The sequence below is a fragment of the Bubalus bubalis genome, chromosome 4 (assembly GCF_019923935.1).
Source record: "Bubalus bubalis isolate 160015118507 breed Murrah chromosome 4, NDDB_SH_1, whole genome shotgun sequence".
Taxonomy (NCBI): domain Eukaryota; kingdom Metazoa; phylum Chordata; class Mammalia; order Artiodactyla; family Bovidae; genus Bubalus; species Bubalus bubalis.
The window spans coordinates 91,632,482-92,043,553 of record NC_059160.1 but is presented as its reverse complement, the minus strand read 5'-3'; the positions used below and the strand labels follow the sequence as shown (position 1 = coordinate 92,043,553).

At 44.0% G+C, this 411,072-nt stretch overlaps 9 protein-coding genes, 2 long non-coding RNA genes, 1 other non-coding gene and 2 pseudogenes across 40 annotated transcripts; 7 read left to right on the top strand and 7 right to left on the bottom strand.

The window, feature by feature from the left end:
- Positions 1 to 15,299: 15,299 nt before the first annotated feature.
- Positions 15,300 to 15,919, bottom strand: LOC102410826 (annotated as a pseudogene).
- A 30,675-nt stretch (positions 15,920 to 46,594) lies between these two features.
- SLC4A8 (solute carrier family 4 member 8) lies at positions 46,595 to 130,795 on the bottom strand. Of its 7 annotated transcripts, XM_025284192.3 has the most exons (26): positions 130,569 to 130,794; positions 115,807 to 115,888; positions 114,523 to 114,534; positions 104,578 to 104,724; positions 103,609 to 103,744; positions 102,043 to 102,203; positions 99,293 to 99,481; positions 97,700 to 97,791; positions 96,555 to 96,712; positions 95,286 to 95,373; positions 94,209 to 94,355; positions 92,997 to 93,097; positions 87,018 to 87,192; positions 86,287 to 86,420; positions 84,927 to 85,172; positions 78,377 to 78,482; positions 77,610 to 77,771; positions 71,746 to 71,859; positions 69,022 to 69,183; positions 67,871 to 68,122; positions 61,631 to 61,699; positions 60,235 to 60,408; positions 56,530 to 56,667; positions 54,952 to 55,043; positions 52,972 to 53,067; positions 46,595 to 51,843 (listed from the first exon to the last, which is right to left on the bottom strand). In XM_025284192.3, the coding sequence occupies exons 1-26, from the start codon at positions 130,611 to 130,613 to the stop codon at positions 51,831 to 51,833; spliced, it is 3,291 nt and encodes a 1,096-aa protein (XP_025139977.2). In that variant the 5' UTR covers positions 130,614 to 130,794; the 3' UTR covers positions 46,595 to 51,830. The 7 variants fall into 7 exon arrangements, 6 of the variants coding, with proteins under 6 accessions (XP_025139977.2, XP_044797690.2, XP_025139978.2 ...); XM_044941755.2 differs by lacking the exon at positions 67,871 to 68,122; XM_025284193.3 differs by lacking the exon at positions 114,523 to 114,534.
- Positions 130,796 to 150,997: 20,202 nt separating this feature from the next.
- LOC123333307 lies at positions 150,998 to 161,778 on the bottom strand. The gene is made up of 5 exons (XM_045165519.1): positions 161,748 to 161,778; positions 161,506 to 161,643; positions 160,880 to 161,417; positions 154,568 to 154,671; positions 150,998 to 151,792 (listed from the first exon to the last, which is right to left on the bottom strand). The coding sequence occupies exons 1-5, from the start codon at positions 161,776 to 161,778 to the stop codon at positions 151,746 to 151,748; spliced, it is 858 nt and encodes a 285-aa protein (XP_045021454.1). The 3' UTR covers positions 150,998 to 151,745.
- GALNT6 (polypeptide N-acetylgalactosaminyltransferase 6) lies at positions 161,246 to 199,939 on the top strand. 2 transcript variants are annotated; one of them, XM_006058497.4, is made up of 12 exons: positions 161,246 to 161,381; positions 168,835 to 169,060; positions 172,939 to 173,532; positions 175,806 to 175,978; positions 185,819 to 185,968; positions 187,016 to 187,250; positions 190,705 to 190,822; positions 192,912 to 193,112; positions 193,642 to 193,773; positions 194,383 to 194,484; positions 196,446 to 196,598; positions 198,301 to 199,939. In XM_006058497.4, exons 3-12 carry the CDS (start codon positions 173,042 to 173,044, stop codon positions 198,412 to 198,414), a joined length of 1,869 nt encoding a protein of 622 aa, XP_006058559.1. In that variant the 5' UTR covers positions 161,246 to 161,381; positions 168,835 to 169,060; positions 172,939 to 173,041; the 3' UTR covers positions 198,415 to 199,939. The 2 variants fall into 2 exon arrangements, with proteins under 2 accessions (XP_006058559.1, XP_006058560.1); XM_006058498.3 differs by lacking the exon at positions 161,246 to 161,381 and adding an exon at positions 167,442 to 167,506.
- On the bottom strand, positions 184,441 to 184,513 carry TRNAG-CCC. Its single transcript has one exon. It is a non-coding gene; the product is annotated as a tRNA-Gly (tRNA).
- Positions 199,940 to 200,079: 140 nt separating the features above from the next.
- CELA1 (chymotrypsin like elastase 1) lies at positions 200,080 to 221,202 on the top strand. The gene is made up of 9 exons (XM_006058499.3): positions 200,080 to 200,223; positions 206,467 to 206,608; positions 207,215 to 207,297; positions 208,267 to 208,367; positions 209,268 to 209,393; positions 210,566 to 210,702; positions 211,903 to 212,048; positions 220,143 to 220,292; positions 221,049 to 221,202. The coding sequence occupies exons 2-9, from the start codon at positions 206,569 to 206,571 to the stop codon at positions 221,064 to 221,066; spliced, it is 801 nt and encodes a 266-aa protein (XP_006058561.1). The 5' UTR covers positions 200,080 to 200,223; positions 206,467 to 206,568; the 3' UTR covers positions 221,067 to 221,202.
- Positions 221,203 to 224,817: 3,615 nt separating this feature from the next.
- Positions 224,818 to 262,552, top strand: BIN2 (bridging integrator 2). Of its 3 annotated transcripts, none has more exons than XM_044941754.1 (12): positions 224,818 to 224,994; positions 231,851 to 231,931; positions 246,673 to 246,727; positions 247,024 to 247,118; positions 247,676 to 247,771; positions 250,439 to 250,546; positions 250,859 to 250,944; positions 252,249 to 252,324; positions 253,302 to 253,384; positions 256,898 to 257,588; positions 261,018 to 261,092; positions 262,065 to 262,552. In XM_044941754.1, exons 1-12 carry the CDS (start codon positions 224,914 to 224,916, stop codon positions 262,092 to 262,094), a joined length of 1,557 nt encoding a protein of 518 aa, XP_044797689.1. In that variant the 5' UTR covers positions 224,818 to 224,913; the 3' UTR covers positions 262,095 to 262,552. The 3 variants fall into 3 exon arrangements, with proteins under 3 accessions (XP_044797689.1, XP_006058562.2, XP_025139975.1); XM_006058500.3 differs by having other exon boundaries at positions 224,820 to 224,994; positions 256,895 to 257,588; XM_025284190.2 differs by lacking the exon at positions 224,818 to 224,994 and having other exon boundaries at positions 246,620 to 246,727; positions 256,895 to 257,588.
- A 6,027-nt stretch (positions 262,553 to 268,579) lies between these two features.
- LOC102400977 (small cell adhesion glycoprotein) lies at positions 268,580 to 293,986 on the top strand. The gene is made up of 5 exons (XM_044941753.1): positions 268,580 to 268,762; positions 269,448 to 269,519; positions 286,646 to 286,648; positions 291,931 to 292,008; positions 292,677 to 293,986. The coding sequence occupies exons 2-5, from the start codon at positions 269,486 to 269,488 to the stop codon at positions 292,853 to 292,855; spliced, it is 294 nt and encodes a 97-aa protein (XP_044797688.1). The 5' UTR covers positions 268,580 to 268,762; positions 269,448 to 269,485; the 3' UTR covers positions 292,856 to 293,986.
- A 512-nt stretch (positions 293,987 to 294,498) lies between these two features.
- DAZAP2 (DAZ associated protein 2) lies at positions 294,499 to 298,812 on the bottom strand. Of its 3 annotated transcripts, none has more exons than XM_006058502.2 (4): positions 298,679 to 298,812; positions 297,545 to 297,663; positions 296,957 to 297,125; positions 294,499 to 295,947 (listed from the first exon to the last, which is right to left on the bottom strand). In XM_006058502.2, the coding sequence occupies exons 1-4, from the start codon at positions 298,689 to 298,691 to the stop codon at positions 295,625 to 295,627; spliced, it is 624 nt and encodes a 207-aa protein (XP_006058564.1). In that variant the 5' UTR covers positions 298,692 to 298,812; the 3' UTR covers positions 294,499 to 295,624. The 3 variants fall into 3 exon arrangements, with proteins under 3 accessions (XP_006058564.1, XP_006058565.1, XP_006058568.1); XM_006058503.3 differs by having other exon boundaries at positions 295,657 to 295,947; positions 296,880 to 297,125; XM_006058506.3 differs by lacking the exon at positions 296,957 to 297,125 and having other exon boundaries at positions 295,657 to 295,947.
- Positions 298,813 to 298,820: 8 nt separating this feature from the next.
- LOC102399560 lies at positions 298,821 to 310,733 on the top strand. 2 transcript variants are annotated; one of them, XR_327563.3, is made up of 3 exons: positions 298,821 to 298,966; positions 302,260 to 302,383; positions 310,520 to 310,733. It is a non-coding gene; the product is annotated as an uncharacterized LOC102399560 (long non-coding RNA). The 2 variants fall into 2 exon arrangements; XR_006550601.1 differs by lacking the exon at positions 310,520 to 310,733 and adding an exon at positions 303,133 to 303,207.
- Positions 310,734 to 317,140: 6,407 nt separating this feature from the next.
- On the top strand, positions 317,141 to 346,176 carry POU6F1 (POU class 6 homeobox 1). 13 transcript variants are annotated; one of them, XM_025284178.3, is made up of 13 exons: positions 317,143 to 317,439; positions 319,445 to 319,503; positions 322,253 to 324,004; positions 327,343 to 327,436; positions 328,989 to 329,184; positions 333,756 to 333,877; positions 334,756 to 334,981; positions 335,507 to 335,760; positions 336,490 to 336,618; positions 337,210 to 337,413; positions 340,884 to 341,025; positions 341,595 to 341,763; positions 342,744 to 346,176. In XM_025284178.3, the coding sequence occupies exons 4-13, from the start codon at positions 327,389 to 327,391 to the stop codon at positions 343,087 to 343,089; spliced, it is 1,836 nt and encodes a 611-aa protein (XP_025139963.1). In that variant the 5' UTR covers positions 317,143 to 317,439; positions 319,445 to 319,503; positions 322,253 to 324,004; positions 327,343 to 327,388; the 3' UTR covers positions 343,090 to 346,176. The 13 variants fall into 13 exon arrangements, with proteins under 13 accessions (XP_025139972.1, XP_025139963.1, XP_025139962.1 ...); XM_025284177.3 differs by having other exon boundaries at positions 322,066 to 324,004; XM_025284182.3 differs by lacking the exon at positions 322,253 to 324,004.
- LOC102403129 lies at positions 324,613 to 325,750 on the bottom strand (annotated as a pseudogene).
- A 5,318-nt stretch (positions 346,177 to 351,494) lies between the features above and the next one.
- On the bottom strand, positions 351,495 to 356,092 carry LOC112584602. The gene is made up of 2 exons (XR_003108907.2): positions 355,956 to 356,092; positions 351,495 to 352,360 (listed from the first exon to the last, which is right to left on the bottom strand). It is a non-coding gene; the product is annotated as an uncharacterized LOC112584602 (long non-coding RNA).
- Positions 356,031 to 410,647, top strand: TFCP2 (transcription factor CP2). Of its 5 annotated transcripts, none has more exons than XM_006058518.3 (15): positions 356,032 to 356,843; positions 392,986 to 393,137; positions 393,700 to 393,776; positions 394,667 to 394,772; positions 396,587 to 396,693; positions 397,753 to 397,905; positions 398,616 to 398,726; positions 400,424 to 400,512; positions 402,651 to 402,699; positions 403,063 to 403,156; positions 404,031 to 404,121; positions 405,986 to 406,095; positions 406,545 to 406,687; positions 408,322 to 408,373; positions 409,207 to 410,647. In XM_006058518.3, exons 1-15 carry the CDS (start codon positions 356,722 to 356,724, stop codon positions 409,242 to 409,244), a joined length of 1,494 nt encoding a protein of 497 aa, XP_006058580.1. In that variant the 5' UTR covers positions 356,032 to 356,721; the 3' UTR covers positions 409,245 to 410,647. The 5 variants fall into 5 exon arrangements, with proteins under 5 accessions (XP_006058582.1, XP_006058580.1, XP_006058579.1 ...); XM_006058517.3 differs by having other exon boundaries at positions 405,986 to 406,107; positions 409,210 to 410,647; XM_006058516.3 differs by having other exon boundaries at positions 356,160 to 356,843; positions 405,986 to 406,107.
- The last annotated feature ends 425 nt before the right edge of the window (positions 410,648 to 411,072 follow it).

Below are 411,072 nucleotides of genomic sequence, written 5' to 3'. Positions count from 1 at the left end.
TTTGACTGTGTGGATCACAATAAACTGCGGAAAATTCTGAAAGAGATGGGAATACCAGAACACCTGATCTGCCTCTTGAGAAATTTGTATGCAGGTCAGGAAGCAACAGTTAGAACTAGACACGGAACAACAGACTGGTTCCAAATAGGAAAAGGAGTACGTCAAGGCTGTATATTGTCACCCTGTTTATTTAACTTCTATGCAGAGTACATCATGAGAAACGCTGGACTGGAGGAAACACAAGCTGGAATCAAGATTGCGGGGAGAAATATCAATCACCTCAGATATGCAGATGACACTACCCTTATGGCAGAAAGTGAAGAGAAACTCAAAAGCCTCTTGATGAAAGTGAAAGTGGAGAGTGAAAAAGTTGGCTTAAAGCTCAACATTCAGAAAACAAAGATCATGGCATCCGGTCCCACCACTTCATGGGAAATAGATGGGGAAACAGTGGAAACAGTGTCAGACTTTATTTTTGGGGGCTCCAAAATCACTGCAGATGGTGACTGCAGCCATGAAATTAAAAGATGCTTACTCCTTGGAAGGAAAATTATGACCAACCTAGACAGCATATTCAAAAGCAGAGACATTACTTTGCCAACAAGGTTCGTCTAGTCAAGGCTATGGTTTTTCCTGTGGTCAAGTATGGATGTGAGAGTTGGACTGTGAAGAAAGCTGAGCACCGAAGAATTGATGCTTTTGAACTGTGGTGTTGGAGAAGACTCTTGAGAGTCCCTTGGACTGCAAGGAGATCCAACCAGTCCATTCTGAAGGAGATCAGCCCTGGGATTTCTTTGGAAGGAATGATGCTAAAGCTGAAACTCCAGTACTTTGGCCACCTCATGTGAAGAGTTGACTCATTGGAAAAGACTCTGATGCTGGGAGGGATTGGGGGCAGGAGGAGAAGGGGACGACAGAGGATGAGATGGCTGGATGGCATCACTGAGTCGATGGATGTGAGTCTGAGTGAACTCCGGGAGTTGATGAGGGACAGGGAGGCCTGGCATGCTGCAATTCATGGGGTCGCAAAGAGTCCGACAGGACTGAGCGACTGATCTGATCTGATCTGATTGATGAATTGACTTCTTTATTGTTACAAAATGACCTTCTTCATCCCTGCTAATATTTTTTGCTCTGAAATTTACTTTGTCTAATAAAGGACTACGTCAAGGTGGTATATTGTCACCCTGCTTATTTAACTTATATGCAGAGTACATCATGAAAAACGCTGAACTGGAAGAAGCACAAGCTGGAATCAAGATTGCCAGGAGAAATATCAGTAACCTCAGATATGCAGATGACGCCACCCTTATGGCAGAAAGTGAAGAGGAACTAAAAAGCCTCTTGATGAAAGTGAAAGAGAAAAGTGACAAAGTTGGCTTAAAGCTCAACATTCAGAAAACAAAGATCATGGCATCTGGTCTCATCACTTCATGGGAAATAGATGGGGAAACAGTGGAAACAGTGATAGACTTTATTTTTCTGGGCTCCAAAATCACTGCAGATGGTGAATACAGCCATGAAATTAAAAGACGCTTACTCCTTGGAAGGAAAGTTATGACCAACCTAGATAGTATACTGAAAAGCAGAGATATTACTTTGCCAACAAAGGTCCGTCTAGTCAAGGCTAAGGTTTTTCCTGTGGTCATGTATGGATGTGAGAGTTGGACTGTGAAGAAGGCTGAGCGCCGAAGAATTGATGCGTTTGAACTGTGGTGTTGGAGAAGACTCTTGAGAGTCCCTTGGACTGCAAGGAGATCCAACCAGTCCATTCTGAAGGAGATCAGCCCTGGGATTTCTTTGGAAGGACTGATGCTAAAGCTGAAACTGCAATCCTTTGGCCACCTCATGTGAAGAGTTGACTCATTGGAAAAGACTCTGATGCTGGGAGGGATTGGGGACAGGAGGAGAAGGGGATGACAGAGGATGAGATGGCTGGATGGCATCACCGACTCGATGGACCTGAGTTTGAGTGAACTCCAGGAGTTGGTGATGGACAGGGAGGCCTGGCGTGCTGCAATTCATGGGGTCACAAAGAGTCCGACACGACTGAGCGACTGAACTGAACTGAACTGAATATATCAAATACTGGCATGGTATTTCTTTTCATATTTTAAAAATTTTAACCTATTTATATCTTTATATTTAAAATGGGTTTCTTTGGGGCAACATCTGGTTGAGCCTCGTTCCCCAGTCCCCCACTCATGCCATCTAACAAGTTATGTTTTTCAATTGGGTGCTTAGACAATTTACAGTTCATGTGGTTATTAATATGGTTGGGGTTAAATCTAACATTGTGCCGTTTGTTTCCTATTTATCTTTCTATTCTTTGTTTGTCCTCTTTTTATGCCTTATATTGATTAATGGATATTTATTTTATGAAGTAATTATAAAGAGAAGGAATGGAAATGAAATCCACAAAAATGGTTAAGCAGAATTACTAAAAGCTTCATGTAGTATAATTTATAAGAAAACCAGTGTGTAAATAAGTTAGAATTTTGAGGTTATAGATTTTTAAAAAATTCAATCTCATGACATGGAGAAACTCTTTCTTCTTCCTTGCCTTTGTAAATAGTTTTTATTTTGCATTTTTGAAACTCTATGATTGTTATAGTAAGGATGTATGTCCTTGATACTAAAACTGGCTTTTCCTGAAAATCAGACCCTTTGGAGTTATCATTAGACATTATTTGCCAAAGAGTGAGAGAGAACAGAGTTCTGTATCCTTTCTCCAATATTTTAACAAACTTGGAAAGTCAGCCTCATGGGATTACATGGGGTTCGTATAATAGAATTTGTTACTTTTAAGCTCCATACAAGCTTTTCAAAATTTAAGAATTTTTGCTGACTTCATGAGAATCTTTGAAGACATCAGAAATGTCAAGGATTTCCTTTAACAGCTAAGCCCATGTCAGAAAAAATTTCAGTACACCTAGAAATGAGTTTACATTTAAAAAGATGAACGAGGGATTAGACTTACCCAGGGTTGCTCCAGGGGGCAAAACTAAGACCAGGGTTGGGAGTTCCTAGAAGATAAGTGCCAGCTCAGTATGAGGAAGGATGTTCTAATAGAGCTGATCAGCAACAAATCAGACCACTCCGAGGAAAAGAGCCAAAAGCATTTGTTCAAGGAGAAACTGTTGGATCAGTCACTGGACCCATTCGAAAATCTGATGAAAAGCTATGACCTTCTTTTTCTTCCCAGATAAATTCACAGGTCCATGCACACACATGCACATATACTAACACACAGCTTTACATTCTCTTATGAGACTCATCCTTGATCCCGGGTTAATGATGACTGATGTACACAGAGGTTTAAAGTGTGAAGTGGGACATGTCCCTTCCCACCCTGAGAGCCTGTGACCCTCTTATTCTGTCTCCACCCTCACCACTGCTTTTAGAGGTCACCTAGGGTTTAATGGAAATCCAGCAGAAGCACTTTCCCTCTTTGGATGTTCTGCCTGGCTTTTCCTCTCTACCTTTTGACCCAATAATAATTTACTTAATCTTCTATCCCTCATTCCAGACATTTCTGCTTCCTCTAAATTTACTGTTCCCTTCAATGGTAACAGGATTTAATACCTTAGCTTTCTGTGATGCCACCAGACTCCAGTCTGGAGATTTTATCTCTGAGATTACTCCTAATCTCCCACACAGAAATATTGGTGATGTGGAGGACATTGTTCACTCTAGTCTTCCTTTTCTCTGCAACCAGTGTGAAATCCCCCACGATAATATACACTATGTGCTAGCAGGCTTGTGGACTTTTGGACTATCCTACTTTTGGTTTAACTTACTTTTGGCTTGTTGTTGTTGCCTGTTGTTTAGTCACTAAGTCATGTATGATTCTTGGAGACCCCGTGGACTATAGCCCACCAGGCTCCTCTGTCCATGGGATTTCCCAGGAAAGAATACTGGAGTGGGTTGCCATTTCTTTCTCCAGGGATCTTCATGACCCGGGGATCGAACCCACATCTCCTGCATTGGCAGGCAGATTCTTTACCACTGAGCCACCAGGGAAGCCCCCTGCCAGGATTGGCTCTTGTTAGGCCAGCTGTCTCTGACTTCATCTCCTATCTGCACCCATCTACACTCACTGGCCTCCCTCATTACTCAGAGACACCAGGGCTTTTGCACTTGCTGATCCTTCTGCCTGGATCATCCTTCTTCTCTCTTCCTCCAGACAGCCACAGGGTGTCCCCTTATTCCCTTTAGGTATAAAGAGATATCTCTTTCTCAGTGATGCCTTCCCTGGTCATCCTATCCAAAATTTCAATTCTACCCCCAACGTTTCCAATTCCCCTTCCCTGCTTTATTTTTATCATTAGCAAATATCATTATTTAGCATCAGATCAGATCAGATCAGTCGCTCAGTTGTGTCCGACTCTTTGCAACCCCATGAATTGCAGCACGCCAGGCCCCCCTGTCCATCACCAACTCCTGGAGTTCACTCAGACTCACGTCCATTGAGTCAGTGATGCCATCCAGCCATCTCATCCTCTGTCGTCCCCTTCTCCTCCTGCCCCCAATCCCTCCCAGCATCAGAGTCTTTTCCAATGAGTCAACTCTTCGCATGAGGTGGCCAAAGTACTGGAGTTTCAGCTTTAGCATCATTCCTTCCAAAGAAATCCCAGGGCTGATCTCCTTCAGAATGGACTGGTTGGATCTCCTTGCAGTCCAAGGGACTCTTGTCAAGAGTCTTCTCCAACACCACAGTTCAAAAGCATCAATTCCTCAGTGCTCAGCCTTCTTCACAGTCCAACTCTCACATCCATACATGACCACAGGAAAAACCATAGCCTTGACTAGACGAACCTTTGTTGGCAAAATAATGTCTCTGCTTTTGAATATGCTATCTATTTTATTTATTTGTCTTGTCTATTGTCTGACTCTCCCACTAGAACATAAACTCTGGTAGGGCAGGGATTTTAAGTCTGCTTTACTCACTGCTTTATCCTCAGTACCTTGAAGAAGATCTATCAAGCACTCAAAATAAATCTATTGAATAAATGACAGAAGGAAACTAAAAAGGAAAAAAAAAATAAGGTGTTAGCACAGGGTTAGATGAACAGATCCATGGAACTGAATGGAAATCCCAGAAACAGACCCTCCAGGTATATAAATCCTTGATGTTTGGCCATAGTTGATATTGCAGACCAATGGGGAAGTGACAGACTTTTCAATAAATGGTGCTGAAATTGGATAACCACATGGAAAATAATGAAATTAGACTAGTTCCATGTGAAATAAAAATCTAAATGTGAAAGACAGAACTATAAAAACTTTGACTCTAATACTGAAGAATAACTACATGGCCTCAGGGAAAAGAAGGATTTCTTAAACAAGACACAAAAAGCACTATCTGTAAAGGAGAAGATAAATCCAGTCCTGATCAAATTGAATCTTTATTTTCCAAAAGATACCATAAAGAAAGTGGAAAGACAAGGTGTAGGATAGGGAAGATATCTGAAACACATATAACTGGCACAAGGCTAAGATTAAGAACTCTTGCAGTCAAACCACCGTTAGAAACGAGGCAAAAGACATAAGCGCTTCACATGAAGAGAGATCTAAATGATCCGTAAGCACATAAAGAGGTGTTTGACTTTATTAACAATGAAAAATCAAGTTAAACCCTCAATGAAATGACTACCAGATTAACAGAAAAAATCCAAATCTGACAGTGCCAGTATGTTGGCATAGATGTGGGACGGGGAGCTCTTTCATCTTCCATACCACTAATGGGCACCCTTGTGAGACAGAATGGAATTATCCAGTCAAATGGAAGAGAATCATATTCCGTATCCCGGCAAGTTCACTCTCATGCGTGTGCTTTAGAGAAATTCAGGCTCATGTGCCCCGGGATACATGGGGAAAAAATGTTCATAAAAGCAATGCTTACCATAGTCAAACGTCCTTCAACCCTAGAGTGAATAAGTTAAATGCAGTACAGTCACAGACAAGACTACCACAATGAAAATGAACTGACTAGCCCCACACGAAACGATGTGGCTGACTCTCAGAAACATCGTGTTGGACACAGAAGCAAGACACAAAGTAGACAGAGCTGATCACTCCCTTTATATAAAGTTCAAAAACAGATCGACTACATTACATAAATTAGGGATCCGATATGAGTGGAAAAATATAAAGAAAAGCAAGAAAATGGTTATCACCAAGGTCAGGACAGTGATTGCCTTGTGGGGGAAGGAAGGAAATTATAATCGAGAAGGGACAACTGAAGGGCTTCTTGGGGGCCAACAGTGTTCTGTTTCTCAACTTGGGTGGCATTTTACAGGGCTTTGTTTTCTGATTTGTCTTGAAAATATACTCTCTGTTTCATGCCCTCTGCTGTAGGTATGATGCATCTCACAATAAAATTTTTAAATGTGGAAAAAGAAGAAGAAAGCTTGCAGCTGTAAACACTAGAGACAAAAGTTAAAACATCTAGGAAAATATAGTCCTGTTAAGTAAATGGAAATATTGGATCGATTAAAGAGTGAGATGTCACACATGCCTGTGGCATGGCTTTGCGATATGGATGATCCCACCATAGGTACTAGGTAAAAATAAGAAAAATCAATTTGTAAAACCGTTTCAGCAGGTATTCTAGCCAGTGTACAGAAATATGCTCATCATCTGAGATAAAGTAACAAGAGTCTGAAAGAGTCATTTAAAATTTTCAGTTATACTTGAGAATAAAATTGTATACTAGTGTGGTGTATTACTAAAGTCAATACAAACTACAATAACAGATGTACACTAATCCCACTGGCTAAGCACAGTACAATTTCATTTTTCATATGCAGCCCGATGGGCAGCAGGGAGGAGAAGTAAAGTCGCTTTGCTCTACAGTCATTCAGGAACGTCCTGGATGTTAACAATCAGCTTGCAGACCCCACAGAAAGTTTTAGGGTTACGTCATTTCTGCCCACATTCCATTGGCCAGAATCGAATCACGTGGTCTGACATGCAAGGAATGATGGAAAACAAAGTCCTTAGCTAGAAGTCACTTGTTAGCAGCAGCTCTATAATGTGCAAGGGGAACATAAGACTTCATGAAAAAGCTGGACTTCTCTGCCACGGTGGTATTCATTATTTTATATATTTTCGAAGATTTCAGAATATATATTTTTTGACCCTGGAGTTTCCACTGTACATCAACTACAGCATTGTTATAGTATATTGTCTCAACTGTGAACTTCATATTGATAAGAGATGAGTCTTTCAGTCAAACCTCAACATGAATCAGCCATGACAGAAAACAGTAAAATTCTGTAAAGCAATTATCTTTTGATAAAAAGTAAATAAATTAAAAAAAGATATAATCATCAAAAAAAAAAAATAGAAAGAAATGACTTTCATTTTAACAGGTAAGAGCACACAGAAAAAGTCTAACCCCCTCCTCCTATTTTACACAAAAGTTGACATAGTGTACAATGTGTTCTGCATCTTGATTTTATCACTTAACAGTATATCTTGGGACATTTCCAATGCCTTTACATAAAGAGCCTCCTCATTCTTTGTTATGACTGCATAGTATCCCACTATATGTATGCTTTGTCATTTCTTTAAGCAGGGACAGGTCCTATATCCCCAATGCCATATAGCACCTGATACGTAGGGAGGGCACTTTATAAATGTTTGAAAAATGAATAACTCTGCCCTCAAGAAGATGGTACTATAATAAAGCATACAAACCTAGACATGAAGAAGGCCAAGAACATGGTATATTACAGTACACACGACACATTAAACAAGCAGAGATAAGTTATTTTAAAGGTAATTATTCAAGTGGGACATGATGTCTAAGAGCCCATGTTCTGAGCTCACGTTCAGACCACCTGAGCTGCAGTGTGAGCTCTACCATTCACTAAGTATACAACCTTGGGCAAATGGCTTACTCTCACTGTGCCTCCATTTCTTCACCTTTCAGTTGGGCTAACTAAACGGGATAATACACATTAAAACTTTGCACCGTTCCTGGCATATCCCCAGCATTCAGTACAGGTTAGATATCATCTCAGATGAGAAGGGGCTAACAGAGGCAGCCTCGTGGAGGTGTGTTTTGATGGGAAAGGAGGAGGGTGGTACAAATAATACAAAGGTCTCAGCAGGAAGGAATGCCGGGAGATCCCTAAGGACCCTCTGGGGGATGTCAACAGATTCGTTTTGGGGCACAGACCGCTTCCTGTGGAGTAATGAAAAAACGAGATTGGTGAGATGTAGACTCTGACAGCAAATTGAAATTTGTGATTAATACCAGTGTAAGTCAGAGAGATGACATTGCATAGCTCTGTCTCAAGAAGATAATTTTAATACGCAGTGTTCAGGATAGATCAGAAAGATGAGTGAAAGAAAAAAACCAATACTGTGTGATGATCATTTTAGTGTTTCGAAACATCAAATCACTGTTCTGGGCCTCTGGAACTGACAGTGTCATGGGTCAATTTTTACTTTAATTTTCCTGACCAGCCAAACCCATTAATGAAACAACTGATATTATGTTCCTACTTTGTGTTGATTGGGCCCTTCATAAACTTGATCTCATTTTTCTCTCACTCAGCTCTGTGATGAAGGTATTATTAGCCCCGTTGTAGAAACAGCCTGACTTGAGGAGGCCGGGTATTATGCACTGCCCACAGCTCTGAGAATAAAGAGTCACAAAGTGAAATAGAACCTGAACTTGTCTGACTCCAAAGCAGAGGTGTGCTAGGACTGACACATACAGCCTTGCAAGAGCCAATAGGCAAAATTTCAGGAATTTTGTGAGCGTTTGTCAAGCAGTTAAGTGATATAAACTTCAGTAATGCAAAACTTAAGTGATGCAAACTTACACTTAAATAATATTTAAAACAAGAGAATGCTGAAAATTCATCACTTCCTAAATATTATCATTACCTGTGATAGTGTCTATGCTCTTAAGGTTATTTACATCTTTTGGATCTGTAGAGTGGAGATACTAAGTAATGTTATGCTACCCTGAATCTCTTCCCAGCTACAGTGAGTAAGATCATGTTGATAGCGTGAAATTGACCATGATGGGAGTATTTACAACATAACAAATGGGACACATTACAATTCAGGACTTGATTTATCATTTTGCCAATTGTCTAGACTTAAGAAGGTGGTGGGAAAATGTTAGAAATGTAGACTAAACTTAAAAGTGTGTTGTGTCTATAGCTACTACATTTTTCAAAACACAAAAACATTGAGGAATGATTCTTTCAGTATTAGAAGACTGTTATCTGATTCAGCAAGGAGGTCACATGCTATTGACAAACCAGTGAAGTTTCAACATATGTCTTTGCTGTTCATTTTGCTCTTATTCATAAATGTAAACAAAAACACCAACCAACATTCATGACAAAACTGTACTCTTTTGTCAACTGCAACCATAGGTTGGCTATGGATACAGAGTTAGGGAAAAACCCCAAGAGCTTTCTGTGAGAATGCATTGGCTAATTGGCTATATGGTTGTTGCGGATCAGTCACTAAGTTGTGTCCAACTCTTTGCGACCCCATGTACTGCAGCACACCAGGCTTCCCTGCCCTTCACCATCTTCCAGAGCTTGCTCAAACGCATGTCCATTGAGTCAGTGATGCCATCCAACCATCTCATCCTCTGTCGCTCCCTTCTCCTCCTGCCCTCAATCTTTCCCAGCATCACGGTCTTTTCTAATGAGTCAGTTCTTCCCATCAGGTGGCCAAAGTGTTGGAGCTTCAACTTCAGCATCCAGTCCTTCCAATGAATATTTAGGGTTGATTTCCTTTAGGATTGACTGGTCTGATCTCCTTGCTGTCCAAGTGACTCTCAAGAGTCTTCTCCAACACTACAGTTCAAAAGCATCAATTCTTCAGCTCTCAGCCTTCTTTATGGTCCAACTCTCACATACGTACATGACTACTGGAAAAACCATAACTTTGACTATATGGACCTTTGTTGGCAAAGTGATGTCTCTGCTTTTTAATACTCTCTCTAGGTTTGTCATAGCTTTTCTTCCAAGGAGCAAGCGTCTTTTAATTTCGTGGCTGCAGTCACAGTCCACAGTGATTTTGGAGCCCAAGAAAATAAAGTCTATCACTATTTTCATTTTTCCCCATTTATTTGCCATGAAGTGATGGGACTGATGCCATGATCTTATTTTTTGAATGTTGAGCTTTTAACCAGCTTTTTAACTCTCCTCTTTCACTCTCATCAAGAATCACTTTAGTTCTTCTTCGCTTCCTGCTATATGGTCATTTACAACAAAGAGTGGTATATTTAATAATATTTGTAAGCTGTGTGCTACCTATCCTTTCTATCAGTAAAATTTCTAATAAACATATATATGCACATTGTTCTAGAAAGCCACTTGCTGAACATTTATCAACCCTTCAGCACTCTAAGTTGTCATATCACCTTGCCTCCCAATGGGAGAGGGAGACCAACCGTGCTTGTCTAGATCAAGTTAATGAATACCAGCCTCCATCAAACATAGTATACTTATTTTAGGCAAACTGTGCTATTTTCTTTTAACCTTTTCCCTGATTTTATTCTAGGTCCTTGAAATACATCACTTCTAATTTTCAGCCCAAATTATGCAAGTATGTAAGACTTCCTCTAATTCTGTAAATAGTAATTTTCTGACTCTGCCTTTTCCTTCAACATACTGATTCATCAGTTCTAAGATGCACTTTTTTTTTTTTCACATTCTAACATCTCTGAAATCGAGAATCCTCTTATAGTCACTGTTGGCCCGGCAGCAGCTGTGTCACTGCTTCCCATGTGTGAACTTGGCCATAGCTCTTCTATTGGCATCACTGCAGATGAGCTTAACTGATGTCTAAAACGTCCTTTAAAAGGCTGCTTGCTGAAATAAAAGGTTACCGTAGTCACAGAACTGCAGAGAAACAGAGCAACAGGGACAAACTGGTAGAAATAAACCAAATGTTTCACTATGGAGGAATGGCCAAAATGCAATTCAGCCCTATTCTCACATTGAATCAAACTTCAGGAGTGAGAAGGGAGTGTCAATGCTTTTCAAAAATATTGATAACCCTACTCTTAAGAGACTTTGGGCTTCCCAGGTGGTGCTAGTGGTAAAGAACCCACCTGCCAATGCAGGAGACATAAGAGATGTGGGTTTGACCCCTGAGTCGAGAAGATCCCCTGGAGGAGGGCATGGCAACCCACTCCAGTATTCTTGCCTGGAAAATCCAATGACTGGCAGGCTACAGTCCATAGGGTCACACAGAGTTGGACACAACTAACCACACACCCACACAAGAGACTTTGGGATCTTCTAATTGCTCTCTTCTCTTCCTCAATGTGAAAACATTGACCTTGCCCTACACTTTTTCCTTTCCCTATATTTTTTTGAGCTGAATTCCCTTTCTCACCACTTCCCAGCACCAGCAGATACTAGATGCTTCCAGTGGGACCCCCAGACAGCACTCCCATCTCCTCGGCCTCCCCATCAGGAGAAGAGGCTTATTCCTTGCTCTTGTCATAGTTGGCCAGCACCCAGGGCTGGTATGGTGCCTCATAGGAGGGCATCCAGAAATCCAGGAGTTTCCTTCTACCTTGTTGCTCTGCTGTCTTCATGATGGCAGTCCTCATGTTCCAAGATCAGATCAGATCAGATCAGTCGCTCAGTCGCATCCTACTCTTTGCGACCCCATGAATCGCAGCACACCAGGCCTCCCTGTCCATCACCAACTCCCGGAGTTCACTCAGACTCATGTCCATCGAGTCAGTGATGCCATCCAGCCATCTCATCCTCTGTCGTCCCCTTCTCCTCCTGCCCTCAATCCCTCCCAGCATCAGAGTCTTTTCCAATGAGTCAACTCTTCGCATGAGGTGGCCAAAGTACTGGAATTTCAGCTTTAGCATCATTCCCTCCAAAGAAATCCCAGGGCTGATCTCCTTCAGAATGGACTGGTTGGATCTCCTTGCAGTCCAAGGGACTCTCAAGTGTCTTCTCCAACACCACACTTCAAAAGCATCAATTCTTCAGTGCTCAGCCTTCTTCACAGTCCAACTCTCACATCCATACATGACCACAGGAAAAACCATAGCCTTGACTAGACGAACCTTTGTTGGCAAAGTAATGTCTCTGCTTTTGAATATGCTGTCTAGGTTGGTCATAACTTTCCTTCCAAGGAGTAAGTGTCCAAGATAAGGCACCACAGAATCAACCTTGTGAGGGGTAGGATAGGGAGTGGGGAGAGAAAGGCCTGTTCCTGTCTTTAAGGGTGCAATCTGAAAATTGCACAGGTTACCTTTTCTCATAACAGCCCATAAGCCAGAACTTTGTGATATGGCCACACTGAACTGCAAGGAAGAATAAATAGCTATCTTACTTCTGGAAGACCATGAGCCCAGGCTTAGAAGAAGGGGAGAGCTTATGTTGGAGAGCAACTGCCACTCCCTGCCACCCCATCCTTGGAGTGAATGCCAGCTGAAATGCCAACACTTTTACTAGGCCTCCCTGCTGAATCCCCCAGTATCCAGAAGCACTGAATCCCAGCAGCTCTGCCTCTTAGCAATGATGCTCCTCAAAACATGCTCAGAACCCTTTGTACCTCTTGGATTCTCTCATCCCTTCTGTGCACATGTCTTATCCCCCTACCAAATGTAAATCTCCTTGAGGGCAGGATCCAAGTTGGATTCAGTTTGCATTTTCCATGCTAGGAAGCAATTCTTGCATTGAAATTGGTTCAAGTATTTATCCTGCCTTCCTGTGGGAACTATAAATAGGGATAACCAAATAGGTAAGGAGAAATTTCCTTTTATAGAAATATTCCAGCTAATATATAAAGAAGAAATGATAGGATTAAAATATCACCACTTCATAATTCCTAAAGAAATAACAATGGATTGAACATGACTGTTGACACCTCAAAAGGAGAGACAAACCTACACATTTTTAAACCTCTGCAATTTGGGGGCTTCCCAGGAAAAGCTGGTGAAGAATCCATCTACCAATGCAGGACACATGAGAGGTGGGGCTTCAGTCCCTGGGTCAGGAAGATCCCTAGGTGGAGGAAATGGCAACCCACTCCAGTATTCTTGCCTGGAAAATTCCATGAACAAAGGAGACTGGTAGGCTACAGTCTATGGGGTCACAAAGAACTGGACATGAGCAAACACGTGCACACACACATAGTTATTAGTTTATTAGCATCATCCAGGACTCAGATGTTCAGTATTCCTCCTGAAATTACAGAAAAATGCAAATGGAAAGAATCCAAGTCAAAATTATGTAACAAAACAGCACTCTGTCACAAAAGCATGTTAAATTATAAGAATGTTATTTTAAAACACTGGCACTTTAAGAAAATGATAGTCTTGAAAAACCACGGAATTGCCAAATTGTTCTCTAAACTGCTAAGCAGATAAACATATGACCCTAATGAATGAGCTTGAATTTTTTAAAAAATCAAATTCAAATAAATCAGATAATTCACACTGAGATACAAAGTTTATGTATCTTCTTCCCTCATGTCTATTGATTATAAAGGGGCAAACCATAATATAGGAAAATATACCTAATTTAAAGTGTGGTACACAATTTTAAAAGTTGACCCAATTAGTTAAGTATCTTTAATGGAACATCTCAAGTTTCCTAAATAATCCACATTTAGATAAAAAGGAAAATATATTTACAACCAGCACTTTTTTCCCAGAGCCTCTGTCAATGTCAACAAAAAACTTAATATGTCAGTCTTGTATTTTAAGCTCACACTTCTGGGGCTACATTCTCAGGTTTTTAACAAGGGAACTGCAAATATAACTGCCTAGCACATGGACTGTTTTACTAGTCCCTCAGGGACAGACTTTCAAAATGCTTAATTCCAATAATCCCATGCTGTGAGTAGATGGGTTAGTCTTCACTTTGTAAATGTAACTGTGCTCTGTGAACTCGATATCAACTGATCAAGATTTGAGCCTCAGTTATAAAGGAAAACTGTCTCAATTCAACTTTTATTATCCTAATCATGAGTATGCAAGGTATGTAGACAAAAGCTTTTTATCAGCTAACTATATGAAAGATAAAACACTGTAATAATTCATGCGATCCAAAATGGGCAAAAGGAAAAGACTAGCTTCTGCTCAAGGAGAAAATTTTCAGACCTATGGGAAGGACCAGAGAAGGCAATGGCAACCCACTCCAGTACTCTTGCCTGGAAAATCCCATGGACGGAGGAGCCTTTTAGGCTCCAGTCCATGGGGTCACTAAGAGTCAGGCATGACTGAGAGACTTCACTTTTACTTTTCACTTTCATGCATTGGAGAAGGAAATGGTAACCCACTCCAGTAATCTTGCCTGGAGAATCCCAAGGACAGAGGAGCCTAGTGGGCTGCCGTCTATGGGGTTTCACAGAGTCAGACACGACTGAAGTGACTTAGCAGCAGCAGCAGCATGGAAAGGACAATACTAATAAAAAGTTGTATTTGTTTAGAAGCATTCAGAATGTCAACAAAACAGCTGCAATTGTTTTTCTTTTTTTGCAATCACAGGGTGGTGTTCAGTTAACAGAATAAGAATTATTTCATATAAGCTTCATCAGAGAGCACTGAAGATGAAAAAAACTTCCATTCCCATATATAACTACCTTGCGCTATGCACCAACAAGAACATGCTTTAAATTTCCAGGCAAATTTGCAACCCCCATATAGTACCAGGCAGGGTTAGTAGCTGTTGAAAGTATCACTGGGACAGGGCCATCTAAAGACACATTTGGTAGTATGTTAACTATATAAAAAAAATACACTGTGCAGTTTAAAAACAAATCTTACACAGCCTTACATTCCAGTTTTTTTCTTTGAAAGGAGTGAGCTGTCCACATTGGGGTTAAATTCTTTATAGACAAGAGAAAAAAAAACTGGGTTAGAAGGAACTTATTCATCATCTTCCTCTTCATTTTCTTTTTTAAAAAACTCTTGCCTTATTTATTTCTGGCTGCACTGGGTCTTCATTGATGCAGGCTTTTCTCTATTTGTGGTGAGTGGGGGCTACTCCCTAGTTGCAGTGCGCAGGCTTCTCATTACGGTAGCTTCTCTTGCTGCAGGGCTCCAGGCTCAGGGGACTTAGTAGCTGTGGCTCTCGGGCTCTCCTCATATTCCTTCTTATTCTCGCTTTTTTCACCCTTGACGACTCCTTTGGTTGCTACATCACGATAGTCAGTCATGTCTGACTCTTTGCAACCCCGACTCTGAGCCACCAGGGAAGCCTACTATTAAGAGATATTTCTAAGTATAAAGACAGGTCAACTTAAAAAGTATCAGCAGATAAATGTTTGACTTTATCTTATAATCTATGAAAATACGGAAGCTTCAGGAACTGCATGTCACCCGTGTGCACGGCCATGCTGATCTTCCGCATCGTTGCAACGTTAGTATATGCGCTCACTGTTGCCACGCCGGGTTTCCCTTAAGCCTGGCATGCAGCAATACTCTTCTCGTACTTTCCCTCCAGCTGAGCAGTCTTCTCACAAGGCTGCTTGGCATCTGCTGCAGTGTTAGTCCACATCTCTCCCAGTTTCTTTGCAGCTTTGCCCGTGAAGAGGCCAGGGTGTTCTCCTTTGATTTTTGGACAATACTCAGAATAAAACCAGGAAAAGGCTGAAGGAGGCCTCTTGGGTACATTGGGATCTTTGAACTTCTTTTTTGTTTCCTCTTTAGGAGGGATATGAATTTTAATTTCTTCTTCATGACGGGCCTTGTCTGTCTGCCTTTGCCATGTCTACGAATGTCCCTTTCGCTTGAGCAGATGTGGTCCTCCACCTCTCTGCACACTTCTTAGAAAACTCTGAGACGTTGACTGAGCATCTGGGTGCTTCTTCTTGTGCTCCTCCCAGCAGGTTCGCACAGAAAATGCATATGATGTTTTTCTCTTGGTTTCTTAGGATCTCCTTGGCCCACGTTTAGTTATTTTTCCGCAGCCGAGCACAGGGTCAGCCAGTGCTACCCGGCTCTCACTCGCCCTGGTGCCATCTCTGAAAAACAACATACTGCGAGGGCTGTGAGACCGGGAGCCAGACACAGCCTCCTCACTCTCTCCAGTCTGTCAACAACCGTACATTTTGTGTCTGTCTGACAGGGTCTTTCAAAAATAGATAATCTGGGGACTTCCCTGGCAGTCCAGTTAAGATTTCAAACTTCCATTGCAGGAGGCATGGGTTCTACCCCTAGCCAGGGAACTAAGATCCCACATGCCTTGAGGTACAGATGGAAAAATAAAATCTGAACTTAAAAGAAATATAGAGGAGGGGGGAATATTTTAAATAATACCATAGGTGGGAATCTCTAAAGGACAAATGACCTGGTTTCTTCAATATGTAAGTTGAAAGGAAAAAAGAGAAAGACAAAAGGGAAAAACCTATAGATTACAAGAAGCTTGAAAGGTGCATCAGTCACTTGCAATATGTAGACCTTATTTCAGTTCAGTTCAGTCGCTCAGTCATGTCTGACTCTTTGCGACCCCATGAATCACAGCACGCCAGGCCTCCCTGTCCATCACCAGCTCCTGGAGTTCACTCAAACTCATGTCCATCGAGTCGGTGATGCCATCCAGCCATCTGATCCTCTGTCGTCCCCTTCTCCTCCTGCCCCCAATCCCTGCCAGCATCAGAGTCTTTTCCAATGAGTCAACTCTTCTCATGAGGTGGCCAAAGTACTGGAGTTTCAGTTTTAGCATCAGTCCTTCCAAAGAAATCCCAGGGCTGATCTCCTTCAGAATGGACTGGTTGGATCTCCTTGCAGTCCAAGGGACTCTCAAGAGTCTTCTCCAACACCACAGTTCAAAAGCATCAATTCTTCGGCACTCAGCTTTCTTCATAGTCCAACTCTCACATCCATACATGACCACTGGAAAAACCACAGCCTTAACTAGACGGACCTTTGTTGGCAAAGTAATGTCTCTGCTTTTGAATATGCTATCTAGGTTGGTCATAACTTTCCTTCCAAGGAGTAAGTGTCTTTTAATTTCATGGCTGCAGTCATCATCTGTAGTGATTTTGGAGCCCCAAAAAATAAAGTCTGACACTGTTTCCACTGTTTCCCCATCTATTTCCCATGAAGTGATGGGACCGGATGCCATGATCTTAGTTTTCTGAATGTTGAGCTTTAGGCCAATTTTTTCACTCTCCTCTTTCACTTTCATCAAGAGGCTTTTGAGTTCCTCTTCACTTTCTGCCATAAGAGTGGTGTCATCTGCATATCTGAGGTTATTGATATTTCTCCCAGCAATCTTGATTCCAGCTTGTGCTCCTTCCAGCCCAGCGTTTCTCATGATGTACTCTAAACAAACAATGAAAATAACCAAACATGCAAACCTGAACTGAGTGAATATTTGAAATGAAGCAATTATTGTTGATTTTTAAGGTCCAATAATGATATTATGGTTATGTCCTTGGTTAGGAGTTCTTATCTTTTGGAGATTCAAGTTGAAATATTTACAGATTAAATAACATAAAGCCATGGGGGAGGGATGTATAGGTGAAAAATAGAAATGAGTTGATAGTTATAGTTGGGTGATGGGTACATGGAGTTTTATAATATATTTTCTCTACATTTATTTTTGCTTGAAATTCTCCATAATATATTTTTAATACAAAAAATGGCCTCCTTCATGGTGTCTAGATCAGTATTTACACATAGTAGGTACTCTGTGAAAAATATGTACTGAATTGTCAGACTGTATCAGCTTTAGGGTCATCTGGGCTCCAATACCCATTTTCAGTGCTGATATTCACCCAATATCTTACATACAATGACCGCTCGCTGCCTTCTTAGAATTCCTATCAGGCCCCTCATGTAGGACATGAATAGACAGCTGATCAGAGCTGAATACACCTGGGGTAGCAACCAAATCACAGATAGGTGAGCCAATCAGATTCTCTCTCAGTGACTTGAAATAAGATGCTAGGACTTGTTCAGACAAGAAGGGGCCCTACAAATGAAAGATTTTATAGGGTGGAGGGCAAAAGTCTGCACCACATACTTTTACATGAAAAGAAGTTCAACTTCACTCACTGTAAGAGACATACAAATTGAAACTACAGTGAAAAACCATTCCGTACCCATCAAATTAGCAAAAATTCAGAAGTGTAGCAACATATATGTTGGCAAGGTGGTGATGATACAGGGACTCTTCATATATTGCAGGTAATAATACAAACGAGTACAGCCCTGTGAAGAGGAAGTTGGTAATACCTATCACGTACCTTGTGAGCCAGAAATCCCATTCCTAAGAATTTAAGCTCAAAAGACACCTCGGACAATACAAAACTACATAGGCACAGGGTTATTTATTACAGCATTATGGGTAAGTTACAACTGCAAAATACCGGAATATTCCTTTCTGTCTGTGTATATTCCTTGTGTCTGGCTTCTTTGATTCAAGGTTTTTTGAGATTAGTGTTTGTTGTCGTGTGTATCATAGTTCCTTTCTATTATTACAGAATAGCGGTCCACTATATGGGTATACCACAATTTGATCCAGTCATCTGGTGATGGACATCTGCATGCTTCCAGGTTTTTTACTATTATGAATAAAGTGACTATGAAAATTCATATACAAGTCTTTGTGTGGATGTAGATTCTCATTTCTCTTAGGTAATACATGTGAGTAAAGTTTCTAGGTCACATGGTAAATATAAAACTTTACAATACAGATTTATTTTAAAAACTTCCAATTTCCCCCAAAGTGGTTCCAATAGCAATATCTTCATCAATGATGTTATTGTCCTTCTCTTAATTTTAGCCATTCTAGTGAGTGTAATGGTATATCATTGTGGTTTTAATATGAATTTCCTGATGATTAATGTTCTGGAGCATCTCTTTTATGTGATTATTGGCCACCAGTATATCTTATTAGTGAACCAGGGCTTCATGGAAAAACTGTTCACTCCAGAGCTAAAACATCACAGCCACAGCAGATTCCTTGACATATATACACACCTTCCTACTTGCAACCGAGGCTTCCGGATTTGAACCACTCTGAACTGACCTCCTGCAGGGCAGAAATTGTATTCTTTTTTGTTGCCTCCTTTTCCCCAGGGTGTGGCACTTAATGGATGCTCATAATGGTTTGTTGGAATGAATTTATTTCTGTAGTTCTGTTAATGTCTTACTACCTGGAAATCCACAGGTTCCATCCCTGGGTCGGAAAGATCCCCTGGAGAAGGGAATGGCTAACCATTCCAATATTCTTGCCTGGAGAATCCCATGGACAGAGAAGCCTGGTGGGCTACCATCCACCGCATCACAAAGAGTCGGACATGACCAAAACGACTTAGCACACATGCATGCACCTAGAAATCCAAAGACCCAAGAAAAGATATAGAAAACAGAAAGAACTTCTTAGCAATGGATGTTAGTATTTTGTTCCTCTCTTGCCTCCATAGACAGTCCACCACCTGGCCTCTTTCATCGGCCATTGTGTTTCTCTTTGGCTTGTAACTTCCTCTCAGTAACAGGCAGTAAGATACCAGCCACCGAAGAACACACTATTCCTGGGGTCAGTTTCAGACATCCTGTTTTTCTATGACAGTTATCACTTAAATAGGGGTCTAGTTTCCTGGCTTGAGCAGCTTATTCCCATGCTGGGCATGCATTCTTAGCAGTGATATAGCTGATTGGCACTACAAGATAGCTGGACTTTCCCCACCCAGGGCAGGGGGAGAAGGTTGGAAGGTAAATATTTCACTATTGCAAAGGGGACAACCCTTTGGGTAAGTGGAAAGCAAAAGCACTCAATGATTTCTTGTGTAAACATATCAGTTATCTATTGCTGCATAATAAACTTCTCAAAATTTAGTAGCTTAAAACATTGGAAATCCCCATAGACAGAGGAGACTGGAGGGGTTGTAAAGGGTTGGACACTATGGAGCAACACTTTTAAAACATCAACAATTAATTATTTATCCATTCTGTGAGTTTAAAGGGCAGTTCTTATGTTGGTCTTGCCTGACCCTACTCATGCAGCTGCATTCTGGACTCGATGGAATGGAATGACCTCACTTGTGTGTCTGGGGCCTTGGGTGCAATGGCTGGAATGTTTGAAAGAAATGGGCCTCTCTCTCCACTGGCTCTCATATCCTGGACTTCTCAGCATAGTGGTTTCAGGCCCAAATCCCAAGAGGACCAGAGTAGGAGCTGCTAGGTCTCTTGAGACTTGCTTAGAAGTCATACATAACCTCTGCTATGTTCTATTGGCCAAAGCCAATCAAAAGGCCAGCCCAGATTCAAGGGGTAGAGAATTAGACTCCATCTCTTGGTAGGAAGAGCAGCAAAGCACTTGTGGCCATTTTAATCCACCACATGATCTGATAGCAGTAGCATACCCCAAGCTCTATGAGACCAAATGTATAAAAAAGCGTCAGAACAGAGCTGAAGTGTGGATAGGGAACACAAGTGAATAAAACTTGTTTTTGTTTTTCTGGCTGTGCGGTACCTGGGTTATTTTGTTTTATTTCTAGAAAGAAAATGTCAAAAGAAGAATTGTGAGGGTGGTGGAGAGAGTTCAGATCACCAAGACACAATAGAAGGAGCTAGAGCTGTTTGTCCTGGTGATGAAAAGGCTCAGAGGACATGGGGAACTGATTCCAAATGTTTAGAAGACTAGTACCTATTAGGAGCTTGTTTGTGTGCTACCAGAAAGCAGAACTAGAACCAGGAGGTAGACATTTCAGGGAAGCAGATTTTCCTTAATTTAAGAGAGAACTAACAATCAGAGATGTACATGAATGAGATGAACTACCACAAAAGATGGGCTTCCCCAGTGGCTCAGAAGGTAAACAATTTGCCTGCAACACAGGAGACCCAGGTTCAATCCCTGGGTCGGGAAGATCTCCTGGAGAAGGGAACGGCTACCCACTCCAGTATTCTTAGCTAGAAAATTCCAAGGACATAGGAGCCTGGTGGGCTAGTTCATGGGGTCACAAAGAGTTGGACACGACTGAGTGACTAGCACTGACTTTTTCACCACAAGAAATAGTGAACCACTCTCCATTGTGGTATGGAAGCAAATGTTGGTGACCACTGTTCTAGAAAGTAGGAGTTATTCATGCATCTGGTGGGGCCTCTGGGATTCCTCCCAACTTCGAGATTTGATGATGCCACTCCCTTCTATTGTTACTGTGGGGCCTCTGTGATATTCACGTTACCCAACTGCTAGTTCCCTGGGCAGTTTCCAGAACCTCTATGCTGCCAGTGGCCTGAGCTCTGCAAAGCCCCAAGTGACAGCTGGGTGGCACAGGCCTGCACCCATCCTTCCTGGAGTTCTCTGGCAGTTTTGCTCCTTCAGTTTGCTATTGTCCTAAGATTTGCTTCTGATGTTTTCCAGGAGGTGAAAACCATCCATCTTACCCTGTCTGGGGTGGATGTGTTTCTTGCGGCCCAGAGACAACCACCAACATTGACTCCTTTATTTTTAATTACTTATTTGGCTGGGCTGGATCTTAGTTGTGGCATGCGGGATCTTTTTGTTGTAGCCTTTGGGTTTCTCTAGCTGTGGCGCGAGGGCCTCTCTCTAGTTGTCCGCAGGCTAAGTAGTTGTGGTGCGTGGGTTTAGGTGCCCCGTGGCATGTGGGATCTTAGTTCCGCAACCAGGGATGGAAACCAAGTCCCTTGCATTGGAAGGCAGATTCTTTTTTTTAACGTATTTCTTTTTGGCTGTGCTGGGTCTTCGTTGCTGCATGCCGGCTTTTCTTTAGTTGCAGTGAGTCGGGGCTACACTGTAGTCGTGGTGCACAGGCTTCTCATTGCAGCGGCTTCTTTTGTTGCAGAGCACAGGCTGTAGCGTGCTCCGGCTTCAGTAGCTGTGGCGCATGGGCTCAGTAGTTGTGGTTCCTGGGCTTGAGAGCACAGGTTCAATAGTTGCAACGCACGGGCTCAGTTGCTTCGCAGCATGTAGAATCTTCCCAGAGCAGGGATCGAACCCATGTTTCCTGCATTGGCAGGTGGATTGTTTACCACTGAGCCACTAGGGAAACCTAAGCTGAGTGAGATCTCTTTCTTCCTGTGTTTGAAGATTTTTCCACCTCAGCGTGCCGTCTTCTCTCACTACTCTGCATCCACTGAAGGCAAGGCTGTCTCTCCTTCCTGCTTAGTTTAGGGGGAGGTGGGCTGTGGCAAGGCAGCTCCTGCATCTCCTCTGGAGCATGTTTGCCAGGGACCTGCTTTTAGCAAGCTGCTCAACCCTGTGCTGTTTCAGTGTGTGTTCTGCTTGCTGGTGGTTGTCTGTAAGTCTTGCCGGTTTGGAGTTATGAAGACTTCTGGGGGTTGAGAAGAGGCTTGGGGACTCCCTCTGTTCAGCTGCCAGAAAACCATTTCCCAACATGGGGTCTGGGCTCTTGCTGCTGCAGCTAATGGGAAAGGACGGCTGTGGATCTCACCATCTGTCAGCCAGCGGGAGGGAGGAGCAGGGACCCAGCTCATTCATGCTCCCTCTTTGTAAGAGCAAGAGCTGAGGGTGGTCTGCATCACCTTCGCGTTTCACTACCGAACCATTGGCCAGAGCTCAGGCAAGGGATCTACCTGGCTTTAAGAAGGCTAGCACCTCTCTAATTTGGGAAGAAGAAGAGTCTAGGTGCTGGGGGACAGCAGGATTCTCCACCCACTCTCGCCCTCCAGTTGGTGTCTAATACAGTAGTATAAATATGCACATTTTTGCAAGGAAAAAAACAATAACAAAGTGATACACTTAGAGCAGCAGAACTTTAAAAATATAAAGATCAGCAACTTGTGGTGCCAGAGAGCAAGGAAGTGCTCAAAAAATAAAAAAGATGTCAGATCGAGGAACTAGCTTGAAAGAACACCCAGTGGCTAAAGCTGGGACAATCTGGGTGATGAAATTGGTAGTGTGGTATGGATTATAACCTAAAGCATAGAATATGCATGACATCTTTGCATAAATTAATGATTCAGCATATGGATTCTTATTGTTTAGTTGCTAAGTCATGTCTGACTCTTTTGCAACTCCAAGGACTATAGCCCACCAGGCTTCTCTGTCCATGGGATTCCCCAGGCAAGAATACTGGAGTGGATTGCCATTTCCTTCTCCAGGGGACCTTCCCGACCCAGTGATCAAAACTTCATCTCCTGCATTGCAGGCAGATTCTTTACAGCTGAGCTACAAGGGAAGCCTTTATATGGATAGGGGACAAAAGGCAAATGTCCCTTACAGAAGAATTCCAAATAATACAAGTAGACACTCCACCCTTAGTAGGTGGAGCTTAATTCTCGCCTCTTGTGGGCTGAACCTGGTGAAAACAGAATGGAAAGGAGGGAAACAGCCATTTCACAGTGAAGAAACCTGGCCAACACTACCTTAATCAAGGGATCAAGGTTAACATCACCAGTGATGAGTGGTGTTATCTTCTACAGGGCAATATCTTCTACTTCAACAGGCTGTGACAGGAGGCCCTTCATCTCTTCAGGGCTCTTCCTAAAAGCTCGTAACCCCACTCTGACCATGAGAAAAACACCAGAAAAATCCTACTTCTGGCTGGTTTGTGGATTGGGGGACATTCTGTAAAGTATCTTATACCAATACTCCTCAAAATAGCCAAGGTCATGATAAACAAGGAAAGAGAAACTATCACAGACCAGAGATAGTTAAGGAGACATGGTAATAAGTGCAAGACAGTGTCCTGGTTTGGATCCTGGAACTAAACACTGTAAAAACAGCTGGAATCCACATAGAGCCTGCTGCTGCTGCTGCTGCGTTGCTTCAGTCGTGTCTGACTCTGTGCGACCCCATAGATGGCAGCCCACCAGGCTCCCCCGTCCCTGGGATTCCCCAGGCAAGAACACTGGAGTGGGTTGCCATTTCCTTCTCCAATGCATGAAAGTGAAAAGTGAAAGTGAAGTTGCTCAGTCGTGTCTGATTCTTTAGCGATCCCATGGACTGCAGCCCACCAGGCTCCTCTGTCCTAGAACTTAGTTAAAAACAGGGATTTCCCTGGAGGTCCAGTGGTTAAGACTTTGCCTTCCAATGCAGAGGTTGCAGGTTTGATTCCTGGTGGGGGAAGCTAAGATCCCACATGCCTCATGGCCGAAAAACCAAGACAGAAAGTTGAAGCAACATTCTAACCGATTCAATAAAGATTAAAAAAAAAAAAAAAGATACCAATGTCCATTTCTTTTCACAAAGTACCATTTTACCAAGTTTTAACAAAGTACTATTGTATTGTATTGGAGAAGGAAATGGCAACACACTCCAGTGTTCTTGCCTGGAGTATCCCAGGGACCGGGGAGCCTGGTAGGAGGCCGTCTATGGGGTCGTACAGGACTAGTACACGACTGAAGTGACTTAGCAGCATTGTATTGTAAGACGCTAAAGTTAGGGGAAACAGGGTGGGGGTATATGGGGACTCTCTATATTTTATCTTTACAATGTTTCTAAAAAATCTAAAATTATTTCAAACTAAAAAAACCTATATTACTATATATGTATAGGTACGTTTTGTGGTTGTTGTTATTGTTGAGTCACTAAGTTGTGTCTGACTCTTGAAATACATCCCCAAAGGATTTTGTACCTGTCTAAAAATTCCTCCTAAAACTAAATTCTACATTTACATCATTGTAGGGAATCCTTTTAATTCAGATGGATCTTCAAAAAAACTCAATTAAGGGACTTCCTTGGCAGTCCAGTCTCTCAAGAAAGAGGAAATTCTTTTCTCCTGGGATCTCACAATTTAGTCGGAGAGAAAACTAACATATCTACTGCATAACCATGACATAGGTAGATAGCACCATTTAGGGAAGTGTAAATGAAGGTCTATGAGAACTCAGTGAAGAGATTTGCTTCTAGCTGCAGGAATCTGGGAAGGCTTCATGGAGGAAGTGACATTTGAATTGGACTCTGAAAGACGAGTAGGATTTGAATAGGATTCTGGAGTCCTTCCGCCTTTGGCTCTAGTCCCCAGGACTAGCTGCTGTTCATACGTCTCTCCAGCAGAGGGCAGGCTGAGCAACGATGGACTAGAAAGTCCTTTTAGTCAAGTCTCGCAGGGTGGTCTCAGCACTCCCTGAACTGACTGGACAGTTTTTCAGGCTTGCTAAAAACAGTGAGTCCTCGCTACACTTGTTTTGGAGTTATTAGACTCAAGTGTGTGCTCCATTTTTACACCTTTGGCTTCGCCTGAAATTTATATACTGAGTTTGCATTTCCTATCAGTTTCCTGCAGGTCAGGGCAGTCAGAAGTCTGGTACCACCTCTCCTTGGGTACTAATGATGTCCTTTCTAGAGAAGTCAGGCCAGGCAGATTTCAGTGGTCCAGGCTGGGCAAGGTGAAAGGAATGCTACTCTAGGTTGCCATGGAAAGAGGTCTCCCGCATTGTAGACAGACGCTTTACTGTCTAAGCCATCAGGGAAGTCCCAGCTTTCCCCACCACCCCTTATTTTTTCTGTTCTCCATAAAGAATTGAAGATTGCTTTGGTGCTTGAACTTTCTGCTGTCTTAGGTCAAGTGGTTTACTAAGGAAACATTCCCACTTCTGTAAGGAGCTGTGGAAAGTAGAATAGGGAAGGAGAAGCTAGTGTCTGACTTCAGCTGAAGTCCCAACCTCTGTCTGATCCTGCTGTGAGCTCAGGAATATAACTGGTAGCCATCTTGGAGCAAAGGGACTGTTCCTTCCTATACCTGCACCCATCAGTCACTGGTTTCCACTGCCCTAGGGGACATAGTAAACTCACAGGCACTGCCAGCTTCTTGGTGCCTCTGGGTGAGGTAGCTTCTGGAATGCTTGTGTTATACTCTGCAGACTCTTGTTGGCAGGAACCCTTAGGAGTGAACACAGCAGCCAGGGGTGGATAGGGAGCCGGTGAGAGGGATCTGAGGGGGCCAGTGGCAGCACTCCCAGCATCTGCTACTCTCTGCAAGGCCCCTTCTGTTTATCAGGCTCCCCATGACCGAGGACTTTGTACCCCACAGGGAGAGCCTCTGGGAAACCAATGAAGGTTTCAAACCCTCCCTTAAGAGGCATTTCCCAGGATCTCAGCACTGCCTTTGTTGCTCTCAGGAACGTAGATTTTCATTGCAGGGTTCTCTTCACCATCTCTGAGTCCCTCCTTGCCCAGCTCCTTGAAACTTATCCTGCCAGAGTTCTCTACTCCCAGCAACTGTCACTTCAGAAACCCCCTGTTGGACTTTCCTGGTGATAGGAATCTGCCTGCCAATGCAGGGGACATGGGTTCGATCCCCAGTCCGGGAAGATCCCACAACCACTGAGCCAGCGCTGTAGAACCTGCAAACGGCAACTACTGAGCCCACTCGCTGAAACTACTGAAGCCCGCCTGCTTAGAGCCCATGCTTTGCAACATAAGAAGCCATCTCCAAAGAAGCCTGAGCACCGCAACTAGAGAGTAGCAGCTGCTTGCTACAACTAGATAATGCCCACACACAGCAGCAGAGGCCCAGAGTAAACAAAAATAATTTTAAAAAAGAAAAAAGCCCCGTGTGTGTATGAATGGCAGAGAATGCTCCAAGAGGTGTACATTTTATCCCATTGACCCTCTGTTTCACTGAAGAGTAAGTTCTTTGAAGGGCAGGGCTGGGTCCAATCACTATTCAGGCAGCTTACTATGGAGTCTCCCCCTGTGGTTCATAGACGTCCAGCCTCAGACTAACAGGAAGTGCTTGTAAAAATATTAACCCTCCTTCCCCTCCACATAAAATGAAGAAGTCTGGGAATCTGTTTTTTCCACAAGTTCCCTATGTGACTGGTGTTCATTAAGCATGAGAACCATTGCTGAGCATCCAGGGGCAGGTTGGGGCTCTCCATAGAATTTTCATAACTAGCTGACTCCCTCAGTGGCTCAGATGGTAAAGAATCTGCCTGCCATGCAGGAGACCCAGGTTCAGTCCCTGGGTTGGGAAAATTCCCTGAAAAAGGGCATGGCAACCCACTCCAGTATTCTTGCTTGGAGAATCCCATGGACAGAGGAGCCTGGCGGGCTATAGTCCATGGTGTCACACAGAGTCAGACACAACTAAGCGACCAACACTTTTTCACTTTCACCACCCCACCCAGCATTCTGTCCTTTATATCTGCTTGACTCTGTCAAGCAGGTATAAAACAATAGCATTGATTACCTTATTTGTTTTGCCTGTTGCTTCTAGCCTCTCCCCGTTCCCATTAGAACTAATAAGCTTCATGAGGGCAAGATCTGTGTCTCCCTGACCAGGATACTCCAGTGCCTGGATGGCAGCATCTACAGCTGCAGGTGTTCAGGGCATGTTTGTTGCATGAATGAAGGAAGCATTTCTGTGGAGAGGCATCAGTGCAGCTGAAGACAAAGATTATTCCACTTCTAATCTTCTTTCATCACAGACATTATGTTGGGAGTCCCCAAGGCCACCCTCATGCTCAGTGATTCACTGGAAGGAACCAGAGGACTCAGAAAAGCTCTCATACTCACAGTTATGGTTTATTACTCCAAAAGGATACAGATTAAAGTCAGCAAAGGGGAAAAGAATCTGGGTTTAAGTCCAGGAGAAACCGGGCTCAATCTTCAGGTGTCCCCTCCCGCTGGAGTTACACAAGGATGAGAAACTGTGTGACGACACATGCGAAGTATTGCCGAGACAGGAGCATATCCAAGCCTTGCTTCCAGGGGTTTTACTGTGGGCCAGTCAGGTAGGCATGCAGTGCCCAGTGGCTGACCTTAGCTGCCCAGTCTTTAGCTCTCTGCCTCCTAGAGATCAAACTGATACACATGGTTTCAAGGCCTTCAACAAGCAAAGACAGATCAGATCAGATCAAATCAGTCGCTCAGTCGTGTCCGACTCTTTGCCACCCCATGAATCGCAGCACGCCAGGCCTCCCTGTCCATCACCAACTCCTGGAGTTCACTCAGACTCATGTCCATCGACTCAGTGATGCCATCCAACCATCTCATCCTCTGTCGTCCCCTTTTCCTCCTGCCCCCAATCCCTCCCAGCATCAGAGTCTTTTCCAATGAGTCAACTCTTCACATGAGGTGGCCAAAGTACTGGAGTTTCAGCTTTAGCATCATTCCTTCCAAAGAAATCCCAGGGCTGATCTCCTTCAGAATGGACTGGTTGGATCTCCTTGCAGTCCAAGGGACTCTCAAGAGTCTTCTCCAACACCACAGTTCAAAAGCATCAATTCTTCGGCTCTCAGACTTCTTCACAGTCCAACTCTCACATCCATACATGACCACAGGAAAAACCATAGCCTTGACTAGACGAACCTTGTTGGCAAAGTAATGTCTCTGCTTTTGAATATGCTATCTAGGTTGGTCATAACTTTCCTTCCAAGGAGTAAGCGTCTTTTAATTTCATGGCTGCAGTCACCATCTGCAGTGATTTTGGAGCCCCCAAAATAAAGTCTGGCACTGTTTCCACTGTTTCCCCATCTATTTCCCATGAAGTGGTGGGACCGGATGCCATGATCTTCGTTTTCTGAATGTTGAGCTTTAAGCCAACTTTTTCACTCTCCACTTTCACTTTCATCAAGAGGCTTTTTAGTTCCTCCTCACTTTCTGCCATAAGGGTGGTGTCATCTGCATATCTGAGGTGATTGATATTTCTCCCGGCAATCTTGATTCCAGCTTGTGTTTCTTCCAGTCCAGCATTTCTCATGATGTACTCTGCATAGAAGTTAAATAAACAGGGTGACAATATACAGCCTTGACGAACTCCTTTTCCTATTTGGAACCAGTCTGTTGTTCCATGTCCAGTTCTAACTGTTGCTTCCTGACCTGCATACAAATTTCTCAAGAGGCAGATCAGGTGGTCTGGTATTCCCATCTCTTTCAGAATTTTCCACAGTTTATTGTGATCCCCACAGTCCAAGGCTTTGGCATAGTCAATAAAGCAGAAATAGATGTTTTTCTGGAACTCTCTTGCTTTTTCCATGATCCAGCGGATGTTGGCAATTTGATCTCTGGTTCCTCTGCCTTTTCTAAAACCAGCTTGAGCCTCTGGAAGTTCACAGTTCACATATTGCTGAAGCCTGGCTTGGAGAATTTTGAGCATTACTTTACTAGCGTGTGAGATGAGTGCAATTTTGCGGTAGTTTGAGCATTCTTTGGCATTGCCTTTCTTTGGGATTGGAATGAAAACTGCCCTTTTCCAGTCTTGTGGCCACTGCTGAGTTTCCCAAATTTGCTGGCATATTGAGTGCAGCACTTTCACAGCATCATCTTTCAGGATTTGGAATAGTTCAACTGGAATTCCATCACCTCCACTAGCTTTGTTCCTAGTGATGCTTTCTAAGGCCCACTTGACTTCACATTCCAGGATGTCTGGCTCTAGGTCAGTGATCACACCATCGTGATTATCTGGGTCGTGAAGATCTTTTTTGTACAGTTCTTCTGTGTATTCTTGCCATCTCTTCTTAATATCTTCTGCTTCTGTTAGGTCCATACCATTTCTGTCCTTTATCGAGCCCATCTTTGCATGAAATGTTCCTTTGGTATCTCTGATTTTCTTGAAGAGATCCCTAGTCTTTCCTATTCTGTTGTTTTCCTCTATTTCTTTGCATTGATCGCTGAAGAAGGCTTTCTTATCTCTTCTTGCTATTCTTTGGAACTCTGCATTCAGATGTTTATATCTTTCCTTTTCTCCTTTGCTTTTCGCTTCTCTTCTTTTCACAGCTATTTGTAAGGCCTCCCCAGACAGCCATTTTGCTTTTTTGCATTTCTTTTCTATGGGAATGGTCTTGATATCTGTCTCCTGTACAATGTCATGAACCTCATTCCATAGTTCATCAGGCACTCTATCTATCAGATCTAGTCCCTTAAATCTATTTCTCACTTCCAAGTATTAGCCAAAAATTACATTGTTGCCATTAAGTATCTGGACATACTGGTACAGTTTGGCCCAAGGTCTCAGGTATTGAAAAAGAAATTTTTTTTTGTCAAGCAGGATATTCCAAAGGCTCGAAGGTTATTTCCTAGGAGCCAAGTCAAGGGCCAGTTCAGAAGAGAGGCCTTTCTTTGAAAAGTGCAGGGTTTGAGCAACCCAGGCCTGCTGAGTTAACCTTTCTACACAGACATCAAAATCATGCCCTCAGCATGGACACACCTGAGGTTGTTCTGTAATTAAAATATTTGGTATTGATCTGACTTCACAATTGTACCTAATTAGCATATACTTGCAGACTAATTCTGCCTCAGAGTTGGACTGAATGTTCATTTAACCAAGAGTTACCAAGGATTTACCATGTGCTAGGTACAGTTCCTCACTGGGAATGCAAAAATGAACAGAATAGACCTTGTGTCTGTCTTCAAGAAGTTTAGAGTTTTAGGCCTATAAAGACAGTTTTTGGACTTTGGCATGTAAAGGATTATTCTGAAATGATCAATTTCAAAGGTAGGCAGGGAAAAGGGACCATGGAATAAATATAATAAAGATGTAAAAATAAAAAGATAAAGATGTGAGTAAGAAAGTTCCTACCATATGGTCAGCTCTGCCCTTTGGAATTGCTACTGCAGATCTTGGAGATTCTCCTGTGGTTTGTCTGAGCCTGGAGATTTGCTAGAAGCAAGGCTGCCTTCTGAGATTAAGGGCAGTCAGAGAATATCAATTTTGTGTCCATGTTTATTTATCACTTTATGGCAGCTACTATGATAGACACTTCATTGATGTTAACCCACTGCCACCCTGTGCCCTTATCTGCAGCCTCGCCCGCCCCATGCTCCTGATGCAGGCTGTGTGTGCTAGGAGGGCAGCAGAAATCAATAGCTCTGCCCCTGGAGCCCCTTCTGAACCCAGCACTTTCCTACTCTTGAATGTTCATCAGCTTAGCCCTCCTGATCCCAGACTCATGTCTTCCTTAGCCTCTCCCTAGCCAGCCCCTTTCCTTATATTCTTAGGAAGCCCTTTCCTATAGGAACATACTCCCTATATTGCACTTTCTGCTAATGCTTCTGGCACTTTGCTTTCACTGAAGCCTGGCTTTCTCCAGATATATTGATTCTCAGCTCAAGTAATCAATGAAGTAGTGACAGAATCAGTTTGCAGTCTGAGAAGCCAGCTAGGGCAGTAATGAGGATGGAAACAGGAGTTCAAGAAGAAACACCCAAGGGCAGAGCTGAAGGTCCCAGAGTCACATTTCACTGGATTAAGAAGAGGTGAGGATGGACCAAGGTAGTGACAGATGAAATGGCAGGAGCTTAAGGAAACCCAGAGCTGCCATTAGCCCATAGGGTGCTTTTGTGCAAATTTGACAAAAGTGCTCCTTCCCCCACCCAAATGTAACCATGTTGGGGGACAGAGTGTGGGGAGTGAGCGTTAGGTTCCAGCTCCTACTCCCTCTTTGACCTGGGCACCTTTTAGTGCAGCCTGTGCATGAATATACAGAGTAACCTTGGGAAACCCAGGTCAGAAGAGGCAGCCCTGACTCTCTTCTCCTCCCCAGATCAGCGGGCCAGCCCAAAGGCAGTTTGGCAAATTTCTCCACTCCAAGCTGTGCGATTTGGGTGCCGTGGTTTTCAGAGTCTGGCGGCCATCTGGAGGGGCTCTACCAGGAAAGAAAGACCTTGGATAGTCATCCCAGGACTAGTAGGAGCAAAGAAGGGATATAATAAGGAAGGGGAATAATGCTGGAGCCCTGTGACTGCTGGGCCCCAAAAACAAGGGAGCCAGGCAAGCAGAGCTCCATGTCATTACTTCTTGTCCTGGCCCTCACACCACCCTCCCTAAGACAGCCAAGTCCCACCTCAATACCAGCGTCTCAGATTCTGTTACTCTATATATTATTTCCATATCTCTCAGCTCAGCATCAGCTCGGTTTAGCCCCAGCAAATGCTTGTGGATTAAACATAGAGATCCATTCTTTCTGTGACCATCATTTGTATGGTATTTATGCACCATAAAACAAGCACTAAATACGTGATATGTACGTTGGGTTGTAGCAGAGAAATTACAAAAGCATCATAAAGTGATAGGGATGGAAGCGATCTTAAACTTCTTGAAATTCAACTTCCTCTCTTTACAGAGAAGGAAACTGATATCCAACATAGAGAAGTGTCTTACTCAGAGCCCCCCAGTTGGTGAGTGGCAGAGCTGGGATGAGGAGTTGAAAGAACAGTCAGACGGGGAGTAGAGTTTGGGCCCAGTATGCAGGGAAAAGGCTTGCTAGTTGTTGAAGTCTTGGACCTTGCTTTTGCTCTTGACCCATGTGGCCAAAGCAGAAAGGGAAAACCTGAGAGTGAAATCATTGAAGAAGTGTAGGTTTGTCTCTGTTCCCAGTTCCTGGCACAGAGCTCTTAAGACCCTTATAATTTCCTGAGTTACAGGAGGGGACACGGAACTCCTAAACCCTTGAAATTCCCCAGGTGATGGGACCATCTTTCGTTCTAATGAGGCAGCTCTGCTTGGGCTCCTGGATGGGGTCTGATCACTAGAAAGACCAAGTCATGAATAGAAGCATGGAACTTCCAGGCCTACCCCACCCCCATTCTCTGGAAAGGGGAATGGGGCTGGAAGGTGAGTCAATCACTGATACTCCTAAATGATGTAACCTCCAGAAAACCCCCAAAGTACAGGGTTAGTAGAGCTTCAGGGTTCCTGAGCACATTCCTATGATGATACCTCAACTGGGAATAGAAGTTCCCATCTTGGATACCCCCACCCTTCATCCTGTGTATCTCTTCATACGGCTGTTCACTCATATCCCAGAAAGCATCCTTTGAAATAAATCATCAATAGTAGGTAGACTGCTTTCCTGGGTTCTATAAGCCACTCTAGCAAATCATCAGACCCAAGGAAGGGATCATGGGAAGTTTGTAGCCAAGTCGGACGGAGGTTGTGGGCAATCTGAGAACCCCACCACTTGCAATTGATATCTGAAATGGGGGAGCAGAGGCAGCTTTGTGGGACTGAACCTGTAACCGGTGGCGTCTATGCTAAGACAAGGCGGTTAGCATCAGGACTGCCTGGTGTGGAAAACCCACACACCTGGCATCAGCAGTGTTGTGCGTTTGGGTTGAGAAAGAACAGAGCTTCTCCCTATTCACTGAGCATGCTCAGTACTGAACAGAAAACCTCTTGCTTTCACGAAGTGAATCTCAACAGGAAAGGGGGGAAGTTGCTCTCTAATAAACTGGTGGTATATGTGGCAGGGTTTTCTCTAAAAAATGAAAAAGTCTCCCAGAATCTGAGCACAGACTTTCCACATTTTAAAATATTTCTTGCAGTGCCTATTTCCTTTGGAGTGCACCTGTATCGTGCTCAAACTGCAGGTAAAGCCCTGACAGTAGGAAACCCATTCTTCCTTTTCTCTGAGTTGAGAGGTCTGTAGTAGACTTGCCCAGCCCAGCATGTCAGTTTCTGTGGACCACAGAAAAGCTGTGCTTTTTGGCAAGGGTTCTGTTCAAGCCCTAGGGGCTGAAGATTCTGAACTAGCCCTACCTGTTGACGGGATGTGCTCAGTCTGGTGGGGAGACCAAGCTGGAAATCCTGTGATCCTGTTCAGGGAGGCTCAACCATCTCAACTCAGTCCAAACAGAGTGTCCCACGCCATGACCCCACTGCACTGAAATGGGCCGCTCACCCCTGCCGGGGAATGTCAGCTGGACTATCAGGCCCGCTCACTTCCCTCCAGTTTAGGACAAACTGAACAGAAAAAGAGCTGCTTTCTGGGGAACTTGAGCATGTTCCAAACTAGACGACCCAGGCAAAGGAGAGAGAAAGGACAGGTTCCTGTTCCCACCCTAGGACCCAAAAGGCCTGTTCTTTTGTACTTTGATTCTGGCTCAGAGTCATTCGTGAGGCCCATTCTAAGTCACTGCAGATGCCTTTCTTTTGGACACACTCCTCTAGCTCAGTATAGGGGCATTCTGGCTGCCCCACAAATAGAATCACAGGACTCTAAAGCTGCTCATGGCCCCTAGGAGCTGGAGTGCACAGCAGGCTCTCTGGGGAGCAGGGAGGGAGCAGAATATAGAGTAGGAAAAGGCATGCTTAGTATTATGAAATAATTTTATATTTGGATAGTGTCAACTACAAATTGGTACTTGCCATGGGCACTTGCCATCTATCTCTACAAGGATCATTAATAAATCATGTGCTGCAGCGGCTGACCTTCAGCACTCCTGAAGGGAGTTTAAGGTGGAAAGTGGAAATGAAGTACTCTGTGCTCTGGAAAACTGGCAGAACAGGTCTTCAGGTAGTTAGATATTTTAAGGAGCCAATTTATGAGCCCAATTCTTGTATTTCCTTATATCTAGAAAAGCACTAAAACCCTTCATGGTGATGAATGTTCCTCGTGATTAGCAGAAACCTTCTGGAAACGTGTGCTTGATTGCCTGTATTCCCCCTTGACCAAAATGACATATATACTGTCCTTCCCCTCCTCCTCTTTGGAGCAGTTTCTCAGAGCTATCTGAGGTACTGTCTCCCAGACTACAGTCCTCATTTTGCCCCAAATAAAATTTAACTTGCAACTCTCACATTGTGTATTTTTTTAAGTTGACATGAACATCAGGTTAAAAGGCTTAAGAAAACTTCCGCTGAGGATTTCCCTATTGGTTAGGACTGTGCGCTTCCACTGCAGGGGGATGGGTTTGATCCCTGGTGGGGGAACTAAGATCCCACAAGTTGTGCAGTGCAAACAAACAAAACAAACAAACAAACAAAAAACAACAACTTCTGCAGACACTGGGAGGTAAATTAATCTAGTGCAAAGAGGAAGGACTTTGGAGGCTTATCTGCTACCTAACAGCAGTGTGATTTCAGGAAAATTACTTTGCATCTCTGATCTATAGTTCAGTTCAGTTCAGTCACTCAGTCATGTCCGACTCTGAAATCCCATGGACTGCAGCACACCAGGCTTCCCTGTCCATCACCAGCACCCGTGGCTTGCTCAAACTCATGTCCATTGAGTCAGTAATGCCATCCAACCATCTCATCTTCTGTCATCTCCTTCTCCTCCTGCCTTCAATTCTCCCAGCATCAGGGTCTTTTCCAATGAATCAATTCTTTGCATCAGGTGGCCAAAGTATTGGAGTTTCAGCTTCAGCATCAGTCCTTCCAATGAATATTCAGGACTGATTTCCTTTAGGATGGACTGGGTGGATCTCCTTGCTGTTCAAATGACTCTCAAGAGTGTTCTCCAACCACAGTTCAAAAGCATCAATTCTTTGGCGCTCAGCTTTCTTTATAGTCCAACTCTGACATCCATACATGACTACTGGAAAAACCATAGCTTTAACTAAACAGACCTTGGTTGGCAAACTAATGTCTCTGCTTTTTAATATGTTGTCTAGGTTGGTCATGGCTTTTTCTTCCAAGGAGCAAGCATCTTTTAATTTCATGGTTGCAGTCACCATCTGCAGTGATTCTGGAGCCCCAAAAATAAAGTCTCTCACTGTTTCCATTGTTTCCCCATCTATTTGCCATGAAGAGATGGGGCTGGATGCCATGATCTTAGTTTTTTGAATGTTGAATTTTAAATCAACGTTTTCACTCTTCTCTTTCACCCTTATCAAGAGGCTCTTTAGTTCCTCTTTACTTTCTGCCATTGGAGTGGTATCATCTGCATATCGGAGGTCATTGATATTTCTGATAGTAATCTTGATTTCAGCTTGTGCTTCATCCAGCCCGGCATTTCTCATGATGTACTCTGCATAGAAGTGAAATAAGCAGGGTGACTATATACAGCTTTGACTATTCCTTTCCCGATTTGGAACCAGTCTGATCTATAACACAGGAACAATTATACCTTCTATACAGTGCTCTACAAAAGGTTTGTCTTATTTGAAACTATGTATAGCCCGACAGCATCCATATACTTCAGTCAATTCCAGTTCTCTGGTGAGGCTGAGAGTAGTAGGTAGATGGGAAAGTATCTGGAGGCAGAAGAGGGCTTTACTGGACACGTGTTGTAGAGAGGTGATGTGAGCAGGAAGGATCCGGAGCTGGAGGCTGAAGAGGAGAACAAGGCCCCATAGTGTCCTCTGAGATATGTCATTTTTGGTATGTTTGTCCTGTGCAAAGGGAGATATGGATGAGAAGGAAACAGTAGGGAGAATAAGGATGGAGAAGTGGGGAGGAGCTGTGTTAGAGGAGAAGGAGGCAGGAAGGACAAGACCCAGATGTCAGTGGATGATCAGCTTCCATCACATCCCCAGGGAAGCTGGCGACACAGTCAGTAATAAGATATTCATCAGGAGGACGGTGGAAGGCTGACATAGAGGGCTAAACAGGACCCTTCTTCCTCTGTGGGTGTTCATTTTCACCCTTCCTGGTTGGGATATTGCCAGTGAGATGAAGACCCCAGTTCCAGGGACTTTATCTGCAAGGTCACAATGTCTGGGAGTGTAGTTATCACAACAGTACATAACTCAGGTTCCCTCTGGTTAGAGTTTTTCCAATAACTCTTTAAAGGCCAATCAAAGCTGAGTCTGTTACCCTGTGATCATATGAGTGGATTTGTGCTCCTTTCAGCAGGCAGTCAGATCAGAGGCCATAAAACCCCTTCTTTGGACACTCAACACAGTCAGTACGCCCGGTTCAGGAGGCCACACATGGACACCGGCACCCAGCTGCCCCAGCAGGGTCCCTGAGGCTCTAGGTCCAGCTGGGACACCCTCCCGCTGGAGCTGCTTCCTCAGACTTCTACCCACTGGCTTCCAGACTCCAATGTGCCTGGACCCTCCTTGATGTCTCTGGTCCTTGAAACAGGATTCTCTGCCCTTGCACCTGATCAGTCTTCTGGGATTTCCCCACCTCTGCAGCTCCTGGTTCACCACAGAGTTGATCCTGCCAAGCAATTCCTGTCTTCATTATAGACTCAGGGCACATAGAACTTGGAAGTTAAGAAACCATTTAACCATATGATCCAGAGATCACACTCTTGGGCATATATCTGGAGAAAACTCTAATTTGAAAAGAAACATGCACCCCAGTGTTCATAAGCAGCACTATTTACGATAGCCAAGACATGGAAGCAACCTAAGTGTCCATTGACAGATAAAGGAATAAAGAAATGTGGTTTGCAAACACAGTGGAATACTAATCAGCCATAAAAAAGAATGAAATAGTCCCATTTTCAGCAACATAGATGGACCCAGAGATAATTAAAACATCATACTAAGTGAAGTAAGCCAAAGACAAAATCATATTATTTACATGTGGAATCTTAAAAAAAAGGATACAAATGAACTTTCTTACAAAACAGAAATAAGCTCACAGACATAGAAAACAAACATGGTTACCCAAGGTGGAAGGGGGAGGGATAAATTAGGAGTTTGAGATTAAAATATACACACAACCATATATAAAATTGATAACAAGGACCAACTGTACAGACAGGGAACTATACTCAATATCTTATAATAACCTATAATGAAAAAGGATCTACAAAGAATATTATATATGTAAAATATATATACAAATTATGAAAGTGAAAGTCACTCAGTTGTGTCTGATTCTTTGTGACCCCATGGACTCTTCCAATTCTCCAGGTCAGAATACTGGAGTGGGTAGCCTTTCCCTTCTCCAGAGGATCTTCCCAACCCAGGGACTGAACCCAGTCTTCTGCATTGCAGGCAGATTCTTTATATATATATATATGAATCACTGAATCACTTTGCTGTACACTTGAAACTAGTACATTGCAAATCAACTATATTTTAATAGAACATTTTTAAAAAAAGAAACCATCTAAACATGACCTCTCATTTATACTAAGAAACTAAGGCCCAAAGAAGGAAGCAAAAACTGGCAAACAGCAGTCAGGACCAGAGAACTCTATGTCCTGATGTCTACTTTCCCAGAGCCATGTAGTGACCATGAGACTGGGGGTCTCAGAAAAGTTTTCCAAACTGCCCACCCTGTTGGTGAGATCAGCCTCCCCCTGGATGTACGTAATGTGCTCATTTATGCCACCGCCTCCTAGACTGGAAGCCCCGTGTTCGTTCACCATCATGTCCCAAGCCCTAGGGGTAGCGCCTGGCTCAGAGTAAGCACAACATCATTATTTCTTGACTCAGTAAGCAGGTCAGTGTAGATATGGCCAAACCAATTTGCTCAGCTCTCAAAGTGGTCATTTGGGCTTAGGAACTGGATGAGCTGAACCCGTGTCGTCAGAACAATGAATAGTGGTATGGTTTTGAGCATGAATGTGCTTTGGACTCAGGAAGATCTGGGTTTGAATCGTAGCTCTGCCATCTACTGGCTGCACACCTCTTAACCTCAGTTCCCACACCCATAAAAAAGGAGTAACAATGCATACCTCAAAGGATTGTTGTGAGAGTTAAAAGAATTACGTATTTCAAAGTACTTGGCTCAGTGTTTGACACATTCTGAGCCCTTAGAGCATGGAAACTTTTTATGTTAAAGATGCTGCATGAGCAATGCCTACCCATACTGCCTTCTAGGAGCAACCGCTACTCATGATTTCTGCTGCCCACGTGACCTTAACCTTGGACATGGCTGAAATGGCAACCCACTCCAGTGTTCTTGCCTGGAGAATCCCAGGGATGGGCGAGCCTGGTGGGCTGCCATCTATGGGGCCGCACAGAGTTGGACACGACTGAAGCGACTTAGCAGCAGCAGCAGGGCATTAATAGGGGTTAACTTGTTCAGTCCCCCTCTTCGTGGGACCTTCCAGGCAGTTGCCATCCCATCTTGTAATGGATGCTCTTCCTTTGGCCACTGGAGGAACCAAGGCAATTTAGCTTTGGGTGGGATGGGGAAGCCTGGTGGGCTGCCGTCTCTGGGGTCACACAGAGTCGGACATGACTGAAGCGACTTAGCAGCAGCAGCAGCAGCAGCCACTGGGAGAGGGGAGGGTGCCTCCATGCTGGGAGAAAAGGCTCTTCATCCCTGGATCAGGGGAGCAGCTTGGTGAGGCTGCCTCCAGGGCCCCAGTGAGCAATGCCATCAATGCATGAGGGTGTTGGCCAGTGCAGAGTGGATGGGCACTAAGTGTGTCTGCAGGGGTGACAACGGAGGTGGCAATGGCAGTAGAGCTCATTCAGCATTGGACGTGGAACACAGATGTGAGGTTGTCACTGAGGTCACCACATTTGTGAACAGACATGAGTTAGCTCTGAGGGGTACTGAGAGGACCTGGAGGTCCTATAATAGCAGCTGAGGGGCAGGAGGCAAGCAGGAAAACACTCTTATGTTTTCTTATGGAACCCTAATGTTTTAACCTAGACCCACGTGATCTGGGACCTGCATAACCAAAGGCCCCGCCCCAGGATGGTGGGGATTCGAAGTGTAGAGGCCCTCACCCTCCTGCTTGGCCTCAGAAGCAGACAACTGCATCCCACACACTGTCTTCCCTGCACCATTTGCTCCCTCCACTCGACTCAGACATCTGGTCCCCACCCACTCCTTCATCACCACCCTCCCATCTCTCATCTCCTCCCGGGCCATGCAGTCTGTCTGCAGCACCCTATCTCTGCCATGGAGTCAGGGGCCCGCCCATCCATCCTCACACACCTGCAGGTCCCCAGCCAGCGTCCACCCTGCACCTCTGTGAGCTGGGCACGCCCTGGTTCCTGAGGCAGTTGATTCTGTTCTTGGTCAACTTTGGCTCTAAATTCTAACCTTGAACCTAAACCTGTCTCCTTAGAAGAGAAGCTGGTCTGGGCTATGTCCTCTGGAGCTCTGTCAAGCGAGTTTGCTCTTTATTCTATGCAATGGACTTTTGCTCAGATGTGTGACATCAGAGTGATGTCCACTCTGCTTGGATCCCCCACACCCAGTTGCTTTTTGCCTTCATCTCTCTCATCTGCCTTTCTCTCCATCGGTGCTTCCCCTTCCTTCCCCAGAGCCTCACCATCTCGTGCTGGTGCACCCACCTCCTTTCTCCTCTTCCAAGTCTTCTTCCTCAAGGCCACAAGATGAATTTTTCCAAAACATCAACAAGCATACATTTCCCTTGTGACAGTGGCCTGGAACCTATAGGAAAGTCCTCCTTAATCTGGCATTCAAGGTCTCCTTTCCTCTGTCTCCAAGTTCATGGACAATTGCTTTCTGACACGAAACCCTTTGTTGTTGTTTAGATGCTAGTTGTGTGATCTTTTGTGATCCCATGGACTGTAGGCCTCTAGGTTCCTCTGTCCATGGGATTTCCCATGCAAGAATAGTGGAGTGGGCTGCCATTTCCTCCCCAGGGGATCTTCCCATCACAGGGACTGAACCCCCATCTCCTGCGTTGGCAGGAGGATTCTTTACCACTGAGCCACCATGGAAGCCAACTGCGAGCAAACCAGTCAAATCCACTGTCATCGGAACATTCCATTAGCACTCTTGCCTCTGGGACCTGATCTAAATACTATCTTTTCTCGTCTCCTTCCTTCTCTCCTGTATCATCTTTGGAGGCCTCCCTGACCGAGGCTCTGACAGGATCCCCTCCACATCCCAGAGAAACCCACAGTCCTTACCACTATGCGTCTCACATGTGACTTATTTTTGATACAAGTCCCACTGAAGGTCCTCTGAGAAGCTTTATTCCCCCACCCCCTTCCTAGGTAGGCACTAAACACCTGAGTTTTGAGGACAAAGATGAGATCAACCCTGCTGCCAAGACTCCCTGAGTCTTCTTCCACCTTCTTCATATGTTCCTCCTTCTCTGTTTTTCCAGCAGGCTCTGAAGAGGACACAGGAGTCTCTGTGGGGTCTGACCACTGTCAGGCGGGATGAAACCACAGCTCCCCTGAGCCAAGGTAGGGAAGAGCATGCAGTGGATTATGATGCAACAATTTGGTCACCAACCATGATTTACCAAGTTCCCCAAATCTTGGATCTGTACTTGAGTTATTCACATCTTAACAATGCATCCTAAAATTCCTCTTCTTAAGAAAACATTTCCAGGATTGCTCAGAAGTGATCACTTTCCTTGGCTTTCAGGTTTCTTTTTGTTTTCTAATTGTTTAAGAAACCTGCCATATTGTAGGCACTCTTTCTGGACCACTGAATTTGTGTTTGTTTTCTCAACTTTGCCTGCTGTTTACAAGTCACATAACTCGTACATTATCTAGTTATACATTTCTATAATGACTCTTCAGTCTGCCCTTTTCCTTTTCTGTATACATCCAAATATGACCGCATAGTTAGGAACCTTATGAAGCCCCTAGAGAGTAGGGAAGCTGAGGGCACAGATTACAAACACACAAACACAGGCTCACTCAAGTCTCTGCTGTATCAGCTGTGTACTTAAACAATAACCTTTGTGAGCTTCAGTTTCCATCTGGAGGTGCATCAAGTACCCATTCCGTGTCTCGTGAGGGTCAGATGATGTACACCTGATGTGCTTAGCCAGGCATTTTACACACACATACCAGATGTTGGCTACTGTTGCCAGGGATTCCCCAGTGAGGGCTTCAGCCCTGCAAGGTAGGTTATGAGGTGCCCACGGAAGGCCTTTGATGGTGATGATAGTGAAGACAGAACTGTTAAAAGCGGCCATGGAGGCCCTTCTGACTCAAAATTAGAGCTAGAATCACACAGCCCCAAATTAGTAGAAAACTTACCACTCTTTAGAGCAGTCAAGGCATGAGCATCTTTTCTTTACCCACTGTATTTCTTAGGGAAATCGGGTGATAACTCATTTAGTAATTTCTGAGAGTGGGGAAGGGCTTTGGGGACTACGGTAAGAATAGAGAAATGACCATTATCGTTTTGGGGATTGGGAATCCCCCATTCACCCTTCCTCTCCCCTTGGGACCTAGGGACTACACCCCCAAAGATCAATGGCTGAACGAGGAACTGACGGTCTTATGCTGAGCTAGCACCCCACACCCCCAAATGGAGCTGAGCTGGAGAGCATGGCCAAGGCCCAGAAGCTCCAGCAAGGGGCTGATTCAATACCTATGAACCACACAGACAGAGGTTACAATGACCATGACCCCTCTCCCCTTGACTCTAGGGGGTCCACTCTACCACACAGCTGCAAGTCCGAGGACCAGGAGGGCAGGAGAGGGGCAGGCCTGCTCCTGGAGGAGGCACCAAGGGAAGGCAGAGAAGGGTTGGCCTTACCTGCTTAATTAATTTAGTCTCTCCCATACACCTATAAACAAGGCAGTATTATCACTCCCATTTTGCAGGGAAGAAACTGAGGCATGGATGAAGCAAGCTGCCCCAGGTCACACAGCTATGAGGCAGAGCTGGAACTTGAAGCCTGGCAGGTTTGTTCCTGGTTTCCTTCTCATTTACTTGCCACTTGCTGACAGCCTCAATCACATGCACTTAATCTCCTGACAGGGAAGCTTGGTGATTCCCTCCACTTGTGTGAGCACTGACATCAACCAGACAGGTGGGATCATGGGGGATGTGCTCTGCTAGGGACCTTTAGGGCAATGGTTGAAGGAGAGAGCAATGTAATTCTTGCACATTTTTTTTACAAGCTTGTACCTGTGAGTCCCAGCAATTAAACACAGTCAGTCATTTCAGTTGCTCAGTCATGTCCGACTCTTTGCGACCCCATGAACTGCAGCACGCCAGGCCTCCCCATCCATCACCAACTTCCGGAGTCCACCCAAACCCATGTTCATCAAGTCAATGATGCCATCCAACCATCTCATCCTCTGTCGTCCCTTTCTCCTCCTGCCCTCAATCTTTCCCAGCATCAGGGTCTTTTCCAATGAGTCAACTCTTCGCATCAGGTGGCCAAAGTATTGGAATTTCACCTTCAACATCAGTCCTTCCAAAGAACACCCAGGGCTGATCTCCCTTAGGATAGACTGGTTAAATCTCCTTGCAGTCCAAGGGACTCTCAAGTCTTCTCCAATACCACAGTTCAAAAGCATCAATTCTTCGGCGCTCAGCTTTCTTTATAGTCCATCTCTCACATCCATACATGATCACTGGAAAAATCATAGCCTTGACTAGACGGACCTTTTTTGGCAATGTAATGTCTCTGCTTTTTAATATGCTGTCTAGGTTGGTCATAATTTTCCTTCCAAGGAGTAAGCGTCTTTTAATTTCATGGCTGCAATCACCATCTGCAGTGATTTTGGAGCTCAGAAAAATAAAGTCTGACACTGTTTCCACTGTTTCCCCATCTATTTCCCATGAAGTGATGGGACCGGATGCCATGATCTTAGTTTTCTGAATGTTGAGATTTAAGCCAACTTTTTCACTCTCCTCTTTCACTTTCATCAAGAGGCTCTTTAGTTCTTCACTTTCTGCCATAAGGGTGGTGTCATCTGCATATCTGAGGTGATTGATATTTCTCCTGGCAATCTTGATTCCAGCTTGTGCTTCCTCCAGCCCGGCATTTCTCATGATATACTCTGCACAGAAGTTAAATAAGCAGGGTGACAATATACAGCCTTGACGTACTCCTTTTCCTATTTGGAACCAGTTTGTTGTTCCATGTCCAGTTCTAACTGTTGCTTCCTGACCTGCATACAGGTTTCTCAAGAGGCAGGTCAGGTGGTCTGGTATGCCCATCTCTTTCAGAATTCTCCACAGTTTATTGTGATCCACACAGTCAAATGCTTTGGCATAGTCAATAAAGCAGAAATAGATGTTTTTCTGGAACTCTCTTGCTTTTTCTATGATCCAGCGGATGTTGGCAATTTGATCTCTGGTTCCTCTGCCTTTTCGAAAACCAGCTTGAACATCTGGAAGTTCATGGTTCATGTATTGCTGAAGACTGGCTTGGAGAATTTTGAGCATTACTTTACTAGCGTGTGAGATGAGTGCAATGTGCGGTAGTTTGAGCATTCTTTGGCATTGCCTTTCTTTGGGATTGGAATGAAAACTGCCCTTTTCCAGTCCTGTGGCCACTGCTGAGTTTTCCAAATTTGCTGGTATATTGAGTGCAGCACTTTCACAGCATCATCTTTCAGGATTTGAAATAGCTCATCTGGAATTCCATCACCTCCATTAGCTTTGTTTGTAGTGATGCTTCCTAAGGCCCACTTGACTTCACATTCCAGGATGTCTGGCTCTAGGTGAGTGATCACACCATCGTGATTATCTGGGTCATGAAGATCTTTTTGTACAGTTCTTCTGTGTATTCTTGCCATCTCTTCTTAATATCTTCTGCTTCTGTTAGGTCCCTACCATTTCTGTCCTTTATTGAGCCCATCTTTGCATGAAATGTTCCCTTGGTATCTCTAATTTTCTTGAAGAGATCCCTAGTCTTTCTCATTCTGTTATTTTCCTCTATTTCTTTGCACTGATTGCTGAGGAAGGCTTTCTTATCTCTCCTTGCTATTCTCTGGAACTCTGCATTCAAATGGGTATATCTTTCCTTTTCTCCATTGCTTTTCGCTTCCCATCTTTTCAGTTATTTGTAAGGCCTCCTCAGACAGCCATTTTGCTTTTTTGCATTTCTTTTTCTTGGTGATGGTCTTGATTCCTGTCTCCTGTACAATGTCACGAACCTCTGTCCATAGTTCATCAGGTACTCTATCAGATCTAGTCCCTTAAATCTATTTCTCACTTCCACTGTATAGTCATAAGGGATTTTATTTAGTTCATACCTGAATTGTCTAGTGGTTTTCTCCACTTTCTTTCATTTTAGTCTGAATTTGGCAATAAGGAGGTCATGATCTGAGCCACAGTCGCTCCCGGTCTTATTTTTGCTGACTGTATAGAGCTTCTCCATCTTTGGCTGCAAAGAATATAATCAATCTGATTTCAGTGTCGACCATCTGGTGATGTCCATGTGTAGAGTCTCTCACACAACCAAGAGGTAAAAGGGGTGAACTTGTGACCAGGTCTGTAACCCCTGGATCAGCCTTGGACATCACTAAGATAACTAGGTATGTCAATTGCTCTATCTCCTTCTAAAGGAAACTAACAAGTCATAGCCTCTGCTGAAGGAACACCCCTCAACTGCCATATCTGTTACTGTTTGACCCTTATTCTTCCCCAGTTGGCCCTGAGACGTCCCAGACCCAAAGGCCCCTGATTCATAGGCTGGTCAGGGACCTACAACGTGGCTAAGAAATAATGAGTTGGGCCCAATCACATTCTCAACCTTGGGAATCTGATTCTAGAAATACAGAGACAGTGAAAGCTGTGAGCCATGAGGATTGAAGCTGAAAGAATCTGGAGGTGGTTAAAGTTGTGATAGGTTGGGCAGAGAGGCAATGACATTGCAGAAAAGCTGTAAGGTAGGAAAATATACACAGTGGAGGGTGAGAATAAGCTGGTTGGAAGTGAAGCAGGCACAGACGAGCTGAGTCAGGCCAAGATGAAGGTGAAGCGTGATAGCAATTTGATCTTCCTGCACGTAAGTATCATCTGGAGAGAATCTAACAAATACCAGTGTCTGTGCTTATTCCCAGGGAGTCTGTGTAATCAGTGTGGAGTGGGGGCCAGGCATTAGTAGATTAGGTAGAAGCAGGTGGAACACCTCTAACCTGCCTGGAGACTCCCCAGCCTCCTGAGTCTCCTGTTTTCGCAGCCCGGCTCCTGCTCTGCTGGAGGCCCCGTGGTTCAGGTTCCCCTGGGTCCTTTGGCAGATTCTTTTGGATATTCGGTCGCTTACAGTTCCTGCCTTATTCCTTGCTAACAGAAGTTTGTACAAGTAATAGAGCAGCAATATGGTCAAGGAAGACGGGCCCAACCCTGGAGAGTGAAGACAATTTGTCCAAGCCAAACAAGATAATCCCATCCCCTTCTCCCATCTTAGAGATGAGTATATGACCCAATTCTGACCAATGACATGTTGGGAGCAGGGGGCTTCTGGGAGAAGTTTTCTCCTTTAAAAGAGAGAGAGAAGCTGGAGAAAGCCCCCCTCACCCTCTGTTATACTGAAGAGTTATGCTGCCTGATGTGATGACCAGAGCTTCTGGAGCCATCCTGTGATTATGAGGGGGAAAACCAAGAGAACTGCAGAAAATCTGACCAGAGCCCTGATGTGACTGATGCCATTAACCAAGCCAGGAACCACCTTCCCCCAGGCTTCTTGTTACTTACTCTGTGTTAGTTGTGTGCCAGGTACCATCTTGAGCACTTTTCATGTGTAACTTAATGGGTGAAAACCGGCTTCAGTTCCTGCACAGGAACCTTCCCATACACCCCGTGACTTAACCCTGGCTTGTCCTGTGTCCCACACCCATTTGTCTTGGTTCTCCTTACTGGAAGAGCCACAGAGAGCTGGTGTCCAGGAGGCTTCCAGCTGATGCCCTTCTAGTCACATTCCACAGGCTGGCTGACTGGCTCTCCCCTTACCCTTGCCTTCTACCCCCTCACTCACCTCTTTACTCTTACTCCAATCCTTCCTTCTTCCCCTTTCCTCCATCCCTCAAATGACTGGATTTGAAAGGAAGAGAAATGGAGCCCCATGCCCCCTAAAACCAAAAATATCTGGAATAACTGTAGATCTTTAAAATCTGGATTTCTAGACAGTGGCAAGTCCTTAAATATTAGCAATTGGTCTCATCAGCCTAGTTGTAGCTCCAAAGTGGGCTTTCTTTTCATGCTATCCTGTCCCCTGACCCAAAAATAAGTCTAAGTGGTCCCCAAAGAAAGGGCACTCTAGCCTCTTCCACGGCTCCAGCCAGGATCCTCAGGATCTGCACCCAGGAAAGTGTATAGGCCCCTCTTCAGGCCCACCCCCACATCTTCATAACTCTTCTTCCCAAGTCTGGAAGGTGGTCACCTTGGCTCAGATCCCGCGTTTCGAGCTCAAAAACCAGCATAGGTATTAACAGTTACACAGACTTTATTTCTCACCCATTGAGCACAGGAAGGCCTGGGCAGGCAGAGGCGTCACCACCACCCCTCGGTCCACAGACAGGCCGTGAGGCTAGGCGGTGAGGGACAGGGATTCTGTTGCTACCACACATCGCTAGGGGATTATCACAATGACACGTGTTCTCGGCTCTATTTACACCATGGAGTGTGGAGAGGGTACATTTCTTACACTAAAAATATATACTTTGGAATCTCTAAAACAAAAATATCTCTATCTCTACAGGAGACCTACTAGAAAGAAGAACATAGAAAACGAGGGAAATGTACCAGCACCTCAAGCCATCCCCTTCCGTGGGAAGGTCGCTCTGCTCTCCACCTGACACCATGTGCTCGGGAGGGCAGCTGTATCTAACCAGTCGGACAGACAGACACAGATAAACGAGAGGGAGGCTTATCATCTTGGAGGAGTGAATATGGAGGAGAAGTGTGGGGAGGAGGATTTTGGCCTCTTTTGCAAAAGTAGTAATTGCACATTCAGTTTATTGCATGTGTGAAAAACCTGCAAGTTGAAATCGACTGCAAACCTGCTAAGAGAACCCAAGCTCTGCTGATTCCTGCTGGGCTTGGGAAAGGGCCGTGGGTGGGCTCTCTCTCTCCCGCTCAGAAATATTAATGCCATAAGCTAGAAGAAAAATTCTATATTCTCCAATGCTGAAAGTGAGTTGGGTTTCAGAAAATGCTATTCCTTTTCTTTTCAGAAGGATCAGAAACCATTCCATTCCCTTTGAGCACAGAATCTCCTAAAAGAATTATGCCTGTAGTTGAATTGCTCCACTTTCTGATGTTTCCTATTGAAAAGATTCATGTGACACTCCTTTCCCCTTTTGATAGAGTTACTTCACACCTCTTTGGTTGTGAAAGTCAGCCTCCTTCCAGTAAAGAAACTAAAGAAACGTGAATTGAGTCAACTACCCCATTCTCTATAATTAATATAAGACCTCAGGGGCACCAAGAATGATAAAGAATAGGTTTGGTAGAAAAATCCCTTCTATTTGGTTTTGGAATGTCTTTCTCTATTTACACTGAAATATGGATGAGCCTGAGGGCTTGAGAATTCATAGTCCCTCATCCTAAATAAGGCAAATAGCCATAAAGTTCCCTTTTGGAGCAGCCCCAGAACTATCCAACATCCTCCCCTTTCTTCCCAGCCCCCACTGGCAGGGGTTGTTAGGACCTCTGACCAAAAACTCCTTCCCTCCAAGAAGAACTTGAAAGACTGAGGAAAAGGCAGAAAGGAGAGGAAAGAGAGCTTGAAAAAGCTAAGTCAGCAAAAGGGGGCAGAACTGATATGATGTCTCATTTGGCCAGTTAGGACCGGCAGGAACAATTTCTACCTTAGGAGGTCTGGCAGCTACGACCAAGAGAAAGTCAAGAAGGCTGAGAATATCTGATGCATGTTGACTGTCCTGCCAGGGTGTGGCTTGGGAACCTGAGAAGTCTAAGGAAAATGCAATAACGAACTAGCAAAGAGTGCTTAAAAGTCCTCGGAGGAGGTGCTAACTCCTGCAAAAGCAGGCATTTAGAGAAGCTAACAAAGTAGTAGAAAGAACATACTGGAGAGTATGTCTAATGATAGTTAGAATGAAAGCCACGAGCTCTTGGCTCAAGCCTTCTCCTATGCATCAGGAAAACCTGGACATGCTGAACATGGACGTTGAAATCATCAGAGAAGTTGCAGGGAGAATTACTGATTCCTTAATTAGAAGCAAAGTCTAGAATACAGAATAGGTAGAAAATAAAGTCAAACAGGGAACTGTCTTTTTTGGATGACCCAAAACCAGATTCCCCAAAGCAGAGACCTCTTAAAGGTCACAGATGTCAACCTAAGATGTTAACCAAACCTAAGACTTAGCATACCAGATTTTGATCAAATATCTATGACTAATTTAAAAGCCAGTCCTATCCCAGACAAATAGAAAGAGCAACTATTTATAACTTGTTTTGGAAATGAATGGTTCTCTAGCTCTCTACCCCAAAGGCAAATTTAATATATGAACAAGGAGAGGGGACAAGAGCTGAGTACAGTAAAGACCAGCTCTCCTGATAGTCCCATCATCAGAAGTTTGAAATCATCAACAGCTACAAAGAATTAGCCTGCATTTTATGTAAGCAACATTTGGGGCAATTTCACAACACATTTCTGCTGACCTTCACCTTCTCCCTAGACCAACCCTTCCCTAAGTCACAAATTAGGATGTAACCCACCCACTTAGTGATGCCACTAGATGCCACTTTTTCTGCTTAGAACCAAGATTCCACTCACCATCACTTTCTTAATCCCTGGTCTCCATCCCTTCCTACTCTACAATACCAGCCTATCAGGACACTGACTGTCAACACTCAAACTACTGAAATTTCCTCTCATCAGAGAAGAGGTGGACTACTTCTCTGGCCCAAGCAAGCCTGGGCATGGGAATTACCTAACTACCTGCCTTGCTTTCTACCCCTAAATCAGTTTCTCCTTACTATTGAGCTTAAACACCTTTTTCTAAGACTAAGCTACCTGCATTTGCCCTCAGGCAATTCTATCAGGCTAGAGAGGGCAAGTCCTAGATGGGGGAAGGACCATATTCTCTTGATGTCCCCACAACTTAGATGCACGAGGCTGTTTAGTAGCAGCAACGAAATCTCCTGGATATACTCTTATTTGTCAGTAAGCACACATGCACACACAGACACACGCATATACACATGAGGCCTCTGTCTCACTATCACTCTCAGTTTCCTATCCTAAACACTGTCCCAACTTGACTTTGCCACCCATAGTCACCAGCCACGGACCTTAGCTGGGAAGCAGCCAGGACTGAGGTTGAGTGCTGGGTGGGATTTGGGAAAGATGAGAGAGGAAGAGTATGGAGTGGTTCCTGCCACTGAGATGTAGCACAAATGGAGCTAGCTGTTGTTTGAGGAAAATTTAATCGCCCAAAAAGACTGGCACAGCCTCCCAAAGTAGGCTGTGCCAGGAACAAAGACAGGAAGCCCACAGGACAGGGCATCATGAGACGTCAGTGTGTGCAGAAACAGATGCTCGGAGCGACACTGTCACCCAGCTCTGCTGCATGATGGAGACTTCCCTGCTATATTCCTTGTAGCCACGCTGAGGCCAAGGGAACAGGATGCAGTCACCACCTTCCCTATACAGAGGTGGCAGGAAAAGATGGGAGGGGCAAGATGGGGGAAGAGAGGAGGGATGTTTTCAGGGAACAGAGAAGAAAGGAGGCAAGTTCAAGGAAGCAGCCAGAGAGGGACAGGGAAAGTCAGCAAGAAAGCTTTTCCCAGTGATGGGTTGCCTTATGATTTTTCTAAACCAGGTAGGTAAACAGGTACAATGATTACATTTATCCTAAAGTGATAAAATGTGAAGCTTTGGCTCTCAAAGATTTTAATGCCCATAGAGTTCAAAGAAGCATGCCTGATCCTGTCTGCACCATAGGAAAGGAAGCTGAGGCTGTCCCTGAAACAGCCTCGTGAATAGAAATTAGACAAGCAGGAACAATACCCATAACTCAAAGGGATATCACTTTAATATTTGAAAGCAGGGTGATGTTCAGCCAGTAGGCACTGGTATGGCCATACATACTGCTTGTTTACAGCAGGCATCCTTTCTTAGTGGTTGGTATCTATCCTGTACCAGTTGTCAAATATTTTGAAAATCATCTGTGTATTAAAAATAATTGTGGCTCTAAGAGATAGGGAGATAGGAAAATGCAGGATTCCTTCAATATCAAAGTCCCTAGAGTAAGACTAGAATAGCATCAACATATTTTTGGAGTCTAAGGAATGTAAACTTGAATAAGATTACGTAGCAACTCTTCACCAATGAAAGAGAGCACACGGAGGGGCCGTCCCTCTGTACAAATATTCTCCAGGATGGAAACTGATCAGACCCCCTGTGTACCAACATGCTTTTTAGTCACATTCTGTGCACAAAGGAAGGGAAAGTCTATACACAATGGAGCCCAAACCCTCACTGCAACAGAGAAGAAGAGACAAAAAGTAGAAATGTAGTTTTAAACTGAATACCAGAATTAATTTCACCACTTACAGTTCATTTCCCCGTTGTGGCTTTTTACATCTCAAAGTCAAAACATGTGTTAACAAAAAAAATCCAGGATGATGAAAGTGGTTTGGTCCATTGAGTTGATGATGGTTTGCGACTAAGGCAGCTAAGGAGACATTACGTAAGCACTTGGATCTCTCCAGGAATGGAATCAAAATATGTCCTCAAGAGATAGCAGCAAGACACGGATGTTTCCTCAACATGCCCAATAAAAAACCCCTTATCTCCTTTTCTACTCACAAACATCTATAATCAAACTTTCGCCAGATATCTAGACAGCAGACAGTATGACAAATCTTCAAGCTAGGAAGTCCTTCCTGATGTCTAAACTAATTCCTTCTGTAGCCACTAAAGCTCATTCTCTTACTCTATCAATGAAACCAAGTGAAGCTGCTCATCCTCACTCATCATTTTCCCCTGAGCCTTTTCCCATCTGAGCTAAGCAAGTCCAGTGTGTGTGTCCTCTTGGCCCTTTCATCATCCAAGGTTCTCGCTGAGTTATGCAGGCTGCTGCTAGGGAGTGAGGAAGACGCACTGGATCAGAGGCATCTTCTGGCTGTTGTGGTTGGCACTGCCAATGCTCAGGGCGCTGACCCTCCTAGGAGCAGACCTTCTGGCAGCCTCTGGGTCTGACCAGCATCCCCCAGAGGAGGCAACCAAACCAAGGCCCAGGGCTGCCCAGGAGCCTGCAGTCATTATGTAACCGGAGAGGCTTCCCTTTGCTCTCTGCTCTCCTCCCACTCCCCCACCCTGTCCTTGAGCAAGAGGGACCTCACTGAGGAAAATCCTCAGTGGCAGAATGGATTTAGATGGCTCAGCAGGCCAGCCACCTGAAGAGGAAATGTCTGGCAAGTGGGAAGTTGGGTCTTCAATGGTGGCAGTTCTGAAGAGAAAGAGAAGGAAGAAGAGAAGTACCAGCAGGAGGTGGTCTTCTGTTTCCATGCTCACGCCTGGCGATGCCCTCTGACGCACACCACCAATAACTGAATCTCGCACGGCTTGGCCAGGACCAAGGACAGGGCCAGGCTGGGGCTCGCTTCTTCTCTGAGACCCCCGCCATCTTCTCCGTAACCACAGCTTCCCTGTGGCACCTCACGGCCCACAGCCTCCAGCCCAGCAAAGGCTTTCAGTTGAAGAGACTGAACAAAAGTGTTACAATTAGACAAAAAGGGAACACATGATTCATTCCTGCTTTTAACACAATACTTTGAAGATGTCACCACAATTTCGATCTGGCTATATTTTAAGTTCATTTACAAGTAGACTAGTTCTCAACTAAAAATAATCATGTGCGTTATACTTTCGACAGCTGCCTGGATTTTCCTCTGAAGGAAACAAGATTCTATATTTCACTCACATTCAGCACAGATTTATTTTAACCCATTCGATGAAGAAATAACCCACCACTACCACCCACTAGTGGCTGTGACTTTCCAGAGCAGCCTTATGAATGAGACGGTTATTACCCCCATTTCATGGCTGAATAAACCAAGTGCCAGAAACAGTGGTCTGCCAGGTTACACATGACATTAATAGCTAGGCCAAGTCTCCTAACCTAGCCTACTGATTTTTTTTTTTTTAAGCTAGAAAAATTGCCTTCAGTAAGACCTAAGATTTCATTTTCAATTATCTGATGACTTAGTGTTTGGACAAAATTATTTACGTAATTTGAGTACACAGCCTACCTCAATGTGGGCAAAAATGCCTCAAGTCTTTCCCTTTTCTTCATGAACCAGATTAAGATTGATCTATGCTACTGACAAACAATATTCAGAATTTGGTTTTCAAAATAAGAAAACAGTTATATTTAATATTTCAAAATCTTTATGAGACAATAATTCTCATTATGGAACAAGTTAAACAGGTTAGTTTGTATCAATATTATCAACACTATCCAATATTGTAAGGATTTTCCAGTTTGTATGGCTGCAATCACCAGAGAGATGCTCTACCAATTTTGAAATGGGAACTAGAAAGAGGATAAAGGGAATGAAACAGATAAAGCAAATTTACATTTCAAAATAATTCCATCCTAACTTTGGGCTTGTGTAAATGGGCAGCTCAAAACAATGTATCTGCTCAAATAGTTGGAAAACATTTTTGCTTCTCTTAAGCTTATAACAATTCTGTGAGGTTAGTGGCAGTCCTAGCTGTGCTATTTAACAGATAAATTCAATTTTACACCTAAAATACAGTTTACTTTCAACTTGATTTCTATTTTTAAAAGCCAGAAATAAATAAAAATCAGCAATTATAGTTCTCTTTACCTCTTTTCCTTTGAGTTTCCGGAATTCATACTGAGAGCTTTCCAGACCGTGGTTTTAGGCATTTCATCAGATATATTAATCTCAGAGGGATCACATCTGAAATCAATGCTTAGGACAGTCAGTGTCAGACATATAAAAAAGACATATACCTCAGTCTGTGATGCCCGCCACCCACCGGAAGGGAAAAGATGAAGTCTGAGGGGGCTCGTCTCATAGCTCTCGCAGCACTAGGAACCAGATGGCTGGAATTCGAAAGGCAAGGTGGCCCGTGAGTCAGAGCTGGGGGCTGGGCTGGGGTGCTGGCGAGCGGCCAGCCCTGCCTGTGCTGCTGCTTGCCTCTGAGGGCCCCTCCGGCGATGCTGGTGACAACACTGTGATGCCCACAGTGGCAGCGTCAGGCGCTGCACTGACCGAGCGCTCCTGCGTGCCAGGCATGGCGCTAAGCGCTCCTTGTTCCTTTTCTCATTTACATGGCCAGATCTTTTCTGTTTGTAGTTTACAAAGGTCTGTTACAATGTGATATCTTAATGATTATAGCATCAGAGACAACATCCTCACTCTAAATGTGTAGAAAACAAAGCTTGTCAGGTTAAGAGACTGTCCAAGGTCAAACATGCATAAGTGGAAAATCAAGACCTTGAATCCTGTCCTTGGTCTCCTAGAAACCCCCATCCCCCCAATACTCTGAAATTTTCCTCATGCCAGACCATTTCCTTCTAAAAGGCCAAGAGAGGAGGCAGCGCCTGCTAGAAAAGGAGCATGGCTCCCACTTCACCACAGAGAATGCTAAGTCTCTGGCTCCTTGAATGGCAAGTTACAGAAAGTTTATTAAGGACCAACGATTCCATTTCTTTGTGGTCAGTTTTTTTTTTTTTTAAGTTAAATACTCATAGTAACAGAGTAGAATGGTGGTTACCAGAGGCTGAGGGGTGGGGGGACAAGGGGAGATATTGATCAAAGGGTACAAACTTCCCATTAAAAGATGAGTAAGTTCTGAAGACAATATAGAGCATGGTGACTATAGTTAGTAATAAGAATGTATTGTATACTTGAAATTTGCTAAGAAAGTAGATATCAGATGTTCTCTCCACCCACAAAAAAGAAATGGTAAGAATAGGAAGTGATGAATATGCTGTCAATTTGATTAAAGTAATTCTTTTACTATATATATATATTTACATATTACATATAATGTTGCATACCTTAAATATACATTACTTTCAGTTGTCATAAATAAATGAATAAAAGGCCAAAGAAAAGCTTTTCCTCTTTTCTCCCCCAGTATAAACCACAATCAATTCAAAATGTCGGCAGTAAATCATCCAGCATCTAGATGGCCCAGATCCCCTCTCTCCCTTTTCTGTTCCCTCTCCACCTCTCGGCTTCTTTCAGCTTGTGTATTCCTCTCCCAAAGTGGAAACAAAATGCCAGGAATGAACGCACAAACGGACCGATTTAGCATCCTGTGATCTGTGGTGAGCAGACCACAAATAGGTGGAACAGACCAAAAGGCTAAGATCTCTGGCAGAAGTAAGGAATTGGAGGAATCCCAGTTCAGTTTCCCCTTGGCTTCTGGGACTGCAGCTGCCATGAGCCAAGCTGGAAGGGGATGTCCCTGCCCATCCCCCAAAGACTTGCCTAAGCATGGGAACTTCAAGCCCACTAGGATGACAAGCATAGCCTGTATCCTATTCACCCTTGGAAGGTGGCAGAGACAGGCAGAAAGAGCACTGGTTTGAGGAGAGCACGAACTTTGGAAGCAGGGTCCTCCCATGACTCCCATAACTGGCACAGTGACTGACGCATGGCAGGCCCTCAGGAAACCAAAAGGCAGTGTGTTTTCATAGGTTGCAACTGAGAGGTTGAATGTTCAGCTTTTTATACCAGCAGCTGCATTCATGCCCCAATCCCCACCACAAAGCCAGAATGTTTACAGAACCACCAAAAGAAGTCAACTCCTCCGTGTTTTGGGAGCTTTACCTGAAACTGTTGTTCTTTCCAGGACTACTTAGTAACTTCCTGCTCTCTAAGGGGAACTTGTCTCCCCCGATTTCTAACATTTTCTCAGCTTCCTGCAAGAAAAAGAGACATTATTTTATCTTGGATTAAGTGAAAACAGTAGTCTACACCAGCCCATTTTTCAATCCCTATAATCTCTACCTAATTTTCTCTCACATTTATTATAAGAGAGTGTAGCTATGTTCTTTCAGAGTTTTGACTCACCATAAAGTGAGAGACAATCCAATATCTGCACCTATTGAACAGTACTTTAAAAAAAAGAATCTGAATATGAGTAAACCTTTAGATACAACTACCGATTTACTGGAAAGAGGAGCCCAACAGGCTACAGTCAATGGCATTGCAAACGATTTAGCTACTGAACAACAGTATTGTTAACTGTAGTCACGAGGCTGGATACTATAACTCCATAACTTACTCATCTCACTGACCACCTTCACCAATCACAGCCCTACCCCTTAGCGCTCTGTGATGCCACCAGACTCCAGTCTGGAGATTTTATCTCTGAGATCACTCCTAATTCCCACACTGGCAAGCCCTATAGGAATATTGGTGATGTGGAGGACATTACTCACTCTAGTCTTCCTTTCCTCTGCAACCAGTGTGAAACTCCCCACAATAACATACCCTATGTGTTGGTTAGCCTGTGGACTTTTGGACTATCCTACTTTAGGCTTGTTGTTGTTGTTTAGTCACTAAGTTGTGTCTGACTCTTTGCAACCCCATAGTCTGTAGCCCACCAGGCTCCTCTGTCCATGGGGTTTCCCATACAAGAATATTGGAGTGGGTTACCACTTCCTTCTCCAGAGGATCTTCCTGACCCAGGGATTGAATTTTTAGCTTATCCTTATATAGGATCATTGTACTGTATACCTTAAACTTACACCATATTATGTGTCAATTATATCTCGAAAAAATAACGCAAGATTTTAAAAATTCAAGATTTTAGGAAAAAATTCCTCTAAAATGAATTTCAAAGTGCCTATTTCAGGCACTAACTGGATGTGGAAACTCTTTCAGGCTCATTCTTGGACTTGTATTTTCATTTTGCTATACATCCATTCTTTGCACATATTATAAGCCACTGACTGAAGGTCCATTGTGTGGATGGCAGATGCCAAGTGTTCAGGAAAATGAGAAAGGACAGAAAGTCCTGTACAAGTTATCTCTATGAACCACAACACTATCTGCAATTAAGTATGTAACAAACACTCTCAGAAAATAATAGATTTTGAATAATTATCAAATTAGACCTTTGGGAAAACATAAACTATTCAATCTGATAATAAAAGCACATTCACATTCATATTCTAAGTGTAAACCTGGTAAGTAGGCTGTAGACAAACAGAGGAAAAAACAACTGGTTATCAAATTTGAAGATGAAGGACAGACATCAGCTGAGAATGTCTTCAGAGTAATCTTCCCTGATCCTAAATATAACCCTTGGGATTCCAGACATGCTGACTTTTCATGTGGCCCTTCCTATGTTCTGTAATTTGAGGCTGCCCCAAAGTGTGCAGTTGGTGCAAGAACTATGACCTCTTCCTCCTTGGCCTTCTTCTTGGCATCATCCAACTTCTTCTTTTTGCTCTCAGGCATTAGATCATCCAACCAGCTCAGCTCCCGCTTAGAGAAACAGAGATCCATGACTTTCCTGACAAAGACCAAGGCCAAAACCTGAAGAAATAAAAAGAAAATGAATTAAAGGGGCTTGTTCCCTTCTGGAGTAAAAAACCAAGTCTTATATTCACAGCAGACTAAGACATGTCAGGCAGAATCAAACTCAATAATCATCATAGTTGCCTTTTATTGAGGCTCTCTATATCAGATACTGTTTTATATATAATATTTTATTTAACTATCATCATAACAACTCTACAACTTATTAATTTCCTACTTGAACTAATTTAATTTCTTCACTGAAAAGAGAAACCCTCATTGTCAGATTGCCCTAAGAGCTGTCTTCTCCTGGCTCGAGACCAGTAGGAAGGGCTAGAGGGCAGGAGAGGGGTGGCAAGCCTCTCTAGGAGATGGTTTTGGTGGGGCCAGTTATACCCAAGCCAAGCATGGCCACCACAGGGTTAGGGCGCCTTGAAGGGCCATCTGGATTTCCTCTGGTCCTCTGCCTGTACATTTACTCGCATAAGCCCTGCTTTATGTCCGCCACATGGATCTCGAGTGGTTTCTGTCTCTGGCCTCTGATGTGGTTTGACACTCATTTTATAAATGAGGAAACTGAGGCCCAGGGAGAGAAGGTAACTTGCCTAAAATATGACAGCTAATCAACTCAATAGAAATGACCAGAGTTCTCAAATACTTCTCCACTTTCTCCCCATAAGGGCCATTTCAGCCAAAGGAGAACCAATAATAACCCAGAATGCCCTGCCTGGACTGACTGGTGTTCACCAGCTAAATCCAGTGACTGGATCAGAAATGGGGAAAATCTGGCTAACTGCATTCATTTCCCCTTAATTTCAACAACTATTTTCACAATAAATCCAAAATTGAAAGTATCCCTTCCAGGATTTGCTGGGAATTTGCTATTTCTTTAACCAAACACTCAAGCCCTGAACATAGCACCCCAATGCAGAACCCTATATGTACTCTGACAAAACTGAGAATCCCATCAGGAAGATATATATCTAGGAGATTAGGGGAAAAGAACCCCGAAGTTTCTTCATCCTTGAATATTCTCCCAGTAAGACAGACTTCAAAAGTATGTAAATGAATACTCGATATTACCCTCATTGCCTTTTCCCTCCAGAGGCCCATCCTTTGGATAACTTTCAAACAGCCCACTGAATGCTCAGCGTTCTCATGACATAGAGTAAGCCAGAGAGAGGAAGGCATCAAGAGGACAAGATGCAACAGTGAGGTGGTCAGGTGGCACGTATTTCATCATCACCCTGGTTTTAGGAAAGACTGTCACCTGTTGCACCACACAGTTCAGCTTTCCTGGTCTCCTTTCCAAAGCCCTTGCTTCAGTTTGAAAGGAGGTAGGGGTGTCCCAGTCACTTATCAGTGCTAGACACCTCTTCCTCTCTCCCACTGACTTGAAACAGTGCATTTTCATCACTATAGATACTTCTGATTGCAATGAATTCTAAACTAATTCTAAACTAATTTTTCTACGCAAATTATCACAAACATGAAGAGCCCTCTCTCCATATCAGATTCATGAAAGAAAGAGAAATATTAATAAACAGAAAGAAATACAGACAGGCAAGAAGGCAGATGGATAGTCTTGAAAAAAAAACATGGCGAACTACTACACGCCTCTACACCTCAAGGTCCCCCAAATAATGCTTGGTCTGTGAAGACCAGCCAAAAAAACAGGAACTCACCATCAATAAAGGACTAATATCCGGAATACAGAAAGAACTCCTAAAACTCCACAACAGAAAAACAAACCACCTGATCTCAAAATGGGCAGAGGACTTGAACAGACACTTCTCAGAAGATATACCAATGGCCAATAAACACATGAAAAGATGCTCGACATAACTTACCACTGGGGACATTAAAACCAAATCAAAACCACAATGAGATACTAACTCACACCCATTAGGATGGATGTTCTCCAAAAAACCCACCCTGACACGACATGGACGAACCTTGAAGGCAGTATGCTAAGTGAAGCAAGCCAGTCACAAAAGGACAAATACTGTGATTCCCCTCACATGAGGTCCTGAGAGGAGTCACATTCATAGATGCCGGGAGCCGGCGAGAGACATTCCACTCCTGACAAAGGTCATGAGGAAGGAGGCTCGGCATACGCAAAGGCGGGATCGAGCCTCGGGAGTGCCCTCGGATATTCTCGAGCATCTACCCCCAAAAAACCAGAGTCTGCCTACTTTATTGCTTTGTGCTCTCACCTCTGACTTTACTGGGGGCTGTCCCCCACCACCATCTCACTCTCTCTGTCAAAGAGTTAACTTACAGCTCCAATTAATAAAGTTCCTGGGCAATTAGGAGTGTTTAAATCCAAACCCCTCAGATGGCTCTCTAACTTGCCTGACAAGTTTACCCGGACACCTACAGCTATGCATACGATTGTTTACGTCTCCCAGCCTCAAGAGGCACGGGAAGCTTAAGATATTCAAATAGCTTAGAGCCTCTCAGAGAGTTAGAAACTGTCAGAATAAAACTAGTAAAAGATTTCATTGATGAGCCAATGTTTGTTGCCAAGTTTTCACATCCCCTGAATTGTATCCTTGAATGTGTATTAATTAGTATAGTTGGTATGTAGAAAAAATAAGTAGTGGCCTTGGTGTTAGTAACTTTAGACCCTTAAGGTAATAAATTCTTTCCTTTGTAAACCCATTACACATCCGCCCTATAGGAATGTAATCTTATCTTCGGAAGATGGCGCCAAACCTTAAAATAATTACTCTTAGAGAAAATAAGTCTTTGTTGATAAGTCCTTGTCAAGAAATGTTAATAGGCCTTCTGGCCAGAAGATGATGTAAATCACCTAAACCATTTGTATACGATAAATTTGCAGGAAAGAAACCCTGGTTTTTGATAAGCATTAAAGACTGCTGACTTTGCATCCCCTATTATCCTCTATGTAACTTAGGGTATAAAAGCCCTTGTTGAAAATAAAGCTACGGGCCTTGCTCACCAACGCTTGGTCTCCCCATGTCATTCTTCCCTTTAACTTCCAGCTGAGTCTCCATCTGGAGCGCGGAACCCACCATGCTTACTAATTATGCCTGGGCTTCTAAGATCCGACCGGGGAGGCCTCAGTGTCTCCTCTCCTTCGGGAGAACGGAAGGACGCCTGCGGCCTACGTAAGTGGTGCAAACTTCTTGTCTTGAAGTTTTATTGGTCTCCCGTGTAAACCAAGCTACTCAGCTTCTTTTCTCCACTGAATTTTCCTACTGAGCTATCCTCATTCTATTATTCTTTATATCTCTGAATAAATAAATAAATAAATAGGTCGCCTACTCCATCTCCCCTTCGAATACCCTGGATCAGCAGGGGCTGGACCTCGGCACATAGAGATGGAAATTAGAATGGTGGTTGCCAGGGACTGAGGGGAGTTACTGGTTCACAGGTACAGAGTTTCAAGTTTTGCAAGATGAAGAAGGTTCTGGAGAAAGATGGTGCTGGCCGCACAACAAGGTGGATGTACTTAACCACTGAATTGTACAGGTAACCATAGTGAAGCCGCTAAGTCTTCTAGTACGTCTATTTTATCACTATTTTTTAAAATAAAGAACAATACCTTTTACAACTCACCATCATAGGAAAGACAATGGCCGCTGGAGACGCCTTGATGGCCCAGAGCAGGACGAGGCAGGTGAGCTGGATGAGCGTGAACAGGTGCACCTTGCGCAGCGGCACGTGCCGGAGGTAAATGAAGTCCGGCTGGTGCTTCGCAGGCATCCCGAAGAGCTTCAGGCGGTCGAAGAACTGAAAAGAGGGAGTCGGCGCTCATCCTTCAGTGGTTGTCCTGGGGCTTGTTGGGCCCCCTCATGTCTGTTATATCACAGGCTCTGAAAGGTAGCTAATACCATGTCTACCTGACAGAAGTAGAAACTGAGTCTCAAAAAGAACACGTCATTGGGCCAAGGCTGGTAAGGGACAGCATCACATTAAAATCTTCCTTCTCATTTTTAGTTCAACTTTCCTCTATCCATACTGTAGCTCCTGAGAGAGCTCTTTCTTGGGGAGTACTGAAAGCAAAATAGGCCAATGGCATTCTTCTGCTTAAAAGCCCAAATCTATTTGTTCTTGGAGGAGTTTGGAGCTTTTCACAAATTATTTAAAGTAAAAAGATAAAATGAAACCTCTCAACATTCTGGATATAGAAAATATCCTTATATTATAAAAAGGAAAACAGAGACTCAGAGAGATTAAATAACCTGCCCAAAGAACTCAGTGTATAAAAGTGACTACTGGACATTCCAAAAAAACAAAGAGGAACCAGCCACCAATAGAAGCAGCAGCTAAATTATCATTTTATCTATGATAAAATGAGCTAGCTCCTGAGTTTCTCAATTCAAAGGACTCAGAGGAATGAGTTGATAGATGGGGAAAGACAGTGTGTGACAGGAAGTAATACCTGCTTACCTGGGGCAGTTCCCATGACTTCCCAATCTCTTCACCAACGTACCCCCAGTTACACGCCCACACACACACTTTAGCTTGGGACCAAAGCTAGTGGCATCCATGGCAACTCACTCCAGTATTCTTGTCTGGAAAATCCCATGGACAGAGCAGCCTGCCACGGGGTCGCAAAGAGTAGGACACAACTGAAGCAACTTGACATGCACACACGCATGTGCAGAAGCCCATTTGGCTTCTGACCAGCCTTTCAGATCTAAGTTTACTAGCATCTGACAAAATACCTGGTGTTTACTACATGTCTGATAACTGCTGAATAAAACTGACGAAGGACTGGAACCATGGCGCTGAGTCAGGCCACCCTGCAAGTCTCTGTGCCCTCATGCCAACATGACTGCATTTTGCCCAGTGTCCAAGGGAATGCTCTTTTAGGCTAAAAGAGCTAAGTAGCAAGACTAGGAAATAGTTCCTCAAGAACTGGCTTGTGGTTCCCTAGGGAAGCTGCTCTCCCTGGTCAGGAAGGTGAGCTCACAGAGCGAAGACACTGCCTGGCTGAACCCCATAGTACCTGAATTCCTTGCAGGGAAGACACTCCCATGTAGAGGAAGACCCCATACAGGACTGGCATCGGGATAAACTGAAAATGAAAGGGCAGAGACCAGAAATTCAATGTGTATCATAGCACACTCAAGATTATATAAACTGCCAAACCTCCAAGAAGGAAGCAAACTCACAAAATCACTGCAGAAATGCTGCGTTCGTTTCTGCTGTCTTTACATGATTAAGAAGCAGAAGCGAAAACAGAAGCTGACAATGATACAAATCATTTTGTTCTGAAATGAAATGATTACATGTAAGTGTAATCCGGCCCTGGTTAAATCATAGGCCTCACATCTTCTCCCCATCTGGTTCTTCCTCCTCCAGGGAATTGGGCAGGCGCGCACACACACACACATGCGCACACACACACTCACCATCTCTTTTACAGAACTGAAATCTTTGAAATCTTTCGTAATTACATAATCATCTCCTCAGGGATTTGGTGTATTTTAATATAGGCTAAAAGCATTTGCTTTTTATTAATCAGAGACTTGAGGGCAGGGGTAGGGAGGTATCTTGTCAGATAAAGAATAATTTAGGGAGAAATGGCAACATGAGTCTATTGCACTTGAATACACATGCACACTTCCCACATTATACCAATCTAGGTAATTTTCAGAGCAGCTTTACGAGGTAATGAGGCCCACAGAATTAAGGCAAGGAAAATGTCACTGCAAAGACTACACTCAACTTGCTTTTATTCTGGGGCTAAAGAACATGTCTAAACATAATTCTTCTTTGAACTAGAAAATCCCTATTGGATTTTATGTTGTTCTGGCTCTAGAGTGAGTAGACATCTCAATTTGGTGCTAACCTTGTTAGAAGAACTACTGAATGATTGCCTAAAAGAATCCTCCTAAGACTGTTCTAGGAAGGCCAGGCAATGCCCACCACAATGACTCATGCTTACATTTCCAAAGAGCAGACACCTTTGGGCTCCTCCAGATGGCACCCAGATCAGAAGTGGGGGTGTGCCAGGGACAGAGAGTAGAAGGGGGAAGAGGCATGAGGAGAGGTGGCAAGATCAAGTGGAAGGTAAGGGGGCAGGAGGAGGGTTCAGAATCCTGTCCCACCTGTGCCAATTTGCACCCTTAAACAGCATCTGCATTGCAGGCTGAAGTGGTTGATGAGTCACTAAAAAGCGGGAGAAGGAGGCAAGGGAGATAAGTAAGTGCCCCACAATGGCTGGGACTTGAACTTTCTTTTTTATCCTGTTTTTCCCACAGGCAGGCCTTTCACCCACAAAAATTTTTTTCCTCATGTTCAAGGTAGCTTCTATCTTTCCAAAAATCCTATTTTCACCCCATGTCTCATACCAGCCACTGCCCATTTCGCTGTTCTACTTCAATAGAAAAAACTTCTTGATAGAGTTGTCTGCCCACACTCTCTCTACTTCCTCACCACCTATATGCGCTTCAGGTCCCCATCACTAGGCTTATACTGCATTGTTCCAATGAATCTGCTCTTGGCAAGTCGCATTAGGCTTCCATGTTGCCAAACCCAATGATCTTGGTTTGGTCTTCATTTTTTCAGACAGTTTCCAACCAATCATTCCCCTTGCTTGAATTCCCTGACATCATACGTTCCTGGTTCCCCCCCTCCCCCTCTGGCAGCTCCTCTGAGTCTCTGTTGCTGTCTCTTCCTCTACCCACCTTCTAAATATTGGACCTCCATGGACTCTGCTCTTCTATCCACTCCTCCTTTTTTTTTTTAAATTTAATTCTATTTTTAAACTTTACATAATTGTATTAGTTTTGCCAAACATCAAAATGAATCCGCCACAGGTATACATGTGTTCCCCATCCTGAACCCTCCTCCCTCCTCCCTCCCCATACCATCCCTCTGGGTCATCCCAGTGCACCAGCCCCATGCATCCAGTATCGTGCATCGAACCTGGACTGGCAACTCGTTTCATACATGATATTTTACATGTTTCAATGCCATTCTCCCAAATCTTCCCACCCTCTCCCTCTCCCACAGAGTCCATAAGACGGTTCTATATATCAGTGTCTCTTTTGCTGTCTCATACACAGGGTTATTGTTACCATCTTTCTAAATTCCATATATATGCATTAGTATACTGTATTGGTGTTTTTCTTTCTGGCTTACTTCACTCTGTATAATAGGCTCCAGTTTCATCCACCTCATTAGAACTGATTCAAATGTATTCTTTTTAATGGCTGAGTAATACTCCATTGTGTATATGTACCACAGCTTTCTTATCCATTCATCTGCTGATGCACATCTAGGTTGCTTACATGTCCTGGCTATTATAAACAGTGCTGCGATGAACATTGGGGTACACGTGTCTCTTTCCCTTCTGGTTTCCTCAGTGTGTATGCCCAGCAGTGGGATTGCTGGGTCATAAGGCAGTTCTATTTCCATTTCCAGTTTTTTAAGGAATCTCCACACTCTTCTCCATAGTGGCTGTACTAGTTTGCATTCCCACCAACAGTGTAAGAGGGTTCCCTTTTCTCCACACCCTCTCCAGCATTTATTACTTGTAGACTTTTGGATCGCAGCCATTCTGACTGGTGTGAAATGGTACCTCATAGTGGTTTTGATTTGCATTTCTCTGATAATGAGTGATGTTGAGCATCTTTTCATGTGTTTGTTAGCCATCTGTATGTCTTCTTTGGAGAAATGTCTATTTAGTTCTTTGGCCCATTTTTTGATTGGGTCATTTATTTTTCTGGAGTTGAGCTGTAGGACTTGCTTGTATATTCTCGAGATTAGTTGTTTGTCAATTGCTTCATTTGCTATTATCTTCTCCCATTCTGAAGGCTGTCTTTTCACCTTGCTAATAGTTTCCTTTGATGTGCAGAAGCTTTTAAGGTTGATTAGGTCCCATTTGTTTATTTTTGCTTTTATTTCCAATATTCTGGGAGGTGGGTCATAGAGGATCCTGCTGTGATGTATGTCAGAGAGTGTTTTGCCTATGTTCTCCTCTAGGAGTTTTATAGTTTCTGGTCTTACACTTAGATCTTTAATTCATTTTGAGTTTATTTTTGTGTATGGTGTTAGAAAGTGTTCTAGTTTCATTCTTTTACAAGTGGTTGATCAGATTTCCCAGCACCACTTGTTAAAGAGATTGTCTTTAATCCATTGTATATTCTTGCCTCCTTTGTCAAAGATAAGGTGTCCATATGTGCGTGGATTTATCTCTGGGCTTTCTATTTTGTTCCATTGATCTATATTTCTGTCTTTGTGCCAGTACCATACTGTCTTGATAACTGTGGCTTTGTAGTAGAGCCTGAAGTCAGGTAGGTTGATTCCTCCAGTTCCATTCTTCTTTCTCAAGATCGCTTTGGCTATTCGAGGTTTTTTGTATTTCCATACAAATTGTGAAATTATTTGTTCTAGCTCTGTGAAGAATACTGTTGGTAGCTTGATAGGGATTGCATTGAATCTATAAATTGCTTTGGGTAGTATACTCATTTTCACTAAATTGATTCTTCCAATCCATGAACATGGTATATTTCTCCATCTGTTAGTGTCCTCTTTGATTTCTTTCACCAGTGTTTTATAGTTTTCTATATATAGGTCTTTAGTTTCTTTAGGTAGATATATTCCTAAGCATTTTATTCTTTCCGTTGCAATGGTGAATGGAATTGTTTCCTTAATTTCTCCTTCTGTTTTCTCATTATTAGTGTATAGGAATGCAAGGGATTTCTGTGTGTTGATTTTATATCCTGCAACTTTACTATAGTCATTGATTAGTTCTAGTAATTTTCTGGTGGAGTCTTTAGGGTTTTCTATGTAGAGGATCATGTCATCTGCAAATAGTGAGAGCTTTACTTCTTCTTTTCCAATTTGGATTCCTTTTATTTCTTTTTCTGCTCTGATTGCTGTGGCCAAAACTTCCAAAACTATGTTGAATAGTAATGGTGAAAGTGGGCACCCTTGTCTTGTTCCTGACTTTAGAGGAAATGCTTTCAATTTTTCACCACTGAGGATAATGTTTGCTGTGGGTTTGTCATATATAGCTTTTATTATGTTGAGGTATGTTCCTTCTATTCCTGCTTTCTGGAGAGTTTTTATCATAAATGGATGTTGAATTTTGTCAAAGGCTTTCTCTGCATCTATTGAGATAATCATATGGTTTTTATTTTTCAATTTGTTAATGTGGTGTATTACATTGATTGATTTGTGGATATTGAAGAATCCTTGCATCCCTGGGATAAAGCCCACTTGGTCATGGTGTATGATCTTTTGAATGTGTTGTTGGATTCTGATTGCTAGAATTTTGTTAAGGATTTTTGCATCTATGTTCATCAGTGATATTGGCCTGTAGTTTTCTTTTTTTGTGGGATCTTTGTCAGGTTTTGGTATTAGGGTGATGGTGGCCTCATAGAATGAGTTTGGAAGTTTGCCATCCTCTGCAATTTTCTGGAAGAGTTTGAGCAGGATAGGTGTTAGCTCTTCTCTAAATTTTTGGTAGAATTCAGCTGTGAAGCCGTCTGGACCTGGGCTTTTGTTTGCTGGAAGATTTTTGATTACAGTTTCAATTTCCGTGCTTGTGATGGGTCTGTTAAGATTTTCTATTTCTTCCTGGTCGAGTTTTAGAAAGTTGTACTTTTCTAAGAATTTGTCCATTTCTTCCACGTTGTCCATTTTATTGGCATATAATTGTTGATAGTACTCTCTTATGATCCTTTGTATTTCTGTGTTGTCTGTTGTGATCTCTCCATTTTCATTTCTAATTTTATTGATTTGATTTTTCTCCCTTTGTTTCTGGATGAGTCTGGCTAATGGTTTGTCAATTTTATTTATCCTTTCAAAAAACCAGCTTTTGGTTTTGTTGATTTTTGCTATGATCTCTTTTGTTTCTTTTGCATTTATTCCTGCTCTAAGTTTTAAGATTTCTTTCCTTCTACTAACCCTGGGGTTCTTCATTTCTTCCTTTTCTAGTTGCTTTAGGTGTAGAGTTAGGTTATTTATTTGACTTTTTTCTTGTTTCTTGAGGTGTGCCTGTATTGCTATGAACTTTCCCCTTAGGACTGCTTTTACCGTGTCCCACAGGTTTTGGGTTGTTGTGTTTTCATTTTCATTCGTTTCTATGCAAATTTTGATTTCTTTTTTGATTTCTTCTGTGATTTGTTGGTTATTCAGCAGCATGTTGTTCAGCCTCCATCACTCCTCCTTTTTTATAGCTACCCTTCCTCCTGAGTGAGCTCATCTATGCCCCTGGCTTTCACTACCACCTATGTGCTGCTGACTCCCACATTTATATTTTCAGTCTAGTAACCCCCACCCAGCCTCTTCACTCAGATGCCTACCAGACATCTCACTCAAATCTGATCACAGCCCATCCCTTAAAAAATCACTTCCTCCTTCATACAGCCTTCTCTGCCTTAAATGCCATCACTCTGCACCCAGATGGTCAAGCCAAAAACCTAGCAGTCATTTTGATGTTTCCATTTTCCCATTCCATATCCAATCAACCAGCAAGACCTGATCTCCTCCAAGAAATACAGAAGTCATGGCTTTTATGCATTCCTTACTACCAACTTCCCTATCCAACCACCATCCTCTCTCACCTGTAATAGACTCACAGTCTATTAAACAGACTCACAGTCTTCTACCTCTATTTTTCCTCAACCTTAAATACTTATTCTCTAGATATGAGCCAGAGAGATCTTTTTAAAAAATACTAAATGGATAATGTCCCTCTACTGTTAAAACTCTCTGAAGGTTACCTTTACCAGTGTCAACAAGCCCTACATGATCTGCCCTTGCCCTCTTCAATCTCATCTCGCAGTGCTTTTGCTTTAACATCCCTGAGCCACATGGCCCTGGTAGGTCCTAGAACATGTATCATTATTTCCCACTTCAGGACTTGTCTAGACTGCTTTTCTCCCTTCCCCCCATGTCCTCTCCCACCACGCATGGCAGGGCTGGCTCCATCTCATCTTAAACACCATTTCCTTACAGAGGCCTTCTCTGACCACACTAACAAAACGCATCCCTTTAATTCTCTATAGAACCATACAACACTGTATATTTCCTTTGATCACATATTACATTCTGTAACTACCCTGTTTATTTTCTTAACTAACTTCCTTAACTACATCTTATCTGTCTTGCTCCACTTAGAATAAACTCCTCAGGGCAGGTATTTGTATGTGTATCTATTTATTGTACCACTGCATTCCCAGCACAAATCAGGCACTTAATATTTACCTAATGAACGAATGAATGGTTTTACCTTTAATATAGCTGTCATGAAGACTGAGCAGCCCATCAACACAAAGATCATAAGGCCTGTCACTCTCTGTTCTCGGATGCCCAAGAATTTGGGCTGTTCTCCTGGGGCAGAGCACTCAGATTCCAGTTTGAGGCTATTCACGTGTGTGATGGATAGGACAGTTGCAGCCACAAACCAGGGCAGGCCCATGATGGAGCAGACACCCAGCATGATGGCCACCATCAGCAGGTCCAGGTGGTAGCCACATCCTTTCTGTGGGGAAACAGAGTCTCCATCACCATCAGTGGGCTGGCTGTAGTGGGACATAGGACAGTGAGCTAAGAGTCTCAGGCCCAAAGCAGGAAGGATAAGGAAGGGGTCCAGGGATTCCAGAAGTCTTGCAGCCCCTCCTGGTTTGGAGGGAACAGAGAAGAAAGAGAAACCTTAGCGTGTCCTACACATGCCAATATCCAGTTTTTATCCAAGTCTCCCCAGATCTCACCCTGAGTATCACATATTCAAAGATTCATCCTTTCTAGGCAGAGTAGCCAGAGACACATCTTGACCATTCTAGAGGGTCGACCTTATAGGGGTTGGCAATAAATAGGTTCCTATAAACACACCCCATTCCTTGCCAAATATGGAGGTTGCCTACTCTAGAGAATGAAGGAATAGAGACAAGTCATGAAACCTCTCACTAATCAATGTATTGGCACCAACCCTACCTCCTAGGATTCATGGGCTCAAGGTTCAGTCTGGAAACCTCAGTAATGGACGCCAATGGGAGAACAGTTGTCTCCAGCAAACAGTGGTCCAAGCCGTAACCTGAACCTCAGGAAGATAATCCTGGACCAGAGCATGTGACCATATTGGGACCACCAAGAATTCTGCCCACCAACCTCCCCCATAGGTCTGAGAGGAGAGTAATAGATTCCAAGCTTACTTCACATTGCACAATCATGCTCTACTCTAGTTTCATCTCCAAACCAATCTCTGTCATTAATGAAGGAGTCAGAAACCCCTGGAAACTCCTTCCATGAGCTCCTTCCATGACTGCTTTTACCCAGGTAATACAGTTCCTGGTCTAAATGGGCTTTCCCTAAAACTTTTTAAAGATGTAATAGGTTGCCATTATTATTATGCCATTATTCTAGGTCAGAAAGTTTGCTTACCTTGAGTTTGTGTTCCTTCCTGTTAATGATGACGGCTGTGATCTGCTGGTCCATGAATATTAAGATGGTGCAGAGCAGTGCCGGGATGACTGCAGCAATCACAGTCCACCAGGGATTGGGGCCAATGGGACTGATAATCCACCCTCGGTCATCCCGTGTTGGCTAAAGGGAAAAAGCAAGGTTTTATTTTTGTATTTTAAGTTAACTGTAGTCATTAGGGCAAAACAGATCAAACTGAATCACAACAACCACATTTCTTTTTATTCTTGAATGAAAATTCTCAAAAAAAAAAAAGGGAGCATGAAATACAGCAATCCCTTAGAAAATCTATGACCTTGTTCCAAATCCCCTTTGAAAGAGTCAGTCCTCAATTGTCAATTTCTTATGGAATATTCACTAATCCTTCACTTCCTTCCCTGGCTCTCCAAACCCCTGTGTACAGAAAAAGTGACTTTATCTCCGCATTGACCCAGATAAAATATATTGACTAATAATAAAATATGTTGTTTAAAGAAGAATTTATAACTTGCAAAGACAATATAATAACTGTGATTATCCTCCTCACTACTCTCCCCACCAGAAGCCATATCATGTGTGTTTACAGCACAAATAAAGGCAACAGAGTCTGTTACGTGGAATCTCAGGGGCATGGTCCAAGATCCACCTCCTATCAGCAATGAAACAAGGTCCAGGCCCTGGAGACCTGAGAGAGGAGCCCAAAACACTGAATCTGGGGACTCGCATGATCTGGGATTCTCTTCAATGACCCTGTAAGACCACTGTTCATAAATCTTATAAACTAACTAAACTCTCCTAAATCTCAAAAAAAAAAAATGCCAGGGTACTCTGGGTAAGAAAAGTTCACTTTGATTGGCAAGTAGGGATGGAAGGTAAAAGGCCAGGGATACAAACTGGCCCCAAACTCATGAACAAAGCAAAGACTTTAAATCCAAAGTATTTGATTCCACATTGGTTATCATTCTAGGATTCAAAGACTCTTCAATAATATCGCCAAGTCCCAAATTATTAATAGGTTAGGTTCTGAAAGTTTATAGGATCTGTATTTCCTTAGTAATAATGTTCTAAATGGTAGTTAAATTGTTAGGTCAACACAAAAACGTATTAATCTCTGACTGACATTCAGTTCAGTTCAGTCGCTCAGTCGTGTCCTACTCACCCATCAATAATAGTACTAGCCTTCAGACTGGGTCTTGGTCATTGGGGGTCATGTGGTGTAATAGGGAAGAGAAGAAAGAAGAAAAAGTTCTCTCTGCTTCCTGAAAGGGAGGCCTGCCAATGAGCAGCACTGCCTTTGACATTCTCCCATTTTCTCTGACGTCTCTCCCATCTTCCAGAGGTCTTCTTCCCAGATGTTCCAGAAATGCAGTGCCTTCTGACTATCTGAAGCCTACCCATCAGGAAACCTTTCCAAGAACTGCTTAATGCTCTGAGTACTTATTTTTACATAAAATCCATTCCTCCTGCATTGTCGACCTCAGCCAGCTATTAGAGAAAAAGCTGACCACACTCATTCACACAGGGTGAGAATGATATATATTCTAGGAGGTATATACTTTTAAAGAGTATGTTTTTTAATCCATCAATTTCTAACTGGGTGGCATTTCAGTTGAATTTAACAAAACAAAATAAAATTTTTTCAAGCAATTACAGAAAAAGATATTTTTAACCAGGCCTGCTTCAGGGAGACAGAAAGGGAAGATGAAGGCCGACTATGCCGGGTGTTTACAAGTTGCCACGGGCCTGCGTTCCCGGCCTCCTCCTCCTACCCATTCCCTCCTCTCCTGGCTCCTCTCCAGTCCCAAGGACACCCGGGTTTCCTCTTCTCCCCACCCTGTGGGGATCTGCAGAACTGAGCTCAGCTGTTCTATCTTCTCAGTTTCCTCAGTAGGTACCCCCAAACTGAAACAGATCCGAGTCCCCATGTGTAGATCATCTGTTTTACTTTTTGTACAGATTTTTGGATCAACAGTATTGATTATAGACAGATATACAAACAATGAATTAGGGTTGAAAAGAGGTCACGATTACTCTGGTGGGGGCCCTAGAATGAGGGTGAAGCTCCTCCACTGCCTCACCTCCTCATGGGGCAAGATACTTGAGGAGCAGGACTGAGGCCTACAAAGAGCCTTTTCACCCTTCCTGATTTCCTAAGACAGCTGATGCTCAGTGAAGTGCTGGGAACCAGAACTTGTTCCAGAGACCCACATTCCCACAGTCTTTGGTATATGTTTATGTAAATACAGATATTCCATTGTTTTATTTTTTAATTATTTATTTGGCTGCACTGGATCTTATTAATAGCTGTGGCATGGAAACTCTCCGTTGAGCCATGTGGGATCTAGTTCCCTGACCAGGGATCGAACCCAGCTCCCTGCAATGGGAGTATGGAGTTCTAGCCACTGGACCACCAGGCAAGTTCCCACATTTCATTGTTATAAATCTTCACATATTAAAGACAATAAATGGCATTAAGAAAATAAATAAGGCTTTTCATTCATTAAACATTAGGTTTTCTGACTTTTCTAATTTGAACTCAGTCAAGCCTGAAGAGTTTGCTTTTCTGAATGGTATGGCGTGAGCAGCACAACTCAGATTTAGAGGACTACAAAATACATGATTAGGATAAGGAGAGGCCCCTGAAATAACTCGGGATCAGAGTCTATGAACGACATAAGGGCACCGAGTACCCTAAGATCTGTTTACCTTGAACACACTGGGAACCTGAAGCTTGGGTGATGGGACTCCAATCAAAAAATCAATAATCACCATTGTGAAGATAGTGAGGAAAACAGCAAAGTCACTCACCATGGAGCGGACCTGGCACGAAAAAGGATTGGAGATGTGTTACAGTAGATTAAACACAATAGAAAAGACTCGGGTATTGTAAAATGCTTAAACATGCTCAGAAGAATGATTTAATTTTATTGGTCAATTAATACAAGCATATTTAAACAACAGGACTATGTTAACATGCCCAAAATAATACCACCAAAGTGTGGGTATCATAAGGGAGAATGAATCCTCTGACAAATTCTACTGAGACCCACTCCAAACTCTGAGGAGTTCTGTTTAGAGAATCTGGGCCCAGCATTTAGGGAATAGCTCTGAGAACTCGGGATAAGATTTCCTGGGACCAAGAAGATCCAGCTGCACCCAGACCTCGCAGCAGCACCAACTCCTCTTTGCTCTCAGCCCCAACATCAAATCCATTCACAAGTCCTGTTGGCTCTGCTTTTAGCTCATGCCCACAATCAGACCCCTTCTCACCACCCCATAGCTCCCAACCAGATCAGAGGCACCGGCAGCTCTTGTCTCTGTAGCTGCAGCAGACTCCTAACCCTGCCTCTGTCCTTATGTAAAGCTGCTGGAATGAGCATTCAAAACACAAGTCAGATCATGTCACTCTTCTACCAAAACCCTGAAATGCCTCTTCATTTCATGGAGCTAAAAAGCCCAGAGACCTCCTTGGCCAGTGAGGCCCACACACATCTGATATCATTACTGCTCTGACCCAGGTCCTAATGCTCCCCAACTCACTCTGCCTGTCCCAGCCACACAGCCCTCCTTGCTGTTTCTTACTCACACCAGACTCTCCCACCTCAGGGCCTTCGCACTTGCTCATCCCTCTGCCTTAGCGGCTTTTCCTCCAGGTGACTCCATAGGCAGCTCCCTCCTTTACATCCACTCAAGTATCACAATTTCCACTTAATCGTCTCTCATGGTCACCACCCTCCACCCTAGTACCTCCTGTATGCCTTTTCCTACATTATTTTTCTTCAAAGCCCCTCATCACCATTTTGCCCCTAAGAGGACTGACTAACCGATTTTATAGTTTTGTAACTTTAATAAAACATAGTCCCCCTCAGTGTCTAGTGCCCACTGTATGCCCACCTTAATCTGAGCTTCCAACAAGACTGAGCCAGATATAACATCTGGCCAGATATACATGGCCACATGTAACATCACTGATACCTTAACCTGACTTTGCTTTCTTGTGAAACCTGAGGTTTCTAGCTCCCCTTCCCTGGTTTTTTTAGTTCTCCTCTGAATGTTACATAAATTCTCTGAACATGTAGCTGCCCTACCAAGAAGCCCATCCTGGGGCCCAGGGTCCTTCTCTCCTTTGAACTCCTGTGGCACTTATATCCCAGGATGGCATCCATCTAATGACTGCTATCTCCTATGGGCCTGGTTGTTCCATGGGTTTTCTCTTCCTATTGATGACAGGGACACACTCTCTCTCTCTCTCTCTCTATATATATATATATACACACACACATAAATTAGAGGATAATTACTTCACAACATAGGAAGGTTTCTGCCATACATCAACACAAATCTGCCACAGGTACACATATGTCCCCTCTCTCTCAAACTCCTATCCCACCCCCCTCCACATCCCACTCCTTTAGGCTGGCACAGAGCACCGGCTTTGAGTTCCCTGCATCATACAGCAAACTTCCACTGACTATCTATTTTACATATGGCAATGTGTATGTTTCAAGGCTATTCTCTCACATCATTCCACCCTCTCCTTTACCACTTTGTTCAAAAGTCTGTTCTTCATGTCTGTGTTGCCTTTGCTGCCCTGCAAGTAGGAATAAAACTACCATATAAGAAGCTAAAGGCAAAGGAGAAAAGGAAAGATATACCCATTTGAATGCAGAGTTCCAAAGAATAGCAAGGAGAGATAAGAAAGCCTTCCTAAGCGAACAATGCAAAAAAAAAAAAAAAAAGAAAGGAAAACAATAGAATGGAAAGACTAGAGATCTCTTCAAGAAAATTAGAGATACCAAGGGAACACTTCATACAAAGATGGTCACAATAAAGGACAGAAATGGTATGGACCTAACAGAGGCAGAAGATATTAAGAAGAGGTGGCAACAATACACAGAAGAACTGTACAAAAAAGCTCTTCATGACCCAGATAACCATGATGGTGTGATCACTCACCCAGAGCCAGACATCCTGGAATGTGAAGTCAAGTGGGCCTTAGGAAGCATCATTACAAACAAAGCTAGTGGAGGTGATGGAATTCCAGCTGAACTATTTCAAATCCTAAAAGATGATGCTATGAAAGTGTTGCACTCAATATACCAGCAAATTTGGAAAACTCAGCAGTGGCCACAGGGCTGAAAAAGGTCAGTTTTCATTCTAATCCCAAAGAAAGACAATGCCAAAGAATGTTCAGACTACCACACAATTGCACTCATCTCACACACTAGCAAAGTAATGCTCAAAATTCTTCAAGCCAGGCTTCAACAGCACATGAACCATGAACTTCCAGATGTTCAAGCTGGATTTAGAAAAGGCAGAGGAACCAGAGATCAAATTGCCAACATCTGTTGGATCACTGAAAAAGAAAGAGAGTTCCAGAAAAATATCTACTTCTGCTTTATTGATTGTGCCAAAGCTTTTGACTGTGTAGCTCACAACAAACTGTGGAAAATTCTTCAAGAGATGGGAATACCAGACCACCTGACCTGCCTCCTAAGAAATTTGTATGCAGGTCAAGAAGCAACAGTTAGAACCAAACATGGACAACAGACTGGTTCCAAACTGGGAAAGGAGTACGTCAAGGCTGTATATTACCACCCTGCTTATTTAACTTCTACACAAAGTACATCATGCAAAATGCCAGGCTTGAAGAAGCATAGGCTGGAATCAAGATGGCCAGGAGACGTATCAGTAACCTCAGATATGCATATGACACCACCCTTAAGGCAGAAAGTGAAGAAGAACTAAAAAGCCTGATGAAAGTGAAAGAGGAAAGTGAAAAAGCTGGCTTAAAAGTCAACATTCAAAAAACAAAGCTCATGGCATCCAGTTGCAAATAGATGGGGCAACAATGGAAACAATGGGAAACTTTATTTTTGGGCTCCAAAATCACTGCAGATGGTGACTGCAGTCATGAAATTAGAAGACGCTTGTTCCTTGGCAGAAAAAGCTATGACCAACCTAGACAGCATATGTACCCCAGTGTTCACTGCAGGACTATTTACAGCAGCTAGGACATGGCAGCAACCTAGATGTCCAGCAACAGATGAGTATATAAGGAAGTTGTGGTACACATACATAATAGAATATTACCCAGCTATAAAAAGGAATGCATTTGAGTCAGTTCTAAAAAGGTGGATGAACCTAGAGCTTATTACAGAGTGAAGTCAGAAAGAGAAAGATAAATATCATATATTAATGCATACATGAAAGAGATGGGAATACTAGACCACCTGATCTGCCTCTTGAGAAATTTGTATGCAGGTCAGGAAGCAACAGTTAGAACTGGACATGGAACAACAGACTGGTTCCAACTAGGAAAAGGAGTTCGTCAAGGCTGTATATTGTCACCCTGTTTATTTAACTTATATGCAGAGTACATCATGAGAAACACTGGACTGGAAGAAATAGAAGCTGGAATCAAGATTGCAGGGAGAAATATCAATCACCTCAGATATGCAGATGACACTACCCTTATGGCAGAAAGTGAAGAAGAACTCAAAAGCCTCTTGATGAAAGTGAAAGCGGAGAGTGAAAAAGTTGGCTTAAAGCTCAACATTCAGAAAACGAAGATCATGGCATCCGGTCCCACCACTTCATGGGAAATAGATGGGGAAACAGTGGAAACAGTGTCAGACTTTATTTTGGGGGGCTCCAAAATCACTGCAGATGGTCACTGCAGCCATGAAATTAAAAGACGCTTACTCCTTGGAAGGAAAGTTATGACCAACCTAGACAGCATATTCAAAAGCAGAGACATTATTTTGCCAACAAAGGTTCATCTAGTCAAGGCTATGAATTTTCCTGTGGTCATGTATGGATGTGAGAGTTGGACTGTGAAGAAGGCTGAGCGCCGAAGAATTGATGCTTTTGAACTGTGGTGTTGGAGAAGACTCTTGAGAGTCCCCTGGACTGCAAGGAGATCCAACCAGTCCATTCTGAAGGAGATCAGCCCTGGGATTTCTTTGGAAGGAATGATGCTAAAGCTGAAACTCCAGTACTTTGGCCACCTCATGTGAAGAGTTGACTCATTGGAAAGACTCTGATGCTGGGAGGGATTGGGGGCAGGAGGATGAGATGGCTGGATGGCATCACTGACTCAATGGATATGAGTCTCAGTGAACTCAGGGAGTTGGTGATGGACAGGGAGGCCTGGCGTGCTGCGATTCATGGGGTCACAAAGAGTCGGACACGACTGAGCGACTGAACTGAACTGAACTGAACTGAAAGTTACTATATAATTTTAAAATATATATGTCTGTGTCTCCTTTGCTGCTCTGCAAGTAAGATCATCAGTACCATCTTTCTAGAGTCCATCAGTTCAGTTCAGTTCAGTTCAGTCGCTCAGTCGTGTCCGACTCTTTGTGACCCCATGAATCGCAGCATAATTCACGTTTTACAGTTTATTATTTTGTAATTGAAGTATAGTTGATTTACAGTGTTTCAGGTGTACAACAAAGTGATTCAATTTCATATATATATTATTCTTCAGGGTCTTTTCCACTATACGTTAATTACAAGATACTGAGTAGAGTTCCCTATGCTATACAGCGGGTCGTCGTTTATCTATTTTATATATAGTAGTGTGTGTATCTGTTACAGAGACAACATTTTAAGCTTCTTTTGCATCCCCTATTTCACTTAAGCCAGGCTTGACTGAGCAAGTAGCAAGTAGCCAGTACACAACTGCCACCTGCTCATTGTATGTCCAGACCGGAAACAAATAAATAAATTATTTAGAAATTATTTATTTAAACAACTTATTTAGAAACAACAACTTATTTAGAACTGCAGCTTCCACCTACCCTTCATGCAGCTTCCCTTAACCACTGTGTAGACTCACTGACATCTGAGAATGTGTTGTTGTCCTGAATGTATACAAAGAAAATGTCTCATCAACTGAGACCCTCACCCATTCACACATCCTGCTTTGCATATCTAACTGATAAAAGCCTCACACACAGGAAAACCACCATTTCCTCCTGATCCTAGCTCCTCCTCAAAGCAAAGATACCTTTAGTCCCCCTATGCTTGGCCTCTAATTCCACCCCGCCCAAACCGGTCACAAAACAAACAATGCCATCTGTGTCAGGGAGAGGCAGTTGAGGCTTCAAATCATCAGGCAAACCAAGTCAGGAGCATTTTGGTTGCTGCAGTCAATGCGCCCAGTGATTTCACAAGCTATTACTAGTCATCCCCCAGAGGAGACTCTGGGGTCCCCTACACATCCCAGGCAGTCATCCCAATGCACTGTCTTCAAGTGCCAGTTTCAGCTACTACTCGCGACATACCCCAGCATTCTGGAAATGAGATGCAATTGAATAGGACGACCACCTTAAACTCACCGGACACTTTTCAATCAAAAATTCTTAGGTATTAACCGCTCATCCTACACCACACATCTATGAAAGAGGCTGCTGGACACAGGAAGAAGAGAAGGCCACGGCCTCCAGAATCAGGTCTCTGGAGCTCTGCACCTGTCGGTGTACTCCCAAGCAGCATGGAGGCTGAGAACGGTTCTGTGATATTTGAAGTCTAACACAAAAGAAATGCAAGAGTGTGCTACCTACTCTGGTTGGGAAATAGCGACTCGTCTTGAAAGTCTTCAAGGTGCTGGAAAGGATGAAGGTGGTGAAGAAGAGAATGCAGGACCAAAAGAGCACGTCAGGAGTATAGGGTCCATGGTGGCCACAGGCAGAGCCTGTGAACTCTCCGTGCATCTCCTGGCACTCCTGGAGGAATAGACATTCTGGGTGATGAAAGGCAGGCACGAGGGAGGAAACAGCTGCTGTCTCCTGACTGTCACTGTCATCCCAGGGTTGCTGGGACATGCAGGCTGCCTGTAGCCTCCACCTGCCCTCCATGCCGCTGTGGGCTCTCGTCTGCATTTTGGGTGACTGCTTACGGTCCTAACTAACACACTTTTGTAAAAGAAATCAGAACTGTCCTGAGCAAACACGAGGTTCTAGGATGGCCCCAGCTATTGCACTGTTTTTATTACAGAGGACTTCCAAACTTGAATGTTCTTCAAGCCCCCACAAAATCTGGATCTGAACCCTGATCCTCCCTGATTTCATTCCCACATATCCTCAGTGTAGGGTCACTGGGCAGGATGTGTGTGGGAAAGAGGTGCGAGGTCATCTTCCTTTCCCTTTGTGTACAAGAGACTCTGAAGGGAAAGGAAAGTCAGTTAAGAATTGTGTTCTAAAAAAACAAAACCAAAACGCTTGATTTCTATCAACACCAGAGTGTACTGAAGGGCTCCCCACTTCTACCTAGAAGGACCCCTGAAGCCCAGCGGCCACGAGGCTGAGCTGCCTGCAGCGCCCAGACTTACACTAACAGTCAGGTTGGCCCAGTGCACTTCTGTTGTCACGATGCTGTGGTCCTTCCAGTACTGCAAAGTGTGATTGTTCGGATTCTCTGGGAGGCTGCACCTGCAGCTGAGGGGAAAAGAAAACATTCCTGAGAGAAGTAGCCAAGTATTCAAGTGAATGTTCTGAGCCATGACAGGGCCAAAGGCATTGCCAAAGCCCGTGCTATTTCTCCTTTGCCCACTTCAGATCCTTGAGGTTGGTCCTATTCATTGAGATCCAACGATACCCTGATTTTTCAGTCAGTCATTACTAAAATTGGGCTCAAATCAGCATGTGGGTCTTCAGATACTGTGCTGACGAGTTAGGCATCTGATGTGGTAGTTCCCTTGCTTAGTTTCTATCTCTTGGGCTCTTCCTACAAAATACATTCTACATAGCAAGGAGGACCGGATACCCCCATTCAGCTCTCAATAGCCTCCCCAAGCCAAAATATTTGGTACCTTAAACCCCTATCACATTCTTGCTCTAAAGTCAGAGCCTCCTGGAATCATGGTGGAAACTACAACATTCTCCCTGGTAATATCCACTCTCCTGGTCATTCCCTGGCTTCCCCAGGCCTCGTCTTGCATCCAAACCAGAGCAGACCAGACCTGTCCCTGGCCACCATGTTGCTTCCCAGTCCCAGCATGCTTCACGCCTGTACTGGCTCCCAGTATACTCAACTGACATGGCCATTCCCAGCAACTTGGTTTCACCTCTGATTCTGCCAAGCACACCTTCTAAGGATGTAGCGTGACAGGATTAAAATTCAAAAAGATCTCAATAGGTAATAACAATAGAAGGAAATCAACAAAACAAAAACAGAGAAAGCATAAAATACTATTTTTATGTATTAAAAAAAAATCAGTTCCAAACTTGGAAACAACAAAAATGTTCTTCAGGAGGTGAATGTATGTACGGTAGTACATCTAGACAATGGACTATTATTCGGTGCTAAAATGAAATGAGCTACCAAGCCATGAGAAGACAAAGAAGACATTTAAGCGCATATTATGAAGTGAATTAAGCCAATCTGAAAAGCCTATGCACTGTATGATTACAACTATATGACACAGTAGGAAAGGCAAAACTATGGAGTAAGAAGATGAATGGTTGCCAGAGGTCAGGGTGAGGGGGAGGGATGACCAGGTTGGGCACAGAGGATTTTTAGGGCAGAGAAACTATTGAGTAGGATGCTATAACGGCAGATATGTCACTCTACGTGTGTCAAAACCCATAGAACATGCAATTCCAAGAGTGAACCCTAATGTAATCTCTGCATTATGGGTAATCATGATGTGTCACTGACTGCAACAAACATGTCACTCTGGTGATGGATGCTGATAGTGGGGGAGACTGCATGGTGGGGGCCAGGAGGTATATGAGAATTGTCTGTACTTTGTGCTCAATTCTGCTGTTATCCTAAAATTTGCTCTCAAAAAATTAACTCTACTTAAAAAATCAGTTACACACCTATTACCATAAAATCACTTAAAGAATTGGGGAGTTCTAGCTTTATAACGGGCTTCCCTGGTGGTTCGGATGTAAAGAATCTGCCTGCAATATGAATCAACAGTGGAATGCAACTGAAATGTTAAAAAAAAAATACCACTTTGGCGCTTCCCTGGTGACTCAGTGGTAAAGAATTGCCTGCCAATGTAGGAGACACCGGTTCAGTCCCTCATCCGGGAAGATCCCACATGCCGTGGCTCAACTAAGCCTGTGCACCACAACCATCGACCCTGTGCTCTAGAGCCCAGGAACCACAATCCCGAGCCTGTGTGCCGCAGCTACTGAAGCCCGCTCAGACTGGAGCCTGTGCTCCGTAAGAGAAGCCACCACAACGGGAAGCCTGCACACCACATCGAGAGTAACCCCAGGCCTCCGCAACTGGAGAAAGCCCGAGCAGCAACGAAGACCCAGACAGCCAAAAAGAAATAAAATTCGTTTTTAAAGAAAATACTGTCTTGAGCTTTATTAACAAAGAATTTCAGTATCCAAATCCAAAGTCTACAAAATCCAGAGCTGGTCGCTTTTGCCTGTCTTCTCCCACTTGGACATAAACTCATGAGGGTAGAACTTTTGTCTGTCATGTTCACTGCTATGTTTCCAGGGTCTAAACAGTGCTGGGCCCATAGTAGGTGCTCAATGAATATTTGTTAAATGAATAAATGAATGATTAAAAAAGGTCAAAGAATGAACCTTCCTCCAATGCCAATCAGAAATCCACTAGGTTTCAAAGATTATATTCCCTGATGGTGACTATTTTGTAATAAAATAATTTTAAATTCTAATACATATTTAAGGAGTTATTTTTAAAGTGTGAATAAAGGGATAGCTAGAATCTAGAAAAGTGTATCGAGGCTGGCTGGCAGGCATCTCCACACAGTGCGCCTTCTGCTCAGGCAGTCTCAGACTGATACTGTTCACTTCACAACCAGACCTTCCACATCAGAATGGGACAACCAGAACAGAGGGAACTTGATGTACAAAGCTAAAGGACAGGGAGAATTCTCTTTAGTCATAATTCAGAGAACACCATTCCTGAGAAGAAATGTTTACAGGACCAGACTCTCCTAGAAGGATGAAGACACAGTGAAACTGTCTTTTTTTCAACTTAGCCAAACTATTTTGAATAAGTGAAAAAAAAAAGTTGAAATCTAGGTAAGTAAGTAGATTTTTTTTTATGGTGTTAGTTCTAGAAAGTCATGTAGGTCTTAAGAGAACCACTCAACTTTAGCTTCTTCAGCATTATTGTTTGTGGCATAGACTTGGATCACTATGATGCTGAATGGCCTGCCCTGGAAATGAACCAAGATCATTCTGTCATTTTTGAGTTTGCATCCAAGTACTGCATTTCAGACTCTTTCATTGATTATGATGGCTACTCCATTTATTCTAAGGGATTCTTGCCCACAGTAGTAGATATAATGGTCATCTCAGTTAATTCACTCATTCCTGTCCATTTTAGCTCACTGATTCTAAGATAGCGATTTTCACTCTTGCCATCTCCGGCTTAACCACACAACCAATTTGCCTTGATTCATGGACCTAATATTCCAGGTCCCTATGCAATATTGTTCTTTATAGGATCAGACTTTACTTTCACCATCAGACATATCCACAACTGAGTGTTGTTTTTTGCTTTGCCCCAGCTACATCATTCTGTCTGGAGTTATTAGTAAATGCCATCCACTCTTCTCCAGTAGCATATTGGACACCTTCTGACCTGGAGGGGCTCATTTTCCAGTGTCATATCTTTTTGTTTTCATACTGCTCATGGGGTTCTCGTGGCAAGAATACTGGAGTGTCCTTTTCATCATAGGGGATTGGAATACAAAAGAGAAAGTCAAGAGATACCTGGAGTTACAGGCAAGTTTGGCCTTGGAGTACAAAATGAAACAGGGTGAAGGCTAATAGAGTTATGTCAAGAGAACACACTGGACATAGCAAACACAAGAGAAAGTCAAGAGATACCTGGAGTTACAGGCAAGTTTGGCCTTGGAGTACAAAATGAAACAGGGTGAAGGCTAATAGAGTTATGTCAAGAGAACACACTGGACATAGCAAACACTCTCTTTCCAACAACACAAGAGGTGACTCAACACATGGACATCACCAGATGGTCAATACTGAAATCAGAATTATTATACTCTTTGCCGTGAGAGATGGAGAAGCTCTATACAGTCAGTAAAAACAAGACCTGGAGCTGAATGTGGCTCAGATCATTAGCTTCTTATTGTAAAATTCAGTCTTATATTGAATAAAGTAGGGAAAAATACTAGGCCATTCAGGTATGATCTGAATCAAATCCCTTATGATTATACAATGGAGGTGATAAATAGATTCAAGGGATTAGATCCGGTAGACAGAGTGCCTGAAGAACCAAGGACAGAGGTTGGTAACACTGTACAGGAGGCAGTGACCAAAAGCATCCTAAAGAGGAATGCAAGAAGGCAAAGTGGTTGTGTGAGGAGGCTTTACAAACAGCTGAGGAAAGAAGAGAAGGAAAAAGCAAGGGAGAAAGGGAACGATATATCCAACTGAATGCAGAATTCCAGAGAATACCAAGGAGAGATAAAAAGCCTTCTTAAACAGTGCAAAAAAAGAGAGGAAAATAATAGAGTGGAAAGACTAGAGATCTCTTCAAGAAAACTGGAGATATCAAGGGAATATTTCAGGCAAGGATGTGCACTATAATGGACAGAAAAAGTAAGGACCTAACAGAAGCAAAAGAGATTAAGAAGAGGTGGCAAGAAAACACAGAACTGTATAAAAAAAGGTCTTAATGACCAGGATAACAACGATGATGTGGGCACTCACATAGAGCCAGACATCCTGGAGTGTGAAGTCAAGTGGGCCTTAGGGAGCATTACTACAAAGAAAGCTAGTAGAGTGATGAAACTCCAGTTGAGTTATTTCAAATCCTAAAAGATGATGCTGTTAAAGTACTGCACTCAATATGTCAGGAAATTTGGAAAACCCAGCAGTGGCCACAGGACTGGAAAAGGTCAGTTTTAATCCCAGTCCCAAAGAAGGGCAGTGCCAAAGAAAGTGTCCAGTTCAAACTACTGGACAATTGCCCTCATTTTGCAAGTTAGTAAAGTTATACTCAAAAATCCTTCAAGTTAGGCTTCAACAGTACATGAACTGAGAACTTCCAGATGTACAAGCTGGGTTTAGAAAAGGCAGAGGAACCAGAGATCAAACTGCCAACGTTTACTGAACCGTGGAGAAAGCAAAGGAATTCCAGAAAAGCATCTACTTGCTTCACTGACTATGTGAAAGCCCTTGACTATGTGGATCACGACAAACTGGAAAATTTTTGAAGAGATGGGAATAGCAGACCACCTTACCTGTCTCCTGAGTAAACTGTGAGTCAAGAAGCAACAGTTAGAACCTTACATGGAACAACTAACTAGTTCCCAGTTGGGAAAGGAGTACATCAAGGCTATATGTGACCCTGCTTATTTAACTTCTATGCAGAGTACATCATGCAAAATGCTGGGCTGGATGAATCATAAGCTGGAATCAAGACTGCCAGGAGAAATATTAACAACCTCATATATGCATACAATACCACTCTAATGGCAAAAAGTGAAGAGGAACTAAAGAGCTTCTTGATGAAAGTAAAAAAGCTGGCTTAAAACTCAACATTCAGAAAATGAAGATCCAGTCCCACCATTTCATGGCAAATAGGGAAAAAGTGGAAGCAGTGACAGACTTTATTTTCTTGGGTTCCAAGATCACTGCAGATGGTGACTGCAAACCATGAAATTAAAAAGATGCTTGCTCCTTGGAAGGAAAGCTATGACAAACCCAAAGACACCATTTTGCTGACAAAGGTCCGTATAGTCAAAGTTATGGTTTTTCCAGTAGTCATGTACAGACATGAGAGTTGGACCTTAAAGAAGACTGAGCGCTGAAGAATTGATGCTTTCAAATTGTGGTGCTGGAGAAGACTCTTAAGAGTCCCTTGGACAGTAAGGAGATGAAACCAGTCAATCCTAAAGGAAATCAATCCTGAATATTCATTAGAAGGACTGATGCTGATACTGAAGCTCCAATATTTTGGCCATCTGATGCGAAGAGCTGACTCACTGGAAAAGACCCTAATGTTCGGAAAGACTGAAGGCAGGAGGAGAAGGTGCGACAGAGGATGAGATTGTTAGGTAGCATCACTGCCTCAGTGGACATGAATTTGAGCAAATTCTGGGACATAGTGGAGGACATGGGAGCCTGGCATGCTGCAGTCCATGGGGCTGCAAAGAGTTGGATACAACTTGGCAACTGAACAACAAAGTAGATTTCTAGACCTTTTGGATACAGAGTAAGAGACCTATGGATCTATAAGGAATTATTAATATTTTCTACCTAATGATTCCTAAGAGTAGCCTATATATACTCTCAGAGAATGTGATGTGGTCCAAAGCCTCACAAGTTTTTGCAAAAAGAAGTTCTTCCCAACAACTAACTTGAATTCTCCTTGCTACACTTGCAGTCTATTTTTTTTATTTAAATTTATTTATTTTAATTAGAGGCTAATTACTTTACAATTACTTTGTATTGCAGTCTATTTTTGTCTCAGTGCCTGGACCCAAAAGACATACTCTGGAAAGCATTTCTCAAGTCTTCTCTGATTCTTACTCTTAATCTATCTTCCCCATCATTATCTTAAAAAAATTTTATGTGGGCAATTTTTAAAGTCTTTGTTGAATTTATTACAATATTCTTGTCTTTTATGTTTTGGATTTTTGGCTGCGAGGTATGTGGGATCTTAGCTCCCTGGCCAGGGATTGAACCCACACCCTGCGCTTTGGAAGGTGGAGTTTTTACCAATGGTCCACCGGGGAGGTTCCCCCATCATCACTTTTGACTGTTCTCCTCTGGCAGACCAAGCTCTGTTTCCCAGAGGGCCAACACACTTCTTTAACAGAAGCTACAAGCACTGCATGGCATGCTGCCTCAGCCATTATACTCAGGCCCTTCACTTTATTTTTTTAAAAATAAAAGAAGCAGAAGCATACTCACTAATACAGGCTAAGGTGGTCCAGCTGGCTATGCATGTGGATGGGGTAGGTCTCTGCCAGGTGAATCAGCTTTTCTATTGCTTCATAGATGAAAATAATGCAAATCAGGGAGGCAAACGCTTCTTCAGTGAAGCGAGTAATGTAGCAGACAAGGGAACTGGCATCAGTTGCCACAAGGACAATACACAGGAAGGCAGTCCACAGTCCAATACAAGCTCGCAGGGAGAGGTATGAGAGAGCGTAGTCTCTGAAACAAGACCAAAGTTCATCAAAAGTCAGTGAATGGCGTTACATTCTGACCCCCTGCATTACAGGCAAGGCTCAGAAATGTGGTTAATTCATCTGCTACTGTCAGTTCCAGTACTGCAAGCTAATTTGTCCCTAATTCTGACTGCACTGCACTCCTGAAGGCTGTCCTGGGACCGTTGTGACAAAGATCTGCTTCACAGGCAGTATTTCCCACAGCAAGGACGGGGCAGCGGAGGAGGAGCAAACTGCCCACAGCCCACTTCTCCACCCTGCCCCACATGGTTAAGGTCATCTCCCTGCAGCTAAGGCGGAAGGGCTGGCCGCGCACCACGCGCTCCTACTTCTCATACACAATGCAAGAAGGATTTACAGGAAAACGAGCGCATGCTGACTCCCCACCAACAATCAGGATATAAAGGGGGAGTATTAACTCATTAAAAATTGACTGGAACAGACTTAGAGATGTCAAAAGCAAACTTACGGCTACCTAAGGGGAATCATGAAGAGGGAGAGATAAATCAGGAGTTTGGGATGAACATACACACATTACTATATATATATATATATATATATATATATATATATATTTTACATATATATATATATAAAACAGATAACCAACAAGGACCTACTATACAGCACAGGGAACTCTACTCAATATTCCATGATAACCTATATAAGAAAAGAAACTGAAAAAGAATGAATATAGGTATATGTATAACTGAATCACTTGCTTACAACTGTAACACAATATTGTAATTCTACTACACTCCAATTTAAAATTTTAAAAAATCCATACAATTAAAAAATTAAATTTTTTAAAAAGAAAAATTGACTAGAAAAGGAAATTGAGTTTTCATTTGGAAACTTTCATTAGGAGTTTGGATTAGCTAGGGAAAGTGCTTTTAAAGATAGAAAGTCAAAAGTTGAGGGACATTAACAAAGCTCTTCAGGCCAGGAGATCTGCTATTTTAGGTATGGTCCTACCTGGGGGCAGGGTGACAGACCACAGGATGCTTTTGCCTGCTTACACTCTAGTAGGACCCTAACATTCAAACCTAATAGCAAACTAACACATCCAGATAGAGTTTTCAGAAAACCAAATATCTTACTTGCAGAATTTGAACAAAATCTTTTCAAACACAAGCACTGGCCCAGTGCTTCCCAGGATGGTGAGAGCCTGGCCGGCAAACAAGGAATAGGCGATCCCAGTCATGGAGGCTCCAAACAAGGATTCAATCGCACTCTACAGAGGGAAAAAAATCATCACTGAGCCCACAGCCCATCTGAAGTGAGTGACACAGGCTTACATACATTCCTAACTTAGCTCTCCAAGGCACCTGACAAGCCACTTGTTTGTATTTTGTCTCAGCAAGAGTGATGTGTACATAGTCTAATCCTCTTGTAAATGGATACTGCTTCAATAATTTAAGTCCCCAAATCTATCTACATATGACCCCTTAACAAGTCTACTATGCACAACTCAATTCATTATTTATAAATATACATAGAAAACACAATGATACCATTCACATTATGGGTTGTCATACAGAGTCACCTTAAATCTTATTTTCAGATGACATCAATATATAATTTTATATCCTTGGAGCAACAGGCAATACAACAGGGCAATCAGCTATCTAAATTGATATGCAGGCAGAAGAGGGTCTGTTCTAAAGGGAGAGCGGTGTTGCTCGTTGGCATGAAGTCAGAAGACTATGTAATTCAGCAGGAAGAAACCAATCTCTTCAGTCCATGCCCAGGGAATTTTCCTCCCAGAAGACTTGGCTACCTTCATATTTTTACTCTCATTTGGGACCATTAGAAGTGGCAAAGTTCTTACTATGCGCCCCTCGGTGGCTTCTCCAAGCAATCCCCCAAAGGTGATGACGGGTGACATGCAGGCACAGTACAGGAACAGAAAGGAGGCCAAACACTGTAAGCTGAGGGCATCCCGGTAGTCGCTCCAGTACCAGGGGGCCTTCCGCTTGATGTCCAGAACCAAGCCCCCAAAAAGCCTGCAGAAACACGGCAGACAGGTGTCTAATGCAGTCCTTCTCCCACTAAAGCAAGTCAACAGAGCACATTCCAAAGCACTTCAAATGCGCTCTGTATGGAGGTTAATATTTGGCTTCAATGTGACCCCAAGCACAAGAGATCTCTCTGGGGCAGCATGGATTCTGGCCATGTTCCAACATGGATTCTATTTGCAATCAAAGGCATGAATTTGAATGATTATTCCAAGCATAAAAATAATTAATTTGCTATGCATAACACCCATTCAATAAAAAGTTTCCAAAATTTAACATGAAATGAAGTATTAGCTTCAAACTTCAAATTATGAGCCGTTAGGAAGCAATGAACAAAACTATCATGGTATTAAAACTGTTAGTTTTATTATATGTTTTCTAGATAAAAAGCCCCTACCACATGTATATTCTTACTCTGAACTACCCACCTTACTTGAGAAATCAGCATAATCATTCATGCAGTTGCCAAGTAGTAACAGATACTTCATGCCAAGCACTGTGCCAGGTGCTGGAGACACAACAGTAGCAAGGCAAACACAGCCCTTTGTCTCTAGGGTGAACAGTCTGGCACAGGGGACAGACAGTGTTGTGAGGGTGCCATGGCCGCAAAGAACAGGGAGGGCATCTCAGCTGGGACTCAAGAATGGACCAAGAGTACCAGATGAGGCAGAGGGGCTGGCGTGGATGACGCCTAGAGGTGAGAGCGCTTGGCATGTTCAAGGTGCTGAACGAGTTATGACTGGATAAGGCAATGTGAGGGGTAATATCAATAGACAAGGCTAGAGATGTTGGAAAAGCTAAGTCACAAAAGGCCTTATAAAAAGGAATCAGAAATTTATCCCAACAGTGTGTCAAGCAGTGAAGGACTTTAAACAGGGAAGCAGCATAAGTAAGCAGGCATTCTGAAAGGATCACTCCGGTGAGAGTGTCATGAATGGAACATGGAGCAAGGCTGGAGGCCATGTGTTGGAAAGAGAATCAGGTGCCAATTAGGAGGCAGAATCAACAGGACTTGGTGGCAGGACTTCAAGATCCCTCTCCACTTCCCAAGGACGAGAAAGATCAAGAGTGAGATGTCCTACACCAAGAAGGAGGAGTATGTCCAGACAGGGGCAATTTTTAAAGAGTGGAGTCATTGAAGAGAGTCATTCAGCATTCTACAGGGCAAATTACCTACTTTCTTCTACACATGAATAGCATAGAAAAAAAAAAACAAAACAAAAAGAGGAGGAGGCCTGTTATAGAATGGGAACATAATAATGCAATGCAAACCTCCATTGGATCCTGTGTCAAACAAACTTTAAAAGAATGTTGCCATGACAATCACAGAAAGGTGAATATGGACTAAGCATGAGACAATGTAAAGAACTATTGTTAATTTTATTAGATTTCATAATGGAAGATAGCTGTTTTTTAAAATGTCCTTATCGAACAGAGATACCTGCTCAAGTAGTTACAGGTGAAATGACATGTAACTGGTGATTTGGCTTAGAATAATCTAGAAAACATAAAAATAAAACAATTAGGTAGTGAAGAAATAGATAAAACAAGATTGGCAAAATGTTGGTAACTATTGATGGGCACATGGGTGTTCATTACAGTGTCCTCTCTTGTTTATGTTTGAAATGTTCTATACTAAAAACTAAAAGACACCAGTCTACTCTCTCATGAAAGGAGGCTTAGCTAGCTCTTTATTTTTCTGTGCTCAGGAGCCTAGAGGTGTCCTGTGAGGCCTGGGATCTGTATGCCAGAGGAGAAGGCCGGGCCAGCTCTCCTTCTCCATTCAAAAGCTCCCTCTCTTGTGGGATGAACTGAGAGAGTAGCTTTGACATATACCTACTACCGTGTGTAAAACAGACAGCTAGTGGGAAGCTACTGTATAGCACAGGGAGCTTAGTTTGGTGCTCTGTGATGACCTAGAAGGGTAGAATGGTGGGGGGAAGGGAGGCTCAAAAGGGAGGGAACACATGTATACATGTAGCTGATTCATAGGTGCTGTACAACAGAAACTAATGCAACATTGTAAAGCAATTACACTCCAATTTAAAGCAAAATAAAAGCTCCCTCTCTCATTTAGCCAGGTCAAATGGGTACGCAGATGGACACAGGGCACACACTCTTTTATCTGACCCACTTGCTCTTCTGGTTTGCAGGGCACAGTTGAGATTTACTCTTCCTCAACCTACAGTGGTAACATCACAGTCTGCGCCTGCGTTTAGAGGAGAGAGGCAAAGTCAGCCTTGTGACCTGCTTTGGCTTTAGCCTGTCTGGCCGGCCTCGCTGAGGTAAGGAGCTATCTACAGGGTCTAACCGAGAGCATGGGAGTTCCACCTCAGGGTCTGGGACCCAGGTTACAGTTTGTAATGAAATGTCACTTGGTCTTGCTTTCCCCTCTGAGGAGATAGCCCCTCAAGGACCTTATGAGCAGCCGCAATTAATCCGGGGCAACATTCAAGATTTTCCAGGTCCTTAGCCAACATAGCATTACCTCCCAAACACCAAAGACCTTCCTCTGAAGGATATTATTCTGGGAGAATAACCTTCTGCAGCAGTGAGCCTCACCCTACGATGCTGCCATGATTGGTTCTCCTGGATGCACGAGGCTCATTATTCAGGAGGAGTGTCTATGAGTAACAGGCAAAAGATTTATGTAAAATGGATTTATAAGAAGCCATAGAAAGGAAGGATATCTGTCTGCCTAGCAGTGATTGAAAGGGAAGAGAAAAGATCTGAGGCTCCTATTGATGGTATAACATAAATTAAAATGATTTCAAATCCTGTTTTGGAATCTGCCTCATTCCCCACTCATACAGACCCTAATCGAGTTATCTGGCACAGACAATAATCACACATGGATGCTTTCCTTCACATATTTGAGACTTCCTTTCCCTTTCAATACTATCCTTGATGTTCAAGTTTGGGGTGGCAGGAGGCACACAGGGCCACAAATTTAAGCTTGAAGCCAGAAAGGACTTACCTGTGGGGAGGGCCACTAGGCTCTAGAGCACCAATTAGGAAGCCCTCTGGGGAGGGTTTTAGGGACAGGCCAGCAAGGTTTTAGGGACAGGCCAGCCATCCAATTGTCTGCTGTGCCTGGGAAGAAACCTATTTCAAGTGGGGCTGGGACCATTGAGATAGTAATTCCCAATTCTTTTCTTCATCAACCCTTCCCCAATGGCTTCTCCAACGAGGTATACCAATGAACTTGGGAAAACCCCTCAGCAGAGCATCCTCGGTGCTGTAAAGCTTCTGGCCTAGGAACTCAAGTCAGACTTTGCTCTTCGCTCTGCATGGGAATGCCTCGGCATCATGACCTATCGTCAACATCAGGGAGGCCCAAGACACTGTCTTGGCCCTGGCTTGGGAGGTCAGATCACACACAGCTCAGACTGTTCTCAACTTTGCCTCCTCTCCCACCTTCTTAGAGCCTGTACTACCATATCTTAAGTACCTCTCCATCCAACTAGGATGGCATCCCCAGGTTGTGCACCACCCCAAAGAAACACAGCTAAAGGTACAAAGAATACAGAGTCCAGCTTAATATAGTTTTAGTCTGTGAAGTCCAGGAAGGTCCAGAAAACTCTAGGATGTCCATCTGTAGAGGAAGGTTCATATTCACCCCTACATACTTTGAGACTGGGAAAGGAGCCAGAGTTGGCGTGAACTGTGAACTGTGATCCCCGATTCGAGCTGAAAAAGCTACAAGAAGAAAGTTATGTGTCTTGAGGTCTTTTCCTAAGGGCTCTGAGGGAAACTTCTGGAACTCAGAAAGAGGCACACCAAATAGAGTGAGGCTCTGAGTTTCGATGACCCTTCCTTTCAGCTTTGTCAATTCCAGCAGTTCCTCACTCAGCATTATGGAAGAATGTCCTCAAGCCCCATTTGAACTTGTGAGTAAAGGTACTGGGGGCTGGTGATTAAGTGTGTGATGGTCCTGGCTATATGGGTTTTTCTTTGGGGATGTCAGGCACCATTTCCCAGATTCTGTATCAGGTCTAGATATAGATCCAATCTAATGGGCTCCCAAACCCCCATGTGGAATTGATTGTAAGTGACCCTCCTCTAAAAAAGCATGGAACTCTAGTTTATTCTCTTTTTGAAACCAAAAGAAAGCTGAGCTCTCATCTCTGCAAAGATCATGTGTTTCAAGGAAAGTTGTTGGCCTCATTTCTACTACTTTCAAACTCTCAGTCCTGAGTTGTGAATACCCTTTGTATTCAAAAGGATAAATCATAGCTTTGAAATTCTATCAAATCCATACCCAAGACTCTTCCCCTTAAAAAAGCACCACCTCCTTTAAGATAGTCTCAATCCTGGAAACTAGTCTAAAGACAAATGTGTCCTTTGAAATGCTTCTCAATACCAGGACTCTTCTGCCACAACTCAGACCTCCTCCAACTTTAAAGAAAATATGAACTTTACTCCTGGAACTTGATCTCTCTTTTCAGCGATCCTTTCCATCAAAGGGCTCCTCCTTTCCTCCAGTAATCCCTCCCAGAGCCCAGTTATCCTTCCGCCCTCAAATACATTCCTCCAGCCAGGATGAATTCTCCCTATCAACACTGCTAGTTAAATGCTATTCTGTTGGCTTCTCGTCTCCTCTCCTGTCTGTCCCTGAATTTCCAAGAGTGGAAAAATTAACACTCTCTGCAATTCAAAAAAAGAAACAAATGTTGGGTTTCCATTGGATAGAGTACTGAAGATAAATAAATAAGGAAAGCAAATTCAAGGAAGGAAGGAAAAAATAGGTGAAAACCCTAGAGTAGACATTCAACTCCTTTCCATCATCTGAGTCCTGTGTGAGAATCTCTGCCCAGTAGACCCTCTTAGACACAAGCACAACTCACAATGCCAGAACCATAGTCCCAGCCTTCTCCCACAATGTGAGGGACACCTCTGGATGCCACTCCAACCCCAAATCTCATTCTCTTTTACTACCTTCCTACCTGGAATTTAAAATTTCCCAGCCTGGGGACCCTCTTTCCTCATCTACCACAGAGAACCTCCTCATTGGACATCTGTCCTTAAAATCTGGGCCCAGAAGAGTAAGTTGCCTATTCTCAGACACACCTAAAATAGTACTTATTTCCCTCCCCCAAGGGGTTTCTTAACTTAAAATAACCATTTAATATTTATCCATGTCTTAACTTAAAATAACCATTTAATATTTATGCATGCCAGGTCCACTTGTGGTAAAGAACAGTCATCATTCTAATAGTCATTTGTCAGAGAATAATTGGGTATCCACTCTATGCAGGGCACTGAACTGGGTGTTAGGAATATAATGGGGTCCCCACCCTTAGGGAGCAAACCCTTCTGGCAGGAAAGACATCAAATCAAGAAAAAATAATAAAAGATGACCAGGGCTATAACAGGGGACTGGGCTGAGGGTAGTAGCTGGGCAGGGGACAGGGCTCCAAGCTGTGATATCACACAGCAGGAATAACCTAAGCTCTTCTAAACAGTGTCTTGGAAGACTCTCCAAAGGGACACCTAAGCTGAATCAAAGGACAAGAAGCAGTTAGCCTGGAAATGAAGAGGTGGAGGAATGTTCAAATCAGGGGGAACACTGTGTGGGAAGGATAGGAGGTGAGACAGAACCTGGTAGGTGGTTTGAGAAACTTGAATGAATGATACAGTATTTGATAGAATTGTAACACTTATTGTCAGTGGTCCCATTTCCAGCCAATAAAGATACTATAGAGAAGAAGGCTGAAAGGAAAGATGACTCATTTCTTTATACAGCTTCTGTCCAGTAAGCAGTATTAGCTGTGAAATATTCCAGAACTTACCGCCCGGTGCGCTGAAGCTCTGGCCCGCTGTGGCCCCCATGTGGCTCCGGTTCTATGTGGCAAACGTTTCCATTTGGAACTCCAGGCATTTTCCTTTTCTCCTTTTAACAGAGGACCACACATTAGCAAAGTCAACCACCTATTCTGTCTTTCCTACTATGGCGGAGGTAGGTGGGGTGGGAGGGTGGGAGATAGCGGGAGTCAGGGTAGCATGAGAGAATCCAAAAGCAGCCCCCAAAACACCCAAGTGTTTCTTATAGCTTTCGGATGCATTTACTGATTTGGGACAGTTTATTGACTTTCCTAAAAAACACAAAAGACAACAAATAATTTCTCTTCCTCTCCACTGGTACCTGACTCCTCTGTCTTGTCCAGAAACAGAAACATGAAGGCTTTGGCATCAGATATGACCTGAGTTCAAGTTGCAAATCTGTCTTGAAGACAGTATTTTTATTCCTCATTTGTTAAATAAAGAATAACAACACCTACTTGGAGATGTTGCTGAGAGATTTAATTAGCATATGTAAAGCACCTGGCCCAGGGACCAGTGTACTGTAGAAGTTTTCTTCCATCTTTAACCTCTCAAAAAAAAAGCATGGGGAACTCTATTTGCACTCTCTATGCACTGCTGCTGCAGCTGCTAAGTCGCTTCAGTCGTGTCCGACTCTGTGTGACCCCATAGACGGCAGCCCACCAGGCTCCCCCGTCCCTGGGATTCTCCAGGCAAGAACACTGGAGTGGGTTGCCATCTCCTTCTCCAATGCAGGAAAGTGAAAAGTGAAAGTGAAGTCACTCAGTCGTGTCCGACTCTTAACGACCCCATGGACTGCAGCCTACCAGGCTCCTCCGTCCATGGAATTTTCCAGGCAAGGGTACTGGAGTGGGGTGCCATTGCCTTCTCCGCTCTATGCACTGAGCTCTTCTCATTTAGTGGCTTCATTCTTAATAGACTCCCAAGAAATGTCCCCTCCTCTCCTCTCTGCCATTTCACACCAATCCTCCAAAAGTTGGCTTAAAATTCATCCCAGGGTAATCCTGGCCAATCGATGGTACTGCATATTCATATTTTATTACTCTTCTGACATTCTAGGCACCCTGCAACAGAACCACGTCTCAGTTTATTTGGCATACACCAACATGGTCTTTGCTGTGTCCATGGTGGGCCCTCAGTAAGTGACACTAAGCCACCACCGGCTCATGTGCATACATTACCTGGGAAGGGACATTTTTGGGTGGCTCAATTCGAATGGAGGGGTCCCACTCCCCTGGAGGAAGCACCGTCACCTGGTCTAGGAACTCATCAATCCCTGCCAGGAGGTCATCTCGCTCTTTTGCCTTATAAGCCACATCATGAAAAATCTAAGAGAAGAAAAAATCCTCAGGAAAGCTGAAAGTCACTTGACTTAAACAATAACCAATGGATATGGTAAAAGATGGATAAAACCTCTTGGTTTTTATCTTTGTCTAGGGGCTCTGAAATGTAGATAAGTTTAGCACTTAAAGAATTACAGGGATAAAAGAGTTTTAAAAATGAATCTAAAGATGAGTCAAAAAAAACTAAATATATGTCTATTAGTATAGAAAGAGATAAGACATGACTCTAAAGTTTTGTAATTCTGTTATCTCCTCAAAGAATGGAACAAAAGCCAAGATGCATGAGGAATTTTCCTGATCATGATGGGTGGAAAAACTGGATGGAATTACTAATAATGGTCCTCCATGAAATATGTCTTCCAACCATAGACGGCTGATAAAACACAGCCCCATCTCCCTTTGCCTCTAAGACGTATATCTTTTCAAGGCCCTACTTTGCAACTAACTTGAGCAGCACAGTCCTCACCAGGGATGCAGCAGGGGCAGCCGAAATGTCTAGTAACTCTAGTACATTCACATGACAATGCCCAAGAGCATCCCCCTGATGAGCTGGTCTCATTTACAGCTCATTTACGTGAAATGGGAGTGAGGTTTCTTTATGTAAATAGCTTGGGTATACTTCATTAACTATTTTCTCTAGAAAGTTAAGTCAGCCTTAATATCTTTCCCACTTGGTATCCTAGTTGGCAATAGTTTTCCCAGAAAAAGATTTCTCTGCATCCTTGATTATTCCAAAAGGGAGAGATGACAGAGGAAGAAAAATCCAAGAGGCCTTGGTCCTCAAAAACATGACCTGCATTGCTTCTCAGCAATAATTATTTTACCCCCAACAACTAGCACAATGCCTGGCACAGAGTAAACACTCAATAAATATTTATGAGATGAACACTTGAAAAGCAGAAGTGGTGTGCATACCTCATCCGTCATGATGGTGGCCATGGATCTGCCAATCTCATGATACTGCTGACCTTTCCCTACTGGACCCAATAGGATAAACAAAAACCTGGCAACACACAAAAAAGATGAAATTATGTAAGGAAAAGGAAATTATGTAAGGAAATATAAGGAAATTTCTTCTCTAAACAACATAACATTTCTCTTTTCTATCAAACAGAATTTATCATAGTAACTTCAAAAAAAGGAAGCAAACTAATGATGGAGCAATCTGAGTAGCCTTGACCTAACAGCTCTACTATAGTCATTGGAAGCTATCTGTACGACTCCATTCAATAAAGGGGTTATAATTCTCAGGGTTTCCATAGATGCAATTCTTTGTTCTAGAAAGGATGTTTTTTCAAAACATGGCAAATTCAAGATTATCTGAATCTCATTCATTGCTCTAATAAGAAAATGATGGGGAGAGGAGAAGGATAAGGCAATTGAAATGATCAAGCCCTGCAGAGGAGTCTAAATTGTGTCCTGGACATCTGAATATTCCATAATTAATGGGACTCTGAATCACCTATCACCACCTTTGGAGTGCACGAATAGGCTTTGGAACAAATACGGACATATTTGCAAACCATACAAATCCTGCCAGAACTATGGAAAGAGACATCAATACTTTGCTTAGAGATGTCTCCCTGGGATAAAGTTCTGCAGAACGGGGAGATCGAGACAGTAAGTGGCCCTTGCTAGGTCTTCGGAATGCTCTTTGAGTCTCAATTTCCCACGTCATAGAAACTGCACAGTCACAGCCTTAAAAGTCTTACAATTCTTCTGCACAGAGGTTAATCAAATATACCCCAGTTTTCTGAGATCATTGCTGAATTTTAAACAGCAATCCCCAAATTAATTAATCCTATATTTTGGCATTAGCTGGTTTCTTACACTGCTGCTGCTGCTGCTAAATCACTTCAGTTATGTCCGACTCTGTGCGACCCCATAGACAGCCGCCCATCAGGCTCCCCCGTCCCTGGGATTCTCCAGGCAAGAACACTGGAGTGGGTTGCCATTTCCTTCTCTAATGCATGAAAGTGAAAAGTGAAAGTGAAGTCACTCAGTCGTGTCCGACTCTTAGCCACCCCATGGACTGCAGCCTACCAGGCTCCTTCGTCCATGGGATTTTCCAGGCAAGAGTACTGGAGTGGGCTGCTGTTGCCATCTCCGGGTTTCTTCCACTAGAGCTCATATAAACCTGTGCATCAGGCAGAAGGCAGTGTGCTTTGTGGCCCTCATCTTTACCTTGTTGGGATGGGCACTTCTGTCAGGCCTGAGAGAAGGACAGCTGGAGACAGCCTCACAAAGGCGACAATGGGGCGGTCCAGAGAGTCCACCTCTCCAACCAGGACATTCGAGGCCTCTGCCCCAGTGGGAATTTTCTTCATAAAATGAAGGTCCACCTGAAAATTTAAAAGCACCCCGACAGTGTGGGAGCCATCACCTCACACATCCATCACCCTCCTCACAACCTACATTCATGCATCATTTTATGATTTAACATATTTTTCTCAAACTACTTCACTTAATCCTTACAATAACTCTGTATGGTGGATAAGATTGGCCAATCAGACTCATTTTTTATTTAAAAAAATGAAGTCACCAAGACCCAGAGAGATGAAGTTGACTTGCCCATGACAACAGAGTTTTTGAGAGAGAATTTAAATCTAGGGTTCTGATTTGAATTCCATTACACCATGCAACCTCAAAGAAAATGTTTTTGAAACTCCAGGTCAAATTGTTTCCATTTTAAAATACCTGAATGCTTTGTCTAAGGTTTCGGGGAGCCTCATGAGCTGAGAAGTGACATAATACTATCTGTGTTTTGGAAAGACAGTGTCAGGGAGAGACCAGAGCAAGGAAAGGCCTGCAGCCGGGAGATCAAGGATTGAGCCAAGAGCTTCAGGGGGACCCGGATCCTGTGGGAGAGGCCTCAGACACCAAAGTCACAGTCACCAAGAAGAGTTTAACCACAAAGTAGTTGTGAGATAGTAGCAAAAATATTGTTTTCACAAAACCCTTGGAGGTAAATAAATAAGAATAATTGAAAAATAAAACCTTGGAGGTAAGAAGGTGCTCCTAGAGAGCAGGTATCAGAAAATCATTCTGAAACAGCAGGAGGTGTGCATCAGGATGGTTTATCAGTGGCTAGTGGGTTTCAGCAGGTCGAATAGGGTCGGGGTGGGGGTGGGGGACTGATGAGTCAGCCCTCTCTGGGATGGAGAAGGAGGAAGACATGAGCAGATGGGCCTCCTTTTCTGCAGAAAGGGCTCTGGTCCTGGAGAAAGGATATTGAAATGCCAAAGCTTACCCAGCTTCCAGCAACAGGACTCTGGGCTCCACAAGAGATATGCTTAGGCCTGTGAGCCAACTTCCACATCTCTGCTCACCTTGCTTAAATCCACTGGACTGTGTTCACAATTCACTCCATTCTTTACTTCAAGACTTGTGGTTGGAATGGACTGAGGAGACACAGTTTGACCTATTTGGAGAAAAATTAAACAGAATTCTCTGAGTCTTGCCCTTTCCCTCTTTGACACACCCCATTCATTGTCGGCTGGTCATGGCTCTCTCCTGCAAAGCCCACAGAGAGAAGAGGTTCAGGTGACTAGGAAGCGAGGACCCACACATACCTGTCTCCTTACCTACCAGCTAGCAGTAAAGGGGGCACAGAGATCTTACTACCCTGGAGCCCTCTTCCTGAACCATTTGTGATGTTCTTTTCTTCCTTTATTAAAGGCAGTAATCCTCAACCAGGAGTGCACACCATAAATTCCTATGGAGAACTTTTCAAATACATGGATCCCCAGACCTATCTCCTACACATTGTGTTTCGGTAAATGTGGGGACAAGGAGACCCCCAGCCTGGCCACAGAAATGGAAAGCATTCAGCAGCTGAAATTCATCAGATGTTTACAACCCATCACACACGTGGCTCAAGGCTTTACGCAGATTAACTTACTGAAGCCTCACAACAGACTGAGTGGATCTTATCATTATCCTTACTCAACAAAGTGGGCTTAAAGAGGTTTAGGAAGTTGTCCAAAATCTTTGCAAAAGGTGAAGCCAGAATCTCAAGCCTGGAAATCTGACTCAGGAGTCTACACTACTGCACTTTGCCTCCCTAATCTAAGACATTTGTTTACTTCTAAAAAGCTCCAGTTGAACTTCTCTGCAGCCAAATTTTCCCCAGTGTGGATATCTCCCTGTCTCGCTGATCCTGCTGACTCCACCAACTGTCTTGCTGTATCTCACTGTGTACACTCTTCGTTGAGCCCAGGGTAGGCAAGGTGCGAGCAGGGAAACTGGAAGAAAACTCAAGGAGTCATAGGAACTGCAAACACATTTATTCTCTCCTGAATGGCACAGCAGCCATAGCAACATGCTATATTCTCTCCTCTCGTGGTTGACCCAGCAGACACAGCCTTAACGCAGCCTCACCACCATAATGCAGCCATACGTAGCCCCCCAGCAGCACAGCCAGCTCTCTCTCTCTCTCTGGCATGCCAAGTGAAGCTTATATACGCTTACAGAACAAAAGTAGGCTGCAGGCAAGTAAGCATCTCAGAATGTGCAACTACATTGCTATAAGTGATCTCAGCTGATATAGAATCATTATTATAAAACGTGGGGCAAGAGTAAGAGGGCATGGGGTGAGAGAGCCTGACCAGGCCATCTTGGCTAATTTGATCTTTCCCTACACTCCCCAAGTCACATCAGTTCTGAGGCCATTCTGGGGCACAAACCTTTCCCCTGAGGTCCACTGAAATGTATCTGAGGCATGCATCCTTAGTGCCACAAGAGATGATGGTCGCCAGTCCCAGCCACCCATCTTGCCGATCCTCAAAAAGGACTGTGTCTAAGTGAGCATGAAAGCATATTAGAGAAATGCTGTTCCTACCCTCTAGTAACTCAGCATCTCCAACTAGTGCCTAAATGTCTTATTAATCTAAAGAGAAAGCAGTTACTCCTAATAATCTTACCATGTTTATCCATTGAATGTGGATCAGACTGCTTCTTGCCAACCTCAGCAAAGGAGCGAACAATGGGGATGAGGTTATTTCTCTTCTTTTCATTCTGATGATGATGCTTTTTGAGAAGGGCTTCCCGGACTTTAACCCTCATGCTGTCATTCAGGTCACTGAACAGCTCCTGCTGGTCCAGGATCAGGTCTGGAAGGCAGGTGCTAACATGAACACTCAAACTGATGGTCAGTGATTCCAAAGAAGGCAAGGTCAGGTGAGGTGAGGGACACGGAGTAGGGGGAAGCAGTTCTACCAGGGTCACTGAGGTTACAGTCTCTGTATCAGTGCCTGAAAGAGCTGACTGCTGATAGCAGCTGTGACACATTACACGTTATTCGTGTAACAAATCATTACTTTTATAAATGGAAACTATTGAGCACTTAACATGTGCCAGGAACTACATTCTGAACTTATTACATAATGATCTAGTCTGATCCTTATAAAACCTCTGAAAAGTAGGTGGTATTATAACAATTTTTACAGATCAGGAAACTGAGGCCCCAAAATTACAAAATCCCCATGATCTCACATCTAGTGAGTTGCAGAGATGGGATTCAAATCCCAGACTGTCTGACTCAAATGTCCACATGATTGCCATTCTGTTCTATCATTTGCCAAAGTTCCTCTAGGTTCTCTTCCTCTGAGATTTTAATATTGCTGTGATTGTCAAGAGAAACTATAACTGTAGAAGGCCACATGACTGTTTGAAGGTAGAATCCATAAAAATAATTAATTTGTTCTTAATTAAGCCCTCCAGACAATTAATAGCAAGCATCAGTCTTGACCTGCCAAGTCCAGCAGAACTGAGGGGGAGAAAATCCCCACACCTGCTGCTGAAAGACAGCTGGCATAGAAGTCAACAGCATGTATTCTAGAGCTAAACGTCCACATCTCTCCCACCCTCTTCTACCACTTTCTGTGTGATAACCTCTCTGTACCTCAGTTTCCTCATCTGTAACATGAAGCGAATATGATCCTTAGAAGATTGTTGTGAAAAATTAATAAGATATATAAAGTGCTGATTCACTACAAGTGAGACCATTTACCTACCCTTATCACTAACATGAATACCTCAGGTCCCTAATGTGAAGAACCATAGGCGTTTTACTTAAACCCTACATATCCAGCCCCCTTGCCACCGCCTCTCTCAAACTCCAACCTGTTCTCAACTCCAGCTCCATCCATGACTATCCAAGTGTTAGAAGCAATAAATAAAAGAAAATCTATTTCAAATACTCAAGCCAAAGATCCAAGCTTCTCTCTCTTTAACTTTAGATTGATTGGTTCCTTGTCCCACAATATAAACATGCTTCAGGATACTTCATCTTGGGAAAGAAAAAACAGAAGAAGAATGTCCATCCCAGGTCTCCCTTTATCAGTTGCCTTCCCTTTCTCGCACACGCACTCGCTCTCTATTTCTTCTCAAAAGAAAAATTTCTCACCTGCTGCAATGTGGCTGCCTCAATGAAACTGCTTTTGATAAAATCATCAACAACCTTCCAGTTGCTAAATCTGGTGGATGCTTCCAGTTCTTACTTCATCGGGCCTCTCTGCAGCATCCGACACTGATGAACTGAACTCCTCTCTTCTTTTGTTGTAGGTTGAACGGCACCCCTTCAAAAGATGCTGTGTACTATGTACTAACTCCCCAGAACCCATGAGCATGATCTCATTTGTAAAGAGAGTCTTCACAGATGTAACTAAGGTGCTAATGCAAGATCCCATCGGTAAGACCTCTCCCCAGGTCCCCATGTGATCCCAGACAGGCAGAATTACTTGGATACTTGTAATGAAGAAAAGCTGGAAGAAACTTAAAAATCTGTCCAACCAAACAGAGCCAAGCCGAGGAAAAGCCTTACATGCACCCAGGTGTTTCTCAAACTCCATTCCCCAAACATAATAACTTACACTCTCCTGTACTAGGAAACTCCATCAGATATCTCTCCTTCACATCACGCTGAAGAAGTGGGGAGTCCTTTGGCTCAATTTCATACATGTTTTTCCTAGTTGCCATATTGAAAAATCTTTCTTTCACTTGAACCCACTTTTCTCTGCAGAGCTCCCAGTCACACTTATTACCAAACCAGAGCTTGGTTGTTGCACTTATTTTAATTGCCCTATGGCTATTTTCCTCACTGGGGCTTCCCTGATAAAGGAAAGCCCTTTACTTTACTTCCCTGAGTAAAAGCTGCATCTTTACTCAGATGGTAAAGAATCTGCCTGTGATGCAGGAGACGTGGGTGTAGTCCCTGGGTTGGGAAGATCCCCTGGAGAAGGAAATGGCAACCCACTCCAGTATTCTTGCCTGGAGAATTCCATGTACACAGGAGCCTGGCGAGCTACAGTTCATGGGGTTGCAAAGAGTAGGACACGACTGAGAGAATAACACACACACACACACATTTTCCCCACTAGAAGGTGAGCTCCTTGAGGGTAGAAACTGTGTTGTATCCTGTGCCTAGTACATAATCAAGCATAGATAGAAAATAATATTTGCTAAACAAACAGGCAAATGGAAAACCACACTCCATGTCATTTGCATCCCAGAACAAGCCTGTAGAATAGGCAGGGAAGAAATCCATCCCAGAGCTGAAGGTGCTGAGGTCAGGAAGGTAAGTGACTTGCCCAAGCACAAACAGCCACTTTCTTCTTTCTTTCCTCCACACCACACCACAAACGATCCTCTGCTTTCTCTCCCCTAACCTTACCTGAGATTTCTTCTATGCTATTTGCACGCATATCCAGAAGGACCGTCCCATTAATAAGACAGCTTCTTAACTCAAAGAGACTGTGCAGTGAAAGGGTTGCTACATAAGGCTTGCTCCATCGTTCTCCCCCATCCTCGACATCTTCTTCAAACTTCAGCCACCTGAAAGTATGACAAAGAGATGCCAAAAACAGAAAATGAAGAATTTTCAGGAGAGGATTTTTAATGTAGGTCACAAAGAAAGGTACCTAAATAATCACACTGAACCCTGTAATCGAATCTATATGTTCAGCATGCATTGGCAAGTGAAATAAGTAGGTTACAAACCACTACAAAATTGAGTATAGCTTGATTCCATTTTTATGAAAGGAAAATCTTGAAATACAACACATACATATATAAGACACCAAATGTTATATTCATTATCCCTGGGGTATTAATTTTTATTTTCTTTTTGCTTATCCTTATTTTCTCATTTTGTATAGTGAGCATGCATTACTTGTACAACTAAAAAAATAGATCTAATCTATATCATTTGGATACACTGACAAATCACATTAATAAAATGATCATATTTTTCTTTGTTAAAAAGTCTGTGTGACCTTCAGAAGTTTGCAAAGACAGGATGTTAAGGCTAATTGCCTTCTTGTTTGGTATGAGGTTAATTGGTTTGTTTAATGCTCTCTATTCATTGAACACATCAGGTATCCAGGAAGAGCTGTTTCAATGAGACATTGAGCCATGGTTTGCTGGTTATCCCTCATCTTCTTCCCTGAGGCTCAGGCATGCTGGCTTTGTATCACCCAGAAGGCTCACTGGTCAGTTACTAGAGGAACCCTAGACATGGGCTTGGTTCATCTGAGAGTTATTCTTGGGTATGAGCCTTAGACAAGTATATTCACTCTCTAATCAAGGGAAGCCTACCATCAGGCTGGATATTATCCCAGAGGTCTCTATGAAGCTGGATTGTCCCATAGGATGTCTCAAAAATTATGCAATCTCCAGTGAATTAAACCTCAAATGATTGGGATTTCCCTGATGGTCCGGAGGCTAAGACTTCATGCTCCTAATGCAGGCAGCCTGGGTTTGATCCCTGTTTGGGGAACTAGTTCCTATGTGCTGCAACTAAAAGCTCCCATGGTGCAACTAAGACCTGGCACAGCCAAATAAAGTAAAGAATTAAAAAAAAAAATGATGCTATGGCTCACCCATAGGAAAAGGCTATGTCTGTTGGGCTAGGTTTAGGCCAAGGTGGCCCCCTCAGGCATCTTCCAAGTCAGACATACAATATTAAGAGCCCAGGAACAAGTGAGAGAGGACCCCCTGTTCCATGTTTCTGTCACCAATCCCCAGCTCAAGGTCAACTGGAACAGGTGTTACCACAGACATGACAAAGAGGCCAGAGGCCAACATCAAGACTTTCCATGCAAGACCCTAGAACGTCAGTGCCCATGTCAGTCATCACGTCTCCCATGAAGAAATAAAAGGCAGGCAGACCTGTCACTCATGGAAAGGTACACATTTGCCTGCCCCAGCAAACCTTGACCCAGGCTACTCAGGGCCTCACCTGGCTGTCTCCTTCCACTCAGCATCTTCTCCCTCTTTCAGACAGATCTCATCCAGCTCTGTGAAGAGGTCATGAGGCACATGTTCTTCATCCTCCTCAGTGCCAAGAATGAACTGAACACGCTGAGATGGTGTGTCTGGAAAAGCAGCCACAGAGAAAGGTCTGCTCCCAACCTCCACTTGGGACAGAAATAGCATCCTGCCACACTCAGTGCACCTGAGGGGCTTCCAGCTTGTGAAACACATAAAGACAATCCTGCATTCAGATCAAAAAGATTTCTTTATCCCCAGAATTAAAAAAAAAAAAAAAAACCTATTCTTTGGAGTTTCCCTGACAGCTAGTTGGTAAAGAATCCGCCTGCAATACAGGAGACCTTCATTCAATTCCTGGGTCAGGAAGTTTCCCTGGAGAAGGGATAGGCTACCCACTCCAGTATTCTTGGGCTTCCCTGGTGGCTCAGTGGGTAAAGAATCCGCCTGCAATGCAGGAGACCTGGGTTTGATCTCTGGGTTGGGAAGATCCCCTGTAAAAGGGAAAGGCTATCCACTCTAGTATTCTGGCCTGGAGAATTCCATGGACTGTACAGTCCATGGGGTTGCAAAGAGTCGGACACGACTCAGCAACTTCCACTTTCATTCTTTGGAAGCAGTTTCATGAAAAGAAAAAAATTAAGTAAGACCACTTGAAGAAAACCCATAAGAAACTAGAAATCTGATTAATTTGATCAAAAGGAATAGCTAATTCTCCAGCAAATGATTTCACCTTCTATGGTATTGATTTGGGGGCCTGAATGGTGAAGTTTTCAGGCAGATACTTTTGATTCTCAGAGGCATTTCTTCTTCTTTGAAGCAAGTTGGAAAGCCTAGAGAATGAAAACCACTACCTGCTGGATGTCCGTCCCACATGCCCTCAGTCTCAGGGGGACTCCCAGCTGTGGACGCCCACCCGCCCACCCTCCCGAGGTGTTACCGTGGGCCAGGGCCTCTGGGCCTTCCTCCCCCTGGCTGGCTCCCTTGCCCCGCGTTCGTCTCCGGTGCTTCTGACCGTGCGTTCGGTGGTGCCGATGGCTTTGCCGGCCCAGTGGCATCCGGACCCCCACGTACAGGGTCCTATGGCCTGAAAAGAAGCAGGAGGTCTGAAGAGAGAACTCCTTTAAGAAAAGGAGGTTAGTGTATTTAAGAGGGGGGAGGAAGAAGAAAAAGTCACAACTCTGTAATGACAAAACTTCAAAGACCTCCAGGACTGATTCTGTAGAGATGGGCAAGTTGAAGATTTCCATCCTGTTTGTGGCTGCAAACATCACAGGAGGGTTGTGAAGATCCAAGAAAATTATGTGCGTGAACATGATTTGCAAACTATAGGGACAAAAACAAAAGCTAGTAGTTGCCACTACAAGACAATTTGAGCAATTGATAAAACGTTGATATGGTCACACCAGGACACCTACAGCAAGTCTTGGCACAGAGGCCATTTGGGAAAGTGGTTAAGTGCTCAAGTCAACCTGCCCTGAGTCCAAAGCTTGATTTCACCATTCTCTTGCCATGTGACCCTGAACAAATTATCTAATCTCTCTGTGACTGTCTTTAACAAGGAATATTGAAAGCTTATTCTTTAAACTCAGAGAATTTTTGTGAGCAGTAAATAAGATAATGTATGTAATATGCTTAACCCAATGCCTGGAATCAATTTTAGCAGCCAGTACGTTCTAGGATCAGTTTCCATTTTATTTTTTCTGCACTGTAGATTACACCATCTAGAATAGCAGTGAGAGGCTAGTTACAAATTATAAGGGGTATAAGACTGGGAGCATAAAGGAGAGATATTACATATTTTACAAAAAGAGAGGAATACAAGATAATAAGTGATCCCACAGCATTCCTCTCTAGTTCCTCCTTTTTACTCTCTCATCCCATCCATAAACCTTGTTTTGTTCCTGACTTCCAGGCCTGTCTCACCTCCACCTGATTTCCCTGGCCTTCCTGCCCAGCCTGGGGCCCAGAATCAGCAACTGTAAGGATGCTACACCTGACACACAGAGCTGTGACCTTGCCCCGTCTCTGCCCAGTTTTTGCTGCTTGACGCTTGATGTCGGGCTGCCTCTGCACATCTTCCAGCACAGGAGCTTTTGTCACCGTCTTCACATCCACAAGCTTACCCACACTTCCTCCCTCTGAGCAGGTGACCTCACTTCATGTGGTACTGAAAAGACAGGTTCTGTCCTGTGAACTCCCACCTTCTCAGCCTGGCTCACTTTCCTCCCCCAGTTCCCCCTCCTTACAGGCTAATGAGTATCACCTCTCATCCTGCTGGGTCCCACTCCATCAGTTATCCTCACTCTCTTCTTTCCATCCATCCCTTCCCTGGGCTTCTCAAGTCTCTCTTACCTAATAAAGAAATGTTCCTGCCACTATATGATCCAACAATTCTACTCCTGGATATATATATTTAAAAAAAAAAACCACAAAACATTCATTTGAAAAGAAACATATGTCCTAAAGTTCATAGCAGCATTATTTATAATTACCAAGGTATGGAAGCAACCTAAGTGTCCATCATATGATGAATGGATAAAGAAGACATGGTGTATATACATACAATGGAATAATACTCAGCCATAAAAAAGAATGGCATTTTGCCATTTGCAGCAACATGGATGAACCTGGAAAGCATTATGCAAAGTGAAATGAGTCAGACAGAGAAAGACAAATACTGTACAATACTTCTATGTGGAGTCTAAAAAATACAACAAACTAGTGAATAAAACAAAAAAAAAAGAAGCAGACTCACAGATATAAATAACAAACTAGTAGTTACCAGTGGGAGTGTCGGGAGGGAAGCAATATAGGAGTAGGGGGAAAAGGGTTATTATGGGATTATATGAAATCATGTGTGTGAATGTTTTGAAAACTGTAAAGCATTATAGAATTTAAAGATTCTTTCATTCAATAAAAATAAAGTTTTAAAAATAAATTTAAAAAAGAAATGTTCCCAGTGAAGTGCTACTCTTCCAAGTTCCTCCATCAGGTCACATTCAAGAACAGTCTATTGATCTAGCTCCCTTTCCTCACCATCTCCTTGCTCCATAGCCTCTGCATGTGGCTGCTCTCCACTGACTGCCTTCATTAGGGACACTAAAGTCCACTAAACCACTAAGTCTATCATATTATGTCTCTCTCAATTCAAAAGACTTCCTGGAGAGCCCACCAGGCTCCAGACATCCTCCCAATCCCTAATGACTTCCTCCCCTTGGTGGTCTGGGCTCCCCCAACACCTGTGCCACTGCCTTCCCTGGCTCACTTGGACTCCTCTGACTGCTTCTCCAGCCCTTCCACAATCCACCAAAGGATGGTTCTCCAGGTTTCTGCCCCTTTCTTCTCTCTTTTTAGTGATATTTACTCTCATGATTTCAAAGTTTCTATCTACAAATGACCCCCAAATGTTTATCTCTGGAAAGTCAACATGTTCCAAGGCAAACTCACTGTCCTCCATCTCAAATCAGGCTCATACTCATTTCTTATATTTTTATGTCCATGGCATCACCATTTTCTCAACTTTCCAGGCTGGAAACCTCAGTGTTACCTTGTATTTCCACCTTGCCCCTCAGCACTCCCTCCCACAGATTATGACCATCCACAGATTAGATCAAGTCTTTTCTCCTCCCATTTTGAGAACAGTAGGGGCCTCCTTCCTGTCTCCCCTACCGATTCAATCCTACAAACAAGCCTTCCTGAAGCACTGCTCTGATCCTGGTTCACTCCTGCAATCAGGACCCCTCATGCTCTAGCACACAGGGGGCCCAGCCTCCTTTCTAGTCTTTTCTTTCTCTAGAACAAATTATACATTCAGTAGAGAAAGAAAGGGAAAGCTCTCTAAAAGAACTGAGTGATCAGCTCAAGAGAAATCAAAATGGAAATCCCACACATGCCCACACTGAATAAATGTTCTTGGGGAAAAAGTCTAGAGATGTATACCTTCTGCATCTACCCCAACAACAGAACAGCCTGGTTTTGACTCTGTCTCCTTCTCATGGCCTCAGCTGATGCTCCCACCCTCACCTCACACTGGTCTCCACCTAAACCAAACTGCTATTTCAAAAATGTGCCAGTGCCTTCCAGACACTGACTTGGCTCACTCCTTCAAGACTCACTGCAAATGCACCTTCCTTCTTGGTATTTTTGCTGATCCCTTCGATCAGATGTGCTGCCTCCTTCCTGTAAATCCCCAAAGTCCTTGGCTAGCATTCCCTTATGCACTTATTTTCTGCATTGCATTACAGTTAGGTATTTATCAGTTTTCCTCCCACTACTCATCTGCAAGCTCCTCTAAGTCCCAGGGTAGGGCCTCCCTGGTGGCTCAGTGGTAAAAAATCTGCCTACCAATGCAGGGGACATGGCTTCAATCCTAGGTCAGGAAGATCTCGCATGCCTCAGAGTAACTAGATCCATTGCCACAACTATTGAGTCCATGCTCAAGAGCCCAGTAACTGCAACTAGTAAAGCCTGTGCCTATGCTCTGCAACGAGAAGCCACTGCAATGAGAAGCCTGCACACAGCAGCTAGAGAGTAGCCCCTAGTCACCGCTACCAGAGAAAAGCCCACACAGCACAGCCAAAAATCAATCAATCGGCCAATAAAAAAGTCCCACATTATGGGGGTCCCAGGCTTCCCTGGTGGTACTGTAGTAAAGAACATGCCTGCCAATGCAAGAGACATAAGAGACATGGGTTCAGTCCCTGGGTCAGGAAGATCCCCTGGAGGAGGGCATGGCAACCCAGTCTAGTATTCTTGCCTGGAGAACCTCATGGATAGAAGACCCTGGTAGGCTACAGTCTATAAGGTCACAAAGAGTTGGACACAACTGAGCGACTTAGCATGCAGAAAGAGCAGAGAGGGGGAGAAAGGACCAGAGAAAATATCTGAAGAGGTAATAGCTAAAAACTTCCCTGAATGGGAAAGAAAAAGTCAACCAAGTCCAGGAAGTGCAGAGAAGAGTCCCTAAGACACATAGTAATAAAACTGACAAAAATTTAAAACAAAGATAAAATATTAAAAGCAACAAGGGAAAAATGACAAAAAACATACAAGGGAACTCTCATAAGGCTATCAGCTGATATCTCAACAGACACTCTACAAGCCAGAAGGGAATGGCACAACATATTTAAAATGATTAACAACCAAGAATACTCTACCCAGCAAGACTCTCATTCAGATTTGATGGAGAAATCAAAAGCTTTTCAGACAAGCAAAGTGAAGAGAATTCAGCACCACCAAACCAGCTTTACGACATATGCTAAAGGAACTTCTCGAGGCAGGAAACACAAGAGAAAGAAAAGACCTACAGAAAATAAACCCAAAACAATTAAGAAATTGGTAACAGGATCACACATTAATAATTACCTTAAACATAAATGGATTAAATGCACCAACCAAAAGACATAAACTGGCTGGGTGGATGAAAACATGCATGCACTTCCACTTACATCACGCTGCTTAACCCCTCAAATTGTATGTAATTATTTTATATTGCTAGGTTAATCATGTTCCCATTATGACTTGCAATTATAATTATCTTACTATTGTGAAAACTGATAAACATCTTTTACTATTGTGATTATGTAACTATTATTCACTTAATACTGTTTTATCATGACTGGTCAACAGAAAATAATAGAATTCTATATCACTAATACTACCATTTAAAAGAAAAACCTGTAACCACTTTTTAAAATCCAGATGCATATCAGAATTATCTTGGAATTTTTTGAAGAATACAAATACCCAGGTATTGCTTTTTTTCTCCAAAGCTCCAGATGCGTTTCTAATGAGCAGCCATGTTTAAAAACAACCAGGCTCCAAAGTTCATTGCAGGACTGTTTACAATAGCCAGGACATGGAAGCAACCTAGATGTCCATTGGCAGATGAATGGATAAGAAAGCTGTGGTACATATACACAATGGAATATTACTCAGCTATTAAAAAGAATGCACTTGAATCAGTTCTAATGAGGTGGATGAAACGAGCCTATTATACAGAGTGAAGTAAGTCAGAAAGAAAAACACCAATACAGTATATTAACGCATATATATGGAATTTAAAAAGATGGTAACAATGACCCTATGTGTGAGACAGCAAAAGAGACACAGATATGAAAAACAGACTTTTGGACTCTGTGGGAGAAGGCGAGGGTAGGATGATTTGAGAGAACAGCATTGAAACATGTACATTACCATATGTGAAACAGATCACCAGTCCAAGTTCAATGCATGAAATAGGGCACTCAAAGCTGGTGCACTGGGATAACCCTGAGGGATGGGATGGGGAGGGAGGTGGGAGGAGGTTCAGGATGGGGGACTCATGTACACCCATGGCTGATTCATGTCAGTGTATGGCAAAAACCACTACAATATTGTAAAGTAATTAGCCTCCAATTAAAATAAATAAATTTTTAAAAAGAAAAAAAACACAACTGGACTATATGATTATCTTTCATTTTTGTCTAGATTGTTTTACTTTTTCTATTTCATATTCATTCAGTGTCCACACTTCATTTAGTTTGTTTTCCTAGTTCTCCATCTCTTCTTTTTATAATGTTCTCTCTCAAGCCTTTATCAAATGTAATAGAAAATCTTTTGTATATATATGTATATAGTATGTATAATACATATATTTTAGAAAACTCGGGAATTTTTCCCTAGCTAAAAAATTTATGACATTTTGATTCCACTCGTTTGACTTAGTATGAATAGAATGCTAGATTTCTAACTTATATTCACTCAAAACTTTGATATAGTTCCAAGTATTTTGGCATCTAGTATCACTGCTTAAAGTCTAGAAAATTTATTATCTTAGTGATCTTTTTTAAAAAATTTGAATGAAGCTTGAAACTGCTTATCCAATTCTGAGAATATAAAGAAATACTATGTTGTTAAAAAATAGGAAATTAACATGTGATACAGTATTATTAACTAAAATATAGATTTTGTTCAAATTTCAAAAAAATTTATGCTAGTGTCCATTATTTATTTTCATAACTTATTCAGGACTCCACATCATATTTGATTGTATTGAGCAGCTTCAGCAGCATGCAACAAATTCTGGTAAATTCTCTTTTCATTTTTATTCTATTACAAATATTTGCTGTGTCCTTGTTATGGCTCCTTAGATACACTCAACATTTAAAAGTAGACATATAATTTCCAAATACATGGTATTTTAAAACAATCTTTGATGTTAATTTCTCATTTTGATATTAATTTCTCTTTAAAATGCTTTCTTCTCTGCAATCACCCTCGATGTTTTTCCAGTCTTCTAACTGTATTGAACCTTTCAATGACTAAGTCAAAGATCTCTGGTAAAAGTCACATTGAAAATGTGACTTGAAAAGTCACTTGAAAATATGTGGGTTATTTTCTTTTTTTTTTTTTTTTTGCTTTTCCAACATAAACATTTTATTGAAAAAAATATTAAGTAATTTACAAATTCCTCTGTTCCTCTCTGACATGAGAGGAATAGTACATCTCCACTTGCCAAGAATGGTGACACCAGCATAGCAACTGAAACCATCTGTAAACAAGGCTTGTGGTTATTTTCCCTTCTCCAACTGACAATACAGAACTTGCCATAAGGGCACAGGTATTAGTAAAAGCATAAGCAAGCTGGAGAGTGAACAATGGCTCCTACTTATCCCTTTTCCTTGAGATACCATTGGCACGAGTTCCACTGAAGAAAGTTCCCTGTGGCCTGACTTTGGCCAGGGTGCAGGAATCACCACTGGTTGGGGGCAAACACGTATGGTGACCTGGTATCTCATGTTAGGATACTACTTTCAAATATCTTTTGATATTGATCTCTAACATACTTCCACAGTGATAAGAGAACAGACTCTGTATTATTCCATTACCTTTATGCCATCAAATTTTTGCACTTGGTTTTATGTCCCTGGATATGTTCCAGTAGTCTCTCCTAGTTTATAGTCTATGGGAATTTGAATAGAATTTGTATCCTACTGTTGTGTGGAAACTGTATAAATCTTAATTATGTTGAATTGGTTCACAGTGCTTTTCAGGTCTACTCTCTCCTTCTACTTCTCTGTATCTTGATTCTATTAACTTTTGAGAGTTTGATACTGAAACTCCAACTAAAAATCTTAATTTATCTACTAAAAAAATAATTATAATATATAGTGGAACTATAGGTAACCTTGTTCTATATTTTCTAAGTCTACTATAAATGTGTTATCATATTTTCATAATTTAAAAAATTTTTAAAAGAAGCAAAAAAAAAAAAAAAAGTCCCAGATCAGACCTTCTTCCTCTCAGAATTCCTTATATAACAGTATCTGAAAAGGGCCACAAAAGGAACATGCAACCAAAGTGAATGTGCTTAGAGTGGATAAAATACTCACCAGGGCATGAGATGATTGAGCAGGTCCTAACCAACCTAGGAATGGAAACCTCAATCCAGGAAGAGTTCCTATATAAGGGACTTCTGCAAAGAGTTACTAAGGAAGACTTTTCCTTCTCTAAGTAGTATATTTGATCCAATCAGTTCCCATAAATATTAGCCAACCACAGCACGTGCTTTTGAAAACACCAGAGAGACAGGCAAAAATGAAAACAAAACCCAGCAGAGGTCAGAGCTAAGAACAACCAAAACATCAGAAAACCAGACATCAATTTCCAGGCTGGAGACTCAGAAACAGGGACTCATATATTCTGAGTGAAATCAGAAAAGATGACAAACAAATGGACACTGGGAAACGAATGCAGCACCAACAAAGTCCAGTCTATCTAATGGGATTCTGCAGCCCAGGGACTTTACTAAACCTAAACTAATCCTGTGGTCACTTAACTGGCCTCTCAACTGCTCTCCTACCCACACAGTCTTCGTCCCCCTCATCTACGTACTTACTCACCCAAATTCCACTTTTTTCCCAGTCTTTCTTCCAGTTATTGTCAAACCTACTCTCTAGGGACTGTGTGCAAATACAAGTATTCATTTAATAAAACTTACTAGGAGATGTAATTGTAGACTTTACTTTTTAAATAAGTATGCACACACATACAGAGAGCAATCATTAGTGAACTGGAACTGAATCTTGCAGAGCATGATAGGAATCACAGAGCGAGCCCACCCTGCGGATGGAGTCTGGACTTCTGGAAGCTGAACGCATTCTGAGCACGCTAGAGTATGGAGCATGCACACAGAACACAGAACGCCTTCGCACACACTGATGGGTGCCCTACTTCCTGGGCTTCAGGTTGAGTCAAAGTCAATTATGGCAGGGAAAGTAAACATGTGGAGCATTTGCAAGCCACCCCTTTTCCCCTGCAACCTATAACTAAGGCCAAATGGCTCTTACCTCTTTTAAAAACTTATTAGAAGGTACCAAACTCACTCTAGGATTCATTAGTCTAGTAGCTAATCAGGAATAATGATCTGCCAGAAAAGATGGAAAAAGCCATTCCCTCTAAATAAAGCCACTGCTCTATGCTCCTCTGGGACTGGGAGAGTCCACTGAAGAAATCATGCACTATTGCTCTTTTTGAGTTTCTCTTTGGAAATTTGTCCTAATGTTTGCTTTTGACTCTTCAAATATATATATATATATATATATATATATATATATATATAAAGCAAAGGCTTCCCAGGTGGCACAGTGGTTAAAAAAAAAAAAAATCTTCCTGCCAATGCAGGAGACACAAGAGATATGAGTTCCATCCCTGGGTCAGGAAGATCCCCTGGAGGAAGAAATGGCAACCCACTCCAGTATTCTTTTCAGGAATAGTCCATGGACAGAGGAGTCTGGGGGGCTACAGTCCATAGGGTCGCAAAGAGTTGGACACAACTGAGCACACACACAATGAAATGGTTTAGAGCATCTTCTCCTGCTGATGGAGTTAATTTATGCAAAAAAAGAAAAAACAACCCTCACATTTACAAAAGTCTCTAACAATGTCCAGAGATTACATCTCAGTAGTTCTGAACATGGTTTATGTTAGGTGGTGTCAAGGGTGTAGAACAAAGGGGAAGGAGACCCAGAGATTTATCTGCAGCCACAGAACCTTGTAGCATGGCATTCATAGAGAACTGAATACAATTAGAACAGTTTACTTGTCTTCCATCAGAGTGGGACTGATTTTATTCCATGTCTTCTAGAGACAGCACCTGCCTGAGCACAGCCTCACTGAGCTGGGATGCCCTGGGAGACCACAGTATGGTCAATCCTACAGCACATTACAACTTCCTGTTCTCCTCTCCAGAGCTACTCAAGAACCATATCAGGCCTGAGGAGTGGGCGCTATTTGTCCTCCATTTGCCTGTAGTGCTTTTTTCTTAAGTGCCAACATAAATAAGATTCTAGTTTTCAAAACGGTCTCTGTGTAAACGACTGTTTCCTTGTACACTATCCGCTAGCAATGCCATCATCACACATGGCCTTCTTTTACAGGAACATGTGGAGACTGCGTAAGGAATAGATGACGTCATCTTGAGCAGATGCTCCTACTGGCAGCTACTCAGCTCATCTCTGTGATGGAACTCAGTCCTTGGGACCCAAGAGAGTTTGTACAAGCTAATTATTCTACTCCCAAGTAGAGAAGAGTGTTCATAAATGGTTAACTTCTGGCTGAGGGCAAAGGTCTAGTGGGCTCAGACAACTAAACGAAAAGTAACAGTACTCCCAACTACAGTGAGCGGATAGAGAGGTAACAGGATTAACAAGGCAGAAGGGGTGTGGCAATACATAAAAATGTCCACATGATGGAGCAAGATTTTGAGGTTGGGTGGTTAACTCTGGGTAGGTCCTCATTTGCAGGTAGTATGATAGAGTGGAAAGAGCAGAATTCCATCCCAGTCTTACCTGCTTAGATCCTGAGAAGTTTCCCCACCATGTAAAATAGGTATGATACCTACCTGCCTTGATTGCTGTGAAGATTAAAAAGACAAAGAAGTGCCTAATCAAATGCTTATCACACAAGGGGTATTCAACAAATGTTCACCTCCCACCTCCACACCCTTCTTTCTTGCTCTTTCTTCCAACTGCTGAAAGCCACACTGGCTCCTCTTCCATCTGGTCAAAATAACTTGGGAAGCTTGATCTTGATACATCCAAATACCATTGACCTCCACTGAGCCACCCACATAAATTCTCATGGTAACAGACCCAGAGGCTGAGTCAGCCTCTACAGCTTTGACTCTCCCAACCAAAGGACAAGTTTTCTCTGGGGATTGTACAACTTTGATGAAAAAAAAAAAAAAAAAAACCCAGCACAGGAACAAGCAGTACAGAGAGAACATTTCACATGCTGTCTCAATCATTAGAAAGTTGCTGTATCATAGCCTTCAACGTTGCAGGAGATGCTATAGAGATTTCACAAAGGCTTCTGAGCCAAATGTGGGTTCGTGTTAAAGTTATCGAGGACACAAGCCTTTCTTTAATAACACTGAGCATCACCAGCACTATCAGGACACTAGGCTCTGCAGGAAAAAGCAGAAGGACAGCACATGCTGGTCATGTGGGGAGACGGGGGTGGGGAGGGGAGAAGAGCCTCGACAGAGAGACAGATGGACAGAGCAGGTCAATTAAAATGCCTCTTCCTTCCCTTCCACTTCAGTGGATTTTTATACAATTCTGTGCTGTGGACCCTCAGCAAATATGCCACAGGTGTGTGTGTGTTTTCCCTTTTCTTGTTTAGATTGAAAACACCAGACAGAAATGGGTTTTAAGGGGAAAAGCAAACATTACAAATGGGATAAAAATAAGGTTTTATGTTTAAACTGAGTTTTTAAAACTATTTGTATTTTATTTTGTATAGATTTGTGTTTGTATTTTACACAGATCTGTAATTTTTGCTTAATGACTCTAAGCAATCATCAAGAATCGATAAGCTGATCTGAGTGCTTCGCATTCTCAAGGAATAGGTCATTTATTAATACTTACATCGGACTTTACTCAAAGCACTGTCTCACTAGCTGTCTACTAGATTCTAACAGTAAGACAGGTAGTATTACGTCTACTTTTGTTTAAGAGATGAGGAAATTGAGGCTAAGGGAAATGAAGTGATTTTCCCCCAGGGTCTCATAGCTAGTGAGCCAGAGTTAGGACTCTAGCCCAGGTCTCCTGACAGCAAAGCTGCTCCTCCCCCACCAGGCCGCCTCTCACTGATTTCCCTCAGTACATGTAACAGCAGGGCTTACCTTCTAACTCTTCCTTCTCATAGTGGATGTTGAGAATTGTGCTGGTCCCACCCTGATCCACCACAGCTTCTTCATCTGGTCTCTGTTGAAACATAAATTAGTAGCCACAGTAACACTCATACATTCGTTCAAACTTTCATTCAAGTACTGTGTGTGTGCCTTACCCTTTATGCAACACTGAAGGGGAAAACCCAGTGGTTTACAGATATTTTCCATTTGAACCTCACAATAACTCTGAGAGGCAAACATGGCAGCCATTCTTTCTCATTTCATAAATAAATAGCCTGAGTCTTGGAAAACTTTAAGCAATTATTGCCCAAGGTCAGAAACATGGTAAAAGGCAGAAGTAGGATTGAGCCGACCCACTCCAGTGTTCTTGCCTGGAGAATCCCAGGGACGGGGAAGCCTGGTGAGCTACCGTCTATGGGGTCGCACAGAGTCGGATACGACTGAAGCAACTTAGCAGCAGCAGCAGCAGCAGCAGGATTGAGCCGAGGTCTTGTAACTATGGATCCCATGTCTTTTCCACCTCCATACTCTACCCATAAGTCTGGACAATGTATTGGAATTTTGCAAGTGGTGTCAACCACATTGCCTCATTTGGTATAAGCTGGTCTCTTTGAGGGGATTCCCTGGTGGTCCACTGGTTAGGACTCTATACTCTCACTGCCAAGGACCTAGGTTCAATCCCTGGTTGGGGAACTAACATCCCACAAGCTGCATGGCATGGCCAAAAAGAAAGTGTTGGTCTCCTTGACCTCTCTGCAGCATGAAGCCTATTTACCACTCTGTCCTTGAAATACTCCATCCTGCTCCTCTGCCCCATTCTAAGGTTCATCTCCTTCCTGCAACCATAATTCCCAAGGTTTGTTTCCCATGCTTGAGTCTTGCAATTTCAACAGCATACTGAAGCTATGAGGCTCAGTATTTGACAAGCCACTGGGATGCCATGCCTCAAGACCCATGTGTCTAAAACCCAATGACTCTTCCTTCCAAACTAACATCCTGTGCTCATATACTTACTCCTACCCATGGCTCCATGGCTCCATGATTTCTTAGCCCACGTTTGAAATTTCTAACTTATTCATCCATTCCATGTATTGAGTACCCATCGTATACCTTCCAGGAAACAGTTCCCTTTTCTTACCAAGTCCTCCTTTGCAATTCTCTCAGGTCCACTTCCCACTCTCATCCTCTCTATCGCCCACTCTCCCGCCCTTTCAGTCAGAGTGGACATTGTTTTCAGTTCTGGAATCACACTCATATTCTTCCCTGAGCACTGTTCCCTCAGCCTAGAACTATCGCCCTCTCCCTGCTGTGCCCACCTCCACCACCAGCAGCTAACACTTATTCATCATCCCAATCCCAGCCTAAAAGTACTTCCTTAGAAGCCTTTCCTGACTACCCTCCATTTATATGCCCCCAAAGAACACTGTATTTCTCCTTAGAAATGAAATCTCTCTGCTCCTTAGGGAGGGACCATATCTGTCTTCCTCACCATGGTTTCCCCAACACCCGATGGATTTTTCGCATAGGAAGTGCTCAGCAAATCTTTCTTAAAAGAATAAATGTAATGGCATCTACACCTTATCAAGACCCTCACCAGATCCGGAATTATTTCAAAAAATATCATAGCTAATTTCCCTGCCAATCAATTTCTTCTACCAAACATGCAACTCCAGCCAGGCTCTCTGACCCCATGGACAGCACACACATTCCCATCTTCACGCATTTGCTCACACTATCTGGTCATCTAACAGGCTCTTCCCCAACTCTCCAGCACGCCAAATCCTCACCATCCTTCCATCCTGCTCAACATTCCAGCTTTAGGTTCAATTTTACTATTTTATAGTTATCATCGATGCCCCCTATGTTTTAAAAAATAAAAAGAAAGGTGGAGAAAACTATTTAATTTGCTAACTTTTAGCTAAGAAAGGGTGTTGGAAAAAAATATCTGCTTATACTTAAAAACATATAAAGGAAGAACAAGCCATAAGGGATATTTTTAAGTAGTTACCTACAGAGGAGGGAGGCAACGGGGTAGATGCAAGGATAGAAAGACTAAACTTCTTCGAAGATGACTTATATTGAAAATTTTAAAACAAAATTAATTTATTAAAAAAATCAAAATTTTAAAAAACAATTCCCAGAAAATGAAAATAAATGCCAAATCGATCACATAACTATTCTAAGAGAAATTATTCCAAATAAATTTAAAACATAATTAACTCACTGAACATCCTTAGTGACACATGCCCTAAGGACAAAAAGAATTTGAAAAGATCTGAAACTGCTTTTTAGTTGTCATATTGTTGGTTACAGTGTTGTGTTATTTTTCAGAGACTGTTCTGTGCTGTGAAATACAGTAAATGATTACATGAACTTACGCTGGCACTCTCAGTGTGACTGAGACCTGGGGTTCTCAGCAGGGGTGAAAGGAGATACAGTTGTAAGGCAGAAGTTAAGTAAAAACTATATAGTCCTGAATTTGAATTGGAAGTATCAACAAGAATATATATATGACATATTTATAACTTTAAATATTTTAAAATTTATAAATTTATATTTCCTAGCTCTTTCCAGACAAAATGTCTAGAAAAAATTATCAGTCGGTAGCAAGAAGTATCATTAGCACCTAGACTGTGGTCTCTTAAAATATCATTTTCTGCTAAAAGGCACTCAAAGACAACTAGGTATGTCAAAAGGACTCAAGGTCCAACTTAGAGAGGGCCCTTTCTAACACAGGGCAATCTGAGCATCAGGAAAGGTGATAACTGTGACAGACTGAAAACATCAAATACATTTGAATCCATGAGTTCACCATGTCACTTTAAAAATTATTTAACTGGTCAACATTGGAGAATAATACTAGCAAGTGAAAAAGTGAAGTGAAAGTGTTAGTCACTCATTCGTGTCTGACTCTTTGCGACACCATGGACTGTAGCCCGCCAGGCTTCTCTGTCCAAGAGACTCTCCAGGCAAGAATAATGGAGTGGGTTGCCGTTCCCTTCTCCAGGGAATCTTCCCGACCCAGGGATCCAACCCAGGTCTCCTGCACTGCAGGCAGACTCTTTTATCATCTGAGCCACCAGGGAAGCGCAATACTAGTGAGTGAAAGTCGCTCAGTCATGTCCGACTCTTTGAGACCCCATGGACTATGCAGTCCATGGAATTCTCCAGGTCAGAATACTGGAGAGGATAGCCGTTTCCTTCTCCAGGGGATCCTCCCAACCTAGGGATCGAACCCAGGTCTCCTGCATTGCAGGCAGATTCTTTACCAGCTGAGCCATGAGGGAAGTCCCAATACTAGCAAACCAATTCATTATTTTGCAAACTGGTGAAAATTCATCCTGGCTTTCCTATATAAATTGTACCTTACAGTGATACCATCGAGTAGATGAGAGAAGTTTCCTATTGTAGAAAAGAATAAATGAAAAAAGAATGTTAGTATTAGGACATTGCCATTTTACAATCCCTAATGGACTGCATTGATTTTCAAGGCCACTAACACCACAAAAAAAGAGACAACCAGACACTATGCCTCCTAATGGGAGACCTTATCACCACCCATGAGGTAATCTTACCAAATAAATTGTCCCTGAATCTGATCAAGACTCTAAGCCCAGACACCAATTTCCCGAAAATACAAAGAAACACAGTTCCATGGAAAAACAACACCACAGGAATATAATCAGCAAAATCCAGACTGTGGGAAACTCTAAAGCTATAGGATAAATCCTCTCCCCACCATCTTTTTTTAAATAAATAATTGCAAAAAGACAGAGAGACAGAGACAGAGGAACCTAAAACCAATAGGTCAAAAGAGACAACAAACCAATCTCAATGTGTGGACTTAATTTGAATCTTGATTTAAACAAACTAATGAAAATAATTTTTTAGTTATTGATAAAATAATTTTTAAGAATATGACATTTGAGACAACTGGAAGTTTTTCTTTCATGACATTAAAGAAATTGTTATTTTCTCTTTAGGTGGTACTATGCTTATTTTTTAAAGAATCTTTACCTTTTGGGACTTCCCTGGTGGTTCAGACAGTAAAGAATCTTCCTACAATGCAAGAGACCTGGGTTCCATCCCTGGGTCGGGAAGATCCCCTGGAGAAGGAAATGGCAACCCACTCCAGTATTCTTGCCTGGAGAATCCCATGGACAGAGGAGCCTGGCAGACTATAGTCTATACAGTTCACAGGGTTGCAAAGAGTTATTTTAGCAAATTGTTATTTTCTCTTTTAGGTGGCACTATGGTTATTTTTTTACAGAATCTTAATCTTTTAGTACTCATACTGAAATATTTACCAATAAAATTGAGCAATTACATAGATATATAAAATAAGTTAACTTAGAAACACTATTTTTCTCACATTTTATAAACTAATGTTATTCACAACCCTCAATACATCTTTAACATCAATGTCTTCCTCAATATCATAGATGCTTTGAGTCAATTTTCCAGAGCATGTCAGTTTCATTTCCACCTAAGTGGTAAAGGCGCTCATAAAAAGTCAAGTCCTTTCTGAAGAATAACTTCTTGGTGGAAAAAACTCATCTTTATTCTAGACTTACTTATTATTTGTGAATTTCCTGATAGCAGGAGCCATGTATTTTCATCTTTTTATTCTCCCAGAGCCTAACACAGGAGTTACCACTGTAAGTAGCCTGCACTCCTGTAAGTTCCAAGAGGGTGGGTACTGTGTCTTTTGTTGACCACCACGTACCTAGCACCTAGTACCATGTCCAGTATGCGGTAAGTAACCAATACCTTTTTTAAATTTATTTTTAATTGGAGGATACTTGCTGTACAATGTTGTGCTGGTTTCTGCCATACAACATGAATAGCTGTAAGCATACATACATCCCCTCTCTCTTGAACCTCCCTCCCACCCCCTACCCCATTCCACCCCTCTAAGTTGTTATAAAGTACCAGGTTGGGCTCTGTGTGTTATACAGCAACTTCTCATTAGCCATCTATTTTACATATGGTAATGTATATGTTTCACTGCTCCTCTCTCAGTTCATCCCACCCTCTCTCTCCTGCCCCCACTGTGTTCACAAGTCTGTTCTCCATGTCTGCATCTCTATTCCTGCCCTGCAAATAGGCTCATCAGTACCATTTTTCTAGATTGCATAATATGTGTTAATTGTACAATATTCATTTTCCTCTTTCTGACTTACTTCACTGTGTACAACAGGCTTTAGGTTTATCCACTAGAACTGACTCAAGTGGGTTCCTTTTTATGGCTAAGTAATATCCCACCATATATATGTACCACAACTTCTTTATCTACTCATCTGTCAATGGACATCTAAGTTGCTTCCATGTCCTAACTATTGTAAATAGTGCTGCAATGAATATTGGGGTACGTGTGTCTTTTTAATTACAGTATCCAATATATTTTGATGAATGAATATTTGTTAGTTTTCCAAACTTTCTTATATCATCATATGTTTCCTCATAAAACTTCACATATATGTACACCTATATACATATATATGAATAATTTTTCATGTTGGCTTCCCCACAGTTTTGTAATATCCAGAGGACAGGGGCCAACTAATTATAATGCTTAATACTGTCCACAGACATCTGACACAGCACAGAACACAGAATCTGGAGGAAGTGGGGGAGGGAGGGGTGATTGATTTCTTGACTCTAAGACTGTAAAAGCAAACTGTATAGAGCAAGGTCAATCAGCTGAAAAATTCAGGTTGAAAATCAACTTGCTTGCTACTTTAATTTAGCTTAGTTAATCACAGTCTAAAGTCACTGAATAAATGTTCATGCATCTTCTGTGTCTTACCAAAGAAAACAGAACTACTGTCAAACACCATCAGCCAAGCACTGCTGAGATCTATTGCTCAGGAAAAAAGATTCCTTTCAAAATATTACTGCTCACTGACAATGCCCTTGGTCACCCAAGAGCTCCAACAAAAATGTACAATGGCATGTTGCTTTCATGCCTGCTAACAATACAACACCCATTCTGTAGCCAATGGATCAAGGAGTCATTCCAATTTTCAAGTCATATTATTTAAGAATACATTTCATAATGTTTGTAGTGCCTATGGAGAGTGATTTCTCTGATGGGTTAAAGTAAATTGAAAATCTTCTGGAACAGAGTCATCATCCTAGATGCCATTAAGAACATTCATGATTCATGCTAAGTCGCTTCAGTGGTGTCCGACTCTGTGTGACCCCATAGACGGCAGCCCACCAGGCTCCCCCGTCCCTGGGATTCTCCAGGCAAGAACACTGGAGTGGGTTGCCATTTCCTTCTCCAATGCATGAAAGTGAAAAGTGAAAGTGAAGTCGCTCAGTCGTGTCCGACTCTTAGCGACCCATGGACTGCAGCCCACCAGGCTCCTCCGTCCATGGGATTTTCCAGGCAAGAGTACTGGAGTGGGGTGCCATTCATGGGAAGAGGTCAAAATATCAATATGAACAGGAGTTTGGAGGAAGTTAATCCCAACCCTCATGGATGAAGCCTTGAGGAGTTTAAGACCTCAGAGGAGGAAGTAACTGCAGATGTGGTGGAAATAGCAAGAAAACTAGAATCAGAAGTGGAGCCTGAAGATGGGACTGGATTGATAGAACTACACAATGAAATTGAACAGATAAGGAGTTGCTTCTTATGAATTAGCAAAGAAAGTGGCTTCTTGAGATGGAATCTACTCCTGATAAAGATGCTGGGAAGATGCTGTTGAAATGACAACAAAGAATTTAGAATATTACATAAACTTAGTTGATAAAGCAGTAGCAGGGCTTGAGAGGACTGGCTCCAATTCTGAAAGTTCTACTGTGGGTAAAATGCTATCAAACTGCACTGCATGCTACAGAGAAACTGTTCTTGGAAGGAAGAATCAACGGATGCGGCAAACTTCACTGTTGTCTTATTTTAAGTAACTGCAACAGTCATCCTAACCTTCAGCAAGCACTGCCCTGACCCATAAGCAGCCATCCACATCAAGGCAAGACTCTCCGCCAGCAAAAACATTATGACTTGCTAAAGGCTCAGATGACGGATAGCATTTTTCAGCAATAAAGTATTTTTTAATTAAGGTATGTACATTTTTTAGATATAATGCTATTGCACACTTAGAGATTACAGGAGAATATAAACATAGCTTTTATATGCACTGAGAAACCAGAAAATTTGTGCAACTTGCTTTACACTAGTCACTTTATTGTGGTGGTCTGGAATTGAACCAGCAGTATCTCCAAGATATGCCCGTATTCTGATACGGTGGTCATGCCATAAAAGAAGAAAAAGGGTCCTTAATCTTTAGTAATACATACTTAAGTTTTTACTGATGAAATACAGTGTTGAGATACACTGATGAGATACAGTGTCTGGGATTTGGAGACTGGGTAGAGACATAGATGAAATAAGATAGGCTGTCTGTTCATTGTTGAAGCCAGGTCATGGGATACACGATGATTCATTTTTCAAGTCTCTCTACTTTGGAATATCCTTAAAATGTTGGATAAATTTCAAACATATTAAGCTTTGCTTAAAATCATAAAACATGAAAATAAAAGAACATTAAGTCTCAGTTGTCTGTGCTTCTTGCGGATTCCTCACCATTTGATTAGCATGGACAGCTGACACTGTCCTTTATGGCAGCGAGGATTTCTTAATCATGAATTTCCAGGGTTCCTATGAATGGGCTTCAGAGGATTATGTGCAAGTGTGAATTTTTCTTAGGAGAGATTCCATAGCTTTCACCAGATTCTCAGGGGTACTTGTGACTCAGAAAATATCAGCATCATGAGAATCACATGGTATAAGTTTAGGAGAAAAAGGAAAGGAGGAGGGGAGGGAAAGAAAGGTGAACTGGAGAAACGACCCGGTTTCTGTACCTCTTCCTGACTCATGATCATGACTCACAATACAAATGTCAATTGATGTGGGTGCCTACCTGAAGGATTAAGTAAGATAAAAAGAACTAAGAGGGTTAAATACACATTAAAACACTGAAATTGCAAGGCACGTTGTGAGAAAGAAAGCATTGTTATGAGCCTTGAAAAATGAATGAATTACAGCTGAGTAGCAGACCAGCTTCTCACTTACAGTTAATGGACAAATTAAAAGGCAGAGGCGGGGCTGAGTCTTACATGATGGTTCCAGATCCTTGAAGCAACCACAAAGGCTGTAGCAGGCAGTGGAGCCCACCTTGAGCCTCTCCCTGACCCCTCCCTGTGGCTCCACTCTGGTCCAGAGAGGTGGCAGTCCTGCCAAACTCAGCTCTGCTTCCTCTCCTGCAGTCAGCCCCAGACCCTTTCACCTCCAAAGACCCCTTTCATCTTTTATCCAATGTTTTCAGATAACAGCCTCCTACCCCACCCACCCGACAACAATAAGAGTCAAGTGTTGATTGAGTTCTGATACACAACCATTTTTAAATCAAACACAGAAGTGACTTTCAGGGTTTCTAATCAGCAAGCTGAGTTTCTATAATTAATATTGGGAACACATATTTACAGAACACTGACTGCATACCTAGCATTGGGCTTTACATATATCATCTCAACCCTCACAACAGTCCTAAATCAAGGCTAAGTAAGATCTCACAAGGGCTGAGACAGGAGGAACTCCAACTTGAGTCTCCCTGTATTAACATTATATACTATAACGTATCAGCATCATACACTAACATCGCCAAAAGCAAAGAACCTGGTCATTTTAGAGCTCAGGTCACCTAATCATGGATTAATGTCCACAGTGAAAACAGTTCAAGATTGTCACATTGTTACCTTCTTAAGCCCTTGTACTTCACACTGCCTTTACTGACCAGAGTTCCAATATAGTTCTCCATGTCTTCACTCTCGACTTCCTTTTTATCCAGAAAGCTCATGAATTCTGACCCCTTGTAGACACCATCACTGAATCTGACCCAGAGATCCTCAACTCTCTAATGCCCTCAATTTGACTTCCTCACTGGATGCAGACAATGGATAGTAAGAAAAGGGGGTTCCACAAGGTTGTATGCAGCTGTTCTGGCCCTCCATTCAGGGGCCATGAGCTCCTGAGCACCCACAAGTTTCCTAGTCTGACTCTTCAGCAGGCTGCTAGGGACCTAAAATGGCAAAGTGACTCTAGTTTCTCAGTGATTTTTCATTTTTTATTGAACCCCACTTGGAATCACTCCTGTTCAGTACAATTTACTAGTAAGCACATTGCAGTTTGCAGAATAATGCCTCCCAAAGGATTTGCGCATCTTAATCCCTGGAACCCAAGAATACATTGCTTTATACAGCAATAGGGAATTAAGGTTGCAGATGGAAGAAGGGTCGCTAATCAGTGGATCTTAAAATAAGGACATTATCTGGATTATCCATGGGTTCAATGTAATTACAAGGATCCCTAAAAATGGAAGAAGGAGGTAGGAGAGTTGAGCCAGAGAATGAAGTTTGATGATAAAAGCAGGGCCTGAGAGATGCTGTGCCGCTGGTTTTGGCTGCTGAGGGAGGGAACTGTGAGCTAAGGAATGCAGGCAGCCTCACAGAGCTGAAGTTAAAAAGACAGATTCTCCCACAGAGCCTCCAGAAACACAGCCTCGCCAACACTGATTTTAGCCCAGTGAGACTCATGATGGAAATCTGAAGTATAGAACTGTAAGATACTCAGTTTGTGTTGTTCTAAGCCAATAAATGTGTGGTCGTTTGTTAGGGCAGCAATAGACACTAATACATACATCATGGCTTCCTAACTAGCAAGATCAGAGTAAACCTGTTACTACCTTTATGGGAAACAACCAACCTCTCTGTTATCTTGGATTTGTTGCTGTTACCTAGCAGCGATTTAGAATAAACATGTTGCTTTTCTGTGTTCTGATTACCATTGTGATAGGCTTAATTGACAGCCCTGTCCACCCTGCCAAGGCAAACCATGAGCAAAGACAATTATCTACAAGTTCAAAAGGAAGTAAATTTGCAACCTGAATTGTATCCCCAGCCTACCTCAAGTCTGCTTGGCAGGAAAGCCCACACTATTGAAGTTCCCCAGTAGAGCTGATAGCACCAGGTAAAGAGAATGCTCATGTGTCCCTCAATTCCCACACAGGAAAGGAACACCCAGTGTGAGGTGGGAGAGGCTGGAGACGTGCAGACTGTATGTACACTGCAAGGCAGTGAGAGGAGAACCTGCTGTGGTTGATACTTCTGTTCAATAACATTCAGCAGATACATACTGACTGCTTCCCATGAACTGACCATGACACTCAGAAGTCACCAGCTCTCTATAGAGACATGCATGCGTTTCATGCACCAACACGGGCCAGGGCCACCAGGCAGTAGCATCCAGGAGTTTTTCCAGGTCCACTTTAAACGTGAAGTGTGCCTCTCTTCCCATCCACCAAGTTTCCCAATTATCACCCATTCACCAGGATTTGTTATTCTGAAGATTTCTACAAAATTTCCCAGTCTGAGTTGGCCTGATTCACATAAAAGCCTTGGTAATTGCCCTAATTCACTTGCACTTCCCTTTACCATTTCTGCCCTCTCTGAGCCTCCCTGAGGTTCCCAGCACCACTTCAAGTGCTGACAGTTTCAACCTCTGTAGCCTTCTCTTCCTGAAATTCTGCTCGATTCTGAAAGTGCTGATCAGGAGAACTTGAAGCTACAGATGTCCCTTGTTCCAGTCCAAACTAGAGGTTCTCCTTCAAGCTTTCTGATCTTCCACTCTTATCATGCCCTTTAAGAACCCACCACCTTTGGCGATCTCATCAAAATTCAATAATGCAGGCCTTTGTTAACTCATTCTAAATTCCACCAACAGCCACCTAGCTGTCCTCCATCATCCCAGCTCTTCCCACTCTAATATATCCTTTGTACCCCTTGCCACACATATCTTCCCAAACATGTTAAAGTGCTCACTCTGAACCAGGTGCCAGTCTCGGTGCCAGAGGCACAAGTTATGGTCATGTAGACCAAGGGCACATTCTTTGGAGAGGGTCAGCTCTGCCACTTATTAGAAGTTACTTAACCTCTTGGTTTCCTCATTTGGAAAATAAGGATAAGAAGGGCATGTGAATCCCATGGTTATTGAAAGACTTGAGCCAACGCAGGGAAAGCACTAGGCCCAGTACCTGGCACATGGCACTCACTCACGCAAGTTAACTTACAGAGACAGTATCACAAGGAGCTGGCAGGTTAGCAGCAGTGATGAACATGTAGAGTTCACAAGTATGGGGTGGAAGAAGTAATATGACTTCATGAGTGTTTTGAGCAGAAAAGACTAAGTGAAATTCTGATAGTGATACAGTGCCCTTGCGTGCTCAGTTGTGCCAATTCTTTGTGACCCCATGGACTGTAGCCCACCAGGGTTCTCTGGCCATGGGATTCTCCAGGAAAGAATTACTGGAGTGGGTTGCCATGCCCTCCTCCAGAGGATCTTCCTGACCCAGGGATCAAACCCACGTCTCCTGTATCTCCTGCATTACAGGCAGAGTCCTTACCCCCTGAGCCACCTGAGAAGCCCACTGAGCCACCTGGGAAGCCCACTGGTACAGAGCCAGACCTTAAAGATTAGAACGGAATATTCTAGGTAGATAGGAGGGGGAAAGTTTTCCAGCTAGAACACCTGAGCAAAGACACAATAGCAGAAATGGGAGACTTTTAAACAGGGAGTGTAATAAAGCAATGGTCATCTCAGACTCTGGGCTAATACTGACAAGACCATGAGCTCCTTAAGGAGAGGCACACTGGCTGTGGATACAGGAAAGTCATTCACTCACTCAGAACATCAACTTTAAAAAAAAAAAAAAAAAAAGAACATCAACTTTATTCCAGGCACTGTGTAAACAAAAAGATTTTCTGCCCAGTCCATCCCGTCATAATGCTTCTATTTAAAAAGATAATAAACAAGACCATATCATATAAGTCATATATGCTATTAAGAAAGTAAAGCAGAATCAGGGGCTTCCCTGGTGGTCCAGTGGTTAGGACTCCACACTTGCAATGCAGGAGTCATGGGTTCCAATCCCTGGTCAGGAAATTAAGATCCCATATGCTGCATGGTGTGACAAAAATAAATGAATAAAAACTGAAGCAGAATCATATGAAAGAGAGTAACTGTGAGTGGAGACCAAGGACAGCTACTCTGAGGAGATGACACCTGAGTTGAGTCACGAGAAGACTTGGGTAGAATAAAATCCACAGGAACAACAAGAACAAAGCTCTTGTAGAATGAGGAGCTGGTTGCATTGAAGAAACAGATAGAGAGCCAATGCAGGAGTGCATGGTGAGAGAGTTGGAAAGGCTATCAGGGAGGGTGGGCAAGGCCCTGGTCATGATGAAACTTGGGAGGCCATAATAAGATGTTTGGATTTTATTCTAAAATGCACTGGGAAGCCACTGAAGGGTTTCAAGATAGGATATGACATCATCTGATTTGTGTTTTTAAAAGCTCTCTCTAGCTGCCACAGGACAAGTGGACTGTAAAAGGAAAAGCAGGAGAGAAAGCGGAGGGAACTGTCAGGGGTCAGCACAGTCCTCCAAACCAGAGGAAACAGCCTAGGCACACGGTATGTAGATGTGATGCCTGGAATCTCTGTTTACATCAAGTACACAACCAGCTCACTTTGCAAAGTCCATCTCCCCTTCACACAGCCCAGTTGACATACAGGAGATTTTGTTGGTAATTTTCAACTGATTGACTTGTCTCCCTCAAATTACCCCCATTTCCTTTCCTCTTTCTATCCTCATTTCTTTTCCCCCCTGTATCTTATCTCAAGTACCCATTTGCCCATCACCTGACTCAGCCTTTACAAGGTCTTGCTGTTCCCATCCTGTTTTTTTCTCTCCCCTCACCCCGCCACCCCCAAGTTTCATGAACTAGATGTAAAAGATATAATTACTTTCTGTCCTACCCCAGAAGCACTCAGGAATTATCAGTTTCACAGAGCACCAACAGAAGCCTGGGGGTTATTATGATCCTGACAATACAACTGGAACACATTCTGCATATTAAGGACACTGTCTCCCCACATTCGTTCCAGCCTGTTCTCTCCAGTGCAGCCAGAAAATCTTTCAGGAGGAGAATCTGATCATAATCTCATTGGCTCTCATTCTCTCTCTGGCTCCTCTCTCTCCCTCTCTCTGTAAGCTATGACCCTGGAGTACATCTCACATCATTCACCTCTTTGCTCCCTGTGGCTCCAGCCACTCTGGCCTTCTTTCAGATCTTTGAACCCGATGGGCCCCCTCTGCTGTTCTCTTTGTCTCCAAAGCCCTTTGATCTCCCTCTTCCCTCAGTTGACACTTATTCTTTAGATCTTTGCCCAAATTTTCTTCCTTAGCAAAATCTCTGATCTGAGACCAAAGCTGGAACCATTGTGATACACATTCACAGCACCACATATCTTTCTAAGCACTCATCACAGTTTATAATAATACATTTATTTGTGTGACTGATTAAAATGACTATACACACACACACTAAATGCGAAATTCCAGCAGGGCAAGAATATTGCCTATTTTTGCCCATCACTGTATCACAAACATAAGCTGAATATTCTTCGTGGACCTTAGGAAAATTAGATATGGAAGGATTTCCCAAAATCGCAGATGTTGTTTCTTTTTTGATGGAGCAAGCAAAAGGAATTATGGGTCATCTAGTAGCAAACTATTGCCAGAAGAGGAGTGAGTCAGTGATACCCATTTTGCTCCAAACTCAGAAGAGTTCTGTCTCTTTACAAAAACCATCCTGACATCACTGTGGCCCTTGTTTCAAGACCTGTCATCCTTCTGAGTAGGTCCATCATTCTCTTCACAGCCCCCCACTTCATATCTGACCTCCCTTCAGTATCTCTTTGCAGAGCAATGAGCATATCACCTGATGGGCACAGGAAAGGGGGGAGTGAGAATTCAATGAGTTATCTCTCCTATACTGGTTGCCACATCGTTTAACAAAGCCCCTTCCCAAACAGCTGCTCATTTAGTTCTTAAAACCACCCTGTGAAGTAAGCAAAGCAGGTATTCTTATCCCTATTTTACTAGATGGGGAAATGTGATTCAAAGAGGCAAGTGACTTACTCAAGGTCACAAAGCCCATGTGAGGCAGATGTAGATTTGAACCTACAGTCTCTGATGCCCAGTCCAATGCTTTACCTTACACTAGCCACCCCAACAGTTATCAGTTTCTTAAACCTGTTTCTTCATTTCTTTAAGTAAACACCTGTTCCTGACCCCTCAACACTTTTCCAGCCTCTGTCCACTTCGCTATCCAGAACTTGTCAGCCTGTCTGTGCCATGGAATGAAGGGAGTTTTATGCACACAAACAAGGCTGAGCGTTTGGTCCCAGCCTCCAGTCTTTTCCAGCTCTTCCTCTGAGCCAGTAAGGAACCAGAAAGCCCCATTAATAAACACAAAGAGGAACCCTGCCCCACCAGAGCAAGGTCCCTGGCTATCCTTTCTCCCACATTCCAGCAGGACGCGACAAGGCTAGAAGCCAGCCTCTTTCCCAGCAAGGAGGACCTGAGCAGAACAGAGGTCACCGGCCGCGGGCCGTCAGGGCTCCTCAGGGGGCCACGCAAAGGATGCGGCTGCCGGTTTGGCCCAAGGTCACCCTCTCGCAGCCCGGGCCCGATCCCCGACCTCCCGGAGCGCCCCCTGGTGTCGCGGGTTGGCCTCCCCTCGCCCTCAGGGAGTGGCCTGCGAAGACCGGGCTCGGGGGCAGAGAAAGGAGGGTGGGCAGAGGATGAGGAGGCTGAGCCCCTGGGAGGGGCGGGAGGCGGGGCCCTACCTGATAGCTGAGGACGCCATCCGGATCGTTACTCCCGGCCGGCATGGCGGAGCCCAACTAGGTCTCGCGCGCGGGGTCCAGGCCGAACGTCAGCAGGCCACGCACTCCGGTCGGGTTTGAGCAGATCGCCCGAGCGGCGACCCCCTACCCCGGTGCCAACGGTCAACCATCAACCGCCGCCGCCTCCATAGCCACCGGCCCGCGAGGCTTCGCCGCAGCCAATCAGCGCGCGGCCTGTACGGCCAATCAGGGCGCGGAGCACGGGAGGACGCTGTCCGGCGGTACCCTGGGCTACCAGGAGGTGGAGGAGGGAGCCGGGGGAGCCAACCGCTCCGGGGCCCGGTTGCCGTGGAAACCGCCTCCCTCCCTTCAGGGGCCTCTGGGCTTGAAGGTCCTCCCAACTGCTTGCTAGAAATTGAAGATCTCGTGGTTCTATTTGAGGATGCACCTGACCCTTGAAAACTGAGAAAGTGTCAGGTTTGTCTATCATGATTTTATTCCTTGGTAATAATTATTTTTAAATTCTGGGGAACCATCCCTTGAGCTTGCAGAAGGAAGTAACAGAATGAGAGGGAAGGGCCTTCTCAAATTACTTGTTAATCCTCGAGCTAGTGGCCAGATTAATAGTATCAAAGAGAAGCAGGCAGGCAGTGATCCAATCCCCTCCACAGATAGACTACGAACACAGGTCTTCTCCCTGGGCCTCAGGTTGGCAGTGAAAAGCACGGGGTTGAGCTTCGGAAGATGATTGAAACAATTCCACAAAAATGCTTCCAACTTTTCTGAGAAATAATCTAGGGCAAATTATTTAACAAAAGAATAACTACTGATTTAAGGCAAAGTTAGAAACCCATGAGTAACACATTCAATTTGATTTGGGTTTAAAACACGAGAGACTGGCCATAATCTAACCAACCCTCTGTCCCCAAGAGGAGGAAAGGGGTCTTTTCCTTTATGTCCACTATCACATCAGACGGTAGGAGAGTTCACATTATTAAAAGAAAAAGAGCAGGTGCAAATCATTCTCAGCCTCCGAAGAAACTACACTGGGGAGCATAGCCTGGCTGGTGCACATTCAGTGTTCAACCCCTGCATACCATTGCTTGCGCTGGCTCTGAAATCTGAACCAAGTTTGTGCTTCCGTGTCCCTGAGGCAGAACCATATTTCCAGTCTTCAATTTAAGGTCTTGGGCCCATTTCTGAGCCTTAGTGTTCATTTCCCCAGTCTTTGTTGACCTCTTCACTAATTCTGTCCCTTGAATCTGTAATTCAACCCTATTTTTGCCCATCAAAAACTTAATCATAAAGTCAACCTTAAAGGCCACCTCTTCCAAGAAACTTGATTCTACTCTCCTCAATACTCCTAAGAGATGTCATCACTCCCCTTTGAATCTTCATAGCACTTCATACCTTCCTTATACCTTCCATGCTATGGTCAAGTACTTTAATTAAATGTTAACTTTAGCTTACTGTAACACTGTCATTTTTTGAAGGAAATAATTATTTTTCTTATGCCCTTCTGTACAAAGCCTCAAAGAATGCTGGGCACATAGAACATAATTATAAATATGTAAGTTATATAAGTATATATAAATAAATATAACTTATAAATATATAAGTGAATATATGTACTTTTAATTCAGTATAACCAAAAACATATAACAATAACACAAAGTACAAGCCCAAATGGCACTGAAGATGCAGCAAAATCTAAAATAAAATATGTATCTCCAGAGGGCTTATGGTCTAATCAGGGGAACAGGATATATGTTAATATGATGGCAAGATCAGATCAGATCAGATCAGCAGCTCAGTCGTGTCTGACTCTTTGCGACCCCATGAATCGCAGCACACCAGGCCTCCCTGTCCATCACCAACTCCCGGAGTTCACTCAGACTCATGTCCATCGAGTCAGTGATGCCATCCAGCCATCTCATCCTCTGTCGTCCCCTTCTCCTCTTGCCCCCAATCCCTCCCAGCATCAGAGTCTTTTCCAGTGAGTCAACTCTTCACATGAGGTGGCCAAAGTATTGGAGTTTCAGCTTTAGCATCATTCCTTCCAAAGAAATCCCAGGGCTGATCTCCTTCAGAATGGACTGGTTGGATCTCCTTGCAGTCCAAGGGACTCTCAAGAGTCTTCTCCAACACCACAGTTCAAAAGCATCAATTCTTCGGCGCTCCACCTTCTTCATAGTCCAACTCTCACATCCATACATGACCACTGGAAAAACCATAGCCTTGACTAGACAGACCTTTGTTGGCAAAGTAATGTCTTTGCTTTTGAATATGCTATCTAGGTTGGTCATAACTTTCCTTCCAAGGAGTAAGCGTCTTTTAATTTCATGGCTGCAGTCACCATCTGCAGTGATTTTGGAGCCCAGAAAAATAAAGTCTGACACTGTTTCCACTGTTTCCCCATCTATTTCCCATGAAGTGGTGGGACCGGATGCCATGATCTTCGTTTTCTGAATGTTGAGCTTTAAGCCAACTTTTTCACTCTCCTCTTTCACTTTCATCAAGAGGCTTTTTAGTTCCTCTTCACTTTCTGCCATAAGGGTGGTATCATCTGCATATCTGAGGTGATTGATATTTCTCCCAGCAATCTTGATTCCAGCTTGTGTTTCTTCCAGTCCAGCGTTTCTCATGATGTACTCTGCATATAGTTAAATAAACAGGGTGACAATATACAGCCTTGACGAACTCCTTTTCCTATTTGGAACCAGTCTGTTGTTCCATGTCCAGTTCTAACTGTTGCTTCCTGACCTGCATACAAATTTCTGAAGAGGCAGATCAGGTGGTCTGATGGCAAGATAACAGAATATAAAACAAGAGCTATATGAGTGATATAGACAACAAAGGTTATAAAAATTTAGAAGAGAAAATGTTAATATGATGACAAGATAATAGAACATAAAACAAGAGCCATATAAGTTATATAAACCACAAAGATTATAAAAATTTCCAAGAGAAAATAATTTTTTTTTAACTTGGAACATGACACAGAGGACATTGATTTGGGTTAAACCCCAAAACAGTCAAGCCAGAGTAAGAAGAGCAAGCATCTTAGTTCTTAGGGAATGACTTAGCAACCAGGAAAGCATAAGACCCATTCAGGATAGCCACAATTTGGACCAAAGCAGAAAGGTATGGAGAAGAGCAGTAGGAAATAAAAATTGTGGTAAAGAAAAAATGACCAAGTTATAAAGAAACAGCTAATCAGTTCAGACTTTTTTTTTTTCTCATATGATAGAAATATGATACTGTTGAAAATTTTAAAGAATTTGTCCACACACCAGGACCTGGGTTTAGTGGTGTAAATGCACTATGTCATTTAATATTCCTAACACTTCATAGTTTATCCATTTCACTGGTAAGAAAACTGAGGCTGAGAAGTTTAGCAACTTTCTCAAGGTTAAGTAGATATTAGGCTGGGATATGATCACCTCTTGAGCCTTGCAATCTAGTGGAGAAACAGCAAACAAGTAAAAATGAACACAAGTACAGATTATGAGAGCTGCAATGAAGTAAACTGCAAAGTTATGTGATAGAGTATTGGCCAGCGGGGTGGAGAGAGCTACTGTAGATGGGATGGTCAGGGAGGGCTTTTCTGAGGAGGTGAGGAGAGTCTCATTTGATGAGTCAAGGATGGATCTGTCTGAGTTTAGAGTCCCTGGCCACTATATGACACTGTCCTATGTAAGTGGTACCATTGGTGAAATCTGCCATTGGGGGCAAGGTGGGTTAAAGGGGGGAAGCTGAGGCAGGGGGTCATTTAGGCTGACTGGCAACATGGCAATTCTGGAGGGGCCAAGGATGGTGACCAGAAGAAAGATGTGCCCTCCATTTGCCACTCCCTAAAGAGCCAGCTCATGGTGCTCTCATGAGAGTGGGCACGAGTTGTCAGGGCACAGAGAAGAAGCAGGAGGGAGAGGATTACTACTAAGAGCTCTACAAGTCTGATTTGACTCCAGTTCAAATGTAGAAAAAGTCAGAGCCTCTGGCTTTTGACTCCAGGGTCAAGAGCCCCATCTTCTGGTCTATTGTGCAAATTACAAAAAGAATTGGCTGCAGAGGCGGCTGCAAGACTGCCCTGAGGCAGCTGTCTGTCTGCAGAGACAGGCTCTCCCCTCCCAGGGCTGTTTTGTGTTCTCCTTCCCAAAGAAGGCGAGCTCGTTGGCTCCAGGCCCCAGGCACTAGGCCACTGGCACCTTCAGCTCTCTACACAGCTTGGAAAGGAGCAAATATGCCGCTCTCAGCCTGGCCAGCAAAGAGGTGTGGAAGGACCTGGAAGGAGGAAGATATTCAGCCAAGGATACCACCTCACACTGATTATTCTTCTAAATAAAGTGGGAGTTGGGGGGTGGGGGGCGGGCGGAGAACCCAGCAAAACAGAACTCAGAAACTTCTGAGGCCTGCACAGAATTCTTGGAGGAGGAGACATAAAATAGAGAGGAAAATGCAAAACATGGGTAGAGACAGAGACCCCACACGCGCACACACATACACACAAACATACACACACACACATCTCACAGGGAAGCAAGGAGGCTTGCAACAACTCTGTGAGGTAGGTTCTATCTCCTCCATCATTTTACAGATGAGAACACTGAAGACGGAGGCTTAGAAATGTAAGCTACGCCAGTTCACACAGCAAGCACAGTTTATAAATGGAGACCCTCAGTCTGAGCTCAGAAGTACCTCATTACAGAGTATACACACATAACCACTTACTGCCTCCCATGGGGCTGCCTGGACTTCAGTCCTTCCCTGACATTAGAAGCTCCACCCTCCCTTTGTGACTTCCAAATGTGGCTATTTTTCCATCTTTGTCTCTAGATCCTTCCTTTCTCTAATACTAGTGTTCTTAAACTTTGGTGGGGAGAGGTTAGGTCTTGAACCTCTGGGGACATGATAAAATCTGTGGGACTCTCTTTACAGGTAAGTAGACAGAGACCCAAATTTTGCATCTCATTGTAAGGATATGTTCACAGCCTGCCCAGGGAAGCACTAAGCACCTTACCTGTATTATTTTTAAATATTGGCTGGAAAACATTGAGATTCTCTTATTCAGAGACAAAAAGGCACAAAACACAAGTAACTCAAAAGGTCTGAGGAAATGTCCTCACATAATTGCAACCAATGTTTCCATCAAAAGCATCTTAATTTCTCCATCTGCGTACCATGTTTCTTGCCCAGTTTAAACTGTCAAAAGAGCTGCCAGGGCAGAGGTTTTAGTCTTTACTTGCCATTAGGTAGTGGCCCAATCCCAGCTGCATCTTATGCCTGGTTTGGTTTCTCCACATTCCTCTTAATTATACATCAAAAACCAAGGAAAGGTTGGAGGAAAAGACGTCAGGATTCGAGGAAAGACTTAATTAGGGCTTGTTGTGCGGTTGTCTGGGAGCATTTCCTGTGGAGGGAGCAGGGAGCCGGAGAGAGACACTATTCTTTGTCAAGCTGAAAAGGTCATGCAGGTGCATGATACACAGTCGGCCCTTGCCAAGTCACAGCATATCTAGAGAGACTACAGAATGCAGTTTTCTTAGTTCACAGCAGGCTGCCAGCCTGGGACACTACACATCATACAGAAAAACAACAAAATGCTACACAAACTGCCTCTTGCCTGCGAAAATCACTCTCCCACCATTCGTCATCGTCAACATCATCCATAGAAATCGCCTACACTGGGGGATTCCCTGGCGGGTTCAGTGGTTAGGACTTGGCACACTTACCACCATGGACCTGGGGTTCAATCTCTGGTTGGAGAACTAAGATCACGCTAGCTGTGCGGCACGGCCAGAAAAGTTTTTAAAAAGAGGACTGGACTTCCTTGGTGGTACAGCGGCTAAGAATCTGCCTGCCAGCGCAGGGGACACAAGTTTGATCCCTGGTCCAGGAAGATTCCACATGCCGTGGAGCAACTAAGCCCAGGCACCACAACTACTGAGTCAGCGCTCTAGAGCCCGAGTGCCACAGCTACTGAAGGCCGAGCACTTAGAGTCTGTGCTGCACAACAAGAAAAGTCACAGCAGTGGGAAGCCTGAGCGCCACAACAAAGAGTAGTGCCTGCTAGCGATAACTAGAGAAAGCCCACACAAAGCAGGAAGATGCAGAACAACTAAAATTAAAATAAACAAACAATAAAGTATATATTTAAAAAGAGGACTTCCCTGGTAAGAATCTGCCTGCCAAGGCAGGGACACAGGTTCAATCCATGGTTCAGGAAGATCCACATGCCTCAGGGCAAGTAAGCCCAGGTGAACTGCTGGAACCCGAGCACCTAGAGTCCCTGCTCGAAACAAGAGAAGCCACTGAAATGAGAAGCCTGCACACCACAACTACAGAATAGCCCCCACTCGCGGCAAAAGCCCAAGCACCAAAAATAAATAAATATGAAATACAATGAGAGGTGAAAGAAAAGGAATTGCCTATACTGTACTCATTTACACCTTGGGCCTAGATCTTATAGATAGAGTGCCTGATGAACTATGGAATGAGGTTCGTGACACTGTACAGGAGACAGGGATCAAGACCATTCCCATAGAAAAGAAATGCAAAAAAGCAAAATGGCTGTCTGGGGAGGCCTTACAAATAGCTGTGAAAAGAAGAGAAGTGAAAAGCAAAGGAGAAAAGGAAAGATATAAACATCTGAATGCAGAGTTCCAAAGAATAGCAAGAAGAGATAAGAAAGCCTTCTTCAGCAATCAATGCAAAGAAATAGAGGAAAACAACAGAATGAGAAAGACTAGGGATCTCTTCAAGAAAATCAGAGATACCAAAGGAACATTTCATGCAAAGATGAGCTCGATAAAGGACAGAAATGGTATGGACCTAACAGAAGCAGAAGATATTAAGAAGACATGGCAAGAATACACAGAAGAACTGTACAAAAAAGATCTTCACGACCCAGATAATCACGATGGTGTGATCACTCACCTAGAGCCAGACATCCTGGAATGTGAAGTCAAGTGGGCCTTGGAGAGCATCACTACAAACAAAGCAAGTGGAGGTGATGGAATTCCAGTTGAGCTATTCCAAATCCTGAAAGATGATGCTGTGAAAGTGCTGCACTCAATATGCCAGCAAATTTGGAAAACTCAGCAGTGGCCACAGGACTGGAAAAGGGCAGTTTTCATTCCAATCCCAAAGAAAGGCAATGCCAAAGAATGCTCCAACTACCGCACAATTGCACTCATCTCACACGCTAGTAAAGTAATGCTCAAAATTCTCCAAGCCAGGCTTCAGCAATATGTGAACCGTGAGCTTCCAGAGGCTCAAGCTGGTTTTAGAAAAGGCAGAGGAACCAGAGATCAAATTGCCAACATCTGCTGGATCATTGAAAAAGCAAGAGAGTTCCAGAAAAACATCTATTTCTGCTTTATTGACTATGCCAAAGCATTTGACTGTGTGGATCACAATAAACTGTGGAAAATTCTGAAAGAGATGGGAATACCAGACTGCCTGATCTGCCTCTTGAGAAATTTGTATGCAGGTCAGGAAGCAACAGTCAAAACTGGACATGGAAGAACAGACCAGTTCCAAATAGGAAAAGGAGTTTGTCAAGGCTGTATACTGTCACCCTGTTTATTTAGCTTATATGCAGAGTACGTCATGAGAAACACTGGACTGGAAGAAGCACAAGCTGGAATCAAGATTGCCGGGAGAAATATCAATCACCTCAGATATGCAGATGACACCACCCTTATGGCAGAAAGTGAAGAGGAACTAAAAAGCCTCTTGACGAAAGTGAAAGAGGAGAGTGAAAAAGTTGGCTTAAAGCTCAACATTCAGAAAACTAAGATCATGGCATCTGGTCCCATCACTTCATGGGAAATAGATGGGGAAACAGTGGAAACAGTGTCAGACTTTATTTTTCTGGGCTCCAAAATCACTGCAGATGGTGACTGCAGCCATGAAATTAAAAGACGCTTACTCCTTGGAAGGAAAGTTATGACCAACCTAGATAGCATATTCAAAAGCAGAGACATTACTTTGCCAACACAGGTTCGTCTAGTCAAGGCTATGGTTTTTCCTGTGGTCATGTATGGATGTGAGAGTTGGACTGTGAAGAAGGTGGAGCGCCGAAGAATTGATGCTTTTGAACTGTGGTGTTGGAGAAGACTCTTGAGAGTCCCTTGGACTGCAAGGAGATCCAACCAGTCCATTCTGAAGGAGATCAGCCCTGGGATTTCTTTGGAAGGAATGATGCTAAAGCTGAAACTCCAATACTTTGGCCACCTCCTGCGAAGAGTTGACTCACTGGAAAAGACTCTGATGCTGGGAGGGATTGGGGGCAAGAGGAGAAGGGGATGACAGAGGATGAGATGGCTGGATGGCATCACTGACTCGATGGACGTGAGTTTGACTGAACTCCGGGAGTTGGTGATGGACAGGGAGGCCTGGCGTACTGCGATTCATGGGGTCGCAAAGAGTCGGACACGACTGAGTGACTGATCTGATCTGATCCAGACTCTTGCTCCAGAAAGGCTCTGGTAGACAGAACCCATTCAAACTGGCAAAAACCTCCTTCTCCTTTCTCTGGGATCACAACTGAGATATTTGGACAGAGGCAGAAGGAAAGGACTAATAGAGGGATTAGCGCAAAACAGAAACAGATTAGATAAGAAACAGAAAGAGATTAGAATGAAACAGAAAAGTAAGCTTTGAAGAAAGAAGCTTTGGGACTTCCAGATCCACATAGGAAGTCATTCAGGAATTCAGGAGAAGTAGGTGTTAACCAATGACCACTTGCCAAGTACTTGCTATCAGATTTGAACACATTTGTATTCATTAAATACATTTATCTTATCCGTTTCTAACCAAACCTCACCCTGCTTAGAAATCAAGTGTGTTTACAGTGGTTTTACTCCCTGTCTTATCTTCTTGGGGATAAGATCTCTTGAGCCTGTAGAGAAGTTCTTATTTCACGTTTAACCAGTAGGCCTGGGATATCCTTAAGGTTGCTGCAGATTCAGTGCTTCACATCTGTATAATTCTATATACTCAACGTTTTTATCACCTTACCTCATTTCTCTCAAATGGGACTATAAATGTACACAGAATATTTCACAGACTAGAAAGCTGAAATAAGCCTGGAACAGGGACTTGCCCAAGCCAGTTAACAACAGAGCTCAGTGAAAACTACTCATGCTTTTCATGGTTTGTGTGGATTCCTAGAAATACAATTCCATGCAGCCCTTTCCTGCATAAAATTGAATTGGCTTCAATTGAACAGTAAATTGTGAATCTCCTTTAGAAATGACATGAACTCCCCATAGCAGAAACCAAGGGCTTCTCCTCTATTACCTTTTACCATCCGATTACAGTTGCATGTAATTTCTACTTTGGAAAGCTTGTCAGTAATACCGTTCATTACTGAACAAAGTCTCATGAGGTTCTGAAAATAACTATTACTGCTTATCTCTAGAAACACATTATCTGACACAGATACAAATTCAATCCAAGATACTCTTAACCCCACTAAAACACCACTCGGGGCCTTTTATTTTGCAGTTAATTTTTTTTTAAAAAGTGGGAGACCCATTCAGACTCCTGGGCTGGGGCAAAAGGGAATAGACATAGAATCTGAATGTATCTCATGAATTTATCTTTTTCCACCTCTAATCCTTTGCCAAATTGAAACGACCACCCTCCTTTTTTAAAGAAGGTAGAGTTTCTCTGGTCCTTTCTTATAAAATACAAGAAAGACTATTTGCTAGGTTTACCAAGAACAGCTAGGACTGTGAGATGGGCAGTCAATGAATAGCAGAGAAAAAAATTCAGCCCTGAAGCAGATATAGAACCACTCAGCTTTGTTTGGGGTAGGCAAAATGAACAAGGGCCATTACAATTTGATTACAACCTATATATCTGTTGAGATTTCTCTAGAACTTCTTGCCCCTGCCCTCTAAGAATTGTTGGAAGGGACTTAAAAGGCCTATATTCCAACACCATATACAAAAATAAACTCAAAATAGATAAAAGACTTAAGTGTAAGACTGGATACTATTAAACTCCTAGAGGAAAACATAGAACACTCATTGACATAAACCACAGCAATATTTTTTTGATCTCTAGAGTAATGAAAATAAAAGCAAAAATAAATAGGACCTAATTAAACTTTTGCACGACAAAGAAAACCATAAACAAAACGAAAAGACAACCTACAGAATGGGAGAAAATATTTACAAACAATGTGACCAACAAGGGACTGATTTCCAAAACATTACAAAGAGTTCATACAGCTCAACATTAAAAAAATAAATAAATGTGTAGAAGACATAAATCGTTCAGTCGCTCAGTCCTGTCTGACTCTTTGCGACCCCATGGACTGCGGCACACCAGGCTTCCCTGTCCATCACCAATTCCCCAAGCTTCCTCAAACTCATTCCATCCATTGAGTTGCTGATGCCATCCAACCATCTCATCCCCTTCTCCTCCCGCCTTCAATCTTTCCCAGCATCAGGGTCTTTTCCAATGAGTCAGTTCTTCGCATCAGGTGGCCCAAGTATTGGAGTTTCAGCTTCAGCATCAGTCCTTCCAATGAATATTCAGGACTGATTTCCTTTAGGATGGACTGGTTGGATCTCTTTGCAGTCCAAAGGAGTCTCAAGAGTCTTCTCCAACACCACAGTTCAAAAGCATCAATTCTTTGGTGCTCAGCTTTCTTTACAGTCCAACTCTCATATCCATACATGACTACTAGAAAAACCATAGCTTTTACTAGACAGACCTTTGTTGGTGAAGTAATGTCTCTGCTTTTTAATATGCTGTCTAGGTTGGACATAGCTTTTCTTCCAAGGAGCAAACGTCTTTTAATTTCACGGCTGCAGTCACCATCTGCAGTGATTTGGGAGCTCAAGAACATAAAGTCTGTCACTGTTTTCATTGTTCCCCCATCTATTTGCCATGAAGCGATGGGACTAGATGCCATGATCTTAGTTTTCTGAATGTTGAGTTTTAAGCCAACTTTTTCACTCTCCTCTTTCACTTTCATCAAGAGGCTCTTGGGTTCTTCTTCACTTTCTGCCATAAGGGTGGTGTCATCTGCATATAGAGGTTATTGATATTTATCCTGGCAATCTTGATTCCAGCTTGTGCTTCATCCAGCCTGGCATTTCGCCTGATATACTCTGCATATAAGTTAAATAAGCAGGGTGACAATATACAGCTTTGATGTACTCCTTTCCCAATTTGGAACCAGTATGTTGTTCCATGTCCAGTTCTAACTATTGCTTCTTGTCCTGCATACAGATTTCTCAGGAGGCAGGTAATGGGGTCTCTTGAAGAACTTTCCACAGTTTGTTGTGATCCACACAGTCAAAGGCTTTGGCATAGTGAATAAAGCAGAAATAGACTTTTTTATGGAACTCTCTTGCTTTTTTAATGATCCAACGGATGTTGGCAATTTGATTTCTGTTCTCTGCCTTTTCTAAATCCAGTTTGAACATCTGAAAGCTCACGGTTCACGTATTGTTGAAGCCTGGCTTGAAGAATTTTGAGCATTACTTTACTAGTGTGTGAGATGAGTGCAATTGTGCAGTAGTTTGAGCATTCTTTGGCATTGCCTTTCTTTGGGATCGGAATGAAAACTGACTTTTTCCAGTCCTGTGGCCACTGCTGAATATTCCAAATTTGTTGGCATATTGAGTGCAGCACCTTCACAGCATCATCTTTTAGGGTTTGAAATAGTTCAGCTAGAATTCCATCACCTCCACTAGCTTTGTTCATAGTGATGCTTCCTAAGGCCCATTTGACTTCGCATTCCAGGATGTCTGGCTTTAGGTGAGTGATCACACCATCGTGGTTATCTGGGTCATGAAGAGCTTTTTTGTACAGTTCTTCTGTGTATTGTTGCCACCTCTTCTTAATATCTTCTGCTTCTGTTAGGTCCATACCACTTCTGTCCTTTATTGTGCCCATCTTTGCATGAAATGTTCTGTTGGTATCTCTAATTTTCTTGAAAAGATCTCTAATCTTTCCCATTCTGTTGTTTTCTTCTTTTTCTTTGCACGGATCACTGAGGAAGGCTTTCTTATCTCTCCTTGCTATGTTTTGGAACTCTGCATTCAAATGGGTATATCTTTCCTTTTCTCCTTTGCCTTGAGCTTCTCTTCTTTTCTCAGCTATTTGTAAGGCCTCCTCAGACAACCATTTGCCTTTTTGCATTTCTTTTTCTTGGGGATGGTCTTGATCCTTGTCTCTTGTACAATGTCACGAACCTTTGTCCATAGTTCTTCAGGCACTCTATCAGATCTAATCCCTAGAATCTATTTGTCACTTCTACTGTATAATCTTAAGGGATTGATTTAGGTCACACCTGAATGGTCTAGGGGTTTCCCCTACTTTCTTCAAGTTCAGTCTGAATTTGGCAATAAGGAGTTCATGATCTGAGCCACAGTCAGCTCCCAGTCTTGTTTTTGCTGACTGTATAGAGCTTCTCCATCTTTGGCTGCAAAGAATATAATCAATTTGATTTCGGTATTGACCATCTGATGATGTCCATGTGTAGAGTCCTCTCTTGTGTGGTTGAAAGAGGGTGTTTGCTATGACCAGTGCATTCTCTTGGCAAAATTCCGTTAGCCTTTGACCTGCTTCATTTTGTACTCCAAGGCCAAATTTGCCTGTTACTCCAGATATCTCTTGACTTCCTAAATTTGCATTCCAGTCCCCTACAATGAAAAGGACCTCTATTTGGGGTATTAATTCTAGAAGGTCTTATAGTTCTTCATAGAACCGTTCAACTTCAGCTTTTTCAGCATTACTGGTCAGGGCGTGGACTAGGATCACTGTGACACTGTATGGTTTGCCTTGGAAACGAACAGACTTTTCTTCAAAGAAGACAGATGTGAAACGACGCTCAATATTGCTAATTATTGGAGAAATGCAAATCAAGGCTACAATGAGGTATCGGCTCACACCGGTCAGAATGGCCGTCATCTAAAATTCTATGAAGGGCTTCCCTGGTAGTCCAGTGGTTAAGAGTCTGCCTTGCAATTCAAGGGACACCAGTTCAATTCCTGGTCTGGGAAGATCCCACAAGCCATGAAGCAACTAAGCCTGGGCTTCACAACTGAGACCCGGCACAGCCAAATAAATAATTACTTTTTTAAAAGACATCAGAAAAAAAAAATAATAAATAAATAAAAGACACCAGAAATGTGTCTTGGTACAAGATTACCATGCAAAAATCAATACCTTTCCTATAACACTAAGCACAGCTGATTAGGTAACAGAATGAAGAATAGATGCCCATTACAGTAAGAAGTAGAGATGAAAAAACTGAGCGGACAAGTAACATGCAAGAACGACATGGAAACTGCTGCTAAGTGGCATGAAAGGAGTCTGGAGTAAACTGAAAGGCACATCTGCATCTTGCAGAGAAAACTCAATTTTATTAAAACTATTAATCCTCCTTTTTATTCATCTGTAAGTTTCAGGATATCATAATAAAACTACCAACAAGGTTTATTTCTTTAATGGGAAAAATATCCAGGAAAATTCTGGAGGAAAAAAAAACTGGGTCACAATTACATCCGTTCCTCACATCTTAACCTGTTCTGGAAGGGAAAAGGTCTAGACATTACACTGGGAGCCTCTTTCCCTGAAGAATGGCTGTGAACAAGCCCCAAAGTGGCTCCCTTGACAGGGACTCAACTATACAAGCTTCTCCAGACCCAACATCATTGTGGTGTGGCAGAGCCCCAGCTTCCGGGAACCCACACCTGTAGCCACAACCCCAGGCAGCCTTGGGTCTTTAAGCAGAAAGATGTGAACACTGTGTTCCCGGAGTATCACCCCTGAGTGGGAGGCACTTCAGTGCCCTGGGAGCTGGCAGGCCCTCCTCAGGCTTTCCGATGTGTCTGAGAGATGCTGTTACAGATTAAATTATGCCCCCACCCCAAGAGCAATAAAAAGCTATGTTGAAGTCCTAAGCCCTATTACCTCAGAAAGTGACTTCATTTGGAAATAGATGGTCACTACAGGTGTAATTGGAGAAGGCAATGGCACCCCACTCCAGTACTCTTGCCTGGAAAATCCCATGGACGGAGGGGCCTGGTGGGCTGCAGTCCATGGGGTTGCTGGGAGTCGGACACGACTGAGCGACTTCACTTTCACTTTTCACTTTCATGCATTGGAGAAGGAAATGGCAACCCACTCCAGTGTGCTTGCCTGGAGAATCCCAGGGACGGGGGAGCCCAGTGGGCTGCCATCTATGGGGTCGCACAGAGTCAGACACAACTGAAGCGACTTAGCTGCACACGTGTAATGGTGCTACATTGGAGTAGCTGTGTAGTGGCTAAGTCATGTCTGACTCTTTGGCAACCACACAGACTCTAGCCCACCAGGCTCCTCTGTCCATGAGATTTCCCAGGCAAGAATACTGGGATGGGTTGCCATTTCCTTCTCCAGGTGATCTTCCTGACCCAGGGATCAAACCTGTGTCTCCTGCATTGGAGGTGGATTCTTTACCACTGAGCCACCAGGAAAAGCGCTACTGGAGTAGCGCACGTGTCTGGCTAAGTCACTTCAGTCATGTCTGACTCTGTGCAACCCTATGGACTGTAGCCTGCCAGGCTCCTCTGTCCAGGGACTTCTCCAGGCAAGACTACTGGAGTGGGTTGCTATGCCCTCCTCCAGGGGATCTTCCCAACCCAGGGATCGAACCCATGTCTATTACATCTCCTGTATTAGCAGGCAGGTTCTTTACCACTAGAGTCACCTGGGAAGCCCACACTGGAGTAGAGCAGGCACCTAATCCAGTGTGACCAGTGTCCTTATAAAGTGACAGCCAAGACTTCCCTGACAATCCAGTGGTTAAGACTTTGCCTTCCATTGCAGTGGGTGCGGGTTCAATTCCTGCTCAAAGAGCTAAGTTCCCACATGCCTGGTGGCCAAAAAACCAAAACATAAAACAAAAGCAATATTGTAACAAATTTATTAAAGACTTTAAAAAAATAAATAAAGTGACAACCATGTAAAGACAGAGAAGGACACAGGGAGAACTCCATGTGAGGATGGAGGATTGGAGAGGTGTCTCTGGTCCAGGGAATGTCAAAGAAGAATGATAAACCACCAGAAGCTAAGAAGAGGCAAGGAAGGGTCCCCTACAGGTTTTAGAGGGAGCATGGCCCTGCAGATTTCTCCAGAATCATAAGACAATAAATTTCTGTTTTAAGCCACTCAGTGCACGGTAGTTTGTCATAGCAGCTGTAGGAAACAAATACAGACATCTAGGATTAGAATCTGCACTCTACACTACTCGGGCAGGAGGCTGTGCGCCAGCTGGAAGGGGCCAGGTGGAAAAACCAAGAGTTTAAAATGGGAAATTCTGACTGGTCCACCCAGGAGTGCAAGGCTGATGCCTTCTCAGGGCAAGACATCACTCCAGCACCCTTCCTCACGCCTCCGATTTTGCCCTGAGGACCTGGTGGCCTGGGCTAGTTCCTCATTAACTTTGGCCCCCTTTTGCAACAAGCTGGCCGCTGAGCCAGGATCACAATGGCTCTGCTGTTACTCAACATCAGTGACCACAGGGATGCTGGGGAGAGAGAGGAGCCTCAGAGAGCCCCAGGCTAAGCTTCTGAATCTGCTCTGGCAGGATCTGAGCACTAAATTCTGGGGACGAGCTGGGGCGTATTTGCAGTCCAAATTGTGGGGCCACCCAGGTCACATGGATGCCCCTCCCTCTACCTGTGCCTCCCCCCACTTGGCAATCCTCTACTCACTCTTTGCAAACCAGGTCACCTCACCTTCTCCTCCAGCAGGTAAGTTAATCACTCCCTCCTTTGTGCCATCCTGGACCTCCTCCACACATTCCTCTATTACACTACAGCTCATTCTAGAAGATTCGTTCGGTGGACCGTGACCTCCTTACAGACAGGGACTGAGTCTTTCATCTCTAACTCCCTAGGGCCCAGCACTGCAGCCCACACCAGCGACGCTTTATAGCTTCCATGGAGCTTCCGTGTGCATTAACCATGCCAACTGTGGACCAAATGTTAGAACATTACTGCTTATTCCAGGGCAAAATCTCCCTCCTGGGATAATTTGATTTGTAGCTGGTGATCTCTCTCATTAAACAAAGAGCTCCCTGAGAGAGAAATGCTAGTTCTTTGCCCTCCGATGGTCCTAACCCCAATTACACAGAAGTCACCTTCAGTAAATGCAACTTCAGCTTTTGCTGCCCCCACTTCCTCCTCTCAGGGAAGCACACTGATAACCCCATTACATCTGTCTGGTGCTTTCTGACCTGAGTATCTCCAGGGAACCAGGCAGTCCAATTCGTTTAATGCTACGTGATCTGCTGCACTCACACCACATTTTATGATCTAATTCAATTTATTACAGACATTATGATATGGGTCTGTTTCTCTGAAAAACAGGTCACCTCTTATACTAGTTACTTAACCATTAGCTATCTCCTAGCCGACAAGAGTGGGGACTTTTACATCTCTTTTTCTAGTAATGGATAATAGTGCCTCCCGGAATAAGAATCAAAAACCTTAATAATATTCATAGCCTCTGACTCAGCAATTCCACTTCGAGCAGGTAACCCTAGGAAAATGGCCAAAGATTTGCACAAAGGAAGGTTACAGGGGCACTCTTTATATTCAGCAGGGAAGACCTCACTAGGGAATTTGATACAATTTCTCCAAAGCAAACACGGGGGACACAGTTGGCCACAGAGCATCAACAGGCCTGGACCTAAGTTTGTAATGGCGTGGAGAAATGGCGACCTCGCCAACTCACTAAGCACTAACAGGGCCTGAGGCGCGCCGCACCCCGAGGGCCTGGGAGGTGAGCCAGGCTGCAGCAGCCCTTGTCTGTCTAGTCTCGGGGAGGTATCCCAAGCAGGAGCCCTCCAGTTCCCTGGTCTTCCAGCTATCTCCAAGTCCTATCTGGGAAACTGTCTGGTTCAAAGGGTAGCTCACGGGATAAAGCCTAGAGAGTGGTTCATCCCTCACAATCCAATAAATGCCCCCTCACCCTCACCCCATCACCCTACAAGTTACCACTCAGCTTTGTTCCTCTGCTCTTTGGAGACTCAAAAGGGTCATCTCCTAAGCTGTTCTCCGAAGTTCCTCTCTGCCAGGCTTGTGTTTAAACAAACACAGACAGCCCTTTTACTGCTCCCCTGTGGCAGTAAATTAATTCAGTGTGTCATATGGCTTATTGGTCAGCTTCTTTGGGTTGCAAGTAACAAAAACACACTCAAAGAATTTTCAACCAGGGCTTCCCTGGGGCTCAGCAGTAAAGAATCCACCTGCCAATGCAGGAGACATGGATTCAGTCCCTGATTCGGGAGGATCCCACATCCAGCAGAGCAACTAAGCCCATGTGCCACAACTATTGAGCCTGTGCTCTAGAGCCTGGGAGCCGCAACCACTGAGCCCGCGTGCTGCGACTGCTGAAGCCCAAGCACCCCAGAGCCCGAGCTCCACAAGAGGCCACTGCAATGAGAAGCCCGCGCACTGCAACTAGGGAGTAGCCTCAGCTCTCTACAGCTAGAGATAAGCCTGCGCAGCAGCGAAGACAGCACAGCCAAAAATAAATAACATTTTTTTTTAATAAATTTTTCAACCAAAAGAAGGAAGGAAGGAAAGTAGGAAGGAAGGAAGAGAGGGGTGGAGGGAAAGAAAGCAAAAGAAAAACAGAGACGAAAAGGGGAAAAAAAAAAACGTGGAAGGGAGAAATCTAGGAACAAATTGTTTCCTCCGTGCTTTATTTTCACTGCCTGCTTTCTGAGTGTTGGCTCCACGCTCAGTTTGCCTGTCCATCCTCGTGTAACAGCAAAAATGGCCACTAGCTGCTCTGAACTTACATCAACTTCCCAACTAATGATTCCATCAGTGATCATGTGGGGTGGGGGATCAGAAGTGTGGGCCTGGCGCAGCCCATCTCTTTTTTGCTGGTTCCAGGAAATATATCAGGGAAGGCTCTGGGTATCCTGGCTTGGGTAATGTGCTGAACTCTAAACCCATCACAGTGGTCAGAGGACCTCTGCACATGGGTATGACATACAGATACATAAATACGCACATCATTGGTCCACCCTTGGTGCTGGGGAGTGAGGTGGGCCTCATCTGAACTCCATGGGACTAAGAATCAAAGGTGGTTCCCTGAAGACATGCTAGACAAAGAAGAAAGCCGGTCCTTTCCATTTGACCGGCCCTGTCCCGATCACCATCTGTCCCCGTCCACAGTCAGGCTCCCCAGTCTCCCCTGCATTTGGTCAGGAGTCAGCCTCACAGACTGACACGAGCATGTTCAGCAGGTAGCCCCAGTCCAAGGTGGTCATCAGGTTCCTCCACGCTGCCCCCAGCGTCAGATCTGGGTCTACTCTTAGATCCAGCAACGGCTGCTATGGGGGAGATTCTTAGAGTTTGCCCGAGTCTGGCTTCACCCACAGTGAAGTCCCTCTACCTGCCTCTAGGAGCGATCACTGAGGCAGGCTCTGGACAGAGGCAGGAGCTCCATGGCTGCCCAGGTGGCTGTGCAACTCGTGCCCTGATCAACCTTAGCTTGCCAAGTCGTGCCCTGACACAGGTCTGCATCTACCCCGAGGAAGGGGGGCCTGCTCACAACTCATCAGGCTCTTTACAGGCTAACAACTGCCCGCTCAGACGGTAAAGAATCTGCCTGCAATACAGGAGACCCGGGTTCGACCCCTGGTTTGGGAAGATCCCTTGAAGAAGGAAATAGCAACCCACTCCAGTATCCTTGCCTGGAGAACCCCATGGATAGAGGAGCCTGGCGGACTACAGTCCATGGGGTCACAAAGAGTCAGACACGACTGAAGTGACTAACACACACAATATTCCAGTGCTATCTGATAGATTTCAATCCTTTCTAATGACATCTACTGTTTATTCAAATGTCTTAGAAGATAGGAACCTCCTCTGTTTTTTTAGGGATAAATAACAGACGAAGAAACAATGGAAACAGTGAGAAACTTTATTTTCTTGGGCTCCAAAATCACTGCAGATGGTGACTGCAGCCATGAAATTAGAAGACACTTGCTCCTTGGAAAAAAAGCTATGACCAGTCATAGCTTTAACATGTTCTGACAGCATATTAAAAAGCAGAGACATTACTATGCCAACAAAGGTCCATCTAGTCAAAGCTACAGTTTTTCCAGTAGTCATGTATGGATGTGAGAGTTGGACTATAAAGAAAGCCGAGCACAGAAGAATTGATGCTTTTGAACTGTGGTGTTAGAGAAGACTCTTGAGAGTCCCTTGCACTGCAAGGAGATCCAACCAGTCCATCCTAAAGGAAATCAGTCCTGAATATTCATTGGAAGGACTGATGCTGAAGCTGAAACTCCAATACTCTGGCCACCTAATGCAAAGAACTGACTTATTGGAAAAGACCCTGATGCTGGGAAAGATTGAAGGCAGGAGGAGAAGGGGATGACAGAAGATGAGATGGATGGCATCACTGACTCGATGGACATGAATTTGAGCAAGCTCTGAGAGTTGGTGATGGACAGGGAAGCCTGGTGTGCTTCAGTCCATGGGATTGCAAAGAGTTGGACACAACTGGGCGACTGAACTGAACTGGGGGAAAATTTGCTGTGGTGGAGAGTTTATTGCTATATTCTTTTCAGGTTGAGATCTAATTACTTCAGTTTCAGAAGGTTCAATGAGCATATCTCTTTCTTTTTATTCGTTTATATGTTATTTTACTTTTGGCTGTGCCTGGCCTTCGTTCTGCACACAGCCTTTTCTCTAGCTGTGGCGAGCAGGGGCTACTCTAATTGCAGCGTGCAGGTTTCCTGTTGCAGCAGCTTCTCATTTCAGAGCACAGGCTCCAGATGTGTAAGCTTCAGTAGTTGTGGTGCATGGGTTTACTCTGCCACATGTGGGATCTTCCCTGGACTAGGTATTGAATCCATGTCACCTGCATTGCAAGGCAGAGTCTTAATCACTGGACCACCAGGGAAGTCCCTCTTTCTATTTTAAGAAAAAGAATTATTAAATAATAAGATATAATGTGTGGCAGAAAGAGTTCTCATAGCAAAATCTTGCAAGCATTTAGATGTTCTATTCTCCACAATTACTAAATTTCTCTTTTGCAAAAGGTACACAAAGATTTGGGGCATCTCTAGTGCTTTTGAGAAGAAAATCATGTGTGATTTAAGTAGAAGTGTCCTTCGTCATAGTGTGACAACCCCTTGTGTTTCCCAGGGGAAGAAACATTATTCATTGTATAACATAAGGAGGCTTCAGTTATAGAAAAATGGAGGAGTTCCCTGTGGTCCAATGGTTAGGACCCAACAATTTCATTGCTGAGGGCCTGGGTTCAATCCCTGGTCAGAGAACTAAGATCCCAAAAGCCATGCAGCATGGCCAAAAAGAAAAGGAAAAAGAAAAAATGGACCAAGAGTGACTTAGAATAGATAATATTTACAACAGCAACCAAAATAATAATAATAATACCAAGGAATAGTTTTAATAAGAACTGTGCAGATTGGAGGGAAGGAGAGGGAGAAAACCAGAAAACTTTTCTGAGGACTATAAATCAAGGACCTGAACAAATGGAGAGAACCGTAGAAAGTCATGGCAAAGTGCTCAGACCCGGGGGTCACTGTGATCTGGGGATCTGCTATGTTTATAAACTGCTCACATATGAAAATGGGGATAGCACTGACAGCCCCCACTCCAGAAGAGAGCATTAAGGAGATTCCTACTCCTTCCTAGAGAAAGGGGGCTGCTTCCTGTGATACATTATACCTGTCTTCACGAAGGATAAAGAGGCCAGCGTTTTCTGCAGCAAAGGGGGCTAGACAAGCTGCGCCTAAACTTGTGATGAGCTGTGTATCTTCTTATCAAGTCTCCACCTTGAGTACTTGTCCCCTGTCCACAGTCTTATCTCATACATGGCCACTGGACTAGTCAGGGTTCTCTAGAGAAACAGAACCAGACATGCACAGAGAGATTCATTTTAAAGAACTGGCTCACACAACTGTGAAGGCCTGCATGTCTGAAATGTGTAGGGCAGGCCAGGAGGCTGCAAACTCAGGCGGAACTTCGATGCTGCAGTCTTGAGGCAGAACTGATTCTTCCAGGGAAACCTCGGGCTGTGCTGTTAAGGTCTGCGAGTGACTGGATGCAGCCCACTTACATCGTGGAGGGTCATCTCCTTTCATTAAAGTCATTTCACTGAACATCACTATAGAAGATGTTTTCCCAGTGGTGGCTCAGTGGTAAAGAATCCATCTGCCAAAAACAAACAAACAGAAAAGAATCCATCTGCCAATGCAGGAGATGCAAGTTTGATCCCTCCTTCAAGGGGATCCCCTGGAGAAGGAAATGGCAACCCACTCCAGTATTGTTGCCAGGGAAATCCCACGGACAAAGGAGCCTGGTGGGCTATAGTCCATGGGGTTGCACAGAGTCGGACACGACTAAGCGACTAAACAGCAAGAGAATATGTTAGTGACACCTCAAATGCAGACATGAAATTAAAAGATGCTTGCTCCTTGGAAGAAAACCTATGACAAACCTAGACAGTGTACTAAAGAGAAGAGACATTATTTGCCAACAAAGGTCCATATAGTCAAAGCTATGGTTTTTCCAGTAGTCATTTATGGATTTGAGAGTTGGACCATAAAGAAAGTTGAGCACTGAAGAACTGATGCTTTTGAACTGTGGTGTTGGAGAAGACTCTTGAGAGTCCTTTAGACTGCAAGGAGATCAAACCAGTCCATCCTAAAGGAAATCAGTCCTGAATATTCACTGGAAGGACTGATGCTGAAGCTGAAATCCCTTATGACTATACAGTGGTTGTGAGAAATAGATTTAAGGGACTAGATCTGATAGAGTGCCTGATGAACTATGGACTGAGGTTCGTAACATTGTACAGGAGACAGGAATCAAGACCATCCCCATGGAAAAGAAATGCAAAAAAGCAAAATGGCTGTCTGAGGAGGCCTTACAAATAACTGTGAAAAGACGGGAAGTGAAAAGCAAAGGAGAAAAGGAAAGATATACCCATTTGAATTCAGAGTTCCAGAGAATAGCAAGGAGAGATAGGAAAGCCTTCCTCAGCAATCAATGCAAAGAAATAGAGGAAAACAACAGAATGGGAAAGACCAGAGATCTCTTCAAGAAAATTAGAGATACCAAGGGAACATTTCATGAAAAGATGGGCTCAATAAAGGACAGAAATGGTATTGACCTAACAGAAGCAGAAGATATTAAGAAGTGGTGGCAAGAATACACAGAAGAACTGTACAAAAAAGATCTTCACGACCAAGATAATCACGATGGTGTGATCACTCACCTAGAGCCAGACATCCTGGAATGTGAAGTCAAGTGGGCCTTAGAAAGCATCACTACGAACAAAGCTAGTGGAGGTGATGGAATTCCAGTGGAGCTATTTCAAATCCTGAAAGATGATGCTGTGAAAGTGCTGCACTCAATATGCCAGCAAATTTGGAAAACAGCAGTGGCCACAGGATTGGAAAAGGTCAGTTTTCACTCCAATCCCAAAGAAAGGCAATGCCAAAGAATGCTCCAACTACCACATAATTGCACTCATCTCACATGCTAGTAAAGTAATGCTTAAAATTCTCCAAGCCAGGCTTCAGCAATACGTGAACCGTGAACTTCCAGATGTTCAAGCTGGTTTTAGAAAAGGCAGAGGAACCAGAGATCAAATTGCCAACATCCACTGGATCATCAAAAAAGCAAGAGAGTTCCAGAAAAACATCTATTTCTGCTTTATTGACTATGCCAAAGCCTTTGACTGTGTGGATCACAATAAACTGTGGAAATTTTTGAAAGAGATGGGAAATACCAGACCACCTGATCTGCCTCTTGAGAAATCTGTAGGCAGGTCAGGAAGCAACAGTTAGAACTGGACATGGAACAACATACTGGTTCCAAATAGGAAAAGGAGTACATCAAGGCTGTATATTGTCACCCTGCTTATTTAACTTATATGCAGAGTACATCATTAGAAACGCTGAGCTGGAAGAAGCACAAGCTGGAATCAAGATTGCCGGGAGAAATGTCAATAACCTCAGATATGCAGATGACACCACCCTTATGGCAGAAAGTGAAGAGGAACTAAAAAGCTCTTGATGAAAGTGAAAGAGGAGAGTGAAAAAGTTGGCTTAAAGCTCAACATTCAGAAAACTAAGATCATGGCATCTGGTCCCATCACTTCATGGGAAATAGATGGGGAAACAGTGGAAACAGTGGAAACAGTGTCAGACTTTATTTTTTGGGGCTCCAAAATCACTGCAGATGGTGACTGCAGCCATGAAATTAAAAGACGCTTACTCCTTGGAAGGAAAGTTATGACCAACCTAGATAGCATATTCAAAAGCAGAGACATTACTTTGCCAACAAAGGTCCATCTAGTCAAGGCTATGGTTTTTCCTGTGGTCATGTATGGATGTGAGAGTTGGACTGTGAAGAAAGCTGAGCGCCGAAGAATTGATGCTTTTAAACTGTGGTGTTGGAGAAGACTCTTGAGAGTCCCTTGGACTGCAAGGAGATCCAACCAGTACATCCTAAAGGAGATCAGTCCTGGGTGCTCACTGGAAGGACTGATGCTGAAGCTGAAACTCCAATACTTTTGCCACCTGATGCCAAGAGCCGGCTCATTTGAAAAGACCCTGATGCTGGGAAAGATTGAGGGCAGGAGGATAAGGGGATGACAGAGGATGAGATAGTTAGATGGCATCACCGACTCAATGGACATGGGTTTGGGTGGACTCCGGGAGTTGGTGATGGACAGGGAGGCCTGGGCTGCTGAGGTTCGTGGGGTGGCAAAGAGTCGGACACGACTGAGCGACTGATCTGAACTAACTGATGTGTATGATTATATTTACATAGAAAAAAATAGAACATATTATACCAAGTGAATAACAGCAGTTATCTCTAGGTGTCAAATAATGGGTAGTTTATTTTCTTGTGATTTTCTGTGCTTTTTATAAATAGGATATTTGGGAATTAGAAAAACAATAAATAAACATTACTCACCCTCTCGCTCTTCTAACCGCCTCCTTTTTCTTGTTTCCTCTTCTATTCTCTTCAGGTTCTTTGTCCAGAGCCCAGAGCAGCGCCATGCTGAGCCATACTGGAGCCTGAGGAGAAAGGAAATTGGCTTTAATGCAAGCACACCCTTCAGTGATACTTTTCAAATCTAATTCTTCATTTGTTTCATTTTCAGTTGAGACTGCCATGTTTAACAATTTCTCTTGGTCAAGTGATGATCTTAAATACATTTTAATTATCTTAAGCTGAAGTAAAATTAGCATCACCGACTCGATAGACACGTGTTTGAGTAAGCTCCAGAAGTTGATGATGGACAGGCAGGCCTGGCGTGCTGCAGTCCATGGGGTCGCAAAGAGTTGGACACGACTGAGCGACTGAACTGAACTGAAGTAAAATCATAGCAAATTCTGTGTTGGTATAAAGAAAATATTTAATACTAAAATAATATTGTGAGTTTTAATATACTTTTCATTCTTTTAAATATTTTTTCGTTAATTTAATGTGCTAGAAAAAAATAAGCATTTTTAAAATACAGACAAGCGTGGATAGGGAATTACGTAGCAGCCCAGTGGTTAGGACTCAGCACTCTCACTGCCGAGGACCCAGGTTTGATCCCTGGTCAGTGAACTAAGATCTCACAAGCCTAATGGAAAACCAAAAAAATTAATAGAAAAAAAAAAAAACCATGGATATAGAGTGTGCACATTTTTTTCTTTTACCTCAGGCTCCAACATGGCTCAGGCTCAGGCTCCAAGCACTACTCTTTATTTTAAATTGTTCATATTTTGTTCATCATAGATATTTTTTGATTCATTTTGATTCTTTTTTTACTTAAAAAATTTTATTTATTTATTTATTTTGACTGCACTGGGTCTCAGTTGCAGCAGGTGGGATCTTCCATCCTTATTGAGGAATAAGAAGTCTTTAGTTGCAGCATGTGGGATCTAGTTCCCTGACGTGGGATCGAACCCAGGCCCCATGCATTGGGAGGACTGAGTCTTAGCCACTTCACCACCAGGTAAGTCCCTTGATGTTTTAAATACTACATTATATATACCAAGAGAACGCACTGATCGTGGCAAAACCCTCTTCCAACAACACAGGAGATGACTCTACACATGGACATCACCAGATGGTCAACACCAAAATCAGATTGATTCTATTCTTTGCAGCCAAAGATGGAGAAGCTCTATACAGTCAGCAAAAACAAGTCTGGGACCTGACCGTGGTTCAGATCATGAGTTCCTTGTTGCAAAATTCAGACTGAAATTGAATAAAGTAGAGGAAACCTCTAGATCATTCAGATATGACCTAAATCAAATCCCTTGAGATTATACAGTGGAAGTAACAAATAGATTCAAGGAATTAGATCTGATAGAACTATGGATGGAGGTTCATAACATTGTACAGGAGACAGTGACCAAAACCATGCCAAAGAAAAAGAAATGCAAGAAGGCAAAATGGTTGTCTGAAGAGGGCTTACAAATAGCTGAGAAAAAAAGAGAAGCAAAAGCTAAACAAGAAAGGAAAAGATATACCTATTTGAATGCAAAGTTCCAAAGAACAGGAAGGAGAGATAATAAAGCCTTCTTAAGTGAACAATGCAAAGAAACAGAGGAAAACAATGGAATGGGAAAGACTAGAGATCTCGTCAAGAAAATTAGAGACATCAAGGGAATACTTTGTACAAAGATGGGCACAATAAAGGACAGAAATGATAAGGACCTAACAGAAGCAGAAGAGATTAAGAAGAGGTGGATCTTAATGACCCAGATAACCATAATGGTGTAGTCACTTACCTAGAGCCAGACATCCTAGAGTGTGAAGTCAAGTGGGCCTTAGGAAGCATCACTAGGAATAAAGCCAGTGGAAGTGATGGAATTCCAGCTGAGCTACTTCAAGTCCTGAAAGATGATGCTGTTAAAATGTTGCATTCAATATGCCAGCAAATTTGGACAACTCAGCAGTGGCCATAGGACTGGAAAAGGTCAGTTTTCATTACAATCCCAAAGAAGGGCAATGCCAAAGAATGTTCAAAATACCATACAATTGAACTCATTTCACACGCTAGCAAGGTAATGCTCAAAATTCCTCAACCTAGACTTCAACAGTAAGTGACCCCACCTTGCTTCATTTACTACATGAAAGCCTTTGACTATGTGGATCACAACAAACTTGGAAAACTTTTAAAGAGATGGGAATACCAGATCACCTTACCTGCCCCCTGAGAAATCTGTATGCAGTTCAAGAAGCAACAGTTAGAACCAGACATGGAACAATGGACTGGTTTAAAATTGGGAAAGGAGTACATCAAGGCTGTATATTGTCACCCTGCTTTTTATTTGTAGAGTACATCATGCAAAATGCTGGGCTGGATGACTCACAAGCTGGAATTAAAATTGCCAGGGGAAATATCAATAACCTCCTGTATTCAGATGACACCACTTTAATGGCAGAAAGTAAAGAGGAACTAAAGAGCCTCTTAATGAGGGTGAAAGAGGAGAGTGATGGGGCCAGATGCCATGATCTTAGTTTTTGAGTGTTGAGTTTTAAGCCAGCTTTTTCACTCTCCTCTTTCACGTTCATCAAGAGGCTCTTTAGATCCTCTTTGCTTTCTAACATTTATTGAGTGCTTACTGTACACTGGGCACTAGGTTAAACATTTTACTTATTTATTCTAACAATGCAACCATAATTAATACTGTACCTTTTTAGGGATGAGGAAGTTGAAGCCCACAGAGGAGTGAACTATCATGCATGAGTGATTATGGCAGAACTTGGAACAGCTCTGTTTGGGTTCCTAAAACATTTCTTGCTTGTTTTTAAAGTATTTATTTATTCATTGGCTGTGTCAGGTCTTAGTTGCAACAGTTGGGATCTTTCGTTGCCCCTCATGGTCTTCGTCTGCCACAGGTGGTATCTTAGTTCTCCAGCTAGGGACGGAACCCAGGTCTCCTCCATTGGAAAGGGGATTCTTTTTATATATATATATATATAATTTTTTTAATTGAAGGATAATTGCTTTACAGAATTTTGTGGCTTTCTATCATACATCAATAAGAATCAGCCATAGTACACCCATGTCCCCTCCCTCCCAGACCTTTCTCCCATCTCCCTCCCCATCTCACCCTTCATCCTGTCACAGAGCCCCTGTTTAAGTTCCCTGAGTCATACAGAAAATTCCCATTGGCTATCTATTTTACACTGGAGAAGGAATGGTGACCTACTCCAGTACTCTCGCCTGGAAAATCCCATGGACGGAGGAGCCTGGTGGGCTACAGTCCATGGGGTCACTAAGAGTCGGACAAGACTGAGCGACTTTATTTTCACTTTTCCCTTTCATGCATTGGAGAAGGAAATGGCAACCCACTCCAGTGTCTTGCCTGGAGAATCCCAGGGACGGGGGAGCCTGATGGGCTGCCGTCTATGGGGTCGCACAGAGTCGGACACGACTGAAGCGACTTAGCAGCAGCAGCAGCATCTATTTTACACACATATTGTAAATTTCTGTTACATCTCCCCTTCTCCCTCCTCTCTTCCTTCCATGTCCATAGGTCTGTTCTCTATGTCTGTTTCTCCATTGCTGATGATTTCTCTTCAGACCCAGGGGAATGAGATGAAAAAGAGGAAGGCGAAATTGGAAGAGAAAAGAGATAAATGGATGTAAACAGAAGAATCGAAAGACCCTATTTTCATGTCAGTTATCTACTCCACCTGCACAGCCACCTCTAAGGCACCATTAATCCTTACAGATAAGAAACTGAGACAGAAGTTCAGGGGACTGTTAGGTTCCTTCCATGGGGGTACCTGCAGAGGGTGGGGGAAGGGTACAGTCTGCCCTCCCTCCTGCCCTCCCTAGCAGTTTCCCAACAGCTTCTCCACAATCTTTCCCTCCCAAGTGGCGGCAGCACATCCTCCTTGTGAGCAATCTCCCTCATTCTGCCCCACCCAGAAGTGGGCGTCCCCTCGCCAGGGACCACGTGTGCAAGAGACTAGCTAGGGGCCAAGACTGAAGTCAATGGCCTCCCAGAGCTGTTCTTGTCTGCCGGCTTCCTGTCAATGTGCACCACACCATGCTTCCTGCCTTGCTGGGGGGATCCCCCTGAAGCACACTGTTGTGAAAAGTGAAACTTCAGAATACCCCAAAACAGAATCTAAATTGGGGAATCTGAGGGGGAAAAAAAAGAGAGAAGATATTCACAGGGCTTGTTGAGTCTTGCAGAAGAGCTCAATGATGGGACGTTTCTGTCATGAGCAGGCAGAGATGATTTCTGGAGAGAAGTGACGGAAATGAATCTTTCACTGTCTACTTTTCTCTAGTGCTTGAATTTTTTTTTAACCTGGTGGCTTTATAACATTTTCAATTACAGAAAACTATTTTAAAGTGGCCTGCCATGCAGTCACCATCCTGTGTGGCTCACCTTCCTGTGAGAAGAGAACAGCTCAGTCAGAGCATGACACATTGGGGTGGGGTCACACATCCGGTCTACTACATATGCCTCCAAATTATGCAACTCATTGTTCTGAGGACTCAAAGTCACGTTTTAAAATCAGAGTCAGCTAAAGTAAAACTGGAAGAGAAAGTTGCTTCTGGAATGTGGAGCACACAGCACAGATCGATGCTGCTTCCTTGGGCAGCACCCTCTCAGGGGCTCTGGGATGGGGTTAGTGGTCATGACTCTGTCCTGGGGAAGAACTGAGGCAGTGAGTCCAGTCTAGCCCATCACTCTCAGGTCAGGTTGGGTCCTGAATAAGCCTCAACCCCAGAGGGTTACAGAGCAGAGTCAGAGGACGAGCGGAGCAAAGACTACAGGGTCAGACCCGCACAAGAGTGTTGAGCATCCAGAAAGAGAGAAATGAGGGGCAGCATCCCACAGTCTTCAACAGGAAATGTCCTTATTCTGAGAAAGGTAGCTGTGGAATCTGGCAAGTGACAGTGGTTGCAGCTGAAGCAGTGAGGTTAGAATGAACCCTGAGGGTCTGTAAAGGAAACAAAACAGATGATCAAGGCAAACGCTATATAAAGTCTCTTTAGAAATTTAAACCCCAGCGTGTGTGCATACTCAGTCATGTCATTGTGACCCCATGAAGTGTAGCCCGCCAGGCTCCTCTGTCCATGGGGTTATTATCCCAGCAAGAATATTGGAGTGGGTTGTCATTTCTTCTTCCAGGGGATCTTCCTGACCCAGGGATCGAACCCACGTCTCCTGCACTGAGATGATGGATTCTTCACCACTGAGACACCTGTGAAGTCCCTTTAAACCCCAGAGTCTCTAATGTGAAAAGAAGGGAATTGAGGGCAGGGGAATTACTCAGCCACTTGGTTGGTATTAGGGGAGGAGACAGGTGAGCAGGCCAAGACTGAGTGGATACCTCCCTTTTCTACTCCTTTAGGAACATCCATCCTTCACCCACTTCCCGATCTAGTGTAGAGGGGCAAGGTCTTTTCCCTGCTCCACTGGCCTCCTCTCTCCAGAATCCATCACTGGAGAAGCTCTGACCTCCTTCTGAATAGCTCAGTTCTACTGTGGGGTTCCAGATTAGAAAACAAGGTTACTTCTCTCATCCAACTGTTAATCCCCTGCTCTTCCTGGTTCATGTCACAAGTGCCTTCTTGCTCAGATCTACCCACCCACACCCCTGCCCCCGGGGTCTTATGAACTTAGAAATACAAACTCATTTAAACATCAAGACAAAAGAAAAACAGAATTGGTGGTTGAATTTTCTGCCATAGAACATTTCCAAATTATCGGCTATTTGGAGTGGTCCTTCTCTATTACTGAGACAATGACCCAAAAGATTACATCACAGAACCCCGGTGTGCAGCCTGAGGGTGGGGGTGGTAATGAGTCAGAGCGTGGGTTTAGGGACTGAACTTACTTATTTGGATTTTAATTCCAGCTCTGACACTACTCGCTCAGTGATTCTCAAAGTTGAGAATGCACCAGAATTACCTGGAGGGCTTATAAAGATACAAGTTACTGGGCCCCATCCCCCAAGTTTCGTATTATTTAGGTCTGAGGTGGGACCTGAGAATCTACATTTCTAACAGTTTATCAGATGATGCTGAAGCCGCTGGTCTACTTTGAGCCGCACTCTCCAGCAGTGTGGTCAGCCGCCTTCCGTGTATATTCCGGACAATAATCGTAGTTATTTGCTGGGGCTAGTGTTTACCTGAGACCCGGCACATGAAGAGCTTGGCATTGTTCGTAGCCCACAGCAAATTCCCTGCTCTTATTGTTGGATGAAGGGGAGGAATCATTTGGTCAAGACCACTCCTCCCGATGAGAACCAAACCTGGGACGGAGCCCTGGGGTGCCTCTCTGTCCGGCGGCGTTTCTCTGCTCCCGAGCCTCTTCCTCCAGACTCTGAGCGCTGCGGCCACACGGCCACTGAGCCCGCGCGCCGCACGCTGCGGTTCCAAGCACACGCCGGCGGCTCACGCCTGTCGTCTTTGTGGTGGCCAGGACCCTCCAATCTTTATCGACGCCGAGAGCCTGGCCGCGGAGACCGGCCCCCGGAACTTGCTGAGATCTGGAGAAGCCGGAGCAGCCGGGCTCCCAGCCGCGGCGGCGGGGCCGGGGTGCCTGGGCCCGGGGCGGCCCCGCAGCAAGCCGGCGTTCCGCGGCGCCGAGCGACGCTGGGGAGCTCGGCCCCCGGCACCTGACCCGGGAGGGGCGGGGAGGACGCGCCTCAGCGGCCGTGCAGGGCCCGCTCCGGCCCCGCCCTCCAGGACGTCCCGTCGGGAAACCGGTGAGCTGCACGGCCGCGCGGCTGCGGCTCTGCCCGGGCACCACAGGTAAGCGGCAGAAGCAGCCCGCCACCCTTCTCTGGACTTAGAACCCAGAGCCCTCCTGCTTCCTGGGACTTCCTGCCGGTCGAGCTCGCTTCTCCCAAGCCCTTGTGCCCCATCCGCCTCCTGCCTCCGCCGATCTTCTCCTCCTCCTCTTCTTCCTCGCCAACCCCGACAGTGACACGAAGGGGCAGGGCCGGGCTGGGCCATCTGTCGTGGTGGCCTCTAGCTCCTCCCGCGGTAGGACTCCCTAAACCTTCGCGCCGTCCTTAAAGGTTGACAGAAAAGCTGGGGTCTCTGGGTCCTGGAGGGGCGGGGTGGGAGAGGTGCGAGCCCCAGTGCCTCCAGGACTCTGCAACATCTGCCCGTCACCCATGTCCTGGCATCCCTTCTGTGCCCCCATCGCCCCGCTCTGGGCCAGCCCCTGTGCTCAGCTGCAGAAAACTTTTCAGAGAGGTTCCCTCCTGCCCGGGTGGAGCGGCTCCTGAGCAGAAGGGGTGAGCGGGCAAGAGAAATGTCCCTGGTGAGGGCAGGGTCTCAGACATCCTCCCTGTGGAGACTTGGGCCTGTAAGGGGCAGGAACTGTGTGCTCAGTATTGTTGGGAGGGAGTCTGATGGGTGTTCATGACTGTGACTGTCACCAACTTCCTGATTTCCTGTCACTTGTTCCAAACCCCAGGCCAACCGAAAGGAGAAATAGTTTGTTACTTGCCCCCAGAGCCTGTCATCCCAGACACGGACCTCTGCAGAGGCTAGGATAGGGCTCGTCTGTATGTATGGGGATGGTGAGGGGTCAATTTGCCAGCACAGCATAAAACAGACCCCTCTATTAGCCAACCACCCCATTGCAACATTCACAAGGAGGGTTCTAACACTGCACTCTCGGTGCAGTGCCAGACCTGCAAATGCAGTTTGCAGACACTGCAGGAGGTTAACAACTCTGGACACACCAAAGAACCTGGGGCTTGTGCTCATTTTGCCAGAGATATGTGTACACTGCCCACGCCCCATTCTCTCGGTGAATGAGCTGTGTCTCTGCCCATTACAGGAAGAGTGAAAAGGATGAGACAGGCAAATGCATGTGATCAATAGTGCAAGCTAAGGTGAGGGGTTTGAAATTTACTTTAGTTCAAGTTATCCAGCAGAAGCCAGTATCATTGCAGGTACTTCCTGACCTCCTGCTCCTTAACAGCGCCATTCACTTTAGGCACCCAGAGGTAACAAAACAACTTTCAGGGGCACCAGAGCAGTTAGCAGAGCAGGCCTGTCAATGGGAAGGTAGTCTAGAGCTGGTGGAACCACGAAGAATACTGGGCTGCCTGGAAAGCCCTCATCCTTGGTAATCACTGCCTATAGTTAGCAGAACAGCTGACTCCTACCCACATGGAAGAACTCAGGCCTGAAAAGGGAAGCCCTGAGGCATGTCAAAAACTGTCTGAGATCAGAAGCATCTCAGCCCCAAATTCAGCTGGGAGAAACCTGAACAGGAGATACGACCTTGGGCTTAGCCCACATAGCCAATGCCTAGAACAGAAATCAGGAATCAAAGGGACAACTAACCCTAGGGCCAAGGCAGTGGGTATAATAGAGGCGGAGAGCTGGCTCAGCTCTGTCACTAAATTAGCTGTCTGACCTTGGCCAAATCACATAAACACTCCCTGGGTGGGGAACAAATGAGAAGGTGTATATGAAAATGCTTTGTCAAAGCTCCAAGCACCAGCCAAGTGCAAGGCAGCATGGTGCTATGGTTAAGATAGTGGGCTTTGAAGAGATGTGGGCTTGAGAGCAAATTCTGCCTCTGCCATTTCATAGCTGTGTGTCCTTGGTCAGGTTACTAAACCTCTGTAGGCTTCAGTTTCCTTATATGTAAAATGGAAAAAGACAACTGTGTCTTGCTTTGGTATGGTAAGCAGTGATATTAAAAAAAGGCTCTGGTATTGTCCTGAACCTCTTCTGGCTTCATGGACATGTTCTGACATCTCCAGCCCTAGAAATGAAGCTGAGGTCCAAAGTGGGTTTCTCTGTCCTGGGAGCACCCAGTGGCTGTGCCAAAGATTGGGTGAACTCGGCTCATCGTACAGCCCTCTGCCCCTCTCTGGGAAAGCCCAACATACCCTTTCTCATTTGATGGGAATGAGAGTGAGGGTTTGAGTGAATGAGAGGTCAAGTGCAGGGCAGTGCCTGTCTCTGTGTCAAGCTCAAAGCTGTAATTGTGCTGTGTACAAGGCTTGCCCAGCAAACAAGGATGGCCTCAGTCTGGGGAGAAGAAGGACTGTTACAAGACTCTTTTGTGGCACCTGAGAGCCCTGGGAGGTCAGGTTATTCTCCAGTCTCCTGTGCAGGCTGGTCCTCAGCCCTGGGTAGAGATTTGAAGAAAGGAAGAAACTCAATCCTCACCCTCCGCGCTGCGGATAGAAGAAAACAAAGAACAGACAGATCAGGGCGTGGAATTAACAACCAGATACCTCAGGATGGACGGATGCTGCAGGAATAGGAAGGTTAGGTAAACTAGTTGGGGAAAGTATAGTAGAGGCAGAGGATTGGGGACCAGGATTTAAAGATTTGAGGAGATGAAAGAAAAGGGAACCTAGGCAGCCCAATGTCTAGACCTGTTGGTTCTCCCTCCCCCATAAAATCTAGTGGTGAAGTCCTATGTGAAGAAACATGGGCCGTGAAACTTGGAAACAAATATGCCCGATACTAATGGCAGTAAGATGCGCTTTAGTCTGAGAAGGCTTCTTGGAGGAGGGGAGTTTCAGGTAAGAATTCTAGAAAAGAAACATAATTTGCTTTCAGTTCAGTTCAGTCACTTAGTTGTGTCTGACTCTTAGACTGCAGCACTCCAGGCTTCCCTGTCCATCACCAACTTCCCGAGCTTACTCAAACTCAACTCATAAGTTACTCAACTCATGTTGGTGATGCCATCCAACCATCTTATCCTCTGTTGTCCCCTTCTCCTCTAGCCTTCAATCTTTCCCAGCATCAGGGTCTTTTCCAGTGAGTCAATTCTTTGCATCAGGTGGCCAAAGTATTGGAGTTTCAGCTTTAGCATCAGTCCTTCCAATGAATATTTAGGACTGATTTCCTTTAGGATGGACTGGTTGGTTCTCCTTGCAGTCCAAGAGACTCTCAAGAGTCTTCTCCAACACCACAGTTCAAAAGCATCAATTCTTTGGTGCTCAGTTCAGTTCAGTTCAGTTCAGTCGCTCAGTCGTGTCCGACTCTTTGCGACCCCATGAATCGCAGCACGCCAGGCCTCCCTGTCCCTCACCAACTCCCGGAGTTCACTCAGACTCACATCCATCGGGTCATGGATGTGATGCAATCCAGCCATCTCATCTTCTGTCGTCCCCTTCTCCTCCTGCCCCCAATCCCTCCCAGCATCAGAGTCTTTTCCAATGAGTCAACTCTTTGCATGAGGTGGCCAAAGTATTGGAGTTTCAGCTTTAGCATCATTCCTTCCAAAGAAATCCCAGAGCTGATCTCCTTCAGAATGGACTGGTTGGATCTCCTTGCAGTCCAAGGGACTCTCAAGAGTCTTCTCCAAAACCACAGTTCAAAAGCATCAATTCTTCAGCACTCAGCTTTCTTCACAGTCCAACTCTCACATCCATACATGACCACTGGAAAAAAACCATAGCCTTGACTAGATGGACCTTTGTTGGCTTTTTAATATGCAGTCTAGGTTGGTCATAGCTTTTCTTCCAAGAAGCAAGTGTCTTTTGATTTCATGGCTGCAGTCACCATCTGCAGTGATTTTGGAGCCCAAAAAAATAAAGTTTCTCACTGTTTCCATTGTTTCCCCATCTATTTGCCATGAAGTGATGAGACCAGGTGCTATGATCTTAGTTTTCTGAATATTGAGCTTTAAGCCAACTTTTTCACTCTCCTCTTTCACTTTCATCAGAAGGCTCTTTAGTTCTTCAATTTCTGCCATGAGGGTGGTGTCATCTGCATATCAAGGTTATTTCTCCCAGAAATCTTGATTCCAGCTTGTGCTTCATCCACCTGGACATTTTGCATGATGTACTCTGCATATAAGTTAAATAAACAGGGTGACAATATACAACGTTGATGTACTCCTTTCCCGATTTGGAACCAGTCTGTTGTTCCATGTCCCGTTCTAACTGTTGCTTCTTGACCTGCATACAGATTTCTCTGGAGGCAGGTCAGGTGGTCTGGTATTCCCAACTCTTGAAGAATTTTCCACAGTTTGTTGTGATCCACACAGTCAAAGGCTTTGGTGTAGTCAATAAAGCAGAAGTAGGTGTTTTTCTGGAGCTCTCTTGCTTTTTCGATGATCCAGTGGATGTTGGCTATTTGATCTGCTTAGCAAGAACATACGGAAAATGCTTTGAAGAGGAAAAGGTAGCCAGTGAGGGTGAGGAGCAAACAGGAAGCAGACTGCCAAGGCCATGTTTCTGCTACAGTCAAATGGCGCGAAAGGAATATGGCCCTTCTAGATTGTGAAAGGAAGAGAGAGGCCTGAGGCAGAGGAAGCTGGCAGGCAGCTTCTGCTGATCCTCCAGATGCTGGGTCATAAGAGCACAGTCTCAGAGAATGGTTTTGAAAGGGCAGAGGAAGAGGAGGATCCAGGAGGCAGAGAATGAATCAGCAGGACTCAGGAGCGTGCATGGAGTGAACCTGACGTTGAAACCCATTTAGAAACTCCATGCCTGGGAGTAGAGTAGGGGCCAGAGTAGTTTCCAGGGTTTCAACGCTACTGGCCGCAATGGGGAAATTGGGAAGGCTGGCCAGCTTAGGGGGCAGGCCACAGACCCTGAGTTCAGGGTGTGGCACGTCGAGTATCCAGTGGCCCAGGGTAGAAATCCTACAGCCAGGAGCCCACCGTACACTGAAGAGAGAAGGGAAAGCTCCAATTCTGTCCTCTCCCATCACCTGCCCCTCAATCTGAAGATGAGCGCAAGCCTTCAGGAATACCCCTTCTGTTAAACACCCCCATCCATCCCTCTCCCCCTGCCAGGTGATGGATGATAAGACTCAGTTCAAGTTTTTTTTCCCCCCCGCCCCCCACCCCGGCTTTCTCTCAAACCCAACCTAATTGTCACCAGGGTTCCTAAGAGATTAGGGAATCCCAGCCCTTGCCCACCTAGTGTTCTTCTTCATCCCTAGGTTCTGAGGACGCTCAAGGCTCAGTTTGAAACGGTTACATATCCCTGCCCAACCTGGCAGGACCTGGAGATCCTCTAGTAACAAAAACCTATGAGCTGGTGAAATTCCTGCTTGGTCACGTATTATTTTGATTTTTCAGTAACTTGACAAACTTGGACTAGATCAAGAAACCTTCTATGGGCCAAGCCTATTCTAGGTACACAGCGTGAGTCAAGTTCAGTTGGGTTTTTTCCAACAGAAAAAATCTGTGTTTGGGCAACTAGAGCTTAGAATGTTATGCAAACAAAAGATGAACCTACATCAGCCCAGGAGAAAACTTGATAGACTTGCTACTGAAATAACTTTCAGTGACTCTTTCCGGGAAAATAAAGCCAAGTACTGCAGCTCTAGTGTTGAGGGGGAAAGCTGAAGTGTTTTGAAGGTGTAATTATGGGGAAAAGTGAAAACCTACCAGCATTCTGTAATCAAAAAGGTCAGAGGTGGAAGGAGGGGTTTGGAGGAGATAATTTGCTACTTTGTTCACAGCATGAGAACACAGGAAGTGAAATGCAGGTTGGGTTGGTTTTGATAACTGAGAAAGTGCTCCCCGGGAGGAAAAAAGGGAGAATCATTTGTCCAAAACAGCCTCTTGGCCCCCTCCCCACAACCGGTAGCTTGAAATGGACCTGCCCGCTCCCCACCGTGGTGTTAGCTCCGTCACACACCTGCCCCTAGTGAGAGCGGTGACAGCCGTCACTTCTCAAGAAACCTGTAATTGAGCGATAGCCTGACTAACTTGAGCAAACATCCCTGTTGGTGGTGTTGCCACTGCTAACTTCCTGGCTGCCACGTCTCTAGGAGGTGAGCAGCTCCCTAGATAAACAGAAAGAAACTTTGTTATAAATAGGCCACCTGGCCAGCAAGGGTGTGTTCCAGGTAGCTGACCCTGGTTCTCACTAAAGCCAAAACTTTACCTGGGAACTACTTTTGTGGCATCTTTAAAGCATTTGTGGTCCTAGGTGAGAATTGGAGGAGGGCAAGCCTGGGGAAGGTGGTGGGAGGAGAGGGGAGGGGATAGGGGGATCAGTAGAGGTTGGAAGGGGGGCATTTTTCAAGAAAACTTAGTACCTCTTATATGTGACAGGGTATCTCAAAAGTCTCAGAAAAGCTTTGTTGTGTGGGATCTTTGTTCTCCAACCAGGGATTGAACCCTGGCCACAGCAGTGAAAGCACTGAGTCCTAACCACTGGACCACCAGGGAATTCCCTTTAGGAAAATTTTACGCTTTAATCACCTAAGAGGTATGAATTCTACAAACTAACAAAAAACATCATTTGAAAATGTGATTCCTTTCACCTATGTGAATTTTGAATAACAACTTTTCATTTTAATTTTGTATCAGGAAATGTTTATCATCTTCAATGGATGGAGACAGACATTAAAATAATAATTTATTATTCAAAATTCATAGGAACGAGGTGAAAGAAATTTAAACTTTCAAATGATGTTCTTTGTAAGCCTGTGGCATTTATACTTCCAAAGTTATTAAAGCATAAGATTGTACTAGGACTTTTGGTACACTTACTCTATATATGTATGTGTAATAACCAACCAAAATGAAATTTTAACAAAACAATACTTACCCATATTACCTGTGATGTAATTGTTTTTTTTTTCCTCTAGTCTAGTCTGATCTTTTAAATGATTTTTTTCCATGCTGATTTGCAACACTTGAAATGTATTTCACAATCCTGTAATGAGTTGCAATCAACGGTTTGATAGACATTGGACTGGGTGAAGCCTCAGTTCCCTTATGCCAGTGACAAAAGGTAAATTTGTATTCGGACTCATGAGGCCCGGAAAACAGGTCCAGTTTGTTCAGTCTAGGAAATGTTCCCAGAATAAGAGGATTTCTGGTATCATCTCAGCACTAAAATCAAGATGGTCTGATGTTTTGCAATCCCAAGGGTGGCTGGAGGGAAAAGAGTTGGGAATGAAAGTTTAGCAGCAGCAGGAGGGAATGAGTGGTTGAGGGCCTTGGGCACACTTGCCAGTGGACCTCTTGGCCAGTCAGAAGCTGGACCGTGTGAAGCCCTGCTCTTGACAAAGGACTGTGCAATGGGGGCTGTTTCTCCCCCAAGTCTGGTGACCTCCCCGACCTTGCCAGCCACACTTCTGGTAACCGTCTCCTACGCAGAGAGCAGGAATCCTTAAAGCCAAAGTCTTCTGACTTGCACCGGATTTTGTGTCCCTTCGAAGAGACTCTTTCCCATCGCCTGCATGCCAAGCAAACAAACCAGAGTCCCTTACTGCCAAGGCTAATCACAGGTGTCTTGTTTCATTTCAGGATGTGGTTAGTACCTTGAGGAACTGCAAGCACCAGAAAGAAAGCCTTTGACAGCCAGGCTGGATTGAGAGAGCAGATGCCTGGGAAGAGCTCAGTTTAACCCCAAGTCTCTCTTTAGGAGGGAACAAAGGAACAAAGGTGAATCATACCGCAATGCCAAGAAGAGGGAGTTGAAGTGACCTGGGTGATTCTGAGTGAGTCAGTCAGGGAGGCCTTCCTGGAGGAGGTGAGTCTTAAGCACCTGGCAGCATCTGATAACTAAGTTTTGTAGGCATATGTCATTTTATTGTGCTTTACTTCATCTTGCTTCACAGATACAGCGGTTTTTACAAATTGAAGGTTTGCAGTAAGTCTATTGCTGAAATTTTCCCAGAAGTGTTATTTTTCTCATTAATGTACTTTTTTTTTTTTTTTTTTTTTGGACATAATGCTATTGCACACTTAGTAGACTACAGTATGGTATAAACATAACTTATATGTCCTGCTGCTGCTAAGTCACTTCAGTCGTGTCGGACTCTGTGTGACCCCATAGACGGCAGCCCACCAGGCTCCCCCGTCCCTGGGATTCTCCAGGCAAGAACACTGGAGTGGGTTGCCATTTCCTTTTCCAATGAATGAAAGTGAAAAGTGAAAGTGAAGTTGCTCAGTCGTGTCCGACTCTTAGTGACTCCATGCACTGCAGCCTACCAGGCTCCTCTGTCCATGGGATTTTCCAGGCAAGAGTACTGGAGTGGGGTGCCATATATGTCGTGGGAAACCAAAAAATTGTGTGACCCACTTTCTTGCTGTGGCCTGGAACTGACTGCACAGTAACTCCCAGGTTATGCCTGAACCATGCCTTTGTTTCTAACTGTGCTCCCTCTTTCTTGTTGGAGCAGAAGGTAGACAGACAAAGTATCAGGGGAGATGCCATGTTCAGATGGTTCAACACTGTTGTAGCAAACACTTCCCCATTCTGCGGCGCTTGGTCTGTGCTTAGCTGGGGCAGTTGCAGAATTGATGAGATGTCAAGTTTAGGCATCAACCAGCCCAGCAACCCCTAGACAGGACACCGCCTCTACGTTGAATCTCCGTTTCCTCCTTGAAGCCGTCTTCAAGCCAGCGGGGTACTCTCCTTGTCTGTGCTCTTACTCAGTTCGAATTGTATTACTTTTTGAATAGATAATGTTGTCAGTGTTCAAAGTGCAAAAGGGTATTTAGAAATAGATTTTTTTCCTGTTCCTATTTCCTCCTGGGACCGGTGCTCCCTGAACCCAGTGCCACCAGTTCTTGGTAGCACTCCAACTAGATTTTAAAATCTGGTGGGGAAAGAGGTGGTCTCACACCTCTCTGTGTCCCTCTGTGTCCCGGCTAGGATGAACTGTCCCGCCTCATCACTCAAGGAAGTTCCCCTAGCACTACACCCTCCCTCCTCATCCGCACTGCTGCTATCTTGGGTCAGACACCCCTAGTTCCTCTTAACTGGTCATCCAGCTGCCACTCAGGTGCATCTCCTAGACACCCTCCACCAGCTGTCACACTACTCTTCTTGTAATGTTGGGCCACTAATCTTTACTGCTCCCCATACCTCGGGTCAAGGGCAAACTCTTTGCTTTGATGACTTGGTTTCAAGCCACCTCTCCAGACCCATCACCTGCTACTCCCATCAGGCTTCATACTCCCACCAAACCAAATTCCTTGGAGTTCTCTGATGGATCATGCTGTCTCCTGCTTCCAGGGCTTTCTATATATTGTTCCCTCTGCCTGAAATGTGCTCACATCACCAGCCAGCTCCTACTTGTGGGTTAGGGCTCAGCCCAAGTTTCTCTCCAGAGGGACTTCACGAACATCACCCTCCCCTACTCAGTGAGCATCCTCTCTCCCTGTGCCCCCGAGGATGCCTCTCTCAGGCTGGGTGCCTCTCTGCTTAAAATTTGACTCCCCCAATTGACTGAACTCTCCTTGAATGCTGGGCTCTCTGCATAGGAGACGATTACCAGAAGTGTGGCTGGCAAGGTCAGAGAGGTCACCAGATGTGGGGGAGAAACAGCCCCTGTTGCACACAGTCCTCTGTCAAGAGCAGGGCTTCACATGGTCCTCCCCGCAGTGTAGCTTGCTCACCTCCTGGCTGGCCACCGTCTGGCGGAGTACCTGGCATAAAGCAGGAATTCACTCAATACTGTCAGGATCAACAAATCTCTACCTCCCAGGCAATACCTAATATAAAATAGATGCTCAAAAAGATTTAATCTTATTCGATTTTTGATGCTGCTGCAGCATCTTTTTTTTTTGCAAAAAGCACTCAACATGTTTATATACAGCAGGCACTTAAAATGTTTCTCTATACAGTAGATACTCAACATATTTGTGAGAAGTAGGTGCTTAGGTATATTTGCTGTATACAGTAGGCACTCAGCACATGCTTGCTATGTATATGGTAGGCATTCAGTATGTGGCTGTATGCAGGCAGAAATTCAATGTGCTTGCTACACACAAAGGTGCTTGCTTCATGCTTGCTGTTTACCTAGGTGCACAATTTCAGCTTCCTATGCACGGCAGATACTTAGTGTCTGTTTGCTATATGCATGAATCTGAGATTTTAAAAGAGAACATCTCCCCCCCGCCCAAAGTGACCCATGTTCCCACTTGACATCATGACAGCCACATGTGCCCCAAGGATCCAAGTGACTCCAAACACTGGGCTTCTCCATAGGCAGCAGCTTGTGTGTTTAACAACACAGCTCAACTAAAGTTCCTTGTAAGTGAGACAGAGTAATGAGTGTGGCTTTGGCCGAAGACCAGGTGCCTGAGGATAATTGCTGGGAAACTGAGCAGCAATTTATTAACAACAACCATACAAATAATTGAGGGCTCGGTCTGTGCCAGACACTCGGCTGAGTATTTTATATACATTATTTCTGACTTAATCCTCACACCCGCTGTGGGTTAGGTATTAGTTACTCCCACTTTATAGATGAGGAAGTTGAGGCTTAGAGAGATTAAGTCATGTGCCTGAGGGTCACACAGCTACTACTGATAAAAACTAACACTTTGTGAGCATTGACTGGGTGCAGAGACTGCTAAGCTTTTCCGGGAATTATTTTCTTGAACTTAATCCTTACATCAAACAACTCTAGGAGGTAGGTAGGTGCATTACTGTTAGAAGCTGCAGATCTAGAATTTGGGCACAGGTGTGTTGCCACCAGCATCTAGTGCTTACCCCGTGAGCCTTACACTTGCAGAACTGTCTACAGAAAGTTTTGCAAACACTCTTCCTCTGAGCCTGGTACCACATACATGAGGGTAGATGCTCGGGGCCATGGTCCTGCCTGGAACGTGCTGTCATTAGAATCCTAGATTTAAAAATTGTTTTTAATTTTTTTAATTAAATATGAGTAGATACAGAAAACATTGATAAAATATGCATAGGATATAAAGAATAGCAGTGCTCCCAGCCGCCACCATTCACTTTTTTAAAAAAAAGCTTATTTTGAAGTCCCCCCATGTGCCCATGTCTTTCCTCCCTCTTCAGAAACTTCTGTATTTTTTTTTTTTTTCGCTCAACTTTGCATCTGTGTTGTACCATGTAGAAATGGCACATTCTTTGTCACGGTTGTGCAGTCCATGTGCTGTGGATATTTCACACTGTTTATTCATTATAACGCTGAAAATTTCCAGCTATAGACATTTGGATTATTTCTAATTTTTGCCTTTTTTGTGGGTACTACTAGAAATGTTCTTGTGCATGCCTTTGGGCATATGTTTATCTGAGATATAAAACCAGGAGAGGAATTGCAGGGGTCATAGGGTGTGAACATTTCAAATTTTTCTAGAAAATGCCAAATTGTTTCAAAAAGTGTTTACGTTGATTAAATTTCTTCATGTAGCGTTTCAATGTTCCAGTTTTTCTAGGTCCATGAATGTCAGAATCTTAGGGCAGAAAAGAAACAGGGTCCATTTTCCTTATTATCTGGATAGAGACAATGTAGGTGCAGACAAGTAACGTGATTGGACTAAGGTGATGTCACCATTCAGCAGCAGAGCCTGGACAAGAACCCGCAAATCCCCTGACTTTTTTCCTCCACCTGCCTTGGCTCATTTCTCTCTCTCATCCCCCCTTCTCAGGCCGAGGTCCCAGGGTGTGGCCACCACGACACCTCGCGCTGTTTCCAGGGCCAGGCCCAGCAGTCAGAGCTGACTCAGCCGGGGTCCCCGTCGGTTCCAGAGGATGAGGCTGCTCCGCAGACGCCACATGGCCGTGCGCCTGGTCATGGTGGGCAGCGCCTTCGTGCTCTTTCTCTTCATCCTGCAGAGGGACGTAAGTGGCAGGGAGCAGGCCACAGAGAAGCCATGGCTGAGGTCCTTGGTGAGCCAGAAGGACCACGTCCTGGACCTCATGCTGGGGGCTGTGCACAACCTCAGGGACTCGATGCCCAAGTTCCAGATCAGGGCTCCGGAGCCCCAGCAGACACTGGCCTCCACCAACCAGTCCTGCCTCCCAGGTTTCTACACCCCAGCTGAGCTGAAGCCATTCTGGGAACGGCCGCCACAGGACCCCAATGGCCCTGGGGCAGATGGGAAGGCGTTTCAGAAGAAAGACTGGACGCCCCAGGAGACCCAGGAAAAGGAAGAGGGCTATAAGAAGCACTGCTTCAATGCCTTTGCCAGTGACCGCATCTCCCTGCAGAGGGCCCTGGGGCCGGACACCCGACCCCCTGAGTAAGTAGCACCGCATCCCGGGGTGAGGCCAGGATTCTGCCAAAGGCGTGCCTGGTATGTCCACAGCCAATGGAAAGGGCCGACAGGGATTTTATTTTATATCAATATTTATTTATTTATTTGGCTGCGTCGGGTCTTTGTCGCGGCGCTCCAGCTCAGCAGTTGTGGCACACAGGCTTGGTTGCCCCAAGGCATGTGGGATCTTAGTTCCCCAACCAGGGATCAAACCTGCATCCCCTGCACTGCAAGGTAAATTCTTAACCACTGGACCACCAGGGATGTCCCTGACAGGGATTTTAGAATGTGGGCAAGGGTTTCCTCTAGGCCCTCATTTCTTTTCCTGAGCCACTTTCGTTATCCCAGGGGTTGGGATTCAAGGGCATCATGGTCAGGCCAGAGTCTCAGGGAGACCTGTGAGAGTGACAAACGATTGCGAAGGTGACAGGATCCAGAAAAAGGAACTCCTGACGGGGACCACAGCGGGCCGAGGGGTGACTAGGAGTGCCTGACTGCAGCCCACAGATGTGGGGGCCTCACCCTCTGTCGAGAGGCTGGAGACCACAGGACTGTGCCGCTGAGCTCCTAACCAAGGACATTTCCCGAAAGCGGGCCTGGTAGTCAGGATTGCTGCTCACCTCCTGGTTTCTTTCAGTGAAGACTCATAGGGCCATGAACTCATTCCAACCAATTATTTGAACCTGTTTGTACTTTCAGTCCTGAGCAGTGAACCAGCTCTTAGATCTTTGAGCTGTAGCCACTTCAGTCTGTGCTCTTACTGGCCTCCCATCAAAGGTTTTGCGTCTTTCTCGTGTAGGCATTGTCATTCCTGACTCAAGAGGAATACTGTTTTTTGGCCTTTTCTCACATGGCAGTTAGGGACTTCCTCAGTGGCTCAGCCACAAAGGATCTGCCTGCAGTGCAAGAGATGCAGGAGGCCTGGGTTCCATCCTTGGGTCACGGAGATCTGCTGGAGGAGGAAATGGAAACCCACTCCAGTATTCTTCCCTGGAGAATCCCATCAACAGAGGTGGGCTGCAGTCCATGGGGTCGCAATGACTGGGATGCAACTGAGCCTTCATGCCCACACATGGCAGTTTCCATTGTCAGGTTCTTGATTCTTTAGGGCTGGGAACCTGGAGTTCCTCAGATTTGGACCAAGTATTAGAGGCCTAGAACATGGAGCCACCCTGAGTTACCAGGACTCTTCACAGGGAAGGGCAGTGGGCCTGAGGGCAGCCAGTGGAGGAGGTCCGGGAGTCTTCTCTGGAGGGCCCCTGAGAAATCTCTCTGACCAGCAGAGGGAGTTTAAAAAGGGCCTTTAGAGACTTCCCTGACAGTCTAGGGCTGAGACTCCCCACTCCCAGTGTAGGGGGACCAGGTTCAATCCCTGGTCAGGGAACTGGATCCCATATTCTGCAACTAAGATTAAAGATCCTGCATGTTGCACCTTAGACCCAGTGCAGCCAAATAAATAAATAAGTACTTTTTTAAAAGAAAGAAAGGGCGTTAGGCTGCACAATTCCTTGAGATCCAGCATTGACACATTCCCAGCCCCACCTGAGATGGTGTGTCGGGGAGGGGGCAGTGCCGCCTAGTGCCCCAGAGTGGTTGGAGTGGATGAGGATAGAGAAAAGTCACAGGAAAGTGTTTGTGATAATAGTATCAGATTACAGGGAATTCATGAGGAAATGGGTTCGAGTGGAACCGTTCATAGTAAAGAGTAAAGCCTTTCTTTCCCTCTCACTGAATATGGAATTCGTAGTCACTTTTTCCAGATGTCAGAGTTGCCCTTTGTTACTTTCCCTCTGGGACCTCAGCGGGGGGGAATAGGTTTTGGGGTTTTTTGGGGGGGATCGTCTGTTTTTTGCCATGCTGGGTCTTCGTTGCTGTACACAGGATCTTTGATCTTAGTTGTGGCATGAGGCATATTTCAGTTATGGCATGCAAACTCCTAGCTGCAGCACGTGCAATCTAGTTCCCCGACAAGGGACCGAACCCAAGCCCCCTGCATTGGGAGTGCAGAGTCTTAGCCACCAGACCACCAGGGAAGTCCAGAAAGAGAGGTTTTGGAGTGGGTTGGTTAGCACCTGTGCAGAGGCTTAGAGTAGGTGGCAAATAGTGGATAAACTGGAAAAAGCATGCAGCTACTCCCAGCTCCAAAGGGGAACATAGGCTGGGGTTTCCGAGGAGCAGAGGAATCTGTGGACAGAGCCGTCCTGCCCCCGGGACTACCGGGGACCCGGAGAACTGTATCTGCACTTTCGCCCTTGCAGGTGTGTTGACCAGAAGTTCCGGCGCTGCCCCCCACTGCCTGCCACCAGCGTCATCATTGTGTTCCACAACGAGGCCTGGTCCACTCTGCTGCGGACGGTGTACAGCGTCCTGCACACCACCCCTGCCATCCTGCTGAAGGAGATCATTCTGGTAGATGATGCCAGCACGGACGGTGAGGCTAGGGGGCCCCCGAGGAGGGGCCTGGGGTCTCCCCTGGTACTCTGGGAAAGAGGGCCTGCCGGTGTTCCCAAGGGAGCAGACACTGCCTCGTGGCCTGTTGTGTGGCATTCCAGCTCATCATAAAGGTCAGGAGCAGGAAGAAGGCAGGTGGGTGCTAGGGGGCAGGTAAGCCACATTCCTGAACTTGATTTGCATTTGACCCCTGAAGCTCCAAAAGCTTAGCTGTTTTGGCCTCAAGGCTTCCCTTAGAGCTGCCAAGCCCAACCCCAATTCAGAAATGCAGAAAGTAGGGACGGGCCTTCCCCTCTGTTTCCCACCTACTGGACCATTCTTTTGCTCTTGAAGATTCCATCTCAGAAGCCCTTCGTTGTAGTTGGTAATAGGCAAGTGAGTTTGCTCACCAAACTTCCACAGTTCAAAGCATTTCCACAAACATCTGCTGAGTTATTTGCGCCTGGTGCTGCCTTAGGCGTAGGAGATGACATGACAAATGACAAATTAGACAGATCTCGTCTTGAGTAGGCTAACAGCCCTCATAGTCAGATGACTGCTTACAGCACCAGCCGTGGTGGTGTGACCTGGAACACACCCTAGCGGGCATGAGAGGACACGGACTTGAGAGTCCAACACCCAGGAACTCAAATCCTAGCTCTGACTTTTCCTAGCTCTGTGACCTTGGGCAAGATACTTAGCCTCTCTGAACTTCCATCCTCACATTTTTTTTGTTTTTTCAAATATTTATTTATTTGCCTGTGCCAGCTCTTAGTTGAGGCGTGCAGATCTTTAGTTGCAGCATGTGGGATCTAGTTCCCTGATCAGGGATCAAACCTAGGACCCCTGCCTTTGGAGTGTGGAGTCTTAACCACTGGACCACCATGGAAGTCCTTCAGTCCCTTCTAAAAATGAAGATAATTGACTCCCTTGCAAGGTGGACAAGGGATCAGAGATAGATGGTAAATGAGATTGTTCATGTGCTGTGGAGTACTTAGTTTCCAGTAAGAGTTCCATATGCATTCAGTTCAGTTTAGTTCAGTTGCTCAGTCATGTCTGACTCTTTGTGACCCCATGAATCGCAGCACGCCAGGCCTCCCTGTCCATCACCAACTCCCGGAGTTCACTCAAACTCATGTCCATCGAGTCGGTGATGCCATCCAGCCATCTCATCCTCTGTCGTCCCCTTCTCCTCCTGCCCCCAATCCCTCCCAGCATCAGAGTCTTTTCCAGTGAGTCAACTCTTCGCATGAGGTGGCCAAAGTACTGGAGTTTCAGCTTTAGCATCATCCCTTCCAAAGAACACCCAGGACTGATCTCCTTTAGAATGGACTGGTTGGATCTCCTTGCAGTCCAAGGGACTCTCAAGAGTCTTCTCCAACACCACAGTTCAAAAGCATCAATTCCTCGGCGCTCAGCCTTCTTCACAGTCCAACTCTCACATCATACATGACCACTGGAAAAACCATAGCCTTGACTAGACGGACCTTTGTTGGCAAAGTAATGTCTCTGCTTTTGAATATGCTATCTAGGTTGGTCATAACTTTCCTTCCAAGGAGTAAGCATCTTTTAATTTCATGGCTGCAGTCACCATCTGCAGTGATTTTGGAGCCCAAAAAAATAAAGTCTGACACTGTTTCCACTGTTTCCGCATCTATTTCCCATGAAGTGATGGGACCAGATGCCATGATCTTAGTTTTCTGAATGCTGAGCTTTAAGCCAACTTTTTCACTCTCCTCTTTCACTTTCATCAAGAGGCTTTTTAGTTCCTCTTCACTTTCTGCCATAAGGGTGGTGTCATCTGCATATCTGAGGTGATTGATATTTCTCCCGGCAATCTTGATTCCAGCCTATGCTTCTTCCAGCCCAGCGTTTCTCATGATGTACTCTGCATAGAAGTTAAATAAGCAGGGTGACAATATACAGCCTTGACATTCTCCTTTCCCGATTTGGAACCAGTCTGTTGTTCCATGTCCAGTTCTAACTGTTGCTTCCTGACCTGCGTACAGGTTTATCAAGAGGCAGGTCAGGTGGTCTGGTATTCCCATCTGTTTCAGAATTCTCCACAGTTTATTGTGATCCACACAGTCAAAGGCTTTGGCATAGTCAATACAGCAGAAATAGATGTTTTTCTGGAACTCTCTTGCTTTTTCAATGAATCAGCGGATGTTGGCAATTTGATCTCTGGTTCCTCTGCCTTTTCTAAAACCAGCTTGAACATCTGGAAGTTCACGGTTCACATATTGCTGAAGCCTGGCTTGGAGAATTTTGAGCTTATTTTATTCTTTGTATGGGAGCAGTGCACTGTGGGAGATGTTATTTCTGTGTGGCCTGGCTGAGACATCCACATTGGATTAGAGCTTCACCTGGAAGCCCGAGTGTCCAGGGAGAGAAGAGATGTTTCAGGGCAGCCCCAGAAGAGAAAACAGCATCAGCAGAGCTCAAGAGACATTGGTATTTGTTCTGTGGGAAATGACGCTAAAAAGATGTTGAGTGAAATCCTTGCATGCATGCTAAGTCACTTCAGTCATGTCCGACTCTTTTCGACCTCATGGACTGTGGCCCACCAGGCTCCTCTGTCCATGGGATTCTCCAGGCAAGAATACTGGAGTGGGTTGCCATGCCCTCCTCAAGGGGATCTTCCCAACCCAGGGATCGAACCTGTGTCTCTTATGTCTCTGGCATTGGCAGGCAGGTTCTTTACCACTAGCACCTCCTGGAAAGCCTGAATGAAATCCACACCGTGCTGAAAATATTTATTTGGGGGGAAGAAAATGAATCACTGAAGGTGCTTAAGCTGGAGAGTGACCTCGTCTCAGAAAGGTGGCAGCTTTGGGGAGGGTGATTGTCAGGAAGAGAAACAGAGGACCTGAGTCCAGAGAGGAAGTCCTGACAGTCACTCAAGCATGAGATGCCGGGGCCAGAACTAGAAAAGCACTGTAGGACCCCTGCAGCAGTAGGCTGGGGTCCTCTAGGAGCTGCACCTTCCTCCCAGGTGGCAAGTGGGGTCTGGGCCCTCCCAGTTTGGCTCCCTATACCCGTGCTCCCATATTGAGGGCAGGAACCACAGGGGTTCCTCCGGCAGCCCAGCTGCTGATACACCCTTTCCCTTCCCAGCCCCCTCCTGCCCCCTGGGAAAGAGGACTAGAGCCAGGGAGGACAGAGGGAGGAGGCGCTGAGTAGGGGTCTGTGAGCCCGTTTCCTCTGGGAGCTCCCACTTTCCTGGGAAGGGCAGACAAGTATCAGAGATGCGTGAAAGGGTCTGGTGGACAGGGAGCAGAGAGATGAGCTTGTGGAAAGGGAGGGGCAGAGAGTCTGGCAGAGAGGGTTGGGACTTGGGAGCGGCCTCTGGGGAATCTTAGGAGCAGTAGAATGGTTGTAAGGAACAGGAACCAGTGTATCCATTGCCCTCCAGCTCAAACTGGGCTGTCTTGTAACCCTTATTCCCACAACCCTGAGTGGCCCATCCCTCAGAAGTTTCTCGCCTTGAAACACATGTGGTGGAGTTTTCTAAACTGTCTCAGCCTGTCACTCAGAATTGTGTAAGTAAAAGGCACACTGCCCAGCTGGGTGACTCCTCGGACCAGGCCAGCCAATGACATAGTGCCAGGCTGGCATGGGCAGTTTCAAAAAGGCAGAGTGGCCTGTGCCTGTTAGGGGGACTTGGCAGTAGCTACTCCAAAGAGCCTGCCGCTCTCGGGCCACCAGACATGTTCCCATTCCTTCCGGTGGCCTCTCCCTTGTTGCCCTGGACTGTCTCAAAGAGCCGAGTCCAGCATCTCAGAATCTCCTGTCTGAAAAACCAGAACCAGCCGTTCTTACTTTCTTGGGTCCTGGCCTCCTGTGACAATCTGTTAAAAGCTATGCCCTTCTCTCTAGAGGGCTTCCCAGGTGGCTCAGTAGGTAAGGAATCTTCCTGCCATGCAAGAGTCACAGGGGATGTGGGTTTGATCCCTGGGTTGGGAAAATCCTCTGGAGGAGGGCATGGCAGCTGACTCCAGTATTCTTGCTTGGTAAATCCCATGAACAGTGGAGCCCGAAGGGCTGCAGTCCATGGGGTCCCAAAGAGTCAGACACGACTGAAGCGCCTAAGGACACAGGCAGTCCCTAGAATAGCGCACAGCTGCTACAAGGGTGCACACACCCACATTTGTGATTTCAGGGAGTTTGTGGACCCCAGGATAAACCATCCTACCTTGAGGGCTTTGAGACTTTAGAGAGACTTTCAGCAAAGAAAGAAAAATATCCTCAGATCCACGGTAATCTCTGCAGCCATAGCGGGATAAAGTTCCCCCACAACTGACCGTTTGATCAGATTAACTGGCTCTCATTACACACTTGAGGGCTGTGTCTGTGCTGAAATTCAATGTCCAGGCTCTCTGTCCTCCTGTCCAGGTGCCCAGCAGCATGGTTTGAGCACAAGCGTACAGGCATTTGATACTGGGGGGCAGGTATCAGAAAGAGGTCTGGAGCCAGGCTGAAGAGCTTTTTCTTTTCCTACCTCACAGTCCTTTCCCAGGCTCAGGCTTCCCTCCTGCATGGCCAGGTCAGCACCTGAGGCCCACCCTTGATCTGGCATGTTTCACAAGCTCCCCAAAACTGGCCTTTCCAAGCCTGTCAATCTACCATGCTCCCAACAGGGCTTCCCTTGTCCAAAGCCCCCCTCTGCCCCAGGTGGGGAGGCTGAGGCAGGGAACCTATGCTGCCCTCCTGTGGGAATTCACTAAATGAGGGGGAGGAATTCAGACACTTACCAGGGACCCAGAGAGCTGAGCAGAAATAAGAGCAGGGTGACTGCAGAGATGTGAGCAAGGAGGCAGAAACAGCACTGGTGCAAACTGAGTTTACAGAGGTGAACAGCGCTGAATCGCAAGACCTTTGCGAGCAGCAGTCAGTGTTTGGACTTTTAGGGGGTATGTGGTAACATATACATAAAATTTACCATCTTCACCATTTTTAAGTGTGCCATGCAGTGGCATTAAATACATTCTCATTGTTGTAAAACCATCGCCAGAACTCTTTCAGCTTCCCAAACTGAAACTCTGCGCCCATTAAACAATAACTCCCTATTCCCAGCACCCCAGCCCCTGGCAACCCCCATTCCACTTCCGGTCTAGGAACTTGACTACTCTCGATACCTCGTATAAGTGGAATCATGCAGTGTGTGACCTTTTGTGTCTGGCTTATTTCACTAAGCATAACATCTTCCAGATTCATCCATGTTGTGATGTGTCAGAATTTATTTCCTTTTTAAGACTGGAAAAGGGCACGACCAATCCACTCCAGTATTCTTGCCTGGAGAATCCTATGGACAGAGGAGCCTGGTGGGCTACAGTCCCTGGGGTCTCAAAGAGTCAGACACGACTAAAGTGGCTGAGCACACACAGAGCACACATGCATGTCATTGTTAGTATAGTTCACATTTTTTATTCATTCATTCACCCATGGAGATTTGGGATTGTTGCCACATTTTTGGCTATTGTGAATAATAGCCATAATATTGCTAACCACATGGGTATACAAATACTTGTTTGAGTCCTGATCTCTATTATTTTATTAAATACCCAGAAATGGAATTGCTGTATTATATGGTAGTTCTTTGTTTAACTTTTTGAAGAGCTATCATACTGTTTAGATTTTTTTTCTTAATTTTTGGTGGCACCCTGAAGCATGTGGGACCTTAGTTCCCCGACCAGGGGTTGAACCCATGACCCCTGCATTGGGAGATGCAGTCTTAACCACTGGACCAGCAGGGAAGTCTCTGGAGTCTTTTTTTTTTTTTAATGGCTGAGCTGGGTCTTCATTGCTGCACAGGCTTTTCTCTGCTCGTGGAGAGTAGGAGGCTACACTCTGGTTCTGGTGCGCAGGTTTCTCATTGCCGTGGCTTCTCTTGCTGCAGAGCACAGGCTCTAGGGCACTCGGGCTTCAGTAGCTGCAGCACATGGACTCAGTAGTTGCAGTTCCCAGGGTCTAAAGCACAGGCTCAATCGTTGTGGCCCATGGGCTTAGTTGCTTCAGGGCATGTGGGATCTTCTGGGATCAGGGATCGAACCTGTCTCGGCTGCATTGGCTGGTGGTTTCTTTACCACTGAATCACCAGTGAAGTCTTGGATTCACTTTTTTAAGTGAAATTTTAAACCATTATAGTGACATGATCTGATGCGTGGTTTTGAGAATTCACTGTGGGTGCTGTGTCAAGAGGAGACTGGGGGCGCTTCCCTGGTGGTCCAGCGGTTAAGACTATGTGCTTCCACTGCAGGAGGCATGGGTTCAATCCCTGATTGGGGAACTAAGATACCACATGCCTCACAGCATGGCCAAAAAATAAATAAAAATAAAAACTGACGCAAAAAAAAAAAATCTGTGATGAACAAAAAAATCAAAATTGAAAAAAACAAAAAAGAGTAGATTGGGAAGCGGCGGGGTATAGAATAGAGGTCAGGAGATGTTAAGACATTATTGCTGAGGTACAGTGAGGATGGAATACTGGCCTTACTTGCTGATGGACATTGTGGGGAGTGGGAAGAGGAGGAGAGTTTAGCACAATTCCTAGGTTAGAGCAGCTGTTGGGATAATGGTACACAGGGGAGGCTGGGAGGGCAGGTGGGGAAGAAATCTGGGGTTCATTTCAGGCGTGTTAGGTTTCTGGGTTTTTTGTTTTGTTTTGTTTTTATTTGGCCACAAGGCATGCAGGATCTTCCCCAACCAGGGATCAAACCTGTGTCCCTTTCAGTGGAAGCGCGGAGTCTTAACCACTGGACCGCCAGAGAAATCCAGTTTTGTGGTTTGTTAGACATCCAAGTGAAGATTTAAAGCCAGGAAAAAAGGCCCAGGGGCATCTGCATATAGATGGTATTCCACACAAGGGACTGAGTAAGGCGTATATAGGGGAGCTCACAGGAGTCTTGTAGACTTTGATTGTGAGGAATGAACCTAAATGAGGAGGCTGCTCACCTGGGGACTGTAAGAGAGAATGGATGGGCCCATCTGTCCTCCATGCTCAGCTTTGCTGCACTCCGCTCTGGGGTGGCTGTCCAGTGGGTCCAAAGAGGGACATTACTCAGGGGTGTTGTCTCACCCCCTTCAGAGAGCCTGAGGCTCAAGCCCAGAATTCCCAGGTCCCGCCTAGCCGCCGGGATTGAAGAGAAGGGGTGGGAGAAGGGCTCTGTAGAGCTCAGGCGCCCCTGACGTTCACGGCTCAGTGTGTGGCGGGCCATTACCACAAAACCCACTTCCTCTGATGTTCTGTCTCCGGGTTCTCTCCATCACATGAACTTCCTGTGAGCACAGCTGTGTTCTCAGGGGAAACGTCAGCCATGCTGAGAAGGCAAGGCTGCCATGCAGAGTTCCTCCCACCTCCCTGTTAGAGCCCACGCTGGGGCCTGTACCTGGAGGATGAGCCTAGGAGCTCTGAGCAGGCAGGACCCAGACCTGCCCGGGACAGTGGCTGGCACCTGGAAGCGTGTTTGCAGGTATACGCTAAGTGAGTGCTGGGCTGAAGCTGCCAAATGAGGCTAATTTTGACTCATAAACCCCAGGGACAATACTTCCTATTTCGTAACATTTTAATCTTCACGTGGGTGCTCAGTCGTTCAGTCATGTCAGACTCTTGGTGACCCCATGGACTATAGCCCAGCAGGCTTCTCTATCCATGGGGATTCTCCAGGCACGAATACTGGAGTGAGTTGTCATTTCCTTCTCCAGAGGATCTTCCCAATCCAGGGGTCAAACCTGTGTCTCTTGGGGCTCCTGCGTTGGCAGGTGAATTCTTTACCACTGAGCTCCGTGGCAAGCTCTTTAATCTTCACAGAGAAGATTAAATAAGAAAGTCAGCATGGAAGCATCTGGTCCCATGACTGGCATGTAGTAGATGCTCCAGTATTTGGACACAATGTGTGTGTGTGTGTGTGTGTGTGTGTTTCAAAGTGGAGAGAGGGACTTCCCAGGTGGTCCAGTGGTTAAGACTTTATGCTTCCACTGCCAAGGACCCTGGTTCAGTCCCTGGTCAGAGAACCAAGATCCCACATGCCACATGGCATGGCCAAAAATAAGAAGTAGAGAGGGAGAGATCAACCTGCACAAAAACAGCCCCCAGTTTGTGCAATATGACGCTGGGAGCAAGGCCTAAGCACTGGGCTGACCCCATACCCTCGAGAGAGGAAGGATGCAGTCAGCCTTCACTCCTGCCCCACACCACCACTTCTGAAACCACAGGCCATCCATTCTGCACAGTGGGGAACAGAGCAGCTGCACAGATAAACCAAAACAGCACTTAATGAATCATCACTACGATTTGGACTGTTCCAAGATGGATTGCTTCAGAATAGGGTTATTTTTTAAAACTATGTATATATTTTAAATCTTGAGTAAGTGTATTTTATTTTTTATTATTTGTTTATTTGGCTGCACGAGGTCTTAGTTGTGGCACACAAGATCGATCTTCTTGCGGCATGTGGGGTCTAGTTCCCTGACCAGGAATCGAACCTGGGCTCCCTGCATTGGGAGTGCAGAGTCTTAGCCATTGGACCACCAAGGAAGTCCTTAGGGCTATTTTTAATGCCCTGAGGGTTTCTGACTGATTTACAAGGGTCCTGAAGTGAGCCCTCTCTCAGAATGAACTGGAAATCTCATCAGATACCCCGCCCTTCAAAGAGCCTTCCACACCCCCTCTCCAATTCGGCCGTTGGCCCCTCCTGCAGTCTCCCCCAGCCCTGCGCCACCTCTGGCTGTTCCTTCATCACCTACCCTGCAGTCACCCGCTCCCTGGGCAGACAAGCTCACTGCTGTGCCTGGCTATGCAGGCACTGGGTATCTGGTTTTTAAATTTAATTTAAAAGCTGTTCTGCATCATTTCATCTTCCTAAGAATTCCACGTGCAGAGGAGGTAATAAAGAGGATTAGAGTAAGACTTCTTGCTGCTGTCCCAGAAGCCAGAAATGAACACTTGTGTATGCTCTACCTGTCAGGCTTGCTCTGAAGAGCCTGGGAGACAGGGACTTGGACACAGAGAAATGACTGCCAAACCCTCCGTGTGGAAAGGAGGGGAGGCCTGAGACACAGCTCTGCAAATCTGGAGCTGAGAGGGAGCTGAGGCCAAAAGAGGCATCCGAGAGCCGTCAACAGAAGTTTATACTTGATTTGAAACCAAAGAAACATAGCTCTGAGGTCCTGTCTCTGACATCAGAGAAGTCGCCCCGGTACACAGACACAGGGTGGGCACTGCGGAGCCAGTGGAGTGTCCTGGCAAGGTGGCCATGTGCTGTGGGAACCTCCTCCATCCCCCGACGCCCACCTTGGGCTTCGGTGAAGTTGTTCAGCACAGTAGGTGCGAGAGAGGGTTAAAATGCAGGCCTGCTGGAGGCCTGAGAGTGCCCGGACCTGGCACCCGCAGAAGATTATGTGTGCTTCCCTTGTAGCTCAGTCAGTAAAGAGTCTGCCTGCAGTGCAGGAGACCGGTTCAGTTTCTGGGTCGGGATGATCCTCTGGAGAAGGAAATGGCAACCCACTCCAGTATTCTTGCCTGGAGAATCCCATGGACAGAGGAGCCTGGCAGGCTGCAGTCCATGGGGTTGCAAAAGTCGGACACGACTGAGCAACTAAACCACCACCAAGTTGCTTCTGTTGTGTCCGATTCTGTCCGATTCTCCAGGCAAGAGTACTGGAGTGGGTTTCCATGCTCTCCTCCAGGGGATCTTTCCAACCCAGGGATCGAACCCATGTCTTTTACGTCTCCTGCATTGGCAGGCGAGTTCTTTACCACTCGGGCCACCTGGGAAGTGCAATGGGGGGTTAGGTTTGTGACAAAGTGTTGAGGGGGTGGCAATGACCCTGTGCCTTCCAGAGTACTTGAAGGAGCCCCTGGAGCAGTACGTGAAGCAGCTGCAGGTGGTGCAGGTGGTGCGGCAGCAGGAGAGGAAGGGGCTGATCACTGCCCGGCTGCTGGGGGCCAGCGTGGCCCAGGCGGAGGTGCTCACCTTCCTGGATGCCCACTGTGAGTAAAGGGGCCGGCCCGGCTCGGCCCCCCTTCCCTCCCTGGCAGAAGGAAAAGCTGGGACCCCCGCATCACCCAGGCCCCTGCCTGCTCTGCTGTCCCAGGAGCGAAGCAGGCTTGGGACTTCCCCAGATTCTTCTACCCTTCTCTCACCCCATTCCCTAGGATGGTTATCAGGAGGCACGCACAGCCCTAAAACCACTAAAACTAAAACCTAAAACTGTGGTGACCCCTCAGTTGCTGGGAGGATGCTCTAGAACCCAGACACTCCTCTCCCCACTCCCCTGATCTGTACCTCATTCTGAGCTCAGCCCCTCGGACAGGCTCCTATTACCTCTGGGCGCTGTTCGGTGTGGCCCTTTCCACATGGAACGGAAGGCCTGCTTTTTGCCCCCAAACAATACACTTCCCTTGCTGTTGTCAGGGGGGGGAAAGTGTCCCCTGAAAGCAGTGATACGTATTCTGAGAAGCTGTAGACTTGGAGTCAGAAGACCTGGATTTGTGTTCTGACCCTGCCATTAACTGAGCCTCAGTCTTCTCCTTTATCAAGTGGGATAAGGATGCCAGCCATACTCACCAACAAAATCATCACTCCAGGGGCCAAATCATCTCTGCGGTTCATCAGAAATCCCCAAGGGGTGATTATTCTGCAGCTAGAGCTGAAGCATGAGGTGCAGAGACCCCAGGGAGAGGGGCACCCCCTCATGAGACCCTCACTCGGGTGGGGAGAGTCAGCTGAGTGGCTAGCCTGCAGACCCTGAAGACAGCCCTCTACGGCCTCCCTGTGCCTTTGAAGCCTCCATGTTACTCCCCTGATACCTCTGTTCTCCCCTCCAAAGCCACTTCCACCTCTCTGGGAGGAGGGGCAGGGATAGGCGGGTCCTGGGAGATCTCTGTCCACTCTCTGTGGCTGTGGAGCTTGCACGTGTTTTCCTGCCTACCACTGGGGAGCGGGCACTTGTCTTCCTGGGGCTCCCCACTGGCTGGGGGGTGCAGGCTGGCCGGGGGGCAGCACCTTGACTGCTGTCTCCTGGCCCCGGCCTGCAGGTGAGTGCTTCCACGGCTGGCTGGAACCCCTCCTGGCTCGCATCGCCGAGGACGAGACGGTGGTGGTGAGTCCGAACATCGTCACCATTGACCTGAACACTTTTGAGTTCTCCAAGCCCGTCCAGAGGGGCCGAGTCCAGAGTCGGGGCAACTTTGACTGGAGCCTGACCTTCGGCTGGGAGGTTTTACCGGCACGAGAGAAGCAGAGGCGCAAGGATGAGACCTACCCCATCAAGTAAGTACCGTAGCCTTGTGCGCCCCCAGCCTGGCCTCTGCAGTCACAGGGACCCGGGCCATCTCAGGTCAGCGTTTATTAGGTGTTGTGTGAAGAGCTTAGCATATTTAATCATCATCCCCTTGAGGTAGCTACTATGATTAGCCTGTTTTGCAGATGAGAACACTGAGGTTCCTGGTAGTTAACAGTTGGCCCCAGACTATACCACCCTGGAAACTGGGGGAGCAAGAATGCCCATCCCACTAGTTGGCCACAAGCCTGTGTCCCCACCATGGTGCTGTCCTGCCCAGTACATAACAGTTGGCCCTCACTCTCCATCTTCCTTGTGCCAGGCCCTGGGTTCAGGGCTTTCTGTACTTTGTCTCATTATTTCTTCCCTACAGGTAGAAAGGACATGACTGCTGCTTGCAGAGAGATAGTGGGTAGAGACCATTGTAAAACAGCCATTATAATAAGAGTGGGTGATGTGTGCAGCCAAGTGGCCATCTTTGAAAAGACTGAGAACGTCTTAAAGGAAGATAGACAGATGTCCTGCAATTGGCAATGTGTTGCAGTTGTCCTGAACTTTTTCAGGAAAGGGCCAGATAGCAGATATTTTAGGTTTGGCCAGGCTAGGGCGTCCCAGGTGGCGCAGTGGTAAAGAATCTGCCTGCCAGTGCAGGAGATGCAAGAAATGCAGGTTCAATCCCCTGGGGTAGGAAATGGCAACTTACTCCAGAATTCTTGCCTGGAAAATCCCAGGGAGAGAAGAGCCTGGTGGGCTGCAGTCTGTGGGGTTGCAAAGAGTTGGACACAACTGAGCACGTACACACATACATACATGCAGCTACAAAAAAGAATCTTTCCAAAATGTAAAAACTATTCTATGCCAGAACCTTAGAAAGTCAGGCCAGCTTTGACCCACAGGCCACAGTCTGCCAGCCCCTGAGCTAGAAGGCAGGTGCTTGAAAGCTTATCCATCGTTTGATGCCCAGCTGGGTTTGCCTTCTCCCAACACACCCACCCTGCTCCTCCCTCTCAGACTGCCGTGTGGGTGCTGTTGGAGACCACAGACGTCTCAACCAGACTGAGTTGAGGAGTGAGTTTTAGAGTATCCATTGCTTCTGGATTATCTGTACCACTGTTTTTCTATACTGGCCAGGAAACTGAAGGTTCAACCAAACATATACCAGGGGTGGTGGGAAGCAGAGGTTGGGGATATAGTGAGCAGAGTTGGGAGGGAAGCCTTTTTCCCCTTCCATGTCCCTAGATCCTAAGAAATGCTGCCCAGAGCCTCAGTAGAGAGGCTGCAGGAAGGAATCCCATGGATCTGGAACAGCCAGCTGCTCTGTCTCCTTTGGAAGGAAGAGAAGCAGCAGCAGAAGGGGCAGAAAGGAAAGGAGAAGACAGGAGAGAGAAAAGAAATTGGAACTCCCTATTGATTCTCTGCTTGATTCATAGATGTCTTTTGTTTGGGATGCACAGCAACAAAGTCCCCTCCCCCCAGGCTAGGGACCAGGCACACAGTGGCACAGTCAGGGACAGGGCACCTGGCCCCCACCCATCACTGACGTCCCCTGCTCTGATGTCCAAGGACCATGCAGCAGGAAGACAAAGCTCCAGTGTTTGAGGAATGAGTCTGCCCCCTGGTCCGAATGCCCTGGTGCTGTGCTTGCTTGCCTCAGGCACTTTGCTGGGTACCCGCCAGGAGACCTGCAGGCAGCACCCTCCCTTCCTCCACTCCCAAAGTTAACAGGAGACTAAGGAGAGGTGAGGACCCAGGGGACCTCAGGAAGCAGGTCCTGGCAAATACAGAAGGTTTTCTCTGAAAATACAGAGAGTTTCCAGAGGTTGCCTATTGGTTGTGGGTCTGTAGTGACATTCCCCGTGTAATTTATCCTCAGAGATAATTTGTCAGTGACTTCTTAGTCAGAGGGACCTCCCAAAACCAAGAGACAGGGACTTCCCTGGTGGTCCAGTGGTTAATATTCTGAGCTCCAAATGCAGGGATCTGTGTTTGATCCCTGGTGAGGGACCTAGCTCCCATATGCCACACTAAAGATCCTGAGTGCTGCAAATAAGACCTGGTGCAGCCTAAATAAGTAAATAAATACTAAAAAGAAAAAAGCCAAGAGACGGGCTTAGGTCCAGGAGACCCTCAAGAAGCAGCCAGTTAGTTCCAAAATGCTCATCTAGGGTCCAGGACTCTCTGAGCCTTACTTGGGCTGGCTTAGAACCCCCTAGGAGAAGCCAAAGCCAGGAACAAAAAGCCTGCCTGAGCTTGAGGGTTTCCCAACCGAAATTCCTTCCAGAAGGTGCTACATGAGCCAACCTCAGGGCAACGAGAACAGCGGTAGGGTAACACCAACTTCAGGCTCCTGTGTGGTTGCCTTGACTAGTCAGCCAGTGAATACGGATTGAGGCCCTGCTGTGTCTGAAACACCTTGACTGATCCTGGGCTTACACAGAGGGTTTCTGCTTGGCTGTGCCACATGGAGCCGCCCACTGAGGGCAGCAAAGCCCCATCGAAGCCAGCCTGGCCTGCCACAGAGACCAACTGTGACTGATATGTGTGCACTCCTGTCTCCCCAGCTCCCACCCCTGCCTTCAATCCTTAGCTCAGCCCCTGTTGTGAGCAACGTGGTATCTAAGTTCTTGATGTTTTGTCAGTTTATCTAAATGTGGGTCTGTGCCTCCCTGCCTTTGTCCGAAAGCCAGAATCTTTTTGTAATCTTCAAATGCTCCCTTTAGTCCAAATTGAGTTTAATTTCACCTCACTTCCTACCTTGTTTCCGGGAGCACCTACGTCCAAAACCATTTTCACAGAGCTTCTGATGACTGAGTATCTATTGTGCTTTATGAACTTTGCTGCCAGAAAGCAAAAGATGGTGACTTTTCTCTCAGCTACTACCCTCTCTCTCTACTGATCTCTTTACTCTGTATGACTAATACATAGCACAACCGCAGGTAGCCTGTGTGTAATATATCCAGTTGAATGAGTAAATAAGTGCCTTTTATTATTATTTATTTACTTACTTACTGTTGGCTGTGCTGAGTTTTCATTGTTGCGCGTGGGCTTCTCATTGTGGTGGCTTGTCTTGTTGCAAACAACCGGCTCTAGGTACGCCGGCTCTCCGAGGCCTATAGAATCTTCCTAGACCAGGGATCGAACCCATGTCCCCTACATTGCAAGGCAGATTCTTAACCACTGGACCACCAGGGAAGTCCATGAGTACCTTTCAGAAGACAGTCGTGATCTTTACATCTCTCTTGGACCCAGTCCTAGAAGGCAAAGAATAAAAGCTCAATAAACATTTGCTAAGTGAATGAGGTAGTGGCTTCATATCCCAGACGAGAAGAAAGGAGGAGGGAGGGAGTCTTAGAAGATCTGCGGTGAGTCCGCCCCTTTCCAGGCTGGGCTCCGCCCCCCCTTTACCCCCAGAAGATGCACATGCTTTTCCCTCTGTCTCTCCAGATCCCCGACGTTTGCTGGTGGCCTCTTCTCCATCTCCAAGTCCTACTTTGAGCACATCGGTACCTATGATAATCAGATGGAGATCTGGGGAGGGGAGAACGTGGAAATGTCCTTCCGGGTGAGAGCGAAGAGGGCTTCGTGGGGGAACCACAACGTCCCGGGGTACGGATGACCCAAGACCCTGTCTCTTAGGCAGCAGCAGGGTTGGCATATCTGGAGCTGAACTTAGAAGGGTGGCTCTTCCCCGTCATGGCTCCACCTTTCCTCTGCCCCCCACCCCAACCCCCCGTCCATGGCAGTAGGGCCATGGGACTCAGATTGGACATATGGGAAGAGATGACTGGGCAGAACCCCTCAGAGGGAAGGGATAGTTGGGTAACAGGGAACGGACATCTGGGGACCAGTGACATCTTTCATGACGTCTGTGGGAACAGAATTAGGGTGAAGGTGGGACAGGTCAGTAAGCAGTCATTATCCTTTTACTGGAAAAACCAGGCTCCACTTTCCAGGTCAGAGTACACATGCCTTGGTAGCTTTGGAGCTACCCTCCCCTATGCTCAGTATGCTCTTCATAACTGTAAGAGAAGATGATGGCCCAAATTCTGGTGGACCCCAGAACTCTGAGAGATTCCAGGAATAAAGCAAATCAGGATTAGGTTAGCAAGAAAGGCTTCCTTGTGGTGAAATCGACAAAAATCTCTGACCAGGGGAAAGTAATTAACAAGGAAATGAGCTTGCTTATGAAGTCATTTGGATGGCATCTTCGACTCAATGGACACGAGTTTGAGCAAACTATGGGAGCTAGTGAAGGACAGGGAAGCCGGGTGTGCTGCAGTCCATGGGGTTGCAGGGAGTTGGGCACAACTGAGGGATTGAGTAACAACAGTGAAGTCACTTATCACAATGCCTGGCATGTATAAGCACTTCATTGACATCATTGCTGTTACTATGGCTATGATTATGCATTTCTGTTGCTGCTGTATGAATAGCACTGAAACATGTATATTACCATATGTGAAACAGATTACCAGTCCAGGTTCGATGCATGAGACAGGGTGCTCAGGGCTGGTGCACTGGGATGACCCTGAGGGATGGGATGGGGAGGGAGGTGGGAGGGGGGTTCAGGACGGGGAACACATGTACACCCATGGCTGATTCATGTCAATGTATGGCAAAACCACTACAATATTGTAAAGTAATTAGCCTCCAATTAAATAAATAATTAATTAATTAATTAATAAAATTAATAACAACATACCTCCCAGTATAAAACCTAAAAAAAGAGAAGAAGCAAGCAGAAAGGGTGTCCTAAACCAGCCCTCTGACAGAGAACGGTCACCAGCTTAGCACCATAATTCCCAGGGTCCTGATTCTGGGCTAGTTCATGAGCCTCTGACCTCTGTTCAGTCTTTCTGTAAGGAGGCTACTGTACTAAAGGTCAGGTGATTGCCATAAACCACCTGATGGTGGCTTTTGATCAGTGCATTGATGCTTTGATTGGGTCACAAGTCCATCTCCATTTGAAGGAGCTTGAGTTCCTGAGTTTCCAGTAACACTTGAGTGAGCTGATAAAATCACCTTTCTGGGTCAAAAAGCCAGGTGGCACCAGAGCTCAGAGTAGGTAGATGGATGTAAACTTGGCCATCTGTCTCTTCTCCAAAGTGGGCCCTGGTAACCCTCAGGACCCTGCAAATTTCCACTTGCTTAAATCAAAAGTGAACCACATCAGAGAGCCAGGGATTGTGTAGTTATGGCCTGTGATGAAGCCTGCTGCCGCTGCTGTTAAGTCGCTTCAGTCGTGTCTGACTCTGTGCGACCTCATAGACGGCAGCCCACCAGGCTCCTCCATCCCTGGGATTCTCCAGGCAAGAACACTGGAGTGGGTTGCCATTTCCTTCTCCAATGCATGAAAGAGAAAAGTGAAAGTGAAGTCGCTCAGTCGTGTCCGACTCTTAGCGACCCCATGGACTGCAGCCCACCAGGCTCCTCTGTCCATGGGATTTTCCAGACAAGAGTACTGGAGTGGGGTGTCATTGCCTTCTCCAGTGATGAAGCCTAGTCAGTGTCTTTTTTTCCAGGGGGAGAGAGGGGCATTTCCCTGATTTCATGGACCTGGGGTCTGGCACCCTGGGAATGGAACAGAGTTGCTTGGGGTAGGTTGTCCCACCCACCTGCTGAAAACCCCATCCCATCTCATCTTACGGCAGGTGTGGCAGTGCGGCGGCCAGCTAGAGATTATCCCCTGCTCTGTGGTCGGCCACGTGTTCCGTACCAAGAGCCCCCACACCTTCCCCAAGGGCATCAATGTCATTGCTCGCAACCAAGTGCGCCTGGCTGAGGTCTGGATGGATGGCTACAAGGAGATTTTCTACAGGAGAAATCTGCAGGCAGCACAGATGGCCCGAGAGGTGAGAGGGGGGGATGCTCAGGAGATGTTAAGATGAAGAGAAGGGCATAATCACAGACCCTGATCCAGGGCTTCATGAGGCCCACTCAGCTCCGCCACCCGGTGCCTTTACCCCTCAGGCCTTGGGAGCTAGAGCCCAGGCTCTATTTTGGAGGCTAGAGAATGAGGAAGGGCAGGCTTTGTTGTCCCTGCCTGGAGAGCCCTAGCAACTTTAGAAGGGGAGGGAGATGAGATTTGGAAGAAGAACCTCTTACAGGAAGAATGACTTTGCTCTGAGAAACTAGGAATTGAAGACTGGAGTAAAACTGAGAGTTCACAGGAGATGGGGAGTGCTATGGGTGGGGATCCCAAAGCCAAGGCAAGGGGTTTGGGATTAGATGTGGAGCCGAGCCAGGGACCCCAACTGACTGGGAATGAGCATGAGACGCATTCTGGGAGAAAGTGGTCCCAGAAACCCTAGGCTACATCTGCCCAGACAGGAAGGCCAAGACAAGTGAAACTGACCCTTTGGGGGCTGCCTTAATTGACAGAAATCCTTTGGCGACATTTCGGAACGACTGCAGCTGAGGGAACGACTAAACTGTCGCAACTTTTCCTGGTTCCTGGACAACGTTTACCCGGAGATGTTTGTCCCTGACCTGAAGCCCACCTTCTTTGGAGCTGTGAGTGTTGAGAACAAATATGCCTACCCATCATCCCAGAAGCCCCTGGAGAAGTTTCAGGACCACTGAGCCCATAGCTGGATGAGAAACAATCGATTTTTACTCTCTACACTCGTTTATCCAGGAAGGGGACCTGGAGGCCACCCGGGCTTCTAGAGCTAGCTGAAAACTTCATAAGGAGGAAACCACCTGTAAGCAGTGATTCTCACCCACTCACTTGCATCAGTCACCAGAAAGGCTTGTTAAGACACTGCGTGTTGATTCAGGAGGACTGGGATGGGGCCTGACAATTTGCATTTTTAACAGCCCTCAGGCGATGCTGAGGGTCGGGGGATCACACTTTGAGAACCACTGCTCAGAAGGACATTCCTACAGGCTGAGGGCTTCTCCCAGAGACCTGACTGGTTGCCCACCCTGCCCTTGCCCAGCCCCTGGGTTCTGCACCTCATTTGCTATTCACTCCAGGCATCTGGGTTAATAAGCGAGGGAGGAAGGTCACAGAGGGGGAATGCAGCCATTTAGATTTATTCCAAATGGACCCCACACTACAAACCTAAAAACCCCCTCACTGTGTTCCCCTGGGCTCCCTCTCTGCTCACCATCCTGCAGCTCAAGAACCTCGGCGTGGATCACTGTCTGGACGTGGGAGAGAACAACAACGGGGGAAAGCCCCTCATCCTGTACACCTGCCACGGCCTCGGTGGCAACCAGGTACACAGCCCAGCCCCTGACTGGCCTGTCTCCCGGGCACCTCCTCTCTGCACACACCCCCTTTCTCCACACAGAGTAGTCTTTCCTGAGGACTAGGGCACGAGAGATCCAGAAAAAGGAGGAGATACCAGTCCTGCCCTCAGGAAGCCCCCAGTCTGAGGGGAAACGCATGATACAGACAGATAAGGTCCTAAGTGTGGATCAAGGGCATCCAGAGAGGAGTGAGCGGCAGTGCTGGCTGGTAGAGAGGGGCTGGCGGGGAGGATTGTTTATCACAGGAAGCGTGCTGGAGGATGTGAGCTGCTGAGTGATGTTTTAGGGTGACTGTGAAAATTTTTTGAGCCCGTTCCCTCACCTACACTCAACCTTTTTTTTTTTTTTTTTTTTGCTATTTCCAGGAGGCCCATTTATTATATTTTTTAAGTGATGAACTTTTGACTTGACTTTTGAAATTTATTTATTTTTGGCTGATCTGGGTCTTCATTGCTGCACACAGTCTTTCTTTAGTTACAGTGCTTGGGCTTCTCATTTCAGTGGCTTCTCTTACTGCAGAGCACAGGCTCTAGGGTGCTCAGGCTTCAATAGTTGTGACACCTGGGCTCAATAATTGTGACTCAGAGGCTCTAGAATCCAGGCTCAGGAGCTGCGGCACAGGGGCTTAGTGTCCCAAGGCATGTGGGATCTTTCCAGATCAAACATCGAACCGGTGTCCCCTGCATTGCAAAGTGTATTCTTAATCACTGGACCACCAGGGAAGCCCTTACATTCAACTATCTTCAATGCGTCCCCTGCCCAGAAGCTACCACTCTGATCCTACCACCCATCAGTGACCCCAAAACAACTCCCTACTGACACCTCACAGTTACCTGCACCCACTGTAAGGGCCTATTTTCCCCGGGCTACAATGTCCAGCTCTTTCCTGAGGAATAACTAGTAACCTCCCCGGCCCCAGTTCTTCAATCTACCCTGAAGGCCCAGTGTTTGATAAGTAAGAGGCACTTGAAGCAGAGCTGAAGGAAGGAAAAAGTGGCAGGGGACACTGAATAGGATGCCAATGTGTGCAAGTGAAGACAGAGTCATTCTGAAGCCATTTCCTGTACCACTGGCCTGCACAGTGATTTTAGGTGGTATACTGGTGAGCATTTTTTCTATAAAGAAAGCTGAGTGCCAAAGAATTGATGCTTTCGAACTGTGGTGTTGGAGAAGACTCTTGAGAGTCCCTTGGACTGCAAGGAGATCCAACCAGTCCATCCTAAAGGAGACAGTTCTGGGTGTTCATTGGAAGGACTGATGTTGAAGCTGAAACTCCAATACTTTGGCTACCTGATGCCAAGAGATGACTCATTGGAAAAGACCCTGACGCTGGGAAAGATTGAGGGCAGGAGGAGAAGGGGATGACAGAGGATGAGATGGCTGGATGGCATCACTGACTCGATGGACGTGAGTCTGAGTGAACTCCGAGAGTTGGTGATGGACAGGGAGGCCTGGCGTGCTGTGATTCATGGGGTTGCAAAGAGACACGACTGAGCGACTGAACTGAACTGAACCTATTAACAAAAAAAGAACCAGCATATCAAACACATGTTTTCACAGATAACGCTTTAAATGAGGCAAAGTTCATTTTTTTTTACTTTTTTTTTTTTGGTCGAGCCTGGCAGCTTGCAAGATCTTAGTTCTCTGACCAGGGATCGAACCCATACCCACTGCAGTGGAAGTTCCCTGGACTGCCAGGGAATTCCCTAAGTTAAATTTTTACCTAAAGAAAAAATATTTAGTAACTATTATCTACTATTCCAGTATAACCCAGATACGGTGGCACATGAATTACTGAAATCTTGGCACCCACTCACTTCCTCCCCAAGAGGCCATCTGTGATTGGTATCTCTGGGCTGTTGGCTTTGGGAGGTGGCGGGCAAACTCTCCACCTGTCCCTCAGAACCTTCTCTTGCCTTGTGTTCTAGTACTTTGAGTACACAACCCAGAGAGACCTTCGCCACAACATCGCAAAGCAGCTGTGTCTACATGCCAGTGCTGGTACTCTGGGCCTTAGGAGCTGTCACTTCACCGGCAAGAATAGCCAAGTGCCCAAGGACGAGGAATGGGAATTCACCCAGGTGAGTCAGCTGTCCCAAAAGCTCAGAATCAAGAACCTGAGACCACAACTGCCCCCTCCCTTCCTTCTGCATCTTCTTCCTGAGATACTATGAGATGGATCCAGACAATGTAGAAAGTATAGAGAATGTAAGCTTGGTCACAGGCAGGGTTCACAGGACTTAAGTAATGTTTGGTGATGGCTGATTCTGGTTGATATAAAGATGGTGGTGGGGTCATGGTCTAGGGCCAGCTCATAGTTCAAGTATTTTTAGGCTGAACTCCAGTAGATGAAGAGTCACTCATGGTTCCCGCCTGGCCTCTGTGTGCTAAGCACAAGGCTGTACACTCATGTACTTTGGTTTGGTTAATCTTCCAGAGGCTCTTCCCAAGTAGGTGGTGTCCCCATGACTAGAGATGGGCCAGAAGCAGCTCAGCAAGTTTGTGTCTGGCCCAAGATCCTTCACTAGTAAATGATAGACCTGGGGTTCGGACCTAGATAGATCAGATCAGATCAGATCAGTCGCTCAGTTGTGTCTGACTCTTTGCGACCCCATGAATTGCAGCACACCAGGCCCCCCTGTCCATCACCAACTCCCTGAGTTCACTCAGACTCACATCCATCGAGTCAGTGATGCCATCCAGCCATCTCATCCTCTGTCGTCCCCTTCTCCTCCTGCCCCCAATCCCTCCCAGCATCAGAGTCTTTTCCAATGAATCAACTCTTCACATGAGGTGGCCAAAGTACTGGAGTTTCAGCTTTAGCATCATTCCTTCCAAGGAAATCCCAGGGCTGATCTCCTTCAGAATGGACTGGTTGGATCTCCTTGCAGTCCAAGGGACTCTCAAGAGTCTTCTCCAACACCACAGTTTAAAAGCATCAATTCTTCAGTGCTCAGCCTTCTTCACAGTCCAACTCTCACATCATACATGACCACAGGAAAAACCATAGCCTTGACCAGACGAACCTTTGTTGGCAAAGTAATGTCTCTGCTTTTCAATATGCTATCTAGGTTGGTCATAACTTTCCTTCCAAGGAGTAAGCATCTTTTAATTTCATGGCTGCAGTCACCATCTGCAGTGATTTTGGAGCCCAAAAAAATAAAGCCTGACACTGTTTCCACTGTTTCCCCATCTATTTCCCATGAAGTGGTGGGACCTAGATAAGTCTGACTCAAAAGCAGTGGTTCTTTCCATTACACTGCCCTGCCTCGGGATGAATGATGTAACTTCTACAGGATTGGGCTCAAACTAGCAGCCTCCGATGAGCCTCCACACCCACTCCACCCCAATCCCTAGTCCTGGGCTTAGGAAAAGAGGAGCCTAACCTTGGGGCTACAGCGAAGGGAGTAGTCTGAATATGATCAAAGGCAGAAAGTGCGGGTAGACCACAGTGGCCCAGGTCTTTGAGATTGGCCATCTGGAGGCAGTTTTCATTTTCATTTCGTCCTGAAAGCATTTTTCAGTTAGCCCGTGGTCCTGCCTTCCTGTGTTGCAGTTATTCATGCTAAAGCTGGAGGTGGGGAATTGGCACCCAGCACAGGAATGCATCTCATCAGAGTATCTGGCATCCAAGGAAAGGAATGCGGAAGTACCCCCCCCCCCCCCGTGCCTTTCTGGATTTCCCTTCCCTTTGGTTCACGGTCCTCATCTCATTCCCCCTAGCAGTACTATCAGAAGTCTGAGGCCTAAACTGACCCTTTGTTTTGCTGTGTCATCTTTTAGGATCAACTCATCAGGAACTCAGGATCTGGTACCTGCCTGACATCCAAAGACAAAAAGCCAGTCATGGGCACCTGCAACCCCAGTGATCCCCACCAGCACTGGCTCTTCATTTAGGCCCTGGGTCGCCCCCGTGGGAGTTCCCACAAGCTTCTCAGGAAACAGAACCTGGGGGAACCTGACCAGCAGCTTCCCTGCCAGCCTTAAAGATGGATCTCAAACCCAGTGGAAGTCAAGGCAGAACCTTCCTACTCCTTGCAACAACATTGGGCCTGTTTTCTTTCCTCCACATTGGTAGGCAAGACCATTAGAACACATAAGACGGGGCCTAGAGCTTTCCTTCTGTCCTAGAAACAGACCTCCAAAGCAGAGGACGCAGCTGGGGAAGGACCCAGGGCAGCAATGACAAACTCAAGAAAAGCGCCTCTGCAGCCACGTCCTGGACCCCTGGTCATCTAGGACACCTGCAGCTTCCACTGAACTATAGAATCTATCAGAGGAATTGGAGGTCTAAGGCTCCCTTGCTGTTTTTACCTGAAGCACCCTGACAGTGCTTGACAGGTACACAACAGTCCTGTGAGAAAGACAGGAATCACCGTGCCCATTTTATAGACAAGAAAACTGAGGCAGAGAGAAGTAAAGGAGCTGGTCTGTATTCCACAGCTGGTGCGTGGCTGGAGCTGAAACTGAGGCTCAAATTTGAACCTTGAACTCAGGCTCCTCCCACCATGAGAACACTAAGCAACTAGCCATCAACTCTCCACTCTTTTTTCACTCCAGTCTGATCCTTTCTGGCTGACTGGTCTCCATAAAGCCTAGAACAGTGGAGCCAGGTAACCATGAGGGAGACCACATTTGGGAATCCTGTGATGTTCATTTTGAAAGAAACCTTGTGGAGCTAGCTAGTGATTCTCAGGTTTAGGCCCCAGAGCCTTTTTTTCAATGCTCCTCGTATAATGTAGTTCCAAAGCAAATTAGCCATGGATGAAAATGAAGGCGGGATGAGAGCAGTGCCCACCAGGCCCTGATTTTCCAAAGGTCTGCAAGCACAATTTAAAAATCCTTGTTTTAATCCAAGCCTATCATTTTCATATTATGAAACCAAAGCCAGATAAGAGAAGTTACTTGCCCTAGGCCACACAAGGAGGTAATGGCAACCCAGAAGCTAGGACCCAGATAAGGCTAACAGAATCCCTGGGAAGTCTGAGGAAGCAGGGCTCACGGGTAGCCTGGAGCATGACTTTGTGACTGGCCTGGTCTGCTGTTCTCGCATGAACTCCCCACGTGGAGCAGGCCTGCTGTGCATGTCGGCTCTTCTCCAAGCAAGTTGGACCCTACCACACACGGCCGCTTTGCCTGAAGTAGAGAACCCCAGCTGCCTGAAAGAGGACTCATTGCTTCTAGGAGGGATTCCTACTTTGAGTAGCGAGCTGTTATCTTGGGGATCACCACATGAGGGTGCCATGGGACCACAGCTGCCTCTCCTTCCCACTCAGGAAGTCTAGGTCCCATGGTGTAGCCCAGCCGAAGAGAAAGAAGAGTGGCCAGCAGCGGGGAAAGGGGAAAGTTCTTTCCCAGCAAGAGAAGAGAATGGCGCATAGATCCCAATGGAAATAAAGGTTTTATGGCATGGGTGAAGGAAGTTGGCATTGGGTTCCTCTTCTTCTGGCTTGTCCCTTAGCTGATCTGTTTGGAGGATCTGCTGCTTCGAGTTGTGAAGAACCACGCACATCTGAAAAGTTCTCTCACAGCCACTGTCTCTTGTCTCTAGATATCCTCTAGCTTTCAATCTGGCCTACACAACTGTGTCAAGCACGAGCAGACATGAGGAGATATGAGGCTTCCCCCTGTGGAACTCCCACTCGAGCTGGGAAAAAAGCTGTGAACAAGTCATACCAAAACTAGAGATTTTCAGAGCTGGACTAGGTGAGTTAGAGCAGTTCCTTTCCTTTAGGGAAATCAAGGAAGCCTCACAAAGAGGCTTCACATTTGACCTTAGACCTCAAAGGATGAATCCTCAGGTAGGAAGAGCTCAGTAAGGAAAGATCTCACATGTCAGAAAAGTTGCAGAGGGACAGCAGAACAAGTGGACGTGGGAACCAGGAAGACCTCAGGGTGAGGGTGCAGTGGATGGTAGAAGCCAGAAGGTCAGGACCACACTTTGGCTTTCATGAGCCCTAGGCACTTGAGCCATCATTAAAAAATATTAAATTATATTTCTTACAACTGCATTGGTATTAAGATGAACATAGTCCAGAGTGATTGTAAAGACTGAGACACATTTGTGGGCCTAAGAAGTATTACGGGCCTCGGGCACTGTGCCTGCTGCGTTTACTGGGGGAGTCAGCCATGTAGGACAATGGGTGGGGTCCCCATTGAGAAGACTTTGACCGCCATGCTAATAAGTTTGGTGAGCTCTAGGGAGTCTTAGTCCTTAACTCCAATCTTAGCCCTACTCTCGGTTGCATTAAGCATCCAGACATTTATCAGACACTGATTGTCTGCCGTTTATCTTGATATCCTTCATATTCTCTATAGCATCGGCCAACAGCTCTGCAGCCCCATCTTATGATGCATGCCCAACCGAGGTGCCCTGTCATGGCACTCAGTTTCCTCACCCCGACCCCACAGCAGGAGAGCCTCACCCAGGAGCAGTCAGCTAAGGATAACCCACAGGAGTGAGAGATGCAGCAGGTTTGGGGGTGAAGGGAGGACCAAGGAAGAGAGGTGCTCAAGAAGAGAGAAAGGGACTAATGGGGTGGTGGAAGGGCTCAGAAACCAGCGTCGTGGCCTGCCCTTAGCCCAGGCTGGCCTTGACCTCTCCCCACATCTGTGTTATTAAAATCCACCCCCTGACCATTCTCAGTTCAGTTCAGTCTCCCAGTCGTGTCCGACTCTTTGCGACCCCATGGACTGCAGCATGCCAGGCCTCCCTGTCCATCACCAACTCCCAGAGTTCACCCAAACTCATGTCCAGTGAGTCGGTGATGCCATCCAACCATCTCATCCTCTGTCGTCCTCTTCTCCTTCTGCCCCCAATCTTTCCCAGCATCAGGGTCTTTTCAAATGAGTCAGCTCTCTGCATCAGGTGGCCAAAGTATTGGAGTTTCAGCTTCAACATCAGTCCTTCCAATGAACACCCAGGACTGATCTTCTTCAGGATGGACTGGTTGGATCTCCTTGCAGTCCAAGGGACTCTCAAGAGTCTTCTCCAACACTACAGTTCAAAAGCATCAATTCTTTAGCGCTCAGCTTTCTTTACAGTCCAACTCTCACATCCATACATGACCAATGGAAAAACCATAGCCTTGACTAGACGGACCTTTGTTGGCAAAAGTGCCATTCTCAGGGCTAAACTAAAACCGTAAATCCTGCTTAAAATCTTGATGCTGGTTAGCCCTGTGCTACTGTCCCCTGGCTGCAGAAACCTCTCACCTTAGCACTGAGTGGCTGGTCCCCTGTAGGGATCTATTTCCCACTTGAAGAGAATGTGTGCCATTGTCAAAAATGAATAAGTGTCCTAGAATATATTTCTTAGTTTTAATTACAAAAATAAGGGACTTCCCTGGTAGTCCAATGGTTAAGATTCCAAGCTTCCAATGCAGGGGACATGGGTTTGATCCCTGGTTGGGGAACTAAGATCTGGCAGGCTGCCAGGAGCAGCCAAAAATAATAATACTGTAGATAAGTCAAATAACACAGAAAAAATGTGTTTTAAAAGTGAAACTGGGGAGTTCCCTGGTAGTCTACTGGTTAGGATTCCAGGCTTTCACTATCATGGCTGGGGATCAATCCCTGGTCAGGGAACTGAGATCTCGCAAGCCAAGGTGTACAGCCAAAAAAAGTACACACACAAAAAAGGGAAATAGATCATCACAGTGCTCCCATACCTATTGATTGATTGTCTAGAAGTAATATTTTCTATAAAAATTATTTAAATAATTTCTAGGCATAAACCTTCTGTACCCTGTTTCTCTCTCTCTCTCTATATATATATATATATATTTTATAAATATATATGTGGGTAGCCATTCCTTTTCTCCAGGGGCTCCTCCTAACCCAGGGATTGAACCTGGATCTCCTGCATTGCAGGCAGATTCTTCACCATCTGAGACACCAAGGAAGCCCACTATATAAAGCAAATATATATAAATAATATATGTATGTATTTTAAAAAGAAGGGGGCAGCAGAGGATGAGATGGTTAGATAGCATCACGAACTCAATGGACATGAATCTGAGCAAGCCCTGGGAGACAGTGAAGCACAAAGGAGCCTGGTGTGCTGCATTCCATGGGGTTTCAAAGAGTAGGATACAACTTAGCAAAAAACAACAACAACAATGAATATATACGCACACAGAGTACCATTTTGTTTGAAACTTATCTTCATTTAATATACCAAGGGCATTTTTTCATATCATGTCATTTAAGTCTAACTCACTCTTTTTATTTCATTTTTTAAAATATTTATGTATTTGGCTGTGCTGGGTCTTAGTTGTAGCACAACGGATCTGCCATCTTCCTCGCAGCATGCAGGATCTTTAGTTGTGGCATGTGGGATCTAGTTCCCCAACCAGGGATCAAGCCCAGGCCCTCTCCACTGGGAGCATGGAGTCTTAGACACTGGACCACCAGCAAGTCCCTAACTCATTCTTTGTAAAAGTTGGATAGTATTCCTTAATATGATTAAACCCAATTTATCTAACCTTCCTCTATTGATGAATATTTAGGTTTTCCCCAATTTTGTGACAATTTATGACAAACTACACAAAATTTGGTGACAGCTGTACTCGACCCCAGGCTTCCTTGATGGGCTCAGACGGTAAATAATCTGCCTGCAGCGCAGGAGGCCTGCGTTCCATCTCTGGGTTGGGAAGATCCCCTGGAGGAGGGCATGGCAGTCCACACCAGTATTCTTATCTGGAGAATCCCTGTGGACAGAGGAACCTGGTGGGCTACAGTCCATGGGGTCACAAAGAGTTGGACACGACTGAGCAACTAAGTACAGCACTTACTAGAACCCAAATCTTTATACATGTATTTATGTGGCTCTGTTTATTTCAAAAGGAACTAGCATTGCTCAGAAAAAAATGCAGAGCCTCAGAATGAAAGCCAAGCCTTCCTCCACACTTCACCCTCAGAATCAGGATGAAGAGTCTGACCCGCGTGAGAGAGGAGGCTCAGTGTGAGATTAGGCAACAGTATTGAGGGTATTAAGTGCAATGCTCAACAGTCTAATCTTTAAACAAATACATATTAGGCTTTCCCAAAGAATACAAAGATGGATGTGATGTTGACCCTGCCCTCAAAGACTCACTTTGGAGTTTGTAACCTTCAGGAGGCTCGAGCCTCCTCTTGGACTCCTCATCCTGAGGCTAGAGCCATCTCCCTACTCTCCAGAGGAGGCACAGAGGTGGAAGGAGAATGACAAAAGAGGGCAGGGTTCCCCAGCCAGCTCAGCCCTCTTCCCCAGGTCCAGGTCTGCTTTAGGTTAGAATCCTGGAGGATCGGGCTGGAGAGGCAGCCCTTAGTGCAATACCCCCTCCCCTTCCTGGCTTCAGTTCAGTTCAGTTCAGTTCAATCTCTCAGTCATGTCCAACTCTTTGCGACCCCATGGACTGCAGCACACCAGACTTCCCTGTCCATCACCAACTTTCGGAGCTTGCTCAAACTCAGGTCCATTGAGTCAGTGATGCCATCCAGCCATCTCATCCTCTGTCGTCCCCTTCTCCTCCCACCTTCAATCTTTCCCAGCATCAGGGTCTTTTCAAATGAGTCAGCTCTTTGCATCAGGTGGCCAAAGTAATGGAGTTTCAGCTTCAGCATCAGTCCTTCCAATGAATATTCAGGACCGATTTCCTTTAGGATGGGCTGGTCGGATCTCCTTGCAGTCCAAGGGACTCTGAAGAGTCTTATCCCAACACCACAGTTCAAAAGCATCGATTCTTCAGTACTCAGCTTTCTTTATGGTCCAACTCTCACATCCATACCTGACTACTGGAAAAACCATAGCCTTGACTAGACGGACCTTTTTTGGCAAAGTAATGTCTCTGCTTTTTAATATGCTGTCTAGGTTTGTCATAGCTTTTCTTCCAAGGAGCAAGTGTCTTAATTTCATGGCTGCAGTGATTTTGGAGCCCCCAAAAATAAAGTCTCTCACTGTTTCCATTGTTTCCCCATCTATCTGCCACAGAGTTATGGGACCAGATGCCATGATCTTAGTTTTCTGAATGTTGAGTTTTAAACCAACTTTTTCACTCTCCTCTTTCACTTTCATCAAGAGGCTCTTTCGCTCTTCTTCAATTTCTGCCATAACGGTGGTGTCATCTGCGTATCTGAGGTTATTGATGTTTCTCCTGGCAATCTTGATTCCAGCTTGTGCTTCATCCAGCCCAGGATTTCGCATGATGTACTCTGCATATAAGTTAAATAAGCAGGGTAACAATATACAGCCTTGACGTACTCCTTTCCCGATTTGGAATCAGTCTGTTGTTCCATGTCCAGTTCTAACTGTTGCTTCCTGACCTGCATACAGATTTCTCAGGAGGCAGGTCAGGTGGTCTGGTATTCCCATCTCTTGAAGAATTTTCCACAGTTTCTTGTGATCCACACAGTCAAAGGCTTTGGCATAGTCAATAAAGCAGAAATAGATGTTTTTCTGGAACTCTCTTGCTTTTTCGATGATCCAGTGGATGTTGACAATTTGATCTCTGGTTCCTCTGCCTTTTCTAAATCCAGCTTGAACATTTGGAAGTTCAGGGTTCATGTACTGTTGAAGCCTGGCTTGGAGAATTTTGAGGATTACTTTGCTAGTGTGTGAGATGAGTGCAATTGTGCGATAGTTTGAACATTCTTTGGCATTGCTGTTCCTTGGGATTGTAATGAAAACTGACCTTTCTCAGTCTTGTGGCCGCTACTGAGTTTTCCAAATTTGCTGGCATATTGAGTGCAGCACTTTCACAGCATCATCTTTTAGAGTTTGAAATAGCTCAACTGGAATTCCATCATCTCCACTAGCTTTGTTAGTGATGCTTAGTTAGCTTAGTGATGCTTCCTAAGGCCCACCTGACTTCACATTCCAGGATGTCTGGCTCTAGGTGAGTGATCACACCATTGTGGCTTCCTCTGTGCCACATCACTGTGGCAACATTCCTGGCTTCTCTCTGCCTAAATCACAGTTCCACCCACAGTGCTCATTCAGGGACCTCCCAACCCAGAGTTTGCCACCCACCACCAGGCACTCTGCACCTCCCTCCTTCTTCCTCTCCTGACTCTGATGGGCAGAGCCTCTCATCTCCTGCAGGATACACCTGCCCCGAAACTCCCAATCCTCTGCCCTCCACCCTCATAGCTGGAAGACTAGCTTCCTATCCTGAAGGCTTTCTCTTCTCACCCACCCCATACTCTCCTTCTCTGAGAGTTATTTCATCTGCTATCCATATGAGTTTCCCCTAACCTGCTTCCTAATACCATCCTCCATCAGAAGTCTCTCCACTGAACTTCCCTGGTGGTCCCGTGGTTAAGACGCCTTGCTCCGTTGGAGCAGGCACAGATTCCATCACTGGTTGAGAAAGTTCCATATGCCAAGGGGCAGCCAGAGAGAAAAATAAATGCATAAAGTAAAATACACCCCATGGAAACTAAATACCATTAGCAATTTGATACCATCACCACCATAATCACACCTTTAAAAAAAAGAGTAATAAACATTTGGAAGTATACCTTGTTCTTGAAAAAATAATAATTATCTCCACTGCATCTACTCTGCTTTTGTCTCCCTGCATTTACACCTCTGTGTCCTGGGGGAATGACCCATCTCCTTCCCTGGGCAGGGAGATGCTCTGTCTCTTCCTTCTTTCTGCTGACCCTCCAGCCCTGTTTGCCTCCACCTTCTGGCGCACGGGGTAGGTCTCTGCACTTACAGTGCCCCAGCGGGCAATGAGGCAGTGGCAGGTTAGGAGGGGAGCACCCCAAAGGAAAAGCCAGTCCTGTTTTTCCATCTTATTTCTGGTAAAGAGTTTGTTGGATGCTTTTCAACTGAAAGGAGATGATTAACTCAGCCCTGGCCTTGTTCTGTCTTTGATCATAGATAAATTAGTTTACCTGAAAAGAAATCTTTTCATTTGTGTTTCCATGTCACCTGTGATTTTCCCTGCCTTTCACCCACAGCCCTGCCAGTTGGCAGGAAGAAGGTCAGCAAAGCTGCTGATAAAAGGAGTATAAAGAGGGCTTGGTTCATGGCAAGGGGGCAGTGGTCTACTCGCTGGCAACATGCTGCGCTTGTTGGTGTTCGCCTCTCTCGTCCTTTATGGTAAGTGGGTCATCTGGCCGGAGATCTGTAGGGAGGGAGATAGAGCAGGAGGGTCTGAAAGCTTTCACTAAGCCCAGGTCTTATCCTGGGGCAGGCAGGAGACTCTGCCTGTGTGTCTAGCAAAAACTTTACTCTCCTGGAGCTCGTGATAGAAAATGTCAGGAACCCCTGGCTGACAGGTTCCTGAAGCAGAGAGGAGCCTCTTCCAGGCCCCAGGCTTCCCCATCATCCCTGATGACAGGAAGACATCCTCAGCAGGTGCCTCATGGCATGTGTACTGCTGTCCCCGCCCCCTGGGGAATCCAGCTAAAGCTCTGTGTGCGGGCAGGTGGGGGCGAGGCGAGGGGTAGAGACCCTGAGCGAGGCTGAGACCACTGGGTCCTGGCGGCTGTGTGAAATGGGCCAGAGTTCTGGGGACACGTAGGGAAAGCAGAAGGCACTTGGACTTCCCTGCTTTCAAAAGGGACCCAGAGAACTCACAGCTGGGCCCCTCATTTGCTAGGGAGGAACTGTGAGTTTGCAGACAAAGCACAAATGCCACCCGCCCTCCCACCCTGAGCTGACCCCACGCTTAGTCATCACTCACTTTTCTTCTGCTCCACAAAGGACACAGCACCCAGGACTTTCCAGAAACCAACGCCCGGGTAGTTGGAGGGACTGCGGTCTCGAAGAATTCTTGGCCCTCTCAGGTGGGTGTTCCTTCACAGCCCCAGACTGCCAAGGAAATAAGAGTTGCTTGTGCCCTGATATACACTGTTATGTATATGTGTGCATATCCTTATCTACAGGAAGTTCTCCAGCTGCTTGGATTCTAGATGTTGAAGATGAATGGGAACAAGCTTAGGAGTTTTTTTCTAAATGCAAAAGGAGTTTTTCTCTAAATGCAAAAACACTAACCACACTCACTTTCCCAGGCACACACACAAACACAAACCTCATGTACACTCCCAGAGATACCACTTGGACCACACTAGCAAGACTGTATGCCAGACTCACATAGATGCAACACACTTTCACACACACACACACAGCCCTCTCCATGCAGTGTGTGTCACATTTGAACACACCCTGCCCCCAAATAAAGCACCTTGTTCATGTGGCTATTTAAAGAGTTTCCACTTTCAAAATAGGGCTAGGCTTTGATTTAAGCAATTCTAATTGTGTAAAACTGGCAAATTGGTGAATAGCCATACTTTGAGAGGAATCACTGCAATTAATTCTGAATTAAACCCAATTTACAAAAGTTTGAGCCTCCATTTTCAGGAGTAGAGTTAATGTGTGATAAGAGCCACCGAAGGAGGGGGCGTGAACTGATTAAAACGAATGTTCCAGTGGCATTTCTAAGTATCTGCTGAATGAAGGGCCAGGGTGTATCTTGAAAACAATGGAGGGGAGTTCTGGGAACCTTGGCTTGTGAATTAGGTGATAGAGCAATTCCATGGCTACATTTCCTTCCCAAGAGGCAATGGAGGTAGAAGGACCTGGGTTCTTGGCCCTTTGCAACAACCTAGTGTAACGATGCCAAATGCACTGTATGTGTAGCGCAGATAGTTGGCGGATATTTTGAGGGACGGCAGGAATTTAAGGAGATCTTGGTTTGGGACGAAGTTTTTTTAAAAGACGCCAACCTATCCGTCTTTTCTTCTGTCCCCATCTAGATTTCCCTCCAGTACCAGTCTGGAAGTTCGTGGTATCACACCTGTGGAGGCACCCTCATCAAACAGAACTGGGTGATGACAGCGGCTCACTGTGTGGATAGGTGCGAAAGGCGAACCCGCTTTCCTGAGCCCTGGGAGGGCGAGAGTCTGCTCCTTCTAGAGCCACATGCATCCTGGAGCACTCAGGACAGGACTTAAGAAGGTGTTTGGGGGACTGCAGGGAGCTAGTGAGATGAAAACTACAAACTATGCACTTTTCAAAGCCTGGCATCAGACAAGTTCACGTTCAAATCCAGTCCCACCTTCTTCTAGCTAAGTGAACTTGAATGGCTTACTTAGCTCCCTAAGCTCTTACTCTCTTATCTCTAAAATGGGGTAATAATACCTACTTTGTAGAATTATTGTGAGGATTAAGTAGATAAATATTTAAGTACCTAGTCAATGCCTGATCGGTAACCGTTTTTTCATATTTATCTTGAGCAATGGTTCTTAAATTTGAGCATATATCAGAATCACCTACAAGGCACAGATTGCTGGGCCCCACCCAATAGAGTTTCTGATAGAGAACTCCAGGCTGAGTCCTGATAATCGGCATTTCTAGCAAGTTTCCAGGTTCTGGTGCTGCTGGTCCAGGGACCATGTTTTAAGAACTCTTGGTCTAGAAGCTTATATACCTCTCAACATCCCTCTGTGGTCTGAGAGACATTCTTTCATTTATGCCCACCAAACTTCTCCCAAGTTATGAGATATTCAGCCTCTGATGTTTAACTTAGTATATTGGGGAAATGAAGCTGATGGTATTTTTTGTCACTTCCACAAGTTAGCAACTTGGGGATGAGAGGGCTGGTTATTTCTTCATCTCCCAGGGTCTTCCATATTCCTTCTGCCTGGGCCAGAAAAGATGAGTTCCTGTCCTAAAAATGAGATGGAAGATGCCTTACCAACTTTTCTCTGAGAGGAGAAAGAAAAGGCTCACTCAGGGGTTCCCTCTCTCCCTTCAGGCAAATGACCTTCCGTGTGGTGCTGGGAGACCACAACCTGAGCCAGAACGATGGCACCGAGCAGTACATCAGCGTGCAGAAGATCGTGGTGCATCCGTCCTGGAACAGCAACAACGTGGCTGCAGGGTAGGGCAAGGTGGCACTGGCCCAGGGCTGGGAGGTGGAGGGCTGGCTGCCCAGCCACAGGATCTGGGCTTTTTTCACATTCATCCAAGAGGACTTTGAGAATTAAGATGTTGGCGGGCTTTCCCAATGTCTCAAGTGGTAGAGAATCTGCCTGCAATACAGGAGACACAGGAGATGTGGGTTCGATCCCTGGGTCAGCAAAATCCCCTGGAAGAGAAAATGGCAACCCACTCCAGTATTCTTGCCTGGAAAATCCCATGGACAGAGGAGCCTGATGAGCTACAGTCCATGGGGTTGCAAAGAGTTGGACATGACTGAGCACACACTAGGGCTTGAGAACATTTGAAGGTCTTTGGGATTTGTTTGATCTGGGCTGGTCTGCATTATTGGATCCCCTGAAGCTCCTTCTCTGCAGAGTTTAATGTTCCTGTTTCTATTGTTATTTATTATTCATTTTATGGCACAGACTCCATTAGCAAAGGGCTTTCCTTGTAGCTCAGTTGGTAAAAAATCTGCCTGCAATGCAGGAAACCTGGGTTCCATCCCAGGTCACGAAGATCCCCTGGAGGAGGAAATGGCAACCCACTCCAGTATTCTTGCCTGGAGAATCCCATGGACAGAGGAGCCTGGCAAGCTACAGTCCATGGGGTCGTGAGAGTCAGACACGACTTAGCCACTATACCACCACCATTAGCAAAAAACGGACTTCCTAAAAATGAATCTTACAGTAAGAAAACTTCTGCAAGACTAAGCTGTAAACTTTTGGAAAGGAAGTAGTTAAAAGGGTGGCCAGTCTATAGAGTGTGGGAGTGGGGATGGGCTCCAGTAACTGGGGTATATCTGCAAAGCATTTTATGTCTTTCTCATTTGAGAACTCTTCTCCACTACCAAGATCACAGCCCTTCACTCTTTTCTAAGCTTCACTCCCCAGGGCTGCAAATAAGAACTAGCGACCATGCCAAGACCTCACCAGCAGGGGCTGCTGTTACACACAGAATATCCTAGACTCCAAATGCGCAATTCCTCAAGTTTGAAGCTTGGCGAGTCCCCTCCTTCTTTGAAGTCACTGGTTTCCGATCCTGTGGGGTACAAGGCTTAGGGAGGGCTTGTCCCTATGCTGAGCTGAAGGAAGTTCCGGTCCCGCGAGCAAGCAGTCTCCTTTCCACCCGCAGTTACGACATCGCCGTGCTGCGCCTGGCCCAGAAAGCTACCCTCAACAGCTATGTCCAGCTGGGTGTTCTGCCACAGTCGGGAACCATCCTGGCTAACAACACGCCCTGCTACATCACAGGCTGGGGCAGGACTAAGAGTAAGTCGCCTGCACTGGCACCATCCATCCCCGACATGGATACTGATTAGGTAGCTGAGCTTCTGCAGCCCTAGTTTTGTGGTCCTAAGTGTTCAGAGCCGGAGGCCAGGAACCAGAGGAACCACCAGAGATAAAATAACTGGTGCATGAAATCAACCTAAGAACAAGCCATTCAACAGTCAATTCAGAGATTCACAGACTCTTAGCAACAACAAAAATAAGGCCTTATCTCAGAGAGTATTTTTTACTAGCCTCTCATTTTATATATGAGGAAACTGAGGCCCAAAGAAAGTAAAGACTTTGTTCAAGATCACATGACTAGTTAGTGACTAGTTAGTACCTGGTTAGCTGGGGCCAGAACGCAGGTATCTTGGCTCCCACTTTGGTGGTCACTACAGCATCATGCTACCTCCATAGTCAAATCACCGGGCTGTGGGTTGGAGTGAAAGAGCCACGGGTGGTTGCAGGTCCAAAGAAGTCAAGGCAGGGGAGGCCTCAGCCCTCTTCTGGTCAATCATGGGAGGATTACTGGAAGGGAAAGTCACTGGATGACACGGAAAGGTGGGAGGGGCTATGAGCAGAGATGGTTAACAAGGGTAGAGACAGCAGGCCTGGTGCAGAAGGCTGAGAGCCACCGGGCAGGATCTGAGCTCTGCAGGAGAGGTGAGGTCTTGCTGTGAGCAACAGTCTACTGGGAAAACCTGGGGCTGAGACAGACATGCTTCTAAGCCAGCTTTGCTCTCGGTTCACTTAATGTCATTGTGGTTCAATTTTCTGATCTGTATATAACATGAAAGTGTTGTTGTAAGGATCCAAAAAGAAAAAAAAAAATCAGATAAAGGAAAACTGCACTAAGCTCTTAAGAAATGGAAAGAAGGCTGCACAGTTCCAGTTCTACTCCATGGGGTTTATGGTGTAAGGAAGCAGGACAGATAGATGAGTTATTAACAATAAGACCATTCTAGTTACTTAACTAAAGTATTCATGAGTTAGTGGTTTGGAATCTGGGACTACTAGTCAAGGAAGGCACCTGTACCTTTCACCTAAAGAGAAACAAGAGGACAGTCTATGACATGGCAGAGAAAAGGAGCTTACCGTGACTTCAGCTTTCATGAGAGCTTGGGAAAGTTTGGCCAGGTGTGGAAGGTTTTCCCTGCACAGCATCTGGGGCTGACCTCTAAAGTTGTGTGTGCTGTTCAGCCAATGGGCAGCTGGCCCAGACCCTGCAGCAGGCTTACCTGCCCTCCGTGGACTACGCCACCTGCTCCAGCTCCTCCTACTGGGGCTCCACCGTGAAGACCACCATGGTGTGCGCTGGAGGAGACGGAGTTCGTGCTGGATGCCAGGTGAACACAGGCTCAGAGTGTCAGAAGTCTCACCCCAGCTCCCTCTCTTCTCTGCCTCTCACCCCCTACCTTTTCCCCACCTCCTATTCCACACCTACTCCCACCCATATACAGAGACTCAACTTTCCAGTCTAGTGTCTGGATGAGAATTATTCTGTGCTGGTAAGTCTGTATTCCAGGAATCTCAAAGTTGAAAGGAACCTTAAAATTCATCTTGCCTGCCTGATGCCCCCACCTCAAAAGTTTGCATGTGGCCTAACATTTGTGTTGGTATATGTGAGTGTTCTTTAGAAGTTATTTGTGCCTTAGATTTTTAATGGCTGCAGAATGGCTAGGCCTGGATTGGTGGTTGTGACTGTATATAAGGTTGCTTCCCTCCCATCAACCCCAATTTTTCTTTCTTTCTTTTTTTTTTAATATTCTGTTTATTTATTTGACTGAGCCAGGTCTTAGTTGTAACACGTGAGATCTTCTGTCTGGGCTCTTTAGTTGTGGCATGTGAACTCCCAGTTGCAGTATGTGGGATCTAGTTCCCTGAGCAGGGATCAAACCCAGGCCCCCTATATTGGGAGCACAGAGTCTTAGCCATTGGACCACCAGGGAAGTCCCCTAATTTTTCTTATAGCTCCTCTACCACCACCCTTTTGACCCAGTAGTATTGATAGCAATATATATACAGGTGAATACGGTAGGGGAAAGTACACTAAATAGCTTTATAATAGAATATATATAAACTATTATAAAATTATATATATGTATGAATCATCTTCTAGTTACACAAGATCAATCAGCAATACACCATCTTACAGATTTGGTACTGCAGTCCAATAAAAGTTCTTGATTATCTGCTAAATGCTAGGCACTGTGTTTGATTCATCTTTGTATCAAAAATACTAAAGATACAAAGATGAATATAAACACAGTCTAGTGGAGGAATGGAGAGACATAGGACAGAACGTCTACAATGTGGCTAAGTGTTATAATAAAGACATGCCTAAAGGTGATACAGGAATCCAAAAACCAGATACTCCCCTCTCTACCTGTTGGTGTCAGAAAAGACTTGCCCTCCCTGAGAAGCTAGAGTTCGTAGTGAGTCATGAAGGTTAAACAGAAAGCCAGGCAAGAAAAAAAAGAGGAAAAAATATTCAGAGAGAGAGAACATGAAGAGAGACATAGGCTAAGAATCTAGAACACAGAGAGAATTATAAGGCATTCCCTACAGCTAGAGCAGCGGTCAGGGCTCACAGCCTCCAGCACCCAACTTGCTGCCTCTGTTTTTTGTGTGGCCCGTAAGCTAAGAATGTTTTTTATATATTTTTTTAATGGTTGGGAAAAAATTTAAAAAGGAAGAATATGTTATGACACATGAAAAATATAAAATTTCAATGTTTGTTTTAAAAAGAAGGTTTCCTTGGAATGCAGTTATACTTGTTCATGACATTGTTTATGGCTGCATTCATGGGGTTGAACAGTTGGGAGAGAGACTGTAGGACCTGCAAAGCCTGAGATACTTACTTTTTGGCTCTTTACAAAAAAAAATGTGCTGACCTCTGGGCTACAACTTAAACTATTACCATTCTAGGGAATGTCAGGAGATGACACTAGAGACAGGTAGGAGCCACAGGACTTGGAAAGTGAAAGAAAGTGAAAGTGAAGTCGCTCAGTTGTGTCCAACTCTGCGACCCCATGGACTGTAGCCTACCAGGCTCCTCTGTCCATGGGATTTTCCAGGCAATAGTACTGGAGTGGATTGCCATTTCCTTCTCCAGGGGATCTTCCCAACCCCAGGGACTGAACCCGGGTCTCCTGCACTGTAGACAGACGCTTTAACGTCTGAGCCACCAGGGAAGTCCACAGGACTTGGGCCTTCATTCAAATAGCATGCTTGGGACATGCACTTTATCTTAGGCACTGGGAAACCCTTCAAGAGTTTTAAACAGGAGAACAGCGTGAGCAGATTTGCCTTTTAAAAGCACTCTCTGATGACAAGGTAAGCATGTATTTGAAGAGGGCAAAATTAGCAGGGAGACTGCTTAGGAGACTGTTTCAATTATCTAGGCAAGAAATCTGAGGGTCGGAGTTAGCGCAGTGGAAAGGAGGGAGGTGGAGGAGCAGGAGTGACTTCCAGGCATCTCAGTTAAGTGATTTGGGGGAGGGGTTTGCAGCGTCCAATGAGACAAGATTTCTAGGATTTGGGAGGGAAAGTGATGAATATGGTTCTGGACAAATTGAGTCTGAGATCTCAGTAGGACATTCAGCTATGGTTTAACTGGTAAGAAACCAGATATAAAGAAAGTAGAGCCTGGAAGAGAAAACTGGGCTAGAGATAAGCTCAACAGGAAATGAGATTCCTCAAACTCTCCCACCCTCTACTCCCCATTTCCCTCAGGGAAAAGTGGTAGAAGGAGGAAAAAAACAAAATAAAACAGTGAGTTGGGGAAGAACTGTGATAACAGGAATATTTGAGTGCTTCAGGGCTAGGTGGAGGACAAAGGATCCATAAGGATCTAACAAGTAAGAGAAAACCATAGTAATAAAGGGTTTACAAACTCTCAGGAAATACTGACAGGTCATCACATAGCCTACAGTGAAGCCAGGAGCCACAGAGCATAACTGAAAGTAGCTTCTTCGGCAGTTGACAGATCACTGGTAACTATGGCCAGAACAGTTTCAGTGGAGTGATGAGGACGGAAGCTTGATTGAAAGGTAAGGCATGAAGAGGCACTAAGAAATAGCAAGAAACATAGGATACTCTTTCAAGAATCTTGGATGAAAGAGGAATTTAAAAGTCTGGTGGCTTTCAGGAGGATGAAAGTCATGGAGCGGGTGCATCTTTTAAGATCAAAGAAAATTGAGTGTTATTTCTGGGCAGAGAGGAAAGGATCCTGTAGTGTCAGAGAGAGCGAATAAATGGATGATGCAAGACCCCAGGGGCTCCCCTAGGGGTAGCTCAGCTGATAAAGAATCTGCCTACAATGCAGGAGACATGGATTCGATCCCTGGGTTGGGAAGATACCCTGGAGGAGGGCATGGCAACCCACTCTAGTATTCGTGTCTAGAGAATCCCAATGGACAGAGGAGCCTGGCAGGCTACAGTCCATGGAGTTGCAAAGAGTTGGACACGACTGAGCGAATAAGCACAGCACAGCACAGCAAGATCCCAGAGGGGAAGGAAGAAATGAACCAAGAACACAGGTGGAGCTGGCTTTGAATAGAAGAGGGACACAGAAACATGCGTGGATATGAAAGAATGTGCAGGCTGAGTAGCAGAAATTTGGTGGGTGTTCTGTAATTGCTTCTATTTACTCATGAACTAGGAGTCAAATGCAGAAAAATGAAGGGGTAAAAGGGTTGGATGGATTTGGATTAAGATGAATGGAGAAAGACTGGCCTCCATGATGTTGCTGACAGGCTGAGGTTAGAGACCATGCAATAATCATATGGGTAAATTATTTACTCCATTCAAGGATCTAGTTGTAGAGAATGGATTAGTTCAGGGCTGGGTTTTCATGCATTATTGAAACATAAAGACAGTATTGCAGATCAAATGCAAGCTCTAAGCTAGGTGGAGGAGGAAGAGAAGCCAGAAGGAGACTGGTAGGCTGGCTGAAATAGTAGAATCAAAAATTAAAGGTTTTTTTGGTGAGCACTTAGTACTATGAAAGGAAGGTGACCAACTCATCCCAGTTTTCCCAGGACTTCCCCAAGGTCAGCTGAAAAAAAGCCCGAAACCACACAACTTACAAGTTAAGAGTTTTGTTTTGGTCGATGAACTTACTGAGGACTATAGCCTGGAAGACACCCTTTCAGACAGCTCAGAGGAACAGTTTCAAAGAGGTAAGGAAGGAGCCAGGGGATGTTAGAATTTTTGCTGGGGAAAAACAAAAAAAAAAAAACAAAAAAAAAACAACAGTTAGCCATCAAAGATTACTGCTAATAACAAGAAACAGATATCTCAAGTGAATGGTTTCAGTGCTTTTCTCTGTTTGGGAAGATGCAAGAGTCTGGGCTCACAGAAACCAGCCCTTTGATATTCATTGTAACTATCTAGGGTCAGTATCATTTTTCTCCATCTTGAAATCCCTTCAGGATGTGGAGAGCAGCTGCAGGGGCAGGTGGTTTGATAGTGGGCAACATTCATTGTTTCCCAGAATAGCAGGCAACACTTCATTTACTGACACAGCAGGCAACATTTTTTGTGTCCACATCTAAAAGTCCTGTATCCTGGGAACCCTACCTGCAAGTTAGGGCAAAAAAAAGATGTGGGATTTCCCTGGTGGTTTAGTGGCTAAGGCTCAGCGCTCTGAATACAGGGGGCTCTGGGTTCAATCCTTGGTCAGAGAACTAGATTCCACATGTCACAACTAAGACCCAGTGCAGCCAAATGAATAAATAAATAAATGAAGACAAACACATAAGTCAAATTCTTCCAGTTCCTCACCAGCCAGCTTCACCAATAACCTCTTAAGGTTTAACCTTTCTGAGTTTAATTCACTTTCCCCTGTTCGCTCTCAAAGTCTTGAACTCTGAAAAACTAGAGTACTTTCCTTCTGGCCGACACTGCAAATCAGTCTCTGAGGCCATTGTGTCTCCACAGTCTTTTCCCACTGGAACTTCCCAAATATTGTGTCTTGGTTTTGGGGCTTTCAGATTTCTGTGTCCCCAGCCAATCTCCTCAGAGGGGATTCACTAAACACCTCTCACCTCAATCCACCCACTCCCACTGAGCTCTCTCCCAGCTCTTCCTTCTGCCCTAAAATCCTCAGCCATACCCTCCTTCACTACAGAGCTTTTGTTTTTTTTCAGGTCAATTAGCATAAGACAGTAATACGGTACACAATTCAATTACCTTCCATTCCTCTAGTTTAGAAATACTCTCAAATCCCTATTAGAATTTAGGTGGAAGATATTTAAACTGTTTTGTATTGAGTACAATAACCTAAAGGAATATACATCTTTCTTTTCATAAAAAGAATAACCATCTTCTTTTCCCAAACATAGTGAGGGTGGGGTACAGCTACTTCCTTAAAAAAAAAAAATTAGCCCCAATTTGAACTTTTGGTCTCTTTCCCTAGTTCTTCTTTTTTTTTTCATTGAATGATTACCTTGTTTAAGGTGGCAAATAAAACTCTGAGGCTTGATAGTGGGAAAGAACAGTCATGTGTTTCTTCTACAAGTTCTCCCTCCCTAGAGGGGACTACTTTTAACTCTTGAGTTGATTTCTTTTATGTCTACCTCCAGCTCTCTAAAAGCATATACTTATATTGCTACTTAATTTTTCACTTCAGGCATTATGCAAGATATGGAACTTCTCTTCCTTTACACATTTATACTTGCCCTTCAAGCATGAATTTTTCTGATCCCCACCCCAAGCTCCTTAAATAATTTCTGTTAAATTAACATTTAGTATTTATTATAATTATGTAAAATGCTATTCCCTGAATAATTTTGTTTTCCCTAGAGTTAATAATTGTCTTTTAAAATTTGCATAATATATACTCATGGCAAATAGATGGGGAAAAAATGGAAACTGGCAGATTTTATTTTCTTGTGCTTAAAAATCACTGCAGACAGTGACTGCAGCCATGAAATCAAAAGACGCTTGCTCCTTGGAAGAAAAGCTCTGACAAACCTAGATGGCATATTAAAAAGCAGAGGCATTACTTTGCTGACAAAGGTCCATATAGTCAAAGCTGTGGCTTTTGCCATAGTCACACAGATGTGAAAATTGGACAATAAAGAAGGCTGAGCACCGAAGAAATGATGCTTTTGAATTGTGGTGCTGGAGAAGACTTGAGAGTCCCTTGGACAGCAAAGAGATCAAACCAGTCAGTCCTAAAGGAAACCAACCCTGAATATTCATTGGAAGGACTGATGCTGAAGCTGAAACTCCTATACTTTGGCCACCTGATGAGAAGAGCTGACTCAATGGAAAAGACCCTGATGCTGGGAAAGACTGAGGGCAGAAGGAGAAGGAGACGACAGAGGAGGAGATGGTTGGATGGCATCACTAACTCAATTGACATGAGTTTGAGCAAACTTTGGGAGATAGTGAAGGACAGGGAAGTCTGGAGTGCTGCAGTCCATAGGGTCACAAAGAGTTGGATGAGACTTATTGACCAAACAACAACCAACAACATACTCAACTCATCACCAGTTCAGCCTTAAACTCTCCACTAATTTATAACTGACTTATTTTATCTTCTCTTGACCTAGTGTTCTGTATCTTGGTATGGGTCTATTTGCATTCATTTTGAGGGATAGTTAGTGAGTTTTTTCATCCTGGAAACTCCGGACCTTTGGTTCTGAAAATGTTTATTTATTGATGATTTCCTCCCCTCTGTTTTCATTTTTTTGTTTCTAGAATTCCTGTTACTCACAATCCACCTCCTAAACTGGTTCTCCTATTTTCTTATTTTCTCTCTACATAGTTTGTCTACTTTATCTCCTAGCCTAATATTTCATTTCTACTATCATATTCATGTTTCCAAAGGCTTTTTGTTTTCTGAATGCTCTAATAGCTTGCTCTTCTTATATCATGGATATAATACTTATATAGTTTTATTGTTTATAGTCTTCTCCCTGCATAATCTTGGTTGTCTTCATTTTTTATTTCTTTCTCTTTATTTTGATCTTTATTTTTTAAATTAAAAAAAAATTTTATTGGAGTATAAGTAATATACAATGTTGTGTGAGTTTTAGGTATACACAAAGTAGAATCAGTTATACATATATTCACTTTTTTTTTCATTCTTTTCCCACATGGGCCATTACAGAATATTGAGTAGAAGTTCCCTGTGCTGTACAGTAGGTTCTTATTAATTACCTATTTTACATATAGTACTGTATACACATCAATCCCAATCTTCCTATTTTTCCCTCCCCGCCCATTTCTCTCTCCCCTAATAATCATAAGTTTGTTTTCTACATCTGTGATTCTACTTCTGTTTTAGATTCCACATATAAGTGATATCATATGATATTCGTCTTTCTGTGTCTGACTTACTTCACTCAGGATCTTTATTTTTATATTGAGGCTTTCTTCCCTGGTGACTCAGATGGTAAAGAGCCTGCCTGCAATGCAGGAGACCCGGGTTCAATGCCTGGGTCGGGAAGATCCCCTGGAAAAGGAAATGGCAACCCACTCTAGTATTCTTGCCTGAAGAATCTCATGAACAGAGGAGCCTGGAGGGCTACAGTCCATGGGGTCGCAAAGAGTCAGACATGACTGAGCAACTAACACTTCTTCAGATGTTTGGTCATCCCTGACCATCTGCTCTTATTTCAGAGTAGGACAGTGGCAAGCTGATAGGTACCTCTGAGCCATAGGTGGGGTTCATCTATAGGGAACTGCTTTGTCAGGTGATCTGGCTAGGCCGTTTCATTGGAGGACTTCTAATGATGTACCTCAAAGTCTTCCCTCTTGTGCTGGTCAGATTCTTCAATGAAATAGCTTCCAATTTTATGTCTGGAATCACAGAACTGACATCTGGGAACTGAGTAAGGAAAAGAGTATCAAGGTCATAACCTGTAAACTCAGATTCTTCTGATTCTGAGCCCAAGCACGTAACCACTATCCAATACATCACTTTCTCTTCTCTTTACCTCAGTTTAGTTTAACATGTTTTGACTACCTACCCTGTTATCTAAATGCTGTCTAATTAGACCCATTGGCCTGAATGCTGGGGATAGATAAATCATTAGAACACCCTATTTCCCCCACCGTAGGTTCAATTTAATTCAGTAATAGCTATTGAACTTAAGACATTCAAAGTTCTAGGCTAGCATTGTAGAGTGGAAAATATCAGCAAGATGTAGTTCCTGTCTCAAGAAGCTCACAGATAAGCGTGGGAGTTAGAAACAAATTATGAAACCAAAACACAAGGCAGAACATGACATATGGGCTGCAGAAGAAAGGAAGAAGTACTATAATTGTTTAGAAAGTGGGGATGCGAAGGAAGTAGGGATTTCAACTGGAGCTTTTATACAGTATGAGATTTATAAACAGATGTGGGTGGGTAGGGTGTAAGCAGAAACAAAGGCCCAAAGATCCAAAGATCTGGAGTTTTACGACTCTGCTTCTCTTCCCCACAGGGTGATTCTGGGGGCCCCCTTCACTGCTTGGTGAATGGCCAGTATGCTGTCCACGGTGTGACCAGCTTTGTATCCAGCCTGGGCTGTAATGTCTCCAAGAAGCCCACAGTCTTCACCCGGGTCTCTGCTTACATCTCTTGGATAAATAATGTGAGTCCTCTCACATGATGGTATGAAATACAGTCACCTGGAGATTCACATATTGACTGGGGTGGGGAGCAAAAGTTGGGCAGGAGAAGCCATCATCTTCCTCATCACCTTCAAATAGTTATTTACCCCTTTCCCTTCCCCTCTAGTGAACTTACCCCTGATAGTGTTGCCATCCTGAGCTCCTCTTCACATACCTACTAAGTAGGCTTCACCATCTTGTTTACATAGAGTAAGGTGGTGGCAACAGCAGACCTGAACCAGGTGCCTATCAGGGCTGTCCAAGTCAAGGCCAAGGGGAAAATGGCTTCAGAAAGGCCTGCACACTCCAGGCAAGAGAATAGGCACTAACATTCTCCCCCACCAGTTCTTTCTAAGGCATCATGAGAATTTGCTCTACCGTTTGGCAAGAGGTTTTACCACCTTAAACAATGCTTGAGGGCTAGGTGAGAATGTACCTACACTGACCTGGTGGTGGAGCCTCACACCATCCCACCTGTGCCCTCCAGCCTCCAAACACATTCTGGAGTCTTGTGGCATGAACCTTGACTTACAACCAGTTCAAGGTCTGCCACTAAGTTCCGAGTATGTGCTTATAGCATTGAATTGTCCTGGACCAGTTAAAAACTTCTTCCTGCCTCCCACCCCCACAACTCCCCATAAACCCAGTACAGGGCCATACTCAACTAGGAGCCCTGAAGAAAAAAGAAAGGAGGTGAGCAGAAGTTGCTGACTGGATATAACCGGTTTTTCCTTCAGGCCATTGCCAGCAACTGAACATCTTCCTGAGTCCAGTGGTCTTCCCAAGATGGTTCTGGGATTGACAGCAGAACTTGAGGCCATCAAGTAAAAAACCAGTCTAAGAGACTATTGAGCCAGATGTGGAAAAGCAAATAAAATCGAATATATGTAATACCCTGTGTCTTTTTATTTGTAATTAAGCCTTCTAGGGGAAAGGCAGTTATAGGGCCTGAGTTGGATTTCACCAGATTTCTGGGCTGGTTCTTCCATTTGCTGCCATCCCTATCAGTTCACAAACTAAGCCAATTGAAAATGGCCTTACATTATCCTTTTTGGATTATGTTAGGATCTACCCATCTGTTAATCTGCCTGTCTGCCCCTTCTCCCACACATATTTGCTATATTCAGAGGCACAGAGGGCTTTAAAAATGTTCCAGAATGACAAAATGTGCCCTGACTCTCCCAGGTAGATTGGGGGCTCAGCCTTCTTTTGGTTCTCCCATCAGTGCCTAGAACAGGGCTCACCCCAAAGTTCTGAGTCATGGCAACTGTGGGGATACATTAGAGATAGGAGTATAAGATTAGGTGGTAGGTCAGGTGCCAGCAGACAGTGAAAGTGACAAATCAGAAAGGAGATAGAGAGGAAAGAACTGAAAAAATGAGAAAAGAAGATGCGGAACAAAGAAAGGAAAGGACTGAAGGGAAAAGAATATGGGGCCTCAAGCTACGTATGAGTCAGCACTTCAAGTTTGGACTAAAACAGGCAACTGGATCCGGGGTTCTATAAAAAACACAGAACTGGGAAGCTGATAAATCTTCCCTATCCTGGCCAGGGCTCAGTCTGTTAAAGTGGTGTATGATAAAGCCAAGAGGGAACTGAAAGGAGAAAGCTAAGGGGATCAGAAACAGTTTTTCATAGCAACTGCTGAGGATCAGACAAGAGGGATCTGGAGAGTTAACATTACATTAGAGGAAACTGTCTAAGACTGGTCTCACAATTTATAGGCTACTTTGTCAGCAGAGTCTTCTAGAACAGTTTGTACAGCAAAAGAAGCTGGACAAGGGATTTCCCTGGTGGTCCAGTGGCTAAGACGTTATGCTCCCAATGCAGGGGGCCTGGGTTCAGTCTTTGGACAGGGAACTAGATCCCACATACCACTATTAACAAGAGTTCACACGAAAAAGAAAAAAAAGAGTTCACATGCAGCAACTAAAAGATCCTGTATGCCACAACTAAGACCTCTTGCAGCCAGATAAATCAATTACTTAAGTGTTTGTTTTTTTTTTAAACAAGCTGTGCTTGACAGGACACCTGTATTCCCATCTCTTTTCTACTACTGACAAACTGGGTGTGTGTGCTTGTGCCAAGTCGCTTCAGTTGTGTCTGACTCTGTGCGACCCTATGCACTGTAGCCTGCCAGAGGAACTGGATAACCTTGGGCAAGTCATCCTTTCTGTTACTCAGATTCCCAACCTAGGTACTTTCCAAAGATTTGTCCTGCTCTAATACTTCATGATTTGGTGACTATCAATTTCAGTTCCCAAGGGTTTGGCACTGAAGAGGGTTTTTTAGGAAGCAGTGGCTGGGCTGCATTACTGAGGATGCCGTGAATTCCAGAGAATGACCCAGGTATTGGCCTCCTTCTGCTACTGACACATCTGTGGTGATCACCATCTCTCTCAGTGCTCCCACAGCACCATTGTCCTCCCACTTCCCCCCACTTCGTCCTTCCATTTCTTCACTCTGCCCCTTCTAGATCATCCCCACAGCTAGCATTATAACAGAATAAACCCTAATGACCTATTACCCGAAATTTTTGTATCCATCTCTAAAATCATCTGATTAACAACCTGTCTCCACTTCCAGACTTTAAGCATTTTTAAGTCAAGAATCACTTTTAAAAAATTCATTCTTCGCTTCCCAACACCCAGCAATGCCTGTCACATGGTTGATTCTGAGTGCAATATGACTGTTTGGGGGAGTGATCTGGAAAATGATAGTAAAGAAGGCCTTCTGATTTTGTCTCAGGTGTTCAGCTTCCTTCCCCAGTCCTTAGGAAGTTTATCTTGACCTCCTTTCCTCCTTTTGGGGAATTTTACTTGCAAAATCCTTGAGTAAATGGTTCCTCCAAACCTAGTGTCCTAATTTCCAGCTATCTTCTCAATCAGGTCAGGAAGCAACTTCCATTTGGAAACCGACCTAGAAAGCAACTGTTATAATCTCAGCAGTCCCATCCCAATTTACACAATGTATTTTCTGCCTCCATCTAGTACACTATACTAGTTCCTCCAGCTAGAAAAATTTGCTCCCCATGCCCAGCACAGGCTTCCATATCCAACTCTTTGGCCTTTTTTCTATAAGGTCCTCTCCCTTTCTAAGCATCTTCATTTCTACTTCTAGCTCAGCTGCTCCTCTCTTTCAAGTCCAGATTTGGAGTCCTGTCCTCTGCTCAGCCTACCCCTCCTACCAGTTTAGGTTTAGAGTCATGAGTGAAAAAATGTTGCCTGACATATCAGTAAACAAAGGATGTTGCAGCCATCAAGTCATCACATTACAGCCCCATCCTCCCCATGGTGAGCCCTGAGAGCTCAGGAGAGAGATAGGATGCTGGCCCTCAGGCCATCAGCCACTGCAGCCACCACGCATTGTTGTACCCTGAAGAGACTCGGGATGAGAAAGTGCAGGATACTGGCTCCACATAGTTGAGGTACATATCCAAGGAATGATTTCAGTGAGCCCAGACTCTGGCATCTTCCCCCAAATAGAAAAGTGCCAAATTCATTAACTTGCTAAGTTGCTTCAGTCGTGTTCAGACGGCAGCCCACCAGGCTCCGTCATCCCTGGGATTCTCCAGCCAAGAACACTGGAGTGGTCCTTAACTTGAGATACCTGGTTTTCTTTAATTAACTATAATCTTTTGATGATTACCTGTTGGCTCTTCCCTTACCTCTTCTGAGCAGTTTCTCAGAGCTGAGAGGCTGCGTCCCAGGCTTAAGTCCTCAGTTTTGTCTGCTAAATAAAACATAATTCTCAACTTTTAGATTGTGCTTTTTTTTTGGCCCGGTTGACAGAGCCAACCTCTCCAGTAGAGGGCTTCCATCTTTAAAAACTCCACCCTGAAGCAGAAAGTCCATTTTATTTGGTCATCCAGTTGTTGTTTAGTCACTAAGTCCTGTCTCTGTCTCTCCATGAACCATATCCCACCAGGCTCCTCTGTCCATGGGATTTCCCAGGCAAGAATACTGGAGTACACTGCTCCTGCACACTTATCCATAAACACCCCATTCAACACTCTCACTGAGTGGAAATAACAAAATTTTCTATCCTCCTGTTCCGGTTATCTGATCGTTACAGCTGGTTAGCTCTCAGGGAACATTGTCTTGGCCCAGATTTGAAAACTCTTTGCGGCTGGTGTTCCTCTACCTCAGGGGTAGAGGCGGCTGGTGTTCCTCTACCTCAGGGGTAGAGGGTTTAAAGCTGGCCTGGAGGAAGCACCGCCGGAAGGCAGACCTGCGTCTCCGGCCTCCTGGGAACAGACCCAACAAGCCTGAGCCCCACAAGTGTCCGAGGGCCCCTCGCCCACGCCCTGGGCCATGTCCCGGGCCGAACAGCCGTGGGCCTCCAGGGAGAGCGCCGGGGCCTCGCGCGGGCTATGCCGCCGCCCTGGGCCTGTGTTACGCATGTTTCCAGCTGCGTCCTACCGGGGCCCGGGGCCTCAGGCGGTCCAGGGTGATTCCCAGGCGGCAACGGGGCGGGGTGACCTGCGCGAGGCCCGCCTGGCCGGATGCGAGGCATGACGGGAACGCACTTCCTCCTCTGGGGGCCTCGAGAAAACCACAGGGCGCCGGGCCAGGGCAGGCCGCCCCCGGGGGAGTTGGCAGGATGGCCGAGGGCCGGGCGGGCGGCGCTGCCGGCCTCTTCGCCAAGCAGGTGCAGAAGAAGTTCAGCAGAGCCCAAGAAAAGGTAGGAGGCTGGGAGCCGAGGCTGAGGCCCGACGCAGCCGCAGGGTGTGCGGGGTGCTCGGGGCGGGAGACCTGGCTGGACACAAAGGCTGACCTCGGGAAAGGCGAGCAGGGGTTCCCATGAAAACAGCAGATTTGAGAGAAGGCAGAGAGCCTCGCCCAGTCTCGGACAGGGATGGGGGAAGCTGAGAGACAGTTCCCACCGTCTGTCTCTCTTGGAACCTAAACAACGCCCAAGCTGACCGAGAAAAGGGAAAAGAGAGGAACTAAACGTTGGTGACTGCTCTGTAGCAAATTTTGTCCTCGCCACCCAGCGAGAGTGGTATTTTTCACAGATGATGAAACTGGAGGTTCAAAGAGGGTCATTTCCCACATAAGACAGCACTCACCAGCTGGGCTGGCAACGAGTACCACCCGTTAGGTGGGACCTGGAGTCCACGAGGACTAGAGTAATTTTGACGGATTCTCTCCATGCCTGAATCGGCCTGGCCGCAGGCTATTGCTTTAGCTGATACAAGCAGAAACTCATATCTGCTTCCTGTGCCTCCGTTTGGCGTTGGAGAGTACTTGGTTCAGGGTGCGCAAGGAGCACCTCTTTTTGCACTGTGTCCTGAATTAGCTTTGGGTGGCCCTGCTCCGTTGGGCTTCCCTGATGGCTCAGACAGTAAAGAATCCCTCTGCTGAGCGGGAGACCTGGGTTGAATCCCTGGGTTGGGAAGATCCCCTGGAGGGAGGGCATGGCAACCCACTCCAATATTCTTGCCTGGAAAATCCCCATGGACAGAGGAGCCTGGCGGGCTGCAGTCCATGGGGTCGCAAAGAGTCGGACAGGACTGAGACTGAGTGACTAAGCACAGCACGGCTCCCTCGAGGTCGACTATCTGTACCTTGCCCACTTACCTAGATGGTGTGACCATTTCTCCACACATTGCACTGGCATTTTTGTTTCTATGTGTCCAGAATATTTTCTTTGCTTCTGATCTGAATCCCTGCTCTCCACCCATCAACACCCTGGTAGGTAAGATGGTAAGGAGAAATGAATAGGCTAGAAGGAGAATGGGAAGGAGAGAGAGAACCAGGACCTGAGTGAGAATCGTGGTTTTCTAAGACTTCATGGTCTTAGAAGTATTTGAATGAACACCATATGCTTAAGAATTTAAATCAAAGCAGAGCACTAGCTTGGGTGCTGGGAAGATTAAAGGCAACCAGCTCTCCAAAGTGGGATTATTAACAGAGAATTGATGGAATACAGATTTAGTCTTTATCTTTAAGAGGCTCACAATGGAAGGGTAGGGGGAATATGTGTGTGTGGTTCCCCTGTCTTTGTCTGAGGAAGCTGGGTCATGTTAAAGAGCAGAGGAAAAGGGAAAGATTTTTGTGTGGCTAGATTTTGTTACTTCATCTTAACCTAACTTCACCTTGATCATGGTTTCAATCTCTCCAAAGGTTACAAAGCCTATGGAAAGGTCTAGTTAGAAGTCATTGTGGAGGAAAAGGAGGTTCTAGAGAAGAGAAGGCTGGTTACTCTTATGGATTGGAAAAACAAAAAGAAATCACCAAAGGCCAAATATTTGTGGACAATAGTTATGTTTTACCTCCTTCTCTCACTTTCTGTCATCATCCAACCTATCAACACTATGTATGCATGCGTGCTAAGCCACTTTAGTCATGTCTTTGCAACCCTATGAACGTAGCCTGCCGGACTCCTCTGGGATTCTCCAGGCAAGAGTACTGGAGTGGGTTGCCAAGCCCTCCTCTAGCAGGTCTTCCTGATCCAGGGATCGAACTCGCATCTCTTACGTCTCCTGCGTTGGCAGGTGGGTTCTTTACCACTAGTGCCACCTAGGAAGCCCGATCACTATGCCCTTGCTTTAAGATTTCTCTCTCTTTTTTTTTTTTTAAAAGCATGAACTTGAAGCCTCAGGTAAATAACAGCTCTGCTCTAGGCTTCAGATTCGGCATCTGTAAAATGCAGTTGATGTTCAGTGATTTGGAGACTCAATTTGGTAAGGACACTGAAGTGAGAAGGGGAGAGGGCTCCTTGAACCTCAGAGTCAAATATTTCCCAACTGCCCAGATACACCCTGTTCTTAATCTGAGCCCCTAGAAGGCAGAGAGAGAAACAAACTTGAATCTGCCCTGAGAAAGTCCCAGGCTGTTGCAGAAAACAAGGAGATACTCTGAACCCAGATTTAGACACAAAGGCAAGCAGACATTGAATTTCAAGCAGTACAGCTGGTACCCTAGAGGCAGTGGGTGTTGTCTGGATAGGATGGAAATGACCTGGGTTAGGAGAAAGAGTTCAGCTCAGCCTGTCAGAGTTTTTGAGTCTTGGAAAGTTACTGAAGGTAAAATAAAGACGGAGAAATTTGCAGTCAAAAGAAAGGATTCCCTGGGACACTGCAGTTTTACTATATGTGGTTGACTGTAATATGTAACAACTAATGTATCAAATATCAAGTGCCTGCTCTAGACAAAGCACAGGAATATAAGAAGGACATGATCTCTCCCTTTATGGAGCCCACATTCTCGTGATATGATCTCACTTCATCTTTTCAACGCTTTAAGCTTTGTGTTAGTATCCCAAATTTAGAAATGAGGAAATAAGGCTCAAAAGAGATTGGCAAGTGGCAGAATTATCACCAAAACTCAGGTGTCCTGCCTTAGGATCCCAATCTCAGGCTGCTGTCTATAAGGTTCCTGAAAAACCGCTCTAACATCTGTGTCTCCCCACTTCCTGCTGTGCTGGCCCACTTCCTGCTGATCTTCTTGCAGGAGTAAAGCTGCGAGTGAAGGTCTGGTGACTGTTAAACCGGTGGAGATGAAGCATCATCTTGTTTTATTTTCCAGTTCCTTCTCAGATTCAAGATGAGTCTGGCTTTATTGTGTTTTTACAGTACACTACATCTTCACATTTCACACGGATGCTTTCACCATCTGTTGGTGATTTCTCTGTGGCAAGCCTCTCAGATCTCCCCCCGAGAAAGGGCATTCACTGTTTACCACTCCTCTGTTGGTCTTTTTCTCTGTTGACTTTCAGGCAACTTGTGAGGGTTCAGTCAGCAATATTCACAGAAAAATCCCTTTGTCCACGATATGGGCTGGACAGCTCATCTCTGGAACTTAGAGATGAGTTGAGTAAGAAGCATTCTTGCCTGCTAGAAGCTTACAATCTAGGTGTTTTGGTTTTGTTTTTTTTGGTTTTTTTTTTTTTTTTAAGTAAAATAAGTGACCTGAGAGATAAATCCATGGGAATTCAGAAGACTTGAGAACAGAGCGGGGTTTTGTAGTGAAGGCTGAATTGAGATAGGAGTATGTCTGATTAATAGTTCCTCAGGCAAGTGGTGAGAGAGCATTCCAGCTGAGGAATGCCAGCATTAGCAAAGGATAGAATCTGGAAATCCTTTTAGGCAAACTAGGGAGAAATGCCACTGAGCTGGAGCTCAGGGATTGGTGGGAGAAAAAGCTGGAAAATATATGAGGGGATAAAGGAGAGCCTACTTTAGAATATATCTTGACAATAATGATTCCATAATCTAACATCCAAGGCCTCTTCAAATTACTCCAATTGACAGAATTAACTAAAATATAATAAATGATTATAGGGAGGGGTCATAGTGAGGAACTACAGCTACCAAACATGTCTGCAGTGGCTTTTTTTTTTTAAGCTTTATACTTGTAACTCAACTTACATAAAAGGTAAAATAGGTGAATGAACATTGCAATATTCTTCACCTATTTCACCAAGTGTTAACATTTTGCCACGTTTACTTTTTTTCTTGTCCCTGCTCTTTTCTCTTTAAATATCTGTATTCCAACTTCTCAGCTGCTAGGCCAGCAAATTTGGGCAGAATTCTCAGTGCAGGACTTTAGGGATTAGCATTATATGGGCTTTCATTAGTAAGTGACCCAAAGGTAAAATTATTAATTCTTTCAACAAACATTTTTGGAGCACCATACATCACCCTTCCTCAAGGAACTCATGTTGAGGAGGAACATCTACAGCGTAGTTTAAGTGCCCTGAGACACGGCCCTATTGCTTAAGACAATAAATACTTTGGCCCCAAGACACTGGGTTATGTTTTCATGATCATGCTCATCTTTTCAGTTTCAGAATTGAAGGTGGGCGTATTCCTTCAACAAACACACTCCCACACCCTCCAAGCTTTTTTGCCCTGAGCCTTTTGAGGTTTGGGGATGTTGGTCTGCTCCTAGGCGTGTCACATAGACTCTAGACTGAATCGACTCCTCTCTCCTTTCAGCCCCCACCCCCTCCCCCCCAAGAACCAAGCCCCAGGCAGAGGAAGGGAGAGCTGGCAGGAAGGAAGTGAGACCTGTGATTACCACTAAGCAAGGTGGTTTTGCAACTTTCTGGTAGAGGACAGTGTTTGGTTGAGGGGAGAGGGTGGAGCTTGGGAAGATGAGTGACTCTGCACACCCAGGGCCCTGTGTTAAGTGAGGCAGAATAAAGACACAAACACAGATGGCTGCCCTGAAAAGGAAGTAAAGACAGGTTATTTATAGGGAATAGAGTGGAACTCAGCACGATGATAGTGGATTTGTATTAACTGCTCACCATAAGGCACCACTGTGAAAGCAATTTATGTGTATAATATCATTTAATTCTCCCAACAACTTAAGGAGATATTATTATCTTAATGGAGGAAAGGGAGTTCTACAAACTGAGGCTCTAGAGTTTAAGTGATTTGCCCAAAGGCTTGTAGCCAGTAAGTAGAAAAGCCAAGATACGGGCATATATCAGTTCGGCTCCAGAGACCTTGGTCTTAACTGCCATAGAGAAAGCTCCAGAACCCCAGGATTAAGAATGGAGACAGCTGAGTCAGAGCCTGCATAGAGCTGGCCTCACACCCAAGACCTGGGCACTCCTTCATGTGATTCAGAGTTCTTCACAATGAGACTCCAATCTCTAGTTTCCTTACACATCACTCCTTGTAGCACACTCTAAACCAGTCATGCTGAACCATTTCATGAAAACTGCTGTGAATCTGCATACTTCTGTTACTTTGCTGATGTTGTCTTTGCCTGAAATCCTTTTTCTACCCTCACCCTTTTTACTTTATTCCAGTCTAGCAAAATCTTAAATTCAAGGCCCTACCTTTTGGTCCCCTCCTGTATCAGTCTCACTCTCCTTCCTGTTGTAAGTATTAAGTATCTATTTGCTGGATACTGAGAAATATAAATAAGTAAGGCAAGTGTCCAATCCTCAAGGAGCTCACAGTTTAGAAAGAGACAAAGATAAATGCAAATAACAAAACAGTAAGAGAGGAATTCCCTGGTGATCCAGGGAAAACTGACAACCAAAGATGAACGGTTTGAACAGAGTGCCAATAACTTCCATAAACAACAGGTAGTCTGGAGGGTGGGAAAGGGAAGCTTGTAGAAAGAAAGAAGGCATGAGGGCTGAATGGTAGAACAACAGCAGGTTCTGCAAATCAGCAGGCAAGTTAAGCAAGTTAAGTCTCCATGCTTCCACTGAAACGAGCTTGGGTTCGATCCCTGGTTGGGGAACTAAGATCCCACAAGCCACACAGTGTGACAAAAAAAGAACAACAGTAATAGAAATGTATACAGGTGCAGAAGTTGTAAGTGCTTAGGAGGGACTGATTTACCTTGATTAATGAGATGCAATAGATATGATTAAGTGTCACAAAGAATATAGAGTATGAATTTGGTCATTTTAGATAGTTGCCTGATGATAAGGTAAGAAAGAACATTCCAGAAAGAGGGAATAGCATTTACAACAAGAACAGTACAGCTTATTAGAAAACTAAAAACATGAGTGAGAGAGAGACCTGTAGGAAAAAGGAATAGTGAGAGCTGAGGCTTAATGAAGGGTCAGATCCTAGAGACCCATATGTATGCTAGAGTACAACTATAACTTGTAGATATATAATGGACATTTAACTAAAACATTTGTTGAGCAGATGAATGGAGAATCATTAGAAGGTTTTAAGCAGCAACAAGATAGGCCTGTTGTCACAGGCCAAAAAAAACAGTGAGGCCCTGGACTAAAGCCATGGCAGTGAAACTAGAAAACACAGGATGGTTTCCAGAGGTGGACATGGTGAGGGATTCCGTGAAGGAAGTGAGACAGAAGCAGTTGAGGGAAGCTCCTGATTCTGACTTGGGCCTGGGGGATAGTGGTGCCTCTTTCCAAACTGGGGGTTACAGGTAGAAGAGTCAGGGCTTTCTTACTTGTTATAAGTTAGTGTCCTCTAGGAGAAGAGAAACTGTATCTTTCTCATTTCTGTGTCCTTTGCATCATTACTGAGACCACTATGATGCCTGGTTCTCTGGGTCCTAGGGGAGAGGAGGTAGCTATCGATAGCATTCACTTCTAGCTAGGTTTCAAATGCATAATATCAGAGCTTCTCAGTTTTCCTACAAGGGTCTTCAGAGAAAAGAGTCTCCTACCCACCTCTCTGACTTTATCTATCTAAAGGAATCTGCTGCTATGGCTGGCAGAGGGTGTCCCATGTGAAAAAATGTCTTCAAAGCTCATGTTTTTAGCCATGCACATTTGCATTCTTCTAATTAATCCTTATTTTAATATAATAGTCTCCCCCCATCCCCACAGAAAACCACTCTAACAATTTCATAGCTTATTTATTCTGGGCTTTATATATACTCTAGCACATTGCTGAATACCCCAAATTGAGAAGAACCATAAAACATAATTGACTTTTCAGCAACATGCTGTATTGCTAATTCTGTTGGGCTAATATATGTACTTCCCTTTAGTTGAATCTGAGACTCAGAAGCCAGGGTCAAATGAGGCCAGCAGATAAGAGAGACTTGACTATAATAGTGTGGACCTCTCTGATTTATATTCCCAGGTACTGCAGAAGTTGGGGAAAACTGTGGAGACCAAAGATGAACGGTTTGAACAAAGTGCCAGTAATTTCCACCAACAACAGGTAATCTGGATGGGAAAGGGAAGCTTGGAGGAAGAACAAAGACGTGAGGGCTGAGTGGCAGAACAACAGCAGGTTCTGCAGATCAGCAAGCATCTCTTCTAACCCATCTAGCCCTAGGACTCAGGGCCACAGGGTGACCTACCTGCTGCTTATTCTTCCCCTGGGAACCACAGAAAATTACCTTTCCTGTTCCTGCTCACCCTGGTTCATAAGGGACAGAGAATGTTTTTTTCTCATGGTGATGGGTATAGTGACATCACCAGGTCCTTGGACAAAAATCAAAACAAGTGCCTTCCACTTCAGTTTCTGGCATATTCTTTTCCTCAGGCTGCCTCTCTTCTACCCTAGCATCTTCTCATCACAGAAGCCCTGTGTCTTATTGCCTCTTTGTCCATTACATCTACCTCACCAAAGCCTTTTATTCTAAAATAATACCTCTGTGTTTTACCTGTCATTCTCATCAGCAAAACTCCTGCTCTCACTGTTGCATCTGTCTTCACTGGATGCTATGGGTAATTTTATGTAGAAAACTTACATTAAAAAAAAAAAGAAGAAAACTTACATTAAGAAGTGGAAAAGAAAGCACTGCAACCAACTCTGAAAATTCTATAGTGCATATGTGATTAGAACAAGAAAAAATATAATTCGTATATAGTAACGTTAAAAAAAAGAAGAGAAAGTGGGTAACACTTGGTGGCCTATGGATGGGGAGAGGCACCTGGCCAGTCATCAAGCCTTGGGGAGCCGTGCTTCCAGAGCTGCTGGATGTGACACCTTCTCCAGACCCAGCATGTGAGTGCCAGGTGACTGAAGAGCCATAGCAATTCACATTTCCAGGGTGGAGTCCAGGTCAAAAATGAAAAAATAGAACAACCATTTTTGAATTCTCTGAAAACTGATAACAAACCAGAAAAGTGGGGAAAAGGATTTTACACTGACTTACCGTCTGTCACTATATCTGAAGAATTGCAAAAGGACAAGATCTGGGAGAGTGAGTTGAAGAATTTCTCAGTAAAGATTTCAGCTACCTAACTTCAAAGAAAAAGTACAGATTTCTCCTTTCAGTAGTTGAAAAAACTAGTAATGACTGATTTTATTCCTTCAAATAGATTACCAAATATTATGGGGAGTAAAAATTCTTCATACTGATGACATAAGATACTACATGGAACAAAAGGAAAAAAACAAAGTATTTACTCAAGAAATCAAGAACTTCTGTAAGAGATGTAGGGAAAAGAATAGGAGCTAGCCCACAAAAAGCAAGAACAAGGAGACTCAAAAAGCCTTTTATAGAGGTAAATGACATGAGGCACATCTTGTAAGTGAACAACACAGAAACTTGGCACAGAGTAATCACTATCAAGTTGTTGATGATACTGCATCTAAGTTAGTTTTTGACTATAAAAACTGTGCAAATGTCCCCAAAAAGTCTGAATATAAAGAAAAGCTGGAACTGCAACATAGGCGTCAGAAAGACATCAGGGAAAATAATGTACAGGTGCTTGACCAGAGTTTCCTATGTAAAGAAACCCAATAAGGGAACAAAACTTTGGATTTTTTTCAGAATGTGTTTCTCTACCCTTCTTCTATTGAATTGAAAGGACTTGATGAGAAAACAACTAATAAAGGTTCCATTTATGAAAATGACATAAAATTTTACATATCTACTGTTACATAAAAATGAACAAAAATGCATTCTGGCATTTCTGAATGGAAATTAATTATGCATGAAAATGAAGAACTAAGGGTAGATCACTGTCTGTATAGGATACACACATGTATACAAGTTTCTAATTCAATATGGAAAAAACTGCATCTCAACCAAAACAAAAGTTAGATGCTGTTTACTTCCCAGCGTAGAATCTGAAGGAAAAGGACCTTCATTCTGTATTTGGTCGAGATTCTTATTTGTTATCAGTAAATAGTTCAGGGATATGTGCTCAGTTGTGTCTGACTCTTTGCGACCCTATGGACATAGCCCACCAGGCTCCTTTGTCCATGGGATTCTCCAGACAAGAATACTGTAGTGAGTTGCCATTTACTTCTCTAGGAGAGCTTCTTGACCCAGGGATTGAACCTACATCTCTTAGGTCTCCTGCATTATCAAGTAGGTTCGGGTTTGATTCCTGAGTCAGGAAGATCCCCTGGAGAAGGAAATAGCAACCCACTCCAGTACTACTCTTGTCTGGAAAATTTCATGGATGGAGGAGCCTGGTAGGCTACAGTCCATGGGATTGCAAAGAGTCAGACAAAACTGAGTGACTTCACTTTCTCTCTTTCTTTCTTTTCTTTACCACCAGCGACACCTTAGTTCAGAGGAGCACCTAATAATTCAGGCAAAGGCTCCATCCCAAAGTTCTAGGAATCCAGTGAATGTGATGTCAAGAATACAGAGAGCTTACCATCTGGTAAAATCCACTGGAGAGTGAAAATATTCTAAGGAAGAAATTTTTTAAAAAATCTGGAACCAAATGCAGAGTTTTATAAGAATACTAAACTTCTTACTGTGCAAGAAGAAAACAGAATTTGTAGTTCACAAATACAATCTCATGAATTTGAGCAAGCTCTGGGAGATAGTGAAGGACAGAGGAGCCTGGCTTGCTGCAGTCCATGGGGTCGCAACAAATCAAGACACGATTTAGTGACTGAACAACAACAGTACAATCTCTACTGAACTTATTTGAGGCTAGTGAAGAGAAGTCAGAATTTTTAGGTTACACAGGTTACACTGAAAACAATGGTATATGTGATGTTTTAGATATTTGGGAAGAGGGAAATTCAAATAATCTGTTGTTGGTGTTTTTCTCTTCTCTTTCAACCTCTATATTTAGTGGCTTTTAGACTTAAATAAATAGCTTTCAGAAGTGATAAAAACCAAATTCTTGAAATTTTTATAAATTTGTATAAAATTTCTTAAGGTTTTCTTTCTCCCCCCCAAGTTTGTTTATAGACCCAAATGTAAATAGTAACAATATTTTGTTTGCATTTTTTGCAGAACTGAATACCTATTATAGAAAAATTATAGAATACATTTGTGGTTCATCTTATTAAAAGGGAGAGAGAGAGAGAGAAGTGTGTACAGAGATTTATTCTTCTATGAGATACTGACTTTCTAGCTCTGTGTACCAGGCCTCAAATTTATCTCATTTAATTCTGACATCAGTCCTGGAGCGTGTGATTGTCTCTTTATAATAGAAGGGAATTATTAACTTAAATGAATATCCAATTGCAATGCAATTCTGACACTAAATACCCAGAGTTAGTCCAAACATTACAGATTGAGGGCATAGTTCTTCACCAAACTACCTCATTTCAGACACCAGCCACAAAGCTCCAGAGTTCCCAGGCCACTTGAATTTTTGACCAACTGGTTACAAATTTGGTGGTACTTACTGGCCACTCTGTTCGTTTCCAAGGCAAACCATTCAGTATTACAGTAATCCAAGTCTATGCCCCAACAAGTGATACTGAAGAAGCTGAAGTTGAACAGTTCTGTGAAGAACTACAAGACCTCCTAGAACTAACACCGAAAAAAAGATATCCTTTTCATTATAGGGGACTGCAGTGCAAAAGTAGAAAGTCAAGAAATACCTGGAGTAACAGGCAAATTTGGCCTTGGAGTACAAAATGAAGCGGGGCAAAGGCTAACAGAGTTTTGCCAAGAGAACGCACTGGTCATAGCAAACACCCTCTTCCAACATAAGAACAGAAGACTCTACACATGTACATTACCAGATGGTCAATACCAAAATTGGACTGATTATATTCTTTGCAGCCAAAGATGGAGATCTATACAGTCAGCAAAAACAAGACTGGGAGCTGACTGTGCCTCAAATCATGAACTCCTTATTGCCAAATTCAGACTGAAATTGAAGAAAGTAGGGAAAACCACTAGACATTCAGGTATGAGCTAAATCCCTTACTATTATACAGTGGAAGTGACAAATAGATTCTAGGGATTAGATCTGATAAACAGAGTGCCTGAAGAATTATGGATGGAGGTTCGTGACACTGTACAGGAGGCAGTGATCAAGACCATCCCCAAGAAAAAGAAATGCAAAAAAGCAAAATGGTGGTCTGAGGAGGCCTTAAAAATAGCTGAGAAAAGAGAAGCTCAAGGCAAAGGAGAAAAGGAAAGAGACACCCATTTGAATGCAGAATTCCAAAGAATAGCAAGGAGAGATAAGAAGGCCTTCCTCAGTAATCAATGCAAAGAAATAGAGGAAAGCAATAGAATGGGAAAGACTAGAGATCTCTTCAAGAAAATTAGAGATACCAAGGGAACATTTCATGCAAAGATAGGCACAATTAAGGACAGAAATGGTATGGACCTAACAGAGGCAGAAGATATTAAGAAAAGGTGGCAACAATACACAGAAGAACTGTACAAAAAAGATCTTCATGACCCAGATAACCATGAGGGTGTGATCACTCACCTAAAGCCAGACATCCTGGAATGCGAAGTCAAGTGGGCCTTAGGAAGCATCACTATGAACAAAGCTAGTGGAGGTGATGGAATTCCAGTTGAGCTATTTCAAACCCTAAAAGATAATGCTCTGAAAGTGCTGCACTCAATATACCAGCAAATTTGGAAAACTCAGCAGTGTCCACAAGACTGGAAAAGGTCAGTTTTCATTCCAATCCCAAAGAAAGGCAATGCCAAAGAATATTCAAACTACTGCACAGTTGCACTCATCTCACACGCTAGCACGGAGAAGGCAATGGTACCCCACTCCAGTACTCTTGCCTGGAAAATCCCATGGACGGAGGAGCCTGGTGGGCTGCAGTCCATGGGGTCGCTAAGAGTCAGACACAACTGAGCGACTTCACTTTCACTTTTCACTTTCATGCATTGGAGAAGGAAATGGCAATCCACTCCATGTTCTTGCCTGGAGAATCCCAGGGACGGGGGAGCCTGGTGGGCTGCCGTCTATGGGGTCGCACAGAGTCGGACACGACTGAAGTGACTTAGCAGCAGCAGCACACGCTAGCAACGTAATGCTTGAAATTCTCCAAGCCAGGCTTCAACAGTACATAACCATAAACTTACAGATGTTCAAGCTGAATTTAGAAAAGGCAGAGGAATCAGAGATCAAATTGCCGACATCCATTGGATCCTTGAAAAAAGCAAGAGAGTTCCAGAAAAACATCTACTTCTGCTTTATTGACTATGCCAAAGCCTTTGACTGTGTGGATCATAACAAACTATGGAAAATTCTTGAAGAGATGAGAACTCCAGACCACCTGACCTGCCTCCTGAGAAATCGGTATGCAGGTCAAGAAGCAACAGTTAGAACTGGACATTAAACAACAGACTGATTCCAAATCAGGAAAGGAGTACGTCAAGGCTATATATTGTCACCCTGCTTATGTAATTTATATGCAGAGTATATTATGCAGAATGCCATGCTGGATGAAGCACAAGCTGGAATCAAGATTGCTGGGAGAAATATCAAAAACGTCAGATATGCAGATGACACCACCCTTTTGGCAGAAAGTGAAGAAGAACTAAAGAGCCTCTTGATGAAAGTGAAAGAGGAGAGTGAAAAAGTTGGCTTAAAACTCAACGTTCAGTAAACTAAGATCATGGCATCCAGTCCCATCACTTCATGGCAGATAGATGGGGAAATAATGGAAACAGTAGCTGACTTTATTTTTCTGGGCTCCAAAATCACTGCAGATGGTGACTGCAGCCATGAAATTAAAAGATGCTTACTCCTTGGAAGGAAAGTTATGACCAACCTAGATAGCATATTCAAAAGCAGAGACATTACTTTGCCAACAAAGGTCCATCTGGTCAAGGCTATGGTTTTTCCAGTGGTCATGTATGGATGTGAGAGTTGGACTATAAAGAAAGCTGAGTGCTGAAGAATTGAAGCTTTTGAACTGTGGTGTTGGAGAAGACTCTTGAGAGTCCCTTGGACTTCAAGGAGATCCAACCAGTTTATCCTAAAGGAAATCAGTCCTGGGTGTTCATTGGAAGGACTGATGCTGAAACTGAAACTCCAGTACTTTGGCCACCTGGTGGGAAGAGCTGATTCATTTGAAAAGACCCTGATACTGGGAAAGATTGAAGGCAGGAGGAGAAGGGGGCGACAGAGGATGAGATGGTTGGATGGCATCACCGACTCAATGCACATGAGTTTGAGTAAGCTCCAGTAGTTGGCAAAGGACAGGGAAGCCTGGTATGCTACAGTCCATGGGGTCAAAGAGTTGGACATGACTGAGCGACTGAACTGACTGGCCACTCAGCTTCCATAATTCACTAGAATGACTCACAGAACTCAGGAAAGTGCTCTACTTACAGTTTTATTATAAAGGGTACAAACCAGGATCAGCCAAATGAAGAGATACACAAGGGGAGGTCTGGGATGGTCCCAAGCATGAAGTTTCTATGTTCTCAAGACATGTTACTTTCCCAGCATGTTGATACTGGATTACCAACCAGGGAAAGTGAAGTCACTCAGTCGTGTCCGACTCTTTGTGACTCCAATAACTGTAGCCTATCAGGCTCCTCTGTCCATGGGATTTTCCAGGCAAGAGTGCTGGAGTAGAATTGCCATTTCCTTCTCCAGGGGATCTTCCCGACCCAGGAATCGAACCTGGGTCTCCCGCATTGCAGCAGACGCTTTACTGTCTGAGCCACCAGGGAAGCCACTAACCAGGGAAGCTTACCTAAACTTCAGATGTCTAGATTTTTTATTCTGATTTCATTACATAGTGAATCATAGGCCATGTGATTGAACTTGATCTTTAACTTCCCTCCTCTCCTTGCCCCAGGAGGTCATGCTGATATCACCTATCTGAAAGTCACAACCCCCTAATCACATGGTTCACATTTCTGGCCCGACCAGCCACCATCCTGAGTCATTTATTTAGCATAAACTCAGGTATGATCTGAGAGATCCACTGTGAATATCTTGTAAGTAACTTGGAAAATCCCAAGAATTTAGAAGTTACTTCTCAGAAACCAGCACCAAAGACCAAATTCTTTATTGTCCTATATCAGTTAACTGAATTATATGGAAAATAATTCTTTAAAATTAATTTAAAAGCATATTAGCTATAATCTAATTCAGTAGTTGACTGTGTCAGAATCATTTGAGAAATGTTTTTAAATACAACATCTTCAGTAGTAGAGCTTGGGAATTTGTATTTTCAAACTTTTTTTAATGGAAGATTTCAGATATATACTAAGAAAAAACTGTTTCTTGTTTCATCTTGATACAGATAAAATCTTGTTTCATCTGTATCTCCACCCACTTTCCCTATCCTTGATCATAATGAAGCAAATTCTAGATATTTTATCTATAAAAATTTTATTATTAGTCTCTAAAGATAAAGGTTCTTAAAATTTCACCACAAAATCATTATCACACCTAAAAATATTTTTTATAAAACATTTACTTATTACAGCAATGAGTTTTTAAAATTTTTTTTGAGATTTTAAATTATAAATATCAAGAGGAAATCCCCTGATGGTCCAGGGTTCTCAGAGTCAAAGGCCCAAGTTCAAACCCTAGTTGGGGAACTAAAATCCCACAACCCACATGGCCAAAAAAAAAGTATATTAAGAAAAATAAAGAATTAATAATGGTTTCACACCATCCCATGCTACAACTACTGTTTTTTTATACTTACAATTACTTTGCTGTGTATGTGTATGATCTCTAAATATATCCACAACAAATAATAGGTTTACAAAAGTGTTATTATTCAATTCATATGGTTTTATAACTTGCCTTTTTCACTTTACAATACAAATACCTTTCAAGATATTTTGGGTTAAGTATCTGGCTTAAAACATATTTTATCAGTATCTTAAATATATCTAAAAAAATAGCAGTAATTTCTTAATATCATAAAATATACAGTGTTCACACTCCTCGATTTGTGTCACGTTTTAAAACTATACCCGTGGCCGATTCATGTTGATGTATGGCAAAACCAATACAGTATTGTAAAGTAATTAACCTCCAATTAAAATAAATAAATTTATATTAAAATAAATAAATAATTTGTTTAAATCAGCAATTTGTTAACATATTTTATAAATCTCTTAATCTGTAGGTTTCTTATCTCTCCTTTTTGCAGTTTATTTATGGATGATACTAGGTTGTTTTTCCTGCAGTTTCTAAATTTTGCTGATTGAATCTGATACTGTTTAGCATATTACTCTCTCTCTTGTATTTTCTGTAAATTAATAGATTTAGAGACTTGATGAGATTCAGATTTTTGTTTTTGTTTGTTTTGGAAGCAAGAATACTTGTTATTATAGGTGTTACATTCTTCCATGGGAGACACATGGTGTGTGATTGTCTCCTTTTTTGTGTAATATTAACAGCCATAGGTGATCATTAACTAGAGTATCTGTTTTACATTAAGCTTCCTAAGTGATTATGACGTAGCAGTGGCAGAACAGCTGTTGGCCACCACCAATCTAGTCACAGGACTAGATTTTGGCCACAGGACTGGAAACAGTCAGTTTTCATTTCAATCCCAAGGAATGGCAATGCCAAAGAATGTTCAAACTATCACACAATTGCACTCATCTCACACGCTAGTAAAGTAATGCTCAAAATTCTCCAAGCCAGGCTTCAGCAGTACATGAACCGTGAACTTGCAGATGTTCAAGCTGGTTTTAGAAAAGACAGAGGAACCAGAGATCAAATTGCCAACATCCACTGGATCATCGAAAAAGCAAGAGAGTTCCAGAAAAACATCTATTTCTGCTTTATTGACTATGCCAAAGCCTTTGACTGTGTGGATCACAAGAAACTGTGGAAAATTCTGAAAGAGATGGGAATACCAGACCACCTGACCTGCCTCTTGAGAAACGTGTATGCAGGTCAGGAAGCAACAGTTAGAACTGGACATGGAACAACAGACTGGTTCCAAATAGGAAAAGGAGTCCATCAAGGCTGTATATTGTCACCCTGCTTATTTAACTTATATGCAGGGTACATCATGAGAAACGCTGGGCTGGAAGAAGCACAAGCTGGAATCAAGATTGCCAGAAGAAATATCAATAACCTCAGATATGCAGATGACACCACCCTTATGGCAGAAAGTGAAGAGGAACTCAAAAGCCTCTTGATGAAAGTGAAAATGGAGAGTGAAAAAGTTGGCTTAAAGCTCAGCATTCAGAAAACTAAGATCATGGCATCTGGTCCCATCACTTCATGGGAAATAGATGGGGAAACAGTGGAAACAGTGACAGACTTTATTTTGGGGGGCTCCAAAATTACTGCAGATGGTGACTGCAGCCATGAAATTAAAAGACACTTACTCCTTGGAAGAAAAGTTATGACCAACCTAGATAGCATATTGAAAAGCAGAAACATTACTTTGCCAACTAAGGTCCGTCTAGTCAAGGCAATGGTTTTTCCAGTGGTCATGTATGGATGTGAGAGATGGACTATGAAGAAAGCTGAGCACCGAAGAATTGATGCTTTTGAACTGTGGTGTTGGAGAAGACTCTTGAGAGTCCCTTGGACTGCAAGGAGATCCAACCAGTCCATTCTGAAGGAGATCAGCCCTGGGATTTCTTTGGAAGGAATGATGCGGAAGCTGAAACTCCAGTACTTTGGCCACCTCATGCGAAGAGTTGACTCACTGGAAAAGACTCTGATGCTGGGAGGGATTGGGGGCAGGAGGGGAAGGGGACGACAGAGGATGAGATGGTTGGATGGCATCACTGACTCGATGGACGTGAGTCTGAGTGAACTCCGGGAGTTGGTGATGGACAGGTAGGCCTGGCGTGCTGTGATTCATGGGGTCGCAAAGAGTCAGACACGACTGAGCGACTGAACTGAACCAAACTGAACTGAATCTAGTCTAACTCCATCAAGGGGAAATAGAATCTGATTGAGAGGGAAGTAGTTTAATCAAGGTAACATAACTAAGAACTGCAGAGCTAGGATTCAAACTTAAAACCTTTGCTTTTTTCCCCCGTACCTCACATGGAGGCCTCCCTGGGCCTCTTCTCAACTCCAGCTGCTGTTCTGCTTCCAACTCCAAGTTTGGAAGCATACTTTGAAAGGTTTCTGGCTCTTGGCCCATATGGCCCTCAGTTCTTTCTCTGCCTTTTAGGGTGGACCTGGAATGGCAGGTGTGTGGCTAGAAAAGGTAGGAGATGAAGGAAGAGCCATCAAGAAGAATAAGAGGATCAGAAGGGACAACCCCCTCAGTATTCCCTGTGTGAGCCCACCAACTAACTGTCACTTGAGCGAGGAAATACATTTGAGAGATGAAATGGAGTTAGGTTAGAAATAAGGGAAAACGTTTCTCCTGAGAGAATGATGCACCTACAGTAACTGGTGTTTGAATATGCTTGAAAAGTTTAATTAACAACCATTTCATAGGTACTTGCTTCATACAAACAATACAGCACCCCTGTTCTCAAGGCTTTCACAGTTTAGGGAGAAAAACAGTGAATATACAGTTGGGTCTGAAGCTGGACTTGGGTGTCTAAAATGAACAGGAAGAAAAAGGACAAAGTTAAGGCAGTTGGGCTTCCCTGATAGCTCAGCTGGTAAAGAATCTGCCTGCAATGCGGGAGACCTGGGTTCAGTCCCTGGGTTGGGAAGATGCCCTGCAGAAGGGAAAGGCTACCTACTCCAGTATTCTGGCCTGGAGAATTCCATGGAGTGTATAGTCCATGGGGTCTCAAAGAGTCGGACACAACTGAGCGACTTTCACTTTCATGGAAATTGAAAGTGAGTGACGTTTTCCAGAAGTTGGACCAGCTGGTCATGTGCCCTACCTTTCACCTACAACCAGTTTATAGGTGAACTTAATAAATAAATATTACTCCCAAACTACCCAGCCAGATTTCAAGGCTTTGACACTTGCCAAGGTGCTTAATCAAATTTTCATAAGTAATTTTTCTTTGCGGATTCTGCTTATTTCCCCTTTTCCCTTTCCTCAAAACGTATTATATAGGAAGAATTATTTTCCTCAAGCAGCATTTTCATCTCTTATTTCTGGTAGTGACAGCTGCTTCCAATTCATTGCCTTTAAAATCACATCTAGGGAGGGATGGAATGGGGAGGGAGGAGGGAGGAGGGTTCAGGATGGGGAACACATGTATACCTGTGGCGGACTCATTTTGATATTTGGCAAAACTAATACAATTTTGTAAAGTTTAAAAATAAAATTAAAAACAAATAAAATAAAATCACATCTAGGGACTTCCCTGGTGGTCCAATAATTAAGAATCCACCTGCCAATGCAGGGGACACAGGTTTGATTCCTGATCCAGGAAGATCCCACATGCCGCCGGGCAACTAAGCCCGTGCACCACAACTACTGAGCCCACATGCCTAGAGCCCATGTTCCACAAGAAGAGAAGCCACGGCGTTGAGAAGCCTGAGCAACACAAGCAGAGAGTAGTCCCTCCTCATCACAACTAGAGGAAGCCCACACAGCAGCGAAGACCCAGCCAAAAATAAGTAAATTTTAAAATCACATCTCACAATCTAGCTTCATCTTCCCCTCCTGGACCTCTATTAGATCAAGAACTGTCAACACTTGCTCAGGATTGGTCATGCTCTTATTTTGCTGAGTGTTTGTGTTTCTCTGAGTCTGTTTTTCTCTAGCAAGTTGGGAACCCCAGGATGGACTTCTCCATCCTCAGAACCCCAGTCTGTTAGGACACAGCTCTGTCTACCTGAGTGCTTAGCACAAACTTCCAGAGTGAGTGATTCATTAACTAGGGCAGGGACTGTTTGTTTAAGGGATGGAAAGGGTGAACTCAGACTCTTTATGATGCCATCAAGAATTTTGCAAAGATTTAGAGGCTGGGAAAGATTGAAGGCAGGAGGAGAAGGGGACGACAGAGGATGAGATGGTTGGATGGCATCACCAACTCAATGGACATGAATTTGAGTAAACTCCGGGAGTTGGTGATGGACAGGGAGGCCTGGCATGCTGCAGTCCATGGGGTCGCAAAGAGTCGGACATGACTGAGCAATTGAACTGAACTGAGAGAGAAGAAGTGATAAAATTGTAATATTTAGAGCCAGAATTAACATTTGGAGCTAGGCTTAGTTGATATTTATAGATGAGGAAATTAAAGAGAAGTAGAATAACTTGCTAGTTGGTGGCAGAAACAAGTTTTTGACTTCCAGACAAGTGGGAGGCTAAGACTGTCAGAGCCCCATCTGTCCGGAGAGAAAAAGATGCTGGGATTATTCACCCTGCAGATATTATTTCAGGTCAAAGAAATAAAATGACGTTGGTCCTGTCCCACGTCTCTAGCACCCACCACCACCACCACACACACTCACTCTGTCTATCTGTCTCTCTCTTCATCTCCCCAAAGGAAAGAGCAGGAACATACAGGAAGAACTTTGACCAAGACACTTGATCTAAAACACAGAAATGGAGTTGGGCTTTTGTGAGGTGCAGTGGAGGGTAGAAGTCTTCCCGTCTTAAGGACAATGGTATAAATAGTACCCTTAGTTTTGAATAGTGTACATATAACCTGCATTATCATACATGGTAGCCTTGATTACTGATCTGGTTTTTCAGGCCATATAATATCTAATGGGATAAAAAATTAAGAATTTCATTTGTAGAAATTATGCAAGATAGTTTAACAGTTTTTATTACTCAAATTTGTATTCTGGAGACCAAATCTTCATGGTGAAGGAAAAAGTTGAGTCCCTGTTGTTTCCTTTCAAAAAAGAAATTAAAATCCTTGTGAACTTATATAATCCCCCAAACTCTTTCAAAGCATGGTTATCATATTTTCAAAACTCTCAAAAGTTATACCCACCTACCATATCCATGTTTAAAACATATTATGTACATCTTAGACTGTTTAAACTTTTTTTCTATGAATGACAAAGCAAAGAGGAAGTGAGAAATCTTTCCTGGTGAATGCTGTTTCTGAACTTTGTTAACTGAATCTGTCTCTATCGCGCTATTAAAAGCGCTTTCTCAAGGTCACCTGTGACCTCCAGTTACCAGGTTCAATGATTTACTGATTCTTCATGTGTTTTAACCTCCCTGTTGCATCTTACCCTTCTTCTGTCAGGATGTTCCCTTGATCCTTGTTTGCTGTGCCACGCATACGATCCCAGTTCTTCGCCCACCCGTCTGATGGCGCCTCAGATTCTCTTGAGACTATCTGTGTCTTTGTGTCCCTTGAGCCCTGGCATGCAGCCCCTTGAAAAAGACTTTTAGCCTGAGGTATGGTCAGGAGTTTGAACTGGCTTAGAGGTGAGCTCTGGAGGCAGGAAGATGGATGATAATCGTCTAGCTTCCTTTGTTTACTTGACCAAGTGGACCTAGTTTTTCTGTGGCTGAAATTAAGTAATAATGATTTTTCCTACAAACAGTTCCACAGTTTAAACTTTTAAATTATGAGATAGAATTTTGTGAGTTTTCAGCTTTTTTTCTCATAAATTTCTTATACTCTTGGTATACTCAACAGCCTACTTATAATGAACATAAGCGAATAAAACAAGCAAACATGTTCACAAGTATTTTTATGATGTATGGCAAAATGCCTCTTAGCTCAGATCATCTGAACGGAGGATCACTGCACGGGTCTGCAGGCCTGGCCCCATTGGATACCCTTGATGTGGGCTGTCCATCCAGTCCCACACTCCAAACGTTGGGAGTGTCAGTCTCCAAGAGGCTGATGGCCTGGGGTCAAAACTCCTCCTCACTCGACTCCTAGAAACTAGAATTCACACAGAGGAAGGAGTCCAGATGTAATGGGTCTTAGACAACACCATGAGGAACAGTTGAGGAGGCCTATGAAAAAGAAGACCTTGTGAAATATGTCTTCAAAGCTGTGTGCAAGAGAGACTAGTCTGCTCTGAATACAGAAGGCCAGCCAAGGACCAGTGGGCAGAAGTTCTACGAGGGCTATTAAAAAATGAAGTGCAAACACAACCTTGCAAATCAACCTTACTCCAATAAAAATTAATTAAAAAAAAAAAACTATACATTGGTCAGTGGTAAACAGTCTGCCTGCCAGTGCAGAGATGTACGAGATGTGAGTTTGATCTCTGGGTAGGGAAGATCCCCTGGAGAAGGAAATGGCAACCCACTCCAATATTCTTGCCTGGGAAATCCCATGGACAGAGGAGCCTGCTGGGCTACAGTCCATGAGGTCGCAAAGAGTCGGACATGACTGAGCGACTGAGCACACACGCATGTACATTGGTCAAAGTCTTCCTGGAGATGACACAATTTAGTCTCATGACAGTGAACCTAAATTTTCATAAGACTTACATATAATTATACCTGGTAAAGAGTGTTGTTGATTAAAACATAAATACCAAAAGAAAAAAGGAAGTGCAGGGAAGGACAGCAATGGCCTGTGTCAGAGTACAAAGAAAGAAGGGAGCGTGGTGTCTGCAGAAAATGGTAGCAGCTTCTCTACCCAGAGAGGACGGAGTCAGCCAGAGGGTCACATAGATAGCGTCACACAGGACCCTTAAAATCCAGGGGTCTATTGGGCAGGGGGTCTCGTTCACTGGGGAGATCAAATGGAGGAAAAAACACATGCCAGCGCAGTGGGAGCAGTTTTGCAACTTCAGATTTGTCCCAAAGGAGACAACCTACACCTTGGTAAAGAGAATAGAAGCTGATATATAACATTTGCAAACGTTTGAAGAAATTCCAGGACTGATTTCTGCTTTTAACCTACTTTTCAACCTTGACCCCTAGAGCATCTTTCCAGATGTATCTCTTTAGTCATCAGAGGCACTTCTCCCTTTCAGGCAGAAGGTCATAAGCTATACAAGGACCTGAAGAACTTCCTCAGTGCCGTCAAAGGTGAGTATCAGGGAGCACAGAGGGATCCAGATGGTGTTTATGCAGCTACTAAGAGGTCTGGGGGATGGAAAAAAAACCACCCATACTCAGGCTTTTCATCACTTGCCTGTGCCTGACCCCTGGAACTTTGTGGACCAAGGAAGAGTAGCTTTTCCTATCCAACGCCACCCAGCTTCCCTCACTGATAGCCCAAACCTACGGAGTTTGCCCTTTTTGGATTAGCCCCATTGATTCACCTGTCACCTATATCATTATGTCAGACTACTTTATGATAGCACTGAGTTCTCTCCTTTCAGTGATGCATGAAAGTTCAAAGAGAGTGTCAGAAACCCTGCAGGAGATCTACAGCAGCAAGTGGGACGGTCATGAGGAGCTGAAGGCCATCGTGGCGGTAAGAGTATGCTGGGCTTTACAGTCTTCCACACCCTACCCTCATCTCAGCCTCATCCCAGCTTCTCTGTCCAAGCAAACAGGAGAACAAAGGAGCCAATTCACACTGTTCATTTGTATAGCCGTGGTCACAGGTGGTAGGAAGGAGCTGTAACTATGAAGGTAAAAGCAAGTTTTCCCTAATCTGTGGATTCCTCTCTTTTTTATCCTCTTCCTCTCTTGAAAACCTTAGAAAGTTTTACCTACACAAAACCCAGTTGGTTATTTTTGAAAACTAACTTTATGCAGTCATTTGCTCCCAAACTTCCCTATCCTTCAAACTTTAGAGTCCAAGACTGTTCTTGATCCCTAGAATGTATGTCCAGTCTCTTACAAGGCAGTTCCCTGAGAAAGAGCTGTTTCTTCATCTGACTTTTCTCCAGAGTTCAAAATGCTCTTCTAAAAATATTGGTGCTCTCAAAGGAAGTTTGTTGCAGGAAGAATTGGGATATTTCCCTGGAATGAAGTTGCTGTTGAGAAGCAGGGCCCTTACCACTGCCCTCTGCCTCTATCCTACAGAATAATGATCTCCTTTGGGAAGACTATGAAGAAAAACTAGCTGACCAGGTTTTGCGGACCATGGAAAACTATGTGGCCCAGTTCAGTGAGATTAAGGTAATCAGTTTACAGCATCAAGGATGGATTATGGGTGGCCCATGTAAGTTAGAAGACACGATCTCCAGGGAAGACGCCCTGGAGAAGAGAATGGCAATCCACTCCAGTATTCTTGCCTGGAGAATTTTGTGGACAGAGGAGCCTGGTAGGCTCCGGTCCAGGGAGTCACCAAGAGTCGGACATGACTGAGGGACTGTCTCTTTCACTTTCACTTGGGTAAAAGTACAAGTAGAGTTAGAGCCCATGGTTAGGAATGAAGTTGGGTAGGTTAGGAAAAAGATGGAAAGTTGAGGGTTTACACAAGAGGTTAGCGTGAAGGGTTAGAGACAGTGTAAAGGTTACGTTTGGGTTTCAGTGAACTAGATTTGGGCTGGTTTTGAATTAGATCCAGGTCAGAGCATCCCTTTTTGTTGTGAGAAACAGCTAGTGAGACTAAAGATATTTATTGTAGAGAAGAGAAAACTTAGAGGAGTCATAATAATTATCTTCAAATATTTGAAAGCCTGTTAGGTAAAAGAGGACTTCAGCCTGTTCTAAACTGTTCCAGAAAGTAGAATTAGAATTCATTAATTCATTCAACTCATATTTATTAAACATCTACTCTGTTGAACACTGTGCTGGTTTTAGATTCATATAGGAAGAAATTAAAGGAAGCCTCACTTAAATTTCTCATAGCTAAAGCTTTCCAAAAAAAATGAAATCTACTGAGAGATAGTGAGTTGTCTATTCTCTGTTCAAGCAGAAGTCTAACTACTTCTTATCTTGGATATTGTAGATAAGCTTTGTGAATTGAATAGGAAGTTGGGTCAGATCATTAACAAGATCCTTTCAAGTTCTGTGGTTGAGAGAACAAGACAAAGCCATTACCATGGTTTGTCTCTCCCTGGTGTAATTTGTAGTTGGTATGAGATTGAGTAGATGTTCTCTCAGAGCTCATAATAGTTTGCCATTTTTATTATTATACTTTAGGATTTTCAAACTACTTTATATTCAGTATTTGATCTTTAAAATAACACTATGGGGCAGCTGGGCTTCCCTGGTGTCTAAGTTCAGTTCAGTTCAGTCGCTCAGTCATGTCTGACTCTGCAACCCCATGGACAGGCCTCCCTGTCCATCACCAACTCCTGGAGTTTACCCAAACTCATGTCCATTGAATTTGGTGATGCCATCCAACCATCTCATCCTCTGTTGTCCCCTTTTCCACCCACCTTCAGTCTTTCCCAGCATCAGGGTCTTTTCAAATGAGTCAGTTCTTCACATCAGGTGACCAAAGTATTGGAGTTTCAGCTTCAGCATCAGTCCTTCCAATGAATATTCAGTACTGATATCCTTTAGGATTCTTAAAGAAATGGGAATACCAGACCACCTGACCTGCCTCCTGAGAAATCTGTATGCAGGTCAGGAAGTAACAGTGAGAACCAGACATGGAACAGCAGACTGGTTCCAAATCAGGAAAGGAGACTGTATATTGTCACCCTGCTTATTTAACTTATATGCAGAGTACATCATGAGAAACGCTGGGCTGGATAAAGTACAAGCTGGAATCAAGATTGCTGGGAGAAATGTCAATAACCTCACATATGCATATGACATCACTCTTATGGCAGAAAGTGAAGAAGAACTAAAGAGCCTCTTGATGAAAGAGGAGAGTGAAAAAGTTGGTTTAAAACTCAACATTCAGAAAACTAAGATCATGGCATCCAGCCCCATCACTTCATGGCAAATAGATGGGGAAACAGTGGAAACAGTGACAGACTTTATTTTTGGGGGCTCCAAAATCACTGCAGATGGTGATTGCAGCCATGAAATTAAAAGACACTTGCTCCTGGGAAGAAACAGCATATTCAAAAGCAGAGACATTACTTTGCGAACAAAGGGCCATCTAGTCAAAGTATGGTTTTTCCAGTAGTCATGTATGGATGTGAGAGTTGGACTATAAAGAAAGCTGAGCACTAAATAATTGATACTTTTGAATTGTGGTGTTGAAGGAGACTCTTGAGAATCCCTTGGACCCCAAGGAGATCCAACCAGTCCATCCTAAAGGAAATCAGTCTTTGGTGGCTCAGCGGTAAAGAATTCACCTGCCAGTGCAGGAGACATGAGTTGGATCCCTGGGTCAGGAGGATCCCCTGAAAGAGGAAACAGCAACCTACTCCAGAATTCTTGCCTGAGAAGTCCTATGGACAGAGGAGCCTGGCAGGCTACAGTCCATGGGGTCACAAAAGTCAGACACAACTGAGCAACTAAAGAACAACACAGGGCAGATGAGGCTACTGAGGCTCCAAAAGAGGCATGCCTTGCCCTGGGTGACAAGGCTAATAAATAGTAGTGTTGGGAGTAAAACCCCAAAACTCCTGACTTTCAATTGAGTAGGTTTCTCAAGGCCATTTCTTCTGGGTGCTGAACCAGTTTCTAATAGGGTCGTAGGATATGTTGCAGTTGAGTGCAGGCTTCCAGGTGCTCTGGGGGATTGCCCTCTACTCTCTCCCCCTGAGAATTCTCCATTCTTTCCAGATAATGAGGGACATCCCTGAGCACAAAACCCTGTTAGAAAGTACAATAAAATTTGATAATAGGACAGAAATGCTGCTTCTCTGATGCTGTGTTACCAACATCCTGGACACTTAAAAGTGAGTATCAAGGTCATCTCTCTTGACTCTGGGTTAGGAAAGAATCGCCAAGCGGGGCCGGAAGCTCGTGGACTACGACAGTGCCCGACATCACCTGGAGGCGGTACAGAATGCCAAGAAGAAAGATGAGGCCAAGACAGCCAAGGTAAAAAACAAACAAACCCTGGTAAAACCTTCCTGCCCTCCCTTTCCCCACAGTGGTGGCAGGTGGTTGAGCCAAGTTCGATTTAGGAAATGATAAATTCAGCCTCCAGTGTCTTGAAGGAAATCCTGTTTCCTCTGACACCAATGCTCTGAGGATAGTCAGACTCAAGGCTGGGGAGGACACAGGTCTGGGGAAGGAGAGGCATGTTTCCTAGTAAGCCTAGTCCCTGAAAAACTGCAAAAGAGAGAGGAAGCAATCTCTAGCTTTGGGTTCAGGAATAATGGGAATTGGTCTGTCTTTGTTACTACCTAGGCAGAGGAAGAGTTCAACAAAGCCCAGGTTGTGTTTGAAGATCTGAACCAGGAACTACTAGAGGAGCTGCCTGTCCTTTATAACAGGTAATGACTGAGTTTCAGAAGAGGGCTGGATCCCAGGCCCTGGGCAGCCCAAACATGTTGCCTCCTGAAAAGAGCCCTGGTCCAAGAATGGAATGTAGCCTCAGCCCTGCTCCTAACTTGCTGGGGGTTATTAGGCTCACCACCTTATCTCTGGACCTTAATTTCTTCATCTGCAATTCAGAGATTCTTTGCCCTACCAGCTTTTCTGGGTTTAAAGACAAGATGTCTCTTAGGTAGGAGAGATCTTGGCAAGTAAAGTGCTGTCATCAGGCCTGCTAGGAGGATCTGGTTTTATGCTTGAGTGTGTATTGTTTTAAACAAGCTTGGTTCATGAGCATCTAGATTCATATACAAGATAAACCATGGGATGAGTGTTTCCATTCAAGAAGATGTTTTTGCTTCACAGTAGGTAAAAATGTTTTAGATATAAATTTCCCACATTGGAAGAGGAATCTGATCAGAAGTTCTATTTGTATCCTATTTTCTTTTCATTGTACAAGATATACTTCAATGCAGTTGTAGTCAGAGTATTTTATATTGTCACTTTATATTAGTCTATGAATGAGGGATCCTTTATAATGACTACATGTATTCTAAAATATTAATTATATGATTCCTAATTTAAACAGAATTGAAATTTAATAGTTTCTTTAAATGTAAACTTCCACAGTTCATTTATAGTAGAATTTCATTAATGTACATACAGCTGCATAGACATCCAAGTACCACATACTGAGAAAGAATACTTATTATAATTATAGCTGTATGGCCTTATACATCACTTCTAAAATTCTTAAAAGCACTTTCATGTCTACTTCAGTATCTGAAGAGCCTGAATCGGATAACTTCATTCACGCGTGCTAAGTCACTTTAGTCATGTCCAACTCTTTGCAACCCACCAGGCTCCTCTGTCCATGGGATTCTCCAGGCAAGGATACTGGAGTGGATTGCCATGCCCTTCCCAGGGGCTCTTCCCAACCCAGGGATTGAACCCATGTCTCCTGTGGCTCCAGTGTTGCAGACAGATTCTTTACCTCTGAGCCACCGGGAAACTTCATTCATAGAAATCTGTTATACTTTGGTGTCATGTCTCCCCTGCCTTCCCACTCCTGAGAGTCTAGTGTACTCCTGTCCTGGCTCTGATGAATCCAGAACCCAACATCCTGAGTCTAGGCCATGGAGTGCTTTTCTGTGAGGAGCCCGGCAATGGCTGGCTTTGGCTTATGCATCTACCCTATACTTCCAACAGAGACTTCCTTTACCAGCACTTACCTGTATGTGTTTGTTCTTTTGCTTGCTGATAGTCGTATTGGCTGTTATGTGACCATCTTCCAAAACATTTCCAACCTGAGGGACGTCTTCTACAGGGAAATGAGCAAGGTGAGAAACATCTGGCCAATTTAGACACCTCAAAGTGTTAGTTGCTAGGTCCTGTCCAACTCTTTGCAACTCCATGGGCTGTAGCTTGCCAGGCTCTTCTGTCCATGGAATTCTCCAGGCAAGAATACTGGAGTGGGTTGCCATTCTCTTCTCCCAAGGATCTTCCCGACCCAGAGACTAAACTTGGGTCTCCTGCACTGCAGCCAGATTCTTTACCATCTGAGCCACCAGAGAATCCCGTTTAGACACCTAGGAGGGTTTTTCTAACAAATATGAAGGTTGCTTTAATTTACATAACCTCATTAAATATCCATATTGGCATCACAGATGTTTACTTTTTTCTCATGGTGAAATAACAGCACTTGATGGACTGTGCTGCTCCATTAACAACTGAATGGTCTCCAAATGAGTTTCAGGTACACCAAGGAGATTTGGACTATAGAAGGAACAGCTGAAATGGGGAACTAAGTTGTGCAATCTTTGTCTTCTGTTGCTGGGGAGTGGAGGCGGTGGTTAAACAAAGCTCAGTTTCTCAGGTCATTGGTCTTGGAAAGGACCGGTCCTATTTAGTGATGGGCAGCCATGGAACATGACCTCATGGGCTCTTTTCTAGTCCTGAAATTCCAAGAAACCTTGCTGTTAAAGTATTATGTTCACATCCATATCCACACATGTTCCTCTCCACAGTTTATTGGCTAAATTATGGTTTGTTTAGTTGATATTACAATGACTTTTTGTTCCCTGGGTCACCTGAGAGAAGCTAGAACTTCAAATCAACATCAGATATCAAGGACCTAGCCTTGAAAGAACTGCCAGTCTGATGGAAAAGACAAAAATTAAGACACAACTGAGACACTAATGCAAAAGAGATGAGGAATTTTATCATTTAGGGTAGGAAGGTTTTATTTTGGGGAGAGAAGGAATTTGTTGGTCCCAGGTTCCCACGTGGCTAATATCTTTTCTCTTGCTTGTTCCAGCTGAACCACAATCTCTACGAGGTGATGAGCAAACTGGAGAAGCAACATTCCGACAAAGTCTTTGTGGTGAAGGGACTCTCAAGGTGAGCTGCTTCTGAGACTCATTTCTGTTTGTTTTATCCTGTGTGTGAACACATTCAGCACTCTCATCTCTGATCCCAAATCCTGACCTTTCCTTTGTGTCCAAGTACATAATATTGTTTTTTGTTTGTGCTACACCCCTAAATAAATTATTTTTCTTTTATGAAATACTTGGCAATGATAACTAAAAATATAAAAAAAAAATAGTACAACAAATAGCCATATACCCATCACCAAATTTAAGAAATCACTTAATGAATTCCCTGGTGGCTCAGTGAATCCGCCTGCCAATGAAGGGGACACAGGTTCGATCCCTGGTCCAGGAAGATCCCACATGCTGCAGAGCAAGTAAGCCCACGTGCCACAACTACTGAAGCCCACAAACCACAACGGAGGGTAGACCCCACTTCTCCACAACTAGAGAAAGCCTGTGTGCAGCAGCAAAGACTGAGTGCAACCAGAACTAAATAGATCAATAAGTAAAAACTTTTTAAAGGAAAAAAAGAATATATAATTAAATCTCCCAGTGTCCCTTCCCCACTCACTTTCTCTTCCTGTCCCCCACCAAGGATAACCACTGTCTTAAATTTTAGTATTCATTATCCACATGTTTTTTTACTTTAATCATACACATATATGAATACACAAAAATACTATTTTGCATGTTTTAAAATTTTATTTAAATATAATTATACTGTATATATTCTTTTGTTCTCTTAGTATTGTTTTTGAGATTTACTTATCCTTGTTGCTACATGTTGTTAGCTCTGATCTTTCCTTTTCATAACTGTTAAGATATTACTATATGGCTAGTTCACAATATATTTATCTGAACTGCTCGTGGACATTGACATTGCCTTCCAGTTTTATGCTATTACAAATAATGGTGCGATGAATGTGTTTTACATTTCTCCTTGTATGAATATTATTAAGAGTTTCTTTAGGCTGTACTGGGAGTACTCATAGAATCTGACTCATAGAATCTGTACATTTGGGTTCCTTCAGCCTTACGAGACATTACCATTGCCAAATTGCTCTCCAAAGCCATTGTCCCCGTTTACAGCCCGCCAGAGTGAATTGAAGCCCCCATTGCTCCATATTCTTGCTACATGTGACATTGTCAGACTTCTTAATTTTTCCAAGGAAATGGGTATGAAATTGAATTTTTTGCAGTTTTAATTATGTCTCCACAATGGCTGGTTAGCTTGAATATCTGTTCATGTTATTGACCCTTTAAGGTTCCTGTCATGTTTATCCTTTATTCACATTTTTCATGTAGATTGTTTACTTTTAAAAAAAAATTGATTTCTATGAGGTGGGTTTTTTTTTTTATATTCTGGATATTAGTCCTTTAGTGATATGCATTACAAATACCTTTTATTAACCTGTCATGACTTGCTTTCCTGTGTGTGTCAATGTGGTATGTCTGTTACCTTCATAATGTGATCACTTTCTTATTCTAAAGCCTTTTAAGTTTTAGTAAGTTCTTTCTATGCACAAGGTTTTATGCTGAGAGTTAGGGATCCAGAGACATAGGTGACTTGTCTTTTCCCTGAAGTGACTTACAAAAGTTGGAGGGACACAAAATGTGCCTAAGAAAACAAGGAACAATATAAAATTGCACATACTAAGCACCTAAGAGACCAGTTAGGAATTCCAAGAGTTAAGTGATTGCAATATGCAGATAGATGGTCAGGGAAGACTTCGAGGAGGTGCTGAAACTGAGTTTAAGATTTGAAGAAAGAATGGGGCTCAGTATGTTGTTTGTATTTGATATTTGTACTACTCATTTAGCAGTCAGTTACAGACTATTAAAAGGAATCACTAACGGGCCAATATAGACTTCCCTTTTCCAAAAACTCTATTTCTTCTCTTCCCAGCATTGAAAACCAGAGTTCTTTCTAAGTGTCCATTCATCTGAAATTAACCATCACTTACACCAAGATGTCCTAGAACCTTGCAGAGAAATCTGATCTTTTCTTGCTATATCCTGGGCCTTCTAAACCTGCTGACCCATAAGATGCTAGTGCTAGAAAGAACCTTATGTCACTTAGCTTATCTTACATCAGAAACTCCCACAGGGCTGGAACTAAATTATTACCTTTCTCTTCCTATCACTCTTCCTATCACTCTCTCCCATCCTTGAACCCAGGATACAGCACGTAGTTGCTATACGTCAAGCAAATATTTGTGGGTTGATTAATCAGGTAGTGGCTGGTACCCACTTAAGGAGGTGAGTAGGAATTAAGCTGATGTTGCCTGCAGAAGCACTCAGCACAGTATCCAGAATACTCAATGACTGTTGTAGTCAGTTTTCATTGTTCATGGTAGTTTTGTTCTAGAAATCACCACAAGCACTGAATTAGTGAATACTGACCCACTGCTTCTAGGCGAAACATGGGGTTAGGTTCCTAGGAGCCCCTGGTCCCAACATTTTCATCAAGCGATCCATACAGAACCTTTCTTGTATATTTGTTTAAAGACATTTACTATATATTGTTGATTCATTCATATTGGGAGAAGGCAATGGCATCCCACTCCAGTACTCTTGCCTGGAAGATCCCATGGACGGAGGAGCCTGGTAGGCTGCAGTCCATGGGGTCACTAGGAGTCAGACACGACTGAGCGACTTCACTTTCACTTTTCCCTTTCATGCATTGGAGAAGGCAATGGCACCCCACTCCAGTGTTCTTGCCTGGAGAATCCCAGGGACGGGGGAGCCTGGTGGGCTGCCGTCTCTGGGGTCACACAGAGTCGGACACGACTGAAGCGACTTAGCAGCAGCAGCAGCAGCAGCATTCATATTGAACCCACAGCCACCAGCGCTATAATGCATTCCTGAATGAGGCTTATCTAACATATGTATTTTCTCTGGAGGGCACATCACAAACTTTCTGCTCTCAAACAGCACTTTGGCACTGCACTTGGAGGCCATTTTAAGCAGCAAAATCACCAAAGAAAAGCACAACAATGTGTAAAAACTTGGCAAACAGGACATATTTACAGTAAGAGAGCTAAAACAGGAAGGCAGAGGCTTGCCTTGTTAGAGCTCAGCTGGGAGAGTACCGGTCAGGCAATCGTTCTTCATAGCTGGCATGTGTCCAAGAGTGATTCTGAAAGTATCACAAATGTTGATCTTGAGGTTTAAATACATTTCAGAGGGTAGAAGAATTTGCAAATACAGAATCTATGAGGATCAACTGTATTTCATTCATGAACTGTTTTTCCCCAAGGAAAATACTTTGTTAATATATTGCTGAGTTTTTTTCCAATCACTTTTTCTTTATATATTTTTAGATAATCAAGATTGTGATATGGATAAAAATTCTATAGCCTTTTTCCACTTTACTTTTTAATTTAAGCACTATTGCAAATTATACAAACTTTCTGATGCCATTTAAAATTGCTTTTTCTGTTTTATTATTATATGAATGTATCATTATATATTTGGGGTATTGGGGTTACTTCCAGGTTTTCACTCTTCTGAATCTAAATGCCCTTCCTTTTTTTAGCAGCAACAGACGCTCTTTAGTCATCTCTCCCCCAGTTCGAACATCTACAGTCTCCAGCCCTGTAACCTCACCTACCAGTCCTTCTGCACTTTCCTTGAAGAGTGAGAAGGACTCCAGCTCAGCAAGTGAAGAAGAGCTGGCATCTGATTCATCCCAGGGAGAAGACAACTCTGAGATTAAAGAAGAGCCCTTAAAAGACAAGGAAACAGAGGAAGAGGCCGAGACAAGCTCCTCTGAGGAAGAAGAGCCTCTGCCAGCCTGCAATGGCCCCACCCAGTCCCAGCCCTCACCCCTCACTGAGGACAGAGAGTCCCAGGAGGAAGTTTTCCCTTGCCCCCCAGCTCCATCACCAGCCAGAGCTCTGACCCCTTCAGAGCAGGCTTCATCTTCCTCAGTAGTAGTCCTCCGAACTCGTACGTCAAGCGAAGGATCTGAAGAGCTAAAGAAGAGAGTCTCTGTGCAGAGGGCTTCAGCACCACCTAGCAGGCCTCCGCCACCCAGAGCCACTCCCAGTCCCAGGGGCTCCTTAGGGAACATGCCCTCCAGCCCTCCAGCCTCACCCACTGGCCCTCGGGCCTCCTCAGAGGCCTCTCCTGACCTGCAGCCACCGGAGAAGCCAGTAAGAGAAAAGGAAAACACCGACAATCTGAACCCAGAAGAACTTTGTACTTCCCCTACTTTGATGAACTCTCAGGTGAGAATAGATCTGGCTGAGTCTTTATTCCCTTTTATAATCTCCATGTGGATCATTTTTGCTATGCTCAGGTTGCCCCACAGTAGATAGGATTTTACGTCATTATATTACAGTTTCAAGGATAGTCTTGGACACCTTTTTTAGTTCTGAGATTTCTGTCACATCATCATAGCAACTAATTTAGTGATCTGTACTGCTAGTGTAGACTTCCCTTGTGGCTCAGATGGTAATGCGTCTGCCTGCAATGCAGGAGACCCAGGTTCAATCCCTGGGTTGGGAAGATCCTCTGGAGAAGGAAATGGCAGCCCACTCCAGTATTCTTGCCTGGAAAATTCCATGGACTAAGGAGCCTGGTAGGCTACAGTCCATGGGGTCGCAAAGAATCGGACACGACTGAGCGACTTCACTTTCACTGCTCGGGTAATTGACTTTTGCAAAGGGCTTATCTCTAATATTACTATAACCAGATTGCTACTAATTCTTACTTTCTTTCTTTTGCTCCAAGTTCTGGGAGTTCCCAATATAAAATACCTACAACTGACATCCTGATCATTACCTTTTTTAATGTGGGGTAGGGAGGAAGGTCTCATTTCACTTTGTCATACTTGTAACTATGGTAAATAGACCCCAAGCAAAATGGCATCAGCAAATTTCCAAGGCATTGTCTTTGATGAGAGAGGCCTAGAAGGAACTCACAGAGGACAGTAAAGCAAAAGGATGGTCTTTTGAAAAGTGAAAATTTTGATGAGAAAAGGATTGTGTTAAAATAGAGACGCAGACCCTCTGTGAAAGATGTGGAAATCAAGTCATATTCTATTCAAATTACATGGAAAGTCTGTCATATAGAAGAGAGATTTGACTTGTTCTTCAAGACTCCTGAGGACAGAAAAAGGCCCTATGTGTGAAGTAGTTTTTTTTTTTTTTTTTTTAAGGTACAGTTTGAATCAGTGTAGAGGAACTTTCAGCGATTAGCTCTGTTAAAAAATGGCATGGGAAAAATCTTTTTTTAATACAGGGAAAGGGGGCACCAGGGGCATCCAAAAACCAAAGGATGAGCCACCTTGAAAAATAGTTCCCCTCCCTTGATGTTAGAAGCTCAGGCTGTGTGGTCACCTACCTGTCAGGTGCGCTGTGCAGAGTGTTATGGTGCAGCATCTGACTGGATGGCATCCAGAGTCATTCATTCAGTCCACATGCATTAAACCCCTTCTATGTGCCAAACACTTTTCTAGGATGTGGGGTTATTAGAGTGAAGCCAAACACAAAATTCTCTGCCTTCCTGCATCTTACCTTTTAGTGAAGGGGAAAGAGACAAGAAACAGAATAAGTAAGTAAAATTATAGTTTAGTGCTAGTAAGAGTTACAGAGAAAAACTAAGTAGGGGAAGGCACCAGGAGGGGATGCTGAATTGCAGCTTTAAACAGTGGTCAGAAAAGGTGACACTTGGGCAGTGAAGGAAGCCAGGGCATGAACCATGTGGATACCTGGGAGTGTGCGATGTCTGGTACACCTCAGATCGTAGCACCCTACTATGAGTATGCCTACCTGAAGGTTGACCCGGCTATCTTGGGAGCTCCCTGCTGTCTGAGAGGAGCTGGCATGGACAAAGGGCACAAGGCTGTGATGCCTGGCAAGACAAGGAAGATAGAAAACATGAGGACAATAAGCTTATCTCAGCTGACTCCCCTGAGGTACTAAAATCTGAGTCATCAAGGGTGTTATATCCTTGCCTGGGAAGGACATTCACACGACTCACGTGAGATATTGAGATATTGAAAATTCTAATACACAGGACATAAAACTTGCCCTTGGCTGGTTTCCGGTCTGAGGTTGCCATTCTGTGTGAGAGAGATATGCGGGACATGTGGATAGTGAATAAGCACAAGGTCAGTGTGGGGTTTTGTGTAGTGAAGAGTAGAGTCGCTTTTCTGCACTGAAAACAACTCAACCTATGGAAAATCCAAAATTAAATTTGACTTTGTAATGTATGATTTTAGTATAGAGGCAGCAATAGAATGAGCTGTTTGGCTCAGGTGAATAAGTTTGCATTCTTGGAGTAATTTTACTGAAGGGGAAATTCTGGGGGCCATGATGCTGTTTGATTATTTTGAGGAACAGGCTAGGTAGGGAAAGAGGTACAGGACACAACCTCCTTACCTTTGAGATTTATATAGTCTTTCCTTACTCCCAGCCTCTCCTGTGGGATTGCTTTAGTCAGTGGCTAAGGAGACATATTTTTCCTGTGGAAGTAAGCAATAGAGCGTCTTAGATCCTGGCCTGTCAGTATCATCAGTCCTCTGAAGCTTGTGTCCCTATAAAATTTGTTCACCTCCCTCACAGATACATAATAAATCATATGTTCTCTCAAGCAGAACTGTGGACCTATCATATATAAAAGTGTGTAAATAAAAAGATAACTGTGAGAAAATGTGTTCTTGCCCAGCATTTGAATTACCTGAGAGAACACGAAAATTTTGATAACTTCCTTGGAGGTAGCACTTACTTACTTGGAGGTAGTACTGTTGTTGTTTAGTCACTAAGTCATGTCCAATTCTTTGCGACCTCATGAACTGCAGCCTGCCAGGGTCCTCTGTCCATGGGATTCTCCAAGCACGAATACTGGAGTGGGTTGCCATTTCCTTCTCCAGGGGATCTTCCCAGCCCAGGGATTGAACCCGCGTCACCTGCCTTGCAGGCAGATTCTTTACCAATGAGCCACCATGGAAGCCCAGAGTTAATATTACCTTTGAGGTAATTCATGGCCTAGAATCAGCAGAGGGACTAAGAATAAAGAAATTTTCCTGAAAGGAAAAATCACAGAATTTCACACGACTATCATACTGTTAGGTTTTACTTTAAAAGGATGACTTTTATAGTGTGTAAATTAAATTTCAATTTTTAAAAATTCTTTTTAAACCTTAGAGTGCCAAGGTCTTCCCCTGTCTTAGCAGTTCCACGCCTCAGGCTCCCATCTCAGAACCTAGACCTTTTCCCAAAGAAGACATCATGCCACTTGGCTCTCCTAACTGCCAGGGGTTAGGATCATCTTAGTGTGTGCATTCTTGAGGAGAATTAGTCTAAAAGTGGTAGCTAGTGGTTTTAAGACCTATATTTGTATCCTTACAGACCATCACATAAATACATCTATACATATGCATGTCATACAAGTCATGGAAACAATTCTGGAATTCAAAGGCCTGGTTGCCTGTCCCAACAAGTCATTTCAGCCTTTGAATCTTGTTTTCCTAATCCGAGAGGGGATGACATAAAGCCTTCCCTGATGCTTTCAGGCGGCGGTGAAACAACTGTATATGTTTGCCCTTAGTATTACCTGTGACCCTTATAAAGTGTAAGGCACAAAAGACTCTTCTAAGCCGACAGGCTGGGAGGTTGAGCCACACCTCACCAGTAGAACTCTTCTTTTTGTAGAACCAAAGTCTTCAGCTTCATGGCTCTGCAGTTCCAGAAGAGAGCAATGTCATAGCACCTGAGCCCGAAGAAGAGGTAAGGAGGCCAGATGCTCAGAGAACATGGGAGTGGTGAGACTGGGATTGGGGATGGACCAAGGCTTGGCTGCAGGCTGGGATCCTCACTGTGGGCTGCGAGGGGGACCCAGCAGTGAACAGATTCCTTAGGGCAAAGTCAAGCAGGTGGGAGCCAGAAGAATCAAGAGTAAATGAGGCTTCCTTTGTGCCCATTTCCCAGCTGGCCTTGGATCTCCTGATCCCTTCTCATAGCCGTCTCCTAAGAATGTATTTACTTATGCCTAAACTTATTTCAAAAAGGAGTTAAGAGACACAAAAGGCGTACAAAAGATAAGCACACACACACAAAATGTAGCAAAGTAATGCAGAATTCTGTACATTAGTGATAGTGACATAAAATGGAGCCATGAATTAGGCGAGTACGAAAATGCATTCTGTAAAATAGACTTACTAATGATAGACCACAAAATTGGTTCCAGACTTTCTAACATCCAAGAAGAGGGAAAACCTGATCAGTTCACCCACTTTATGATGCCCATTCCTTAAGAGAACAACTCCTGCTACTAAGATGAAAAGAAATCTCTTCTGGGACTTCCCTGGTGGTCCATTGGTTAAAAATTTGCTTTCTATTGCTGGGGACATGGGTTCAATCCCTGGTCAGGGAACTAAGATCCCACATGCTGAGGGTCAGCTAAGCCCGAGCACCACAACCAAGACCCAGCACAGCTAGAAATAAGTAATTTTTTAAAAAAGAAAGAACTCTCCTCTGCAAATCCTCATAAAGAGATGGTGAATGAAATAGTGGAGTCTCTGCAATAAGGCTTTACAATCATCCCAATAGCCAGTTTCACATCCTCCCCCCGCCCCCACCCCCATAAAGGCCAGTATGTTACACTAAATATATTCAGGAGAGGAAGATTGATTTTTTACTTCCCTTGAGTGGTTGGTGGGAGGGCAGGTCCACATCTAATACAATCATGTTTACTTCTAGGTGTCTATCATTGAAAGTGCGCAACTCTGAAGAGGAACTGCCAGGACCTCCCCACACACCTCCCCAGAGAAACTCCTCAGCTAGAGGATGTAGGTCAGAGGGACTAACAATCCAGTATTCATTTCTGGTTTCTCAAACTGAACCCTGGCTGTCCCTTAAGACCTAGCATTAATGGAGGCTGAGGAGCAGACTTAGGGGAGGGAGGGAGGCAGGCTTGGGAGAAGAGACTGTTGGACTTGGAATATTTAATTCAGGTTTTAGCATTTTTAGAGTACTAAGACCTTATATACTAATTAAGTGGGGCTAAAATTATAGTGAGACTATAAAAAGCAAAAACATCTGTAGACATAGACATCTGTCTTCATACAGACATATAACCACATATACTCAGAGACTCATATACAGATCTTTGATTTACCACTCATTTTGCAGGACTTAAAACCAAAAGAACAGATTTTCAGATTGATAAATAAAGTATTATTCTGATGTGTGTGGGGTTTTTTTTTTTTGGACACAGGAAGTTGTTCCAGGCCAGCACACTGTTCTCCACTTAGGAAGGTTATTGACTGTACCCCAGGTTCAGAAAGCTTTAGTCACATCCCTGACCTCCAGCTCCCCCTACCTCCTGGCTGTAACACTTTGCTGATGCCTGGGGCCACAGGCTCCTCTCCTCAGTCTAGATGCATTGTTGCCCACCTCCTCTGCCCTTTGGTTAATAAGCAAATATCCTTGGAAAGGGGTTTTATTTTAGAGCTGTGTCTAGTGTCTACAGATTGGGACTTGATTTAAGTAAGGCTCTGACCAGGATGGAAGAAGAAACAGAACTCCAAGTGAAGGGGAAGAATTCATGGTATAGATACAAAGTGTAATGGAAATGGTATGGAATTTGGAATCAGAAGTCTTGGATTCAAGTCCTATCATTTGCTTCTGTGAAAACATTAAAAACTAACTTTGAGCAGCTTCCCAGATGGCCCACTGGTTGAGAATATGCCTGCCAATGCTTGGGACATGGGTTTGATCCCTGGTCTGGGAAGATGCCACATGCCAAGGGGCAACTAAGCCCTCATGCCGCAACTGCTGAGCCCAAGCACCCTAGCCCATGCTCTGCAACGAGAGAAGCCACCGCAATGAGAAGCCTGCATACCACAACTAGAGAAAACCCAGCGCAGCTAAAAGTAAATAAATAAATAATAAAATTATTTTAAAATTTCACTTTGAAGTCCTGCTACCCTGATAAATATGCATACATATACAAGCACTCATCCATTTTTGCTTTTGTTTCTGGGGGTGATGGATGATGTCACTATTCATTCAGTTACTCAGCAAGAATTTATTGAGTAGTCTGCCAAGCACTGCACTGAGTACTAGAGAAACAATGATGGGGGAGGGGGTAAGAACTTTATAGAGACAGAATACTCAGCAGGGAGCAGAATAGGCAGGATTTAGCAATGAGTGAGAGGAGACATGTGATGAAGACTGAAGTTTTAAGGAATTATTTTAGGTTAGGCTTGGTGGTAACATTTCCTGAAATGGCGACTACAGGAGGAAGTGCATTATATATGAGTTTTCTAGTTTCAGGCAACAAACTGACACAGTTCAGCACTAAAGGATATGATGGAAGGATATTACGCAGCTCACAGAACTGAAAGACAACCAGGCTGCAGAAAGAACCAGTCTACGGATGTCTCTAGCAGGAATGCATGGACTGCCCCTCCTGGCTGCTGTCATTGGAAGACTCGGCCTCAGCTGCCTCCTGCCACTGTGTTCCTTCCCTGGAGAAAGACTGACTGGCCCAGTTTGGGAGGAGGCGTGTTAGTGTCTACAGGAATGACAGGAAGACCGTGGTGGTGGTGGTAGATTACAAAGGTGGTGGATTACAAAGAAGGGCAAAGAAGCTTTGGGGTGATTTGACTGGGATAGTGGTGATAATGTGTATCCATTTGTCAAAACTGATCAAATTGTACCCTTTATGTGCAGTTTATTGGGTGTCCCATACAAACATTAATACAAAGAGCTTGAGAACTTGCAGGACTTTTCAGTAGACATGTCACTTAGGGAGCTGGAAATGCATATTCGTACTTAGGAATCATTTTTCTAAGATCTAATCCTGTTATTCTTCCATTTAAAAAACTTCAACGGATCTCTAATGAAGTGGAGGTTGCATATCCCCCTATCAAAGTCCTCCTGCCTGTATTTTAATTCCTCTCTTAGAAGGCATCCCGCTCCCCTGGCACTCAGTCACTGCTGTGGGTGATACTCCAGGACTAATGGAAGGGGTTGGGGAATGCAAGGAATACAGGCTTTCTGGCTGTCCACGGCCCTCCAGGACCTGCTTAGAATGCTCCTCCAAAGGCAAAACCCCAGTTCAAGCCTTTTCTCTTCTGGGCTTTCCCTGACCCCCATCTCCTAGGAAACTGATCCTCTTTGGAAAGTGTGCCAGAGAGGACTCCTGGGGTCCTTGGTCTATGGTGGGGAGATAAGCACTCAAGGTAACTTCCACAAAAAAGGCACAAATGAAGTGGAAAACTTTACTGTGTGAGACTGACACTCTATTAGCATATGCCACCCCCACCCGAGGCTCTGGGAAGATTAGGGGGAGGGCTAGTAAGCTGGGCATGAGTAATCATTTTGCTTATCTAAGGCAGATGGTCCCAGTTCGGAATCAAATTGTTTACCCTAATTTGAAAAATGGTGAAGTCGTGGCTGGTCCAATGGTAGTGGGTTGACAGAACTTACTAGACTAGGACTTAGAAGACTGCCATCCTGGCAGCACCACAAGAAGGAGCTGAAAGCTGGGCAGAGATGAATATGTCTTACCCTCTACCCTGAGGCCCGTGGAGGTCTGTTGCCATAAGGATGGCTGCTCCAGCTTCTGAAGTCTGACATTTAATACTTGGAGAACACTGGTAGCTCACCACCACCTGAGGCATCATTCATCACCTATCTGTATGCATCTAGAATTAATTGCAAGACCATCACCCAATCCCTGACTTCCAACAATGTGAAGGAGACTATTGACAGACCAGGTAAAATATCCAGAGAATACTAGAAACAAGACACATCCAGGATACACGATACACCAGAGAGCAGAAGACACACTGATTACAGTATTGGTTATTTCATGCTGAAGTGGGTGCCGAGCATTGCATGCATGTTGTTCAGTCACTCAATTGTGTCCAACTTTTTGAGACCCCAAACACTGCAGCACACCAGGCTTTCATGTTCTTCACCATCTCCTGGAGTCTTCTCAAATTCGTGTCCATTGAGTTGGTGATGCCGTCCAACCATCTCATCCTCTGTCGTCCCCTTCTCCTCCTGCTTTCAGTCTTTCTCAGCATCAGGGTCTCTTCCAATGACTCAGCTCTTCCCACCAGCTGGCCAAAGTATTGGAGCTTCAGCTTCAGCATCAGTCCTTCCAATGAATATTCAGGGTTGATTTCCTTTAGGACTGACTGGTTTGATCTCCTTGCTGTCCATGGGACTCTCAAGAGTCTTCTCCAACACCACAGTTTGAAGGCATCAGTTCTTCAGTGTTCAGCCTTTTTTATTGTCCAGCTCTCATATCCATACATGATGACAACTGGAAAAACCATAGCTTTTAGCTAGATGGACATTTGTAGGCAAAGTAATGTCTCTGCTTTTTAATATGCTGTCTAAGCTTGTCATAGCTTTTCTTTCAAGGAGCAAGCTTCTTTTAATTTCATGGTTGCAATCACCTTCCACAGTGATTTTGGAGTCCAAGAAAATAAAGTCTGTCACTGTTTCCATTGTTTCTCCATCTGTTTGCTGTGAAATGATGGAACCAGATGCCCTGATCTTAGTTTTCTGAACGTTGAGTTTTAAGCCAACTTTTTCACTCTCCTCTTTCACCTTCATCAAGAGGCTCTTTAATTCCTTAAATTCTTCTTTGCTTTCTCTGCCATAAGGGTGGTGTTATCTGCATATCTGAGGTTATTGATATTTCTCCCCTCAATCTTGATTCCAGCTTGTGCTTCATCCAGCCCTGCATTTTGCACGATGTACTCTCTATATAAGTTAAATAAGCAGGGTGACAATATACAGCCTTGACATACTCCTTTCCCAATTTGGAACCAGTCCGTGCATGCATATGGACCCTATTTTTCTGCATGTTTACACTTTCAAAATGAATGGCATGTGCCTACATGGATAAAATCATGTACCAGCAAAACTTTTAAGGTCACATTTTAAACAAAAAAAGATGCTTCTGAGAGACTATGAACCTTCACATTAAATTGTAAAAGTAACAGCAAATCAGTAGTCAGTTGGACTGGATGGCTTCTGAGAGTCTGTGGTTCTAACAATCTTGAAACATAGTGGAGGGACTTCCTTGGTGGTCCAGTGGTTAAGAAACCGCCTGCCACCATGGGTTCAATCCCTGGTCTAGGAAGATTCACGTGCTTTGAGGCAACTAAGTCCATGTCCTCAACTACTGAGCCCGTGCCCCACAAGAGAAGCCCCGCAACGAGAAGCCCGCACAGCACAAGAAAGGGTAGTCCCCACTTGCCGCAATTAGAGAAAGACCATGCTAAGCCATGAAGACATAGCACAGCCAAAAATAAATGAATAAAAAAATAAAAATAATTTTTTAAAGTATTAGGAAAAAACAATATGTCATGGGGGAGACTGACCCAGATACAAGAAAAATCTCAACTTTCCCTGGAATGCATGGTCAATTTGTCAATAAATGCAAGCAGTTGTCCACCTCTGCAATTTAACCCTTAGGATTTGAGTTTCCTTTTCTCTTCTATTCTTTTATCTGAGGACTGGCCAGGCTTGCCTTTTTATTAACTTACATACATTTTGCCTACGTGTTAACTTTCTTTGCCTTTCTTGGTTGGATTGGTAGTTTTCTCACACGTGGACTTTCTTCTTCTTCACTGACAACTGCTATATCGTTGAATATATATTTAAGTGAATGAATTCAATCAACTTATTTTGTTTTTTCCTTTTTTTAACCAATCAAATAGTATCTTTAGGAATAAAAGCAACTATCTTTGCTTACTTAATATTTTATTTATTCTTTGCTTTTTTCCCCCCAAACTTATTTAGTTTTAACTGAAGGAAAATTGCTTCACAATATCTTGTTGGCCTCTGCCACACATCAACATGAATCAGCCATAGGTATACATGTGTCCCCGCCCTCTTTAACCAATCCCCCCACCCGTTCCCACCCCTCTAGATGCATTCTTTGCTTTTTTCCCCTTATTCTATGCCCCTATTCTCTGAGACTCTGTCTTTCAGTCCTTGTTTCCCAAATGAGCAAGTACAATTCCTGTCTCTATCTGATTTATATAAATATTGATTCCCAAAGCTAGAGAACTCCTTCCAGGAATAAGAAGCAAGCATAGAAGTCTGTAACACTTAGAGGGAAGACGAGCAACGTAAAGAGTTCTAACTGGTAAGTAAGAAGCCAAGATAACATGTACTGAGCACTCACTATTGTGCCAGGTAAGCCTCTAATGCTTTAAATATATGAACTCGTTCCATCCCTACAGTAATTCTGTGAGACAGGTACTGCTCCAGATAAGAGAAATGAAACAGAACTGTCCAAGATCAAACGGGGGCAGATTCCAGAGCCTGTGTTAACACTGACATTACAGCCTTACTCATCGAGCACATTAATTGGGAGCATTTCCTGCCACAAAGAAGTGAGTCAAGAGGTGACTAAAGTCTAGCATTAATTAGTCTCAAATGGAGGTGTTTCCCAGGTGCTAGAACCACACTGAAACGGCATGATTTTTCAGTCCCCCATTTCAGGGATGAGGGATCAGATTTTAGACATGTTAACTAATCTGCCCAAAGTCACACGGCTAAGAAGCAGCGGAGCTGGAACTGTTTGAGTCCCAAGTCCACGAGTCTCTTAACCTCTGCACTACATCTCTTCAGAAGAATTCGGGCATCGTTCCTCTCCCCACAGCACCCCCATGCTCCCCGGCCCGAGGTGTGCCCACTACGTTAGCCTTAAGGTTCCAAGCTTCTGCACACAGACCTATTTACGTAAATGACATGCAAACGCAAGTGAAATGTAACTTTTCATTTGCTGAAAATTCAAATAATGTCGGTGGCGGGGAAAGCGGATGGATCGCACTAACCCGGGGCTCATCAGATCCCGGGCCCTCTGAAGCCTCGAGGCAGGCGGGGGAGGAAGCGACTCCGGATGGAGAGTAAAGTGACAATCGGAGAAGGAAAAGCAGCCTTTCCTCCCGGGGGAGCAAGAGGCGGCCCGGCGGGCAGAGGGAACCTGCAGAGGGCGGTTTCTCTCCTCTTTTCCTGTCCCACCCAGTCGGCCGCCCCCACCCCACCCCCACCCCTACTCCCGCCGGCCTCGGCAGCTAACTCTGCCCGTCCCTGCGCGCTTCCTCAGCTCCGAGTCCCCGGCGGGTCCCCGCGCTGCCTGCGGTGCCCGCCCCCGTCGAGTTGAGAGGGACGCGCGGCGCCCGGCCGTCCCCGCCGCCTGTCCGACTGGTAAGGTGAGCACGCAGGGGAGGGGACTGCGCAGGGCGGGAGGGCCGGGCTCGCCGGGCGCCCACACTCACACCGCAGCCACCGCGGCCGCGGAGGAACTGAAACCCAGAGCTGCCGAACTTGGGCCTCTGCTGGAGCCTCCCGTCGCGGCGGCTCGGAACCGGTGCCCAGGACGGGCCGCCCTCGGAGCGCAGCAAGCCCTGCCTGGCGCGGTACAGGGGGCCGGGGCGGGGTCGGGTCGGGCCGGGGCGGGGGCCGCGAGCCCCGACGATCGTGGACGCGGCGTGGGCCCCAGGGTGTCCCAGTCTCGGCAGGGCCAGGTGGGGGGCGGGCCCGGGGGCCCGGCCAGCGGGGGTCGGTAGACCGCGTGGACGGCGCAGCGGACGACCGAGGGGCGCTGGGGGGCGGCGAGCCGGGCCCCGACAACCGGCCGTCTCGGACGGGCCGGCGGACGATTGAGGACCCTCCCTCCGGTTCCCCGCTCCTGGCTCCCCCAGCGGGGCCAGGTCCCTGCCCCCGCGCCGCCACAGAGCCTGGGCCGGGGGCCTGCCCTCCCTGCGCTCTCCTGACACCTAGTGGACGGCTCCCCCAACTCGCGGGCTGGGAGAGAGCCGGTGGTAGGGGGGGAACCTATTACCGCGCCTGGGCGATCCCGGGTCCGTTGCTAATTTGCAGACTCTACCTAACTTTCTCAGGCCTTGATAAACTTCCTAGGTAAACGTGGTGACCCAGTGAAGGGATCTCGGGATTGACGCTTAAAGGGGAAAGGGTGGATGGGGGGAGGCGAAGGGATTCAGGAAAACCTGGCACCAGAGGCTTTCTTGGGATTTCCGGTCGATTTCAGCCCCAGGCACGGGCCCACCCACCTCATGCTGGGCTCTGTCCCTTTTCCTACAGACCCGCACCTCCCTGCCGGTGCCCGATCACCTACCGCGATGACTAGCTTCCCAACCACGCCTCCTCCAGCAGGTAGGTGAGCGCCTCTCCCAGTTCAAGTCCCTCACCCCCAGCCCAGTTCCGAAATTCCCTGAGGCCTCAGCCCAAAAGGGAAGACTCTTCCACCACTCTCCACCTGCCTGACACCACAAAACCCGGGAGGAAGCCAAAGGCAACCTGACTGCACACGAGTACAGTTTGAATCTGGAGTTTCATGGACCTGGGCCCATTCCTGGTACCACGTAGAGCTTTGTGACCTTGAGTGAATTATCTACCTTCTTAGCGCCAGTCTCCTCATTTGTAAAATGGGGGAAATAGTACCTTAGGAGATTATCTGTGAGGGTGAAATGAGATAATCCATGTAAAACACTGAACACAGTGTCTGGTATCTAGTAAGCACTCAAAAACATGGGTTATTATTACTGGGTGCTTGTAAGACAAGTCCATCTATTCCTGGGAAGGAATTCTGCTTGTTTTTTTTCCCTCTGGCCCCCCGTTGTGTGGGATTCCCCAAATCTCTGCCATGTGGCGTTTTAGTTCCCTCACCAGGGACTGAACCTGGCCCCCTACAGTGGAGGCGCAGATTCTTAACCACAGGACCGCCAGGGAAGTCCCTCCGCCTGCTTTCTAATTCCACTCCTCTGATGATTCACTCCAGCATCAAAAACCCCTTGTTCCTGAAACTATTGTTAACCCTTGTTCCTCAAGCCAGTATCCCCTCTTCTTCTGCTTCACATTGAGAATGGAGTCCCGCCTTTCATTTCATAAACAAACTTAGCTGGACAAACTAAGCTTGTTTTCATTGCATGTTAATTAGGATGAGGGAAGAATGAAACCTTGGTTAGTCTGTATACTTTTGTTTTCATATATGGTCTCATCTGTCATTAGGATAGACATTCTCTGCTTTCTGTTGTGGAAACAAGTGAGTGAGAACCCCAGGGGAAGTTGAAGGCGCTGTCCTGTATGACTGGTGATGAACACAATGCAGATCTTTAGTTGTCTGCTGAGAGATAAGAAAAGGGAGAAATGGGTAACCAGCTAGATTAGTCAGTACAGGCTTCATGAGTGGGGAAGGGGATGAAGCACTGACGCTTGAAGGATGGGTGAGGTTTATACAGGCCAAGAGGGGTGCAGCAGGGATTCCAGACAAAGGCAGTGGCACCTCTTGTGAGCTGCAGAGCCTGTGCTTACCCTGGAGGGTATCCTGAGGGAGAAGACAGGGCCTCCAGAGTATACCTGCCTGTAGGGAAGAGAAGTGACGCTTGGCTGGCAGCTCAGGAATTAGAACTTGGGCAAAAGGAGAACTATATACATTCCTTTTTTTTTGAAGCTGCTGGTAAGATAAACATAATATAAATGCTAGCATTTTGATTATTTTTTGGCGTGTTGTTCAGTGCTGTCAAATATTGATTGACATTCACGTTGCTCTGCAATTATCACCACCATCCATCTCCAGAACTTTTCTCCTTCCCGAACAGAACCTCTGTATCTATTAAATAATAACTCTTCATTCCACTTGCCCCACAGCCCCTGGCTTCCACCATTATACTTTCGATCTGTTTGTATTTGACTAAGTGCCTAGTGTAAGTGGACTCATACAAAATTTGCCCTTTTGTGTCTGGCTTATTTCAGTTAGCATAACATTTCCGAGGCACAGCCAGATTGTAGCATTTGTCAGAATTTCCTTCCTTTTTAAGGCTGAGTAATATTATATACATATATATGTGTATAAGTACATCATTTTTTTATTCATTCATTCATCAGTAGATACTTGGCTTGCTTGGCTGTTGTGAATACTGCTGCTGTGAGCATGGTTTTACAAATCTCTCTCTGAGTCCCTGCTTTCAATTCTTTTGGATTTATACCCAGAAGTAGAATTGCAAAAATGTGTGGTAATTCTGTTTAACTTTTTGAAGACCTGTCATACTGTTTCCCAGCTGTACACTTCACATTCTTACCAGCAATGCGTAGGGTTCCAATTTCTCTACATCTCTACAACACTTGTTATTTTTTGATTTTTGATAGTGGCTATCTGAATGGGTGTGAATGGTATCTCACTGTGGTTTTGATTTACATTTCCCTAATGACTAGTGGTGTTGAACCTCTTTTCATGTGTTTATTGGCATCTGTATATCTTCTTTGGAGAAATGTCTGTTCAAGTCCTTGCCCATTTTTTAATTGTCGGGTTTTTTTTGTTGTTGAGTTGTATATTTACATTTTTGACCCACCAAATGACTTGAGTAGAGTGGTATTTTAGAACATACCATATAGTCCCCTACCCAGTGGGTCCAAGCAAATGTATTAATAAAGTTCCTAGGACAGAAATGGAAAAAATTCCACAGGGTGAGAGCTTGCACTGGGAAGAATGTGATCATTGAGGGCCTTGCATGTCTCTTCCTCACCTCCCTACCTATGCCCTCTCACATCCCTTTTCCTCAGTCAATCTGTAAAGTCCTCCCCAAGGAGGACTTTAAGAGGGTTGAAAGTGAGGGTCATATTGTAGCGTTCATGGGCCCTTAGCCCTTAGTGTGCCTTTATGGGCCCATTCCTCCATTTGAAAAAGGGAATATATTAAAAATTGTATTTTACAACTGTGTTGCTGTAAGGAAGAATATAATATCAATATAATAAAATCACTAATGATTATAATTAATTGATTGATATAACAATATTACAATGTCCTAGACATAAACATTCATCAATTTTTTCTTCTGATTTAAAAGAAGTTAAGATCATTAAAAAACATTTTCATGGGCCCCTAGAAGTATTGTGGATCCTAGCACGTTGCCTGTTGTACGTAGTGTGTAAGTTTCCCTCTTGGAAGGAGAGTGGAGTGGAACTTGGCATTGTGGGCTCGGCCCACCCCACCGGGTACAGCCCAATCCCTTGCCACCTAGTCACACTAGGTTGTCCTCACTCTAGATTAGACATTCAGGGTTTTTCATCATGCTTATTCTTCATCACAATCCTGTGAGCACTTATTAAAAATTTATTTTATCTATTTATTTTTGGCTACACTGGGTGCTCATTGCTGTGCACAGGCTTTTTCTACTTGCAGCAAGTGGGTGCCACTCTTTGTTGCCATGCACAGGCTTCTCTTTGCAATGACTTCTCTTGTTGCAGAGCATGGGCTCTAGTGTGAATGGGCTTCATTAACTGGCACACGGACTTAGTAGCCCTGAGGCATGTGAGATCTTCCCAGACTAGGGATCAATCCTGTGTCCCCTGCATTGACAGGCAGATTCTCAACCACTGGACCATCAAGAAAGTCCTGTGAGAATGTTTCATTCTCATTTTAAAGAAGCAAAAACTGAGGTTCAGAGAAGTTAAATGTTCAGAGGTTAAGAAACTCTCCCAAGATTAAGCAACTGATAATGGCTGCTGCTGCTAAGTCGCGTCAGTTGTGTCCGATTCTGTGCGACCCCAGAGATGGCAACCCACCAGGCTCCCCTGTCCCTGGGATTCTCCAGGCAAGAACACTGGAGTGGATTGCCATTTCCTTCTCCAATGCATGAAAGTGAAAAGTGAACGTGAAGTCGCTCAGTCGTGTCCAACTCCTAGCGACCCCGTGGACTGCAAATCAGGCTTCCCCGTCTATGGGATTTTCCAGGCAAGAGTACTGGAGTGGGGTGCCATTGCCTTCTCTGACTGATAATGGCAGAGGCAGGATATTGTGCCAAGTCTGATTTATTCTAAAGCCTGTATTCTTTCCATCATAGTGTGCTGTTCTCAGTCACTCCACCCCGTGGCCGGGGCACATGAAAAAGAAGGAAGAAGAAAGGAAGCAGAATTTCAGGGTGGGTTCCCATGGAAAGGCGAACTGGGGGAGCCGCCCTGTGCTGGGCAGGGCTAGAGCAAATAAGTAGGTTGGCAGACTCAGGTGGCAAAGGATCTGATGTCTCAGTGATAAGAGATTTAGCCCAGGAACAAGGACCACAAAGAAACCAACCAGTATCTAGGTTAACATTAACAAAAAAAAAAAAAAGGGTAGGTGAGCCAAATAGATCTTGAAGTTCATTTACTGTAGGTTAGGATTTGGGTTAGCCTCAAATCTCAAATCTTGTGGTCCTCAGCCCCAGGCCTCCCTCCTTAAAGAAAATCAGTGCTACAGTCTTTCCATGTCTAAGAAGGGAAGGAACAAAGAAGCATTCTTATTCCTTTGTTTGGAAGAGGAGACAGGAGAGAAATGGGATAAGAAAAGGACATCATGGAAGTAAACCATTCCTTCCACTTAATGCCAGGTTTCCTGAACTTAGTTTATTTCATTGTTGTTTTTTCATTACAAAGCTATTACATCCCCCTCAGGGAATAACCTTCTAGACTTCTCTCTCTGTGTGTATATATATGTGTGTGTGTTTATAGTTTTATTTTAACTTACTTTTTCTTTACAAACATGTAATCATATTGCACATACTGCCCTAGCAATGTGCTTTTTTTGTCTAACCATATATTCTGTTCCAGTAATTGCAGCTCTACCGCATTCTTTTTAACAACTGTGTACTATTTCCAGAATGAATGGCCTGTCATTTATTCAATCATTCCTCTGCTGATAGACGTTCAGATATGTGTCACTCTTGCAAACGGTGCTTCAGTGAACACCCTTCCATCCTGCAGTCAAGCTCTGAGAACCAAACCCAGTGGACAGTTCAACAAACTGTTCAGGCTGGAGTGAACAGGGATGGTTCCAGACTTTGGACAGAACCTTGAAGTGAGGAGACAAATTTGTAGCCTGGCCCAGCCAACCGCTGAGTGACGGGGGGCTGGTGGATGAAGCTTGCTGAGCTGCCTCAGTTTTTTGGCTTGTACGTAGTGATAACACCAACCCTAGTTACATCACATTCTTGGAGTGGAGATAAAATAGCGTATGTTTTGTGAGCTCTAAGTCACAAATATAGATTACCATTGTGATACTTGGGCTTCCCAAGTAGCGCTAGTGGTAAAGAACCCGACTGCCCATGCAGGAGGCATAAGAGACACGGGTTCAAGTCTTGTGTCGGCCCAAAGGCCCCAGCTCTATCACTCGAACATCCTGTGACCGTAGTCTGAGAAAAATTCTTCTGCATAGAATTGAGCTCATATTCTTCTTCTTGCCTTTTTTTTTTTTTTTTTGGCTACTCCAGGAGTTGGTGATGGACAGGGAGGCCTGGCGTGCTGCGATTCATGGGGTCGCAAAGAGTCGGACATGACTGAGCGACTGATCTGATCTGATCTGATACCACATGATGTGTAGAATCTTAGTTCCCTCACAAGGGATCCAACCTCTGCCCCATGTAGTGGAAGCTCAAAAGTTTTAACCACTGAACCACCAGGCAAGACCCTGATTTTTTTTTTAATTGAAGTATAGTTGATTTACAATGTTGTGTTTTGTTTCTGCTGTAAAGTGAACCAGTTCTATACACAAACGTATACCCAGTCTTTTTTTTTAGATTCTTTAAAATTTGTTATGTTTTTAATAGACATTTTATTTTGGAATAATGTTAAGTTTATAGAAAGGTTGAAAAAATAGTACAGTACCCTTTCAGTTCAGTTCAGTTCAGTCGCTCAGTCGTGTCCAACTCTTTGCGACCCCATGAATCGCAGCATGCCAGGCCTCCCTGTCCATCACCAACTCCCGGAGTTCACTCAGACTCACGTCCATCGAGTCAGTGATGCCATCCAGCCATCTCATCCTGTCATCCCCTTCTCCTCCTGCCCCCAATCCCTCCCAGCATCAGAGTCTTTTCCAATGAGTCAACTCTTCACATGAGGTGGCCAAAGTATTGGAGTTTCAGTTTTAGCATCAGTCCTTCCAAAGAACACCCAGGACTGATCTCCTTTAGAATGGACTGGTTGGATCTCCTTGCCCTAGTCAATCTAATTACATGGACCACAGCCTTGTCTAACTCAATGAAACTAAGCCATGCCATGTGGGGCCACCCAAGATGGGCGGGTCATGGTGGAAGAAGTCTGACAGAATGTGGTCCACTGGAGAAGGGAATGGCAAACCACTTCAGTATTCTTGCCTTGAGAACCCCATGAACACTATGAAAAGGCAAAATGATAGGATACTGAAAGAGGAACTCCCCAGGTCGGTAGGTGCCCAGTATGCTACTGGAGATCAGTGAAGAAATAACTTCAGAAAGAATGAAGGGATGGAGCCAAAGCAAAAACAACACCCAGTTGTGGGTGGGACTGGTGATAGAAACAAGGTCTGATGCTGTAAAGAGCAATATTGCATAGGAACCTGGAATGTCAAGTCCATGAATCAAGGCAAATTGGAAGTGGTCAAACAGGAGATGGCAAGAGTGAATGTCGACATTCTAGGAATCAGCAAACTAAAATGGACTGGAATGGGTGAATTTAACTCAGATGACCATTATATCTACTACTGTGGGCAGGAATCCCTTAGAAGAAATGGAGTAGCCATCATGGTCAACAAAAGAGTCCAAAATGCAGTACTTGGATGCCATCTCAAAAACAACAGAATGATCTCTTCGTTTCCAAGGCAAACCATTGAATATCATAGTAATCCAAGTCTATGCCCCAACCAATGACGCTGAAGAAGCTGAAGTTGAATGCTTCTATGAAGACCTCCAAGACCTTTTAGAACTAACACCCAAAAAAGATGTCCTTTTCATTATAGGGAATATATAATGCAATTTATATTCTGGACTGGAATGCAAAAGTAGGAAGGAAGTCAAGAAACACCTGGGGTAACAGGCAAATTTGGCCTTGGAATACAGAATGAAGCAGGGCAAAGGCTAATAGAGTTTTGCTGAGAGAACGCACTGGTCATAGCAAACACCCTCTTCCAACAACACAAGAGAAGACTCTACACATGGACATCACCAGATGGTGAACACCGAAATCAGATTGATTATATTCTTTGCAGCCAAAGATGGAGAAGCTCTATACAGTCAACAAAAACAAGACCAGGAGCTGACTGTGGCTCAGATCATGAACTCCTTATTGCCAAATTCAGACTGAAATTGAAGAAAGTAGGGAAAAGCACTAGACCATTCAGGTATGACCTAAATCAAATCCCCTATGATTATACAGTGGAAGTGAGAAATAGATTTAAGGGACTAGATCTGATAGACAGAGTGCCTGATGAACTATGGATGGAGGTTCGTGACATTGTGCAGGAGACAGGGATCAAGACCATCCCCATGGAAAAGAAATGCAAAAAAGCAAAGTGGATGTCTGGGAAGGCCTTACAAATAGCTGTGAAAAGAAGAGAAGCGAAAAGCAAAAGAGAAAAGGAAAAACATAAGCATCTGAATGCAGAGTTCCAAAGAATAGCAAGAAGAGATAAGAAAGCCTTCCTCAGCGATCAATGCAAAGAAATAGAGGAAAACAACAGAATGGGAAAGACTAGAGATCTCTTCAAGAAAATTAGAGATACCAAGGGAGCATTTCATGCAAAGATGGGCTGGATAAAGGACAGAAACAGTGCCCTCTAGTTACCTCAAATGTCATTCGGTACATTTGGCATCGATACAGAGAACCACAGTACATCTGTGAAGACCAACAAATTAACACTGGCACGATACTGTTAACAAACTACAGATTTCACTGAGATGTCACCAGTTTGAAAATTTGAATTTGAAGAGAATTCTGATAAAAGACTTCATATTTTCAAAAATTCTAACATTAAGACTGAGAAAAGTCTTGGAGGGTCAGCTAGTTCAGCTACCCTTTCTGAGCTGGAATTCTCTTTCCCGTTCCCCATGAAGCATCTCTCCCACTTTGCCCTTCATTCTCTGGGGGAGACACCCAACTCCCATTAGTTTATGCCAGTAGTCCTCTTGTACAAGTTGAGGTATTTGAAGACAGCACTCAAGTCCTAGTCCTTGCTTCCTGACCAGGTTTTCACTCTGAGCTTTCTCTTGCAAGCTTTCCTTATGTGATATGGTTTCCAAGTCATTCACTGTGTTGCCTGCTCAACTCAAAAACACCCAGACTCAACTCAGCAGCCTAGGAGTAGCACAGAGTGGGACTGCACTGCTGATACCATTATTAGAGGCCATATTTATATTCATGCTGCAAATTGCCAACACCCTCTGGATCATCAAAAAAGGAAGAGAGTTCCAGAAAAGCATCTATTTCTGCTTTATTGACTATGCCAAAGCCTTTGACTGTGTGGATCACAAGAAACTGTGGAGAATTCTGAAACAGATGGGAATACCAGACCACCTGACCTGCCTCTTGAGAAACCTATATTCAGGTCAGGAAGCAACAGTTAGAACTGGACATGGAACAACAGACTGGTTCCAAATAGGAAAAGGAGTGCGTCCAGGCTATATATTGTCACCCTGCTTATTAAACTTATATGCAGAGTACATCATGAGAAATGCTGGGCTGGAAGAAGCACAAGCTGGAATCAAGATTGCCGGGAGAAATATCAATCACCTCAGATATGCAGATGACACCACCCTTATGGCAGAAAGTGAAGAGGAACTCAAAAGCCTCTTGATGAAGGTGAAAGTGGCTTAAAGCTCAACATTCAGAAAACAAAGATCATGGCATCCGGTCCTATCAATTCATGGCAAATAGATGGGGAAACAGTGGCTGACTTTATTTTTCTGGGCTCCAAAATCACTGCAGATGGTGATTGCAGCCATGAAATTAAAAGACGCTTGCTCCTTGGAAGGAAAGTTATGACCAACCTAGACAGCATATTAAAAAGCAGAGACCTTACTTTGCCAACAAAGGTTGGTCTAGTTAAGGCTATGGTTTTTCCAGTAGTCATGTATGGATGCGAGAGATGGACTATAAAGAAAGCTGAGCAGAGAAAAATTGATGCTTTTGAACTGTGGTGTTGGAGAAGACTCTTGAGAGTCCCTTGGACTGCAAGGAGATGCAACCAGTCCATCCTAAAGGAGATCAATCCTGGGTGTTCATTGGCGGGACTGATGTTGAAGCTGAAACGCCAATATTTTGGCCACCTGATGTGAAGAGCTGACTCACTTGAAAAGACCCTGATGCTGGGAAGGACTAAGGGCCGGAGGAGAAGGGGACGACAGAGGATGAGATGGTTGGATGGCATCACGGACACAATGGACATGGGTTTGGGTGGACTCCGGGAGTTGGTGATGGACAGGGAGGCCTGGCATGCTGTAGTTCATGGGGTCACAAAGAGTCGGACACGACTGAGTGACTGAACTGAACTGAAAATAAGAGCAAGTTTTTAATATTTTAGGATTATAAAAGTCATTATCATTGTAAGAGATTTGAAAGATAAAGGAAAAGATATAGAAGAAACTAAAAGGCGTCCGAAATCCTGCCACCTCCCCGTTGCTTTCACTGCTTTGAGGTCTGTGCTTCCAGCGTCAGTGAGTTTCTACTGATCCCACTGTAAGTCTTTTATAGGTGCTGCCACTAAGCTGTGGCTCCCCCCTGCTTTATTTGTGAGTAGTTGATTTCCTGGACCTAAGAGCAAGGAGTCTGTTGAATTCTCATCTTGTTAAATGTGGCCCATTTCTCCAGTCATTTTTAATCTCTGTTTATCAACTTAGCAGTGGCTCCTCTGACTGTGTCTTTCACAAATTTGCCAAAACTTCCCTGGGTCTACTGGGGTCTGTATTTACCCGAAGGACACTAAACCCTTCCACACTAGGCCTGTGTGGAAGCCACCAATAAGGCAGAACACCAAAACAAAAGCTCTTGCAAAGAATTTGATATTTACTTTTTGGGAGGCCGTGCTCCCCGACTTGTGGGCTCTTAATTCCCTGAGCAGGGATTGCACCTGGGCCCTCAGCAGCACAGAGTCCTAGCCACTGAACTACCAGGGAGTTCCCTCATTTATGTATATTTTTAAAATATTTATTTTTATTTATTTAGCTGTGCTGGGTCTTAGTTGCGGCATGTGGGAATCTAGTTCCCTGACCAAGGATCAAACCCAGGCCCCCTGCATTGGGAGCGTGGAGTCCCAGCCACTGGACCACCAGGGAAGTCCCCCTCACTATTTTTAAAACATTAGCCAAAAAGCTAAGAGTTGTTACCATAAGGGGAAAATGTATTATTGGACTTTGTTATATCTGTCTTGTAATTTAACATTTTTATTTTGAATTACATAAAGGCCTTAATTTGGCCCTGGCATGGTCTGTCATAATAATATCAATTTAAAAAGAACTAAGGTCAAGTCCCAGCGGAAGAAGCTCTGTTTAGACTGGCATCACGCCATTCCTTGATGGCCAATTACTACCCCACTTAGCCCTTAATAAAGCCAGGCTGTGTTAGTCCACAGAGATATTATAAACACTCAATCATGTGTTTTCGGATGAGACGCTAGCTATTCAGGCAGCACCTTCAACTCCCCTAACCAACCCCCTCCCCATCCTTACTCTTAAGTTGATGACATGACCTTCTATTTTCTGGAGCAAATTAGAGTTCTCAGAACTACCGAAGGCTCCCCTGCCCCCATCTACATACTACCCGCCTCTGTGCCCATGTGCAGATTAATCACGAGTGATCTCTGCTGTCTGCAGCCAGTCCCTCCATCTGTGCACTGGATCCCATCCCTTCAAGGACCGTGGCTCCAGCCGTCAATTGTTCCCTCTCATCTGGGTCATTTGTATCCATACATAAACATACTGTCATTTCTCCCATCCAAAAAGCAAAAACAAAAAACTTGAACTCTCTTCCCCCCTCCAGCTATAGCTCTATTTCCCTGCTCACCTTTGCAAAAAATAAGAGAGTTTATATACTGCCATCAGTGCCTTTCCTTCCCTTTTTTTCTTTTTTCTAAAGTGCAATTGTAATTATTGACTTACACATTGTGTTAGTTTCAGGTGTACAGCAAAGTGGTTCAGTGATTTATTTATTCAGTAGATACTTATGTATCCTTTTTCAGGTTCTTTTCCCTTATAGGTTATTAAAAAATATTGAATATAGTTCCCTGTGTTATACAGTAGGTCCTTGTTGGTTAATTATTTTATAGATAGTAGCATGTATATGTCAGAGAAGGCAATGGCACCCCACTCCAGTACTCTTGGCTGGAAAATCCCATAGATGGAAGAGCCTGGTAGGCTGCAGTCCATGAGGTCACTAAGAGTCAGACATGACTGAGCAACTTCACTTTCACTTTTCACTTTCATACATTGGAGAAGGAAATGGCAACCCACTCCAGTGTTCTTGCCTGGAGAATCCCAGGGACGGGGGAGCCTGGTGGGCTGCCGTCTCTGGGGTCGCATAGAGTCGGACACGACTGACGTGACTTAGCAGCAGCAGCAGCAGCATGTATATGTTAATCCCAAGCTCCTAATTTCCCCCTTTACCCTTTGGTGACCATAAATTTGTTTTCTGTGTCTGGGTTTATTTCTGTTTTATAAATAAGTTCATTTTTTTTTTTAGATTCTACATATAAGTGATATCATATCATGTTTGTCTTTGTCTGGCTTACTTAGTGTGACAGTCTCTAGGTCCATCCGTGTTGCTGCAAATGGCATTATTTCATTCTTTTTATGGCTGAGTAATATCCTCTGTGTGTGTGTGTGTGTACGTGTGCACGCACCACATCTTCTGATCCATTCATCTGTCAGGTGACATTTAGGTTGCCTTTTCTTTTTTTCCTGGACCCACTGTAAACCAGGGATTTATACTCAGCACTTCACCCAACTTCTCTTGTCAAAGTTACTCATGACCTCTGCATGGCAAATCCTGGTAGTCCTTCTACTTGGTCTGTTTGGCTGCTACTCCTCAGCCTCCTAACCCTCCCTGGGCTCAGTCCGTGGTCCTCTTTGTCTGTACTTACTCTCTTGGTGATCTCATTCAGTCTCATGTTTGTAAATATGCTGGCTTTTTATTTATTTTTTAAAAACTATTTCTTCATGGCTGTGCTGGGTCTTTGCTGCTCTGACAGCTTTTCTCGCGTCGTGCCAAGTGGGCACTACTCTTGGCTGCAGTGCAGGGGCTTCTTGTTGCGGTGGCTTCTCTTGTTGCAGAGCATGGGCTCGAGGGTATGCAGGCTTCAGTAGCTGTGACTCCTGGGCTCTAGAGCACAGATTCTGAGTTGTTTTCTGCAGCATGCGGGATTTTTTCGGGCCAGGGATCGAACCTGTATCTCCTGCATTGGCAGGCAGATTATTTATTACTAAGCCACCAAGGAAGCCCTGTGCTGACTTTTTAAATCTCTAGTCCAGACCTCCTCCCCAGATTCTAGTTTTTCGTTTATTTATGGTTGTCCTAGGTCTTCGTTGCTTTGCTTGGGCTTTCTCTAGTCGCAGTGAGCGGGCGCCGCTCTTTAGTTGGGGTTCTTGGGCTTCTCACTGTGGTGGCCCCTCTTGTTGCAGAGCCCAGGCTGTAGAGCGTGGGGTCAGTAGCTGTGGAGTTGTCCCAAGGCATGTGGAATCCTCCCAGACCAGGGATTGAACCCATGTCCCCTGCACTGGCAGGTGGACTCCCAGGCACTGGACCATGGGGAAATCTCAGTTGTGGTTTTTGGGTTTTTTTTGGTACACCATGCAGCCTGTGGGATCTTGGTTCCCTGACCAGGGATTGAACCTGCACCCTCAGCAGTGAAAACTGTGGACTGCCAGGGAATTCCCCCCTCACCTTCTATAGGTGTTTATTTTACTCAAGTCACCTCCCTGGCCACCCCATTCACAGTCCAACTCCTGATTCCCCTTTCCTGCTTCTATTTGCTACATAGCACTAACCAAAGTCTAATGTGGTACAACCTTTACTTCTTTATCTGTTCATAGTCCATCTTCCCCCAATCAGGATGTAAATTGTATGACAAAATGGCTTTTTTTTTTTAATTGTGGTAAAATTAGACACAACATAAAATTTACCATTTTAAAGGATACAGTTTAATGGCATTATGTACATTCACATTGTTCTGCAGCTATCACCATTATCCATCTCTAGAACTTTCTTGTCATCCCAAACTGAAACTCGGTACCTGTTAAACAGTATCCCCTCATTCTCCTCTCCTCCCAGCTGCTGATAACCACTTTCTGTATCTATGAATTTGACTATTCTGGGTACCTCAAATAAGTAGAATCATGTGATATTTGTCCTTTTGTGACTGGCTTACTTCAGTTAGCATATCTTCAAAGTTCATCCATGTTGTAGCATGTGTCAGAACATCCTTCCTTTTTAATGCTTCATAATATTCCGTTGTGTGTGTGTGTATACACATACACATGTATGTGTGTATGTCGTGTCTGACTCATTGCAACTCCATGGACTGTAGCCCACCAGGCTCCTCTGTCCTTGGAATTCTCCAGGCAAGAATATGGGAATGGATAGCCATTCTCTTCTCCAGGGGATCTTCCCAATGCAGAGATCAAACCCAGGTCTCTTGCATTGTAGGCAGACTCTTTACCATTTGAGGCACCAGTTCAGTTCAGTCACTCAGTCGTGTCCAACTCTTTGCGACCCCATGAATTGCAGCATGCCAGGCCTCCCTGTCCATCACCAACTCCCGGAGTTCACTCAAACTCATGTCCATCGAGTCGGTGATGCCATCCAGCCGTCTCATCCTCTGTCGTTCCCTTCTCCTCCTGCCCCCAATCTCTCCCAGCATCAGGGTCTTTTCCAATGAGTCAACTCTTCACATGAGGTGGCCAAAGTACTGGAGTTTCAGCTTTAGCATCATTCCTTCCAAAGAACACCCAGGGCTGATCTCCTTTAGAATGGACTGGTTGGATCTCCTTGCAGTCCAAGGGACTCTCAAGAGGCTTCTCCAACACCACAGTTCAAAAGCATCAATTCTTCGGTGCTCAGCTTTCTTCACAGTCCAACTCTCACATCCATACATGACTACTGGAAAAACCATAGCCAGGGAAGCCCATATACATAACACACACACACACACATATAATTATGCCATCTTGTGTTTATCTGTTCATCTGTTGATGGACACTTGAGTTGTTTCACTCTTTAGTTATTAATGTGAATAATGCTGCTGTGAACATTGGTGTACAAAAAGCAGTCCCAATTCCTGCCTTCATTTCTTTTGGATAAATACCCAGAAGTGGAATTGCTGGATCATGTGATAATTCTATTTAATTTTTTTAAGGAACTATGAACGCATGAGATTTTGCCTGTTGTGTTCACTAATCTATAACCAAACTAATCTATAATCGAACAGAGGCTGGTCCAAAGTACACACTCCATAAATACTTGTTGAATTAACTTCTTAATTTCTCATTCTCTGGACAGTCTAAAAAGGCTGTGTGACTTGTCTGACCTAGCTTACTCCTAGTGGTCTCACACTAACTCTTAATGCTTGTGGTTTCAAGTTCCAAGACCCCCAAAGCAGTCCCTTATAACTTGTACTAGAATTTTGCTGGGAATGATATCAGTTTCCACCAGTTGTTTATAGAACCCACCCCATTCTGTGGCCCTTCGGGCTTCTGGCCCCTCTGTCTTTCTCAGAAGCTCCTGTGTCACCGATAGCTGTCCCATTTACATACCCTCTCAGTGCCCTTGACTGTCACTTAACTGAATCCCTTTTAGATTAGCCTGGTGCTTTTTGCTTCACTTCTCTTGAGCTCACTTCCCCATGTCACCAAGGCTCCTGCTACTCTTTTAGTGCAGAAATCATTCACTTTGACAGAAGACAGAGGCAAAAGGGGCTAAGAGAGTTCTAGTCTCTCTGTTACCTCCAATCTCTTAGCTTCAGTGCCAGACAGCAGACTTGTCCCATTTCCTTGTTTTTGCTCCAAATATAACACTTTTAAAATTGTCCTTCCAGTGTCCTTTGCCAGCTGGAGCTGTGTAGAGTTTCCTGACATGGTTCTCTAAGTTTCTGCTATTAGCTTTTATGTGCATTTTTTTTAAAGACTCACCTTCTGAAATCACGTTACTGGAAATGGGCTTACAGGAAATACAGAATTGGGACAGAACACTCAAAACTTATGTAACTTTGTAACAAGAACCCTAGAACTACAACAACAATCTGAATTAAAATATTAGCAGTCAAATCTCTGCTAACAGTTGAACCTCGAATCCTTGTCCGTCCTAGACCCCTGTGCCCTGGGGAGTGTGCTTCCAGCTAGATTAGAGGTAGGTTCCAGAGAGATGTCACTTCCAAGAAAGACTGTTTTCATCAAAATTAAAAATCTGATGTAGGATCTGCCTTCTTCTGGTGTTTTTTGCATAGAGATAAATAAAGGCAATGGCACCCCACTCCAGTGCTCTTGCCTGGAGAATCCCATGGATGGAGGAGCCTGGTAGACTGCAGTCCATGGGGTCGCTGGGGGTCGGACACGACTGAGCGACTTCACTTTCACTTTTCACTTTCGTGCATTGGAGAAGGAAATGGCAACCCACTCCAGTATTCTTGCCTGGAGAATCCCAGGGACGGGGGAGCCTGGTGGGCTGCCGTCTATGGGGTCGCATAGTGTCGGACACGACTGAAGCAACTTAGCAAATTTCGTATAGGGGTCTCCCTTCATCTGATGTGTTGTATAGAGGGAAAATTTTTTTACCACCTTCATTTCCATTTATTGCTTCACCAGATGGCTTAATATAAGTGGAAACCAACTGATACCTGCATCCAAGGAAGGTACTTATACTGAATTTTATGTTTCTTAAGGTCTTTCTCTATTGCTAAAACGTACTCTTTAGTTCATGGTACTAGTGGAAAAGAACCTGCCTGCCAATGCAGGAGCTACAGGAGACTCGGGTTTGATCCCTGAGTCAGGAAGATCCCCTGGAAGAGGCCATGACAACCCACTCCAGTATTCTTGCCTGGAGAATCCCATGAACAGAGGAACCTACCAGGCTACAGTCTGTGGGTTACAAAGAGTCGAACACGACTGAGCAACCAACACTTTCGGTTTTCACTCTTTAGTTGTAGAAAGCTTGAAGTTGTACATGAACCAGCATGACAGGTATCATTCTGATATCATTCCCTGTTCACCAGTCGCCTGTGAGCAAGGGCACATTAAAAGAGCAATCTTTGTCGAACAACAGTCTGTATTTGGTTGTGGTCCTCTGTTTCTGTTTTATTTTTCCTGTATTTGTCCATATCTTTTAAAGCTTTGCACTTTTGGAAATCTTGTTGTGCTACCTCATAGTTATCTTTCGCTACTTTTTCCTTTTTTTCCCTGTTGGAAAAAAGATGTTCCCTAGTGGTAGGAAGGTTTAGTATAAATAGCTTGCTTGGGGGACTTACCAGCTGTCCAGTGGGTAAGACTCTGTACTTCCAATACAGGGGGTGTGGGTTCAGCCCCTGGTCAGGGAACTAAGATCCCACATGCTGTGTGCTGTGGCCAAAAAAGTATTAAAAAAAAAAAATACCTTGCTTGGGCTTTGAGAGGGGTAGTCCTGGATTCAGATAGTGACTCCTTCCACTGTTCCTTCATGAGTAATACAGGACATGTCACAACTCTCCTTGGAGCTTTGGAGTCCGCATTAGCAAATAAAAACACCTCCTGTCAAATGACTGGTATTCTAAGGATTAATAATTATATGTAGGAAGTACCCAGCACTGAGTAGGGACTTAGTAAATGGCAGCTGTTAAAAATGGGATCATCTGCAGAATTTCCCACTATCCTGGGTGGAATCCCAAAGGTGTCAGACAAGATAGGAATCAGGCTCACTCCCTGTGCTCCAGTCACAATGGCCTTCACGTCCTCTCGTCTCAGAGCTTTGAGCAGGCTCTTCTCTCTGCCTAGGATGTACTCCATATCGCGCCCCTATCACCCTGGAAACTCTTACCCCAGCTTCAGCTTGCAGCTCAAATCCTGCTTCCTGAGGAGGCTGTTCTTGCCAGAAGACTATCTCAGCCCCTCTGCCACATGCTCACCTGCATGTTGCCTTTGCCACCTGTATCGCAGTTCTTAACTGTGAACTTGGTGTGGTGGAGGCTGAGCTCCGTGAAGGTAGATGGTGTCTCTTTGGCTCACCCCCAGTGTACCTGGCCAGAGAAGGCAATGGCAACCCACTCCAGTACTCTTGCCTTGGAAAATCCCATGAACGGAGGAGCCTGTTGGGCTGCAGTCCATGGGGTCGCTAAGAGTCGGAGACGACTGAACGACTTCACTTTCACTTTTCACTTTCATGCATTGGAGAAGGAAATGGCAACCCACTCCAGTGTTCTTGCCTGGAGAATCCCAGGGATGGGGTAGCCTGGTGGGCTGCCGTCTGTGGGGTCGCACAGAGTCGGACACTACTGAAGCGACTTAGCGGCAGCAGCAGCAGTGTACCTGGCACTTACCTGGCAGAAGGTGAGACTTAATGAGTGCTACTATTCCTATTTGGGCTTCCCTGGTGGCTCAGCAGTAAAGAATCAGCCTGCCAATGCAGGAGACCCAGGTTCAATTCCTGGGTCAGAAAGACCCCCTGGAGGAGGAAATGGCAACCCACTCCAGTATTCTTGGGGAACTCCATGGACAGAGGAGTCTGGTGAGCTGCAGTCCATGGGGTGGGAAAGAGTCAGACACAACGTAGCAACTAAACAACAACTATTATCCAGTGCATGTTGAGATGCCTCTTATGGGTGCTTCCAGGGTCAGTCAGACTATTTTCCCTGGGATATCTCTGTTCCACAGTAACGTTTCGTTTTTGTTTTTTTTTTTCTTTTAAATAGACATTGAAAGAAATGTCTTGTCAGCAGGAATGGAAATTTTTGTTTACTTTTTACTGCATTTATATATTTATTTTGGCTGCGGTGGGTCTTCACTGCAGTGTGCAGGCTTTCCCCAGTTGCAGTAAGTGGGGACTCCTCTCTAGTTGCAGTGCAGTGGCTTCTCCTATGGAGCACGGGCTCTAAGGCCTGCGGGCTTCAGTAATTACAGCACAAAGGCTTAGTGGCCCCAGGGCATGTGGAATCTTCTGGGACCAGGGATCAAGCCCCTGTCTCCTGCATTGGCAGGTGGATTCCTAAGCACTGGACCACCAGGGGAGTCCCCAGTAATACTTCCTTAACTGTTACCTTTCAAACCCCTATGTGCTAAGCCACTTCAGTCATGTCCAACTGCTTGCAACCCCATGGACTATATAGCCCACGAGGCTCCTCTGTCCATGGGATTCTCCAGGCAAGAATACTGGAGTGGGTTGCCATGTCCTCCTCCAGAGGATCTTCCCAACCCACTTCAGTTCAGTCACTCATTCGTGTCCAACTCTTTGCAACCCCATGAATCGCAGCACACCAGGCCTCCCTGTCCATCACCAACTCCCAGAGTTCACCCAAACTCATGTCCATCAAGTCGGTGATGCCATCCAGCCATCTCATCCTCTGTTGTCCCCTTCTCCTCCTGCCCCCAATCCCTCCCAGCATCAGAGTCTTTTCCAGGGAGTCAACTCTTCACATGAGGTGGCCAAAGTACTGGAGTTTCAGCTTTAGCATCATTCCTTCCAAAGTACCCCCAGGACTGATCTCCTTTAGGATGGACTGGTTGGAACTCCTTGCAGTCCAAGGGACTCTCAAGAGTCTTCTCCAACACCACAGTTCAAAAGCATCAATTCTTCGGCACTCAGCTTTCTTCACAGTCCAACTCTCACATCCATACATGACCACAGGAAAAACCATAGCCTTGACTAGACGGACCTTTGTTGGCAAAGTACTGTCTCTGCTTTTGAATATGCTATCTATGTTGGTCATAACTTTCCTTCCAAGGAGTAAGCGTCGTTTAATTTCATGGCTGCAGTCACCATCTGTAGTGATTTTGGAGCCCAAGGAAACAGTCTGACACTGTTTCCGCTGTTTCCGCATCTATTTCCCATGAAGTGATGGGACCAGATGCCGTGATCTTAGTTTTCTGAATGTTGAGCTTTCAGCCAACTGTTTCACTCTCCTCTTTCACTTTCATCAAGAGACTTTTTAGTTCCTCTTCACTTTCTGCCATAAGGGTGGTGTCATCTGCATATCTGAGGTGATTGATATTTCTCCCGGCAATCTTGATTCCAGCTTGTGCTTCTTCCAGCCCAGCGTTTCTCATGATGTACTCTGCATATAAGTTAAATAAGCAGGGTGACAATATACAGCCTTGACGTACTCCTTTTCCTATTTGGAACCAGTCTGTTGTTCCATGTCCAGTTCTAACTGTTGCTTCCTGACCTGCATATAGGTTTCTCAAGAGGCAGGTCAGGTAGTCTGGTATTCCCATCTGTTTCAGAATTCTCCACAGTTTCTTGTGATCCACACAGTCAAAGGCTTTGGCATAGTCAATAAAGCAGAAATAGATGTTTTTCTGGAACTCTCTTGCTTTTTCCATGATCCAGTGGCTGTTGGCAATTTGATCTCTAGTTCCTCTGCCTTTTCTAAAACCAGTTTGAACATCAGGAAGTTCATGGTTCACATATTGCTGAAGCCTGGCTTGGAGAATTTTGAGCATTACTTTACTAGCGTGTGAGATGAGCACAATTGTGCGGTGGTTTGAGCATTCTTTGGCATTGCCTTTCTTTGGGATTGGAATGAAAACTGCCCTTTTCCAGTCCTGTGGCCACTGCTGAGTTTTCCAAATTTGCTGGCATATTGAGTGCAGCACTTTCACAGCATCATATTCAAGGATTTGAAATAGCTTCACTGGAATTCCATCACCTCCACTAGCTTTGTTTGTAGTAATGCTTTCTAAGGCCCACTTGACTTCACATTCCAGGATGTCTGGCTCTATCTAGGTCAGCAATTACACTATCGTGATTATCTTTGTGGTGAAGATCTTTTTTGTAGCGTTCTTCTGTGTATTCTTGCCACCACTTCTTAATATCTTCTGCTTCTATTAGGTCCATACCATTTCTGTCCTTTATCGAGCCCATCTTTGCATGAAATGTTCCCTTGGTATCTCTAATTTTCTTGAAGAGATCTCTAGTTTTTCCCATTCTGTTGTTTTCCTCTGTTTCTTTGTATTGATCGCTGAGGAAGGCTTTCTTATCTCTCCTTGCTTTCTTTGGAACTCTGCATTCAGATGGTTATGTCTTGCCTTTTCTCTTTTGCTTTTCGCTTCTCTTCTTTTCACAGCTGTTTGTAAGGCCTCCTCAGACAGCTATTTTGCTTTATTGCACTTCTTTTCCATGGGGTTGGTCTTGATCCCTGTCTCCTGTACAATGTCACGAACCTTCGTCCATAGTTCATCAAGCACTCTATCTATAAGATCTAGTCCTTTAAATCTATTTCTCACTTCCACTGTATAATCATAAGGGATTTGATCTAGGTCATACCTGAATGGTCTAGTGCTTTTCCCTACTTTCTTCAATTTAAGTCTGAATTTGACAATAAGGAGTTCATGATCTGAGCCACAGTCAGCTCCCGGTCTTGTTTTTGCTGACTGTATAGAGCTTCTCCATCTTTGGCTGCAAAGAATATAATCAATCTGATTTCAGTGTTGACCATCTGGTGATGTCCATGTGTAGAGTCTTTTGTGTTGTTGGAAGAGGGTGTTTGCTATGACCAGTGCGTTCTCTCGGCAAAACTCTATTAGCCTTTGCTTCATTCCATATTCTAAGGCCAAATTTGCCTGTTACCCCAGGTGTTTCTTGACTTCCTTCCTACTTTTGCATTCCAGTCCCCTATAATGAAAAGGACATCTTTTTTGGGTGTTAGTTCTAAAAGATCTTGGAGGTCTTCATAGAACCGTTCAACTTCAGCTTCTTCAGCGTTACCAGTTGGGGCATAGACTTGGATTACTGTGATATTAAATGGTTTGCCTTGGAAATGAACAGAGATCATTCTGTCATTTTTGAGATTGCATCCAAGTACTACATTTTGGACTCTTTTGTTGACCGTGATGGCTACTCCATTTCTTCTAAGGGATTCCTGCCCACAGTAGTAGATATAATGGTCATCTGAGTTAAATTCACCCATTCCAGTCCATTTTAGTTTGTTGATTCCTAGAATGTCAATGTTCACTCTTGCCATCTCCTGTTTGACCACTTCCAATTTGCCTTGATTCATGGACCTGACATTCCAGGTTCCTATGCAATATTGCTCTTTACAGCATCGGACCTTGCTTCTATCACCAGTCACATCCACAACTGCGTGGTGTTTTTGCTTTGGCTCCATCCCTTCATTCTTTCTGGAGTCATTTCTCCACTGATCTCCAGTAGCATATTGGGCACCTACTGACCTGGGGAGTTCCTCTTTCAGTATCCTATCACTTTGCCTTTTCATAGTGTTCATGGGGTTCTCAAGGCAAGAATACTGAAGTGGTTTGCCATTCCCTTCTCCAGTGGACCACATTCTGTCAGACCTCTCCACCATGACCCGCCCATCTTGGATGGCCCCACACGGCATGGCTTAGTTTCATTGAGTTAGACAAGGCTGTGGTCTGTGTGATCAGATTGACTAGTTTTCTGTGATTATGGTTTCAGTGTGTCTGCCCTCTGATGCCTCTCGCAACACCTAACCGTCTTACTTGGGTTTCTCTTACCTTGGATGTGGGGTATCTCTTCATTGCTGCTCCAGCAAAGCGCAGCCACTGCTCCTTACCTTGGAGGAGGGGTATCTCCTCATAGCCACCCCTCCTGACGTTGAACGTGGAGTAGCCCTCCAGCGCCTGCACAGCCACTGCTTCTTGAACCCTGGGATCAAGCCAGTCTCTTAAGTCTCTTGCATTGGCAGGCGAGTTCTTTAGCACTAGCGCCACCTGGGGAGCCCCTATAGTAAAATGCTGACTAGGAGAAAACTGAAAGGCTTCCTGACTTCTTATGGAAACGGAAGCCTGGGTAGTGACTTTTTAGAAGTGGGACTTCCAGGCTCTGAAGGACAGATAGACCAATATAGCAGGAGGAGGTATGGGATATATTTTAGGATAGGAGAGGCCTTATTTCAAAAACTTTGAAATTGCAAGGCCTACTCTGAAAGTGAAGAAAAGGGTTTTAATGAGGGAAGGAGAAATGTTTCATTATTTTAAAAAAATGTTTACAAAGAGTTTGTAAGAACATTAAAGAAATGCATGTGCTGTATAATATAAATACACGTACACATATATGCATTCATTATTTGATCTCATTTATGTAAACATGTATATTCCTAACAATAACATACCCTATTGAATTACTACATGTCACAACAATCCTATAAAGTAGGTACTGTTATCACCAGTTTGCAAATGCACAGATGGGTTAGGTAATTTTCCAAAAATGACACAGCTAGTGAAAGACAGAGGTCAGATTTGAGCCTTGCGGGTATATATGTATATATGTTTGTATGTGTGTATTTTTTTTTTTTTGCCAGGCAGTGCAATTTATAGAATCTTAGTTCCCTGACCAGGGATCAAACCCCAGGCCCTCAGCAGTGCAAATGCAGAGTCCTAACCACTGTACCACTAGGAGATTCTAGAGCCCATACTCTTAACTACTATGTTAGACAGAGAGGAATCTATCAAAATGTTCATTGTGGTGGTTTGTTTTCTCCTTTGTTCTCCAAGTTTTTCTATACAGATATCCTATAAGAGTTAAATGATGAAAGTTTGAATAGGGAAGAAGGGGGGGTGGTGAAATTGAAGGATAAATATGTTTTAGAACAAAAGAATCCACCCTATTTCCTTTTCCACTTTGTTAAATTTTCCAGAACTGATGGCTACCACAATTCTACAGGCCACTGAGGCCCTGTCTCCGGAAGCTGAAGCCAGCACAGCTCTCATTGCAGGTAACAAAGACTCTGAGTCAAATCCAAGGGGCCTTCTGAGCTCAGGGGCCCTCTTGCTCCAAAGACAGCCAAGAAACCAATGTGATGGATTAAGATTCTCCCTATACAGAACAGCACCACAAACTAGAGACTGAATCTATTAGTTGGTTCACTTTGGCATGTAAGTTATGTTACACAGACATAGAGGCTTCACATCAGAGGCACTGCCAGTAATTGAGAGGTTGGGAGGTGGCCACAAATAGATGCGCTGCCTATGGGTGCTGCAGTCGGGTGTGGGGGTAGGGATGAAGACGTGTGTGGTTTGTTGAGTGGTGAGAAAGAGGATGGGAGGGATCAGAAACCCCTACAGGAGGCTATGGATTTAAAGACTCTTCCTGTTGGGATAAGCGATTTCCTGTTTCCCTCCTTCCTGTTTCTATCATAATCATCAGGAACTAGTTGAGCAGGAGTACATTTTGACAGAAATCAAAAGTCCTTAAGCCCAAGAAGACTCCGGATATCATGTGCTGAGGAAGTTGGGCTTGGTGGGAGAATATGGACTTAGACGCTAGTTAACAGCATGAGGCTCCTCATTACGAGTGAGGGAATCGTCTAAAGCAGGGGACCCCGTGAGTTACTGAGACGCCCGAATCCTGAAACATGTCTGCATTTTCCCTCTCCTTTCCAAGTTGTTATCACCGTGGTCTTCCTCACCCTGCTCTCAGTCGTGATCTTGATCTTCTTTTACCTGTACAAGAACAAAGGCAGCTACGTCACCTACGAACCCGCAGATGGCGAGCCCGGCGCCGTTGTCCTGATGGAGAATGACTCAGCCAAGGGCAGAGAAAAGGAAGAATATTTCATCTAATGGTTCCCAGGCCCCCAGGAGCTTATCCAGGTTCCAGTGCTATCACACTATTTATTAGGTTAAAGTTTTACCTGAAACCGGTGAGAAGCATCAATTGATATGGGTAGACCTGAGCTCCTTTCAGGACATGGGCCTAAATGCCAGCATCACCAACACCATGGACCGGGGACACAAAGCTAGCTGCTCACGTCTCTAGCCAGGCCTCTGTCACACAGCTTCTGACTGATGAGTGAGATGGCGCTGGGCTGGCAACACTGGAGTATATGCCCAGGCATCTTCACTTTTTCACAGGTTGAAGGGAAGAAGAGAGTTGGGGGTCACTGGATGCTCCTCTGTCCCTTACCTGGTCACCTAGTAACAAGCCAAGTGGAAGTAGTATCCTCAGTTCTTCCCAGAGGCAGACCACAAGGAAAGGCCGGGCCAGGAACTGTGGAGACCTCCCTCCTGATGAACATGCCACATCCCTTAATCTGAGCCCTTCCTTTCCTTATCCCCCAACGATCCAGACATATGCTATTTTTATTGGAATTAAAATCGTTTATTGATACAGAAATCAGGTTCTCATGTGCAAAAAAATCACCATCTTTATACTTTGACTTATCTTTGCTGGAACTTTTGTGACAGTTTGCTCTGTCGTTTTTGTTCAGTCTCTCAATCTTGTCCGACCCTTTGCGACCCCATGAACTGCAGCATGCCAGGCTTCCCTGTCCTCTATCGCCTAGAGTTTGCTCAAATTCATGTCCATTTTTTGCTTACTCAACTCTTACCTGTGTTCTCTCCCAAGCAAAGGGGGCCCCAGGGAAGTTTCAGAAGTTCCCAGAACAGTCTCAGGTTTGCAACAGAGATGGTCCTGGGAAGTTTGTCCTAGAAGAGGGTCACTAGAAATAGACCCTGGGAGATGAGTTGTTTAGCCTCCATCCTGGCAAGGGCCAGTATGTCCCTGATCCGTTCTGTGTACACACAGAGGGAACCAGGAACAACCCGTGACTTTTCCCACCAGTGCCCTTTCTATCTCATTTCATCCATCTCAAAATGAGGCATATTTAAAAGGTACAGCGTTTTGGTAGAAATCATTAACTCTCCATGCATTGTTTACTTTGGAATTAAACTAAACCTCCTTCAAGGTCTTAACTATACTGCGTTCATTTTTCAAGCTCAAGTCCACCCAAGGTAAGACCCAAGAGTTGAGAAATTCATCTTAGCAACTTATATTCCAGTTTTCAGCATTTCTCCAAACAGAATTTTGGAAAAACCGAAGATCACGCTCAACTTACAACTTAACAAGTTGTCAAACTAAAAAAACATTTTCCTCAAGTCAAACTTAAGGACAGGAGGAGACTCCTCCAAATGAGGAGACTCAATTGTTCCCTTATTTCTAAGTTTATGTTCTGAATTCCTCTGGCCTAATAGGCTTTTAAGAATCTGAAAGTGCTTAGTAAATAAAATGAAAAAAATCTAAACATCTAGAATGGATCTCATGAAAATGGTCAAATCTTAGCCTTGTACTCCTGCATTTATTTCAAAGACTTCATTAAAAGAAAAAAACAAAACAATGACAGCAACACTTATCTGAATTCTAGGTGAGATATAAAAAACGTTATATACAGAAGAGATCTAAAAAGTTAAGTAAAGAATCCTTGAAGTGAGGTGTAATGCAACTTCATCACTTTATTCAAATCTTCAAAATAGTCTTTATTCTACATTTTTAGTATAAAAAATCCACAAGTTAAGTGCACCACAGTGTAGAGAGAGACATACAACGCTGAACTTCCATAACAGTCAATGGTACAGTCAAACATCACATGTACAGAACACAAATTTAGATGAACTGAAATTATAAGATAAAATAAAATAAAATCCAATTTTAGAAAACAAAAATCAAAATATTAAGGATCCCTGAAATATTCTTAACCCTAATGAGATTTCACTGGACTCAAGTCATTTAGTAGTGAGGCATTCACAATATGACCCCATTAACCCAGCTGAGGAATTCTTGGGAGCCATAGTGGCTACATCAGACACTGACAAGAAATGGTAACCAATTTCTGATCGGCAAACTCCCCTTAATTTGGCTCCAGAGTCATCAGGCTTTTAAATGCATCCTCCTCCTTGCCCCTCAAAGTTATAAACAGACTGCTGTTTACGGTAGTTTGCACTGATATCCTTTGTTAAAACAAGGTTCAGTTTTTCTGGCACCAAAATAAATTTGGGCTTGGTTCATGTCTGAAGAGAAAACCTATGAGGAGGGTCCAAAAGGCACCCTCCGCTTTTGCCTGAGGAGATGCAAAAGCAGAAGCAATGGGTCCTGTGCCTGGGGCACAGAGGGGGTTTCAGAGGATCCTTTGTGAAAGACTAGTTAAAAGATGACAAGTGGGGGGAAGTGCAAGGAGAGAAGGAAATTAGTCTGACTGGCTTTCTGTCCTGCACCATTGATTCAATGGAGATCGGTGGGAAGGAGTGGAAGACAAGGGTTGAGGGTAGGACCAGGGGCAAAGGATGGAAAGGAAAAGGCAGACAACTAATGCAGTTCGTTTATAACAAGTAATATAAATCAAAGACTTAAAGGAGATTAAAGACCAATCAGAATAATTTGGCAACTTTAATTCTTAGGAAGATCAAAGTTCCCTCCAAACCTAATTTGATGTTTTATTACTAAAAGCAAAGACCAGTATGGTACAGTATTACTCCAGAGGAATTAAAGGAAGATCCTTAGGGCTGCTTCACCCACATTCATTTTATGAATGGATACCTCCCCTACCTCAAAATGCTTTAGGGAGGTACTGCTACCATTACATGGTTCCTTATTAAGTTTGAAAAGTGCCTGAAAGTTTGGGCACCAGAAAGACACCCCAACAACATGTGTCTAAACTGCAACTTCAGGTTAATATGACTAAAGCAGTTACATTGTGAGAAGTGCTGAAGGTATGTGATGTCTTTCCCGGCATAGAGATGGCCTTGGTTCTTCACCAGATGGTGTAGCCACCATCTGAACCACCCATGAAGAAGTTTCCCTTCCGCTGAGTTACGAGGACATTGGCTCCCTGCATGACTGCCAGCTGAGCAGCATTGGGAGGGCATCCCGGGGGAGGAGGCTGAAAGGAAAAGACAAGGTTGATTGGGCAGAGGGCAGCTATAGGAGGGAAGTGGACAAAGGTGACAAAGGACCAATCAGGAAGACGGCAGTGTGCTAACCCGTGGCATCTCAAAGAGCTATCTGGGCCACCAATCTGAGTCCAGCAGGTCTACATTCTTTGTGAGCCCAAAGATATAAACAGGAAACCCACTCATTTAAAGGGTTCTGGATCCAAAATAAAGCCTATGGATACCTTCTGAGTGTGTGTGCCTACGAAGTCCAGACTCGTAGGCATTCAGTGCAGAAAATCACTCCTATTCACATCCCAAAACATGGAGTGGGTACCAGGTCCAGGGACCTATATCATAGGGTCTGACAGTTTTCAAATGGCCCTGGATAATCTGAAGGCTCTACCTGATGACAGCGTTTTCACTTCATCCCTAGCCTATGGTTACTGAGTAGATGGTCCTAGTAAGGACCATCTGGGCTCTAATTCTCATACAAAGGGGAACTGATTAATCAAGAGACATAGCTAAAATCTCTAGTATCTCTCTAAATGCAATTTAATAGGGATTATGCATTGTTTTTTTAATCATCATGGTTCCTAATACAATGCCATGCTGATGGCACATATTAAATAAATGCTTATGGAATGAATGAGGAGTGTTACTAGACTAGTATCAAAGTGAACTGGAGAAGCAGCAGGCAGGACTCCTAAGACAGGAAAACAAAGGAATCTGATAAATTCTGACATCGGTGAGTACGCCAGATGTTACTGACTGGCCATGGTTCTCCTGCCCCCTTGAGTGCTTTCTGCCTTACCACTGGACGTCAGTGATTATTACACCAATATCAGCAACTATTACCCAGGGATGATGAGAGGATGACCAGTCATTTCAGAAAGTTGAAATACACAAGGGTTGAGCTTTTTTGTGACCAAGTCATACTCACAGGAATGTTTCCAGCAGTAGCGCCAGCTCCAAATCTGGCCCCTGCATCATACCCTCCTTCCACCAGCACTGTTGAACCAGGTGGATAGATGGGACCAACTGGATAATAAGCCATGGGGATTGTGGAACCTAAAGGTCCAACAGCCACAGACTGGGCCATGGGAAGATACAGTGAGGCGCCAGGAAATGCAGCTGACATGGTGGGGACGGTGGCAGCCCCTGGGTGCACAAAGCTCGGACGATAGAGCTAGAAGAGGCAGAAGAGAAGGCAACAAGTTACTTTATGACATTCCTATTTCAGATCTCAATTTAATGAGTCAAGTCTTAATTCTCCTTGTGCAGATTACACTCTTGAGTTACACAAGTTGCCTTTCCACTGCCACTCAATATTCTCCTGGATCACTTCCTGCTATAGCTAATGTTAGGCTCAGGGAATGCAAACTCATCTTCTTAACTTCAGCCAGTGCCAAATAACATAAAACAATCAGATAATGCCTTCTCCAACCCAACAGAAATGGCTGAACTATGTCACGTTTTAAGATGATTCATGTGAGCACTCTCTCCTGTTTGTGGAAAGTAAATAAATGTGTGGAGCCAGACTTGGCCAAGGACTGAAAACATGATCCAAGAGTATTCCATTATTTAAGTCTAGTTAACTGGAAGCACCTCTGAGTAGGCAGGTGGAGCATCAGTATAGGGTGGAGCCTGAGGAAGATGCAAGGTCTGAGGGTACACAGGGTTCCCAGGAGGCTGCACGGGGTAAGTTGGCTGCGTTGGATATTGACCTGGAAGACAAGGGGGGGGTAAAAAAGCATGTTGTCTACCATACAGAGTCACCAAAACAAAGCAGGGCATATTGGGTAGCTAACCTAGCCGGGATAAGCAAAAAGAATTTCCAAACAGACTGCCATAGAGGGCCTGATTCCTGGAGCCAAAAAAATAAGCATTCTCTTTGCACCCTTAAAGCTGAAGAAGCTGGATCCCAACTGGACATCCAGTAGCGGACTGCTGTAAGGGTAAAGTCTAGCTGGGCCCAAGATCTTTTCAGAATGCAGGGCAATTCTGGGCACCCCCTCTAGCCGGTATTTCAACGGTGTGTCCCGTTTCCCTTTTGCGTGGTCTCCAAAGGTCTGGTTGTAACTGACCAAGACCTCGTGAGTAACGGTGGTTGTGGTCATCGACCTCACAGGTTCCTACTCAAGGTCGACTTCCAAATGAAAAGAGTGAGTGGTGGAAGTGAACACTGAGATCGGGGAGGGGGCTGAGGGGAATGTTCTGACACAGAAACCGGGAGACTTTCTGGCCGTCAGCGAAGGTAAGGGGAAAGAGACCCCCTTCGGGCCCGACTGGCCCGCCCACCAGAGCGGCACTTGACTAGTTAAGCCCGGAGGCCTGCCTGTGGTTCCGGAGCGCGGCGCCCCGCCTCTGCCAGTTCTCCATTGGCCTACCCAAATCTCGCCTCCAGCTCCCCATTTGCTCCTACAGACGCCTATCACGACAAACCTTCCCCCCCCCCCCCCCACCAACAACCCACCCACCCAACAGCACCCCCCACCCCCAACCCGACTCTGCAGCTCCAAACTGCGCCACAGAGTTTAAGGGAGAAAGGGCCGTGAGGGAGCGAACGGCCGTAGTTCGGGGATGACGAAGGTGTCTGGCGCAGCCCCGGGCACTGCAGCTGGCTCAGGAGCGCGGCGCACCTCGCCCCAGGCCTGGCGTTCGGTGACCCTGGGCTCCGGGCCCGCTTGTTCCGGGCCAGCACTACTCCCCCCGGCGGCCTCAGCCACCCCCTGTCCTTGCCTTTGCTGTTCATGGTGGATGCGGGTCCGGCTCGGCTCGGCGTCGCGGACGGTTATTTTTTTCGTCCTCTTCCTGTTCGTAGTCACTTCCGTGTCACGTGACGATCTGTCCGCTAGCGTCACCCGACGCCCGAGTGCCGCTGCCACCGGAAACCCCGCCCCTTCGCCCGGCCTCCGGTTGCTGGAGGGATGGCCCGCGTGATCCCGTCCTCTCCCGTAGGCCCCGCCCACCGGGGCTTGTCCTCCAACCCCTACCCTTGTCCCTCGGCTGAAGGAAAACCAAATACAGGTATTGTCTCAAAACGGGATCTTTTCTCTCTTGAACGCTCGGAGGCAGTAACATTGAACTATTCTCTGGAACCTTTTCCCACCTACGTTCAGCACCTCAAGGTCACCTCATCTTGACAGCCTTTCTACAAGGGGCATGCATGCTTGCTAAGTCTCTTCGGTCGAGTCTGACTCTGTGCGACTCTGTGGACTCTGTCCATGAGATTCTCGCCAGGCTTCCTCTGTCCGTGAGATTCTCCAGGCGAGAATACTGGAGTAGGTTGCCATTTCCCATGGATTGAACCGGAGACTAACACACATACCCAAGGGACATAGATTCCCTACAATCTTATCTAACTGCCTGAGATGCTTCGCAGCCCTTGATCTATCACTGGTTCCCCTCACTCAAGTCTTCGCTGCCTTTCTATTCTACCGATAGGCTGTCGGTATTTTATTTCTGTGTCGCTTTCTCACCGACAGGAACGGCATGCTGTGCTGTGCCCCGCCCCACCCCCCCGCAACAGCTAGCACTAAAACGCATGTTCTTGGTACCCAAGGAGTACCCATGCCCTGGCCCTTACTTTGATACCTGTCACAAACACCTGTATGGTACCTGATATGTATTTTCTCTGTGTATCACTTCTCTTCTAACTTAATCGTTCTTAAGAGCAAAGATGCCATCCTTTAAGGCAACAATTGCTTCCATTCTTTAAGATACCTGCTGAACGCTTGCTGTGTTCAGGTACAGAGATGGAGCTGAACAAGACAGCCCAAGGCTATTTTCTCATGGTTTACATTTTGTAGTGTAGGAAGAACATTAGAAAAGCATCTGAAAAGAAAGCTTTGAAAAGAAAAACCCTCGGTAAACATTAGAAACCTGATAAATATTTGCTGTTGAATGACTTAAACCACTGAAAAGACCAGTACTCACTTCATCAGCAATCCGTTGTTTTTCTCTCCAGTATCATATTACAGTTTGCAGAACACCATTAATATGCATGATTTTATGGAGTCATCACAGATCTTCACAACAGCCCTGTGTGGCAGGCAGGGCTTGTTTAAGCATTTCTGTTTTTCAAATGAGAGAATTGATTAAAGAGAACTGCCCTAAGTCACACAGTGAGCAGGTTACAAAGTCAGGTGTGTTACCTTGGTCCCCACCCCCACCCCAGTTCCCAAATCAGTGTTTTTGTTTTGTTTTCTTCTTATCCCTTCACTCTGCCTATCACAACTAAAATGCCCTAAAAGCGCAGTATCCAAGACCGTATTTGGAGTTCTTTCAGGTTTTTTCCCTTTCTTTAAATTCATATTATTTATTTGGTTCAGGCTGGTATTAGTATGATAAAGCCTCTGATATTTACCTTTTCCTGTATTTCTGACTAATCTACTTGAAGGCAGGCACAGTGTTAGATATTTACTCATTCAACAGTTCTTTGGAGAACACTTATAAATGCCAAGCACTGTTCTAAAAGAAAACAAAGCTCTTGCTCTCCTGAATTCACCTTCTGGTAAAGGGGCTTGCAAAGTTTTTTGAGCAAAATGCACAGAAATTTAAAGTAATATACTTTAAATCATGACCCAGTACACACACATATATAAATATGTGTTTAACTATATGTAACTGGAAATTTTATGACCTGATACCTATCCTTCTGTGTACAATGCACTGTCATATTTTCTAATCTCTCTCGTTTCCTTTTTTCAATTCTGGTTGTGATTTCACATCCTACTAACAAGTGAGGACTCACACTTTTAAAAACACTGTTTTGGGGTTTGTTTGTTTAAGTGGACTTTTACTCTCAGGGTCTTGCATGTTTCTTAGCATGAAATTTGCAGTCACTAATTGGTAAATTTGAAAGAGTAAGTCCTTGGAGGTCAGATCAGTCAATCTTCTCCCTTGTAACCTAACTTTTACAAGTTAGACCCTAAACCATCCAAAAGCCTGAAACTGGAGAGGTCACTAATCTATACCCATCCTACCCTGTGCCCAGGGCTTCAGACAGTACAGGAATGAACTTGAGAAAGGAACTGCCCTTATTTCTCTTTCTGGACCCTCAGTTAGGAACCCTGAAATTGTGTTGACTATAGCAACCCATGTCGGGCTTCCCTGGTGGCTCAGAAGGTAAAGCGTCTGCCTGCAATGCAGGAAACTGGGGTTCGATCCCTGGGTCAGGAAGAGCCCCTGGAGAAGGAAATGGCAACCCACTCCGGTACTCTTGCCTGGAAAATCCCATGGACGGAGAAGACTGGTAGGCTTCATGGGGTCTCAAAGAGTCGGACGCGACTGAGCAACTTCACTTTCATAGCAACCCATGTCAATGAGAATGTAGGAGAGGGATGCTAGTTCTGGTCATCACTGCGTCACCAGCTGACTTTGGTCCTCGTCTTCTCTGCTGCCACTTGTTCCTTGTTGTATAGGAATCAGAATCTACACCAGTGTCCTTGCAGACGCTATGCACTTTGTGTCCATAACAGACAGAGGAAACGTTCAGGCAAGGGGACTGTATTTCAGAGGGGTTAAATAGCTGAACTAAGTTACACTGCTACAGAGCCAGTGTTCAGTCTCAGCTTTGCTTGATTTACAAGCCTTGTTTCTAATGTTTATTAATACATTGTTTAATCTGTTTACCTTCTTTTTAATCTGTTGCCTCCCAAGGGTCTCAGTTTCATCATCTGCTCAAAAATTCACATGATTCTTGTGTCACCTCCTGCTCTAAATCTAAACCCTATTTTGGGGAAGGAAAAAAGCAAAGAGGAGCCTGAGAAGGCAGAGGGGAAGTGGGCCAAGCTGATAATCAGATTGTAAATTCTGGTCAGGCTCTGTGTGTGTTAATCGCTCAGTCGTGTCCAACGCTTTGCAACTCTATGGATTGTAGCCTGGCAGGCTCCTCCGTCCATGGAATTCTCTAGGCAAGAATACTGGGGTGGATAGCCATTCCCTTTTCCAGGAGATCTTTGTAACCCAGGGATCGAACCCAGGTCTCCTGCAGTGCAGGCAGATTCTTTATCATCTGAGCCACCAGGGAAGCCCAGTCAGGCCCTATCAGGTGTTACAAGGATAAATACAAATACTTCTACTGGATGATAATCAGCCACTGCCCCAAGCCTTCTGCCCAAATACCCTCCTCTACTCCAGCCCTTCACTGAAACCCCTCCTCCGCAGACCTTTCCATAGTCTAGTGATTAAAGGGTTAACTCTTGACATCCAGGAAGCCTGCAGGATCTAGCTCCAGCTAAGGCTAACTGCCTTCAGACTGGTCAGTCTTCATCCTCCTCTACAGGATGTTAGGTATTTTTTTTGCTTTACGCTTTCAGGGACCTGGGTCTCCTGAAAGCCAGGGCAGAGCCAAATGAGGTTACCACCGAAAAGGAGGAGCTGCAAACCCTTGTTTTCTCTGGCACGTGGGATTAAGGGGCATATGGCTACTTTCTTGGACAGGTATCAAAAGCTTTTTTATTTCTTCATTCTCCTGGGTCCCCCAATGAGACAAAGATACCATTCAGTCATCAAACATCCTTTCCTGAATTAATTTAACAACTGTTTATTGATGGACTTCCCTAATGGTTCAGTAGATAGGAGTCTGCCTGCCAATGCAGGGGACACAGGTTCGATCACTGGTCTGGGAGGATTCCACATGCTGTGGGACAGCTGGGCCCATGCACCACAGCTACTGAAGCCCACACGCCTAGAGCCTGTGCTCTGCAACAGGAGAGGCCACCACAGTGAGGGCCCACGCACATAGGCAGGAGAGTGGCTCCCACTCACTGCAGCTGGAGGAGGGTGTGAGCAGCAACAAAGACCCAGCCCAGCCAAAAATAAATAAATTTTAAAAATTAAAAAAAATAATAAAAAAGCCTATTTATCAAGCATCTGTTATGTGCCGGGCCCTGTAATAGACTCCAGGGAAACAGTAATGAAGAAGCACACTTAGTCCCTGTCTCATGGAACTTGTCTACCTAATGAGAGAGAGAAAAGTAAACAGAAAGTCAAAGTATAGAGTGATTAGTGCTGTCATAAGGATGGTATGGGGCCTCCCCTTGTGGCTCTGCCTGCAATACCGGAGACACAGGTTCAATCGGTGATCCAGAAGATCCATGTGCTGCAGAGCAACTAAGCCCATGTGCCACAACTAGTGACCTGTGCTCTAGAGCCCAGGAGCCACAACTACTGAAGCCCTTGTGCCCTAGAGCCCGTGCTCAGCAAGAAGAGAGCCACTGCACTGAGAAGCCTGAGCACTCCAGCTAGAGAGCAGCCCTCGCTTGCAGCAACGAGAGAAGCCCATGCAGCAACAAAGACCCAGCACAGCCATAAATAAATAAATAAAATTATATATAAAAAACCAACTGGACTAATACTGAGATTAATGTCCTGGATTAATTAACAGGATTAATGTCAGGGATAAAAACTCCATAAAGTCAAAAGAAAAATGACAAATTAGGAAAAAAAAATCACAATTTCCATCACAAAGGGCTAATCCCCCTAAATATTAATAACTCCTAGAGATCAAAAAGTATATGACCAACCATTAGAAAAAGTATCTGGGAGCAGAAGGAGTTAGATGAAGGTAGTCAAAATGTACAAGGATGTAAACATACAACACGATACAGATAATTAACACTGCTGTAATTGTAAATGAAAGTTCTTAAGATAGTAAATCCTTAGTTCTCATCACAATTAAAATTTTTTTTCTATTTTATATCTACGTGAGCTGGATTTCACTAACTAAACCTATTGTGATCATTTCATGATGTCTGTAAGTCGAATCATTTTGTTGTACACCTTAAATTTACATAGTTGTTGTTGTTTAGTCACTAAGTCATGTCTGACTCATTGTGACCCTATGGATGTAGCCCACCAGGTTCCTCTGTCCATGGGATTTCCCAGGAAAGAATACTGAAGAGGGTTGCCATTTCCTTCTCCAGAGGATCTTCCCGGTCCAGAGACTGAACTCAAATCTCCTTCATTGGCAGGCGGATTCTTTACCACTGAGCCACCAGAAAAGCCCAAACTTACATAGTGCTGTATGTCAGTTATGTCTCCATAAAACTGGAAAAAAATTTTAAACAAATTTAAAAATTTTTTAAATAGCAAGTGATATTTACAGACAGTCCACAGAAAAGGAAATATGAATGGCTTCTCAGTTCAGTTCAGTCACTCAGTCGTGTGCAACTCTTTGTGACCCCATGGACTGCAGCATGCCAGGCCTCCCTGTTCATCACCAACTCCCGGAGTTTACTGAAACTCAGGTCCATTGAGTTGGTGATGCCATCCAACCATCTCATCCTCTGTTGTCCCTTTCTCCTCCTACCTTCAATCTTTCCCAGCATCAGGGTCTTTTCAAATGAGTCAGCTCTTCAAATCAGATAGCCAAAGTATGGGAGCTTCAGCATCAGTCCTTCCAATGAATATTCAGGACTGATTTCCTTTAGGTTAGACCGTTTGGATCCCCTTGAAGTCCAAGAGACTCTCAAGAGTCTTCTCCAACACCACAGTCCAAAAGCATCAATTCTCAGTTTTCTTTATAGTCCAACTCTTACATCCATACATGACTACAGGAAAAACCGTAGCCTTGAGTAGATTGACCTTTGTTGGCAAAGTAACATCTCTGCTTTTTAATATGCTGTCTAGGTTGGTCATAACTTTCCTTCCAAAGAGTAAGCATCTTTTAATTTCATAGCTGCAGTCACCATCTGCAGTGATTTTGGAGCCCCAAAAAATGAAGTCAGCCAGTTTCCACTGTTTCCCCATCTATTTGCATGAAGTGATGGGACCGGATGCCATGATCTTCATTTTCTGAATGTTGAGCTTTAAGCCAACTTTTTCACTCTCTACTTTCACTTTCATCAAGAGGCTTTTTAGTTCTTCTTCACTTTCTGCCATAAGGGTGGCATCATCTGCATATCTGAGGTTATTGATATTTCTCCTGGCAATCTTGATTCCAGTTTGTGCTTCCTCCATCACAGCATTTCTCATGATGTACTCTGCATATAAGTTAAATAAGCAGGGTGACAATATACAGCCTTGATGTACTCCTTTTCCTATTTGGAACTAGTCTGTTGTTGCATGTCCAGTTCTAACTGTTGCTTCCTGACCTGCCTACAGATTTCTCAAGAGGCAGGTCATGTGGTCTGGTATACCCATCTCTTTCAGAATTTTCCACAGTTTATTGTGATCCACAAAGTCAAAGGCTTTGGCATAGTCAATAAAGCAGAAATAGATGTTTTTCTGGAAATCTCTTGCTTTTTCGATGAATGGCTTCTAAATATATGAAAAGATGTTCAGCCTCATTCTTAAAAAGGCAGATTAAAACCACACAGATACTACCATCAGACTGGCAAAAATCCAGACATTTACAAACTTTAATTGTGAGGCTGTGGATAGGCAGACACTCTTTAATTTATTGATGGTGGGAGTACAATTCCTATAGGGTCAATTTGGCAAATGTCAAATTTTATAATCCCCACTTCTAAGAATGGTTCCTACAGATACATTTGCATTCATGAGAAACACTGTGTATATAAGGCTGTTTACTGCAGCATTGTTTGTAAAGCAAAAGATTAGAAATGACCTATATATGTCCATCAGTAGGGAAATGGTAAATTAAATCTTAGTACATCCATATAATTAAACACTGCATGGCTGTAACAAAGAATGAGAAAGCTCTCCAAAATATTTTTAAAATGAAAATAAGGCTAGGTTCAGAATCATGTGCTTAGAATGGAGTCTTCTGTGTAAAAGAGCGGGAAAACAATATTCGTTAGTATTTGAGTAAAGAAATTCTGGAAGATTACACATGATACCTATAAAGGTAGTTACTGAGTCAGGTTGGGGACACAGACAGGAGTGACTTTTCACTGTATACCTTAAAAAGCATTTTTAAAAATTTTGAAAGATGTTTACCAGTTCAAAAACTTAAAACAATGTTGGCAAGCCTATTAAAATGGTTAACATTAAAAAGACTGACTGGACTTCCCTGATGGTACAGTGGATAAGAAGCTGCCTGCCAATGCAAGGGACACAGGTTCAATCCCTGGTTCCCACATGCCACAGAGCAGCTAAGCCCGTGTGCCACAGATACTGAAGCCTGCATGCTCTAGGTTCCTGGAGCCACAACTACTGAGCTCTCGTGCTGCAACTACTGAAACCCGTGCCCCTACAGCCTTTGCTCCGCAGCAAGGGCAGCCACTGCAATGAGAAGCCCAGGCACCACGACTAGAAAGTAGCCGCCACTGTCCATAACTAGAGAAAGCCTTTGCACAGCAATGAAGATCCATCATAACCAAAAATAAAGTAACTTAATAATAATCAAAAAAGACTGACTATTTCAAGTCTTGGAGAGTATGTGGAGCTACTAGAATTCTCATACACTGCTGATAAGAGTGTAAAATGGTACAACCACTTTGAAAACAGTATGGCAGGATTTTAAAAGTTACACTTACTGGGTGATCAGTCCTTTCACTCCTGTTAACCCAAGAGAAATGAAAGAATATGGGCACACAAAGGCTTGCCCATGACTATTACAGTTTTATTTGTAACAGCCATAAACTGGAAACAACACAAATATCCATCAACAGGTCAATGGATAAATACATTGTGGTATTAAGGAATGAACTGGGTATCCATGAAACATCAGTTCAGCTCAGTTCAGTTGCTCAGTTGTGTCCGACTCTTTGTGACCCCATGAATCGCAGCACACCAGGCCTCCCTGTCCATCACCAACTCCTGGAGTTCACCCAAACCCACGTCCATTGAGTCAGTGATGCCATCCAACCATCTCATCCTCTGTCGTCCCCTTCTCCTCCTGCCCTCAATCTTTCCCAGCATCAGGGTCTTTTCGAATGAGTCAGCTCTTCACATCAGGTGGCCAAAGTATTGGAGTTTCAGCTTCAACATCAGTCCTTCCAATGAATACCCAGGACTGATCTCCTCTAGGATGGACTGGTTGGACCTCCTTGCGGTCCAAGGGACTCTCAAGAGTCTTCTCCAACACTACAGTTCAAAAGTATCAACTCTTCAATGCTCAGCTTTCTTTATAGTCCAACTCTCACATCCATACATGACCACTGGAAAAACCATATAACCTCAATTATGTTGAAGGAAAGAAACCAGACAAGAGTGCACACTAAAGGATGCCATTTATATAAAATTTTGGAGAATGCAAACCATAGTGATAAAAAACAGATCAATGATTGCCAGTATAAAGGGAAAGGGGGGGACAGGAGAGAAGAGGTGGACTTTGGGAAGCTGAGGGGTGATGGATATGTTCACTATTTAGATTGTGGTGATAGTCTTCTTGGGTGTGTCACAATTTATCAGCTTGTACATTTTAGGCATATGCAGTTTATTGTAAGTCGTGTGTGCATGCTCAGTCACTCACCTGTCCAACTCTTTGTGACCCCATGGACTACAGCCTGCCAGGCTCCTCTGCTCGTGGGATTCTCCAGGTAAGAATACTGGAGTTGGTTGCCATTTCCTACTCCAAGGGATCTTCCCAACCCAGGGATCGAACCCAAGTCTCTTGCATTGGCAGGCAGATTTTTTTTTTTTTTAACCACTGAGCCACCTGGGAAGCCCTTATTGTATGTCAATTATGCCTTAATAAAGGTGTTTTTAATTTTTTTTGGTGCTTACCCCCCTTTTAATTTTTTTTTTTTTTTTTTTGGCCACAGTGTGTGGCCTGTGGTCTTAATTCCCTGACCAGGGATTGAACCCATGCCCCTGCAGTGGAAGATAGAGTCTTAACCACTGGACCACAGGGGAATTCCCAATAAAGGTGTTTAAGAAAAAAATGTTAATGTTGGGAGGATTTCCTTGGTGGTCCGGTAGTTAAGGATCTGCCTTCCAATGCAGAGGATGTGGGTTTGATCCTTTGTCAGGGAACTAAGATCCCACATGCTGTGGCACAGCTAAGCCTGTGCACCACAACTACAGAGAAGCCTGAGCACCACAAGGAAAGGTCCCGTGAGCCACAACTAAGACTCAACACTGCCAAATAAATCATTTTTCAACTATTTATTTTTGGCTGCACTGGGTCTTCCTTGCTGTCTGTGGGCTTTGTCTTGTTGCAGAGAGTAGGGGCTTCTCTCAAGTCGTGCTTAGTCTTCTCATTGTGCTGTCTTCTCTTGTTGAGTCACACAGGCTCTAGAGTGTGGGCTCAGTAGTTGTGGTGCAGGGGCTCAGTTGCCTTAGAGCATGTGGAATCTTCCTGGACCAGGATGGAACCCATGTCCTCTGCTTTGGCAGGCGGATTCTTAGCCACTGGACCTGGACGTCATTGCTTTTGCTCAGGCTTTCTCTAGTTGCAGCAAGCAGGTGCTGCTCTTCCTGTGATGTGTGGGTTTCTCATCGCAGAAGCTTCTCTTGTGGAGCACAGGCTCCAGGCATGCAGGTTTCAGTAGTTGCAGCACATGGGCTCTAGAATGTGGGCTCAGTAGTTGTGGTGCAAAGGCTTAGCTGCTCCAAGACATGTGGAATCTTCCTGGACCAGAGATCGAACCAGTTTCCCCTGCACCTTCAGGCGGATTCTTATCCTCTGTGTCACCAGGGAAGTCCCTGATTAGAGCTTTTTAATGTACCTTTATTGAACACCTACTTTGTGTTGGACTCTTCACTTCTATTAACAGAAAACAAAAACACCTCCTATTTCCCAGCACAAAGAGAGAGGGTGGAGGTTTGTGGAAGAATCCAGTCAGGCTCTGAAGCAACCTTTTCAAAGCTTTGGCTGGTCTTTGTGTAACTAAGGGAACAAAGATTACAAGATATATGACTCAGAAATGGATCCTCTTTTCTTATTGCTGGCAAGCCTTTGTAGGAGAGGCAATAACACTGCTCTGCATAATAATGTCAAGGCCTAACTCCACTGTAGCTGGGGAGCCTAGTAAATCCTGGGACAGCTTCTCTTCTTTTGGGGTTCTGACCAATTTTTATCCCTGTGAAATCCCAAACCACTTGTATCAGAATCACTTAGTGTTTATTAAAAATGCAGTGTAGTAGGGTGATTCTACCACATGACATTTGCTGGTTTGAGGGTTAAGCTTTCATTTTATTCTTCAAGGTGTGAGTGTGTTGTGTATGTGTGCTCCAAAAGTTATTTTCCAAAGGGCACTCAGAAGAATAGAGCCTCATCTCCATCTCCATCTGGCCAAGGGACTGGAAGGGGTCTGAACTTGGGGTGCCAACCTTTCTTGGACAAATTTTCTGGGTGGATTTTGTACTAGAGCTCATAGCACCCACTCCATCCCTCACCCTGTGCCACATACTCACCTCTTCCAGACTGAATATGTCAGATTTAGGGAAATGTACTTCTGAATACGGGGCTCCCAGGTGGTGCTAGTGGTAAAGAATCCACCTGTAACGCAGGAGACCCAGGTTCAATCCCTGGGTTGGGAAGATCCCCTGGAGGAGGAAATGGCAACCCACTCCAGTATTCTTATTTAGGAAATCCCATGAATAGAGGAGCCCGACGGGCTACTGTCCATGGGGTCGAACAGAGTTGGACACCACTAAGCGACTGCACACGCACACAATTCTGAGTCAAAGTGAGGAAGCAGAGGGAGGAAGGGCCTGGGCCCTCCCAGAAGTGGAGGTGTGAAGGAGGAGTTACTAGGGAGGAAAACTGACCTGATGACAGGGAGTCAGATTAGGGTTTGGGGTCCAGGCATGCAAAATCTGACCTGCTCATAAAAACTGAACTGCTTACCTGGTTTTCATTTGAATTACATAGAAAGTTAAAATAAAAAATTTAATGCTTTCTCTTATTCATTGGAATTCTCTTTAGTTTTTTCCCCAACTCTTCAATAAAAACAACCTTGAGGGACTTCCCTGGTGATCCAGTGGCTAATACTCTGCACTCCCAATGCAGGGGGGCCAGGTTCGATTCCTGGTCAGGGAACTAGATACCACATTCCCCCAACTAAAGATCCCTCGTGCTGCAACTAAGATCTGACACAGCCAAATAAATAATTTTCTTTAAAAAAAGAGCAACCGTATTTAGTCATGCTGGGGAGAACTCACAGCTGTGCCCACTGTGACTACAGCTGCATTTCATCCAGAGGAACCACACCAGACAATAGCAGCCAGGCGAGTGACGCAGGATAGATGGAAACAGAGGGTCAAGCGAGAGACGGGGGCACAGGCAAGCGAGAAGCCTTGCCTTCCATTCCATTTCCCCAAATAAATATACAGTTCCCACAGGGCATTTTGTTCTAGGATCCACCCCACCTTCACAGATACCAAAGTCCAAGGCTGCTCAGATCCCTTATATAAAATGGTATTTGCCTAAAACCTCCGCACATTCTCCTGTATAACTTGAAATCATCTCTAGATTACTTATAACACCTCAGTTCAGTTGCTTAGTTGTGTCCAGCTCTTTGCGACCCTGTGGACTGTAGCCCACCAGGCTCCTCCAGCCATGGGATTTTCCAGGCAAGAATACTGGAGTTGGTTGCCATTTCTTTCTCCATACAATGTAAATGCTATGTAAATTGCATAGTTTTAAATACTATGTAGTTGTAGATACTATGTACAAAGTTTGACTTGCAGCATATTCACCTTTTGCTTTTGGGGACTTTCTAGGATTTATTTTCCAGATATTTTCAATCCTTGGTGGATTGAATCCTCTGATGCAATACCCGTGGATAGTGGATGGCCAGCTGTGCTAGAGAGACTGCTACTGCTGCTGCTAAGTCGCATCAGTCGTGTCCGACTCTGTGCGATCCCATAGATGGAAGCCCACCAGGCTCCTCTGTCCCTGGAATTCTCCAGGCAAGAACACTGGAATGGGTTACCATTTCCTTCTCCAATGCATGAAAGTGAAAAATGAAAGTGAAGTCGCTCAGCCGTGTCCAACTCTTAGCGACCCCATGGACTGCAGCCCACCAGACTCCTCTGTCCATGGGATTTCCCAGGCAAGAGTACTGGAGTGGGGTGCCATTGCCTTCTCCGTGCTAGAGAGAGGGGGCCTTTAAAATAGAGGAAAGTGATGACACTTGGGTTTCATATACATCATCTCATTTAATACTTAAAAAACTCTAGAAGTGTAATTCCCATTTTACAAATGAGAAACTACAGCCTAAAGAGGCTATCTTGCCCCCAAATGAAACAGCTAGTCAGTGACCATGATCAGATCTGAACCCAGATCTGTAGATCTGGCTGAATTATAATATCTCCTCCTGGATCCTGTGGCAGAGGAGTTTGGCAATCGTGGCAGTTAACTGCCTGTCCATTTGTTATTCTTTATTCTATAGAACTTTGGGTTATTTGATGCTTTCAAGCCTGTATTGCTTCTGATGTTCACAGAAATAATAAAGATACTAAAAAGAGAAAATAATACAATCAGTGGTTCTTGGAAAACAATGTGAAATGCCTCTGGGAGTGGTAGGTTTCATTATTCCAGAGGATTTAGGAAGACAGAGTATAAAGAACATGGAATATGGAAGAAAATGTAGATCCCAGTCCTGCTCTGCTCACCAGCTGTTTGGCTTTAGACAAATCACTTAACCTCTCTGAGCCTGAGTTGTCTCATCTTGAAATTATTCCTATCTCACAGACATGGCATGAAGGTCAAATAATAACATAAATGGTAACACTTCTTGGGCTGCAGAATGCAATCTGTATCTTAATGTAAGTATGAAGTCTTAAAAAAAAATCTATCATTTGCTAAAGCTGCTCCTTTGTTGCAAGAAAGGGGACTCCTTTTGGACACTTTTGGACACAGTTTCTGTGGAAGCAGGAGTCAGAGGCCTTAGCCAAGTTAAATGAATGATGGTTGATTCTGCCAACTTATTTCCTACTCCAAGTTTTCTTTTCCTCTTATCTACACATCTGCATGTCAGGAATAAAATTTTTCCCCTGTGATATGATTTTTTTGATGGAAACTTCCAGACTTAGATGGGAGAGAGAAGGCGGGAACAAAAAGCCCACGTTTCTTCAGCATTTCAATCAACAACCTCATTTTCTTCTAACAGTTGAAGTGAACTTCTTATGAATAATGGATGATAACCTGATGAATATGCACACAGCCTATTATGCCTGTGAGGTTTGGTGAATAATTTATGAGCTAAAATGTTCCTCACCTTGTTACTGTACAAAAATTATGGGGAAAAAAATCCATATTTACCCTTTGAGCTGGTAAGGTGATCTGTCAGAGTGACAGCAGCCCAGCAATAATTTTACATCATTGCTAAAATTAAAGTAAATAGATAAAATATATGCATTTCAGGGTGGGAAGTCTATAAAAAAGGGAGCATGCCCAACCACACTCCTTGCCAAGCAAGTATTCCAGAACTCTGACTTCTCACCTTTAAATAGCCCTGCATTGTTACCAGCACTCAGGGATCTTCTCTTTGATGGTCCTTTTCCCCTCACAAGGACTTCAATATAACCAGTCAAGGTGAACAATAGCTTCCTTGTTTTATGAAAGCTGGTCAACTACAAGCCATGATGTAAAATTTAAGACATCAGAGATTTTTTAAAAAGAAAGTCCTAAAAGCTTTCAGAGAACAAGCAGGTAAACACAGTGGGGGGTGGGGGCAGGGCAGAAACCTGGCCCAGAAGCACTTGAAAAATGTATTTGCATTGCTGTCTTCCCTCACAGCTGAAAGATTTTTTCCCCTGCTGACCAGCCTGACTCCCTGCTGTATCATCCTTCAACTCACTCCCACCTGCCTAAGCCTTCTTCTCTTAGCAACAGCAAAGATGCCTTTAACCTGGTGATTGGCAGGAGGAGGGGCAAGATTAACTTGGCAGTTAAGGAAGGTGTCTGGGAAAATATATGTGGATCCTGGGGAAATTTGGTTGCTCCAGGGCAACTTTTGAAGATCTGAAACTGAGTCAGTCCTCAAACCAGGCAAAACAGGATTCTAGGGATTATCTACTTAGATCCCCAGAGCTTTCTAGGAATAGAGTGCAGGGCCAAGGAAGGCTCTTACTGTCAACAGAGCATCCCTGATGCTTGGAGGAGACTCGGGTGAAAGAGGAAACGCAAGGCCCGGTCCTACATCTGTTGGGTAAACCAATATATTCTCAGGAAACAGAAAGAAAGGGCTATTTACTACAAATTATGAGGTTTTTGAAACAATGATATAATTAAAATAATAATATTAATTTGAACAGTTCAGTATTATTCAAGAAGACTACTTAGAGGGGGTAAATCCTGAGGAGAGCTTGCAAGGAAAGAACAGCCCCAGCTGAATGGGAAGATTAGAGGTACATATGGCCAGGCCTTCCTGATTTGGGCCCTGCCTATCTTTCCAAGTTTATTTTGTGAAGTTCTTCCCATCACTTGCTGTGCTCCAGTTTCTTGAACACCAGGTTCTTTCCTGTCTTATCACCTCTGCTGTTCCTTTGGTCTCCTGCCTATTTCACTTTTAAAAAAATATTTATTTTTATTTATTTATTTGACTGCACCAGGTCTAAGTTGCAGCATGCAGAATCTTTAGTTGTGGCATGTAGGATCTAGTTCCCTGACCAGGAATTGAACTCAGGCCCCCTGCAATGGGAGTGCCGTCTTAGCCACTGGAAAATCAGGAAAGTCCCTATTCCATCTTTTAAACTTTGCCTTATATGTGACTTCCTTAGGGAGGCCTTCCCTGCCCCTCAGTGTGATTCTTTCTCATATCACCTTCTGGTTTCCTTCACCGTCACATGTAATGATATATTTGTGTGCTTATTTTTTTGTTTAACATGTGTTTCCCCAGAAGACTGTAAATTTCAAGAAAGCTGTTTTGTTTTCCACTGGACATTAACATCCAATCTAGTAGACAATAATATTTTTTGAATAAATGTAGGCTCAGAGGCACAGGAAGTGGGAGCAAAGGAGGAAAAAAAAATGTACTGGGCTGAGGATACTATTGATGAGTTTTCTTTGGCACAGCATGTCACTGGTGACAGCTTCTCCCTACTTACTCATGGAAATATTTGTATTGTTGGCTTTTTCTCTGACTATAAAATGTATACTTCTTCCAACAATCATATATTGCAATATTTTTTTTTAAAAAAAGACTATTTCAAGCATCAGTGAGGATGAAACAACTAGAACTCTCATACATTACTAGTAAGGATATAAATTGGTTCAAACATTTTGGGAAAGTATTTAGCTGTATCCGTGTTGAAAGTGTTAGTGGCTCAGTTGTGTCTATTCTTTGTCACCCCAGGGACTGTAGCCTGCCAGACTCCTCTGTCCATGGAATTTCTCAAGGCAAGCATACTGGAGTGGATAGTCATTTCTTTCTCCAGGGGATCTTCCCAGCCCAGGGATCAAACCCAGGTCTCCTGCATTGCAGGCAGACTCTTTAATGTCTGAGCCACTAGGGGAGCAGATACATGGGGTTAGCCAAAAAGTTCATTCGAGTTTCTGTAAGATGTTACGGAAAACCCAAACCCAAAGTTTTTTCTTGGCCAACCCAATAAAAAGTTGAACATATACCCCAAACTTAGCAATTCCACTTCTCAATATTCACCTAGGAAAAATAAGTGCACATATTCATTAAGAGACTTATACAAGCATGTTTAGAGCAGCTTTTATGCATAAAAGACAAAAAGAGAAATTACTCAAATGCCCATCAATAGTAGAATGGATAAAATGTGGTATACAATGGAATGTATACAGCAGTATAAAAGAATAAGTAATACTGTTAAACACAACAACATGGGTGAATCTCAAAAACGTGTTGAGTAACAGAAACCAGACACAAAAGAATACACATCCTGTCTGACTCCATTTAGATGAAGTTCAAGAACCAGTAAAATTAATCTATAGTGATAATTGGAAGTTTACCTATCAAGAACACAGAGGAGTCTTCTCAGGTGTTGGAAATGCTCTATATCATATTGTGGGTGGTGATTTTATATATATTTATAAAAAATATATATGTGATATATATTAAAATGTAATTATTATAATTATGCCCAGGGTTCCCTCATTGCAAGCAGATTCATTACCATTTGAGCTACCAGGGAAGCCCAAATTGTTATAAAAAATATTATATGTAAATAATGTATAATCTATTTTATATGTAAATAATATGTATAAATAATGTGTAGATAAAATAAATATTTTATGTATGTATAAATAATCCATCAATATGTACATTTAAGGTTTGTGTACTTTACTGTGTGCATGTTATAACCAATAAATAAAAAATTTAGACCAACAAAAAAGTAATATATGTTCAGCATCAAAAATTTAGGCAGAAGAGTATACAATATAAATTTAAGGCTTCCTTTTTCCAAAGGAAACCACAATTACCATTCTCATGTATGTTTCCCTGAACCCCTTTGATCACATCTGTTTCTTTCTTCATACTGTCCCTGATATCATGAATTTGATTTATCTGTGTGTAGCACCAAACCATGTCACATAGACTAAGAGTTTTTGTCCTCATGTGGCAACATTCAATAGCAATACTGAGCCTCTTCTTCACATAAACAGCAGTAGGAAATACAAAAATGAGTTGTCACCATCTGTGCTCTCAAGAAATTTACAGCCTAAGAGGAGGGACCATAGGGACAAAAGACCAAACAAAACCTCCAAGAACTGTAATACTGTCATGTATCAGTTTCACAAGCCCAGTTAAAACTACTGCACAGGTAATGATACCTTACAATTATGTATCAGTTAGAATTTTTCAAGGTTCTTTCACATACAAGCTCACACAGTTAAACTTCTTGATCCCGTGAAGTAATGATAATAGAAAAGTAAGTAATGAAGTTAAATTACCTGCCTGAACTGTTAGTGGAAGGGTAGGGGCTACACCCTAAATATCCTAACTTGGAATCCATGGGTTACTCATAGATCTGCCAAGTGCAGGTAAGGTTCTGGAAAAGTGTGTAGAGATGATCTACCACCTGGTGCTGCTCCCCTCTCCTCTTCTCCCCTGCCTTTCAGTGTCCATCCATGGAGCGGGGGCGGGGGGCGGTGAACAGTCTCCGGTGGGCTGAGGGCTCCACTTCCATTCTCCTCACATTACCTCTAACTCGTTTATGCTTACCTCATCAAAAGATAAGCCACCAAATCGGGAGCGGGGGGCGGGGGGCGGGCAGCGGGCAGTAGATGGCGGGACAGAGGGCAAGCAGCCCAGGCTGAGGGCAAGCAGCCCAGGCTGACGGCAGGCTGTCTCTAGGTCTCAAAGCTGGGACCCACAGTCGCTGGATTTACAAAGCCTCCCTCCTCCCCAATTCTTCCCTCATTCTTTCTCTTCCCCTTTGTTCTTCCAACTCCTTCCTCTTTTATTTGCCAACAACGTCTCGGTCCGTTTTCCCTCAGCCTCAAACAGTGCCTCTTTCTATCCCTTCCCCTTTCCCCACCTTCAGGAGCCTCTTAAACCAAACCCTTCCCGACATCACCACCACCAAAGCACAACGCTGGTTTTTGTTTTTTGTTTTTTGTTTTTTTTGCTCCATGCCACAGAACTTTGTCTATTTTTTTACATTTCCCCATCTACTTGGTCAAGAAAGCAGGCAAGCTAGTCTCTAGACAGCTGCTATTGAGGTGTGTATATGGGGGCTTTCGGGTCCAGGCCCCCACGCCTCCCACCTCCCCACCCCGCTACCCCCGGGTGAGATGGAGCTCGGCCACAGCTGCTCCGGAGGTTGGTTGGGCGGTGGTTTTGGTCTGGCTGAGTTCCCTCCCTTTTCTCACAGTGGGGGCCCGGCCTGGGACTTGGGAATGGACACGAACTTGACTTTCAACGTTGAGCAGGGCAACTGACCAAGCTAGAGAGGACAGGGCGGCCGCTGGGAGTTACCGCCCCAACCCTAGGCTGACGGGAATGTGGCATAGGGTCCCCAGTTTGGACTTCTGTGCTCTCCACTCTCGCACCTTCCAAAATGAAACGACCTCAGGATGCTCCTCGGAGCGGGGCTGCGTGACCCGCCCCATCGACTTTCCACTCCAGTCCGGGGAGCTAGTCTGTGGGGCCTCTGAGAGCGGGGGTGGCAAGGGTCTGGGGTGCCCCCACCATCGCTCGTTCTCGGTTCCCCAGATCCCCTCCCTTCCCTGCCGGCCCGCCCAGCCCGCCGCCCCCGGCGGCTGGCGCGCGCGGTGCAGCATGCGGCAAAGCTCTTTGCATAAATTATGCTCATGACGCAGCAGCTAAAAAAATCCAAGTAGCAGAAGGAGGGAAAAAAACGAGGGGGGGGGGGGGGGAAAAGGGGGGGCCGTGGAAGGGGGGAAGGAAGAAAAAATATATATTTATACCTGACCGCCCCCCCCACCCACCCTGCTTCCCCTTCTCGCTTCCCAGCCGTCCCCCCTCCGCCCAGCGCAGCCCGCCGAGTCCTTTTCGGCTCTGGCCAGCCCGGGCTGGGGGCCCGGGGGCGGCGGCGGGTCCCGACCGGCTCCCGGGCCGAGCCGAGCCCAGCCAAGCCGCACTGGCTTCTTTGTCTGCGGGTGGCGGCTGCCCCGGCCCCCGGCCCCCTGGCCCGAGCTGTGAGATGAATCTCTAATCGGTGGCCGCCGGGCACCCGGGGCGAAGGCAGCTCGGGCTCGGGCTCCGGTAAGTAGCGGGGTCCGGGGCGGGGAGGGGTTTGCACAGAGGGGGAGGGGGCCGGGCAGGGGAGGTTTCGGGTTTGGTTAATATGCAATGCCCGTAATTAGCATAATTTATATATTTATGATAAAGAGAAAAAAAATGCCGCGGGGCCGGGGCGCCGGGATGTTGGGCCGGGGCGGCGAGGAGCTCCGGGAGCTGAATGGCGTGTGGCCGCTCGCGGGAGGCCGGAGACCCCGGGGGCCGCGCCCTAGCCTTCCTGCCGGCCCGCGGGGACCGAGGGGAGGAGGGGGCGGCCGCCAGGTGGACCCCGTGGGGAGCTTGGACCTGGCCCCTCCCCATTTCTGCTCCGGGAGTCCAGGTTGGGTACGGACCACGGGGACGTTCTCTACCCAGCCCCCGTGGCGACCGCGAAAGGATTGTCGCCCCACTGGAGAACCCGGACGCCTGGGTTCCCAGCAGTCAAGGTCAAATGAGGCGGCCAGAGCCACCTGTCACAATTCTCTCCAACCACCATACACAGGGAGGACTGGTGGGACTCGGGGTTAGGGACCTGGTGCTGCTGGAAGGATGGGAGAGTGATGGGAGGGTCACCGTCTAGCCGAGCACAAGCACTTCATAAATATTTAATAACAATATTATTATTAATAAATAGTCATCATAATGCACCCGCTATGTGCTCCCTGGACATCCTCACCTGTCAAGGCCAAGGGAGCCGCAGGGCGCCTTGCAACCTCCACTTTCGCGTTGAGGTCCCCTACTCATTTGTCATTGGAACCCCCAAATCTTCGCAAGCCTCCGCAGCCGGCTGTGGGGAAAAATAAAACGCGGTTGTGAAGCCTGCCTGGACTAGTGGAAAGAAGCTCTTTGCGGAGAGCTGGGATCTGGTCTTTCAAATTCCTTGATCCCAAAGTAGAAGGCTGGTCTTCAATTGTTCATAAACATACTTCCCACCTCCGTTTTCTTGGTAAGCCAAGGCAGCCACCGTTGACCAGCAGGGCCTTCTGAGGAATAATTCCATGTATTTTGTTTTGATTGAAGTCCAGCTTCTCAGAGTGTTATTTCTGTGATCTTGTATTTCTTTGCATATCTGCTGTAGACCTTCATTTATTTGTTCATTAGGGCGACAAAAAAATCCACCCTGTGCCAACTCTGAACAATACAGACAGAATTTGCCCTGTCTTGGAGTTTTAATTTCAGTCTGATGGGTGGGATGGAGATGGGGATAGGCAGATCATAAATATGAAAAAAAAACAAGATAATATAGAGTGATTTGTGTGTGTGTGTGTGTGAGAGAGAGAGAGAGCGCGCACGAGAGAGAGGAGATGGGTTATTCTCTTCTTGGAAGTACTACCTAGCAATTAAGAGATGACTCAGAAGAAATTTGCTTTTCTAAGGAGTCTTTGCATTATGAAGGAACATGGGACAAGATCATATCTCCCCTCCCCAAGATTTGCTCACTGTAAAGTTGTAGTAGTAATCTTACAGGTTTTTCATAACACTTTACAATTAAGAACAGTGCTTTACTTCAACTTAAAGCAATTACGTGTGCCAGGCCCTGTTCCAAAAGCTTTACATAAATGTTAATGATTTAACAATAGCCCATGAAGTGGGCACTGGGATTTAGCCCCATTTCACAGATAAGGAAACAGGCTGTGAGGTGTTACCTTAAACAGAAGCGATATTCAATCTGAGTCTTCTGCCTTTAAACCCCAAGCTCTTTCTGTGTCAAAATGAGGGTCAGTGAGGCCACAGAGAGAATGGGACTCGGGAGAAACTGGCCAAATGAAGGAAGACTTGGGAATGAGGAGCTGAACTGGCACATTAGGAAGGGGTGAGTGTGACCAGGTTTCTTAAGAACTTAATACTACTTCTTTGAAATTATTTTTAAGTAGCCCTAGTATTGAAAATGAGGGCATGAAATTTGAAATAGGCTATGTATTTTGAGGAAAAGGTAGGAAATATGAGGAGACTAAAGGGTATGATCTGATATCATAATTTATGTTTTCAGCTCATATTCATTAACCTCTGTTGTGTACCAGGAATTTTATGAGGCTCTGGGATATAATGGTAAGTGAATATGCTTTCTTGGTCCTTAAAGTCTAGCAGGGGAACATACTTTTTGTTATTTTTCACATTTATCCCTTCTATTCACCCTGCCAGGGATGAATCAAGTTTGGGTACAAGGGGATGGGGGGGGTGGGTGCAGGAGGAGAAAATAAATCTAAATGTGTCTTTATAAAACAAGTCTTTACTGTTTGAGTATATATGTCTAAAATTTACAAGTGGTTGGTTGGGAAAGAAGTAAGTTTGTTCACTACTGTCCTGTCTTTTGCCCTTTTCTCTCCTTCTGGCCCATGTGTGTGGCTAGCTAGTCTACCAATAGCTTGGCAAGTCATTTATCTCTGTCCATGAATTGGGGTTGAGGGAAGTAAATTGATTAGTGTTAGTCGCTCAGTCATGTCCAACTCTTTGTGACCCCATGGATTGTAGCCCACGAGGCTCCTCTGTCCATAAAGGATTTCCCAAGCAAGGATACTGGAGTGGGTTGCCATTCCCTTCTCCAGGGGATCTTCCCAACCCAGGAATCAAATCTGGGTCTCCTACATTGCAAGCAGATTCTTTACCGTCTGAGCCACCAGGGAAGCCCCAAAGTGAAAGTGTTAGTTGCTCAGTCATGTCCGACTCTTTGTAACCCCATGGACTGCAGCCCACCAGGCTTCTCTGTCCATGGAGTTCTGCAGGCAAGAATACTGGAGTGGGTAGCCATTCCCTTCTCCAGGGGACCTTCCTGACCCAGGGATCAAACCCAGGTCTCCTACATTGCAGTCAGATTCTTTACCATCTGAGCCACCAAGGAAGCCTGTTTTTATTTCTTGGCCACACCGCAAGGCATGTGGGATCTTAGTTCCCTGAACAGGGATTGAACCCACACTCCCTGTGATGGAAGCTCGGAATTCTTAACCACTGAAACAATTTGGAGCAGAATTGAGAGCTTCCGCTTTCCAGTGTGTCCTGATCCTTGGGGGCCAGAGCAACCCCCATCAGCCTTCTTCCCATTTCCTGAATGAAGGCTTAGTGTGGTGTCAGGAGAATAGAAATCTGGGGCAGGTGATGTGACCTTGAAGTTTAAAGGTCATGGACTGTGCCCTTGGGCAAATCACCTGACCTCTCTCCACCGCCATTTTCCTATAGATAAAGATGGGGATCATCGTAAGAATACAATGTTAAGCATTTTACTTGCACGATCTCATGAAAAAGTGAAAGTGTTAGTCGCTCAGTCGTGTCCTACTCTTTGCTACCCCATGGACTGCAGTCCACTAGGCTCCTCTGTCCATAGAATTCTCCAGGCAAGAATACTGGAGTGGGTTGCCATGCCCTTCTCCAGGGGATCTTCCTGATCCAGAGATTGAACCTGGGTCTCCCGCATTGCTGGCTGATTCTTCACTGTCTGAGCCACCAGGGAAGCCCTAATCTCCTATCACCATTATAACAACCCCATAAAGCTTGCCCATTTAATCAGCATTTTAAAGATAAGGAACTTAAACTTCAAAGAGATTCAGTCATTTGCCCAGGATGGCACAGCTATTTCATGACCAAGCTGGGATTTAATTTAGGTTTTTCTCCTAAGCCTATTCCATTATCTCTCTTTGATCATCAACTTACTCTTCAATAAAAATGGGGATTGTAATAGCTAATTGTTATTTGTGCTTTATACAGTAATTCAAAGATAAGCTCTCTTATTATTTATCCCTGAAAAAAACGGAAGCAATCTGCCCACTTGTCACACAGGTGGTCAAGCTTTACTATGTGTTTACTCTGTGGCCTCATGGGGCTGGTGTCAAAATTGAATAATAGTTAACAGTTCATATTTATTGAACCCTGACACAATTTGCTACAATGCCTAGTTATTCCCGTTTCAAATATGGTAACTGAGGCACCACCTAGGTTCCTAACTGCTGTACTAAATTTAAATGAGATAATATATGTAAGGGCTTCCTTGGTGGCTGAGATGGTAAAGAATCTGCCTGCAGTGTAGGAGACCCAGATTCAATATCCGAGTCAGGAAGATACCCTGGAGAAGGGAATGGCTACCCACTCCAGTGTTCTTGCCTGGAGAATATGTAAATTTTTATAATAGCTACCATCCTCTGAGCACTTACTATGTGCCAGTCGTTGATCTACACTTTTTAATGTGCATTAACGTATTCAGTCTTCACAATAGCCCTATGAAGTAGGTGCTATTACTCTCATTTTACAGATGAGGAAACTGAGGCGGAGAGGTTAAATAATTTGCCTGAAGTCCCACAGCTAGGGAATATCAAAGCTGAGATTGTGAACCCTAAAGTCTGTCTCCAAAGAATGCTCAGTGTAGTACTATGCATAAAGGGGCTGGGTCCCAATAAACTATTTTTTAAATTTATTTTTAATTTGAAGTATAGTTGATTTATAATGTTGTATTAATTTCCACTGTACAGCAAAGTGACTCAATTATACACACACATACTTTTTTTAAATCTTCTGTTCCATTATCATTTATCCCAGGACCAACAAACTATTAATAATGATTAACAGTTTTTTATTAATCATTAATAGTATTTTTATTAATCATTAATAATGATTACTTTTCAGCAGATGGGAAGGGAAATCTATGTCCTGGGGCCAGAAATGGAGAAGGGTGGGAGAACATACAGAAAATCCATCAAGCAAATGAAAACTTGAAAGCTGTAGCAACCCACCTGAAGATTGATGGTTTAAGAACAGAGCAGATGATGCTTGCATGCGAGAGGGGATGTCATCTTGTGTTCCTTTGCATCAGGTACAACTGCATGGACCATGATGGAAGTCATAAGAAGTGGAGGGATTCTGGGTGCACTGGAAGGGAGAGCCAACAGGATTTGAAGAAATCAATATAGATGGAAATATAAAAGCAAAGGCAAGGATGACAGCAAGGTTTTCAACCTGAGCATCTATGGAAGGATGAAGCTGCCATTTGCTGAGATGGGGAAGGCTGCAGGCAGGTGGAGCTGGTTTGGGGTGCAAATCAGGAGTTTGATTTTGAATATGTTAAGTATAAGATCTTGTAAGCAATCAGTAGGTAGTTGGATTATATGAGTCTGAAGTTCCCAGGTGAGGTCTCAGCTGGTGGCTGACAGGCTGGGTGAGACCACCTCAGGAAACCATCCTTGTCTGGATGATCTGGCTCAACTCCAACTACCAGTCTGTACTAATCTCCTGCTTCCTGCTTCCTGTCCTTGTGACCTTTTTAGATGGCAGCCCTGCAGGAGGTAAGTTGGTGCACAATTTAAATATAGAAGTGATGTAGAGCTGGAGATGCTGATGTCAACAAACAATCTCATGTGAGAGGATTATGTCAAAAATTTGAAAGGTAATTTCCCATAACAAATGTGACTTTCAGTTAAATACCAGTGAAACTCATTCCATTCATTCCTTTAATCCATGCAGAATACTCTCCACCCCCCCAAATGACTATAGTGAGAGGTACTTTACCTCTTGGAAACCTCAACCACATTAAGTATATATAAAGTGATTAAAATCACAGAGATAAGTCTGCATTAAAAGTCTGAATCTCATACAACAAATTCCATTTTCCTCTACATGTCACAAGATGCTTCATGTACTATCAAATTTTATGTCTGAAACACATGCCGCCCTGGAACAAGGGGCAAAGGACCATATAAAAGTGCATTAGATATCCCTTCAGTGTATCTTCTGCCACCCTCTATTCATCCACCATAACACTTAAACACACTATATTGTCGTTATCTTTTTATTTCCTCGATGCCCATATTAGACTGTTGACTCCTTAATAAAGCTGGAGAACGTGCTTTTCCCCCCACTGTATCCCAGTGCCCAGCACATAGTGGCCACTGAAGTATTTGTTGAATAAACAAAGGACAAAGCATTTCAGGATTTTTCTTATAGGATCTCAGGCTATTCTAGGGGGTTCTGATTTGTTTTAGACTTCATTGGTCCTCCTGGGTGTCTTGGAAGATTACCTTAAGCCCAATGCAGTTCCCAAAGGAGAATGATAAATAGAACCAGGTCCTCTAACTCAGTATTTCTGCCACTGAGAGTCCTGGATGATCCTGGACCTCTGGATTTTTGGGTTGGAGACAAATGCCTCAGGACCTGCTGTTTATCCTCCTGAGGCTGCCTGTGTTTTTAGATGCAGGCACAGGAAAGCCAGGGACAAGTGAGCCATCTGTTAGCCTTGCCAGGTTTGATTCAGGTATTTTTCAAACTCAACTCACTGAAGAAATAAGGCAAAGGGGCATGCTGTGGCTGGGCACTGGCTCCTGTCCCAGCTTTAACCAAAGCAGCTCTGCTGTGATCTATGTATGCACCGGGGTTCTACTCCTGGGGTAGTCATAGGAGCCCCTTCTCTCAAAACTGACAGGTGATCGTCTCTCTTCATTGCTGTCAGACTGTGGACACTGCATGACATCATGAGCTCAAAGGAGGCAGGCCATCCAGATGTGCTATTTACTACAGTCACTGGAGTGAAACCCCTAAAACCCCTGGGGTCAGCCAGCAGTTGCACTCCTAGGTATATACCCCCAAATTGAAAACAGGTGTTCCAACAAAAACTCGTATACAAAGATTCATAGATGCAATATTCGCAGTAGCAGAAAGGTAGAAACAACCAAAATATCCAACAGCGGATGATTGAATAAACAAAATATGGCATATCCATACCGTGGGATTTTTTTTTTTTTACATATGAGTTTAATTATGTGCTAGACTATCCAGATGGAAATATGTGATAAGTGGATGGAAACAAGAGTCATAAAATAAGAGAGGCCGGCATTTTTAGACCCATTTAAGTTTAGACATTTATAAGGTTGGACCGCTTTTTAACATTTACAGTAAAAAAAATTTTTTTTACCACAATTAACAGAACAATGTATTAAAACTGACTTCCAAAATTGTCCAAATTATTTTTTAATCGCTATTTAAATTTTTCACATATTTATTTAAATGTTTCCTTTGGCAGATTTCTCCAAAATACTGAAACCTTGTTTTAGAACTTGTTTTATATTTGGATAATAACAAGCTTCATTAATTGGTGTTCATCAGGATACCTTTCTCTAAGCTCTAGTGGCTTATACCTTCTCTTTAAAATGCACAAGTATCTTTTTTATTATGTTGTCATTCTCAGAGATTCTCTGGAGAAAGAATTATGAATGAAACTCTTATGAATTCATCTTCATTTCTGTTACACTGGAGCAATTTATCATCTTACCCACAGTGATCTATCAACTGGGTGAGGTTCAGTTTCTTGTCCTTTGGGGACTTGTTTGATTGCCCCTCACAAAGCAACATCTAGCTACAGTGTCTTTGCTTCCTTATTAACATTTGTAACTGGGACAGGTCGTTCTTTGAGTGATACATTTTGACTAGTTTTACCCTCTGAAGTTCTCTGGAATCTCCTTCACGGATTTGGCGGATTTGGCTTTTTCTTCATTTAATCCTTGTTTGGAAATATTCTCATTCACAAAATCATTTTGGAGGACCTTGCATAACCCAATATCCAGTGATTTAGATTCACATGCAACCCACTCCAGTACTCTTGCCTGGAAAATCCCATGGACAGAAGAGCCTGGTAGGCTGCAGTCCACGGGGTCGCTAAGAGTCGGAGACGACTGAGCGACTTCTCTTTCACTTTTCGCTTTCATGCATTGGAGAAGAAAATGGCAACCCACTCCAGTGTTCTTGCCTGGAGAATCCCAGGGACGGGGGAGCCTGGTGGGCTGCCGTCTCTAGGGTTGCACAGAGTCGGACACGACTGACGCGAGTTAGCAGCACCATTTTTTGTTTTTGGTCGCACCGTGTGGCATGTGGGATCTTAGTTCCTTGACCAGGGATCCAACCTGCACCTGTCTCTCCCTGCAACCCCAGACTGGAAGTGCAGAGTCTTAATCAATGGATCACCAGGGAAGTCCTGCATCAATATTCTTTAAAGTATTTTTCAAATATAAACTTTCTTCTAACTCACTGTGTGTTTAAAATTTTCTTGAAATTCCAAACAGTTTTTCTTTTGCTAAGGATCCTGTCTTCTCTGAAAAGATCTGATTGTTTTTTTCATTCTCGACTTTGAGATGCTTTACCACTCCATTTATCTATGAGAATTAAATGAAGATCTTGTTTTCCTTAATCGCCCTTTAAGTGTTGCACTCATAGGTTGTGTTCTTGAACTATTCGTATGGGGAAGTGGTGGATTGGCACAGACATGCAGAGTGCTGGGTAAAGTCACAGCTGAGTCTGATGGACTTTCCATCTTGGAAATGAAGTCTTGGTTTACCTGTGCCTCTGTCTTCCCTGGAGAGTGAAAGAGTCTATACGATGAAATTTTATCCAGCTGTGTAAAGAAATGCAGTGCCGATACATGCTACAGATAAACCTTGAAAATATTCTGCAAAGTAAAAGAAACCAGACACAAAAAAGACTCCATATCAAATGATTCCATTTATTAATATATGAAATATTAGTGTTAGTCTCTCAGTTGTGTCTGAGTCATTATGACCATGGACTGTAGCCCGCTAGGCTCCTCTGTCCATAGAATTCTCCAGGGAAGAATACTGGAGTGGGTGGGTAGCCATTCCCTTCTCCAGGGAATCTTCCCAACCCAGGAACTGAACCCAGGTCTCTGCACTGTAGGCAGATTCTTTACCATCTGAGTCATCAGGAAAGCCCATATGAAATACTGAGAACAGGCAAATCCAAAGAGAGAAAGCAGATTCATGGTTGCCACGGGCAAGAAAAGGGAGTAACCGCTAATGGGCATGGAATTTCCTTTTGGAGGATGAAAATGCTCCGGAGCCAACACTGTAAGGGTACTATAAATGTACTGAAGTCCATCGAGTGGTACATTTAATTTGATGTCATGTGAATTTTACCTCAATTAATCAAATGACAACAACAAAAGGAAGCCCAATGAAACAAACCCAGAGGTAGAAAAGGAGGAGGAAGAGAAAGGTGAGGAATCTAGAACACTTCTCCTAGCTGAGTGTCCTCATGTATAACATGGTGATGCTAATGTTCGCATACCCCAGCTGGCATGAGTAGTACGTGAATTAGTATTCCATAAAATGCTTAGCACAGTGGGCACTCGGAATAAAAATGTTAGTTGCTTCTTCTCTGTTTCAGTGCCTAAAACTGGTCGTCCTAGTCATTACCTTTATTTCTTGTGACTGGTTCGTGGCTCCAGCCAGACCGTTTGTTCTTGTGAGGTCTTCTCTCCTCACTGCATGCGGCAGCTGCTCCATCTGGTATGTTGTCCTGCCTCCCACGTTAAAGGCCGGCGTGCTTCTTGGGCCACTGCCACAGAAACCCCTGAGGGACCCACCTACTGAATCAGACTCCCTGGAGATGTTTGGTCTGGAAAATCGGGGTGGGGGAGTCTGCAGTTTTAATGTGTTCCAGGCGCATTAAAGTCTGAGACAACTGTTTCAATTTATTCCTATCTTTGCCATCTCTTCCGGGGGACGTCTGCTCAGACCCCTCCCCTGAGAATTGCTCTGATACCCAGAGTGCTCCTTACTTGTGTCTGGTTCTGAGTGTCTGGGTCAAAGTCACTTTGGGCTCTGCTGGCTCTGCTCTTTCCCACTGGACTGGGGAACTCCCAGGGATAGACGTCTGGCCCCCCCATTCCTCCTGTTACCCTGGCTCCTCCTGAGTGTAGGTTGTCCTAGGGTGCCGCAGGAAGTCAGACGTTTTAATTTTAAAATCCTTAGAATCCTATTTCCTTCACTTCTACACATACCTGAGAGAACTTAGCTTCTCTCTCTTCCTACCATTCTACTTCTGACTTTCTGAGATGATATGGAAATTGTCTTAACATTGTCACATCAGCCTTTGCTTTTCCCATCTCATCTCACCCTGCAGAATGTGTAGGTGTGGGCCAGCCCCCACCCCATCCTGACAAGTGACCATGGATCCTGGAGCCGGGCCAGACTCATCTCTGACTGTCAATGAGCAGGTATCTTTTGGAGCAGGAAGAGGTGGGGGTGGGGAGGGGGAGGGTGATGGACGGAGGGGTGTGGGCAAGGAGGAAAACTCCATAAAGCGCCTTGTTGTCTGTTCCTTACCAATGTTCATGGTCACTTGACCCATCCAGATGTGGTTGCCAGCTAGGATTTTTCAGGGGCTGGGTTTGGGGACTTTAGTGGTGACTTTAAAAAGTGAGATATGTATAAGTTAATATGGGGAAAGATTTGGATATCAGGGAACTTATTTATTTTTCTTGGTTATATATCATTTTCTAATTTTTCCTTCAATGACCTTTTATTACTTACGTAAATTTTTTTAAAAATTGGCCATACCTGTAGCTTGCAGAATCTTAATCTCCCAACCAGGAATCCAACCCAGGCCCCTGGCCATGAGAGTACCAAGTCCTAACAACTGGACCACCAGGGAATTCCCTTATGTATTTTTTATGCATTTTTAAAAGGAGAAAAAAAGATTAACATCTCTTAAAATGTAATTGGAGTAAAGTTTCTCATAGTCAGGTTTGAGTCAGAAAGGAAACTACTCGGGAAGGTTATTTCACCCATACTCCCCTGATGGGTCACATAGCTGCTTTTTTCCAACAGAGTCTCTGGCTGGATCCAGTTTTCAGTCCCAAGGAGTGTGTTGTGGGAGTGGCTTTGGCCCCAGGAGAATCGCAGGGAAGGCCTGATACAGAGCTTTTTAATGTACAGGGTGTCTCTGATTCTTGAAAGACCCAAGTGGAAGCATGTCAGTGCTGGAGGTAAAGCACTAAGCTGGCTGAGCAGGAAGGAAGACCCAGTGTTCCAAGGAGGCCCAGGGGCCACCCGCATCGCTGGGCACAGGGGCTCCTCTCGAGGAGGTGCAAGGTTAGAGCATGCACACACCAGATGGCACGCTGGAGCCGCAGGTCTACAGGGTACAAAGCTCCAGTCCAGGAGGGCCAGCGACAGGCTGTGCCTTCAGAATTCCTGACCCTCTTGCTTCAAGAAGTTAGCTTGCAAGGAAATCATGACCTCTAACCTCAGGGTTTTGGACATTAAGCAACCATGAACTTCAGAAGTTCCTCAGCATCCTGGAGCATTCATTTTCCATTCCTGTAATGTTTAGAGGGACATGCAGAGGGATTCCTGTCTTGTCCCAGCTGAAGCTGTGGGTCCTGTGTTAGGGGTCATCGAAACTACACTCCAGTATCCTAGCAGCCAAGAAGACATCCTGGCAAGGTTGTGAGTGAGGCCATTTACCAGTCCCTGAACTGAGAGCAAGAGAGAGAGCAAATAGAAATGTCTTCAAGTGGTTTCACTCAGTGGGACTTTTTCTAGCTTGTGTTAGACCCTTCCCCCTGTCACCAGGGCCTGCTCTCTCCTAGCACTTCCTTCCCTGGAATCAGGGAGCTCCAGGCTCTGGGGGTTCTCACAGAGCACACAGTCCTCAGGACAGGAGGTCTGCAATCTGAGATACTCCGTCCTCTTTGCCTCAGTCACACCTAGAGCTCTGGCTCCCCGGAGGCTCTATCAGCCTCTTCCCCTCTCCTCTGTTCACAGGTCATCGTGATGTCAGGCCATGAGACCATCCGAGTTCTGGAGGTTGGAGTGGATGCCCAGATCCCTGCTGAGGAGGAGGGCAAAGCGCTGGAGGCTGTGGGCACGGAGGGCTCCCAGAGTGGAGGCCCTGCTGAAGCTGGTGAAGCTGCTGGTGAAGCTGGCCCAGACAACCCAGACTCCTCCGTGGAGGCAACTGGTACGAGGCCACTGCTCCCAGGGGCCATTGCTCCACCTGAATCCCTTCCCGTGTTCCCCCTGGGGAGCCAGCATGAATCCCAGGGGGCTAGGTGGCTTTAGGTGGGTGTTGTCTTCCTATCCACTGGGCAGGCCTCTGGTCACAGCCTGTGCTGCTGTTCAGCTCCTAGGCCACTCCTCAATTTTTGGAATGAGGGACCATTTTCAGTTATTTACAGACCTAAACTGGGATGGGTCAGGGTGAGGTGGGAGGAGAGTGGTGGGGCTCAGCTGAGGGGATTGCATTTTCTTTACTTTCAGACAAGGCTTTCCTGGGGCCCCTGCTACAAGCAGAGGGAAGCGAGAACAAGTAACAGGTTCCCTTGCTTGCTCGCTCCCTGAGGGAGGACCAGCTTGTTCCTTACATGGGGTGAAGGTAGGGATGTGTCCAGGGGTCAGGCTGAAGGGGTGGCTTAGGTATTTTGCCCATCCCTTAGGTGGTGTGTGCAGGGGGCATGCACAGTCCTCTGCTTTTGCTCTAAGCTCTTCAAAAGTGGCAGTTGGGTTTTTTGATCTCTTTGTATTTTTTGTTCAGAATTTGCCGTAACTTCACATCCACACCAAGGGGATTGAGTAAACCTCGGAGAAGACTCCCAGGTCTAAACCAGACCCTCAGGCTCAAGGCAGAGAGGACTTAACCTTTAGGGTACTACCAGCCCTTGCAAATCAGTACCTTTTATGGTAGAGCTGGGAGGTGCCAGGAGCTGGGGATGGAATGGCATCTTACCCACATTGGGCTAAGAATGTGGGTTAGGGAGGGCCTTGTAGAATCACAGCTTCTCACTCCTGGCTAGACTGACACATGTCTAGCCTGGTGGGCTTATCTGGGCTGTTTTTCTCCAAAGGTGACTTTAGGGCATGAGTTTGATTCTCCTGCATGGGGAATGGATGTGGCTGATTGACTCACACTGTGTCCCCTAATGACCCTGCAGTACAGCTGTGAGACGGCCAGGCTGTTCTAAAAGCTGGCACTGGATGTAGGCACTGCTTTCTGGGCACAGGGTACCCTTTCATTGACTTTCCTCATTAACACCTTGCAGAATAGACATCTCTTTTTGCAGAAAGCCTGGGGCCTCCTTTGCCAGTTCCCCCAGAAAGCCATGGTTCATCTCTCCTTGCCTTCTGCTGAACTTCACCGCTTCCCTAGATTGGTGATCTGGTTAGGGGAGGTGGGGTGGGCAAAGAGGAAGAGCCATGAAGAGAGCAAAAATAACAGAAAACAGGCAAAAACACTTCAAGATCTCACCTCCCTTGCTGTACTTGCAAATCAGTATATAGATCCATTTGGGACCCTGGTATTTTATTTTTTCTCCTTTTGAGTAAGGGAATGATAAGACACATGACCATTTTCCCTAGCCTGGCAATGTTCTGCTTCCTTGTTGAGGAAGTGTCCTGGGCCAGTGTCCTGGTGAGCAGGCAGGAAAAACAAGGATTCTCCATCTCGGCTACCCTTTCCATTCCTTTCCATTGTGGGGTTGGAGCCCCTTTTCAGGAAATCTGGGAGGTTTTCCAGGTTTGTCCACAGTTCTTGTGTGTGTGTGTGTGTGTGTGTGTGTGTGTGTGTGTGAAGTTGCTTTAGTCATGTCCAACTCTTTGTGACCCTATGGACTGTAGCCTACCAGGCTCCTCTGTCCATGGGATTCTCCAGGCAAGAATACTGGAGTGGGTTGCCATGCCCTCCTCCAGGGGATCTTCCCGACCCAGGGATTAAACACGGGGTCTCCTGTGGCTCCTGCACTGCAGGTAGATTCTTTACCACTGAACCGCCAGGGAAGCCCCCCACAGCACTTCCCTTTCTTTTTAACCTTTTTACCCATCTTCTGTATCTCATTTCCTCTAGTGCCTTAATTCTATTCCTTACCCAAAACGTACTCTCAGAAATGGAACCAAAACCAGTAATTTACATCTTGGCATGAGTGTTCATGGTAGTGTGCATCTTCTTCCAGAAGTTTATCTAATTAAGCCTTTCATTAAAGTCCTCTTTGTAAAGGAATTTTAGTCATGGTCAAGCAGGTAGGGGAGGTATGTTGGTAGTAATTCCTAAGAAGTTGCCAGCTTAAATTGTAGCTTTGATAGAATGTTTCTGCATATTAAATATTGAGAAGGGTTTCCTCTTAAAACTAAGTAATAGGAAACTTTTTCCAGATGAAAAAAGAATCTAGTGATTCGTGCTACTCCATTCCCCAGACCTTGTCACACATACATATTTTTATACGTGTGGTCCCTGAGGACAGGCTAGGTAGTATGACACCTACCACCATATTATTTCATATTCTGTGTCCTTTATTAACAGATTCACTCACTGATTTTGGCTTTGGCTATTATCAAACTCCCTGGTTTTTTCATTGTCATAAACAGCTGCTTTGAATGGCCCTTTAATTCTATTTTTCTTTGAGGTGTAGTCCACTCAAATTCCTTTTGAAGAGAAATGAATTGTTTACACAGTAGGACATCATTACATGGAAAAACACACAAAACCTCGCTATCAATGAGAGGAAAAGTAGTCGGCCAAGAGGTACCATCTGTGCCTCTGAAGCCAGAAAAAGAAATCATGATAAAATCCAAACAGGCTGGTGCTGTGGAGAAACAGGTACCTTGTTGATGGTTCCGCAGACTGGTTCCGTCTTCCTGAAAAGCAGTCTAGCAGGAAGCAAAAACCAAAAACCTAAATGTAGGTGAATCCTAGGCCCCATAGTCCCACTCTGGAAACGTATCCTAATGAAATGACTGACTTCTTCAGGTGGTAAGCTTTCTTCACTCATGCTTGTTACATGTCCATTTCCTCAGTTTCCTTTATAGGTTTCATCACACTTAAAAATAAACGATAGCTGGTATTGTTGCTTGTTTTTATTTATTTATTTGGTTGTGTTGGGTCTCAGTTGCAGGACGTTGGAGCTTTGTTTTCCTTCACTGTGGTGCATGGAGTCTCTAGTTATGGCACACGGGTTCAGTAACTGCAGTGCCTGGGCTTAGTGTCTCCACAACACTTGGAATCTTAGTTTCCCAACCAGGGGTTGAGCCCGCATCCTCTGCATTGCAATGACACTTTGTCAAGTGAAATATTTTTTGAATTCTCAGAGGTCCAGATTATCCTTATCTTCTCTGATTTTTTTTTCAACAGTTAGAAATATATTTCCCCTTCACAGTGGACATAAATCTGCCCTTTGGTTTTCTTTGGTATTTTATATGGTTTTTGTGGTTGCTTGTCTCTTTCATCCTTGAAGCAATCTGGATTTTTAAATTGTATACTGTGAATAGTCCTGGCTTAGGTTGGTGCCTTTCCAGATTAAAACAAGAGCTGGGAATGCAGGCTTGGAAGGTTCTGTAGTTCAGTGGTTCCCATTTTGTCCGTGTGTATCACAAGGGAGCTTAAAAGAAAGAGAGAGAGAGGTGAGGTTCCCGGGCTCCACTCCTGGACATTCTGACTCAGTTGGCCTAGAATAGGGTGTGGAAACCTATGCCCAGCCAGCATTAAGAAGCCACTCATCTGGTCTAACACCCAACACCTAGACTCCCTGTAATGTCTCACTATATATTAAATAACCCTTCTCCATATTGTTATGTGACTTTGAAGAATTTTTCTGCTAGGGGTCCCTACCTAACTAACTCCAGGTAGTGAGAGGAAGCTCTCACTTGGTTGAAAAGCTACAATTCATGGGAAGCTCCTTTGCTACTGCTGCTGCTGCTAAGTCACTTCAGTCGTGTCCAACTCTGTGCGACCCCATAGATGGCAGCCCACCAGGCTCCCTTGTCCCTGGGATTCTCCAGGCAAGAACACTGGAGTGGGTTGCCATTGCCTTCTCCAATGCATGAAAGTGAAAAGTGAAAGTGAAGTCACTCAGTTGTGTCCGACTCTTAGCGACCCCCATGGACTGCAGCCCACCAGACTCCTCCGTCCATGAGGTTTTCCAGGCAAGAGTAGTGGAATGGAGTGCCATTGCCTTCTCCAGGGAAGCTCCTTTAGAACCTCCTAAAAGCTGCTCATCAGACTTCAGACCTCAAGGAATGGCAGAGAAAAGTTATCTGGCCTGGAGAGCCCCAGGATCCTGAGTGTGGCCCTGACATGTCACTTCCTAGGCTTCACCCTGCAGAAATCCTGCCCCTTCCCTGAGCCAACACTGCATCCCCAAAGTAGCCTGGGGGTAGAGTGACCATTGATCCAGTTGCTGGATGAGCCAATCAATCCCATTGATTTTGGCACCTTCTCTCCCTGACACATGTTCATTTCTACTGCTGGTTATGTGATAGGTCCTACCATCCTACCAAGCCAGATGACAGGCTGATACCCAGCTGTGCCTGGGTCTGCATTTTCTTCATCTGCATGTGTGATGAGGGTGGTGTACCTTCCAGGTCTGGCATAGGGCTTTGCAGCCTCCCATGCTCACTACCAGTAACTTTGGGGAAACTCCCTCTTTGGGCCAGGCAAGACCAGAGATCGGCCTCGGGTTGTGCAGAAATGCAGTGCGGCCCTGAGAGTCGTCCCACTCTGCCAGGTTCACTCCTTGTCCCTCTCTCTCCCAATGCTGCATGAAGTGAAGTCACTTCCGGGGATGCCTTCGAGCCCTGCCCCTGCCGTTGCCACCTTCAGCCAAGCTCCATGCCAGCCTCAGGCATCACAGACCCTGACGCCACTGGCTGTACAAGCTGCCCCCCAGGTAAGGGCCACCCCAGGGAGCTAGACAGAGGGCAGTGGGCAAGAGCAAGGCATGGGATAGCCAACATGGGCTGGCCATGGTATCTGGGAACTTCATGAGGCAGGACAGGGAAGGGGCTGTGGCTTGAGGGAGGGAATCTCCTACTAGGGACCCCTGGCCTTTCCCCTATCCCAGATCAGGCCCCCTGGGAAAAGTAAATCTACATTTGTCAGGTAATCCCCTCAGGTCCAGCAAGGATTATAAGATTACAGTAACTCTTCAAGTCATCTAATGATTGAATGAGTGAATACCCTTGTCAGTCCCTCTAGGGGGTGCCTGGAAGAGTTAATGGCTCCTCATTTAGAGCAGAGGGCAGCCCCAGCACAGCGAGAAGCTGCTCCAGGGGCCTCCAGGCAGACTGAGCACCCTGTGACATCTTTCACTGCACACACACATATCCAAGGTGTCCATCAGGAGTGTCCTCTGTCATAGCTTCCCAGAGGCCTCTGTGGGCCTTGATGACTCAGTTCCACCAGCCCCTGCCCCTGCTTCCTGGTCACAAAGCATCGGTCCCGTGGGCAAAGACCCAGGGAAGGCTTGGGAGACAGCCGAACATGGTGGGAGAGACCTGTGACCCTTTCTGATCCTTGGGCAGGGCTGGGCCCTGACCCTGATGTGGGCTGCTTCTCCAAGGATGGGATAGTCCAGTTCAGGTCCCTCCTCAGGGATGGGCCTCCAGCTAGGGCTCATCCCTTCCCCGCCCTCATGCAGCCTTTTCTCCCCTCCCCTCAGAATGCTTTGTGTGTGGTCAGCTGGGTCTAAAAGACCCAGCATTTGCGCTGTTGATGTTGATTTTTTATTTTTTCTTTTCTTTTTTGAAATCTTGTTTGCTTTTGCAGGTCTTGACTCAGGAAAACTTAGCCACAGTTCTGACAGGAGTTATGGTTCCAGCAGGGGCAGTTACTCAACCTCTTCTTATCCCCATCAGTATTGCAGGTCAAGTGGCTGGTCAACAGGGGCTGGCCGTGTGGACAATTCCTACTGCAACCGTGGCTGCCCTCCCAGGACTGACCGCTGCTTCTCCCACGGGGGGACTTTTCAAGCCACCTTTAGCCGGTCTCCAAGGTAACGGCAACTCTCCCCAGGACTGCACCAGGCCCCCGCCACCTTCCACTACCTTCCCTGCTTGTGTGTTTGCCATGTTGGACTCCGAACCCGCGGCCCTCCCAGGTCAAGAGCCCTGGAGTCTGGATCTGGTGCCCCAGGCCCCCAGCCACAGAGCTGCTGCACCACATCAGGACTCTAGGCCAAGACACCACGCTGGCCCAGCAGGCCTGTCTTCATTCAGCCAACTGTCTGGGACTGCCCTCCCCCCTACGCCAGACCTCACCCTGTGACCAGCCTCCTGAGAAGGACTGCAAGAAGATTCCACTTCTGGTTCTGAACCTACACATCTCCAGGCCCTAGGGAGGGGGGATGAGAGATGTTGGCATGTGCCACCCCTGCAAGGATCAAGGGAATCACAGCAGCCTGTGCCCCCACCCCAATGCCCGACCCCCGTCTCGTTCTTGTACCAGATCCCTTGGGATTGGAGCTGCTCTGGCCCACAGCTAGGCATTTGAGCGCCTCTGTCTCTGCCTTGCTCCATAGCAGCTGCCGTGCTGAACACCGCTCTCCCGGCGCCTGTACAAGCCGCCCCACCGGCCCAGCCCTCCTCGCCTGCCCAGCCCCGACCACCGGCCCAGCCCCAGACGCTGTTCCAGCCCCAGCCACTGCTGCAGACCACACCAGCCATTCTACCGCAGCCCACTGCTGCCACCGCCACTGCCCCCACCCCCAAGTCTGTGGACACCCCCACACAGATCACCGTTCAGCCTGCAGGCTTCGCATTCAGCCCGGGAATCGTAAGCTGCTGCCCTCACCCAAGGCTCACCGGGGATGGACTGGATCTCTGGCCAAGGGTGAACCTGACCCTTCCCACGGGGCAGTATGGAGGTGGAGGACCAGCCCCCTGAATGCGGCTCTTTTCCAACACTTCGGCAGAGATGGGCTCCTTCCGAGGCAGCTGCCAGCCCATGCATCCCAGCCAAGAGCAGACAACCTCTGCCAAGAGGGCTGGCCCAACCTTCCAGAACCTGGACCATGGACCAGCCTTGGAGGGTGGGATGATGTCTGGGGATGCAAACTTGTGAGCTGTCACTAACGTGGCGCTAGAGGCTCACGGCCCCCAGTGTCCATCCAGCGTGGCTCCTGGCTTGGTAGTGGAGCTGTTAGGCATGAGTAGATGGCCTCTAGTTAGATGTGGCTGGAGTCACATCAGCCTCTCCAGCCTGGCCCTTCTACTGTCCCAGGGCTGGCCTGAAAGATTAGCCAGAGGTACTCCTCCATGACTGTGGCCCCGCCCTTCCCTGCTCACCTTCTGCAGCCCCTGGCCCTGGATACCATTCAGTTGGTGGACTTGGGCTTGCAGCCCACACTCACATCTGCCCAGCATCGGTTACCCCCACCCCTGTCCCAATACCCTCAGCATCGGTTACCCCCACCCCTGTCCCAATACCCTCAGCCCTCTTCCCTCTGCCTTGGGCTCTTTCTTGCCCGGTTGCCTCTGAGCAAGGCTCTTCCTCCACCCACAGATCAGTGCTGCCTCCCTCGGGGGACAGACTCAGATCCTGGGCTCCCTCACCACAACTCCGGTCATTGCCAACGCCATTCCCAGTATGCCAGGGATCAGCAGTCAGATTCTCACCAACGCTCAGGGTCAGGCAAGTGGTCAAAGCCAGGCGGAGGGGTGGGGACCGTGGAGATGCTGGATGTTGGGGAGGGGCAGGACTGGGTCATAGAAACTCAACCAGGGTGAGAAGCTGCTATTCATTACTGCTTGTGTGACAGCTCTCTGCTGACACTGAGGCCAGGCAGGGGCATCGCCCCCACCCCGACCCTGGCGGTACTCACTCTAGTTGGGGGTTTTCATTTAGGGAGCCCTCGCTTTGTGGCCATGTTCTGTGGTAGGTGCTTTCTCATACACTGTGCCACTTCATTCTGAGTACAACCCATTGGGTGGAGATTTTTGTTCCCATTTTACAGGAGAGAAGGCTGAGGTTTGGAGAAATTAAGCTAGTTAAAGTGTGGCAGAGCAGGGCTTCACATGTAGGCCCCTCCTGCTCTCTCACGGCTCTGGAGAGAGAATAGAGAAGCAGCCCCCAGAGTGTGAATCCTTCACTTTACTGAGAGGACACGGAGGCCCAGAAGGGTTAGGTGATTTGTCTAAATCCCTTCCTGCCAGCGTAGGGGTTTGGGTTGGGGGTGGAGCTGGACGCTGCCCTCACACTTGGGGTCCCTGTGTTTCCTCCCAGGTTATTGGAACACTTCCTTGGGTAGTGAACTCGGCTAGCGTGGCGGCCCCAGCACCGGCCCAAAGCCTGCAGGTCCAGGCTGTGACCCCCCAGCTGTTGTTGAACGCCCAGGGCCAGGTGATCGCGACCCTGGCCAGCAGCCCCCTGCCTCCTCCTGTGGCTGTCCGGAAGCCAGGCACTCCTGAGTCCCCTGCTAAGAGTGAGGTACAAGGGCTGGGTTGGGGGAGGGTGGCAGGCAGTGCTGTCAGGCATGAGCGGCCTCCCTCCAGAGGCTGGGCAGGACAACATTATTTTCCAAAGCCCCTGGGAAAGCAGGACACCTCCCCAAAGTGGAGGGAGGCTGAAGGTAGAAGGTCCCTTTGGTTCACACGTGCTATGCCCGGAAAAACACCACCACCACCCCGCTCCTTACCCCCACACACCAAACATGTGTATATGTGCCCTCAGAGGCCAGTGCCACTCTGAGAAGGCCAGGGAAGGGTGGTCAAAGTAAACTGGGCCTTGGGACTTCCCTGGTGGTTCAGTGCTTAAGACTCTGTACTTCCAATGCAGGGCATGCAGGTTCAATCCTTGGTAGGAGAACTAAGATCCCACATGCTGCAGGGTGAAGCCAAAAAAAAAAAAAAAAAGTTAATTGGGGCTCAATCAACTCCAGGGTGAACAAATTGATGGAAAGGCCCTGGGAGGTTTGTTCTGCACCCTCCTCCTCTTCACCTCTTCATCCCTCCACCCCTCCTCCACTCTGCACTGTGGCATCGATTATTCACTCACATGTTCATTCTAGGAGCAGTTTTGAGTGCCTACTATATTCCAGTGCTGAAGATATGGAGATGAATAAGAGCCCTTCCTTGCCTTAGGTAGCCCAGCGTCAGAGACTATTAATGTCAGTGTGGCAAAGGCTTGGGTAGGGGCAGTATAAGGTTTTTTAGGAACCCACTCTGCTGACTGAGGAGTTTGACAAGGCTTCACAGAGTGCGACGTTGAACTAATCTAAACGAATGGGTTGGATGGGAGATTCTTCTACTTCCACAGAACTGCAGGAAGTACAGTGTGCCAGAGCAGGGGTTCTCAAACTTGAGTGTGCTGAAGAACCACCTGGAGGGCGTGCTAGGATGCACATTTCCAGGCCCCACCTTGAGTCTCATACAGTAGGTCTGGAGTAGGGCTGAAGGATTCACATCTCTAACAAGTTCCTAGGTGATGTTGAGGCTTGTGATTCTCAAATGTGACATGCTGCTTCCCAGCTTCATTGAATAACCTCAGCCTCATCTATAGAAGGAGAAGGCAATGGCAACCTACTCCAGTACTCTCACCTGGAAAATCCCATGGACGGAGGAGCCTGGTAGGCTGCAGTCCATGGGGTCGCTAAGAGTCGGACACGACTGAGCAACTTCACTTTCACTTTTCCTTTCATGTATTGGAGAAGGAAATGGCAACCCACTCCAGTGTTCTTGCCTGGAGAATCCCAGGGACGGGGGATCCTGGTGGGCTGCTGTCTATGGGGTCACACAGAGTCGGACACGACTGAAGCGACTTAGCAGCAGCAGTAGCATCTATAGAATGAGAATGATAAGATACCAATTTAAGTTATGAATGTTAAAGGATACATTACACGGAAGGTTGGTACACAAAGTGAAATGTGTGTAACATGTATAAAAAATGGTGCTCTTATTGTTATACTAGGGAATGGGGAGTCACCGAAAGGTTTTTAGCAGGGAAGTGGCTAGTTAGATGTGTATTTTTAAAATTCCCTTTATTATCCAGGTGGAGCCAAGAATTGGACTGTGCTGAGACTTGAGTCCTATTTGTTGTTGTTCAGTCGCTCAGTCGGGTCCAACTCTTTGCGACCCCATGGACAGCAGCACGCCAGGCTTCCCTGTCCTTCACCATCTCCCAGAGTTTGCTCAAACTCATGTCCATTGAGTCGGTGATGTCATCCAACCATCTCATCCTCTGTCGCCCCCTTCTCCTCCTGCCCTCAATCTTTCCCAGCATCAGAGTCTTTTCCAATGAGTCGACTCTTCCCATTAGGGAGCCAAAATATCAGGGCTTCAGCTCCAGCATCAGTCCTTCCAGTGAATATTCAGGGTCAATTTCCTTTAAGATTGACTGGTTTGATCTCCTTGCTGTCCGGGGGACTCTCAAGAGTCTTCTCCAGCACCACAATTCAAAGGCATCAATTCTTCAGCCCTCAGCTATTAGGAGACAGCTTAAAGAATTCTAGCCAGAGACAAGGAGCTCCAAACAAGGCCCTGGGGATGACGAGGGAATGAATTTTTAAGCTACTAGGAGGCAGAATGCAGGGGGAACAAGGCCCATCCTAGAGAAATCTGCACTTTCAGGAAGCTTAAAAAAAATCACACTACAAATACTGATTTCATATATTTATAGTTTATCCTGATTGTAAATATAAGTTGTTTATTAAAATTCCAACATTATGTATGATGTCAAAAAGTAAAAATCCTTTCTAACTCCACTTCCAGAGATGACTTCTGTTGACACTTTGCTTTATATGACTCCAGAATTTTTTTTCTTGGAAATTTGTATTTTTTTAAAGGAATTATTCCATAAAAATTGTTTTTCACCTTACTTTTTTTTTTCTTTCACTTAGCACTGTGACTCAGAGGTCTTTCCATGGCAGTTACTAAGAGATATTCTTTTTCATGGCTGCACAGTGTCTTACTGTAGCGAGGTCCCAAAAGTCATTTGCTAGTTACCTATTAATGGGTATGGGGTTTTCCCAGTGGCTCAGAGGTAAAGAATCCACCTGCAATGCAGGTGATGCAGGAGACGCTGGTTCAGTCCCCAGGTAAGGTAGATCCCCTGGAGGAGGGCATGGCAAGCCACTCCAGTATTCTTGCCTGGAGTGTCCCATGGACAGAGGAGCCTGATGGGCTACAGTCTATATGGTTGCACAGATTTGGAAACGACTGAAGCGACTTAGCACACATGCTTGCATGCATTAATGGACATTTGGGGTGTGGTGGCTCTAGAATCAGGTTTAGGTTTCTCCTTTGAGGGCAGAGACTTGAAAGCAGTTATCTCAAGGGCGGATACTTGGAGCTTTGACCAAGTACGCTGAACCTTTCTGAGCCTCTGACTGCCCGGGTCATAGACACCTGCAAGGCCTCAGCTCGGTGGGGCACATCCTATGCTTGTTTTGGAGGTCATCATCATTCAGTTCAGTTCAGTTCAGTTGCTCAGTCGTGTCCGACTCTTTGCAACCCCATGAATCACAGCACGCCAGGCCTCCCTGTCCATTACCAACTCCCGGAGTTTACCCAAACTCATGTGCATTGAGTCGGTGATGCCATCCAGCCATCTCATCCTCTGTCGTCCCCTTCTCCTCCTGCCCCCAATCCCTCCCAGCATCAGGGTCTTTTCTAATGAGTCAACTCTTCATGTGAGGTGGCCAAAGTATTGGAGTTTCAGCCTCAGCATCAGTCCTTCCAATGAACACCCAGGACTGGTCTCCTTTAGGATGGACTGGTTGGATCTCCTTGCCTGGGTTGATGCTAATGCATAGCTTCTAGTCTTGCCTTTTGATGGGGCACAGGTAAAAGTGTGCTGGGTGAGGAAGGATTCCATGCCCGCTTTTGCCCTGCCTCTGGACTGCCCACCCCGCTGAGCCAAGCAGGTGGGCAGTGGGGGTTTGTTGGCTCTTCTTCTCACAGGTGCAGCCCATCCAGCCCACACCAGCCATGCCCCAGCCGGCTGTGGTCATCGCCAGCCCAGCCCCAGTGTCCAAGCCTGCTGCCTCTGCTCCCATCCCGATCACCTGCTCAGAGACCCCTACGGTCAGCCAGCTGGTGTCCAGTAAGTGGCTCCAAGGGAAGGGTATGGCGAAGGGGTGAGGCATTTATTCAGACACCCTGACCACATTAGATGATTCTCCCCTTAGTAAACTTTCTGGAGTCCAAAAGGGAAGAGCACAGGCCCATTGCCAGGAACTGACTTTCTTATTCTCATTCTATGGAGCTGGATCCTGTGCATGACCGTGGTGGAGGCTGCTTAGCCGGCTGTCTGGCTGCTTCTCTGAGAAGCCAAATCATTGGCTGTCTCTCCTATGGTCTCTCACCAGTATTTGAAGAATGTGGGTAGCTAACAGGTGTGCGTGGGGCCAGCCTGGGGAGAATCAGGGAGGGTCAACAGTTAGAGCTGGAAGAACTTAAAATAGACCTCTATCTACAGGCACCTTGGTCCTGGCCCATTGCTCCCGTCTTATTTGTCTTGGAGACAGGAATGATGACGGTCTTAAGGGTACACAGGCTTTTTGTCAAACGTCCTGATCCCTCACTACTCACCAGGGCTAGGCCAATGGGTGGGGTAAGCAGTGATGATTGTCTGTCTTACACACTCACCCCTGCCCCCTTCCTCTGGCCTAGAGCCACATACCCCAAGTCTGGATGAGGACGGGATCAACTTAGAAGAGATCCGGGAGTTTGCCAAGAACTTTAAGATCCGGCGGCTATCCCTGGGCCTCACACAGACCCAGGTGGGTCAGGCTCTGACTGCAACGGAAGGCCCAGCCTACAGCCAGTCAGCCATCTGCCGGTGAGTAAGACTGCCTGGACAAGAGCAGGGCACTCACAGGAGCTCAGGTATCTGGCACTTAGACATGAACACCTGGAGTAGTCAAAAGTCTTTATGGGGCCCTCTGAAGTTTATCCTCCAATCCTGAGCATTTATATTATCTATTTAGGAGGAATCCAAGATCCTGATCCAGTTAGGAATCCTAGAGGGACAGGAGTACAGCTTATGAAATTAATCACAAGAGTGGGAACTCCAGTTCTGGCTTGGTTCTCAACTATAACCGACCATCACCTCTATCATGCTTCCACCCCCTCATCTTGTGAGACATGACTCTGAAGTGATGTAACTGACTTTTCTGTATGCAGTGTACAGACTGGTTCCGGTGCCTGTATTATAGTTGATTGTAAAGTGTAAATCAACTATACTTCAATTTTTTTTTAATGGTGAAAGAAAGATAAAATAAAAAGCACATCCCTAAGCCATGTGCTTTTTCTAAAAAGTAGGTATGGCCAAGAGGTTTTATCTGTTTGCCAACTCTATATATTAGACTAGAGTGACTATTAAGCTACAATGTCATGTTGGGAATTCTGTAGTCTCATCTGGGCTCAGTCAGAAAGAGTATTCTGACTTAGTGATGTTGCAGTTGGAGGAAGACAGCACTTAGGACATCTATTTGCCATCTTTGGAGGCCTCTCAACATGATTCCTCAAAGGACCTCACCCATTTGGGTGTGAAAGTTTTGGAATGGTGTTCATAAAGCAGCTGCCCTGTTATCATTGCACTGTAAACAGGCCATGGGAATGGCCTCCCTGTTATGACCTGGGAGACAGGACAATCTGAGGAGTCTGGGCTGGGCCGAGCCAGGGGATCTTAGTAGGGGTTGTGAGGGGAGCACAGGTCTGCCAGCCCCAGGAGGAGCAGCCCCCTGAAGCCAGCACTCACCCCTGGGGTGGGGAGTAGGACACTGTCACTGTCCCTTCCTGGGCCTGGGTCACCCACAGGTTTGAGAAGCTGGACATCACGCCCAAGAGCGCCCAGAAGCTGAAGCCGGTGCTGGAGAAGTGGCTGCATGAAGCTGAACTCCGGAACCAGGAAGGCCAGCAGAACCTGATGGAGTTTGTGGGAGGTGAGCCCTCCAAGAAACGTAAGCGCCGCACCTCCTTCACCCCCCAGGCCATAGAGGCTCTCAATGCCTACTTCGAGAAGAACCCGCTGCCCACAGGCCAGGAGATCACCGAGATTGCAAAGGAGCTCAACTATGACCGGGAGGTCGTGCGGGTCTGGTTCTGCAACCGGCGCCAGACGCTCAAGAACACCAGCAAGCTGAACGTCTTTCAGATCCCTTAGGGCTCAGCCCCCAGCCCTGTGTTCCAGCACTTTGTACCTCCCTTGGCATCCGGCTCCGGCTGCCACCCTGTGGCATCCGTCATTCTGCTGCCTGTGGCTGTGTTTGTCCTGGGTTGTGAGACTCCACCGTGCACCTGTGTGTCAGCTGCCTCTCTCCTCTTCCCCGTGTCATCCGCATCCCAGGGAGGGCAGTGAGGCCCACCTGAGACCTCCAGGTTTGGGTCTGGTCATGCCGAAGGAGGGGATTTGTCGTGTCACTTAAAGAAGCACTTTGCTGATGTGGGTTTTAAAGGGTGAATTCTGGTTGGGAACCAGAGGCTCCCCATCTTTGGGATGGGGCTGTAGTAGCCTCTAGGACCACTGGCCATTAGCTCTTGTTTTCGATGGCACTCTCTCCACTGTCTCTTCTCTGTTCCTCTGTGTGACCGTGGCAGGTACAGCGGCTCGTCCAGTGGAACCACAGCCTCACCCACCTACCCTCTGCCTGCAGGCACACTGTCCCCCAACAAAATCCAAGAGATCTTGTTCTGAAAAGTGTGATGTGCAGCTCAGAAAGTCAGATTCCATGTATGCCTTGACCTCAAGGTCAGAAGGTTTCCATAGACCTGGGGCCAGAACACATGATCACTCCCATCTCTCCTTGGCTCCTATGTAGGGGAAATTGCACTAAAGCAGAATTTTTTCTTTTATACATCATGTCGGAAGAAATCAGCAGTGAACTCGAGCTGTCCTGGAGTTGACCTGGGTCTATAGCAGGTTGTGAAGTGAAAGTCACTCAGTTGTGTCCGACTCTTTGCGACCCATGGACTGTATAGTCCATGGGATTCTCCAGGCCAGAATACTGGAGTGGGTAGCCTTTCCCTTCTTCAGGGAATCTTTGACCCAGGGGTCAAACCCAGGTCTCCTGCATTGCAGACAGATTCTTTACCAGCTAAGCCAGCAGGTTGGGAACTTGATAAATAAGGCATCTCTCCCAGATTTTAATCTGATCTCTGTCCGTGACCATCTCCGCATCAGAATGATGTGGTTAAGAGAACTTGCAGCCTGGAAACCCCCCTTGCCCAGATAAGCAGGCACTTGGCGGGGCAGGGGGAGAATGAAGATAGGAATGCTGAGTCTCTCTTGCCCTCACACTCACCTCCCACCCAGTCCTGGGGTCTTCTCATAAGCAGCAAATGAAATGACACCAGACGGGAAGGTCCTGGGAAAAGTCCACATCCAGAAAGAGCGGACAGCAGCCTGGGAAGGTCCTCTGTGGAAGGTGACTTAACTAATTTTCTTTGTAACTTGCAGTCTTGGATACCAGAGAAGAAATCTAATTTTGTCCAGAGTCTTAGACCATGTGTTTGTGTGAACAAGCCCCCCAGAGTGCTTCTGAGTTAAGAATACCCCAAGAGCAGGCTGGGTTTTGCCTTTAGAGAGGATATCTGTGGTACACTGGAGCTTGGCATCTCCTGCAAGATGTTCAGTGAGTTTCCCAGCCTCCCTGCAGCTGGGCGTCCCCTGGAACTCAGTATGTGACTCCGGGAGGTCAGGAGGGCACTGGGAGGTTTGCTAGAGGAGCCTAGACCTGCTATGTAGACTAGACTTAAAGATCACGCACAAGTCACAGGGGTCAGCCGCCCTCTCCTTTCACAACTCCTGTCCTTACAGAACCTGGTCTCTAGCAGCTGCCCTCACACAATAAACCCTGAAGAAGTGACTGCCAGGTGAGGGCATGTCACCACCTCCATGGGACACTGGTGCAGAGCCCAGCCTTGCTTCCTCTGGAAGACTGGGTTTCCTTTCCTCCCTGAAGCTGGTGCGTCCCAGGCCTTTCAGGGCCACTGTGGCTGTCGTCTTGGTGGCCCTGCCAGTGAGAGGGCACTTGTGTGTCAAATTGCCACGTACACACACACACCCACCCCACACCACTGGATTCTGACCAACCAGACTTGCTTAGGTGTGGTGGGGAACGAGGAAGCAGGTGTGCACCTCGCTTGCCACAGCCTCCCAGCAGAGAATACGTCTCCAAGGGTAAGGCTGCACACTCAAGTTCAAGGTTATCCACCCGACCCAATGAAGTGACAGGCTCACTTGAGAGGGGCACTTGAGAGGGGTGTCGTAAACAAGTTTTCAGGGAGAATCAAGTACCAGATTTTGTGAAGGATTCAGTGATTTACAGTTCAATTAATTAGAGAGATACAGGTTTTTACCCTCAAGCCTTTGCATTCAGATATGCTTTCTTTCTTGCGAGAGACAAGTGGGTCCTGGCTGGTGCACACAGGAGTAGCATGCGATCCAGGGCGTGTCCATGGCAGTGGATATGCCGGAGGACACCATCTGTCCTGAGTCACGGCAGGAAAAAGCTGCTCTAAATTAGGCCTGGCCATGCTTTCTTAGCTCCTCCCACATCTAAATCTGTCTTCCCAAGACTGGGTAGAACGAAAGCTTTTCTTCTGCTGGAATGATGGGTTGGTCTTTCAGAGAAACAAGCCCAGGGGGAGGGGGGCCAGAGTGTTTGCAAGCTGAATTCCCCAGGCAGGGGCTACAGGGTGTCCCTGAAGTACGCACACAGCGGAGCTCACCAACTTGATCTCTGCTCTTACTGCCCCACCGTAGGGCCCCCGGAAGCAGCTATGGCCCTCAGGTGGGGTTTTGTTTTGTTTCTATCCTTGTTAAGAGCAGCATCAGACTCTGAAGGGAGTTGATACTGATTTTGTTTTAAAAGCACCTTTCTGGTTACCAGCCAGAGCTCAGTGGCTCCTTTGCCATGGAAAGGCAGGCGAAAGGGCAGAAAAAGCTTCACCGTTTGCATGTGGTTTTGTTTTTGTTTCAAAGACCAAAATGTTTTATGGCTTAATGAATTGGCTGGGGCCTTTGACCCTGCACTAATCATGACATTTTATCCAAGTGGGGTTCAGGGAGAGAACTCAGCCAAGTGGATTAAAGAACCTGTTTGAATTTGGAATGAGAGGCCCTGGCATTTTTGTATGTCCTTGGAAATGCAATCACCTTCCTATGCCTAGATTCCCTTCCTGTCTCACAGGCCAGGCTCTGACACTGAGGTTCTAACTGTTCCTGGACATGGACAAAGTCTGCTGAGAGCTGGAGTGAGGGGTGGGGTGGCGAGAATGGGGGGAGGGGGCAAGCACTTGGTGTAGTTGTGCGGAATAAACAGTATTTTTTCTTTTGTACTGGTCTGCTTGTTTCTCTCTTACCTCTCAGATGTAAGAAAATCAGGGTCAGAGACCAGGGGATGAGCTAGCTGCCTTTGCTGGCAGAGCTTGTGGCCTGGAAAATCCCATTGCAAGAGGAGGAGGATCAGTGCCCTGGACTCCTGCTTCCCAGCCATGATCTCCCTGTGGGGTACAGGGTCAAGTGGGTGTGACCTTTCTCTTTCTAGACCACCCCTGATACCTAGGACCCCAGAATTCCCTGCCAGGGGGCAGCTGTTGTCAGAAAGCTGGGTGGACAGAGCTTGGCCGTGCAGGCTGGATGCATATGCTCAAAGCCCTTTACAGTGTGAGGTGGAGCTGCGACGGGGTTCAGAGGAGGCAGGCTGGGGGCCAGGACTGAGGCACATTCTAGCACAGAACTGGAGGGAGCCCTAGAAGTCCAAATTCAAACCTGGCCTTCCGGGCCATTATGCAGTCATGCTTATCGTGATGAGAGGCTAGAATAGTCACAGTTAGGTTGATTTACACTTTCCCTGGAGAAGGGCATGGCAACCCACTCCAGTATTCATGCCTGGAGAATCCTGTGGACAGAGAGCCCAGCAGGCTACATTCCATAGGGTCACACAGAATCAGGCCTGACTGAAGCAACTTAGCATGCACCCACATGCTCTATAAACATTTAGATATAGGTAAGAGGATCTTCCTTTGTACTGTTTCCCAGGCCAGCAGATAGTATGAGCAGGCCCACCACTCAAGCTCAGAACTGGGAAAGTATGGCTGTAAAAAGGGTCTCCATCCTAGGAGTAGGGTTCGTGCCATACCTCCGTGGAACTTGCCCTCTCCCCAGGCCCTGCCCCATCTTCTTGGTATTGATAAGGTCTGGGCGACATAATCTAAACTGGTGAGAACAAGGCCTCACCTTTGATTCCACCCAACCAGAATTCCTGATTCAGGCACTGTGCCGGGTTCTAAATCATGCTCTCCCATCCCTTCCCCACCCAAGGGACAAGAGATGTCTAAGATACTGATGTTAGGTTTGGGGATCAGAGGCGCTTTACAGGACTTTGAAATAATGAGGCCAAAATGACACAGAAGCCAGCACTTGTCTCTGCATAGATCTCACGATCCTAATATTGACTGTCCACACTAGGCTGTATATTGTCATCCTGCTTATTTAACTTCTATGCAGAGTACATCATGAGAAACGCTGGACTGGAAGAAACACAAGCTGGAATCAAGATTGCCGGGAGAAATATCAATAACCTCAGATATGCAGATGACACTACCCTTATGGCAGAAAGTGAAGAGGAACTCAAAAGCCTCTTGATGAAAGTGAAAGTGGAGAGTGAAAAAGTTGGCTTAAAGCTCAACATTCAGAAAACAAAGATCATGGCATCCGGTCCCATCACTTCATGGGAAATAGATGGGGAAACAGTGGAAACAGTGTCAGACTTTATTTTTTGGGCTCCAAAATCACTGCAGACGGTGACTGCAGCCATGAAATGAAAAGATGCTTACTTCTTGGAAGGAAAGTTATGTCCAACCTAGATAGCATATTCAAAAGCAGAGACATTACTTTGCCAACAAAGGTTCGTCTAGTCAAGGCTATGGTTTTTCCTGTGCTCATGTATGGATGTGAGAGTTGGACTGTGAAGAAAGCTGAGCACCGAAGAATTGATGCTTTTGAACTGTGGTGTTGGAGAAGACTCTTGAGAGTCCCTTGGACTGCAAGGCGATCCAACCAGTCCATTCTGAAGGAGATCAGCCCTGGGATTTCTTTGGAAGGAATGATGCTGAGGCTGAAACTCCAGGACTTTGGCCACCTCATGCAAAGGGTTGACTCATTGGAAAAGACTCTGATGCTGGGAGGGATTGGGTGCAGGAGGAGAAGGGGACGACAGAGGATGAGATGGCTGGATGGCATCACTGACTCGATAGACCTGAGTCTGAGTGAACTCCGGGAGTTGGTGATGGACAGAGAGGCCTGGCGTGCTGCAATTCATGGGGTCGCAAAGAGTGGGACACGACTGAGCGACTGAACTGAACTGAACACAACTGAACTCAGGACCCAGGCCAAGGGCACAAAACAGGTGCTTGATAAATAGCAGACAGATGATTGAATGCATTTTCTACCCACTTTTTCAAGGAAATCCTAAGAGCTGAGTCCCCGACTTCAAGCTACTGGGAGAAAGCAGGTTCAGAGGCTTTGGCAGTAGCACTGCAAGGTTTAGACTGTGACACAGGGGAGTGAATGGAACCTGGACAGCGACTGGCCCTGAATGCAGACAGGCATCTCCCAACAGGTCCCGGCAGAAGCATCAGCGGAACCTGTTATCTCCGGCTCAGACCAGTTGAGGATATTTCCTGGCAACTGGCCCCAGAAGGCTTTAAAGGAAGAGGGGTGGGTGTATGGAGGGACTGGAGTTTCTACTGTCGAGTCAGGAATGTTCCTCTGGGTTCCTGAACCTGTGTGTGTGTGTGTGTGTGTGTAGGCTTCCCCACATCAGCAAGCAATTCTCGGATACTAGCAGTGTCCAAAAACTCAACTCAATTCTGACATTATCTACCTAGAGATGGCATCAGATTCCGTAAGTAAAGGGCTCTGTCCCAAAAGACCATCCTTCACTTCAGATGCCTTTTCTCTCAACTGCAGGGTCCATCAAAGCAGCCAGACTGGGCCTCAAAGGTTCTTCGTCTGGAATGTATGGAAGACATGAAGAGTTAAAACTAGATAGTCCCTGAAAAAGGCCTGCCTGGATAATGATCTCTTCCTGTGCCTGGAGGAAAATGCCTGGTGATTGACTCGGGACCTCAGCAACAGTGACTGACTCTTAAATGAATGAGAAAGCAAGCCCAGGGGATGGATAGGTGCGGATCCTCCAGAGAGTTTGAGCCCTCAAGCCTCTGACCCCTGGTAGCTCAGATCGTAAAGAATCTGCCTGCAGTGTGGGAGACCTGTGTTCAATTCCTGGGTCGGGAGGATCCCCTGGCGAAGGAAATGGCAACCCACTCCAGTATTCTTGCCTGGAGAATTCCATGGACAGAGGAGCCTGGCGAGCTACAGTCAATGGGGTCCCAGAGTCAGACACAACTAAGCAACTAACACAGACAAGGAATTGAGGCGCAGAGAATACAAGGAATCTACTCCGGGTTGCTTTGTTTGTGAGCAACAGAACTAGGCCTTAAATCAAGATGTGCTGTCTCTAAAGCCTGTGTGGTTAACTTTGTCCCATACAGGGTGGGATCTGGGGAGTGCTTGCTATCTGTCCCAATCTTTTGGGTAGGATTTCCACATTTCCACCTTCCAGGGTAGGTCTTGCTGTGTTCCATCTAAACAGTGTCTAGTTTCAGGACCTAGCCTAGGGAAATGAATGCTTTACAATGAGACCAATGTTTCAGAATACTAAATTTGGAGCTCTGAGCCACAGGTGTTCTGGCTAATCACTCAAATGTATTATGAGTAATGGTATAATAGGAACCATGATTTTTGTTATAGGTACAAAATTTTGATTTCTTGATGGATGCTGCTGGATGTCCAGGGGAACACCTGATGATCTTTTCTTGGGAGGCAGAGCTCCCAGGACTGCTCCCGGAATTCCTGTTTCCAGGCCTGGCATTCCAACTTCATTAGTAGCTACACTGGAGAAGGAGAAAATGGGGAAAGTCCACTTCCTGGGGTAAAAGTGTTTACCCCTGAAATGTGGCTCAGCTGGTAAAGAATCCACCTGCAATGTGGGAGACCTGGGTTTGATCCCTGGGTTGGGAAGACTCCCTGGAGAAAGGAAAGGCTTACCCACTCCAGTTTTCTGGCCTGGAGAATTCCATGGACTGTGTAGACTGTGTGACTCTTTGTGGAGTCACAAAGAGTTGGACACGACTGAGCGACTTCCACAGGACTGGAAAAGGTCAGTTTTCATTCCAATCCCAAAGAAAGGCAATGCCAAAGAATGCTCAAACTATTGCACAATTACACTCATCTCACACGCTAGTAAAGTAATGCTCAAAATTCTCCAAGCCAGGCTTCAGCAATATGTGAACCGTGACCTTCCTGATGTTCAAGCTGGTTTTAGAAAAGGCAGAGGAACCAGAGATCAAATTGCCAACATCTGCTGGATCATCGAAAAAGCAAGAGAGTTCCAGAAAAACATCTATTTCTGCTTTACTGACTATGTCAAAGCCTTTGACTGTGTGGATCACAATAAACTGTGGGAAATTCTGAAAGAGATGGGAATACCAGACCACCTGACCTGCCTCTTGAGAAATCTGTATGCAGGTCAGGAAGCAACAGTTAGAACTGGACATGGAACAACAGACTGGTTCCAAATAGGAAAAGGAGTACGTCAAGGCTGTATATTGTCACCCTGTTTATTTAACTTCTATGCAGAGAACATCATGAGAAACGCTGGACTGGAAGAAACACAAGCTGGAATCAAGATTGCCAGGAGAAATATCAATAACTTCAGATATGCAGATGACACCACCCTTATGGCACAAAGTGAAGAGGAACTCAAAAGCCTCTTGATGAAGGTGAAAGTGGAGAGTGAAAAAGTTGGCTTAAAGCTCAACATTCAGAAAACAGAGATCATGGCATCCGGTCCCATCACTTCATGGGAAATAGATGGGGAAACAGTGGAAACAGTGTCAGACTTTATTTTTGGGGGCTCCAAAATCACTGCAGATGGTGACTGCAGCCATGAAATTAAAAGACGCTTACTCCTTGGAAGGAAAGTTATGGCCAATCTAGATAGTATATTAAAAAGCAGAGACATTACTTTGCCAACAAAGGTTCATCTAGTCAAGGCCATGGTTTTTCCTGTGGTCATGTATGGATGTGAGAGTTGGACTGTAAAGAAGGCTGAGCGCCAAAGAATTGATGCTTTTGAACTGTGGTGTTGGAGAAGACTCTTGAGAGTCCCTTGGACTGCAAGGCGATCCAACCAGTCCATTCTGAAGGAGATCAGCCCTGGGATTTCTTTGGAAGGAATGATGCTGAAGCTGAAACTCCAGGACTTTGGCCACCTCATGCAAAGAGTTGCCTCATTGGAAAAGACTCTGATGCTGGGAGGGATTGGGGGCAGGAGGAGAAGGGGACAACAGAGGATGAGATGGCTGGATGGCATCACTGACTCGATGGACTTGAGTCTGAGTGAACTCTGGGAGTCGGTGATGGACAGGGAGGCCTGCCGTGCTGTGATTCATGGGGTCTTGAAGAGTCGGACATGACTGAGCGACTGAACTGAACTGAACTGAGCGACTTTCAATTTATTTCACTTTCTGAAAGTCACAGAATTCCAGGGGTAAACACTGTCTGACATCTTCTCCCCTCAGGTGGACCTGGGCTCAAGCACCTAAGTCTCAATGCTAATCTGTTCTCCAGCTGATAGGGGGCCAAGCTTTAGGACTCACTTTTCATTTCATCTCTGTTTTAGAATGGCAAGGAGGACCTTTGTGAAGTCTTTGTTTTGGTTCAGAATTAAAACTTAACCTCAAACCTTTCCAAGAAATATATGTCTTTCTTTTTTCTAAGTATTTCCCAGAGGACAGGGCTCCATGGGATTTCTGGATATGGCTATGTCTTCCAAATATCTAATATGGTTCTCTTCCAAATATTAATATAAATATCTCTTGTTTTATTTTCTTTTAATATTTATGCATTTAGGCATTTTTATTTATTTATTTGGCTGCACTGGGTCTTCATTGCTGTGCCAGGCTTTCTCTAGTTATGGCGAGTGGGGACTACTTTTCATTTCAGTGCACAGGCTTCTCATTACAGTGGCTTCTCTTGCTCTGGAGCACAGGCTTTAGGCATACAGGCTTCAGTAGTTGGAGCTTGAGGGCCCAAGAGCACTGGATTGGTAGCTGTGGAGCACAGGCTTAGTTGCTGCATGTCATGTGGAATCTTCTCAGACCAGGGATTGAACCCATGTCCCCTGCATTGGCAGGCGGATTCTAATCCACTGATCCACCAAGGAGGTCCCTCTGTTTTATTTTTCAATCTATTCCCTTTGAGCTATTTTACGTTGATGAAAAATCATACTTCATCCAATGTTCCTTCATGGGAACAATTTTTTGAAAACTCGATATTCTCGTCTCCACAGATTCAAACTTCAAGTCTGCAAGGAAGAAAGGATGGAGAGTTGTTGTTGTTGTTGTTGTTTTTAGGTTATAACCATCCACAGGGGTGTGGCACCATGGTTAGATGCTCAGAGTGTGTAAGGTCAGTCAGTCAGACTTTACCACTGGGTGATCCTGGACAAGTCAGTTAGTTTTTCTAAGCCTCAGTTTCCTTATCTATGAAATGAATCTAAAAGTAGTGCCTTCCTTACAGGGGTGATGTTGGGAGGATGAAATGAGATATCTACACAAAGCATCTAGTCAGGGCTTGGTACCTAGCAAGGGCTCAGGAAATAGTAGCCTGTCATTATTATTAGCTGTTATTTGCTCTGTATCTGTACAGTCCCCAGCACTGTACCACCAGCTATTAGGCAAAGGCCAGCTAAGAGAACTAGGGACCTGGACTGTAGTTCCTGGCTCAGATGCTAATTTATGTAATATTTGTTACATATTCAAGAATACATTTTTTGTAAGTTATGAAAAATAATGATGAAACAATAACCCATGGATCTACCATTCAACTTGAGTAAACTACTGCTGCTGCTGCTGCTAAGTCGCTTCAGTCGTGTCCGACTCTGTGCGACCCCAGAGACGGCAGCCCACCAGGCTCCCTTGTCCCTGGAATTCTCCAGGCAAAAACACTGGAGTGGGTTGCCATTTCCTTCTCCAATGCATGAAAGTGAAAAGTCAAAGTGAAGTCGCTCAGTCGTGTCCGACTCTTAGCGACCCCATGGACTGCAGCCTACCAGGCTCCTCTGTCCATGGGGTTTTCCAGGCAAGAGTACTGGAGTGGGGTGCCATTGCCTTCTCCAGAGTAATCTACTACCATGGGTTAAAGCTACTTTTGAGTTCCTCCCCAGCCCACCTCATTGCCTTTTCTTAGATGTGACCATCTATTAATAGAAAGAAAGCTGAGCACTGAAGAATTGATGCTTTTGAACTCTGGTGTTGGAGAAGACTCTTGAGAGTCCCTTGGACTACAAGGAGATCCAACCAGTCCATCCTAAAGGAAATCAGTCCTGAATATTCATTGGAAGGACTGATGCTGAAGCTGAAACTCCAATACACTGGCCACCTGATGGGAAGAACTGACTCATTGGAAAAGACCCTGATGCAGGGAAAGACTGAAGGCGGGAGGTGAAGGGGACAACAGAGGATGAGATGGTTGGATGGTATCACCCACATGATGGACATGAATTTGAGTAGGCTCCGGGAGTTGGTAATGGACAGAGAAGCGTGGCGTGCTGCAGCCCATGAGGTGGCAAAGAGTCAGACATGACTGAACGACTCAACTGGTGATCTGAAAATGAGGGTTTGTGCTGGCATCTTCATTTACTGGCTTGGTGACCAGAATAGTCAGTCGTTTAATCTTACCGAGATATAGCTTTTTTGTATTTGAAAAATGGGGATAAAACCATACGTGCTCCACCTTCTTCCACGTACTCCATCTTCCTCCTTTGAGGTTTAAATAATGCCCATTCTTTATTGAGCATCAACTATATACAAGGAACTTTTTTACATTATCAATAATCCTGAAAACAGTTGTAACTAGATTTGCAATTCTAAATATAAGTATTAATGACCTTCATTTTTCCAATAAGGAGAGGAGGCTGAAGCCTTAATTTCGCCAGAACTAAATTGGGGTGCCAATCTCAGAGAACACAGGTTCCATCCCTAGTGGGGAAACTAAGATCCCACACACCACACAGCCAAAAAAATTATAAAGCCCTGTTTATAAAAGATTTTGACTACGACACCTCTCTTTTGGTCTCTGAGTTCAATAATAGAGTTGTGTTTATCATTTCATTCCTTTTAAAATGAACATGTATGTATATATAATCCCCTAAATGATATATTATTTAATTTTGCTGGGTTTTGAGCTTTATAAAGTGATGTTATACTGTATGAGCATTTCTGCATTTCCCCCACCATTCTAAGACTAATTTATTCCTGTATTTGCATATAGCTGTATTCATGTTCACTGCTGTATAATAATCTATTACACTCCAACTCATCCTTTCTCTTGTTGGCACACATTTGTTCTGTTTTGCTGCTGTAAATAGTGCTGCCATGAACATTCTCATACAAGATTCCTGGTATGTGTGTGGAAGAGTTCTCTAGTGTATATATGAAGAGTGGAGTTGCTGAAGCACAGAATAATTTTCAGGACAATTTCTAAAGAGGTTGTAGTCTGCAGAGAACACAGGTTCCATCCCTAGTGGGGAAACTAAGATCCCACACACCACACGGCCAAAAAAATTATAAAGACCTGTTTATAAAGGATTTTGACTATGACACCTCTCTTTTGGTCTCTGAGTTCAAGACCCCTTCCTTTACACACAAACACATAAAACTGGCTCAAGGGAAGAAAAAAAATGTCTTGAAGAGATATTAAATGTCTTGAGAATGAACCAAGACTTGGATGCCAGGCTTACTAAAGTAAGAAGATGGATAAGACAGAGCCCTCAAAGATAGAAGACTCTAGGTGAAACTGGGAGCATACTGTTAACTTCATGTCAACCTCTTTTCTTTCTATTTTTCCTTTTTTAAATTCAATAAGCATTTAAAAAAAAATCTATGAATGTAGGAACTATATTAGGAGATATTTAGAACAGAAACCTGAAAAATATGTATTCTCTTTTCTTTAGGAGGTCATAGTCTAGTGATAAAGGCATCTATCTACTTGTATCTATCTTAAGACATTGTACAAATTAAATAACTGAATACAGTAATGAACCAATACTTCCATACAGGCAATGTCTTGAGTGAAATTATCCTTATAACTTTATAATAAAATTATCACATAATTCTATAATCCACTCTGAGATTGGCACCTCAATTTAGTTCTGGCGAAATTAAGGCTTCAGCCTCCTCTCCTTATTGGAAAAATGAAGGTCATTAATACTTATATTTAGAATTGCAAATCTAGTTACAACTGTTTTCAGGATTATTGATAATGTAAAAAAGTTCCTTGTATATAGTTGATGCTCAATAAAGAATGGGCATTATTTAAACCTCAGAGGAGGAAGATGGAGTACGTGGAAGAAGGTGGAGCACGTATGGTTTTATCCCCATTTTTCAAATATAAAAAAGCTATATCTCGGTAAGATTAAACGACTGACTATTCTGGTCACCAAGCCAGTAAATGAAGATGCCAGCACAAACCCTCATTTTCAGATCACCACCTTTTAAAAACCACAACACTCTTACCTATCTCATGCTTTCCTGTTGAAAAGCATTAGAGAATTCGGAAGATAAAAAGACTATCCAGGTAAGTGGAACTTAAGTAGGTTCTTGACCCCAGGAGAGGTGAGTTTAAGGAGAGAGTATTTATAAGCATACAAGCACTTGTTAAGTTAACAACCACGAGTCAGCCAGGGATGGGTGTAGGTTCAGCAAGACTAGAGTTAGAGCTCCACCCACGTCTTAGGGTTTTGATTAGCTACTGAGCGGACGCCAGAAGCCTGGGAACAACTAGGAAAGACGTTTAAACCCGGCCACCTGACGCACTCCAGTCCTCTCCCAGATCCCCCAGTCCATCTCAGGAGGCGGAGAGTCGTGGCGTCGCTAGCCTATCATCATTGCCAAGCTCACCGGAGTCGATTCTTAATTGGCCAATGTTAGGGTGACGTCACACTAGCCGCTCCGGCGAAGGAAGAGGACGCCATGATTGGTTGGCGCTGGGACGGCGGGCGGTGGAGGAGCCTGGCTAGTCTGGGTTTCAAACCGGTGCTGGGCTGTCTCCGTCCATGTTTTGAGGCCGTTGGGGGCTGCGGAGGGCGGGGAGTCGGCTCAGTGGAAACCTGGATTTGGTTCTAAGAGCCGTGGAATTGAGAAGAAGTGACCGGAAGTGATCTTGGGACTGACCGGAAGCGAGGCCTGGAGAGGAAAAGGAGAGTGGTTCCCGGGAGGGAGGGGATTTTCAGCGGAAAGGGGCGGGGGAAAGGTGCTAAAGCGGCGTGGGAGTGCCGGCTAGGCAGCGGGTCGCTGCTGCTGATTTGTTTGGAAAACAGCGAGTGACCACCGCGAGCTCAAGGGGAGATCTCAAAAAGAGTGCAAGGAGTCCAGGGTTACCTCTGGACAGTCTGGAAGAGTTAAGCCAAAGGGCCCTCGTGCTCTAGAGACCTGGGTGCGGGGGAGGGATTTTGGAAGTCGGGGCAGCCGAGAGCCAGGAGCCAAGGGTACGGGAGATTAGTTGTGTGGGCAGTGTGGGTGGGGCTTGGGGGTGGCTTGGTGGGTGCTGCGTGGGAGATCTTGGTTTGGAGTTTTCCACAGTCTTGCAGTCTTGCCCCGGTTGGGTAGAATCACGCTACTCGCCTTTGTACAAGAAACTGTCTCCTGGGGCAAGGAAGGAGCCAGAATGGCCTGGGCTCTGAAGCTGCCTCTGGCCGATGAGGTGATTGAATCCGGGCTGGTGCAGGACTTTGATGCTAGTCTATCCGGGATCGGCCAGGAACTGGGTGCTGGTGCCTATAGCATGAGGTGAGTGAGATTTTCCCAGACCCTGCACCTTCTGAGTAACAAAGGCAGGATAGAGAATAACGGGGGAGGAAAGAGGTGTGTTGAGTTAGAGAAGCTCTCCGCGGTTAGAGAAAAGGAACTTGTTTCTTTTTTGAGTGGTGAGCATTGTGGTAGAAATGGAAAAAGAGATTATGGACAGTGTCAAGAAGAATGGCTCTTGATTAGCAACCAAGTGAATATTGAGAGGCTGTTGTGCCAGTGTGGGTGATTTGGAGACTGTTGGGGGGTGTGTGTGTGTGTGTGTGTACGTACGTGTGGGTAGGTTGCGCTGGACTTGTGTGATTAAGAGGCCACATTGAACATGTGAGGTGTTTAGGGAGTTGGGACTTAAATGATAAATATTGGTTGACTGCTTTTGGGGAAGAAATGTGAGATCCTAAGTCCACACGTCTGTATCTTAACCAACTTTCAGGCTTTACTCAATTCTGGGGTTTCTGACTTTTGAAACATAAGCTGTGAAATGAAAAAGTGTCAACAAGAACTTTTAGATGCTTCTAGACCTTCGTGTATCAAGTTAAATGTTTATAATAAATAAAAATCTCCTGTGAAAGCAACATAACCTGCCATGTAATTTATTTGCATGCCTTAGCAACTTCGTTCCCCCAATACAGTTTGTTTCATTTAAAAGATGTGCAAGAGCCATGTCTGGAAATGTTGAAACATCTGCATCTTAATGTTTGATGGAATATAACTGGGTTTCCAAATGGATAATAAGCTTAATCTAAATAAGTGAGTCAAAGAAACTTTAGAATTTAGCACTTTTAATTAGGTTTATGAGTTTATAATGGGAGGATGCCTTTTATGGTGAAAAGTGGGCAAATTTTGTATTCTGTTAGTGAGCATCTTTGAAAGTTATAAAAGTGAACTTCCTTTCTTTAACCCTGCTAAGTCAAAGTGAACTTTACTCATTGAAGTAAAATTATGAGTTAGAACTTAATACTTCATTTTCAGAAATCTTTGCTTACAGTTAGAATAATAAAGGCCATCCTTGAATACATATTTTAGTTTTTTACAGGGAAATTTGAGTTCTATCATGTAGTGCTCTTAGCCTTGAGAAATTTAATTTTGTCTGTTCTTGTTAAAGTAAGTCTTACCATAAAAAGAGAGATTAACCTGGTCTGAAAGTTAAATGTCCTGACCCTGAGCTTGTGCGTCAGTACTGACATAATATTTGACAATTTATGGTGGTGTTTGTATAAAGATTACTACCACAAAAAGTTAAGTTTTGTCTAGGTTATCACAGTTAAGGATGGAGATAATTGAATATAGCTGTACTTGGTATAAAAATAGTTTAACATCATTAGCAAACATTTGGGTATCAGCTATGTGCTCTCTCTACCATGTGACCTTACCTTACATTTATGAATGCTTTCCTATTCATACCCTGAGTGCTCCTCACATGTATTAGTAGAATGCCTTGTATATTTACATGTTTGGAATTTTTTCCAACATTAAATCCACAATAGTTTTCAAACATCACTTTATTTTTTCTCAATAGCACAATGTGTAAAAAATGTTTTTCAAGTATTTTTTTCTTTGTTCTCTTTCACCTTCCTCTTTTTCATGCACTTTGCTATTGTCTTGATTCTCTTGTCTCTTACACACATTTAATCATTTGCATTAATTTGTGTTAAATAGATATTAGTTCTCAAACTGTAGTATTAGAGTCATCTGGAAACTTATAAAAAATAGTTTCCAGCATCCCATCTTTGGTGATTGTATGGGGCACAGACTAAAAATCTGATTTTTTAAAAGCAAGTTCTTTGGTGATTTTGATTCACATAGTCCATGGACCACATTTTGAGAAACACTGGAGGAGGTTTTATTCTCAAAGACAATGATTCTTTGCTCTCCCTTTTTCTTCTTTTAAGTAAACCTGAGATTACTTTTCCTAAATCTTTGTTAGGGAAATGTTCTCACTGACAGCAATTTTTAAAAGAATTTTTATGTGTTTATTTATTTTGACTGCTCTGGGTCTTTGTTGCTGTGTGAGGGCTTTTTGTATTATAGTTGGGGTGAGCGGGACCTACTCTCTAGTAGCAGTGTGCTGGCATCTGTTTACCGTGGCTTCTCTTGATGCAGAACTTGGGCCCTAGGGCGTTGCAGGCCTCAGTAGTTTAGAGGGCAGGCCCGAGCAGTTGTGGCCCACGGTCCCTGCTACCCCACGGCATGTGGGATTCTCCCGGACCAGGAATCGAATCTGTGTCCCCTGCACTGCCAGGTGGACTGCCAACCACTGGACCACCAGGGAAGCCCCAACAGCAGTTTGTTTTATAAAATATTTTCCTAACATATTTGTTTTACTCTGACTTGCTTATTTCTACTGCATCTTAAAATGGTTTCATTTATACATCTGTTGGTTTATACTTTATAAATGATTTACCTTAGTTGGATGTTTTGATTCTTCATCTGCCATTGCATTCATTAACTGTATTATTTTCATAAGTGGTCCTTTAATAGTCTCCATATTTTTTCCTTACATCTTAATACATGGCACACACTTTATAATTAAAATAAAGGAAGTTCCCTGAAAACATGCTGAATAAAAGAAGCCAATCACAAAAGACTACATATGATTCTCTTTCTTGGGAATGTCCAGAATTGGCAAATCTATAGGGACAGAAAGTAGATTAGTGGTTGACTAGATAGTTAAGGACAGGGTAGCCTGGTGTCCAGGAGGTTGCACTGAATAATATATCTTTGTGTCAGTTTCCTTATCCATTCAACTACTGAAGGGCATCTTGGTTGCTTCCAAGCTTAGGCATTATAAATAAAGCTGTTATAAACATCTGTGTGCAGATTTTTGTGTGCAGATGGTTTTCATCTTTGAGCAGATACCAAGGAATGCCATTACTGGATCATATGGTATGAGTATGTTTAGTTTCATAAAAAACTGCCAAACCATCCTCCAAAGTGGCTGTACCATTTCAATTCCTACCAGCCATGAGAGAGTTCTGGTATTACTCCACACCTTGTCAGAATTTGGTGGTGTCATTGTTCTGGATTTTGGCCATCCTAAAAGGTGTGTAGTGTATACTTAACTTTTTCAAGATCTGCCAAGCTGTTTTACACAACAGCTGAACTATTTTGCATTCTCACCTGCAATGTTAGAAGGGGTCATATTTCTCTGCATCCTCATCAATACTTGTTTTCTGTGTTTTAAATTAAAGTCATCCCAGTGAGTGTGAACTAGGATCTGATATTATTTGTTTTGTGTTCCCTTGATGACCATGATGTTGAACATCTTTTCATGTGCTTGTTGGCCATTCATGTGTCTTCTTTGGAAAAGGGTCCTTTGTGAAAGTGAAAGTTGCTTAGTCGTGTCCGACTCTTGCAACCCCATGTGCTATACAGTCTATGGAATTCTCCAGGCCAGAATACTGGAGTGGGTAGCCTTTCCCTTCTTCAGGGAATCTTCTCAACTCAGGGATCAAACCCAGGTCTCCTGCATTGCAGGCAGATTCTTTACCAACTGAGTCACAAGGGAAGCCCATTTGAGTCCTTTGCCCAATTTTAAATTGGGTTGTTTTCACATTGTTGGGTTGAAGAGTTCTTTGTGTATTCTGATTACTAGATCATTAGGCTTCCCGGGTGGCTCAGTGGTAAAGAATCCGCCTCCTGTTGCAGGAGATGTGGATTTGATCCCTGGGTGGACAAGATGCCTGGGAGAAGGAAATGGCAACCCAGTCCAGTATTCTTGTCTGGAAAATCCTGTGGGCAGAAGAACCTTGCAGGTTACACTCGAAGGGGTCACAGGAGAGTTGGGCATGACTTATGGACTAAACAGCAGCTACAACAAGATTATTATCAGGTGTGTGGTTTGTAGGTACTTTCTCTAATTCTGCATGCTGTCTTTCACATTCTTGACAGTGTTCTTTGATTCACAAAAGTGTTTAATTTTTAAAAAATATTTATTTTTATTTATTATTTTATTTGACTGTGCTTGGTCTTACCTGCAGTATGCAAACTCTTAGTTGTAGGAAGTGGGATCTAGTTCCCTGACCAGGGATTGAACCCGGAACCCTGCATTGGAAATCCAGATTCTTAGTCATTGGACCACCAGGAACGTCCCCAGCTGTGTTTACTTTTTATGAAGTCCAATTTATTCACTTTGTTGCTTTATGCTTTTGATGTCAGCTCTTAAGAATGTGTTGCTAAATTCAAGTTATGGCCATTTACCCTGTGGTTTCTTCTAAGAGTTTATAGTTTATGCTCTTATGTTTAGGTCATTGATCTATTTTGAGTTAATCTTTTAATTTAAAGTGAGATAGGGGTCCAGCTTCATTTGTTTGTATTTGGATAGCCAGTTGTCCCACCTATTTGTTCATTTCCATGGAATGTTTTTGTAGTCCCATTGAAAATCAAGTGGCCATACTTGTAAGGATTTATTTGTGGACTCGATTCTGTTCCATTGGTTGATATGTCTTTTTGCCAGTACCACACTATTTTGATTACTGTAGCTTTGTAAAAAAGCTCTGAAGTTGGGAAGTGTGATTCCTCTTATTTTGTTTTTCTTTTCCATTATTGTGTTTTTGCTCTTCAGGGCGCCTTGTAGTGCCATACAAATTTGAAGGTAAGCCTTTCTGTTTCTGCAAAACAGGCCATTGGAATTTTGATAGGGATTTCATTAAATCTGTAGATAGCTTTGGGAGTATTGCCATCTTAATAGTACCAGGTTTATCAGTTCATGAACATGGGGTGTCTTTCCATTTATTTAGGTCATCTTTAATTTCTTTAAGCAGTGTTTTGTGGTTTTTAGTGTACAAGTCTTTCACATCCTTGGTTAAATTTATTCCTACATATTTTATTCTTTTAGAGGTTATTATGTGCTTAGTTGCTCAGCAGTGTCTGACTCTCTGTGGCCCTATGGACTGTAGCCCACCAGACTCCTCTGTCCATGGAATTTTCCAGGCAAGAATACTGGAGCATTCCCTACTCTGGGGGATCTCCCTGACTCAGGGAATCGAACCCGCATCCCTTGCATCTCCTACAAATGGCAGGCAGATTCTTTACCACTAGTGCCACCTGGGAAGCACTGGAGGTTATTGGGACTGCTATTTTTTCACTTAGCATAGTGACTTCAAGGTCATTTTCAATGTTTCATGAAAGGATGTTGAATTTTGTCCTGTGCCTTTTCTATCAAAATGATCATATGGGGTATTACATTGTGATTTCCTTACCTGAACTATCCTTAAACTTCTAAGATAAACCTCACTTAGTCATAGTTTAGAATCATTTTAATGTACTATTGGATTCAGTTTGGTAGTATTTTGTTGGGGATTTTTGTGTCTTTATTCATAAGGGATATTGGTCTGTACTGTTGTTTCCTTTTCTGGCTTTTGGTATCATAGACTGTTAGGAAGTGTTCCTCCCCCTTTTTGGGAAGAGTTTGAGTTAGAATGGTGTTAGGGACTTTCCTGTTGGTACAGTGGATAAAAATCGCCTGCCAGTGCAGGATTCATGGGTCCGATCCCTGGTCTGGAAAGGTTTCACAAGCCATGGAGCAACTAAGCCCATGCGCCACATCTACTGAGCCCATGTTCTAGAGCTCACAAGCTGCAACGATCATATCAATACTGAAGCCTGCACGCCTAGAGTCTGTGCTGCACAGCAAGAGGAGCCACTGCAGTGAGGAGGCTATTCGTCTCTAGAAAGAGTAGCCCCTACTCACTGCAACTGTGTCTTTGTATGCTTTGTAATTTAAAACAGTGGAAGTGCAGTTGATTTATAATATTGTGTTTGTTTCTGGTGTGAATCAAAATGATTCAGTTATATATATATATTTCAGATTATTTTCTATTATAGGTTATTATATGTATTAAATATAGTTCCCTGTGTAATACAGTAAATCTTTGTTGCTTATCTATTTTATGTATAGTTTGTATCTGTTAATTGCATACTCCTGATTTACCCCTCCTTCCTCCCTTTCCCCTTTGCTACCTAAAGTTTGTTTTCTTAGTGAGTCTATTTTGTATATAGATATATTTGTATTATTTTTTAGATTCCACATATAAGTGATATCATATAATATTTGTCTTTGACTTATTTCACTTAGTATAATATTCTACAGGTTCATCCGTGTTGCTGCAAATGGCAGTATTTCATTCTTTTTTATGGCTGGGTAATATTCCATTATAATATATATGTATATATATAATATTCCATTAATTTATATATATTTTTTGATATATATATATGTGTGTGATATATATATATCACATCCTCTCAAACCAATCAATCATCTGTTGATTGGTACCTGAGTTCTTACCATGTCTTGGCTTTTGTAAACAGTGCTGCTATGAAAATTGAGGTACATGTGCTTTTTTGAATTAAAGGTTTTTTCTTTTCTGGATATATGTCCAGGAGTGGGATTTCTGGGTCTTATGATAGTTCTATTTTTAGTTTTTTGAGAAATCTCCATTATCTTTTCCATAGGGGCTGCACCAATTTATATTCCCACCAACAGTGTAGGAGGGTTCCTTTTTCTCCGTACCCTCTCCAGCATTTATTGTTTATAGACTTTTTGATGACAGCCATTCTGACTGGTGTGTGGTGATGCCTCGTTGTAGTTTTGATTTTCGTATTTCTCATAACTAGCAATGTTGAGCATTTTTTTCATGTGCCTATATGCTTTGTAATTTTTTGTTGAGAACTGGACATTTTGAGTATTATAATATGGTAACTCTGGAAATCAGATTCTGCTCCCTCCCTAGAGATTACTGTTGTTACTGAATGAAAGCTGAAATTGTCTATTTGTTTAGTGACTTTTCTAAACTTTTTTTGTAGAGAGTATATTCATTGCTCTATATAGTCAGTGAAGTCTCTTCTGTTATGTCATTATGTCCATCCACCCTGTCAGTGACTTGACAAAGATTTCCTTAAATGCCTGGATCCAATAAGAAGAGAAAAGGGGGGGAAAAGAGTGTTCTTTCTTTAAATCTCTTAGTCTCATTTTGCTAGGGAAGCTACTTCAGCCGTGGGGGCTGAGACAGTGGTGAGCCTCTTTGTCAGCTCCTCAGCAATCAAAAACAGTGATCAAGACACAAAACTCTGGGAGTTCCCTCGTGGCCTAGTAGTTAGGATTCTGAGGTTTCTCTGCCATGGCCCAGGTTCAATCCCTGACTGGTGAAATAAGATCTTGCAAGCTGAGCAGGGTGGCAAAAAGGGAAAAAAAAGACACATAACCTTGATTTTTGGAGACAAGATCCATATCGCACATCCTAGCACCAGCAAGCTACAGTAGGATCTTGGGCTATTTATTGTTCCCACTGCTTCCTGCCATGGGACTGGGAGCTGAAAAATGATAGGTGCCATGCCAAGTGCTGAAATTAACTAAAACTTACCAGCCTCTTTCTTCATCAAGCGCTCCCTTGGATGCTGAAAGTGTTGACTAGATTCCAGAGTTTCAAAATAATTGCTTCAGGCATTTCTTGCCAGCTCAGTTCTTTTGGTGAAAGACCAATTCCTAGAGCTTCCTACTCTGCTATCTTCCATGACCCCTGTCCTTAATCTACAATAGCCTTTTAATTGGTTCAACTCTGTTTCTAACTCTGCACTCACCACCATCCCCCCACCTAATCTGTTCTCTACACTGAAACCTTTGTAAGTGTGTGGGTATTTTGTTCATTTAAATAAAAAATAATTTCAGACTTGTGAAAGATTTGCAAAAACAGGCCAAGAATTTGTACATAGCCTTCACCCAGATTTCTTAAATGTTAATATTTACTAAATTTGCTTTTGTTTTTCCCCATCTCTCTTCACACACCTGCAGTTATTTTTTTCTGAACTGTTTCAGTTCAGTTCAGTTCAGTTGCTCAGTCGTGTCCGACTCTTTGAGACCCCATGAATCGCAGCACGCCAGGCCTCCCTGTCCATCACCAACTCCTGGAGTTCACTCAGACTCAGGTCTATGGAGTCAGTGATGCCATCCAGCCATCTCACCCTCTGTTGTCCCCTTCTCCTCCTGCCCCCAATCCCTTCCAGCATCAGTCTTTTCCAATGAGTCAACTCTTCGCATGAGGTGGCCAAAGTACTGGAGTTTCAGCTTTAGCATCATTCCTTCCAAAGAAATCCCAGGGCTGATCTCCTTCAGAATGGACTGGTTGGATCTCCTTGCAGTCCAAGGGACTCTCAAGAGTCTTCTCCAACACCACAGTTCAAAAGCATCAATTCTTCAGCTTTCTTCACAGTCCAGCTCTCACATCCATACATGACCACAGGAAAAACCATAGCCTTGACTAGATGGACCTTTGTTGGCAAAGTAATGTCTCTGCTTTTGAATATGCTATCTAGGTTGGTCATAACTTTCCTTCCAAGGATTTCATGTCTGCAGTCACCATCTGCAGTGATTTTGGAGCCCCCAAAAATAAAGTCTGACACTGTTTCCACTGTTTCCCCATCTATTTCCCATGAAGTGATGGGACCGGATGCTATGATCTTCATTTTCTGAATGTTGAGCTTTAAGCCAGCTTTTTCACTCTCCACTTTCACTTTCATCAAGAGGCTTTTGAGTTCCTCTTCACTTTCTGCCATAAGGGTGGTGTCATCTGCATATCTGAAGTTATTGATATTTCTCCTGGCAATCTTGATTCCAGCTTGTGTTTCTTCCAGTTCAGCATTTCTCATAATGTACTCTGCATAGACGTTAAATAAGCAGGGTGACAATATAGAGCCTTGACGTACTCCTTTTCCTATTTGGAACCAGTCTGTTGTTCCATGTCCAGTTCTAACTGTTGCTTCCTGACCTGCATACAGATTTCTCAAGAGGCAGGTCAGGTGGTCTGGTATTCCCATCTCTTTCAGAATTTTCCACAGTTTATTGTGATCCACACAGTCAAAGGCTTTGACATAGTCAATAAAGCAGAAATAGATGTTTTTCTGGAAGTCTCTTGCTTTTTCCATGATGCAGTGGATGTTGGCAATTTGATCTCTGGTTCCTCTGCCTTTTCCAAAACCAGCCTGAACATCAGGAAGTTCACGGTTCACGTATTGCTGAAGCCTGGCTTGGAGAATTTTGAGCATTACTTTACTAGCATGTGAGATGAGTGCAATTGTGCGGTAGTTTGAGCATTCTTTGGCATTGCCTTTCTTTGGGATTGGAATGAAAACTGACCTTTTCCAGTCCTGTGGCCACTGCTGAGTTTTCCAAATTTGCTGGCATAATGAGTGCAGCACTTTCACAGCATCATCTTTCAGGATTTGAAATAGCTCAACTGGAATTCCATCACCTCCACTAGCTTTGTTCATAGTGATGCTTTCTAAGGCCCACTTGACTTCACATTCCAGGATGTCTGGCTCTAGGTGAGTGATCACACCATCGTGATTATCTGGGACATGAAGATCTTTTTTGTGCAGTTCTGTGTATTCTTGCCACCTCTTCTTGAACTGTTTAAGTTGCAGATATGCCCCTTAACAACCGAAATACTTCAATGTGTCATCTTTTGAAACAAGAAATTCTCTTACATAACCACAGTACAATGATCAAAATCAGGAACCTGACTCTGACACAATGCTATTATCTACCTATGAAACTTTTTCACATTTTGCCAATTGTCTCAGTAATGTCCTTTATAACAGAGCAATATCCAAGATTATATGTTGATTCAGTTGACTTGTCTTTCTTGTCTTGTTTAATCTAGAATGGCTCCAGAGTCTTTCATTGTATTTTCATGGCACTGACAATTTGATGAGTACAAGCCAATTATTTTGTAGAATATTCCTCAATTTAGGTTTGTTGTTTCCTTATGATTAAATTCAGTTTATACACTTTGTTGTTTAGGTGCTGAGTCATGTCTGACTCTTCTGTAAGCCCGTGGACTGTAGCCCGCCAGGCTACTCTGTCCATAGGATTTTACAGGCAAGAATACTGGAGTGAGTTGCCATTTCCTCCGCCAGGGGATCTTCTGCATCCAGGGTTCGAACCTGAGTCTCCTGCATTGGCAAGCAGATTGTTTACCACTGAGCCGCCAGGGAAGCCCTCAGTTTATGCACTTTGGGTAGTAATACCTAAGAAGAGTTGACTCATTGTAAAAGACCCTGACGCTGGGAGGGATTGGGGGCAGGAGGAGAAGGGGACGACAGAGGATGAGATGGCTGGATGGCATCACCGACTCGATGCACAAAAGTTTGGGTGTACTCCGGGAATTGGTGATGGACAGGGAGGCCTGTGGTCGCAAAGAGTTGGTGACTGAGCGACTGAACTGAACTGAACTGAACCTAAGTAGTGATGCTGAGTTCTCTGTGTATCATGTTACATTGTTGTTTTTTAGTTGCTAAGTTGTGTTTGACTCTTTTATGACCCGTGGGCTATAGCCTTCCAGGCTTCTCTGTCCATGGAATTTCCCAGGCAAGAATACTAGAGTGGGTTGTCATTTCCTTCTCCAGGGGATCTTCCCAGGGATCAAATCCATATCTCCTGCATTGGCAGGCGGATTCTTTACCACTGAGCTCCACCTGGGAAACCCCATCATATTACATAGGACATGCTTGATTGATTCTATTCCTGGTAGTGTCAACTTTGGCCATCTCGTGAAGGTGACGTATACCAATTTTCTTTTTTGGATATTTATTGTCTTTTGTAATTGATAAATATCTTGTGGGGAGATACATTGAGACTATGTAAATATCCTATTACTTTTCAAACTTTTATCTATCAATTTTAGTGTTTGCTGCTAAGTCACTTCAGTCGTGTCCGACTCTGTGTGACCCCATAGACGGCAGCCCACCAGGCTCCCCCCGTCCCTGGGCTTCTCCAGGCAAGAACACTGGAGTGGGTTGCCATGTTTATTCTTGCCTTAATCAGCTATCGTTATGATGGTTGCTAATAGATGATTTTCTAACTGTGCCTTTCCTTCTAAATATGTTCATTGGTTTTGTATGAAAGAGCTTTTCCACATACACGTACCCCTGTGTTCATAGAAGCACTATTTACAATAGCCAAGACATGGACACAACTTAAGAATGTCTGACAGGTGAACAGATAAAGAAGATATGGTATGTGTGTGCACAATGGAATATTACTCAGCCATAAAAATGAAATAATGTCATTTGTGGCAACGTGGATGGACCTAGAGATTATCATACTAAGCAATGTAAGTCAGAGAGAGACAAATACCACAGGATACCATTTATATGTAGAATCCAAAATATGACACAGATGACCGTAGCTACAAAACAGAGGCAGACTCACAGAGAGCAAACTTGTGGTTGCCAAGGGGGAAGAGGCAGGGGGAGGGGAGTGTTAGGAGTTTGGGATTAGCAGATGCAAACTGTTCTATATGATGGGTAAGCAGCAAGGTCCTATAGTATATGTAGCACAGGGAACTGTAGTCAGTATCCTATGATAAACCAGAATAGAAAAGAATATGAAATATATAAATATATCTGGATCACTTTTTAAAAAAAATAACCTTTTCTTATTTTTATCAATGTAGCCTCGTTACTTGATAGATTGTAATCGTTTATTAATACTATCACAGTATATTTTGATCAGTTCCAGATTTGGCTGGAGGAACCCCTTCAAGTTGGCTCCACATAGCAGCCTTTTAAAATGCAAGTCTTGTAACAAGCCTTTTGTCCTGACGTAACTATTGATAGCACCCTCCTTCACTCACCCAAGTGTCCCTGTGTGAATGATAAATTATATGATTGGCTTCCTTGAAATGTAGATCAGATTGTGCTACTTTTCTCCTAAAAACTCTCCAGTGATTCTGCATCTCACTTTGAATAGAACGTTCAGTTCTGGCATTGTTCCACACGTGGTGCCTCTGTACCTTGTCCATATCGACTCTTCCCCTTGCTGCTGACCTCAGCCACATCTAGCCATCTTACAGTCCCTCAAATGCTATGCACACTCCCACCTCAGGGCCTTTTGTATCTGCTGTAACTCCTCCTGAGATAAGACTTATACATTCCTCACTTCCTTTAGGTTTCTGCCTACATGTCACTTTATCAGAGAGGCCATCTCTTACTACCTTCAAAGAACATAGCAGCCACCTCCTTCCTCTCACCAGCACTCTGCCTTCACTAGTCGTTTTTGTCTTTTCCCCAATACCTGATGAGTTATTCATTTGCTTACCTCTTTCCCGAACTAGAATAAATGCTCCTTGAAGGCAGAGACTTTGTTCTGATTTCTGCTGTATCCCTAGTACCTTAGCTGCTAAGTCACTTCAGTCGTGTCCGACTCTGTGCAACCCCATATACGGCAGCCCACCAGGCTCCCCGGTCCCTAGGATTCTCAAGGCAAGAACACTGGAACACTGGAGTGGAGTACCTTAGAAGAGTGTCTAAAAAATAGCTGCTGATCTGTTGAGTGAATGTACTGAACTCACTCTCACTCTTTTTTGTTTCAAAGGCAAGTTCAGTTGCTCAGTTGTGTCTGACTCTTTGCGACCCCGTGAACTACAGCACGCCAGGCCTCCCTGTCCATCACCAACTCCCGGAGTTTACTCAAACTCACGTCCATTGAGTCGGTGATGCCATCCAACCATTTCATCCTCTGTCATCCCCTTCTCTTCCCGCCTTCAATCTTTCCCAGCATCAGGGTCTTTTCAAATGAGTCAGCTCTTTGCATCAGGTGGCCAAAGTATTGGAGTTTCAGCTTCAACATCAGTCCTTCCAATGAAAACCCAGGACTGATTTCCTTTAGGATGAACTGGTTGGATCTCCTTGCAGTCCAAGGGACTCTCAAGAGTCTTCTCCAACACCACAGTTCAAAAGCATCAATTCTTCGGTGCTCAGCTTTCTTCACAGTCCAACTCTCACATCCATACACGACCACTGGAAAAACCATAGCCTTGACTAGATGGACCTTTGTTGGCAAAGTAATGTCTCTGCTTTTTAATATGCTGTCTAGGTTGGTCATAACTTTCCTTCCAAGGAGCAAGCGTCTTCAAATTTCATGGCTGCAGTCACCATCTGCAGTGATTTTGGAGCCCCAAAAAATAAAGTCAGCTGCTGTTTCCCCATCTATTTGCCATGAAGTGATGGGACTGGATGCCATGATCTTAGTTTTCTCAATGTTTAGCTTTAAGCCAATTTTTTCACTCTCCTGTTTCATTTTCATCAAGAGGCTCTTTATTTCTTCACTTTCTGCCGTAAGGGTGGTGTCATCTGCGTATCTGAGGTTATTGATATTATCTGAGGCCACTGTTTCTCTCCATTGACACTAATTTTTGTTCTTTTTTGTTGTGCTGCTTTCACTTTTTCCCCCTTCAGCTGTCTTCTAAATCTTCATCTCTTTGTCTTAAGAGTTGATCCCGCTCCTTTCCTTTCCCCTTCATTCTGAGTCTCCTATGATGGACAGTGTATTTCGATGAAATCCCTCTATTTGTCACAAAATTTATCCACTACTTTTTAAAAAATGACCTCACTGTAAAAATACAAAGAAATGACTAAGCATGTTTATCTTCAAGTTTGGGATACTCTTGCCTCTGGGAGTTGACTGAGGGATATAACTGAGGAATAAACAGAGGGCTTTAACTATAAATACTCTATTTCTGAAGCTAAGTGGTGTATACACAGGTATTTGTTGTACTTTTTTTTTTTTTTAACCTTTTTATATGTCTGAAGTATTGCATAATTTGGGGGGAAAAGTCTCTACTGCATAATCTGTTGCTGGCTAACTTCCCACATCTTTTAAAATTGTCCTATCCCATTTGTTGGTTTTGTTCCTAAAGGTCTGTAGATGTTTCTTTGCTGTCTTAGTTTTCTTGCCCTCTTATAATTCTAATGGAAGTTGACCTACAACCCAATAATGTTGCCATTCCTCACTTATCCCACTTGTTATATTCCTTTTCTTTCTTCCACCTCCTCTTATCTCCTGCCTTTATCTACCTTGTTGGCAGTAGTTTCCAACTGTAGCCAGAGGTTGACTCCTACTGTGTATCATCTGGCTAGAATCTGGGAGAAAAATTGATTTTGGACTTTTTTTTTTTAATCTTTATTGAATTTGTTACAATATTGTTTCTGTTTTATATTTTGGTTTTTTGATGTTGAGGTATGTGGGATCTTAGTGCCCTGACCAGAAATGAACCTGCATCCTTTGTAGTGGAACGCGAAGTCTTAACCACTGACCACCAGGGAAGTCCCCTTTTGGGACTTTTTAAGAGTTATTTTAAAAACTAATTTTATTTACTTAATTTTAATTTTGGCTGCTCTGGTTGGTGCATGCAGGCTTTCTCTAGTTGTAGCTAGCGGTGGCTACTCTGTGTTGCCGTGCGCCGACTTCTCACTGTGGTGGCTTCTTTTGCTGTGGAGCACGGACTCCAGAAGAGCGGGCTTCAGTAGTTGCAGCATGTGGGCAGTTACCCCGCAGCATGTGGAATCTGCCCAGACCAGGGATCAAACCCGTGTCCCCTGTGTTGGCAGGTGGAGTCTTAACCACTGGACCACCAGGGAAATCCTCACTTGGGACTTTGGATACACAAATCGGTGTTCTGATTTTCCTTTCATCACTAGTCTTTAATTTATAGTAATTTAAAATATATTTTGATCATTATCTTTTGTCTTTATTTGTATAGCTGGTATCTTCTCCCAATGTATGGCTTGTAATGTCATTTTATGTGTCACTGGTTCCAAAGTTTTTAATTTGGTGCATTATAGTTTATCAATCCTTTTCTTTATGGTGTATGATTTTAATGTCTAAGAAATTGTTCCCTAGTCTAAGGCCATGGAGTTATTGTTTTTTTTTCTGGCTGTGCTGGGTCTTCGTTGCTACGTGAACTTTTCTCTAGTTTTGGAGAGCAGTGGCTACTCTCTGGTTGCAGTGCATCAGCTTCTCATTGGCTGGGCTTCTCTTATTGTGGAGCACAGGCTCTTGGGCATGCGGGCTTTAGTAGTTACAGTCCCATGGCTTGAAAGCACAGGCTCAGTAGTTGAGGCACATGAGCTTAATTGTCCCAAGGCATGTGGGATCTTCCCGGACCAGGAATCAAACCCATGTCTTCTGAATTGGCAGGCAGATTCTCTGCCACTGAGCCATAGTGTTATTCTTTTTTATTGTTTTCTAAACGTTTTACATTTTTGCTTTTTACACTTAAACCTTTAATCCATTTAGATAATTTTTTTTTTTTTTTTTTGCCACACCACGTGGCTTGCAGGATCTAGGTTCCCCAACCAGGGATTGAATGCAGTCCATAGTAGTGAAAATGCCAACTCCTAACCACTGCACTGCCAGGGAACTCCCAGAATTGGTTTTTTAAAAATTGAATTTTGTATTGGGTGTTGATCCAATTTCATTTTTTCCCATGTAGATATCCAGTTTTTCCAACATTGTTTGTTAAAAAGTTCATCCTTTCTTCACTGAGCAGTGATACCAGTTCTGTCATAAAGTAGATTTTTGTATATGTGGAGTCAGTTAATGGGTTCTGTATTCCGTTAGTTAGGTTAATTTGTCCATCTGAATCAACACCATGCTATCTTAATTACTAAAGCTTTGAAATAATATTTGATATCTGAGAGGGTAAATCTCTTTTATGTTTTTTCTCCTTAAGGAGTATCTTGGCTATTCTTGGTTTCGCTAATTGATACAAATTTTAGAATCAGTTTGTCAAGTTGAATCTGTTGGGATATTGACTGGGATTGAATCTGTAGATCAGTTTGGGAAAAATTGCCATCTTTTTTTTTTTTTTTTTTTTTTTTTTTTTTTTTTAATTTTATTTTATTTTTAAACTTTACATAACTGTATTAGATTTGCCAAATATCAAAATGAATCCGCCACAGGTTTACATGTGTTCCCCATCCTGAACCCTCCTCCCTCCTCCCTCCCCATTCCATCCCTCTGGGTCGTCCCAGTGCACCAGCCCCAAGCATCCAGTATCGTGCATCGAACCTGGACTGGCAACTCATTTCATACATGATATTTTACATGTTTCAATGCCATTCTCCCAAATCTTCCCACCCTCTCCCTCTCCCACAGAGTCCATAAGACTGTTCTATACATCAGTGTCTCTTTTGCTGTCTCGTACACAGGGTTATTGTTACCATCTTTCTAAATTCCATATATATGCGTTAGTATACTGTATTGGTGTTTTTCTTTCTGGCTTACTTCACTCTGTATAATAGGCTCCAGTTTCATCCACCTCATTAGAACTGATTCAAATGTATTCTTTTTAATGGCTGAATAATACTCCATTGTGTATATGTACCACAGCTTTCTTATCCATTCATCTGCTGATGGACATCTAGGTTGCTTCCATGTCCTGGCTATTATAAACAGTGCTGCGATGAACATTGGGGTACTCGTGTCTCTTTCCCTTCTGGTTTTTTCAGTGTGTATGCCCAGCAGTGGGATTGCTGGATCATAAGGCATGTCTATTTCCAGTTTTTTAAGGAATCTCCACACTGTTCTCCATAGTGGCTGTACTAGTTTGCATTCCCACCAACAGTGTAAGAGGGTTCCCTTTTCTCCACACCCTCTCCAGCATTTATTACTTGTAGACTTTTGGATTGCAGCCATTCTGACTGGCGTGAAATGGTACCTCATAGTGGTTTTGATTTGCATTTCTCTGATAATGAGTGATGCTGAGCATCTTCTCATGTGTTTGTTAGCCATCTGTATGTCTTCTTTGGAGAAATGTCTATGTAGTTCTTTGGCCCATTTTTTGATTGGGTCATTTATTTTTCTGGAGTTGAGCTGTAGGAGTTGCTTGTATATTCTCGAGATTAGTTGTTTGTCAGTTGCTTCATTTGCTATTATCTTCTCCCATTCTGAAGGCTGTCTTTTCACCTTGCTAATAGTTTCCTTTGATGTGCAGAAGCTTTTAAGGTTAATTAGGTCCCATTTGTTTATTTTTGCTTTTATTTCCAATATTCTGGGAGGGGGGTCATAGAGGATCCTGCTGTGATGTATGTCAGAGAGTGTTTTGCCTATGTTCTCCTCTAGGAGTTTTATAGTTTCTGGTCTTACGTTTAGATCTTTAATCCATTTTGAGTTTATTTTTGTGTATGGTGTTAGAAAGTGTTCTAGTTTCATTCTTTTACAAGTGGTTGATCAGAGTTCCCAGCACCACTTGTTAAAGAGATTGTCTTTAATCCATTGTATATTCTTGCCTCCTTTGTCGAAGATAAGGTGTCCATATGTGCGTGGATTTATCTCTGGGCTTTCTATTTTGTTCCATTGATCTATATTTCTGTCTTTGTGCCAGTACCATACTGTCTTGATAACTGTGGCTTTGTAGTAAAGCCTGAAGTCAGGTAGGTTGATTCCTCCCGTTCCATTCTTCTTTCTCAAGATCGCTTTGGCTATTCGAGGTTTTTTGTTTTTCCATACAAATTGTGAAATTATTTGTTCTAGCTCTGTGAAGAATGCTGTTGGTAGCTTGATAGGGATTGCATTGAATCTATAGATTGCTTTGGGTAGTATACTCATTTTCACTACATTGATTCTTCCAATCCATGAACATGGTATATTTCTCCATCTGTTAGTGTCCTCTTTGATTTCTTTCACCAGTGTTTTATAGTTTTCTATATAGGTCTTTAGTTTCTTTAGGTAGATATATTCCTAAGTATTTTATTCTTTCCGTTGCAATGGTGAATGGAATTGTTTCCTTAATTTCTCTTTCTGTTTTCTCATTATTAGTGTATAGGAATGCAAGGGATTTCTGTGTGTTGATTTTATATCCTGCAACTTTACTATAGTCATTGATTAGTTCTAGTAATTTTCTGGTGGAGTCTTTAGGGTTTTCTATGTAGAGGATCATGTCATCTGCAAACAGTGAGAGCTTTACTTCTTCTTTTCCAATTTGGATTCCTTTTATTTCTTTTTCTGCTCTGATTGCTGTGGCCAAAACTTCCAAAACTATGTTGAATAGTAATGGTGAAAGTGGGCACCCTTGTCTTGTTCCTGACTTTAGAGGAAATGCTTTCAATTTTTCACCATTGAGGATAATGTTTGCTGTGGGTTTGTCATATATAGCTTTGATTATGTTGAGGTATGTTCCTTCTATTCCTGCTTTCTGGAGAGTTTTTATCATAAATGGATGTTGAATTTTGTCAAAGGCTTTCTCTGCATCTATTGAGATAATCATATGGTTTTTATTTTTCAATTTGTTAATGTGGTGTATTACATTGATTGATTTGCGGATATTGAAGAATCCTTGCATGAAAAATTGCCATCTTTAAAATATTCAGTCTTTCAGTCCTTGAACATGCTGTAACTCTCTGTTTAGGTCTTACCTGAAGATTTCATAAATTTGAAATGTTTCTAATTTCATTACTGATTTAGACTTTCATTATTATTTACCGAGACAGTTGCCTTAGCTTTGAACTGATCTCCCTTTTTTTTTTTTTTTTTTTTTTTTTTTTGGCCATGCTGTGTGGCATGCAGGATCTTAGTTACTCAACCAGGGAGCAAAACTAAGCCACTTGTAGGAGAAGCTCGGAGTCTTAACCACTGGACCTCCAGGGAAGTCCTCCTGATCTCCTTATCTCTAGTCTCTTTTTACCAAGAGACAGTCTACCACAGTGAGATCTGGAACTAGATTTAGGAGTTTGAATTCTGGGTCTCTCAGGATTGGACAAGTTACTTAACCTCTGTTGCTATGATTTAAAATAGAAATAATGATAATAATAATAGTACCTACCTCATGAGGTTCTTATGAACATTAAAATAATTAATACATGTAAAATAATTAAGACAATGTTAGACAAGCAGTAAATGCTCAATAAATGCTAACTTATTATTGCTTTGATTTAAATTCTAGTGTCTAACTTCAGAGCCTATCTTCTTAATTCTTGTACTCTATTGAAGAGAAGATGAACGTAAGATACGTTTTACAGAGAAAAACTCATAGGACTTGTTAATGGGCATGAAGATAAGAGGAAAAGTATCAATCTAGGATGCCTTCAAGTGTTCTAGTTTGAGCATTTTGATGAATCATTTGCCATCTGGTACAAGGAGGAATAGGGGGTGGAGTGGTAGGCTGGAAAGGTTTGGAGGAAGATCAAAAGTTCACATTTGGACCTGATTCATTTGATATCCCAGAGAGACATCAAAGAGGCAATATTAGATAGGTATTTAAATATGGGATCTGGAGTTCAAAACAGAAGTCTGGACCTAGGTGTGTTTGGGAGTCATCAGATTACTGTGATATTTAAATATATGGGAATTAATGAGATCATCTGGGAGTGTAGAAAGAGAAGAGCCAAAATCACATCCTGAAGTTTTATGGAGGAAGAGGGGTTGCTACAAGGCAGTTGAGGAGGCATTGCTGGTGAAGTAGGAAGAAAATTAGGAGAGGATTTAGGAGGCCAGAGAGGAGAGTAGCCACTGTAGGAGTTAGAGCTCTGTTGAATGCTGCTGAAGGTTGAAGTAAAATGAGCCCAGAGAAGTGACAGTTGAGTTTGGCTACATGAAAGTCATTGGTGACCACGACAATCACTTTTTATGAGGAGTGAAAGCCTAACTGTCGTGGTTTGAGGAAAGAATCAGAGATGAGAAAATGGACACAATATATATAGATAATTTTAGTTGTGAAAGGTACAAAGAAGCATAGTAGTAGTTGAAGGGAGATGTGGGAAAATTTTTTTTATGAATAAGAGCTAGTCAAACCTGAATATATGCTAATGGTTATAATCCAATAAAAGGAGATTGATGGTACATGCATGGGGACAGTCAAGGGAATAAAGTTCTTAGGAATTAAGAACACATGGATTCTAACTCCATGGGTAAGGATTAGCCTTTCCCAGCAGAAAGAATTTTGCCTTCATTGTATCAGGAATAAAAAAAAAGATGGTTTCAAGAGTAAGTAGGTTTGTAGGTTTGGTTGTTAAAGATGCTTAGAAATATTGCATGAAAGATTTAATTAGTAAAATTGTGTGTGGAGAGGCAATTGTAAGTAACATGGAAATACTCAGAAACTCTGCAGGAGTGATAGATAGCCAAGTGCTCGATAGATTTTTTTTTTTTTAATTTGTATGTATTTATCGGCTGTGCTGGGTCTTTGTTGCTGTGCGGGCTTTTCTCTAGTTGCCAAGAGTGGGCACTGCTCTCTAGTTGCAGTACACGGGCTTCTCATTCCCGTGGCTGCTTCTCTTGTTGCCGAGCACAGGCCCTAGGACACGTGGGCTTCAGTGGTTGTGGCTCGAGGGCTCGGTATTTGCAGTTCCAGAGCTCTAGAGCACAGACTCGATAGTTGTGGTTTCGTTTACTCTGCAGCATGAGGGATCTTCCTGGACCTGGGATCAAACCTGTGTCTTCTGCATTGGCAGCTGGATTCTTATGCTGAGCCACCAGGGAAGCCTGTCAATAGAGATTTGATAATAAGTGATAGAAGCACTTTCTGGACTATTCATCCACAAGTATAACCCAGTTGTGTTTGCTGAGTAGCCTAAATTATAAAGACCTGGATTTTCTAATGGGATTATTACTATTCCTATTATTATTGTTGTGGTACTCATTTAAACAATATTTATTGAGTACCTACTATGGCCAGGCCTTGTTAAGGTTTTTGTCACTAGGGTGACAAAACAAATGAGGTCTTTGCACTCTTGGAGCTTGCATTCTTATGGGAGGAGTAGTAAATAGGTAGGTATATAGTGGGTTAAGTAGATAGACAGACAGACAAGGTAGCGTCTTGATGAAAATGCATAGAATCTAGGTAGAGTGACCAGGAATGTTTCCCTGTAGACGTGACATTATAGCAGAGACCTGAATGGTGCAAAACAATCTGGAAGTTGAGTTTGTGGATAGAGGAATCAACTGTTGCAAAAGCCCTGAGTCCTTTTAGTGAAATCAGTTCATTGATACTATCATTCTGTTAGTAGGACTTGCACAAATAGCCGTGTGTAGAGAGCTGGTGTGCATCACCTTAAGAAATATCTTTGGAGCACTGAATAGGAGCTCTTGATTACATTTTCCTCAGGAATGTTTTAAACAAATGCAACTTTATGCCGGGCATTGAGTAATAATACAAAAGGATAAAACTTGGATAAAATTTGTTTACTGTTTCTTTGCTGCCTGAAATGGTGCCAAGCCTAAAAGGCTCACAAAATATTGAATGAATGGATGAATAGACTTAGATTTATATTTGCTATTTTCTAGCCATTTAACCATGGGCAAATGTTTTTAACATTTCAAATTACTTCGTCAGTTTCTTCAACTGGCAAATAAGGAGAGGGACACAGTTGCTCCTTGTGTGGATTGAATGCTAATTGACATGTAAAAAATCAGTGGTGGTAGTGGAATTAGAGCAAGGGAAAGGAGCTATATTTTGTCAGCTGGAATTGTTAGAAGAGGGAAAAGAGAGATGAGAAGTATAATGGGAGATGAAACTGAACAAGTAAGCTGGATCCAGTTTGGAAGGGCCTTGAGTGCCCTGTTGAGGAGCTAGTGTTTTATCAACATTTCAGTGGGAAGCCTCTGAAGCATTGTAAACAGAGTAGTGACATTTTAGATCTACATTTTTAAAGGTTACTCTTGACTGTAGATTGGGGGATAATGATAAAAAGCTAGGTATCGTTCCTGAAAAGGATTGAGGCTTAGTGAACTGGGTGTCTTCTGTATATCCTTAGAACTGCAGTTTAATTCTCTATCTATCATGTGTGTATCCATCTATCTACATACCTACCTATCTACTGTCTATCTATAAAAGGGAGCAAAAGCAGTTCTGCCTTGATTGCATCATCAGGCCTAACTTGGGACATTTCCAGGGAATATGTGGCCTTTTTAGAAGAAAAGACCTTCATCAAAGGTGTGGTCTGAAGGAGAAGGCAGAAATTTTTCATAAGCCCTGCCACTGGAAGCATAAAGGGGAGAGAGGTAGCTAAAGTCTTTTGGCCATTTCGTAGGATAAGTATTCTGATACTTTTAGGATTTCCCCAAAAGTTACTAGTGGTTAAAGCGTTAACAAACAGGAAAATGTCTGTCTTTCACTGCAGAGAGGAATGGGGGACTAGCTAGGCTTGGTAGTGGGAATGGAATGGGCAAGGAATAAGAACCCCAGAAGTGGTGAGTGATGCTTGCTAATGAAAAGGGAGGGAAGTCTAACTGCAAACAAACAAAGAAAATCAAAAGAACTGGGAGACATTTGGGACCTGAAAAGAAGCTTTGAAGTTTGGCAATATAAGGGGCTCAGTGTGGTTTCCCTTAGTCACAGGAAAACAAACAAAAATGTCTTCACAGATAGGTCATAATGTAATGCTAGATATCAGATCTTTGAGTACTGAAAGTGGAGCTGTATTTTTTATGTCAAAACTGCCAGATTCTCTGGAATATATAACCCATGGTTGTCATTCATCTCCTAAATGGGAAGAGTCAGTGATTTCAGAAATTTAATAAAAGAGCCTGGTACTAATGATGCCACAGGTGATGTTTTCAATTAGCAGTGTTTTAATGAGATTTGTAGGCTGTAAGAGCTAATCCTGTAATGTAGGAAAAAAACTGAGAAAGCAGGGCTATATCTGGCAAATCTCTTGAGGTAGGGCTTTGCTGATTCTGATTTCTTTGATTAAACTTTTAATATCTTACAAGCTCCCTGGAAGTAAATTTGATTCTGATATTGGTCAGATTCTTTTCAGCTTCTAAAAATAAGTAAAGCTTCTAGACAGATTTGAAGTGAGAAGTTTTTAGTGACTTTCTAAGTTAAAGGAAGATAACACATTGCTTATAGAAGGAAATAAGTGGTAATTGGCAAATTATTCAGCCAAGTAGAAATGAGGGAAATTCAAAGATTTGGAGGGAGAAAAGAAATTAGCTTCATTTGGAGGGAAATTTTGAGATGTACTTGATAAATGACATCAATTCAAACCTCTGATCTCCCCTAACTGTGCTGAAGAATGGTCTATTCCCAGAAGCAATTCTTAAAGTGCTTAAAGAACCTTAAGCCCAGTACTGAGATCTGGGAAAAAAGTTCTAGGAACACTGTTCCTAAAGAAAGACTGTCGGATGATCAATCTCTCTTTCACAGATAGCATCAGCATAAAATCCACTTGTGGTGGATTTATCTAGCTCACTTGTGTTTTGAGGTCACACCGAACAGTCTCTGTTCCAGGTTTGAAGTTCAGATTTGAAGTTCCAGAGGCGTAGAGTTAAGCTACTGAGGGCAAAATTGTATATAAAACACCTACTGTAAACATAGTAGGCCCTTTTGAGTTACATAATCTTTATTTTTAAATAATTCATTTATGCTTCCTCAAGTATTAGTCATACTTTAAGGGCAATGAACTGGAATGTAGAAAAACAGTAGGTGTTTGTAGAATAGTAAGATTTGTTGATGTGCAGAAAGAGAAATTTAGATGATAATGATGCTTTTTGCTCTGTAAGAGGATCTTATCTATACCGTGTTTATTACTATCTCTTCCACCTGAAAGAGGGCCCAGAACATAGTAGGTGCTCAAAGACTAGTGAAAGTTGCTCAGTCGTGTCCGACTCTTTGTGACCCCATGGACTATACAGTCTGTGGGATTCTCCTGGCCAGAATACAGGAGTCAGTAGCCTTTCCCTTCTCCAGGGGATCTTCTCAACCCAGGGTTCAAACCCAGGTCTCCCGCATTGCAGGCAGATTCTTTACCAGCTGAGTCAAAGACTATTGGATGAATAAATGAAGGGAAAAAAAAAAGTTTTAAAGAAATTTACTAATTCAGTGTCAAGGTGAGTGGTTTCTCTCCAGTAGTGGTGATGGAGTTGCACAAGTCTGAACAAACTCCCTTACCCTTAGTGCTGATGTTTCAAGATGGCTTGCTGAGGTCCTCTGTAAAGTCAAATCTTGGTGCAGAAAGTTGGTCATCCTAGATGACACTGAGATCAAACCCTTTACTTTGGCTTAGACTGGGCACTAAGAAGTTAAACTCACCAAACTCTCCCCCACCAGTTCAGATTTAGCTGGCATGGGATATGGCCTGGAAGGGAGTTTTAAAAGCTCCCCAGGAGATTCTTAATATTCAGCTAAGGTTGAGAGCTAGTGATGTTCATATGCCTTCTGTACAGACCTTTGATTTAGTAATGCAGTCTACAAATGTGACAGAAGATGACTTGAAAACTATCTTATATTTCCAGTATTTGGACTACAATTTTTAAGATATCTTCAGTGTGAATATGTTGGCTGTTAGATTTAGCAGCATCCTTAGTTGCTTTATATTGGAGAGTTATGTACTATATGAGTTAAAAAATGAGAGAGAGTGAGAGAGCCAAAAGTGACCCAATAAAGATGAGTTGAAAGAAGAATGATTTTTCTGTTGAGTACGATCTGTTTACTCTCTGGGTATTTGTTTAACTAAACAAATTTAATTTAATTTGTTTATTAAAGTAGATAATATAGTATTTTTGGTTTACTCCCAAGCAGTTAGATGAAAGTTGTTTTTTAAATAGCGCTATTCTAAGAAAGGTTGATTTAATATCTTCCTGTATATAACCACCACTACTATTAAGTTTTATTGTAAAGAATTCTTTAGAAACATTGGAACAAGGGCATTTTCCTTTCTTTATCTTATTGGCTTAACAAAAGAAAAAAGAAAGTGAAAGTGAAGTCGCTCAGTCATGTCTGACTCTTTGAGACCCTGGGGACTGCAGCCCACCAGGCTCCTCTGTCCATGGGATTCTCCAGGCAAGAATACTGGAGTGGGTTGCCATTTCCTTCTCCAGGGGATCTTCCCGACTCAGGAATCGAACCCAGGTCTCCTGCATTGCAGGCAGACACAGGCAGACACTTTAACCTCTGAGCCACCAGACTTCTCGTGGATCTGAGGATTGATTGTGCAGATCTGCCTCGTGTGGTGTCAGCTGAGGTTCTGTGGTCATCTAGGGGCCTGGGCTGGAACATCACAGTCTAATGCTAGGTTCTTTGGGACCCTGGGATGGCTGCGTTACCACCACCACTACCACATCGTACATCCCTACCCCTACACCCTGCCCCATAGCCTCGGCCTCTCTCTCCACTAGCCACTCCCTGTGATCTCTCCAGCAGGATGGTGGTGATGGTTTAGTCACTAAGTTGTGTCTCTTGTGACCCAGTGGACTATAGCCAGCCAGGTACCTCTGTCCATGGGATTCTCCAGGCAAGAATACTGGAGTAGGTTGCCATTTCCTCCTCCAGGGGATCTTTCCGACCCAGGAATTGAACCTGGTTCTCCTGCATTGGAGGTAGATTCTTTACTCACTGAGCTACAAGGGAAGTCCAGCAGGGTAGGCAGACTTCTTATGTAGACCAAGTATAACCAATAAACAAAAGCAAGGAAGGCAGACTTCTGATTTATTTATTGGTTGTGCTAGGTCTACCATGCTGCGGGCTTTCTCTGGTCGTGGTGAATGGGGACCACTCTCCGTTGTCATAAACGGGCTTCTCTGTGGCAGCACAGGCTCTCAGGTAGGTGTGCTCAGTAGTTGAGGCTCCAGGGCTCTAGAGCACGGGCTCAGTAGTTGTGGCATGTGGGCTTATTAATAGTTGTTCCATGGCGTGTGGAATCCCTGGACCAGGGATTGAACCTGTGTCTCCTCCATTGGCAGGCAGATTCTTACCCACTGTACCACCAGGGAAATCTGGTAGACTTCTTACCTGGCGATTCAGGGTTCCCCAAAGCACAAAAATGAAAGCTGACAGTCTTTCTTAAAGATTGGCTCCTAAGCCAGAGCTGGCACACAGCTATTTCCTGTACATTGCCTATGTTAGAGCAAATTACTAGCCCAGATTCAAGGGGTAAGGGAGCCACTGAAGGGTGTGAATACCAAGAGATACCCGTCATCAGAGACCATTTCAGGAGATTAGTTACCAAAGGGACATTTAGCAGCCGAATTAAGAGATCTCATGCAATTTTACTGATTTATAAAACTTAAGGCTATACTTGGGTTATTTAGATTTTACTTATTTTCATTTTTTTCACCAAACTGTTTCAGGAATTGCCTTGTTACAGTTAGATAGAAACTGTCTGGCCACTGTTTAGCTAAAAGTGAGATATAAATGAAAAGAACTTAGTAAGTTGTAGACTGATTAGGGGAAAGTGAGTACAGAATGGGGAATAATGTCATAAATTTTATGTTAGAAAAATTAATAGTTTTCCAGCAAATCTGGAAAACTCAGCAGTGGCCATAGGACTGGAAAAGGTCAGTTTTCATTCCAATCCTAAAGAAAGTTCAAATTATTGTACAATTGCACTCATTTCACATGCTAGCAAGATTTAGCTCAAAATCCTTCAAGCTAGGCTTCAGCAGTACTTGAACTGAGAACTTCCAAATGTACAAGCTGGATTTAGCAAAGGTAGAGGAACCAGAGATCAACTTGCCAACATCTACTGGGTCATAGAAAAAGCAAAGCAATTCCAAAAAAAAATCTGCTTCTGCTTCATTGACTACGCTGAAGATTTTGACTATGTGGATCACAAAAAACTGTGAAATATTCTTGAAGAGATGGGAATGCCAGACCACCTTACCTGCCTCCTGAGAAACCTGTATGCAGGACTAGAAGCAATGTTAGAACTGGACATGGAACAACAGACTGGTTCAAAATTGGGAAAGGAGTATTACTCGTCAAGGTTGTATGTTGTCATCCTGTGTATTTAACTTATTTGCAGAGTACATCATACAAAATGCTGGGCTGGATGACTCACAAGCTAGAATCAAGGTTGTCAGGGGAAATATCAACAACCTCAGATAAGCAGATACCACTTTAATGGCAGAAAGTGCAGAGGAACTAAAGAGCTTCTTGATGAAGGTGAAAGAGGAGAGTGAAAAAGCTGGCTTAAAACTCAACATTGAAAAAACTAAGATCATGGCATCCGGTCCTGTCACTTCATGGCAAAGAGATGGGGAAAAATGGAAACTGTAAGATTTCATTTTCTTGGGCTCCAAAATCACTGCCGATGGTGACTGCAGTCAGGGAAATTAAAAGGCCCTTCCTTCTGAGCTTCCCTGGTGGCTCAGATGGTAAAGAATCTGCCTGTAGTGTGGGAGACCCAGGTTTGATCCTTGGGTTGGGAAGATCCCCTGGAGAAGGGAATGGCAGCCCACTCCAGTATGCTTGCCTGGAAAATCCCATGGACAGATGAGCCTGGCAAGCTACAGTCCATGGGGTCACAAAGACTTGGACACGACTGAGCAACTAACACTTTTGTTTTCTCTTTCCTCCTGGGAAGAAAAGCGATGACAAACCTAGATAGCATATTAAAAAGCAGAGATATCACTTTATCGAGAAAGGTCCATATAGTCAAAACTATAGTTTTTCCATTAGTGATGTATGGATGTGAGAGTTGTACCATAAAGAAGGCTGAGTGCTGAAGAATTGCTGCTTTCGAACTGTGGTGCTGGAGAAGACTCTTGAGAGTCCCTTGGACTGCAAGGAGATGAAATTAGTCAGTCCTAAAGGAAGTCAGTCTTGAATATTCACTGGAAGGACTGATGCTAAAGCTGAAGCTCCAATACTTTGGCCACCTGATGTGAAGAACCAGCTCATTGGAAAAGACCCTGATTATGGGAAAGATTGAGGGCAAGAGGAGAGAGGAGGCAACAGAGGATGAGATGGTTGGATGGCATGGACATGAGTTTGTGCAAACTCAGGGAGATAGTGAAGGACAAGGAAGCCTGGCATGCTGTAGATCATGAGGTGGCAAAGAATTGGACACGACTTAACGTCTGTACAACAACAGCAAAAGAGACACCATTTATTGACTGCTCTTGGGCTTCCCAGGTGGCACTAGTGGTAAAGAGCCCACCTGCCAATGCAAGAGACAAAAGAGAAATATGTTTGACCCCTGGGTCGGGAAGATCCCCCAGAGGAGGGCATGGCAACCCACTCCAGTTTGCTTGCCTGGAGAATCCCATGGACAGAGGAGCCTGGCGGGCTACACTCCACAGGGCTGCAGAGTCAGACTGAAGCGACTTAGCACTGAAACATAAAAGTCCAAAAGAAAGAAAAATATAGGAAAGAAGAAAAATAATTTTATTTTAAAAGTTGATATGTAGTTTTTAGTACTTAGAATAGTCTGTCTGACACTGCTGCTGCTAAGTCACTTCAGTCGTGTCTGACTCTGCGACCCCATAGGCGGCAGCCCACCAGGCTCCCCCATCCCTGAGATTCTCCAGGCAAGAACACTGGAGTGGGTTGCCATTTCCCTCTCCAATGCATGAAAGTGAAAAGTGAAAGTGAAGTCGCTCAGTCATGTCCGACTCTAGCGACCCCATGGACTACAGCCCACCAGGCTTCTCCGTCCATGGGATTTTCCAGGCAAGAGTACTGGAGTGGGGTGCCATCGACACTAGTAGATACTTAATAAACATTTGAATGAATGATTGAAGTTTTCTTTTTAAAGAGGGAGTTATCAATACGTCAGGAAACACGTTCTACTTGCTAGCTAGTTCATACATGTTTAGCAGTAGAAGAGTGTGTTCCAAGTAGAATTCATTAGAATCATCTTTGGCCAAAAGAAAGTGTAGATTCTGTTTAAGAATTGAAACTCTTTTTATGTCTTTTGCCAAGAATATAATTTTTAGGAATCATCTATGTTAGGGAAAACTATACTGATGAGTTTTTGGATTTGTTATAAAGAAAATTTAGCGTACCTTGATTTTATCTGTGCCTTTATTATGATTTGTGTAGTACTTGTTTTGTCATGGCAAGTACACAAAGGTAAAAATGAAAAATATGCAAAGGTAAAAATGAAAAATTGTAAAAATATGTAGGATGGTTTATAAGCCAGTTGGTCTAGCCAGCATACAGGCTTTATAGTTATCATTTGGTCATTGCTTTCTGTAGCAGATGACACAGAGTAATATGCTTTGGACTCTAATAGCAGTGAACTTGTGATATTTCTTCTTCTCGAGGGCACTATATGCTGTATAGCCTTTTCTAATAACACATAGCCTTTCTAGGCCTAACCCAATCAGCTTCTAAAACTTGAGCAGGCTTAAGACATTTCATCCTTTTAGAATAATAAAACCATTTAATTGATCTTGTGATTTATTTTTGATTGGCTTAATTTAATGTTTAAAATGAGGCCAACTCTGAACTGATCAGTCCTAAACTCTTGAATCTCTTAGTAAACCTACAAGACTTCTTTGCTTCAAACATCATTGCCTTGACTTACTCTTCAAACAACATGATGTTTGATCCCCTCATTTATTCTCATCTATTTCCTTAGATTTTTAAAGTCTTTTTAAAGTTCTGCATTCAGAGCTAAGCACAGTTATCAAGTGTAGGCAGTTTGCATAGAGAAGAAGGCCATTTCCCTCCTCAGCCTTTACTTTTAATGAAACATGATTATCAGCATTTGGGGCAGCCATAGCACATTTTGTCTCACTGAAATAGATTTTTTTAAGTCCTAGTGTTTCTCACATATATTGGGCCATTTTGTTGATGTTAATTCTAAGTGCATGACTTTATATTTATCCTTATTCAAGTTTATCCTGTTCGATTTAGCCTTCTATTCCAGCCACTTAGGATTACTTTAAAAGTTGATTTTTATCATATATGATATTGCTTTCCCATCCTAGTTCCGTCATTTGCATATTTGATCATCATCCAAGTCATTTATTTATAAAAAGCGTCGCAGAGGACAGTTTCCCTGGGGTCCTGTGGAGCATCACTAACCTTCTTCCAGACTTACTCACCATAGGTGCACTTGCATATAGTAGTCATCTTAACCACTTAACTTACAGAATTCATATTTTTCACCTTCAACAAAGATCTCAAGAGAGACTATTTTATACATTGCTGAAATCCAGAAGTATTTATGTTTATAGCATTCCTTTGTCCAACCACATTTTAAAAGGAAACTGAGATAGTTTGGTTCTGGTTTCTAGCGATCCTTGATGCCTTGCCTGAATACTCATAAACTATTCTTTTAACGGGCTTCCCTGGTGACTCAGTGGCAAACAATCCTACTTGCAGTACAGGAGACGCAGGTTCAATTCCTGGGTTTGAAAGATCTCCTGGACAAGGAAATGGCAACCCACTCCAGTATTCTTGCCAGGCAAATCTCATGGATAGAGGAGCCTGGCAGGCTGCAGTCCCTGGGGTCTCAAAGAGTCAGACACGACTGAACAGTTGGGCATTCTTTTAATAACTGTTTCTGCAGGCTTGCCTTGGATTTCATATCAGATCACTGTGGTGTAAGGTGTGAAGAATATACTCTTTTCATGTTGAAAATTGCTACTACAGACATAAAAAGCTAATGTGATGTTTGGCATTATCAGAACCAGGAGATTTGTCTGAGTTCACATACTGAGTGTCACCTACAGATCTCATCTTCTCATTCTCTAATTTTCCTGGTATACAGTTTCATCCAGGTATATAATTTCATTCCTGGCACTTTTTGATAGTCTCCTTATGTATTGTGAGCCATTAATCCCATGTTTGGTCTTCTTTTTCTATTCTTAAGGTGGTGTTTCTTTACAGAAAAGATAGAAGAAAAACCAGGGATCGAGATGTTCTCCTGTCTCTTTTTTATATTAATTATGTGTCATATACAACAAAAAGTGGACCTGTGCTTTCCCTTAGCTTTTTTTGCAGGTCTCAGCACAGTCTGGGCTTCAACTCAAGCTTGTTCCTTTTATATATTGCCACTTTTTAAAAAATAGTTTTTTCCTTTTATATATATATATTTTTTTTTCTTGTGCGTGTCCTTCTAATTCTGTGTTGATTGGTGAGCTTTCCACCCACTCTGTGTAGATACCACCCTTCTTTTTCCCCTCCATCTCAGACAGCATGGGATTGGCAGATTTCATTTTTGAGGACTTTTTTTTCATCTCAGACCATGAGCTTGGATCCCATCTTCTTCCCTGTTTGAACCCTGCTCTTAACTGTGTTCCTTATTCTTCTTCCAGCTTACCTGGCTTGGTTGCTTTCATTTGAGGCTCCCAGCACTTCCTCTTTTGCAATCCATTTCTCTTTCTTGGTCAGCTTAGATTCAGAATTATAGTTCTTATCTCTTCTGCTGTCTGGATGATAAACAACTAGCCAGGCAGGTTTTTTTTTTTTTTTTTAACCATGTATGCTGCTTTTTAGTTGAAAAATTTTCACCAGTTGTTCAGGTAGCAAACATCTTTTATCACTTGTGACAGAGGGCTCTTACCAAGAAAGTTAGCTGATTTCATCATTACTCGGTAGTTAGGGCATCTCACTGGCTTCATAGTAAAACTTTCAGGGCCATCTCTCCTTGCCAGGTGTCCTCCCTTATCTGCCCTTCCATCCTTCCCATACATCCAAGGAAATCATTCTGCTGTCCTCTCCTCTTTAAAAGTGTCATAGCCAGTTATTTCGGAGAAGGCAATGGCAGCCCACTCCAGTGCTCTTGCCTGGAAAATCCCATGGACGGAGGAGCCTGGTAGGCTGCAGTCTTTGGGGTCGCTGAGAGTCGGACACGACTGAGCGACTTCACTTTCACTTTTCACTTTCCTGCGTTGGAGAAGGAAATGGCAGCCCACTCCAGTGTTCTTGCCTGGAGAATCCCAGGGACAGGGGAGCCTGGTGGGCTGACATCTATAGGGTCACACAGAGTCGGACACGACTAAAGCGACTTAGCAGCAGCAGCAGCCAGTTATTTACTGGATGGTTTTTTTCTTTTTATTTATTTATTTTTACTTTTTTTCTTTTGAAGCTGACCTCAGGGTGTATAGTCTTTTCAGTTCTTGTCCTTTCATGCTGTAACTAACATAGGAATACTGGCATGTTTTCTTTCATATTTTCTTTTCATCATGATGGAGTCTAAAGTATTATAAATAGGGAAGTTAGCCGTTCATGGCATCTTATTGTCCCAAGTTAGTTTCTAATTTCCTTAGTTGCTATGGACACCTTTCTGTTTACCTTTCTTAACCAAAGTTAAGCTCACCAAATCTCTTCCTCTCTTTGCTCCAGGCTCTCTAGAAGAGGGTTCAGGAACTGGCAGGGCTGATGGAGAAGGTTAAACTGTAGGTGTGCGCTAGTAGAGACCATTCAGAGGCTGCCTTATCTCAAAAGGGTAATTTATACTTCAGGGGACCATGAAGCAGCTCTTCATGGAATCCCAGTTACAAACAGGAAAGATCATACCTGATACCGTTTCTGTTCCTCAGTGACTTCCAATCAGATGCTTTCTGCTAGGCCTCTACACTCAGGGGTGGTTTTCTACTTAGTGGCACACATTTTTAACATGCAATCAACTTTAACAGGTAAGGTTTCTGTATCCTTACATTTAATCAGAGATACTGTGAAATGTTGAGAATTCAAAAATGATCAAAATATATTAGGACTGGAATATTCTGGAGAATGCAGGCAAATAAACAAAAATATAAATCATGTCAACAAGTATTTCAACACACCAAGGAGAAGTTATTCCCTTTAAACAGCTCATGTTTCACTGGAATGAATTAAGTATGAGGCAGAGACTACAATAAAATGCTAAATTGGTAACAACCACTTAGAGTTCACTAGAGTTAGTTTTCCAAAGCTGCACTCAGTCAGAGAAGGAACAGACTTCTGTATTTCAAAATTGTTTCCTGCTGAATTGTTATTGTTGTGGGATAAGTGGGGGCCTAGAGCTGTGTTTATCAGTGACCTTTAGCCTTCACTTCTAAGAATGTGGAGCTGAATGGATTCTTGCTCCCACAGCAGAGTAAAAGCAGCTCAGTGTGGCAAGAACATGAGTGATTATATTCAAGGATTTTAGATTTTAAAATCTCTAATGAGAGAGTACTTGGGTTGGCTGTACTGTTTTGAGTTGATTTTAGGGGTAGTAGTTTTAGAATTCTAGCCTCAATTGACAGCCCTTTGCTTAGTCACGAGGGGCTAATGTGTAATGTATAATGTGTAATGCCACATTATACTGAGAAGACTAGAAACTGTTGTTATATATTAACCTTACTAGGCACTGATAACTTGAGAGGAACAAAACAACACAATCACCCTATGTTCATAGTGTTTCAGCTGTTGCTATGTTGCAAAATCTGATTGGCCTTGATTCTTGGTAATCATCAGTCATCTTTCAAGAAATCATCAGGTATGATGCATTTGGGGATGATAAGGCAGCTAAGTTTTCTGAAGACTGACATCATGTTTCTTAATTTTGCTTTATTTTCCATGCTGTTTGCTGTGGGAGCTTCCTCATTTTCCCGAGAAGAAGAACTGGGACAGAGTACTTTTCTAGAAACCCCAGTGCTTCTACGTTTTAAATGATCATCTCAAGGGTACCATAGTACATCTCACCTGACAAATTAATATGGACAGAAACGATTCCCTGCCTTCTCCACCTTTAACACCATGGTGTAAACAAGGCACCCACACCTCCAGACTAGAGGAAAAGGAAAGCACACTTTGTTTTTCTTGCCTTTGAAATTCTTTTTAGCTGTAAGAAACCTGTGTTTCATGAATACTGGTTTGCATCTCGGCTTCCTGGATTCAACTCATAATGCATATAGCCTTGCTAAACATTAGATGTCAGTTGAAAGAGAAATTTCCTTCTTTTCTAACCCTCCTTTTTTTTCTTTAGCATTTATACCATCAAATTTCTATTATACTATGTGTATTCTTGGATCTTGCTTGTTTTATATTCCAATAAGACTTATGATGTTTATGTGATTTGCATGATTATAGTCATTTTTCTATAAATGATTGTTTTTGCCTGAATATAATAATTTTATAATCTAATGTTTGGGAATAATGTAGGCTGTTGAGGGATATAGGTACACATAAGGAATTGCCTTTCCGTCTGTGGTTAGTGAAGTTGATATTGATCTCTTTTTTATAATATAAGCATAATATTAAATTATAGGTAAAAGTTTGAGTGTATTTCATTTTGAATGTGGAGAATGTTGATAAGTCACTCCATCCCTGACCTCTAACCTTTTAGTTTCAAGGGTTTACGTCATGTGTCTTTTTACCTGTCTTTTATATGTGCAAGTACACTGTGGCCTATACATATTTTTTCTATTAAAAAAACTTTATTATAGAAAATTTCAAACATACATTAAGAAAATAATGATTTTGTACATATCCTCTTGTACGCACCCCCCAGCTTTAAATATTTCATATTATGACTCTTTTATAGATTCTTTACTACCAGCACCACCTGGGAAGCCCCTACCATTTCTCATCCTCCACTTAACTAATTTTTTTTTTTTTTTAGTAAAATTTATATATGTTAAAATGAATTTCATCTGTACTTTACAACTATGTAATCCATATACCTAACATAATATAGAACACTTTTATATTCTAGAAAGTTCCCTGATATACCTTCATAGTTGATCCCTACCGTGGTAGAAAGTCACTGTACTTTTAAATTTTGCTTGTTTTAGAGCATCATATATCATGCATTATATTGATATATTCTTTTTTCTGATTTCTTTTGTTCAATATCACATCTGTGAGATTGAACCATTTTGTTGAATTCCTTGTTTTGCTGAGTAGTAGTATTGTATGAGCATACTGCAGTTTGTATTAATATATCCATTTTCTTAGTTATGAATATTTGGATTCTTTCCAGTTTTTGCTTGTATGCTATGGATATCTATGTGTAAGTCTTTGGCTGTTCTTATACTTTCATTTCTCTTGGATAAATACCTATGAGTAGAATTGCTAGATCAAGGGGCCAATGCATGTTTACTCTTGTAAGAGACTGCCTACCATTTTTCTAAAGTGGTTGCATCATTTTACATTCCTACTGGCAAAGGATGAGAGTTCTAGTTGCTCCACATCCTTGCCAACACTTGGGTTCTCCTTCCTCTTCATTTTAGCTGTCCTAGTGAGTATATGTACATAGTCTTTAAATTAAAATACATTTTATTTTGATAACTTTGCGGCATGTCTTGAGATAATAGAAAATGCTTTTTAATTTGATTCAGCTCTTAAAATCCTTTTAAAGTTTGATCTGTACTGAATGCTGATCACAGTAGTTGGTCTCCAGGGCCCAGGATATTCTTTCTCACTAACCATGGCTAGAGGTTCTGAGGGAAAATTATTGGTAATCTTTTACACCCATTTTAGCCCCTTATTATTTCTGAAAGACTTTCTCATATATTTATCTTTGACAGCAGATGTGGTTCCCATTTTATAGATGAAGTGATGAACACTCAAAAGAACTTGCCTAAGATTTGCCCAAGGGTTTTAGAGACTGAAACCCAGGACTTCTAACTTGGTCCCATACTGTTTAGGACATCAGAAGGAGTTCAGTTCAGTTCAGTCGCGTCCGACTCTTTGCCACCCCATGAATCGCAGCACGCCAGGCCTCCTTGTCCATCACCAACTCCCAGAGTATACCCAAACTCCTGTCCATCGAGTTGGTGATGCCATCCAGCCATCTCATCCTCTGTCATCCCCTTCTCCTCCTGCCCCCAATCCCTCCCAGTATCAGGGTCTTTTCCGATGAGTCAGCTCTTCACATGAGGTGGCCAAAGTATTGGAGTTTCAGCTTCAGCATCATTCCTTCCAATGAACACCCAGAACTGATCTCCTTTAGGATGGACTGGTTGGATCTCCTTGCAGTCCAAGGGACTCTCAAGAGTCTTCTCCAACACCACAGTTCAAAAGCATCAATTCTTCAGCGCTCAGCTTTCTTCACAGTCCAACTCTCACATCCATACATGACCACAGGAAAAACCATAGCCTTGACTAGACGGACCTTTGTTGACAAAGTAAAGGAGTAACATACTAGAATTAGTCAGATATGTGTGTTTGCATATAACAAGCTTTTTCTTGGAGGAGTTTGCTGGTAGGGATATCTCCATGTTAGTTGTATTCCATGGAGTGTGAGCTGACCTTGAAATATGTACTGGTCATTGATTGCTGCTTTTCATTTGGTTTCTTGGAATTTTGATTCTTGTTTAAATCCTTACAGTAGATGAGCTGATGTACTTATAAAAATACTTTAGTTTGCCTTTCTGAGAACAAATACATCACTGAGAGTCCTAAATTGACATTTTGGAACCCTGCATACAGTTTTCAGAGCCGTTTTAGGAACCCCTGTCTGTGATTCTTAGAAACGCTCTTTGGACACTTAAGTGATTTTTAGCAATGAATGTCTGTCACTGCCCACATTGTTGGGGTCAGAGGGATATCCCAGCAGGTCACCTGAGCTGGATGGTTAGAAAGAAACTTCATGGTGAGTAATGTTTATGGTTTTTGAAAGCAAACTGCAGTTAAAGGTTTCAGTATAAATCTGCTCTTACACCATTGTCAGATGTTAAAGTAAGGCATTTGCTTTATTTTAGTGATGTCCTTGCACTGCCCATTTTCAAGCAAGAAGAATCAAGTTTGCCTCCAGATAATGAGAATAAAATCCTCCCTTTTCAATACGTGCTTTGTGCTGCCACTTCTCCAGCGGTGAAACTCCATGATGAAACTCTGACATATCTCAATCAAGGTTAGATGTGGTCTTACTCATTAGTATTATTTATAGACCTACTGGATTTGTGATATTTAATTAGGTACACTTACGTGTTTAAAAAAACTATACCTTTCTAGTGTGACCTATTTAAGTCAAAAACTTACTTTAGAAATTTGAGTTTCAGTGTTGTATTTGATAAATATTACTGGTTTCTTTCTTCTACCTGCCCATTTTTAGTTCTAATCTCCCCTTTCAATCCCTGTTCCCTGAACATCCCTGTTTGTTACTGTCTGAGAAGTATTACTGTATCCAGCTCTTTTATATACCAGTTGTGTGACCTTGGACAAGTTGATTAGACTCTACATTTCAGTTTCCTTATATGTGAAACTGAAATTGATAATACCTTAGAGAGTTGTATCAATTAAATGATATAATTTATGAAAAACATTTAGCATTGTGCTTAGCATATAGTAAAGGATTATAGTTGTTACTAATAATGTTACACTCTTGTGTATTCAGACAACTGAATTTTATTCTTTTTGAATCTTGGGAAGTTAACCTATGATAAATATAATATATAGTTACTTTTTCCTTCTAGGACAGTCTTATGAAATCCGAATGCTAGACAATAGGAAACTTGGAGAACTTCCAGAAATTAATGGCAAGTTGGTGAAGGTAAAAGAAAACAAGTACTGACCCTTTTTGGATTAATATTTTTCCTTTCCTAAGGGGCTTGGTGGTAATCTCTCATCTACTATAGTTTGTTGGCAGAGTGGTAAACTGCTGTGTTATTTCTTAGGGGCCAGAATGAACCCACCTATTCACCTGGATTTTTCAGAGCTGCCGAAAGAGAAAACTTAGCGTACCAGGCCTGGAGAGTCTCATGACTCAGTGACGTTCTTTTTGGGTGGAATAAAGTAGCCTCCTTGAGATCTTTAGAGAAGTTCCAGTGTGTCTTTGGATACTTGGTCTAGTAGCAAGGAAACCAGGAGCTACTGTTGATGAATAGCAGTTTTCTTAGTCTGGACTGATAGTAAGGAACACAATATAATTGAGATGGAGGAGTTTGGTCAGCTGCTGTAGAAGATGATATAAGAGAGATGTCAACAGGCATGTCCACAGAGTTAAGAGTAACAAAAGGAAAGCTGATGGAAGCAGCCCCTGCCTACCCTCAATGTTTACAGGTTTTATGGTGAGTTAGCAAGCAAGGACTTGGTAAGGATTTCATATACATCTAAAGAACTGAGCCAGACATTGCATGGTAACAGTGGACACATGTATTAATGCTTCCAGTGGGAGTTGTTTATGCCTAGTTAGCAATCAGGGCTGATGTTTAAGCCAAGTTTTAATTATGGTACTAGTTAACTAGGAGGATTATATTTGAGCAGTTATAAAGTTTGCCTGGAAATATAGAATGGTACGGGTTTTAAAGTAAAACAGGTCTCAAGAAAAATAATTTTAGGTTGTGTCTGGAAGCCAGCTGAGGGTGACTCCTGCTAGTTTTCTTTGTCAGCACTGATTTTTAAGGGATCCTGTTATCATTTGATTTTGTTGCTTCCTTTTAGAGTATATTCCGGGTTGTGTTCCACGACAGACGGCTACAGTACACCGAACATCAGCAGCTAGAGGGCTGGAGGTGGAACCGACCTGGAGATAGAATTCTTGACATAGGTAAGTTAAGAGAATCCATTGCTTAGAAATGCCTTTAACTATGGTCTGTGAATTGGTTTTCTTTACTTGACATTTGCCTTGACTTAAAATGCTCCAGGGGCTCAATTAACGTGAACTAAGCATAAAATATTACTGGTGTAATGATTTCAAAATTCAAGTTGAAAGTGTAGACACTTAGTTCTGTAACAACTGCATCCATTACTAAAGAGTGCTTTTTGTTTTTGTTTTTTAATTTAGTTGTGGTAAAATATACATAACATAAAATTTACCGTTTTAACCATTTTTAAGTATACAGTTCAGTTGCATTAAGTACATGCCCATTGTTGCACAAGCCATCACTACCATCCATCTCTACAATTTTTTTCATCTCGCAAAACTGAAACTCTGTACCCATGAAACAACCATTTCCCATTCCTTCCTCTCCCCAGCCCCTGGCAACCACCATTCTACTTTTTATCTGTATGAATTTAACTGCTGTAGGTGCCTCATATAAATGAAATCATTATTTGTCTTTTTGTGCCTGGGTTATTTCAGTCAGCATAACCCTCAAGATTCATACATACAGTAGCAAGTGTTACAGTTTCCTTCTCTTTGGGAACACTTATACACTGTTGTGGAAATTAAGTTGGTATAGCCACTGTGGAAAACAGTATGGAGGTTTCTCTGAAAGCTAAAAATAGAACTATCACATGACCTAATATTTCCACTCCTGGGTATATAGCCAAAAGAACCAAAAACACCAATTCAAAAAGATACATGCACCACAGCGTTCATAGAAGCATTGTTTACAGTTGCCAAGATGTGTGCACAACCTGAGTGTCCATCAACAGTTAAATGGATAAAGAAGATGTGATACACACACACACACACACACACATATCCAAGCTCTACAGTGTTAGCCTCTCTTCGTGAATATACTTTTAGTTCTGGCATCTGTCCTTGATCTCTTATTGGTTATTATCTCCTATTGGTAAACATAGTTGCTAAACAGACATAAGTATTACTAATTTTATCTGAGAAAACACTGGTTCTCCTACAGGTATCTTGATACCCATTTGATAAACTGACTTTAGGATAAATCCAACACAGCTAATAGTGTGGAGTGGGACCCGTGTAATGCTTTCTTGTTTGAATCATTGATATTAAAACAGTAGAGAAGTTATAGCACAGTTATAATAACAAATATTAGCTGGCCTTATCCCTCAATTTGAATTATTAATAGCAGTCAGGGAATAATATTTAAATACATGCCATATGGAACAGAAAGTTCTAAAGGCCGTTCATTTTCCTCCCCTCTTGAATATAAGTTGTGTCATCCTATTATAGGATTCTTTGATGACTTCATGAGTCAACTGTTATGTTAAATTTACCCACTTATCTTTGTGATGCAGTGATTTCTGTCTTTATTCGGACACTCTGCTTTATCCTTCTATAACAATCCTCTTAGTTTTTCTCTAGCAGTAACACTGCCCTTAAAACTGTAAGTGAAGCAGATTGTAAATTAAATTTTTCATGACACTAGACTCAGTGTGTAAACTAAATTTGTCTTTAAGTAGAATTCTGGCAAATTAAAAGGAAACTACTTGTAAATTGTCTTATTTTAAAAACTTTTTAAAGTGGAAAAAAGATGCTCAGAAGGAAAGTATTTAGGTCAATTTTAGCTCTAATTGAACTCTTTTTTGGCAAAAAAAAAAGTTTACGGTATGATACACAAAAATCTTGGTAATTCAGGACCAATGATAGAAGAATCGGTGCTTTCTTATTTAAACCCAGCAGCACCCAGAATTGTTCATTGATCACCATTTATTTCTCAGATATCCCAATGTCTGTGGGTATAATCGATCCTAGGGCTAACCCAAACCAACTAAACACAGTGGAGTTCCTGTGGGACCCTGCGAAAAGGACGTCTGTGTTTATTCAGGTAAGACGCTGTGGACAGGGCTCCAGTTTTGCAAAGGATTCAGGTAGGACACTGTGGACAGGGCTCCAGTTTTGAAAAGGATACCTTACCACCAGTTTGGTCCTTAAAGGATAAAAACGTATTGAATTTGAAATCTTTCCAGGGTTGCAACCTGTAAACCCCTGAAAAAATGCAGACTTCTCAACATGTGAAAGCAAAGAGGAGTTTCTGAGTTGCTCTTCTAATTTCTCCAATTTATTTATTTGTTTCTCTCAAAAATACTTGCTAATGCATGCATAATATTTTATTCTTGAGATAAACTTACCTAACAGTTGTCTAGCATTGAGATTATCCTCATTTTTCAGTACTACCAAAGAAGTTATTTTGAACATCTTCATAATTAGAATCTGATTTGCATATCTGATTATGTCCTTTGGGTAGACTGCCTGAAAACTCATATTTGTAATAATGATAGCCAGTAGTTTATTGAGTGATTCTCATCAGAGAGTCACTGTGTTAACGCTTTTTACCCATGATTTTAAGACTTTCAACAAGAATCCTGTGGAGTAAGAATATTCCTTTAGTCTTAGATAAGTTAATAACTTACCCAGGCTAGTATTTGGTCAACCAGGGCTCCACTATGAAGATGTGTCAAGATCTTGGACTTTATGCAGTAGCCTAGCAAACAGTTTTCTTCCCATTGCTCATGAGCTTTCATATTTACTATTCTCCCAGCATGGATGGTGCCTCTGTTTTCTAAAATCTACCATAAATTTCAGGAAAGTTTCATTAACAGAAACCATTTCTCTTCTATGTTAACTCTGTCTTTTCTGAAATAATTAATGAATTCCTCAGAGCAGCTTTTTGTTAACATTAGACCTGTACAATTACTTTGTTTGCATTTGTAAATCATTGAAGTTTTCCTCATTTCCTCATGACAGTATAAATTCTTCATGATCAGAAAGAGAGTGTAAGGTTTTTTTGTAGGTGTTTAAAGGTTTTGCTGTTGCCCTAAAATGTTGCTGACTGGTTTGGCTCCTAATAGTACTGAAACCTGGCTGGATGGTATATTCTTTTCAGGTGCATTGTATTAGCACAGAGTTCACCATGAGGAAACATGGTGGTGAGAAGGGAGTGCCATTTCGAGTACAAATTGATACCTTCAAGGAGAATGAGAACGGGGAGTATACTGAGCACTTACACTCAGCCAGCTGCCAGATCAAAGTCTTCAAGGTATTCCTGGGCTTTGCGCTGGTCCTTGGACTTTTTTTCCTTGTCTTTCATTTGCAACATTAGTCACCAAGTGAGAAAGTCAGCTTGTCTCTTTTCAAAAACTATGAAAGCCCAGCCTAAATTAGAGTTACTGAAATAAGTACTGAGCTGCCCAGTAAAGAAGTTTAAATAGGGATGGTGGGAGAAGGGGAACTTGGAAAAGGGATCGTAGGGATATCATATGGATAAATACCTTCTCATTGCAAGATTCATTAACATGAAAGTATTTGGAGCATGACATGAAGTCCCCCTGTACCACTCTTACCCTGATCCCCCAACCTCTCCCCAGAGGTAACCAGTGTCAATAATTTCATATGTATTCTAATTCACTTCTGTGCTCTTATGTACACATATACATAGATACACACGTATTTTCCTTTCTTTGAAACATAAACAGAATTGTATTGTATGAATTGTTTTGAAGCTTGCTGTTTTCGTAACTATGTGCTTTAGAGATTTTTCCATGTCTGAAGCTATAGATCTCGTACTTGCCTTCAATTCCATTACACATTTAAATATCCCATTTTCAGACTTAGATTTAATGATGGATCTTGTCTTTACCTCATTGTGTATACCTTTTTGTCTCACAAGTGATTATTCTAAGTTTGTAGAAGTAATGTTGAATCGAAGGGTGAGTACTTGAATTTAAAATGGAGCATTTCTCCTTTCAGCCCAAAGGTGCAGACCGAAAACAAAAAACAGATAGGGAGAAAATGGAGAAACGAACACCTCATGAGAAGGAGAAATACCAACCTTCCTATGAGACGACTATACTCACAGAGGTAAAAGGATTTCTTTGAGTGACAGTTTCAATCAGTACTTTTTACTCTTAAAAGAAATAGCCAATTATTTTGTAATATACTATTAACCCTTGAATAACACAGGTTTGAACTGCATGGGTCTATTTATACATAGATTTTTTTTCCCCTGCTAAATATGTATTAATACTAAGGGTTCCCTGGTGACACAGTAGTAAAGAATCTGCCTGCTGACGCAAGAGACTTGGGTTCGATCCCTGGGTCGGGAAGATTCCCCTGGAGGAGGAAATGACTACCCACTCCAGTATTCTTGCCTAGAAAATTCCATGGACAGAGGAGCCTGGCGGGCTACAGTCCATCGGGTTGTGAAGAGTCAAACGTGACAGCACATAGCTGTGGACTATCGTACTGCATGGTTTGCAGTTGAATACAGGGGTGCAGATACAGAGGACTATCAAGTTACACCCAGGTTTTTGACTGTCGAAAAGGAGATGGTGCCCCTAACACCTATATTGCTCAAGGGTCAACTGTATACATATTATCATTATGTTGTATACCTAAAACTAATATTATAGATATGTCAGTTATATTTCAATTAAAAAAAAAAATAGAAGAAACATCACCTCTAGTCTGATCAAAACTTATTTGTCCTCTTAGTTGTGAGGACTTATGAGGAATTAAGATTTACTAATCAAGATGTGCTTTTTGAGGGACTTCTCTGCCAGTTCAGCGGTTAAGACTCCATGCTCCCGATTCAGGGGGACAGGTTCAATACCTGATTAGAGAACTAAGATCCTACATGCCGCACGGTATGGCCAAAAATAACAAAAGGTGTGCTATTCGACAAATGAACTTATCTACAAAACAGAAATAGTTACAGATGTAGAAAACAAACTTATGTTACCAGGGGATCAGGATCAGGAAGGGAAGGATAAATTGGGAGACTGGGATTGACATATACACACTGTGCTGTGCTATACTTAGTCGCTCAGCCGTGTCTGACTCTTTGTGACCCATGGACTGTAGCCCACCAGTCTCCTCTGTCCATGGGGATTCTCCAGGAAAGAACACCAGAGTGGGTTGCCATGCCCTTCTCCAGACATATACATACTACTATATATAAAATAGATAACTGATAAGGACCTACTGTATAGCACAGAGAACTTACTCAGTACTCTTTAATGGCCTATATGGGAAAAGAATCTAAAAAAAGAGTAGATATATGGTATATGTATAACTGATTCACTTTGCTGTATACCTGAAACTAATATCACATTGTAAATCAACTCTGTGTGTGTGTGTATGTGTGTGACCGTGCTTAGTCTCATCCAACTCTTTTCAACCCCATAGACTATAGCCCGCCAGGCTCATCTGTCCATGGAATTTTCCAGGCAAGAATACTGGAGTGTATGGAAAAACCAATACAATATTGTAAAGTAATTAGCCTCCAATTAAAATAAATAAATTTTAAAAAACGTGTAGTTGAATTAAAAAAAAAAAAGAATACTGGAGTGGGTTGCCGTTTCCTCCTCCAGAGTATCTTCCCAACCCAGGAATTGAACCTGCGCTCTCTTGCGTCTCCTGCATTGATAGGTGGATTCTTTACCACTGTACCACCTGGGAATCCAAAAAAAAAAAAAAGATGGGCTTTTTAAGTAACAGTGTTTTGGTGGAACTCTAGAGTCATGTACTTTCTGCATCTAAATTGCCTTTGTTTTTAGTGTTCTCCGTGGCCTGAGATCACATATGTCAATAATTCCCCATCACCTGGCTTCAACAGTTCCCATAGCAGTTTTTCTCTTGGTGAAGGGTAAGTCTAGAAAGTGCAATTAGCTTGTGTTTGTCCTAAAAATATATTATTTCATTATGTCTCCATAAGCAAAATCTTTGCAAATCAGTAAGAACGTCTATTCGGTCAGTCTTTGATGGACTTATATATTAACTGAGGTTTGGATTATCTTCAAAAGAGACTAAGTTTTATGTAGCCTTCCCCCCCGCAACACCATTATTTTATTTATTTATTGGTCATGCCACAAGACTTACAGGATTTAAGTTCCTCAACCAGAGGTTGAACCCAGGCCTCTGGACCTCCAGGGAATTCCCTTCTCTCCACTCTTAGAAAATAGCATTATGGTCAGTGTTTAGTGATTTGCGGACTGATTTTCTGGACTTTTCCCTTCTTCCTCTTACTGTTTATCTTGAGGTTATTTCACTTCCTGATTATAGCATGGTCATTGGGAACTGAAACACAGTTGTACAGACACTAAAATCTGTTTTGTTACTTATTTAAAAAATGGTCCTGCTGCTGTTGCTAAATCGCTTCAGTCATGTCCAACTCTGTGCGACCCCATAGACGGCAGCCCACCAGGCTTCCCCATCCCTGGGATTCTCCAGGCAAGAACACTGGAGTGGGTTGCCATTTCCTTCTCCAATGCGTGAAAGTGAAAAGTGAAAGTGAAGTTGCTCAGTCGTGTTTGACTCCTAGCGACCCCATGGACTGCAGCCCACCAGACTCCTCCGTCCATGGGATTTTCCAGGCAAAAGTACTGCAGTGGGTTGCCATTGCCTTCTCAACACCTAATTTATTATAAATCTTTGATAATTGGGGGAAGAAGGTAAAGGTGAGAGCTCAAATGAAGTTTTGGAATTATCTATGGGATTTATTTAGTCTTGCCTTATTGTCTTTATTATCACAGATAATTGAAAGTTGGCATAGATGCCTACTCCAGTTAAAAAAAAGTTGTCTTATAGTCCCAGCATTCAACACATTTTCTACATAGGCCATATTGAAATTTGAAATAGGTTGTGAAATGTGTGACTAGCTTGATTGTAATGTTTGCTTTTGAGTTTATTTAGGCTCTATGTTCATGCTGCTTCTGAAAGTATTTAATTAAGGTAGCTTAGAGAATTCCCTGGTGGTCCAGTGGTCGGGACGCCACACTTGCACTGCAGGGGGCACGGGTTCAGTCCCTGGCAGGGAACTAGGATCCCCAGGCTGTGCAGCACAGCCAAAAAAAGGGGGGAGAGTTAGCTAAAACATTCAAAATGCAACTAACAATTAAGAATAAAACTAGACAGCAGTTGCAGAAGGAGTAGATAGATAACTAAGGCCCTAAGATAAGTTGATTACTAAATTTGAATTTTGCAGCAAAGGCCAAAATTTTAAAATAGAGAAAGTTATTTTTTGAAAGAAAAATCTGTTACCACCCTATGGATTATACTTATAGAGAATTTAAAATATTATGCAAAACTTAAGAGTTCTAAAATTTTCTCTTTGTCATATAGTTCAATATTAGGCTCTAATTTTTCTCCCATAAAAGAAGTAAGCATTAGGGAAGAGGGACAAACTACTGAGAAAAAGAAGCATAGGGAAAACTCAAGGGTGTGGAGATAGCCCTTGGATAACAAATTAGCACTAATTTTTGAAGCTTTTAAAAAAATAATTATTAAGTGTTTATTACTTAATAAACTTACTTAAAATATATATGTACTTTAAAATATACTTATTATTAAGTATAAAAGTATGTGATCACATTTTATTGTATACTTTTTATTCTAATTTTTCTTGTATCTATTTGTGTATATTTATATGTTTCACATAGTAGTAATATATTGATTACTTTTATATTTTGATATTTTTAGTTTATAGTCTAATAAGCTTATGTTAGTATTGTTTATGTCATAATTTAATCAGTCCCAACTTACTGGATTTTTTTTTCAATTTCTTCAATAATAAAAAATGACATAGTTTCTACTGCTCCCCACCCCAAAGTCTTTATGCTAAAATAATAGATAATAGAAATGTTGGATCCAAGAGCTAAGAATGTTTTATGAGATAGTACAAATTCCTGTAAATCTCTAGCTTTAAGACTTACAATGATGCAGAGTGAGGCAACAAACCCTACTACGTTTCATGGACTCATCCTTTCATTTTAAATGTTTCTTTAGAAATGGTTCACCAAACCACCAGCCAGAGCCACCCCCTCCAGTCACAGATGTAAGTCCAAAGTTAAATGTCAGTTACTGGCCATGTCTAATAATACTTTGGTGACTGTGTGATTCAGTAGAAATTCTCAACTTTTAGAGAGTATTATTCATTCTTTCACTAAGAAAACTAAGCAAACATTAAATTTTGACTAAGAACCAGATACTGTGCTGTATTTAAGGAACTTTCGGTCTAGTGGGGAGGATAAAGATGGAATTTCATGGATATATTGCATGGTTAGAGAAAGAAGACCTGACGTATAAACAGCTTCTGAGCAAACTCCGTCTGAATGTGGGTGTATTTGGCTGTTGTAATGTTTACCTTTTTAAAGGTGAGTCTGTTTAGTTACCAAAAAAAATACTTTCCCTTTTTCAGAACCTCTTGCCAACAACCACACCTCAGGAGGCTCAGCAGTGGTTGCATCGAAACCGTTTCTCCACGTTCACGAGGCTTTTTACAAACTTCTCAGGTTAAATTTGCTTGTCCTTTGTTTTGCCAGCATGGGATTTCTTTTATACTCTAGGAACTCCTGATATTCCTGTGTTATTTCGTGTGTGTGTATTGGGGGAGGAAGGGGCAGCTCTTAATGCATTTTTCTGATTAAATGAATTCCATTGAACTCTTCAGATTTTCTCACCAGCTGCAACTGTGCTGTGAAATACTCAAAAAGAAAATACCTCTTAAACTCATTTAAAAATATTTATTCTATACAATACCTTTAAAATATATTATCCATACAGTATTTTATCAAGGAGCATTGCAGGTAGTCTGAAATTTCCCCCCTGATATTACTATATTTTCTTTGCACATTTCACTTTTATTTAGCATCATCTCCATAGTACCACGTATGGTAGGAATATATAAATAGATAAGGCATAGTTCCTGTTCAGTCACCATCTAGTATCAAAGAAAATCCAAATCAAAATAAAACCTTGAAATAAGGAAAACAAATGGTTGTGATGCATTAGATAAATGTAGACAAAGTGAAGCATTTGGAGAAGCGTCTGGAGTTAGGGAACATGTGTGATGCGTGAGGTAAATTTTGAGGGCTGAGAAGGAGTCTGTTAGTCAGACAGCAGAAGAATATTTTAGGCAGGAGGAACAACTTACTTATTAGGCATGGTCAGTATGATGAAAGCATAGGGTTGAATGAGTAAGTTAATTGGGTCGGAATTGAGAAGGGAGAGGATGCAGAGGCCAGGTCATGGAAGGCTTTATATACCATGCAAGAGATTATGACTATAGCTTACTGGTAATGAGGTGTCCTTGTAAGAGTCCATTTTAAAAGTCATTAACGAAGAGAATCTTTGCCTTTATCACCCATTTGCTTATATTTATTCCAGGAGCAGATTTATTGAAACTAACTAGAGATGATGTGATTCAAATCTGTGGCCCTGCAGATGGAATCAGACTTTTTAATGCATTAAAAGGCCGGTATGTAATTAGTGTTAAAATATCAGTGGGGTTGGATTCCAAATGGATTTGGATTCAGGGACTCTTCACAGTACTCTTTGTGCAGCTAAATACATCTTATCAAAACATTCTATTTGAATGCCAGCTGTGTGCCAAATAAAGATGGAAATTATCTTTTCCTGTACTTGATCCAAGAAATTCCTCACGATATTTCATTTTTCATTTCCAGGTAGTTTTTTTCATTTAATTAAATATTCATTGTCCCTATTATGAGCCATTAGGCTTTGGTGATACATCGATGAGCTTTCTGGAGAGAGAGAGATAAAGAGGATATACAATAAGTATTTTGAATAGTAATAAGTGTTTTAAAGAAAAATAAACAAATAAAAACAAAGTTGTAGCTTGTAGAGTACTCAGAATATAGTCAGGGAAGACCTTTCTTCAGAGGGGATATTTAAACTGAGTTATGAGAAGGATGGAAGCTTTGGAGTCATAAGGGAAGAGGGTTCTATGCAGAAGAAACAGCAGGTACAAAGGTCCTGAACTCAGTTTTACTAGAGAAGAGATCATTCTTAGGTTTTGGCAGGAATTCATGGAATGTCTGCTTAATACAGAGTAAGAGTAATGCCTGAGAGTAATTAAGCAGAGTAATTAATGTCTGCTTAATTTCAAGTCTCTGTTTGGGATTTACAATTTAAAGTAGGTAGTAGTAATATTGGCACCCCACTCCAGTACTCTTGCCTGGGAAATCCCATGGATGGAGGAGCCTGGTAGGCTGCAGTCCATGGGGTCGCGAAGGGTCAGACACGACTGAGCGACTTCACTATCACTTTTCACTTTCATGCATTGGAGAAGGAAATGGCAACCCACTCCAGTGTTCTTGCCTGGAGAATCCCAGGGACAGGGCAGCCTGGTGGGCTGCCATCTATGGGGTCGCACAGAGTCAGACATGACTGAAGTTACTTAGCAGCAGCAGTAGTAATATTGGTGGGAAAAAAATACAGGTCAGTGCCATAGAACCAAATCAGTGACTAAATAATGAAATAAGATTATGAAGTATTTTTGTTTATTATTAAAGATATTAAATCAAGTTGGAAACTTTTAAGCAAAGAGGTGAAATTCAAGGTTTGATTACTAGGCAAAAAAGAATGGATCATTCATTTTTAAATGTATTATCTTCAGAGCATTTAGAAATAGGAAGGAATAAGGTGATCAGAGCAAGAGGTGATTCAGTATGGTTGTCTATGAAGAAAGAACAGAAAGGCTAAAGCTGACTAGGAGACAGTCATGAGGGAAATGAGATTTTCTAGTCTGTGCCTGGAGAATCCCAGGGACGGTGGAGCCTGGTGGGCTGCCGTCTATGGGGTCGCACAGAGTCGGACACGACTGAAGCGACTTAGCAGCAGCAGCAGCAGTCTGTGGCATTGGTGCTCTTAAGTAAAAGGTATATCTTTGAACCTTAAAAAACAGTGGCTCACACATACTGAATCCTTCTAACCTTTATATCAGAGGTTACAAACTCAATGACTACAGAGGCCACGTGTAAATGAGTGACAGTCAACCCTAGGGTGTACTGAAGAATGCATGTGCACCATGCCTGTGGGACAGCTGATTGGGTTTTGTTTTGTAGAATGAGGACCTTGGATTTTTCAAGGAAAACCAAAGATTCAGAGGTTGATGATGCCTTCTGTAGGAATGAATTCAGTTAGACACACACATACCCCCCAGTGAGGAGTAATAATTCATAGCAAATGAGCTAACTGGTCCAAGGGCTGCCAGTTTTCAACCTGTGCTGTATAGTATTAATGTAGACACAAAGGTTCTTCCGTAAAATGTGCTCACCATGAGAAATGTGACTAATAGTTTTTTTTTTTCTCCTCCTTAGGATGGTGCGCCCAAGGCTAACCATTTATGTTTGTCAGGAATCCTTGCAGCTAAGGGAGCAGCAGCAACAGCAGCAGAATCAGCAGAAGCATGAGGATGGAGACTCAAATGGTACTTTCTTCGGTAGGTCGTTCTGGACAGGCCAGGACAGATATGAAGAAAAACGAAGAGATGACTTATGAACATGTGTGATGGGAATTTATCAGGCAGCAGAGTCAGTATTTGCTAAAAGTAATGGTAATTGCTCTAATGTTTATTGAGTTCCTAATGTACACCAGGCACTATTCTCAGCACTTTTACAGGTTTTAATTTTTACGACTGGTGTCTCCTCATTGCAATAGATTTTATTGTTCTTCCCCAACATTTAGGTGAGGAAAATGAGGCTTAGGGATGTTAAGTAACTTGCCCCAGGTCGCACAGCTAGCAAGTGATTGAGCTGGGATTTCTATTCAGGCAGTCTGCTTCTGCATCCTTTAGAAAAAGTGGGCCTTCGTAGTGATCAGATTGCCTTTAAGAGCAGAGAAACTGTGCTGACTGTCTTTGCTTTCTCCCTTTTGCAGTTTACCATGCCATCTACCTAGAAGAACTGACAGCTGTTGAACTGACAGAAAAAATTGCTCAGCTTTTCAGCATTTCCCCTTGCCAGATCAGCCAGATCTACAAGCAGGGGCCAACAGGCATCCATGTGCTCATTAGCGATGAGGTAGATTGCTAGCACAGCTGAATCACCAGATGACAGTGATCTGTCTGGGCATATGATGGGAGCAGGAGCTGTTCCATGGGGGCAGCATGCTCTGTTTTCCAAGACAAGACGTTTTCAAACATTTTTGTTTGTTTACCTCCTAAGATAATTTTTTAAAAACTATGTATCCCCTTGCACATTTTTGGGTTGACTTAAAAGTTTTTGTTTTAAGTTTAAATAGTGGCAAAAAATGTGCCCACTTTGGGGCGTATTATAGGACATATAAAAATGAAATGATTGCTTCACTTTTCTAACTATGTTTCATGTAACCTGAATGTAAGAGTAATTTAATACCACTGTCATCTGTTAAAAAAAATACATGAATATACTTTTTAACAGACTATTTATATCATTTCTTTGTTTTCTTAAGCTGATATTTTCATTCACTTCCCCCATAGAATTTCATCTTACCATAGTCTACTTTTATGCTTGAATGTCTTTTATTAGTTTTTCCTACTATATTTCTTTGAAACAAAAACTTGTTTCAGTAAAAATTTAAAATTATTTGTTCTGGATAGAATTATCACCATAATTGTACAATTGATTAAAACAACATAAATGTATTATATATTTTGATAAGTAATTGTTAAACATTAAGAAAAAATTTATTAAAAGTACATCTGGGTAGTTCCCTGGTGACCTCATGGTTAGGATTCCAGGCTTTCACTGCCAAGGCCTGGTTCAATCCCTGGTCCAGGGACCACAAGTCATGTAACTTGGCCAAAAATAAATAAATAAACACAATGAAAGTGCATATATTAATGAGATGGATGAGATTAACTGATTCCTTACCCTTTCTCCCAGACACAATTAATTCATAGATACATACTGCCTATTGATTGCTAGAATGAAATAGAGTTCAACATCAATTCCATCCTGTTTTTTCCCCCTAGATAAGAAATACTATGGAATCTGATTCACATAAATTGATAGATAGGAATGGATGAAGTTTGCTATAATAGCATTGCTGGGTTGTTTTTTTTTTTAACTTCTGGGTTATGTGCCAAAAATTACATAGTGATGGTATCAAAAATTATTTTCAATCATCTGTCACTTGACAATTTGTGGTTAGGTCACTCTTCAAGGCTGGTGAAAGAAATGAACACTTCATGGCTCCAGGACTATATCACCCAGACGTTCTAGTTCTCATTTGCAATTACACTTTTGCATGCTGAAGGCTTTTATAGCCTAGGGCAGTGCACCTCCATAAGATTTCAGGAGGGTGAAACTCTTGCCTTTACTTTATAAAATGGGAAAAGGCGTTTGAAAAGGGAAGTGAGAAAGGAAAACAAGAGGTTCTCAGGTGGTTTTAGGAGAGAACAGATATAGATGTTTAATTCCTCCCATATGGGCCTGTCTGGATCTATGTGCCCCTTGGAAAGTCCCGGGGTTAACCCAGGAACATGCATTCTTGAACTTTAAGAAAGCTGTTTCAGAGTGTTTAGCTTTTAAAGCTTTTGAAAACTAAACAGGAGAGAAAACAAAGCACAGGATTGTTTTTCATTTATATCTAGTATAATAAAAATCCACATAGGCAAAATAAATACAGCAAACCAAGGTTTTTAATAACCAGCAAAATTTCCTGTTTTTTTCAGATGATACAGAACTTTCAGGAAGAAGCCTGTTTTATTCTGGACACAATGAAAGGTAATAAAAAGTGAGATAAATGCCTTTTTTGAAGGAGTCTGAGCGTTTTTTTAAAATAGTAATTCTTTGGGGAGAGAGGGAAAATATTAACCACCATATTTGAGATAAAGAATGTGACATTATTGGAGATTATTTCTTAATATGAATTGGCTTCTTGCCATTGTCAGAGTAGACAAAGTGTGACTTTCTGCCATCAACTTTTACCTTCCATGGACAAGTGGTGAAATTGAGGCAAAATATTGTTTTTCTAGTGTATATTTATTACATGTATTCTGTGATAATTAATAAGTATACTACACTTTGTCCTCCTGTTTTTTCTTTCTCTAAAGAACCTTCAGTTCAGTTCAGTCAGTTCAGTCACTCAGTCGTGTCTGACTCTTTGGGACCCCAAGAATCGCAGCACACCAGGCCTCCCTGTCCATCACCAACTCCCGGAGTTCACTCAGACTCACATCCATCGAGTCAGTGATGCCATCCAGCCATCTCATCCTCTGTCATCCCCTTCTCCTCCTGCCCCCAATCCCTCCCAGCATCAGAGTCTTTTCCAATGAGTCAACTCTTCACATGAGGTGGCCAAAGTACTGGAGTTTCAGCTTTAGCATCATTCCCTCCAAAGAAACCCCAGGGCTGATCTCCTTCAGAATGGACTGGTTGGATCTCCTTGCAGTCCAAGGGACTCTCAAGAGTCTTCTCCAACACCACAGTTCAAAAGCGTCAATTCTTTGGCGCTCAGCCTTCTTCACAGTCCAACTCTCACATCCGTACATGACCACTGGAAAAACCATAGTGTTTTGGAGGTGACTAAAGATGATTCTTTTTTCTTTTTCTTACAGCAGAAACCAATGATAGCTATCATATCATACTGAAGTAGATGTGGCTGCTGCTTCGTTCACCTATGGGAAATTCTCCTCTTGGAGGGGATCACAAATGGAGATTTGAACGGCTGTAGCAACCTGACCTGTCTGACTATGTGGGGGAGTCAGAGGCAGAGGCAGAACCCCAGCCATCTATGTTGGGGCACACATGGATTTCTGCCTGACATGCATTTCTACAACTGTTTCTTAGTTAACATTTCTGGATTCTATTGTTGTTGAATATCAATAGAAACTCCACATCATTTAGGGTGTGTGTGTAGGGCATAATGATGATGAGAATTGTGTGATGTTTAATGGAAAGATGTTAAATTTTGTGGTATGCAGCCCATGTAATTTTTTTTCCTAACATAAAAGCAAACATCTATATTCCATAAGACTAGATCCTCAATCTTTTATGCCTGTGAAAACTTCATCAAAGAAGAGAAATGTGGAGAAAGAACAAAATTCTTCTTTTAATTACCCCATCATTCGATGACAAATAGTAATTTTGGCTAACATTTATTGCACATTTAGTTGTGCCAGGCAGTGTGATAAGTTCTTTAAATGGATTATCTTGTTTAAATCCTCTTAATAACCCCGTATGAAGTAGGTAATGATGATCCCTAATTGAAGATAAGGAAATGGAGACACAGAGTGGCTGAGGAGCTTGCTGAGTAACAGGCAGCTGGTAGATAGTGACATGAAGGGCAGACCCAGGCGGGCTGGCTCGTGTTCACTGCTGTCCATGACTGCCCCCTCACAGTCCTCTGTGCATGCCATCATTTCTTACTGTGGCTCCCCTGGTGAATCACATGTAACAGTGAGCAAGAACTGACGGATTAACACCCAAAGGGACAAACCACACTTAAATAATGATGAACCAATCAAGAGCTACAAAAAATGAAAACACAGACACTTTCAAAGCATCATTAGTTGTCAGATTCACAGAATTTAAGGCAGTGAAAACCAGGGATTATCTGTTATTCCCCACATTCACTATTCTTGAATGACCTCAAACTATTTATTAATGAGTTAGACTAACCCCTGCTTTCTCTTTCCCCTCTGCCTCTTGTCTTGGGATAGGAAGTTCTCTTACTCATGTAGCGTTCTTTTATATAAGCTTTACAATTCATTCCCACCCTATTCCCATTCTTCCCATATACTTTAGTTCTTCTGATTGTAATTGTGTGCGCTTGTGTGTGTGCATGTGTAAGACTGTGGGTCATTTTTTCACATGTAAAGTTTTATCCAGAAACCCCTCTACATGTTATGCTGAGGTGAAAAACAATAATGTTCAAAAGATTCTGTATTGGATTTGGATCTGTGTGTGTGTGTGTGTATTTTTAAGCATTTGATAAAGTTTAAATGTTTTTATACAGAGATTTTTGTTGTTGTTCATTAAAATCAACCTGCCAAATGGTCTTGATTTCTTTTGATTTGAAAGAAATTGAAAATTTTGAACCTGGAAAATTAAAGTCAAATGACCTTATTTAAAATTGACCTGGACAGCTTGACATATTAGGCCGAAATACTTTTTTAGTGACTGATTACTGGATGTCTCTATTTTTCTTTGGGGGGGGGACATTTCTAATTGTATTATGTTCCTAAGACTGGTTCTCAGCCTCAAGGGAGTCAGCTGTCTCCCCAGCAGGCTAATTTTTATTTTTATTTATTTATTTATTCCAATCCTCTGAATGTTAGGCTGGGAGGATTGGACTTTTAAGGTCCTTTCTAAATCTGAATCTGTGACTCTTGTTTACTGTAAATGATACATAGAATTCTATTAATATATTTACTATAAATTTTATACTTGCTAATTTTTACTTGGAGTTAGAGGATTTTTTA

Excerpts from the sequence above, each read along its gene's own strand:
- TFCP2 (XM_006058516.3), top strand. The coding sequence starts at position 356,722 with ATGGCCTGGGCTCTGAAGCTGCCTCTGGCCGATGAGGTGATTGAATCC. Across the intron at positions 402,700-403,062 it reads CACCCCCTCCAGTCACAGAT|AACCTCTTGCCAACAACCAC; the intron begins GTAAGTCCAAAG and ends TCCCTTTTTCAG. Across the intron at positions 404,122-405,985 it reads TTTAATGCATTAAAAGGCCG|GATGGTGCGCCCAAGGCTAA; the intron begins GTATGTAATTAG and ends TCTCCTCCTTAG.
- BIN2 (XM_006058500.3), top strand. The coding sequence starts at position 224,914 with ATGGCCGAGGGCCGGGCGGGCGGCGCTGCCGGCCTCTTCGCCAAGCAG. Across the intron at positions 246,728-247,023 it reads CTTCCTCAGTGCCGTCAAAG|TGATGCATGAAAGTTCAAAG; the intron begins GTGAGTATCAGG and ends CTCTCCTTTCAG. Across the intron at positions 247,119-247,675 it reads AGCTGAAGGCCATCGTGGCG|AATAATGATCTCCTTTGGGA; the intron begins GTAAGAGTATGC and ends TCTATCCTACAG.
- LOC123333307 (XM_045165519.1), bottom strand. The coding sequence starts at position 161,778 with ATGGGGGCACAGAAGGGATGCCAGGACATGG. Across the intron at positions 161,644-161,747 it reads GAAGGGATGCCAGGACATGG|GACGGCGCGAAGGTTTAGGG; the intron begins GTGACGGGCAGA and ends TCAACCTTTAAG. Across the intron at positions 151,793-154,567 it reads GCGGTTAGAAGAGCGAGAGG|ATGGATTCTTTACCACTGAG; the intron begins GTGAGTAATGTT and ends TGTTTTTGGCAG.
- DAZAP2 (XM_006058502.2), bottom strand. Across the intron at positions 297,126-297,544 it reads CTCCACCTGCCTACTCAGAG|CTCTATCGTCCGAGCTTTGT; the intron begins GTGCTTCCAGTT and ends TGCCTCTTCTAG. Across the intron at positions 295,948-296,956 it reads TGGTCCCATCTATCCACCTG|CCTCCTCCCCCGGGATGCCC; the intron begins GTTCAACAGTGC and ends TTTTCCTTTCAG.
- LOC102400977 (XM_044941753.1), top strand. The coding sequence starts at position 269,486 with ATGACTAGCTTCCCAACCACGCCTCCTCCAGCAG. Across the intron at positions 292,009-292,676 it reads CAGCACAGCTCTCATTGCAG|TTGTTATCACCGTGGTCTTC; the intron begins GTAACAAAGACT and ends CTCCTTTCCAAG.
- POU6F1 (XM_025284179.3), top strand. The coding sequence starts at position 327,389 with ATGGATCCTGGAGCCGGGCCAGACTCATCTCTGACTGTCAATGAGCAG. Across the intron at positions 327,437-328,988 it reads CTCTGACTGTCAATGAGCAG|GTCATCGTGATGTCAGGCCA; the intron begins GTATCTTTTGGA and ends CTCTGTTCACAG. Across the intron at positions 337,414-340,883 it reads AGTCCCCTGCTAAGAGTGAG|GTGCAGCCCATCCAGCCCAC; the intron begins GTACAAGGGCTG and ends TTCTTCTCACAG.
- GALNT6 (XM_006058497.4), top strand. The coding sequence starts at position 173,042 with ATGAGGCTGCTCCGCAGACGCCACATGGCCGTGCGCCTGGTCATGGTG. Across the intron at positions 193,113-193,641 it reads CAGCACAGATGGCCCGAGAG|AAATCCTTTGGCGACATTTC; the intron begins GTGAGAGGGGGG and ends CTTAATTGACAG. Across the intron at positions 196,599-198,300 it reads AGGAATGGGAATTCACCCAG|GATCAACTCATCAGGAACTC; the intron begins GTGAGTCAGCTG and ends GTCATCTTTTAG.
- SLC4A8 (XM_025284192.3), bottom strand. The coding sequence starts at position 130,613 with ATGCCGGCCGGGAGTAACGATCCGGATGGCGTCCTCAGCTATCAG. Across the intron at positions 102,204-103,608 it reads GAGTGGAAGGAGACAGCCAG|GTGGCTGAAGTTTGAAGAAG; the intron begins GTGAGGCCCTGA and ends TCATACTTTCAG. Across the intron at positions 60,409-61,630 it reads CTTCCCTGCAAGGAATTCAG|TTCTTCGACCGCCTGAAGCT; the intron begins GTACTATGGGGT and ends CCCTCTTTTCAG.
- CELA1 (XM_006058499.3), top strand. The coding sequence starts at position 206,569 with ATGCTGCGCTTGTTGGTGTTCGCCTCTCTCGTCCTTTATG. Across the intron at positions 206,609-207,214 it reads CGCCTCTCTCGTCCTTTATG|GACACAGCACCCAGGACTTT; the intron begins GTAAGTGGGTCA and ends TGCTCCACAAAG. Across the intron at positions 208,368-209,267 it reads GCGGCTCACTGTGTGGATAG|GCAAATGACCTTCCGTGTGG; the intron begins GTGCGAAAGGCG and ends CTCTCCCTTCAG.